Source organism: Corvus hawaiiensis, chromosome 29, assembly GCF_020740725.1.
Source record: "Corvus hawaiiensis isolate bCorHaw1 chromosome 29, bCorHaw1.pri.cur, whole genome shotgun sequence".
NCBI classification, from domain to species: domain Eukaryota; kingdom Metazoa; phylum Chordata; class Aves; order Passeriformes; family Corvidae; genus Corvus; species Corvus hawaiiensis.
In genome coordinates this window covers 2186473-2709967 of record NC_063241.1, presented here as the reverse complement: position 1 = coordinate 2709967, position 523495 = coordinate 2186473, and the positions used below count along the sequence as shown (strand labels likewise).

General features: G+C 54.7%; 99 protein-coding genes, 12 long non-coding RNA genes, 1 other non-coding gene and 1 pseudogene across 165 annotated transcripts in view; 68 read left to right on the top strand and 45 right to left on the bottom strand.

Annotated features, from left to right (window-relative positions):
• COPA (COPI coat complex subunit alpha) overlaps positions 1-23491 on the top strand; it is a 60128-nt gene extending 36637 nt beyond the window's left edge. For 2 of the 3 annotated variants that reach the window (XM_048288654.1, XM_048288656.1), the window contains 19 exons: positions 1315-1454; positions 2389-2474; positions 3543-3681; positions 4501-4663; positions 7394-7540; positions 9675-9864; positions 10946-11041; positions 11697-11785; positions 14143-14266; positions 14960-15049; positions 15134-15243; positions 15371-15448; positions 15630-15698; positions 15902-16038; positions 16764-16950; positions 17042-17152; positions 17905-18066; positions 21739-21933; positions 22991-23491. In XM_048288654.1, coding sequence (XP_048144611.1) covers positions 1315-1454; positions 2389-2474; positions 3543-3681; positions 4501-4663; positions 7394-7540; positions 9675-9864; positions 10946-11041; positions 11697-11785; positions 14143-14266; positions 14960-15049; positions 15134-15243; positions 15371-15448; positions 15630-15698; positions 15902-16038; positions 16764-16950; positions 17042-17152; positions 17905-18066; positions 21739-21933; positions 22991-23050 — 2373 coding nt within the window. In that variant the 3' untranslated portion in view covers positions 23051-23491. The other variant, XM_048288655.1, reaches the window with a different exon arrangement.
• On the top strand, positions 7550-8627 carry LOC125318185. Of its 10 annotated transcripts, none has more exons than XR_007200299.1 (4): positions 7550-7902; positions 8086-8397; positions 8458-8528; positions 8572-8627. It is a non-coding gene; the product is annotated as an uncharacterized LOC125318185 (long non-coding RNA). The 10 variants fall into 10 exon arrangements; XR_007200301.1 differs by having other exon boundaries at positions 8428-8528; positions 8572-8622; XR_007200302.1 differs by having other exon boundaries at positions 8086-8387; positions 8498-8528; positions 8572-8586.
• A 792-nt stretch (positions 23492-24283) lies between the features above and the next one.
• Positions 24284-27498, bottom strand: S100A11 (S100 calcium binding protein A11). Its single transcript, XM_048288674.1, has 3 exons — positions 27348-27498; positions 26208-26345; positions 24284-24564 (listed from the first exon to the last, which is right to left on the bottom strand). The coding sequence occupies exons 1-3, from the start codon at positions 27348-27350 to the stop codon at positions 24412-24414; spliced, it is 294 nt and encodes a 97-aa protein (XP_048144631.1). The 5' UTR covers positions 27351-27498; the 3' UTR covers positions 24284-24411.
• A 2346-nt stretch (positions 27499-29844) lies between these two features.
• Positions 29845-37913, bottom strand: TCHH (trichohyalin). Its single transcript, XM_048288426.1, has 6 exons — positions 37838-37913; positions 36704-36863; positions 34794-35900; positions 32659-34439; positions 32029-32313; positions 29845-31683 (listed from the first exon to the last, which is right to left on the bottom strand). Exons 2-6 carry the CDS (start codon positions 36839-36841, stop codon positions 30396-30398), a joined length of 4599 nt encoding a protein of 1532 aa, XP_048144383.1. The 5' UTR covers positions 36842-36863; positions 37838-37913; the 3' UTR covers positions 29845-30395.
• A 6652-nt stretch (positions 37914-44565) lies between these two features.
• On the bottom strand, positions 44566-46692 carry LOC125318380. The gene is made up of 2 exons (XM_048289035.1): positions 46025-46692; positions 44566-45522 (listed from the first exon to the last, which is right to left on the bottom strand). The coding sequence occupies exon 2, from the start codon at positions 45503-45505 to the stop codon at positions 44786-44788; it is 720 nt and encodes a 239-aa protein (XP_048144992.1). The 5' UTR covers positions 45506-45522; positions 46025-46692; the 3' UTR covers positions 44566-44785.
• A 1674-nt stretch (positions 46693-48366) lies between these two features.
• Positions 48367-53140, top strand: LOC125318378 (zonadhesin-like). Of its 14 annotated transcripts, XM_048289027.1 has the most exons (4): positions 48367-48521; positions 49325-51364; positions 51410-51454; positions 51590-53140. In XM_048289027.1, exons 2-4 carry the CDS (start codon positions 49346-49348, stop codon positions 52829-52831), a joined length of 3306 nt encoding a protein of 1101 aa, XP_048144984.1. In that variant the 5' UTR covers positions 48367-48521; positions 49325-49345; the 3' UTR covers positions 52832-53140. The 14 variants fall into 14 exon arrangements, with proteins under 14 accessions (XP_048144984.1, XP_048144983.1, XP_048144979.1 ...); XM_048289026.1 differs by having other exon boundaries at positions 48368-48521; positions 49325-50280; positions 50458-53140; XM_048289022.1 differs by having other exon boundaries at positions 48368-48521; positions 49325-50457; positions 50548-53140.
• A 4839-nt stretch (positions 53141-57979) lies between these two features.
• On the top strand, positions 57980-60303 carry LOC125318379 (keratin-associated protein 4-12-like). 2 transcript variants are annotated; one of them, XM_048289033.1, is made up of 3 exons: positions 57980-58086; positions 59444-59724; positions 59761-60303. In XM_048289033.1, exons 2-3 carry the CDS (start codon positions 59488-59490, stop codon positions 59953-59955), a joined length of 432 nt encoding a protein of 143 aa, XP_048144990.1. In that variant the 5' UTR covers positions 57980-58086; positions 59444-59487; the 3' UTR covers positions 59956-60303. The 2 variants fall into 2 exon arrangements, with proteins under 2 accessions (XP_048144990.1, XP_048144989.1); XM_048289032.1 differs by having other exon boundaries at positions 59444-60303.
• A 5322-nt stretch (positions 60304-65625) lies between these two features.
• Positions 65626-69974, bottom strand: LOC125318414 (keratinocyte proline-rich protein-like). 2 transcript variants are annotated; one of them, XM_048289100.1, is made up of 3 exons: positions 69877-69974; positions 67259-67757; positions 65626-67108 (listed from the first exon to the last, which is right to left on the bottom strand). In XM_048289100.1, exons 2-3 carry the CDS (start codon positions 67733-67735, stop codon positions 66527-66529), a joined length of 1059 nt encoding a protein of 352 aa, XP_048145057.1. In that variant the 5' UTR covers positions 67736-67757; positions 69877-69974; the 3' UTR covers positions 65626-66526. The 2 variants fall into 2 exon arrangements, with proteins under 2 accessions (XP_048145057.1, XP_048145056.1); XM_048289099.1 differs by having other exon boundaries at positions 65626-67757; positions 69877-69973.
• A 9577-nt stretch (positions 69975-79551) lies between these two features.
• Positions 79552-83898, top strand: LOC125318417 (keratinocyte proline-rich protein-like). Of its 4 annotated transcripts, none has more exons than XM_048289106.1 (3): positions 79552-79657; positions 81320-82459; positions 82703-83898. In XM_048289106.1, exons 2-3 carry the CDS (start codon positions 81340-81342, stop codon positions 82927-82929), a joined length of 1347 nt encoding a protein of 448 aa, XP_048145063.1. In that variant the 5' UTR covers positions 79552-79657; positions 81320-81339; the 3' UTR covers positions 82930-83898. The 4 variants fall into 4 exon arrangements, with proteins under 4 accessions (XP_048145063.1, XP_048145062.1, XP_048145061.1 ...); XM_048289105.1 differs by having other exon boundaries at positions 79568-79657; positions 81320-82470; positions 82633-83898; XM_048289104.1 differs by having other exon boundaries at positions 79571-79657; positions 81320-82254; positions 82309-83898.
• A 3884-nt stretch (positions 83899-87782) lies between these two features.
• LOC125318423 lies at positions 87783-90892 on the top strand. 2 transcript variants are annotated; one of them, XM_048289114.1, is made up of 2 exons: positions 87783-87884; positions 89617-90892. In XM_048289114.1, the coding sequence occupies exon 2, from the start codon at positions 89638-89640 to the stop codon at positions 90565-90567; it is 930 nt and encodes a 309-aa protein (XP_048145071.1). In that variant the 5' UTR covers positions 87783-87884; positions 89617-89637; the 3' UTR covers positions 90568-90892. The 2 variants fall into 2 exon arrangements, with proteins under 2 accessions (XP_048145071.1, XP_048145072.1); XM_048289115.1 differs by having other exon boundaries at positions 87853-87884; positions 89079-90892.
• Positions 90893-101209: 10317 nt separating this feature from the next.
• On the top strand, positions 101210-105723 carry LOC125318398 (beta-keratin-related protein-like). Its single transcript, XM_048289069.1, has 4 exons — positions 101210-101228; positions 103380-103447; positions 104634-104957; positions 105096-105723. The coding sequence occupies exons 3-4, from the start codon at positions 104649-104651 to the stop codon at positions 105279-105281; spliced, it is 495 nt and encodes a 164-aa protein (XP_048145026.1). The 5' UTR covers positions 101210-101228; positions 103380-103447; positions 104634-104648; the 3' UTR covers positions 105282-105723.
• A 2901-nt stretch (positions 105724-108624) lies between these two features.
• On the top strand, positions 108625-110400 carry LOC125318397 (scale keratin-like). The gene is made up of 2 exons (XM_048289067.1): positions 108625-108916; positions 109513-110400. The coding sequence occupies exon 2, from the start codon at positions 109536-109538 to the stop codon at positions 110007-110009; it is 474 nt and encodes a 157-aa protein (XP_048145024.1). The 5' UTR covers positions 108625-108916; positions 109513-109535; the 3' UTR covers positions 110010-110400.
• A 1769-nt stretch (positions 110401-112169) lies between these two features.
• Positions 112170-114378, bottom strand: LOC125318339 (scale keratin-like). Its single transcript, XM_048288932.1, has 2 exons — positions 114295-114378; positions 112170-113208 (listed from the first exon to the last, which is right to left on the bottom strand). The coding sequence occupies exon 2, from the start codon at positions 113187-113189 to the stop codon at positions 112575-112577; it is 615 nt and encodes a 204-aa protein (XP_048144889.1). The 5' UTR covers positions 113190-113208; positions 114295-114378; the 3' UTR covers positions 112170-112574.
• A 1887-nt stretch (positions 114379-116265) lies between these two features.
• Positions 116266-118006, top strand: LOC125318065 (keratin, type I cytoskeletal 9-like). Its single transcript, XM_048288425.1, has 2 exons — positions 116266-116403; positions 117082-118006. Exon 2 carries the CDS (start codon positions 117101-117103, stop codon positions 118004-118006), a length of 906 nt encoding a protein of 301 aa, XP_048144382.1. The 5' UTR covers positions 116266-116403; positions 117082-117100.
• Positions 118007-121734: 3728 nt separating this feature from the next.
• LOC125318251 (keratin-associated protein 10-3-like) lies at positions 121735-125353 on the top strand. Of its 2 annotated transcripts, none has more exons than XM_048288841.1 (3): positions 121735-121884; positions 121998-122083; positions 124232-125353. In XM_048288841.1, the coding sequence occupies exon 3, from the start codon at positions 124250-124252 to the stop codon at positions 124928-124930; it is 681 nt and encodes a 226-aa protein (XP_048144798.1). In that variant the 5' UTR covers positions 121735-121884; positions 121998-122083; positions 124232-124249; the 3' UTR covers positions 124931-125353. The 2 variants fall into 2 exon arrangements, with proteins under 2 accessions (XP_048144798.1, XP_048144799.1); XM_048288842.1 differs by having other exon boundaries at positions 121855-121873.
• A 3978-nt stretch (positions 125354-129331) lies between these two features.
• LOC125318330 lies at positions 129332-131165 on the top strand. The gene is made up of 2 exons (XR_007200322.1): positions 129332-130024; positions 130282-131165. It is a non-coding gene; the product is annotated as an uncharacterized LOC125318330 (long non-coding RNA).
• A 946-nt stretch (positions 131166-132111) lies between these two features.
• Positions 132112-134407, bottom strand: LOC125318329. The gene is made up of 2 exons (XR_007200321.1): positions 133782-134407; positions 132112-132652 (listed from the first exon to the last, which is right to left on the bottom strand). It is a non-coding gene; the product is annotated as an uncharacterized LOC125318329 (long non-coding RNA).
• A 1545-nt stretch (positions 134408-135952) lies between these two features.
• On the top strand, positions 135953-137090 carry LOC125318269 (feather keratin 4-like). The gene is made up of 2 exons (XM_048288862.1): positions 135953-136027; positions 136420-137090. The coding sequence occupies exon 2, from the start codon at positions 136440-136442 to the stop codon at positions 136869-136871; it is 432 nt and encodes a 143-aa protein (XP_048144819.1). The 5' UTR covers positions 135953-136027; positions 136420-136439; the 3' UTR covers positions 136872-137090.
• A 1735-nt stretch (positions 137091-138825) lies between these two features.
• On the bottom strand, positions 138826-139155 carry LOC125318064 (feather keratin 4-like). The gene has a single exon (XM_048288424.1). The coding sequence runs from the start codon at positions 139153-139155 to the stop codon at positions 138826-138828; it is 330 nt and encodes a 109-aa protein (XP_048144381.1).
• A 2463-nt stretch (positions 139156-141618) lies between these two features.
• On the top strand, positions 141619-143142 carry LOC125318312 (scale keratin-like). The gene is made up of 2 exons (XM_048288911.1): positions 141619-141710; positions 142361-143142. The coding sequence occupies exon 2, from the start codon at positions 142440-142442 to the stop codon at positions 142767-142769; it is 330 nt and encodes a 109-aa protein (XP_048144868.1). The 5' UTR covers positions 141619-141710; positions 142361-142439; the 3' UTR covers positions 142770-143142.
• A 2041-nt stretch (positions 143143-145183) lies between these two features.
• On the bottom strand, positions 145184-146566 carry LOC125318277 (scale keratin-like). Its single transcript, XM_048288875.1, has 2 exons — positions 146470-146566; positions 145184-145975 (listed from the first exon to the last, which is right to left on the bottom strand). Exon 2 carries the CDS (start codon positions 145949-145951, stop codon positions 145574-145576), a length of 378 nt encoding a protein of 125 aa, XP_048144832.1. The 5' UTR covers positions 145952-145975; positions 146470-146566; the 3' UTR covers positions 145184-145573.
• A 4103-nt stretch (positions 146567-150669) lies between these two features.
• On the bottom strand, positions 150670-152095 carry LOC125318259 (scale keratin-like). The gene is made up of 2 exons (XM_048288852.1): positions 151994-152095; positions 150670-151437 (listed from the first exon to the last, which is right to left on the bottom strand). Exon 2 carries the CDS (start codon positions 151408-151410, stop codon positions 150922-150924), a length of 489 nt encoding a protein of 162 aa, XP_048144809.1. The 5' UTR covers positions 151411-151437; positions 151994-152095; the 3' UTR covers positions 150670-150921.
• A 2342-nt stretch (positions 152096-154437) lies between these two features.
• Positions 154438-156747, top strand: LOC125318261 (scale keratin-like). Its single transcript, XM_048288853.1, has 2 exons — positions 154438-154461; positions 155875-156747. The coding sequence occupies exon 2, from the start codon at positions 155902-155904 to the stop codon at positions 156388-156390; it is 489 nt and encodes a 162-aa protein (XP_048144810.1). The 5' UTR covers positions 154438-154461; positions 155875-155901; the 3' UTR covers positions 156391-156747.
• Positions 156748-157917: 1170 nt separating this feature from the next.
• Positions 157918-159547, bottom strand: LOC125318256 (scale keratin-like). The gene is made up of 2 exons (XM_048288847.1): positions 159442-159547; positions 157918-158883 (listed from the first exon to the last, which is right to left on the bottom strand). Exon 2 carries the CDS (start codon positions 158859-158861, stop codon positions 158292-158294), a length of 570 nt encoding a protein of 189 aa, XP_048144804.1. The 5' UTR covers positions 158862-158883; positions 159442-159547; the 3' UTR covers positions 157918-158291.
• A 2184-nt stretch (positions 159548-161731) lies between these two features.
• LOC125318257 (scale keratin-like) lies at positions 161732-163812 on the top strand. Its single transcript, XM_048288849.1, has 2 exons — positions 161732-161772; positions 162865-163812. Exon 2 carries the CDS (start codon positions 162887-162889, stop codon positions 163454-163456), a length of 570 nt encoding a protein of 189 aa, XP_048144806.1. The 5' UTR covers positions 161732-161772; positions 162865-162886; the 3' UTR covers positions 163457-163812.
• Positions 163813-166446: 2634 nt separating this feature from the next.
• Positions 166447-167241, bottom strand: LOC125318286 (scale keratin-like). The gene is made up of 2 exons (XM_048288884.1): positions 167131-167241; positions 166447-167021 (listed from the first exon to the last, which is right to left on the bottom strand). Exon 2 carries the CDS (start codon positions 166995-166997, stop codon positions 166632-166634), a length of 366 nt encoding a protein of 121 aa, XP_048144841.1. The 5' UTR covers positions 166998-167021; positions 167131-167241; the 3' UTR covers positions 166447-166631.
• A 647-nt stretch (positions 167242-167888) lies between these two features.
• On the top strand, positions 167889-168681 carry LOC125318298 (scale keratin-like). The gene is made up of 2 exons (XM_048288896.1): positions 167889-167997; positions 168107-168681. The coding sequence occupies exon 2, from the start codon at positions 168131-168133 to the stop codon at positions 168494-168496; it is 366 nt and encodes a 121-aa protein (XP_048144853.1). The 5' UTR covers positions 167889-167997; positions 168107-168130; the 3' UTR covers positions 168497-168681.
• A 904-nt stretch (positions 168682-169585) lies between these two features.
• On the bottom strand, positions 169586-170379 carry LOC125318281 (scale keratin-like). Its single transcript, XM_048288879.1, has 2 exons — positions 170270-170379; positions 169586-170160 (listed from the first exon to the last, which is right to left on the bottom strand). The coding sequence occupies exon 2, from the start codon at positions 170134-170136 to the stop codon at positions 169771-169773; it is 366 nt and encodes a 121-aa protein (XP_048144836.1). The 5' UTR covers positions 170137-170160; positions 170270-170379; the 3' UTR covers positions 169586-169770.
• Positions 170380-171025: 646 nt separating this feature from the next.
• LOC125318292 (scale keratin-like) lies at positions 171026-171820 on the top strand. The gene is made up of 2 exons (XM_048288890.1): positions 171026-171136; positions 171246-171820. The coding sequence occupies exon 2, from the start codon at positions 171270-171272 to the stop codon at positions 171633-171635; it is 366 nt and encodes a 121-aa protein (XP_048144847.1). The 5' UTR covers positions 171026-171136; positions 171246-171269; the 3' UTR covers positions 171636-171820.
• Positions 171821-172742: 922 nt separating this feature from the next.
• Positions 172743-173538, bottom strand: LOC125318284 (scale keratin-like). Its single transcript, XM_048288881.1, is given in 3 exon segments — positions 172743-173173; positions 173175-173318; positions 173428-173538. Coding segments are annotated over 2 exon segments (366 nt in total). The 5' UTR covers positions 173295-173318; positions 173428-173538; the 3' UTR covers positions 172743-172927.
• Positions 173539-174187: 649 nt separating this feature from the next.
• On the top strand, positions 174188-174818 carry LOC125318301 (scale keratin-like). The gene is made up of 2 exons (XM_048288899.1): positions 174188-174298; positions 174408-174818. Exon 2 carries the CDS (start codon positions 174432-174434, stop codon positions 174795-174797), a length of 366 nt encoding a protein of 121 aa, XP_048144856.1. The 5' UTR covers positions 174188-174298; positions 174408-174431; the 3' UTR covers positions 174798-174818.
• Positions 174819-175903: 1085 nt separating this feature from the next.
• Positions 175904-176697, bottom strand: LOC125318283 (scale keratin-like). Its single transcript, XM_048288880.1, has 2 exons — positions 176588-176697; positions 175904-176478 (listed from the first exon to the last, which is right to left on the bottom strand). The coding sequence occupies exon 2, from the start codon at positions 176452-176454 to the stop codon at positions 176089-176091; it is 366 nt and encodes a 121-aa protein (XP_048144837.1). The 5' UTR covers positions 176455-176478; positions 176588-176697; the 3' UTR covers positions 175904-176088.
• A 643-nt stretch (positions 176698-177340) lies between these two features.
• LOC125318294 (scale keratin-like) lies at positions 177341-178135 on the top strand. Its single transcript, XM_048288891.1, has 2 exons — positions 177341-177451; positions 177561-178135. The coding sequence occupies exon 2, from the start codon at positions 177585-177587 to the stop codon at positions 177948-177950; it is 366 nt and encodes a 121-aa protein (XP_048144848.1). The 5' UTR covers positions 177341-177451; positions 177561-177584; the 3' UTR covers positions 177951-178135.
• Positions 178136-179082: 947 nt separating this feature from the next.
• LOC125318290 (scale keratin-like) lies at positions 179083-179876 on the bottom strand. Its single transcript, XM_048288888.1, has 2 exons — positions 179767-179876; positions 179083-179657 (listed from the first exon to the last, which is right to left on the bottom strand). The coding sequence occupies exon 2, from the start codon at positions 179631-179633 to the stop codon at positions 179268-179270; it is 366 nt and encodes a 121-aa protein (XP_048144845.1). The 5' UTR covers positions 179634-179657; positions 179767-179876; the 3' UTR covers positions 179083-179267.
• A 651-nt stretch (positions 179877-180527) lies between these two features.
• LOC125318297 (scale keratin-like) lies at positions 180528-181157 on the top strand. Its single transcript, XM_048288895.1, has 2 exons — positions 180528-180637; positions 180747-181157. The coding sequence occupies exon 2, from the start codon at positions 180771-180773 to the stop codon at positions 181134-181136; it is 366 nt and encodes a 121-aa protein (XP_048144852.1). The 5' UTR covers positions 180528-180637; positions 180747-180770; the 3' UTR covers positions 181137-181157.
• Positions 181158-182219: 1062 nt separating this feature from the next.
• LOC125318288 (scale keratin-like) lies at positions 182220-183013 on the bottom strand. The gene is made up of 2 exons (XM_048288886.1): positions 182904-183013; positions 182220-182794 (listed from the first exon to the last, which is right to left on the bottom strand). The coding sequence occupies exon 2, from the start codon at positions 182768-182770 to the stop codon at positions 182405-182407; it is 366 nt and encodes a 121-aa protein (XP_048144843.1). The 5' UTR covers positions 182771-182794; positions 182904-183013; the 3' UTR covers positions 182220-182404.
• A 640-nt stretch (positions 183014-183653) lies between these two features.
• Positions 183654-184449, top strand: LOC125318295 (scale keratin-like). Its single transcript, XM_048288892.1, has 2 exons — positions 183654-183764; positions 183874-184449. Exon 2 carries the CDS (start codon positions 183898-183900, stop codon positions 184261-184263), a length of 366 nt encoding a protein of 121 aa, XP_048144849.1. The 5' UTR covers positions 183654-183764; positions 183874-183897; the 3' UTR covers positions 184264-184449.
• Positions 184450-185383: 934 nt separating this feature from the next.
• On the bottom strand, positions 185384-186177 carry LOC125318285 (scale keratin-like). Its single transcript, XM_048288882.1, has 2 exons — positions 186068-186177; positions 185384-185958 (listed from the first exon to the last, which is right to left on the bottom strand). Exon 2 carries the CDS (start codon positions 185932-185934, stop codon positions 185569-185571), a length of 366 nt encoding a protein of 121 aa, XP_048144839.1. The 5' UTR covers positions 185935-185958; positions 186068-186177; the 3' UTR covers positions 185384-185568.
• A 644-nt stretch (positions 186178-186821) lies between these two features.
• On the top strand, positions 186822-187451 carry LOC125318296 (scale keratin-like). Its single transcript, XM_048288893.1, has 2 exons — positions 186822-186931; positions 187041-187451. The coding sequence occupies exon 2, from the start codon at positions 187065-187067 to the stop codon at positions 187428-187430; it is 366 nt and encodes a 121-aa protein (XP_048144850.1). The 5' UTR covers positions 186822-186931; positions 187041-187064; the 3' UTR covers positions 187431-187451.
• A 1062-nt stretch (positions 187452-188513) lies between these two features.
• On the bottom strand, positions 188514-189307 carry LOC125318280 (scale keratin-like). Its single transcript, XM_048288878.1, has 2 exons — positions 189198-189307; positions 188514-189088 (listed from the first exon to the last, which is right to left on the bottom strand). Exon 2 carries the CDS (start codon positions 189062-189064, stop codon positions 188699-188701), a length of 366 nt encoding a protein of 121 aa, XP_048144835.1. The 5' UTR covers positions 189065-189088; positions 189198-189307; the 3' UTR covers positions 188514-188698.
• Positions 189308-189956: 649 nt separating this feature from the next.
• On the top strand, positions 189957-190752 carry LOC125318291 (scale keratin-like). Its single transcript, XM_048288889.1, has 2 exons — positions 189957-190067; positions 190177-190752. The coding sequence occupies exon 2, from the start codon at positions 190201-190203 to the stop codon at positions 190564-190566; it is 366 nt and encodes a 121-aa protein (XP_048144846.1). The 5' UTR covers positions 189957-190067; positions 190177-190200; the 3' UTR covers positions 190567-190752.
• Positions 190753-191686: 934 nt separating this feature from the next.
• Positions 191687-192482, bottom strand: LOC125318302 (scale keratin-like). The gene is given in 3 exon segments (XM_048288900.1): positions 191687-191916; positions 191918-192262; positions 192372-192482. Coding segments are annotated over 2 exon segments (366 nt in total). The 5' UTR covers positions 192239-192262; positions 192372-192482; the 3' UTR covers positions 191687-191871.
• Positions 192483-193265: 783 nt separating this feature from the next.
• LOC125318325 (scale keratin-like) lies at positions 193266-193920 on the top strand. Its single transcript, XM_048288923.1, has one exon. It carries the CDS (start codon positions 193370-193372, stop codon positions 193733-193735), a length of 366 nt encoding a protein of 121 aa, XP_048144880.1. The 5' UTR covers positions 193266-193369; the 3' UTR covers positions 193736-193920.
• Positions 193921-194841: 921 nt separating this feature from the next.
• On the bottom strand, positions 194842-195635 carry LOC125318287 (scale keratin-like). Its single transcript, XM_048288885.1, has 2 exons — positions 195526-195635; positions 194842-195416 (listed from the first exon to the last, which is right to left on the bottom strand). Exon 2 carries the CDS (start codon positions 195390-195392, stop codon positions 195027-195029), a length of 366 nt encoding a protein of 121 aa, XP_048144842.1. The 5' UTR covers positions 195393-195416; positions 195526-195635; the 3' UTR covers positions 194842-195026.
• A 649-nt stretch (positions 195636-196284) lies between these two features.
• Positions 196285-197079, top strand: LOC125318289 (scale keratin-like). The gene is made up of 2 exons (XM_048288887.1): positions 196285-196395; positions 196505-197079. The coding sequence occupies exon 2, from the start codon at positions 196529-196531 to the stop codon at positions 196892-196894; it is 366 nt and encodes a 121-aa protein (XP_048144844.1). The 5' UTR covers positions 196285-196395; positions 196505-196528; the 3' UTR covers positions 196895-197079.
• A 1111-nt stretch (positions 197080-198190) lies between these two features.
• LOC125318300 (scale keratin-like) lies at positions 198191-198821 on the bottom strand. The gene is made up of 2 exons (XM_048288898.1): positions 198711-198821; positions 198191-198601 (listed from the first exon to the last, which is right to left on the bottom strand). Exon 2 carries the CDS (start codon positions 198575-198577, stop codon positions 198212-198214), a length of 366 nt encoding a protein of 121 aa, XP_048144855.1. The 5' UTR covers positions 198578-198601; positions 198711-198821; the 3' UTR covers positions 198191-198211.
• A 642-nt stretch (positions 198822-199463) lies between these two features.
• On the top strand, positions 199464-200482 carry LOC125318299 (scale keratin-like). The gene is made up of 2 exons (XM_048288897.1): positions 199464-199574; positions 199684-200482. Exon 2 carries the CDS (start codon positions 199708-199710, stop codon positions 200071-200073), a length of 366 nt encoding a protein of 121 aa, XP_048144854.1. The 5' UTR covers positions 199464-199574; positions 199684-199707; the 3' UTR covers positions 200074-200482.
• LOC125318326 lies at positions 199690-203981 on the bottom strand. Its single transcript, XR_007200318.1, has 2 exons — positions 203906-203981; positions 199690-199722 (listed from the first exon to the last, which is right to left on the bottom strand). It is a non-coding gene; the product is annotated as an uncharacterized LOC125318326 (long non-coding RNA).
• Positions 203115-204441, top strand: LOC125318303 (scale keratin-like). The gene is made up of 2 exons (XM_048288901.1): positions 203115-203198; positions 203846-204441. The coding sequence occupies exon 2, from the start codon at positions 203891-203893 to the stop codon at positions 204254-204256; it is 366 nt and encodes a 121-aa protein (XP_048144858.1). The 5' UTR covers positions 203115-203198; positions 203846-203890; the 3' UTR covers positions 204257-204441.
• A 340-nt stretch (positions 204442-204781) lies between these two features.
• LOC125318249 (scale keratin-like) lies at positions 204782-206476 on the bottom strand. The gene is made up of 2 exons (XM_048288839.1): positions 206370-206476; positions 204782-205738 (listed from the first exon to the last, which is right to left on the bottom strand). Exon 2 carries the CDS (start codon positions 205719-205721, stop codon positions 205008-205010), a length of 714 nt encoding a protein of 237 aa, XP_048144796.1. The 5' UTR covers positions 205722-205738; positions 206370-206476; the 3' UTR covers positions 204782-205007.
• Positions 206477-208351: 1875 nt separating this feature from the next.
• LOC125318244 (scale keratin-like) lies at positions 208352-210184 on the top strand. Its single transcript, XM_048288830.1, has 2 exons — positions 208352-208442; positions 208798-210184. Exon 2 carries the CDS (start codon positions 208815-208817, stop codon positions 209679-209681), a length of 867 nt encoding a protein of 288 aa, XP_048144787.1. The 5' UTR covers positions 208352-208442; positions 208798-208814; the 3' UTR covers positions 209682-210184.
• Positions 210185-211039: 855 nt separating this feature from the next.
• On the bottom strand, positions 211040-212706 carry LOC125318311 (feather beta keratin-like). The gene is made up of 2 exons (XM_048288910.1): positions 212610-212706; positions 211040-211721 (listed from the first exon to the last, which is right to left on the bottom strand). Exon 2 carries the CDS (start codon positions 211702-211704, stop codon positions 211372-211374), a length of 333 nt encoding a protein of 110 aa, XP_048144867.1. The 5' UTR covers positions 211705-211721; positions 212610-212706; the 3' UTR covers positions 211040-211371.
• Positions 212707-216681: 3975 nt separating this feature from the next.
• LOC125318310 (feather keratin 4) lies at positions 216682-218022 on the bottom strand. The gene is made up of 2 exons (XM_048288909.1): positions 217964-218022; positions 216682-217506 (listed from the first exon to the last, which is right to left on the bottom strand). Exon 2 carries the CDS (start codon positions 217484-217486, stop codon positions 217136-217138), a length of 351 nt encoding a protein of 116 aa, XP_048144866.1. The 5' UTR covers positions 217487-217506; positions 217964-218022; the 3' UTR covers positions 216682-217135.
• Positions 218023-221700: 3678 nt separating this feature from the next.
• On the bottom strand, positions 221701-223607 carry LOC125318315 (feather keratin 1-like). The gene is made up of 2 exons (XM_048288913.1): positions 223341-223607; positions 221701-222381 (listed from the first exon to the last, which is right to left on the bottom strand). Exon 2 carries the CDS (start codon positions 222359-222361, stop codon positions 222041-222043), a length of 321 nt encoding a protein of 106 aa, XP_048144870.1. The 5' UTR covers positions 222362-222381; positions 223341-223607; the 3' UTR covers positions 221701-222040.
• On the top strand, positions 222256-227767 carry LOC125318331. The gene is made up of 2 exons (XR_007200323.1): positions 222256-222332; positions 226383-227767. It is a non-coding gene; the product is annotated as an uncharacterized LOC125318331 (long non-coding RNA).
• On the bottom strand, positions 225661-227642 carry LOC125318276 (feather keratin 1-like). 3 transcript variants are annotated; one of them, XM_048288874.1, is made up of 2 exons: positions 227582-227642; positions 225661-226426 (listed from the first exon to the last, which is right to left on the bottom strand). In XM_048288874.1, the coding sequence occupies exon 2, from the start codon at positions 226409-226411 to the stop codon at positions 226061-226063; it is 351 nt and encodes a 116-aa protein (XP_048144831.1). In that variant the 5' UTR covers positions 226412-226426; positions 227582-227642; the 3' UTR covers positions 225661-226060. The 3 variants fall into 3 exon arrangements, with proteins under 3 accessions (XP_048144831.1, XP_048144829.1, XP_048144830.1); XM_048288872.1 differs by lacking the exon at positions 227582-227642 and adding an exon at positions 226770-226802; XM_048288873.1 differs by lacking the exon at positions 227582-227642 and adding an exon at positions 226655-226739.
• Positions 227768-230620: 2853 nt separating the features above from the next.
• On the bottom strand, positions 230621-231830 carry LOC125318264 (feather keratin 1-like). The gene is made up of 2 exons (XM_048288858.1): positions 231663-231830; positions 230621-231366 (listed from the first exon to the last, which is right to left on the bottom strand). Exons 1-2 carry the CDS (start codon positions 231808-231810, stop codon positions 231041-231043), a joined length of 474 nt encoding a protein of 157 aa, XP_048144815.1. The 5' UTR covers positions 231811-231830; the 3' UTR covers positions 230621-231040.
• Positions 231831-232627: 797 nt separating this feature from the next.
• Positions 232628-233825, top strand: LOC125318263 (feather keratin 1-like). Its single transcript, XM_048288857.1, has 2 exons — positions 232628-232781; positions 233087-233825. The coding sequence occupies exons 1-2, from the start codon at positions 232634-232636 to the stop codon at positions 233410-233412; spliced, it is 474 nt and encodes a 157-aa protein (XP_048144814.1). The 5' UTR covers positions 232628-232633; the 3' UTR covers positions 233413-233825.
• A 1856-nt stretch (positions 233826-235681) lies between these two features.
• On the top strand, positions 235682-236833 carry LOC125318268 (annotated as a pseudogene).
• Positions 236834-238898: 2065 nt separating this feature from the next.
• LOC125318267 (feather keratin 1) lies at positions 238899-240041 on the top strand. The gene is made up of 2 exons (XM_048288861.1): positions 238899-239004; positions 239303-240041. The coding sequence occupies exon 2, from the start codon at positions 239323-239325 to the stop codon at positions 239626-239628; it is 306 nt and encodes a 101-aa protein (XP_048144818.1). The 5' UTR covers positions 238899-239004; positions 239303-239322; the 3' UTR covers positions 239629-240041.
• A 1006-nt stretch (positions 240042-241047) lies between these two features.
• LOC125318317 (feather beta keratin-like) lies at positions 241048-242182 on the bottom strand. The gene is made up of 2 exons (XM_048288915.1): positions 242075-242182; positions 241048-241786 (listed from the first exon to the last, which is right to left on the bottom strand). Exon 2 carries the CDS (start codon positions 241764-241766, stop codon positions 241461-241463), a length of 306 nt encoding a protein of 101 aa, XP_048144872.1. The 5' UTR covers positions 241767-241786; positions 242075-242182; the 3' UTR covers positions 241048-241460.
• Positions 242183-250550: 8368 nt separating this feature from the next.
• On the top strand, positions 250551-253471 carry LOC125318319 (beta-keratin-related protein-like). The gene is made up of 3 exons (XM_048288918.1): positions 250551-250652; positions 252231-252501; positions 252614-253471. Exons 2-3 carry the CDS (start codon positions 252246-252248, stop codon positions 252646-252648), a joined length of 291 nt encoding a protein of 96 aa, XP_048144875.1. The 5' UTR covers positions 250551-250652; positions 252231-252245; the 3' UTR covers positions 252649-253471.
• Positions 253472-262113: 8642 nt separating this feature from the next.
• LOC125318270 (beta-keratin-related protein-like) lies at positions 262114-264813 on the top strand. Its single transcript, XM_048288864.1, has 2 exons — positions 262114-262220; positions 263910-264813. Exon 2 carries the CDS (start codon positions 263933-263935, stop codon positions 264338-264340), a length of 408 nt encoding a protein of 135 aa, XP_048144821.1. The 5' UTR covers positions 262114-262220; positions 263910-263932; the 3' UTR covers positions 264341-264813.
• Positions 264814-266308: 1495 nt separating this feature from the next.
• LOC125318278 (claw keratin-like) lies at positions 266309-267662 on the bottom strand. Its single transcript, XM_048288876.1, has 2 exons — positions 267570-267662; positions 266309-267169 (listed from the first exon to the last, which is right to left on the bottom strand). The coding sequence occupies exon 2, from the start codon at positions 267146-267148 to the stop codon at positions 266774-266776; it is 375 nt and encodes a 124-aa protein (XP_048144833.1). The 5' UTR covers positions 267149-267169; positions 267570-267662; the 3' UTR covers positions 266309-266773.
• Positions 267663-268990: 1328 nt separating this feature from the next.
• LOC125318271 (claw keratin-like) lies at positions 268991-269902 on the top strand. The gene is made up of 2 exons (XM_048288865.1): positions 268991-269027; positions 269127-269902. Exon 2 carries the CDS (start codon positions 269148-269150, stop codon positions 269541-269543), a length of 396 nt encoding a protein of 131 aa, XP_048144822.1. The 5' UTR covers positions 268991-269027; positions 269127-269147; the 3' UTR covers positions 269544-269902.
• A 1680-nt stretch (positions 269903-271582) lies between these two features.
• Positions 271583-277705, bottom strand: LOC125318262 (claw keratin-like). Of its 2 annotated transcripts, XM_048288855.1 has the most exons (3): positions 277664-277705; positions 277545-277564; positions 271583-272405 (listed from the first exon to the last, which is right to left on the bottom strand). In XM_048288855.1, exon 3 carries the CDS (start codon positions 272402-272404, stop codon positions 271925-271927), a length of 480 nt encoding a protein of 159 aa, XP_048144812.1. In that variant the 5' UTR covers position 272405; positions 277545-277564; positions 277664-277705; the 3' UTR covers positions 271583-271924. The 2 variants fall into 2 exon arrangements, with proteins under 2 accessions (XP_048144812.1, XP_048144811.1); XM_048288854.1 differs by lacking the exons at positions 277545-277564; positions 277664-277705 and adding an exon at positions 272829-272859 and having other exon boundaries at positions 271583-272425.
• LOC125318265 (claw keratin-like) lies at positions 274145-275117 on the top strand. Its single transcript, XM_048288859.1, has 2 exons — positions 274145-274181; positions 274281-275117. Exon 2 carries the CDS (start codon positions 274302-274304, stop codon positions 274773-274775), a length of 474 nt encoding a protein of 157 aa, XP_048144816.1. The 5' UTR covers positions 274145-274181; positions 274281-274301; the 3' UTR covers positions 274776-275117.
• Positions 276798-277543, bottom strand: LOC125318275 (claw keratin-like). The gene has a single exon (XM_048288870.1). It carries the CDS (start codon positions 277541-277543, stop codon positions 277157-277159), a length of 387 nt encoding a protein of 128 aa, XP_048144827.1. The 3' UTR covers positions 276798-277156.
• A 1324-nt stretch (positions 277706-279029) lies between the features above and the next one.
• On the top strand, positions 279030-280376 carry LOC125318279 (claw keratin-like). Its single transcript, XM_048288877.1, has 2 exons — positions 279030-279121; positions 279519-280376. The coding sequence occupies exon 2, from the start codon at positions 279540-279542 to the stop codon at positions 279912-279914; it is 375 nt and encodes a 124-aa protein (XP_048144834.1). The 5' UTR covers positions 279030-279121; positions 279519-279539; the 3' UTR covers positions 279915-280376.
• A 9484-nt stretch (positions 280377-289860) lies between these two features.
• LOC125318328 lies at positions 289861-292102 on the top strand. Its single transcript, XR_007200320.1, has 2 exons — positions 289861-290343; positions 291298-292102. It is a non-coding gene; the product is annotated as an uncharacterized LOC125318328 (long non-coding RNA).
• Positions 292103-292754: 652 nt separating this feature from the next.
• LOC125318305 (keratin-associated protein 6-1-like) lies at positions 292755-294480 on the bottom strand. Its single transcript, XM_048288902.1, has 2 exons — positions 294380-294480; positions 292755-293539 (listed from the first exon to the last, which is right to left on the bottom strand). Exon 2 carries the CDS (start codon positions 293515-293517, stop codon positions 293152-293154), a length of 366 nt encoding a protein of 121 aa, XP_048144859.1. The 5' UTR covers positions 293518-293539; positions 294380-294480; the 3' UTR covers positions 292755-293151.
• Positions 294481-296035: 1555 nt separating this feature from the next.
• LOC125318332 lies at positions 296036-297831 on the top strand. The gene is made up of 2 exons (XR_007200324.1): positions 296036-296123; positions 296924-297831. It is a non-coding gene; the product is annotated as an uncharacterized LOC125318332 (long non-coding RNA).
• Positions 297832-302477: 4646 nt separating this feature from the next.
• Positions 302478-303649, bottom strand: LOC125318308 (claw keratin-like). The gene is made up of 2 exons (XM_048288907.1): positions 303560-303649; positions 302478-303081 (listed from the first exon to the last, which is right to left on the bottom strand). The coding sequence occupies exon 2, from the start codon at positions 303062-303064 to the stop codon at positions 302702-302704; it is 363 nt and encodes a 120-aa protein (XP_048144864.1). The 5' UTR covers positions 303065-303081; positions 303560-303649; the 3' UTR covers positions 302478-302701.
• Positions 303650-307042: 3393 nt separating this feature from the next.
• On the top strand, positions 307043-309375 carry LOC125318266 (keratin-associated protein 10-1-like). Its single transcript, XM_048288860.1, has 2 exons — positions 307043-307265; positions 308026-309375. Exon 2 carries the CDS (start codon positions 308040-308042, stop codon positions 308499-308501), a length of 462 nt encoding a protein of 153 aa, XP_048144817.1. The 5' UTR covers positions 307043-307265; positions 308026-308039; the 3' UTR covers positions 308502-309375.
• A 9254-nt stretch (positions 309376-318629) lies between these two features.
• Positions 318630-321753, top strand: LOC125318063 (FK506-binding protein 5-like). The gene is made up of 3 exons (XM_048288423.1): positions 318630-318712; positions 319922-320952; positions 321085-321753. Exons 2-3 carry the CDS (start codon positions 320032-320034, stop codon positions 321637-321639), a joined length of 1476 nt encoding a protein of 491 aa, XP_048144380.1. The 5' UTR covers positions 318630-318712; positions 319922-320031; the 3' UTR covers positions 321640-321753.
• A 1790-nt stretch (positions 321754-323543) lies between these two features.
• On the top strand, positions 323544-325606 carry LOC125318242 (glycine-rich cell wall structural protein-like). The gene is made up of 2 exons (XM_048288827.1): positions 323544-323609; positions 323995-325606. Exon 2 carries the CDS (start codon positions 324010-324012, stop codon positions 325423-325425), a length of 1416 nt encoding a protein of 471 aa, XP_048144784.1. The 5' UTR covers positions 323544-323609; positions 323995-324009; the 3' UTR covers positions 325426-325606.
• A 2972-nt stretch (positions 325607-328578) lies between these two features.
• On the top strand, positions 328579-330796 carry LOC125318241 (glycine-rich cell wall structural protein-like). The gene is made up of 2 exons (XM_048288826.1): positions 328579-328615; positions 329112-330796. Exon 2 carries the CDS (start codon positions 329127-329129, stop codon positions 330558-330560), a length of 1434 nt encoding a protein of 477 aa, XP_048144783.1. The 5' UTR covers positions 328579-328615; positions 329112-329126; the 3' UTR covers positions 330561-330796.
• Positions 330797-332520: 1724 nt separating this feature from the next.
• Positions 332521-334670, top strand: LOC125318250. Its single transcript, XM_048288840.1, has 2 exons — positions 332521-332836; positions 333765-334670. Exons 1-2 carry the CDS (start codon positions 332813-332815, stop codon positions 334422-334424), a joined length of 684 nt encoding a protein of 227 aa, XP_048144797.1. The 5' UTR covers positions 332521-332812; the 3' UTR covers positions 334425-334670.
• Positions 334671-337923: 3253 nt separating this feature from the next.
• Positions 337924-339994, top strand: LOC125318327. The gene is made up of 2 exons (XR_007200319.1): positions 337924-338204; positions 339464-339994. It is a non-coding gene; the product is annotated as an uncharacterized LOC125318327 (long non-coding RNA).
• Positions 339995-344334: 4340 nt separating this feature from the next.
• On the top strand, positions 344335-345532 carry LOC125318272 (putative small proline-rich protein 5). Its single transcript, XM_048288866.1, has 2 exons — positions 344335-344420; positions 344969-345532. Exon 2 carries the CDS (start codon positions 344990-344992, stop codon positions 345257-345259), a length of 270 nt encoding a protein of 89 aa, XP_048144823.1. The 5' UTR covers positions 344335-344420; positions 344969-344989; the 3' UTR covers positions 345260-345532.
• Positions 345533-347437: 1905 nt separating this feature from the next.
• Positions 347438-348695, top strand: LOC125318313 (putative small proline-rich protein 5). Its single transcript, XM_048288912.1, has 2 exons — positions 347438-347546; positions 348063-348695. Exon 2 carries the CDS (start codon positions 348084-348086, stop codon positions 348408-348410), a length of 327 nt encoding a protein of 108 aa, XP_048144869.1. The 5' UTR covers positions 347438-347546; positions 348063-348083; the 3' UTR covers positions 348411-348695.
• A 1509-nt stretch (positions 348696-350204) lies between these two features.
• LOC125318320 (putative small proline-rich protein 5) lies at positions 350205-351330 on the top strand. The gene is made up of 2 exons (XM_048288919.1): positions 350205-350310; positions 350750-351330. The coding sequence occupies exon 2, from the start codon at positions 350771-350773 to the stop codon at positions 351056-351058; it is 288 nt and encodes a 95-aa protein (XP_048144876.1). The 5' UTR covers positions 350205-350310; positions 350750-350770; the 3' UTR covers positions 351059-351330.
• Positions 351331-355189: 3859 nt separating this feature from the next.
• LOC125318240 (keratin-associated protein 10-4-like) lies at positions 355190-357607 on the top strand. The gene is made up of 2 exons (XM_048288825.1): positions 355190-355294; positions 355882-357607. Exons 1-2 carry the CDS (start codon positions 355205-355207, stop codon positions 357247-357249), a joined length of 1458 nt encoding a protein of 485 aa, XP_048144782.1. The 5' UTR covers positions 355190-355204; the 3' UTR covers positions 357250-357607.
• A 3109-nt stretch (positions 357608-360716) lies between these two features.
• Positions 360717-361765, top strand: LOC125318321 (keratin-associated protein 5-3-like). The gene is made up of 2 exons (XM_048288920.1): positions 360717-360825; positions 361203-361765. Exon 2 carries the CDS (start codon positions 361228-361230, stop codon positions 361474-361476), a length of 249 nt encoding a protein of 82 aa, XP_048144877.1. The 5' UTR covers positions 360717-360825; positions 361203-361227; the 3' UTR covers positions 361477-361765.
• A 2674-nt stretch (positions 361766-364439) lies between these two features.
• On the top strand, positions 364440-365533 carry LOC125318324 (keratin-associated protein 5-9-like). Of its 2 annotated transcripts, none has more exons than XM_048288921.1 (2): positions 364440-364523; positions 364981-365533. In XM_048288921.1, the coding sequence occupies exon 2, from the start codon at positions 365010-365012 to the stop codon at positions 365241-365243; it is 234 nt and encodes a 77-aa protein (XP_048144878.1). In that variant the 5' UTR covers positions 364440-364523; positions 364981-365009; the 3' UTR covers positions 365244-365533. The 2 variants fall into 2 exon arrangements, with proteins under 2 accessions (XP_048144878.1, XP_048144879.1); XM_048288922.1 differs by having other exon boundaries at positions 364487-364523; positions 364961-365533.
• A 1647-nt stretch (positions 365534-367180) lies between these two features.
• LOC125318255 (keratinocyte proline-rich protein-like) lies at positions 367181-368969 on the top strand. Its single transcript, XM_048288846.1, has 2 exons — positions 367181-367331; positions 367895-368969. Exon 2 carries the CDS (start codon positions 367896-367898, stop codon positions 368517-368519), a length of 624 nt encoding a protein of 207 aa, XP_048144803.1. The 5' UTR covers positions 367181-367331; position 367895; the 3' UTR covers positions 368520-368969.
• Positions 368970-370726: 1757 nt separating this feature from the next.
• On the top strand, positions 370727-372116 carry LOC125318248 (keratin-associated protein 5-2-like). The gene is made up of 2 exons (XM_048288838.1): positions 370727-370815; positions 371170-372116. The coding sequence occupies exon 2, from the start codon at positions 371191-371193 to the stop codon at positions 371914-371916; it is 726 nt and encodes a 241-aa protein (XP_048144795.1). The 5' UTR covers positions 370727-370815; positions 371170-371190; the 3' UTR covers positions 371917-372116.
• Positions 372117-373953: 1837 nt separating this feature from the next.
• On the top strand, positions 373954-375129 carry LOC125318306 (sericin-1-like). Of its 2 annotated transcripts, none has more exons than XM_048288904.1 (2): positions 373954-374021; positions 374569-375129. In XM_048288904.1, the coding sequence occupies exon 2, from the start codon at positions 374582-374584 to the stop codon at positions 374945-374947; it is 366 nt and encodes a 121-aa protein (XP_048144861.1). In that variant the 5' UTR covers positions 373954-374021; positions 374569-374581; the 3' UTR covers positions 374948-375129. The 2 variants fall into 2 exon arrangements, with proteins under 2 accessions (XP_048144861.1, XP_048144860.1); XM_048288903.1 differs by having other exon boundaries at positions 373969-374021; positions 374572-375129.
• Positions 375130-377529: 2400 nt separating this feature from the next.
• On the top strand, positions 377530-378546 carry LOC125318316 (loricrin-like). The gene is made up of 2 exons (XM_048288914.1): positions 377530-377637; positions 378028-378546. The coding sequence occupies exon 2, from the start codon at positions 378046-378048 to the stop codon at positions 378358-378360; it is 315 nt and encodes a 104-aa protein (XP_048144871.1). The 5' UTR covers positions 377530-377637; positions 378028-378045; the 3' UTR covers positions 378361-378546.
• A 1435-nt stretch (positions 378547-379981) lies between these two features.
• Positions 379982-381053, top strand: LOC125318307 (loricrin-like). Its single transcript, XM_048288906.1, has 2 exons — positions 379982-380089; positions 380469-381053. Exon 2 carries the CDS (start codon positions 380487-380489, stop codon positions 380847-380849), a length of 363 nt encoding a protein of 120 aa, XP_048144863.1. The 5' UTR covers positions 379982-380089; positions 380469-380486; the 3' UTR covers positions 380850-381053.
• A 6463-nt stretch (positions 381054-387516) lies between these two features.
• On the bottom strand, positions 387517-389041 carry LOC125318309 (protein MRP-126-like). Its single transcript, XM_048288908.1, has 3 exons — positions 388944-389041; positions 388258-388416; positions 387517-387881 (listed from the first exon to the last, which is right to left on the bottom strand). The coding sequence occupies exons 1-3, from the start codon at positions 388950-388952 to the stop codon at positions 387696-387698; spliced, it is 354 nt and encodes a 117-aa protein (XP_048144865.1). The 5' UTR covers positions 388953-389041; the 3' UTR covers positions 387517-387695.
• A 1887-nt stretch (positions 389042-390928) lies between these two features.
• Positions 390929-392378, bottom strand: LOC125318253 (protein S100-A8-like). Of its 2 annotated transcripts, none has more exons than XM_048288844.1 (3): positions 392222-392378; positions 391550-391788; positions 390929-391220 (listed from the first exon to the last, which is right to left on the bottom strand). In XM_048288844.1, exons 1-3 carry the CDS (start codon positions 392361-392363, stop codon positions 391056-391058), a joined length of 546 nt encoding a protein of 181 aa, XP_048144801.1. In that variant the 5' UTR covers positions 392364-392378; the 3' UTR covers positions 390929-391055. The 2 variants fall into 2 exon arrangements, with proteins under 2 accessions (XP_048144801.1, XP_048144802.1); XM_048288845.1 differs by having other exon boundaries at positions 391550-391760; positions 392222-392323.
• A 1913-nt stretch (positions 392379-394291) lies between these two features.
• Positions 394292-395309, bottom strand: LOC125318273 (protein S100-A9-like). 2 transcript variants are annotated; one of them, XM_048288867.1, is made up of 3 exons: positions 395223-395309; positions 394977-395130; positions 394292-394666 (listed from the first exon to the last, which is right to left on the bottom strand). In XM_048288867.1, the coding sequence occupies exons 2-3, from the start codon at positions 395127-395129 to the stop codon at positions 394430-394432; spliced, it is 390 nt and encodes a 129-aa protein (XP_048144824.1). In that variant the 5' UTR covers position 395130; positions 395223-395309; the 3' UTR covers positions 394292-394429. The 2 variants fall into 2 exon arrangements, with proteins under 2 accessions (XP_048144824.1, XP_048144825.1); XM_048288868.1 differs by having other exon boundaries at positions 394977-395133; positions 395223-395305.
• Positions 395310-397677: 2368 nt separating this feature from the next.
• On the bottom strand, positions 397678-398673 carry LOC125318274 (protein S100-A4-like). Its single transcript, XM_048288869.1, has 3 exons — positions 398567-398673; positions 398015-398168; positions 397678-397920 (listed from the first exon to the last, which is right to left on the bottom strand). The coding sequence occupies exons 1-3, from the start codon at positions 398632-398634 to the stop codon at positions 397756-397758; spliced, it is 387 nt and encodes a 128-aa protein (XP_048144826.1). The 5' UTR covers positions 398635-398673; the 3' UTR covers positions 397678-397755.
• Positions 398674-403042: 4369 nt separating this feature from the next.
• LOC125318318 (protein S100-A4-like) lies at positions 403043-405039 on the bottom strand. Its single transcript, XM_048288917.1, has 3 exons — positions 404162-405039; positions 403905-404052; positions 403043-403369 (listed from the first exon to the last, which is right to left on the bottom strand). Exons 2-3 carry the CDS (start codon positions 404043-404045, stop codon positions 403205-403207), a joined length of 306 nt encoding a protein of 101 aa, XP_048144874.1. The 5' UTR covers positions 404046-404052; positions 404162-405039; the 3' UTR covers positions 403043-403204.
• Positions 405040-405847: 808 nt separating this feature from the next.
• S100A16 (S100 calcium binding protein A16) lies at positions 405848-408872 on the bottom strand. 2 transcript variants are annotated; one of them, XM_048288829.1, is made up of 3 exons: positions 408766-408872; positions 406603-406764; positions 405848-406500 (listed from the first exon to the last, which is right to left on the bottom strand). In XM_048288829.1, exons 1-3 carry the CDS (start codon positions 408769-408771, stop codon positions 406336-406338), a joined length of 333 nt encoding a protein of 110 aa, XP_048144786.1. In that variant the 5' UTR covers positions 408772-408872; the 3' UTR covers positions 405848-406335. The 2 variants fall into 2 exon arrangements, with proteins under 2 accessions (XP_048144786.1, XP_048144785.1); XM_048288828.1 differs by lacking the exon at positions 408766-408872 and adding an exon at positions 407288-407979.
• Positions 408873-411194: 2322 nt separating this feature from the next.
• On the bottom strand, positions 411195-414152 carry LOC125318252. Its single transcript, XM_048288843.1, has 4 exons — positions 413834-414152; positions 413494-413594; positions 412180-412326; positions 411195-412072 (listed from the first exon to the last, which is right to left on the bottom strand). Exons 1-4 carry the CDS (start codon positions 414135-414137, stop codon positions 411953-411955), a joined length of 672 nt encoding a protein of 223 aa, XP_048144800.1. The 5' UTR covers positions 414138-414152; the 3' UTR covers positions 411195-411952.
• A 385-nt stretch (positions 414153-414537) lies between these two features.
• Positions 414538-415942, bottom strand: S100A13 (S100 calcium binding protein A13). Of its 2 annotated transcripts, none has more exons than XM_048288831.1 (3): positions 415417-415942; positions 414896-415120; positions 414538-414727 (listed from the first exon to the last, which is right to left on the bottom strand). In XM_048288831.1, the coding sequence occupies exons 1-3, from the start codon at positions 415894-415896 to the stop codon at positions 414593-414595; spliced, it is 840 nt and encodes a 279-aa protein (XP_048144788.1). In that variant the 5' UTR covers positions 415897-415942; the 3' UTR covers positions 414538-414592. The 2 variants fall into 2 exon arrangements, with proteins under 2 accessions (XP_048144788.1, XP_048144789.1); XM_048288832.1 differs by having other exon boundaries at positions 415499-415584.
• A 1851-nt stretch (positions 415943-417793) lies between these two features.
• On the top strand, positions 417794-419936 carry S100A1 (S100 calcium binding protein A1). Of its 2 annotated transcripts, none has more exons than XM_048288851.1 (3): positions 417794-417897; positions 419382-419530; positions 419639-419936. In XM_048288851.1, the coding sequence occupies exons 2-3, from the start codon at positions 419390-419392 to the stop codon at positions 419780-419782; spliced, it is 285 nt and encodes a 94-aa protein (XP_048144808.1). In that variant the 5' UTR covers positions 417794-417897; positions 419382-419389; the 3' UTR covers positions 419783-419936. The 2 variants fall into 2 exon arrangements, with proteins under 2 accessions (XP_048144808.1, XP_048144807.1); XM_048288850.1 differs by lacking the exon at positions 417794-417897 and adding an exon at positions 418597-419204.
• A 1171-nt stretch (positions 419937-421107) lies between these two features.
• On the top strand, positions 421108-426440 carry LOC125318247 (chromatin target of PRMT1). 4 transcript variants are annotated; one of them, XM_048288837.1, is made up of 6 exons: positions 421112-421240; positions 422503-422578; positions 423881-424031; positions 425257-425437; positions 425530-425667; positions 426100-426440. In XM_048288837.1, the coding sequence occupies exons 2-6, from the start codon at positions 422514-422516 to the stop codon at positions 426300-426302; spliced, it is 738 nt and encodes a 245-aa protein (XP_048144794.1). In that variant the 5' UTR covers positions 421112-421240; positions 422503-422513; the 3' UTR covers positions 426303-426440. The 4 variants fall into 4 exon arrangements, with proteins under 4 accessions (XP_048144791.1, XP_048144790.1, XP_048144794.1 ...); XM_048288835.1 differs by having other exon boundaries at positions 421114-421240; positions 425254-425437; XM_048288834.1 differs by lacking the exon at positions 426100-426440 and having other exon boundaries at positions 421108-421240; positions 425530-426089.
• A 1322-nt stretch (positions 426441-427762) lies between these two features.
• On the top strand, positions 427763-433729 carry LOC125318227 (mothers against decapentaplegic homolog 4-like). 3 transcript variants are annotated; one of them, XM_048288807.1, is made up of 9 exons: positions 427763-427892; positions 429240-429476; positions 430219-430393; positions 430487-430510; positions 430623-430805; positions 431439-431622; positions 432629-432797; positions 433032-433170; positions 433304-433729. In XM_048288807.1, exons 2-9 carry the CDS (start codon positions 429252-429254, stop codon positions 433501-433503), a joined length of 1299 nt encoding a protein of 432 aa, XP_048144764.1. In that variant the 5' UTR covers positions 427763-427892; positions 429240-429251; the 3' UTR covers positions 433504-433729. The 3 variants fall into 3 exon arrangements, with proteins under 3 accessions (XP_048144764.1, XP_048144765.1, XP_048144766.1); XM_048288808.1 differs by lacking the exon at positions 430623-430805 and adding an exon at positions 431301-431351 and having other exon boundaries at positions 433304-433724; XM_048288809.1 differs by having other exon boundaries at positions 432720-432797; positions 433304-433467.
• A 181-nt stretch (positions 433730-433910) lies between these two features.
• Positions 433911-434988, top strand: SNAPIN (SNAP associated protein). The gene is made up of 4 exons (XM_048288811.1): positions 433911-434105; positions 434425-434471; positions 434554-434672; positions 434749-434988. Exons 1-4 carry the CDS (start codon positions 433999-434001, stop codon positions 434836-434838), a joined length of 363 nt encoding a protein of 120 aa, XP_048144768.1. The 5' UTR covers positions 433911-433998; the 3' UTR covers positions 434839-434988.
• A 237-nt stretch (positions 434989-435225) lies between these two features.
• On the bottom strand, positions 435226-439002 carry ILF2 (interleukin enhancer binding factor 2). Its single transcript, XM_048288810.1, has 14 exons — positions 438953-439002; positions 438428-438469; positions 438237-438279; positions 437512-437616; positions 437235-437312; positions 436998-437100; positions 436829-436894; positions 436603-436719; positions 436438-436516; positions 436242-436329; positions 436065-436126; positions 435786-435900; positions 435618-435708; positions 435226-435534 (listed from the first exon to the last, which is right to left on the bottom strand). The coding sequence occupies exons 1-14, from the start codon at positions 438955-438957 to the stop codon at positions 435374-435376; spliced, it is 1155 nt and encodes a 384-aa protein (XP_048144767.1). The 5' UTR covers positions 438958-439002; the 3' UTR covers positions 435226-435373.
• A 209-nt stretch (positions 439003-439211) lies between these two features.
• Positions 439212-439283, top strand: TRNAM-CAU. Its single transcript has one exon. It is a non-coding gene; the product is annotated as a tRNA-Met (tRNA).
• Positions 439284-440112: 829 nt separating this feature from the next.
• Positions 440113-451189, top strand: NPR1 (natriuretic peptide receptor 1). The gene is made up of 21 exons (XM_048288806.1): positions 440113-440864; positions 441828-442027; positions 442141-442254; positions 442403-442538; positions 442751-442842; positions 442948-443083; positions 443159-443243; positions 443324-443444; positions 443679-443753; positions 443834-443911; positions 444005-444109; positions 444426-444497; positions 444617-444776; positions 444856-445011; positions 446388-446556; positions 446858-447004; positions 447082-447274; positions 447795-447969; positions 450005-450103; positions 450189-450280; positions 451058-451189. Exons 1-21 carry the CDS (start codon positions 440174-440176, stop codon positions 451118-451120), a joined length of 3159 nt encoding a protein of 1052 aa, XP_048144763.1. The 5' UTR covers positions 440113-440173; the 3' UTR covers positions 451121-451189.
• A 1753-nt stretch (positions 451190-452942) lies between these two features.
• On the top strand, positions 452943-492790 carry INTS3 (integrator complex subunit 3). The gene is given in 31 exon segments (XM_048288931.1): positions 452943-453167; positions 454296-454379; positions 455522-455605; positions 457877-457990; positions 458318-458402; positions 460122-460188; positions 466110-466254; positions 468308-468437; positions 469111-469208; positions 470988-471179; positions 472623-472710; positions 473477-473556; positions 475738-475829; positions 476224-476330; positions 476546-476662; positions 477243-477372; positions 478705-478759; positions 479465-479568; positions 479841-479885; positions 480110-480229; positions 481041-481194; positions 482988-483056; positions 484585-484660; positions 486513-486626; positions 486730-486778; positions 488238-488405; positions 490385-490485; positions 490568-490640; positions 490744-490834; positions 490836-490904; positions 492369-492790. Coding segments are annotated over 31 exon segments (3063 nt in total). The 5' UTR covers positions 452943-453083; the 3' UTR covers positions 492447-492790.
• LOC125318338 lies at positions 464920-466103 on the top strand. The gene is made up of 3 exons (XR_007200325.1): positions 464920-465420; positions 465565-465938; positions 465976-466103. It is a non-coding gene; the product is annotated as an uncharacterized LOC125318338 (long non-coding RNA).
• Positions 492791-493938: 1148 nt separating the features above from the next.
• On the top strand, positions 493939-497999 carry SLC27A3 (solute carrier family 27 member 3). Its single transcript, XM_048288422.1, is given in 12 exon segments — positions 493939-494117; positions 494230-494474; positions 494853-495062; positions 495134-495292; positions 495372-495496; positions 495564-495758; positions 495841-495931; positions 496004-496202; positions 496386-496483; positions 496566-496696; positions 497741-497806; positions 497808-497999. Coding segments are annotated over 12 exon segments (1809 nt in total). The 3' UTR covers positions 497919-497999.
• Positions 498000-499774: 1775 nt separating this feature from the next.
• Positions 499775-500787, top strand: LOC125318404. 2 transcript variants are annotated; one of them, XR_007200333.1, is made up of 2 exons: positions 499775-499969; positions 500157-500787. It is a non-coding gene; the product is annotated as an uncharacterized LOC125318404 (long non-coding RNA). The 2 variants fall into 2 exon arrangements; XR_007200334.1 differs by lacking the exon at positions 499775-499969 and adding an exon at positions 500055-500114.
• Positions 500788-500940: 153 nt separating this feature from the next.
• Positions 500941-503287, bottom strand: LOC125318403 (DNA-directed RNA polymerase II subunit RPB1-like). Of its 4 annotated transcripts, none has more exons than XM_048289079.1 (3): positions 502713-503287; positions 502317-502651; positions 500941-502212 (listed from the first exon to the last, which is right to left on the bottom strand). In XM_048289079.1, the coding sequence occupies exons 1-3, from the start codon at positions 503271-503273 to the stop codon at positions 502089-502091; spliced, it is 1020 nt and encodes a 339-aa protein (XP_048145036.1). In that variant the 5' UTR covers positions 503274-503287; the 3' UTR covers positions 500941-502088. The 4 variants fall into 4 exon arrangements, with proteins under 4 accessions (XP_048145036.1, XP_048145037.1, XP_048145035.1 ...); XM_048289080.1 differs by having other exon boundaries at positions 500941-502171; XM_048289078.1 differs by having other exon boundaries at positions 500942-502539; positions 502706-503287.
• A 4169-nt stretch (positions 503288-507456) lies between these two features.
• The window catches only part of GATAD2B (GATA zinc finger domain containing 2B), a 34234-nt gene continuing 18195 nt past the window's right edge, over positions 507457-523495 (bottom strand). For all 3 annotated transcript variants that reach the window (XM_048289074.1, XM_048289075.1, XM_048289073.1), the window contains exons 2-11: positions 521430-521759; positions 519549-519678; positions 519219-519350; positions 518993-519124; positions 517157-517327; positions 513542-513857; positions 512032-512234; positions 510251-510361; positions 509410-509527; positions 507457-508021 (exon numbers count right to left, since the gene is read on the bottom strand). In XM_048289074.1, the coding sequence (XP_048145031.1) occupies positions 507888-508021; positions 509410-509527; positions 510251-510361; positions 512032-512234; positions 513542-513857; positions 517157-517327; positions 518993-519124; positions 519219-519350; positions 519549-519678; positions 521430-521758 (1776 nt within the window). In that variant the 5' untranslated portion in view covers position 521759 and the 3' untranslated portion in view covers positions 507457-507887. The remainder of the gene's footprint in view (positions 508022-509409; positions 509528-510250; positions 510362-512031; positions 512235-513541; positions 513858-517156; positions 517328-518992; positions 519125-519218; positions 519351-519548; positions 519679-521429; positions 521760-523495) is intronic.
• Positions 513879-514378, top strand: LOC125318405. The gene is made up of 3 exons (XR_007200335.1): positions 513879-513928; positions 513982-514104; positions 514302-514378. It is a non-coding gene; the product is annotated as an uncharacterized LOC125318405 (long non-coding RNA).
• On the top strand, positions 515132-516461 carry LOC125318406. 2 transcript variants are annotated; one of them, XR_007200336.1, is made up of 4 exons: positions 515132-515155; positions 515554-515656; positions 516252-516354; positions 516428-516461. It is a non-coding gene; the product is annotated as an uncharacterized LOC125318406 (long non-coding RNA). The 2 variants fall into 2 exon arrangements; XR_007200337.1 differs by lacking the exon at positions 515132-515155 and adding an exon at positions 515216-515250.

Sequence of the window (523495 nt, the reverse complement as noted above, 5' to 3'; positions counted from 1 at the left end):
ATGGGAATGGTGGGAGAGCGGGAATGGTGGGAAAATGGGAATGGCGGGAAAACGGGAAGGGTGGGAAAATGGGAATGGTGGGAGAGCGGGAATGGTGGGAAAATGGGAAGGGCGGGAGAGCGGGAATGGCGGGAAAATGGGAACAGTGGGAAAATGGAAGGGCGGGAGAGCGGGAGCGGCTCTGGGGGGCCTGATCCCAAAAAAAGGGTGGGGAAGAGCGGGAGATTGGGATAACGGGAGCAGCTCCAGAGGGGCCTGATCCCGAAAAGAAGGGTTGGGAAAAGCGGGCAAGCAGGAGCGGCTCTGGGGGGGCTGATCCCGATGGGAAAAGGGTTGGGAAGGGCGGGATAACGGGAGCGGCTCTGGGGGGGCCTGATCCCAAAAAAAAAAAGGTTGGGAAAAGCAGGAGATTGGGATCATGGGAGCAGCTCCGGAGGGGCCTGATCCCAAAAAGAAGGGTTGGGAAAAATGGGAGATCGGGATAATGGGAGTGGCTCCGGAGGGGCTGATCCCAGTGGGAAAAGAGTTGGGAAGAGCGGGAGATTGGGATAACAGGATTGGCTCCGGAGGGGCTGATCCCAAAACAAAAGGTTGGGAAAAGCAGGAGATTGGGAGAACGGGATTGGCTCTGGAGGGGCTGATCCCAATGGGAAAAGGGTCAGGAAGAGCGGGAGAGCGGGATCGGCTCCACAGGAAATCCGAGAGATTGGGATGATGGAGAGCAGCTCCAGGGGGAGCGTGATCCCATTGGGAAAAGGGTCGGGAAAAGCGGGAGATTGGGATAATGGGATTGGCTCTGGAGGGGCCTGATCCCAAAACCACGGGGTTTGGAAAAACAGGAGATTGGGATGATGGGGAGCATCCAGGGGGATGGTCCAGGAAGAGCCTGATCCCGAAAAAAAGGGGTTGGGAAAAGGGGGAGATTGGGAGAACGGGATTGGCTCTGGAGGGGCTGATCCCAATGGGAAAAGGGTGGGGAAAAGCGGGAGATTGGGATCGGCTCCACAGGAAATCCGGGAGCTTGGGATAATGGGAGCAGCTCCGGGGGGGTGTCTGATCCCAGAAAAAGGGGTCGGGAAAAGCAGGAGATTGGGATAATGGGATTGGCTCTGGAGGGGCTGATCCCAATGGGAAAAGGGTCGGGAAAAGCGGGAGATTGGGATTGGCTCCACAGGAAATCCGGGAGATTGGGATGATGGGGAGCACCTCTGGGGGGGTCTGACCCCAAAAAAAGGGGTCGGGAAAAGCGGGAGATTGGGACCAGCTCCGCAGGATTCCGATGCCGGAATTCCCGAGGTTTCTCTTCCCGGGCAGATCCTGATCAAGAACCTGAAGAACGAGATCACCAAGAAGGTTCAGGTGCCCAACTGCGACGAGATTTTCTACGCCGGCACCGGGAATCTGCTCCTGAGGGACTCGGATTCCATCACCCTCTTCGACGTCCAGCAGAAAAGGTGGGAAGCCGGGAATTTCCGGGGCATTCCGCACCCCAATCCCGCTTTTCTCACCCCAATCCCGCTTTTCTCACCCAAATCCTGCTTTCCCCACCCAAATCCCACTCTTGCCACTCAAATCCCACTTTTCCCACCCCAATCCCAATTTTCCCACCCCAAATCCCTCTTTTCCCACCCCAAATCCCGCTTTTCCCACCCCAATCCCACTTTTCCCACCCCAATCCCAATTTTCCCACCCCAAATCCCTCTTTTCCCACCCCAAATCCCTCTTTTCCCACCCCAAATCCCGCTTTTCCCACCCCAATCCCACTTTTCCCACCACAAATCCCTCTTTTCCACCCCAAATCCTTCTTTTCCCTCCCCATTCTCTCTTTTCCCACCCCAATGCCTTTTTCCCACCCCAATGCCTCTTTTCCCACCCCGAATCCCAATTTTCCCTCCCCAATCTCTCTTTTCCCTCCCCAATCCCTTTTTCCCACCCCAATCCCGCTTTTCCACCCCAAATCCCGCTTTTCCCACCCCAAATCCCTCTTTTCTCACCCCAATCCCACTTTTCTCACCCCAATCCCACTTTTCTCACCCCAATCCCGCTTTTCTCACCCCAAATCCCAATTTTCCCACCCCAATCCCTCTTTTCCCCCCCAAATCCCTCTTTTCCCACCCCAATCCCGCTTTTCCCACCCACAATCCACTGGGGATTTTTTTTTTGGATCCACTGGGGATTTTTTCCGGATCCACTGGCGGGTTTTTTGGGGATCCACTGGGGGATATTTTTTGGATCCACTGGGGGATATTTTTTGGATCCACGGGCGGGTTTTTTGGCATCCACTGGTGGTATTTTCTGGCATCCACTGGGGGATTTTTTTGGGGGGGATCGTGGCGATTCCGGGGCTGGATCTGGGCCGTTCCCTGACGCCGCTGCGGGATTTCCCAGGACCTTGGCGTCGGTGAAGATCTCCAAGGTGAAGTACGTGATCTGGTCGGCCGACATGTCCCACGTGGCGCTGCTGGCCAAGCACGGTGAGCCCTGGGGCTGGGGAGATCCCGGCCGGCCGGGTTTTTATGGAATCTCCGGCTCCTCCCGGCGCTGGGATCAAACCTCGGAGAATTCCAAGGTGGGAAACGCCCCCCGAGGTCCCAGCGGGGTGGGAGCGGCCGGGGATTCCTTCAGGGATGGGAATCCCAAACCTCCCTGGGCGGCTCCCGAGGGAAAACTTGGAGTGGGAGCTGATGGGGGTGGGATTTTAGGGATAAATCCTGGAGATTCCATGGATTCCCCATCCCTGGGAGCGCCTGGTTCCAGCCTGGATCCACCTGGGAACGTCGCTGCCCTGGGATCTTTGGGGATCTTTTCCATCCCAAACCATTCCGGGATTCCCTGCGCTGGCTCCAAGGGGATTTTAGGGATAAATCCCGGATTTCCCATCCCTGGGAATGCCCAATCCCAGTTTGGATCCACCTGGGATATTGGGAACGTCGCTGCCTTTGGATCTTTGGGGATCTTTTCCATCCCAAAGCATTCTGGGATTCTCTGCGCTGGCTCCGAGAGGATTTTAGGGATAAATCCCGGATTTCCCACCCCTGGCAGCGCCCGGCTCCAGCTTGGATCCACCTGGGATGTTGGGAACGTCGCTGCTCTTGGATCTTTGGGGATCTTTAAGGATCTTTAAGGTCTTTTCCATTCCAGCATTCCCTGGGCTGGCTCCGAGGGGATTTTAGGGATAAATCCTGGATTTCCCATCCCTGGGAGTTCCCAATCCCAGCCTGGATCCACCTGGGATATTGGGAATGGTGCTGCTCTCAGATCTTTGGGGATCTTTTCCATCCCAAAGCATTCTGGGATTCCCTGCGCTGGCTCCGAGGGGATTTTAGGGATAAATCCCGGATTTCCCATCCCTGGGAGTTCCCAATCCCAGCTTGGATCCAGCTGGGCCCGGGGAAGGTCCCTGGGCTGGGACTGGCCGCGATTCCGGGCCCTTCCCACCCGAAGCACCCCACGATCCCCCAGAACTGCTCCGTTTGACCGCGGCGTTGCCGCGATTCCTTTTCATTCCCGTCATTCCCGGCATTCCCACGGATCCTTCCCAGCCATCATGATCTGCAACCGGAAGCTGGAATCGCTGTGCAACATCCACGAGAACATCCGGGTGAAGAGCGGCGCCTGGGACGAGAGCGGCGTCTTCATCTACACCACCAGCAACCACATCAAATACGCCGTCACCAGCGGGTGAGCGGCGCGGCCGGGAATGCTGCGGCACGGCCGGGAATGCCACGGGGCTGGGAATACCACGGCACGGCCGGGAATGCTGCGGGGTTGGGAATGCCACGGCACGGCCGGGAATGCCGCGGGGCTGGGAGTGCCACAGCACGGCCGGGAATGCCGCGGGGCTGGGAGTGCCACAGCACGGCCGGGAATGCCGCGGGGCTGGGAGTGCCATGGCATGGCCGGGAATGCCGCGGGGCCAGGAATGCCACGGCACAGACAGAAATGCTGCAGGGTTGGGAATGCCATGGCATGGCCAGGAATGCCATGGCACGGCCGGGAATGCCACGGGGTTGGGAATGCCACGGCACTGCCAGGAATGCCACGGCACGGCCGGGAATGCTGCAAGGTTGGGAATGCCATGGCACTGCTGGGAATGCCACGGGGCCAGGAGTGCCACGGCACGGCTGGGAATGCCACGGCACGGCCGGGAGCGCCACGGCACAGCCGGGAGCGCCACGGGGTTGGGAATGCCACGGCATGGCCAGGAATGCCATGGCACAGACGGGAATGCCGCAGTGCCGGGAATGCCACGGCACTGCTGGGAATGCCGCGGGGCCAGGAATGCCACAGCGCTGCTGGGAATGCCACGGCACGGCCGAGAATGCCACAGCACGGCGGGGAATGCTGCGGGGTTGGGAATGCCACGGCACTGCCGGGAATGCCACAGCATGGCTGGGAATGCCACGGGGCCGGGAATGCCGCGGCACTGCTGGGAATGCCGCGGTGCCGGGAATGCCGCGGCACTGCCGGGAGCTCACCGGGAACGCCCCCCCGGAGCAGGGATCACGGGATCATCCGCACCCTGGACCTGCCCATCTACGTGACGCGCGTCAAGGGCAACAACGTCTACTGCCTGGACCGCGAGTGCCGGCCCCGCGTGCTCACCATCGACCCCACCGAGTTCCGCTTCAAACTGGCGCTCATCAACAGGAAGTACGATGAGGTGAGGAAACCTGGGAATGGGAGTGGGAATGGGATTGGGAATGGGATTGGGATTGGGAATGGGAACGGGAGCAATGTGGGTGAGCCCCGAGTCCTCACCGTCGACCCCACCGAGTTCCGCTTCAAACTGGCGCTGATCAACAGGAAATGCGGTGAGGTGAGGAAACCTGGGAATGGGATTGGGGTTGGGAATGGGATTGGGATTGGGAGTGGGATTGGGAATTGGATTGGGAATGGGATTGGGAATGAAGGAGCAATGCGGATGAGCCTTGAGTCCTCACCGTTGGCTCCACCGAGTTCCGCTTCAAACTGGCGCTGATCAACAGGAAATGGGATGAGGTGAGGAAACCTGGGATTGGGGTTGGGAATGGGGTTGGGAACGGGATTGGGAATGGGAATGGGATTGGGAATGAGAATGGGGTTGGGAATGGGATTGGGATTGGGAATGGGATTGGGAATGAGGGAGCAATGTGGGTGAGCCCCACGTGCTCACCATCGACCCCACCAAGGTCAGGTTCAAACTGGCGCTGATCACCAGGAAGTGCAATGAGGTGAGGAGGTCTGGGAATGGGAACGGGAATTGGGAATGGGAGTGGGATTGGGAATGGGGTTGGGATTGGGAATGGGATTGGGATTGGGAATGGGAATGGGAATGGGATTGGGGGAGCAATGTGGGTGAGCCCCGAGTCCTCACCATCGACCCCACCGAGTTCCGCTTCAAACTGGCGCTGATCAACCGGAAGTGCGATGAGGTGAGGAGGTCTGGGAATGGGATTGGGGTTGGGATTGGGATTGGGATTGGGAATGGGATTGGGATTGGGAATGGGATTGGGAGTGGGAGTGGGAATGGGATTGGGAGTGGGATTGGGAGTGGGAATGGGATTGGGATTGGGAATGGGGGAGCAATGTGGGTGAGCTCTGAGTCCTCAGCATCAACCCCACCGAGTTCCGCTTCAAACTGGCGCTGATCAACAGGAAATGGGATGAGGTGAGGAAACCTGGGAATGGGATTGGGATTGGGATTGGGAATGGGATTGGGAATGGGATTGGGGGAGCAATGTGGGTGAGCCCCGAGTCCTCACCATCGACCCCGCCAAGGTCAGGTTCAAACTGGCGCTGATCAACAGGAAATGGGATGAGGTGAGGAAACCTGGGAATGGGATTGGGAATGGGATTGGGAATGGGATTGGGAATGGGATTGGGATTGGGATTGGGATTGGGAGTGGGATTGGGGGAGCAATGTGGGTGAGCCCCGAGTCCTCACCATCGACCCCGCCAAGGTCAGGTTCAAACTGGCGCTGATCAACAGGAAGTGCAATGAGGTGAGGAAACCTGGGAATGGGAATGGGGTTGGGAATGGGGGAAAACGGGATTGGGAGCATTTTGGGAACATTTTCCAGGGATTCTGGGAAGGCTTTCCATGGATTCTGCCAGCATTTTCCAGGGATTTTTGCGAGCGTTTTCCCAGGATTTTTGGGAACGTTGTCCACAGATTCTGGGGATGCTTTCCATGGATTTTTGGGAACGTTTACCGTGGATTCCAGGGATGTTTTCCATGGATTTTTGGGCACGCTCTCCATGGATTTTTGGGCACGCTCTCCATGGATTCTGGGCACGCTCTCCATGGATTCCAGGAATGTTCTCCATGGGTTTTTGTGGACACTCTCCATGGATTCTGGGAATGCTCTCCATGGATTTTTGGGAATGTTGTCCACGGATTCCGGGGACGTTCTCCATGGATTTTTGGGAGTGCTCTCCACGGATTCCGGGGACACTTTCCATGGATTCTGGGAATGTTTTCCATGGATTTTTGGGAACGTTGTCTGCAGATTCTGGGGATGCTTTCCATGAATTTTTGGGAGCGCTCTCCATGGATTTTTGGGGACGTTCTCCATGGATTTTTGGGGACGCTCTCCATGGATTTTTGGGGATGCTCTCCATGGATTTTTGGGGACGCTCTCCAAGGATTCTGGGCACGCTCTCCATGGATTTTTGGGAACGTTGTCCACGGATTCCGGGGACGTTCTCCATGGATTTTTGGGGGTGCTCTCCACGGATTCCGGGGGCACTTTCCATGGATCCTGGGAATGGTCTCCATGGATTTTTGGGAACGTTGTCTGCAGATTCTGAGGATGCTTTCCATGGATTTTTGGGAGCACTCTCCAAGGATTTTTGGGAGCGCTCTCCAAGGATTCTGGGAATGCTCTCCATGGATTTTGGGGGACGCTCTCCATGGATTCTGGGGATGCTTTCCATGGGGTTTTTGGGAACGCTCTCCATGGATTCTGGGCACGCTCTCCATGGATTTTTGGGAACGTTCTCCATGGATTTTTGGGGACGCTGTCCATGGATTCTGGGGATGCTCTCCATGGATTTTTGGGAACGTTGTCCGCAGATTCTGGCGACGTTCTCCATGGGTTTTTGGGCACGGTCTCCATGGATTTTTGGGAATGTTGTCCGTGGATTCTGGGCACGCTCTCCATGGGTTTTTGGGAATGCTCTCCATGGATTCTGGGCATGCTCTCCATGGATTTTTGGGGACGCTGTCCATGGATTCTGGGGATGCTTTCCATGGATTTTTGGGAACGTTGTCCACGGATTCTGGCGACGTTCTCCATGGGTTTTTGGGAACACTCTCCATGGATTCTGGGCACGCTCTCCATGGGTTTTTGGGAACGCTCTCCATGGATTTTTGGGAATATTTTCCATGGGTTTCTGGGGTGCCGCGCAGGTGCTGCACATGGTGCGCAACGCCAAGCTGGTGGGGCAGTCGATCATCGCGTACCTGCAGCGCAAGGGCTACCCCGAGGTGGCGCTGCACTTCGTCAAGGACGAGAAGACGCGCTTCAGCCTGGCCCTGGAGTGCGGCAACATCGAGGTGCGGCACGGCCGCGGGGGCCGGAGGGTTCCGGGAGGTTTCGGGGAGGTTTCGGGGAGGTTTTTGGGATGTTCTGGGAGGTTTCGGGATGTTCCGGGAGGTTTTGGGATGTTCTGGGAGGTTTTTGGAGGTTTCAGGAGGTTTGGGGAGGTTTTTGGGATGTTTGGGGATGTTTCAGGACATTCTGGGAGGTTTTTGGAGGTTTTGGGATGTTTCAGGAAGTTTGGGGAGGTTTTGGGATGTTTGGGGAGGTTTTGGGATGTTCTGGGATGTTTGGGGAGGTTTTTGGGATGTTTGGGGATGTTTCAGGACATTCTGGGAGGTTTTTGGAGGTTTTGGGATGTTTCAGGAAGTTTGAGGAGGTTTTGGGATGTTTGGGGAGGTTTTGGGATGTTCTGGGATGTTTGGGGAGGTTTTTGGGATGTTCTGGGATGTTCTGGGATGTTCGGGGATGTTTGGGGAGGTTTTGGGATCTTCTGGGAGGTTTTGGGATGTTCTGGGATGGGTTTTGGGATGTTCTAGGAGGTTTTGGGATGTTCTGGGAGGTTTTGGGGTGTTCTGGGATGTTTGGGGAGGTTTTTGGGATGTTCTGGGATGTTCTGGGAGGTTTTTGCATGATTCAGGAGGTTTGGGGAGGTTTTTGGGATGTTCTTGGAGGTTTTGGGATGTTTGGGGATGTTTCAGGACATTCTGGGAGGTTTTTGGAGGTTTTGGGATGTTTCAGGAAGTTTGGGGAGGTTTCAGGAGGTTTTGGGATGTTCTGGGATGTTTTGGGATGTTCTGGGAGGTTTTTGGATGTTTCAGGAGGTTTGGGGAGGTGTTGGGATGTTCTGGGATGTTTGGGGAGGTTTTGGGATGTTTGGGGAGGTTTTGGGATGTTTCAGGAGGTTTTGGGATGTTCTGGGAGGTTTTTGGAGGTTTTGGGATGTTTGGGGAGGTTTTGGGATGTTTGGGGAGGTTTTTGGGATGTTCTGGGATGTTTTAGGAGGTGTTTCAGGATGTTTTGGGGAGGTTTGGGGAGGTTTTTGGAGGTTTTGGGATGTTTGGGGAGGTTTTTGGGATGTTCTGGGAGGTTTTTGGAGGTTTTTGGGATGTTTGGGGCGGTTTCGGGATGTTCTGGGAGGTTTTTGGAGGTTTTGGGATGTTCTGGGATGTTTTAGGAGGTTTTGGGATGTTTTGGGATGTTTCAGGATGTTCTGGGATGTTTTGGGCCATTTTGGGATGTTTTGGGATGTTTCAGGATGTTCTGGGATCTTTCGGGATGTTCTGGGAGGTTTTGTGAGGTTTGGGGATATTTCGGGATGTTTCAGGATGTTCTGGGATGTTTTGGGATGTTTTAGGAGGTTTTGGGATGTTCCGGGATGTTTTGGGCCGTCCGTTTTGGGAAGTTGGAATCTCCACTCCCAATCCCCCCTAATCCTAGAATTCCGCAATCCCCGCTCCCATTCCCCGCTCCTGATCCCCCTGATCCCGGAATTCCCTGGGAACAGCTCGCCCCGGAGGCCCCCAAAGCCCTGGAGGCCCCAAAGGGCTGCTGGGAGAAGTTGGGTCTGGAATTCCCGCTCCCAATGCTCCCTAACTGTGGAATTCTGGATTCTCCTCTCCCAATCCCCTCTCCCGATCCCTGGAATCCCGGAATCCCGGAATTCCGTGGGAGCAGATCGCCCTGGAGGCCCCAAAGGGCTGCTGGGAGAAGTTGGGTCTGGAATTCCCGCTCCCAATGCTCTCTAACTGTGGAATTGTGGATTCCCCTCTCCCAATCCCCTCTCCCGATCCCTGGAATCCCGGAATCCCGGAATTCCATGGGAGCAGATCGCCCTGGAGGCCGCCAAAGCCGTGGAGGCCCCAAAGGGCTGCTGGGAGAAGCTGGGTCTGGAATTCCCGCTCCCGATGCTCCCTAACTGTGGAATTCTGGATTCCCCTCTCCCAATCCCCTCTCCCGATCCCTGGAATCCCGGAATCCCGGAATTCCGTGGGAGCAGATCACCCTGGAGGCCCCAAAGGGCTGCTGGGAGAAGCTGGGTCTGGAATTCCCGCTCCCGATGCTCTCTAACTGTGGAATTGTGGATTCCCCTCTCCCAATCCCCGCTCCCGATCCCTGGAATCCCGGAATCCCGGAATTCCGTGGGAGCAGATCGCCCTGGAGGCCGCCAAGGCGCTGGACGACAAGGGCTGCTGGGAGAAGCTGGGCGAGGTGGCGCTGCTGCAGGGCAACCACCAGGTGGTGGAGATGTGCTACCAGCGCACCAAGAACTTCGACCGCCTCTCCTTCCTCTACCTCATCACCGGCAACCTGGAGAAGCTGCGCAAGATGATGAAGATCGGTGAGGCCGGCCGGGATGGGCCCGGCGCCTTCCGGCTGGGAATGGGAATGGGGGCTGGGAATGGGAATGGGAATGGGAGATGGGAATGGGGGCTGGGATGGGAGCCGGGAATGGGAGCCAGGAATGGGAATGGGGGCCGGGAATGGGAGCTGGGGATGGGAGCCGGGAATGGGAGCGGGGAATGGAAATGGGAGCTGGGAATGGGGGCTGGGAATGGGAACGGGAGCCGGGAATAGGAGCCAGGATGGCAGCCGGGAATGCGGCGGCTGGGAATGGGAGCCAGGAATGGGAATGGGAGCTGGGAATGGGAGCTGGGAATGGGAGCGGGGAATGGAAATGGGAGCTGGGAATGGGGGCTGGGAATGGGAATGGGGGCTGGGAATGGGAGCTGAGAATGGGAATGGGAGCCGGGAATAGGAACCGGGGATGGGAGCCAGGAATGGGAGCCGGGAATGGGAGCTGGGGATGGGAATGGGGGCTGGGAATGGGAACTGAGAATGGGAACGGGAGCCGGGAATGGGAGCCAGGATGGCAGCCGGGAATGCGGCGGCTGGGAATGGGAGCCAGGAATGGGAATGGGGGCTGGGAATGGGAGCTGGGGATGGGAGCCAGGATGGGAGCCGGGAATGGGAATGGGGGCTGGGAGCCGGGGATGGGAGCTGGGAATGGGAATGGGAATGGGAGCCGGGGATGAGGGCTGGGATTGGGAATGGGAGCTGGGAATGGGAATGGGGGCTGGGAATGGGAGCCAGGAATGGGAATGGGAGCCGGGATGGGAGCCGGGATGGGAGCTGGGAATGGGAGCCGGGATCGGAGCCGGGAATGGGAGCCGGGATCGGAGCCGGGAATGGGAGCTGGGAATGGGAGCCGGGAATGGGAGCCGGGAATGGGAGCCGGGGATGGGAGCCGGGATGGGAGCCGGGAATGGGAGCCGGGAATGGGAACGGGAATGCGGCGGCTGGGAATGGGGGCTGGGAACGGGAGCTGGGAATGGGAGCTGGGATGGGAGCCGGGGATGGGAGCCGGGATGGGGGCCGGGATGGGGGCCGGGGAAGGCGGCGGCTGATGGCCGTTGGTGCAGCCGAGATCCGGAAGGACATGAGCGGCCACTACCAGAACGCGCTGTACCTGGGGGACGTGGCCGAGAGGGTCCGGATCCTCAAGAGCTGCGGGCAGAGTGAGCATTCCCGAGGGAATTCCGGGGGGAGGGGAGCGTTCCTGAGGGAATTCCGGGGGGAAGGGAGCGTTCCCGGGGGAATTCCGGGGGAAGGGAGTCACTGCCAGCGGGAATTCTGCCCCAGGAGCTCGGGAAAGGCTCCTGGGGTGGGCAGGGAATTCTGGCGGCTCCTTGGGATGATCCCTGAGGAGCTGAGTGCGAGGTTATTCCGATTATTTCCCGTTATTCCAGTGGTCATTCCCGTTATTCCAACTGTTATTCCCATCATTCCCGTTATTCCAGCAGTGAATCCCATTATTCCAATGGCTGTTCCCTAAATCCAGGGGGAGCAGCGTTTCCGTTATCCCAGTGGTTGTCATTCCAATGCTTATCCCATTATTCCAGTGGCTATTCCCAGTATTTCCCATCGTTCCCATGGCCGTTCCCATTATTTATCCCTAAACCCAGGGAATTCCCATTATCCCAGTGGTCATTCCCTAAATCCAGGGCATTCCCATCCATTCCCGCTCCATCCCAAGGTGCGATTCCCCTTCCCGTGGGTGCCGGGGAACATTCCCACGTGGATCCCTGGTTGATCCAAGGACTCCAAGGTCGGGATTCCGGGATCCCGGGGGGCTCTTCCCGCCCTGAGGGCCATTCCCGGTGGGAATTGCAGAGTCGCTGGCGTTCCTGACGGCCGCCACGCACGGGCTGGACGAGGAGGCTGAGAGCCTGCGGGAATCCTTTGATCCCGAGAAGGAGACGGTGGGAACGCCGGGAAAACTCCGGGGAAACTCCGGGAGAACTGCGGGAAAACTCCGGGAATTTGGGAAGGAGGGCGGGGATGGGGGAAATGCTGGAAAAGTCTGGGAATTCGGGAAGGAGGGGATGGTGGGATCTGGGTGGGGATGGGGGAAATCCTGGAAGACTCTGGGAGTTTGGGAAGGAGGGCGGGGATGGGGGAAATCCTGGAAAAAGCTGGGAATTCAGGAAAGAGGGGACGGCGGGATCTGGGTGGGGATGGGGGAAATCCTGGCAAACTCTGGGAATTTTGGAAGGACGGCGGGGATGGGGGAAATCCTGGCCAACTCCCGGAATTTTGGAAGGACGGCAGGGATGGGGGAAATCGTGGAAGACTCTGGGAATTTGGGAAAGAGGGTGGGGATGGGGAAATCCTGGAAAACTCTGGGAATTTGGGAAGGAGGGGACGGGGGGATCTGGGTGGGGATGGGGGAAATCCTGGAAGACTCTGGGAATTTGGGAAAGAGGGCGGAGATGGGAAATCCTGGAAAAATCTGGGAATTTGGGAAGGAGGGTGGGGATGGGAAATCCTGGCAAATTCTGGGAATTTGGGAAGGAGGGTGGGGATGGGGAAAATCTTGGAAAAATCTGGGAATTCAGGAAAGAGGGGATGGTGGGATCTGGGTGGGGATGGGGGAAATCCTGGCGAACTCCAGGAATTTGGGAAGGACGGCGGGGATGGGGGAAATCCTGGAAAAATCTGGGAATTCGGGAAGGAGGGGATGGTGGGATCTGGGTGGGGATGGGAAATCCCGGCAAACTCCGGGAATTTGGGAAGGACGGCAGGGATGGGGGAAATCCTGGAAGACTCTGGGAATTTGGGAAAGAGGGTGGGGATGGGGAAATCCTGGAAAACTCCGGGAATTCGAGAAGGAGGGGATGGCGGGATCTGGGTGGGGATGGGGGAAATCCTGGAAGACTCTGGGAATTTGGGAAAGAGGGCGGGGATGGGAAATCCTGGAAAAATCTGGGAATTTGGGAAAGAGGGCAGGGATGGGGGAAATCCTGGAAAACTCTGGGAATTCAGGAAAGAGGGTGGGGATGGGGGAAATCCTGGAGAACTGGGAATTCGGGAAGGAGGGTGGGCATGGGGGAAATCCTGGCAAATTCTGGGAATTTGGGAAGGAGGGTGGGGATGGGGAAAATCTTGGAAAAATCTGGGAATTCAGGAAAGAGGGGATGGTGGGATCTGGGTGGGGATGGGGGAAATCCTGGCGAACTCCAGGAATTTGGGAAGGACGGCGGGGATGGGGGAAATCCTGGAAAAATCTGGGAATTCGGGAAGGAGGGGATGGTGGGATCTGGGTGGGGATGGGAAATCCCGGCAAACTCCGGGAATTTGGGAAGGACGGCAGGGATGGGGGAAATCCTGGAAGACTCTGGGAATTTGGGAAAGAGGGTGGGGATGAGGAAATCCTGGAAAACTCTGGGAATTTGGGAAGGAGGGCGGGGATGGGAAATCCTGGAAAAATCTGGGAATTTGGGAAGGAGGGTGGGGATGGGAAATCCTGGCAAATTCTGGGAATTTGGGAAGGAGGGTGGGGATGGGGAAAATCTTGGAAAAATCTGGGAATTCAGGAAAGAGGGGATGGTGGGATCTGGGTGGGGATGGGGGAAATCCTGGCGAACTCCGGGAATTTGGGAAGGACGGCGGGGATGGGGGAAATCCTGGAAAAATCTGGGAATTCGAGAAGGAGGGGATGGTGGGATCTGGGTGGGGATGGGAAATCCCGGCAAACTCCGGGAATTTGGGAAGGACGGCAGGGATGGGGGAAATCCTGGAAGACTCTGGGAATTTGGGAAAGAGGGTGGGGATGAGGAAATCCTGGAAAACTCCGGGAATTCGAGAAGGAGGGGATGGCGGGATCTGGGTGGGGATGGGGGAAATCCTGGAAGACTCTGGGAATTTGGGAAAGAGGGCGGGGATGGGAAATCCTGGAAAAATCTGGGAATTTGGGAAAGAGGGCAGGGATGGGGGAAATCCTGGAAAACTCTGGGAATTCAGGAAAGAGGGTGGGGATGGGGGAAATCCTGGAGAACTGGGAATTCGGGAAGGAGGGTGGGCATGGGGGAAATCCTGGCAAACTCTGGGAATTCGGGAAGGAGGGCAGGGATGGGGGAAATCCTGGAAAACTGGGAATTCAAGGAAGGAGGGTGGGGATGGGGGAAATCCCGGCAAACTCCGGGAATTCGGGAAGGAGGCGACAATGGGCTGACGAGCTGGGAAGCTCCTGTTGGGAAGGAGCAGCGTTCCCACGCCGGGCAGGGCCGGGATCCCAGGGAATTCCCCGCCCGATCCCGTCCTTCCCGGCCCTTCCCAGATCCCGGCCGTGGATCCCGAGGCGCGGCTGCTGCAGCCCCCGGCCCCGGTGCTGCCCCTGGACACCAACTGGCCCCTCCTGACCGTGTCCAAAGGCTTCTTCGAGGGAACCATCGCCGGGAAAGGTCGGGATTTTCTGGGATTTGGGGGGCATTTCTGGGATTTGGGATCAAGCTCTGGGGTCTGTGGGCGCAGGGAAGTCACGGAATGTTCCGGGAAGGGGGAAATGGGGATGGGGAAGTGGGAAAGGAGCAGCTGGATGTGAGCCCAGAGGGGTTGGAGGCACCAGGGTTGGGGTGGGAATGGGATCAGGACAGGGATTGACCCCAGGGAATGGCCAGGGCTGGGTCCAGGTGTGGGAAATCATGGAATGAGCAGCGGGAGAAGGGCCTGGAAAACCCTGAGGGAGCTGGGGGGGCTCATCCCGGAGAAAAGGGGGATCCAGGGGGAATTTGGGGCTCTTCCAGGGGGGGATTTGGGATCTGATCGCAGGGAACGGGGCCAGCACAAGAGGGAACGGCCTCGAGCTGTGCCAGGGTTGGATATTTGGGATAAATTTTCCATGGAAAAAGGGTTGGGAACCGCTGGAAGGGGCTCGGGGAGGGTTGGATCCCCACCCCTGGAGGTGTCCAAGGAATTCCTGGAATTCTGGCTGTCCAGCTGGGGATCAATCCCACAGTCCTGGAGCTCTCTCCCACCCTCCTAAATCCCGGAATTCCTTAAAATTCCAGCCCGGGATGTGACAGCACGATGTGAGGGTGGGGTTTTCCCCTCACGGAATTCTTTCCCGAGGCTCCTTCCCGGTTTTTTTTTTTTAGGGAAAGGAGGAGCCCTGGCCGCCGACATCGACATGGACGCCGTGGGCACCGAGGGCTGGGGCGAGGACGCGGAGCTGCAGCTGGACGAAGGTGGGAAAATCCCGGATTTTTTTCCTTGGAAAACCCCAATTCCCGTTGCTCTGGCAGCCCCCTGACCTCCCCCTCCCCCCGCAGACGGATTCGTGGATGCCGGAGAAGGATTCGGAGAGGAAGGAATGGGAAAAGGGCCGGAGGAAGGAGGAGGATGGGAAGTGGAGGAAGATTTGGATCTTCCCCCTGAGCTGGTAGGAGAATCCTGGGGTATCCCAGCGCTGATTCCTTGGGAATTCGGGAAGCGGGGGGATGTGCTGTGGGATCCTCCAGCTGGGATTGCAGCTGGAATTCCGGGGTTTTCCCGCTCTTTTCCCTCAGGATGTCCCCGCCGGCCCCGCGGGAGCAGCTGAGGACGGATTCTTCGTGCCCCCCACCAAGGGCACCAGCCCAGCCCAGGTAAATCCTTGGATTTACCTTGGAAAAACAGGAATTTCCTCCTTTTCCCTTTCTTTTTTTGGGGGTTTTTTGTTTCGGTTTTTATTTTGGGGATTTGTGAGCCCAGTTTGGGAATTTCCTTGTGGGAATTGCAGGCTCTGGATTCCAGGCCTGGATTCGCTTCCCTTCCCTCCTTTTCCAGGTGTGGTGCAACAATTCCCAGCTCCCTGTGGATCACATCCTGGCGGGATCCTTCGAGACAGCCATGAGAGTGAGTTTCCCATGGAATTTTTATGGAAAAACGCCGCCTTTCCCCCTTCTTTTCTCTCCTCCCACCCGAAGCTTTGCTTTGTGTCCCTTTGGGAATATTTTATCCCCCTTTTTTTTTTATGGATACGACCCAAAGCGAGGCCTCGCCGCTGCCTGATCCCGCTTTTCCCCAGCCAATCCATGATTTTTTGGTTTTCCCATCAGCTGCTCCATGACCAGGTGGGAGTGACCAACTTTGGCCCCTACAAGCAGCTCTTCCTGCAGACCTTTTCCCGAGGCCGGACGACATTCCAGGCCCTTCCCAGCCTCCCCGCCATGTACGGATTCCCACACCGCAACTGGTGAGCACTGGGAAGCGCCTTTCCCATATTCCAGGGATTTCCCAGGCTCCAGGACAGCTGGGAATGCTCTTCCTGGAGGGAAATCCCGGATTTAGGAGGCTGGGAATGAGGTCAGTGAGTCCGAGCTGCGGCCGATTCCCAGCTGGACGCCCGGAGCGACGTCCAGGAATTCCTTGGATGCCTCCAGGGATGAGGAGGAGCCGGAATTCCCAGTTTGTGGACAGGGCTGGGAATTGTGGGGGGCAGAGATGAGCTCAGGGCAAAATCCAGGGAATGTCCAGGGCTGGATCCTCATGGAATGAGGGGCTGGGAAGCGGGAAGTGTCCAGGGAATGGGGCTGGAGCAGCAGGAGAAGGGCCTGGAAAACCCTGAGGGAGCTGGGGGGGCTCATCCCGGAGAAAAGGGGGATCCAGCGGGAATTTGGGGCTCTTCCAGGGGGGATTTGGGATCTGATCGCAGGGAACGGGGCCAGCACAAGAGGGAACGGCCTCGAGCTGTGCCAGGGGAGGCTCAGGGTGGATATTTGGGGAAATTTTTCCATGGAAAAAGGGTTGGAAACCGCTGGAAGGGGCTCAGGGGAGGGTTGGATCCCCATCCTTGGAGGTGTCCGAGGAATTCCTGAACTGCTCTGGACTCGTGGAATTCCATCCCAACCTCACCGAGCCCACACAATCCCCTCTCCCCGCATCCCTCTGATCCCTAAATCCCGAATTTTGGGATCCCAGGAAAGAGGCCGGGCCCAAGACGGCTCTGCCGGCCGTGGGGCTGAAGCTGAACGACCTCATCCAGCGGCTGCAGCTCTGCTACCAACTGACCACGGCCGGGAAATTCGAGGAAGCCGTGGAGAAATTCCGGCTGATCCTGCTCAGCGTCCCCTTGCTGGTGGTGGACAACAAGCAGGAGATCGCCGAGGTCAGGGATGCATCCCAATCCCGATCCCCATCCCCATCCCGGCGTGTCCCCAGGGAAGGGATCGATCCCTGGTTTTGTGGCGTTCCCAAAGGCGCAGCAGCTGATCGCGATTTGCCGGGAATACATCGTGGGATTGTCCATGGAGATCGAGAGGAAGAAGCTGCCCAAGGAGACGCTGGAGCAGCAGAAGAGGATCTGTGAGGTGGGAAATGTGGGAATTCCTGAGGGGGGGAAATGTGGGAATTCCTGAGGGGGGGAAATGTGGGAATTTCTGAGGGGGGAAATGTGGGATTTCTGAGGGGGGGAACGTGGAATTCCTGAGGGGGAAAACATGGAATTCCTGATGGGGGAAATGTAGGATTCCTGAGGGGAAAAACATGGGAAATCTTGAGGGGGAATTGTGGGATTCCTGAGGCAGAAATGTGGGAATTCCTGAGGGGGGAAATGTGGAATTCCTGAGGAGAAAAACATGGGAAATCCTGAGGGGGAAATGTGGGATTCCTGAGGAAGAAATGTGGGAATTCCTGAGGGGGGAAATGTGGAATTCCTGAGGCAGAAATGTGGGAATTCCGGAGGGAGAAACATGGAATTCCTGAGGTGGGAAATGTGGGATTCCTGATGGGGGAAAAATTCCTGATGGGTAAATGTGGGATTCCTGAGGGGGAAATGTGGGATTCCTGAGGCGGAAAACATGGAATTCCTGATGGAGGAAAAATTCCTGATGGGGTAAATGTGGGATTCCTGAGGGGGGAAACATGGAATTCCAGAGGAAGAAATACGGGATTTCTGAGAGGGAAACGTGGAATTCCTGATGGGGGAAATGTGGGATTCCTGAGGGGAAAAAAGTGGGATTTTACCTTTAAAGGTGATACAAACGGGGACCACCTGTGAGGGACGGTTCCGAGCCATAATTCCCGTTATTCCCGAGGGTTTGATCCGTGTTTTCCCTGGCAGATGGCCGCCTACTTCACGCACTCCAACCTGCAGCCCGTGCACATGATCCTGGTGCTCCGCACTGCCCTCAACCTCTTCTTCAAACTCAAGAACTTCAAGAGCGCCGCCACCTTCGCCCGGCGCCTGCTCGAGCTCGGCCCCAAGCCCGAGGTGGCCCAGCAGGTGAGGCCCCAAATGGCCCCAAATGGCCCCGTCCCCAAACCCAGCAGGTGACGGCCCCAATGTCCCTGTCCCCAACCCCAAGGTGGCCCAGCAGCTGAGGCCCTCAGGTGTGGAACCTCTGCTGTGACCCCTTTTTGGGGTGTCCCTTGTCCCCAAACCCCAGCTAAAGCCCTCAGGTGTGGAACCCCTGCTGTGACCCCTTTTTTTGGGGTGTTCCTGTCCCCAAACCCAAGCTAAAGCCCTCAGGTGTGACACCCCTGCTGTGACCCCATTTTTGGGGTGTTCCTGTCCCCAAACCCAAGCTAAAGCCCTCAGGTGTGGAACACCCCCTGTGACCCCTTTTTGGGGTGTCCTTGTCCCCAAACCTGAGGTGGCCCAGCAGCTGAGGCCCTCAGGTGTGGAACCCCTGCTGTGACCCCTTTTTGGGGTGTCCCTTGTTCCCAAACCCAAGCTAAAGCCCTCAGGTATGGAACACCCCCTGTGACCCCTTTTTGGGGTGTCCCTTGTTCCCAAACCCAAGCTAAAGCCCTCAGGTGTGGAACACCCCCTGTGACCCCTTTTTGGGGTGTCCTTGTCCCCAAACCTGAGGTGGCCCAGCAGCTGAGGCCCTCAGGTGTGGAACCTCTGCTGTGACCCCTTTTTGGGGTGTCCCTTGTCCCCAAACCCCAGCTAAAGCCCTCAGGTGTGGAACACCTGCTGTGACACCGTTTTTGGGGTGTTCCTGTCCCCTACCCAAGCTAAAGCCCTCAGGTGTGGCACCCCTGCTGTGACACAGTTTTTGGGGTGTTCCTGTCCCCAGACCCAGCAGGTGAGACCCCAAATGGCCCCGTCCCCAAACCCAGCAGGTCAGACCCCAAATGGCCCCGTCCCCAAACCCAGCAGGTGACGGCCCCAATGTCCCTGTCCCCAACCCCAAGGTGGCCCAGCAGCTGAGGCCCTCAGGTGTGGAACCCCTGCTGTGACCCCTTTTTGGGGTGTCCCTTGTCCCCAAACCCCAGCTAAAGCCCTCAGGTGTGGAACCCCTGCTGTGACCCCTTTTTTTGGGGTGTTCCTGTCCCCAAACCCAAGCTAAAGCCCTCAGGTGTGACACCCCTGCTGTGACCCCATTTTTGGGGTGTTCCTGTCCCCAAACCCAAGCTAAAGCCCTCAGGTGTGACACCCCTGCTGTGACCCCATTTTTGGGGTGTCCCTTGTTCCCAAACCCAAGCTAAAGCCCTCAGGTGTGGAACCCCTGCTGTGACCCCTTTTTGGGGTGTCCCTTGTCCCCAAACCCCAGCTAAAGCCCTCAGGTGTGGAACACCCCCTGTGACCCCTTTTTGGGGTGTCCTTGTCCCCAAACCTGAGGTGGCCCAGCAGCTGAGGCCCTCAGGTGTGGAACCTCTGCTGTGACCCCTTTTTGGGGTGTCCCTTGTCCCCAAACCCCAGCTAAAGCCCTCAGGTGTGGAACACCTGCTGTGACACCGTTTTTGGGGTGTTCCTGTCCCCTACCCAAGCTAAAGCCCTCAGGTGTGGCACCCCTGCTGTGACACAGTTTTTGGGGTGTTCCTGTCCCCAGACCCAGCAGGTGAGACCCCAAATGGCCCCGTCCCCAAACCCAGCAGGTCAGACCCCAAATGGCCCCAAATGGCCCCGTCCCCAAACCCAGCAGGTGACGGCCCCAATGTCCCTGTCCCCAACCCCAAGGTGGCCCAGCAGCTGAGGCCCTCAGGTGTGGAACCTCTGCTGTGACCCCTTTTTGGGGTGTCCCTTGTCCCCAAACCCCAGCTAAAGCCCTCAGGTGTGGAACACCTGCTGTGACCCCTTTTTTTGGGGTGTTCCTGTCCCCTACCCCAGCTAAAGCCCTCAGGTGTGGAACACCTGCTGTGACACCGTTTTTGGGGTGTTCCTGTCCCCTACCCAAGCTAAAGCCCTCAGGTGTGGCACCCCTGCTGTGACCCCTTTTTTTGGGGTGTTCCTGTCCCCAAACCCCAGCTAAAGCCCTCAGGTGTGGAACACCCCCTGTGACCCCTTTTTGGGGTGTCCTTGTCCCCAACCCCAAGGTGGCCCAGCAGCTGAGGCCCTCAGGTGTGGAACCCCTGCTGTGACCCCTTTTTGGGATGTCCCTTGTCCCCAAACCCCAGCTAAAGCCCTCAGGTGTGGAACACCTGCTGTGACACCGTTTTTGGGGTGTTCCTGTCCCCAGACCCAGCAGGTGAGACCCCAAATGGCCCCGTCCCCAAACCCAGCAGGTCAGACCCCAAATGGCCCCAAATGGCCCCGTCCCCAAACCCAGCAGGTGACGGCCCCAATGTCCCTGTCCCCAACCCCAAGGTGGCCCAGCAGCTGAGGCCCTCAGGTGTGGAACCTCTGCTGTGACCCCTTTTTGGGGTGTCCCTTGTCCCCAAACCCCAGCTAAAGCCCTCAGGTGTGGAACCCCTGCTGTGACCCCTTTTTTTGGGGTGTCCCTTGTCCCCAAACCCCAGCTAAAGCCCTCAGGTGTGGAACACCCCCTGTGACCCCTTTTTGGGGTGTCCTTGTCCCCAAACCTGAGGTGGCCCAGCAGCTGAGGCCCTCAGGTGTGGAACCTCTGCTGTGACCCCTTTTTGGGGTGTCCCTTGTCCCCAAACCCCAGCTAAAGCCCTCAGGTGTGGAACCCCTGCTGTGACCCCTTTTTTTGGGGTGTTCCTGTCCCCAAACCCAAGCTAAAGCCCTCAGGTGTGGAACACCCCCTGTGACCCCTTTTTAGGGTGTTCCTGTCCCCTACCCAAGCTAAAGCCCTCAGGTGTGGAACCCCTGCTGTGACCCCTTTTTTTGGGGTGTCCCTTGTCCCCAAACCCCAGCTAAAGCCCTCAGGTGTGGAACCCCTGCTGTGACCCCTTTTTTTGGGATGTCCCTTGTCCCCTACCCAAGCTAAAGCCCTCAGGTGTGGAACCCCTGCTGTGACCCCTTTTTGGGGTGTCCCTTGTTCCCAAACCCAAGCTAAAGCCCTCAGGTGTGGAACACCCCCTGTGACCCCTTTTTGGGGTGTCCTTGTCCCCAACCCCAAGGTGGCCCAGCAGCTGAGGCCCTCAGGTGTGGAACCCCTGCTGTGACCCCTTTTTGGGGTGTCCCTTGTCCCCAAACCCCAGCTAAAGCCCTCAGGTGTGGAACCCCTGCTGTGACCCCTTTTTGGGGTGTCCCTTGTCCCCAAACCCCAGCTAAAGCCCTCAGGTGTGGAACACCTGCTGTGACACCGTTTTTGGGGTGTTCCTGTCCCCTACCCAAGCTAAAGCCCTCAGGTGTGGCACCCCTGCTGTGACACAGTTTTTGGGGTGTTCCTGTCCCCAGACCCAGCAGGTGAGACCCCAAATGGCCCCGTCCCCAAACCCAGCAGGTCAGACCCCAAATGGCCCCAAATGGCCCCGTCCCCAAACCCAGCAGGTGAGGGCCCCAATGTCCCTGTCCCCAACCCCAAGGTGGCCCAGCAGCTGAGGCCCTCAGGTGTGGAACCCCTGCTGTGACCCCTTTTTGGGGTGTCCCTTGTCCCCAAACCCCAGCTAAAGCCCTCAGGTGTGGAACCCCTGCTGTGACCCCTTTTTTTGGGGTGTTCCTGTCCCCAAACCCCAGCTAAAGCCCTCAGGTGTGACACCCCTGCTGTGACCCCATTTTTGGGGTGTCCCCATCCCCCGTGCTCACGGTGGTGATGTTTTCCAGACACGGAAGATCCTGTCAGCCTGCGAGAAGAACCCCAGCGACAGCCACCAGCTCAACTATGACCAGCACAACCCCTTCGACATCTGCGCCGCCTCCTACCGCCCCATTTACCGCGGGAAACCCCTGGAAAAGTGTCCCCTCAGCGGGGCCTGCTACAGCCCCGAGTTCCGCGGGCAGATCTGCCGCGTCACCACGGTGAGGGGGACACGGATCCCGTGGGATTGCCCTCGGGATTTCCACTGGGAATCACATCCCGCTGATTTGTGTGGGGTTGGAGGGTTTATAGGGTGGGAAAATCTGGGGTTTGGAGGGGCCAGTGTTGGATTCCAGAGGGGGTTTAGGGCCTTTCCCACAAGGAGGGGCTGTGGGAGTTCAGACTGCTTGGTGTGGAGAATCTGAGGGGGAAACTCGTCCATCCATGGAAATATCTCCAATATCCATACAAATCTCTCAATATCTGTAAAAAAATCTCAACTATCCATGGAAATAGCTCCAATATCCCCACGAATCTCTCCTCTGAAGGGGGACGGCAAAGTGTCCCCTCAGCGGGGCCTGCTACAGCCCCGAGTTCCGCGGGCAGATCTGCCACGTCCCCACGGTGAGGGGGACACGGATCCCGTGGGGTTGCCCTCGGGATTTCCACTGGGAATCACATCCCGCTGATTTGTGTGGGGTTGGAAAACCTGGGGTTTGGAGGTGTTTTGAGGGGCCAGTGTTGGATTCCGAGGGATTTAGGGCCTTTCCCACAAGGAGGGGAGTTCAGACTGCTTGCTCTGGAGAATCTGAGGGGGAAACTCGTCCATCCATGGAAATATCTCCAATATCCATGGAAATATCAGAGATCTGTAGAAATATCTCCAATGTCTATGAAAATTCCTCAAAGATGTATAGAAATATCCTCAATATCCCCACAAATCTCTCCTCTGAGGGGGGATCTCATCCTTCCATGGAAATATCTCAAATAGCACCACAAACCTCTCCAACATCCCCACAAATCCCTCAGATTCCCACCCAAATCCCTCAGATTCCCACCCAAATCCCTCAGATTCCCACCCAAATCTCCCCAGGGGATCTCAGGATGGTCCCAGCCCTTTCCCAGTGCTCCCAGCACAGGCCCAGGAGCGACGGCCCCAAACCCAACCCCTAAATCCCGAATTTTCCCGCCTAAATCCCGAATTTTCCCCCCTAAATCCCAAATTTTCCCCCCTAAATCCCAAGTTTTCCCCCCTAAATCCTCTCTTTGTCCCCGCAGGTGACGGAGATCGGGAAGGACGTCCTGGGGCTGCGCATCAGCCCCCTCCAGTTCCGCTAGGAATTCTCCTGGATAAGGAAATTCCCGCTCCCCCATCCCAGCTTTCACCCCAATCCCTCCCCATGACCATTGCCGTGCTCCCTTCCTGGTTTTTCCCCACCCTGGAATTCCGGATTGAGGGGGTTTTTTTCCTCATTTAGCAGGAATTTCTCCCGTGTTCCCAGACCGGTTTTCCCGCTCCTTTATCCCAGATCTTTTCCAGAGGGGGAAAGGGCTGCTCTTCCCAAATCCTTGGAAACTCCTCCAGAGGCTGCAGCTGCCTCTTCCCCCCTTTCAATCCCGAATAATTGCTTGGAAAACCCAGGATTGGCTCTGCCAGTCCCAAATCCGAGGAAATCCCGCTCCCTCTGGAAGTGGCTCCGTGTTTGTTGACTCCTTGTTTTGTCGTCCTGGCAACTTAATGAGCTCCCCTCCTTAATAAAGTTCGTTCATCACCTGGAATTTCCTGGTTGGGAGCTCAGGACACCCACAAAAAAAAAGTGGGATTTAATCCCTTTTTCCACCTCTGCTTGGAGAGTTGGGAATTTTCCCGGAGCTGGGATGGGCACTCCTGGAATGATTTGGAGCTGGAAGTGTTAATTAGCGGGGTGTAATTAGTGCCTCAACCCTGAGGGCTTGTCCGGAATTCCCTGCTGGAGTTTTGTCCTTTGGAGTCTCCAGGGCACGGAAAAGGCTCCGGGATTCCCAAATTTGGGTGGATTCTGATCCCTGCAGGGGGACAGGGATGGGAACAAAAACGGGACAGGCAAAGGGGGAGGATCCAGGGATGCAATTCCAGGGATTGTCCCGCTGGGAATGGCCAGGGCTGTGTCAGGTGGGGGATTCTCATGGAATGAGGGGCTGGAGCAGCGGGAAAAGGGCCTGGAAAAAATCCTGAGGGAGCTGGGGGAGCTCATCCCGGAGAAAAGGGGGATCCAGCGGGAATTTGGGGCTCTTCCAGGGGGGATTTGGGATCTGATTGCAGGGAACGGGGCCAGGACAAGAGGGAACGGCCTCGAGCTGTGCCAGGGGAGGCTCAGGGTGGATATTTGGGGAAATTTTTCCATGGAAAAAGGGTTGGAAACCGCTGGAAGGGGCTCAGGGGAGGGTTGGATCCCCATCCTTGGAGGTGTCCGAGGAATTCCTGGAATTCGGGGTGACCACGTGGGGATCGCCTTGGAATTCTTTCCCACCCCCTCCCCCCCTCGCTGATCCCGGAATCCCTCGGGATCGGCGCCGTTTTCCCACCAAACCTTGCGGCTTTAAACCTTTTATTTATCCATAAAAACGGGGGGGAAAAAAGGGAATGTGACCATTCCAAGGCTTCCAGTGTTCCCTGGGATCTTCCCTGGGGCTGCGGGATGCTTCCAGCGCCTCTGGATTCATGGATTGGGGGATTTCAGGAGCAGGGAGTTGTGGCAGGCCACGGCGATGCCGCCGATGAGGTTCAGGAATTCCTGGAAATCCAACTGCCCGTCGCTGTTCAGATCCAGCTTTTTCATCATCCTGTCCACCACGCCCGGATCCTTCTGGTTCTGCCAAAAAAAACCCGGGAATCGGGGCCTGGAATGAGCGGGAATTCCCTGCCCGGGGAGGGAACGGGAGCTCAGGGAGTCCCGGGATGGTTTGGGATGGAGGGAGCTGCAATGTCCCAATCCATGGGCAGGGATATTCCCGCTGTGGATCCAGGGATATCCACGGGATAACCTGGGCCAGGGAAGGATTCATCCCTCAAATCCCAAATAAACCAGCCTAGGGAATCCTGGAATGCTTTGGGCTGGGCAAATCCCTAAATATCCACATCCAGTGACGTTCCCAGAATCCCATCCCATCCCAAATCCCATCCTGGCACATCCCCAGGGCTGGGACCCCCTGGATCCTCCTATCCCATAAATCCCATAAAACCTATAAATGCCATCTGATCCCATGGATCCCATCCCATGGATCCCATCCCATGGATCCCATCTGATCCCATCCCATCTCGTGGATCCCATCCCATGGATCCCATCCCATGGATCCCATCCCATCCCATCCCATGGATCCTATCCCATGGATCCCACCCCATCCCATCCCATGGATCCTATCCCATGGATCCCATCCCATGGATCCCATCCCATCCAATCCCATGGATCCCATCCCATGGATCCCATCCCATGGATCTCATCCCATGGATCCCACCCCATCCCATCCCATGGATCCCACCCCATCCCATGGATCCCATCCCATGGATCCCATCCAATCCCATGGATCCCATCCCATGGATCTCATCCCATGGATCCCACCCCATCCCATCCCATGGATCCCATCCCATGGATCCCATCCCATGGATCCCATCCCATCCCATGGATCCCACCCCATCCCATCCCATGGATCCCATCCCATGGATCCCATCCAATCCCATGGATCCCATCCCATGGATCCCATCCCATGGATCCCATCCCATGGATCCCACCCCATCCCATCCCATGGATCCCAACCCATCCCATGGATCCCATCCCATGGATCCCATCCCATCCCATGGATCCTATCCCATCCAATCCCATGGGTCCCATCCCATGGATCCTATCCCATCCAATCCCATGGATCCCATCCCATGGATCCCATCCCATCCCATGGATCCCATCCCATGGATCCCATCCCATCCCATCCCATGGATCCCATCCCATGGATCCCACCCCATCCCATGGATCCCATCCCATGGATCCCATCCCACCCCATCCCATGGATCCCATCCCATGGATCCTATCCCATGGATCCCATCCCATCCCATCCCATGGATCCTATCCCATCCAATCCCATGGATCCCACTCCATCCCATCCCATGGATCCCATCCCACCCCACCCCATCCCATGGATCCCATCTGATCCCATCCAATCCCATGGATCCTATCCCATGGATCCCATCCCACCCCACCCTATCCCATGGATCCCATCTGATCCCATCCCATCCCATGGATCCCATCCCATCCCATGGATCCCATCTCATCCAATCCCATGGATCCCATCCCATCCCATCCAATCCCATGGATCCCATCCCATCCCACCCCATCCCATGGATCCCATCCCATCCAATCCCATGGATCCCATCCCATGGATCCCACCCCATCCCATCCCATGGATCCCACCCCATCCCATCCCATGGATCCTGTGGATCCCATCCCACTCAGCATTCCCAGACCTTGGTGAAGGCAGCCAGCTCGGTGTCCATGAAGGCCCGGAATTCCCGCTTGGAGAGGGAGCAGGAATCTCCCTCCTTGCCGGCGTAGCGCTGGAACACGGCCAGCAGCGACTCGATGCAGCGCTCCGTCTCCGTGGGCTGCGGGAATATCCCGGGATTTTGGGATGAGGGAAGGGCTGCAGGAGCCTCCTGTGCCCATTCCAGCTGTGCCAGGAGCAATCCCGGGTTTTTTCGGGAGCAGGGAAGGGCCCCCTCTTCCTATTCCAGGAGCAACCCCGGTGGATTTTTGGGGACGGAGGAGCCTCCTGTGCCCATTCCCGGTGTTCCCGGTTTTTTCAGGATGAGGGAAGGGCTCAGCCCGACCCGTTCCGCCGCATTTTTCCCTGGATTTCACTCCCTGGCACAGCGGGAAGGGCCCGGAGCGGGAGCGGCTCCTGGAAAATCCCTGGGGAGGTGCCGGATCCCGGCGGAGGAGTGGGAAGGGCCCGGGGCGGATCCAGGCTTTGGATGAGGCGGTTTTGGGGGAGATAATCCCGTTTTCCCCCCGTTTTTCTCCGTTTTCCCCCCATTTTCCCGTTTTCCCCTGTTTTCCCCGGTTTTCCCCCGTTTTTTCCCTGTTTCCCCCCATTTTCCCGTTTTCCCCCGTTTTCCCCTGTTTTTTCCCGTTTTTCCCCCGTTTTTCCCTCTTTCCCCCCCTCTTTTCCCTCCCCCCGCCCTGCCCGGCCCCAGGAGAGGAAAATTCCCAATTTCCTGCTGGTTCTCCCACTGGGACGTACAGGGAAGGTGCGGATTTGGGGAATAAAGTGAGGATTTTGGGGAATAAAGTGAGGATTTTGGGGCTCTTCCGCCTTCCCAGAGCTCCTTCCCTGGCTCCGTCCCGCTCCGCTTTTGGGGCCTTTCGTGGGAAAAGCCCCTTTTCCTGTCACCCTCCCGTCCCTATGGAATCACCCCCCTCCCCCCCATCCCACACATCCCGCGACCCTTTCCCTTCCCCTTTTCCCATTCCCAGACCCTTTCCCAACAAATCCTTCCCTTGGCACCATTCCCTGGCCCCGCCCCGCTCCCGTTTTGGGGCCTTTTGTAGGAAAATCTCCTCTGGAACCCTTCCCACCGCATTCCCGGGAATCCCGGCTCCCTCACCATGGCTGGGGCAGGCGGCGGCGGCTCCGCTCGGGTTGGAATTGTAGGATCGGGAGCCTCGGGAACAGCTCCGGGACAGCTCGGGGACAGCTCGGGAGCCCCACCCGGGGTGACTCAGCCCCGGCCGCGTTGGGCAATTCCCGTTTCCAGCGGCAACCGCGGCTCCTCCCGCGCCTCCGGAATGTGCCCGGCCCTGCCCTGCCCCGCTCCGGGGTTTGCGGTTATTCCCAGTCCGGAATGATCCCGGTTTTCTCCGCTGGAATAGCGCTGGGTTCATCTTCGGGGGAGGAGATGGGGGGAAAAATCCTCCCAAAAATCCTCAGGGGGAGGCTGGAGTAGGAAAAAAGGGGAAAATTTCCCCAAAATGTTCAGGGGAGGCTGGAGCAGGGAGGGGGGAAAATCCCAAAAATCTTTGAGGGGGAGGCTGGAGCAGGAAAAAGGGGAAAATTTCCCTAAAATCTTCCAGGGGAGGCTGGAGCAGGGAGGGGGGAAACACGGAGCTTGGGATGAGTTCTGGGATCGGGGAAAGCTTCCATGGACAGCTCTGGGAATTCTGCTAGAGCCTGGAGCAGGAAAAAAAGGGGAAAATCCCCCAAATCTCGAAGCAGGACAAAGGGAAGCAGCAAACGAGAAAACAGCCCCGGGAGATTTTTCCTTCTCCTCCCAATTTCCCGTCCTCAAACTCCTGTTTTTCCCATACATTTGGGGGGAAAAAAAGATTTTCCCTCAATCCAACAATCCCAAAGGGAATTTCCCAAACCTTGGATTGGAAAATTGGATTTTCCCTCTCCCTGAGGACCCCCCTGGATAAAAGGGGGGGGGGGATGTGGCATTTTCCCTGTGCCAGAGGTAATCCCGGGGGATTCGGGATGTTCCCGGCGGGACGCGGCTGGCCCGGGATGCGGACACCGCCATCTGTGCGGCCACGCCGTGGCACCGAGCCGTGGGCCTGGCACTGGTCCTGGCACTGCCACTGGCCCTGGCCCCGGCACCGAGCCGTGCTCCTGCTCCTGCTCCTGTTCCTGTCACTGGCCCTGGCCCTGGCCCTGTCACTGGCCCTGTTCCTGTCACTGGCCCTGGCCCTGTCACTGGCCCTGGCCCTGTCACTGGCCCTGTCACTGGCCCTGGCCCTGTCACTGGCCCTGGCCCTGTCCCCATCACCGAGCCCGGTTCCTGTTCCTGTTCCTGTTCCTGTTCCTGTTCCTGTTCCTGTTCCTGTTCCTGTTCCTGCTCCTGTCACCGAGCTGTGTCACTGTCCCCGTTCCTGTCCCTGTCACCGAGCCCTTGTCCCAGCCCTGGCCCTGGCCCCATTACTGAGCCCTGCTCCTGTTCCTGTCACCGAGCCATGGCCCTGGTCCTGTCACTGGCCCTGTCCCCATTACTGAGCCCTGTTCCTGTTCCTGTTCCTGTCACCGAGCCCTGTTCCTGTCACTGGCCCTGTCCCTGGCCCTGTCCCCATCACTGAGCTGTGCTCCTGTTCCTGCTCCTGTTCGTGTTCCTGTCACTGGCCCTGTCCCCATTACTGAGCCCTGTTCCTGTTCCTGTTCCTGTCACCGAGCCATGGCCCTGGCCCTGTCCCCGTCCCCATTACTGAGCCCTGTTCCTGTTCTTGTTCCTGTTCCTGCTCCTGTCACCGAGCCATGGCCGTGTCCCTGTCCCTGTTCCTGCCCCTGTTCCCATTCCCATCCCTGTTCCTGTTCCTGTCCCTGTTCCTGTCCCTGTTCCTGTCCCTGTCCCTATCCCTGTTCCTGTCCCTTTTCCTGTCCCTGTTCCTGTCCCCATCCCTGTCCCTGTCCCTATCCCTGTACCTGTTCCTGTCCCTGTCCCTATCCCTGTTCCTGTTCCTGTCCCTGTTCCTATCCCTGTTCCTGTCCCTGTCCCTATCCCTGTCCCTGTTCCTATCCCTGTTCCTATCCCTGTTCCTATCCCTGTACCTGTTCCTGTCCCTGTTCCTATCCCTGTTCCTGTCCCTGTTCCTATCCCTGTTCCTGTCCCTGTTCCCGTCCCTGTTCCCGTCCCTGTCCCTGTCCCCGTCCCTGTCCCTGTCCCCGTTCTTGTTCCCATCGCTATCCCTATCTCTGTCCCTGTTCCCATCCCTATCCCTGTCCCTGTCCCCGTTCTTGTTCCCATCGCTATCCCTATCCCTGTCCCTGTCCCCATCCCTGTCCCCATCCCTGTTCCCATCCCTATCCCCGTCCCTGTTCCCATCCCTGTTCCCATCCCTATCCCTGTTCCTGTTCTCGTTCCTGTCCCTGTCATGTGAGGACAGCACCGGGAGCAGCTTCGGCCAGGACGGAGCCTTGGGAGAGCCTGGGATGGGATGTGGGAATGGGGAACGGGGGATTTGGTGGGATTTGGGATTAGGAGGAGTTTGGGGGCTGAACTGGGAGTGTGTGAGCTGGACTGGGAATGCCTCATCCCAGCTGGGAAGGTGTGATCCGAACTGGGCCCCCCTCCCAGCCCTCCCGGCCCTCCGGAACGGGACTCATGGAGCCGGTGCAGGAATCAGCTCTTTATTCCCATTTTCCATGCGATAAAAAGGAAGGAAAAGGAAAAGGAGAAGGAGAATCCCCCACCCACCACCAGGACCCTGCGGCCGCTCCAAACCCCCGAGCCTGGCGCTGGAATTCTGCTGGAATCAAGGCTACAAAAGTGGCGTTTTTTCCCAACCTCGAGGATTTCCAGGCCCCAAAATCAGGAATTTTTTTTGAGTTTCGTGGCAGAAGCTGAGAGGAGCCCCAGCCCAGGGGCCGGGGGGACCTGAAGTGACAGCCCAGGGTACAAAAGAGGACAGAGGGACCCAAGGACTCCAATTAGAGCAGAAAAAGTGATTAAATATCGAGGGACGCACCCGGCAGGGAGGCGGAAATTCCAGATCCAGGGGGATCTCGCTTCCTGCTGAGGAATAATTCCAGGGAAAAGCCCCAAACCCCACTGGACACCCCGGAATCCTTTTGAGTCCATCACTCCTGGGCCCGAGCTGGGAACGGGGGCCAGGAGTGACCCTCAAAAAGACCTGGAGAGGCTCCAGGGAGAGGTGGATTCCCCTCAGGATGTCTTGGATTCATCCCTGGGGCGATTCGGGGCCTCCTGCGAGGAATCCTGGCCCTGCTTGGTGCCACCTTCCCAAGAAACCTGGGAATCACCGGATTCCTGGGGGCTCCTCTCCCTGGATTCCTCCTGGCAGCTCTTTCCCAGATCAGGATCCTCCAGATCCTCCTGGATTCCCTCTCTGTGGGCCCGGCTCTCTCCGGGATCTCTCCGCTCCGGATCCCGAGATTCCTGAGGCTCCGGAGCCGTGGGGCAGCTCTTGGCCTTGCCGTCCTCCCGCTCTCTCCCCTGGCAGCCGGATCCGGGCTCCCGCGGGGTTTTCTGGGATCCCTCTCCCTGGGGCTGATCCTGCTGCTCCTCAGGGATCTCGGGGCGCCTCCGGATCTCCTTGGATTTCACCCGCTCGCCTTTCGCAGCCTCCGGCTCAGCGGGATCCCGGAGAGCTCCGTCCTTCACCTCTTTTCCAGATCTTTCCCGGGGCTCATCCAGATCCTCGGAGATTTCCCGGGATTTGGAAGGTGGCGCCTCAGCCCTCCCCGTTTCTCTGGCTGGCGGCTCGGGGTGGCCCCTGCGGTCACTCGGTGGCCGCGGGGACACGGAGCAGGTCCTGACGCGCACGGGCCGGCCCCGCTGGCCGGGCTGCTGGCACACGATCTCGTAGGTGGTGGCCTTGGGGTCATCCAGGTTCTGGATCACGTGGACCAAGTAGGCGACGGTCTGGGGCTCAACGGGATCGGGCAGCACCCGGACCTCGGGCCGGACATCGGGGTCAGCGGGGATGTACCGGACCCTGAGGTCACTGACGGGCACCTCCTGTCCTGGCGGGCAGAGATCTCCGGTGTCCACGTCCAGGGTCTGGTACAGGCACCGGCCCTGCTCCGTCTCCTCTTCCTCTTCTTCCTCCTCCAGGACCTCCAGTCTGATCTCCTCCCGTGTCTCTCTCTGGTCAGTGGTGGTCACTTCTTCCTCTCTTTCCCGTGTCCGGCGGCTGCGGCGCTCAGAGCCCTCCAGCTCCAGCTCCCGATCCCGATGGATTCTCCTCTCTCTCACGGCCTCTTCCCTCTCTCTCCCACGGACAATTCTCCTCTCTGGTTCTGCTTCTTCGCACTCACGGGGTCGCTCTCTTCTTGGCTCCTCACCTCGTTCCCGGATCTCACGGCGCACTTTGACGTCGGCTTCTGCAGCTGCCACGGAGGTCTCTCTTCTCCTTTCGTACCTCACTGATTCTCGTTCTCTCCTTGCATCAGCTTCAGCCTCACGAATTTCACGCTCACGTCTCTCCCGTGTCTCTCTCTGGCTGATGGTGGCCACTTCTTCCTCCCTTTCCCGTGTCCGGCGCTCAGAGCCCTCCAGCTCCAGCTCCCGTTCCCGATGGATTCTCCTCTCTCTCTGGGGCTCTTCCCTCTCTCTTCTGGGGCAAATCCTCCTCTCTTCCTCCTCACACTCACGGGGTCGTTCCCTCCTTCCCAGCTCCTCTCGTGGTTCCCGTTCCCGGATCTCACGGCGCACTTTGACGTCGGCTTCTGCAGCTGCCACAGAGGTCTCTCTTCTCCTTTCGTACCTCACTGATTCTCGTTCTTTCCTTCCATCATCTTCGAGTTCACAATTTTCACGCTCACGTCCCTCCCATGTCTCTCTCTGGTCGATCACAGCCTCTCGTTCCTCCCTTTCCCGTGTCCGGCGCTCAGAGCCCTCCAGCTCCAGCTCCCGATCCCGATGGATTCTCCTCTCTCTCACGGCCTCTTCCCTCTCTCTCCCACGGACAATTCTCCTCTCTGGTTCCGCTTCTTCTTCACACTCACGGGGTCGTTCCCTCCTTCCCGGCTCCTCTCGTGGTTCCCGTTCCCGGATCTCACGGCGCACTTTGACGTCGGCTTCTGCAGCTGCCACGGAGGTCTCTCTTCTCCTTTCGTACCTCACTGATTCTCGTTCTCTCCTTCCATCATCTTCAGCCTCACGAATTTCACGCTCACGTCTCTCCCGTGTCTCTCTCTGGTCGATCACAGCCTCTCGTTCCTCCCTTTCCCGTGTCTGGCGCTCAGAGCCCTCCAGTTCCAGCTCCCGATCCCGATGGATTCTCCTCTCCCTCACAGCCTCTTCCCTCTCTCTTCTGGGGCAAATCCTCCTCCCTTCCTCCTCACACTCACGGGGTCGTTCCCTCCTTCCCAGCTCCTCTCGTGGTTCCCATTCCCGGATCTCACGGCGCACTTTGATGTCGGCTTCTGCAGCTGCCACGGAGGTCTCTCTCTCTCTTTCGTACCTCAGAGTTTCTCTTTGTCTCCTTCCATCATCTTCGAGTTCACGAATTTCACGCTCACGTCTCTCCCGTGTCTCTCTCTGGTCGATCACAGCCTCTCGTTCCTCCCTTTCCCGTGTCCGGCGCTCAGAGCCCTCCAGCTCCAGCTCCCGATCCCGATGGATTCTCCTCTCTCTCACGGCCTCTTCCCTCTCTCTCCCACGGACAATTCTCCTCTCTGGTTCTGCTTCTTCGCACTCACGGGGTCGCTCTCTTCTTGGCTCCACACCTCGTTCCCGGATCTCACGGCGCACTTTGACGTCGGCTTCTGCAGCTGCCACGGAGGTCTCTCTTCTCCTTTCGTACCTCACTGATTCTCGTTCTCTCCTTCCATCATCTTCAGCCTCACGAATTTCACGCTCCCGTCTCTCCCGTGTCTCTCTCTGGCTGATGGCGGCCACTTCTTCCTCCCTTTCCCGTGTCCGGCGCTCAGAGCCCTCCAGCTCCAGCTCCCGTTCCCGATGGATTCTCCTCTCCCTCACGGCCTCTTCCCTCTCTCTTCTGGGGCAAATCCTCCTCTCTTCCTCCTCACACTCACGGGGTCGTTCCCTCCTTCCCAGCTCCTCTCGCGGTTCCCGGATCTCACGGCGCACTTTGATGTCGGCTTCTGCAGCTGCCACAGAGGTCTCTCTCTCTCTTTCGTACCTCAGAGTTTCTCTTTGTCTCCTTCCATCATCTTCGAGTTCACGAATTTCACGCTCACGTCTCTCCTGTGTCTCTCTCTGGTCGATCACAGCCTCTCGTTCCTCCCTTTCCCGTGTCTGGAGCTCAGAGCCCTCCAGCTCCAGCTCCCGATCCCGATGGATTCTCCTCTCCCTCACGGCCTCTTCCCTCTCTCTTCTGGGGCAAATCCTCCTCTCTTCCTCCTCACACTCACGGGGTCGTTCCCTCCTTCCCAGCTCCTCTCGCGGTTCCCGGATCTCACGGCGCACTTTGACGTCGGCTTCTGCAGCTGCCATGGAGGTCTCCCTCTCCCTTTCGTACCTCAGAGTTTCTCTTTGTCTCCTTCCATCAGCTTCAGCCTCACGAATTTCACGCTCACGTCTCTCCCGTGTCTCTCTCTGGTCGATCACAGCCTCTCGTTCCTCCCTTTCCCGTGTCCGGCGCTCAGAGCCCTCCAGCTCCAGCTCCCGATCTCGATGGATTCTCCTCTCTCTCATGGCCTCTTCCCTCTCTCTTCTGGGGCAAGTCGGTCTTTCTTCTTCGCACTCACGGGGTCGTTCCCTCCTTCCCAGCTCCTCTTGTGGTTTCCGTTCCCGGATCTCACGGCGCACTTTGACGTCGGCTTCTGCAGCTGCCACTGAGGTCTCCCTCTCCCTTTCGTACCTCAGAGTTTCTCTTTGTCTCCTTCCATCAGCTTCAGCCTCACGAATTTCACGCTCACGTCTCTCCTGTGTCTCTCTCTGGCTGATGGCGGCCACTTCTTCCTCCCTTTCCCGTGTCCGGCGCTCAGAGCCCTCCAGCTCCAGCTCCCGATCCCGATGGATTCTCCTCTCCCTCACGGCCTCTTCCCTCTCTCTCCCACGGACAATTCTCCTCTCTGGTTCCGCTTCTTCTTCACACTCACGGGGTCGTTCCCTCCTTCCCGGCTCCTCTCGTGGTTCCCGTTCCCGGATCTCACGGCGCACTTTGACGTCGGCTTCTGCAGCTGCCACGGAGGTCTCTCTTCTCCTTTCGTACCTCACTGATTCTCGTTCTCTCCTTCCATCATCTTCAGCCTCACGAATTTCACGCTCACGTCTCTCCTGTGTCTCTCTCTGGTCGATCACAGCCTCTCGTTCCTCCCTTTCCCGTGTCTGGCGCTCAGAGCCCTCCAGCTCCAGCTCCCGTTCCCGATGGATTCTCCTCTCCCTCACGGCCTCTTCCCTCTCTCTCCCACGGACAATTCTCCTCTCTGGTTCTGCTTCTTCTTCGCACTCACGGGGTCGTTCCCTCCTTCCCAGCTCCTCTCGTGGTTCCCGTTCCCGGATCTCACGGCGCACTTTGATGTCGGCTTCTGCAGCTGCAGCTGCAGCTCTGCTCTCCCTCTCCCTTTCGTACCTCAGAGTTTCTCTTTGTCTCCTTCCATCAGCTTCAGCCTCACGAATTTCACGTCTCTCCCGTGTCTCTCTCTGGCTGATGGTGGCCTCCTCTTCCTCTATTTCCTGTGTCCGGTGGCCGCGGCGCTCAGATCCCTCCAGCTCCAGCTCCAGCTCCTGTTCCCGATCCACCCTCCTCTCTCTCATTCTCCCTTTTCTTCTGGGATCGTCTCTTTCTTCCCTCTCCAGCTCCTCCTGGATCTCCCTTTCCCTTTCCGCCGATTCCAGCTCCCGTTCCCGCTTTGTTCTCTGTCCGTAGCCGCGTTCCACTGGCTCCGCTCTCTCACACTCCCCGAGGTCGATCTCTAACGGTTCCTCCAGGAATGTCTGATGTGGCCGCCTGGACTCCGGACATTCCAGCTCAGCTGCCCGGCGGCTTCTCCCTTCCAGCTCTCTTTGTTCCAGCTCACGCCGGCGGTGGCGGCTCCTCTCTTCCCGCAGCGATTCGGGTTCCCGTGGCCGGTTGTCACCTCCTCCATCAGCTCCTCGTGGCTGCTGGGTTCTTTCATCACTCCCCAGATCCTGGCGGCTCCACCGGTCCGGCCGTGGTTGGGGTTCACGGCGTTGCCTGCCGATCCTCACGTCTGCCGGTTCTTCCTCCTGGAACCCCTCCCGATCTCTCCTCTCTCCTCGTCTGTCCGGCTCCGGGGGCTGCCGCCTTCTCCGGCTCTCCCGCTGCTCACACGGCTCTTGGCTCCGTTCCTGGTATTCCTGAGGGATCGGCTCCCCCGGCTCCCTGCTTGGTTCCGCGTCGCTCCTGCTCCGTGTGCGACGTTCCTGCTGATCCCTCCTTGTTCCCTTTGAGATTTCCATCTCCCCGACCCTGGGGTCTCGTTGCAGCTCAACTTGACGGGGCCGGTCACGATTCCTCTCCCGGGTTTCTTGTTCCTCCTCCTCCTGGAGCTGCCGGTGGTTCCCTCTGCTCCTGATTTCTGGCTCCCGGAGGGATTTTGCTCCAGTCGGGACCTTTGTCCTCTGCACCAGGAACGGTGCCCTCGGCAGGAACCAGAAGCAGCACTTGGCCACCCGGAACACCAAGAGGAGGAACTCGTTAAAATCGATGTCCCCGTCCCCGTCCCACTCCAGGAACTGCAGGATCTTCTCGATGGTCTGAGGGTCGTGTGGCTTCTGCAGGGAAAAAACACAGGGGGAAAAAAGGGGATTTTTGTCTTCCTGACCCTTGTGGGAGAAATGAAGAAATGGGAAGAATCGCAGGAATTCTCCTTCCTTCTCTCACAATTTCACTTTTAGAGCTCAGCACCAGCTGAGCTCTGGGAATTTGTTCTCCATTTTCCTGGTTGTTCCCTGGCTGCAGCTGAGCAGCTCTTTCCTTTTTGGGATTTCTCCTTCCACAGGATAAATTCCCTTCCTATCCAGGAAGGAAAACCCACACCTCCCCCAGTTCATTCCCTGGCTTTTGCTCATTTTTTCATGGCAAAATGGGTTGGAAGAGTTGTGGGAGCAGTTGTAGAATCCCAGGATCTCTGAGGTGGGAAAAGAACTCCAAGATCATAGAGTCCAATCTGGGACCAATCACCCGCTCCAACATCCAGGGATCCCTCGGACACCTCCAGGGATCCCTCGGACACCTCCAGGGATGGCCACTCCAAGCCTCCCTGGGCAGTCCCTCCCAAGGCCTGGCTGCCCTTTCCAGGAGGGATTTTCCCAAATATCCACCCTGAGCCTCCCCTGGCACAGCTCGAGGCCGTTCCCTCTTGTGCTGGCCCCGTTCCCTGGGATCAGATCCCACATTCCCCCCTGGATCCCCCTTTTCTCTGGGATGAGCCCCCCCAGCTCCCTCAGGACTCTCCATTCCCTTCTCCGGCACAAAGGAACCCGACTGTGGCTCCCCTTTGGTGGAACCCTCCCCATCCCGTTTCCAGAGGAGATTTTGCCGTTCCCACATCCCAACCCTTTCCCGCAGTGCTCACCACGAGGGCATCTGCGAACTCCCTCTGGATGAGCTCCCTCATCGTCCCGCGGCTGAGGCCGGAGCCGTCCCCATCTCCCCGGGCGTGTTGCTGGAAGACGCTGACGATGGTGGCGATGCTGTCCAAGAACGGGGACATCCTCCTGCAGATGCGAGCGAGCCTGGAAAGGACAGGAGCAGACCAAGGGACGGGGGATTTCCTTGGGAAGAGGGAGGAGAATTCCCGGGGTCGGGCTGGCTCCACATCCCCGGAGAGCTGGGAACACATTCCAGGGTTTTAGTGGGATGGGGAGTGGCCTCCGGCTTCCCCACTGACGTGTTTGGGTGACGTTGGAGCGGGAATGATGATGGGGATGCGGTGATGGATGGTGGGGAGGGAGCCGCCGGTGGTGACTCAAGAGGTGCCCCAAGATCCTGCCCTGTGGGGTTACCCCATGGAATATTGCCTTGGAATGGACCCTAAGGATCACCCAAACCAACCCCTCTGCTGTCCAGGAACCCCTGGGAGGTCTCTAAGGTCTCCCTGGAGCTTCTCCTCTCCGGGTGAACCCTTCCAGCTCTCCCAGCCTTTCCCCAGCCCTTGGAGCATCTCCATGGCTTCCCCTGGCCTCATTCCAGCACCTCCTGATGTTTCCAGGATCCGTCCCTGTGATCCCGGTGAGAGGAGCTTTAACCCAGCCCGAGACAAGATCTGGGGGCAGAGACCTCAAAAGCTCCTCCTGGAAACCTCCAAAGCCTCCTCCTTCCCTCCTTGCTTCCCTGTGGGATCCCCAAGCCTCTTATCGGGAACATCCGTGCCCCATCTGATCCCGGGAAGCTGCGCCGTGCCCGCCTTCCCGCCTCCAGAACGTGCCCGGGCACACGAGCTCTCCATGCCCCACGGAAACCCCGGGACTTCCATGGAAAAGGAGCCATTTCTCCAATGGCTTCAAACTCCAGCCAGGAGCTGACCCGGCACCCAAGGAAGTCCCCAAACTTCTCTACATGGAAAACCCAACCCAAGCCAACAATTCCAACAGGGAGAGACCCCTCCATATTCCCAAAGAGCACCGGGAACGACTCTCCCATCCACCAGGAATCCCAGAGGAACACCAACATTGCCAACAGAGGGAATATTCCCGAGGGAGCCACTCACCCAAGTCACCGGCGGGATGGAGCGGGATTCCTGGGAAGCTGTGCGGAGCGAGGGGAGGACCGGGCTGCTTTTATAGGGTCCCCGTTGGGGTTGGAGAGGAGCCACCCTCTGTGGACGTTGTCCTGATTCATCCTCGGCCAAGCCCAGTCCCAAACGGGTTATTTGGCTTTATCAACCCTTCCCTATCATTTTCACCCCGAAATAGCAGCGGCACTTCAGGCCGGTTCCGCCTAATCCTGGAAAATCCTGGCTGGAAAATCCTTTGATGGTCGAGTTTGGGACTTTTGGGGTAAATCTGGAAGGGCTCCAGAGCGTAAAGGGAGGGTGGAGTTGAATGTAAATATTTGTGTGGTGGGTGGGATTTTGTGTCGTTAATGCACGCGAAGCCACATAAAAATAGGGATTCATATTTACATTAAATTAATGAAATTAATGAAATGAAAACAATTAAATTAAATGAATCAAACAAATCAAATTAATGAATTCAATACATTAAAATGAAAATTTAAGTGCTGATGGTAACAGAGCTCAGGATGAGCAGATCGGGGTCAGCCGAGATCTTTATGATCCACAAAATTGGTCCCACAATTTTGGTCCACAGAGGATTTTTGTCTCTTTTTTTGTGCATTTCCTTTGGAATTTCGAGCCTGAGGTCGCTGGGGTTTGGATCAGGCAAAGGGAAAAAGATTTCGGCACTAAAATCTGGGTGAGATGCCCAAATCCTCCTGATTTTGTGTTCGTGGGACATCCTTGTAGAGTTTTATTCTTATTTTTGCTTCTTATTAATGAGACTTTTGGCCATATTATCCAAGTACGAATAAACAAACTAACCCCAACCATTTTCAAATGATGAAATGAATTTTTCAAGGGATTTTTGAACAAGGAAATTTTAATTAATTCATGCCTTTTTCATTGAGAAAAATCATGATGGAACTTCCAATATTAATTGGGCAATTTTAATTTCAACTTTCCTTGATTTTAATTAAAAATAAAAGCAGAAGCCTCTGCTGAGAGGTCGATTAATGTTGGATTTCCTTCGGCTGCCCTCGGGCTGTAATTACCTCCCAATCTTCCTCTTTTTTTTTTAATTGAATCTTCCAACAGCAAATTAATGAACGATTCCTTTCTTCCCCAGGAACTCTTGCAGCACTTGGAGGAAATCAGGAATATTCCAGAGCCTGGATTTTGGGGCTTGGAGGGGGGACGAGGTGACGGGGCCATCACGGAGCAGGAACTCGTCCCGCAGCCTTCGGAGAGTGGCTCATCCTGGGTGTAGGAGCCCAATTAATTACGGCTGGTGACACCCTGGGGACACTCAGCCCAGGGATGCTCCCCAACATTCATTTTCGGGCTTTTTTTTTTTTTTTTTGGGGGGATTAAATTACGCCGGGTGCAAATTAGGCCCCACCTGGGTGATAATGACACCCTTGGGACGCTGTAATTTTGGGGTGGATTTGGGGTGATTATGCAAATGAGGGGGGGTTTGGTGGCCTGTAACTGTCTGGAGTCCCCACCCCAAGGGCCGGGGCCGTGCGGGAGCCTCGGGAATCCTCCTTGGAAAAGGTCCCTCACCTCGGGAGAGCTTTCCTGGGATTTGCTGACACTCCCAGGACGAGGCTCCTGGCACGTCCTGGCAGAACTGAACCCCCTTTTCCAGCTGGGTTTTCCCCAAAAAAGCTTTTCCTGAGTCCCCATGAGCAGAATCCCCCCCGTCCTTTGGGATGGATCCAAAGGAACTTGGGCAGGAGGGTGAGGAAGGGGATTCTCCCCCTCTGCTCTGCTCTGGTGGGATCCCACCGGGAATTCTGTGCCCGGTTCTGGTGTCCCCAAAATAAAAGGGATGTGGCATTGTTGGAGCAAGGCCAGAGGAGGCCATAAAGTGCATCCAAGGGGCTGGAGAAGCTTCCCTATGGATCCAGGCTGGGAATGTTGGGAATGTTGAGACCCCACAGCACCTCCAGGATCTTCAGGGGCTCCGAGAAGCTGGAGAGGGACTTTTCCTGAGGAACTGCAGGGACAGGACACAGGGAATGGGGTCAGGGTGACAGAAGGGGAATTTGGGTGGGATTTTGGGAAGGAATTGCTCCCTGTGAGGGCCTGGCCCGGGTTATTCCATGGATTCCCCGTCCCTGGAAGTGTCCTCCAGGCCAGCGTGGAGCCACCTGGGATGGTGGGAGGTGTCCCTGCTCATGGAAGTGGAAGTTTTTGACGTCCCTTCCAACCCAAACCAGTCCAGAATTCCATGATTCCTCCCCAAATCCGTGCCCATTCCCATCTCTGTCTGGGATAACCAAACTGATGCTGGTACAAAGCAAAATCCCATTGGACCAACCTCAAACCGAGATGGTTTTTAATGGAATTTCCTGGAAAACTCTCGAATTTTCTGGAAAACATCCAGAAACGCTTTGAGGAATATTTTAGGTGAAACAAGGCAGGGGATGATGGAATTCCCGACCCTCCCCTCGCGCGTCCACAGCCGAGACCCCTCCGAACTCATCCCTGCTCCGAAATTCCACCCCTTTGGGCCCCATCCAGGGAATTTTGACAGCGGCACGCTTGGAACCCCAAATCCTTTTGGGATGACGGGAGCTCCGGGGCCGGTTTCTGGTTTGGGGTTTCTGATTCAGCGCTGAGGCAGTTGTGGGATTCGGGGCCGTCTCCGAGGGTGACGTCGGATGTGCCACCGAGGGCTCCGTGTCCTGCGTGTCACCGACCTCAGGCGAGGCGTGGGGACGTCGGTCAGGCCCCGACGGCGCTGATAGGGGACAAGAGAGGCATCGGGATGGGGACAAACAGGATGAGCAGCGCTCTCCGTGCGGGATGAGGAGTCCTGGTGGTCCCAACCCCGTCATGAGCCCCGCTGACCTCATCCCACTGCCCATCCCCTGGCATTGATCCACGTCCCGGCTGGAAAAGTGTCCCAGGACCTGGACAGGCCGAGCTGAACCGAGGGTGGGACAACTTCTCCTGTCCCAGGTGGCTCCAACCTGGCCTGGGACTGTCCCAGGGATGGGGAATCCATGGAATCACCTGGGCCGGGGAAGGATTTATCCCAAATATCCCATCCAAAGCAGCCCAGGGAATCCTGGAATGGTTTGGGTTGGAAGGACCTTGAAGATCCTTAAAAGTCCAAGGGACACCTGCCACCATCCCAGGGGGCTCCAGCCTGGCCTGGGACTGTCCCAGGGATGGGGAATCCATGGAATCACCTGGGCCAGGGAAGGATTTATCCCAAATATCCCATCCAAAGCAGCCCAGGGAATGGTGGCAAATTGAGGTGGGATATTGGGAAGGAATTGTTCCCCGTGAGGGTGTTTGCCTTTCTCGTTAATGAGGAATTTCTCTGGAATTAATTCCTGATCCTTCACAGCCGGCCCTGCCCATGGACGCCTCTGGCAGGAATGGGGCAGGAAAGGTTATTTTGGTTATTTTGGGGTATTTTTACCACCCTGGGATTGGGGTTCAGGCGATGCCGGAGCCACGCCCGGGGCTGGGAACGGGTTTGGTGAGAGGAGGGTGGGAAGGGAGAGGAAACAAAGGGAGAGGAATGAGGATGTTGGGATGGGAACCGTGCCTGGTCCGGGGGGCTGGAGCGGGGCCAGGGATGGGAGCGGGGCTGGAGCAGCAGGAGAAGGGAATGGAGAGTCCTGAGGGAGCTGGGGGGGCTCATCCCAGAGAAAAGGGAGATCCAGCGGGAATTTGGGGCTCTTCCAGGGGGGATTTGGGATCTGATCGCAGGGAACGGGGCCAGCACAAGAGGGAACGGCCTCGAGCTGTGCCAGGGGAGGCTCAGGGTGGATATTTGGGAAAATCCCTCCTGGAAAGGGCGGCCAGGCCTTGGGAGGGGCTGCCCAGGGAGGGTTGGAGCGGCCATCCCTGGAGGATCCTTGGAGGGATCCCTGAAGGTTCCTCTGGGTGACCAAGGGGGGATCGATCCCAGCTTGGACTCGCTGATCCTGGAGCTCTTTCCCAACCCGGAGGCTCCTGGAATTCTCCTGGATCCGGCATCGAGCAGCGAAATCTTCTCCCACAGTGCCACCAAGTGGCACCGGGAGCGGGACTGGCATCCCCGGGAATGTCCCGGAGCCCACGCGCGGATTTGGGATTTGGGATTTGGGATGGGGCCGGGGGAGCTGCCGCCACCCCTTCAGCACGCGGGGGAACTGAGGCAGGCGGGGGAAAAGGGCTGGAATTCCTCGAGCGGCTCCCACTGCCCTGGGTGGGGTCGCTGGACTGGGAGCCACTGGGAGAACTGGGAGCGCCCCCCCAGCCCTAAATGGCTCAGGAAGGTCGATTTTATATTTTTTTACTATTTAATATATCTAATCTATTTAATCTATTTAATATATTAAATAGATGTTATATGTTTTGTATATTTATATTTTAATATATTTTATATATTTATATATTTTATATATTTATATATTTTATATATTTTATATATTTATTTTTTATATATATTTATGTTTTATGTATTTTATGTATTTTATTTTTAATATATTTTTAATATTTAATATAGTTTATAAATTCTATAGATTTTATAGATTTTATAGATTTTTAAATATTTTATTCTTTTTTTAAAAAATTTTCTTTTGGGGGTTTTTATTTTTTATTATTACAGCTTTTAACCATGTTTTTTGACCGTTTTATCCATATTAGCGCCAGTTTTATCCCTATTTTTGCAGGTTTTATCCATGTTTTCCCTTTCCCAACATTCCTTTGCCATTTTTCCCCGTTTCCTCCCCTCTTCCCTGCTGAGAGCTGCGGGAATTCACCCCAAATTCCGCCTTTTCTTCCTCTTTTTGCCTCATCCCGACGCAGATTCCCAAACTTTCCCATTCCGCAGGGAGTTTCATGCCCCCATCTCCGGGATTATCAGGAATTAAATAATTGGAATAAAATCCTTCCTTTTTTCCCCGAGCTTTTCCCGCTGTCCCTAATTCCCGGTGATGTTAAGAAGTGTCAAAAATTCCCCTAATCCCGCTTTTTTTTCCATGTTAATGAGGCTATTTTGCATATTCCTGCCGGGATAATTGAATTCCGGGGCTCCCCTCGAATTCTCCGGATTTGAATAATCCCACAATTCACATCAGGGAATCCTATCCCGGCTCCCAGCGAGGCTTTTGAGGATCCTTTCCTTGCTTTGAGACGCTTTTAATAAATCCAAGGATCATGAATGATAATTAGGGAGGAATTAATTAAACCCTTTCCGTGTGTTCCGATCCCCAAACTCACAGATCCCTTGGATTATCCCGATCCTTCCCCGATCCTCCTGGCGAGGGCAGGATTTTTCCGTGCTCCCTTTTGATCATTTTCCCATTCCTCGGGAGGTTTGAATCCCGATTCCTCGGGAGGTTTGAATCCCGATTCCTCGGGATCTTTTCCCCCAATTCCTCGGGATCTTTTCCCCCAATTCCTCGGAATCTTTTCCCCCAATTCCTCGGGATCTTTCCCCCAATTCCTTGGGATCTTTTCCCTCAATTCCTTGGGATCTTTTCCCCCAATTCCTCGGGATCTTTCCCCCAATTCCTCGGGATCTTTTCCCCCAATTCCTTGGGATCTTTTCCCCCAATTCCTCGGGATCTTTCCCCCAGTTCCTCGGGATCTTTCCCCCAATTCCTTGGGATCTTTTCCCCCAATTCCTCGGGATCTTTTCCCTCAATTCCTCGGGATCTTTTCCCTCAATTCCTCGGGATCTTTTCCCTCAATTCCTTGGGATCTTTTCCCCCAATTCCTCGGGATCTTTTCCCCCAATTCCTTGGGATCTTTCCCCCAATTCCTCGGGATCTTTTCCCCCAATTCCTCGGGATCTTTTCCCTCAATTCCTCGGGATGTTTTAACCCCATTTTTCGGGAGTTTCCCATCCAAGTCCCCAGCTGGATTTCTTTTCATCTTTAGCCCAGATTTCCCAAAACTTAAGGACTCCCCGTTCCTGCTCTCAAATCCCGACCTTCCCTTCGGAAGCAGATTTATCACAGCGGTTCAGGAAAACGCGGAATCTCTCCTAATTCCATGGAAACCAGGACAGACCTGGATGAAGCCGCTGGGGCAGGAAGGAGGGAGCAGCTCTCCCCTGCTGGACACAGGGGACTGTGGAATCCAGGCCCTACCAGTTCTCCCAGTGGCCTGCCCAGTTTTCCAGCGGCATTTCTGGCTGGTGACACCGGGATGGGAGCTGGGATGGGCTCTGACACTTCCCAAACATTCCCAGAAGTTTCTTATCCATTCCTTCTGGATTTTGGAGCTCCCAACGGAGCCCCCGGACAAAATCCACCTCCCCTGGGGGTTCTGAGGGGTTCTGAGCCTTTGGAACAGTGGGAGCCACTGGTTTAACTGGAATTCTCCATGCCTGGAGGAGTGTCTGGAGCTGGGGACTCATCCCAGGAAAATGTGGATTCCAGGCTGGATTCTGGCTCCAGGATGAGCTTCCCAAAAAATCCCCAAAAGGAGCAGCGCCAGCCCTGAGGTGCTGCTGGTGCTCCCCAAACTCAGATCCAGCTCAGAATTCCCTAAAAAAATCCTCCTCTGTGGGGAAGGAGCTCCTTGAGTTCTATTTCCGAGGAAAATTTGCTTTCCTCAGTATTCCCATCATTTTAATGGGAAAAGCCATTGGGAAGGAGGATAAAGCACGGAACAACAAAGCCGTAGCTGGAGGAAGGCGGGCTCTGAACCTCCTCGTTCGTCCGTGGGAAGCCAAAAGGCAGCAGGTGACGAAACAGGGCCCTGGCTGCAATTCCCACCGGGAATCTTTTCCCATTATTTATTGCACTTCTCGTTAGGCAATGAAAATGAGAGAGTAATTAAGAGATGATTGATTGAAAAGCAGCTTTTTGGGGTTTTTTTTATTTCACATGAAGCAATTTCCTCTCTTTTGTAACTTTTGTGGGAAGCTGAGACTCACCCGAGCAGGGCCGGGACCCCCTTTCCTTTTTCCCACCGATCCCAATCCTATTTCTTGCCCCGGAACCAGCTCTGGCAGCGGGAAAGGCAGCGCTCCACGATGCTGGAAGTGCAGGAGTTGAGGCGGAACGGGGTCCGTGGGGACGTTTGGGATCTGCTGTCCTTGGGATCTCCGGCGTCCTCAAGTCCCTGGGACTGGCACGGCCCCGTGGATGCACATGGATCCCTGGAAATCCCGCTTTGGGATGCGCAGGGATCCCCCAGGATCGCTCCCTGAGCCTGGCAGGGCTCCTCCGCGCCCAACTCCAGCACCTCGAGGGTGCAGGGCTCCAGAGCTGCGACGGGGAGCTCCTGGGAGAGCTTTTCCAGGTTTTCCAGGCAGGTCCCGGCTGTTTCGGTGACACAACGCTCCTCCTGGCACAGCGGGAAGGTCTCCGGGGTGTCCATGGAGCACAGCTCCACGGTCAGGATGGATTTCTGGAGCGGGAACGTCATCACGCACATCCCGGGGGTCTCGATGGTGAAGGGTTCCTCTCCCGAGCTCAGGGTTTTCACGGGATCGGCTTCCGCGCAAGTCCCAGAGTCTGTGGGGAGGGACGGGGAGGTGACCCCGAGCGGGATCTGAGGAGGGTCACAGAGACAGGAGGGACAAACATCCTGGCATGGGCAGGGATCCGCCTGGGAATTCTGCTCCACGGCACAGGGAGAGCAGGGATTGCTCTGGGCGGCCTCTTCCAGGCAGGAACAGGGCGGGCACTGGGAATTCATCTCTCTGCCACAGAGACCTGGAAGAAAAAGAACAATTTCACACCTAATGCCCTAAAAAACCAGGAAAACATTCCTCAGTTCTTCTCTTTCCTCTTCAAAGTCCCAAACGCAGCTTTTCTTATTAAAATCTGCTCTCAGCCAAACAATTCCAACAATTTGCCAGCATTTTTTTTGGGATAGCAACAGCTTTGATTCACGTTTTCGGGTTCATCAATTCCAAGCAGCTCCCTCCCCTTCTCCAGTTGTTTTTCCCTTTTCCAGTTGTTTGGAATGGGTCCTGGATCTCCTGGCAGGATGGGGTTTTATCCCTCTAAACCCAGTGCTGGGACAACAGGAATTTTCCAGAGGGTCCATGGGAATTCTGGAATGACAGCCGAGCCAGCACGACGGAAGATTTTTACCCTTTGAAACCTTTATCCCCGAGGAAATTGAGAGCCGTAAATCCCCCTTTTCCAGCTTCCCCTGGAATCTATTCCAGAAAACAAACACCAGGATTTGTAGGATCCCAGGGAGACTCACCTGGGCCGGGATCAGCAGCGCAGACGTGGCCGAGTAATCCCGGGATGTGCCTGGTGTGTTCCCGGGCCTCCGGAGCCGGGGAGCCCCAGGCACCCCAGAGCTCCCCACGGCCTCGCTCCGCCTCTGCCCCGCCAGGGGTGATTTGCCTAATTATTTTTAATGGAAAACGCCTATTTCCGTGGCTGGAGCCGGACCTGGAGCTCGGGAATTCACGTGGCCCCGCAGACGCCAGGGAGGAATTTGGGAAATGAGTGGATTCCGGGCCGGCTCTTCAGTAATCACCCGGTCACGGGGCAGGTTTTTGGGATGCTCCAACATCCTCCAGCCCAACACCTCACGAGGTCCATTAGGGGCAGGATGGGATGTGGGATTTGGGGAATTCGTTTATTTTTAGCCACACCTGACCTTTTTCTGTCCTGTTTTTTTTTCACGGAGCTGCTGGAAACTCTTCCGTCACCGCTCGTCTCGTGATGTTTTCCGAAGTTCTGACTCAAATCCCGTCTCCGTTGTCGTGACGGTGGCGTTGTCCTCGTGAGGGATGAGTGAAGAGCAGGCAGGTGACCGGAGGAGTGACCACCACCCTTTTCCCCTCATTTTACCCAAAACCAGCTGAATTCTACCCAGCTTGAAATGCATAAACCTGAGAACGTGAATCAAATCTGTCGCCATTCCGCCCCCCCAAAAAACGTTGGGAAATCATTGGAATCATTTGGCTGAGATCAGATTTGAGCAAGAAAAGCTCTTTTTGGGCAGTTTAAACAGAAAAGCAAGAAAAGGAGGAAATCTTTCCTGTGATCAGCAGCAAACTCCCAACCCAAGAGGTCACGAATCCCAAATTTGTTGATTTCCAGGAAATAACCACAAATCCCCACACTGGATACTCAAATTTGGAGGAAGAAGAGCCCAAACCTGCCCTTGGTCTCTGGGTGGAAAACGGCCTCGCCTCCGGTGCGAGTCACTCCTGTCCCTGGTTGTGTCACCGGCTGACTCCGGGCGGGGTGGCAGCGAGCAGAGGAGGAATTCCAGACTCTTTGATGTCTCACGGGAACTGGTTGGGGCTCTCTTCCTTCTTTTCCAGGCAGGGACAACTTTTCCGCGGGGAGAAAACGGCGTCTCCGAGCTGCGACGGCCGCGTGAAGTTTGTCACTTTCTTGGTCAGGGTGTGACCTCCTGGCACCAGAAATGGGCACAAAAATCAGCCTGAAGGCCACTGTGATCAAAGAGTTCATCCTTCATCGCCCTTGGTGTCACCTGGTGGAGTTGGGACACACGGGAGAGGTCCCGGAAGATCCTGGAGAACCTCAAAATGGGGAGGTTTCCCGGAGCACAACGGCCAAAATGCCAACAAATCAAACAAATCCAATTTGTATTAATAAAAAAATCAAAGAATTGTGGCAAAACTGACCAGCGGGGACCAGGGCAGGGATTGTCCCCTGGGCACTGGGGAGGGGAATGTCCAGGGCTGGGCCCAGTTCTGGACAATCATGGAAAGAGGGAATCGTGCCTGGTCTGGGGGGCTGGAGCGGGGCCAGGGATGGGAACGGGGCCGGAGCAGCAGGAGAAGGGAATGGAGAGTCCTGAGGGAGCTGGGGGGGCTCATCCCAGAGAGAAGGGGGATCCAGAGGGAATTTGGGGCTCTTCCAGGGGGGATTTGGGATCTGATCGCAGGGAACGGGGCCAGCACAAGAGGGAACGGCCTCGAGCTGTGCCAGGGGAGGCTCAGGGTGGATATTTGGGAAAATCCCTCCTGGAAAGGGCGGCCAGGCCTTGGGAGGGGCTGCCCAGGGAGCGTTGGGGTGGCCATCCCTGGAGGTGTCCGAGGGATCCCTGCACCACATCTGGAGCTGCATCCGATTCGGGTCCCAGAGCTCAAGACCAACCGAAGCCACCCAGGTGTTCCAGGGACCTTGAGGAAAAGGTGGATTGGGAGATGTTGAAGGATTCGCCCACCCTGGAAAAGACTTGGGGATGATCCTGGGGCCGCTTTGAGCCGTCCAAAATATTCATGGAGAGGCTCCTCCCAGAGGTCCCCAGAGCAAGCTGGATCGAGGGAAAACCATGACCAGATTATGAGGAATAAAATTCCCTGCAGAAGGAATATTGTGAGCCCCTTCCAGAGTCCCATCCCGCCTCCACTCCTGAGCTCTGCAAGGAAATGCACCAAAGCAGCTTTTTTTTTTCCAGAGTTTAATCCCGAGGGGGATTATTTCCAGGCTGGCTCATCCGCTCCGCATTTCCCAGTCCGTAGGAAATACGTGGATGGGGAATTCCTCGTAGTCATAGAGTCTCATGTCCCACCTCGGCGACATTAAAAATTATAATGGCGAGCGAAGTAATTGGAGTGGAGCAGGTCTGGATTATTAAATATTTGATTTCCATACCCCTGAGGTGTCTCACTTCCGGAGCCACCGACTCCGAAATCCTATAAAAGGATTCCTATTGTCCTGCTCCTCAAGCCATTTCTGGTTTCATTTGGTGCTTGCTGGTGGAGAATTGGGTAAGTCCGGCTCGGTTTCCCGGGAAGTCACCTCGTGGTTGGGTTTATTTCATTTTGAAGCCTTGCAGAAGCAAATTCAGAGACTTTAAAGTGCTTCTGCATGGGGATATTCGGGGTTGGGATTCCCCAAGTTTTAGTTCCGTCTTCTCTGGGGTTTATTTGCTGTGGGTTTTGCTCTTTCTCCATCAAGGAGGACCAAATTCTCTCTCTCCTCACTGACTTTGCTCCCCTGTTTCACCCAGGGAATTGTTGGCGTTGGGAGAGATCAAAAGTCCCAGGTTGGGACTTCAAAGGGGAGAAGTGGGAGGGGAGATAAGGAGTGGAGACTTTCAGGCTGCCAGGGAAGGCCGTGCCTGGAAGGAAAAACCTGGGTGGGAAGAGCCGGGCGGATTTTGTGGGAAAAGCAACCGCGGCAGAGCCTTTCCTTGGGGAGGTTTTCCAGCACGGAGCCTCCACTGGTGTCCTCTGGATGAGGGCAGGGCAAGCTGAAGCCTTTTTGGGTGAAATTAGAGAAGGATTGGCAAAGATCCATCTCAAACTGAGGGGAGCTGTGGGCAGGTGGAGGCTTCAGACCCTCCAGGAAACCTAAAGGAGCCCAAATAATTTTTCCTTCCTGTTTTCAGAGGAAGTTGGTTGAAAATAGCCACAAATTTGCCTGAAATGCTTCCACGTGGAGTCACTTCCTCGCCACGGCTGTTTTCCTGGTTCGGGGTTCTGTGGAAAAAGACTAATTTAATTTCGTGTATAAAACAGCCCGGAATGTCTGGGTTTTCACACCTTTTCAATTTTATCCCTCTTTCCAGCCTCCCCCCTTCCCCCCAAAAATGCGCCGCCCGACCGGTTGCCCGCTGAGCCAGATCTGCATCCCCCCTCCCGCCGTCCTGGTGAGAAGCTTCCCCGTGAGGTCCAGCCTGGATCCCTGCGGCACCAGCGGCAGCTTCCAGTGCCTCCCTCCGCGCGTGAGCCCCGGCTGCTACCCCGGCACCACCACCTATGTCAGCCTGGGGGGCCTGGGCGCGGCCGCCGGCTGTGCCGATCCGTGCAGCCTCGTGGCCACCACGTGCGTCCCCCCACGCTGCCAGGGGGTGGCCAGGGGCACGTGTGGCAACCCCTGCTGCTGCTGCTGCCGGGTGACCGAGTGCAGCACCACGAGCCGGGGTTCCTGCAGCCAGGAGGTGGCCAAGTGCTCCACAACCTGCCAGGATGCGTGTGGTCAGGAGGTCAGCAAGCGCACAACCACGTGCCAAGATCCGTGCGGTCAGGAGGTCACCAAGTGCACCACGACGTGTGTGGATCCATGTTGCCAGGAGGTCACCAAATGTGTCACCACGTGCCAAGATCCGTGTTGTAAGGGAGTCACCACGTGCACCACCACGTGCACCACCACGTGCACCACCACGTGCCAGGATCCGTGTTGTCAAGAGGTCACCAAGTGCACCACCACGTGTGTGGATCCATGTTGTAAGGAGGTGACCAAGTGCACCACAACATGTGTTGATCCCTGCTGCCAGGAGGTCACCAAGTGTGTCACCACATGCCAAGATCCCTGCTGCAAGGAAGTGACCACGTGCACCAGGACATGTGTTGATCCCTGTTGTAAAGAGGTGACCAAGTGCACCACCACGTGTGTGGATCCATGTTGTAAGGAGGTCACCAAGTGCGTCACCACATGTGTGGATCCATGTTGTAAGGAGGTCACCAAGTGCGTCACCACATGTGTGGATCCGTGCTGCAAGGAGGTCACCAAGTGTGTCACCACATGTCAAGATCCCTGCTGCAAGGAAGTGACCACGTGCACCACCACGTGTGTGGACCCGTGCTGCAAGGAGGTCACCAAGTGCTCGACCACGTGTGTGGATCCATGTTGTAAGGAGGTCACCAAGTGCTCCACCACATGCCAAGATCCCTGCTGCAAGGAAGTGACCACGTGCACCACATGTGTGGATCCATGCTGTCAGGAGGTGACCAAGTGTGTCACCACGTGTGTGGATCCGTGCTGTCAGGAGGTCACCAAGTGTGTCACCACGTGTGTGGATCCGTGCTGTCAGGAGGTGACCAAGCGTGTAACCACGTGTGTGGATCCGTGCTGTCAGGAGGTGACCAAGCGTGTAACCACGTGTGTGGATCCGTGCTGTCAGGAGGTCACCAAGTGTGTCACCACGTGTGTGGATCCGTGCTGTCAGGAGGTCACCAAGTGTGTCACCACGTGTGTGGATCCGTGCTGTCAGGAGGTGACCAAGCGTGTAACCACGTGTGTGGATCCGTGCTGTCAGGAGGTCACCAAGTGTGTCACCACGTGTGTGGATCCGTGCTGTCAGGAGGTCACCAAGCGTGTAACCACGTGTGTGGATCCGTGCTGTCAGGAGGTCACCAAGTGTGTCACCACGTGTGTGGATCCGTGCTGTCAGGAGGTGACCAAGCGTGTAACCACGTGTGTGGATCCGTGCTGTCAGGAGGTGACCAAGTACACGACCGTCTGTGTGAATCCGTGTGGCAAGAAAGCCGCCAAGTGCCTCACGCCGTGTTACGACCCCTGCTGCAAGAAAGTGACCAAGTGGAGCAGCCCGTGGGTGATTCCGTGGTGCAGGAAAGGGGCCAAGTCCAGCACCAGATGTGGGGATCCCTGTTCCAAGAAGGGGACCAAGTGCAGCACCAGGTGTGTGGATCCGTGTTACAAGAAAGTGTCCAAGTGCTCTGCCACGTGCCAAGACCCGCGTTGTGTGACCAGGTGTGTGGATCCCTGTTGTCAAGAGGTCACCAAGTACATCACCACGTGTGTGGATCCATGTTGTCGGGAGGTCACCAAGTGTGTCACCACGTGCCAGGATCCCTGCTGCCGGGAGGTCACCAAATGTACCACCAGATGTGTGGATCCCTGCTGCAGGGAGGTCACCAAGTGCAGAACCAGATGTGTTGATCCCTGCTGTCGGGAGGTCACCAAGTGTGTCACCAAGTGTGTGGATCCATGTTGTCAGGAAGTGACCAAGTGTGTCACCACATGCCAAGACCCCTGCTGCCGGGAGGTCACCAAGTGCATCACCAAGTGTGTGGATCCGTGTTGTCAGGAGGTCACCAAGTGCAGAACCAGATGTGTTGATCCCTGCTGCCGGGAAGTCACCACGTGTGTGGATCCGTGTTGTCAGGAAGTCACCAAGTGTGTCACCACGTGCCAGGATCCCTGCTGCCAGGAGGTCACCAAATGTACCACCAGATGTGTGGATCCCTGCTGCCAGGAGGTCACCAAATGTACCACCAGATGTGTGGATCCCTGCTGCCAGGAGGTCACCAAATGTACCACCAGATGTGTGGATCCCTGCTGCCAGGAGGTCACCAAATGTACCACCAGATGTGTGGATCCCTGCTGCCAGGAGGTCACCACGTGTGTGGATCCGTGTTGTCAGGAAGTCACCAAGTGTGTCACCACGTGCCAGAATCCCTGCTGTGTCACCAGATGTGCCACCAGGTGTGTGGATCCGTGTTGCCAGGGAGTGACCAAGCGCATCAGCACGTGCCAAGATCCCTGCTGCCAGGAGGTGACCAAGTGCACCACCAGGTGTGTGGATCCCTGCTGTCAGGAGGTTACCAAGTGCATCACCACGTGCCAAGATCCGTGTTGTGCCACCAGATGTGCCACCAGATGTGTTGACCCATGCTGCCAGGAGGTCACCAAGTGCACCACCAGGTGTGTGGATCCCTGCTGCCAGGAGGTGACAAAGTGCATCACCACGTGCCAAGATCCATGTTGTGCCACCAGATGTGCCACCAGATGTGTGGATCCCTGCTGCCAGGGAGTGACCACCTGCACCACCACGTGCCAAGACCCCTGCTGCCAGGGAGTGACCACCTGCACCACCATGTGCCAAGACCCCTGCTGCCAGGGAGTGACCACCTGCCAAGACCCCTGTTGCCAGGGAGTGACCACCTGCACCACCACGTGCCAAGACCCCTGCTGCCAGGGAGTGACCACCTGCCAAGACCCCTGCTGCCAGGGAGTGACCACCTGCACCACCACGTGCCAAGCCCCCTGCTGCCAGGGAGTGACCACGTGCCAAGACCCCTGCTGCCAGGGAGTGACCACCCGTGCCACCACCTGCCAAGCCCCCTGCTGCGTCCCCAGCTGTGCCCCTCCGTGCGCGGATCCCTGCTGTGCCACCCCCTGTGCCCCGCAGTGCCGCGGGGGTGTCCAGGCTGTCACCAGGTGTGCGGACTCCTGTCCCACCACCTGTGTCACCCAGACCTGCCCGGTGTGTGGCCAGCGCTGCTCCGTTTCCTGCGCCGGTGTCCGCTGCCCGAAATTCCGGGCTCCCTGAGGGGCTCCGGGGTGGGATCCTAAGGAGGCCCTGCTCCCTGTGGGGGTTTCCCTGTGGAATCTCCAAAGGAAGAGTAAATCCTCTTTTTTCCTCGTGTTCTGCACCGTTCCTGCTGGTTTTACCTCAAGAAAGCGCCTTTCCTCGCGGGATGTAACCGAGCGATTTTGTGCCCCCGGGAATGTTCCCTGGGAGAAAGATTCCGCAGTTCCTCCTCGCACTGGAAATGTGGAGAGAGGAATTTCCCTCTTTGTTCTTCCTTGTGATCTTTTCCTTTCCATGTCTGAAGTAATAAAAGAAACGATCTTGGCATTGGCCTCGTGCATCTCCTTCACTTCTCGCCCTTTATCCTTTTAATTTCTTCCCTAAAATCCCGATTTTTGTAAAGTGGCAGCCCCGAGAATGCTTGGGAAGGTCTGATGGAATCATGGAATGCTCTGAGCTGGAAAGGACACACAGGGGTCATCAAACCCAACTCCTGGCCCCGCCCAAGACACCCCAAAATCCCACCCTGTCCCTGGGAGTGTTGTCCTGGAGCTCTGGCAGGTTTGGGATCATGACCGTTCCCTGGGGAGCTTGCTCAGCACTCCCACACTCCGGTGGGAAGAACCTTTTCCCAAAATCCACCCCAATTCCCAGCCCCTGGCGCAGCTCCAGCCATTGCTTCAATCCTGACACTGGCCTGATATCCCAGATCAATGTCTGATATCCCAGATCAATATCTGATATCCCAGATCAATGTCTGACATCCCAGCTCAATGTCTGATATCCCACATCAATATCTGACATCCCAGATCAATATCTGATATCCCATCTCAATGTCTGATATCCCAGCTCAATGTCCGATATCCCAGATCAATATCTGACATCCCAGATCAATGTCTGATATCCCAGATCAATATCTGACATCCCAGATCAATGTCTGACATCCCAGATCAATGTCTGATATCCCACATCAATATCTGACATCCCAGATCAATATCTGACATCCCAGCTCAATGTCCGATATCCCAGATCAATATCTGACATCCCAGATCAATATCTGACATCCCAGATCAATGTCTGACATCCCAGATCAATGTCTGATATTCCAGATCAATATCTGACATCCCAGATCAATGTCTGATATCCCAGATCCATGTCTGATATCCCAGATCAATGTCTGACATCCCAGATCAATATTTGATATCCCAGCTCAATATCTGACATCCCAGATCCATGAATGATATCCCAGCTCAATGTCTGATATCCCACATCAATATCTGATATCCCACATCAGTGTGTGATAGATCAATATCTGATATCCCAGCTCAATGTCTGATATCCCAGATCAATATCTGATATCCCAGATCCATGTCTGACATCCCAGATCCATGTCTGATATCCCACATCAATGTCTGACATCCCAGATCAATATCTGACATCCCAGATCAATATCTGATATCCCAGCTCAATGTCTGACATCCCAGCTCAGTATCTGATATCCCAGATCAATATCTGACATCCCAGCTCATTCCCACGGGCTGCAAAAAGACCTGGAAACCCCAAAACCGGGGACTTTTCCAAGCGCTCCCCCAGAGCTCCCATCGCTCCCTCCTCAGCCCCAAATCCCCAAATCCCCAAATCCTTCACGCGGGACTCCGGCCGGGCCCCGGGGACTCCCAGGGCTGCGCTCCGCGGGTTTCCAGCGGGGAGCCGGGCCCGGGGAGGGTTTGTTGGAGCAAATCCCGCTTGGAATGCGGGCGGGAGGAGCGGGGGCGGCGGCAGACGGGGCGGGACCGTCTGGGAGCAGCCACCGGCTCCTCTGGAGATGCCCCCGAGGTCGGTGACAACCTGCGAGCTCCGCCCTCGCAGCTCCTCCGGTTCCTCCTCTCCCAGCAGGCTGGGGCACAAAAGCTCTCTGTGGGGTTGAATTTGACTCCAAAATTCCTTTAGAATTCATTAAAATTCCCTGCAAGCAACGATTTCTTTCGCTCCTGCTCCCAAAGCCCCCAGTATTCTGGGAAATAAATTATAGGTGGAAAACAAAATGGCTTTTGGATCAGATTTTTCCATTCTGGTGTGGTGCTGGCAGGATATTTAATCCTTCACGTGTGCATAAAATTCAGATTTGAAATCGCCTCCGAGCAGCAGAGAGCAGAAACATCATTTCCAGGCGGTGCTGTAGGAAAAATAAAAAAAAACCCAGGAAATCTTCCTCCCTGAGCACCCGGGTGTTTATTCTACACCCGTGAGATTAGAAACAGGCAGAAAATTGCTGCTCACTGTAAGAAAATGGTGTAGAATCCCCCTGGTTCCTCTGTCAGATGAATTCTCCCAGCTCTAAAATTCCCTTGGGGATCAAAACAATTTTATCCACTAAAATTAAAAAAGAACATTTCCAGAGGAAATCCAGAGATTTTTCCTGGAAAACTTGAGGCAATCCAAGCGAACACCTGCAGCAGCACGAAGGCAAAGAGATAAAAGCGGTGAGGAATTTTTTTTTCCCTGTAACCGCAGCCAATTCCTCCTTCCCAGATTTAATTCCCAGATTTAATGACTTGGGTGCTCGTTGTCATTCTTCGCTGAGCGCTCACCTTCCGGAGTAAACAGGAAAAGAGGCCGGGACGGTGGGATTTGGGTTCCTCCGGGCCCCAGAAGCGATGATATCATGGCTGGATCCGAATTGTCCCTCGGGCACGGACTGAAGGAGCTGCTCGTGTCCATGTGAGGCGTAATTGTCCCCTCCACTCATCCTCCTGGCATCCCAGCAATTCCAGGATTCCTGGAGCCACCTGGAAGCTGCCCTGGGTTCGGGCTTGGAGCCTCCCACCTTCCCCGGGACCTTGCGGGAATGAGGAGAGAGGAAAGTTGGGTCTGATGAAGGCCCGGGAGGTTTAACTGTGACCAGGTGTGGAGGGTTTGGGCAGGGAAATGGGGAGAATCCCTGATTTCTGCGGGAATCATTCAGAAACACACAGGAAAAAAATTCCTCTTCTTGCTCAGGAAAATGGGAATCCTGCACGGGATTGGAGGGGTTGGACCTCGACCCCGTTCCAGACCTGGAAAGAGGGACCTGGAGGAGCTGGAGCGGGGCCAGGGATGGGAACGGAGCTGGAGCAGCAGGAGAAGGGAATGGAGAGTCCTGAGGGAGCTGGGGGGGCTCATCCCAGAGAAAAGGGGGATCCAGAGGGAATTTGGGGCTCTTCCAGGGGGGATTTGGGATCTGATCGCAGGGAACGGGGCCAGCACAAGAGGGAATGGCCTCGAGCTGTGCCAGGGGAGGCTCAGGGTGGATATTTGGGAAAATCCCTCCTGGAAAGGGTGGCCGGGCCTTGGGAGGGGCTGCCCAGGGAGGGTTGGAATGGCCATCCCTGGAGGTGTCCGAGGGATCCCTGGAGGTGTCCGAGGGATCCCGGGATGTTGGTCTGGGTGTCCAGGTGGAGACCAGACACAGCTTGGACTCGATGCTCTGGGAGATCTTTCCCAACCTCAGGAATTTTGGGATCCTGCAAAATCTTTGGCCTTTCAGCACAAGACGGGACCGGACACTTGGAATGGGGGGCACTGCCCTCATGGAATTCCCTCTGGAACACCCGACCCACTCTGGGACGAGTCACGGGAGCCACCAAAGGACGTGGCTGCCGGGTCCTGACTCACCGACACCAACGTGACGACTCCAATGACTCCAATTGCCCATAAACGTAATGGAGATTCCCAAATGAGAGTAATTAGGGATAACAATCCAACCCCGTGACGTTCCCACGTGTTGGAAGCGCGGATCCATTTACGTCTCCCGAAATGCCCACTTTTGGAAGGCCCCAATTTCTCTCTAATCAAAGGTAACAACCGGGTGTAAAATAACTCAGGGTAGAAAGGGAGGTGCAGGACCGGTTCTCAGAGATGGTTTTGAGGTGAGCCCGGAGCCTGAGGAGATAATAAGGAGCTCTTCCAACCAGAATGTGGGATACTCCTCGGGAAGATAAGGGTTGGAAGCTGCTCTGGGGATGAATTCCCACTCCCAGCATCTCCAGGAGGAGAAAATGAGGAGGGATTCATCTGCCAAAAAATTCAGCTCCCAAATCCGAGGTCTGCTGGGTGCAGTTTCTCCTCCCGTGGCAAAGGAGGTGTTTAAGACGAGCAAACCACACTCGGCAAGTCCCAATTTATCCTCGGAAAAGCCTCCAGGGCAGCGGAGCCTCCGGAGCAGGGGGAGAAGCTGCACGTGAGGAGCTGAGCCTGTGGAAAAGCTGAGCCACCCATGAGGTGGCAAAAACCGTGGAGATCCGTCAGCTCCGGCTGGAATTCCCGGCGTAAACACTGGGAAGGAGCCGGTGCTGATGCCCGGAATTCTCTGGGAGACTCCGGCTTTGGGGTGTAAACAGGACGTGCTGCTCATGCTGGCTTCCTTGGGTTTGGGGGTTTTTTCCCTATTTAGCATTTCTGTGATGGTCACGTTCCCACCTCTGGGATTGGAATATCTGGGAGAAACAAGGATTTTCCATAATAGGCAAAACTTCAATAAAAATTGTATCCTGGGCCTAAATCTCACTTAAAGTGGAGCTTTCTGCACTTGCCTGGGAGGGAAAATTGTCTTTAAAATGAGCCTGGAATGGCTTGAAAATGTCCTCAAAGGAACTGGAGTCGTGTCCCCATTGGAATTCCCAAGCGTGGACGGTGTTAATTCCCAGAGAGAAACGGGTTGGATGAATGAAGTAATTTAATTTATCAGGAAAACAGGGACCTCAAGCTTTTGTGGGAGCGCTGGAGGATTGGTTGTGTCTTTCCATGAGAATTAGGACGGGGTATTTCTCATAGCAAATCCAATTAATTATCCATCTTCCCTAATAACAGCCATCCCACGTTGGAAAAACCCCAGCTATCACCCCGACATTTATGGAAATAAGGCCATGGAAACATCCCAGCTCGTTAAATCCCTTTCTGAAAACCAATTAATTCAGCACCTGCTGGGTTTCTTTTTTTTTTTTTGTGATGACTCCGCCATTCCCATTGGGAACCGCATGACCGGGATGGGAGCGGGGCCGGCTCAGCATCACCTGCTTTCCTGGAAGAGGGCTTCCACCAAAAATTAGGATGCAAACAAACATGCCAAGCATGTGGAGGTGGAGCCTGCTGGGGCAGTTTGTGGTCAGTTGTCCATCCCCCTGGGCTCCCGCATTTCCGGAGCTGACGCCACTCCGGTGGTATAAAAGGTTTGGATTTGGAGGCTCTCGCCAGTTCCTTTGGCTTCTCCGTCGCTCGCCAGGACCGGTGACCCGGTAAGTCCTCCTTGGCTTGATCAGGGAATCTTTATCAGGATATCTTGTGGAAAAAAGAGTTCATTCCTCGTCACGGGAGAGCTTGGCTCCCGTGCTTCTCTTCTGGGATTTGTCCTGGAATTGGGGATTTTATTTAGAGTCGGCTCTGCCTGGAGCAGCTTGGAAAAGTCACCTCCTCCAGAACTGTGGCTGCCTCTTCTCCTCCCTCCTGTTCCATCCTGGTTAATTTGTTCCTGTCTCATTAAGGCTGGGAATGAAATAAATTAATGGATGCCACGGAGGAGCTCCTGGGACTTCAAACCGGATGGGTGGGAGGAAGGTTTATCCAGAAGGAGGGAGCTGCAGGATTCCTGCGGGCAAAGCCAGGGGAGACCTCTGGGAGAAGGCAAGGAGAGGAAATGAGCTGGAGATGGGAGCTGCAGCCTCTGGGCCAACCCTTCCCCCGTGGAAGGATGAGCCCCATTAATTCTGGGACAACTCCGGTGACGTCCCAGGATCCCGAGGATCTTCAGGATGGGAGAGCTGGGAATGTTCAGCCTGTGGAGACCTCAGATCCAGGATCTGCAGGGGCTCCAGGGAAGCTGGAGAGGGATTTTTCCTCAGGAACTGCAGGGACAGGACACGGGAGAAAGAATTGAGAGTAAAATATGGGAAATTTAGATTGGATATTGGGAAGAAACTGTGAGGGTGGTGAGGCCCTGGCCCAGGTTATTCCATGGATTCCCCATCCCTGAAAGTGTCCAAGGCCAGTTTGGACAGGTCTTGGAGCAGCTTGGTCTGGTGGCAGTGGGTTGGAACGAGATGATCTTGAAGATCCCTCCCAGCCCAAACCATTCCATGATTCCATGGTGGGATTTGTGGCCTCTGGGCTTTGCGGTTGGGAATTCCCAGCATGGGGGACGTGTCCTGGTGGGTGTGAGGATCTGATAAGGAAGAGATAAGCCCCGGGACAGCTGAGAAAATAAGGAAATAAAGAATTTTCGTGTTATGGCTTCCAAAAAGTTTAACTCTGGGCAATCCCATAAAATTCAGGATTTATGGCTTGAGGCTCCCAATGAAGGAAGGGATCCTCTGGCACCATTAATTCCATCAACACCCTGGGATCAGCCCAGCCCACGGTGCTCCCAACACCGAGCTCATGCCTTTGATCCCTGTAGGCGCCGCTCCCTGAAGAGCTGGACTCGAGGATCCTTGTGGGTCCCTTCCAACTCCAGAATCCAGAAATCCTTGACGCCGGCAGATTTTCCCAACATTCCTTCCCTCCGCCGAACACCAAACCCCCCGAGCCCTCACGGCGCGAACGGCGCCTCGATCACCACCCACCGACACCCGTGATTGTTTTTTTGTCTTTTCCCAGCTTCTTCTCCCAGCTCTTACCCGCTGCCCCAGCGCCTCCCCAGGATGTCGTACTACTACGAGCAGTGCAAGCAGCCCTGCCTGCCGCCGCCCATCTGCCTGCAGAAGTGCGCCAAGTGCGTGGAGCCCTGCGCCACGAAGTGCGTCGAGGTCTGCCAGGCCCCCTGCGCCACCAGCTGTGCCACCAGCTGTGCCACCCAGTGCGTGGAGCCCTGTGCCACCCAGTGCGCCACCAGCTGCGCCCCGCAATGCGTGGACGTCTGCGCCCCGCAGTGCGTGGACGTCTGCGCCAAGCCCTGTGCCACCCAGTGCGTCGAGGTCTGCGCCCCGCAGTGCGTGGACGTCTGCGCCCCGCAGTGCCCCGCCCAGTGCCCCGCCCAGTGCCCGGAGCCCTGTGCCCCCCAATGCGTCACCAAGTGCGTGGAGCAGTGCCAGACCGAGGAGTGCAGCACCAAGTGCGTGGAGTCGTGCGAGGCCGTGTGCCTGGAGCCCGTCTGCTCCCGCCCCTGCTGATCCTGATCTGGGCCTGACCCCGGTGACCCGTCGAATCCGCGGGGTCCGGGATGGAAAACACGGCGCGGACGCATCGGCAACGCAACGAGACCTCTTGTGATTATCCCACGTTTTCTTCGCCTTGGAAAATGTTTTCTCTCTGAGTGTTTCCTGTGTTTTCACTTCTTCTCCTGCTGCGCCGGCGTTTTTCCGTGGGCATTCCCGATATTTTAACGTTGGGAATCTCGGGAAGTGCTGTCAGCAGCTGGTGGTGGAAGACGTCGACGCTTTTCCTCTTCCCTTTTCCTCTTGCCTCTTCTCCGTCTTGTAAATTCTCTATGCAGCAATAAAAATTGACCGTTGATGGCACCAGGTGTCTTTTGTCTTTCTTCTCCCCTTTTCCACGTCTTCAGACCCCAAAATATCTTCCTTAAATTCCATTTGCAAAAGTGGTTGGGGAAGGTTTTGTGCCTGAAGTAAAAAGGATTTTGATACGGAGCAATTCTAGAAGGAAATCATCATTGGTCAATTCTATTCTGAGACACCTCTGAAAATATTGATAGAAATTTGATTTTCAGGCAGAATTTTGGTCTTCACAGCCTGGGATTTTGGAGGCAAATCCTAGAAACCGTTAAAAGGTGAATTTAAGTGGAAGAAAGCCTTAAATTAATGCAGAAGGAATTGAACATCTGAAAAGCCCAATAACATTTTAAATAAATACAAATACATCTTTATTTGGGATAAATTCAAAGCTGAAGGCAACCCCGTTGTCTGGAGGGAGTTAAACCCATAAAACCCCCCCAAATTTCTGTGATAAAGCTCCCGCTGTGTCCCAGCTTGCACTTGTGGCTTTCTTCATCTCTGGCTCCGTTCTGGCCGCCCCATTTCCATGTCTGGGAATGCTGAAATTGCTCCCCACCTACCCCCTCATTATGGGAAGGGTGGGGAGCATCTAATCTGGAGAAGAAAAGGGAGATCTTTACGCTCAGGTGTGTGCCAACGTTGTTTCCAAATCGCCTTTGTAATGTGCAGGTGGGGAGGCGAGGAGCAGGTTCCTCTTTGTGTCCCTTGCTGTCGACACCAGGAGGTGACACCGGGAGGTGACACCCTCAGACGGGGATCAGGGGAGGCAAAGAATGGGGAAGGCAAACACCTGAGCTCGCCTGCGGAGAGCAGGAGCGGAAATTCCCGGAAAAACGATGGGGAAATGAGGAATTTGCACCTCGGGTTCCTCCCGAGGAACCCAAACCTTTGGGGATCCAAGCTATGCCTCAGGAGTGCCTGGGAGATGCCACTTTTGTGTCCTCATGGGGGCGTGGAAAAGGTGACAGCAAGGAAATGGGGGAAAAAGGCTTTTAGTCAGGAATCGTGGGGAAAAAACCAACCCCTACACCTGAACACACCTGGACTGGATATTCCCAGGAAAACAATGGGGAATGGAGGAATTTGCATCTCGAATTCCTCCCGAGGAACCCAAACCTTTGGGGATCCAAGCTCTGCGGTGCCACTTCCGTGGCCTCGTGAAGGCCTGGCAAAGGTTTAAGTCAGGAACCACGTGGAGCTCCTGCGATCCATGAGTCACCTGATTTTGGAGCCCCTTCATCCCGATCCATCACCTGGAATTTCCCCTGCTCTCCCTGGGAACGGGGATCATGGGAGCACCTGGAAAATCCAGAGGAAGTGGCAGGAGGGACCTGCTGTGCTCCCGCCGCTTCCTGCGCCAGGAGGAAAAGTTGTTGACACACGGCTCTCCAATGCAGCTGTGGTCAGCGCCGGGAATTGCTGGAATTCCCAGGATATTTGCAAAGAATTAGGGATATTTAATCAGGGCCGAGGTGGAGGAGCCTGGAAAATCAGGGGGTGATGTGGATGATCCGACACCAACAGCTGGATAACGATGGAGACACACAAGGGCTGTTGGGAAGAGCAGCCAGGGATTGTTGGGAAAAACAGCCCGAGATTTTTGGGAAGAACAGCCAGGAATTGTTGGGGGAAAAAAGCCAGAGATTTTTGGGAAGAACAGCCAGAGATTTTTGGGAAAAAACCCCAGAGATTTTTGGGAAGAACAGCCAGGAATTGTTGGGAATTTTCCTGTGGAAAGAGCAGGATGTGGCTGGAGAAGGGGACACGATGCTCAGGTGGGGATTGGCCAAAGGTTGGACTCCATGACCTTGGAGATCTTTTCCAACCTCAGCAATTCCGGGATTCTGGATTTTTCCACCTCTCCCACATTCCTGAACGGGACAAGGCTGTAATTCCCAAAGCTGTGACCCCACAGGGCCTTTTCCTCTTTTCCTTCCTTGGAAAAATTCCCAGGGGATCAAAATTCTCCTGCAGCACGGATCCATCCCCAGGGAAAAAGAAAGGAATTCTGCCGCAGCTTCAGTGAACTAAACCCAGCGTTGGTAAAAAAGGGATGAAATCCATGAAAAATGAAGTTGTTCAATGAAAAGCTGCAGGAAAGTGGAAGGAAAAATCAGGGAAAATCTTGGGGGAAGTGCAAGGAAAAATCAGGGAAAATCTTCCTGATTTCTTGGGAAAATAAAATGTTTCATTCCCGTTTTCGGGATGGGAATTAGAGAAAGGAAACAGCAAAATCCAGAATCACCGAGCTCAAAACTGGGATCCCAGGAGCTGCGAGAGATTCCCAACCCCACTCAGACCAAAGCGATCCCTAAAATTCATTCCCCAGCGGATGGGAGCGGTCCCAACTCCCGGTTCTTTGTGGGATCTCTGCCCAGGATGGGGACGAGGCGAATTATTAATAAATTATCCCGTGATGAGCAGCCCTGGGTGTGCCTTCCGTGAAAAACACCCAACCCCCCGCAGCCGGGAGAGCAGGGATCTGTCCCAGGCTTTGACTGAGGTCCAGGGGGTGGGAGCGCAGCCGGTTCTGGTTGTGAAAGATTCTGGTCACCGAGTTTAGGCTGGAGTCATCAGCTCCCCCACAGGGATATAAAAGCCTCTCCTTCGGGAAGCTCCACACCTGCAGCGGCTTCTCCTTGCCTCCCTCCTCGAGCAGGACGCGCCAGGTGAGTCCTTCCCTGCCCCTTTCGCTGCCAGGGTGAGGGATTTTGGTGCCCTGGCGTCGGGAAAAAAAAAAAAAAAAAGGGATTTTTTGCCCTTTTCTTGCCCAATCTTGAGTTGTCTCCTCGAAAATTCTGCTTGCACGGGGGGGAAAAGCACATCAAGGAATTTTGGGAATTTCTGAGGCTCTGGATGGTGGTTTGGGACTCTTTGGAGAGGAACCCCGAGATAACTTTTCCTGAACTGGTGAGAATCCCGTGGATAACCAAAGGTTGGAATCCATGGGCACAGGGTTCTGCTGCCTCCTGGATTTCCGGGGATCCCGGTTCCGATTCCCCGGATAAAATCCTCAATCCACCCGAGTTTCATGGCCCTGGGTGTGGCTCCTGCTCTGGGGGTCTCAAGGAGCTGGGCAGGGACGTGGTGGTTCCAAAAATTGCTATCAAATATTGGGAATATTATCAAATATTGGGAATATTATCAAATACTGGGAATATTATCAAATATTGGGATTGGTATCAAATATTGGGAATATCAAATATTGGGAGTATTATCAAATATTGGGATTGGTATCAAATATTGGGAATATTATCAAATATTGGGATTGGTATCAAAGGATTTTTCCCTGTCAAAACTCCCAGTCCTGAGACTTTTCCAGTTTTCTGCTCCTCTTCTCCTGCTTTTCTTCGAGCTTCTCCTTGAGCTCCGTTTTCCTCCAAATCTGCTTTTTTTGTTTTTTTCCCGGGCTTTTTAAAGTCGAAATTCCAGGAAAACGTGAGCAGAGGGGAGGAAGGAAAACCCCTCATGCCATTTGTCTTCTCCTCAGCTCTGCAGCCTTTTCCTGGCTCTGTTAGGCTGGGTCTAACTGGCCTCTGGTCCTCGTTTTAGGCACAGTTGTTCCCTGATCCCTCACAGAGCGGCCGATCCCGTAGGGAATGGGATGGGATCCAAAATAACCCCAATAAGGCGCAGGAAACGGAACTCCCCAAAATCGGGGCTGAACTGCAGCGTCCTCAGAGGTTTAATCCCAGGAGCTGCCCGGTTTGGCTCCAGGATTAACTTTAAATTGTGTCGATCTCGAAGCTGAGGCACCGCCTGAAACCTCCACACCCCAAAACGGCGAATTTAGGCCGGGCTTAAAAATGGCTCCATTCTCTCCCTGCTTTTCAATTCCAGGGCTTTTCCAGGATGTCCCAGCAGCAGAAGCAGCAGCAGCAGATCCCTCCCCAGTGCCAGGAGAAGTGTGGGGCCGTTGCCAAAGGGGTGCAGCAAAGCCAGGCCCCCAAAGGCCAGGCCAAGGCCGGCGTGAAGAGCCTCCCCCAGCAGCAGCAGCAGTGCCCCAAGCAGAAGTAGAACCCTCCAAGATGCCGATCCCGAATCCCAAACGCTGCTTTTCCCACCTCTCCTGGCTCCCGGGAATGTGCAGCCGCCTCCTTTGCTTGCCAGCAGAAATTGCCTCATAACGAGACGCGGTCAATTAAGTTCAAATAACAGCAATAAGAATAAAAAAAGAAATCGTGGGGCTGCTTTAATTCCGAATTCGGTTTGGGATGTGGTGCAATAAAATGATGGAATGACCTCGTGGCTGCTTCCTGATGGTTTTGTTGTCGCTTTATTCCCGTCTTTGCTTCTCTTTCTCTTTTGTTTTCCCCCCCCAAAAAATCAACTTGAAACACACACAAACACCAGGCACGGCCCGTCCGTGGATTTAGAGAGGAAAAGAACGTCTGGAATTTTGTAACATTGAACAGAAGCTGTTTCTTGCTCAGGAGAAGCCATTAAAAATCCCCACAACTTGGTATAAAAATTCCCCAAACTTGGTACAAAAATCCTCAAAACTTGGCATAAAACTCCCCGCAATTTAGTATAAAAATCATCAAAACTTGGTACAAAACCCCCTTAAAATTGGTGTTAAAACCCCCACAATTTGGTATAAAAATTCCCACAACTTGGCATAAAAATCCCCAAAACTTGGCATAGAAATCCCCACAACTTTGAATAAATCCCCCCACAGTTTGATATAAAAATCCCCACAACTTGGCATAAAAATCCCCAAAACTTGGCATAGAAATCCCCACCAATTTGAATAAAATTCCCCACAATTTGTTATAAAAATCCCCAAACTTGGAACAAAAATCTCCAGAACTTGGCATAAAAATCCCCAAAACTTGGTATAAAAACCCCCACAACCTTGAATAAAAATCCCCACAATTCGGCACAAAAATTCCCAAAACTTGGTATAAAAATCCCCAAAACTTGGCATAGAAATCTCTGAATCTTGGCATATAAATGCCCCCAATTTGGCATAAAAATCCCCAAAACTTAGTATAAAAATCCCCAAAACTTGGCATAGAAATCTCTGAATCTTGGCATATAAATGCCCCCAATTTGGCATAAAAATCCCCAAAACTTAGTATAAAAATCCCCAAAACTTGGCATTAAAATCCCCCAAATTTTGAATAAAAATTGCCACAACTTGGAATAAAAATCCCCAAAACTTGATATAGAAATCCCCACGATTTGATATAAAAATCCCCCCAACTTGGCATAAAAATTCCCAAAACTTGGCATAAAATTCCCCCAAATTTGGCATCAAAATCCCCAAAACCTGGTATAAAACCGGTATAAAATTCCCCACCGACCCGGAACAAAACTTCCCAAAACTCGGTACTCAAAGTCGTTTTTATTGTGGAATTTTCACAGTGCAACAAATCCTGGATCCAAAATCAGCCGAAAACCGAGAGACAAAATCCCCAACACCAACGGGGGCGAAACATTCCCGGCTGGAATGGAGACAGCTCCGCGTGGGATTTGGGATTCCTCCTTTATCCCGTCCGAGCCACGCCCGGGGTTAATCCCTTTCCAAACATGTCTGGAGTGGAGTTAATTATCCATAAAATTGCCAGGAATATTCTCGGCCTGAGCTGTTCTTTGACGCCTCCGAGGAAATTCAAGGGGAGAGAGAGCTCGGGTTCCTACAGATCTATCCCAAAAATCTTCCTTTCCCCCCCCCTGGATCCCAAAGGATAATTTTTAATTCCACCAAATATTCAGCCCTAATCCCCGATTTGGAAAGTTTTGAGCATTTCGGCGGCGGATTCTGGTTGTTTAGAGGGGAAAACCGCCTCAATTCCAGGTGGGAGCTGCAATCCGGGGAGGAAGGCAGGAAAAAGGGGATGAGCCCTTCCCTGGATTTGGGGTTGTTTTTTTAACTTCATGATCCCTGCCTTGTTCCGTGATTTTTTTTTTTTTTTTTTTTTTTTTTTGGGGGGGGGGGGGGGGGGGAGGGGGGAGGAGTTCTCTGGGCATTCCAAAGCCGTGGGATTGGGAGAAAGGGCAGGAATTCAGGTGAAGGCACAACTACAATCCTGCTGGAAGCCATTCCCGACGGGAATTCCCTGCTGTTAGTAGAGGACAACGCGTTAGCGGGAGGGGCGGCTGGAAGGAATTCCTGACAAAAGCTCTGCAGGGGGTTCAAAACAACAACAACAACAAAAAAAAAGGCTTGGAAAAACCTCTGGATGCGAGGGGGAAAAAAAAATCTCCTGGATCGGGATTTTCACCTCTACTTCTGCCACAGGCCGGGCTGCTCCAGCTGCTGCTCCATGGGAGGGAATTTCTCGGGAAGGGAGCGCTGCTCCGGCTCGGGGCAGGGAGCCGGGATGGGCACCGGGATCTCCTGGCATTCCTGCTTTTCCTGGGAGCACGGGGTGGGCACCGGGATCTCCTGGCATTCCTGCTTTTCCTGGGGGCACGGGGTGGGCACCGGGATCTCCTGGCATTCCTGCTTTTCCTGGGAGCACGGGGTAGGGTCAGGGAGTGGCGCTGGGATCGGGACAGGGGTTTCCTTGCATTCCTGTTTTTCTGGGATGGACACCGGGATTTCCTTGCACTGCTGCTTCTCCTGGGAGCACGGGACGGGGTCAGGGAGTGGATCAGGGATGGACACCGGGATTTCCTTGCATTCCTGGTTTTCTGGGATAGACACCGGGATTTCCTTGCATTCCTGGCTTTCTGGGATGGACACCGGCATTTCCTTGCACTGCTGGTTCTCCTGGGCGCACGGGACGGGGTCAGGGAGTGGATCAGGGACGGACACCGGGATTTCCTTGCATTCCTGGCTTTCTGGGATGGACACCGGGATTTCCTTGCACTGCTGGTTCTCCTGGGCGCACGGGACGGGGTCAGGGAGTGGATCAGGGATGGACACCGGGATTTCCTTGCATTCCTGGCTTTCTGGGATGGACACCGGGATTTCCTTGCATTCCTGGCTTTCTGGGATGGACACCGGGATTTCCTTGCACTGCTGCTTCTCCTGGGCGCACGCCGCACCCTCGGAGCAGGGAACGGGAACGGGAACAGCCACCGGAACCGGGATCTCCTTGGCCTCCTGCTCCTCCAGCGCTCCCGGGGTGGGTTCCGGGCAGGATTTCCCTTCCAGGCTCGGAGCAGGCTCGGGGCACGGCGCGGCTGGGAATGTCGGGGGCAGCTCGGTTTGCTGCTGCTGCTGCTGCTGCTCCTGGGGCGGGCACTGGGGCACCGCAACCACCGGCGCTTCCCCTTTTCCCGGTTCCACGCCCGGAGCTGGCACTGGAATCACTTTTTCCGGGCATTTTGCCACGGCTGGGAGCGGCTCGGGGCAAGGGGCGGACACCTGGATTTCGGGATGCTGCGGCGGGCACGGGACGGGCTCCGGGCTCTGTTTTGGGAGGGTTTTGCCCAGGCCAGGGGGCAGCGTGAGCTCCTGCTTGATTTGCATCTGGTTCAGAGACATCTCTGCAGGAGAACGGGATCACCTGGAAGAGAAGTGGGAATTCCTTGTGTTAACGAAGGAGCTGCGGCGATATGAGGGTGGCACGAATATATATTTAAAAAAAAAAAGTATTAAAAGAAAAAAAAAAAGCCGAGTTTTCCTCCATTGCCCTGGGCTTCCCGAGGTTTTCCCAGAAGGAATTGTGATTTATTCCTCCTTTTCCATCCTCTCTTTCAGCTCTGATCTCGTCCCTCCACTTCACAGCTCTTCCTCCTGCTCTTCCCAAAGTCCCAAATCCCTTTTATTTCTGTCCTGGGGAGTTGCAGACAGGAGCTCGCAAAGCACCGAAAGCCCAAAATAACATCGCCAAAAAGCAGCCTAAAACCAAACATTTCAGGGCGTTTGCTGTGCCAGGAAGAAAAAGAAGAATATAAATGTGGGAGCAGCGGGATGTTTCAGATTGATAAACCCGAAAACATTCCCGCGGCTTTGCCCCCGGATTTCCAGCTTTTCCTGGGAATTTGGGACGCCGGGGGAGGTTTCTCGAGGCTCCGGCGAGCTGAGGGTTAAATTCACAGGAGACAACTCCTCCCCTGGCGCCGCTTTCACTCCGACTCCGGTGACAACGCCAAGGATTTCGGTCCTTGGGGGGAATTATCGGGGTGAAGCGTCCCCGAGTTTGGGGATTGTCACCTCCGTCACCCCCTGAGTCAGCGCCGATTCCTCCTCCCGGGGCCACCGCGCTCCCCGACACTTCGGGAACAGTTCCGCGGCTCACCGGGATTTCGGGAATTCCTGCGCCGCCGCTTTTATTTTGAAATCCAAGGGCGGGAATGAAAGGTGAGAATTCCAGGAGTGGGGCTGGAAGGGGCGTTTTGAACTCCTCCCCCGGCAGAGAGAGGGGGAAATTCCTTCTCCCTTCCCTGGGTGCTTCCTAGCTCCTCAAAGCCAATTCCCTCCTCCCTTCCTCACCCTCCGGATCGGGATCACTCCTCTCTGCCCGTTTTTCTCTTTTTCTTTTTTTTTTACATCTTATAAGACCGTAATTAATTAATTAATTAATATCTTGCTCCTGACATGGATGAGGCGGCACATTGGGGATATTTTAATCTCTTGGCTCCCTGCAGCCCCCTCCTGCTCCCAAATCTGCCTTTTCCCAAGGAATTCCTGGCTGGAACGGGAGTTTTAACAATATTTGTTGGTTATAAAACAGCAGAATCACAGGAAAAAACGATTTGGCGGCAGAGGATTTGGTGTCCTTCCCTGGAGGCAGGAAATTCGTCCCCAAACCAACGGAATTCCATCTGATCCGGAATCCCATCTGATCCGTGCCTCAGGAAGGGTCTAATTTAGGACTTAATTGCCCTCAGATTTAGACTCGGTCTTAATTTGCCTTCCAGAGCCATTTCCGGGCTGCCCCAACGCCCACAAATTCCCTCCTTTCCAAGAACCCTCTGGGTATCCCAAGGCACCAAATCCAACCCTCCCTGAAAGGCTGCGCCCACAGCGGAGCCGAGGAGCAGAACCCCAAACATCCCCCAAAAATCTCGGGATTCTCAGTCCCAACCCTCCCCAAGGAGCCTCAGGATTCCCAATCCCAAAGCTCCCCGAGGAATCTCTGGATTCTGAATCCCAAACCTCCCCAAAAATCTTGGGGTTCTTAATCCCAAAATACTCCCCAAGGAACCTCAGGATTCCCAAAGCCAAAGCTCCCCGAGGAATCCCAGGGTTCTCCATCCCAAAGCTCCCCGAGGAATCCCAGGGTTCCCAATCCCAAAGCTCCCTGAGGAATCCCAGGGTTATGAATCCTAAATCTCCCTGAGGAATCCCAGGGTTCTCCATCCCAAAGCTCCCTGAGGAATCCCAGGGTTCTGAATCCCAAAGCTCCCTGAGGAATCCCAGGGTTCTCCATCCCAAAGCTCCCCGAGGAACCCCAGGGTTCTCCATCCCAAAGCTCCCTGAGGAATCCCAGGGTTCTGAATCCTAAATCTCCCTGAGGAATCCCAGGGTTCCCAATCCCAAAGCTCCCTGAGGAATCCCAGGGTTATGAATCCTAAATCTCCCTGAGGAATCCCAGGGTTCTCCATCCCAAAGCTCCCTGAGGAATCCCAGGGTTCCCAATCCCAAAGCTCCCCGAGGAATCCCCGCATTCCCAGACTCACCCAGCCGGTGCCGAGGGAGCAGCGGGAGCCGAGTGGATGCTGGAGCCGGCAGATTTGGGAACTTTTATAGGGTTTCAAAGCCCTGCCTTCTGGGAATGAGTCCTCCTGGCTGATGAGCTCATTCTTTCACAACCGCTCCTGCCCGGCCGGGTTTTACACGTAGGCACTTTGCAGAGAGGATTCCGAGTTTATTCCCCTGCCTAATCCCATTGAACCATGGAATTTCTCTGGGAATAAAGGTCAGACCCTCAGCTTCATGGATTTGTTGAAGACCCCGTTGAGGTTTGGGGGCTTGGTGCGGTTTGGTCCCACCTCAACCCATCCAGGAGTCATTCCACAGCTAAAAACCCCCCCGGTGTCTGTAATTCCTGGGATTTATTGGGAATTTGGGAGAGCGATAATTTGTGCTTCTCTCCCCTGCTCTTCATCAATGAATCCTCTGAAGCGGCTTTATTGGGATTATAAAAACCAGGGATGGGTTTTCCTGGGAAGAACTTCATGGATTTCCTTCAACTTTCAGTTCAGTTTGGAATCACTGGGAGGAATTTCCTGGAAGTTCCAGGAATTTCCTCCTGGGAAGGGTGGTCAGGGGCTGCCCAGGGAGATCTGGAGTTGCCATCCCTGGAGGTGTCCGAGGAATTCCTGGACACTCCTCAGGGCTCTGGGCTGGCTGGACAGGTGTTGATCCATCAGAAGTTGGACTTGATGATCTTGGAGGGCTTTTCCGACCTCGAGAATCCTGGAATTCTCTGGAAAAGTCTCATTGTCCACAGGGATTCAGCTCCCACCCACCCAAATGTGATGGAGCAGGGAACTGAGTTTATCTCCAGGGATTTTTAACGCTATCCAAGATTTTTCCCACCCAAGTGGAATTTGGGAACCGGCCCCACGGAGTTCCAGAATGGAGTCTAAAAAGGTGTTCCGAGCTAGATGTGAAACAAAGGGAACTCCACGTGCGCAGTGCATTCCCTAAGGAATATTCCGGGGAAAAATCCCCACATTTATGGAGTGAAAACCCCTGAGAAAATCCAATCCCAATCCCTCAAATCTCCAGGAGCCATCAGGACACGGAGCTGTGAGGGGAAGACGATTTCCCTCCCTGGAGACGCCGTGTCCCACCCAGACAGGAATTTCGTCACCTTTGGTGGTGCCGGGCCTCTCCCGGGCCCCTCTCCGAGGCTTTTCCGGAGCTTTTATCAGACCGAGATCCCGATGCAATCACTTCCAACAAGCTGAGCTGGTCCCACGTCACCTCCCGCAATTCCTGGGCAGCAGCACATGGGAGCTGCTGCTCCCGGTGAGGAGCAGCTTCCTCCCTCCATGATCCTTTGGCAGCACAAGGCCGGGATGCCCGGAATTCCGGAATTTTCTCCCAGAGCGGCACCATCCGTGCAATTCCCGTTTTCCCCCTGGGTCCTGCCTTGCTGTTTCCTTCTGGGATAGGCTCGGTTTTAGTCTCCAGCTTTGGGAATACCCCAGCCCAAGCCCAAATCCTGACTCAGGCCTTCCTGGCTGCTCCGCTGGTGCCAATTCCAGCGGGAGCCACGCTGGAGGCTGGAATTAGGGCACTTCCCAGACCTGCCCGGCTGCTTTCGAGGCAGCCTCGTGGTTGTCGGGGCACGGGAACCGAGATAAGCTCCTGCAATTCTGCCCTTCCCACAGGGAGATGCAGGGAAGGAGATCAAAGGCCTTAAAAATTTGGGGTTCAGCATTGCCACATCCCTGGAGGTGTCCGAGGAAAGGCTGGATGGGGCTGGGAGCAACCTGGGATAGTGGGAATTGTCCCTGGCTGTGGCAAGGGGTTGGAATGGGATGGCCTTGAAGGTCCTTTCCAACCCAAACCTTTCCATGATTCTCTGATTTTCTCTGATTCTCTGATTCTCTTATTCCATGATTTTATGTTTCTATTACTCCACGATTCCCCGATCATCTGGCTCTATTATTCCATCATTTTGTGGTTCCGTGATCCTCTGATTCCATGATCTTATGACTCCATGACACCATGATTCTCTGATTTCATGATTCCACGATTCTCTGATTCTACTGTTCCATGATTTTATGATTCCGTGATCCTCTGATTCCCTGATTTTATGATTCCATCATTCCCTATGATTCCACAATTCTCTGATTCTATCGTTCCATGATTTTATCATTCTGTGATCCTCTAATTCCATGATTTTCCAATTCTCTGTGATTCCATGATTCTCCAAACCCACAATTTTACCCTTCCCTGATCCCGGTTTTTGGCCCGGCGAGGCTGGAGCAGCCGAGTTTGGGAGCGGACAGGGAGTTTCATCACCTCCAACCTTCCACCCGAATTTCTGTACAACGTTCCCAAGGGAATTCTCCTCCCCAGGTCGGAGCTTGGTGCTCTCCATCCCTCAGAGCCCCGGACAGGGACAGGACACCTCCACGGGCTTGGGACGTTTCTATTTCAGCAACTCCGGAGGATTTCTGGAATATTTCGGTGCCAGATTTAAACCCTGGACTTGCAACGTCCAGGGATTAAAGACAAACACTTCCCACAGCTGGGAGGGAGAGACGTAAACCTAATCCTAAACCTAATCCTAAACATAATTCTAAACATAATCCTAAACCTAAACCTAATCCTAAACCCTGTCTGGAGATCAGGAGGTGCAGCCTGACCTTCAACTGGTTTGGATCCAGTCTGGAAACGCTCTGGAGGTCACTGGGCAGCAACCTCAGCACAAAAATGATGGATATTCCTTAATTCCTGACCTTAAAGTGACGGATATTGCCCAAACAGGCTCCGGAGTCAGCCCCTGGAAAGGGAGGGAATGCTTTTCCCGGAGGAGAGGTGGAATTGCTTTTCCCATCCCCGGGAATTGCACAAAATCTATTTTTAGCGGCGCGGTGAAATCCGCCGGAGCGAGACCTTTGGGAGAACGACGGGAGAAACGTGAGGGAACGGAGGGAACGTGGAGCTCCCAGTCCATCCCAAATCCCACTAATTCCAGGGTTCGCGACACCACAGGGAAGAAAATTGCCGGCCCAAGCCCAGCATTCCTGGATGGGAATTGCTGCTCCAGGTCCCACAAATCCCGAGCTTATCAGGGACCTTCCGGATAAGGTGGCGTGGCAGATTCCCAGCAGTTATTCCAGCAGCTCCAGTCGGGAGCGGGCAGCTTGAGCTGGGATATCATGGAGGTGTCTCCGTGTCTCCGAGGATCCTGGAGCTTTTTGCTTCGTTTTCCAAAACCAAAAAAAGATCAGATTTTTGGGAAGCGAGGAGCCCTCACCTCAGGACTCCATGGATGCTCCTTGAGGTTTTTGCCACCCAGGGTTTGGGGATTTTTGTGCAGGGATCGGATTTTTTTGGGAGTGAGGACGCTTCCCTCAGGACCCCGTGGATTCTCCCTGATTTTTCCCCGCAGGATCCAGGACCTTTGTGCACACAGGGAAGGCTCCGCGGGAACTTTTACCCCGCTGGATTTCAGGCCCCGCCGTGACTCAGGAGTGCCCGAACCGGCCCAGCCTCGCCCGGGGCTCTCAGGAGGGTTTGGTCCCCGCCCATCTCGTTCCCCACGATTGTGTCCCTCACCGCTCTGGGCTGGACATCGGCGTGAACTCATCTCACGAGACAAAGGCTTAATTAGCACCTGCTGGATGGCTTAATTAGCACGTACAGGATCTCCCAGTATCGGTCTGGGGCAGATTTGGAGACTCTCAGGGCTTTTGTGGCTTCCCTGGAAGTGTCCAAGGCCAGGCTGGACCAGGCTTGGAGCGACCTGGGATGGGAGAACGTGTCCCTGCACATGGACTGGAACTGGATGAGCTTTAAGGTCCCTTCCAGCCCAAACCATTCCAGGGTTCCAAACCATTCCACGATTCCAAACCATTCCAGGATTCCGGGCACGGGCCAGGGAGGGGAGGGCAGGGACCAAAGGAAACGTGAGAGGACGAGCAAGGACCCGGCCAGGAGCGGCTCAGACGCTCCGATTTGTAATTAAAGAGCTGCAAACGAGCTGCAGACAAGAAAACTTCTCTCATTATGAGTCCAGCCAGGAGCAAATTCCCGATTTGGGCGATTTTACAGCGCTCAGGGCAAAATGAGAATGCAACTCCTCAGCCGGGTCCCTCTTGCTTCACCCTAAAAGGGTTTTATTGCTTAATTAACTCTTGGTTTCTCTAATTAGGAGCTCTTTGTTCTGGGCCAGGCTCGGGGGAGGTTAAGTCTGGCTTTAGGGTCAGAATAACCCCGGTGACTTCTCAAAGCTCAGCTTTTTGTGGCGTTTCAGCGCCATTTTCCCTCCCCCCCAACGCCCCATCCATCAGCTCCAGGAATGCCCTGGTGTTTTTCCCTGATTTTAGATGGGAAAACTCCCCATTTTTAAGGATTTTCTGTGTTGGCCACACCCGAAACATGGAATTTTGGTGTTACCCAGGTGTTTTCCAGATGTTCTGCTCAACCTCCATGGCTTCAATCCTGCCCGGAACAACCACAAAAATAAAGCAGGCAGCAAATCCTCGTAAAAAAATTCCAATTCAGGGCCTGAACCCACTTTTTCGGGAGCAAAAAACCCCACTTTGGTCCAAATCCAAGAGGCTCCCTGGCAACCTCCCTGCGGCACCAGGAGCACCAGGCAGCTGATACTCCAAAAAAAGGGATTTTATCCTTTTCCAAGAGGTCAGGGAAGGCTGAACCGTGGCTCTGTGTCCCAATTCCTCCCTGGGTGACCCCAAGGCTGCTCCACTTTTCCAACAGGTCCTGGAAAAACCTGGGAAAGGCTGAACTCCAATGAGGTCATTCCCGAGCTCCGGAGGGGGAATGAAGCAATTGGGGATTGGATTCTTTGATGGGACGGCCGCTGGAAAAGTTGTGGGGTTTGAGTGAGGCAATCAGAGCCCTGCAGGAGAAATTAGGGATAAATTTAGGCTGGGAATTAGCAGAGGTTTGTAAGGAGCAGAGAAGAAATTAGGACTAAATTTAGGCTGGGAATCAGCAGAGGTTTGTAAGGAGCAGAGAAGAAATTAGGACTAAATTTAGGCTGGGAATCAGCAGAGGATTTCAAGGAGCAGAGAAGAAATCGGGAATTAGTTTAGGCCAGGAATCAGGAGGAGATTTTCAAGGAGCAGCACAGGAGTTCTCAGGAACAATCTGGGAAATCCGAAAATGGGGCACAAACCATGGAGAAAGCTTTGGGATGAGTTTGGGGGATTTATGGGGGAGGTTTTATAGCAGAGTCCCAGACCTGACTCAGCCCCGAGCGTCTCCTGGGAGCCGGGAAGCTCAGCCAGGGACGGGAGTTTTATAGGAATCGGCTGGATCCTGGGAAGCTCAGGAACCATGGAATTATGGAATGGGTGGGGTTGGAAGGAATCTTAAAAATCATCTCATTCCAACCCCTGCCATGGGACACCTTCCGCTGTCCCAGGCTGCTCCAGCCCGGCCTTGGACATTCCCAGGGGTGGGGAATCCATGGAATAACCGGGGCCAGGCCCTCCCCACCCTCACAGGGAACAATCCCTTCCCAAAATCCCACCCCAATTCCCCCTCTGTCACTCTGACCCCATTCCCTGCGGTTCCTGAGGAAAAGTCCCTCTCCAGCTTCCCCGGAGCCCCTGCAGATCCCGGGAGAGCCTCTGGGATCTGAACATTCCCAGCTTTTCCAGCAGCGGGAGCAGGAGGCTGAGCAGGGGGGTGGCGGATCCCTCCCCGATCTCCTGGGAATGCTCTTCCTGATGGCCCCAGGACCCCCCCAGGCCTGGGACAGGTCTGGGACAGGTTTTGCCCCCCGGGATCCCCGGCTCCTTCTCCAGGGAGCTGATTCCCAGCAGGACACCCCAGTCCGCGCTGGTGCCTCGGGTTCCTCCCGGATCCAGCGGCGAAAAAGGGGCTGGGCTGAGGCAAATCCAAAATTTAAACTATTCCTGGAGAGAGAGAGAGGGAGAGGGGGAGGATCCAAAGGGATTTTCCAGAGGCAGGAGCGGCTTGTGCGGGCCAATGCTGCGCTCTGGTGGCTGGGGACGCTCGGGCTCCTTGGGGACACTCGGCTCGTGTTCCCTCGTGGAAAAGGGACATTGAGGGGCTGGAGCTGGAGCTGGGAGCGGGGCTGGAGCAGCAGGAGAAGGGAATGGAAAACCCTGAGGGCGCTGGGGGGGCTCATCCCAGAGAAAAGGGGGATCCAGCGGGAATTTGGGGCTCTTCCAGGGGGGATTTGGGATCTGATCGCAGGGAACGGGGCCAGCACAAGAGGGAACGGCCTCGAGCTGTGCCAGGGGAGGCTCAGGGTGGATATTTGGGAAAATCCCTCCTGGAAAGGGCGGCCAGGCCTTGGGAGGGGCTGTCCAGGGAGGGTTGGAGTGGCCATCCCTGGAGGTGTCCGAGGGATCCCTGGAGGTGTCCGAGGGATCCCGGGATGTTGGTTTGGGTGTCCAGGTGGGGACCAGGCACAGCTTGGACTCGCTGATCCTGGAGGGCTTTTCCAGCCTCAGGGATCCTGGAATTCCACCCTTTTTAACACACCTGACTCCACCTGGAAGCCGCCGCCAGGTGAAGGTGGAGGAAAGGAGCTTAAGCAGAGCCCTGGCACGGAGGAGATGAAGGAGGGAGGTCAAAAAAAAAAACCCCGGAGGAGGAGCCGGGTGGGACCTTGGGGCTCCTCCACGTTGCCTTTAATGAATCAGCATCGAGAAGGAGCCGAGGTTCTGGAGGATGAGCCAAGGCCCCAGGAATGCAGAGCTCCCTCCCTGCTCCAAAAAAAAATAGAAACTCGGCAGCAGAACAGAAGGAGAGAGAAGATAAAAAAGGTGAATTTTCAAGGTGGGATCCGGGGCGTTGGAGTGATGTAAAATCATCCCCACTCCGTGAATTCCTCCCTGGGGAGCTCCTTCGGAGGCCTGGCTGCCTTTTCCAGGTGGAAATTCCTGCTGGTGTCCAGACCTGGATAAAAGTAATAGAAATAATGTATGAATAGTAATATAAAATAATAATATAAAATAATAATACAAAATAATAATATAAAACAATAGTATAAAACAATAATATAAAATAATAAGATAAAATAATAGTATAAAACAATAATATAAAATAATATTATAAAATAATAATATAAAACAATAATATAAAAATATTATAAAATAATAATATAAAACAATAATATAAAATAATAATATAAAACAATAATATAAAATAACAATATAAAACAATAATATAAAATAATATTATAAAATAATAATATAAAACAATAATATAAAATAATAATATAAAGTAATAATATAAAACAATAATATAAAAACAATAATATAAAATAACAATATAAAATAATATAAAGTAATTATATAAAATAATATTATAAATCAATAAAATAAAACAATAATATAAATCAATAATATAAAATAATAATATAAAACAATAATATAAAATAACAATATAAAATAATAATATAAAACAATAATATAAAATAATAGACATCTATTTCTATAAAAATTCATAAAACCAATATTTATTTATAATTTCTGTTCCCATAAATATGAAACATGAGCTGCTTGTTTTGGTCAAAGGGAGGTTCACACCTCCAACATTTGGAGCTGAAAACCACGCAGGAATCGTGGCTTCGCATCAAAGGAATGATTCCCGTGGGAGAGGAGCCACAACAAAGCCCCGTTCTTGTGGTTCAGGTGGAGCTGAGCAGGAAAAGTCTGGATTCATTCCTGGATTTGTTCCTGATGGAGAATTCCATAATTAAAGGAGCATTTCGCCCTCTCTGCTTCTTCCCCCATGTGGGGCACAGTTACCCGGGGGCTCCCAAACTTCCTGATTCATTTTCGTGGCCGAATTCTTCGGGGCCCTTTCTCCCGGCCACAAAAACCACCCGGGCGGGGCCGTTTCTGCCGCTTCACAAGAAACCACATTTTTTAATTAAAAAAAATTCCAATACTCAGGCCCTGCCCCCCTCCCTGTGGGTTTGGGCTCCGTGTTGGTGTCACCACGGCTGGGCATTATTTTGTCCTGGTCCCTCTGAGCTCTGCTGGAGCCAGCAGGGACAAATTGTCCCTTTTTGGGGTCATTTTGTGTCAAAATGAACCCATCAAAGCTCTGAGCAGGTTTTGAGTGACTTAAAATAATTCCTGGTTTTAGAGGTTTTTTATGTGTGTGAGATAAGAACTGAATGACTGGGGAAGTCACACGGGGCTGGAGGAAGTTTATCAGCTCCGGAGCTTTTTGTCACCTCTGGCTCTGGGTGTCCCCACGAGGATCCCGAGGCTGTCACCTGCCCCCGGAGCAGCGGGAATGTGGCACCCGGTGACTCTCAGGTGACCGGGAGAGGTGAGGCACAGCCAGCTTGGGTGGCAGCCCTTGCACAACCAGCTCAGCTGCCACCCAAAAATAAACTTCCTCCGAAAACCACGTGGGACTTTCTCGGTGATTCAACTCCTTATCTCACACAGGTTCAAATAAATCCTCATAAAACCCAGAGATGAATTTTTTAAGTCACTCAAAACCTGCTCGGAGCTTTGATGGGTTCATTTTGACGCAAAATGACCCCAAAAAGGGACAATTTGTCCCTGCTGGCTCCAGCAGAGCTCAGAGGGACCAGGACAAAATAATGCCCAGCCGTGGTGACACCAACACGGAGCCCAAACCCACAGGGAGGGGGGCAGGGCCTGAGTATTGGAATTTTTTTTAATTAAAAAATGTGGTTTCTTGTGAAGCGGCAGAAATGGCCCCGCCCGGGTGGTTTTTGTGGCCGGGAGAAAGGGCCCCGAAGAATTCGGCCACGGAGATGAATCAGGAAGTTTGGGAGCCCCCGGGTAACTGTGCCCCACATGGGGGAAGAAGCAGAGAGGGCGAAATGCTCCTTTAATTATGGAATTCTCCATCAGGAATGAGTCCAGGAACGAATCCAGACCCTTCCTGCTCAGCGCTGTGGGATGATTTCTTCCTGCTGATCTCAAGGAGAGCTGAGAGGGACCAGGACAAAACAACGTCCGGCCCTGGTGACATCAACACCGAGCTGGAACCTCAGGGAGGGCAGAGAATTTGAGGTTTTTAATTAAAAAATGAAGATTTTGCTGGCTAACGACATATCCAAGGGGGGATTTGTTCTCCTGTTTTCCCTCAGTGGAACCAAATCCCTGCCCAAAACCTGCCCAAACACCCCCAAAATCCGGGCATTGTGGGGTGGGTGAGAGGCAACCATGGAGCTGGAGAAGCCCATGGAAAACCTGTCCCAAATCCAACAGAGCCATAAATTATTGGGACAACCCCATCCCGTTCCCAAGGAGAGATCCAGGGTGGCTTTGGCAAAAATGCCAGCTCATTTTGGGCTGGGATTGGTGGTTTCCAGGACGAACATTCCCTGCACAGGGATGGTGGGAGGGACTTTTCCATCAGGAACTGCAGCGGCGGGAAAAGGGGAGAACGAGTTAAAAATGAAAGAGGGGAAATTTAGGTTGGATTTGGGAAGGAATCGTTCCCCGTGAGACCTCCAGGGATGGGAAAACCCCTGGAAAGCCATTCCTACACATCCAGGGCTTCACTCCCCAAACACAGCCCGAGGCTGGGGCTGCCGCTCCGAATGCCATCGAGGCTTCCCGTGCCAGGCGGGATTATCCCGAGGTAATTACGCGCTCTGGGAAGCTGACATGGAACCACTCATTGTCGGGGATGAGTCGGCGGCTCCGACTCACTCCAGGAGGGCCGGGAGTTAATGGGGCCCTGGCAGCTCCCAGGCACCTCCGGCGGCCCTATAAAAGCTCTCCCGGAGCTGGGACGCGCTGGTCACCTCTGGAAGTTCTTCCCACCCCTAGGAGCTGGGTGAGTCCAGTTCCTGAGCCTCTGGAGATGCTGGGATGGGGAATTAGGAGGGAATTCTTTATTCTGAGAGTGGGGATGGGCTGGATTGGGTTGCTGAGGGAAGATTCCCTATACTGGGGAGTGTCCAAGGTCATCTTGGACAGGGTTTGGAAGTGGGACTTGGGTTTGGTGAGATCCGGGGTGGCTTTGGAAAAAATGCCAGCTCGTTTTGGGGTGGGATTGGTGGTTTCCAAGGAGAATATTCCCTGCAAGAAGGGAGCCTGGAAAGGGACTTTCCATCAGTGACTGGAGTGACAGGAGAAGGGGGAATGGGTTCAGAGTGAAAGTGGGGAAATTTGGCTGGGATTTGGGAAGGAATCGTTCCCTGTGAGCGTGGGGAGGCCCTGGCCCAGGTTATTCCATGGATTCCCCATCCCTGGGAATGTCCAAGGCCGGGCTGGAGCCACCTGGGACAGCAGAAGGTGTCCCATGGCAGGGGTTGAGTTGATCTTTAATGTCCCTTCCAACCCAAATCGCTCTGGGATTCCGTGATTACCAAATTCAGATTCATTCCCGATTTTTCCGTATAAAAACTGATTATTTGGGAGAGGTTTCTCAAACCGATGGGTTGGAACTGGGAGGGGACTCTCGGTGTTCGCTGCTGAGTATCTGAATCCCCGATTCGCTGCTGAAAAAGGGGAATTTGGGAGCGAGAGAAGTTTGTTTTAATTCATTCATTCATTAAATTCATTCATTAATTAGGGGGTTTTGCATTAATTTGGGGGCTGTTTGATTTGGGGAGTGCCCACACAGCTCTGCTGTGTGGGGCCACACAATCCCAGCAGAGCTGGGAGCAGCCTGGTGCCGTTGTGGTCTCAATCCCCTTTAATTAACTTTGCTTTGTTAACGAGCTTGAACTTGGGGGGCGGGAGCTGGGAACCCCTGCCCTGGGTGGCCTTGGCCTCTCCAGCTGTGGCAGAGGTGGCCAGAGGTTCAGAGCTCCTTGGGGCTGGGATTTCTCCTCAAAGCATCACGGGGAGGCCACAAGAAGAGAGAAGGGAGGGATGGGGGATTGGATTTAAGGATGGAAAGCAGCTCCAGGATCAGTTTGAGATCCCAAATCAGCTCCCTGTGGAGCTCCAGGGACGGGGAGGGGGTCACAGTCTGTGACAGGGGACCATGAGGGCTTCGAGAAGATATTGAGTGCCTTCAAGTCAGATCTTCAGCGATGTCCTCGTCACTCTGGTGGGACATTCAGTGCTGGGTGTCCCCAGGTGTCCCCAGTTTGGATTCGGGCCGTGGTTCAGAGTTAAAAACGAGCAGTTGGGTCCCTCAGGTGGTGCTGGGGCTGTGTTGGGACGGTGGCACAGCTGGGACGTGTCCCCGAGGTGTGGGCACTGCGAGGAACTCGCCTGTCCAGGCCTCCTCAGGTGTCACTGAATGGGTTGGGTTGGGAGGGTCCTTAAAATTCACCTCATTCCAACCCCGCTTGTGTCATTCCTGTCCTGCCCAAGTGTCCCCACGATGTCCCCAAGACCTCCCACCTGTGCTGGGACCATGGCACAGCTGGGACGTGTCCCTGAGGTTTGGGGGACCAGAGGCTTCCTCAGGTGTCACCGAATGGGTTGGGTTGGGAGGGACCTCAAAGTCCACCTCATTCCAACCCCGTCCGTGTCCTTCCAGTCCTGCCGAGTGTCCCCAAGATGTCCTGCTACCTCCAGCAGCACCTCCCTCCGCTCTACCAGCACCCCGCGGCGCTGTCCCCTGGCGTCCCCTTCCCGGCTCAGCAGTGGCACTCCACCACCTGCATCCCCCAGGCCGTGCTCGGCCACGTCCCCCTGCAGCGGGCGATGTCCTCCAGCGTGTGCCACCAGCAAAGCGTCACCCAGGCCGTGCCCCAGCAGCTCTGCGGACCCCTCTGTGTGCCCCAGCGCCTCCTGCAGCAGCAGATTGTCCCCAGGCGTGTGACAACGTGCGTGCCACCGCAGCAGCACGCGACCAGCGGCGCCGGTGTCACCCGGTGCGTGCCACACCAGGCGAGGGTGACCCAGTGCGTGCCACAGCAGCTGCAGGTGCCGCAGCAGTGCCCGCCCGTCCTCCAGCAGCAGAAGATTGTCCCCAGGTGCGTGACGACGTGCGTGCCACAGCAGCGCGTGACGGGCGGCGCGGGTGTCACCGGTGTCACCCAGTGCGTGCCACAGCAGCTGCGGGTGCCCCAGCCCGAGTGCGTCCCCCAGCAGAAGGTTGTCCCCAGGTGTGTCACCACCTGCGTGCCGCGGCCGCCGTATGCCACCAAAGGCATCCCGCAGCAGCAGAGCGCCACCAGGTGCGTCCCCCAGCAGCGTGTGAGCACCTTCTGTCCCCAGGAGGGTGTCCCCAGGTGTGTCACCACCTGTGTCCCCCAGCAGCGCGCAGCCCAGTGCGTCTCCTACCAGTGGGTGACAGCGCCTGTCCCCCAGCAGCAGCAGCAGAGCGTCACCCCCTGCGTGCCCCCGCAGTGGCACAGCAGGTGTGTCACCAAGTGTGTCCCGCAGCAGTGTGACACCGGCGGGGCCAGCATTTGTGTCCCGCAGCAGCAGAGCGGGGAGGTTTGTGCCACCCAGCAGAGCGCCACCAAGGTTGTCCCTCAGCAAAATGTCACCAAGTGCATCCCTCAGCAGAGTGCCAGCAAGTGTGTCCCTCAGCAAAATGTCACCAAGTGCATCCCTCAGCAGAGTGCCAGCAAGTGTGTCCCTCAGCAAAGTGCCACCAAGTGCATCCCTCAGCAGTGTGGGACAATCTGTGTCCCCCAGCAGTGTGCCACCAAGAGTGTCACTCAGCAGAGTGCCACCAAGGTTGTCCCTCAGCAAAGTGCCACCAAGTGTGTCCCTCAGCAGTATGGGACAGTTTGTGTCCCCCAGCAGTGTGTAACCAAGAGTGTCACCTATCAAAGTGCCACCAAGTGTGTCCCTCAGCAGTGTGGGACAACCTGTGTCCCCCAGCAGTGTGCCACCAAGTGTGTCTCCCAGCAGTATGGGACAGTTTGTGTCCCTCAGCAAAGTGCCACCAAGTGCGTCCCTCAGCAAAGTGCCACCAAGTGTGTCCCCCAGCAGTATGGGACAATCTGTGTCCCCCATCAAAGTGCCACCAAGTGCGTCCCTCAGCAAAGTGCCACCAAGTGCGTCCCCCAGCAGTGTGGGACCCAGAGTGTCACCCATCAAAGTGCCACCAAGTGTGTCCCCCAGCAGTGTGGTGGAGTGAAGATCTCCAGCCACTCCAAGAAATACTGCTCGGCTCCCAAGTGGCCCTGGTGACAGGGAGCAGGACGAGGACAATCCCTGGGAAATCGGGATTTGGGATCTTTATCTCCTCCCGTCGCTCCCATCGGCGTTATCCCGGTTTCCCAGCGTTTCTCTCCCTTTCCGTGGTGACATTCTGGGTGCCTCTGGTTCTTTCCTTGATCTGCCGCAAGGCGTTGGTGGGATGGGATGAAATTCCCACCGAATTCCAAGAAATCCTGATTTTAAGCAATAAAAATCATATTAAACGAAGGAATAGAAAGGTCTGAGGAGTCCAGATCTCCACAGCTTCGGGAGGACTGCTCCAGATCCCAGCTCCACGTTTCTTCCTGGAATTGGGAGGGAATGTTCCGGTTAAGTTGGATTCCACAAGGCTCGGAGCTTTCCAGAACATCCGGGGTTGGACTCGGAAGCCAAATGTGAATTTCTGAAGGAAATGGGATAAAATTCCCTCAGAATCCCAGGATGGGCGAGGTCAGGAGGGACCAGGGTGGGTCCAAATTCCCTGTTCCAGCAGGGTGATCCCGGAGCATGGGATGGTTCTGGAATATCCCCAGAGAGGGAGACTCCAGACCTTTTCCAGTGCACAGAGAGGGAATTCCTCAAATTCAGGTGGAAAAGGACCATCCCAGCCCAGGAGAGCCCTTTCCCTTTGGAATGTGGCCAGAATTCCCGTTTTTTGACTCCAGCAGAATCCCCAAGCAGGAATTTCCCAAGAATTCCCCAAGAATTCCCGGCGGGACAAAGCTGAAACATTCCACGCCAATGTTTTATCCCTTAATCAAGATAAAAACCACAACTTGAAAGGAAAACTCTTCGAAATAACACTGAAAGCTGTAGCAGGATTATTTTATAAATGTTTCCTTATAAAGGTAATTAATCAATTAAATTCTTTACGCTGAAGATGTGCATTGAAAGCAAACTTTATGTACAGAAATATATGAATACTTTAAATAGATATAAACTTAAATAAACATTCTTGTCTGACCTCTGATTAAAATCTTGGTTTTCTGCCTCTTGGTGGTTTTTTAATTGAATTTTTATTCAATATTAATTGAATATCGTTATAAATCGTGTTATTATTATTATCAGAAATGTTTAATACTATTATAAATATTTCTTTAATATGAAATATTAAACATGGACTATTTATTTAACATTAAATATTTCTTTAATAATAAAAATTCATTTAATAAGAAATATTTCTTTAATAATAAGTATTTATTTAGTAAGAAATATTTCTTTAACATGAAATGTTAAATACGGAATATTTCTTTAAGAATAAATATTTCTTTAAGAATAAATATATTTCTAATATTAAATATTTATTTAATGAGAAATATTTATTTAATATGGAATCCTTATTTAAGAATAAATATTTATTTAATAAGAAATATTTATTTAATATGGAATCCTTATTTAAGAATAAATATTTATTTAATAAGAAATATTTATTTCATGAGAAATATTTATTTAATATGGAATCTTTATTTAATAAGAAATATTTAATATTAAATATTTAATATTAAATATTTCTTCAATAGTAATATTTCTTTAATAATAAATATTTATTTAATAATAAATATTTATTTAATGTGAAACATTAAATATGGAATGTTTATTTAATAAGAAATATTTATTTAATATTAAATATTTATTTAATAAGAAATATTTATTTAATATTTAATATTAAACATTTCTTCAATAATAAATATTTCTTTAATAATAAATATTTCTTTAACGTGAAATACTAAATACGGAATATTTATTTAATAAGAAATATTTATTAAATATTAAATATTTCTTTATTAAATCCAGTGAAATCCGGGCTGGAAAAAGCAGCGGATGAGCCCCATCATTAGGAAAAGGAGCAGGAGCTCACCCCGAGGAGCTCGGGAGGTGACCACGGGTGGTGCCCGCGGGGACAGGAGGGTGTGCCCGGGCTGGGGACGCTGTCCCGCATCTTGTCCTGCCCCTCCCTGGCTCGGTGACCTCCAGGTGCCACCTGCAGTTGTCCAAGAGCTCCTGGAAGTGTTGGGAGATCCCGGGGGTTGCCTTCTCCTGGGAGTTTGGGGGTTTTTTCCAGCAGGGAATGTGCTGCTCCGGCCGCCCCCCGAGCCAGGGATGGTGCCATGACCCAACCCTCCGGATCCCCCCGAAACTGAGGGATGAAATCATGGAATGGTTTAGGTTGGAGGGATGTCAAAATCATCCCATTCCATGGGCAGGGACATTCCCACTGTCCCAGGCTGCTCCAGCCCGGCCTTGGACATTCCCAGGGGTGGGGAATCCATGGAATAACCCAGGCCAGGGCCTCCCCACCCACACAGGGAACAATTCCATCCCAAAATCCCACCCAAATTCCCCCTCTGTCACTCTGACCCCATTCCCTGTGTCCTGTCCTGAGGAAAAGTCCCTCTCCAGCTTCCCTGGAACCCCAGCAGATCCTGGGAAGGGCTCTGAGGTCTCCACAGGCTGAACATTCCCAACGTTCCCGGCCCCTCCATCACCTTTGGAGGAGTTGTCCCATCCCGGGGTGGCCTTGTGGCTTTTCCCATGGAATCATCTGGAAAAATCCTCCCGGGGGGCTGGATCCCAGGTTTTGGGGTCACCGGGATTTGGGGATGTTTTGGAGGGGGCTGTGCTGGAGCCTGGCCCTGGCTCTGACTCAGTTGTGCCTCAGTTTCCTCAGTGTTTAATTGGGAATAATGACCCCCCCCCCGCAATGTCCCAGGAGCCTCCGGGAGATGAAAGGGCCTCGCAAATGTTAATTAAGGGCATTTGGATGCTAATTAAGGACATTTTTAATGCTAGGTCATGGTGTTAATGCTCTGCTCGCCCAAACTGGGCACACACAACCGGGAATTAGCAGCTCTTGGAGGCTCCTTGATCCCGAGCTTCCCAAGGAATTGGGATCATGGAGCCCATAAAACCGGGATTAATCCATGCTCCGACGCCTGTTTATTCCTGGGATTTTAGGTCAGGGAATTCAGCATTAAAAAGTTTGTTGTTGTTCAGGGGAGGGAAACTCCATAAAAGTGAGAGGAATCCAGGTTGGAGTCGGGATTTGTCTTCAGGGTTCCTCCCTTCAGCCCTTGGAATGTTGGGATCAACCTGGAAAAGAGGCACCGTGTCCCTGTAATTTCCTATGGAGCTGGGAAATTAAATGGAAGTCACGGGGATGCCTCCAGGCTTCTGGGAAAGGAGAAAATAACACTGGAAATTCAGTTCGTGGGCCGTAATTTGGAGCTCGATATTCCAAATATCCCAGTATTCCAATACTCCAATATTCCAATATCCAAATATTCAAATATCCAAATGTTCCAGTATACAAATAATCCAATATTCCAATACTCAAATATCCCAATATTCCAATATTCCAATATTCAAATATTCCAATAATCCAATATCCAACTATCCAAATATTCCAATACTCAAATATCCCAATATTCCAATATCCAAATATTCCAATATTCCATATATTCCAATATTCCAATACTCAAATATTCCAATATCCCAATACTCCAATATCCAGATATTCCAATATTCCAATACTCAAATATCCTGATATTCCAATATTCAAATATCCAAATATTCCAATATTCCAATACTCCAATATCCCAATATTCCAATATTCCAAAATTCCAATATTCCAAAAATCCAATATTCCAATACTCAAATATCCAAATATTCCAATATTCCAATACTCCAATATCCAAATATTCCGATCATGGAATTCTTGACGTTAAAAAAATCCTTCAAAATGTGGAATCCAAGCGTAAATGTGGCACTGCCAAATCCACCAAAAATCACCTAAAAACCATCCCGGTGTCCATTGGGAGCTGCCGGGGAAAGGATCCCAGCGGATCCTTCCTATGGATATGGGATTTTCCGCTCACTCCATCAAAAATTCACTTATTTCACCTCAGGGGAGGTTTGGGATTTTAGGGAAATTCTTCCCGCAGAGGGTGACCAGGGTCCCTATGGAATGGCCGCATTCCCAAGGCTCCAGAAGCGTTTTCCCAGGAACGGGGTGGGATTCTGGGAATTCTGTGCAGGGCCCGCAGTTGGATTCGATCCCTGCGTGCCCCTTCTGACGAGGATATTCCATGACATTCCCCTCTTTTCCAGGCACCTCACCCGAATCCCTGGAATCCAAAAGCGTCGGATTCAGATTAAAGGGACCATAAAAACCCAAGAATTCCAGGGACTAAGAAAATTCCAGGCTCTTCCTTCGTGCAGAAGTGACTCTCCCAAAACGCGTTCCCAGCCGCCATTCCCAACCCTGCCCCTGCTCATTTTCCCTGGGGTTTGTTTTTGTGGGATAAACAGGGAACAAAGGGAGTGACGGAGCAGGAAATGGGAATTTTGGGGTTGGCATGAGCCTGGTCCCTTCTCCTCTTTGTGGTGCCAGAAAAGCGTCACCTCTCGGGGCACGACCGGCCCCTTTGTGACTGGGAATTTTTGGGAGCTGTCCCAAAAGGGTTCCTGGCTCCTAATGATCGCTCTCTTCCCTGGATTCCCGGGAAGGAATCCGCGTGTCCCAGTAATTACGGGCTGCCCGGAGTCCTTCCTGGACGGCGTTTTCAAAGGGATTTCTGCCTGCAGCTCCCATGGGAATGAGGAATTCCTTGCTCATTCCCTTGGCTGGGCTCCACTGGGATTTTTTTTGGGGTGGAAAGGGCTGTTTTGGCTGGAATTTCATGGGGCGGGCACGGCAGATTTGGGATCCCTGAGGATCCTTGGGGTTTTTCTCTGGTCCAACCTCTGGGATCTGGAGCTCCCGGTGATCCAGGACATCCCTGGGAGCGCCGAGCCGCACGTGGCTGGGATTGGGATGCAATTAAAGCATCACCCAACCCAAACCCAACCTCCCCGATTCCCTGGGGCATTCCCGGGCTCCATAAAAGCCCGGCCATCCCGGGCCTTTCCCGGACACTTCTCTCCGGTTCTTCTCCCTCATGACCTGGGTAAGTCCGGCTTCCACAGGAGCTCCTGAAATTCCGATTTTAATCCCTCCAGCCTTTTGGGATGCACGGCTCTTCCGGCTGGAGTTGCGCTGAAGAAAAACAGGGAAGAAATTCCACGCGGATCGTGGAGGCAGGAGTGGGATTTGTGGGGTCTTTTCCTGTGTTCTCCGGTAGGATTTGGCTCCATAAAGGGCTGGATCCCGGCGGGGATCGGGTGTGAAGTTGGAAGAGCCGAGGCAGCTCCTCCAAAAGAAGTGAGGGAAAAAGAATTTGCTGCTGCTTTTCTGGAATTTTAAACAAAGGGATTTTTGTTCCGACCAGAGCCCAGAGCTGACGGAATTTCAGACGGGAAAATCAGGCCTCTCCAGCCAAGCCTGCACCTGTCAAACCCCCAATTCCTAAAACCTCCCGGCTAAACCCCCCTAAAAATGAGTGGGAGGCGCAAATAATCCCCCTAATTAAGAGATTTTTGTCTTAATGAGCTTCAGCTGTTGCGGTAATTGCTGCCATTGTTTTCCCGGCATTGTTTTTATTGGACAATGATTGGTTTGATTGTGGCGATAACGAATTGTCCTGGTTTGGGACACCCCGCGCGATGGGATTTGGGAAGATGAAACCCTAAATCCTGGAACGATCGGCATTAGGGGTGCTCAGAAAATGTAGGTTTATTTTTCACAGCTGTTGAATTTAACGCTTTACTCTCCAAAAAATACTGGAACCAAGCGATTTTTGGTCAAAATAATCCTGTTTAAACCTGGGGAAACTCCCTAAAACTGGCGTGTTTCTGGAGTTGGGACGGTTTTTCCTACAATTTCCAAGGAAAGGAGAGATTTTCAGAGGAGAAAATGGGGACCTGCTTGTGCCACCTGGTTCTTTTCGGGTCTCAGCCGGACTCCCCTTGGCGGAGGGCGGGGGTTCACCCTCGCGGGGGTTTTAGGAGAGGATTTTGGGGTCCCATAATAAAACCAGGGCCCTGGTGCGGCCCCAGGGGCTGCTTTATTGGGTGTAATTCTCCCCAAATCAGTGAAGCTGGAGCCATTCCCAACCCACCCGTGTCACCTGCTCCGGGTGACACCGTCCTGGCAGGAGGGCTGGGCTGAGGTCCCTTCCAACCCCGAATCTTCTGGGATTCCGGGATATTTAATCCCTTCATCAAGCTGAGATTTGACCTTGATTTTGCCTTCCTTCCCCCAGGTGTTTTGACTCGATGCTGCTGCGTTTCCCTAAAAAACCTGGGATTTGCTGTGACAGGGAGCCAGAGCTGCCCCTGCCCCATTCCAGGCCCCAAATCCCTGGGGGATCGGAGCTCGGATAGGTCACACCTGAGCTCCAGAGAGCCCCAAACCTCTCCTCACCCTCGGCGTGGCTTTGGGGCCGCACCCGGCTATTATTGGGTGGCCACACCCGTAATTTTGGCTCCTCTTTCATCTCGCAGGAGCTCAACTTGAAAGGGTGACCCAGGGAGGGCCCGGAGGTGCTCGGGGAGTCACGGAACAGCTCAGGAGGGGGAAGTGCCGAGGTCTGAAAGGTGGCACGAACCTCCTCAGCTGCAATTCCGGATTTTTTCAGCCTCTTGAGAGCAGAACCTGGAGCTGAGGACAGAACTTTCGGTCCCCTCCTAAACACACCCCGCTTCGAACCACTGACCGTGAGGAGAGCGGGGCGTGGGCGAGTTTTGATGCTGAATCACAAAAAATCCCGCAAATCGCTGCTTTTCTGCTCTCCCCCGCAGGTCTGAGGGCCCCGCTCCGCCATGCACTACCCCGGGGAGCGCTGCACCCCGCTGCTCCTGCCGGGCCCCAAATTCATCACCGAGACCCTCCCGCAGTGCCCGGCGCACGCCGAGGCCTTCGCCAACACCTGCCACCCCCTGAGCATCACCAAGAGCCCGGTGCCGCGCTGGCACAGCTGTCCCCAAGCGCTGCCCGCCGCCACCCAGGTGTCGCTGGTGCCGTGCCAGCCGCTGGTGCAGAAGTGCGTGCTGCTCTACCCGGAGCCCTGCGAGACCACGCGGCTGCTGCCGCGCCTGGAGCCCGTCCCGAGGGGCGCCGGCCTCACCCAGACGCTGCCGGCCTTCGAGAGGCCCCGCGGCGACAAGAAACGCGTGGCCAGGAGCCTCCCGCCCTGCGCCCCGCGCTGCCCCGAGCCGGGCCGGCTGCGCTTCCCCCCGTGCGGCATCCGCTCCTCGGCGTCCTGCCGGGGCGAGTGCCGCTCGCACAAGGTGGCCAAGTGCCCCTCGCGCTGCGCCGAGCTGCGCCCGCCGCCGGGGCTGACCAGCGGCTACTCGCTGCCCCTCCGCGGGGTCACCGAGTGTCCCCCGCAGCAGAGCTTCGGCCACTCCTTCCTGCAGGAGTACCTGGGCGGTGTCGCCCCGCACCGCTGCTCCAAGGGGTACCCGACGCAGGAATGCGTCACCGGCTACTCCTCGGAGCAGCGCCTGAGCACCGCCCGGAGCGGTGTGGCCGTCAAGGAGACCAGGGAGTGTCCCCCGCACAAACCGGTGGCCAAGGGCTCGCTGCTGCACGAGGGGACCAAGGCCAGGAGCTCCTCCGCGCAGCACCTGAGCAAGTCCCGCTGTCCCCACCTCCGCGCGTCCCCGCGCCCCTCCCGCCTGTCCTCGGCGGGGGCCAAGCGCTCCGGGCACTCCAAGAAAAGTCGCTGCGCTTCCAAGTGTCTCTGGTGAGGGAGGAGCAGGAGCCTGGAATCCCTCAGCAGATGGAGCTGCGGGCTCGGGGGGGTCCCCCCTCCATTCCCAGTCCTACCCCCCAAGCCTGGTTTTACCCCTTATCGTGCCCGTGTTAAGCTCACAGAGTGAATCCCCTGTTTTATTTGACCCCAAATTCGGATTTTCCAGCACCAGGAAGGTGTTGGGGAGAGGCTGAGGAGCTCTGAGCCACTTGGAACCTCCACCCAGCGCCTTCGTGACAACGTTTGCACCCTGTTTTTACTGTTGTGGGATCAATTCTACTCTGGTTGTGCCACTCACATTAAACTCAGGTTGCAGCTGATTCCTGCTCTCTGCCTGATTTATTTTCCGTCTTTTAAACTCTTTTAAATTCCTGCTTCTGGGAAAAAAAAAAAAAAAGTCCCTGTTGTCACACCACTCCTTTGCATAAAATAAGGGAAATAATCCCAATTTTAGGGCTGCGTTCACTACCACGGGTTTACTGTGGGAAGGGAATGCTGTTCCTCACAGGAATTTCTTCCCAGAATCCAACCTGGACTTCCCCCCGTCAATCTGAACCCGTTCCCCCTTTTCCTGGAATTCCAGACCCTTGGAAAAAGTCTCTCCCCATGTTCCCTGCGGCCCCTTCAGGCCCTGCAAGGCCACAGTGGGGTCAACCCAAAGCTTCTCCAGGCTGAACATTCCCAATTCCCTCAGCCTTTCCTCCCAGCAGGAGGAAAAAAAAAATGGGGGAGAGGGGATGGACCAGCAGGAAAAGGTTGAATTGTAAAAATCTGAGCTTCTGATTCCGTGGATTGGCTTCCGATAAGGGAGTTGTGCTGAGAGGACGAAATAAAAACCCGTTGTCCCAAAAAAGCTGTGGAATTGTGCCATAATTCCGCTCTCTCCACGTGAGGACGATCCTCGGCCTCTCCCGCTGCCCTTTCCCTGCCTCATCCAGAGGTTTTTCCCGGTGGGATTTGCCCCTGGTAAGGTCACGAGAGATGGAAAAGGCCACGGGGAACCCCAAAAGTGCCGCGGGGCGCTGCTGCCGCCTGGTGGCGACAGAGGAGAAGCGCGGCAGGAATTCCATCCTCATCCCATTCCCAAATTCCCATTCCCGATTCCCAAAGGAGTTCCCCGCTTCCAGAAATCAAACGGAAATTTTGCTGGATTCTCCTTCCTACGAGGAAAACTGGGAGGTTTAAATGAGTTCCCTCTCGGGGGGGGGGGGGGGGTGGGGGGGGGGGGTTGGATGCTCTGCTGTTTAAGCGGCACAGGAATAAAATAAATAAATTCCAATTTTTCCAGAGGTTTTTGCTGGTTTTAAGGAGGAAGGCTCCAAGCAGGAGCCTCCAAGAGATCCATGAGCTGCGTGGAATTATTATCAAAGGGTATGAAATAGGAGTTTCACCATATTCCCAGAAATCTGCAGAGCTCGATGGGATCAGCCTCAACTGGGAAGGAGGAATTCAAACGCTGATTTTTTTGGAAAACTCCGTGAGAACCTGGAATTGTCTTTTGGGGCGGGATGAGGGAAATAATCCCGATAATGAGGTTCCCACGCACCGAGGGGATATCAAAACCTATCAGAAATATTCACGAGCAATTTATGCATGCAAAGTGTTTTATCCTCGTAATGTAAATAACAAATTATCCCAGAAAAAGCTCCTCAGGGCTCGGAGCAGCTCTGGAATATTCCCTCTTGGATGGAAGTGCTTCTTCCACAGATAAACAGGATGTTGTTCTGCAGCCCGACTCCAGGTGGTTTGCACATTCCTGAAGCAAAACAACCGATTCCTCCTCAAAAATCACCCCAACACTGGCTCTGAAGCGGCTCCAGCTCATCCTGGGGGAATTTCTAGGGGTGGGAATTGATTCCCAGGAATTTCCAGCTGGACACAGGGAAGAATTTCATCCCTGAGCACCGGAACAGATTGGCCAGGGAATGTTGGAATCCCTCTCAGTGGGGATATTCCAGAGCCATCCCAAAAGTCCCGTGCCAGCTTTGAGGAGGGTCCCTTCCAGCCTGACCCATTCCGGAATTCCGGGATTCTCTCAGCTCCGAGGATCCACCCAAATCCTCGGAAAAATCAGCAAAACCCCATGAAATTCATCCATTTTCCAGCATCCACAGGATTACAATTTTTCCTCTTATTTAAGTCTCCCTTGAGGCACTTTCAGCCCAAGGAAATTTGGGATTGGGCTTGGAGCGAGCTGGGATAGCGGGAAGTGTCCCTGCCCGTGGAAGAGGGTTGGAATGGGATCAGATTTAATCCCCTTCCCACCCAAACCACCCCGGGATTGGAAATCCAGGCAGAAATGGCGAAATCACCTCTGGAATGAACTTTTCCTGCAAAAACCCAAAGGGAACCCTGGGGGACATAACAGGAATTCCCATGGAAAATGGAATAACGCGGGTAAACAACCCCAAACCAATTAAAAGTAATTGAGATTATTACACATGAGGGGAGGGCAATTAAAACCTGGCGCCCAAAGGTTGCCTCAGCTTCCTGGAAGTTCGGGAGTTCTTATAAAACTCCAAGGATTCAGGGCTCCCCCGGCCATTCCCATCGATTCCTTCCTGGAATTTTGGTAAGTCCCTCGCACCTCTGTTCAATAATTTGGGGAAAACGAGCTGGGACTTCACGGGAATTCTGTGGCTCCAAAAATTCCAAGGGAGATTCTCTGCTGGGAATTGTTTCGTTGGATATTTGGGGTGAATGCAGCCTTAAAAATGTATCCATGGTGATTGGAATTCTTGTTAAAATCCCCCCCCAAAATCTGCTGGAATGTTGTTATTCATTAACAATAAATAACTGCAGCTTAAAAGTCGCTTTGATTTTAATTCCGGTGGGATTTGGATGAGTTTGTCACCAAATCATGGAATATTTTGGGATGGAAGGGATTTTAAAGGTTAGGTCATCCATAAATCAGGATGCTCAGTAACATTTTATCCATATTTTTCATCCAAAAATTGGAGAAAACCTGAGATTTTCCTTTTTTACTCCCCCCAAAATTTTATTATTCATACATCAAATCTATTTTCTATGGGATAAAAAGGGAGGAAAATCTTCTTTCCTTCTTTTCCTGCCAGAATGATCCAAACCAGAGCTCATTTTCCCTAAAAAGTTGTTTCTCCCCAGTTTCCAGCCGGCCAGGGAATTTCTTTGGTGCAAAAGTCAATTTTTTTGGGAAGAAGAAACTCCAATTCTGCTGCTTTCCCACCCAAAAACTTTGGGAATTCTCTGCAAAGAGCATTTGGTCTCCATGGAAAACCCCATGAGATAAATAATGGGATTTCCCTGGACTTTTCCAGCGGAATCTTTGGAGAGAAACAGGAATTTGGTGACTTCACCCAACGCCTACCTCCGAAGGAGCCTCTGGAAGAGCCTGGGTTCCTCCAGGGACAAAAATGAAGGGATTTTTATCGGGAATCATCCACATCCCACAGCTTTTAACCCTGACAGGTTAAATCCCAGGATATATTCTGGAATTAATTCCACAAAAAGGTGGATTCAGTGTCCAGGGAAAAAAAAAAATTTGGCACCAAAATTCCCTGTGGAGTTCTCGGCTCTCTGGAATTCATCTGGAGGTCCCTGGAGGAAGGATTTTCCCAGGAATTCCGGGAGGATGGCACGGAAATCACAGATTTTGGAGCTGTCAGGGGGAAGGAACCACTCCGGATGCGGATCCGGAGCCGGGAGCGATCCCAGGCTCTGGAATCTGCTCTGGGTAATTATCCCAGCGAGGGCTGGGCAGGCTGCGATAAACAAATCATCCCGGGAAGGGATGGAAAATCATGGAATTGTGGAGTGGATAGAGCCAGGGTGGGGTTTTTTGGGAAGGTTGAGGGGGGAAAAGAGGAAAAGCTGGAATTGAGCCGGGAGTTTGATTTAAAAGGAGCACTAAAAAAAAATTAAATAATTTAAAAGAAATAGAATTAAAAATTAAATAATTTTTAAAAACCCAATTAAAAGTTAAAATAAAAAATTAAAGAAAATTTAAGAAACGAAATTTTAAAATGAAATGAAAATGTAAGAGCAACATGAAAAATTAAATGATTTCTTTAAAAATAAAACGAAAGAAGTAAATGAAATTTTAAAAAATAAAATCCAAGTGAAATGAAATTAAAAAAAAAAACCAGTGAAAATTAGATAGAATTTTTAAAAACGAAAATTTAAAAAAATGAATGACGTTTAAAAAATACAATGAAAATTAAATAGAATTTAGAAAAAAACCCCTAAAAATACGCCTCAGAATTTAAAAGTAGCATTTAAAAAATTAAACCCAAAATACAATTCTAAAACGGAATCAACTTCAAAAAAGAAAAGAAATATTCACTGATGGGGGGTTTTCCCACCTGGGATTTACGAAGAAATAGGAATAAACTGTGTAATTCCAAGAGGTTTTTGCTGCTCTGGCTGCAGGTTCTCCGGCTTTCCTCCCAGATGTGCTCGGAATTCCAGGGGCGCTGCCCACGGCCGGCGGCCTCCAGCTCCAGCCATCACTGGGTGGTTTCCTGTGGCGCTTCCCGAGTCATCATCTTCCCCCCTCCCGTGCTTGTGACATTCCCGGGGCCCATCCTCAGCACCTGCCCGCAGGAGACGGTGCTGGGATCCTCGGGAATGCCGGAGGGAGGAGCAGGAACCTCCCTGAGATCCCACGGAGCGGAAACGCCGCGATCCGGGGAGTTCGTGCCGGAATTCAGCTCCAGGCCCATCCTCAGCGTGGACCCACGGGAGGCCTCGGGAATGCTGGAGAGAGGAGTGGGGACCTCCAGAACCTCCCTGAGATCCCTGGGAGCACAAATCCCGCGTTCCGGGGGGTTCGTGCCGAAATTCAGCCCCCGGCGGGCGTCGCGCTGCTCCTACATCTTTAATTCCCGTTGGATCCATCCCTGCAGGAGAAGCAGCTGCGGGAGCCAGCAGCCGCCTGGGAACGGGAGCCAGGAGGAAATTCCAGAGCTGGAAAAGCCAGGAATGGAAAACGCGGATGCAGCAAAGGAGGAAAAAGAGGTGTTGGAAGTGTGACACAGACCCAAGCCCAATCCAAAGGCTCTGGAGACTCCTCCAAAGCAGATTTGGGAATTTGAGTTCGGCTTAAGTTGGGGTTTTTAAGGTTGGGGGTTTTTAAGTTGGATTTTTTCCCCTCAGACATTCCCAAGCAGCGGAATAAAGCCATTAAATTCCCTTTTCTCCAAATTTTGGAATAACCTGACGCTCGAAATCAGGTTTGTGGGAGCAATTTGTTCCTTTTCCGTGGTTTTTCAGAGAAATTGAGGCAGGCACTGATTGGGGAACACCCCAAATGTGGTCAGACCTGACAAAGCCTTTCCCTGCCAGGCCTAATTAAGCCTGGCTTAGCTTTTATGGGAATCACTCATCAGGAAGTTCCCTTTTCCCTGGGATAACCACAAACACAATCCCGTCACTGCTTCCTGGCTTTCACTTTCACCGCAGGAAAGTCGGGAAAGGGAAAAAAATCGATCTCCTTATAATTAATTTTAATAAAAAGGGAAAAAAATTTCTGGAAATGAATTCATTTTATATAAAAATTAACACCTTGGAAATGTTTGCCCCAAAAAATGTGGATTTTTCCATCCCTGGAAGTGTCCCAGGCCAGGTTGGATGGGCTTGGAATAACCTGGGATAGTGGGAGGTGTCCTTTGCCCGTGGATCTGGATGATCCCACCCCAACCATTCCAGAATTCCAGGATGAAAGTGAAGAATCTTCACCTGGATCTGCGTCCTTTACTCCGTATTTTATTTTATTTTATTTTATTTTATTTTATTTTATTTATTTCATTTCGTTTTAGCCTCGTTCTTTCCCTTCCCATTAAAATTATTCTGCATTATCCCAGCGGTTTCCTTGTTTCCTTTTCCAGGGAAATTTTCCTAACTGGGAAATCTGGATAAATCCCAAATCCCTGGGTATTTTGGGGCTGGGGAGGTTTGAGAGCTGCCCTTGACCAACTGGAATTTTGGAATTCCTCCCCACCCTCAGGGTGGGCTCCTCCTTCAGGGACCAGCCCCAATCCAGGCGGTTTTCCCTTCAGAGGGAAAAGGGATTGTGGAAAACTCGTCAGGAACGTTAAACCAGCTCCTAAACAGCCGGGAGGCAGAATTCCAACGTCTGAGAACGCTTTTTCCATGTTTTTGCTGGATTTCCCTTCCTCTGCGCCCTTCTCTGGGCTCTTTCACCTCACCTGGCCATCCCTGTGTGAAACGGGAGGTTTCTCCACGCTCCCAATTCCCTGCAAACCCGTTCCTGCCAAAACAATCCCCTCAAATATTCCCTGCCTATCCATATTTAAATCTTTCCCTTCACGTTTTGGGAACTCCCCTAAATCCCCTTGTTTATCTGGCCCCCATTTGCGTGTGCCCCACTTTCCTGATCCCGTTCCTGATCCTGGCAATGATGCAACGATCCCAATATCTCGGAAGATCAGCCTGTGAGCCGTGGCTTGGCCTCCCCAAGCCGGCGGCAGCTCAGAGATCCCACATTTCTTGTTTGGCTTGCGGAGGAAAGGCTGGGAAAACTCCGGCAATGAGGTCACGGGTGGGGCGGACCCCAAAACATCGGGATTGACTCATCGGCTCCAGCGGCTCCACCCCATCCAGCTCGAGGAGTTGGACAATCTCCAGTTCCACACGGGGCTCAGGAAGAAGAGGAATGGAAATTGTTCCTTTTTTAGTTTTTCTTTTTTCTTCAAGGAAGATCCCAGAATTATTGAGGTTGGAAAACATCTCCAAGGTTGAGTCCAAGCTGTGCCCGATCCCAGAACAATGTCCAGGGATCCCTCGGACACCTCCAGGGATGGCCACTCCAACCCTCCCTGGGCAGCCCCTCCCAAGGCCTGGCCGCCCTTTCCAGGAGGGATTTTCCCAAATATCCACCCTGAGCCTCCCCTGGCACAGCTCGAGGCCGTTCCCTCTTGTGCTGGCCCCGTTCCCTGCGATCAGATCCCAAATCCCCCCTGGAAGAGCCCCAGATTCCCCCTTTTCTCCTAACTGAAGTTTTTGGAGAAGAACCATCAGCTTTTCCACCAAGAACTCAGACCTGGATTCCTTTTGGATCAATCTGATCCCCTTTGGATCAATCTGATCCCCGTTGGATCAATCCAATCCCTTTTGGATCCAGCTGATCCCATTTTTTTCCGCAGTCTAAACCCCAGAGACCTTGTTTGGGTCCATGCCATGTTTTTTGCCCCAACCAGCCCTCAACATTCTCCACTCATCTGCCTAAGCCTATTATTATTAATATTAATATCTTAATTAAAATTATTATTAATATATTTAAAAATAAAATTAATATCATTATTTTGATTTGCAGCCTGGAAAACCAAGCGTGCATCAGAAAATCCTGGATTTTCCTGCCAATTTGCCTTTTTTCCCTGCTTTTTCCTCCTTCTCCCGCTTCCCACAAACCCATCCCACCGTTTTCTCTCCCAGTGTTCCCATGGTTTTTATGGCCTTGCACAGGGGGGCTCGGCTGTTTCTTCTGATTTTCGTGGAATCCCAGGATGGTTCTGGATGGAAGGGACCTCCAGGATGATCCAGATCCCTCGTTCCCTTTCCGATATCCCACCCCACGACTGCTCCTCGCAGGCTTTTCCCTTTCCCCGCTCTTGGCCCAGTAAAATTCTCATTTATTAGGGGAAAACTGGTGCCCAGAAGTGACCCAACCTGCCCAAGGATGCTCCATCCAGAGGGCAGATCTGAGGTTGGGACACACCCAGTTATTAATAGGGTTATTCCTGATAACCTGTCATTATAGTCCCAATATTGCACAGCAGCAAAATTCGGGAAGAGGTCAGGGAGGCCAAGTCTTGGCCCAGACCCAGGGGAAGAGATGGGGCTGCTTTTCCTCCTTAAATCCCTTTTCAGTCCTAAGAATCATAAAATCCTGGAGTGGTTTTGGTTGGGAAGGTCCTTTAAGGTCATCTTATTCCAGCTCCTTTCCATTATCCCAGGATGATCCAACCCGGCCTTGGACACTTCCAGGGATGGAGCAGCCACAGCTTCTCTGGGAAATCCATTCCAGGGCCTCCCCACCCTCACAGGGAACAATTTCTTCCCTAAATCCAACCTAAATTTCCCCTTTTTCAGCTTGAACCCATCTCTCTTTTCCCATAACCACGATTCCTGGTGAATTCCAGCAGCAAGGAGAGCACTGGAATTTCTGACAGATTTTATTCAAGCCGAACCTTTGGCCTTGTTGATCTGGACTAATCAGTGCTGTACAAATCTTTGCATCTGGAAAAAATTCCAATATTTCCCCTGGATAACAAAACTCTGCGCTTTTTTTCTGGGAAAATTTCCTTGTCCCCCCTTAAATCCAACTAGAAATTAATTTTACAGGATTTTGTGCCACCAGCTCCAGGTTTAATCCTTGAAGAAACTCAAAGGAAGCTGCCAGATTTTCTTGCTGAGATGAGCAGCTTTAATGAGGCAATGGAGGCAAATGAAGATTTAATTAATATCTTTCTCATTAATGGATGATTAAATTGGGTCTTAGCACCACGCCTCGGTGAGCCATGGGGCGATACAGGAATGGGAATTCGCTCCGTGGCATTGGCTCATTCCACAGGTGCTAATGAATATTACAATTAATTCTTTTGCAAGGGTGGAATTTCTAAGATGCCCCAAATAACCCCAAATTCACCCATGAGCACCCACCTTCCTGAGGAGCAGATCCTGCAGCTCTTTAGAACCCCAGGATCCCAGAGGCTGGAAAAGAATTCCAAGATCATCGAGTCCAAGCTGTGCCTGGTCCCCACCTGGACACCCAGCCCAACGTCCAGGGATCCCTCGGACACCTCCAGGGATGGTCACTCCAACCCTCCCTGGGCAGCCCCTCCCAAGGCCTGACCGCCCTTTCCAGGAGGGATTTTCCCAAATATCCACCCTGAGCCTCCCCTGGCACAGCTCGAGGCCGTTCCCTCTTGTGCTGGCCCCGTTCCCTGCGATCAGATCCCAAATCCCCCCTGGAAGAGCCCCAAATTCCCGCTGGATCCCCCTTTTCTCTGGGATGAGCCCCCCCAGCTCCCTCAGGACTCTCCATTCCCTTCTCCTGCTGCTCCAGCTCCGTTCCCATCCCTGGACACGCTCCAACTCCTCAGTGAAGAAGAACAAAATCCCCTTCTCCAATCCTCAGTCTTCTGGGGGTTTGGGCTTGGGCTGAGCTGATAAGACCAGGCTGCCTTATCAAAGCTCCTTCTTCAACCTTGCCCACTCCTGGCGGCTCCAGCTGACCCAGGACCTCTATAAAATCCCGTGATGAGACTCTGAGGACTCTTGGGGATGGTTCTGTGCAGGGCCAGTGATGATCCTTGGGGTTCCCTTCCACCTCGGGATATTCCGTGATCCTGGGAAGCCTCTGGCTGCTCCAGGGAGGTGACCCTGACCTGAAGAAGGCGTTTGGGTGGTGGCCCCAGAGGGACACCTGGCCCAGCTTTTAGACAGACCCAAATTATGCCCAGGCACTCCAGGCTTCCTCCTGGGGCTGCAATTCCATGCTCCCCCAGGTTTTATCCAGGGAATTAAAGAGTATTAGCTGTGTTTTGTTTCCAAGATGAAAGATTCCCAGGAAATTGGGGTGCTGTCATCATTCCCGAGCTCCGAGCAAATCTCGTTGGGTGGCGAGGAAGAATTCCTCGGCTCTGGAGTTATTTGCGGGCTTAATTCTTTAATCACCACCTTTTGTGGAGCTGGAGGTAAAAACGTCCCCAAACTTCTCCATGAGAGGAAAAACTTAATTTTTGGTGGGATTGAACCAAGGGAATCAAGTCAGAAATGGGCAGAAATGGACAGAAATGGACAGAAATGGGCAGAAATGGATGGAAATGGGCGGAAATGAACAGAAATGGATGGAAATGGACGGAAATCAAGGGAAATGGACAGAAATGGATGGAAATGGATGGAAGTGGACAGAAATCAAGGAAAATAGACAGAAATCGGGGAAATGGACAGAAATGGACAGAAATGGATGGAAATTGACAGAAATGGACAGAAATGAACAGAACTGAGATCCTGCTCTGGTCTAAGCAATAAAACAGAACTGTAAATACAAATAATTAACAAGCAGTTGGTGGTGATTTAAGTTAATCCCTTATTTCCCCTTCAATCTCATAATTATCCAATGAAAAAAACCACCCCCAAATGTCATCCCTTTATCTGGAAATTGGATTCCAGGTGACAGCTCAGAAACTGCTCCAAAATAGGAATTCCAAGATCCAAACCAGCCTTAAATTCGTGCAGTAATTCCCAAATTTTAGCCTGTTTATTTTCCTGCCTGCTGTTGTTGGTTGTTCTCTTCCAAGCCTGGCATTGCCCCGATAAAATCTGGGGAAGAATGAGGGATGAAGATCGTGTTCTGCCCCGATCTGGGATAATGACACCGATGATTTCCTCTCTGCCAAGCGACTTCGGAGCCCAATTTGGAAAATTATAGGGAAGAGCAAAGCAGCTGCAGCAGCTTCCTCTGATTTCATCTCCATATGCAAAGCAGCCGGGAAGGATCAGAGCAGAGCCCTGGAATTCCTAAAGCCAGAAAATCAATGTACCGACGACAACAACAACAACATCATCATCAACAACAACAACAACAATCAGCATGCCAGGAAAAAACAGGATGAGGAATCTCCCAGATAAATCTCTGGAGTCGGTTTGTTTGAGGTGAGTCTGGAGCTCCTCAGCCCCAATTGATGCTCTTTAAAGTTTTTTTTTTTTAATGTAAAAAATCTGTACGTTTGGGGTAGTTTTTTCTGCAAATCCTTTGCAGCAAAAGCCAAAATTCCTGATTTTGTTTTTTTGTTGTTTGGTTGTTTGTTTGTTTGTTTTTTGTTTTAATTTATATTTCCATAAGGCTTTCTCTTCCAGCTGGGAAGGGAGTTTATCTCTTTCTCTTGTCTCTTAAAGAACTCTTTGATCTGAGGCAGGTTCAGTGCTTGTGAAAGGAGTTTTGGGCCCGTGCCAGGGGTTTGCATTTGGGATCTGATTTTTTGGAAGGCTCTCAGTGGAATATCAAGGCTGAAGTTCCACAAAGGAAAGGATCCCATTAAAACTTCCAGGGGAAAACCCAAATTACAGAAACCGAAACCTGGGGATTTTGGGGCAGTTTTTTGTTTTAAACCAATTTTCTCTCCATTGGAAAAAACTCCAAGGCAATGGGACGAGGTTCTTAGGAACTTTTCTCAAATATTGGGTTTGGTAACTCCTGGAATTGTCTCCACTGTCAATCACTGCAATTAATGGATGCTTTTAATTGCCACAAATTAAGTGAGTCAGACTGTTCTGTGCTGCTCATGTATCTCCTTCTCATTAGATTGATTCCAGGGCCATGAAATGTAAATAAAATCATTTATTTGGGGCTTTGTTTTTGTGTTTTCCTTTCATTTTAATAATTCACTACAACTGAGAACAAAGAGGCGTTTTTTTAATGTAAATGTGAGTGTGAAATCACAATATCAGCATTTTTCAGGCCGTGGGGATCTATTTGAGCTGAGTTTATGGGTCTGGACTTCAGTTAATGTTTGCTCTGAGTCCTCTAACCCTGAACTAAATTCCTCTCCTCATCTTGGCCTCTAAAAAACACGTTCCCCCAGGAAAATTCAATTTCTTCCCGGTTTTTAGTATTTTTAATGTGTTTATTCTGAAGGGAACCAGCCCTTGAGATGAGGAATTGTTGATAAATCATAAAATCCTGGGCAGGTGCCTTTTTGTAGCTGAATTTCAGATGGAATTCTTGTCCAGGAATTGCTTTGGGACCTCAAACTTCCTACTTGGAATGTGAAAAGGAAATGATCTGCTCAAAGGACAGCTCCAAGAACAGAAATTCCATAAAAACCCATGGGGAGAACACAAAGTGACCACGGACACACAAAGTGAATATTTTAGGGAAAATCCACCTATTCTAAGGAAAATCCCCCTCAGGGGATGGTGGGATTTCCAGCAGAGGCCCAGGATGGGTGAAGCACCTGTGTGGGCCTGAGAATTGATGTCCCAAGAACAGAAATTCCATAAAAAAACTCATGGGGTGAACACAAAGTGACCACAGACACACAAAGCAAGTATTTTAGGGAAAATCCACCTGTTTTAAGGAAAATCCCCCTCAGGGGATGGTGGGATTTCCAGCAGAGGCCTGGGATGGGTGAAGCACCTGCAGCACCTTGTGTGGGCCTGAGAATTGATGTCCCAAGAACAGAAATTCCATAAAAAAACTCATGGGGTGAACACAAAGTGACCACGGACACACAAAGCAAGTATTTTAGGGAAAATCCACCTGTTTTAAGGAAAATCCCCCTCAGGGGATGGTGGGATTTCCAGCAGAGGCCTGGGATGGGTGAAGCACCTGCAGCACCTTGTGTGGGCCTGGGAATTGATGTCCCAAGAACAGAAATTCCATAAAAAAACTCATGGGGTGAACACAAAGTGACCACGGACACACAAAGCAAGTATTTTAGGGAAAATCCCCCTCAGGGGATGGTGGGATTTCCAGCAGAAGCCTGGGATGGGTGAAGCACCTGCAGCACCTTGTGTGGGCCTGGGAATTGATGTCCCAAGAACAGAAATTCCATAAAAAAACTCATGGGGTGAACACAAAGTGAGTATTTTAGGGAAAAACCCCCTCAGTGGATGCAGAGATTTCCAGCAAAGGCCCGGGAAGGGTGAAGCACCCGCAGCGCCCTGTGTGGGACTGGGAATTATCTCCTAATCCTAAAGCGTTATCAAAACAGTTGCAACAAGGGGAGGCAGGATCAGGGAAAACATTCCATTTCACAAGGGGATTGCGTCAAGGTGGCTCCCAATTTCCCTTCTCCATGACAGGATATAAAAGTGCTCCTGCCTGGCGGCCCTGGAGCTGCCTCTGCTGACTCGTCCTCCTCGCTGACTGGGTAAGTCGGGTTTAACTGAATCAGCTCCTAATTAGACATAATTTGGTTTATGGGGAGCTTTGATCTGAGGTTTTATATCCTATACTAAATCAGGGTAGAGTTTATTCTCCAAACCCGTTTTACATGGGAAGTGGGACTTGGGATTAAGGTGGATAAAGGGGGAAAAGGAACAGGAGTTATAAAAATGTTGATGGGAGGAATTTTTAGGAAGTGAGCATTTATTTTTGGAGAGGGGTCATTCCAAACCCAAGATTAGGGTGGGATTGATTTCCAAAAGGAACGGGAAAGGGAATGATGTGGGTAAAGGACAGGGATGTTCTTCTCAGAATTCATTCTGGGAATAGATACAGGGCAAAAATACAGAGACGCTTTGGGGTGACCCAATTGTGGCCTTCCAGGACCTGAAGGAGCTACAAGGAACATGGGGAGAGACTTTTTCCAAGTGCCAGGAAAAGGGAGAGTGGGTTCACAGTGACGGACAGGAGGTTTAGATGGGATTTTAGGGATAAATCCTTCCCTGTGAGGGTAGAGAGGCCCTGGAGTGAGATTCCCAGAGAAGCTGTGGCTGCCCCATCCCTGGAATTATCCAAGGCCAGGTTGGATGGGGTTTGGGGTCTGGGGAAAAAATGTCCCTGCCCATGGCAGGGGTTGGAACTGGATCTTTAAGGTCCGTTCCATGATTCCATGGAGCCCTAGAGAGGAGTGGGAGGAGAATTAGAAGCATTTCCCCGCAGTTCATCTCCCTTGATTGGTGCAATTCATGGAGAAGTGGATTGTGCCCTAGAAAGGATGGGTTTTAAATTGTTATTTTAATTTTCTAACCACAAACTCATTTATTTAGATGATTTAACCCCACATATCTGCACCTGTCCATCCAAACAAATCCCCATTCCCATAACACAACTCCCTTTCCAGCAAATTCCAAGGGGAATCATCTCCCATACACCTCCCATTTCCTACTGGCTATCTCAGTCTCACCCCTAAGAATTTAAGGACAAAACCACCTCTTTTTACCTGCATTTCCTCCCTCACGGAGAAGTTTGGGGACATTTATACCTCTAAAAGGTGGTGATTCAAGGATTAAACACACAAATAACTCTGAAACCGAGGAATTCAGGAATTCTTCCCCATCCTTCCAATCCTCTGGCTCTGCCTCCACCGGGCTGGGACCTTCTCTTCCTTCCAGGTTGGATCGGGAACGATGTCTTCCTACGGCCAACTGCTCAGTGCCCGCTGTGCTTCGCCCTGCGAGGTGACGTGCGGCCAGCCCTACGTCGACGCCTGCAGCGAGCCCTGCGTCTCCTCCTGTGGAGATTCCCGAGCCATCGTCTATGCCCCACCCGTGGTCGTGACATTCCCGGGACCCATCATCAGCTCCTGCCCCACGGAGAGCATCGTTGGGACGTCCATCCCTGAAATCCATGGGGGAATGGGGTCTGGAGGGGGTGGGATGGGGTCTGGAGGAGGTGGGATGGGGTCTGGAGGTGGCGGGATGGGGTCCGGAGGAGGGATGGGATCTGGAGGGGGCGGAATGGGATCTGGAGGGGGAGGAATGGGATCTGGAGGGGGAGGAATGGGATCTGGAGGGGGAGGAATGGGATCTGGAGGGGGAGGAATGGGCTCCTCCTGCGGGGGAGGAGGCTCCTACGGGATGGGCTCCTGCGGGGGAATGGGAGGGGGCTCCTACGGCGGGGAGGGCTCCTGCGGGGGTGGGATGTCACGCCTGGGGAGCCTCTACCGCAGCTCCTATTTCTCAGGCTTCGGTAGGAATTATTATCCCTATTTTTCCCGAGGGTACTACAGGTATCGCTACGGGAACTATGGGCCTTTTTAACCCTTTAAAACCGAGGAATATCCACAGGAGAAATAGGATGCAAAGTAGTAGTTGACAGCTAGATATTCCAAGCAGTCTCTGCTCCAGCTGATCCAGAGGGGGCCGGGGTTGTTCGGATCTCGCTGTGCTTTGTCCAAGGCTTAGGATCCCAATGTTCCCTCCCTTTTCCCTTGCTCCTGTTGTGTTTTGTACTCCCTGAACCTGAAGAGTCAAACCAGTCACGGGACTTGGCTGTGAAAGTGTCCGGCTGGAAAAAGAATGTCGTGGAATGACTGCTGGATTGGAGTCCAGGCTGAAATGGGAATGCTGAAGTGGGGATGCTGAAATGGGAATTCTGAAATGGGAATGCTGAAATGGGAATTCTGACTTGGAGATTCTGTTCTTTGTCCCTGCACTGCCTCATCTCACTCTTTTGTTTGTATTAAAGCCCTGTTGCATCACAGCCCTGGGTTCTGGCTTTTATTTCATCACAGTTTCAGTTACAAACCGGTGTGGAAGTGAATTCTTAGGCAGTGATTAATTCTCATCAGAGGGGAATTAATTCCGCTTTAATGCAAATATAATTTGTCTGAAATTCCTCAATAAACTAATTTCCCTTTCTGATCTATGCCACATTATTCATTCTAACAAATAACACAGAATAATTTAGGTTGGAACAACCTCTGGGGGTGGACTGGTGGAGCTCCCACTCAAAACCAGTTTACCCTTGGAGCCAGGATAATGGGGGATTGGGATGCTTAGGGGTGACCTAATTTTGTGGGGATTAGAGGACTTTATGACCTTGGAGGTCTTTTCCAACCTAAAGGATCCTGGCATTCTGTGGAAAGGAAAACCAGGAAGCTGCCAATGCAATTCAGAAGGATTTTTATTCGGGCTTGTAGGAAATGAAATGGAATAAAACAGAGCAATTCATTGGTGGTCCAAGGGCAGCCAGATCACCCCCGTGGGTGGCAAAAGCCACACAAGGTGAAGCTGGAGCCTTTACAGAAAATCACAGCTGGAATTCTGGAGCATTCCCACCCCACCAGAAAGGAAAAGGGACAAGATTAATTAAAGAGTTCCAGGAGAGACATCATCCCACGGGACAGCTTTTGATTGAAGGTGAGGCACAGCAGGAGGAGATGTGAGCCTGGTTTTCAGGGAGCAGCCTCGGAATTCCAGGCCTGGCTGTGGATCTGGATCCGGGGTTTTCATCTCCCAGGTTGTTTGGCCTTACAGGATGAGCCTCAGTTCCCCAGGCGGGATCCGCGGCGGCTGCTGTGGGACCTCCGGCTGTACCAGGAGCCCCCCATTCCCAGGGAGCCTCCGTAGCCAAAGGCACCCCCAGATCCAAAGGAACCCCTCGCCCCCAGCACACCTCCGTACCCACAGGATCCAAGGGAATTCTGCATTCCCGCCACGCCCCCAGAACCAAAGGAACCCCCCCATCCAGAGGCACCCCCGATCCCCGAGGAGCCCCCGTACCCAAAGGAGCCCCCGGATCTGAAGGAGCCTCCCATCCCTGCCAGGCCCCCAGGCCCAAAGGAGCCGCCCACCCCACAGGACTCATCGGAGCCATTTGGGATCGGAGCGCCGAAAACGGTGGGAAGGGATGCTCCCACAACGCTCTCCTGGGAGCAGGTGCTGAGAGTGGGGCCCGGGAAGGTGAGGATGATGGGAGGAGGGAACACCACGGCCCTGGAATCTCCACAGGAGGCAACGCAGGGCTCCAGGCTCCTGCTGTAGGCACAGGGCTGGGAACAGGCCGCCTCACAGCCCTGCAGGCACTCGGAGCTGACATTGTTCTGCATCGTTGCTTGGGATTTGGGATCAAGCTGGGAAAGACAAAGTGCAGCCAAGGAAGCAGCACAGTCAGGCCACAGGTTCCCAGTATGAACCAGTTGTACTTTGTCCTTCTCCTCCAGCTGCTCCCAGTTCAACCCTCCCTCACAAATTCCCATTTTTTCTGCTCTTTCCTTCCTTCCTGGCCTGTTTGAGGTGTCTCAGTTCTTCCTTTCCTACCACCACATCCCTTTTTCTTCTGAATCTCTTAAAAAAATCTTTCCCTTTCTCTGGGACTGAACTACCTGGTCCTTAAACAATTCTTCACTCAGAAAAATCCCATTAATTCCCTTTTCAAAGTTGACCCACAGGAAGATTTACCTTCAGAAAGTCCCCTAGGAAAATCTTCCTTGCTCTGTTCTTCCCTTTCCCCCAACTTTTCTAAATCCACTTCTCTTTACCTCAGCTTTTCTAAAACTTCTGGAATTTTACAAGATAAAAAAGGAGCAATTTTTGAGTATTGAGGAGTACAATGAAGTCAGACTTACCCTGGTGTCTTGGAAGGATAAATCAGCGGAGCTGGAAGAATGGAAGATTTCCCAGGTCTCTCCCCTTTTATCCCATTTTCAGACAATAAGGAGGATGTGAGGTCACCCATCATTTACTAAATTCTTTTCACCTACAAAGAAAAAGATCCTCTTAAGCCTTGCCATTGTCTTCATTTCAGCTCATAATTAGTGATCGTTTCCAGCCCTGCTTTGAGTGACACAAACCCAACACCCAAAAGTCTCCTTTTGTCTCAAACTTCAGGGAAAAAAATCCTTTCGGCATCATTGTGGTTCCAAAGGAAACAGGAGCTGATCTCTGTGTTTATTTTCCTTCAGTGACTCGAAGAAAGGTGGCTCCCCATGTGTCACTCACACAATTGGGGTGTAAGCCTCAGATTTAGGTCCAATCCCTCCCAAAGAGAATCATCCGACCTTGGATGGGGGTCAGTGCTCTTTGCAACCATCCCTGCGCCCGTGGATTGTGGGGATAAGAGAGCAAAACGTATTTCAAAGGGATTGAAGTGACACGCGAGGTCCTCTAAGCTCTGAAGCCTCTGAGTAATTTTAATCAAAACTCATTTTGGGGATGCTGAGTTCAGCATTGTCACCAGGATGTCACCAGTACCACTGCAAGGGCACAGCCCAAGATCACCAGGCCTTTGTGCTCCAAGGTGGATCCCAAACTTAAAATCTTGGGATTGCTTAGGTTGGAAAAGCTCTCCAAGGTCATCAAGTCCAACGTTTGACCCATCGCCATCTGGTCACCCAGACCAATGTCCAGTTGTTCCTCGGACAACTCCAGGGACGGGGACTCCAAACCCCCCTGGGCAGCCCATTCCAAAGCCTCACCTCCCTTTCCGTGAGGAAATTCCTCCTGAAATTCTCCACAAGCGAGGTTGACCTTCAAAATTATCTCATCAACAACCCAAGCCGTTCTTTAGTGCAAACTTGCAGGGTTGATCTGTCCAGGCCTCACTTAAATCATTAACAAAAAATAACAAGCAGGGGTCAGATTCCACTGTAAACCCAGTCATCCCAGGGGTATTGCACAGAAATGGGGCTGTAAAATTCCCACACAATGAAAAAGCCGAATTTATGATACAAGAGTCAGATTGTATATGTCGAGGGTTGATTTGCTAATTGGAAACTATGAAAATAATTACAGGCATTAGAGGAGTCACACAGAGGAAAAAAAATCAGAATTTGTTAAGAATGAGAGATTTTACGGCTTGCTTCACATCCCAAGAGCTGCCTCAAAGAGGTATAAAAGCAGGAACATCTCCGGGGTCTCCTCAAACCTTCTCCTGACTTCTCCTGCTACTCCAGGTGAGTTGGATTTAAGCTGATCTTTGCTCTCTCTCATTCTCTGTAGCGATAGTTTTAAACAAGGACTCGTTCCTTGGCTTTGGGGGTTTTAGCCTGGAGATGTGGCGGTGAAATCCTGCTTTTCATCGAAGTCTCGCCGCAGTGACCTGGAGATGGTGGCAGAAATCGATTTGATACTTAAAGATAGAATTTTAAGAGTTATTTGAATTTTTCTTGTGGCTTTCAAAACTTCAATTTACTGAAAGACCAAGTCCTAAAGGTCCTCTACAGGGGGAAGAAGGGAACAGGACAAGGGGGAACGGCCTCAGGCTGTTCCAGGGGAGGCTCAGGGTGGATGGGAGGAGGAATTCCCTCCCGGAAGGGGCTGCCCAGGGAGGTTTGGAGTGGCCATCCCTGGAGGTGTCCGAGGAATTCCTGGACATTAGTCTGGGTGACCATATGGGGGTCAGGCACAGCTTGGACTCGATGCTCTTGGAATTCTTTCCCAACCTCAGTGGTGCTGGCATTCGGTGAACAGGAAGGACAAGGATCTCATTTGCTGTCCCGTGTGTGTGACGGGGCTCTGACATTCCCTGACTCCATCTTTTCTTTCCCAGCTCCTCCTCCAACCCTGAGAACCATGAACTGCATCAGCTCCCGCTGCCTGCCTGGCTGTGAGGTGACGTTTCCCGAGCCCTGCACCTACAGCAGAGGCCTCGGTCCCTGCATGGCCTCCTGTGGGGACTCCACGGCCCTCGTCTACGCCCCACCCGTGTACATCACCTTCCCGGGCGCCATACTGAGCTCCTGCACCCAGGAAAGCATCGTGGCATCATCCATGCCCCAACCCTCCGGCCCTCACACAGCCTCATACAGCTCAGGGATGGGAAGCTCCTATGGTGGCCTGTCAAGGGTGGGGGGCTCCTACGGATCTGGGGGCTCCTACGGTTCTGGGGGCTCCTATGGATCTGGGGGCTCCTATGGATGTGGGAGATCCTCTGGGGGCATGTCAGGGAAGGGGGGCTCCTCTGGGTGTGGGGGTTCCTCCTCGGGGGGTTGCCACCTCAGGAAGTTCTACACCAGCGGCAGCCGCGGATCCCGCCTGGGAAACTGAGGCAGCGGAAGATCCACAGAGCCAGGAGATGGAACCCCATGACCCAGATCCGCAGCTGGGACCAGCTTTTGGAGATGGCAAAAACATCAACAGGAGCCACCCTTGCTCAGGACCTCTGGAAGCTGGGCCCACGCCTTTTCCCTGCATTTCCCCTTTGTCTTTAATTAGTAACAGCCTCTGTTAATCACCCTTCTGTGCCAGCTCCTTCTTTTCATTGTGCCGAGAGAAGAAAGGAAGAACAACTTGAAAGGCCTGACAGGAGTTTGTCAGTGCAGCCCTGACAGGAGAAGAGCAATGGGTGGAAGGTGGATTCTCCTCGGACGGTGAAGCTGAAGGAAGGAGGGTTTGTGTCATTCTGTCGTTGTCCTATTAAAATCCTCCTGCATCGTCACGTTGTGTTGGGATTTCCTTTCGCTGCGGGACCGTTTCGGTCCCATCCTTTCCTCTGCTTCCTTAGGCTTCCTCGAGCTGGTTCCGTGAGCAGCAGTTATGAGGTTTTATGGTAATTGGGCTGTAATTGTTTAAGTAATCGGGGTTGTGAAACGGAGGCTTGGATGAAGCAGCCAAACTTTAAGCACAAAGGAGTTCAGCTGTTCCCTGGGGGACACGGGGGTCTCTGGAGGTGACGACTCTGAGCTGGAGGATGAACAAGTGAGGGGTGGGATGTGGTCAGCTAAAAACTGGGAAGCCATGGAGTTTTTTTATGTTAAAGTCTGGGGTTTAGCTCAGCTCTTCCCCCCTGAAGGATTCTGTTCGTTCATGGAATCACAGAACCCAATCCTTGAGGCTGGAAAAGATCTCCAAGGTCATAGAGTCCAACCTTTGGTCAATCTCCACCTCTCACCAGTGCCATGTCCAGTCCTTCCTCGGACACCTCCAGGGATGGCCACTCCAACCCTCCCTGGGCAGCCCCTCCCAAGGCCTGGCTGCCCTTTCCAGGAGGGATTTCCCCAAATATCCACCCTGAGCCTCCCCTGGCACAGCTCGAGGCCGTTCCCTCTTGTGCTGGACCCGTTCCCTGGGAGCAGAGCCCAACCCCATGCATTCTGTCGCCATACTTAGAACCAGTTTTTAGGAGTTCATGTGATTCCCTGCAGAATTCTGAGGTTCAGGAAAGCTGAACACATTTTCAGGAGTGATAGAGAACACAAATCAATACAAACATCTGAGGACTGGGGATGGGAACAAAAGAAAATCCACCAAAGAACCTCTCCTTGATTTCTGAGCCGTCACCCTGAGCTTGCAGTGCCAAATGCTTCAGGACGTGGAGAAATTTCTCCTGACTGTGGCATCATCAGAGGGCTGCTTTCATGTGACAGTAAAATGTCACCGGGCTGTGCAAGAGAGAATTTCCCAAGGGAGGAGTGACACAAGAGCACAAATCCCGCCCCGGTGTTGTTGTTTTATTGCCGGGATAGGAACAAAAAGAGGCCCATGGGTGAGTCCCAGGTCTAAAGATGCCCTAAAGGTGACTTAACCCTAAAATCCGGCTTTACTCCATTGGAAAACACAGGAGGGAGGTCAGGAACCCCCCCAGAAATTTTAAATTCTATTTTAATACATCATGTTGAACTACAGAACCGTTAATATTTGTTAAGTCAAGAAGGATGAACTGAAATATGGGAAATATCAGGAAAAAGAGGATGTCCCTATGAGAGATTCCTACTTGAAAAACCGAATGTTTCACTCTCTGTTTAAGCTGAAAATGGCTTTAAGATGTTTTAATTGACAGCCCTGTAGAGAAACAGAAAATTAGATGACACATGACTAAAGTTGCTCAAAGTTCCCGTGTGTCTAAAGAGGTTTAGAAATTTTAATCTGCCATTAATTTAATGATGGCACACAATAAATTCATCAGCTGCGAGCAAAACCTTAATGGGGCTGAAGGAACGGGCCCAATTGGAAAACAATTGGATAATTTGTTTGCAATCATGGGGAAGCTCTGGGGAGAGGAGGCAAAATCCCACAGAATTCCAGTTCAGCAAATCCTGGAATATGTCACAGGGCGCAGCGTTTTCCAGTGCTCCAAATCCCTGCTCAAGTGGCCTGAAAGTCGCTCCAAGATTTAAGACAGGAGGATTTCAGCTGGCTCAGGGCAAAGTGTTTCCCAACCAAAGGATTTGTAGGTGAAAAGGTGGAAAAGAAAACGTGAGGCAAAAATAGGGATATAAAAGAGCTTTAATGGGAAATATTGAAGGATGTGGTGGAAAATTTGTTGTCCCCCCACTCAAACCCAGTGCTGAGTGTGATAAAGGGGTCTGGTTCTCATCCAGGAGCCTCCCATCCTCCCAAATTCCCACATTAGGCAAAAAGATGAGTTGGAAAAAGGAGTCACAAGGAAAACAAAACCAACAATGGGAATTTGAATGCAACAGAACTTTAATGGCAGGGAAGTGTTTGGGGCAGAGTCCCACGGAGGGAGCACAAAGGACAATTCCCAGGACTTCGGGAAGCGATGCAGATCCACAAAGGCCGGAAAAGGCGATTCCTTGGATGCCCCTGGCTTGCAGCTTCCCCAGGAGCTGAGACTAGCCCGGGGCTGCTGCTGGGGCAGCTGGGGCCACCTCAGAAATAAAAGAAGCCGCAGTTTCCTCCTCCAAACCTCCCGGAGCTGGAGCTGCCCCCTCCATAGGAACCCCCTCCAAAGGAGCCCCCCCCAAAAGAGCTGCCCCCGCCACAGGAGCCCCCAAAGCCCCCACCAGAGGAGCCCCCAAAGCCGCCGCTGGAGGAGCCGAAGGATCTTCTGCTCCCAAAGGATCTGCCCCCACCATAGGAGCCTCCAGAGCCAAAGGATCTGCCCCCTCCATAGGACCCACCCCCAAAGGAGCTGCTGCCTCCATAGGAACCCCCAATTCCCCCTATGGAGCTGCTGCCGCCACCATAGGAACCCCCTGATCCCCCCATGGAGCCGCCGCCTCCATAGGATCCCCCAATGGCGCCCCCGGATCCAGAAGATCCCATGGCCCCCAACGGGAAGGAGGTGCCCACGATGCTCTCCTGGGGGCAGGAGCTGAGGATGGGCCCCGGGAAGGTGATGACCACAGGCGGAGGGTAGACCACGGCCCGCGAGTCCCCGCAGGAGGTGACGCAGGGCTGGCTCCAGGCGTCCGCGTAGGGCTGGGGACAGGACACCTCGCACGGGGACGAGCAGCCGCTGCTCACCATCTCTCCTGAAGACATTTTTGGGACGGACAGCAACCTGCAGCAGCACAGAAATCAGAACTACAACTCCCAAAAGGCCAGAGGGAAACAAATCCCGCTCTGGAGTCTTCTGTGAGCAGGAAAAAAGGGCCAAAGGAGAGTTTGGGAAGAGTCAGGTTTGTCCCTTTTCTGCATTTGGCTGCACCGAGCTCTGCTGCTTCCCAAAGGGTTTCCTGCTGCCCTGGCACTGGAAAGCAAAGGCGGCCTCCAGGGCCCTTTGGAAGCAGCTCATCCCCAGCAGTTTGCAGGATCAGGAGATAAAGTTGTGGTGGGAACCAACAACCTTGACTTGATCCCAGTGCCTGGGAAATTCCAGTCCCATCAGTGATCCCGCACCTGCAAACGCAGACAGGGATGGGACTTTGGATTTTAAAGCCTGGACAAGGCAAATGGAGTTACTGGGCACCACAGGTTCTGCAGGAGAACCAGCCCCCGGTGAAGGACTGTCCTGGAGACACCTTTTGGGATGGGGATGAGCTGGAAGCAGGGGATAAATCACAACTACAATGCCCAAAATTCCGGAGGGAAAAAATCCTGCTCTGGAGCCTTCCTTGAGCAGGAAAAAGGGGGGAAAGAAGAGTTTAGAGAGATTCCCAAAAACATCTTTTGTGATTGAGGGAAACCTGCAACGCAGCAAAGGAGCAAAATAAAAACGTACAGAGAGATCCCGGCCTTTACACAATCACCAGGGAGATAAAATCAATAATTTCATGATTGAAGGAATTATTGTCCCGTATATCCAAGATCTCCTCCCATTTCCCTGCATCCTGAATAAAAGCCAAGCTCAGAGTAGTTAAGTTGTAACCTCCCCATCAAATAATCAAAGTTTAATTGACACTTTCCCTTCGTGGTTTGGAACAACACAACCTCACATTTTGAGATCTGCATCTCCCAACAGTTCCAGCCGCAAGAAACGTCCCTACTCAATAGACAGGATTGATATTATGGAATAATTTGGCTTGGAAAAGAGCCCCAAGTCAATATTCCTGATCATTTCAGAGCCCTGACAAAGAATTCTTTCCCAATTCAGCACCCACAGCCGCCTCCCAGTCAATAAACACGGAATCAAAGGCAGAGAACTCACTGGGCTCGCAGGGAGAACAGGACTGAGGAGAAGATGCTGGAAAACCTGGAGGAAAATCCTGGTTTTTATACCCTTCCCGACGGCTCCCAGGATATGCAAACAACTTTGGGACATCACCAGCAACACTTTTTGCTGTATAAGCGCCCTCTAATTGTAATAATTGCTCTGATAAGTGCTAATGATTAGTAAATCAACTCATCATCAGCCAATATGGGCACACACCCTTTGTCTTCCTTTAATCCTTAAATAATTTTTAGATGATTTTGTGACTGCTGCCATTTCCTGACCTGGTTTGACTTGGGAATTGGCTTGGAAGGGTGAAGGATCAGGAATTCCCTCAGCAAGGTCAAAAATCAGTTTGGCTTTGTCAGGGCAAGTGCTTTCGGTTCTGCAGAAAAGAATTCCCTGGAAATTCAGAATTGGGAAAACCACAGATTTTGTCTTTATAAATCCTCGAATGGGAAGGGTCATTTTTTTGTATCTGTTTAATGCAAGGAACTGGTTTAAAAGGACTTAAATTAATTCCTTGCATGCTCATTGTCATCCAAGGAAGCTCCGTGTGAGAGCGTGGAGTCCTTTAATTATCGTAATTCTCCTTTTGTTACCTTAATTTTCATAATTGTCCTTTTGTCCCCTTAATTATCCTAATTCTCCTTTTTTCCCCATTTGTTTTGGGGAGACGCAGGTCCAGAGGAGGCACCATTGGAGAAAAAACCCCAAATATTTTTGAGTGCACGAAGATGATTCCATCTAAAACAAAGTAAAAGCATCCTAAGACTGGCCAGGATTATTTTTCCAGGGAAGCCACAGCAGAATTCCTGGATTTAAACCCCATCTGGTGAAAGGCAGAAATGCATCAATAGGAGGAGAAATCTCCCAGCAAAATTCCCTTTATCCGTCACCAGAAACATCAGGAGAACTTCGGACATGATGGATATTTTGGGGTGGCTGTCACAGACAAATGTGTCACACAAATATTGGTGTCATCAAACCCCAAACCAGGGCAGTTTTGGTTCTAAATCAAAGTCAACTGAAGAGGTTTGAGATTTGCGATTCAAGATTTGAGATCCAAGATTTGAGATCCAAGATTTGGCATTTGATTCTCAGTCAGAGCTGTGGGAAGGAAGCGACTCCAGCCTGGAGCTGGAATTTCATCCTGTTTTGCCTGGAAAGGGCAGCCAGGCCTTGGAAAGGGCTCAGGGAGGTTTGGAGTCGCCATCCCTGGAGGTGTCCAAGGAACACCTGGACGTTGGTCTGGGTGACCAGGTGGGGATGGGTCCCGGGTTGGACTCGATGACCTTGGAGCTCTTTTCCAACGTCGGGATCCTGGGATTCTGTGATCATCCCATATTTCACATTTCTATCGTGATAAAGTTTATACTCTGTGTTCCTATAGCTCCTACCCCGACATTTCTGGTGTTTCCAGACCCGATTGGAAAACAGAACACGAGGAGCCAATATCGGGGTTAAGATCTTGCAACAGAACCTGAACAAGCCCTGTCAGGCCCCGATGACATCCCTGGGTTTCACAGCTCTGCCAGTCAGCAATTCCTCCTTGACTCCTCAATTAACGTGAAACTCCAGTTGGGTTGGGAAATATCCATTTGCATGGAAAATCCTGGATCCTGCTGCTGGGTCTCCCATTCCGGCAGCTCTGGGAAGTGGCAGCGCTTCCATCAACCCCCCAAAAATACAGATTTTCGGGTGGAAAGTGAAATATTTTGTACAAAACCTGTTTATAAATCAATAAATCCCTCGAACGGATCTAAACTCATTCCAGCTTCAATTCCGGAGAGGCCCAGGGACAAACATCAGCTCCGAGGAGACCTCCTGGGGGTCGGAATGTGGAGTAAATGGAATCAAACCCAAGGGATGCAGCGCTTGGAACGTGACTTGAGATTAATAATAAATTTATCACTGCACTTAGGAGAACAATTAGGACAATTAATAAAACAATCCAGCCAGCAAAACACGGTTTGGTAAGGCGTGGGAAGCTCTTGCACAAAGCGCGGCTCCCATCCCACTGAGGGTCAGGAAAAGTATAAAAGAGCTCTTGGAATTCTGCGGCACCATCCACAGCTGCTCCTCGTGTCCACTTCTCCAGACCAGGTGAGTCGGATCTTCCTTGTTCTCTGCGTGAATACGGGAAAATGTTTTCTGTCTTTTCTCTCCTTCCCAAAAGATGTTTTTGGGAATCTCTCTAAACTCTTCTTTCCCCCCTTTTTCCTGCTCAAGGAAGGCTCCAGAGCAGGATTTTTTCCCTCCGGAATTTTGGGCATTGTAGTTGTGATTTATCCCCTGCTTCCAGCTCATCCCCATCCCAAAAGGTGTCTCCAGGACAGTCCTTCACCGGGGGCTGGTTCTCCTGCAGAACCTGTGGTGCCCAGTAACTCCATTTGCCTTGTCCAGGCTTTAAAATCCAAAGTCCCATCCCTGTCTGCGTTTGCAGGTGCGGGATCACTGATGGGACTGGAATTTCCCAGGCACTGGGATCAAGTCAAGGTTGTTGGTTCCCACCACAACTTTATCTCCTGATCCTGCAAACTGCTGGGGATGAGCTGCTTCCAAAGGGCCCTGGAGGCCGCCTTTGCTTTCCAGTGCCAGGGCAGCAGGAAACCCTTTGGGAAGCAGCAGAGCTCGGTGCAGCCAAATGCAGAAAAGGGACAAACCTGACTCTTCCCAAACTCTCCTTTGGCCCTTTTTTCCTGCTCACAGAAGACTCCAGAGCGGGATTTGTTTCCCTCTGGCCTTTTGGGAGTTGTAGTTCTGATTTCTGTGCTGCTGCAGGTTGCTGTCCGTCCCAAAAATGTCTTCAGGAGAGATGGTGAGCAGCGGCTGCTCGTCCCCGTGCGAGGTGTCCTGTCCCCAGCCCTACGCGGACGCCTGGAGCCAGCCCTGCGTCACCTCCTGCGGGGACTCGCGGGCCGTGGTCTACCCTCCGCCTGTGGTCATCACCTTCCCGGGGCCCATCCTCAGCTCCTGCCCCCAGGAGAGCATCGTGGGTACCTCCTTCCCGTTGGAGGCCATGGGATCTTCTGGATCCGGGGGCGCCATTGAGGGATCCTATGGAGGCGGCGGCTCCATGGGGGGATCAGGGGGTTCCTATGGTGGCGGCAGCAGCTCCATAGGGGGAATTGGGGGTTCCTGTGGAGTGGGCAGCTTCATAGGTGAATTTGGGGGTTCCTATGGAGGTGGCAGCTCCATAGGGGGAATTGGGGGTTCCTATGGAGGCGGCCGCTCCTTTGGGGGCGGCTCCTATGGAGGGGGCAGATCCTTTGGCTCTGGAGGCTCCTATGGAAGGAGCAGATCCTTTGGCTCTGGAGGCTCCTATGGGGGAGCCAGATCCTTCGGCTCTGGAGGCTCCTATGGAGGGGGCCAATCCTTTGGGAACAGAAGATCCTTCGGCTCCTCCAGTGGGGGCTTTGGGGGCCCCTCCAGCGGGGGCTTCGGGGGCTCCTCCAGTGGGGGCTTTGGGGGCTCCTCCAGCAGGAGCTTCGGGGGCTCCGCCAGCAGGGGCTTTGGGGGTTCGTCTGGCGGGGGTTTCGGGGGCTCCTCTGGTGGGGGCTTTGGGGGCCCCTCCAGCAGGAGCTTTGGGGCCCCCTCTGGCGGGGGCAGCTCTTTTGGGGGGGGCTCCTTTGGAGGGGGTTCCTATGGAGGGGGCAGCTCCAGCTCCGGGAGGTTTGGAGGAGGAAACTGCACCTTTTATTTCTGAGGTGGCCCCGGCTGCCCCAGCAGCAGCCCCGGGCTAGTCTCAGCTCCTGGGGAAGCTGCAAGCCAGGGGCATCCAAGGAATCGCCTTTTCCGGCCTTTGTGGATCTGCATCGCTTCCCGAAGTCCTGGGAATCGTCCTTTGTGCTCCCTCCGTGGGACTCTGCCCCAAACACTTCCCTGCCATTAAAGTTCTGTTGCATTCAAATTCCCATTGTTGGTTTTGTTTTCCTTGTGACTCCTTTTTCCAACTCATCTTTTTGCCTAATGTGGGAATTTGGGAGGATGGGAGGCTCCTGGATGAGAACCAGACCCCTTTATCACACTCAGCACTGGGTTTGAGTGGGGGGACAACAAATTTTCCACCACATCCTTCAATATTTCCTGTTGGAATCAGAAAAAAAAAAAAAAAAGAATAATTGAGCTGAGCATTCCTAGAAATAGGAGCTGGTTTTAGACAGACTCCTCTTGGAAACAGGAACAAGAAATCCCAGTTTGAGACGAAGCAGAAGAATTTTTCACCTGGAGGCCTCTGTTTTGAGTTTTTTTCCTAAAGAATCATGGAATATTTGGGATTGTGAGCACACAGGCCCTTCAGCTCTGTCTCGGCTCAGTGCTCCCCGAGCCTCTTGTGAGGAAGAGACTTTCCCAGGGAAACATGCCCCATCCTGCTGGATCTGGTTGGACGACTCTGCTGCCTCTGGATGTGTCTGCGTGAGACCTGAATGTGAATCAGAGAAAAAAAAAAACCAACAAAAATAGAGAGATAAAAATAATAGAGATGAATTCCCAAACAATGTTTGTTAAGGCTGTGGCATTGCTCAGTGATGGTTTTGAAGAATCCCAGGATTAATAAGGGTGGAAAAGAATTCCAAGGCCACCAAATCCAAGCTGTGCCTGATCCCCACCCACCCAGCCCAATGTCCAGGGATCCCTCGGACACGTCCAGGGATCCCTCAGACACCTCCAGGGATGGCCACTCCAACCCTCCCTGGACAGCCCCTCCCAGGGCCTGGCCGCCCTTTCCAGAAGGGATTTTCCCAAATATCCACCCTGAGCCTCCCCTGGCACAGCTCGAGGCCGTTCCCTCTTGTGCTGGCCCCGTTCCCTGCGATCAGATCCCAAATCCCCCCTGGAAGAGCCCAAAATTCCCCCTGGATCCCCCTTTTCTCTGGGATGAGCCCCCCCAGCTCCCTCAGGAGTTCTCCAGACCCTTCCCCTTCCCAAACTTCTCAAACAATTCAGACTGATCTATATTTCCTGGTCGCAACACGTTTTGTTACTTCACCAGTTTGGAGTCTGGAACCCTTTTCCAAGTGGGATTGTACAACCACTTCCTCATCCCTGATATTATCCATGTAAATAAATAAAAATATGCAGGAGAATGAATTCATTTCTGCGTGTGGAAGTTGGGCCGGTCCAAAAGCTCCCTCTGGAGCTGCTCTGGGGAAGGGAATTTGTGCCAGGAAAGGCAGAGCGGCTCTTCCTGGTGCCCTGCTCCTGCCAGGGGGCTTTGTGAGGAATTCCTGAGGCTGGAACCTCACAAGGGATGAGGAGCTGGAGCTGGAATTCCCCTGAGACAGCCAAAAATGGGATAAAAGCTGCAGGAGGCTGCTGCTCTTAAGGAGAGAGGAGGAGGAATCCTCCTGGCAGGGCCGGCACTGCTGAAAGGAGTGGGAAAGGAATTCCAGTGGCTCCACGCTTTTCCAGAGCTCCCAGAAGTTTCTGGGTTGGGCTGATCCAGTAAAAGCAGCCCCTGACAGGACCTACAGATCCTGAGCCTGGATCCCAGAACAGGGAGGACGTGGAGCTGCTGGAGAGAGTCCAGAGGAGGCTCCAGGATGGAATCCGAGGGATGGAGCAGCTCTGCTGGGAGGAAAGGCTGGGAGAGCTGGGATTGTTCAGTCTGGGGAAGAGACCAGGGGTGACCCAACTGTGGCCTTGCAGGACCTGAAGAGGCTACAAGGAACATGGGGAGAGACTTTCCCCAAAGGATGGAGTGCCAGGACAAGGGGGAACGGGTTCAAACTGACAGGGAGGAGGTTTAGATGGGATATTTGGAAGCAATTCCCTGTGAGGGTGGGGAGGCCCTGTCAGGGGTTATTCCATGGATTCCCCATCCCTGGAAGTGTCCAAGGCCAGGTAGGAAGGGGCTTGGAGCCACCTGGGATGGTGGGAGGCGTCCCTGCCGGTGTCAGGGGGGCAGATGAGGTGGTTTTTAAGGTCCCTTCCCACCCAAACCATCCCATTTCTCTGATTCCTTTAAAATCCCCTCTCAGGGGCCCATTCCACCTTCCCAGCTCCAGAACTTTGTGTCAAACTCTGGTGAGGAGCCCTGGATCAGGCTGGCACCACAATCTCAGGACCTGCCACCCCACACCAGGTGTTTTGAGCACCCCCAACATTTCCTGGGCTCATTTCCCTCCTTTCTGCTCATACACAACTTTTTTTTTTTGTTTATTTTTGTCTCGACCTCTGCGCTCTCCATTCCCTCCTGCAAGAAGCGATTCTGGAGGCTCTCCTGGGCCAAGGAACTTATTGGGAATGTTGTGAGGAAATGCTTGGGGATGGTTTTGCAAACACCCACTCATGTTTTATCCATGCAAAGCACCATGGCTCTCTGAAGTTAATGACAGGCCACAGATATTAAATCAGGATTGAATCATAGCGTCCCTTCCAAATAAATGTGTCAGGGCCACCCACGTGATTTCCCTGACTCAGACAGCGAGAAACACCTCGGGAATTTGGATCCCTCTGGTTCTTTGGGATTAAAAGCCTGCCCTGTGTTTGTTTTCCTAATGATACTATTTCAATCCACTTGGCCAAACACTCACCTTCCCAAATCAGGGCACATTTGGGGATTTAAATGGGATTGGGCTTCTCTCACCTCAGGGGCTGAGCTTCAAGCATGCCATGAATTTCTGCTTCACCCCAGCACAAACTGGGGCTGTAACTCTTTGTCCTCTGGATCCAAAGCTGTCCCCAGCAACCTTGAATAAAGCTTTTTCCTGGTTTTCCCTGTGTTAGACAGGGAATGATTGTCGTCGGTGGCTTCTCCCTCACCCCGAGTTTCCCACACTCCTCCACACTCCAACATTTTTCTGGTGACCAAAACCACCAGGAAAAGAACTGTGGACAGAGTGATTTATTCCATACCAGGATCCCTCTGACCATCCCACTTTTCCCAAAAGGGACTTTCCTCCTTTCCTATTTCTTCCCGGGCACAAATTGTGCGGCAGAGGAGGAGTTTTGTGCTGAACTGGGGCTCCACCGGCCACACCAACTCCTGGCGCTGTTTTATGTCCCCAAATCCCAGGATTGTTGGGGTTGGAAGTGACCTCTGGAGATCTCCCAGGGCAGGTGACACAGGGACACATCCATGTGGGCTTGGGATGACTCCAGAGAGGGAGAATCCGAATTCTCTCCTCCCTGGGCAGCAGTTCCACGGAAAGAAGTTCTCCCTCACGCTGAGGTGGAACTCCTCAAGGTTTCATCCATGGCCATAAACTTGGGATGAGTCGGATCCTGGACTCGGATGCCAAATGAGGAGCCAGGGCCCCACGGGCTCCGCCGGGAGTGGCTCTGGGAGCCGACTTGGCCACTCCAGTCCAGCAGTTCCCATAAACACGTCCCAACAAACTTGGAAACAGCCAGGAACACTCATGGCTAATTCTGGGTTAGGCTCTGCTGCATTCTTGGAGGCCAGGAAAACAAATCCTGGCATTAAGGAGCTGCAAGGACGAGCCTTGCAAAACTCACGAGCTCCCACAAAGCCAAGCTCAGTCCAGGTTTAGAGCTGCAGGAGTAAATTTGAGCCTCAAAACTCTGAAATGAGAAGAATCCAAGGCCAAACAACGGCGGTCACGTGCTGGTGAGAAAAGGGTAATCAACACAAACATGAGCAAGACAAAGCAATTACTGTAATTACCCCTCAAATTTGGTTTGGGGAGTAATGGGGCCTAATGCCCAAATATGACGTTATTTTCTTGCATCAGCCTGGTGGTCCAGCCGGGGATATAAAAACCATTCCTGACTCAGGGAGCTTCCAGCGGGTCCTGTTGGCTTCTCCTCGGTGAACTGAGTAAGTTGGATTCTGATATAACTTCTTCCTACAATAATAAAATAAAAAGAGTCTCATTTTAACAACGCTTGTGTTTAACTCAGGGCTGAATTTTGGATTCGTATTCCGCCATTCTGGAAAGCAATTCTGTTTATTTTCACCGAATAATCAAAATAATGTTGATTATTCATCCAGAAGTGCTGCGGGATCGAGGTTTAAAAATGTATTTGCAATCTAGATAATATTAAAACCAGTTAATTCTTTTGTTTTACGGAAATTTAATGGGTACAACCTTTAGGTAACCTCAAAATACCTCAGCCAGCAGCTTCCACCTGGGGGGGGGGGGGCTGGTTCTGACCTTGTGGCTTCCAATTTTTATCTGATTTTGGGTAGAGGTGGTGTGGAAATTTCAACACAGGTTTTATGAATATTGAGATGGGCAGAGCTACAGTCACCTGTGAATGAGGGCACAACATCCCTGTGGATGTGGCCCTGCAGAATTCCTGGTTTTCCAGTGCAGGAGATGTGGGAACAACCCAAAAAATGTCAGCATGGGAAGTTGCTTTGGGTGCTTTCATTCTGTTTATGCAAAGCTTTGGTTTTATGCAAAGCCAGAATATTCGAATCCACTTGGGATGTTGTGTGCTCTGTGTTTAGGTCTGGTTTTAAATGATTCCTTTCCTCTGGTTTGGTCTCTGATTAGGGTCAAGTCAAGGACAGGGAATTCAGAGTTGTAGCAGATTTAAAGGGTGGGAAGCTCAGGAGAGCATCTGGACTGGGGTTTAACGTTTGGGTGAATAATGGATATTTGGGCATGGTGTTTAGAATGAGGAAAGAAAACAAAAACGGCTTGAGTCAAACTCAGCCCCACCCAGGCTCCTCCAATATGCAGCTAAAAAAGAAATAATCACCTGGGCTGAACCCAGAATTCACATTCCATTTAATCTGCAACAACAGATTAAGCGGCTCCTTCAGCCGATGCTTTGAGGTGGAATTTGGATGAGTTTGAAATGACAACTTGAAATGGACTTTTGTGCAGTTTTCCAAATCCCCACCCTTCTATTTATTTCAAAACCAGAAAGAAGGTGGAGAATTCAGCCCAGGTTTGAGAACAGTTTAAATCCCTCTGGAATTTAAATTTGGGAGAGCTGCTCTCAAGTTTTGTTGTGCTTCAACTTTTTCCTCACGATCTTGCAAAAGGTTTTTATTGAATTTTCCAAGTGAGTTTTGTGCTAAATATCTGAGTTAAAGGCACCTGTTAGGAACTGACTGCTCTAAATCCATAATTATTGATATCCTTATGGATCAATTCCATCACAGGGATGATATTCCTTGGGGTTTTTGTCTCCTTAGCCCAGACTTTGTCCAGATTTGGTCCAGTAAAACCTCTCACGTTGTCCATTCCTACAACGATTTATGCGTTACCCTCATTTTACTGAGCTCCACTTCTGGAGCCCAAATTACAGGAGAAAACAGATGTTAATTAAACAACAGCCCCAAAGGTGTGGTTTGGTGTCCCCAAAGAGGTGGTTTGGTGTCCCCAAAGAGTTGTTTTGGTGTCCCCCACAGAGGTGGTTTGGTGTCCCCACAGAGGTGGTTTGTTGTCCCCAGAGAGGTGGTGTCCCCCACAGAGGTGGTTTGGTGTCCCTCAAAGAGGTGGTTTGGTGTCCCCCCAGAGAGGTGTTTTGGTGGCCCTAAAGAGGTGTTTTGGTGTCCCCAAAGAGGTGGTTTGGTGTTCCCCCAAAGAGGTGGTTTGGTGTCCCCAAAGAGGTGGTTTGATGTCCCCACAGAGGTGGTTTGGTGTTCCCCCAAAGAGGTGGTTTGGTGTCCCCAGAGAGGTGGTTATTGTCCCCACAGAGGTGGTTATTGTCCCCACAGAGGTGGTTTGGTGTTCCCCCACAGAGGTGGTTTGGTGTCCCCCCACAGAGGTGGTTCGGTGTCCCCACAAAGGTGGTTTGGTGTCCCCCAAGGTGTGGTTTGGTGTCCCCACAGAGGTGGTTTGGTGTCCCCACAGAAGTGGTTTGGTTCCCAGGGCTCTGGAAGGTCACCGAGAAGAGCCAAGCAAAGCAGAGCAGGGTGGTTATTGACCCATCCACCACCTTGTGCCTTTCCAGGGGTTGATCTCATCCCGCCGGCTCCTTGGGATTGACATTTGTCCCCTCCTTGCAGGTCCAGCCCAGCCGCAAGATGTCCTGTGAGAAAACCGTGTGCGCCGAGCCCTGCTCGCTGTCCGGCCCTGAGCCGCGCGCCGCCGCCTGCACCGAGCCCTGCGTGGTGGCCTGTCCCGACTCCCGGGTCATCATCTTCCCACCCCCCGTGGTCGTCACCTTCCCGGGGCCCATCCTCACCACGTACCCGCAGGAAACCGTGGTGGGCTCCACGGAGTCGGCCGAGCTGGCCGGGGCGCTGGAGGCGGGCGTGCCCATCGGGACGGGGCAGAAGGGCCTGGAGTGCCTGGAGTCCTGCTGTGTGCCGCAGTTCGTGGCCAAGTGTGACCCCCCATGTGTCACCCCGTGTGCCCCGCCCTGCGTCACTCCCTGTGCCGCTCCGTGCGCTGTCCCGTGCGCCACCAAATGTGCCCCGCCCTGTGCCCCGCCCTGTGCCCCGCCCTGTGCCCCGCCCTGTCCCCCACCCTGTGCCCCGCCCTGTGCCCCGCCCTGTCCCCCACCCTGTGCCACCAAGTGCGCCCCGCCGTGCCCCGTGCCCTGTGCCACCCCCTGCGCCACCAAGTGCGTGACCAAGTGCGTCCCCACCTGCGCCCCGCCCTGTGCCACCCCGTGTGCCACCAAGTGCGTCCCTGAGCGCTCCTACACCTTCTCCACCCGCTGGAAGCACCCGTGCCAGAGGGGCCTCTGCAAGAAGATCTGAGCGCTTTTGAGGAAATAACCCTGGAAAGGAACAAGGGAAGAAGCGAAGGAATATGGAATGTGATCCGAAGGCTGCCGGAGAGGGAAGCGCCGCTGGAAACCAGGACCTTGCATTTAAGTCTAGGATAGAGCTTTAGTTTAGTTCAGGCTTTTCTTTCTTCTTGGGGCTTTGCATCTTCTGTCTGTGCTTTGGACTTTCTCTGCCCAGTTCGACACCGAGCGTGGATCGAAACCGAGGGATTTTGGGAATGGTAGCGATTGGAAGGTCTCGGCAAGTGCAAGGGGAGGGATGTTGGGCTGGAAAGGGGCAGGCTGGAGCGGGTGATTGGTTCGGGCTTTTCTAGGAGTTGGCTCCTCTTTGCATTATTCTCTCTGCCAATGTTGACTCCACTTTGCATTCAAATTAAAATGCTTCTGCATCAAACCCTGTTGGCCTTCTGAATTCCCTTTTTCCTCTGCTCCTTGGGCTCTCTTGGGGAAACTCAGCCTTGGATAGAGGCACAGGCGACCTCGAGGCTCTTCCCAGACTGCTCGAAACGTTATGAAAGGTAAAATTTAGGGTTTGGTTCTGCTCCAGAGGTCCCTGTGCCGAAATGGGCTCTCAGTCACATGACCCAGGAACCTGTGAGCAAAACTCCTAAAGTTTCCTGGCTCTGCATTTTCTGGGATAAAAGATTTTATTCCTAAAAATTCCTGGCTCTGCATTTTCCGGGATAAAAGATTTTATTCCTAAAAAACCTGGCTCTGCAATTTCCAGGATAAAACCTTCAGATTGCAGCAAAATGGGAATTTTTACTGTCCTGCTCATAACCAGCCCTGTTTGGGGATTTTCTTCCCTCTAAACAAAGGGAATTGAGCCAAATCCAAGCTTTTCTCCACATTTCTGCATCCAAACTTTCCTGAGCTGCTTTTCCAAGGACTCTTCTCCACCTCTCTGTGGTGACAGGGAGGGACCCGGAGCTTCCTTGCTCCCGGTCAAAGGCCCAGATTCCAAGAGCCGGTGCCAGCAGTGGATCCCTCCAGGCGGTTTGGGATGTCAGGCGTGTCCTGCCCGTCCCATTCCAAGCAATTCCAGGCGCTGTTTTTATCCTAAAAATTATGTTCGGTTCATTCTTCCCTAATGGCCACGTTGGAGTGGCTTTGGAATTCCGGGTCATTACCTCAATTACCCGCACCCCAAAATATCCCAAGGCAGAACAAAGGGAGCCAGGACGCTTCCCAAACACGCCTGGACCTGGAATGTTAATTTAATATTAATTAGCTCTTATTTGGGTTATGTTCCCTAAGACTGGAATAAGTGATTTGCGGGGGGGAAAAAAAAGGTCATAATTTTCATCATTTCACACATTTTTATTTCTTTATCTTCTCCAAATATATATATATATATATTTTTTTTTTTTTTTTAAGTAAATTGATGGTTTTCACCCTAAAGTTGCTCTTCTTTTATTTTATGGTGCCAATAATCAATATTTGGGAATGTTTTCAGTAAGGTCAAGTTTTAAAGAGGGGCTCCCAAAATCCACTGGAATCGCCCAGCCCGGTCATTCCAGAAGTTCACTCCCTTCACATTTTGAAACAAATTTGGATTTTTTAACATTGAAAAAAATTAAAATAAATAAAAATAAATAACATTTTCTTGAGAACCAACCCCAAGTTACCAGGCTAGGAAAATTCCATTTCCAGCAATTCCCCACCAAATTCCTTGGAGAAAGGAAACCTCCAACTTCTTTGTGGACATCCTTGAAAAACTGTAACATTTAGTGGCCAAAAAAATGGGATATTTGAGGAGAGACGTAAAACAGGAAAACCTGAGGATAACCCAGCTGTGGATAAACCACCAAAACCACTGGAGAGACACTTGGAAAAAGTCAGGAATTCCTCTTCCCACTGCCGGGAATGTCCCTAAATCCCTGTTTACGACCCGAGGCCACTCCCAACACTTTCCCAGTGGTTTATTTTTTTGGCATCGCTGCTGAGATTTTAGGGAAAGCACGGGGGGGTTATTAAATCCCTTTTTATAGAAGAGATAATTGCTGCCCTCCGGGAATCGTGCTGATTCCATGGAGGAGCTTGGATGGGATCCAGCTCTTGGTATCTCCCTCCACGTCTGGCATAAATTATAGGATTTCCTCAACCCCAAAGGGAGGTTTTGATGTTTGGCTGCCCTGAGATCGATTAAATAACCCAAATAAATAACAAATAATTAAATTTGGTCTGGCAGCAGGAAAAAAAAAGGAGACAAGGAAGGAAGAAGAGATCATTGGGAGGGGAATTAATTTGGATTTTGAGGGAGGGACACTCAGAAGTAATGAAGTGTCAGGAGAGTTTATAAAAATTAAACGTTCGGAAAGTCTGGGATTTTTGGATCCATTTGGGGCTCCACAAAATTCCATGGATTTATAAATATTAAATGTTCGGGAAGTCCGGGATTTTTGGATCCATTTGGGCCTCCACAACCGGGTTTATACAATTTCCATAAATCCCTCTCCTCTTTTCGTAGGCTGCTGGTTTGTGCTGAGAAGGAAAAGCCCTCGGGGAAGGCAATTCCTGCTGGATTGTGCAGGATTTGTTCCTTTAGGGTGTCCCACGGAACGGGAGCATCCAACAATTATCGGGATTTATGGGCTCAGTAAGGAGATAATGAGCCCGTAAATGCTAATCCCAAATCTGCTGCTGGTTCCTCAGAGCGGCCCGGAATTCTTTCATTCCTGCCCAATATTTTCCCTGATTTATCCTCCCCGCACATTCCAAACTTCCAGAACTCGACTTCCCCTCCTCAAGCACGAGTTTTAGTGAAAAATGAGAGAAAACAAAGCTGAGATTTTCCTCAGACCCCGAACTCAGGGCAGCCGGTTGGGTTCCCTCTGTAATCCACAAAAAAAGGGGAGGATTTTGGGATCTCCATTCTCGGGCTGCTCGGAGGCATTTTTGGGGGGTGTCCCCCTTTCTCCGTGGGCGATTTTGAACCAGCTGGGCGGGTTTGGGGTCACTGAGTCACCCCCAAATCCTAACAAAGATCTTGGTGCGGTCGGGTCACTTCTCCTTGAATTCCTCAGGGATCAGGGACGAGCCCAGGAATTTGGGATATCAACACACCCCTGGCACCTCCATCATTATCTTATCTCTTATCTCCGAGGCTGGCTGAAGGCTGCGTCCCCTCGAGATAAGGATAAAGGTGATAAGAACCCCGCAGGTGCCTCGGACGGAGGCTCTGAGGGGTTTGGGTGTGAGAGGGACATGGGGATGGAGCGAGGAAAGGCTGGAGATTGAGATTGGAGATCGGGATTGCCCAGGCTGGGGAGGAGAAACTTTGGGGTGACCTAATTGTGGCTTCCAGGACCTGAAGGAGCCGACAAAAAAAAAACAAAAAACAAAAACAAAAACAGAAACAAAAAAACAAAAAAAACCCAAAAAAACCCCAAAACCAAACCAAACCAAACCAAAAACCAGCAAGGGAAGAGGCAATTTCCAAGGGATGGAGGGGCAGGATAATGGAATTTCACCTCAGCATCTTTTAGAAGTGAGCGGCCCTGAAATACATCGGGCATTTGCAGAGACAAAACATTTCTATCCCCAAAATTGTGTAAAATTCCTCGTTAGATTTGGGAAAACTTCGGCTTAAATGCCCCGGTGTTGAAGGAATCCAAATCCTGTGGTTTGAGGATAAATAAATCCGTGGGCTCTCAATTTCTTTGGTGAATTATAAATTTCTTTGCACCAGGGATAATAACAAAATTATCCCTGGAGAAGGAGGGTTTATATAATTTATGCTCTATGTTTTTAATTCGAAAAGATTAATTCAGCTGCCGGGCTGGGTTTTAAACTTTTTTAACGGCATAAACTCCGATTTTAAACTGGGTTAATCCCCTTATGCGTCTCTTCCATTGATAAAACAAATTTTCACCCTACAAAGACCAGAAGTTCGTAAGATTTGAGGAAAAAGAATGGGTTTTATGTCAAAGAAAATAACCTTGACCTGCAGAGCTCTGCGGGGTGTCCTTCAGAGGAAAAAGAGATCAGGTTTTAAAGTGAAACTATTACTCATTATCAAGTTCTGAACGTGCAGCAACCCGTCATTAATTTGATAACAGCAGAGTGCTTTAATAGCACCGAGGCTCTTTGAAGTCCTTAAATCCGGGGGGGGAGAAGAAATAAAATAAAATAAAATGAAATAAAATAAAATAAAATATTAAAAAATAAATTAAATAAAATATTTAAAAATATTTTAAAATAAAATAAAATTAGATAAAATATTTTAAAATAAATAAAATAAAATATAAAAAATAAATAAAATAAAATAAAGTAAAATATAAAAAATGAAATAAATAAAATAAAATAAAATAAAATTAAATTAAATTAAATTAAATTAAATTAAATAGGAATGACTCCGGGAAGTGTCGCCTTCCTCAGAACCATCCCACGGGATTGGATCCCTGCCAGAAAATCCGGGGTGGAAATCAGGCAGGGGAGAGGAAGGTGCCCAAATTCTGCTTCCTCCTGCCCCATCCCTGAGTTCGTGCCTGGGAAATGGGAGTTTTCCGTGGTTTTCATGGAATTATGGAACGGTTTGGGTTGGAAGGACCTTAAAGAGATGCAGTTCCCGGGTAGGGACATTTTCCCGCTGTCCCAGGTGGCTCCAACCTGGCCTTGGACGCTTCCAGGGATGGGGAATCCATGGAATAACCTGAGCCAGGGCCTCCCCTCCCTCCCACGGGAAGGATTTATCCCTAATTGCTGACCTAAACCTCTGGAACGTGTCGCTCCTGCTCTGTGACCACAGGGTGGACCCGATGATCTCCAGGTCTTTTCCAACCTAAATAATTCCCTGATCCCTGCCACAGCGATCCCGGAGCATCCCACATCCCTTGGCAGATGGATATCGCTCCGCAGGGCTCGCAATTAACACCCACCGCGGACAGGGGTAATTAGAGGGCTCCGGAACGAGCCGACAACCCCCGATTTGCAGCTAAATGAGATAAAAATCAGCGACAAATCGGGCCTGGAGCCTCGGGGCGCTGCAGGAACGGGATAAAAGCGCTCGCAGCTCAGGGCTGTTTATCCGCTTCTCCCAACTTTCCCTCTCCGCTGGAATCAGGTGAGCCCGGGCTCATTCTTTGAACACTTAGAGCTTTTATTTTAATGTAAAACTCTGTTTTTATCTCTTATTTTAGTGTAAAGCTTTGCTATTATCTTTTATTTCAGTGTAAAACTCTGTTTTTATCTCTTATTTAGTGTAAAGCTTTGCTGTTATCTTTTATTTCAGTGTAAAACTCTGGTTTTATCTCTTGTTTTAGTGTGAAGCTTTGCTGTTATCTTTCCAGTGTAAAACTCTGTTTTTCTCTCTTCTTTTAGTGTGAAGCTTTGCTGTCGAGCTCTTTGCTGCTACAAACGCTCCACTGAGAGCTTTGAAAATGCTGAATCTGGGGGGGTAAACTGAGATTTAGGGCCCTCCAAGGCTTTTAAACACTTTGCACTGAGCACAGGGCGGGTTTAAACTCTCTCCGGCGCTTAAACAGCCTCACTTTGAATTTTAGGATGGTTATTTTGCAACTCTTCGCTGTGAGCTGCGCCCCAATTTGAAGGTGATGGGCGTCCTGATTTCCCCGCTGTGTTTTAGGCTCGGACCTGACCTAAACCCTCTCGCGGGCTTTGCAGAGCCGTGTCTCACTGCGGGGACCTGTGCCAGCCCCTGACCAACGCCTGCAGCGAGCTCTGCGCGACTCCAAGGCCGTCATTTACCCCCCGCCCGTCGTCCTGACCTTCCCGGGGCCGGTCCTCAGCTCCTGCCCCCAGGAAAGCGTCGTGGGAAGCTGCAGCCCCCTCGCCCTCGGCCGCTCCGTGGGCTCCGGGGGTTCTTTGGGGTACCGGGGTTATGGGAATGCTGTCGGCTTGAGGGGCTCCATCCTCTTCGGAGGCTCCTCCAATGCCTACGGGGGTGCCTGGAATTCCAGCCGGTCCTCCAATTGCGGGTGTTCCTCGCTGGGAAGGGGGAATTGCGGCCCTTTCCTGCACCGCCAGTACAGCTCCTGCAGCCGAGGGAGTTGTGGCTCCTGGTGAAAACTTCCCGGGGATTCAGTTCCAGGGATGTGAGGCTTGAATTGTGGGGCTGCGCTAAGGAAAGCAGGAATTCTTGTAGGGATTTGGGGTATTAAAGGTCCTGAGGTGTCTGTGTTAATTCTCTGTTGTTGTGTCTTGGCTCTGCTTCTCGTGCAAATTAAAAACCATTTATTGCACCACCCTGGCCTGGGGTTTATTCCACCTCTCATCCTCCTGAGCTCCCTCATTTCCCTCCCAGATACTCAATTTAATTCCCTGAATCACTCATGGCGGTTTCCTTCCAGCCACAAGTTCTGGGTAACTTCGTAAAGGGGGAATTTTGGCCCTTCAGTATCAGAAACAATAAAATCCTCTCGATATCCGGAGAAAATCGAGCTGTGTACACACACCCTGCCCGTGCAGAGGCTGGAGCCAAGACTTTTCCGGGATAGACTGGAAATCCATTCCTTTGGAATGAGCAGGAGCCTCGAGGGAGAAAAGAACACTTTTAAAGTGTCGTTAAGACACTGAGGTCAACTCCTTCCTCTTCCTGAGATGCTGACGGGATGGAGAGAATCCCTGATCCCACCGTTCAGTGCAGTTATTTAATTCCAGAATCCTTTAGAATGGAAAAGAACCCCAAACTTTGATGGACCAACATCATTTCACCCAGCCCAGAGCCCCGAGTGTCACCTCCAGGGATCCCTCGGACACCTCCAGGGCTGGCCACTCCAACCTTCCCTGGGCAGCCCCTCCCAAGGCCTGGCTGCCCTTTCCAGGAGGGATTTTCCCTGGAAATATCCACCCTGAGCCTCCCCTGGCACAGCTCGAGGCCGTCCCCTCTTGTCCTGTTCCTGTTCCCTGCGATCAGATCCCAAATCCCCCCCTGGAAGAGCCCGAAATTCCCCCCTGAGCCTCCTTCTCCCACCCTTTTCACCTGGAATCCTTCCAGAAAATTTTAGGAACATCCCCATGCTGTGGATGAAGGGACAACGCCCCAGCAGCCCCCATAACTTTTTCTTTGCTGTGGTTTTACACCCCCACGAGCCTGGGGCTCAAATCAGGCCCCATCTGAGCATCCTTGGCCCGGAATTTCCAGAAATTTCAGGAGAAAAGGAAACCAGGAAAACAAACAAACAAAAAATCTTTGCAGTGCAACATCATCTTTAATTGAAACAGGACCAGAATTTCATGGGAGCAGCGCCTGCTCCAGGATCCACATTCCCAGGATCTGCTGCTGCCCACCGGGATCCTGCTCCTCTCACAGCCTCTGCTCCCTCGTGGATCTGGATTTTCCTGGGTCTGGGTTTCCCTGGGTCTGCATTCCCAGGGAATCCCCGCAGGGCTCAGCAGCTCCCACGGTAATACCGGGAGTACCGGGAATAGCAAGGGTAGGAATAGCGAGAATAGCAGGAGGAGGAATTCTGGCCACCAAAAGAGGCTCCAGGCTCGCAGGAGCCAAAGGAACTTCCCATTCCCGATGGGAATGCGGATCCCACGACGCTCTCCTGGGGGCAGGAGCTGAGGATGGGCCCCGGGAAGGTGATGACCACGGGCGGAGGGTAGACCACGGCCCGCGAGTCCCCGCAGGAGGTGACGCAGGGCTGGCTCCAGGCGCTGGCCAGGGGCTGGGGACAGGACACCTCGCAGAGCTGCTGGGAGGACATCGCAGGGGCTGGAGGTGACCCTGGGACACAGAGAGGGGACAACGTGGGGGACAGAGCAGGGGAGGGCAGAGGGGAGCCCTCATTTATTCAAAAATTCGCATTTTCAACATTCGTATTTCCAATATTCGTATTTCAAAAAGTCGTATTTCCAAAATTCATATTTCAAAAATTCGTATTTCAAAAATTCGTATTTCAAAAATTCGTATCTCCAATATCCATATTTTTTAAATCATATTTCCGTTATTCATATTTTCATATTTCAAAAATTCCTATTTCTAATACTTCTTTTCAATATTCATATTTCCAATATTAATATTTCCAAAATTCATATTTAAATTTTCATCTTGCCAATATTCCTATCTAAAAATTAGTATTTACAATATTGATCTATTCAATATTCATATTTTCAAATATCCATATTTCCAAAATTCATACTTAAATTTTCATATTTCCACTATTCCTATTAAAAATTATTTACACTCTTGATCTTTTCAATACCCATATTTCAAATATTCATATTTCCAAAATTCATATTTAAAATGTCATATTTCCAATAATCCTATTAAAATTTAATATTTACAATATTAATATTTTCATTATTCATATTTCCAAATTTCATATTTCCAACATTCATATTTCCAACATTCATACTTCCAACATTCATATCTCCAATATTCATATTCCAAAATTTACTCCTCTATAGCTAAACAGGAAAGTGTTTTTTGCAGTTCCTATGAAGAAATAATGAAGACTAAACTCTAAATCAACAACATCTTGTTAAGATCAGGTGAAAATTAACAATTAACCTGGCAATTAAATATTGATTCCAAACTCAGCCACCTGGGATAGGGGAGGACGTCCCTGCCCACTGGAATGGGATGAGCTTTAAGATCCCTTCCAACCCAAACCAATCCATGATTCCTTGAATCCATCGCTGCCAAATCCCAACCACCCCAAACCCTGCCAGGATGGAAGAAATTAGAGAATATGCGTTTTTAAATGAATATTCTTAAAATAAAAAGATCTGTTTAGTGCTCAAATGAACGCATTAAACAACCATTCTATAATCGCATAAAACCCAAACTTTCAGGTCCCTTCCAACCCACGGCGTTACCAATCTCATTAAAACGACTTCTAAGCCGGACTTACTCAGGTCAGCACCAAGAAGGAGTGCAGGAGAGTGAAGGGTTCCGTTTTCCAAGGACTTTTATACCCTTCTGCGGGGTCTGAGCCACACTTGGGGCACGCGGCCCTTCCCAAACTTCCCTGGATTTGTCACTCCAGGGGCGGAGGAATCCCGGCACGTTGGGCAATTCTTGTTTATTGGGATGGTATCACCGCCAGGGCAGTGATCTCAAAAGGGGATTCACCCTTCGCTTCTTCTTCCTCATCCCAGGAGTTCACTTCCTTCTTCCACTTTTCCCAGCTTCAGAGCAGAAAACCCCCACATGTAACATTTTTAACAACTCTTTTGTACTGAAACATCACAGGGGTTTGAATTCAATACATTTACAGCTGGAAAATCCCATTCAGCTCCTCTCGCGGCGTAAGGAGCACAGAGCGGAGAGCGGGGTCAGTTCTGGAGTCCGTTCTGGGGTCCTTCTGCGCCGGAACTTGATGACTTTGAACTAATTAAAAATCAAAATAATTGCTCGCACAGCTGCGGGTGACTGGGGTGCTGATTTAGATCGCCCATGGCCATTCCCTCCTGCAGCAGGAGCCGCGTCCCTGCCCCGCCAGGAGCTGGAATCGGCATTCCTGAGAGTTTTCCGAGTGGGATGGGAATGCTTTCTTTCCTTTATTATAAACACAGACGTTGCCCCGGCCTCGCTGCTGAATTCATCAGGGTGATTACACCACGGAGAACAGAAATAAAATCAAGTCTAGACCCGGGGGAAGATAAAGATTGAGGCACAGCGGGCTGGGATGAATTTCCAGCTGGGAAATCACCTTGGCCGGGAATTTGGGGAGAGGTTTTTTGATGCCCTCGTTGCCCTTGGGGTGGGGACATCCCACCCTGGGCACTCCTGGGGAGGAGAATCCTCCCTTTCACCCAACCCAAACGTGTCCGGTTTCGTTTCGTGCTCCCTGAGCTCTGTTTCTGCGGTATCCGAGCGCCAGCCCCATTTCCAGGAGATGATGGAGTTATAATTACAATTAATCGCGCTGACAAGTCCCAGCCGTGCCCGACATCTCCTCCCAGAGGCTCCCTGCATTGCCATGGGATGTTTTGTAAATCCTCTGGGCCTCTCTTTAATCATCTACGCCAGAACAAAAAAATCATCAGCGGAGCCTCCCGTGATTCCCCGTCTCGCGTGGGAGTCGAGGGCCTGGAAGAGCAGTTTTTACCTGCTGGGAAAACATGATTATGACAAATTAATGCTTAATAAAGCGGGATTTTCTGTGGGCTCAGCACCTTCCAGGGGGAAGTCTGGATGGGGCGCGGGGTCCTGAGTCAGGATGACGATGGGGGAAGCCAAGGGAAGCAACGATCTCTGTCAAAAACATCTCCAAATTCCTGAATCATTGTTTTTTTTTTTCCTTCATCCTCATCCCAAAACCTTCCTTCTCCTCCTCCTCAGACGCTGGGAATGATCCCTGGATTTCTGTTTAACTTCTTCCCTGGAAATCGCATTTCCTTTGTGCTCACACCTGCTCCAGCTGCTGACAAAACAATTTCATTTTAATTCCCCAATCCTCCCTTCTCCATCTCGGTGTTTTCTTATCTTGAGACAACATCAAACCCTTGTTTCTCCTCCACCTTGCACCTAACCCCTCATTTGTCTAACACCCCGCAGGAATTGGGTAATTTTTCGTGCCAGTTTCTTCACGGGGGGTTATTAAAATCTGAGGTGAAATCCCAGCCCCAGCTGTTGATTCAGTGGAAAAGGAGATCCAGGGAGGAGCCCTCGGCACACCAAGGCCTCACTCTTTCATCTCCTGCCCCGGCTCTGAGTCAGGGACCTTTGTTTGGGGCCCTGTGAGAAACATAAACAGGAGATGGAGAGGCCAATCCACGGGGAGATGTGAAATTGTAGGATTTTAATAAAATTTGGAAAAATTGCTATGAAAACTCATAGCAAAATAAATCTTCAGGTCCCTCTGTCCCAGGGATTGTGCCAAAGATGGGAATCGCCCTCCCTGTTTGACATCCCAAAATCTCCGGGATTTAAAACCACTCAAGGTGGAGTTTTGGGAGAAACAATGGCCACAATTACCTTGATTGAGTGACAGAAGCAAAAAAGAAAAAGGTATTTGAGGGACAATGGGGACAAAGGAGGACAGGAATCCTTCCCTTCCCTCGGGGTGAAGTGAGGACTTGTATAAAAGCTCCTTCAGCGAGACTTTAAATCATTTATCTGCCATTCTTATCTCATCTCCTGCTGTGCGACCACGTAAGTCAGGTTTTGGGGGAGCGGGGAGGGTTTGAGCTCGAATATTGTCTCATTTATCTCAAAAAAATCCCTAAGGAGTGGTGGGAGATGTTTCAAGTTTTGGAAACAGAACTACAGGAAATAAAAAAGGGTAAAACGCATTAATCCTGACATTAATTTAATTTAAAACAGCTTTACCCGGGGCACTTCAGCGTTAGATAAATGGGATCGATGAGGGCTCCCCTTTGCCCTTTTCCCAGGATGAACTTTTTTGCAAATTTTGGGAGAAATTCAGAGTTTGGGTCAGCCCAGGCGCAGCTTTTCCAGCGAATTTGGGGCTGCCCCATGCCTGGAAGTGTCCAAGGCTGGGTGCCCTGCTCTGTCCCCCACGTTGTCCCCTCTCTGTGTCCCAGGGTCACCTCCAGCCCCCGCGATGTCCTCCCAGCAGCTCTGCGAGGTGTCCTGTCCCCAGCCCCTGGCCAGCGCCTGGAGCCAGCCCTGCGTCACCTCCTGCGGGGACTCGCGGGCCGTGGTCTACCCTCCGCCCGTGGTCATCACCTTCCCGGGGCCCATCCTCAGCTCCTGCCCCCAGGAGAGCGTCGTGGGATCCGCATTCCCATCGGGAATGGGAAGTTCCTTTGGCTACGGTGGTGTCCAGAACTCCTGCGAGCCCGGAGTCGCTGTTGGTGGCTGGAATTCCTCCTCCTCGTCCTGCTATTCCAGCAATTCCTCCTCCTATTCCCGAAATTCCTACCCTTGCTATTCCCGAAATTCCTACCCCGGCTATTCCCACCCTGCCAAGCCCGGCAAAGATTCCCTGGATGAGCAAATCCAGCAGAAAAAGGAGCAAATTCGCAAGCTGTGAGTGGGGAGCGCTCCGAGAGGGGCTGGGGCTGCTCCTTCATCCCGAGGAACGATCCCAGGCCCGCGATTCCCTCTGGATCGGATCCCCCGGATCACAATTCCCATCGATTGGCTCTGCTTCGGTGTAAATTTACCCGAATTCCTCTGTAATTCCCATTGGCGCTATTGCTGTGGGATAAATCCCATTTGTCGGCCCCAATAAAATCCTTTCTGCATCACAGTTTGGAGTTCTCCTCTGTTATTTGGGTGGTTTCTAAATGTTTAACCCCGTTCTTCCAGGAATTGTCTCTTCCATTAATTCAGGTGTTAAAAGGACTTCCCAGGCCTTGCTATAAATCCTAAAAATTCCACAGCCCTGGAATTTATACAGACATTTACAGAATAAAACTTTATACACTTTAGACTTCAGTTTTCCCCACTTTATATAAATATATATTTACTTTTTATATCTTTTAATGCACGTCTTTACTTTTGACACACTTTATACTTTCACAGCATAAACTTTATGCAAGTTCAGGGAAGAAATTCAGAGTTTGGGGAGGCCCTGGCACAGCTTTTCCAGGGAATTCGGGGCTGCTCCATGCCTGGAAGTGTCCAAGGCTCTGATGCCAACAAGCAAAATCTTGCCCTGGAGAATCCCATTGGAGGGTGATAATATTAAAAAAAATTTTTTAAAAAGGGAATTTCTGCTCTCTGTGTGTCTCTTGTATTTTGTGGATTCCAGGGAAATTCGAGGGCTGAAGAATTTCTTGGTTTTTCCCCCATCTCTGAGCAAATTCTAAAGTATAAAATACAGAAACTGGAATGGTTCCAGCTTTCCTGGAGCGCCTCTCGTTCCCGCCGGGGATAAATGGTGGGATTGGCTCGGAGAGGCTGGAATTTGGTGAATCTGAACGCCATCCCAAAGTTTCCAGGGATAACCTGGCGAGGCGTGAGGGAAATCTGGGAATAGCCCAAGGACAGCAGAAGGGGCTGTGGTGCTGAGAGTCCCCGGGTGGAACCGCCCCTGTTTTATCCAAGGATTGGGCGGTTCCCTGGGAAGGTGAAATGGGGCATGCAGGGAATTTTGTGATGGATGAATCCATAAGAACATTCATTGGAAGACCCAAACCCTTACCCCCAGATCTCCACGGTAAGGGGATGGTTTGGTTCCATGGGTTAGCAGAGGTTTCATTATCCCAAAAAAAAGAGAAGAAATCCAAGAGATTTGGATGCAAACACAGGAGTTTATTGGGATGGAAGCGGAAAAGCACAAGGTGCACTCGATCCAAATTAATACTCTAAATATTTCATTAATTAAACCAATTAATTTCCATCACATTCTTCCGGCTTGAGTCATGTTTCAAAGGGCCCGGACAAATCCCAGGGGGAGGGCACAGCTCGTCCTGTCAGACACGGAGGTATCCAAGGAAAAACCCACAAAGGGATAAAATACACGATCCCAAACAATTAAACCCATCCACGGACAAATTCCCAGGAATTCTGTGCTCAGACAACGAGGAACGTGTGGGTTGTGACCAAACAATTCAGGGCTTGAGGAGGGAAAAGGCAAATTTGGAGAAAACTGACATTGGAAACAGCAAGGGTGAGAGGAAGGGCAGCTCCTGGGGGTGCTGAGGAGCTTCCTGGGATTCCGAGCATTTCCCAGGGATTCTGAGCAGCTCCCAGGGGTGCTGAGGAGCTTCCAGGGGTGCTGAGGGGCTTCCTGGGATTCTGAGCAGCTCCCATGGGGTGTTGAGGAGCTTCCAGGGATGCTGAAGGGTTTCCAAGGATGCTGAGCAGCTCCCATGGATGCTGAGAAGCTCCCATGGATTCTGAGCATTCCCCATGGATTCTGAGCAGCTCCCAGGCCTCTCCCCAGCCCCCCGGAGCCGTGTCCCCCTGCTCAGCTGCTGCTACATCTCCTGCTGCCGTTCCCCCCAGGTTCCTCCCGCCATCCATCCCTTCTTCCTGATTCAGCAGGGCCCGCAGCCCCCGGAGCGCTGGCTCCAGACATTCCTGGAGGAGGAGGAGGAGGACAAGAAGCCCCCGTAGACCAGGGAGCCCTGCAGGCCCATGGGGCGCTCCACTCCCGATGGGAATGCGGATCCCACGACGCTCTCCTGGGGGCAGGAGCTGAGGATGGGCCCCGGGAAGGTGATGACCACGGGCGGAGGGTAGACCACGGCCCGCGAGTCCCCGCAGGAGGTGACGCAGGGCTGGCTCCAGGCGCTGGCCAGGGGCTGGGGACAGGACACCTCGCAGGGCGCAGAGCAGCGGGAGCTGAGCTGGCTGGAGAAAGACATCCTGGGAGGAGAGGGTGGAACTGCTGCGGAACGGGGAGGGAGGGAAGGAAGGAAGGAGAGAGGGTTGGAAAACTGGGCAGGATGTGCCGGGAGGGGCTGCGCTGCGAAGCTCAGATGTTTTTTTCTTTCCTTTCTCCCTGTCCCCTCCTCCTCCCTCCTTTCCTTCTTCCTTCCTTCCCTCCCTCCCTCCAAAAACTCTTCAAAAACCCAGAAGATTTTTCTCTCTCTCTTCTCCTAGTCCCTCTCTCCTTTTCCTTCCATCCATCCCTCCCATGCAGCTGCTCTCCAAAATCTCAGATTTTTCTTTTTCCCTTCTCCCAGTCCCTCTCTCTCTCCCTCCCTCCCTCCTAAGTAGCCCCCTCTCCAAAAACTCAGGATTTTCTCTCTCTCTCTCGCTTCTCCCTCTCCCTTTCCCTCCCTCCATCCCTCCCAGGCAGCTCCTCCCGATCTCCCCCACGGAGCGATTCCCACCCCAGCCACCCCCGAAGTATCCCCCAGACTCACTCAGATCCTGAAGAGGAGAAGCCCGAGGAGCTGTGATCCGAGGAATTCGGAGCTGGAATGTGAGGAATTGGGAGCCAGGAGCCTTTTATCCCATCCCAGGATTGCCCGCGGGGGTTGAGACATCCCTGGTGTTTCCCAACCCTCCCCGGGCTCCGATTGTTTTATCCGCCTCGGGACAATTGTCAGTTTCCCCCAACACCCTCCAGTTTCTTCCTTGATTTTTTTGGAAGCAGTTTCACTTCCTGCAGCGTTTTTTTGCTGATTTTGCCAAGATGGTGAAAATGTTGGGGAATTAATTTCTTTGTGGAATTGCTTCACAGGCAGGGACAGCTTCCGTGGGCCAGGTGGCTCCAACCCGGCCTTGGACATTTCCAGGGATGCGGAATCCATGGAATATCCTGGGCCAGGCCCTCACAGGGAACAATTCCTTCCCAATATCCAACTGAAATTCCTCCTCCATCACCCATTCCCTGTGTCCTGTCCCTGTAGTTCTTCAGGAAAAGTCCCTCTCCAGCTTCCCCGGAGCCCCTGCAGATCCTGGGAGAGGCTCTGAGGTCTCCACAGGCTGAACATTCCCAACATTCCCAGCCTGGACCCATCGGGAAGGGGCTCCAATCCACTGAGCAGCTTCGTGGCTTGGGGACACCTGAACCGGGCACAGAATTCCCGGTGAGATCTCACCAGAGAGGAGCAGAGGGGAAAAATCAAACACCACGAGCTGAAACAAAGAATTTTGGGGTTTATTTGGATTGGTCCTGCTGGGCTTCTCCTTTTGCCCTTTCAGGAGGATGGGGAGGTTGGGACAGGGATGATTTCCAAGGGTTCTGTGATTCACCTGCTGGGATGTGGCGCCTCTGTCACCGTTTGGTGCCAGGTGAAGTGAAACCAGGTGTGGTTGGGGCAGGAGCAGCTCCTGGGGGTTGTGGCCCCACAAATTCTCCCTTCCCTGTTTTTTCTAATCCTGTTTTTGGTTTGGGTGGATGCTCTGAACTGTAAATTTCAAGGTTTGGGAAACAACACTTGGGGAAACCCCAAGAAAGGCTTCCTCAGGCTTCGTACCCTAACAGTTACCAACAGAAAAACCGGAATAAAATGGGCATTTTAGGACAGAAATCCCAGGTGCACTCAAAACCAGTTGCTCAAATTATAATTCCATAAAGGGGAGGGATTTTGGAGGGGAAAAGCTCATTTCTTGAGGCTGAAAAAGGCTTTGGGAATAATGCTGGGTATGGAAAATGTGGAGAAACAGCAGGAAATTTACCCAGTGAATGACTGGAGAGGGAGGAATCCGAGGAACAAATCTGCTGAAGTTGCAGCCAAACCTTTGCATCAGCTGGAGCTGCACCTGAACATTCCAAGGTTTTCCGGGGGTGATGCATGGGTCCCCTCCCTGACCTGGCTCACCCCAATCCATGAATCCTCCTCAGTCAGCACCCCCGAGCTCAGCGCTGATCCCATGGATTCCCTAAAAAGTGGACATGGATTTCTCCTGCAAAACTCCCCGGCTCCCAGGTTACTCCACCTGGACATTTCAAGCAGGAATTGGGTGTGTTCCTTGGCCAGGAGGATGGGAATGAGTTCTTCCCATTCCCAAATTTAGCAGGAAGGTGCCTATGGACGAACATGCCTCGTATCAGAGTCACGGGAGTTACTGTGGGTCAATCATGGGAGAAATTGCACAATTCCCCCTTTCCTTGGCAAAAGTGGGGTGGGAGCTGAGCTATGTCAGCACCTCGTGTTTATGGATCGAGCTCTGAGCAATCCCTGCTCTGTGAGGCAATCCCAGAAGTAGGGAAAAGCAATAATAAAAGTTCAAAAAAAAAATCGTTACTCTGCCTGAGTAATGCCGTGATGTAAAGACAACAACAATAATTGCTGAGCAAAATAATGACTTTATCTGGGGCAGTGACAGGCGGAGGGAATTTTTGTTGGATCATTCATCAGCCGTACATGTTTCAGCTCCAGCTGATTGCCCAAGGAAAGGTATAAAAACCCGCTCGGCTCTGGGCTGCTCCATCCGATCCTCCCAGCCCTCTCCGTGCTCCACAGGGGTAAGTCCAAACCTGGAATTGTTTCTGGAACTGTCAGCATCTGAAATGAGCTTTGTTCAGATCCAGAACCGTGGGGCCAGCAGGGCCAGGGTAGGGATTGTGCTGGGAATGGGGAGGGGAACGTCCAGGGCTGTGTTCAGTGCTGGACAAGCACGGAAAGAGGGACATGGAGAGGCTGGAGCGGGGCCAGAGGTGGGAACGGGGCTGGAGCAGCAGGAAAAGGGTCTGGAGAATCCTGAGGGAGCTGGGGGGGCTCATCCTGGAGAAAAGGGGGATTCAGGGGGAATTTCGGGCTCTTCCTGACTTCCCTCTTGGAGCTGTCCTGATTCCAGGAGGTGCAGAACCAGCACAGGGTGTCAGTAAATAAAACAGGGATTTCTGTTCTTCCCTCCAGTTAATTATAAAATAAACCCAGAGTCCTGTTAAGTCAGATTTCAAAAGGAACGGGGGGAAGGAGAAACGGGAACAACAGGGACAACGTGAGGCCAAATACAGAATTATTTTACTGTTAATTATGGGGGGGTTTTGTGTCAACTTGACTCCATAATTAGGAGTCAGGAGAAATGGGAGACAAGGACATGAGAAGATGGAAAACCCCGAATTTTGAGCCTCTTTGTGACCTTTTTGCTGTCCGTTCTTTCTCTTCCCAGCCCGATCTCCATCCAGCTGGTCTCTGACCTTCCTGCTGCCTCCGGCTCGAATATTCCAGAGCTATCCCCATTCCCGAAGATGTTTTCCTACAGACAGAGCTCCAGCTCCCGCTGCCTGGCTCCCTGCGGGATCTCCTGCCCCCAGCCCGTGGCCAGCACCTGGAACCAGCCCTGTGTCACCTCCTGCGGGGACTCCAGGGCTGTCATCTACCCCCCGCCCGTGGTCATGACCTTCCCAGGCCCCATCCTCAGCTCCTGCCCCCAGGAGAGCGTCGTGGGATCCTCAGCACCGTCCAGCTCCGGGGGCTTCCTGGGATCCAGGGGCTCCTACGGATCCTACAGCTATGGGAGGTCCTACTCTTCCTATGGATCCTCTGGATATGGGTTTGGGAGCTGCAGACCCTGTTAAACACCCGAGGAATGAGGAGGAAGGAGCCAAAGGCCACCACGGAGGAAGAGGAGCCTCCACAAATCCCGGCAATTTCCTGGAGCATCCTCAGTCCCACATTTTTATGTAAATTCCTTTCATTTTTCTGACTCTTTTTTCCAGTGGCTCCTGCTGATAACAACCTCAGAATCATCCTATCCATGATTCCTGGCCGGCAGAAAGTGGGATGAGGTTGTGTCACCTTCCCACACAGTGAAAACCCAGGAGTCACCCCTGTGGAATGCATGGCCCTGAAGCAATTCTTTCCTTGCCCCAGCAAGATTTCCCCCGGTGTTTTCCATCCCCACTGTGATATTTTGCTTCCTCCTTTCTCATTAAACCATTGTGCATCAAACCCCAGAGTTTTCCTGTGGTTTTTATCCCTAGTTTTGGGGGTTTTCCCCCATTCTGGATAAGCGTAGCAGTGTTTGCTGCCTTTCCACACCTGGAAGGTGCCCAGGTCCCTTGGGCAGGAGGAAGTGCGGTGACACAAAGTCATTCCATGAGGGATAAAGACATTTTGCAACCCTTCCAATTCCATTTGGATCTTCCCTCAGGACAGGCGTGGCTGTTCCCTGTTCCCAAAGAAAGTTAAACATGGGTGACTCGGATTATTGGTGTCTCAATCCCTGCCCCAGGCTGCAATTTAATTCCATCCCCACACGGCCATTTAATGGGGGTTTTTTCATTGTTTAAAAATAGCCTGGAATGATCTGTGGGGAAAAACTTCCCTTGGAAAACTTCCCTTGGAAATTCCCACAGGAATTTTTAACCGAAAGGCAAAACTTTTGCTGGAATTCTGTGAGTTCCTTGAACTTTCCCATTTATCTGCCTGAATGAAATGAAATTAAATTAGAGTTGTTAAGTGTTCCCTGCAGAGCAACCCCCTCTTCCCTGGGAGGGTGGGGAGGCCCTGGCACAGCTTTTCTAGGAAATCTCTGGCTGCCCCATCCCTGGAAGTGTCCAAGGCCAGGCTGGAGCGACCTGGGATTGTGGAAGGAGTCGCTGCCCATAAATGAAAGATCTTTAAGGTCCCTTCCAACCCAAATGATTTTCTGGTTCTATGGAACCCCAAAGGCCAATTCTTTACCCTTTAATTCCTTAATTCTCCCTGGGCTTGGACGAAAAAGAAAGAAAGACAGGAAAAAGATCAGGAAGTGGCTCAAAGTTTGGGGGTTTTTCTCCTCCTTTTTTCCATCTTCTGCTGCCCTTCTCTCCTCTAGAGCAGCCTCTGTTCCTTTGACTCCTGATTGTGGAGCCAATTTGATACAAAAATCACCATTTTCTGGCCACTTCAACAGAGGAATGTGTCTGACTGTGACATTTCCTGCAGTTCTTGGGCAGAATTTGAAGAAGAACGGGACAGAAAAATTCCATTGGGAGTTTGCACCTTCAGCTGAGACTCCTGATCCATCTGACAGCCGCACAGGGAATTCCCAGGAGCGGGAAGAAAACTCTCAGGAGGAGAAAAACTCTCCTCCTGAACCCCAGAGGTCACTGCACTCTTGTCTTACCCTGTGTTCAGGTCCCAGCACGAGGGCAGTGCTGTTAATTGAGATGCAATCAGCAGCTGACTCATTAAAGGCGTTGCAAAACCCAGCTCAGGGCAGATCCCGGTGCCAATTAATCCTCTGTGTTTGATTTCAATACTGTGTTTAATGGGTTTTGGGTGCTCCAGGCTGGCAAATTCCCTGCAGGCACAAAGGCCCAGGGGTGGATTCCACCTTTCTTCCAGGGCCAGGTTCTGGTGGGATTGGCAAAGGGAGGATTTGCTTTTTCTCGGTTTTGCGATTGGAGGAGCTGCACTTTGATTTTTCAGGTGTTTTGTATGAAATTCTCCATCAGACACACCAAAGAAAAGTTTCTTTTTTATCTCATTCCCTCTTTTTTTACTTAAAACCCAAATAATTTAATAGGAATGTCTGGAATCTTTTAATTTTTGCAGTGTTCAAGGGGCTTTGAGCGATCTGATCTAGTGAGAGAACAGCCCGTGGCAGAGGGGTGGGACTGGATGACCTTTGGAGGTCCTTCCCAATCCAAACCATTCCTCGATTCCGGAATTCCTTGTTAAATAAAATAACAGATTAATTCTACCTGTTAAATTCCCTATGTCCCATCAATTTTGCCCACGCAGGGGGTCAAAGTTTGGACTCGATGGCCTTTTCCAACCTTAATGACTCCGGAATTCTGTTATTTAATTTTTTTTTTTTTTAACCTTCAAAGAATGGAAAACTGCTACTGAGGGGTTTCGTTATGGAAACATTTGGGACACCTTGGAAAATCAGGCCATGGTCCTCCTCAGGGAGCAGCCTGGACCTGCCTGTGGGGAGATCACCCAGGCCAGGCTGTGGGTGAAGGGAAAAAAGGGGGGAAAAAGGGAAACCAGGAGGCTGCTGTGTGATGCAACAAAGTTTTAATGAGCGAGAAATGACCCTTTGTAAAGCCAGAGATCACAGAACGCGGAAAATCCATTCCCGGACAATTTCGGGCAAAGTCCAACCAAAGTCCTGCTCCGAGACGTCCTCAGCTGGCTCCTCCTGGCTGTTGTGCAGCTGGTGCAGAGGATATTGGTCATTGTGGGTGATATCCATAGGGAATGGGCTGTCCCACGCTGGTCCAATAAACCGGGAATGCCAGAACAGGCAGTGAGAGCAAACAACGAGGAGATGCCGAACAAGAAGTAGGAGAAAGATGGGGAATGCGAAGGGGCTGTGGGAACTCCGACCCCTCACCCTCGTGGCCGTGGATTTGGGCATTCCTGGGATTCCCTGGAGGCTCCCGTGCCCTCAGCAAGGCCCACAGGAGCCGCGGAAGAGGCGGCTGAAGCGGCGGGATGAGGAGGGGCCGCAGGGGCTGCAGGAGCCGCTGCCCAGCGCTGAGATCCCATATCCAGAGCGAGCGCCGTATCCCAGGGAAGCCCCGGTGCCGTAGAGACCCCCATAGCCCAGGGAGCCACCAAAGGCCGGTGCTCCAGCAGATCCCACCACGGCTTGCTGCGGGAAGGAGCTGAGGATGGGGCCGGGGAAGGTGACCACCACGGGGGGCGGCTGGATGAGGGCGGTGGAGTCCGGACACTGCCGGACACACGGCTCGTTGCAGCTGTTGGCCACGGGCTGGGGGCAGGCGATGCCGCCGGTGGTGGGGCACAGGTCGTAGCAGGACATTTTCTGGCAGGGGTGGAGGCGGTCCTGGAATACAGAGAAGGAGCTGCTGAAAACTGGGAAAGGGCAGGTGGAGCTTTGGGGGAGTTGGGGAATGGGGGAAAACATCCCCAGGTGAAAAATTGGGATGGGACAGAAGCACGCTTGGTGTTGGGAGAGGTGGGATGGCCAAATTTCCCTAATTCAGTCATGAAATGAAACACAGGAAAATTCAATGTTTTAAAGCTTGTGACTTCCTACATTTTCACTCTGCTGTCGATCCAAGAATGGCCAAATACAAATTACAGGGAAATAAATCCTTCCTAAATAAAAGATGTCTCAAATCCTGGGTTTGGGTCCTAAAGCCTTGCAGTAAAACACTTGCCAGGATACTACAAGAATGAAAATTTAAAGAATAAAAAGAAGAACAAAGGTAAAATAAAGTCCTGAAAATTAATGTAATAGTTGTGAACTGGAATAAAAAAATCAAAAAGCGAAGGCATTCTGGAGCTGGGGAAGGAATGAAGAGGCATCAGACTTACCTGATGGAGAAGAGGAAAGCAGGAGAAGGATGGGGAAGCTCCATTGAGCTGCTGCTTTTATACAAATCCTGGGATGCCCCGGGGCTGAACCACGCCGAGCTCAGGAGTCGCCACCTCCAACGAGCCCAAATCACTCCCCAAAGTGACGAAACTCTTCTCGCTTGCAGTTTGCAAAACCACCCTAAATCTCTGCCCAGCACAATCGGCACATTCCAGTTCTCGGCTCCCTTTCATCTCGGAGCCTGATGGAGCAGCTTCCCGCCAGGATCATCCCACCCAGCGGGAATTAAACTCCCATTTATTGGGCACTTCCTTCATTACCTTCCCCTAATGATTTTAATCGGAGTCAGAACCTGCTGCCGTGGACAGGTTTGGGTTTAAGGGCTCCAGGTCTCGACTCTCGTCACTTCTGCTCCCACATTTTGCAATGGAATGCTTGGAGTGGTGGAAGGAATGCTCCTGACGCTTTTCACACCTGCAGCCACAAACCTCAGGTCGTTGTGGGAATCGTGGATTTGCCCACCAGGATTGGGAAATTCCTGATTTTCCTCGATGCAGAAAACACAGTATTTCAGTACGTAAAATGGGGCTTAAATCAAAGCTTTTTTTCTGGAGGGATGTCAGTGTGTTTTTCACAGAACTCCAGAATCTTTGAGGTTGGAAAAGAGGAAAAAGGTTGGAAAAGAGTTGGAAACCTCACCACCTTCACAGAGAACAATTCCTTCCCAATATCCAACCTCAATTCCCCTTCTGTCAGCCTGAACCCATTCCCTGTGTCCTGTCCCTGCAGTTCCTGAGGAAAAGTCCCTCTCCAGCTTCCCCGGAGCCCCTGCAGATCCTGGAAGGGTCTCCACACAACCTTCTCCACAAAACACAAGAAAAAAGGTGGATTTGGGCAAATTCCTCAGTCCTTTTGGACTGAGATCAAACATTTCCCTTCACCACCTGGAATTACTCAGCCTTCCCCAATCCTCAGTGGGGAGGGACAGGAATTTCTGCAGGACACTTCACCCTATCTCCGGTGTTTACCCGGCCCGAGTTGGGATCACACCCAAAACACCCCAATTTTGCTTTCATTGGCTTGGGAGACACAGCTCAGCCGAAAGGCCCAGCTCGTAAACAGGGAATGTTTGATGAGGTGTCCCACCCTTATTCCCATATTCCCAAATTCTGGGTGATGAACAGAGCCAAACCCCTCATTTGCTGTGGATGCGTTGTTAAATAAACACATTTCTACCAAAGTTACACTGAAATTGGGAGGTTCTTTCCCCCAAACTTTGAGATGTCCCCAGGGGACTACAGGAATAACTCCCCCCCCAAAAGGTGTCCAAATATTTTTTGGGTGTGTTTTTAAGCACTTCCCAAACCCTCCTTAATGGTTTATCCACAAAATGGGGTGTGATTATTGCAATATAAATATGTGGTTGTGTTCTAACAGCCCAGCATTTTGAAATGCAATTAGAATTAGTTTTTAAATTAATATTAAAAATAAAATGTAAAAAAAATAAATGATTTGCCCAAGTGAACTCTTCCTGTTGCTTTCACCAGCTCATGGTTTCTCACCTCAGAATTTCAGTGTTATCTTCTCGTATCATTTAAGTTTTCATTTATTTGGGTTTCTCCTTCAGTGCTGATGTTTTACTTCACATTTCATTTCTCTTTATAGCCGGAACATCTGGGAGACAAAACATGGATCTGGATGGTTTAAAAATTATTCATATTTCCTTTGAAAGGTGCAGGATGACTTTGTCCAAATTTGAATTCCAACTTCACATAAAAGTTGCTGATTTCACACGGAAGGCACTGAGGTTTTAATCAATTTTTTTATCTACCACTGGTGAAGAAGAAAGAAAAAAATCTTGCACCTTCAAGCAGATGAAAATGATGATTAACACCTGAGCCAGCATCATTATGCCAGCTAATGAGAGGTGAATAAATGAAGCAGCAGAATCCGTGCTGTCATTCCAAATGTATTTCATGGAACGTTACCAGGCGTGAATCTTGGCCAATTAAGTGCTGAGATGAAAGAAATCTTTGGGTTGTAATTTGCATTTCGTGCAGCGTCAGAATTTGAATCAACTCATAAACAGAAATATTGAGCAAAACTCTTTCGTCACCGTGAGGTGACCCAGGTGTGACAAACGCGTTAATGGGAGCCTCGGGCTCCTCAGGCAGCTTAAAGGATGTATCAAAAGCCCCTCCTCGAAACTGCCTGGAGTTTCACAGAATCCCAGAATTATTTAAGTTGGAAAAGAGCTCCAAGGTCACCGAGTCCAAGCCGTGCCTGGTCCCCACCTGGTCAACCAGACCAGTGTCCAGGGATCCCTCGGACACCTCCAGGGATGGCCACTCCAACCTTCCCTGGGCAGCCCCTCCCAAGGCCTGGCCGCCCTTTCCAGGAGGGATTTTCCTAAATATCCACCCTGAGCCTCCCCTGGCACAGCTCGAGGCCATTCCCTCTTGTCCTGGCCCCATTCCCTGCGATCAGACCCCAAATCCCCCCTGGAAGAGCCCAAATTCCCCCTGAATCCCCCTTTTCTCCAGGCTGAATTCCCCCAGCTCCCTCAGGATGCTCCAGACCCTTCCTCTGCTGCTCCAGCTCCATTCTCATCCCTGGACATTCTCCAGCCCCTCAATGCCCCCCTTGCCATGAGGGGCCCAGAACTGGACACCGGATTTTCCCACTTCCGTGACATTTCTAGGCTTTTCCCCTTGTCCCACAGAAGGCTCTGCTGGGTGACAGCCACACTCAGTCACGTTTCCTGATGACCAACTCGAGGATTGCCCTGACCCGAGGGTGGTGGCTCAGCCACCATCCCGTGTCATCACCCAGATCCTTTGTCCCTTCCCTCCGGAAGCACATTGGGATCTCCGTTAAGAGCCTGGCTTAAACCCTGCTTAAGGGCTCCTTTTGTAATCTGATCTTTTCTTACTGATCTCTTTACCACCACAGATTTTCTAGCAGATTTTTCAGGTCCTGGCAGGAGGTAGACAGATTTTCTGACTGATTTTTCAGGTCCTGGCAGGAGGTAGAACATCCCCTCTGGCTGTTACTTGGATACCACTGGGGAAGCTCTGGGTTTTGCTGGGAGTCATTCCATTTTCCAGAGACAATGAAATAAAACCAAATAAAAACCTGATTTTTCACTGCTTTTTTAGGTAATCGAAACACTAAGGAATTTGCTGTTCCATTACAGAGAGAGGAGCTGGGCACTGCAGAAGCTTTTGCCTTTTTTAAGTCACATTTTTCCTTCAGTTTCTGGTCAGAAGTTCTCTAAAGATGGTGATGTTCAACAATTCCTTTTGCTGTCGGAAAATACGTACCCTGAGATCTTTTGGCTGCTGAACCAGATAAGGAAAACTCCTTGTGAGATAAGGATCAGCCTGAATCAGGAGGTGGTTTTGTGCTTTGCTGATAACATAAAAAGATAATGACGTATATGATGCAGTGCTTTTCTTGGGTTTTAGGCTACTTATAAAATATAGACCCAACTTCTATTTCTATTTAATATATAAATAACAAACAGAACCGAAGATGTCCCAGATGTAGGGGGTGCAAAGTGAAAGGCTGAGGGAATTGGGATTTTTCAGCCTGGAGAAGGTTCTGGGGTGGCCTAAATGTGGCCTTCCTGGACCTGAGGGGGCCACAAGGAACATGGGGAGAGACTTTTTCCAGGGGTCTGGAGCAACAAGAGAAGGAGGAAGGGATTAAAACTGAAAGAAGGGAGGTTTAGATGGAATATTGGGATGAAATTCCTCCGTTTGAGGGTGGAGACGCCCTGGCATGGGTGATTCCACGGCTGCCCCATCCCTGGAATTGCCCAAGGCCAGGTTGGAGCAACCTGGGATGGTGGAAGGTGTCCCTGCCCTGCCCATGGTCTTGATGATCTTCAAGGTTCTTCCAACCCAATTCTATGATTCCATGACCACTCATGAGGTCCTTGCTGAGGATGTAAAGAAGTTCCCTCTGCACACCGAGCTCAACATGTAGAGGAAACTCCTGCTCATCTTTTGCCACCACGATGTGACCACACTGTAATTCAGTGGGAAAACAGCCCCATGGAAGGCTCTCCATGGAGACTTTCCCCCTCTGGGCAGGGTTTGCTCAATGTTTTTGCAGCCTCATGCAGAGCAGGGAGCTTCACCCAGCGAGGCTGGCAAACGTGGGGTGGGTGAGAACACAAAAGCCCGACACGAGGATTTTCAGTGATGCAACAGAGTTTTAATGAGAATGAAAAGAACACAAACAACATTGTAACATCGAGATTGTAAATGCAAGACGGCAGAGCTTGAAAGGCACTTCAGTCTGTCACCGCATTCAGTCACAGGGGTGATAAAGCAGGAGATAAAAAGGAATTAAACCCATGGAGGTATCAGGGAAGAATTTAAAGGCAAGAAGAATCTGTGTTTTGCTTTGCCCTTCTACGTCACCTAGAGGGTTTTCCGCAGGGTTTAGCAGGACCCCCAGAAGCCGCGGCCGTAGCGGCCGTACCAGGAGGAGTAGGGGCTGCAATAGCCAGAGCCAAAGGCTCTGCCAGAGCCGTACAGGCCCCGGTAACCCCCACAGCCCCACAGACCCCCATAGCCCAGGGAGGAACCCCCATAGCCCCACAGACCCCCATAGCCCAGGGATCCATAGCCCCCATATCCATAGAGACCACCATAACCCCCAGAGCCATAGCCCCCATAGCCCCACAGGCCCCCGTAGCCCAGGGAGGACCCTGAGGCTCCAAGGACGGGCGCTCCAGCAGATCCCACCACGGAATCCTGCGGGAAGGAGCTGAGGATGGGGCCGGGGAAGGTGACCACCACGGCGGGAGGCTGGATGACGGTGGTGGAGTCGGGGCACTGGCGCACGCACGGCTCATTCCCGGTGTCAGCCAGGGGCTGGGGCCGAAGGACGCCGCAGGCAGAGGAGGGGTACAGGTCGTAGCAGGACATTTTGCAGGGATTGGAGGTCAACAGACACTGAGGAGTGAACAAAAAAGAAATTCAATGGTTAAAAGGTTTGACATTTGGACGTGTGGATGGAAATAATTGTGATCTCTCCGATCATTCCTTCTCGCCAGTGTTTTTGTAAATCACTTGCACTCTGAGCTGTCAGCTCTCCTGGGGTCTCATTCCTAATTTCTTGTACTTCGTTTCCATCAAAAAGCACTTCTTCATTCTACCCCACTGCCAGACCATGCAAAGATATCATCCAATTAAGCTTCTACCACTTCTCGATAGACAAATATCAAGAACTTTCATGATATAACCCATGAAAAAATTCCCATGGACTGAACAAACCTTCTGTAAGGTTTTGGAAGCTGCTTTGGTAATTTTTCTAATTTCTACTCACCAGAAACAATGGGTTTATCATTTCAAACTCATAAATGTCCAACACCAAGTAAAAATAAAACCATGGCAAAATAATCCAATTATTAAGAATGTTAGAATCCTTATGGCTGATTCCAACCTTAACTAAAACCAGCAGAGAAGAGACCGGAATTTTAGAGAAGAGATCCCATAGAATGGTGCTTACCTTTCTCACGGAGGTGGTTGAAGCAAGGAAGGCGAAGTGAAGAGCCCTGGGCTGGGAGAGCTTTTATACCATTCCCAAGATCCCGGGGATCATCTAAGGTGCAATTTGGGGATGTGCATAATTGGGGCAAACCCCAAATGAATGCGACACGTAGGTCCTCAAAGTTCTGCTGACTCTTTGTTTGTTTGCTGGTCTGAAGTCTCGTGAAATGTGATAAGTGCATTTCATCACAGAGTCCTCTTTCATCTCCACTGGGGACAAGTCATCTTCATTCCTCTTATCATTCCATTCACAGCCCTGGCGTTACAGCAGGAATTATCCCAACGCTCTTCCAGAGCTTCTCCATCATTAATGGCAAAACCCATCTGCTCACTTGGGGTCACCTGATGTGCAGAGCTTTTTTTTCCATTTAAAAAAATACCTGGAGATAAAATGATTTAGAGCAACTTTGGGGTCATAATTTTTATCTTTATCATCATCAGTCTCAGCTGCTTAATACGAGGACAATATGGAACCCGAAGGAAGGCATGGAAAGCATCCTGTGGTGCTTAAATGGTTTCTGCTACAGAATCTTGGAATTATTTGGGTTCGAAAAGCCCTCCAAGACCATCGAGTCCAAGCTGTGCCTGATCCTCACCTGGCCACCCAGACCAATGTCCAGGAATTCCTCAGACACCTCCAAGGGTAGCGGCTCCATAGATCCCTGGGCAGCCCCTTCCAAGGTCTGACCACCCTTTCCAGGAGGAAATTCCTTCTCATGTCCAACCTGACCCTCCCCTGGTACAGCTCAAAGCCATTCCCTGTTTTCCTGTCCCTTGTTCCCTGGGAGCAGACCCTGTGGTTGTCCCATCCCTGGAAGTGTTTAGAATAAAATACAGCTCATGAAATTCCAGGTTTTATACAGAATTTTTTATTTCTAATTCTTTTTCATTGTGAAAAAACCCAAAAGTGCAAACACCCCCAGTATTTGGCCTTGAACTGATGATACCAAGGACACAAATATCTTGACTGAGGTGTTTGAATAATTGTGAGGCACCTAAATCCAGCTCCATGCCTTTAATCTACTGGATCATCTACAGGATTTGCATGGACTTGTTCCCTGGAAGCTTGAAAAGATTATTGTTCAAAACCCCCCACTCCGCAAAGGCTGAGAACCCCACCTCAGCATTTAGGGATAATTTCTGGTGTGGAGTCTGCATATTAAAATGGTCCATCCATAAACAAAGTAAGAAGGAGCCTTTGTGTCCCACATTACAAATTCCTGATTGTTCCCTCATCCCAGAAACTTCCAGCTCAGCCCTATTTGGGATTTATGACTTGTGTATCACAGGAGCTCATGAATTCCTAAGAATCCGAGGCAATAATTCAAAGCAATTCCATCACATTTCGACTTCTGCACCAGAGGACCCATTTTTCCTAAAATATCCCACGTTTCCTCAGGCCTGTTCAGTGTTCTCAGGTACCATCTTTGGACAACATCGGACCATCAACACCTGGGAAAAGTCTCTTCAGGACCTCCAATCCCTTTGTGGCTTTAGTTAACTTTGTGAATTCATTCCTTGTTTATCTCCAAAACCAAGACAACCCTCAGGAAGACAAAGGTTCCCCTCTGTCTCCTCCGTGGAATTCTGTGGACTTGGACAAAATTAAGGATTTCACTGTTCTTCCTGCTCAAGACAAAATTCCAGCGCCCACATAAGACATTGAAGCGCATGTTGGAGGTCCCTTGAGTTGCTACTGCTCTTCTGGGCCTGCCAGAGGTCAAGAAGAGTTTGGACAATGCTCCCAGGCCCATGGTGGGATTCCTGGAGCTTTCCCATGCCCGGCCAGGAGTCGGACTTTGATGATTCTTGTGGATCCCTTTAAACTGAGGACATTCCATGATTCTCTGATTCTGAATGGAATTGTCCCCATTACAGCCCTTGTCAAATCCCACTGGAAACATCACCCCTTCCCAAGGGTGCTGTGACTTCCAGCTGCAGGTGAGGAAGCCAAACAAGAAGAAACCTCCCCCAGACTTCCTGTGTATGCCACTGGCAGTCTTTAACTTCCATCCTGTACAGGCACTTAGACAAATATCCCACTCATGACGTTGCACTTTGTAATTCCAATAAACCCATGAGCCCCCTCCAGGTGTTCAGTTAATACCGAGAGGAGCTGGCTTGGCAATTCCTGATGTGATTCCAAGGAAGTGACAGGAATAATGCTGGGTGTTAATTTCCTCCCAAGTCGTCACAAGATGAAAGAATTCTCTATGATCTCAAGTGATGTTTAGATCATTATTACAAACAAATTTGAAAGGCCTCGTAAACCCCAATAATAAACCCAACAATTTCATCATCCTGATGGTTGCATGAATTTGAAATTGGGGCGGGCAAGAGATGCTGATCTGGTACCTCCAGCTGATATAAAAGGTCCTCTGTCTCCTCTCTCCTCCAAACACTTCCCTTGACTTCTTGGAGACTTGGGTAAGTCTGAATCTTCTCGGTTGCTCTCTGTGTATTTTTCATTGTTGGTTTCAACTTGAGTTGATGTTCACCATCCTTTCTGTTGGCTGTGTCTGCATGGACTTGTGAAAGATCAAGGATCTTTCTGTCTCTGGGGTGGCGATACAACTTTTTGGTGTGTGGGACCCTGTGGAGTTCTTGGTGTCAGGAACACCAGACCTTGGAGCAACTGGACAATGCTCTGAGACAACTGAGGTGACTGAAGCACCTCCCCTCTGGAGACAGGCTGGGAGAGCTGGGAATGTTCAGCCTGGAGGAGAGAAGGTTGTGTGGAGACCTCACAGCACCTTCCAGGATCTGCAGGGGTTCCAGGGAAGCTGGAGAGGGACTTTTCCTCAGGAACTGCAGGGACGGGACACAGGGAATGGGGTCAGAGTGACAGAGGGGAAATTTCGGTTGGATATTGGGAAGGAATTGTTCTCTGTGAGGCTGGACAGGCCTTGGCACAGGTCACTCCATGGATTCCACATCCCTGGAAGTGTCCAGGTTGGACAGGGCTTGGAGCAATCTGGGGTAGTGGAAGGTGTCCCCACCCATGGCAGGGGGTGGGACTGGATGATCTTTAGGATCTCTTCCAACCCCGGGTAATTCCAAGGTTCTCTGGTTTAGTTCTAAGTAATCCTGCAAAAAAGCAGGGAGTTGGACTTGATTCTTATGAGTCACTTCCAACTTGAGGAAGTCTATGATTCTCTGATCCTCATTTTTGATACATTTAACCCATCCCAACATTTGCATAAAAGGTTCAAGGTTTGATGAGGTTGTCACCCCTGCAGCCGTTCACACGTGATAAAGTCACTTGTGTCCTGCTACCTCAAATCTTCAGGCTCTCCTTCACCTTCTTGCTTTCAAGTTCCTCCTCAAAACTCTGTTAAGGATTTATCAAACATGGTTAGAGATTTGTTCTTTATTGTTTTGTCAAATGCCTTTCTGGGAAACCCAGGCTCTCACAATCCTATAATCTGTTGTTCCCTTGACTCTCAGCAAAATTGGGATGAGTGGGAAGATCAAGCTACTGTAATTAAGTTCTATATAAGCTCCATCTCACGTAAACCAGCTAAACCCAAATCTGTGTTTTCCTAATGACTCATCCAATGACCTTGGACAAAGTCACTTTGGTCTTGCTGCTTTTGCTTCCCAGTTTTCAATTTAATGTGGAGAAATAAGTTGTAGTTCTTTTCAGGGTGTTATGAGGGACAAGATTTTCAGAACATTTCCCACTTGCTCTCGTGTGTGAACACCTTTTAGAGAATTTTGGAAAAGACACTTTTTGGAAAAGGAGAGCACTGAGATAGCAAAGTGAGGAATACTCGGAATACTCTACTTGTTATTTTAATGTAAATTGCTGAATTTTAAAGTCCTTATCTTCTTTTTTAGCCTGTATTGACCTCCAATCCCTGCAAAATGTCCTGCTACGACCTGTACCCCTCCTCTGCCTGCGGCGTCCTTCGGCCCCAGCCCCTGGCTGACAGCGGGAACGAGCCGTGCGTGCGCCAGTGCCCCGACTCCACCACCGTCATCCAGCCTCCCGCCGTGGTGGTCACCTTCCCCGGCCCCATCCTCAGCTCCTTCCCGCAGGATTCCGTGGTGGGATCTGCTGGAGCGCCCGTCCTTGGAGCCTCAGGGTCCTCCCTGGGCTACGGGGGCCTGTGGGGCTATGGGGGCTATGGCTCTGGGGGTTATGGTGGTCTCTATGGATATGGGGGCTATGGATCCCTGGGCTATGGGGGTCTGTGGGGCTATGGGGGTTCCTCCCTGGGCTATGGGGGTCTGTGGGGCTGTGGGGGTTACCGGGGCCTGTACGGCTCTGGCAGAGCCTTTGGCTCTGGCTATTGCAGCCCCTACTCCTCCTGGTACGGCCGCTACGGCCGCGGCTACTGGGGGTCCTGCTAAACCCTGCAGAAATATCCCAGAGTAAGGAAACCGACAACTGAGAGATACAGTCCTGGCCCCAAAGGAGATGTTGTGACCACGGCCACCCCACTCTGGTGGAGCTGGAAGGACACAACTCTTCCTTGATTCATTCACCTCTACTTGCCATCTTCTGGGCTTTTTTTTCCATCTCTGTGTGTGTGTAATGTGTGGGATAAAACAACAATTTATATTCTCCTAAAATGCAACTTCACTGTCCAACTGGAGAAGAACAACCATGGAAGGAGTTGCCTGTGATCTGATATTCTTCATATTCTGAAATGCTTTTCTGTGAACGCTTTTTTCTCATTAAAGTGATTCTGTTCTGCAAAAAACAAATGAAGTTTTAGTTTTAATTTCTCTGGCTGTGGGTTTGCAACACTTCTCTCTGCACAGGGGGAAAATTCATATCCTTACAACAGGATGAGGTTCAGACTTCGAAATCCCCAGGGATGGCCCAGCTGGGAGTGAAGTCAGTCACTGTTCCTTGATCCAGTATTTTGGAGCAGGGATCCTCCCTCCCTACCTTTCCTGCACTACAATAAAACCATTACAGAGCCATGGACTCACAGAATGGGTTGGGTTGAAAGGACCCTAAAGATCTTCTCATTCCACCCCTCACCATGGGCAGGAACACCTCCCACTAGACCAGGTTGCTCCAACCTACCCTTGGACACCTCCAGGGATGGGGCATCCAGAAATTCCCTGGAAAATCTGAGCTAGGACCTCACCACCCTCACAGGGAAAGACTTCTTCCCAGTATCCAACCTAAATTTGCCCTCTGTCAGTTTGAATCCATTCCCCCTTGTCCTGTCACTCCAGTTCTTGAGGAAAAGTCCCTCTCCAGCTTCCCTGTAGATCCTGGAAGGTGGAATCTCACCATAGCAGAGTAGAAGGGGGAGATTTGCTCACAGGTTAAGACATTTTCTACTTTTTAATTTTTCCAGGTTCTGTCTATTCCAGCTTTTCTTGCTGGTGTGGATGAACCCTTGAAGGAGCTGTTTTTCTGTCAAAAACCATCCAACACTTTACATTTCATGATTACACTGAAAGATTTCAGATTTCAAAGTTCCACTCTGTGGCCCAGAAAACTTTACTTAAAATTTTGACAGGAAATTGATTTAACTTCCTGCCAAGGTTATTCCTGAGGACAGAGCTTAAATATTTGGGTGAGAAAATATTTGAGTGAGAACCTGAAACTCAGAGAGATAAAAGTTTTACCTGGAAGAAATTCATACTGAAGTCTAATCTTCCCTGATTTTTTGGGCAGGACATTCATCTCCATAGTTTAGGGACAGGTTGGATGAAGCTCTGGGCAACCTGGGCCAGTGGGAGGTGTCCCCGCCCATAGCAGGGGGTGGAAGGAGATGAGCTTAAAAGTCCCTCCCAACCCACACCATTCCGTGATTCCAGGATATTTTAGGCTGTTACTGACACCTGCACAGGTGAAGCTTCTCCAAAGGCAAATAATGGTGAAAACAGGAGAAAAGAACACCAGAACATATCAACTTTGATGCAACAAACTTTTAATGATAGCAAGCAAAGCAATGCATTTTCAGAGTCTCCAAGAAGTACAAAACTCTTCTCCAGCCAGAGGCACATTCACATGTGTTTGATTTGGGTTCTCTTCCAAATCCCAGCTGTTGATGGGAACAAGCAGGACCCATTTTGAGCCCTTTTGTTCCATATTTCCCCCAGGCAACACGGAAATGGGGCAGGAGAAGCTTTACGGCAGAAGCTGAAAGAGGAGAAATTCAAAAGGGGCTGAACAGCTACAAATCCGTGGTCTTGGGATAGAGCAGCAGTGGTTCCGAGCTCGTTGGCTGTGAAACCATCACATTTCATCTGTTGGTGAGACCTCACTTGGGATTTTTCTGTCAGGTTTAGCAGGAGCCGCAGCTGCCGCGGCCGTAGCGGCCATAGCGGGAGGACCAAGGGCTCCAGGAGCCAAAGGATCCAAAGGACCTCCCAGAGCCATACAGGCCCCGGTAACCCCCACAGGACCCCAGACCCCCATAGCCCAGGGAGGAGCCCCCATAGCCCCACAGACCCCCATAGCCCTGGGATCCATAACCCCCGTATCCACAGAGACCACCATAACCCCCAGAGCCATAGCCCCCATAGCCCAAGGATCCATAGCCCCCATAGCCCAGGGATCCATAGCCCCCGTAGCCCAGGGATCCATAGCCCCCGTAACCCAGGGATCCATAACCCCCATAGCCCAGGGAGCCCCCAGAGGCTCCAAGGACGGGCGCTCCAGCAGATCCCACCACGGAATCCTGCGGGAAGGAGCTGAGGATGGGGCCGGGGAAGGTGACCACCACGGCGGGAGGCTGGATGACGGTGGTGGAGTCGGGGCACTGGCGCACACATGGCTCATTCCCACTGTCGGCGATGGGCTGGGGCCGGATGAGGCCGGAGCCAGAGGTGGAGCACAGGTCATAGCAGGACATTTTGCAGGGATTGGAGGTTAATCTGTAAAAGATGTTAATTTATGTTAACTTTAAAGGAATAGCAAACTTTAGGCTGTGCTGAAGCAGTGCAAGGGTGTCAGTAGTAAATCTGGGAAGTAAATACATTTCCTATTCCTATTTTTCCCATGACTGTGATCTCCAGGTTACTCCTGACTTCAGTCCAACACACTCTGTACACTTCAGTTGCATCTTTGAATTTCCAGATCAGATAATTTCTTCAGTATTACATTACTCTTAGTTGATGATCTCTACTTGGATTTGATCTTTCCTGTTACAAACTCAGCAAAGCCCTACCAAATACAGCCACACATACAGGTTATTCTTTATGTCCTAAAACATAGCCAAGGAATCCTTTGGAGTGCTAAAATAATACAAGTTTGGCGTTCAAAACCACTTGAGGAACCCCTCTCCTACAAGACCTTGGCATGAATGAGAAATTAAACACCAAATATCCTACAGAGCAGTGGCAGCCTGACTGCAACTGGAGGGCACTCGGTTAAAATCCGGATTTCTTGACAGGAAGTTCAATTTAGAGAAGTTTGAGAGAAAAGCGACTTACCTGGTTCACGAAGGCAGAACAGGTGAGAGAAGTGGATGGAAGGACCTGATGTAGACACCTTTTATAGAGCTCCCTGCTTGCCCAGAGGGCACCAGGCACCTGATGCATGAGTTCGTAATTAGGTCCCACCCCCAAATTGCAGGACACATAATTCCTCAAAGTGCTGAAATTGTCTTTGCTTATTGCTGGTGCACTTCAAACCCACACATAGCGTGAGTTGCACATTCCACCCCAGACCTCTATTGTCTCTGGGCTTATGTGGGGAATTATTTTTTATGATCCCAGTGCTCTCCTTAGCGTTAGGGGAGGAAATAAAGCTGACTTGATTTATTTATGAGTCCTTCTTAATTAGGATGATTGAAGGACACTCATTTTTTGTCCGGGTACAGGTCCTTGAGTGTGATCAACAGGAGACCTGAAGCCAATGGAATTTCTTTTAGGAACTTGAATGAGGACTGGGGAAAAATAACAAAGGGAAAAACATTGGTTCTGCAGGCTCAGCATTTCTCCCTCCACCTACACAAGGCAAGGCAAACACAATCATCAGGAGCATCTTTGAATGGATTTTATGTCATAAAATCCTATCTTGGAATGGTTTGGGTTGAAAAGGCCCTTAAGGATCATCCAGTGACATCCCCTGCCATGAGCAGGGACACCTTCTATATCCCAGGTTGCTCCAAGCCTCATCCATCCTGGCCTTGGACACTTCCATGGACTGGGAATTCAGGGAATAACCTGTGCCAGGGCCTCACCACCCTCAGAGGGAACAATTCCTTCCCAATATCCCATCTAAACCCCTTCTCTGACAGTTTTAATCCATTCCCTCTTTTCCTGCCACTTCAGCCCTTGGAAAAAGTCTCTCCCCATGTTCCTTGTTAAACTCATTTCTCTTCTCTTTCAGTCCCTGGAAACAGAGAAATATTTCACCTGGCAGCCACAATTCCATGGAAATTGAGATTTTGAGTTGTTTCATCGAGCTTTGCTTTCCTTTCTCATGTTTTCCTTCCTATTTTTACGTGTTAGAGACACAACATTCTGTGTTTTAAATAAAAAAGAAAAATAGATTTTATTCTTAAGGTCAAAGACAGAAAGGTTAGTGTTATAGACCATGAGCTGATTATGGGAAAAACTCAAGTGGCCTCAATTTAGATCTTGTAATGTGATAATCTCTTATAATTGTGAGTTGTTTACACCCAGGCACAGGTTTTATATAACTCTGACACAGTAGGAACAAGTCAGTAATGGATGTTCAGGAGGTATTTGAAAATCCCTCGGAATGTTCTTGTAAAACTTCGACATGGCTTTTTTTTTCCAGGATAATGGCTCAGGAAATCCTCATATGTATCTCCAGATTTGAAAAGCTCATAATTTATAAATAATTCATGGTGTGAAGATAACCACATGGGTGATTATGATAACGATGATAATGATAGAGTAGGACAATCATGGTGTAAACAGAGAAAGAAACCTCAGCAAATCCAACATTTGCTTTTCCCAGCAGATTCTCACCTTGTAATTGCTCTGTGCTGAAAGACGCCATCAAGGATGGGATTAGCTGCAAGATCCTCTCTAAAAACAAAGAATTTTTATTTCCTCTACAGCTAAATTTGGGATTTCTCCTATACAGAATCATGGAATGGTTTAAAGTTCAGAGGGACCTCAAAGACCATCTTGTTCCAACTCCTGCCATGGGCAGGGACACCTTCCACTATCCCAGGTTGATCCAAACTGGCCTTGAACACTTCCACAGATGGAGCCATCTCAATAAAACATAAATTCAATTATTAATTCAATGTACACTCTGATTATTTTGAACTTTCCATTCTAATCCTTAAAATCACAAATCTCTCCCCATTCAGAACTAAACTCAGGTTTGAGCTGTGGTTTGAGGGTCAGATAAAACCTAAGGCTTTTCTGGATATTTGTGTCCCCAAACCATTCCATGATTTTGTAATTTCTGTAAATGTCTGAGCATAATTTTCTTATAAGACAGGACAAGAATATTGATGTATAAACAGCTCAGTATGTGGTGCCACTCCAGAAAACCAATACTAATTCGTGAATCATGTTTTAGGATGAGAGATGCACTAATTTCACCCATCAACCTTTTAGATGAAAGGACCTCGTGTGACGTAACGCGATAATTGAAATCAAGAATAAACACAGAAAGAGCAATAATTTCATCACTTTGAGGTGCAATCAATACAAAAAATGTTCTGTGTCAACTAATGAGCTCCTCTGAGCCCTCAGGCAAGTCTGAACTGTATAAAAGGTGTCTCCACTTGGGGTTCTCCCAACATCTTCCCTTCACTCATTCTTCTCAACGGCTTGGTAAGTCCGGAGCTGTTCTTCGCTACTTCTGGAACTGCTCTTTGCTGCTTTTGGAATCTTTCTTTGGTATACAATTACTCTGGGGTGGTCTCTTCCATTGGGAACTCGTAGGCAAAATTTTAGGTGAAGAGATAAACCTTACAAAAACCTTAGGGACAGCTGCTCTTTGCTTTCGAGGTTGGTGTTTGATTCCAAATCAAACTGAAAGTTTCTTGTCAGAAAATTCGGTTGGATGTTGGGTTGCGTTCACCAGTTCTATCCATGATGTGACTGGTTCAGCGTTTATTCCTATTTTCTGTTTGGTTAAATGGGTGACTGGAAATTATTTGGAAAGTTTAAATCCTGGGAACAGGGGATGTTGAGCCTAGAGGCAAACCTGCCATTAGATCCAGTTTATTCTATTACAAATCACCCAAAATGCTTTTAGTTCAAGATAAATGGTCATGAACACCCCCAGAGATCAGGCACTGTCTTGGAGTAGGGCACAGAGAAGAACTGAGAACTGTTTAAAACACCCTGTAAGACATTTATTTAAGATTAAAAGGGATCCTGGACAGAATTTAGGGAGCTGAAATGTGAAGCTCTGGGTTCTTCTGAGTTAATGAGGGCAAGAGGTTTGGTGTGAGAATTTTTCAGAGTTCAGAGCTCAAAATCAAAATGCTGGGTGTTAAGCTCATTGTCTCAAAGCCCTGATTCAATGTTTGGAGATTTGAGACAATCATCTTTGTAATTCCCTTGTAATGGTCTCATCCAACAAGCTACAGAGTGAATCTGAAAAGACAATGAGTTATAATCCCTCTTTTGACAAGGATCAGCATAAAGGAGATCAGTGGGAATGAAGAGCCAGACTCATGAAATCCGAAATAACAACACACTCAACTTTCGGAGCAGAGTCTCGCTCCTTGTTGATCTGCTGACTCACCAAAGTACCCGAACAAATCATTTGGCTGTTCTTATTCAATTTTCATCTTTAATAGACGTGGGGAAATTCCGGTGCTTCAAAGCGCTCCTGAGTGGGGAAAGGCAGCCAACACCAGAGCCCATTTCTGTCGGTAAATAACATCTTGTACTTGCTCAAACCAACTCTTGTAGATCAACCTCCAATCCCTGCAAAATGTCCTGCTACGACCTGTGCTCCACCTCTGGCTCCGGCCTCATCCGGCCCCAGCCCATCGCCGACAGTGGGAATGAGCCGTGTGTGCGCCAGTGCCCCGACTCCACCACCGTCATCCAGCCTCCCGCCGTGGTGGTCACCTTCCCCGGCCCCATCCTCAGCTCCTTCCCGCAGGATTCCGTGGTGGGATCTGCTGGAGCGCCCGTCCTCGGAGCCTCTGGGGGCTCCCTGGGCTATGGGGGTTATGGATCCCTGGGCTATGGGGGTTATGGATCCCTGGGCTATGGGGGCTATGGATCCCTGGGCTATGGGGGCTATGGATCCCTGGGCTATGGGGGCTATGGCTCTGGGGGTTATGGTGGTCTCTGTGGATACGGGGGTTATGGATCCCAGGGCTATGGGGGTCTGTGGGGCTATGGGGGCTCCTCCCTGGGCTATGGGGGTCTGGGGTCCTGTGGGGGTTACCGGGGCCTGTATGGCTCTGGGAGGTCCTTTGGATCCTTTGGCTCCTGGAGCCCTTGGTCCTCCCGCTATGGCCGCTACGGCCGCGGCAGCTGCGGCTCCTGCTAAACCTGATGGAAAAATTCCTCAACTCAGTAAACGACACAACTGGATCCTCACCTGAGCTCCTGAGGAAGGGGCACAGCGTCAGACTTCACTTCACACTGTGGAGTCAGAACCCCTCCAGAAATCCCTCTTCTCCCTTCCTCCTTCCTTTGCTTGATCTCCTCTTCCCCACTCCTGCCAGTGGCCAAATGTGGGGCTCCACCATCCACTGGCTTCTCCCTTGAACTGCTGCCTCCTGAGACAAGGCTGAGGGAGCAGCTCTCGTGATGCAGGGAGGGACAACCTGCCTGTCTTTGCCTCACATGTTCTTGTCCAGCGGAGCCTTCCCTGCCTTTGCAATAAAAAAATCCAGCATCCAACACCTGCCTTTGTTTTTCCTGTTAAGCCCCAGAGCGGGGTTCAGGGCTCCCTCTCATCCCCATCAGAACCAGGCTGAGAGGCCTTTGGTCAGACCTGCACCTGAGAATCCTCTCTGCCTTAGACTATTTATTCCAGTTGTCAGACTTCCAGTAGTTATTCCAATTATTTCCATCCAGTTTGGAACTGGAATAGGGAATAGTCACAGCCCCAAGGTTGCCAGATCTCAAGGACAACGCTCTCAGGCACAGGGTGGGTTTTTTGGGGTGCCTGTGCAGGGCCAGGAGTTGGACTCAATCCCTGTGGGGCCCTTCCAACTTAGGATATTCCATGATTCTACCTTTAAGTGGTTAATTCAGTGCTGGAATTCCTTTTAATTTTACGTCTTCCAGGAGATGTCTTAGAAATCACCCAACTGCCTTCAAAGACAAAGCTAAAAAATACTGCCTGAAGTTCTGCCAAAGCGTCTTCTGAAAAGGAATGATAGGAGGAAGGTGAACAAAGGGAAACAATTTTTGAGATAGGTATCTGATGAGCAAAGATGAGGCATTACCTTCTCTTTTTTCGTTAATCATTGCCATGATAAAGTTGCCTCAGGGAAGGTTTGCTTGAACCTGTCAGCAGGTGAGGTAAAAAGAACATGAACTGATGCATTAGAGAGGATTTACCTCTTCCTTCACTGGGACTCTTTCAAAGAAAATATCTTGAGTGTCAAAGAACAGCAAATCTTATTTTTCACAGGTAATTTCAATATTCTTCCTCATATGGGACTGGATCTGTCAGAGGGCTGTAAGTAATAAATTGAAGTGGAAATTAGTCCATGGTACCCATGAATGCTGCTTTTATTTTAAGAAAAAAAGGTTTTGTTTTTATGGGTAAACAAACACTTATTGAGAATATTTTGTCCAAAAATCACAGAATTATTTAGGTTGGAAAAAACCTTTGAGATATTCAAGCTGTGCCTGATCCCCACCTAGTCACCCAGCCCAACATCCAGGAATTCCTTGGACATCTCCAGGGATGGGAACTCCAAACCTCCCTGAGCCCCTTCCAAGGCCTGACCACCCTTTCCAGGAGGAAATTCCTATGTCCAACCTGACGCTCCTCTGGTGCAGCTCAAAAAGCTCTTCCCTGATGGGTTCTCCTCTCTGTCCCTGCTTCATCCTCCCTGTCCCCTCCTTCCTCTCATCCAGGGCAGTTCCTGGGACAATTTTACAAAACGCGGATGCTTTTCTCTCTGTTTCTCTTCTGTTCTTTGCTTCCACACGCAGCCTCCAAGAGGTGCTTGGGTGTCAATCATGAGCCCAGCCGAACACCTGAGCTGCGACTGCCAAATTTCACCTGATCCTCTCAGCGAGGCTGTGCCAGGCAGGTACCAGCCTAATTAGGTGTTGTGTCAGACAAGTGCTCAGCCCAAGATAACACCCCTGGAGAGAGCCATTAACACCCAGGGAACAACGATTACACAGCTTTAATTTGGGCTCGATGCCTGCTCAGAGTGAGCTCATGTCTGATTGCAAAATCCTACACAGAGCTGACCTTTCTCTCAGTGTCTACACGGGAGTTATGGGGTGGAGGGAGTTTACTCCATTCATTACTCAAGGATCCATCCCAAAAAACCTCTAATTATTCATTTGCGTTCCTGGCATTGGCACATCTTTTGGGAGCCCTGATAACAGAAAGAAAGCTGAGTGGCACGGAACAGGAGGGAATCAGAGTTTCAGACTGGAAAAACGAGGTGGTTGAACTGCTGGGAGCAGCAGTAATGCGGTGATCGTCACGGGACGGGGCAGAGTTGGGGACCTGCTGAATATGGGGAAAGGAGGTGGTGCAATGGCAAGGAAACTCTCCTGTGCCACCTCCCAGGAGCCACCCTCAGAATCCCAGGAACCAGGAAAACACCTCCAAGATCATCGAGTCCAACCTGGCACCAATGCCCACCTCGTCAACCAGACCAGAGCACTGAAGGTCATGTCCAGTAGAATCATCTGAGCCAAGACCACTGGTTCCAGTGACCTCTGCTTGAATCCTCACATCCCTCACACTCACAGTTACCAAAGGATTCCGCACTGCCTCAATCCCAGATTTTCCAAGCAGAGTGTCAGACCTCTGGATCCTTAAAATAATTTAATCATGGTGCAAAAACAGAATAACGGCTCAGGATGATGCGTCTGAGGAGGGACAAACAAAGGGCATGTTGGGATTTTACAACCTCAAAGCCTGGGGACATCAGCTTCTGCTGTGACTGGGAGCGCCCAGTCACCTGACTGGGCCAGAGGCCCCTGTGACCTCTACATCCTCTGGAGTGAATACAATGAAAATATAAAATACCAGAGTCATGGTAATATAAGCACAACCTGTAAAACCAAGGGAAAGAGCACACCCAATTTCCCTATCACTGAAAACATGGCCTGACTTGTCAAACAGACATGGTGAATTCAGGAAAAATGAATGGAATTTATCCTAATTAAGACAAAATGCGGAACAGGAAGGAATACAATGAAAGCAGAAATTACCTGACCACTCAAAGGAGTAAAAAGAAGATGATATGGCATGGTGAGATACGCAGAAATCAGAATCTACCCTCCCACTGTGGTGGGAACAGAACTCCAGAAAAATATGCAGAGAGACAGGAGTTGGATGCAGGAAAACTTTATTGTGAACAGAGGGGCAGGAGAAGCTGGGAGAGAGACGGCGGGCAGGCCCCAGCCAGGCCGGGTGTCAGGGGCTGCAGGAGGCCAGGGCGGCTTGTGCAGAGCTCAACTTCTCCATGCTGGGCCGAGGCCGCCGTGGGTGTTTGGGGTGCGGGGCTGTGGTGGGTCTAGCAGGGCCCGCAGGTGTCCCAGAGCTTCTTGCTGTAGCGGGGCAGGACGCAAGGGCTGCAGGCGGGAGCAGCGTAGGCTCTGCCAAAGGTGCAGAGGCCCCCCGAGGCCTGGGTGGCGCCGGCGCCGTAGAGGCCGCCCAGCCCCAGGGAGCCGCCAAAGGCCGGTGCTCCGGAGGAGCCCACCACGGCTTGCTGCGGGAAGGAGCTGAGGATGGGGCCGGGGAAGGTGACCACCACGGGGGGCGGCTGGATCAAGGCTGAGGAGTCGGGACACTGGCGGGCGCACAGCTCGTTGCAGCTCTCAGCGATGGGCTGGGGCACAGCCACGCTGGTTTTGGGTGGGCACAGGTCGTAGCAGGACATCTTGGCGTGGGATGCGAGGGTGCTCTGCAAGAGAGGCCAGCGATGGTGGGAGAGCAGCAGAGGCCAGCGGCCGAGCCACAGAGGGGCCGGGGCTGGAGCAGGGAGCTGCGAGCAGAAGCGCTCGCACACTTACCCTTGTCCCCGAGGAGGAGAAGGTGGCCAGGGCAGTGCTTGGCCGAGTCTGGCCCCAGCAGGGCTTTTATAGCAGCCCCAGCATTGCTCAGCTCCAGCCGGGCCAATCTGCTCAGGGGACACTCCCTGCTGCTGCTGCTGCTGCTGCTGCTGCTGACAGCAGGGCTGTGCGGCCCCTGCCCCTCCCTGAGTCAGCATCCCCCACGTGCCACCCCAGCGCATCCCGCTGCCCAAGCCAACCTCTCCTTCCTGCCACGTGAGGGACTCAATAGCAGGGATGCCACCCTGAGTAGACTCCATGGACACCTGGAAGTGTTTGGGTGGTCTGGGGCAGGAGTGGAAGGACAAAGCACTTTGTGGAGATCTGTGCATCACTGGCCAGCATGGGGGAGCCAGAATGCATCTACCTCTAGACACTGCCCAGGGAGTTCTGCCAGGCTGGGCACAAAGACTGCTCGTGCCAGGCCTGAGATACATTGGGAAAGGAGCAGAGATGTCCATCTGGCCCAGGCTGATTCCAGCCCTGCTCCACCCCTTTGGAACATTAACGTTGTTCCTGGAGCCCATTCCTGGGTGACATCCCTGCTATCGAATATATGACGTGGCAGGAAGGAGAGGGTGGCTTGGGCAGCGGGATGTGCTGGGGTGGCACGTGGGGGATGCTGACTCAGGGAGGGGCAGGGGCCGCACAGCCCTGCTGTCAGCAGCAGCAGCAGCAGCAGCAGCAGCAGCAGCAGCAGCAGGGAGTGTCCCCTGAGCAGATTGGCCCGGCTGGAGCTGAGCAGTGCTGGGGCTGCTATAAAAGCCCTGCTGGGGCCAGACTCGGCCAAGCACTGCCCTGGCCACCTTCTCCTCCTCGGGGACAAGGGTAAGTGTGCGAGCGCTTCTGCTCGCAGCTCCCTGCTCCAGCCCCGGCCCCTCTGTGGCTCGGCCGCTGGCCTCTGCTGCTCTCCCACCATCGCTGGCCTCTCTTGCAGAGCACCCTCGCATCCCACGCCAAGATGTCCTGCTACGACCTGTGCCCACCCAAAACCAGCGTGGCTGTGCCCCAGCCCATCGCTGAGAGCTGCAACGAGCTGTGCGCCCGCCAGTGTCCCGACTCCTCAGCCTTCATCCAGCCGCCCCCCGTGGTGGTCACCTTCCCCGGCCCCATCCTCAGCTCCTTCCCGCAGCAAGCCGTGGTGGGCTCCTCCGGAGCACCGGCCTTTGGCGGCTCCCTGGGGCTGGGCGGCCTCTACGGCGCCGGCGCCACCCAGGCCTCGGGGGGCCTCTGCACCTTTGGCAGAGCCTACGCTGCTCCCACCTGCAGCCCTTGCGTCCTGCCCCACTACAGCAAGAAGCTCTGGGACACCTGCGGGCCCTGCTAGACCCACCACAGCCCCGCACCCCAAACACCCACGGCGGCCTCGGCCCAGCATGGAGAAGTTGAGCTCTGCACAAGCCGCCCTGGCCTCCTGCAGCCCCTGACACCCGGCCTGGCTGGGGCCTGCCCGCTGTCCCTCTCCCAGCCTCTCCTGCCCCTCTGTTCACAATAAAGTTTTCCTGCATCCAACTCCTGTATCTTTTTGCCTCCTTTTCCAAAATCATGAGCACCCAGGGCATGGGGGAGTTCCACGTGTGGGAGGGCGAATGCTGATCCTGGGATGGTCAGGGAGAATGAAAAAGACGGGGGAGTGGAAGGTAAAATAGAAAATGGACGGGTATAGTGGAGGTTAAACCTGAGAAGAAAATGTTATCAAAGGGCAAGTGGGAGAATACGAAAGAGAGCAGTGGGATGGGGTCAGGGTAGGAGAAAGAGAAGGAGCACCAAGGTCTTTTCCTGAAGAAAGTCAGATCCCCTGCTTGTAGGCCAGGAGTCCACAGGCTTTTGCAGACCTGCACCCGTGCTGTCAAAGAGATGAGTGGGCCCCAGAGCTGGGAGCAAAGGACCAGGGCTCCAACCCAGCCCCCAGCCCCTCTGTGCCCCCATGGCTCTGCTAAAGGACCTGGGACTGGAATAAGAGGGACGCTTCCCCCTCACCATGCCCTGTACATTAAATTTCCTTATCAGCAGCTCCTTCTCTTTCCATTTGTCTTTGTCTTAGTCTTTCGTCGTTATATTGCTCCCACTGCTTATTCCTCATCATCTGTTTCCTCCTCTCCTTCTCCTTCTCCTTCTCCTTCCTCTTCTTCTCCCAATCCTTTGTCCTGTTCTTCTTCTCTTTCTCCATCTCCTAACCAAACCCATTTGCATCATTCTCTCTCCTGCACTCCCATTTCCTCTTTGATTTCATTTTCTTCTCCACTTTAACCCCCACTGTCCACTTCCCTCTTCTATTTCACTTTCCCCTTCCCTGTCCCCTTCCATTTCCGATTCCCCCTGGCAATCCCAGCAACACCATTTCCCCTCCCACTCTTAGAACTCCCCCAGCCCTGGGGCCTTCCTAAATTGAGAAAAGAAGGCAAAGAGACAGGAGTTGGATGCAGGAAAACTTTATTGTGAACAGAGGGGCAGGAGAGGCTGGGAGAGAGACGGCGGGCAGGCCTCAGCCAGGCCGGGTGTCAGGGGCTGCAGGAGGCCAGGGCGGCTTGTGCAGAGCTCAACTTCTCCATGCTGGGCCGAGGCCGCCGTGGGTGTTTGGGGTGCGGGGCTGTGGTGGGTCTAGCAGGGCCCGCAGGTGTCCCAGAGCTTCTTGCTGTAGCGGGGCAGGACGCAAGGGCTGCAGGCGGGAGCAGCGTAGGCTCTGCCAAAGGTGCAGAGGCCCCCCGAGGCCTGGGTGGCGCCGGCGCCGTAGAGGCCGCCCAGCCCCAGGGAGCCGCCAAAGGCCGGTGCTCCGGAGGAGCCCACCACGGCTTGCTGCGGGAAGGAGCTGAGGATGGGGCCGGGGAAGGTGACCACCACGGGGGGCGGCTGGATGAAGGCTGAGGAGTCGGGACACTGGCGGGCGCACAGCTCGTTGCAGCTCTCAGCGATGGGCTGGGGCACAGCCACGCTGGTTTTGGGTGGGCACAGGTCGTAGCAGGACATCTTGGCGTGGGATGCGAGGGTGCTCTGCAAGAGAGGCCAGCGATGGTGGGAGAGCAGCAGAGGCCAGCGGCCGAGCCACAGAGGGGCCGGGGCTGGAGCAGGGAACTGCGAGCAGAAGCGCTCGCACACTTACCCTTGTCCCCGAGGAGGAGAAGGTGGCCAGGGCAGTGCTTGGCCGAGTCTGGCCCCAGCAGGGCTTTTATAGCAGCCCCAGCATTGCTCAGCTCCAGCCGGCCCAATCTGCTCAGGGGACACTCCCTGCTGCTGCTGCTGCTGCTGCTGCTGCTGCTGCTGACAGCAGGGCTGTGCGGCCCCTGCCCCTCCCTGAGTCAGCATCCCCCACGTGCCACCCCAGCGCATCCCGCTGCCCAAGCCATCCTGTCCTTCCTGCCACGTGAGGGACTCAATAGCAGGGATGTCACCCTGAGTAGACTCCATGGACACCTGGAAGTGTTTGGGTGGTCTGGGGCAGGAGTGGAAGGACAAAGCACTTTGTGGAGATCTGTGCATCACTGGCCAGCATGGGGGAGCCAGAATGCATCTACCTCTAGACACTGCCCAGGGAGTTCTGCCAGGCTGGGCACAAAGACTGCTCGTGCCAGGCCTGAGATACATTGGGAAAGGAGCAGAGATGTCCATCTGGCCCAGGCTGATTCCAGCCCTGCCCCACCCCTTTGGAACATTAACGTTGTTCCTGGAGCCCATTCCTGGGTGACATCCCTGCTATCGAATATATGACGTGGCAGGAAGGACAGGATGGCTTGGGCAGCGGGATGTGCTGGGGTGGCACCTGGGGGATGCTGACTCCGGGAGGGGCAGGGGCCGCACAGCCCTGCTGTCAGCAGCAGCAGCAGCAGCAGCAGCAGCAGCAGCAGGGAGTGTCCCCTGAGCAGATTGGCCCGGCTGGAGCTGAGCAATGCTGGGGCTGCTATAAAAGCCCTGCTGGGGCCAGACTCGGCCAAGCACTGCCCTGGCCACCTTCTCCTCCTCGGGGACAAGGGTAAGTGTGCGAGCGCTTCTGCTCGCAGCTCCCTGCTCCAGCCCCGGCCCCTCTGTGGCTCGGCCGCTGGCCTCTGCTGCTCTCCCACCATCGCTGGCCTCTCTTGCAGAGCACCCTCGCATCCCACGCCAAGATGTCCTGCTACGACCTGTGCCCACCCAAAACCAGCGTGGCTGTGCCCCAGCCCATCGCTGAGAGCTGCAACGAGCTGTGCGCCCGCCAGTGTCCCGACTCCTCAGCCTTCATCCAGCCGCCCCCCGTGGTGGTCACCTTCCCCGGCCCCATCCTCAGCTCCTTCCCGCAGCAAGCCGTGGTGGGCTCTTCTGGAGCACCGGCCTTTGGCGGCTCCCTGGGGCTGGGCGGCCTCTACGGCGCCGGCGCCACCCAGGCCTCGGGGGGCCTCTGCACCTTTGGCAGAGCCTACGCTGCTCCCGCCTGCAGCCCTTGCGTCCTGCCCCGCTACAGCAAGAAGCTCTGGGACACCTGCGGGCCCTGCTAGACCCACCACAGCCCCGCACCCCAAACACCCACGGCGGCCTCGGCCCAGCATGGAGAAGTTGAGCTCTGCACAAGCCGCCCTGGCCTCCTGCAGCCCCTGACACCCGGCCTGGCTGGGGCCTGCCCGCCGTCTCTCTCCCAGCCTCTCCTGCCCCTCTGTTCACAATAAAGTTTTCCTGCATCCAACTCCTGTCTCTTTGCCTTCTTTTCTCAATTTAGGAAGGCCCCAGGGCTGGGGGAGTTCTAAGAGTGGGAGGGGAAATGGTGTTGCTGGGATTGCCAGGGGGAATCGGAAATGGAAGGGGACAGGGAAGGGGAAAGTGAAATAGAAGAGGGAAGTGGACAGTGGGGGTTAAAGTGGAGAAGAAAATGAAATCAAAGAGGAAATGGGAGTGCAGGAAAGAGAATGATGCAAATGGGTTTGGTTAGGAGATGGAGAAAGATAAGAAGAAGAAGAGGACAAAGGATTGGGAGAAGAAGAGGAAGAAGAAGGAGTAGGAGAAGGAGAGGAGGAAACAGATGATGAGGAGTGAGGAGAAGGAGAAATATAAAGAAGACTAAGACAAATGGAAAGAGAAGGAATTGATGATAAGGAAATTTAATATACAGGGTATGGTGAGGGGGAAGTGTCCCTCTTATTCCAGTCCCAGGTCCTTTAGCAGAGCCACGGTGGCACAGAGGGGCTGGAGGCTGGGTTGGAGCCCTGGTCCTCTGCCCCTGAATGGCTGCCAGCTCTGGGCCCACTCCACTCTTTGACAGCACGGGTGCAGGTCTGCCAAAGCCTGTGGCCTCCTGGCCTACAAGTAGGGGATCTGTCTTTCTTCAGGAAGAGTCTTTGATGCTCCTTCTCCTTCTCCTTCTTCTCCTTCTCCTATCCTGACGCCTTCCCCCTGTTCTCTTTCGTACTCCTCCACTTCCCCTTTGATAACATTTTCTTCTCAGGTTTAACCTCCACTATACGCGTCCATTTTCTATTTTGCCTTCCACTCCCCCGTCTTTTTCATTCTACTGGACCATCCCAGGATCAGCATTTGCCCTCCCACTCATGGAACTCCCAGATGCCCAGGGTGCTCATGATTTCAGAAAAGGAGGCAAAAAGATACAGGAGTTGGATGCAGGAAATCTTTATTGTGAACAGAGGGGCAGGAGAAGCTGGGAGAGAGACGGCGGGCAGGCCCCAGCCAGGCCGGGTGTCAGGGGCTGCAGGAGGCCAGGGCGGCTTGTGCAGAGCTCAACTTCTCCATGCTGGGCCGAGGCCGCCGTGGGTGTTTGGGGTGCGGGGCTGTGGTGGGTCTAGCAGGGCCCGCAGGTGTCCCAGAGCTTCTTGCTGTAGCTGGGCAGGACGCAAGGGCTGCAGGCGGGAGCAGCGTAGGCTCTGCCAAAGGTGCAGAGGCCCCCCGAGGCCTGGGTGGCGCCGGCGCCGTAGAGGCCGCCCAGCCCCAGGGAGCCGCCAAAGGCCGGTGCTCCGGAGGAGCCCACCACGGCTTGCTGCGGGAAGGAGCTGAGGATGGGGCCGGGGAAGGTGACCACCACGGGGGGGCGGCTGGATGAAGGCTGAGGAGTCGGGACACTGGCGGGCGCACAGCTCGTTGCAGCTCTCAGCGATGGGCTGGGGCACAGCCACGCTGGTTTTGGGTGGGCACAGGTCGTAGCAGGACATCTTGGCGTGGGATGCGAGGGTGCTCTGCAAGAGAGGCCAGCGATGGTGGGAGAGCAGCAGAGGCCAGCGGCCGAGCCACAGAGGGGCCGGGGCTGGAGCAGGGAACTGCGAGCAGAAGCGCTCGCACACTTACCCTTGTCCCCGAGGAGGAGAAGGTGGCCAGGGCAGTGCTTGGCCGAGTCTGGCCCCAGCAGGGCTTTTATAGCAGCCCCAGCATTGCTCAGCTCCAGCCGGGCCAATCTGCTCAGGGGACACTCCCTGCTGCTGCTGCTGCTGCTGCTGCTGCTGCTGCTGCTGACAGCAGGGCTGTGCGGCCCCTGCCCCTCCCTGAGTCAGCATCCCCCACGTGCCACCCCAGCACATCCCGCTGCCCAAGCCATCCTGTCCTTCCTGCCACGTGAGGGACTCAATAGCAGGGATGTCACCCTGAGTAGACTCCATGGACACCGGGAAGTATTTGGGAGGTCTGGGTCAGGAGTGGAAGGACCAAGAACTTTGTGGAGATCTGTGCATCACTGGCCAGCATGGGGGAGCCAGAATGCATCTACCTCTAGACACTGCCCAGGGAGTTCTGCCAGGCTGGGCACAAAGACTGCTCGTGCCAGGCCTGAGATACATTGGGAAAGGAGCAGAGATGTCCATCTGGCCCAGGCTGATTCCAGCCCTGCCCCACCCCTTTTGGACCATTAACATTGTTCCTGGAGCCCATTCCTAGGTGACAACCCTGCTATCGAATATATGACGTGGCAGGAAGGACAGGATGGCTTGGGCAGCGGGATGTGCTGGGGTGGCACGTGGGGGATGCTGACTCAGGGAGGGGCAGGGGCCGCACAGCCCTGCTGTCAGCAGCAGCAGCAGCAGCAGCAGCAGCAGCAGCAGGGAGTGTCCCCTGAGCAGATTGGCCCGGCTGGAGCTGAGCAATGCTGGGGCTGCTATAAAAGCCCTGCTGGGGCCAGACTCGGCCAAGCACTGCCCTGGCCACCTTCTCCTCCTCGGGGACAAGGGTAAGTGTGCAAGCGCTTCTGCTCGCGGATCCCTGTTCCAGCCCCGGCCCCTCTGTGGCTCGGCCGCTGGCCTCTGCTGCTCTCCCACCATCGCTGGCCTCTCTTGCAGAGCACCCTCGCATCCCACGCCAAGATGTCCTGCTACGACCTGTGCCCACCCAAAACCAGCGTGGCTGTGCCCCAGCCCATCGCTGAGAGCTGCAACGAGCTGTGCACCCGCCAGTGTCCCGACTCCTCAGCCTTCATCCAGCCGCCCCCCGTGGTGGTCACCTTCCCCGGCCCCATCCTCAGCTCCTTCCCGCAGCAAGCCGTGGTGGGCTCCTCCGGAGCACCGGCCTTTGGCGGCTCCCTGGGGCTGGGCGGCCTCTACGGCGCCGGCGCCACCCAGGCCTCGGGGGGCCTCTGCACCTTTGGCAGAGCCTACGCTGCTCCCGCCTGCAGCCCTTGCGTCCTGCCCCGCTACAGCAAGAAGCTCTGGGACACCTGCGGGCCCTGCTAGACCCACCACAGCCCCGCACCCCAAACACCCACGGCGGCCTCGGCCCAGCATGGAGAAGTTGAGCTCTGCACAAGCCGCCCTGGCCTCCTGCAGCCCCTGACACCCGGCCTGGCTGGGGCCTGCCCGCCATCTCTCTCCCAGCTTCTCCTGCCCCTCTGTTCACAATAAAGATTTCCTGCATCCAACTCCTGTATCTTTTTGCCTCCTTTTCTGAAATCATGAGCACCCTGGGCATCTGGGAGTTCCATGAGTGGGAGGGCAAATGCTGATCCTGGGATGGTCCAGTAGAATGAAAAAGACGGGGGAGTGGAAGGCAAAATAGAAAATGGACGGGTATAGTGGAGGTTAAACCTGAGAAGAAAATGTTATCAAAGGGGAAGTGGAGGAGTACGAAAGAGAACAGGGGGAAGGCGTCAGGATAGGAGAAGGAGAAGAAGGAGAAGGAGAAGGAGCATCAAAGACTCTTCCTGAAGAAAGACAGATCCCCTACTTGTAGGCCAGGAGACCACAGGCTTTGGCAGACCTGCACCCGTGCTGTCAAAGAGTGGAGTGGGCCCAGAGCTGGCAGCCATTCAGGGGCAGAGGACCAGGGCTCCAACCCAGCCTCCAGCCCCTCTGTGCCACCGTGGCTCTGCTAAAGGACCTGGGACTGGAATAAGAGGGACACTTCCCCCTCACCATACCCTGTATATTAAATTTCCTTATCATCAATTCCTTCTCTTTCCATTTGTCTTAGTCTTCTTTATATTTCTCCTTCTCCTCACTCCTCATCATCTGTTTCCTCCTCTCCTTCTCCTACTCCTTCTTCTTCCTCTTCTTCTCCCAATCCTTTGTCCTCTTCTTCTTCTTATCTTTCTCCATCTCCTAACCAAACCCATTTGCATCATTCTCTTTCCTGCACTCCCATTTCCTCTTTGATTTCATTTTCTTCTCCACTTTAACCCCCACTGCCCACTTCCCTCTTCTATTTCACTTTCCCCTTCCCTGTCCCCTTCCATTTCCGATTCCCCCGGCAATCCCAGCAACACCATTTCCCCTCCCACTCTTAGAACTCCCCCAGCCCTGGGGCCTTCCTAAATTGAGAAAAGAAGGCAAAGAGACAGGAGTTGGATGCAGGAAAACTTTATTGTGAACAGAGGGGCAGGAGAGGCTGGGAGAGAGACGGCGGGCAGGCCCCAGCCAGGCCGGGTGTCAGGGGCTGCAGGAGGCCAGGGCGGCTTGTGCAGAGCTCAACTTCTCCATGCTGGGCCGAGGCCGCCGTGGGTGTTTGGGGTGCGGGGCTGTGGTGGGTCTAGCAGGGCCCGCAGGTGTCCCAGAGCTTCTTGCTGTAGCGGGGCAGGACGCAAGGGCTGCAGGCGGGAGCAGCGTAGGCTCTGCCAAAGGTGCAGAGGCCCCCCGAGGCCTGGGTGGCGCCGGCGCCGTAGAGGCCGCCCAGCCCCAGGGAGCCGCCAAAGGCCGGTGCTCCGGAGGAGCCCACCACGGCTTGCTGCGGGAAGGAGCTGAGGATGGGGCCGGGGAAGGTGACCACCACGGGGGGCGGCTGGATGAAGGCTGAGGAGTCGGGACACTGGCGGGCGCACAGCTCGTTGCAGCTCTCAGCGATGGGCTGGGGCACAGCCACGCTGGTTTTGGGTGGGCACAGGTCGTAGCAGGACATCTTGGCGTGGGATGCGAGGGTGCTCTGCAAGAGAGGCCAGCGATGGTGGGAGAGCAGCAGAGGCCAGCGGCCGAGCCACAGAGGGGCCGGGGCTGGAGCAGGGAACTGCGAGCAGAAGCGCTCGCACACTTACCCTTGTCCCCGAGGAGGAGAAGGTGGCCAGGGCAGTGCTTGGCCGAGTCTGGCCCCAGCAGGGCTTTTATAGCAGCCCCAGCATTGCTCAGCTCCAGCCGGGCCAATCTGCTCAGGGGACACTCCCTGCTGCTGCTGCTGCTGCTGCTGCTGCTGCTGCTGACAGCAGGGCTGTGCGGCCCCTGCCCCTCCCTGAGTCAGCATCCCCCAGGTGCCACCCCAGCACATCGCGCTGCCCAAGCCATCCTGTCCTTCCTGCCACGTCATATATTCGATAGCCGGGTTGTCACCCAGGAATGGGCTCCAGGGACATCTTTAATGTTCCAAAGGGGTGGGGCAGGGCTGGAATCAGCCTGGGCCAGATGGACATCTCTGCTCCTTGCCCAATGTATCTCAGGCCTGGCACGAGCAGTCTTTGTGCCCAGCCTGGCAGAACTCCCGGGGCAGTGCCAAGAAATAAATGAATTCTGCCTCCCCCACGCTGGCCAGTGATGCACAGATCTCCACAAAGTTCTTGGTCCTTCCACTCCTGACCCAGACCTCCCAAGTACTTCCGTGTGTCCATGGAGTCTACTCTGGGTGACATCCCTGCTATTGAGTCCCTCACGTGGCAGGAAGGACAGGATGGCTTGGGCAGCGGGATGTGCTGGGGTGGCACGTGGGGGATGCTGACTCAGGGAGGGGCAGGGGCCGCACAGCCCTCCTGTCAGCAGCAGCAGCAGCAGCAGCAGCAGCAGCAGGGAGTGTCCCCTGAGCAGATTGGCCCGGCTGGAGCTGAGCAATGCTGGGGCTGCTATAAAAGCCCTGCTGGGGCCAGACTCGGCCAAGCACTGCCCTGGCCACCTTCTCCTCCTCGGGGACAAGGGTAAGTGTGCGAGCGCTTCTGCTCGCGGATCCCTGCTCCAGCCCCGGCCCCTCTGTGGCTCGGCCGCTGGCCTCTGCTGCTCTCCCACCATCGCTGGCCTCTCTTGCAGAGCACCCTCGCATCCCACGCCAAGATGTCCTGCTACGACCTGTGCCCACCCAAAACCAGCGTGGCTGTGCCCCAGCCCATCGCTGAGAGCTGCAACGAGCTGTGCGCCCGCCAGTGTCCCGACTCCTCAGCCTTCATCCAGCCGCCCCCCGTGGTGGTCACCTTCCCCGGCCCCATCCTCAGCTCCTTCCCGCAGCAAGCCGTGGTGGGCTCCTCCGGAGCACCGGCCTTTGGCGGCTCCCTGGGGCTGGGCGGCCTCTACGGCGCCGGTGCCACCCAGGCCTCGGGGGGCCTCTGCACCTTTGGCAGAGCCTACGCTGCTCCCGCCTGCAGCCCTTGCGTCCTGCCCCGCTACAGCAAGAAGCTCTGGGACACCTGCGGGCCCTGCTAGGCCCACCACAGCCCCGCACCCCAAACAACCACGGTGGCCCTGGCCCAGCATGGAGAAGTTGAGCTCTGCACAAGCCGCCCTGGCCTCCTGCAGCCCCTGACACCCGGCCTGGCTGGGGCCTGCCCGCTGTCTCTCTCCCAGCCTCTCCTGCCCCTCTGTTCACAATAAAGTTTTCCTGCATCCAACTCCTGTCTCCCTCAGCTTTCATCCAAAACCAGAAAGACCCCAGGGCTGGAGGTGTCCCAACACTGCAAAGGGAAATGGTGTTGCTGTGATAGCCCAGTGGAATCGGAAATGGAAAGGGAAGGGGATAGTAAAATAGGAGAAGGAAGGAGACCATGGAGGTTCAAGTGTAGAAGAAAATTATATCAAAGTGGATTAATAGCAGAAGATAGAAAATGTCAGGAAGGGATTGGATTGGGAGAAGGACATGAAGACGGAGAAGGAATAGAGGAAACAGTGGAAGAAAAGGAGGAAGGAGAAGGAGGAGGACATGGAGATGAGGAAGGAGAAGAAGAAGGAGAAGAGGAAACAGAAGATGAGGAACAAGGAGAGGGAGAAATATAAAGAAGAAAGACAAAGAGTAAGACAAATACAAAGACAAAGACAAAGTCAAAGACAAAGAGCTGAAGATGAGGAAGGTAAATGTACAGGGCATGGTGAGGGGGAAGTGTCCCTCTGATTTCAGTCCCAGGTCCTTTAGCAGAGCCATGGGGGCACAGAGGGGATGGAGCCCTGGTCCTCTGCCCCGGGATTGCTCCCAGCTCTGGGCCCACTCCACTCTGTGACAGCACGGGTTCAGGTCTGCAAAAGCCTGTGGCCTCATGGCCTACAAGCAGGGGATCTGACTTTCTTAAGAAGAATCATTGCAACCCCTTCTTCTTCTCATCCTTATCCTATCTTTCTCATCCTACCCCTTCCCACTTCTCCTTTCATACTTGCTTTTTGATAACATTTTCTTGCCCACTTTAACCTCCACTATCCCCTTCCCTCTTCTATTTCACTTTCCCCTTCCACTTCCATTTTCCATTCCCCACGGGCATCCGTAGATCAGCATTTCCCCTCCCACTCCTGGAACTCCCCTATGTCTGGGTTCTTCTTAATTTCAGAAATGGAGGCAAAGAGACAGGAGTTGGATGCAGGAAAACTTTATTGTGAACAGAGGGGCAGGAGAAGCTGGGAGAGAGATGGCGGGCAGGCCCCAGCCAGGCCGGGTGTCAGGGGCTGCAGGAGGCCAGGGCGGCTTGTGCAGAGCTCAACTTCTCCATGCTGGGCCGAGGCCGCCGTGGGTGTTTGGGGTGCGGGGCTGTGGTGGGTCTAGCAGGGCCCGCAGGTGTCCCAGAGCTTCTTGCTGTAGCGGGGCAGGACGCAAGGGCTGCAGGCGGGAGCAGCGTAGGCTCTGCCAAAGGTGCAGAGGCCCCCCGAGGCCTGGGTGGCGCCGGCGCCGTAGAGGCCGCCCAGCCCCAGGGAGCCGCCAAAGGCCGGTGCTCCGGAGGAGCCCACCACGGCTTGCTGCGGGAAGGAGCTGAGGATGGGGCCGGGGAAGGTGACCACCACGGGGGGCGGCTGGATGAAGGCTGAGGAGTCGGGACACTGGCGGGCGCACAGCTCGTTGCAGCTCTCAGCGATGGGCTGGGGCACAGCCACGCTGGTTTTGGGTGGGCACAGGTCGTAGCAGGACATCTTGGCGTGGGATGCGAGGGTGCTCTGCAAGAGAGGCCAGCGATGGTGGGAGAGCAGCAGAGGCCAGCGGCCGAGCCACAGAGGGGCCAGGGCTGGAGCAGGGAGCTGCGAGCAGAAGCGCTCGCACACTTACCCTTGTCCCCGAGGAGGAGAAGGTGGCCAGGGCAGTGCTTGGCCGAGTCTGGCCCCAGCAGGGCTTTTATAGCAGCCCCAGCATTGCTCAGCTCCAGCCGGGCCAATCTGCTCAGGGGACACTCCCTGCTGCTGCTGCTGCTGCTGCTGCTGCTGCTGCTGACAGCAGGGCTGTGCGGCCCCTGCCCCTCCCTGAGTCAGCATCCCCCAGGAGCCACCCCAGCGCATCCCGCTGCCCAAGCCAACCTCTCCTTCCTGCCACGTGAGGGACTCAATAGCAGGGATGCCACCACGGAGTGGACTCCATGGACACGCGGAAGTATTTGGGAGGTCTGGGTCAGGAGTGGAAGGACCAAGTACTTTGTGGGAATCTGTGCATCACTGGCCAGCGTGGGGGAGGCAGAATTCATTTATCTCTTGGCACTGCCCCGGGAGTTCTGCCAGGCTGGGCACAAAGACTGCTCGTGCCAGGCCTGAGATACATTGGGAAAGGAGCAGAGATGTCCATCTGGCCCAGGCTGATTCCAGCCCTGCCCCACCCCTTTAGACCATTAACGTTGTTCCTGGAGCCCATTCCTGGGTGACATCCCGGCTATCAAATGTCTGATGTGGCAGGAAGGACAGGATGGCTTGGGCAGCGCGATGTGCTGGGGTGGCACGTGGGGGATGCTGACTCAGGGAGGGGCAGGGGCCGCACAGCCCTGCTGTCAGCAGCAGCAGCAGCAGCAGCAGCAGCAGCAGCAGCAGGGAGTGTCCCCTGAGCAGATTGGCCCGGCTGGAGCTGAGCAATGCTGGGGCTGCTATAAAAGCCCTGCTGGGGCCAGACTCGGCCAAGCACTGCCCTGGCCACCTTCTCCTCCTCGGGGACAAGGGTAAGTGTGCGAGCGCTTCTGCTCGCAGCTCCCTGCTCCAGCCCTGGCCCCTCTGTGGCTCGGCCGCTGGCCTCTGCTGCTCTCCCACCATCGCTGGCCTCTCTTGCAGAGCACCCTCGCATCCCACGCCAAGATGTCCTGCTACGACCTGTGCCCACCCAAAACCAGCGTGGCTGTGCCCCAGCCCATCGCTGAGAGCTGCAACGAGCTGTGCGCCCGCCAGTGTCCCGACTCCTCAGCCTTCATCCAGCCGCCCCCCGTGGTGGTCACCTTCCCCGGCCCCATCCTCAGCTCCTTCCCGCAGCAAGCCGTGGTGGGCTCCTCCGGAGCACCGGCCTTTGGCGGCTCCCTGGGGCTGGGCGGCCTCTACGGCGCCGGCGCCACCCAGGCCTCGGGGGGCCTCTGCACCTTTGGCAGAGCCTACGCTGCTCCCGCCTGCAGCCCTTGCGTCCTGCCCCGCTACAGCAAGAAGCTCTGGGACACCTGCGGGCCCTGCTAGACCCACCACAGCCCCGCACCCCAAACACCCACGGCGGCCTCGGCCCAGCATGGAGAAGTTGAGCTCTGCACAAGCCGCCCTGGCCTCCTGCAGCCCCTGACACCCGGCCTGGCTGGGGTCTGCCCACTGTCCCTCTCCCAGCTTCTCCTGCCCCTCTGTTCACAATAAAGATTTCCTGCATCCAACTCCTGTATCTTTTTGCCTCCTTTTCCAAAATCATGAGCACCCAGGGCATGGGGGAGTTCCACGTGTGGGAGGGCGAATGCTGATCCTGGGATGGTCAGGGAGAATGAAAAAGACGGGGGAGTGGAAGGAAAAATAGAAAATGGACGGGTATAGTGGAGGTTAAACCTGAGAAGAAAATGTTATCAAAGGGCAAGTGGGAGAATACGAAAGAGAGCAGTGGGATGGGGTCAGGGTAGGAGAAAGAGAAGGAGCACCAAGGTCTTTTCCTGAAGAAAGTCAGATCCCTTGCTTGTAGGCCAGGAGTCCACAGGCTTTTGCAGACCTGCACCCGTGCTGTCAAAGAGATGAGTGGGCCCCAGAGCTGGGAGCAAAGGACCAGGGCTCCAACCCAGCCCCCAGCCCCTCTGTGCCCCCATGGCTCTGCTAAAGGACCTGGGACTGGAATAAGAGGGACGCTTCCCCCTCACCATGCCCTGTACATTAAATTTCCTTATCAGCAGCTCCTTCTCTTTCCATTTGTCTTTGTCTTAGTCTTTCGTCGTTATATTGCTCCCACTGCTTATTCCTCATCATCTGTTTCCTCTTCTCCTTCTCCTTCTCCTTCCTCTTCTTCTCCCAATCCTTTGTCCTCTTCTTCTTCTCTTTCTCCATCTCCTAACCAAACCCATTTGCATCATTCTCCCTCCTTCACTCCCATTTCCTCTTTGATTTCATTTTCTTCTCCACTTTAACCCCCACTGCCCACTTCCCTCTTCTATTTCACTTTCCCCTTCCCTGTCCCCTTCCATTTCCGATTCCCCCTGGCAATCCCAGCAACACCATTTCCCCTCCCACTCTTGGAACTCCCCCAGCCCTGGGGCCTTCCTAAATTGAGAAAAGAAGGCAAAGAGACAGGAGTTGGATGCAGGAAAACTTTATTGTGAACAGAGGGGCAGGAGAAGCTGGGAGAGAGACGGCGGGCAGGCCTCAGCCAGGCCGGGTGTCAGGGGCTGCAGGAGGCCAGGGCGGCTTGTGCAGAGCTCAACTTCTCCATGCTGGGCCGAGGCCGCCGTGGGTGTTTGGGGTGCGGGGCTGTGGTGGGTCTAGCAGGGCCCGCAGGTGTCCCAGAGCTTCTTGCTGTAGCGGGGCAGGACGCAAGGGCTGCAGGCGGGAGCAGCGTAGGCTCTGCCAAAGGTGCAGAGGCCCCCCGAGGCCTGGGTGGCGCCGGCGCCGTAGAGGCCGCCCAGCCCCAGGGAGCCGCCAAAGGCCGGTGCTCCGGAGGAGCCCACCACGGCTTGCTGCGGGAAGGAGCTGAGGATGGGGCCGGGGAAGGTGACCACCACGGGGGGCGGCTGGATGAAGGCTGAGGAGTCGGGACACTGGCGGGCGCACAGCTCGTTGCAGCTCTCAGCGATGGGCTGGGGCACAGCCACGCTGGTTTTGGGTGGGCACAGGTCGTAGCAGGACATCTTGGCGTGGGATGCGAGGGTGCTCTGCAAGAGAGGCCAGTGATGGTGGGAGAGCAGCAGAGGCCAGCGGCCGAGCCACAGAGGGGCCGGGGCTGGAGCAGGGAGCTGCGAGCAGAAGCGCTCGCACACTTACCCTTGTCCCCGAGGAGGAGAAGGTGGCCAGGGCAGTGCTTGGCCGAGTCTGGCCCCAGCAGGGCTTTTATAGCAGCCCCAGCATTGCTCAGCTCCAGCCGGGCCAATCTGCTCAGGGGACACTCCCTGCTGCTGCTGCTGCGGCTGCTGCTGCTGCTGCTGACAGCAGGGCTGTGCGGCCCCTGCCCCTCCCTGAGTCAGCATCCCCCACGTGCCACCCCAGCACATCCCGCTGCCCAAGCCAACCTCTCCTTCCTGCCACGTGAGGGACTCAATAGCAGGGATGTCACCCAGAGTAGACTCCATGGACACCGGGAAGTATTTGGGAGGTCTGGGTCAGGAGTGGAAGGACCAAGAACTTTGTGGAGATCTGTGCATCACTGGCCAGCGTGGGGGAGGCAGAATTCATTTATTTCTTGGCACTGCCCCGGGAGTTCTGCCAGGCTGGGCACAAAGACTGCTCGTGCCAGGCCTGAGATACATTGGGCAAGGAGCAGAGATGTCCATCTGGCCCAGGCTGATTCCAGCCCTGCCCCACCCCTTTAGACCATTAACGTTGTTCCTGGAGCCCATTCCTGGGTGACATCCCGGCTATCAAATGTCTGATGTGGCAGGAAGGACAGGATGGCTTGGGCAGCGCGATGTGCTGGGGTGGCACCTGGGGGATGCTGACTCAGGGAGGGGCAGGGGCCGCACAGCCCTGCTGTCAGCAGCAGCAGCAGCAGCAGCAGCAGCAGGGAGTGTCCCCTGAGCAGATTGGCCCGGCTGGAGCTGAGCAATGCTGGGGCTGCTATAAAAGCCCTGCTGGGGCCAGACTCGGCCAAGCACTGCCCTGGCCACCTTCTCCTCCTCGGGGACAAGGGTAAGTGTGCGAGCGCTTCTGCTCGCAGCTCCCTGCTCCAGCCCCGGCCCCTCTGTGGCTCGGCCGCTGGCCTCTGCTGCTCTCCCACCATCGCTGGCCTCTCTTGCAGAGCACCCTCGCATCCCACGCCAAGATGTCCTGCTACGACCTGTGCCCACCCAAAACCAGCGTGGCTGTGCCCCAGCCCATCGCTGAGAGCTGCAACGAGCTGTGCGCCCGCCAGTGTCCCGACTCCTCAGCCTTCATCCAGCCGCCCCCCGTGGTGGTCACCTTCCCCGGCCCCATCCTCAGCTCCTTCCCGCAGCAAGCCGTGGTGGGCTCCTCCGGAGCACCGGCCTTTGGCGGCTCCCTGGGGCTGGGCGGCCTCTACGGCGCCGGCGCCACCCAGGCCTCGGGGGGCCTCTGCACCTTTGGCAGAGCCTACGCTGCTCCCGCCTGCAGCCCTTGCGTCCTGCCCCGCTACAGCAAGAAGCTCTGGGACACCTGCGGGCCCTGCTAGACCCACCACAGCCCCACACCCCAAACACCCACGGCGGCCTCGGCCCAGCATGGAGAAGTTGAGCTCTGCACAAGCCGCCCTGGCCTCCTGCAGCCCCTGACACCTGGCCTGGTTGGGGCCTGCCTGCTGTCCCTCTCCCAGCCTCTCCTGCCCCTCTGTTCACAATAAAGTTTTCCTGCATCCAAATCCTGTCTCTTTGCCTCCATTTCTGAAATTAAGAAGAACCCAGGCATAGGGGAGTTCCAGGAGTGGGAGGGGAAATGCTGATCTACGGATGCCCGTGGGGAATGGAAAATGGAAGTGGAAGGGGAAAGTGAAATAGAAGAGGGAAGGGGATAGTGGAGGTTAAAGTGGGCAAGAAAATGTTATCAAAAAGCAAGTATGAAAGGAGAAGTGGGAAGGGGTAGGATGAGAAAGATAGGATAAGGATGAGAAGAAGAAGGGGTTGCAATGATTCTTCTTAAGAAAGTCAGATCCCCTGCTTGTAGGCCATGAGGCCACAGGCTTTTGCAGACCTGAACCCGTGCTGTCACAGAGTGGAGTGGGCCCAGAGCTGGGAGCAATCCCGGGGCAGAGGACCAGGGCTCCATCCCCTCTGTGCCCCCATGGCTCTGCTAAAGGACCTGGGACTGAAATCAGAGGGACACTTCCCCCTCACCATGCCCTGTACATTTACCTTCCTCATCTTCAGCTCTTTGTCTTTGTCTTTGTATTTGTCTTACTCTTTGTCTTTCTTCTTTATATTTCTCCCTCTCCTTGTTCCTCATCTTCTGTTTCCTCTTCTCCTTCTTCTTCTCCTTCCTCTTCTCCATGTCCTCCTCCTTCTCCTTCCTCCTTTTCTTCCACTGTTTCCTCTATTCCTTCTCCTTCTTCATGTCCTTCTCCCAATCCAATCCCTTCCTGACATTTTCTATCTTCTGCTATTAATCCACTTTGATATAATTTTCTTCTACACTTGAACCTCCATGGTCTCCTTCCTTCTCCTATTGTACTATCCCCTTCCATTTCCATTTCCGATTCCACTGGGCTATCACAGCAACACCATTTCCCTTTGCAGTGTTGGGACACCGCCAGCCCTGGGGTCTTTCTGGTTTTGGATGAAAGCTGAGGGAGACAGGAGTTGGATGCAGGAAAACTTTATTGTGAACAGAGGGGCAGGAGAGGCTGGGAGAGAGACGGCGGGCAGACCCCAGCCAGGCCGGGTGTCAGGGGCTGCAGGAGGCCAGGGCGGCTTGTGCAGAGCTCAACTTCTCCATGCTGGGCCGAGGCCGCCGTGGGTGTTTGGGGTGCGGGGCTGTGGTGGGTCTAGCAGGGCCCGCAGGTGTCCCAGAGCTTCTTGCTGTAGCGGGGCAGGACGCAAGGGCTGCAGGCGGGAGCAGCGTAGGCTCTGCCAAAGGTGCAGAGGCCCCCCGAGGCCTGGGTGGCGCCGGCGCCGTAGAGGCCGCCCAGCCCCAGGGAGCCGCCAAAGGCCGGTGCTCCGGAGGAGCCCACCACGGCTTGCTGCGGGAAGGAGCTGAGGATGGGGCCGGGGAAGGTGACCACCACGGGGGGCGGCTGGATGAAGGCTGAGGAGTCGGGACACTGGCGGGCGCACAGCTCGTTGCAGCTCTCAGCGATGGGCTGGGGCACAGCCACGCTGGTTTTGGGTGGGCACAGGTCGTAGCAGGACATCTTGGCGTGGGATGCGAGGGTGCTCTGCAAGAGAGGCCAGCGATGGTGGGAGAGCAGCAGAGGCCAGCGGCCGAGCCACAGAGGGGCCGGGGCTGGAGCAGGGAGCTGCGAGCAGAAGCGCTCGCACACTTACCCTTGTCCCCGAGGAGGAGAAGGTGGCCAGGGCAGTGCTTGGCCGAGTCTGGCCCCAGCAGGGCTTTTATAGCAGCCCCAGCATTGCTCAGCTCCAGCCGGGCCAATCTGCTCAGGGGACACTCCCTGCTGCTGCTGCTGCTGCTGCTGCTGCTGCTGCTGACAGCAGGGCTGTGCGGCCCCTGCCCCTCCCTGAGTCAGCATCCCCCACGTGCCACCCCAGCGCATCCCGCTGCCCAAGCCATCCTGTCCTTCCTGCCACGTGAGGGACTCAATAGCAGGGATGTCACCCTGAGTAGACTCCATGGACACCTGGAAGTGTTTGGGTGGTCTGGGGCAGGAGTGGAAGGACAAAGCACTTTGTGGAGATCTGTGCATCACTGGCCAGCATGGGGGAGCCAGAATGCATCTACCTCTAGACACTGCCCAGGGAGTTCTGCCAGGCTGGGCGCAAAGACTGCTCGTGCCAGGCCTGAGATACATTGGGAAAGGAGCAGAGATGTCCATCTGGCCCAGGCTGATTCCAGCCCTGCCCCACCCCTTTGGAACATTAACGTTGTTCCTGGAGCCCATTCCTGGGTGACATCCCTGCTATCGAATATATGACGTGGCAGGAAGGACAGGATGGCTTGGGCAGCGGGATGTGCTGGGGTGGCACGTGGGGGATGCTGACTCAGGGAGGGGCAGGGGCCGCACAGCCCTGCTGTCAGCAGCAGCAGCAGCAGCAGCAGCAGCAGCAGGGAGTGTCCCCTGAGCAGATTGGCCCGGCTGGAGCTGAGCAATGCTGGGGCTGCTATAAAAGCCCTGCTGGGGCCAGACTCGGCCAAGCACTGCCCTGGCCACCTTCTCCTCCTCGGGGACAAGGGTAAGTGTGCGAGCGCTTCTGCTCGCAGCTCCCTGCTCCAGCCCTGGCCCCTCTGTGGCTCGGCCGCTGGCCTCTGCTGCTCTCCCACCATCGCTGGCCTCTCTTGCAGAGCACCCTCGCATCCCACGCCAAGATGTCCTGCTACGACCTGTGCCCACCCAAAACCAGCGTGGCTGTGCCCCAGCCCATCGCTGAGAGCTGCAACGAGCTGTGCGCCCGCCAGTGTCCCGACTCCTCAGCCTTCATCCAGCCGCCCCCCGTGGTGGTCACCTTCCCCGGCCCCATCCTCAGCTCCTTCCCGCAGCAAGCCGTGGTGGGCTCCTCCGGAGCACCGGCCTTTGGCGGCTCCCTGGGGCTGGGCGGCCTCTACGGCGCCGGCGCCACCCAGGCCTCGGGGGGCCTCTGCACCTTTGGCAGAGCCTACGCTGCTCCCGCCTGCAGCCCTTGCGTCCTGCCCCGCTACAGCAAGAAGCTCTGGGACACCTGCGGGCCCTGCTAGACCCACCACAGCCCCGCACCCCAAACACCCACGGCGGCCTCGGCCCAGCATGGAGAAGTTGAGCTCTGCACAAGCCGCCCTGGCCTCCTGCAGCCCCTGACACCCGGCCTGGCTGGGGTCTGCCCACTGTCCCTCTCCCAGCCTCTCCTGCCCCTCTGTTCACAATAAAGATTTCCTGCATCCAACTCCTGTATCTTTTTGCCTCCTTTTCCAAAATCATGAGCACCCAGGGCATGGGGGAGTTCCACGTGTGGGAGGGCGAATGCTGATCCTGGGATGGTCAGGGAGAATGAAAAAGACGGGGGAGTGGAAGGAAAAATAGAAAATGGACGGGTATAGTGGAGGTTAAACCTGAGAAGAAAATGTTATCAAAGGGCAAGTGGGAGAATACGAAAGAGAGCAGTGGGATGGGGTCAGGGTAGGAGAAAGAGAAGGTGCACCAAGGTCTTTTCCTGAAGAAAGTCAGATCCCTTGCTTGTAGGCCAGGAGTCCACAGGCTTTTGCAGACCTGCACCCGTGCTGTCAAAGAGATGAGTGGGCCCCAGAGCTGGGAGCAAAGGACCAGGGCTCCAACCCAGCCCCCAGCCCCTCTGTGCCCCCATGGCTCTGCTAAAGGACCTGGGACTGGAATAAGAGGGACGCTTCCCCCTCACCATGCCCTGTACATTAAATTTCCTTATCAGCAGCTCCTTCTCTTTCCATTTGTCTTTGTCTTAGTCTTTCGTCGTTATATTGCTCCCACTGCTTATTCCTCATCATCTGTTTCCTCTTCTCCTTCTCCTTCTCCTTCCTCTTCTTCTCCCAATCCTTTGTCCTCTTCTTCTTCTCTTTCTCCATCTCCTAACCAAACCCATTTGCATCATTCTCCCTCCTTCACTCCCATTTCCTCTTTGATTTCATTTTCTTCTCCACTTTAACCCCCACTGCCCACTTCCCTCTTCTATTTCACTTTCCCCTTCCCTGTCCCCTTCCATTTCCGATTCCCCCTGGCAATCCCAGCAACACCATTTCCCCTCCCACTCTTGGAACTCCCCCAGCCCTGGGGCCTTCCTAAATTGAGAAAAGAAGGCAAAGAGACAGGAGTTGGATGCAGGAAAACTTTATTGTGAACAGAGGGGCAGGAGAAGCTGGGAGAGAGACGGCGGGCAGGCCTCAGCCAGGCCAGGTGTCAGGGGCTGCAGGAGGCCAGGGCGGCTTGTGCAGAGCTCAACTTCTCCATGCTGGGCCGAGGCCGCCGTGGGTGTTTGGGGTGCGGGGCTGTGGTGGGTCTAGCAGGGCCCGCAGGTGTCCCAGAGCTTCTTGCTGTAGCGGGGCAGGACGCAAGGGCTGCAGGCGGGAGCAGCGTAGGCTCTGCCAAAGGTGCAGAGGCCCCCCGAGGCCTGGGTGGCGCCGGCGCCGTAGAGGCCGCCCAGCCCCAGGGAGCCGCCAAAGGCCGGTGCTCCGGAGGAGCCCACCACGGCTTGCTGCGGGAAGGAGCTGAGGATGGGGCCGGGGAAGGTGACCACCACGGGGGGCGGCTGGATGAAGGCTGAGGAGTCGGGACACTGGCGGGCGCACAGCTCGTTGCAGCTCTCAGCGATGGGCTGGGGCACAGCCACGCTGGTTTTGGGTGGGCACAGGTCGTAGCAGGACATCTTGGCGTGGGATGCGAGGGTGCTCTGCAAGAGAGGCCAGTGATGGTGGGAGAGCAGCAGAGGCCAGCGGCCGAGCCACAGAGGGGCTGGTGCTGGAGCAGGGAGCTGCGAGCAGAAGCGCTCGCACACTTACCCTTGTCCCCGAGGAGGAGAAGGTGGCCAGGGCAGTGCTTGGCCGAGTCTGGCCCCAGCAGGGCTTTTATAGCAGCCCCAGCATTGCTCAGCTCCAGCCGGGCCAATCTGCTCAGGGGACACTCCCTGCTGCTGCTGCTGCGGCTGCTGCTGCTGCTGCTGACAGCAGGGCTGTGCGGCCCCTGCCCCTCCCTGAGTCAGCATCCCCCACGTGCCACCCCAGCACATCCCGCTGCCCAAGCCAACCTCTCCTTCCTGCCACGTGAGGGACTCAATAGCAGGGATGTCACCCAGAGTAGACTCCATGGACACCGGGAAGTATTTGGGAGGTCTGGGTCAGGAGTGGAAGGACCAAGAACTTTGTGGAGATCTGTGCATCACTGGCCAGCGTGGGGGAGGCAGAATTCATTTATTTCTTGGCACTGCCCCGGGAGTTCTGCCAGGCTGGGCACAAAGACTGCTCGTGCCAGGCCTGAGATACATTGGGCAAGGAGCAGAGATGTCCATCTGGCCCAGGCTGATTCCAGCCCTGCCCCACCCCTTTAGACCATTAACGTTGTTCCTGGAGCCCATTCCTGGGTGACATCCCGGCTATCAAATGTCTGATGTGGCAGGAAGGACAGGATGGCTTGGGCAGCGCGATGTGCTGGGGTGGCACCTGGGGGATGCTGACTCAGGGAGGGGCAGGGGCCGCACAGCCCTGCTGTCAGCAGCAGCAGCAGCAGCAGCAGCAGCAGCAGCAGCAGGGAGTGTCCCCTGAGCAGATTGGCCCGGCTGGAGCTGAGCAATGCTGGGGCTGCTATAAAAGCCCTGCTGGGGCCAGACTCGGCCAAGCACTGCCCTGGCCACCTTCTCCTCCTCGGGGACAAGGGTAAGTGTGCGAGCGCTTCTGCTCGCAGCTCCCTGCTCCAGCCCCGGCCCCTCTGTGGCTCGGCCGCTGGCCTCTGCTGCTCTCCCACCATCGCTGGCCTCTCTTGCAGAGCACCCTCGCATCCCACGCCAAGATGTCCTGCTACGACCTGTGCCCACCCAAAACCAGCGTGGCTGTGCCCCAGCCCATCGCTGAGAGCTGCAACGAGCTGTGCGCCCGCCAGTGTCCCGACTCCTCAGCCTTGATCCAGCCGCCCCCCGTGGTGGTCACCTTCCCCGGCCCCATCCTCAGCTCCTTCCCGCAGCAAGCCGTGGTGGGCTCCTCCGGAGCACCGGCCTTTGGCGGCTCCCTGGGGCTGGGCGGCCTCTACGGCGCCGGCGCCACCCAGGCCTCGGGGGGCCTCTGCACCTTTGGCAGAGCCTACGCTGCTCCCGCCTGCAGCCCTTGCGTCCTGCCCCGCTACAGCAAGAAGCTCTGGGACACCTGCGGGCCCTGCTAGACCCACCACAGCCCCACACCCCAAACACCCACGGCGGCCTCGGCCCAGCATGGAGAAGTTGAGCTCTGCACAAGCCGCCCTGGCCTCCTGCAGCCCCTGACACCTGGCCTGGTTGGGGCCTGCCTGCTGTCCCTCTCCCAGCCTCTCCTGCCCCTCTGTTCACAATAAAGTTTTCCTGCATCCAAATCCTGTCTCTTTGCCTCCATTTCTGAAATTAAGAAGAACCCAGGCATAGGGGAGTTCCAGGAGTGGGAGGGGAAATGCTGATCTACGGATGCCCGTGGGGAATGGAAAATGGAAGTGGAAGGGGAAAGTGAAATAGAAGAGGGAAGGGGATAGTGGAGGTTAAAGTGGGCAAGAAAATGTTATCAAAAAGCAAGTATGAAAGGAGAAGTGGGAAGGGGTAGGATGAGAAAGATAGGATAAGGATGAGAAGAAGAAGGGGTTGCAATGATTCTTCTTAAGAAAGTCAGATCCCCTGCTTGTAGGCCATGAGGCCACAGGCTTTTGCAGACCTGAACCCGTGCTGTCACAGAGTGGAGTGGGCCCAGAGCTGGGAGCAATCCCGGGGCAGAGGACCAGGGCTCCATCCCCTCTGTGCCCCCATGGCTCTGCTAAAGGACCTGGGACTGAAATCAGAGGGACACTTCCCCCTCACCATGCCCAGTACATTTACCTTCCTCATCTTCAGCTCTTTGTCTTTGTCTTTGTATTTGTCTTACTCTTTGTCTTTCTTCTTTATATTTCTCCCTCTCCTTGTTCCTCATCTTCTGTTTCCTCTTCTCCTTCTTCTTCTCCTTCCTCTTCTCCATGTCCTCCTCCTTCTCCTTCCTCCTTTTCTTCCACTGTTTCCTCTATTCCTTCTCCTTCTTCATGTCCTTCTCCCAATCCAATCCCTTCCTGACATTTTCTATCTTCTGCTATTAATCCACTTTGATATAATTTTCTTCTACACTTGAACCTCCATGGTCTCCTTCCTTCTCCTATTGTACTATCCCCTTCCATTTCCATTTCCGATTCCACTGGGCTATCACAGCAACACCATTTCCCTTTGCAGTGTTGGGACACCGCCAGCCCTGGGGTCTTTCTGGTTTTGGATGAAAGCTGAGGGAGACAGGAGTTGGATGCAGGAAAACTTTATTGTGAACAGAGGGGCAGGAGAGGCTGGGAGAGAGACGGCGGGCAGACCCCAGCCAGGCCGGGTGTCAGGGGCTGCAGGAGGCCAGGGCGGCTTGTGCAGAGCTCAACTTCTCCATGCTGGGCCGAGGCCGCCGTGGGTGTTTGGGGTGCGGGGCTGTGGTGGGTCTAGCAGGGCCCGCAGGTGTCCCAGAGCTTCTTGCTGTAGCGGGGGCAGGACGCAAGGGCTGCAGGCGGGAGCAGCGTAGGCTCTGCCAAAGGTGCAGAGGCCCCCCGAGGCCTGGGTGGCGCCGGCGCCGTAGAGGCCGCCCAGCCCCAGGGAGCCGCCAAAGGCCGGTGCTCCGGAGGAGCCCACCACGGCTTGCTGCGGGAAGGAGCTGAGGATGGGGCCGGGGAAGGTGACCACCACTGGGGGCGGCTGGATGAAGGCTGAGGAGTCGGGACACTGGCGGGCGCACAGCTCGTTGCAGCTCTCAGCGATGGGCTGGGGCACAGCCACGCTGGTTTTGGGTGGGCACAGGTCGTAGCAGGACATCTTGGCGTGGGATGCGAGGGTGCTCTGCAAGAGAGGCCAGCGATGGTGGGAGAGCAGCAGAGGCCAGCGGCCGAGCCACAGAGGGGCCGGGGCTGGAGCAGGGAGCTGCGAGCAGAAGCGCTCGCACACTTACCCTTGTCCCCGAGGAGGAGAAGGTGGCCAGGGCAGTGCTTGGCCGAGTCTGGCCCCAGCAGGGCTTTTATAGCAGCCCCAGCATTGCTCAGCTCCAGCCGGCCCAATCTGCTCAGGGGACACTCCCTGCTGCTGCTGCTGCTGCTGCTGCTGCTGCTGACAGCAGGGCTGTGCGGCCCCTGCCCCTCCCTGAGTCAGCATCCCCCACGTGCCACCCCAGCACATCCCGCTGCCCAAGCCAACCTCTCCTTCCTGCCACGTCATATATTCGATAGCAGGGATGTCACGACGGAGTGGACTCCATGGACACGCGGAAGTATTTGGGAGGTCTGGGTCAGGAGTGGAAGGACCAAGTACTTTGTGGGAATCTGTGCATCACTGGCCAGCGTGGGGGAGGCAGAATTCATTTATTTCTTGGCACTGCCCCGGGAGTTCTGCCAGGCTGGGCACAAAGACTGCTCGTGCCAGGCCTGAGATACATTGGGAAAGGAGCAGAGATGTCCATCTGGCCCAGGCTGATTCCAGCCCTGCCCCACCCCTTTAGACCATTAACGTTGTTCCTGGAGCCCATTCCTGGGTGACATCCCGGCTATCAAATGTCTGATGTGGCAGGAAGGACAGGATGGCTTGGGCAGCGCGATGTGCTGGGGTGGCACGTGGGGGATGCTGACTCAGGGAGGGGCAGGGGCCGCACAGCCCTGCTGTCAGCAGCAGCAGCAGCAGCAGCAGCAGCAGCAGCAGGGAGTGTCCCCTGAGCAGATTGGCCCGGCTGGAGCTGAGCAATGCTGGGGCTGCTATAAAAGCCCTGCTGGGGCCAGACTCGGCCAAGCACTGCCCTGGCCACCTTCTCCTCCTCGGAGACAAGGGTAAGTGTGCGAGCGCTTCTGCTCGCAGCTCCCTGCTCCAGCCCCGGCCCCTCTGTGGCTCGGCCGCTGGCCTCTGCTGCTCTCCCACCATCGCTGGCCTCTCTTGCAGAGCACCCTCGCATCCCACGCCAAGATGTCCTGCTACGACCTGTGCCCACCCAAAACCAGCGTGGCTGTGCCCCAGCCCATCGCTGAGAGCTGCAACGAGCTGTGCGCCCGCCAGTGTCCCGACTCCTCAGCCTTGATCCAGCCGCCCCCCGTGGTGGTCACCTTCCCCGGCCCCATCCTCAGCTCCTTCCCGCAGCAAGCCGTGGTGGGCTCCTCCGGAGCACCGGCCTTTGGTGGCTCCCTGGGGCTGGGCGGCCTCTACGGCGCCGGCGCCACCCAGGCCTCGGGGGGCCTCTGCACCTTTGGCAGAGCCTACGCTGCTCCCGCCTGCAGCCCTTGCGTCCTGCCCCGCTACAGCAAGAAGCTCTGGGACACCTGCGGGCCCTGCTAGACCCACCACAGCCCCGCACCCCAAACACCCACGGCGGCCTCGGCCCAGCATGGAGAAGTTGAGCTCTGCACAAGCCGCCCTGGCCTCCTGCAGCCCCTGACACCCGGCCTGGCTGGGGCCTGCCCGCCGTCTCTCTCCCAGCTTCTCCTGCCCCTCTGTTCACAATAAAGTTTTCCTGCATCCAACTCCTGTATCTTTTTGCCTCCTTTTCTGAAATCATGAGCACCCTGGGCATCTGGGAGTTCCATGAGTGGGAGGGCAAATGCTGATCCTGGGATGGTCCAGTAGAATGAAAAAGACGGGGGAGTGGAAGGCAAAATAGAAAATGGACGCGTATAGTGGAGGTTAAACCTGAGAAGAAAATGTTATCAAAGGGGAAGTGGAGGAGTACGAAAGAGAACAGGGGGAAGGCGTCAGGATAGGAGAAGGAGAAGAAGGAGAAGGAGAAGGAGCATCAAAGACTCTTCCTGAAGAAAGACAGATCCCCTACTTGTAGGCCAGGAGGCCACAGGCTTTGGCAGACCTGCACCCGTGCTGTCAAAGAGTGGAGTGGGCCCAGAGCTGGCAGCCATTCAGGGGCAGAGGACCAGGGCTCCAACCCAGCCTCCAGCCCCTCTGTGCCACCGTGGCTCTGCTAAAGGACCTGGGACTGGAATAAGAGGGACACTTCCCCCTCACCATACCCTGTATATTAAATTTCCTTATCATCAATTCCTTCTCTTTCCATTTGTCTTAGTCTTCTTTATATTTCTCCTTCTCCTCACTCCTCATCATCTGTTTCCTCCTCTCCTTCTCCTACTCCTTCTTCTTCCTCTTCTTCTCCCAATCCTTTGTCCTCTTCTTCTTCTTATCTTTCTCCATCTCCTAACCAAACCCATTTGCATCATTCTCTTTCCTGCACTCCCATTTCCTCTTTGATTTCATTTTCTTCTCCACTTTAACCCCCACTGCCCACTTCCCTCTTCTATTTCACTTTCCCCTTCCCTGTCCCCTTCCATTTCAGATTCCCCCGGCAATCCCAGCAACACCATTTCCCCTCCCACTCTTAGAACTCCCCCAGCCCTGGGGCCTTCCTAAATTGAGAAAAAAAGGCAAAGAGACAGGAGTTGGATGCAGGAAAACTTTATTGTGAACAGAGGGGCAGGAGAGGCTGGGAGAGAGACGGCGGGCAGGCCCCAGCCAGGCCGGGTGTCAGGGGCTGCAGGAGGCCAGGGCGGCTTGTGCAGAGCTCAACTTCTCCATGCTGGGCCGAGGCCGCCGTGGGTGTTTGGGGTGCGGGGCTGTGGTGGGTCTAGCAGGGCCCGCAGGTGTCCCAGAGCTTCTTGCTGTAGCGGGGCAGGACGCAAGGGCTGCAGGCGGGAGCAGCGTAGGCTCTGCCAAAGGTGCAGAGGCCCCCCGAGGCCTGGGTGGCGCCGGCGCCGTAGAGGCCGCCCAGCCCCAGGGAGCCGCCAAAGGCCGGTGCTCCGGAGGAGCCCACCACGGCTTGCTGCGGGAAGGAGCTGAGGATGGGGCCGGGGAAGGTGACCACCACGGGGGGCGGCTGGATGAAGGCTGAGGAGTCGGGACACTGGCGGGCGCACAGCTCGTTGCAGCTCTCAGCGATGGGCTGGGGCACAGCCACGCTGGTTTTGGGTGGGCACAGGTCGTAGCAGGACATCTTGGCGTGGGATGCGAGGGTGCTCTGCAAGAGAGGCCAGCGATGGTGGGAGAGCAGCAGAGGCCAGCGGCCGAGCCACAGAGGGGCCGGGGCTGGAGCAGGGAGCTGCGAGCAGAAGCGCTCGCACACTTACCCTTGTCCCCGAGGAGGAGAAGGTGGCCAGGGCAGTGCTTGGCCGAGTCTGGCCCCAGCAGGGCTTTTATAGCAGCCCCAGCATTGCTCAGCTCCAGCCGGCCCAATCTGCTCAGGGGACACTCCCTGCTGCTGCTGCTGCTGCTGCTGCTGCTGCTGCTGCTGCTGACAGCAGGGCTGTGCGGCCCCTGCCCCTCCCTGAGTCAGCATCCCCCACGTGCCACCCCAGCACATCCCGCTGCCCAAGCCATCCTGTCCTTCCTGCCACGTCATATATTCGATAGCCGGGTTGTCACCCAGGAATGGGCTCCAGGGACATCTTTAATGTTCCAAAGGGGTGGGGCAGGGCTGGAATCAGCCTGGGCCAGATGGACATCTCTGCTCCTTGCCCAATGTATCTCAGGCCTGGCACGAGCAGTCTTTGTGCCCAGCCTGGCAGAACTCCCGGGGCAGTGCCAAGAAATAAATGAATTCTGCCTCCCCCACGCTGGCCAGTGATGCACAGATCTCCACAAAGTTCTTGGTCCTTCCACTCCTGACCCAGACCTCCCAAGTACTTCCGTGTGTCCATGGAGTCTACTCTGGGTGACATCCCTGCTATTGAGTCCCTCACGTGGCAGGAAGGACAGGATGGCTTGGGCAGCGGGATGTGCTGGGGTGGCACGTGGGGGATGCTGACTCAGGGAGGGGCAGGGGCCGCACAGCCCTGCTGTCAGCAGCAGCAGCAGCAGCAGCAGCAGCAGCAGGGAGTGTCCCCTGAGCAGATTGGCCCGGCTGGAGCTGAGCAATGCTGGGGCTGCTATAAAAGCCCTGCTGGGGCCAGACTCGGCCAAGCACTGCCCTGGCCACCTTCTCCTCCTCGGGGACAAGGGTAAGTGTGCGAGCGCTTCTGCTCGCGGATCCCTGCTCCAGCCCCGGCCCCTCTGTGGCTCGGCCGCTGGCCTCTGCTGCTCTCCCACCATCGCTGGCCTCTCTTGCAGAGCACCCTCGCATCCCACGCCAAGATGTCCTGCTACGACCTGTGCCCACCCAAAACCAGCGTGGCTGTGCCCCAGCCCATCGCTGAGAGCTGCAACGAGCTGTGCGCCCGCCAGTGTCCCGACTCCTCAGCCTTGATCCAGCCGCCCCCAGTGGTGGTCACCTTCCCCGGCCCCATCCTCAGCTCCTTCCCGCAGCAAGCCGTGGTGGGCTCCTCCGGAGCACCGGCCTTTGGCGGCTCCCTGGGGCTGGGCGGCCTCTACGGCGCCGGCGCCACCCAGGCCTCGGGGGGCCTCTGCACCTTTGGCAGAGCCTACGCTGCTCCCGCCTGCAGCCCTTGCGTCCTGCCCCGCTACAGCAAGAAGCTCTGGGACACCTGCGGGCCCTGCTAGGCCCACCACAGCCCCGCACCCCAAACAACCACGGCGGCCCTGGCCCAGCATGGAGAAGTTGAGCTCTGCACAAGCCGCCCTGGCCTCCTGCAGCCCCTGACACCCGGCCTGGCTGGGGCCTGCCCGCCGTCTCTCTCCCAGCCTCTCCTGCCCCTCTGTTCACAATAAAGTTTTCCTGCATCCAACTCCTGTCTCCCTCAGCTTTCATCCAAAACCAGAAAGACCCCAGGGCTGGAGGTGTCCCAACACTGCAAAGGGAAATGGTGTTGCTGTGATAGCCCAGTGGAATCGGAAATGGAAAGGGAAGGGGATAGTAAAATAGGAGAAGGAAGGAGACCATGGAGGTTCAAGTGTAGAAGAAAATTATATCAAAGTGGATTAATAGCAGAAGATAGAAAATGTCAGGAAGGGATTGGATTGGGAGAAGGACATGAAGACGGAGAAGGAATAGAGGAAACAGTGGAAGAAAAGGAGGAAGGAGAAGGAGGAGGACATGGAGATGAGGAAGGAGAAGAAGAAGGAGAAGAGGAAACAGAAGATGAGGAACAAGGAGAGGGAGAAATATAAAGAAGAAAGACAAAGAGTAAGACAAATACAAAGACAAAGACAAAGTCAAAGACAAAGAGCTGAAGATGAGGAAGGTAAATGTACAGGGCATGGTGAGGGGGAAGTGTCCCTCTGATTTCAGTCCCAGGTCCTTTAGCAGAGCCATGGGGGCACAGAGGGGATGGAGCCCTGGTCCTCTGCCCCGGGATTGCTCCCAGCTCTGGGCCCACTCCACTCTGTGACAGCACGGGTTCAGGTCTGCAAAAGCCTGTGGCCTCATGGCCTACAAGCAGGGGATCTGACTTTCTTAAGAAGAATCATTGCAACCCCTTCTTCTTCTCATCCTTATCCTATCTTTCTCATCCTACCCCTTCCCACTTCTCCTTTCATACTTGCTTTTTGATAACATTTTCTTGCCCACTTTAACCTCCACTATCCCCTTCCCTCTTCTATTTCACTTTCCCCTTCCACTTCCATTTTCCATTCCCCACGGGCATCCGTAGATCAGCATTTCCCCTCCCACTCCTGGAACTCCCCTATGTCTGGGTTCTTCTTAATTTCAGAAATGGAGGCAAAGAGACAGGAGTTGGATGCAGGAAAACTTTATTGTGAACAGAGGGGCAGGAGAAGCTGGGAGAGGGACAGCAGGCAGGCCTCAGCCAGGCCAGGTGTCAGGGGCTGCAGGAGGCCAGGGCGGCTTGTGCAGAGCTCAACTTCTCCATGCTGGGCCGAGGCCGCCGTGGGTGTTTGGGGTGCGGGGCTGTGGTGGGTCTAGCAGGGCCCGCAGGTGTCCCAGAGCTTCTTGCTGTAGCGGGGCAGGACGCAAGGGCTGCAGGCGGGAGCAGCGTAGGCTCTGCCAAAGGTGCAGAGGCCCCCCGAGGCCTGGGTGGCGCCGGCGCCGTAGAGGCCGCCCAGCCCCAGGGAGCCACCAAAGGCCGGTGCTCCGGAGGAGCCCACCACGGCTTGCTGCGGGAAGGAGCTGAGGATGGGGCCGGGGAAGGTGACCACCACGGGGGGCGGCTGGATCAAGGCTGAGGAGTCGGGACACTGGCGGGTGCACAGCTCATTGCAGCTCTCAGCGATGGGCTGGGGCACAGCCACGCTGGTTTTGGGTGGGCACAGGTCGTAGCAGGACATCTTGGCGTGGGATGCGAGGGTGCTCTGCAAGAGAGGCCAGCGATGGTGGGAGAGCAGCAGAGGCCAGCGGCCGAGCCACAGAGGGGCCGGGGCTGGAGCAGGGAGCTGCGAGCAGAAGCGCTCGCACACTTACCCTTGTCCCCGAGGAGGAGAAGGTGGCCAGGGCAGTGCTTGGCCGAGTCTGGCCCCAGCAGGGCTTTTATAGCAGCCCCAGCATTGCTCAGCTCCAGCCGGGCCAATCTGCTCAGGGGACACTCCCTGCTGCTGCTGCTGCTGCTGCTGCTGCTGCTGACAGCAGGGCTGTGCGGCCCCTGCCCCTTCCTGAGTCAGCATCCCCCACGTGCCACCCCAGCACATCCCGCTGCCCAAGCCATCCTGTCCTTCCTGCCACGTCATATATTCGATAGCAGGGTTGTCACCCAGGAATGGGCTCCAGGGACATCTTTAATGTTCCAAAGGGGTGGGGCAGGGCTGGAATCAGCCTGGGCCAGATGGACATCTCTGCTCCTTGCCCAATGTATCTCAGGCCTGGCACGAGCAGTCTTTGTGCCCAGCCTGGCAGAACTCCCGGGGCAGTGCCAAGAAATAAATGAATTCTGCCTCCCCCACGCTGGCCAGTGATGCACAGATCTCCACAAAGTTCTTGGTCCTTCCACTCCTGACCCAGACCTCCCAAATACTTCCCGGTGTCCATGGAGTCTACTCTGGGTGACATCCCTGCTATTGAGTCCCTCACGTGGCAGGAAGGAGAGGTTGGCTTGGGCAGCGCGATGTGCTGGGGTGGCACCTGGGGGATGCTGACTCAGGGAGGGGCAGGGGCCGCATAGCCCTGCTGTCAGCTGCAGCAGCAGCAGCAGCAGCAGCAGCAGCAGGGAGTGTCCCCTGAGCAGATTGGCCCGGCTGGAGCTGAGCAATGCTGGGGCTGCTATAAAAGCCCTGCTGGGGCCAGACTCGGCCAAGCACTGCCCTGGCCACCTTCTCCTCCTCGGGGACAAGGGTAAGTGTGCGAGCGCTTCTGCTCGCAGCTCCCTGCTCCAGCCCCGGCCCCTCTGTGGCTCGGCCGCTGGCCTCTGCTGCTCTCCCACCATCGCTGGCCTCTCTTGCAGAGCACCCTCGCATCCCACGCCAAGATGTCCTGCTACGACCTGTGCCCACCCAAAACCAGCGTGGCTGTGCCCCAGCCCATCGCTGAGAGCTGCAACGAGCTGTGCGCCCGCCAGTGTCCCGACTCCTCAGCCTTCATCCAGCCGCCCCCCGTGGTGGTCACCTTCCCCGGCCCCATCCTCAGCTCCTTCCCGCAGCAAGCCGTGGTGGGCTCCTCCGGAGCACCGGCCTTTGGCGGCTCCCTGGGGCTGGGCGGCCTCTACGGCGCCGGCGCCACCCAGGCCTCGGGGGGCCTCTGCACCTTTGGCAGAGCCTACGCTGCTCTCGCCTGCAGCCCTTGCGTCCTGCCCCGCTACAGCAAGAAGCTCTGGGACACCTGCGGGCCCTGCTAGACTCAACTCCCAAGCCTGTTTCATCTGTCAGAAACAGAGAAATCTAGAATTTATTTATCCCAATTTTTGCAGCCATTCATCTTTCCTTTAAACCTTTTCTTTTACCATTCTTATTATTTTTCTTTTTCTCCAGTTTGAAGATCTCACCTTCAGTGTTCTCTTTTGTAAATTCTCTATTACAGTTTCAGTTTTCTTTCCGTCTGTTTGATCTTTCTTGTTTATGTCTTTTATATCAACCTCATGTCATATTTGCGTTTATTTAGCTCTGCTTGTTGACAACTTCATGACTTAAAATTTTTGGCTTCATTTTTTCGATTCTCTTTGTACCTCTTCTTTTCCCATCCTGTTCTTTGTATTCTCTGTGTGATTTATTCAAGTTGTTCCTGCAATAAATCTTTTAGGCATCAAATTTTTCTGTTGTTTTCATCTCTTTTTATTTTATATGATGATGACTATTCACTTGAGGTTTTACCTGCTTATAACAGAACTGTTCAACTTCACCATTTCTGGTTGCTTAAAGCTCTGGAGGGCCACTGAAAAGGGCCTGGGAGCCACTCTGAGAGGAGCAGTCTGCCCTGGATGACACAAAAGGGAAAGTAAGAGCAGGGCAGGGCCAGGTCTGCCCAAACCCAGCGGCTATGAACAATCTGATCAGGGCTGAGGTTCCTGGCAGCTCCTCCCCGCTTTGACTGATGCTGTTACTCAGCCCTGGGATATGCAAGGCCCATTAAAACAACAAAACAGGGAGCAGAGATCATTACTCAGTGCTTCCAAAGTGCTCTCACAGTCCTTGTTCCTCAGAGGCTCAAGAAAATCTGCAAATAGTGAGGGGTTTCCCTCACAGGAACCCCCAAAATACCTTTTGTAGTTCAGAGTGCGCTTATTTTTAATACAAAGTTGAGAGAGGCAATCACGGACTCATGGAAGCATTTGTGTGGAAAGGGATCCTAAAATCATCTTGTTCCACGCCCTACCATGGGCAGGCAACCTTCCACTACCCCAGGTTGCTCCAAGCCCTGTGCAGCCTGGCCTTGACACTTCCAGGGATGGGGCATCCATGGAATCATCTGTGCCAGGGCTTCCCCACGCTCACAGAGAAGAATTTATTCCCAATATCCCATCTAAACCTCCTCCTTGTCAGTTTGAACCCGTTCCCCCTTGTCCTGGCACTCCATCCTTTGGGGAAAGTCTCTCCCCATGTTCCTTGTAGCCCCTTCAGGTCCTGCAAGGCCACAGTTGGGTCACCCCAAAGCTTCCCCTTCTCCAAACAACAATCCCAGCTCCCCCAGCCTTTCCTCCCAGCAGAGCTGCTCCATCCCTCGGATCCCATCCTGGAGCCTCCTCTGGACTCTCTCCAGCAGCTCCACGTCCTCCCTGTGCCACGCCCTAGGGCTGGGGCAGCTCTGCAGGTGGAGTCTCACCTGAGTGGGGCGGAGGGGCAGAATCCCCCCCTCCCCTGCTGCCCACGGGGCCTTTGATGCAGCCCAGGAATAATCAAGGAGTTGGATTTGAAGGGAGTTTGTGCCCTGAGCCAGGGATGAGGCACAGCTTGTTCTGACTTCGAGATTTATGTAAAATACATCTCAAGGCAAGGAAGACACCCCCAGGCTGGGAGATGTGGGAACCACTCAATCCCTTTCTGTGGTTGGAGAATCTTGTTTTCCTTCCCCTGCAGCAAATACAGGGAAATTTGTCGGGGCAACAAACAAAACACAAACCTAAACCTAAATCCTTTATCACTTGCAGAGAAAATGAAAATATTGGGGTGAACATGGACCACAACAACAAATCTTCAGTGTAGGAATTAAGAGCAGATACTTCATCTCTGAGGGGATTTCTCAGGAATGACAAGAAGGGTCTCTAAAATGCACTGGATTCAGGTAAAAACCTAAAAGTTAGAATAAAAGATACTGGCTGTTCTCTGAAAAATCACAGAAAAAGGGCAAATAATCACAAATGTTTCTTTTTTTATGGAAAGTATAGTTTGAAATAAGACAAATACAGCAAAGGTGGCATCTTAAACTCACAGAGGATTCAACCACAGATATTGAAAGGATTTTTTTGAAGAAAGAAAAGAAGAGCTGCATTAATTATTAACCCTTGACTTCCAATGGCACAAATCACGATTTAATTAAAGTAATGGCAGGCACCACCTTGTTTCCTGCATATTAAAGCAGGTGGGGTTGTGTAAGAGTGAAATGTCTAAATCGCTCATGTCATACAACAGCAAACATTAGCTGGGTTGAACAGCAGATAATGAATGTTTGTGAAATCATTACAAAGTATTTTTCTCAAGAAGGCCCAGAACATGCTTGGTAAGAGATTACACTCACGACATTAAAGAAAAACCTTGATCTGCCTCTTTGATATTTCCTCAAAATTGGACCTTTGTGAATCACAGGACTTGATACGGGAACATTCAGCACCACAGACCCTTTTAAAACTGAATTTCATTTCCCACTGAGACTTTTTTAGTTAAACAAAGTGATTTTTATGTGGGATTGATTCCAAACCTTCCTCTCAATGGGAAACTATTGGGGAATTGCTGAGTGTCCTGGACAATCTCAGCAGATATTCATGACCCCTTAAATCCATCTCAGACCAACAAGGTATCTTTAATTAGGGCTGGAAAAGACATTTATTCCTGGGTAGCTCTGGAATAAGATGTTTTCTGCTTCTAATTAATTTATCAGATAATTTTAAAGGGCTGTTAAGGAAAAATGTCCATGTCAGCCAAAGACGAGTCTTACAAAATCTCGGCGCAGACAAGCTCATGACAAGGTTGTAAAGGAAGAAGCAACATGTGGAGTCAGCTTAATGAACATGGTAATTCCAGTGAGGTCACTCTAATGATGCCAGGAGTTGCCAGCACCAATTAAGACCCAAGATTAAAGAAATCAGGATGGTGAAACTCCGACATCACACGATAGGAGAATGTGAATGAAATCAGAACTGCCACAAACTCCAAACTTTCATGACTCAAGCTGGTAAACAATTTCTTTTAGGCAGAACCCCCAGCCCAAGCGAGATTCCAGCCCCTCAGGAATGTTGGGATCCTCTATATAAGCTCCAGTGCCTGGGTTCATCCAGACACTTCTCGCAGCTCATTCACCTTCCGAAGCTTGGTGAGTATGAATTTTTAATTTCTTTCTATTTATTTAAACAGAGCCTGTACCAGAGCAGTTGTAGAATATTCCTTTAGGAATGCTGAGATTTAGAACAGCTTTACACCGTTTCTGTCTGGCATTACTCTTAATGAAACCAGTGGGAAATGTAGGATTTGGAAGTCTGAGTATGAGCACAGAAACTGTGAGAAATTTGAGTGTTCCAAGCCAATTAGCAGCTTTAAAAAGGCATAGATTAAAACATTTATTTCAGATGATTATCTTAGTATTTTATAAAATTCAAGACAAGAATTGAGACCCTTTTCAGGTGGGTTCAGTGGCATTCTGAGAGTCATAATAAACCCTCCTATTTCAAGCAAAGCTACATCTAGATCAGGGCTATTTCCCCACTTTGGGGAAGTTTGTGGGACATGGGACTGAGGTTTTTATATTCTTCAGGGAGTGCATTTCCAGGAGCTGAAAGACAATAATGTGGGGCCAGAACAAAGATCAGTCTGTGGGGTCTAGTCATTCTGGGGATGGTTTTACACAGGCAGGAATTTTTGATCAAGGTGCTTATTGGGTGCTCACCAGGTTGATCAAGGCTGAACATAAAACACAACACAGTGATTTTGAAAATTTCTCTCTAAACTTTCTGCTTTTTATAGTTTAAAGTTCCCCACTTGTGGCAAACCAACTCTCACCCCTGCAAGATGTCCTGCTACGACCTGTGCCCACCCAAAACCAGCGTGGCTGTGCCCCAGCCCATCGCTGAGAGCTGCAACGAGCTGTGCGCCCGCCAGTGTCCCGACTCCTCAGCCTTGATCCAGCCGCCCCCAGTGGTGGTCACCTTCCCCGGCCCCATCCTCAGCTCCTTCCCGCAGCAAGCCGTGGTGGGCTCCTCCGGAGCACCGGCCTTTGGCGGCTCCCTGGGGCTGGGCGGCCTCTACGGCGCCGGCGCCACCCAGGCCTCGGGGGGCCTCTGCACCTTTGGCAGAGCCTACGCTGCTCCCGCCTGCAGCCCTTGCGTCCTGCCCCGCTACAGCAAGAAGCTCTGGGACACCTGCGGGCCCTGCTAGACCCACCACAGCCCCGCACCCCAAACACCCACGGCGGCCTCGGCCCAGCATGGAGAAGTTGAGCTCTGCACAAGCCGCCCTGGCCTCCTGCAGCCCCTGACACCCGGCCTGGCTGGGGCCTGCCCACCGTCTCTCTCCCACCCTCTCTCGCCCCTCTGTTCACAATAAAGTTTTCCTGCATCCAAGTTGTGTCTCTTTGCCTCTTTTTCCCAAATCACGAAGACCAAAGGGCCTTGGCCAACTGAGGAACTCCAGGCACTTCCTCCCTGTGCAAGAGTGAATATTGCCCCCAGAGGAAAATAAAGAACAAATGAAAACCAGAGAGGCTTTTGTGCAACACAAACAGGGGTTTATTGTCAGAGAGAAGAGCAGCAGTGGAGCACAGGGAATCCAGGCAATCGCAGGGGCAGCAGGGGATGCAGGACTCGTGCTCTGGGAGCAGGGCCTCGCTCAGGACCAGGATACAGCAAGGGGATGGAGGGCTCAAGGTATCCCGAGAGGATGGGGAGCTCAGGGCATTCCCGAGGGAATGGAGGGCTCAGGGTATCCCGAGGGGATGGGGAGCTCAGGGCATTCCCGAGGGAATGGAGGGCTCAGGGTATCCCGAGGGGATGGGGAGCTCAGGGCATTCCCGAGGGAATGGAGGGCTCAGGGCACACCTGGCACAGGAGCTCCTGCCCGGTGTCCCCATGGCCCGGGCTGGGCTCCAGGGCTGCCACTGCCCCTGGGGGCTGGCACTGCCAGGGGCGCTTTAGAAAACCCCACAGCTCCCGCGGCGGGACCTGCCCCATCTCTGGAAGCCGGGCAGGGAATAGCCCAGGCCCCGGGAGGAGAAGCCGGAGCTGTAGGACCTCCCGCCATTGCCAAAGGAGCCCCCATAGCCCCCGAGGGAGCCCCCATAGCCAATGTCACCTCCATAACCCAGGGAACGGCCGTAGCCAAGGGAGCCCCCATATCCAAGGGAGTCCCCATAGCCCTGGGAGCCCCCATAGCCCCCACAGCTTCCCAGGCCAAAGGAGCCCCCATAGCCCCGGGAGCCCCCATATCCAAGGGAGCCCCCATAGCCCTGGGAGCCCTCATAGCCCTGGGAGCCCCCGTAGCCTGAGGAGCCCCCATAGCCCAGGGAACCTCCATAACCTCCAGAGCCAAAGGAGCCCCCATAGCCCCGGGAGCCCCCATAGCCCAGGGAGCCCCTGTAACCCCCATAACCTCCCAGCCCAAAGGAGCTCCCGTAGCCCTGGGAGCTCCGGGAACTGAAGGAACGCCCCAACCAGGCTGGGCCTGACGATGCCACAACGCTCTCCTGAGGGAAGGTGCTGAGGATGGGGCCTGGGATGGTCACCACCACCGGTGGGGGCTGGATCAGGGCTCTGGAGTCGGGGCACTGCTGCACACAGGGCTCGTTGACGCTCTCGGCGATGGGCTGAGGGCAGCTCACCCCACAGGACTCGCTGGAGCAGGACATTCTTCTGTGCTGGGAGGCTGCAACACACACCAGGAAACAGATTTCAGATCCTGAAATTTCCACCTGACTCTGCCTGTGCTTTCCAATGGAAATTTTGAGGGCTCAGAGTTCATTGCCTTCCAAATCTGACCTTTATCTGACCACAGAAATCACATTCTAGACTCTGCTGTCAGGATCCCTGAGACGTCACTCACAGATGAAGACATCTGGTGTAATCTCTGGTGATTCCTACACTAATTATACCGTGACAAGTCTCCTTTCATCTCTTTATAAATTTATTAAGAGCAGCTGAAATCTAGCAATGTATCTATAACAAGTTAAGAAGTTTCAGATACAAACCAGCAGTTTTTATTGTTTCATATTCCTTCCCAAGTAGCCCTCAGCTTCCAAACCAGAAAATTTACCCTTCTGGAAGAAATATTCCCACAAGGTGGGAATGATCACTCAAATACTTTTAAATTTTATAGTCACGCACTGGAACTAAAATGCCTGGGAAATGGTTATTCCAGGTGGCATGGTAAGAATTTACCTTTTATTCTCTAACAGCCTTCTGAGACCCACGGTTTTTTAATCTACCAATTCATAACATTAATGAATTGGATGGGAAAAAAGGATAGAGAAGGATAGAGGAGTTCAAATTGGACTTACCCTGTTCACCAAGGCGAATAACTCGGGAGATGTGGATGGAGAGGCTCCGAGTCGCGACAGCTTTTATACATTTCCCAAAGTGCTTACAGGGACAAAACACCCTCCGTGCCTCAGGTCCCACACAGCAGCAAAACAACCCTCACATGGAGGGATTTAATTCTGCTGGCTTTGCACTGCCACTCCCCACGCGCAAAAATGGGCGTGAGACGATGTCAGGACAGACTTGAGGGCATCGAGCTGGTGAATGATGAGATAGTAATCCCCATCATGAGCATTGGCTTTAGGTTCGATGAGTTCAAATTAATTAATTTATCTGTCTTTTTAAAACGGTGGTTTTTAAGTGAATCCTGTGAAAATCCACGGAAGCTGCACAAAAAGAGGGAAACAGGTATCAAAAAGAAAGAGAATATCAATTATCTCCAAATGCTTGAGAAACATGAGGGGGTTTAAGATCTGTTTGCAGCTCAAACACCACTAATTACTCGTGAATTCCAAGGTGGGTTCCATTGTGCCATTCCCTGCTGGCTTTGGAATGTCATGGAGGCAGGGACACTTTGAGGATGTTCCAGATCCTTCCAGGACGATGAGAGGCTTTATGAACACTCACTTGAAACTCGTATTTGGTGTGTTAGACACGAGCACAGAAATGTCAGCACCCAAAGCTTGGGCAGGAGCGCCGATTGAGAGATGTGTGAGCTGAGGGCTCTGTGTCATGAGGTGCAACTTCATGGACAAAACATTTCCAGGTGAGAGTCCAAGAGTAGAGATTTTAGAACACCAGTCTGACACCACTTTTTGCAGAACATCGATAGTTAAGCCTGAAAATTCAGGTAATTTGCAATCAGGTTCTTTTTTCTCTCCTAAAATTTAAGGCATTTCAGCAAAATGCTGCCTCATACATTAAGAAGGAGCTGCATTCAATAGTCCAGACCATGGACTTGTCATAATCACCCACAACACATTAATACTTAATAAAATAAAGAATTTCATATCAGGAGTGAAAATCAAATCATTGCCAGAATGGAAATTATTAATTAGAGGCTGATCAGGGAATCAAGAGGAGTGACATTGGTTGGCGTATTTTTAAATTATGCTGTTTCATAACAAGGGAGCTCCTAACTCAGAATAAATCCTCATAACTCCTGGCCCTCATTTAATAGGATAATAACAGAAATTGCAAGCACTGACTATTAATGAGTATTTGTGAGGCAGCTTAAAGTCATTATCCTCCAGGTACCTCTCATTATTATCAGCAAATCCTGATGACACTTCACAAGCAGAGCTATTTTACAATTTAGAAGTAATTTATTGCCTCTCTTTTGCAATATTGTAAAATTAGAAAACAATTGCAAGAGGAAAGAAAAGAAATAACTGCAGGATGTCCCAGACTCATCCTAATAAAATTTATTTTTATTTTAATACTACTTTATTAAATTCTCTCTTTTTCTATAGTGCTCGGTACTTTGGGGGTGGGGGAAAGACAATCATGATTTTTAATGTGTTTCTAACTGAACTTCTGGAAGTAGAGATTTCAAATTAAATAGTGACAAGTTTGGAATTACCTCCAGGCCAAGGCCTATTCTGGCTGTACCAATTTCTGCCTCTTTGGGGGCAACTTTTATAGATCCCTACTCAGCTACAAGGAGAATTTGTGTCCTCTCAGAGCCAAAATTTTAGGTCCGGTTGGGTGACCTTCACCTGGTGAAGGTGGGACCACAAAGGGCTTCACACCATGGAAGTACTTCCTTGACCATTAAAATGTCCCATTAAAATGGGACTAAAGCAGGACTGGCTTTAATCGATGTCTCCGTGGCCACCCTTCAGCTGCAAGTTCCTCAGAGCCCCTCAAGTTGCCCTCAGAGGGAGCTGATTGCCATCACCTGTTGCATCATACCCACACGAGTTTGGGAGGGACAGTGCTGAGGTGACAGAATCGAAGCACCCACTATCGCGTTGGTTTTGTAATAAATGAGGATGAGAGGCACAAAGGGTGGCTTTGAGGAGGATATAAAAGCTCAGATCACCCTCAGCCGTGCATCCACTGCTCTTGTTCCCATCCCTACAGCGAAGAAGGTAAGTGGTGTCACTCATCCTCATAAAATCTGAATTACTACATAAAGTCAATGAGTCTTTTTTTCTGTTCCTCTTGGCTTCTGTCTCGCTGGTCTCACACTTTTGAGTGAATCTTTGCCACAGGTTGCTACAGATTTATTTCATTTATCCATCACAGAATTTCTGCTCGTAAGGATGATCATGGTGAGAGGAAGGTTAAAAGTGGACTTGATACAAGAGTGAGATTTCTTTGACAGCATCTTTGAATTTATCTGTTTCCCTCTGATATTTCAAACACAGAGCCAATGCTTAATAATTTTAATTCATCTCTTCTCAGCCAATTTAGCTTAAAAGTCCTTTCTGGTGTGTGTTGCAGCCTCCCAGCACAGAAGAATGTCCTGCTCCAGTGAGTCCTGTGGGGTGAGCTGCCCTCAGCCCATCGCTGAGAGCGTCAACGAGCCCTGTGTGCAGCAGTGCCCCGACTCCAGAGCCCTGATCCAGCCCCCGCCAGTGGTGGTGACCATCCCGGGCCCCATCCTCAGCTCCTGCCCTCAGGAGAGCGTTGTGGCATCATCAGGCCCAGCCTGGTTGGGACATTCCTTCAGTTCCCGGAGCTCCCAGGGCTACGGGAGCTCCTTTGGGCTGGGAGGTTATGGGGGTTACGGGGGCTATTTGGGCTCCTCAGGCTATGGGGGCTCCTTTGTCTCTGGAGGTTATGGGGGCTCCCTGGGTAACTGGGGCTCCTTTGGGTGGGGACCTTATGGAGATTCCCAGGGTTATGGGGGCTCCTTTGGGTTGGGGGGGTCCCGTGGTTATAGAGGCTACTTTGGGTTAGGAGGTTATGGGGGCAATGGGGGTTATGGAAGCTCCCTTGGATATGGGGGCTCCCGGGGCTATGGGGGCTTCTCAGGCTACGGGGACTCCCAGGGCTATGAGGGCTCCCAGGGCTATGGGGGCTCCCTTGGATATGGGGGCTCCCGGGGCTATGGGGGCTCCTTTGGCCTGGGAAGCTGTGGGGGCTATGGGGGCTCCCAGGGCTATGGGGACTCCCTTGGATATGGGGGCTCCCTTGGCTACGGCCGTTCCCTGGGTTATGGAGGTGACATTGGCTATGGGGGCTCCCTCGGGGGCTATGGGGGCTCCTTTGGCAATGGCGGGAGGTCCTACAGCTCCGGCTTCTCCTCCCGGGGCCTGGGCTATTCCCTGCCCGGCTTCCAGAGATGGGGCAGGTCCCGCCGCGGGAGCTGTGGGGTTTTCTAAAGCGCCCCTGGCAGTGCCAGCCCCCAGGGGCAGTGGCAGCCCTGGAGCCCAGCCCGGGCCATGGGGACACCGGGCAGGAGCTCCTGTGCCAGGTGTGCCCTGAGCCCTCCATTCCCTCGGGAATGCCCTGAGCTCCCCATCCCCTCGGGATACCCTGAGCCCCCTATCCCCTCGGGAATGCCCTGAGCTCCCCATCCCCTCGGGAATGCCCTGAGCCCTCCATCCCCTCGGGAATGCCCTGAGCTCCCCATCCTCTCGGGATACCCTGAGCCCCCTATCCCCTCGGGAATGCCCTGAGCCCCCTATTCCCTCGGGAATGCCCTGAGCTCCCCATCCCCTCGGGATACCTTGAGCCCTCCATCCCCTTGCTGTATCCTGGTCCTGAGCGAGGCCCTGCTCCCAGAGCACGAGTCCTGCATCCCCTGCTGCCCCTGCGATTGCCTGGATTCCCTGTGCTCCACTGCTGCTCTTCTCTCTGACAATAAACCCCTGTTTGTGTTGCACAAAAGCCTCTCTGGTTTTCATTTGTTCTTTATTTTCCTCCGGGAGCAAAACTCCCCAGGGTGCTGAGGGAGCCTTATCAAAGGATCTGCCCTTGCTGCATGTCTTTAAAATGTGGAATGGGAGTTTAATTGTGGTACTCAACACGATGTTGAGGAATGTTTGTTTAGCAATTTAGCCGTCATTATCTTCCCCGAGGTTCTGAGTAATTGTTCTTGCTCTGAGGATTTCTGGTGGCACCCGAAAGGCCCCTCAATCACCACATCATTTAGCAAGCAATTAAAACATAATTGCAGCCTTTCTAAACTAGCAAGACAACAAAGGAAGAACCAGGCCTAAGTTTTTATTTTATTTGTTGGGTTTTAAATGTTCTGCCTGGGTTTGTTCAGCCTGAAGAGGAGAAGACTTGGGGTGACCTAATTTCACCTTCCAGTGTCTGAAGGAGCCGACCAGAAATGTGGGAAGAAACTGTTTCCAAAGCCCTGGAGTGACAGGACAAGGGGAAATGGGTTCAAATTAATGGAGAGGATGTTTAGATGGGATATTGGGAGCAAATTCCTCCCTGCTTTGTCTGTAAAGCAGCTTTAGCTTTCCCACCTCTTTCCCTCCCTTTTTTGTTAGCCAGGGGTGATTATTTCAAATTGTTCTTCCAGAAATGAGACAAAGGGAAAATATTCCCTACCAAAAAAAAAGGATATTATTCATTGCTTATATTTATCTGTGATTAAGTCCTCAGTAATTAGCGTGGTCTAACTTAAATGCAGATCTGCCTGGTACTCACAATTTATGCACAGGCAAATTTCTCCCAGAGAAGGCTCCAAAGAGGAAGAGCGAGAAGGAACATTGCAAACCACAAATTGTGATGCACCATCTATTTAATGAGCAAGAAGTGGAATTTAAAAAAAAATGTACAGCGTAAGAAAGCAGAAGGGTTGAATATGGATTAAAATTAATCACCCATTTCAAGGCAGTGCTTTACAGCTGGACACCCAGCAACAATCGAGTGACATTTTTCACCTCCCTGATACCACAGAAAGGCATCGAATCAGAAATGCCAAGCTCCTGCAGCCCCATGAGCTCAGGGCAAAGCTGCGGGGGGTCAGCAAGCGAGTGGGCACGGGCTCAGTCCTGCATCCGGATCGCGCTTTCCGTCTCCTGGTTGTTCCTTCCCGGCTGTCCCAAGGCTTCCTCAGGGCCCACAGCGGTTGGAGCGCCGGTAGGACCTCCCATAAAGGCCCCCCAGACCAGAATATCCCACGCTTCCGAGCCCTGAGGAGCTGCCCGAGTTGATGGGGACGCCCCCGGCACTCAGAGCATCCCCGACGGCCGCGGACGCCGAGGATCCCACGGCGGTGTTCTGAGGGAAGGAGCTGAGGATGGGCCCGGGCAGGGTGACCACCACAGGCGAGGGTTGGATCACGTAGGTGGAGTCCTGGCACTGCCGGACGCAGGGCTCGTTGCAGCTGTTGGCCAGCGGGGTGGGGCCGCAGGAGGTTGGGGCACAGAGGTCGTAGCAGGACATGGCTGTGGGGTGCGAGTCTGGAACACAGGGAAGAAGGGAATACAAGGAACAGCTTGTAATTAGTCACGTAATTAAGCTGCTACGGTGATGGAGAGCACAAAGGACTACGTGGAGAATGGAGTAAAGGGTTGGTGTTGGCTTGAAAGGAGATTTCAGTAAAGCCCAAACCTCTCCACACTACAAAGGGCAGCTCCACCTCCTCCTGAGCAGCTCTGAGAGCTCCTTTCCCACCACACTCCTCCCGCAGCTCTGAAATAAGTGGGGAAGTGAGGACCAGGCTGTCAGAAAAGCAGGGAAAAGCTCTGCCCCAAAAGAGAGAGAAAAAAAAACAATTCCTCAGCAAGTAAAAGTGAGGAGCAGAAATTTCACCGTGAGAGAGGTGAGGCCCCGGCACAGGTTGCTCTGAGCAAGGGAGTTCAGGGAATTTCCCTCTGGAGACACTCAGACCCTCCTGCCCTGGAGTCTCCCTCTCCGGAGTCGTTCCAAACCCACTTGGAGTCTTTCCTGGGTCACCTGCTCCGGCTGACCCCGGGGATGGACTGGGAGATCTCCAGAGGTCCCTTCCAACCCCAAATGTTTTGTGATTCCATTCTGAGAGCCGAAACCTCTGCAGGGATTCCCCACATCCAGCTGCTGAGCAATGCCCAGGCAGAGGTTGGAACCCCTTGGAACCAAAAGATTTGGGTGACGCAAATGCCAAACGAGGCTGAATCCGGGGTCAGAGCACGAACAACCTCCACCCCTTCACAGAATGTCCCTCCCTGGAGAAAAAGCTGCTTCGAGGCCTCCCCTACAATTTTAAAGGGCACAAACCTTGCACTGCTACAGACAAACAGTAGAAAAAGAAAATACAAGACCAACAACAATGCAGGACATGGAAAAGTAGGAAACAGATCAAGACTTACCCTTTTCTCCAAGGAGAATAAAGCAGGAGTGATTTTAGCTCCTCTGACCGGGCTGGTTTTATACCCTGGCCCGGAGAGCCCGAGGACCTGAGACACAAATTGTGCTTGTAGCCCATTACCAGGCAATTGCTAACGATTCCTCATATGCAAAATACACCCGGCAGGGGATTTACTTTTCCCCTCTGTTTGTGTTTCTTGCCTGGATTTCATTTCCTCCCTGTAATGTATGCATTCCTCTGGAGAGGTTTCTTTTATCCTCAAATCTTACAAGCCTGGTTAATTCCCGGTCAGAAGCTGAATCATCTGGGTTACTCAGGAAATTATTCTGCATCCTAAGGAACCATGACACAGATGAATAAAACCATCAGGAAAGATGCAGTGAACTTCCCTGTGAAATCCCTTTGCCTCTGCATGGAGGGCATAAGTTTTTGGCACATCTTGCTCTGAAAAGGGCAGAAAATTTCTGTTTCTGCCTCAGAATTTTGCCCAATTCCTCTCAAACAGAGGAAATAAAGGAAATAACTTTATTACTGAAAGCATTTAGAGCTGATCAAACTCCACCACTCTCAAAGGTATTGGGAAATGGATTATTTGAGGGAATAGATTTTATTTTCTTGACTCAGCAGAGAGGGTGAAAGAGGATCAGCAGCCTGATATATTCCTTTAATATCAAAGCACCCCACTTCCATGATGGAATCTGAGACACAATTTGGGAACTGAGTGTCCAAGTCCTTCATCTCAGGAGTCTCCAGGTTGGGTTTTCTCCCTCCATCAAACTCCAGGACAACAATTGAGGTCAAATGGAGGATGGCTGGGAATTTGAGGCTGCTCAGAGACACTCAAAGCCTTGCCCAAGCTCATCTTTGGGGTCATCAAAGACACCAAACCCTTTTACATCTGCCACTAAATTATTACTTTCCCCTGCTAGGCCTTGCACCATTATGCAAAATTGTTCCCCAAATTAATAGCAGTTACTTAGAGACGTTTGTAATGTTCTTGTTCCTTTTTTTCCTCTTTGAAAGCCAATCCTGGCTTTCACTTTGCACGTCTCAAAGAGCACCTCAGTGTGCAGCAATTCCAGTTCCTTTTCAAAGGCAATTTCCAGATTAAAAAGTAATTGCAGACAATGCAGGAGCAGACCGAAGGGCAGGGCTGAGCATTCCAGTCACTCCTCATGTTTAATCTCCCAGGCAGAGACAGGCAAATCAGCCCTGAACTGGGAGTATCTTCCCCAACATCTCCTGGGAAAGAAACCCTGCTTGGAGACTTTTGAAGAACAAAAGTGTTCCAAGTTCCCAAAACATTTCCCTCGACCACTCAGACATGCAAATGGGGAGTGAGCAGCAAATGGGCAGGGATGGACTCTTTGAACATGACCAGGGGTTCAAATGGGTGGCCAAGGTTCCTGATGGATGTCACGAACTTCCTCACCAGCTCCAGCTCTTCTAGCTTGCCCTTGAAATACAAATCAGAATTTGCACAATTCCAGCCATGAGTCACTTGATGTCCCCAGTTTGGGATGACCCCCACCAGTGACACGATGGATGGAAACTCTCCTGGCCTTTAAGCTTGACCAGACTTTCCCAATGTTCTCACTGCACACAGAAATGGTAAAGAATTGGTTGCCCAGAGCAGCTGTGGCTGCCCCATCTCTGGAAATGTCCAAGGCCAGGTTGGACGGGGCTTGGAGCACCCTGGGATAGTGGAAGGTGTCCCTGCCCGTGGTTTAGATGATTTTTAAGGCCCGTTCCCACCCAAACCATTCCCTGATTCTCTGACATTCCTTTACAACAATAACTAACTATTGACTCTAAGAGTGTAGTTTGAAAGCCAACTCATCAAAAACCACAGAGAAGATAAAAAGAGCCCCAATTCTACTTCCTAAGTCCCACTTGTCTGGCTGGCTCCATCTTCCCCTCCCTGGAGCCAAAAGCTTCAGGATGTTGCTCATTGGAATATTACAAGGAGCAGCGATCCAAAATCTCCTGGGCGCTTATCAAGGCTGAAGTTGCACACTCAGGACTCCAATTAAAACTCTCGCTGCCACGGCAGGGGCTGCTCCCAGGTGTGTGCCCAAAATGCCAGAGAGAAGAGCCAATTCCTAAACAAATCGGATTTTGACTCATCCCCACTTTGGAAGGTGGAGTTGGCATGATGGAGTCGGGAATATTTAATGGATGCAAACGGAGGAGATGAAAGCGGCCTCGTGGATCGTGGGTTTCATCCGTGGCCAGGATAAACCCCTAATAAACATAAACCAATTTCCCTGCTGGGAACCCGGCCAAATGCAAAGCAAACCAACAATTCCTGCAGGGACTGCTTAATAAAGGTGCAGGAATGGCTCAGATCCTCCAGGCAGCCCCAGAAAGCCATAAAAGCTCTCCAGAGCCTTCCTGCCTCTTCCCTACTCCCTGTAAACCCAGGAGATGCTGCAGCTCTGGCTTCAGCTTTTCAGAATTCGGTGTTGAAATGGATTTTCACTGACAGCAAATATTTCAGGGGACTGCGAAAACATCTCGTGGGTTTATTTTTATTTCTGTGGGACCAAGTTGTTCCAGCTCTTCAGAGAAAATTCTTCCCTGTGAAAAACATTCTGTCTAACACAAAAATCCCACTCATTTTCTGCAGCACTGAATATATCACTTTCTAATTGACTGCAAACCCAGCCACATTTCCCTTTTTTCCTTAGAATTGTGCTTTACTTGTTGCCACACCACATTTTAACCCAAAAAGAACATTTGTGACAGGAATGAAGGAGGGAAGTGACGCTTGGGGATTGTCTTTTATTTTGTTTTGTAAAGCTTGCTGCATATCAGATGCTCGTGATGTGATTTCCGAGTGCTTGGAGGAAACACCCCAAATTTGAGGGGAGTTTTTTTGCAATCTGGGAAGGAGTTTGGTTCAATTAATGAGAAGGGAATTGAAAGGGTAAAGGAAATTAATATTGTCATGAGGAATATCCACCTTAACATGTCCAAGGCACCTTCTCAGCAGTGCCTCAGTCACAACCCTTTGGAGCCATTGACTTTTTGGAATTCATCACCTTTGGTCAGGGAACAGCTTCGGCTGAGATGGCAAAAAATATTAAATTAAGCATTTAATCCAGACCAAGCTCCTCCTGTAATAGAACATCAAACTGCCAACTTTCCACTGTCTTTTGTTGTTTATTAAGGAAACCTCTTCCTTAAAATTAATAATTCTTTTGTTTACCTCCTTTAATTTCGTTCCACTAATGACTGCAGTCAGTACAACCTCATCAACATCTTTAATTACAGTTCAGCCTCAGTCTGGACAGGCAGACAAAGACTCCAAGCAAGACTTTTCAGAGATAACAGGAGTTTTATGGGCTGACAGGAGACTGAGTCATCCAGAGCCTTCAGGGGAAGCTTTCCAAACCTTCTTCCTTCAGGGAGCAAAGCTCTGGTGTCTAAACAGCACCTTGATCCCGGCACAGACAGTCCAGGAGGAGTAAAGCAGTGCCTGATAAAGCTCAGCTCTGCCAGACACAACCGCTTAAGAAAACACCCTAAGAAATGGTTAGAACTAAAAATTCTTTAAATTTCACTCCTTTCATCTCTTTATCCCAGACTTGTTTCCCATCTCCTGTCCCAGACTTGTTTCCCAGCCCAGCAAATTCCAAAGGCTCATTCCCCTGCAGGAGCACTTCCCATCCTTCTCTGCCTCCCCTCCCAGACTCACCAGGGGCTGAGCTCAGCTGCCTGGAGATGCTGCACCCAAACAGCTCCAGGCTGTGCCCAAAGGGCTGCCCCATTTGCTGCCTCTCCCTCCACTTTTTTCTTGAGGCATCTCAGCTGAGCTCCCAAGTATCACATCTTTAAATATTCCCTGTTTATGTCCCAGCAGGAGACACCCATTGCAGGTGAAGGTCGTCCCTTTCTACCTTTGGTAAGGGGTCTCAGGCTTGATTTTAAACATTTTCCACCACTGGACTCAGACTCATTCTCCTTTGAAGTTGGAATTAATTATTTGCGTCGTGTTTTCTGGAAGTGGGGACTTCCAAAGGCACTGGAAAAGGGGCTGGGAGAGCAAAGAAGGTCAGGCAGACTCGGGGTGTGATGCAGCACCAATTTAATGGGTTGAGGAAGGGAAGGAAGCAATGTGAAAGTCAGGAACACATTTCCATGGTCCAGTAAGGACAGAACCCACTCATCCCTCTCGCAGTGGCACACTCAGCAAGTGGAAATCTTCCTTCTTCATTGATGAATGACCTGTGCTAATCCAGCCATGCAGAACAATTGCTAACAATTAATATTTTGCCTATTATCAAATACAAAAACAAACAAAAAAGCAGGAAAAGACATTTGATCAGAAATATGAAGTAAAGCACAACGAAAGACAAGCAAAGGCCTGGTTTGGGGAGATGCCAAACTCCCACAGCTCCTTAAACTCCAGCCTGGGGGTGTCTCATGCGGCATCCAAAAACTGCAGCCGTGAGCTCAGTCCTGCTCCAGGGACGGGGTGGGATTCAGCATTCCTGGTCTTTTCCTCCCGCTTTCCCTCCCGCCTTAGCAGGGCCCGTAGAAGCCGCTGCGGGAGGGGTTGTAGCGCCGGTAGGGCCGGCTGTAGCCACTGCCCAGCCCGGGGTAGCCAAAGCCCCCAAGCCCCAAGGAGCTGCCCGAGGAGATGGGGACCCCCCCGGCACTCAGAGCGCTCCCGACGGCCGCGGACGCCGAGGATCCCACGGTGGTGTTCTGGGGGAAGGAGCTGAGGATGGGCCCAGGCAGGGTGACCACCACAGGCGAGGGCTGGATGACCACGGTGGAGTCCTGGCACTGCCGGACGCAGGGCTCGTTGCAGCTGTTGGCCAGCGGGGTGGGGCCGCAGGAGGTGGGGGCACAGAGGTCGTAGCAGGACATGGCTGTGGCCGGAGGGAATTCTGGAATACAGGAATATTCTGTACTGTGTTACACCCACATTTATCAGGAAAAGAGCAGCTTCCCAAGGATATGTTTAGGAGTTGATCAAGGAGCAAATTGAGAAGGAAACTGAATTTTCAATGCTCTTCATGTTCTGGCCTCAGGTGAATTCTCCACTTGGGCTGTGGTGGGATGCAGTCACAGGACTCTGAACAGGCCCAAGAATTCACTGCTGATATTTAAGTGCAGCTGCACAACCTTAAAACTTGCTTGGATCCCAAAACTGAACGAATAACCCTGAATGGCCAGCATGGCTAATTAATGATTTTTACAACTCGCTAACAACAGAAAACCCCCTCTTTGGAATAAAACCCCTTCTTCCCTCTGAGAAAAAACTGCCACAACAGGAGGGAGGGAAAACTACAAAATCAAGGCAAAAGCTGGTTATATAAAGAGAATAAATAGGTTCAAACTCACCTTATTCACAATGGCAAAGGAGGGAAGAGAAATGGCTGGGACAGCCTGGAGTTGGTCGGGTTTTTATACTGAGTTTTGAGTTGCCCAACAACTTGGGCCACTCTTTGTGCCAGACGTGATTTATGGGCCACGACTGATTACAGGTTTTTTTGCCTCAGTATTTGTGGTTTTTACTGCCTCACTTCCTTATCTTGTGGTTTGTCTATCTGACCACAAGGTGCTTTCATCTTAAAATATTCTGGGTCAGGTTCATTCCTGGGAACACTACAGTGATTAATTCAGCAGGATTTATTCAGCCTTCAAACCTCTTTGGGATCTGCTTGGTGTCATTACAGGAGATTAAGCCTCATTTGCATAATGCAGTCCCTTGTGCACTCCTCTGCAAGGTAAATCCTGGGGGAATTAATGGAGAATTGCAGATTTTGGAAGGCAAGCCATGAGTATTTGGAGGTCTGAGCTGCTTTTCACAGAATCCCGGGATCCCTGAGGTTGGAAAAGAGCTCCAGGATCATTGAGTCCAAGCTGTTCCCAATCCCAGCCTTGTCACCAGCCCAACATCAAGTCATTCCTTGGACACCTCCAGGCATGGAGAGGCTCTCTAGGGAAGGAAGAAGGAATTTTTCCACGGAAAGGGCAGACAGGCCTTGGAAGGGACTGCCCAGGGAGGTTTGGAGTCACCATCCCTGGAGGTGCCCCAGGAACGAGGAGACATCGAGGGTGACCAGGTGGGGATCAATCACAGGTTGGGATTGATGATCCTGGAGCTCTTTTCCAACCCCAAATCCATGAGCAATCCTGGATCCAGGCATTACCTCCGAGGTTCTTGCTCTCCTTGCACATCCACTCCTGAGACATGTAAATCACCCCTAAATTAGGGCTGGCTTTGTGGGGATCCCCTGGGAACAGAAACTTGTTTGGCTTGGGCAGAGCTTCCCGAGAACTTCAAAGTTTATCAGCAGCTTTATTCAAGTGCCACCATGCAAATGTCCCGTCCCTGGCACATTTCAGATGCCTGACCTAGATCTGAATTCTTGTATCTTATTTAATCATATGTTCTGAAGATTTGGGGGTGCAGGGCAGTGATTGGGCTGTGAAATTGATGGCATTGTTTCTATCTGCTGGAATTACAGCTGCTTTCTTTTAAATCAAGAAGAAAAGTTCAAGGTTTGGTTTGAGCCATCTCCTATTTCAAGGGGATTCTCAAAAATATTTCCTTGGCTGTTTTTGGCTGTGCATTCTTCAGTATTTCTCCATGTTGTAAGGAATTAGCAGCTGTTTTCAGAAATTATTTCCTCTCAAGGAAGTTAGCTGAGGAATTAATTTGCATAACACCATCCACAGTTTATTTTCATTATTTTATTTTCCTCAATTTTTTAAATTCTTCCTTCGTGCGAGATTTGCTTGATAACACAAAACACATTTAAAATCTGTCTGAGAATTTAAAAATATATCTGGCAACATTTTCAGAGCTGTTTGGAGCCTTTCTGGTAAATAATTGCAATAAATATTGTTCTAACTCCAGCCTTTATTTGATTGTACACTCAGAATGACTTAATGGCCTGATTTTGAGATGCATTAAAGTGAGTGAATTAAGAGTTCACAGATTTTTGCCATCAAGGCCGGACCTAAATATTCAGATTATAATTAAGACTTCTTGCATAATGTGAGAACATCCTCCTGAGAGACCTGTGAGTGACTGAACATCTGAAAAAAGAGATTTTTAATCAAAATGGAACTGGGAGGTTACTCACAGTCATCCCCGGGTAAAGTCTCCAGGCACAGAAGCGATCCCAAAATCCACAGAGAAGCAGAGAGAATTTCCCTGGCAAGAGTGGCATCTGCAATTCATTTTGAATTGTAATTAATTAGCTCATTATGAAGAATTAGTTCCTCAAAGGCTTGGAGCCTCTGTAAAATCCTTGCAACTCCCGAGTTCCCTTCTCTGCTGGGTTTTACTTTTGTCTCAACCCTAATTCTGGACTGAGCTCATGTGGACCTTCTGGAGCCATTTGAGGTTCCCACAATAATCTGGCCAGATTCTAGAACTGGACACAATTCCGGGTCGATGTCCCCAGAGCAGAGCCAAGGGGGAGAATCCCCTCTCTGGGTTCCTGGGATTGCCCTCACCTGGCTTTGGGACTTTGCCCTTGGGGTTGGCCCAGTCCGACCTCTCCAACCTGCCCAGATCACCCTGGATGGGGAATTGTTCAAACCTCAAGATGTTCCTGTGGTTTAAGGCGTTTCACTCAGCCCCTCTGGCCGTGTCTGTCTGGAATTTTGGGTTATCGAAGGCACCCCTTGTTCCTGGCTGGAATTTGCCACCCATCCCAGGCAGATGAAGCTGTGGACGTGTGATCTGAGATGGTTTTTGGGGTAGGCAGAGCCTGGGATTTCACCCCTCCTCAAACAGCCCCCCTGAAGGCACAGGGAGATCTGAAATCCTCCAGGTTCACACCTGACTGGAGCTCATTTAGTTGTTAATTTTATTCAAATTCTGTCACGAACTATGTCAAATCATTCAGGCTCGAGGTTTACTTTGGCATCTTCCTGTGGCAAATATACAATTTCTGTTACGACTTCTGGTTTTGTCCAGAAATAAATGTCACTCACTCCTGGATGGATTTACGACTTCTGGTTTTGTCCAGAAATAAATGTCACTCACTCCTGGATGGATCTGCAGAGGATTCCTGCAAGGAGCTGGGGTAGTGTGGAATTCCCGGCTGGAATTCTGCTGGGAACAGCAGAAAACAAGCCCAAAAATTAATTCACACTCGAGGGGAGAAATTATTTACTCACCAGAAGCTCTGCAAAACAACACACCCAGAACGGGAGGGTTTTGTTTCTTTTTCAGACCTGTTTGCGTGAGCTTTCAAATGCAGATTTTAATTATGTTTCAAATTGGATGAGTGCAATTAGCGCTGCCCTGGGTGTCAGCTCCACCTTCCTTGCAGACCAACGTTTGGTGCCACCAAGGCTGGTGGATGTGGGATTCTAATCCGTCCACTCGGAGCCAGGATTTGCCAGGAATATTCGGGATAAACCCTGTGCACAAGGCATTTTTCTTTTCCATGGTTTACCCCTCACCTGCCTTTTGCTGCAATCACATCCCAGGTCCCTGACTTTCTTTCCTTCACTCATTCCGGAAGGAAAAGATTGTGGCCGGCTTGTTCGGAGCTGCAAAGCCATGACTGACAGATTCCTGGAACACTTTTCCATCCCAGGAAAATGAGGAAGGATTTCAGGTGAAAATTCAGCCTGTCCTTGAACTCTGGAGATCATGGAATCATGGAAGGGTCATTAAAGATCATCTGGACCGTGGGCAGGTACACCTTCCACTATCCCAGTTTGCTCCAAGACCTCTCCAACCTGGCCTTGGGCACTGCCAGGGATGGGGAATCCATGGAATCACCTGTGCCAGGGCCTCACCGCCCTCACAGGGAAGAATTCCTCCCCAATATCCCATCTAAATGCCCTCCCTGTCATTCCAAACCCATCCCCCCTTGTCCTGTAACTCCCTGCCCTTGCCCTCCCTCTCCATGTTTTTTCCAGGACCCTCAGGTCCTGGAAGGTCACAATTAGGCCACCCCAAAGCTTCTCTTCTCTAGGCTGAATTCCTGCAACCTCTGCTGCCCCCTTTCACTGTATAAAACAGAGGAACAATAAGAAAATTTTGCGGAAAATGAGCTTTTTGCTAAAAGTTTTCCAAGTTTTTCCAATAAACAGCAGGAGACTTGGAGTGTGATGCAACTTTGGGACTTTAATGAGAGCAAAACAGCAGAATAAAAAAGTACAAAGTGTAAGTAAATATTTCTAGGATTCAACAAGAACTCTTACGGCTTTTCATCCTGGGATTCTTCTCTCGGAGCTGCCGTGGACTGAGACAACAAAGCGACAGGAAATAAAAATACTTCATCAGAAATATGAAATATCAAAGAATAAGACAAGCAAAGGCCTGGATTGAGGAGCTCCCACAGCTCAGGCGGAGCTGTGGCCGTCTCCCATCACATCTGGAGCAGAAGCTCAGTCCTGCATCGGGTCATGCTCCAGCATTCCGGGCTGCTTTATCCCGCTTTTCCCTTAGCACGGCTCCCCCAAGCGCGAGCTGTAGCGGCGGGAGGGCCGGCTGTACCCAAAGCCCCCAAATCCCGAGGAACTCCCCGAGTTGATGGGGACGCCCTCGGAGTTGAGGGTGCTCCCGATGGCCGCGGACGCCGAGGATCCCACGGCGGTGTTCTGGGGGAAGGAGCTGAGGATGGGCCCGGGCAGGGTGACCACCACGGGCGGGGGTTGGATCACGTAGGTGGAGTCCTGGCACTGCCGGACGCAGGGCTCGTTGCAGCTGTTGGCCAGCGGGGTGGGGCCGCAGGAGGTGGGACAACACAAATCGTAGGAGGACATTTCTTGGGATGGAAGGCGGTCTGGAACGCAGGGAAGAAATCAAACCCGATTTCAAAGCTGGAGCAATTTTCTAGAATTCATCCAGGAGGGTGAGAGAGAGCCAAGCACACACAGAAGGTGGGGGGAGAGGTCGTCACTCATCAGGTCAAACCCCCCACCATCCCCTGCTGGCCATGAAAAGCCTTGATTTGGGGCTGGATGTGGATTATTGCCGGCATTCTCCTTCCCTCTGCTCCCCCTGAGCATCCTTTCCCAGGATTTGGGCTTTGTTTCCCCCTGGACAAGGCATTAAACTCATTTTTGCCCTTTTTTACTGCCTCCAGGAGCAGTGATTAAACATTCCCTGCCTCCCTGCAGACTCTTGAGCGCTTGCAGGGTCCCAGGAAGCTTAAACCTGACCCAAATCCTCCTCTTTTGGGAAAGGATTGTTTATATCCCTCCAAACTAAGAGGCAGGCAGGATGCTGATCCAGGTTTTCCTGCTGCCAGCTTCCTCCAGGGTCAGTTTTAAGCCACCCCAGCTGGAAAAGGGGCTGGTGACACCCTGCCCTCCCAGGAACTGGAGTGTTTGGAGGCTGGAAAAGGATGCTTGGAGTATTTATTTAGGATTTCTATTCAGAGCAGCTGCTGATTGCCATAAAACTGGGCTTTTAAATCCATCACCAGCCTGGAAATCCAGGTGGGTTTGAGTTCCTGGAGCAGATGTTGCTGCAGGATAAAGCTGCTTGTTTGGAGAGACAACATTCCCAGCACCCTCCCTGTCCTGTCACCCTCTGCTTCACGGGTAAATAAAGCCTTTCTTTTTGGTAGAAAGAAACCTTTCTAATTTCCCTTCGAGGTAAAAAAAAAAAACCAACAAAAACCAACCTAGAAATATTTATAAAGGACTAAGAACACCCAACAGCAAAAAAATACAATAAAAGCAGCCATCAAAGTGGCACTTTAGCATTTAAAAAGGCACCAGGGAAGTTCAGACTCACCTGTTCCCGGGGTGAACGAGGCAGGAGAAGTGGATGGAAAAGGCTTCTGTCCTATAGGCTTTTATACCGTGATCCCGAGCCATCTCCTATGCATGGAATTCCTTAATGATCCATCCTTTTGCATGCAAAAATCCCCCCCAAACTGATCGGCTCCTGTTGTTGTTTGTTTCGAAATCTCCCCTTGGGATTGCTCCCTTTTCCTGCTCCCCTTATTACATTCCCATTCCGAAGCTTTCATCTTCATTCCTGTGCTCCCAATTAATTGCTTGGGAGGCTGTGGCGACTCGGGTAAAGGGCAGCATTAATTAAGTCGAGTCCTGAGGCCAGCGGACGTTTTAGGGTTGGTTTTAGTCATTAAGACACTGCTTCAGGGGCGTGTTGTGATGTTTAGCCCTCATTCAAGACTTCACTCCTTTAGGTGAATAATCCCTTTCTTTTTCTGAGGTGGAGCCTCAGTGTTTCGTTCCAAGCTTTACCACAAGATGCAGAGTGGATATTCCCAAATTTCCCACTTCCCACACAAACACACGGCTGAGAGGAGCAGCATTTTTCCCTGAGGACTGCAAAGCTGGAAGAAAATGAAACCCAGAATTGCTGAGCAACAAAACACGTTCTGAAATTGCTTGGGCCAAGCCACAGCTCTCCCACTTTTTATGGACTCAGCCATTCCAAGCACCCACAAACATGCATTTCTTTACCCAAACACGAATTTTAATATCATTTCCATGCCTGAGTCACCACCACTCCTGCCCGAAATCCCGGGAAGTCGCCAGGATGTGCAGGCAATTTTCACAACAAATTAAATGTGAAGGTGGATGTTTGAGATTAATTCAAATTTTGGGGTTTAGAGGCTGTATTGTGTCTGAACCAAACGACAGCGTCAGGAGAATCTGCACCCGGCTCTTCATCCCATTTATCATGGCTTGATTTGTCCCTGCTGGAAAATCCTGCACGGAAAGGATGCAAAAAGCTGGGATCGGGAGCACTCAGCAAAAGATAGGAATTAACTCCAAACGAAGAGGCTTTGTACAAAGACTGGGCTCGGCCTTCAGAGGAACAAAGGACTTCAAAGTTCCCAGCACTTCTCGCTAATGGCTCAAATATGCAAAGTTTTGGCTCCCCGAGGTTCAAGGGATGCGAGATCTCAGCGCCCACATCCCCTGGGTAAGGACTTCAATCAAAGTGTGTGAGTCAGGAGCACTCAAAGGACTTCACCTAAGTCAAGGTAAACGCCTTCAGAAACTTTAATTATTTTGTTAAACCTTTCTGTAATTTATCTTTAGAAAAAAATAAGCCCAAATCTTCATGTCTTCTAAAACCCTTTAACTCTCCACGAGGAAATTCTCTTCTTTTCTATTAGAGTCCTTTCTACAAAAGGTTTTTCTCTAAAAGGAGAGTCTGTCTCCTCCCTTTCCTCAAAATCTCTACGATCCAACATCCTGTAATCTTTTTAGATATTTTAAAAAATTCATTCCTTCTAGTAGGAATCACTCCCAAGAAAAATTCACGTGTCCCTTTCATCCGTAAAACTGAGATAAGCCAGGAATGCTTCCTCCTCCTCATCCTTCCCTCCAGGCACAGAAACTGCTGCTCTTGGAGGGGAGATCACATTTTGGAAAAAGCCTCATTAGTAGCCTGGCAATGATACTCTGCCAGTTCTGTAATTAACACCCGGAGTTCATCCAAGAACTTGGGAGCCTTTGGAGGGGGAACCAGGACACACCAACTCCCGTTCATGGATCGGCAATGGAGTTGCACCCTCTCCACCCTCAATTAAAATCTCTGTGTGACAACACGGAGCTCCCAGGACAGGAGAGGCACCAAAGAGTTGACAAATTACTGCATGAATTGAAATTTGTAGCCTTGTGTTGACTCCGGAGTCCTGGGTGTGATGGAACAAAGGATTGAAATGAACCCCAGGTCCTGGAGATGAAAGAAGCTTTGAGGGAGGTTTTTCATCTGATGCCAGGCTGGTACATAAACCATGAGCAATTTAACTCCTGGGAGCAATTTAACTCCTGGGGACAACATGCTGCAGACATTATTTATATAACTGGAGTTATTGGAATGACCCAAACCTTCCCAACATGAGAATTTCTACATTTTTTCCTCAAAATCGACTGGTTTAGTGCCTTCAGAGGCTGTGGCAAATCTAAATCATATCCTGCACGTGCTCTGAGCTCTCCACACTCCAGGCTGAACATTCCCAACATTCCCAACTCCCTCAGACTATTGATGATCTACTCAGTGATAAATTTCACCCTGAGAAAGTTTCAAAGGAAAACAGGAGGGGAAGGAAAAAACCAGCAGGAGACTGGAGTTACAATAAAAGCATCACTTTATTAATCCCAACGAGAGGATTAAAGCCCTGCAAAGCACCAGGGGTCAGTGTGGGGGGAAAGGCTCGGTTCAGGGGGACGTGTTCCACAGGCAGAGCTCTTCTTCCAATGCACCCTGAGAAGCAAGCCCCACCTACTTCCTAAATTTAAACTTTTATACCCGGTAGTACCAAATACACCGAGCAGCAGAGCTACAAAATGGATTAGAAACATAAAGGAGTAAACCAGGAGTAGTGGCCTCATTCCAGGGGCTGACTGACTCCGTTCAGGTGGAGCTGCAGGGATCTGACATCGCTTTTGCAAATCCTGAGCTCAGTCGTGCTCCAGGGACGGGGTGGGATTCAGCATTCCTGGTCTTTTTCTCCCGCTTTCCCTCCCGCCTTAGCAGGGCCCGTAGAAGCCGCTGCGGGAGGGGTTGTAGCGCCGGTAGGGCCGGCTGTAGCCACTGCCCAGCCCGGGGTAGCCAAAGCCCCCAAGCCCCAAGGAGCTGCCCGAGGAGATGGGGACCCCCCCGGCACTCAGAGCGCTCCCGACGGCCGCGGACGCTGAGGATCCCACAGTGGTGTTCTGGGGGAAGGAGCTGAGGATGGGCCCAGGCAGGGTGACCACCACGGGCGAGGGCTGGATGACCACGGTGGAGTCCTGGCACTGCCGGACGCAGGGCTCATTGCAGCTGTTGGCCAGCGGGGTGGGGCCGCAGGAGGTGGAGGGACATCGGTCGTAGCAGGACATGGCTCGGGATGAGGTCTGGAATACAGGACCACACCTGAGTGCGAGGTGGGAGTCGTGTTGCACCTACATTTACTCAGTTGAGTTATCAGGACAACAACTTTCTAAGGAGCCTTTAAGGAGCTGAACCAGGAGCTGAGAAGGAAACCAAACCCTTAAATATGTTACAAGGAGACAGAGGCTGAAGCATCCTCTGTGCTGTCGCGGATCCAGGGAAGAGCTGGCAGCAGAACAAAAGAAACAAACCTGTATCATTAATTTAATTGTAGGATTTCGATTGCATGTCTGGAGAGATCCAGCTCCGTGCACCCAGAGCGTTGTAGGAGCAGCAATTAGGAGTAAAACCCAACCACAAATGTACCTGTGGAGAGAGTTCCATGGGCAGCTGGAAAAATGAAAGGGAGACTTCATTTCAAGGCTCCAACTTTGCCTACAAAGAGGTACAAATTTCAATGTCATTAAGCAGCCTTGAAGAGGAGGTCTTTGAAATCTTTCCCAGACAACTCGTCCACGGATGTGAGAAAAGGCAGGAATCCCCTGCACGCTCCCTGGGTCTGGTCCCACCACGGCAATGAAAACAAAATTCTGATTCCTACACCCGTCACAGTCTGGTGGGTGCTCAGCTCTGCTCTGGTTTTCCCCTTCTTTCCCTTTATCCCCACAATCCCTCATCCCATTTCTCAACATTCCAGGAGATGTCATTGCATTCTGGAACAAAATTTCCGCACTTGGTGACCCAGCTGGCATTCCAGGATGGAAAAGACCCTCAAAGATATAAAATGCTGCTGAAAATATAACTGAGCTCCTGGATTTTCTGTTTTAATAAATAGTTGGAGTTGAAAGGGACCTTTAAAGACCCCAGAGTTCCAACCCCTTGCGCCATCGTTCCACTCATTCAATTTGTTAATCTTTATTATTTCCAATATTTTCTACACCACTTAACTTGTCTGAAATCCCACGTTTGAATAAATTTCTATCACCAATTCAAGGATCTCTATAACCAAGTCAGGACTCCTGAAATTCCACAATTCCAACAGCAAACCCCAACTTCTTAAACAGAAAAAATCTCCCCCCAACGAATCCAGCAACCAGCAGAACACTGTGGGGGAAAAGCCAGATTATTAAAAGGCAAGAACTCAGCAAACAGAGAAAGAGAAGTGGATTTGAACTAACCTTGCTCACAAAAGAGGAAAGAGGGAAGAGAAGTGGTGGGAAGGAGTTGGGTCGAGTTGGTTTTTATACTTCAGCCCTGATGGCCTGGGGACCACAGACAGCCTTTGTAGCTGGAATTAATTCCCAGCGAGTATGTCCTGAATGTCAAATGTTCCACCTGATTAAATGTCTTTTCCTGGGTGCTTATTTACCTTGTTTTTATTTCCTTATCTTCTGACAGACAGATTCCGTCCCGCAGGTTTCTCTCATCTCGGGAATTAGGGACCAAATTTATTTCAGGGCCACCTTTCAGTCACAACAAAACCTAGACTCTGGTGTATGTTTGACTTTAGTCATAAAGAAAAATACCAAGAATGTCTATAATACATAATTCATCATTCCAAGGTGTCCTTTTATTAAGGGTATGAGTGTAAATCCTTAATAAATTCCTGTCTCCACTGACCAGGCTCTGCCTCCAGCCGAGCGTCAGAGCAATCTCAGTTCTGGGGTTGGGGAAAGCCCTGCCAAAAGAGCACGTCCACTCCTGAAATCCCACAGAACTCAGGGAGGAAGCGCCAGAATTGTGGAATTCAGAGATGAATTCTCACTTTATCACATCAAATGGAGATGGTTTTATTGTGTTAAATTTGGGTAACAGAGTCTGAGGCACAGCTGCAAGAGCAAAGGGACATTTAATCCTGACTTATCAGTTCTTTTAGAAAGGGAACCTATAAAGCCCTTCTGTATCAGCTCACAAATATTGATCAGAATCATGGAATGGTTTGGGTGGGAAGGGATCTTTAAGCTCATCCTGTTCCAATCCACGGGCAGGGGCACCTTCCCCTATCCCAGGTTGCTCCAAGCCCCATCCAGCCTGGCCTTGGGCACTTCCAAGGATGGGAAATCCATGGAATCACCTCTGCCAGGGCCTCACCACCCCCATGGAAAAGAATTCCTCCCCTATACCCAACCTAAATTTCTCCTCTTTCAGTTTTACCCCTTTCTCCCCTGTCCTGTCACTCCAGCCCCTTGAAAATTCTCTCCTCACGTTTCTTGTTGGCTCCTTCAGGTCCTGGAAGGCCACAATTAGGTCACCCCAAAGCTTCTCTTCTCCAGGCTTGGAAAGGTCCTCAGAGTTTTTTTGGAGATGTGAACATTTTAACTGACAATTGTTTGTAACTGGGTCAGGCTGGGAATGGCACACAAAGAGTTTTGGCACCTCTTGGATTTGCTCTTGGATCCCAAGGCAGCCACAAGCGAACAAATTGCTGAGGAGCTGGAAAAAAATTTTCTTTATTAGACTGTGCTTGGAGTAATTTCACGTTGACATTATTAGAGCTGGTATAAAAGTACCAGAAATTAAAGGTACCCATAAATTGGGAAGATGAAAGAATTTTTAATGGGTGGATGATGCTTCTCATGCAATGCCAGCCTAAACCTAGACTGGAAAACAAAAGCAGGACAATTTCTTTATCAAGAAAAGGTTCCACCTGCAAAAATATGCGTGGGAACTAATTAATGCAAAACAAATATGCTTCAATAACCTGATAAATTCATAAATATCTCTGTGGAGTTATTGCACCCATTTCTCCACCTGAACATCCAAAGGGGGCGTGGCTCCCAAATCATCTCCACATTCTTTAGGAATTGTCTCTCCAGGAGATGGAGAAGACCCATAAAGGTATAAAATTCTACCCGAAATATTAATGAGCACCTCCATTTAATAAAAACATCAACATCCTGCACAACCCCCTGCAATGCTGGGCTGGGAAGGCTCCAGGACGTGGCTCCCTTTTTTCCCTTTAGATCAGCAAGGGGAAATTTCGGGGTTTATTTCCCCTTACCCAGACTCTTCATTCTCCCAAATTCCACTCCTCCACCCCTTGAGCTCCATGTCCATTTGCGTCACGGGACGGCGCCTTCCTGCCACGCAGAACGAAGCCACCCTTTGATGTCCCTGGGGGAGCACTCGACGATTCCTCCCGGATCCCGGAGAATAACTCATCCCGCCAGTCTCGCCAGCAGGGCTCGTGGAGGCTTTCCAGCCCCTCCAATTATTTGTTTGGAAAACTCACCCACCTCTTTTCAAGCCCAGACTCTTCTCAGTCTGGGACGTTTTCCTTGGCCATCTTTCATTGTTTGGTTCTGCTGCCTCAAGCCACAGACTAAAAGGGGACCCAGTGGAGGGGCAGCTCCAATCTCTGCCCTGGGTGACCAAGGAGAGGAGCCCGGGAATGGCTGGAGCTCTGCCAGGGAGTTTGGTGCTGGATATTTGTGGAAAATTCTTCCCCCAGAGGGTGGTGGGGCACTGCCCAGGCTCCCCGGGGAATGGGAATGGCCCCAGGGCTGCCAGAGCTCCAGGAGCGTTTGGACAGCGCTGCCAGGGGCATTTTGGGATTCTTATGGGTCTGTGCAGGACCTGGAGCTGGATTAGATGATCCTTGAGGGTCCCTTCCAATGAGGATGTTTAGGATTCTATGTGATCTTTTTGCTAAACTCTGCTCCCCCCAAATTTGTAAATTCGCAAGTAGATCATTCTCAATAAACTTTAAACGTAAGTGTGAAACATTTGAGAAGAAGAACCCCACCTATTTTCCCTGTTCTGTGGACATTTGGGCTGGCTCCATGCTGAACCCAAATGCCTTGCCCTGAGCTCCTCAAATATTTATATCTCAGCTCTAGGATAATTTAATTTTCAAATAGAATTTATTTTACAATTTTATTATTCTTAGATGTCTTTTGGTTGCCACAATGGCAAGTGTTGCTTCTGCCATATTAATATTCACATTCAGATTCGCAGGAGTTTCAAAGTTACCAAAAAAGGGACACACAGAGGTGGGGTTAAAGAATCAGGGAAAAAAATCCTAAAAAGAGAAATATATTTGTGAACCTGTTCAGTGCTTCTCAAGAGTATAAACAATGAGGAAATTATCTTTATCAGGTGGGTTGTGATGACTTTTGGATTCACATTTTCCTCTGCGAAATCCTTGCACAGATTTTCACATAATTCTGCCCCAAGGGGAGGTAAAAAGGAGGGAAAAACCACAATGCAACTCAAAATCAGATGCAACATCAGTTTAATGATAAAAAGTCAAGTAGCATTCAGCAAAAACAAAAGGAAAATATATATTTATGAAGGGAAAAGAAGCCACTGAAACCGTTCCAGCTGAGAGACAGCAAGCAAGACTCCACCTTTCCTTAATTCCTGAGTAAAACCCCTCCACTCAGTGTTGGCAATTACAGCATTAAACCACGTCAGGGTGAAATGCAAAATCACAGAGACAAGGAAACTCTTCAAAAGCAGGATTTTCAAGGCTGAGACAGGCTGGCCACGAGTCCAGACAGCACCTCCCTTCCCTCCCTCCTTGCCAGGAGGGCTCGAGGGGCCCCAAGGCCTCAGGAAACGCTGGCCAGCAGCTCCATGGGAAACTTGGCTTGGGGCTTCCTGGGGGAGGCACTCGCTGGACCTCCGGCCCGGCTCTAGCAGGGCAGGCACCTCCGGCCACAGTAGCGGCCACCAAGGCCAGAGAGCCCAGAGAGCCCAACGCCCCCTGAGTTGATGGGCACTCCCTCCTCGCTCAGGATGCTGCCCACAGCAGCGGAGGTGGAGGATCCCACGGCGGTGTTCTGGGGGAAGGAGCTGAGGATGGGCCCGGGCAGGGTGACCACCACGGGCGAGGGCTGGATGACCACACGGGAGTCCTGGCACTGCCGGACGCAGGGCTCGTTGCAGCTGTTGGCCAGCGGGGTGGGGCCGCAGGGCCGGCACAGGTCGTAGCAGGACATGGCTGTGGCTGGAGGAGAGCCTGGAGAGAGGGCAGGGAAAGAACCAGGAGCAGAATGTGAGGCACAGCTGGAGATGCTGCTGGGCAGGAGGAAACACAGGCTGGGGAGAAGGGACAGCCTGGATAGGAAGGAAGGGAGGAATTCAACAGCCCCAGCCCCAAAGTGTTCCCAGCAAAGGCCAAGACCTTCTCCCACCTCCCATGGAGGTTACCTGGAGCCAGGACTCAGGAACAATCAAAGAGCAAGAATCTCACTAAAAGCTGTAGCAAGGCCAGAAGAGAAAGAGAAGAGTGAGGCAAAGACCCTTCCTACTCACCTGTTTCACCAAGCAGGAGAAGGCAGGAGAAGTGGATGAGGGCTCCTGCACTTGCTCTGCCTTTTATACTGTCCCACACAGCCCCGGGCCCACCGGCACCCTCTGCACATGGAATGTGTTTACCAAGCTCATCTTGCATGCAAAACATCCCAATTAGAGAAATGGGGACACTGCAACGCTGCTTTTTTCATTTCCCTCTGCAGGACATGCCCAGTCAGCCTGCCAGGCTCCTTTCAAGTGCCAGGATTAGAGACCAAAATGTGTCTGGGGGCAATGCCACGTCAGCAGGGATGGGTGATGCAGCCAGTGCTGAGGAGCGTCCAACACCCCAAATAATTCCAACCCTGGCCCTCCAGGGCATGACTTTAAAGTGTTTCCTGCTAATGGGGCCAGACTCCTCAGGGCCCTGAGGCTCCAGCCTGGTCATCTCCCTTCGAGGGTCGGCTCCATCCCTCACCCTGAATGAGGCATCACCTCTCCAGGCTGGGCACTGCTGCTCTGGCCTTGGAAGGGGCTGCCCAGGGAGGTCTGGAGTCCCAGTTCCTGGAGGTGTCCGAGGAAAAGCTGGACGTGGCACTCAGTGTTCTGAGCTGGGTGACAAAGTGGGGATCAAGCACAGGTTGGACGCGATGGTCTGGGAGATCTTTTCCAATCTAATGCTTCAGGGATCCCTTCAGATGAGGGACCATCCTCAGTCCCGTCCCATGGTGCCAATATCCATGGGTCTGCCTCTGCACCTGAAAGTCATGCCCTGAAGGGCCAGGGACTGGCACCGGATGGTCAGTGGGACACTTCTCAGCCCTGGCTGCATCACCCATCCCTGCTGACAGATCATTTTCCCTGGAAATGTTTAGGCCTCTAATCCTGGCACTTGAAAGGAGGCTGGGAAGCTGACTGGGCACGTCCTGCACAGGGAAAGGAAAAGGCAGCGTTGCAGGGCAAAAATAAAACCACTAATTTTTGTAATTGGGATGTTTTGCATGCAAGATGAGCTTGGTAAACACATTCCCTGTGCAAAGGCTGTCCCTGGGCCCAGGGTGGAGCAGGACAGTATAAAAGGCAGAGCAAGCGCAGGATCCCTCATCCACTTCTCCTGCCTTCTCCTGCTCGGTGAAACAGGTGAGTGCCTTCCTCAGCTTCTATTTTCTTTCCTCTGTCTCTTCTGGCTTCCACTGAGGCTTTGCCTCAGTTATGTTTTGCTGGGACAGTTGGTGATCATCTCCATTCTCTTTGCCACCCTGGAGGGAGGTGGGAGAAGGCCTTGTCTGTGTTTGTAGGGCCCTATTGGGGATTTCAATTCCTTGTCCTTTCTATCTTCCTATCCAGGCTGTCCCTTCTCCCCAGCCTGTGTTTCCTTCTGCCCAGCAGCATCTCCAGCTGTGCCTCACATTCTGCTCCTGGTTCTTTCCCTGCCCTCTCTCCAGGCTCTCCTCCAGCCACAGCCATGTCCTGCTACGACCTGTGCCGGCCCTGCGGCCCCACCCCGCTGGCCAACAGCTGCAACGAGCCCTGCGTCCGGCAGTGCCAGGACTCCCGTGTGGTCATCCAGCCCTCGCCCGTGGTGGTCACTCTGCCCGGGCCCATCCTCAGCTCCTTCCCCCAGAACACCGCCGTGGGATCCTCCACCTCCGCTGCTGTGGGCAGCATCCTGAGCGAGTCCGGTGTCCCCATTAACTCAGGGGGCGTTGGGCTCTCTGGGCTCTCTGGCCTTGGTGGCCGCTACTGTGGCCGGAGGTGCCTGCCCTGCTAGAGCCGGGCCGGACGTCCAGCGAGTGCCTCCCCCAGGAAGCCCCAAGCCAGGTGCTGGACTGAGGCTGGAGCTGCTGGCCAGCGTTTCCTGAGGCCTTGGGGCTCCTCGAGCCCTCCTGCCAAGGAGGGAGGGAAACGTGGCCAGCTGAGGCTTCTGCTTGTCCTGCTTTCTTCTGCGCCTCCCGAGGCCCTGTTGTCCCCTGCTCTCCTGGCCCAGGGGCTCAGCCCCAAGCCAGCGCAGCAGGGTCCTGCTGCTCCCGCTGTCCCCGTGCCTGTGGGAGGCAGACGTGTGTCCCACTGCTGCCCAGGGCTGCCTGCCTGTCCCTGCTGCTGGGGCAGCCTGGCCCCGGGCCCTGCCCACCCCCCTGCTTTGTTTCTGTCTTTACACTCAATAAAGTTGACTCTGCATTGGAACTGGAGTCTCCTGGAGTTCCTTCCATTTTGGGATACCCAGCTAAAGCTGCTAAACGGGAAGTCACAAAATCACAGTTATTGGGGTTGGAATACACTTAGAGAGGTAATGTGGCCCAACCCTCAACTCAGGTCGGACAACCTTGAGCCAGGTGCCAATGGCTTCTCAATCTGTCCAAGGATGGACACTCCATAACCTCCCTGGTCGATGTGTTTCACTGCTCAGTAGAAAAATGTTTCCTGGAACACCTTCCATGGCTCATGTCCTGCATGTGACAGAATACCAAGGACTTGTCACCCTTCGCTCCTGCCACCACACCATCCCCCATGCCCTCCTGTCCCCTCTGCAGTGGTCAGCAGGGCTGGCAGAGATGCAGGCACAGCTTGGGAGTTCACAGTGGCTCATGACATCGGGCAGGGGAAAACATTGCTCAGGTGTTGGGTTGTCGAGTGGTTGGTGGTGCAGAAGAGGACAAGGTGCCTCCTGCTTCCTCCCACACCTTCCAGTCCGTGCCATTCAGGGAATAACAGAATCGTGGAATACCCAGATTGGAAGGGACCCACAAATCATCAAATCCAGCTCCTGGCCCTGCACAGACACCCCAAAATCCCACCCTGTGCCTGAGAGCGTTGTCCAAACACAAGAAGTGACCCTCGCTCTACCTGGAGCAGAACGGAGGGGCTCAAAGACCATTCCAGGGAAAGCAGGGAATGGAGGGGCTCAAAGACCATTCCAGGGAGGAAAGGCAGGGAATGGAGGGGCTCAAAGACCATTCCAGGGAGGAAAGGCAGGGAATGGAGGGGCTCAAAGACCATTCCAGGGAGGGAGGGCAGGGAATGGAGGGGCTCAAAGACCATTCCAGGGAGGAAAGGCAGGGAATGGAGGGGCTCAAAGGCCATTCTAGGAAGGAAAGGCAGGGAATGGAGGGGCTCAAAGACCATTCCAGGGAGGAAAGGCAGGGAATGGAGAGCTCAAAGGCCATTAAAGAGCAGCCCCTCGATGCTGACTGTGGGACAAGGCCAGGCCAGCTGGACCCTGCATGTCTGAGTGCTGAGCTGATGGGAAGAGGAACCGGTGATCTTGCTGTCTGCTTGCCTGCAGTGTTTTCCTGATGACATTCCCGGGCCATGAGTCCTTCTGATGTGTTTTGATGTCTCCTGGAGAGCTCTGCAGGCTTTTTCCACTGCCTGCTACTGAGTTTGGGTGCAGGCTCCAAGAAGGGTTTTGGAGATTTGGGGATGGAGAAGGAACAGTGGGAAAGGCCCAACACGGACAATTGGTGCTGGGTGGAGGTGGTGGGAGCAGAATTATGGTGTGTTGGAGAGGACTCTGTCTGCTTTTCAAGCATCCTTCCGTTGACTGGAGGATGCTGAGGGCTCTCCACCAAGGCATGGAAGGGCTAAGAGCACACGGATTTGTCTGGATGTGAAATTCCTGATTCTTCAAACTTAGAGTGCCCAGGGTGACAGGGAAGTTTACAGCCAGCTCTGATGGAGTCGAATATTTGATTATGCAGTGGATGAGGTGACTCCTGTCACAGAAAATGCAATTTAAAACCTGGCTTGTTATTTTAGGGCTGCCAGAAGAAATGCACCAATCATTCTGAGAACCCTAAAGTGAGGCCCTGGAGGACAAAGGGCCTGGTGTCACCTGGTGATATAGGACAGTCCCCAACAGCGGCTGCATCACCCATCCCTGCTGACGTGGCATTGCCCCCGGACACATTTTGGTCTCTAATCCTGGCACTTGAAAGGAGCCTGGCAGGCTGACTGGGCATGTCCTGCACAGGGAAATGAAAAAAGCAGCGTTGCAGTGTCCCCATTTCTCTAATTGGGATGTTTTGCATGCAAGATGAGCTTGGTAAACACATTCCATGTGCAGAGGGTGCCGGTGGGCCCGGGGCTGTGTGGGACAGTATAAAAGGCAGAGCAAGTGCAGGAGCCCTCATCCACTTCTCCTGCCTTCTCCTGCTCGGTGAAACAGGTGAGCTGCAACCACCTTTGCCTTCCTCTTCTCCTCCTCCTTCTTCTCTTTGCCTTCCACTCTGGCCTTGGTGCTGTGTAGCTTTTGCTGAGACCTTTGCTCCTTGATCCTGCTCCCAACCTCTGCTCACTGGCAAGAGGGGGGAGAAGCCGTTGGGCTCCTTGCAGGGAAACTGTGGGCATGGGTTCCAGATCCTTCCTTCCTCCCGATTCCCTGTCCCTCCTCCCCAGACTCTGCTCTTTCTCCTGCTGAGGCTGTGCCTCACATCCTGCCTGTGCCTTCTGCCAGGTGCTCCTCCAGCCACAGCCATGTCCTGCTACGACCTGTGCCGGCCCTGCGGCCCCACCCCGCTGGCCAACAGCTGCAACGAGCCCTGCGTCCGGCAGTGCCAGGACTCCCGGGTCATCATCGAGCCGTCCCCCGTGGTGGTCACCCTGCCCGGGCCCATCCTCAGCTCCTTCCCCCAGAACACCGCCGTGGGATCCTCCACCTCCGCTGCTGTGGGCAGCATCCTGAGCGAGTCTGGTGTCCCCATCAACTCAGGGGGCTTTGGGCTCTCTGGGCTCTCTGGCCTTGGTGGCCGCTACTGTGGCCGGAGGTGCCTGCCCTGCTAGAGCCGGGCCGGACGTCCAGCGAGTGCCTCCCCCAGGAAGCCCCAAGCCAGGTGCTGGACTGAGGCTGGAGCTGCTGGCCAGCGTTTCCTGAGGCCTTGGGGCTCCTCGAGCCCTCCTGCCAAGGAGGGAGGGAAACGTGGCCAGCTGAGGCTTCTGCTTGTCCTGCTTTCTTCTGCGCCTCCCGAGGCCCTGTTGTCCCCTGCTCTCCTGGCCCAGGGGCTCAGCCCCAAGCCAGCGCAGCGGGGTCCTGCTGCTCCCGCTGTCCCCGTGCCTGTGGGAGGCAGACGTGTGTCCCACTGCTGCCCAGGGCTGCCTGCCTGTCCCTGCTGCTGGGGCAGCCTGGCCCCGGGCCCTGCCCACCCCCCTGCTTTGTTTCTGTCTTTACACTCAATAAAGTTGACTCTGCATTGGAACTGGAGTCTCCTGGAATTCCTTTCATTTTGGGATGTGCAGCTAAAGCTGCTCCATGGGGGATAGGATGCCCTGGGTGGGTTTGGGTGGTTAAAGGCCAGTGATGGACCTTTCTCACACCTGGGTGAGTTGAGAAGCTCCAAGGGCCACAGTCACTGGCAGTGCCATGGGGCAGTGGAGGGAGTGTGGCTTTGTGTGAGTGTGCACAGGGTGACCAGGAGGTGCCCCAGGGGACAGGTGAGCCAGGACAGAGGTTGGACAACTTCCAGCTGATGAGTCAAAGCACTGACCTGATGGTTTCTGTGCAAGTTCCACCCACCTGCCCAAGGCCATGGTTGTGTTCTACCACCTGCAGTTGGACCTTTGCCTTCCTTCCTCCAAAGCCTGGATGCAGAGGGAGTCCAAATGAGTTGAAGGGACATGTGCCAGCCAGTGCATCTGTCAAAGTCATTAAATGTTCAATTTTCTTTTCCTGCTTTCTGTGGAGCGTTTCTCCCTGGGCAATGGGCTGTACCTGGCCCTGCAGTCATCTTGTGACACTCAAAGGCTGCTCTGCTGCCCTATTTTGGGACTCAACATCTGAAATAAAGTGATCCTTTCAAGTTTCCCTGTCTCTTCACGTGCTGGGAGACCCTGTGGAAATGCCCTCCCATCCCTGTCTGAGCCAGGAGGGGACACTGACAGCAATAAGGTCAAAATGAAACCAGGGAAGGGAGGCAACCCCCACCAGGACCTGCTCTGAGAGAATGAGGCTTTATGGAGACCCTCAGTGGGGAGGGCTGGGTCAGGGAGAAGGAGAGAGGGCTGGAAATGCCTTTGGTGCCTTTAATGTTTTGCCTGTGGAAGGCATTTAAGTGGAAATGCCGTGGCTGGAAACCTGGTGCGTGTTTTGAAGGAAATCTTGCTTTTAGATCTGCCCTGTTTCAGTCACACCTGGCGTTTTCTTCTGAATGTGTTTGTTTGGAGAAACATCTCCTGTCAACCTGGGAGCCCCCTTCATCCTCCTGAAGGAGGAATCTGCCTTGGAGCTCTGGGATTAAAGAGTTTCCAGTCTCTGATGGAGTTCCAGCCTCGCTGGAATAGGAGTTTTGCCCCCTTTGCCATGAGGGGTATCACAGTCATGCAGGTGGTGCCCGAGCAGGGCTGTCACTGCTCCTGGGGACATCAACTCCTGTCTTGCCCCAGGAAATGCAGCTGAGAGCCCAGAATCCTTCCCTTGCCAGGCATCTCTGGGGACATCCTGACCCCTGCTGCTCCCCAGGCTGGGTTTGCTGGCACTGCCAGCCCTCAGGTGCTCCCGGTGAAGGTTCTGTCCTGCTTGGAAATATTCCCGAGTGTTTGGGACCGTGTGTAGGGTTTGGTCAGAGGCAGGGGGGGAAAAGAAGTGGAGGGATGGCTGTGAGGAATGGAAGAGGAAACAGTTTTGAAGTCAGAGGTTCTCATTAGGAAGTGTTTTCTGCAAGATAACGACCTTGACTAATGTTTGTTGTTGGGAAAGCAGCGTCCTTCCTTCTGGAACATTCTTGTTCTGCTGATTGGAGAACCCCAGGCAACGCTGAAAGGGGTGAAAGGCAGAAGAAAAGAGATAATTTCTTCTAAAGGCAATATGAGATCCCAAAAAAAGTTCAAAACCAACCCATGCAGTCTCTCTGATGAATAAATGATGTCTAAGAAGGCTTAAAAGGCCTTGGAGTCACAGAGAGCAACGTCTACGGCCAGTCCCCACCAAAGCCAGCCCTTTAATCCTAGGTTTATAATGAAAAAAACTGCATTTATTACTCCAAAGGCTCAGAGGCTGCCTCGGGAGGGGAAGGTGCTGACATCACCTGGAAATACGGCACCACTCCACCCAGCTGGCTGAAACATCAGCCTGGTTCTGGCTGAAAAACACCCCGAAAACATTTTGGTCTCTAATGCTGTCACTTGAAAGGAGCCAGTTTGGCTGAATGGGCATGTCCTGCACAGGGAAATGAAAAGGCAGCGTTGCAGGGAACATAAACAACCTCCAGTTTACTTAATTGGGTTGCTTTGCATAAAATATGAGCTTGTTGGTAAACATGTTCCATGGGCAAAGGCGCGTCTGGGCCTGGGGCTGTGCGGGACAGTATAAAAGCCACTCCAACTGCAGGATCCCTCATCCACTTCTCCTGCCTTCTCCTCCTCGGTGAAACAGGTGAGTAGAGAGGGCCTTTGCTTCACTCTTCTCTTTCTCTTGTTCTCTTTTTCTTTGGGTATCAACCAAATCTTTCCCTCCGTGTAGAACTGAGAGCCCGGATCTTTCTGCCACCATCTCTGCTGTCCTTGTTCTTCACTGGGGAGAACTGGGAGGTGTTGGGATTTCTTTATAGGGAACACGTTGGGATCCAGGGTGTCCTGTCCCTCCTCCCCAGTCTCTGCTCCTTCTCCTGAGAGAAGCATCTCCAGCTGTGCCTCACATTCTGCTCCTGGTTCTTTCCCTGCCCTCTCTCCAGGCTCTCCTCCAGCCACAGCCATGTCCTGCTACGACCTGTGCCGGCCCTGCGGCCCCACCCCGCTGGCCAACAGCTGCAACGAGCCCTGCGTCCGGCAGTGCCAGGACTCCCGTGTGGTCATCCAGCCCTCGCCCGTGGTGGTCACTCTGCCCGGGCCCATCCTCAGCTCCTTCCCCCAGAACACTGCCGTGGGATCCTCCACCTCCGCTGCTGTGGGCAGCATCCTGAGCGAGGAGGGAGTGCCCATCAACTCAGGGGGCTTTGGGCTCTCTGGGCTCTCTGGCCTTGGTGGCCGCTACTGTGGCCGGAGGTGCCTGCCCTGCTAGAGCCGGGCCGGACGTCCAGCGAGTGCCTCCCCCAGGAAGCCCCAAGCCAGGTGCTGGACTGAGGCTGGAGCTGCTGGCCAGCGTTTCCTGAGGCCTTGGGGCTCCTCGAGCCCTCCTGCCAAGGAGGGAGGGAAACGTGGCCAGCTGAGGCTTCTGCTTGTCCTGCTTTCTTCTGCGCCTCCCGAGGCCCTGTTGTCCCCTGCTCTCCTGGCCCAGGGGCTCAGCCCCAAGCCAGCGCAGCGGGGTCCTGCTGCTCCCGTTGTCCCCGTGCCTGTGGGAGGCAGACGTGTGTCCCACTGCTGCCCAGGGCTGCCTGCCTGTCCCTGCTGCTGGGGCAGCCTGGCCCCGGGCCCTGCCCACCCCCCTGCTTTGTTTCTGTCTTTACACTCAATAAAGTTGACTCTGCATTGGAACTGGAGTCTCCTGGAGTTCCTTCCATTTTGGGATGTGCAGCTAAAGCTGCTCCATGGGGGATGGGATGCCCTGGAGGGGATTGGAGGGAGTGTGGCATTGTGTGAGTGTGCACAGGGTGCCCAGGAGATGCCCCAGGGGATTTTTGAGTCAAGAGGGAGGTTGGACACTGAGTTCCAGTTGATGATGCAAAACACTGTCCTTCCAGATGGTATTTCTGTGCAGATTAACAGGCACCTTCCCAAAGCCTTTATTGTGCATTTCCACCTACAAATGATTGTTTTCCTTGCCTGCATCCCAGCACAGCATCCAAACCCTGGAGCATAGGGACAACCCAAGGTCCTGAGGTGACACATGGCACCCAGGGCAGCTGTGCAAAGAGAGATGAGAGTCCTCTGCCTGCTATTGGCACTGTGGGAATGGACTGAGGATGGGTCCCTCATGGGGAGGAATCCCAGAATCCTGGATGTTGGAAAAAGCTCAAGAGGACAGTCTGCCCAGCAGATTTCTGCAGGACTGCTCCAGACTCCCGTTCCTTCAGGACATAGTGACACACACGGAATGACTCCACAGCAATTAACGCCTCTGACCACAGGGCAGTTCTGGTGGGGGATCAGATGCTTTTCCTGCTCTCTTCTAGGCCTGGGTACAGTCCCAGGCCATGTCACTGGCACTGCACCTCTCTTTCAGATGAGGGATCATGGTCCCTGTGCGTCCATCCCTCTCTCATTTCCACATTGTGCACCCATCCTCAGCACATCCCCAACCTCCCTCCTGGCTCACCTGTCCCCTGGGACACCTCCTGGTCACCCTGTGCACACTCACACAAAGCCACACTCCCTCCACTGCCCCATGGCACTGCCAGTGACTGTGGCCCTTGGAGCTTCTCAACTCACCCAGGCATGTAAAATGTCCACTGCCCACCCAATCCCCTCCAGGGCATCCCATCCCCCATGGAGCAGCTTTAGCTGGGTATCCCAAAATGGAAGGAACTCCAGGAGACTCCAGTTCCAATGCAGAGTCAACTTTATTGAGTGTAAAGACAGAAACAAAGCAGGGGGGTGGGCAGGGCCCGGGGCCAGGCTGCCCCAGCAGCAGGGACAGGCAGGCAGCCCTGGGCAGCAGTGGGACACACGTCTGCCTCCCACAGGCACGGGGACAGCGGGAGCAGCAGGACCCCGCTGCGCTGGCTTGGGGCTGAGCCCCTGGGCCAGGAGAGCAGGGGACAACAGGGCCTCGGGAGGCGCAGAAGAAAGCAGGACAAGCAGAAGCCTCAGCTGGCCACGTTTCCCTCCCTCCTTGGCAGGAGGGCTCGAGGAGCCCCAAGGCCTCAGGAAACGCTGGCCAGCAGCTCCAGCCTCAGTCCAGCACCTGGCTTGGGGCTTCCTGGGGGAGGCACTCGCTGGACGTCCGGCCCGGCTCTAGCAGGGCAGGCACCTCCGGCCACAGTAGCGGCCACCAAGGCCAGAGAGCCCAGAGAGCCCAAAGCCCCCTGAGTTAATGGGGACACCGGACTCTCTCAGGATGCTGCCCACAGCAGCGGAGGTGGAGGATCCCACGGCGGTGTTCTGGGGGAAGGAGCTGAGGATGGGCCCGGGCAGGGTGACCACCACGGGGGACGGCTCGATGATGACCCGGGAGTCCTGGCACTGCCGGACGCAGGGCTCGTTGCAGCTGTTGGCCAGCGGGGTGGGGCCGCAGGGCCGGCACAGGTCGTAGCAGGACATGGCTGTGGCTGGAGGAGCACCTGGCAGAAGGCACAGGCAGGATGTGAGGCACAGCCTCAGCAGGAGAAAGAGCAGAGTCTGGGGAGGAGGGACAGGGAATTGGGAGGAAGGAAGGATCTGGAACCCATGCCCACAGTTTCCCTGCAAGGAGCCCAACGGCTTCTCCCCCCTCTTGCCAGTGAGCAGAGGTTGGGAGCAGGATCAAGGAGCAAAGGTCTCAGCAAAAGCTACACAGCACCAAGGCCAGAGCGGAAGGCAAAGAGAAGAAGGAGAAGGAGAAGAGGAAGGCAAAGGTGGTTGCAGCTCACCTGTTTCACCGAGCAGGAGAAGGCAGGAGAAGTGGATGAGGGCTTCTGCAGTCGGAGTGGGTTTTATACTGTCCTGGACAGCCCCAGGGCCAGCCTTTGCTCATGGGACGTGTTTCCCAAGCTCATCCTGCATGGAAAAGACTCCCTTCTCCTGCACTGTCCTTTGATTTGGTGCTTCAATGCTCCTTCCCTGTTTCCTTGCTGGTGGCATCCCCATTCCACACTGGAACCTCATTTTATGTGACTTAATTATAGATCAAACGCTCCTCATGCCCAGCACTGTTGATTCAGGTAATTTAGACCTTTATGGTGATCTCCTTGGAAAGCAACGTGTTTTTCCTCCTCTGTCTGGCAGTTTAGTCACTGCCTTGTCTGTCTCACAGCCATTCCCCAATTAAAACGATGCCAGACTCATCCCAGATAGCTCTGGATTCACAAAGCATTTGCATATTTTGCATAAATGTAATTGCAGCTGTTTTTCTGTGTGTTTTCAGATTGTGCCACAGGTCTGGTTTGAATCTCTCGTTGAGAATGAAACCCTGCTTTAGGTGAGAGCCCAATGAGGTCACAAACCCTGTGTGGCACCAAGTTTTTCAGTTTTTCAGTCAACATTCGGCATTTTATTCCAGAAACACCTTCTGGTTTATAGTTTATTGTGTCACTACCTTCACCTTCTGTAGAATCTCCAAGTACATTTAACAACCAAAATCAGAATTTTTAAAAAATGTGGGGCTTTTTTCCAAGTCAGCTTCACATTTGAAGCCCTTTCTGGGAATAATTTCCCCCTTAACCCTCAGAGCAACTTCTGTCAAGTCTCAAGGAGCAGTTTCCCCTTCCCTTTTTCCAACAGGGAGCTGAACTCTGTTTCTCCGTGGAAATAAAACATTCAGCAGCTGGGGGTGGATACAGGCTACTGGGCAAGTTGCTTCCCTGGCCTAATTAGGGCTGGAATGTGCTCCAGTTTTATGTCCTGTCACCACAATTTGGAGGTCAGAATGACCACTGGTAATATCCAGACAACTCTTTCCTTCCTGGAAAGGAATGGGAGCAATTGGGAACTCGGGAGTTGGTGGCGTCCCTGCAATTGCTTGGACACCTAATTTCAGTTTATTTATGGCCATAGCCAAACCCAGAACTCCAAATGCTTCTTTCAGGTGGTGCAGCCAACAATCATTTCTGCTCAGCTGGGATAATTTGAGTGGGTAATTTTGGCTAACCAAGGGGAGGAAGTCTCCAGCTTCAATTTTTCCACCCCAAAACATTTCTGAGGAGAGAAATGTTTCATTTTATTCATTAAAGCAGAGCTTAGCACTTCGTGACTGCAGCAAAACAAGAATTAAACTGACCATGAAGGGATAAAATGATTCGAGCAGTAATTCAATCCCCAGACTGGGGATTTTATTTTGAGAATTATTTTAAGATTTCAATTTGGAGAAGAACAAAACTAATTGGGAATGCATCCTATGATAATTGAGGCAGAAGAAATGATCAGTTCCAGGATGTGATCCATTCCAGGCCAGGCTGGATGAGATATTGAGCAACCTGATCCAGTGGGAGGTGGCCCTGCCCATGAAAGGGGTTGGAACGAGATGATCTTTAAGGTCCCTTCCACCCCAAACCATTCCGTGATTCCACAACCGATGGGAATTCTTTTATAAAGTATTTTTTTAACCAAAAAAGAACATTTCACTTGAAGCTTCCTCCCAGCAGTATCAGAACCTCCATCTCTCATTTACCTTCATCCCATATTCCCAAGCCTCAGAGGTGTCTGTCTGCAGCTCCCCGGGGCTGGAGAACAATTGAAGCTTTGGCTTCTTGAAAGGGAAGAACTTCAAAGTCAATCCCAAATATTCATTAATGGTTGAGACACACAAAGTGCATCAGCCATGGAAATATTGCAGCCACAATGCAAAATTGGGATGGTTTTGTCATTCGGGCAGTAACGTCAGCTGAAATTTGGTTACTCCCTGGGCAGACAACATTTGACAGCATCAGAACCCAGGGTTATTAATTTTTTCATTAAAAAGTTGTTTTGTGTGTTGTAACAACCTCCCACAAAGCCCCTGGAACAGATCCAAGGCTACTTGGGATTCTTACGACGATTTCACGCAGCAGCACTGGGAACAAAGTGAGGTGGGAATGGGGGGGTTCCAACAGGGCCCCGCTCAGGTGAGACCCCACCTGCAGAGCTGCCCCAGCCCTGGGGCCCGGCACAGGGAGGACGTGGAGCTGCTGGAGAGAGTCCAGAGGAGGCTCCAGGATGGGATCTGAGGGATGGAGCAGCTCTGCTGGGAGGAAAGGCTGGAAGAGCTGGGATTGTTCAGCCTGGAGACAAGAAGCTTTGGGGTGACCCAACTGTGGCCTTGCAGGACCTGAAGGGGCCTACAAGGAACATGAGGAGAGACAATTCTCAAGGACCTGGAGTGCCAGGACAAGGGGGAATGGGTTCAGACTGACAGAAAGGAAATGTAGATGGGATATTGGGAAGGAATTGTTCCCTGCGAGGGTGGGGAGGCCCTGGCACAGGTTATTCCATGGATAAGCACCCCTGGAAGTGTCCAAGGCCATGTTGGAGCACCCTGGGATAGTGGAAGGTGTCCTTGCCCATGGCAGGGCTGGAATGAGTTGATCTTTAAGGCCCCTTCCATCCCAAACCATTCCATGGATTCCTGTAACCCCTCCTCACACACTGACGGGCAATCGCTGTGATAACACCAGCCCACGGAATGGATTTGCGAATCCCAGGGAATGGAGTTTATTTGCCCCTCCCTGCATCCAGGTTATTCCATCCATTTAACAGAATTTATTCCATTAAATTTATTCCATTCTTGGGATTTAACATGGATGCAGTGTTGCAAACAAAATTTTTAAAAAAAAAGCCTTACGAGGCCAAGAATCCTGACCTCATTAGGAGCTGATTACTGGAATGACAGCTGAGCTTTGATCTGTTTATCTTTAAGGGCTTTTGTTGCTCAACCCGCCACGGGTGTCTGAAGCCAATTCCATGCTCGGGATAATGACACATTAATGAGCACCTGGGACTGGGACGTTTGGTGCACGCAGGATGAGCAGCTCTGCTGTAAGAGTCGCCGCCTCGGGGCTCTCCCCGTCACACCTCGTCATTTAGAGGGATTTAAAGAGAAAAAAAAAAAATTACTGCTCTATTGAAGGAGCAAACCAGGAGCAGGTAAACAGCTCCAGGCAGGAAATCTGGCTGTAGGGAAGGGCAGAGCTCAGGGGGCACTGGGCACTTTCCCTGACTCGTCCCCTGGGCTGAAAGCTGCAGTTTTTTGCCAAAACAGCCCCAAAATAAGCTTGGGGATGAGGTTTTTTGTCGGCCTTGGTGCAGCTCTTCGCCCTGGCAGAGCTTTAATTGGGAGTGATGCCCAAAGAGGCATTTCAGGCAGCAACCGAAGCCCGAGGGCACAGTGAGGGTGGCCAGAAATGGCCTTTTTGAAAGAATGAGAAATAAAACCCCAATTTCTGTGGGGGCAGAACCATTCCCTCAGCCTTTCCTACGTCCCGCTGATCCTCTCGGAGCCTCCTCTGGACTGGCTCCACCAGCTCCAGGTCGTCCCTCAAGTCCTCCCCCAGGGCTCCAGGGTCACATCACCCCATAAATATGGAGAAGGAATTGGGGTTTTTCTGCTCCTTAATTTTAGCGCTCCTTCCCTCCAAAAAATCTGGGCAGGAGGTGCCATTTTGCAGCAGAGCCTCATCATTCCTGCTTGGAGAAGGTTTGGAGCAGGGAAAATTCCCTCCCTCGCCCCCACCTCCCCACTGCTGGGGCACCCCGAAATAAGCGGGAATATTGGGAGATTTCAGGAGGAAAAGGGCTCATGCTCCATCCCCTTTCCCTGAAAATCATTTAATTTCCCCTTTTTATTCCTATTTCCCCTCCTTTAGCAACTCATCCCATTTAAAAGAATGAGAAATAAAAAAAAGGCCCCTCCTTGGAATTATTCCTGCAAAAATGGGTGACTCTGCAAAGTTCCCAAGGCAACGCCAGTCCCCGGGAACGGCCCCAGGAAGTTTCAGATTAAAGGATTTCCAAGCTCTTTGCAAACTCTCATTAATGATTTATTCATGTAAAACACTCATTAGCAGCTTTTAGGGATCCAGGAGGATTGCAGAGCTCTGAAAGGGAGTCACAAAGTCACCCTGAAGGACGTGGCAAGGTTGTTAATGGGCATTCTCTGGTCATAAATAGATATTTTAAATATATCTATAATAAATATATAATATTGATACTTAGAAATAAGAATAAAATATTGTAAATAATATAAATGATAAATATTAATTATATGTATTAGAAATAATATTGTATTAGAAATACATTAAGTTTATAATAATATTCTAAATATAATATTAATAATTATAAATATTTTCTCTGGTTTGATTTTGATTTGAAAACTGGTATTTTACTTCTGCCAGATTTCCCAGAACAGGCAAATGCTGGAATTTGTTCCAGAGAAAACCTGGATGTCTTTGGACAGCACTGATTTCTCAGGAATTACACAAAAAGGGAATAATTGTTAAATCAAAATGCGGAGATCACTCACGGTTAATTTTGGATTTAAGGAAAGGTCTCACAGCTGAATTTTTCAGATTGATATAAAAATAACAAATAAAAACCCTTTATTAAGACTTAATAAAGATTTTGGGGCTTGGCAGGGGAATGATTTGAGCAGAGAATTTGGCTTTCCAGTTTGATTCTGAGCCTCACAGTCCAAAAAAGACAATTATTCTGGAATTCTAGGATAGAAAACATCCCTGATGAGGGAACCTGAGCAGAGTGGGAAGGTCAGAGAATGCAAACGAGGCTGCTGGTGTGACCCACACTGAGAGAACGCAGAACTCAGTCCTGAAAAATTAACCTGGAATTAATTAGGACCTCACGCACACACAAAAGGCTTCGTTAATATTTCAATTAATTGAAGAAAATTCCCGCAGCTTCACCCTCCTGTTTTTATTTATTATTATTATTATTATTATTAATTTGCTTTGTTCCCCCCCCCTCTTTAGCTGTTAAAAAGCAGATAAATCCACACTGATACGATTATTCCTTGGGAACCAAGTCTTTCCTAAGGGATGATTTTTGAGGAAGGAGTTTCATTAAAAAGGAATTATTTTCTGACTGGGGATCATTACCCCATCGTGAGCAATTTGCAGGGCCCCAGTAATTGCAGATTTCTTAAGCGGCAGCTTTAGGTTTCGAAAGACATAAACAAAGGCCTGGATTAATTAGGGATTGGGCCTTAAAGGCTTTAAGCACCTTTGGAAAACTCAGATCTTTTTTTTTCTTTTTGCGTGATGGAGAAGGGAAAATGGAAAGAAATCCAAGTTCGCTGTTCATTCTGAGGGGGATATTAGGGAAAAATTTGTTCTGTGTGAGGGTGGGGAGGCCCTGGTGCAGGTTTTCCAGGGAATTGTGGATTGTCCATCCCTGGAAATGTCCAAGGCTGGCTTGGGCAGGGCCTGAAGCCACCTGAGATAGTGGAAGGTGGGAATAAAATGATTTTCAAGGTACTTCCCACCCAAACCATTCCATAATTCCATAAAACAACACATTGGGAGAACGTGACTATAAAGGGCACTTCTAAAACAGAATAATTTGTTAAAACCCAGGGCCGTGTTCACTCCCCGCGCCAGAGATTTCCGGTGTCAAACTGGAAAAGCCATTTCAGGACTCGTCCAAAAGCGCTCCCAGCCCCTCCCTTAATCCCCGCCTGGTGTTTCCAGGAGGTTGGAACTCCCACTCCTTTCTTTCCCAGCTCCAATCCGCCGATTCCTGGCTGTGGGGACTTCTCCTGTGCCCCACGGATCCAATGGAACGGCAGCCAAGGCTTCCGAGAGCTGCTGGAATTGCGGTGGCTGGGAAGGTGATAAATGTCAGCCAGGAGGGCCCGCTTCACTCCAGGCTCTTCCAGCTGCTCCCAGGGTGACCTCCGACAATTCATTTGCCTCCCGTGCTTCCCTGCTAAACCCAGATAATAACTGGAATTAAAATCTGCCAAAGGCAACGGAAAATTCGGCTGCGAGGGAAGGGCGAAGGAGCTTTTTGTAGAGGGCCCAAAAACGCAGAGAGAGCAGAAATCCCCAGGAGTCCCGAAATGTTCTGCGGCGCAAGGGGCTGGAAAAGGGGAATGGAATGAACACGGAGCACTGAGCAGTGTCTGGGGGAGGGCTCACAGAATGCCAGCATCACCTGGCAGCACCTTGTGTGAATTTTATGTAGATACAGTTAATTGTTATCTTTACAAAGAGTGTTAAGGGGTTAAAGGGCAAGAACCAAATCTTCATATGTGGATTCTGAAAGGAAATAAGAGATAAAAATATAAAAAGACAGAAATATAAAAATATAAAATTATAAAAATATAAAATATATAAATTATAAAAATATAAAAATATAAAATATAGAAATATAAAAATATAAAAATAATATAAGAATATTAAAATATAGAAATATAAAAATATAAAAATATAAAAATAATATAAAAATATACAAATATAGAAATATCAATATATCAAAATATAAAAATAATATAAATTATAAAATTATAAAATTATAAAATTTTAAAATTATAAAATTAATATAATATATAAAATTATAAAATTATAAAAATATAAAATATAGAAATCTAAGAATATATGAATATATAAATATAAAAATATAAAAATTATATAAAAATTAAATTATTAAATTATACGATTATAAAATGATAAAATAATAAATATATTAAAATATTAAAATATTAAAATATTAAAATACAAAAATATTTAGAAATAAAAATATAAAAATACAAAAATATAGAAATGTGCATTAGTGTCCCTTTGTACCTTCATCTATGACATTTCAGCTTTCATAGAACCTTAGGCAGGTTAATTAGAGTTAAATCTTGGGACATCCCCACCTGCCTCGGACACTTCCAGGGATGGGACATCCACAATTCTTATTTCTCTTTCCCTGGATTCGTATTCTAAGTGAAGCCACTGCGAGGTGCCAGGAAGTTGAGCTGCCTTCCTTCCCTGCCTCCCTTTGTTCCTAATTATTATTTACTTTAAATTTTCCCTCCCCCTTCCCCCCCCCAGCATAAATTATCTGCAGCCCGAGAGGGGTCCTAAGGCAAAAGCGTTTATGGGAAGCTGGGAACAGAAGGGTTCGGGCTGATCCCAAGTGGTTTATGCAGATTTGGGCATGGAGGATGCAACACAGAGGCTGGAATTGTGCTTTTAAGGGTGTCCCCAAATATTTAAGTGAGCCCTATCCCGGTATTCCAATAGGATTTAAATTAAGGACACCTTTTATGTAGAAAATAAATAAATGGAACTGTCTGGGGGACTGTTATCCCAAAATATTCCTGGCTGCACAACCAGTGGCTCATTCAGAAATCTCTTTCTGTGGGAATCCTGATTTATCTCTTTATTATGATTTTTCTGACATTGATTTCCCCTTTAAAGTATTTTTTAAAATATTTTAAACCCATGTCTGCTCACTCAAAAATGTTGATAAACTGCGCACCCCGGTTTTCTCCAATATTTTCATGGTTTTATATTAAACTTAAATCTCCAATTTGTGTTAAATTAAGTTTTCATCAGGGCAGAACAATTTCTTGCCTACTTTTTTCCCCTTTAAGTCTGTCCGAGAAAACCTGGATGGAAACCAGCTCCAACCTTCCCTTTCCCACAGTTTTATCCTTTACAACCCAAAAACTGGGGGAAGAGGAGGGGGGGAAAAAAACCCCAACAAACAAAACCGTGTGACACTCGGTGACTTCACCTTGAGTCAGGAGCCAGAAGTCGTGGGTGGGATCTGGGTGCCTTTAATTGCACCGGGGTCAAACCCTGCGGAGCCCAGGAGCAAATCCAGCTGCTCCACTTAAACCCCATCCCAGGATTTGTAAGGAGCAGATGGAAGATAAGGCAGAGCTTTCTCGCTGGGGTCAGCCCTGTTCAGAGGAGTTCAGTCCAAGAGAGGCTGATGCCGCGAAATTAAAGATTTATTGAGAATTTATGGAATTTATCGAGAATTATGGAATTAGGGATTTATTGTTCTCCTTATCCATGGATATCCAGCTGTGTAGGGGTACAGTTAATGCCTTGGGAGGGTTTTTGGAATAAAAAAATCCCATCCACCCTGGGAAATCATAAAAACAACGCTGCTCCCTGATAGGAAATGATGCCGCTGCAGCTCCCTGGAATCCCTTCCACAGAAGCTGAGAGGGAAAACCCAATGCAAATAAAAGAACCCTTGATCAGGCCCTGAAATAACTGAAATGTGGTTAATTAGGAGCAGATCAAGCCCTTTTCTGGCCCTTGAAAGGGCAAAGTGAATCCTGCCCCGAGGGCGTAGCACGCTCTGGGAAGCTCCGAGAGGGAACAAACACAAACAGGGAGCAAAACAGTTTCATTACTTGCAGAAGTTATGCAGGCAGCAAAGTTTGTTTTGCAACTAATTAAGACTTCATGCAAAGAGGGTGTCACATCCTCCAGGCGGTTTGGGGACGGGTATAAAAGCATTTGCTACGTAGAAGCCTCCTAATCACTTTTCTTTTACTCTTCTCCTTGGGTGATCCGGGTAAGTCAATTTTGACTCAATTACTGAATTTTAAATCAATTATTACTATTATTATTATTATTGCTATCTGAATATCAAATGACAGGGTGAGCTCGTGAAAGGACGAGGGGGTGTTTTTTCCAGAAAGAGCCTTTCTATTATCCTTTAGTTCGGAGTTAATTGAAGTTTTACATTTCAGAGGGGAGAGTTCAGCTCATGGAAACCAGGGAGGGCATAGAAAACTCCCTCTGAATCCTAAAGGATCTCAATAATTCCATGGTGCTCTTTTCATATTCTAAAGACTCGGCGTCATTAAAGAAATGGTCATTAAAAATTTAATTTCTACCATGTTCCCACCCTCAGCTGTCTTCCAGGAGCCTCCGGTGTCTTTTAAGTTGGAGAAACTGTCCTAAATATTTTCCCAATCCTACAGAGAGCAGAACACGGATTTTCCGTACTCGAAAGCCACTTTACTGCTGGTTTGGGTGAAAATACATTTCTAGTGTTGAATTCCCAATGTAGAAGGAACATCCAAGTGCTCCTTTTTCACCTCCTTTCAGGAGTTCTGGGATGAGCTTTGCCAAGTTCTTTGTCTGCATTGAACCACTCGATAATCCCAACCCTCAGACCAATCTTCTTTTCCCAAAGCCAAAATCACCCCACTGGAAAAATCCTCCGTGGTTGCCTTTTCCTCACCTTCAAGTCTAGAGGAGATTGGACTTGAATGCATTGGAAAAAACCTCAGAATTCCCTGAGGACTGGGAAGGTTAAAACGGGATGTTCAGGTGGAGACGTCAGAAATCCCCCCTGGATTTTGTCTCCCCCGCAGATTCCTGGAGTGAAGTGGGAACTTATTTAGGAAATCACTTCAAGCCCCCACTTTGCCAGTCCTTAATTTCTTCCCCAGCAGCTTCAGGGAGATAAAGTGAGGAAAATTATCCCTTCTCCCTCTATGTTTTCCTTGCCCAATTCGTGTGGGCACAATCCAGGGCAAGCACGGCCTTGAATCTGTAATTAAACAATGCCCAGAAAAAATCTGGCCTCAATATCGGGCTCGGTTTAAAGAGCTCTGGGATTTCAAATATCCAGCTGGTCCCTAATGAGACCCATAAAAAATGGGTGGATCTCCAGCCTGGATCTCACTGTTCCACTTGGGACCGGGTGGGAGGAGGCAACAAGCTCCTGCCTCCACATTTGGGATTTAAATGAGGATTGAAATCCAAGTTTAAAATCTGGGATTGAGTTGGGAGTTGTGGTTTTCAGTAGGGTTTCCATTGGCTGTAGGAGTGGGAGGGACACACCAAAAATCCTGGGAAGAGAAGCAATAGGATAAAAGCTTTTTGGGATTAAAATAGTGGTGGTCTAAAAAATACCATTTTATTGACAACAAGGAAGTTCAGAAGGGTTTCTCAGGAAGGACAAGAATTCCCGGCTGGAATTCCTGGACGAACACTCAACTCCCACCTGAGCTCTGGAATTCCCAATTGGCCAAAAATCCCCATAACCACGTTACCAAAACCTTACTATTTAACACAGAAATTTCCTGCTCGACCGAGGATGGTTTTTCTCATTTTTCCCTCTTTTCCCGCTGTTTTCCAGCTCTGCCTCTGCCCCATGTCTCCCTTCCATGAGTGCTGCCTCCCCGCAGGCCTGGCATGCCCCGAGCCCTTCGCCGTGACCTGCAACGACACCTGCGTGATCAAATACCCCGACACCATCGTGGACATCGTGGAGCCCGACCTGCCCCCCTACTCCGTGATTTACCCCGGCCCCACCCTCACCACCTTCCCCCAGCAGACCATCGTGGGATCCACGGCTCTGCTGGACCTCAGGAAGTTCCTGGGCCCCAGGGGATCCCATGGGTTTAGGGGTAGGTGTGGTTTGGGGTCAGGTTTTAACCCCGGGTTCTCCTTTTGGGATCCAGGGAATTTTAATCCTTTTCCTCCTCACTTATCGCAACTGTTTTGTTGTGGAACTTGCAGGCCAACCTAAACCCTGCCTGGATATCTGTGGATAGACTGAAAAGTACAACTGAGCAGTCAGACAGAGCCCGACTAAGTTTATGGATACTGGATTGTAGAAGTGCCGAGCTCCCGAGGTTCCCATGGAGTCCATAAATCCATGGATTCCTGGCACTAGACCTGCCAAAGGACTAGAATTTCCAAACTACGAGAAAACTGAAATTTCTCTATTGACCTCATTCCAAATTGGGACGAACCAAAGCCCAGAATTTCCCAAGAAACAAGATTTTAAAAAATAGATCTCTATTTTTCTTTTTTTTTTTTTTTTTTTGGTTTGCTAAAAGCTGTGTGTCAATAAATTCGTTTTTATGCCAACCCGGACGTTTTATTATCAATTTCTCTCAAAATAAAAAATTATAAAATCCATCCAAAAAAATACGACTGAAAATCTTGGGTTCCAAAATTAAATTTTATCCAAATTCCTCCTCATTTGTAAATTTTGCTGAACCAGCATAAAAAGGAAATAAATAAATCCACTCTACTTGGCATTTCTGAAAATTAGGAATTTGTAGCTCCTTGCTGTGCTTTATTCCTGCTTAGCCCCGCCTTGTAATGCTCTCCCAGCTTCTTTTCCTGCCTTTATCTCATTTAATGCGAGCCAGGGGAAAAAAACCCAACCAAAATCAAAATATTTACAGCAATTGTAAGAGCAAATCTCTTTGCAAAATCCTTCTTCTCAAATCTATGAAAATCATGGGAGTGGGGATTTGTTGTGGACCCTCCTGAAGTCCTGGAATTCTTTGATTTTATCCTTTCCAGCGAGTTTTGCACTTGTAAATTGAGCTTCTCATTCCCATTAAATGCTGTCATGCAGATGCACTTTTGGGTTTTGCTTTTTTAGGATGGTTTGGGGTGGAAGGGACCCCAAGGATCATCCAATCCCACCCCAGTTCCATGGGCAGGGACATTCCCACTATCCCAGGTGTCTCCAGCCTGGCCTTGGACACTCCCAGGGACAGGGAATTCATGGAATAACCTGTGCCAGTGCCTCCCCACCCTCACAGGGAACAATTCCTTCCCAAAATCCAACCCAAATTTCCCCTTCTTCAGTCTGAACCCACCCCCCTTGTCCTGTCACTCCAGTTCTGACAGAAAACTTCTTCCTCTACATTTTATTTTGAACCCTTGTGTGTCCCAGCAGTGACTTTGGGGCCTTTTCCTGAGGCTCAACAGCCCCAAATCAGCATTAACCAAACCACCACTCAAAACTGATGAGATTTTGCCTTTTCGAAGAGTTCATCCAGCCTGGATTTCGGTGTGAAATGCTGCTGGGCCCAGCACAAAAATGCAGATTCTTTTTTTCTCAATTAATTGAAGCCCTGGAATGAATTTTCCAGCCGACTCACAAGGCTGTTCCCCAAAAATAGGACAAAAATCCTGGGTCAGGCGTGTGCGGGCAGGACCTGTCACCTTCCCTGGGACAAGCCAGGCAAGGACAATCTGCAACATGGGGATGTGCAGCTTAAGATGTGAAATAAATATAGATTATAAATATATATATATATATATATATTTGGTAATAGCGAGAAGTGATTAAGCCGAGAATTAATGAGCTCACGTTCCCCCACTGGAATTTCCAGGGAATCCCGTTTCCACCACCCTCCCTCACTCCCCCCCCCGGGCCTTTCTGTCCACATGAATCCATTTAAATTCTTGGAATCCACAACTGAAATCTGCAAATCTGCTTTGTCCATAAATCAGCCCCAGCTCCTGAACAATCCTTCCCCTAATGACAGAGAATGCTCCACAAACATTAATTATCTTTGTACACAAGAGCATTGCAACACAAACACGTTGGATGTGGACATCCAGATGTTGAGCAACAGCTGCACTTCAGAAACACACGGATGGGGATTTTGGGAGCGGCGGTTTTTCAAGATGGTTATTTTGCATTTTCTTCGTCAGGAGCTGGTTTGGATTTTCAGGGAATCAGCTTCTGCACGCCCCGGTGCTTGGGGAAGGAGTTGGCAGAAATTCCAAGGTGGTGGGAGCCAAACTTCACTTCCCCTCAGGGATGCAGTTGCATCATCCCAGGGTTTCATTGGGCAGGAATCTGGGATGTTTGGGTATTTTGAGTATCTTGGATGGCCCCATGGACTGACTGCAGCAATGGTTTGTTAATAAAGTTAATAAATTACAATCCACCCCCACAGGAGCATGGAATGGGTTGGGTGGGAAGGGACCTTAAAAATCCTCTCATTCCACCCCCTGCCATGAGTAGGGAACCTCCCACTGTCCCAGGGCTCTCCAGCCTGGCCCAGGATGCTTCCAGGGATGGGGAATCCATGGAATCACCTCTGCCAGGGCCTCCCCACCCTCACAGGGAATGATTTCTCCCCAATATCCCACCCAAATTCCCCCTCTGTCACTCTGACCCCATTCCCTGTGTCCTGTCCTGAGGAAAAGTCCCTCTCCAGCTTCCCTGGAACCCCTGCAGAACCTGGAGGTGCTCTGCGGTCTCCACACAACCTCCTCTTCTCCTCTGCAACCACAGATTCACCCCAGGGACTGTCCCAGAGTCTGTGACGGGAGATTTTTGCTCCCGGGACCAAAGAGGGGACGCTGCCTCTCCTCCGTCACCTCCGCTGGGGTCTGCGCCACGCCTGCGCTGCTCAGCGGCCCCCAGTGCCCTGGAATCCGTGTCCCACGTGGAATTTGGCTATGGATTTGATGCCTTTTCCTGGTCTTAAAATCAAGAGTCATACACGGTTAGAAGGGGAAAAGGGATTTTACCTTGGTATTTATTTTAAGGATCCTTAGGTGTACACGTCCAGGTAATATGCATCGAGATGCACCCCGCCGAGTCTATCTCTGTGTCTCCCTGTCCCCCCAACATTGGGTATAACATTATAGGTTTTACTAATTAGCATATCTATCAAAGATTCCCCAATGAGAGGCTCAAGTGAGCCCCCCTCCCCAAGGAACCTTCCCCTGATGGTTCTATCTTAGTTTACAGAATATGTTCTGGAGAGGACCTTGGGGTCTGGGGCACACTGATCCCTAGCTACAAAGCTTCTAAAATGTTTAATCTCTCAGCTTAACAAACAAGTCCAAGAATGTAGGCAAAAAGCACTAGGAATACAGAAGTTGTAAAAAGGTATAACAGGGGTATAAAAGAAAAGGCAAAAATCTTCATGGCATCAGATTCCCTCAGCAGCCCCAGGGCCCAGGGCTCTGAAGGAAGGTGGCGCATGCAGGACGTGGTGGCAGCGCCGGGAAGCTCCACAGGGCTGCAGGAATGGGAATCCCTCAGGCCCAGACTGTGGATTAAAGTCAGGTTTTACTCTGGTTTTCCTCCCTCTCACAGCTCCTGCAGTGCCTGAGGTTTGATTTAATCAGATTTGTAATCCCAACTACCTCCAGCATGGGAAGTGCCTCTCCGAGGGTCAGAAGGGGCAAAATTATTCCCTGGGAAATCTCCAAGTGTCCTCAAGGAAGGAGTTTCAGAATATTCATGACTGTTGTGGCTGGATTTCCATAGGCAAAGTGCCTGGTGTAGAGTTCCCTCATGTGACCCAGCCCAGGAGCCCTGGAATCAGACCTTTCCTATCCTGCAGAGATCCGATGCAGCTGATAAAACCCTGGAATGTGCAAAGGGAATGTTCATCACCTTCCCAGCAAGCAGAATCTCCATTCCCAATCCCCCCTGACATCCCTGCCTTTCCCCCTCCACTTCCAGAGGAGCTTCCCCCAAGTGCAGGACCAGCACAGACCGCGCCAATTCATCATATTCTCATTCTTCCCTCATTTCCTAAATTTGCATCTTCTTTTATTTTCTTCATAAAAAGTTTCTGTTTTGCCCTCTCAAGGAACGTTCTGGCAGAAACATTTACAGATATTTAGAAGAAATAAATCCCAAATCCTCATCTTTGAGCTATTTTTGCTTTTCCTACCCTAAACATCGAAACAGAAGATGGGACGAATCAAACCATGTCTTATCATACTCCAGCTGTTCAAATATCAGGTGATAACATCACTTAATTAGGCACAGACACTTCATTAATGGTGCTTTGTTAATACTCCAGCCCCTGAGCATTTGAATTTCCATTAAATTCAGCCCCCCAGGGCAAGCTGGTAGCAACAGAGGCCGGTGCTGGCCAGAATTTGTCACCCTGGAGCACCCCAGGAGGACCAGGGTGACTCCCAGCAGATGCAGCTGCCACACCCTCAGCTTGCTAAAAATACCCGGGTCCTCCTCCTGCACCCTTTGTTTACATTCCTGCGGTTTGCTCCTGATTAAATAACCCCGGCTTTCCCTGCCGTGAATCCTGAAAACCGGAGGAGCTCGTGTGGGATTTCCCCCGGAGGGAGGAACTCACTGGGTAAATCCACCCTGTTGGGAGCCGGGTGGGAAAATTCCAAAGCCGAGTGGGAATAAATTCCAAAACCGAGTGGGAATAAATTCTAAAGCTGGGTGGGGATAAATTCCAAAGACGAGTGGGAATAAACTCCAAATCCAAGTGGGAATAAATTACAAAAACAAGTGGGAATAAATTCCAAAGCTGTGTGGGAATAAACTCCAAATCCAAGTGGGAATAAACTCCAAATCCAAGTGGGAATAAATTACAAAAACAAGTGGGAATAAATTCCAAAGATGGGTGGGAATAAACTCCAAACCTGAGTGGGAATAAACTCCAAATCCAAGTGGAAATAAATTCCAAAGACAAGTAGGAATAAGCTCCAAATCCAAGTGGGAATAAATTACAAAATTGTGTGGGAATAAATTCCAAAATCGAGTGGGAATAAATTCCAAATCCAAGTGGGAATAAATTACAAAGACAAGTGGGAATAAATTCCAAATCCAAGTGGCAATAAATTACAAAGACATGTGGGAATAAATTCCAAAGCCAAGTGGCAATAAATTCCAAAGAACTTTGGGAAGGCAGCACGACATTTGCAGGCCCCACATTACAGATCAGGGATGTTTGGGCCTTTTATTTTCCCACATCCATTTCTGCCCTGCTGGTGCCAACAGCTCCTCCAGCACCTTTTCCCAGGTTGGGTTATCCCAGGAATGATCAGGGATCACCCCTGGGGTTGTTTTGTCACAGCCAACACGGGGCAGGCTTTGTTTTTAATGTGACACCTTGGACAGGACAAAGCGGAGGGACACGGAACCCACATTGGTCTGTGGGGTTTGGAGCAGCCTGGGACAGAGGGAGGTGTCCCTGCCCCATGGGAAGGGGTGGAATGGGATGGGATTTAAGGTCTTTCCACCCCAAACCAGCCTGGGATTCATCCTATGCCTAACTCCGGGAAAATGAGCGGCACCTTCAGCGTCCCTATTTATAAATACATTGAAGCAGATAGAAATTCGCGGCGTCATGGAATGGAATGTTGGAATGGTTTGGGTTGGAATGGAGCTCGAAATTCATCTATTTCCAAGGGCAGGGACACCTTCCACTATCCCAAGTGGCTCCAACCTGGCCTGGGACACTCCCAGGGATGGGGGAATCCATGGAATAACCCGGGCCAGGCCCTCCCAGGGAACAATTTCTCCCCGATATCCCACCCAAATCTCCCCTCTGTCACTCTGACCCCATTCCCTGTGTCCTGTCCCCACAGTTCCTGAGGAAAAATCCCTCTCCAGCTTCCCTGGAGCCCCCCCTGGTGCCTTTTCCTAACTCAAGGGTTATCATGGGACAGAAGAAAAACGGGCACCCTTTTTGTGCTCTGAAACGAAGAGTTTGGAGTGGCTGAGAGAAGAAAAACCTCGGGATTTGTGGGGAAGCTGAGGCAGGTTGTGCAATGCCACCTGGGGCAAGCAGAGGGAGACGGAAAGTCACCAGAGGGACTCGGATCTGGGGCTCTGCCTGGCTCTGGGCTCCACCCAAACACCAAAAACCAGGATGAATTTAAAAAACCAAGGAATTCAGGTGTGCTCCAAGCAGATTTTATATCATTTAAATAACTGAATTTGCTTTCCTGCCCGGACCAACCCGGCATTTCAATTTTCTCGTAATTTTATATTTATATATAAATGTATCATATCTATGTATCATATTTATGCACAACGTTTATACATAATGTGCATAATTTGAATATATTTTTATATTTTTATATAATACTTATGTTATATTTACATTGTATTTATATAATATTTGTGTATATTTATATATTTTAATATAAATATATACACGTATTTATATAAAATATATAAATATACAAATACATAAATATATGTTAATATAAATATATAAATATATAAATATATTTTATATAAATATATTAATAGATAATATATATTAATATATTAATATATTAATGCATAAATATTTAAATATATAAATATATAAAAATAAAACTATATATGTATAAATATATATAAATAGATATAAATAAAACATCTCAGTACAGCTCTGGTCAGCACATGTTGAGGGAGAGGTTTTTCTTCTGCCTCCTCCCTTCATTCCCTTTCCCTTTGTTCTCCTCCAACATTTATTTCCCTGAGTTTATCCTGCCATCAGGTCTCAGTCATTGCTCAGGATTTAAAATCGGGTTTAATCCCAGCTGGAAGTGAACAAAAAGTACAAATCCTGGGTTCTGCTGCTGAATTTAGGGGGCTTGGCTGCTCTGTGAAGCCCTGGAAAGACTAAAAAACCCCAGTGAACCTCAATGCCCCAAACACATCGGGGTCCTGGCAAGGCTGGACCGTCCTAAAAGAAAAATTCCCTTTTTTATCAACAAAAAAAACCCTCCAGAAAAGGCTCTGCTCTCCCGACCTGGCACATATTTTCGGAGAAGACCCTCCCTGCCTCGCACCCACCCCACGGATGGTTTATTCAGGAGCCGCACTTCTGTTCCACCCTCCTCCTGCTGCAGGAATTTGGGACTGGGGAGGTTTCTCTGCAGATGCCCTGCAGGATGCACCACCCTGGGCGTGCTCTGGGGCCTGGGCAGGTTCCACGGACCCAGGAATCCCTTGCCTGTGCAGATTTGGGATTTATCCCCAGCCCGGGTGACGCCTCCTCTTGGGCAATCACCTCCAAACAGGTCAACCGAGGTCATCTCTGCCCTTGTCCTGATTAGGCCGGGGGTCACCGCCTCAGATTTTGGGGATTATTCAACTTTCACTGGCGCTGTGCGAAATCAGAATTCCTGCTAGTGCAGAAACGCGTGGATCCGGACGCTGAGTGACGATTTAATTGCCATTAATTACCTGCTGCCACCACTCCGGAGCTGCACCTCGGCTCCTCCTGCCTCGTGGGCGGAATTGTTGCTGATGCGATGTTTGTCCCGGTGATGTCAGTGGGCAGAGCCTCTTTGAAGTGAGGACAGCGAGGGCTGCAAAGCTCCAGCAGCGGAGCACCCACGCCAAATCCTCGTCCTTTGATTATTCCTTCATTAGGCAGCGCTCCTGACTCAGCTGGACCAGCCAAGCCCTGGGGCTCTGCAGCCCCACGGAACCGGTTCGGTCACAAAAACCACCCTGGCTGTCATTAAAGCCGCCCCTGCCCTGCACAAGGATGTAATTTTCTAAAACAATTTAGGATTAATGGGCCCCGACGATATTAAGGCTCTGTGTTGTGGGGTTTCAAGTCTGCGCTCCTTCTTTATTCCCTTTGTTACTCACGGAATGGTTTGGGCTGGAAGGGAGCTTAAAACTCGCCCAGTTCCACCCCTGCCACAATCCCAGCTTGTTCCAAGCCCCGTCCGGCCTGGCCTCGGATGCTTTCTTCATTTTGGTGGATTTCTCCTTAAAATCGGGGCTAAACCCTGCCTAAATATTCTGGCTCTGAGGGATTTAGGAGATCTTTCCTGCAGGTGCTTTCCGTGCTGGGTAAAGGATGCAAAAATAAAAGCGGGGGCTTTTCCATGGCTTTTTAAATTATGGGAGAATGAGGAATTTCAGTCTTTTAATTCTGAAAAAATATTTGGAAAAGTTTTGAGAACGGATTTTCCCAGAAGTTCCCTGGAAAAGCTGTGCCAGGGCCTCCCCACCCTCACAGCCAGGAATTCCTTCCCAGTATCCCACCTAAATCTCCTCTCTTTCAGTTTGAATTCATCCCCCTCATCCTGGCCCCACAATTCCTGATCAATCAGCCGCAGTCACTGGAGCACAACACAAAAATTGGGTGGAAAGTAGAAAATTCTGGACAAGATTCTGAGGAATTTTGAGAAGGGTTGGTCCTGTTGTATTTTAGGGACTGATTTTGCCGGCCAGGATTCGGTTCCTGGATTGGGAACTCCCAAATCCTACAGGGATCAGCTGAGGCGACTTCACCAGAATCCTTTTGGAGGGGTGAATTCCACACTTGGGATGAATTTCACATTTGCTCCATGTCAGCAATAATTTAATTCTCCTGGTTTGGAACAGGAATTTTGAGAGGCATCCTTGGAAGGGGGAAGGTCTTGGAGCAAGAAATTCCAAAGGGTTGTAACAGAGACATGGAAAATTTCAGGAGAAGAAAATGGACGGGTTTTGGCAGGATTTTGAGCTCCTCCTCATAGACAACATCCATCCAACCTGGTCTGGATTAAATCCTGGAAAACTGAGGATTCCTTTACCATGGACATGGCCCCAAAAGGCTGAACAGAATCCCACACAGCCCCAGCTCTTCCCTGTTCGTGAAGAGGCCACTGGGAGGACCTTCCCAAAATCCCCGTGCTCTTTTCCTGGGGCTCAGTCCACTCTCTCATCCCTCCGGAGGGAACCTTTGTGCATGGAAATGCCCACATCGAAATGAGGCAAAACCATTCCGGGGCGTCTATGACATCACAGGAATTATTCCGATTTTATGAGGCACCTCCAGAGATCCCCCAGGGCTTTGGAGCTTATCAGGAATATTCCGGAGACATCAGAAAATGAGATTTCAAAGAGGATCTCAAAAACTCTGGGAGTTTGTCATCCAGGGAAATCATCTCATGGTAATCACAATAATGACATCCTAGAGGATCCGGGCTGCTGTGACCTCACAAAGAATAAATTATGGAAAGTGTTTCATCAACTCCTCATTTTAAACTTCACAATCGGCATAATTCATAAACGGCTTCGTTTTTATTCCAAAGATAACTCTGAGCTTTGCTCTTTAGATTTGCACCAGATTCCTGACTGAGGAGCACAGCTGTAAATCCCATCAATATTTTGGAAAGAATCCCTGATTTTCCAGCGTTTAGACGAGGCATGGGCACAAATTCCCAGTGTTTGGTTGTGCTTCCATTAGGAAAATCATCTTGGCACGCCCGGCATCTCCAAGATTCCCTGTGCACTCCAGTTTTTAGCCAAGATAAGCTAAAAAGCCTCATTAATTCTCGGTGTGTTTTTACCTCTTAATGAAATCAGGAGGGGAAAAGCAGGAAATTCCGAGATGAAAAGACCTGGCGGGTTCCCATCTGCATTTTGGGGTTATTGCCTAACGCGGCTTTAGATAATCATAAACAGTGAGCAAAACAATTCCTGCAACTCCAGGAGCAATCCCTGCACCGGGCTTTGCTCCCGGAGTAATTAAAGCGCTTTACACAAAGGGTGTCTCAGCCGCTCCCGGCGATCCGGGCGAGGATATAAAAACTCTCTCCAAGCCGGGAGTCTCTCACTGCCTCTCCTGACTTGTTCTCTCTGCCTCTCTGAGTAAGTTTTTATTCCCCGGCTCTAAAAACCTTGAGTTTCCCTCTGCTTTTGGTGGATTTCTCCTTAAAATCGGGGCTAAACCCTGCCTAAATATTCTGGCTCTGAGGGATTTAGGAGATCTTTCCTGCAGGTGCTTTCCGTGCTGGGTAAAGGATGCAAAAATAAAAGCGGGGGCTTTTCCAAGGCTTTTTAAATTATGGGAGAATGAGGAATTTCAGTCTTTTAATTCTGAAAAATATTCGGGGAAAGTTTTGAGAATGGATTTAAATTCGGGCTTGATTGTGTGGCACGATCAGGGAGAGGGGTTTAGGACTGCTTTGGTGTGGAGGGCGAGATCCAGGGATTCAGCGGCTGGGGAGGGGGGAATTCATGGAAAACCTGGTTGGAAGTGAGCTCGGTGCAGCTCCAGACGTGCAGCTCTGCTGTTGTTTGAATCAGCGCATCTTTAATTTAATTGGAGTCACATCGAGCTACACCAAGGGATGATTACAGCCTATTAACGTAACTGTGCTAATAACTTTCATTTCTAACGCTTAAAACTGATTTAAAGTTCTAAAGTGCTTTCACGGAGATTAAATTCAGCATTTCTCTAGGTCAAAGCTACGTTCTAACTTGAGGGAATTCGGAGGAAAATGCCCTGCATGGGTTTTTTGCATTTTTTTTTTTAAATTATCACAACGAAAGGTTTGACTTACAAGCTTAAAAAACTATTCTGATGCTACACCAGGCGAGTGGTGGGAGGATTTAACCTGAAGAAATAAAGACGATTGAATACATTCCCCCAAGGTGAAACTGTAATTTTCTTTTTTGAGTTGACTATATCACTGTAAAAAAAATTATATATATAATATTATATAAGTATTTTAATTATATGTTTCACTTATTAAACGAGCACTTTGCACTCCCACTTATTCGCAGCCTTTCGATTTTTTCCCTGTGTTTTAGCAGAATATTTTCCTGCTTGAAAACAACAGGAATCTGCAAGGGAAATAATACAAAAATTAAGCAGGGTGCTAAGCAGATTATTCCACACTCAAATACGTGGAAAATCCAGATTTTTGGGGTTTTTTTCCCCCGTGTGGGAGGAACAGAGGTGCTGTGGGAACAAGTTCGGACGCGTCCTCGGGAATTCCTCCCAAGGGCCGGGAGGGTTTGGGGCAAGGCTGGGGTTCGGAGGTGGCACGGAAGGAAAGAGGAGGAGTTCTGCTCCCGGAGGAGGAGGAGGAGGAGAAAGAGGGAAAGTTTAAAGCAGGAATTCAGAACAAATCGGTACGGGGAAGTAAAGGGTGAGAGATAAATTAGCTCTAAGCATCTGAGGATGCATTAGAGACAAATGATAATAATCACGAGATCAATTCTTGTCTTTATCTCAATCATCTCTAACAAGACCTTGAAACTGAAATGTCAACAGCCAAGAGCTCAACTCTTGTCTTTACCTCAATTACCTCTAACGAGATATTAGAAGGAAATGGCAATAAACAAGCGATCAACTCTTGTTTTTACCCGAATTATCTCTGACGATCTCTTAGAACCAAACGTCAATAAACAAATGCGCAACTCTTGTCTTTATCTAAATTATCTCTAACGATCCCTTAGAGCCAAATGTCAAGAGCCAGGAGCTGGGAGGGATTGTTGCTTTCGGTTTTGGTGGTTTTGTTCGGGTTTTTGAACTCTGCGAACGAATTGCAGGCGCTGCCCACCACCGCCGGGCGATGGCTTCCACCCAGCTGGCCTGTGCCACCCCCTGCGAGGCCAAGTGTCCCCAGCCCCTGGCCAGCAGCAGCAACGAGCCGTGCGTGGTGGCCTGTGGCGACTCGCGGGTCATCATTTACCCGCCGCCCGTCGTGGTCACCTTCCCGGGGCCCATCCTCACCACCTACCCCCAGCAAACCGTCGTGGGAGCCTCGGAGCCAGCGGAGGTGGCCGTGACTGAGCCCCCGGCCGTGGCCCCGCTGCCCGCGGAGGTCGCCGGCAGGTTGGAGGCAGCAGGGGACGAAGTGCCAGCCCCGGTGCTGGCCCGTCCCGAGCCGCGCTGCGCCCCCAAATATTCCTACACCTACTCTTCCCAATGGACTCATCCCTGCAATTCCTACCGCTCCGAGAAGCGCTGGACGTACTGAGCTCGGGGCCGTGCGAAGAAGCAGCAAAGGAAATTCTAGATAAATTCCAGTTGTTATTTGGGGTGGAGCTGCAGCAGCGGGCCCGGGGCTGCTCCGGCTCCTCCTGAGGAGCTGCAGGAGCTCAGCCCCCGGGAAAGGCAGGCTCGTGTGGCCATTCCTCGTTTTTCCTTTAGTTTAGAGCTGTTCTCCCGCAGCTTTCCAGCGTAGTCATCCGCTTTCCGTGGTGCTTTGGCTTATCCCGGATTTTTTACTGGCACTGAGCTTAGAGAGGTGACTTAAAATGCTCGGAATTGCACAGGGCGACGCTGCCAAAAGGGAAATTCCCAGTTTTGACAGGCGGCATCACTCGGATGCTGGTGATTTGCCAGAGCCTCACTGAAACCCTGGAACGATGCTCTTTGTATCCTGTACAGTTTTGTTCCACAATTGTAGGAAAGCTTCTCTTTCCAAATAAATTTTTCTGTACCAAAATACATTTTCTGGTTTCCTTTATCACATAAAAAAAGGGGAGGTTTGGGTGGATATCAGGGAAAGGTTCTTCCCCCAGTGGGTGGTGGGGCACTGAACAAGCTCCCCAGGGAATGGGCACAGCCCCGAGGCTGTCTGAGCTCCAGGAGCGTTTGGACAATGCTCCCAGGGACATTCTGGGATTTGGGGATGTCTCTGCAGGGCCAGGAACCGGACTTTGATGATTCTTGTGGGTCCCTTCCAGCTCAGGACATTTTTTAATTCTATGATAATAAATCCCCGCATTCTGTGATAATAATTTCCCTGTTCTTCTATTTTCAGTTGAACCTACACTGTTGTTTATCCTCATTTATAGACATTCCATGTTTCTTCTTGGAGTTCAAATGTCACGAAATCCCAGGAACACTTCTTATACATTAAATGTGTGCTGAGCATTTGACACTCCCCGGGCCCCTCCTGAACCCCTGGCAGTGGCTGCTTTTACAGCAGGTCCTGAAAGGGCTCAGGTGATGCTTAGCCCTTGATTTACCACCTCCATCTCAGGACAGGGCAAATTTCCATCCCTTTTTCCCAAGCCCAAAGCGAGACGTGGATTTGTGGGTGGAGGAATGTGCAGCCCACACACGGATCCCACCTACCTGAGGCCACAGCCCGAGCTCCTGCCTCGCGCAGCTCGAAAGACTTTTCTGGGAGAATTTCAGAGCTGCCACGAGGGGTTTTAGCAAAAGAATTCCCTTCTCAGGAGGTTTAACAAGGCCATGGAGCTGCACTGGGATTGGGGAGACCCCCAGGATGGATCCAGGCTGGGGAAAAGCAGCTGGAGCAGCCCTGGGAGAAGGATTTAGGGGTGTCCTGGGCTGAGCCCCAGCGTGGGCAGCAGGGGAGGGGGGAATTCTGCCCCACTCAGGTGAGACCCCACCTGCAGAGCTGCCCCAGCCCTGGGGCCCGGCACAGGGAGGACGTGGAGCTGCTGGAGAGAGCCCAGAGGAGGCTCCAGGATGGGATCTGAGGGATGGAGCAGCTCTGCTGGGAGGAAAGGCTGGAAGAGCTGGGATTGCTCAGCTTTGGGAAGAGACCAGAGGTGACCCAACTGTGGCCTTGCAGGACCTGAAGGGGCTACAAGGAACATGGGGAGAGACTTTCCCCAAAGGATGGAGTGCCAGGACAAGGGGGAACGGGTTCAAACTGACAGGGAGGAGGTTTAGATGGGATATTTGGAAGGAATTCCTCCCGGTGAGGGTGGGGAGACCCTGCGATGGATTTCCCATAGCATCTGGGGCTGCCCCATCCCTGGAAGTGTCCAAGGCCAGGTAGGAAGGGGCTTGGAGCAACCTGGGACAGTGGGAGGTGTCCCTGCCCATGGCAGGGGGTGCAACGAGATGAGTTTTAAGGTCCCTTCCCACCCAAACCATCCTATCGTTCCACGATTGGACATTTCACACCATGGCTCAGTCAGAGACTCATTGACTGCCAGGATCAAGAAATCCATAACAAAAGAAATCGTTCATGCAATGCAGGTTCTTTATTGTGGATGAAGAAGGCCGTAGGCAGTGTCAGCAAGAGACAAACCAGCACAGCTACAGTGCACTGGAAACACAAAAATCCTAAGGCAGCAGCAAGGCACAACCCAGGGCTCCACCCCAGAGGTTCCCCCTTCCCAGGGTGGGTGGGGAGTCTCGGAGCTGGGCAGAGCAGGGCAGACCCTCACCCGAGGGTCAGCACAGCTGGGTGGGATGGCAGAGAGGGGGGAGCTGGTGGAGGCAGTGCTGGAAACCCCAAAGGCACCGGCTGAGGGGCTGCAGGGTCACCCTGGCAGGTGATGGGGACCCTGCAGCTCCCGGGGCTGCTGGGCCACCCCTCAGCAGGGGCTGCAACTTCATCCTGGCTCAGGTGGCAGAAGACAGGAGGGGCTGGTGGTGGAGCCCATGGGCAGAGGCAGCACTGAACTCCAGGGAGATTTGGGGTTTAGCAGGGCCCACAGCCACCCCCGAGGGACCGGGAACCACGGCCCCAGCCACCACAGGCTCCATAACCCCCATAGCCTCCAAAGCCTCCAAAGCCTCCAAAGCCCCCGTAGCCCCCATAGCCCCCGTAGCCGCCACGGCCTCCAAAGGAGCCACCAGAGCCGCCTCCAACGAAGGGAGCTCCGGCCGAGCCCACAGAGCTGTGCTGCGGGAAGGAGCTGAGGATGGGCCCGGGGAAGGTGACCACTGAGGCCGGGGGCTGGATCACCACCGTGGAGTCAGGGCACTGCCGCACGCAGGGCTCGTTGCAGGTGTCAGCCAGAGGGGCCGGGGTGGCCACCCCGCAGGAAGGGACACACAGGCTGGAGCAGGACATCCTTTGGTTCAGCAGGGAAAGCTGCAAGACAAGGCAGAGCCACGGCTCAGGCCAAGGACTCATCCCAAATCCCTGCTGGCTCTCTCTCCCACCTGGAGCCTGTGTCCCAGGACACGCTCTCGAGCATCCCCGGCATTCTGAGCAGAACCCCTTCCACAGCAAAAAAAGGCTGCTGAAATCTCTTGCTCCCTCACCATCCCTGGGTCTTGCCTGCCCATGGGAATTAAGAAAAACTCCCACATCCAAATCACCAGGCTCCCAGAGGACTTGAGCCCACTGGTATAACCCCAACCATCCTCACTGTGCACTGCGAGAGCTGGTGGAGCACAGAGACAAAGATTCCCTGGGAAATCCACAGCCAAAGATTCCTTGAGAGAGGCACAGACGGTGAAGGAAGGATGGAGGGAAGACTTGGACTTACCACAACGATCAATGAGCAGAGACAAGTGGAAGAAGCTGGATGGAGACCTGTGGAGCCCTTGGATCTTTTATACACCCCAGAGTGCCTGGGGCATTGTCCAGGAGGTGGTGACAGGAGCCCCAGCTCACCACGGAATCAAGCGGCCAAACCTCATGACACAAATTGCAATGGCAATTACCTCCATCCTAATTGGGGCTAGGAACAAGTAAACGTGCCCTGGAGAGCCAGCAGGCCCTGGGAGGGACAGACAGTGACCAATCACTGCGTGAAAGATCAATTGTTGCTGCAGCTGAACTCAGAGCCCCAATAAAACCCGACGTGTCCCTAATCCCTCACTTTGCTTATGCACGAGAGTTTTGGGCATCATTCAGGAGTGCTTTGAAATCCTGGGCACAGCCAGCACATCTCTCATTAATCCCTTTTACAGGCTGCTAAATAGGGACGCCGGGAGGGAGAAGCCATCCCACCCACTGAAGGCGCATCCCACAAACGCCAAACGTGGCCCCATCCCGGGAAGGGCAGGGGTGGTCACAGGACCACAGAGTCCCAGAGTGGATCAGGATAGAAGAGGGTCATCAGCCCCAATCTTCTGCCCAAGCAGGGTCATCCCACATGGCACAGGGCTGGGCACAGAGGGTTCTTGGAAGGAGAATCCCTAAGGAATTTTTCTGCCACTGGAGGACTTGTGAAGCCCCTGATTCACTTGACGGTCATGCAAAAAGCAGCAGAAATGGGTCCCATGTCAGATGAAGCTTCAACGATCCATCTTGGCATGGATGTGGGTGGGACACGAGTGGGGTCAGGAGCTGGATACCTGAGTAAGGGGACACCAACACAGAGGAACAGGATCAAGAAACAGGATAAAGAAACGCTCAGCTCCTCCAGCCCCGTGCCTGTGAGCTGGGTCCTGCCCGAGCCCTCCTGGAGGGTCTGCATTGCCCAGCTGGCCCCGAGGGCTGGGCCAGGGGGTGTTGGCCGAGCCCCCCAGAGCCAGGCTGACCCTGCCTGTGGTCCCAGGACAGGCCCAGACGGGCACTGCTGGCTCACGGGAACAGCCAGGCTGAAGCTCAGGGTGGCGGGGCTGGGCACAGCCTTATCCCAAAGGCTGCCCAGGATTCTTTGTAAGCGAAGCGAGGGATTAGGGACAAACCAGGGTTTACTGGGGCTGTGAGTTCAGCTCCAGCAGAACCGTGCCTGTCATGTAATGATGGGCCATGGCTGTCCCTCCCATTGCCCCTCTCTTGTCCATTTGTTTCCACACCAATGTCCACAATGAGTGGATGACAGAATTGTCCCATGTCCCTTCACTTTATGAAGCTGGTCAGCGTGAATTCCGAATTATTGGGGGTTTGCCCCCCCTCCCTGGACAATGCCCCAGGCTCTCTGGGATGTATAAAAGGGCTGAGCTCCTTGCAGAGTCCATCCAGCTTCCTCCACTTGACTCTCCTCATCAACCGGGTAAGCCCAGCTCTCCAAAGCCTCTCGGGGATCTCCTTCTGTCTCCTTCCATGCAATTCCTTCCTCACACCTTGGCCTCTTCCTGGGGGTGTTTTCCAGAAGTCTTTGCCTGTCTGAAGGATGTCCTGCTCCAGCCTGTGTGTCCCGTCCTGCGGGGTGGCCACCCCGGCCCCTCTGGCTGACACCTGCAATGAGCCCTGCGTGCGGCAGTGCCCCGACTCCGTGGTGGTGATCCAGCCCCCGGCCTCAGTGGTCACCTTCCCCGGGCCCATCCTCAGCTCCTTCCCGCAGCACAGCTCTGTGGGCTCGGCCGGAGCTCCCTTCGTTGGAGGTGGCTCCGGTGGCTCCGCTGGACGCCGTGGTGGCTACGGGGGCTCTGGGGGCTATGGGGGCTATGGAGGCTTTGGAGGCTATGGGGGCTATGGCAGCTGTGGGGGTGGTTGGGGTTCTGGCGGTTATGGTGGCTGGGGCAGCTGTGGGGGCTCCAGAGGCTATGGCGGCTGTGGGCCCTGCTAAGCCCCAGCCCAAGTGCGGCCTCAGACCCAGGAGAGCTCCAGGAACGCCCCCAGCACATCCCGACACGCCAGCACCTGAAGGAAGGACATCCCTTGGGCCCTGCCGGCCGCCAGAGCTGCGACGCCTCGTGCCCGCTCAGGGCCCCGCTCTGCCGCCTTCCTGCCGCGCTTGAATCCCTGCAGCAATCGCTGCCTGCTCCCAGCACGGCCCCAGCTGGGCTCCCGCGGCTCCGCCGATGCTCCGCTGGGCTCTGCCCACGGCCAGGAGACACGGGGAGCCCTTGGGCAGGGCCCCGCTCTTCTGCCAACTCCCTCCTGCCCTCCCAGAGCAATAAAAGCTGCCTTGCATTGCAATGTTCACCCTGCTCTCGTTTGGTCTTTGCTCCACACCCAATGCTCCGAGTCCAGGGGGGTTTCCAGGTGGGTCCCACTCAGCCCCACTTGCACAAGGCACAGGAGAACACCGGGAGCTGCCAGGACTCCTCCTGCCTGTCCTTGGCCACCCCGCCCTGGGCAGCAGAGCTCCCCTGAGCCAGGCCCTGCTCAGCTCCCTGGACAAGGCCTCTCCCCCTCTCCCTGCCCGGCTCCTCCCCACTTTGGGCTCCTGCTCTGACGCCCCACAAGAGCCCCGGGCCACACCGCCAGGTCCCTTCCCACTCCGGACACTCCCAAAGGGCTGCCTGGAGCCCCATGGCCGTGGGCATTGGGGTGCAAATGGAGGCCCCCCAAGGGACACGGCCCAGCTCCGGGGCTCCTGGGAGGCCCTGGCTCCAGAGGGGAGAGGGAGAACAACCCCCAGCACCGCTCCCACTCCTTTGCCTCCATCCCCTCAAGCATTCCTGCACCCTGGCACCACCTCCTGCTCCCACTTCTCCTCTGGATCCCATTCTCCTTGGAGCACTTCTGGCCCCACCTCGTCCCCACTGCTGGTGCAGAAGCCCTTCCTGGGATCCCCAGTGTCACCCACCCCTTGCCTGGGACGCGGCTCTGCCCAGGAACAGCAGGAGAACTTCCCACAGCCCCGTGCTCTGGGCCACTCCGTGGTGGCCCTTTGTTGCCCTTCCTCACACTGAATTGCATCTCTGAAATTATATTTATCATATTGTTAATATTGGATATATTGGAACTATTGAGATAAATGAATAGAGCACGAAAGAATATTGTCTGAAATGGATCTATATGAACTTACAAAAGAATTTTACTTCCCACAGCCCCGTGCTCTGGGCCAGACCATGGCAGGCCTTTGTTGCCTTTCCTCACACTGAATTCCATCACTAATATTAAAATGTTATTTTATATATTCTGAATATTGGATATGCTGGAATGCTTGGGATAATATGAATAGAGTATGACGCAATATCAGCTAGGTCTGGCCTGTATTAACTTTCAAATAAATATAAATCCAAACCCAGGGAATTGCTGGTGTTAATTTGATATCCAAAATAAATTTTCAGACATATCAATAGACAAGAATAAATGATGTTTTTTGCAATCGTCCCATTGCTCCTCATGTTGAAAATCACTCTGGGAAATGCTCCACCACTCCTTCGGGGGATCCAGGAATGTTCCCAAACCAGGCCACAAATGACCCCACACTCTACACCCCACCCAAGCTGCTGGCCACAGCCACCAGGCCAGGGTCACCAAACCCCTGTCACCTCTGTGCCCTCAGCGGGGGCACAGGCACAGCCTAGGAGGACACAGCAGTGGCCAAGTGTCACCACAGGGGATCCGGGCAGGAGTTTGGAAGAGTTGGAAGCACCGGGAAGAGTTTCTGTGAGAAACTTGCAGCACATTTCCATCATCGCTGTGGGCTTGGGGGATGTCCTGCATGTCCTGCTGCTGGAAGAACACGGGAAGCTGGGAGGGATGGGTTCCCCACGCCCAGTGAGGTCCAACGTCCCCAGAAGGAACACACGGAGCCAACTGTCCCAAGGCTCCAAGAGCACTGCCCAGGGCGATTCCAACAGCCCTCACGGACACCCAGGAGATTGGGGGGAGTGGGAAAAAGGAAGGATGAAGGAAAACCAGGAGTCAACATTGCAATGCAGTAGAGCTTTTATTGCAGGGGGAGGGCAGGAGGGGCTTGGCAGAAGAGCAGGGCCATGGCCAAGGGCTTCCCGTGTCCTGGCGCTGGGCAGAGCCGGGTGAGCAGGAACAGGAGCCCAGGGCGAGTCTCTGGGATCAGGGCAAAAGGAGCCCTGTGGGGATGCTCAGGCAGGGCAGGGACAAGGCACAGGTGGTTTCCAAGCTGGCACGAGGCTTCCAAGGTGCAGAGCCCAGCGATGCCGAAGGGCTTTTCTTCCACATGGCATCGGGTCGGGATGTGCCGGGGTTTCTCCTGGAGCTCTCCTTGGTCTGAGGTCGCACTCGGGGTGGGGCTTAGCAGGGCCCACAGTTGCCGTTGAGGTACCGGTGGCCGCTGCTCCAGCCTCCGTATCCACAGCCCCCGAAGCCCCCATAGCCGCCGTAGCCCCCGTAGCCCCCATAGCCTCCACAGCCCCAACCCCCATAGCCTCCACGGCCTCCATAACCCCAACCCCCATAGCCTCCACGGCCTCCATAGCCCCAGCCCCCATAGGCTCCATAGCCCCCGTAGCCTCCATAACCCCCGTAGCCTCCACGGCCTCCAAAGGAGCCACCGGAGCCAGCTCCAACGTAGGGAGCTCCTGCTGATCCCACGGCGCTCTGCTGCGGGAAGGAGCTGAGGATGGGCCCAGGGAAGGTGACCACTGAGGCCGGGGGCTGGATCACCACCGTGGAGTCGGGGCACTGCCGCACGCAGGGCTCATTGCAGGTGTCAGCCAGAGGGGCCGGGGTGGCCACCCCGCAGGAAGGGACACACAGGCTGGAGCAGGACATCCTTTGGTTCAGCAGGGAAAGCTGCAAGACAAGGCAGAGCCACGGCTCAGGCCAAGGACTCATCCCAAATCCCTGCTGGCTCTCTCCCGCCTGGAGCCTGTGTCCCAGGACATGCTCTCGAGCATCTCCGGCATTTTGAACACAACTCTGTTCCATTGAAATGCCTGCTTAGATCCTTTGCTCCCATCACCCTCCCTGGGTCTTGCTTGCCCATGGAAATTAAGAAAACTTCGACATCCAAAGCAGACGGAAAATCCTCAAGCTCCCAAACACTTTGAGCCCATTGTTATTATCCCAACCATCCTAACTCTGCATGGGGAGAGCATGAGGAGGACACAGACTAAGGTTCCTCAAGAAAGCCCTGAAAGATTCCTTGAGAAAGCCAAGGATGAAGAAGGAAAGAAGAGAGAAGACTTGGACTTACCAAGCTGATAAGGCGAGTCAAGCAGTGGAAGATGGATAGAGCTCTGTGGAACCCTTGGACCTTTTATACATCTCCAAGAGGGCCTGGGGCATCAGGAAAGGGAGTGGTGGCAAAAAAACAGGTAATTAGGAATTCCAGCTGACAAGCTTCATCAGAGAGATAATGATGCAATACAATTATACACCTCAACATCAGGGAGATTGGTGTGGAACATGCCCTGGACCAGAAGGAGGCAATGGGAGGGACAGCCATGGCCCATCATTACATGACAGCCAAGGTGCTGCTGGAGCTCAGATCACAGCCCCAATAAACCCAGATCTGTCCCTAATCCCTCTCTTTCCTTACAGAGAAGCCTGGGCAGCCTTTGGGATAAGGCTGTGCCCAGCCCCGCCACCCTGAGCCTCAGCTCAGCCGTGCCCATGAGCCAGCAGTGCCCAGCTGGGCCTGTCCTGGGACCACAGGCAGGGTCAGCCTGGCTCTGGGGGGCTCGGCCAACACCCCCTGGCCCAGCCCTCGGGACCAGCTGGGCAATGCAGGCCCTCCAGGAGGGCTCGGGCAGGACCCAGCTCACAGACACGGGGCTGGAGGAGCCACAGGGACCTGGCCCCGCTGCTGCCCTTCTGCTCCTCCCGTTGTGCCCCCTCTGTCTGAGCTGTCCCGGGCTCTGTCCTACTGCTCTCCCCATTCCCCGGGGGTTTGGGGTCTGCCACGAGTGAGATCTGCCCCCTCTGCTCTTTGTATGGCTATCAAGGGTAACTGGGACATGGAAATCCCAATGTCCTCCAGAACCTTGGATTGCGGTAATTCGTAGAGATGTTGACCTTGACCTTGGGATGAGCATCTCTGTCTGGCACTGGGAGCTGGTGGGATTTGGAGACACCCCAAGAGTAGCTTCTCCTTTTGCCCAAGCTGCCGCTGCCTCTGTTTACCAGCCCGTAAAAGGGACATAATGACAGGGGTGATGGCATTTCAAAGAGCTGCTGCAAGATGCCGGGAATTGTTCTCTGTAAGCAAAGTGAGGGATTAGGGACAAACCAGGGTTTATTGGGGCTGTGAGTTCAGCTCCAGCAGAACCGTGCCTGTCATGTAATGATGGGCCATAGCTGTTACTCCCATCACTTCCGTCATGTCCAGGACACGTTTTCACACCTGTGTCCCCAGTGAGGGGATGCCATGGAATTATCTTGCGACATTATCCCACTGATGAAGCTTGTCAGCGTGAATTCCTAATTACTTGTGGTTTTTGCCACCGCCCCCTTTTCTGAAGCCTCAGGCTCTCTGGGATGTATAAAAGGGCTGAGCTCCTTGCAGAGTCCATCCAGCTTCCTCCACTTGACTCTCCTCATCAACCGGGTAAGCCCAGCTCTCCAAAGCCTCTCGGGGATCTCCTTCTGTCTCCTTCCATGCAATTCCTTCCTCACACCTTGGCCTCTTCCTGGGGGTGTTTTCCAGAAGTCTTTGCCTGTCTGAAGGATGTCCTGCTCCAGCCTGTGTGTCCCGTCCTGCGGGGTGGCCACCCCGGCCCCTCTGGCTGACACCTGCAATGAGCCCTGCGTGCGGCAGTGCCCCGACTCCACGGTGGTGATCCAGCCCCCGGCCTCAGTGGTCACCTTCCCTGGGCCCATCCTCAGCTCCTTCCCGCAGCAGAGCGCCGTGGGATCAGCAGGGGCTCCCTACGTTGGAGCCGGCTCCGGTGGCTCCTTTGGAGGCCGTGGAGGCTACGGGGGTTATGGAGGCTACGGGGGCTATGGTGGCTATGGCAGCTACGGGGGTTATGGAGGCTATGGGGGTTGGGGTTATGGAGGCCGTGGAGGCTATGGGGGTTGGGGCTGTGGAGGCTATGGGGGCTACGGGGGCTACGGCGGCTATGGGGGCTTCGGGGGCTGTGGATACGGAGGCTGGAGCAGCGGCCACCGGTACCTCAACGGCAACTGTGGGCCCTGCTAAGCCCCATCCCGAGTGCGACCTCAGACCAAGGAGAGCTCCAGGAGAAACCCCGGCACATCCCGACCCGATGCCATGTGGAAGAAAAGCCCTTCGGCATCGCTGGGCTCTGCACCTTGGAAGCCTCGTGCCAGCTTGGAAACCACCTGTGCCTTGTCCCTGCCCTGCCTGAGCATCCCCACAGGGCTCCTTTTGCCCTGATCCCAGAGACTCGCCCTGGGCTCCTGTTCCTGCTCACCCGGCTCTGCCCAGCGCCAGGACACGGGAAGCCCTTGGCCATGGCCCTGCTCTTCTGCCAAGCCCCTCCTGCCCTCCCCCTGCAATAAAAGCTCTACTGCATTGCAATGTTGACTCCTGGTTTTCCTTCATCCTTCCTTTTTCCCACTCCCCCCAATCTCCTGGGTGTCCGTGAGGGCTGTTGGAATCGCCCTGGGCAGTGCTCTTGGAGCCTTGGGACAGTTGGCTCCGTGTGTTCCTTCTGGGGACGTTGGACCTCACTGGGCGTGGGGAACCCATCCCTCCCAGCTTCCCGTGTTCTTCCAGCAGCAGGACATGCAGGACATCCCCCAAGCCCACAGCGATGATGGAAATGTGCTGCAAGTTTCTCACAGAAACTCTTCCCGGTGCTTCCAACTCTTCCAAACTCCTGCCCGGATCCCCTGTGGTGACACTTGGCCACTGCTGTGTCCTCCTAGGCTGTGCCTGTGCCCCCGCTGAGGGCACAGAGGTGACAGGGGTTTGGTGACCCTGGCCTGGTGGCTGTGGCCAGCAGCTTGGGTGGGGTGTAGAGTGTGGGGTCATTTGTGGCCTGGTTTGGGAACATTCCTGGATCCCCCGAAGGAGTGGTGGAGCATTTCCCAGAGTGATTTTCAACATGAGGAGCAATGGGACGATTGCAAAAAACATCATTTATTCTTGTCTATTGATATGTCTGAAAATTTATTTTGGATATCAAATTAACACCAGCAATTCCCTGGGTTTGGATTTATATTTATTTGAAAGTTAATACAGGCCAGACCTAGCTGATATTGCGTCATACTCTATTCATATTATCCCAAGCATTCCAGCATATCCAATATTCAGAATATATAAAATAACATTTTAATATTAGTGATGGAATTCAGTGTGAGGAAAGGCAACAAAGGCCTGCCATGGTCTGGCCCAGAGCACGGGGCTGTGGGAAGTAAAATTCTTTTGTAAGTTCATATAGATCCATTTCAGACAATATTCTTTCGTGCTCTATTCATTTATCTCAATAGTTCCAATATATCCAATATTAACAATATGATAAACATAATTTCAGAGATGCAATTCAGTGTGAGGAAGGGCAACAAAGGGCCACCACGGAGTGGCCCAGAGCACGGGGCTGTGGGAAGTTCTCCTGCTGTTCCTGGGCAGAGCCGCGTCCCAGGCAAGGGGTGGGTGACACTGGGGATCCCAGGAAGGGCTTCTGCACCAGCAGTGGGGACGAGGTGGGGCCAGAAGTGCTCCAAGGAGAATGGGATCCAGAGGAGAAGTGGGAGCAGGAGGTGGTGCCAGGGTGCAGGAATGCTTGAGGGGATGGAGGCAAAGGAGTGGGAGCGGTGCTGGGGGTTGTTCTCCCTCTCCCCTCTGGAGCCAGGGCCTCCCAGGAGCCCCGGAGCTGGGCCGTGTCCCTTGGGGGGCCTCCATTTGCACCCCAATGCCCACGGCCATGGGGCTCCAGGCAGCCCTTTGGGAGTGTCCGGAGTGGGAAGGGACCTGGCGGTGTGGCCCGGGGCTCTTGTGGGGCGTCAGAGCAGGAGCCCAAAGTGGGGAGGAGCCGGGCAGGGAGAGGGGGAGAGGCCTTGTCCAGGGAGCTGAGCAGGGCCTGGCTCAGGGGAGCTCTGCTGCCCAGGGCGGGGTGGCCAAGGACAGGCAGGAGGAGTCCTGGCAGCTCCCGGTGTTCTCCTGTGCCTTGTGCAAGTGGGGCTGAGTGGGACCCACCTGGAAACCCCCCTGGACTCGGAGCATTGGGTGTGGAGCAAAGACCAAACGAGAGCAGGGTGAACATTGCAATGCAAGGCAGCTTTTATTGCTCTGGGAGGGCAGGAGGGAGTTGGCAGAAGAGCGGGGCCCTGCCCAAGGGCTCCCCGTGTCTCCTGGCCGTGGGCAGAGCCCAGCGGAGCATCGGCGGAGCCGCGGGAGCCCAGCTGGGGCCGTGCTGGGAGCAGGCAGCGATTGCTGCAGGGATTCAAGCGCGGCAGGAAGGCGGCAGAGCGGGGCCCTGAGCGGGCACGAGGCGTCGCAGCTCTGGCGGCCGGCAGGGCCCAAGGGATGTCCTTCCTTCAGGTGCTGGCATGTCGGGATGTGCTGGGGGCGTTCCTGGAGCTCTCCTGGGTCTGAGGCCGCACTTGGGCTGGGGCTTAGCAGGGCCCACAGCCGCCATAGCCTCTGGAGCCCCCACAGCTGCCCCAGCCACCATAACCGCCAGAACCCCAACCACCCCCACAGCTGCCATAGCCCCCATAGCCTCCAAAGCCTCCATAGCCCCCATAGCCCCCAGAGCCCCCGTAGCCGCCACGGCGTCCAGCGGAGCCACCGGAGCCACCTCCAACGAAGGGAGCTCCGGCCGAGCCCACAGAGCTGTGCTGCGGGAAGGAGCTGAGGATGGGCCCGGGGAAGGTGACCACTGAGGCCGGGGGCTGGATCACCACCACGGAGTCGGGGCACTGCCGCACGCAGGGCTCATTGCAGGTGTCAGCCAGAGGGGCCGGGGTGGCCACCCCGCAGGTAGGGACACAGCAGGACATCCTTCAGACAGGCAAAGACTTCTGGAAAACACCCCCAGGAAGAGGCAAAGGTGTGAGGAAGGAATTGCATGGAAGGAGACAGAAGGAGATCCCCGAGAGGCTTTGGAGAGCTGGGCTTACCCGGTTGAAGAGGAGAGTGAAGTGGAGGAAGCTGGATGGACTCTGCAAGGAGCTCAGCCCTTTTATACATCCCAGAGAGCCTGGGGCATTGTCCAGGGAGGGGGGGCAAACCCCCAATAATTCGGAATTCACGCTGACCAGCTTCATAAAGTGAAGGGACGCGGGACAATTCTGTCATCCACTCATTGTGGACATTGGTGTGGAAACAAATGGACAAGAGAGGGGCAATGGGAGGGACAGCCATGGCCCATCATTACATGACAGGCACGGTTCTGCTGGAGCTGAACTCACAGCCCCAGTAAACCCTGGTTTTTCCCTAATCCCTCACTTTGCTTACAAAGAAGCCTGGGCTGCCTTTGGGATAAGGCTGTGCCCAGCCCCGCCACCCTGAGCCTCAGCCCGGTCATGCCCGTGAGCCAGCAGTGCCCGTCTGGGCCTGTCCTGGGACCACAGGCAGGGTCAGCCTGGCTCTGGGGGGCTCGGCCAACACCCCCTGGCCCAGCCCTCGGGGCCAGCTGGGCAATGCAGACCCTCCAGGAGGGCTCGGGCAGGACCCAGCTCACAGGCACGGGGCTGGAGGAGCTGAGCGTTTCTTTATCCTGTTTCTTGAACCTGTTCCTCTGTGTTGGTGTCCCCTTACTCAGGTATCCAGCTCCTGACCCCACTCGTGTCCCACCCACATCCATGCCAAGATGGATCGTTGAAGCTTCATCTGACATGGGACCCATTTCTGCTGCTTTTTGCATGACCGTCAAGTGAATCAGGGGCTTCACAAGTCCTCCAGTGGCAGAAAAATTCCTTAGGGATTCTCCTTCCAAGAACCCTCTGTGCCCAGCCCTGTGCCATGTGGGATGACCCTGCTTGGGCAGAAGATTGGGGCTGATGACCCTCTTCTATCCTGATCCACTCTGGGACTCTGTGGTCCTGTGACCACCCCTGCCCTTCCCGGGATGGGGCCACGTTTGGCGTTTGTGGGATGCGCCTTCAGTGGGTGGGATGGCTTCTCCCTCCCGGCGTCCCTATTTAGCAGCCTGTAAAAGGGATTAATGAGAGATGTGCTGGCTGTGCCCAGGATTTCAAAGCACTCCTGAATGATGCCCAAAACTCTCGTGCATAAGCAAAGTGAGGGATTAGGGACACGTCGGGTTTTATTGGGGCTCTGAGTTCAGCTGCAGCAACAATTGATCTTTCACGCAGTGATTGGTCACTGTCTGTCCCTCCCAGGGCCTGCTGGCTCTCCAGGGCACGTTTACTTGTTCCTAGCCCCAATTAGGATGGAGGTAATTGCCATTGCAATTTGTGTCATGAGGTTTGGCCGCTTGATTCCGTGGTGAGCTGGGGCTCCTGTCACCACCTCCTGGACAATGCCCCAGGCACTCTGGGGTGTATAAAAGATCCAAGGGCTCCACAGGTCTCCATCCAGCTTCTTCCACTTGTCTCTGCTCATTGATCGTTGTGGTAAGTCCAAGTCTTCCCTCCATCCTTCCTTCACCGTCTGTGCCTCTCTCAAGGAATCTTTGGCTGTGGATTTCCCAGGGAATCTTTGTCTCTGTGCTCCACCAGCTCTTGCAGTGCACAGTGAGGATGGTTGGGGTTATACCAGTGGACTCAAGTCCTCTGGGAGCCTGGTGATTTGGATGTGGGAGTTTTTCTTAATTCCCATGGGCAGGCAAGACCCAGGGATGGTGAGGGAGCGAGATTTCAGCAGCCGTTTCAGCTGTGGAAGGGGTTCTGCTCGGAATGCCAGAGATGCTCGAGAGCGTGTCCTGGGACACAGGCTCCAGGTGGGAGAGAGAGCCAGCAGGGATTTGGGATGAGTCCTTGGCCTGAGCCGTGGCTCTGCCTTGTCTTGCAGCTTTCCCTGCTGAACCAAAGGATGTCCTGCTCCAGCCTGTGTGTCCCTTCCTGCGGGGTGGCCACCCCGGCCCCTCTGGCTGACACCTGCAACGAGCCCTGCGTGCGGCAGTGCCCCGACTCCACGGTGGTGATCCAGCCCCCGGCCTCAGTGGTCACCTTCCCCGGGCCCATCCTCAGCTCCTTCCCGCAGCACAGCTCTGTGGGCTCGGCCGGAGCTCCCTTCGTTGGAGGCGGCTCTGGTGGCTCCTTTGGAGGCCGTGGCGGCTACGGGGGCTCTGGGGGCTACGGGGGCTATGGAGGCTTTGGAGGCTTTGGAGGCTATGGGGGTTATGGAGCCTGTGGTGGCTGGGGCCGTGGTTCCCGGTCCCTCGGGGGTGGCTGTGGGCCCTGCTAAACCCCAAATCTCCCTGGAGTTCAGTGCTGCCTCTGCCCATGGGCTCCACCACCAGCCCCTCCTGTCTTCTGCCACCTGAGCCAGGATGAAGCTGCAGCCCCTGCTGAGGGGTGGCCCAGCAGCCCCGGGAGCTGCAGGGTCCCCATCACCTGCCAGGGTGACCCTGCAGCCCCTCAGCCGGTGCCTTTGGGGTTTCCAGCACTGCCTCCACCAGCTCCCCCCTCTCTGCCATCCCACCCAGCTGTGCTGACCCTCGGGTGAGGGTCTGCCCTGCTCTGCCCAGCTCCGAGACTCCCGACCCGCCCTGGGAAGGGGGAACCTCTGGGGTGGAGCCCTGGGTTGTGCCTTGCTGCTGCCTTAGGATTTTTGTGTTTCCAGTGCACTGTAGCTGTGCTGGTTTGTCTCTTGCTGACACTGCCTACGGCCTTCTTCATCCACAATAAAGAACCTGCATTGCATGAACAATTTGGCTTCTGGTTGGTTTTTATGAGTTTGGTCCTCTGGTTTTCCATGTTGAGCTGGGATATGTTCACAGAACCCCAGGATCATTAAGGTTGGGAAGACCTCCAAGACCATCATCCAATCTTTGACTGGTTCCCACTCTGTCACCCTGCCCAGAGCTCTGGGTGCCATGTCCAGTTGTTCCTTGGACAGTTCCAGGGATGACAACTCCAAACCTCCCTGGGCAGCCCCTTCCAGTCCTGACCACCCTTTTCTGGAAGAAATTCTTCCCCAGATGAAGCTCAAACCACAACATTTATCATCAGGAGGCAGATGAATGGCCAGGGCTTGTGAGAGGTTCATCAGCTCAGACACCTTTGTCTTGTAGCACGCAAAGGATGGAGATGAATCATGATCCCTGTTCCAAGGGACAGGTTTAAACGGAAAAGTTTCAATTAATTTATTTATTCCTTTGTGGTCCTGCAACAAAAAATTAAAATGTCTTCAGTTTTTTCCACAGTCGATAATTTCAGAAGTTCAAAGCACCTCTCAGACGCCCGTAACTATTTTATGTATTTATAGGCTGTTATTAGTCTATTTAAAGCCTAATTCTCTTCTCAGATGCTCCATTATTTAAAAAACAGTCACTTCAGAGGTACAAGTTGAGGCAGTTCGATGTTTGCTTTCGTCAGAATTTATTTTATACCTTTCAAACTTTTATTCAAATGTGGCTCTGCACAAACAGCCACGGGAGACCCAACAATGAACTGCTTTGTCTCCTCATCCTCCAAATTCGGATTTATTTCTAGTCTTATCTTTAGATTTCTTGGAGTGAGCAAAACATATGTTAAAATTCCATTAATTTTAACTCTTTCTTTAACTGTTAAAAGTAGCTAAATCAGTCTGTAGAGCTGAGACAGTATAATTTATTTTAGTCTCAATTGGTTTTACTTGTGCATCCTGAGACACATGAAACTTTCCAGTTTTTACTTAGGAATTTGTCTGTAACTCCCCAGATTTTATTGATTAGCTTTAGTTAGAGAAAAGATTGAGATTATGACCAGTTGCCGCTAAATTTAGAGGCCTTAATGTCAGGATACAGCTTGAACAGCAACTTGAGCTGAGCTTCTGAATGGATAAATCAATCAAAATTCATCAAAAGCCTTGGGAAAGCTCCATCCTGAAATTTGCTGGAAATACAATCTCCAGTTTTACTGGGAAAGGTTTTCAATGAATTTTACTTTCATATTTTACGCTGAGCCCAAGCCAGGTCTGCTCCCTTGGCGGGACTGTGCCCTGGGAGATCTCCAGAGGTCCTTTCCAACCCACAGTTCTGGGATTCTGGGATGCTGGCATCGCCTCTGTGTGTTCGAAGGGCAGCAATTACACTCACAATGAGGGTTCGAGGGTTTAACTGAGCTTTCAGAGCTTGTTTGAGCCCAGACTCTGAGGCCAGCACCGGGCTATTACAAGGTTGTTGCTGCCGCCATTCAGGTACCTCGGTCATGAATAATTTGAGTCACTCCTCATCCCAAGGACCAGCCTGGGAACTCCACACTTCCATTGTCATTCCAATGGAGCCTGAGAGCAACGCTTGCACTCACCTGTCCTGACCAGCACTTCATGAAGTGAAGGTAAAGTGAAATTTTCTGCTCTGGAATAGATCAGGTCTCTCCATCCAGAAAGATGGAAAAATTCCACACACTACCAGCACAAAAGCATGGGAGAAAGAGGGGTTTTCTCCCAGCTTCTTGTCTTATCCCCCAAAATTTAATTAATGTGTAGCCAGTCTGTGCCTTAGTGATATACAGATTGTGTCATGTCCAATGTCTGCACTCGAGCTGGGATGTGAAAGCAAATTTAAAGGGGTATTTCCAAATATTTCCTAGGAAATTCTGGAATTGGAATTCATTTTCTGAGATTCTGCTGAGCTATTATTGGTTTGCAAAATGTGTGCTTGGGTTCAGCTGAGCTGACAAGGAGTTTCACAAAAGCCACAGGGTGCTGTGGCTCCATAAAACATCAAGCTGGGGACAAAAATCTGTGTCCATGCAAGCCAGAAAAAGCAAACCAGGGCCATTTTATGATGCTGTAACGTTTTTAATAAGAGTAAAGCTCACATTCACAACCTAAAGTAGCACAGAGAGCAGAAAGAATGGGCACCACATTAATTTATATGTGCAGAAAATCTCCCGGTTTCATTGGAACAATTTTGCTGTTGATTTTCCACTTCCAGACTTTTCCACTTGCTTCCAGTCCAATGAAACGAAGCCGATTGGATGATTTAGGGTTTCTCTGACACAGTTTCAAAGGCATTTAAGTCAGAAATGCATCCCTAGGACAGGCACAACCCAGGTTTCATTAGATTTAGCTGGGAAACAGCTATAAAAGAGTTATTTGTTAACAAATACTAAACCCTGTTTCCTTTACATCAGCAAACCCAGTGAGGGGTAAGAAATACAGCAGAGAAAAAGGAAAACAAAACATTTTGGAAGAACACTGAAGAAGCTTTACAGGAACCCCGAGCTCTCCCAAGTGCTGCATCTTCCCGTCGCAGTCCTGGACTCGGAGCTCCGGCAAAGCCTCCCCGGAGCAGCAGCCGTGAATTCCATCATTAATTCCCAGTCCCGGTTCCCTATGAAACCCCCGTGGATTTAGCAGGGGTAGCAGCTGCCGTAGGAGTATCTCTGGGTGTAGCAGGTGGAGTAGGGGGAGCAGTAGCGCGGGCTGTAGGAGGGGCAGCAGTCGCGGTAGCCGCAGAACCTCCCGTAGTAGCCCTGGTAGCCACAGGGGCTGCTGCAGTCGTAGCTGCGGGAGCTGAACACGGTCCCGTAGCTGCAGGGGGAGTAGCAGGAATCCTCACACTGCCTCTGGTAGTAGAAAGTCATCTTGGAGCTGGAGGGAGGCGAGTCTGGAAGGCAGGAAGGGAGAAAAAGCCTGTGAGGTGTGTTCCCGACAGCGAGTAAATCCCGAGTAAACGCTGCAGGGAAGGAAGAGACAGGAAACCACTGCCACTGTCCTCATCCTTTGTTCCATCCCGAATTTAGTGCCAGTTCTTCCCCCTAATCCTCCACTCTGAGCAGCCTTCCTGGGCTTTCCCACACAGCCCCACTGAAAAACGGGATTGTGAACCGTGACCCTGCGTCAAAGCAGGACTGGCAGGGAATGGGCTGGAAAATCCTTCAGAGCTGCACTGAGACGAAGACTTGGAGGGAAAAGGGCATCCGTGCAGGACTGAGACTCTTTCAAACACTTAAATATTAAAAATTCATGGAGAAAAGACTGTTTTGCATAGGAATAACTCCTAAGTCACAACCTTAATTCCCTTTAGCTGCAGCACTTGTAGATTAGCAGGGAAATAAAGGAGGAAGAGCAGCATCAAATTCATCCCTTCATCATCCACTCGAATTTCCCAGATCTTTCCCGACTTACCCTCGTCTACAAGGAGGAGAAGGCAGGAGAAGAGAATGATTTCTCCTCAGGGATGCGGGGGTTTTTATGGAGCTCCCAGTCCCGCCCCACACATGGAACACGTGCCTGCTCCCTGCGCCAGCTCCAATTTCCAGCCTGTGAGGTGGGAATTTTCCTTCCCTCATTGATATCCCGCTGCTTCCCGGGGTTTCTAATTATGGGTCCAGCACCGTGACAGGGCAGCTCCGCCCGCCAGGTCCCTTTCATCCCAAAACCACTCCGGCTAATTAAGCCTTGGTATCATCGTGCTGAATTTGCTCTTTGGGACAGCGACGACTCCTCGGAATCAGCAAAGACCTGCGGAATTCCGAACGCGGCAGGTTTGGAAGAGCAGGGAATGTGCTTTGTTGTGCTTTGTTGTGCTTTTTTTCCCCCCGCCTCTGGAACACTCATGGAAGGGAAGCACAACCCCTGCTTTTCATGGATTTCATAACTCTTACTAACACGCGGAGCATCAGCACGTTCCTGCCGATCCCTCCCAACATTTCCGGTGACTTCCAAAGGGGGAAGGAGCAGCTCTTTGATTTGGAGCCGCCATGCAAGGGGGGATATTGATTCAGCCAGAAAATTGGCCTGTAAGCATTGAAATGGTATGCCTGGGATGTATTTTTAGAGGGGGAAAAGCTCCCAGAGACCCAATTCCGAAGCTATCAATTACAACTTCAATAAAGCCAGGGAACAGGACACCCCAATCCACGTTTTTAGAGCGAGTGTTACATAACAGCCGGGCGTAACAACGTGGTGTTAATATTGAAATAATAAATCTCTTTGTGCCTGAAAATATTTAATAAGTCTTAATGAAGGCTTTGATATTCGAAATTCAGAGAAAGGCCCAGAACTCATGATGTGCTGCCTGTCATTATCCTCCCTTGGGATGGGAGTAAACAGCAAAACAGGGTTTTTGGAGGTGAAGGTCACCAGGGAACCCCAGGCTGGGGCTGCACCTCCACAGGGCTCAGCATTATTCATCTTCATTAGAGTGAATTAAACACCTCAACAATATTGAGAAGAAGTTACATTAAGTCATTTTTAGAATTTGGAGGATTTATTGGGAAAACTGCAGTTATTACAGAGATAAATCCCTGGGGTTTTTATCTTTGTCCTTGTCAGGAACCCCTGAGTGAATCGTTTTCTGATCTAAGTAAAAACAAACGCTGAGCAGATCTTTTTGGACCCAGCAAGATTTGCCTTGCTTGGGCTGGCTCTGCAGGAAATTGTGAGTGGATTTCATAAAACAAGCCTGGAGATTTCAAATATCATAAAATGAACCTGGAGATTTCAAATATCGTTATTTCTGCTTGAAATAATTTAGACTTGTTGGGGATTTCCAGCTGCTTTAAGGTTCTCATAAAGTCGTTGATGTCTGGTTTCATTCAAATGTATTTCCAGTCTTGGAAAAGGATCCCCACGTCTTTCTACGACTTAGGAGTTTGTTGAAGTTTGGTTGAATTAATTAAGAATAATTTTTTTTAAAATATAAATAAAAATAATATAAATATTCTGGCCTAAAAATGCGATTTTGAAATAAACCCAAACCATAAATTGTTTCTAGGGATTTTCGTTTTGAAAAATAATTTAAATTCTTTCTTCCTCAGATGAACCCAGAGTCATTACAGGTTTCATATATTGGCCTTTGTCCATTCATCCCAAATTGGGATTGCGAGCATCCATTAATTCTGCTCTCAATATCCTTCCTTCCTTTTCCAGCTATAACTCAGGATTTCACCACCCTAATTCCGCAAATGTAATTGACCCAGGAAGTCTGAACATGAAAGAAAAGAGCAACGCAAAGTCATCCTTTTGGCAGCCAAGAACTGAGTAACGATCCCAAAGCCAGGAAAACAATTCCATCAGCTGCAGGAATGACGTGCACAGGGTGAGTTTGGGATGTGATGAAAAGGAGTTTAAAGCACCAGAGGCTGGGGCAGATAAATGTATAAAAGGGAGAGAAATCTGAGGCTCTCCATTCGCACCTTCAGCCTCAGCTCTCGCTCAGCGTGGTAAGTCAGGCTTAAGGGGCTTTGCTGCTGGGTTTTGCTGTAGCGGGGTAGGGGTGGAACTTAAACTTTAAAATTGTATTTTAGAAGTGATTTCATGGCCATGCAGTTCAGGGCTTTTGGTAAAAACGGGGTGTTCAGGTGCCGTGTAGATGTCGAAATTTGGCTTATTTAGACATGCACTGTGAGAAGTGCTTCATTTGATGATATGATGAATTATTTCAGGATTTACTATTGATTAGCTGTGTCAGGGAGGTTTAGGTTGGATAGCAGGGAAAGGTTCTTCCCACAGAGGGTGGCCTTGAATGGAGAGGTTCAGTTGGTTCCTGCGTTGGCCCTTCTCTCCTCTCCCTGTTTTCCATGCTTGCACGGGGTTTCCTAGAAGCAGCAAATTCCTGCTGGATCTCTGGGACAAACCTGATCTTATCTTTCAAGCTGACAGAGGGCAGGTCCAGGTTAGAGTTACTGAAGGAATCATTCCCCGGGAGGGTGGGGAGGCCCTGGAACAGGATATTCCATGGATTCCCCATCCCTGGAAGTGTCCAAGGCCAGGCTGGAGCAACCTGTGGTAGTGGGAGCTGTCCCTGCCCATGGCAGGGCTGGAACAAAGGACGAGCTTTAATTCCCTTCCAACCCAAACCGTTCCGCGATTCTTTGATTCCTCTTTTCCGCCACCTTCCAGACTCGCCTCCCTCCAGCTCCAAGATGACTTTCTGCTACCAGAGGCAGTGTGAGGATTCCTGCTACTCCCCCTGCAGCTACGGGACCGTGTTCAGCTCCCGCAGCTACGACTGCGGCAGCCCCTGTGGCTACCAGGGCTACTACGGGCGGCTCTGTGGCTACCGCGACTACTGCCCCTCCTACAGCCCGCGCTACTGCTCCCCCTACTCCACCCGCTACTTCCAGAGATACTCCTACGGCAGCTGCTACCCCTGCTACCAGTGCTAAACCCAGCGCCGGGCAGGAAAAACCCCCAAAATCCGCGTACAAGGCCCCGCGATGAGTTTTGCTCTCGCTCAACTCCGCTGACGGCGGCTGCGGACGGGTCCTGAGGGTTTGGGATCTCCTCAACGCCTGCTGAGTTACTCTGAATAATTCACTTTTCTCGCTGTTCCTTCTCAATCTTTGGGGATGAAATTGTGTGTTCTGAGGTGTAACTTCACAGCAGGAGGTGCGAGAGCCTCGTGGGGCTGTGCTGACAGCACTGCTCCTCTCCAACACCAGCTTTACTCGCCAAACCTCTGCTGTGAGGTGCAGCAACTCCTCGGTGTACGATCATGTGAACCTCTGGCTACTCCTGTGCTACTCCAAGCTGTAACTTCTTCGTAGTCTCATTAAAAGATCTCTTGCATCACGCTGCTGCCTTCGGTTATATTTTAATGTTCTTTTTAATATTCTGTTGGGCTTCGCTAACTATTTACTCGACACATAGGAAAAAACGTTTAAAAGAGGCGCTGATTTCAGCCACAGCAGGGTTTCAGAAAAAAATAGGGAAAAGTGGATCATAGCTCAAGAAATTTAGTAATTAAGTGATTTTTATGTGCACGCACAAACACAAATATTCCCTATTTGTGAGCAGTTAGAATTGTTTGATTTCTGCATAATCTTATTATTGACAGGATAGAAGATGAAATGCCTCTGCACTGATAAAAGAAAAGTTAAAGACAAAATAGGGTTAAAGTTAAGGACAAAAAAGTTAAAGACAAAACAGAGTTAAAGTTAAGGACATAAAAAGTTAAAGCCAAAATAGTTAAAGACAAAATCTGGAGAGAAAAAACACATTTTGGTAAATTTTTTAGAAGTACTTTTTAACACAAAATTTTGAAATATTTGTGTTTGCTCTGGCCTAAATGCCAGCCCAGAACAGCTGGAAAAATGCATTAAATGAAGGAATAAAATAGAAAAAAAATCTTTAGCAAATGAAGATGGTGAAAAGCACTGAAGTTTCCTGGGGATGAACAGGTTTTAACCTGTTCCCATAAATCAGAGCACTTCATTAAACGCCTCAATTTATTATTCCCTGGGAATTTGACTCCATGTTTCTCTAATTAATAAGAGGTTCTATAAATTAGATTTCCACCTAATGACCGAACCCTGTCTTGAGTTCTTCCCTGTGTTTGTAGGCACAGAAGTGAGTTCCCATTTCTCCAACTCCATTTTGGATTTTCAGGATTTGGGACATCCAAATTTTGCATTAATTTGGAGCAGGGAAGGAACTTTGGAAAAAGTCCTGCACTTACTGAACTTCCCAGGACAATTCCTGGCCTTTCAGTGTCCCTCAGCTCTTTGGGAGGTGCTTTGGTCACTCAGAAATGATCTGACCAATGTAAACAGCAACAAAATTAAATTTATTTGGCCACGTCACAACTTCAATTAAAATAATTGGTTTCCTCGCCATCAGGGATCATTAATCTGTTCTCAACTCAACCCGACAATATAAAAAAAAACCACCTTTTTTTTTGTCTTAAAATCTTTTTGTCTCCTCCTCAGCTTTAGTGATGGAATCCAGAATGGAGAAGGGAATTAATAGGAGTTAAAATTATAAAACTGTACAACAAATCTCATTAATGCTGATTTTCAGCCTCACCTATGGCTTCTCAGCACAAATCAAGAGGCTTTTTTAAAATTCAGCAAATACCTCCCTGTATGACCTTCCCTGCAGTGAGCCAAGCCTCATTTGCATATTAAATGAGGATAATAACAGACATTGGGGAAGTGCTGAGCCTCAACAGAATTTATGGTATCAATGTCCTCCCCAAACAGTCATTAAAAGCTCCTTTGGCAACGTCTGGGTTATTTAAATCCTCCCGGTTTGTTGCTGAAAGGCGCCTCGTGTAACCCAACCAGAACGGCGAAGGGAGCCCCGGGGCTAAGGAAGGTTTTTTCTTTATTTAAATTAATTCCTGACATCCCCTGGAGCAGAGTGACGGAGATCCAGGTGCACCTCACTGGAAAATGCCTCGACAGCAGATCAGGGAGTGATTCCTGCTTCCCTGCCTCAGGAAAATCCCTCCCGAGGGGGAATGTCCAACCCTTTGTGTTCTCCAGCCCGTCAAAGGCAGAGGCTGCTCAGCAAAATCATTTTATCATTTTACCTCCTGTGAATTCCCCTGTCCATTCTGAGACCTGGATTTCATCACTAAAGCTGAGGAGGACCCCGAAAGTTTTTTAAGACAAAAAATCCTTGGCTCGTTATTATAGATGTGGAATCATGGAAGGACCTTAAAGATCTCCTGATTCCAACCCCTGCCATGGGCAGGGACACCTTCCACTGTCCCAGGCTGCTCCAAGCACCATCCAACCTGGCCTTGGATGCTTCCAGGGATGGGGAATCCATGGAATTACCTGTTCCAGGGCCTCCCCGCCCTCACAGGGAACAAGTCCTTCCCAAAATCCAACCGAAATTCCCCCTCTGTCACTCTGACCCCATTTCCTGCGTCCTGTCCCTGCAGTTCCTGAGGAAAAGTCCCTCTCCAGCTTTCCTGGAGCCCCTGTAGATCCTGGGAGAGGCTCTGAGGTCTCCACAGGCTGAACATTCCCAGCTCTCCCAGCCTGGATCCACAGGGAAGGGGCTCCAGTCCCTTTATCAACCTCGTGGCTCCTCTGGAGTTGCTCCAACAATTCCACGTCCCTGTAACATTGGGGACACCAGAACTGGACCCAATATTCCCGGTGGGATCTCACCAGAGAGAGCAGAGGGGGAGAATCCCCTTCCTCACCCTCCTGCCCATGTTCCTTTGGATGCAGCCCGGCACAGGGATGGATTCTGGGCTGAGCTCACACCGCCAGCTCATGCCCAGGTATCCCATATATAAATCCTATAAATATCGGACACGTGGATGCTATCACAAGACACTGACGCAAGTGAGTTTTTCCAATAATTTCCTCTGGAAAAAAAAAAAGAAAAAACCCCACACCATAAAAATTAACCACATTTCTCAGATGCTGCTTTAATTGATCCCGTGCCTTGGCCTGCACCTCTTCGAGGACAAATTATAGGCAGGAGAAGAACCTAAAAGAATCAATGGAATGCCTGTCATTAATTGTGACGGAAATCCTGGAGCACTCGGGGTAATTCTCTTCCGCTCCCCCGGTGTTTTACGTCACCCCAAAATGTGCAGTGTCCACCTCCCTTGTGGGCCCACAAGGTAAAGAACCAATCCATGGACTCCCAGCTCACCAGGAATTGTGGCCAGAGCTGTTCTGTGTAGCCTCCAGTCCCATTCCCAGCTGTCCTTGGGGTGCTTTCCCAGAAATCCTTTTGTCCTGGAAAGTCTCAAGATGAAAGAATCTCCCAGGCTGTAATCACAGTGCCCAGCCCCAGGAATTCCAAAATTGCCCTAAATGTGGAGGAAAACAATTATAGCAATTGGGCTGCTGATGTACTTCCCAAATTTGCCCCGTGACGAAGGGAAGCTCACGGAGAACTGCTCCGACTTCCACCATGGGAATATAAAAATGCTCCCAACCCCAGCGCTCCTCACACAGCTCCTCTGGGTTTGCTCTTCCCACTGATCTCGGTAAGTCCAGATCCTGTTCTCGCGGAGAATCCTTGAACCTGGGGGGAAATCCTTTGCTCACAGGTGTTTTCTCCCGGGTGCTTTTAATCCGGGGGGCACAGATGCGGGAACATTCCCGTTCCTCGGAGACATGGGAAGCCCAGTTTGAAGTTCTGGGTTTCTTTTTTTCCCATGGTGACACCTGGAATTTTCAGGCCTGGGCAGAATCATTGTGCAAGGAGGAAATGACTTTTTGTGGCAGGGTGTTGCAACGGGGAATATGGAAAAGTCCCAGGAATTGTTTTTGTCCCTCTGGAGTCCCCGGGGAAGCTCTGAGCTGCAGGATTTTAACCTTCACTGCCCAGCAGAGTGTCCTTGCTAGAACTGGCTCTAACAAAGCCGGAATTGCCCAGGAAACAGAATTGTTTATGTGCCAAGATTAAAAGCAGACAGAGAGGCTGGAGACTTAATGAACTCCTTGAGTTGTGCGTGAGCACTTCTAAGAACTCCAGAAAACGCTGTGAGGGATTCGACTCAGACACCGGGACTCTTTCACGCCCCTACCCTGAGCTGGGATTTACCTCAGCTGCCCGTGCTCGGAGGCTGGGCAGCAAACACCCACAGATTCCTTCTTCGGGAAGATTTTTTTTCTTGGAAAGGGTTTTCAGGGTTTGGAAGGGAGGTTTGGAGTCCCCATCCCTGGAGGTGTCCAAGGAATTCCTGGACGTGGCACTCAGTGCTCTGGGCTGGGTGATAAGGTGGGGACTGGGTGCAGGTTGGACTCAATCTTGGAGGTCTTTTCCAACCTCAGCGATCCTGGGATTCTGGGGTTCTGGGATTCTGGGAATCTGTCACATGAAAATCACCCCCAAACCCAAGGGATTCCCTCAACATTTCCACCCAAGCCCACCTCACTCACATCACAACTCTGCTCCTACAAACTGAGCTCACCCTTTTTCTCCCGCTCTACTCCAGGTTTGCCTCCACCCCTCCACCCCTCCATCCCAAGATGTCCTACTGCTGCTACTCCCCCTGCTACACCCTGTGCTGCTCCCCCTGCTACCGGACCTACAGCTGCTGCAGCCCCTGCTACTCCCTGAGCTGCTACCGCCGCTCCTACGGCACCTGCTGCAACTACAGGACCTGCACCACGCGCTACTACTACCCCTCGTGCTGCTCCTACTCCTGCTGCTACCCCTGCTGCTGCTAATCCCATGGAAAAATGCCCACAACCGGATCTGCACCAACTGAAGACCAATGGCTGAGCCCACGGCTGCTGTTTGCACAAGTGCTGAGCCCCCAGGATGAAGCTGCTACAAATGGGGGCTTTGCTGTGCTCTAAAACCTCTTGGAATTTCTGCTTTTGCTGTTCTCTCTGTCTGCTCCTTCCTGTCTTTCTCCACGCTCCTGATATTCCGCATTGAAAGCCTCCCACAGCCCCTTCGGCAGCAGGAGGGATGATCTGCAATTTATGTGGAACTTCTCAGGGTTGCTGCAATGGGGCTGAAGGACCTCTGTGAAATCAGATTTGGAGTCATCTGCATTTTCAATAAGCGCTTCCAGCAGGGTGCTGCAGCCCTGGGTAAGGAAGATTTACAACTGTCTCGCCTTTGATCTGGATTTACGAGGACCTGAAGGATGAACAACATGGCTTCAACGTGTTCTGGAGTGCAGTGACTCATCTCCCAGGGCTGCATCCAGGATCCCAAAACTATAATCTTTCTGTATCTCTGCCAGCTCTTTTTCTTATTCTATTAAATACTTCCTGCATTTAAAAAACTCTGGAGATCCAGTTGTTTTCTTGCCTCTGTCCTTGGTTTACATGGATATTCTGGGAGCTGTGGAGTTCTGAAGGGACTTTCCTCAAATCCATGTGCGGCTCTGGGCCCCTCATGGCAAGGGGGACATTGAGGGGATGGAGCATGTCCAGGATGGGAATGGAGCAGCAGGAGAAGGGTCTGGAGAATCCTGAAGGAGCTGGGGGGGCTCAGTCTGCAGGAAAGAAGCTCCAGGGGGGAATTTCTAGCTCTTCCTGGGGGCAGCCAGGGGGGATTTGGCATCTTATCCCAGGGAACAGGGACAGGATGAGAGGGAATGGCCTCGAGCTGTGCTGGGGAGGTTCAGGTTGGATGTTTGGGAAAATTTCTCCTGGAAAGAGCAGTCACAGGACTGAGGTCCAACCTCTCCAGCGTTACCCTTGACATCTCCAGTCCTTAATCTTGCAGAGTTCATAATTTTGTCACCCAGTCCTTTTGCTGTGAAGGATTTCAAGATATTTGTGTGACCTCCACCTAATTTCTGGCGTTAATTTGAATTTAAAACACGCATACTAAAGAGCAAACAGGATGCTGAGGCTTCCTGAGAATGTTGCACACCAAAGATTTCAAGCTGCTCGAGAAACACAGGTGACAAATAAACCCAGAAATGCTGAATTGATGCAGAAAAAGTCTTTAATAGGAGTGCAAGGCAGATATAATTCGAAAGGGATACAGAATGGAAAGACCACATTCCCAAAGTCACACGACACCCTGCCCACACCATCCAGTCAGAGGGAACGTTTTGTACAGCATTGCTGAAACCATGGAGATTGGTTTGCTTGGAGAACTGAGAAGATCTGGGTCAAGAGGAGAGTTGGGGCTGAGGCAGCATGAGTGGCATGAAGACAAATCATCGCCAGCCCTTCAGCAGCAGCGCAGAGCACTTGGAGCACCCCGGGGGTGGCTCTTGTCCCCAAGTGGGCTCTGCACACCAAGGGGCTCTGCTGCCAGACTCTCCAGCAATCCACGCCTGCCAAACCCCGTCTGCGTTTTGGGGTCGCTCCCCCCGGCTTTAGCAGGTGTAGCACCCCCCGTAGCCAAACCTTTGGCCGTAGCGGGAGCCAAAGGGGTACCCGTAGCGGCTGGAGTAAAACCCGGGGTATCCGTAGCAGTCCCCAGAGCCGTAGAAGCCCCTATAGCCGCCGTAGAGCCCGCCAGAGCCGTAGCAGTCCCCGGACCCGTAGAGGCTGCGGTAGCCATACAAGCCGCCGTAGCCATAGCGGTCCCCAAAGCCGTAGAGGCCACGGGAGCTGTAGAGGCCCCCGTAGCCCCGGTAGCTGCAGGGGCTCCCGCAGTCGTAGCCCCGGTAGCCATAGAGGCTCCCGTAGTTGCAGGAGGAGTAGCAGTCATCCTCACACTGGCCTTGGAGGAAAGTCATCTTTAGGAGATGGAGGTAAAACCTGCAACGGGGAGGAAAGGAAGAGTGGTAAATACTCCAAAGGAGTAGCGACAATGTCAGAGCCCAGAACTTCTTCGCTGGTCCTGTGACACCAAGAGCAGAGGCGAAATTATGACCTCAGCTCCTCATTACACCCCGTTTGTATAATCTGCTCATTTACCCACTGTCTTTAAATTATTTTCTATTCTATGTTCATATAGATTTAATATAATCATATTAAAGTATTTCTGTACTCCTGGGATTGGAGGAGCCCCTGACTACGGAATCAGCGGCCACAGATCAAAACCTTGATGCTGCCTTAGGGTTTTTTCTGAGAGAACCTGGTTAGGAACCCTAATTTTCTTTTAGGATATCAGCTTTTCACAGAGCTCTGCATTCCCAACTCCATCAGGAAAGTATTTCCAAAGTTCTACTGTGATAACACCCTTCAGTTTTTGGGTCCATCGCTGCAAGCCCCATTTCAGTGCTTTCCACCCATTTTAATTTGCACCTGGAAATGCTGAGAGCCCACAGAAGAAATCATGGAGCGTGAACACACATGAGAACATCTGTGCTGCCAAACAGACCTGAAATCCCCCTTAAAACAGAAGATTTAAGGAAAAATCCACCAAGAGTCATGGTGGGGAAACCCTTTCCTACCTCTGCTGTCCTAAAAATCCCTTATGAGGGAATCCAGGTACCAACAGGACCAGGAAAGTTCCACTTGCAGCTTCAAAACTCGAACCCAGCAAGCCCAGATAAAAGGAACAGAGAAACCTGACAGTTCAGAGGAGCCACAGTCCTACAAAAAATTCTGGAAGGAAAATTCCCAGTCCAGAGGAGGAAAGGAGGAAAAGCTTACCGAGTTCACCGGGAGGAAGAGGCAGGAGAGCTGATGAGGAGCTTTGAGCTCCGAGCCCTTTTTATACTCCAGCTTTCCCTCCTGGCTTATCTCAGACGCCCTGTGGATTCAAAAGGTTTGGAGCCGTATTAGCTGGGAAACAAATTTGCCTGTACACGTCATATCTTCAATTAATATAATCTTCCTCATTGTTTGGGTTTATTAGTGTGTTCCCAGCCTCCCGTATGTCCCACATATTACAGGCTTCTTTCATCTTCACATTTTCTGGGCCAACAACATTCCTGATACCATTTTATTGTCTCTGTTGTCAAATCCGAAGTTTATTTTGGCGTAATATAAAAGCCATTTCTAATTTCTCCAAGTCATTGGAGAGAGAGGAGTTTTCAGTAAAAAAGGAAAAATTTTCCACATGCTTGAAAATACTTGTGTTCAGTAGAAAGATGCACCATGGGATTTTATTTAAAGGAAATGTAAACATAGGGATTTTATGTTAAACTTCATCAACTTCAGAAAAAGGACCAGAACTATAAATAAATCTTAATTCCATTCCTCCAAAGTACTCCTGAATCAAAGCCATGCTGCTGCAGGAGCAGGAAGAATGTTTTTAACAAAACTACAACTGCATTTTTTGCAGTGCTGTTCACTGGAGGGTTTGACCCAAGTTCAGCAGAGCAAAGTGGAGAATTCAAGGCTGAACTTGATCTGGCAATAACGAAATGATCAGGATTAGCACTAAAAGAGCATTACATGAACACCAAAAGAACCCTGTTGGTACGTTTTCCACAAAGTATCACCATGTGTAGACATGACGATAGTGAGGAACGCTGGAGGTTAGGGCAGAACTCCTTGGGTGACCTTCACCTAATTTCTGGCATTAATTTGAATATAAAATAAGTATAATAACGAGCAAACAGGATGCAGAGGCTTCATCTGAATTTTGCATACCAAAGCACTTCGTAAACACTCATTAATGATTTCAGTTTGCAAAGTATTGCAGGATTTAAATATTAATAGTTTGACACCAAAAGAGGCCTCCAGATTCAATAATATGGTCACTCCTCAAGGTCTCTGGTTCCTGACCCCTATTAAGGTGATGCTGAAACTTTGATGAAAGTCAAAAAGTATCCCAAAAAATCACTTAAAAGAGGAAGGAATACTCGGCAACGCCCACAAGGCGGTTGGAAAACGTCTTTGGGTTGTTGTTGGAGAACCTGGGATACAAATCCGGCGGGAAAGCCCCACCAGGATCACCGGGAAGCTTGGGCAGGTCGTGGCAATGCTCAGTAGAGGCTCCTCAACCTTTGGCACAGCAAAGCAAAACCTCTTCCCTCAGTCCTCCACAAGCGGCACCACAGGCGCCAAAACCAAGCCAACGGAGCACCCACGAGGCAACCGCGAAACTCCTGATGGTCTGAACATCTCCCCAAATAAACATCTCCCCAAATAAACACCTCCCCAAATAAACATCTCCCCATCCGGCCGCAAGGAATTCCGGGCAATTTCCCCAGAAACGTGTCCTTCTTTTAAGATTAAAGAAATTATAAGGGGTTGACGTTGGTGCCACGATGCCAAATGTGGAAAATATGAAAATGGTTGGCTCCAGTGACGCCAGCTGGAAGAATGAAGAGTCGGATGACGTTTGGATAATTCCCGAGTTTGAGAAGGTGTAAAAACAGACCTCCACTCCAAAAAATCATTCGCTCCTCTCGGCTTTTCCTCCCGACTTCGCCTCTTGGCAGAGCAGGTAAGGCAATACTGACTCTACTCTCATGTGTGTATGTTTGCCCAAATATTTCTGTATAAATACATACAACGAATATGAATATGAATATGAATATATATAAGATACATGCTGTTTCTTTGTTTATTTGATAGGTACTGCTGTGTCTGTAAATATTTATATGAATATATATTATATTTATATATAAATATATATATAATATATGTATTGTATTTATGTCTATAAATATAATATATATAAATATATATTATCATTTATATTATTCATATATATATTTTTTAATATATATGAGTATATTTATATGTAACCTGTGTCTGTGTACAGGTACAGACATTCTGTAAGAAATTTCTTGTCATTTTAGAGTCAATCCCAAATGCAAAATTCCCTGCCATCTCAAGGAATCCCTCCGCTCAAAGCTTTTTGCTCCTCTTTCCTGTGCTTGTTTAATATTAGGCTTTAAAGTGCTGAAAACTGGAAATGTGCTACCGCAATTTTGTAGTCAAAAGTCATTTTCAGTGCTGGGTTATATTTTTTATATTTTTCTCTCATTTATTACATTTCTCTGATTTCTGGGGCAGGAAAGCTCAGCTCGCAGCTGGCAAAACCCTAATGCACCACATTTAGTCAGCAGTTTCCAAAAGTTGATGGGCGAAAAAAACAACAACTCTTTTTTGAGATGCAGGAGATTAGCAAAATAAATGAGTTAATTAAGAGGCTGAAACCGATGCGCAGGAGGCACCAAGTCGGAGCCTTTGCTCTGCCCTCAGCAGCCCATAAAATTTGTTTCTGGGTGTGTGTTCCAGGCTCTCCAAATCAACAAAGGATGACTTCCTTCAAGGACCGCTGGCAAGTCTTGGGTGCTGCACCCAAGTCAGCAATGACGGCTTCTGCAGCTTCTGGTCTGGGCACCCTTTCAGCTTCTACTGGGACCAGTGCCAAGACGTCCCCCCCGCCGGCTTCAGGAACATCGGGAGCTTCGTGAAGTCCTCTGGGAGCCTCTGTGGGAGCGTCTGTGCAAACCTCAATGGGGACATTGTTGGGAGGCTCTCTGGGGAGCTTGAGGGGCTCTCTGGGCTCCTGGGTCACTTTGGAAACTGCGGATTAAGTCTCCCCTTCTCCGTTCAGTTTGTGAACAGAACCATCTGAGCTATTCCCAGCAGAATTAGCGCCCAAGGCATGAAATGCAGGACTTGGATTCATGGTTTAGGTTACGGTGCTGAGAAATGACGAGCGCTCACGCCTCTGACTCTGGGGGATGTGTGGGTGCCAGGTGGTGTAGGATACTCCAAATGTAACCCTCTGTGGGATCTCCTGTCTCTCCAGCTGTCACTCTGAAAGGGCTGAGGCACCTTTAGAGCACTTTGGTGGAGTAGAGAGAGACTTTTGGGTGTGAGGAAAGAGCTTTTTAAGTTCATTCGCAGCCACTTTGTGTTGCCACAGTAGTGGGAATTTCTGCAACAAAGTCCACTTTGCTCCACTCTGACCAAAGGTGACTTTTAGCAGAGCAGCTCCTGTTCTGTGTCCCTGCTGCACCTCACCTGACACTGAACACGGTGAAGAAACACGTTTGGTCTGGTACACTCCACCATTTCCACCAGGAAAAACATCGCTCACCATAGGGAACTTGCCAAAGCCCCTTTTGTATCTCTGCCAATTTCTTCTTTCTGTTCCTCCCTGCTTCTCATTTTCATTAAAATTACTCTGTTTAGTAGCATCAAATGTCGGCTCTGATTTTGTCTTGGCTCATCCAGCACTTTAAAAGGACCCCCAGCCACCCTAAGGAGCCCTGCAATAAGAGGGCAGTCTAGACTCCAGATGTTAGGGACTGTCACCACATCTCCACCTCAAAGACTCCTGCCCTGATTCACTTCTCCCACTAGAAGGAAAAACCTTGAGTAACCCTTGACCTTGGGTTTATCCAAATATTTCACCAGAAACAGCCATTGCTTGATTGATTTTTCCCCCACAGACACTCCTGGAGCAAAGCTGGGCTTTGTGCTTGGGCAATAAATCACAAGAATGAGAGATTGAGGGGGAGTCTCGTGGTCATCCAAGGCAGGAGATCGGTGGCATTCGAGGTGAAAGACACCTAAAAGACCAAAGGCAGCCAAGCTGTGACCATCTTCTGGAGGGTTCAGCTCCTCTGCAAATGCAGCAGCCGGTTCTTCAGGGAGTTCCTGTCAGCCCCTGCCCTGTCACCTCAGGAGACTGAGGAGACCTGATTTAGATTTAGAACACTATTTAGCTTTAGAATATAAGAGATGACGGGAGGTGAAGGCAGGTGACAGGGCTGGGACTGGCAGGAAATCACCATCTGCAGCTCCTGTCCCCCGGGGGAAGCGGTGTTGCCTCGGGAATGATCAGAGGGGGAAGTCATAAGGGAAGGCCCTCACAAATGATGCCGTCCTGGCAAACTTGGGTAGGGATGGAGGTTAAATTTGGGCCAAAGGACCCTGGGGAGGGCTGCAAATTTTACGCAAATTTTCGGCTTCCTGGGTTTTATTCCATCTGCCCTGCTGTGCATGGCTGTCCAAGCCCTTCCACACTCTCCGTGCAGATAGGAAAAGCCTTGGGGTGCCAGAGGCATCCAAGGGAGACAAGCTGAGTTTATAGTGTTGGGAGACTCCAGCATTTCCTAATGTTTTCCCGGGGGAACCCAGCCCATTTTGCTGCTGACAGCAGAAGGGTTGCGAAACCTTTCTTAAAAGCTTTGCCATTTTCTAAGGGCTGCTCTGCTTGGGTGGCTGTTCCTCCCTGACGCCTCTTCCTGGGGCATCCCGATCTGGGGCTGTCCTTCTCAAACTGGGCCACTGGGAAATCAGACCAGACCTAACTCTTGCCTGGGGCTGCCCCTTCCCAGAGAAGGAAATGGAGCTGTGGAGCACATCTCTGCTACCTGGAGCTGGTTCCTGGTCAAAGAGTTTCGGGGAAATCAATGACATGATAGACAGAAATGGATGTTGGGCTGGAGGAGCAGCATTTCTGCTGACTGGTCCTGGTTTTCTGCCCATTGAATGGCTTCTCCAACCTCCTCCCTTAATTATTTTCTTGAGCCTTTCCTCTACTTTTCTTTGAGAGCTGGGAAACATTAGGAAATGCTTCTGCAGGAGGCCACCACGGCAAGAGGAGGGGTGGCCATGGCTATGCCTGGGAAATCAGCCCAGAGGTGCCCCCTCACAGCCACTTCTGCAGTGACATTTGTGACTCTGGCTGATGTCTTTGACGTGGAACTGGGCTCACAGGGGATCCGGGCAGTTCTGTCTGGGCTCTGCTTGTTGAACCACCTCGTTCTGTGCCACGTGATCATCTTTAGTGTTCTGAATCTGAATCATCTTTAGTGTTCTAAATCTAAATCTAAATCATGTCATATTCTAAAGCTAAATCATCTTTAGTGTTCTAAATCTGAATCATCTTTAGTGTTCTAAATCTAAATCATCTCTTATATTCTAAAGCTAAATCATCTGTAGTGTTCTAAATCTAAATCAGGTCTCCTCAGTCTCCTGAGGCGACAGGGCAGGGGCTGACAGGAACTCCCTGAAGAACCGGCTGCTGCGTTTGCAGAGGAGCTGAACCCTCCAGAAGATGGTCACAGCTTGGCTGCCTTTGGTCTTTTAGGTGTCTTTCACCTCAAATGCCACCGATCTCCTGCCTTGGATGACCACGAGACTCCCCCTCAATCTCTCATTCTTGTGATTTATTGCCCAAGCACAAAGCCCAGCTTTGCTCCAGGAGTGTCTGTGGGGGAAAAATCAATCAAGCAATGGCTGTTTCTGGTGAAATATTTGGATAAACCCAAGGTCAAGGGTTACTCAAGGTTCTTCCTTCTAGTGGGAGAAGTGAGTCAGGGCAGGAGTCTTTGAGGTGGAGATGTGGTGACAGTCCCTAACATCTGGAGTCTAGCCTTGCAGGGAATCTTCGTGCTGGCAGCTCCTGTGTCCCGCCACTCCAGTTCCTGACCATCAACTCCTCCCCAGCTTCCTTGTAGACCCCTTTCAGATCCTAAACCTGGAATTCATTCATGCCCCGAGGCTCAGGAAAAGTTGGATGATGGGAGGAATTTGCGGCCTGAGTGCGATATTATCATAACAGCCAACAGCCGGGTAATTTAACTAACAGAAAACCAACTCCTGGGATTCCATTCCAACTCCAGACTGCCAGCCTCCAGTAGGATGTATTTACTGGGGAATTATCTATTTAAATGTTCCCTTGGGAACCAACCACAGGGGTGATGCCACAGGAGCTGCCAGCACGATGATTCCCTGCAAGGCTGAGGATCCTCCCTGAAGACTAAAGCTGTCCCAAATGAGAAGTTGGGCCCCTGGTTATTGCCCAAACTGGACTAATTTTTCCAATTATTTGTTAAAGAGTGCGGCCTTTTAGGAGAAGGGGAAGTGGGACATGAAACAGGAAAAAAAATGGCCTTGTTGGAAACGACAGGAGAAAAGAATTTCAAAATTCGCCTTATTTAGATGGATATTGTTAACTCACAATTATCGCTCACCCCAATAATTAGGCTCAATAATGAACCTAAGAGTTATTAGCAAATGCTTCTATCTTAAAAAGGCATTAAATCTTCTTAGTGAGATACTCGATATCTTTAGTCCCCAAAAGGACATTTCACATGAGCAGCTTTTATATCCAAATGAATAAAAATGTGTCCAAAATAGTTCTATCAAATCCCACCGGCAGAATTTCATAATTTCACTGATATTTCTGATTTGTGGTAAATGCAGATCTCAACTTAGGCCATAAAAGAGCATCTTGGGAAGCCCCAATAAACTGCAGCTCCTTCCCAAACACTCCATCCTCCCAACAACAAAGATCCCTGGCTTTTGAAGTTTGGGGGATTTCTCTTTCGTAGGGTTTATGTGGTTGGGGAGAATCTGGTTTCATCACCTGCTCCAGGGCTCACCAACATTATTACACATTATTATGGTGCCTGGGAAACTCTGATTTCCTTCCATGTAAGGATAATAATTCCCCAAAGAGTGACTACCTGGAATAACCCCACATCCCCAGGTCCCCTTGCAATCCTCAGTGCCACTGGTGCTGTTGCTCACATGCTACATAACGTTTCAAACACGGCCAGGAGAGCTTGGGAAAGGTTTATTACCAATATATTCCTGAAGAAATCCCCACTTCCATGAGGGAGCATCACCATCATGTCCAGGTTATGCTGAGAGATATTCAGGGGCTGGAGCAGCAGGAGAAGGGAATGGAGAGTCCTGAGGGAGCTGGGGGGGCTCATCCCAGAGAAAAGGGGGATCCAGAGGGAATTTGGGGCTCTTCCTGGGGGGATTTGGGATCTTATCCCAGCGAATGGGGCCAGGACAAGAGGGAACAGCCTCGAGCTGTGCCAGGGGAGGCTCAGGGTGGATATTTGGGGAAATCCCTCCTGGAAAGGGCGGCCAGGCCTTGGGAGGGGCTGCCCAGGGAGGGTTGGAGTGGCCATCCCTGGAGGTGTCCAGTCAATTCCTGGACGTTGGTCTGGGTGACCACAGGGGGATCGGGCATAGCTCGGGCTCAATGATCCTGGAGGGCTTCTCCAATCCTGTGTCACTGCCAAGATGGGGAGGCTGAGCCCGAGGACACCAGGAGCAGGTGCCAGAAAAGCCAGTATTGAGCAAAAATCTCCACAGAGACTGGAAATGTGGGGAAGGAAGGGACAGCTGTGGCTGTGCAAAGGAGATGCACCCACAGACCTTGGCCAGAGTCCTCAGGAATTTCATTATCCTGATGATGAGATCAGGTTGGTGCAGCAGGACAAGGACAGGGAACGCACAGAGACACCCACACACCAACAAACCTGCTGCAATGTCTGGTTTAATGAGGAAGAAGAGGTGAGACACAGCACTGGTTACAAACTGCCCACAAGCCGTGGTTAGGTCCAGGGTGACTCAGGTAATGTGTGGGGTTGCTTCTCCTGTGGTGATACCCAGCCCTGATCACACGGCACAGCAGCAGAGCAGGGGCTGGGGCACTCCAGAACCCTTTTTATCCATCAGTAACCATGGAAAGTGCTAGAAAATGGATCTAAAGTGGATCTCGTACCAGATCCTTGACATTGCCACAGTCACAGAAGCACAGAATGGTTTGGGTGGGAAGGGATTTTAAAGATGATCCAGTTCCACCCCTGCCATGAGCAGGGAACCTTCCGCTATCCCAGGTTGCTCTAAGTCCTGTCCAGCCTGGCCTCAGACACTTCCAGGGATGGGCAGCCACAGCTTCTCTGGGCAACCTGTGCCAGGGCCTCACAGGAAAGAATTTCCTCCTAATTTCTGCCTAAACTCTAATCTAAACCTACTGTCAGTGGGAAGCCACAAAGATCCCTACAAGCCCCCAAGGAATCAGGAACAGTCCATAGCTTTGAGAACAGAGTGCTTGGAAAGAGAGGAAAGCTTTAGAGAAAAAAAATCAGGAAGGGTAGGAGAAGGATGGAAATGGATTTTTGAGGCGTTCAAACATCCACCGATGCTTTCGATGCTGCCCCAAATGCTCCTTTCCCTAAACGCTGTGCCCCGGAGCTCAGCCGTGGATCCGCGTCCTGCCGCTCACCATCTTCCAGCCGCCGCTCCTTGGCTTTAGCAGCAGGGTCTGCAGCTCCCAACTGGGTACCCCCGGCTCCACCTGGCCCCACCGTAAACTTGGGAAGCTCCAGGGGTTCGGGCAGCACCAAAACCACCTCCGACACCGGCTCCGACAGCGGCTCCAACACCGGCTCCAACTTCGGGGACTCCCACGGATCCCACAGCGCTCTGTTGCGGGAAGGTGCTGAGGATGGGCCCAGGGAAGGTGACGACCACAGGGGGAGGGTAAATCACCACCGTGGAGTCGGGGCACTGCCGGACACAGGGCTCATTGCAGGTGTCGGCCACGGGCTGGGGCACAGCCACGCCGCAGGGGGAGGCGCTGCCGTCGGTGCAGGGGCTCAGGGAGTGAACCATGGCTCAGGGATGGGGATCTGCAGGGCAAGGGAAGGGCAGGAAAATAAAACACAAATTCGTATCAGTTTCATAATCAAACATGAGCAGAAAAGGCTATGAAGAGGCTCAAGGGACAGGGAGAATTCTCATAGCTCAGCACCTAAAATACGTCCCTAACTCATGTATTGAACACAAGGGGAAAGAGTTTTCATGGAATAGTAATTAGATCTCACCCAGATCTGCATCTCCCAGTGGCTGAACAGCCACAAATGGATTCATTTTCACAATCCCAGAGTCACTGAGGTTGAAAAAGCCCTCCAAGATCATCGAGTCCAACCTGTGACCAGTCCCCACCTTCGCAACCAGACCAGAGCACCAAGTGCCACATCCAGTGGTTTCCACCAGGAGAATGTCAGACTGATCCCAAAACCACACTCAAAGGCTCGGTTAGAGAAGGAATTCAGGAGTTCAGGAGTTCAGGAATTCAGGAATTCAGGAATTCAGTAATTCACTTACCTACAGCACAAGAGAAGTGAGAGAAGAGAAATGATCGTGGCAAGGTGTGCGGTTGAATGCTTTTATACCCGTCCCCAGAGTGCCCAGCACGTGAATCACCCACGTGCAGAACTTCCTAATCAATTAGTAACCACGATTCTTTCAAGATCCAACTTTGTTAATGGATGTCAGTTGTTTTAGATAACTCACTCTTGCTAATTACTGGTTTGTCCTTCTGTCCCGCATGACCTGTCCTTTACTGCCTTCCCCACTCTGCAATTTCAACTTTATAGAGAGGGGATTCTTCATCTCTGCATCTCAAAGGCAAAAGGTTTATGGGGTTTAGGCTCGATCTTCTCCGTAGATGGACTCATTCCTAGGCAGGGGGGAACCAGGCACTTCTCTGGATAAAAATATCCTTGAGTCAGCCCAGGAAGAGCTGAAAAAGTGAGGGATAAAGGGGAGTTCTGGGTTCTTGGATGAAATATTTGATGGAAGAGGGATAATCTGTGTTCTGGGTTCTTCAGACTAATACAAAGTCTGATCAAAGCTCTGGCACACTGCAAAAATCCTGAATTTTATAGTTATTGACCCAAATAAGTCGGGACACCTCTTTCAACCTGATTTCAACCGAGCACACAATTCCTTTACACGTTTTAACAATAAAACAGAAAGAAAGGCAAGACCACATTTTACATCACGTTAAATACCCCGTACTTTCAAAACCATCAATCATGGCTGGATTTAGGGAATGGCAAAAAGGCCATAAATGGGGTGTGACCGAGGCAAGACCTTGGCAGGCATTTTTTCCAGGGAGTCACTTCTCCAATCAAAGGGCACCCAAAGCCCTTGGAACAACAACTCACGCGGCACGTTGGGAACAATGAGTGGGAGACGCCTCTGGAATCCCAGTTGCTGATGAATCCCAGCTGCTGATTGGGGTTATCATCCTGCTAAACCTGAGGAGGAGGCTCTGGGACAGCCAGGAGTGGAGTCAGGGATGCCAAGGATGGCACCGGTGTGAGCTGGATGGACACTCCCACCCGCAGCAGCTGCTCCATTGTGGTTCCATTTGGTTTAAAAACAAAAGTCTTTTCCTACTTCTGCTCTCTTTTATTAAACCTCACCTCAAAGCCTTCTCCCTTGGGTTGGAAGGGATTTCCAAGACCATCCCATTCCACCTTCCTCTATCCCAGGTTGCTCCAAGCCCCATCCATCCTGGCCTTGGACACTTCCAGGGGTGGGACAGCCACAACTGATAATGGAAGATAACCATGGGAATTGCAACATCCACCTTCACCTCAGCTTAGATTGGCCAGCAACTTATCCCCAAAGTCAAAAACATTGGAATTAATACCCGGGTACTGGGTTTAGCCAGCTGAAGATAAGATTAAATGTTAAATCTTATTTCAGGGATTTATTAATAATTAAAAATTAAGATCTTTACTCCAGCGTGGGAGGAATCAGCAGTGCTGGGGTTTGTTCCCTCTGCTCGGGGTTCCTGTCACTGCAGGGTGGATTTCTGTGAACATGAACAGTAACCCCGACAGGAGCCATGTCAAGGCTTTCTGGAAGTGCTTCCAAACACATCATAAAAGCTCATTAGTGCCCTGACGTTGTCATTGTATCGTTGTTAACAGGAGTTTTAACAGCTCAGACACAACCAGGAAATAAAAGTGATGAATCAACAGGTGTAACATGGCCAAAACTCAGCACCTGAGTGAGGAACACAACAGAGCAGTGTCAGCTCAATTTACCAGCTCAAACAGGCTGAAGGAGCAAATTCCAGCTCCTCTGAAGGTAAAGATGAAAAGCACAAAAATCACTGGCTTCGGAAAGATAAAACAGAAAGGATCAAGCAAGAGTTGAGCCCAGGAGGAGGGAGATCCCTGAGGACACTAGTGGGGGTGAAGTGCTCAAAAAAGCGGGGACCAGGGATGGATCCATCACGGACACCAATGAAACACCAAACACAGAACCCCAGGATCCCTGAGGTTGGAAAAGAGCTCCAAGGTCATCGAGTCCAAGCTGTGCCCGATCCCCACCTGGTCACCCAGACCAACGTCCAGTCCTTCCTCCAGGGATCCCTCCAGGGATGGCCTCCCTGGGCAGCCCCTCCCAAGGCCTGGCCACCCTTTCCAGGAGGGATTTTCCCAAATATCCACCCTGAGCCTCCCCTGGCACAGCTCGAGGCCGTTCCCTCTTGGTCAGTGGGAGCTCCTGTCAGGAGTTTGGAGAGGGAATTCCGCCTCCCACATGCCCATGGAATGAGATGTTCTTTAAGGTCCTTCCCACCCATTCCCTGATTCCCTGATAACTCTACTCCCCTTTCCAATACATAAATACGTAATATATTTAATAGATGCATAAAATCAGAGCTAAACCACCACATCCACAGGGGCTTTTTTTAAAGGGATGCTCAGAGCTGGAAGGAAGGAAAAAAACCTTTATCAGGGCCTGTTCTCACCCCAAAACTCAGCTTTGTTCTACTGGTAAATGAAGACATTTTAGTGATAAATGAAGACATTTTAGTGATAAATAAGGACATTATTGATTAATGAAGACACTCCTGGGGTGCTGAGCTGGCTCACCCTGGTGTTTACCCGCTCATAAAGCAGGAGCAGCACTGACAGGACGTTAAACAACACCTTCATAACAGGACCTTGTAAACCCCTCACAAATGCTCATTAATGTCTGACACGAGCCAAGCTGTCCTGTCTCAGCCCCATTACGAACAACGCCAGCACAGAGTCAATTTCAGGGCCGCGTCTCAGCACATCAAAGGCTGCTAATTACCCTAATGACATCACACTGCGGCAGCAGGATCCCTTCGGAGGACCCAGCACAAGGCACAGGGACAGAGCCGAGCTCTGGGTGCAAAGCAGAGCTGTTGGGCTGATCCCAGAGCTGTTGGGATCATCGCAGGGTGGGACAATGGGGTCATGAGGAAAGAATTCCCTGTTCTGTTATTGCTGGGGTGAAACGTTTTGCAAGGGCAGGTGGTGACAGGATGATGAGGAACGGGTTCGGATTGACAGAGAGGAGGCTCAGATGGGATATTGGGAAGGAATTCCTCGCTGTGAGGGTGGGGAGGCCCTGGCACAGGTTATTCCATGGATTCTGCATCCTTGCAAGTGTCCAAGGCCAGGCTGGATGGGGCTTGGAGCAAAGTCAGGGAATGACTCTTAGGAAGTTTGAGGGGCACAGGATCAGCCACATGAGGAGCAGCTCAGTGCCAGCCTTGGGTGCATCTCTCCCAGTCCTGCTTTCCAAAGCTTCATTCCTCAGTGTCCCAGCTGCCTTTATGCAGGAAAAATGGAGTGAGAACCATCAATTCCCGCTCCCCCACTGCTGCTTCCCGATCGTCACTCCAACAAAAGGAGCTTTAGGAGGACAGAGATGGATTTCTTTAGGTACCTAACGAGGTCAATGGGATAAAAGGCGGCTTTTCCTTCTCCCCATAAAGCTTTAAAATGGAAAGAACCCGCAGGGTGTGAGGTGTTTTTCATGGGATTTGGGGACAGCAACGCATTAACAAGCCCAAGTGAGTAAAATAATTACAGCCAGTGAAAAAGTTGCACGTGAACAAATTCCCTGCTGTGGTTTATTAGGATTTGATACTCAGTGGCTCAAGTTTTCCATGAAGTCTGAAGGACTATAAAAACTCCATATAAAAACCCCCATTTCCAAGCTTTCCATCCAGTCCTTACTCTCCACCGTGAGCTCGGTAAGTTGTTTCCCTGTTTCTATTCCTAAGAAAATACCATTTTGTTGGGACTTGGAACTGGAATCTGGATCCTGCAGGAATAGCCTGACACTGGGAATTAAGAGGGTTGTTCTTCTAAAGGTTCTTTCTTGGGTTTGTTGCTGTTTTTCTTAAAGGCAGAGACAGATAAAGGAGTTTAAAGTTGAGCCTGAGATTTACAGAGCCTCGCCCAAGTTGGGATGTGATGTTTCTCCATCTTCTTCTTTGGTCCATATCTTTTATTTGCTTTGTTAAAATTGAGTTCTACACCTCTCCTTTACTGCAGGCCACTTATTTTGCTGGTTCAGGTGATAATTATCCAGGTTTGGATCAGTCTTTGCCAGGCTGGGAATGTTGGGAACGTTCAGTCTGTGGAGACCTCAGATCCCCTCCCAGGATCTGCAGGAGCTGTGGGGAAGCTGGAGAGGGACTTTTCCTCAGGAACTGCAGGAACAGGACCCAGGGAATGGGGTCAGAGTGACAGAGGGGAAATTATAGTTGGACATTGGGCAGGAATTGTTCCCTGTGAGGGCGGGGAGGCTCTGGCCCAGGTTATTCCATGGATTCCCCATCCCTGGAAGCATCCAAGGCCAGGTTGGATGGTGCTTGGAGCAGCCTGGGACAGTGGGAGGTGTCCCTGCCGTGGCAGTTGGATGGAGAGCTGAGGGCTGAGAGCCAGAGCTCAAATTCCTGTGCCAGAGCCCAGCAGGGAATTCCTTCACCTCCCTCCCATGTTTTCCAGGATCCTCCAGAGCCATGTCCTACTACGGGTACCAGTACAAGCAGCAGTGCTACATTCCCGGCGGGATGAAGTGCTCCGCGCCCACCTTCACCCAGCAGTGCCACAGCCCCGGCGTGGTGACCTGCGGGTCCTGCTCTCCCTGTGCCCCCACGGGGACCAAGGTCTGCACCATGAGGAAAACCCTGGCAAGCCCGCGGTGCCCCGGGCCCTGCCGGACGGGCTGCGTGGAGACCCACGTGGTGGAAGGCCACCACTCGTCCTCCTCGTCCTGCAGCAGCTCCAGGTGTCTGGACCCCTGCTCCGTGCCCTTCCTGCAGCCCCTGGTGCAGGGCAGGGAGCTGTGTGTGCCCCGCTGCGGGCAGGCCGTGGTCAGGAGGTGTCCCCAGGTGTGTGCCCCGGCCCCCGTGTGCCAGGACAGCTCCTGCCCCTACTCCTACCAGTGGTCCAACAGTTACCAGTACAACTGTGGGCAGTAAAACCTCACCGGGGTGCCCGGGGGACAACCAGGGTGTGAAGAGCCCGAGAACATCCAGCACTGAGGCGCAGCTCCCACAAACATGACGCTTTTCCTGCTGAAATCACTCCTGGGCACCTTTGGGAACCTTCTGGCACCTTTAGGAACCTTCTGGCACCTTTGGGAACCTTCTGGCACCTTTAGGAGCCAGCCCTTATTCAATCCTCTCCGTGTATTCTCTGTATTAGATTTCGGGGTCTCATAGCTTCTTATCTCCTTCTCTTATCTCCCCGTGGCACGAGGAGATTTCCATGGCTGTGTGAAGGAGATGTGAGTCCGGCCACTCACATGGATGACACCACATCCAGGTGGCCTCAGTGCCACCAAAGGGCTCCCCACGCCAATGCCGCTAAAAAATAAACATTTATTTTCTGCTTCCAACTTTGTTCCAGAGGGAAATTTGTAAAGAAATCTGGGGGTTCTTGACCAGGGAGGTGGTGGAGTCACATTCCTGGAGGTGTCCAAGGACTCAGTGCCAGGTGGGGATAAGGCACAGGTCGGAGCTGATGGTCTGGGAGGGCTTTTCCAACCTCAGGGATTCAGGGATTTTAATTGTATACGAAACTAACAGAAATAAGACCAAAAAAAATGGAAAATGATGAAAAACAGAACTTGGCTTTCAAGTCAAAGGGGGTCTCTTGTGTCAAGCAATTCACTCTCAAAGCATTTAGTCCTTAAATAGAATAATAAAAACTCCTTAAATATAATGAATATATTAAATATCCACCTGTGGCGTAGCAGCTGGAAGTCGGAGAGTTTGCTCCGTAGTTTGCATTATTTTATTCTCTCTGGCACATCCCCAACACGCACAATAAAACCTCTACTCCATCAAACTACTTCCTTTCTAATTTGGTTTTTTTCCTCCATCCCTTTTCACTCGACTCAGAGCTGAAAATCCCCGTTCTACATCAATCATGGAAAGACAAACTCCACGCCCACCGGGGCTGATAAAAATCATCCCGATCCCCAGAGTGGGTCTTAAATCAACTCAGGAAAAACCCGGGGCAGCTCCGGGATGACAAAAACAGGGAATCAGTAAGTGCCGGGTGCTGGAATTGCCAGGGCAGAGCAGGACATCAAACTGGAAAAAAAAAAAAAGGATGAGAACGACCCTGTCCACCACAGAATCCCAACCAAATCTCCCCTAAATCGTTCCGTGTGCATTCAGAAACCACAGCCCGGGAATTCCTTGTGCTCCATCGTGTGGCCAAAGGATTCAGGGAGCACCAGGGAGCCCCAGGATGGAGGTGTGACCCCACCTGTGCCAAACCCACACCAACAGAGCCCCAGGATGGAGGTGTGACCCCACCTGTGCGGATCCCACACCAGCAGAGGGACAGGATGGAGGTGTGACCCCACCTGTGCCAAACCCACACCAGCAGAGGGACAGGATGGAGGTGTGACCCCACTTGTGCTGAACCCACACCAGCAGAGGGACAGGATGGAGGTGTGACCTCCCCTGTGCCGAACCCACACCAGCAGAGGGACAGGATGGAGGTGTGACCCCACCTGTGCTGAACCCACACCAGCAGAGCCCCAGGATGGAGGTGTGACCCCACCTGTGCCAAACCCACACCAGCAGAGCCCCAGGATGGAGGTGTGACCCCACCTGTGCCAAACCCACACCAGCAGAGGGACAGGATGGAGGTGTGACCCCACCTGTGCTGAACCCACACCAGCAGAGCCCCAGGATGGAGGTGTGACCCCACTTGTGCTGAACCCACACCAGCAGAGGGACAGGATGGAGGTGTGGCCTCCCCTGTGCCGAACCCACACCAGCAGAGGGACAGGATGGAGGTGTGACCCCACCTGTGCCAAACCCACACCAACAGAGCCCCAGGATGGAGGTGTGACCTCACCTGTGCCAAACCCACACCAACAGAGCCCCAGGATGGAGGTGTGACCCCACCTGTGCCAAACCCACACCAGCAGAGGGACAGGATGGAGGTGTGACCCCACCTGTGCCAGAGCCCCAGGATGGAGGTGTGACCCCACCTGTGCGGATCCCACACCAGCAGAGGGACAGGATGGAGGTGTGACCCCACCTGTGCCAAACCCACACCAGCAGAGGGACAGGATGGAGGTGTGACCCCACCTGTGCCAAACCCACACCAACAGAGCCCCAGGATGGAGGTGTGACCCCACCTGTGCCAAACCCACACCAACAGAGCCCCAGGATGGAGGTGTGACCCCACCTGTGCCGAACCCACACCAACAGAGCCCCAGGATGGAGGTGTGACCCCACCTGTGCCAATCCCACACCGGCAGAGCCCCAGGATGGAGGTGTGACCCCACCTGTGCTGAACCCACTCCAGCAGAGGGACAGGATGAAGGTGTGACCCCACTTGTGCTGAACCCACACCAGCAGAGGGCCAGGATGGAGGTGTGACCTCCCCTGTGCCGAACCCACACCAGCAGAGGGACAGGATGGAGGTGTGACCCCACCTGTGCCAAACCCACACCAGCAGAGGGACAGGATGGAGGTGTGACCCCACCTGTGCCAAACCCACACCAGCAGAGGGACAGGATGGATGTGTGACCCCACCTGTGCTGAACCCACACCGGCAGAGCCCCAGGATGGAGGTGTGACTCCACCTGTGCCAAACCCACACCAGCAGAGGGACAGGATGGAGGTGTGACCCCACCTGTGCCAAACCCACACCAGCAGAGGGACAGGATGGAGGTGTGACCCCACCTGTGCCAATCCCACACCGGCAGAGCCCCAGGATGGAGGTGTGACTCCACCTGTGCCAAACCCACACCAGCAGAGGGACAGGATGGAGGTGTGACCCCACCTGTGCCAATCCCACACCGGCAGAGCCCCAGGATGGAGGTGTGACCTCCCCTGTGCCAAACCCACACCAGCGGAGGGTCCTGGCAGCACCAACACGAACAAAGGACCTTTCCTGCCTCTCCCCATGGTTTTTCACCCTCACCTTCCTCTCCCCCATTCGGAGGGGAGGTTTAGGAGGTCCCAGGTGTGCGTGTTCAGCTGCAGAACTCCTCATGCCCTCAGTTCATCCTTTTCTCCACATCACCCTCCCCATCCACCCAGCCCTGCCGAGCTCCACCGCGTCTGGACAAAAGCACCGCAACAAAACTCCCCGGGATTTGCATTTCGATGCGTCTGAGCCCCTCAGCAGCCTGCTCCTCCAATGAACCGGGCGGCCGCGCTCTTCATTATTCCTAATTAAAAACACGGAGGATGAGGAATTAGAGAGGGCATTCAGAGAATTTCTGTCATCCACAAACCTCCATCGAGAACCATCTGGAGAGGCAGACAGATGCACCGAGAGGGTTAAACCCAAAATGCTGGGTGGTGAAGTTATCCCAGCCCAGGGAGACGGAGGGGATTTGGGGTCAGAGCTGTGCTGGAAGTGCCACAGGACCGGCAGCAAAGCCAGCGTGCCCCGGGGAGCTCAGCCTGGGCTGCCCCGGCCTCACCCGGGGATGTTCAGAGCTGAAAACAAACAGCAATTCTGTCACTTGACGCTAAATTTGCCCCTGACGATATTACGGAAGGTCTCTCAGAGAAGCTGCGGCCGCCCCATCCCTGGGAGTGTCCAAGCGCAGGGCTTGGAGCAGCCTGGGACTGTGGAAGGTGTCCCTGCCCATGGCAGCGGTGGGATGAGATCATCTTCAAAGTCCCGTCCCACCCGAACCATTCCACGGTCTCAGAGCCCCATCCTGTGGCTGTGCGGGTGCCGAGCCGCTGGAATGTTCCCTCCTGACTCATTCCTGGAGCGGCTGGAGGCGTATGGGATGAGCCGCTGGGAAGGAGGTGCTGGTAATGAACTGCTGGATAACGAGCTCTGCTCATTGCCAGCCCGGATCCCGCCGTGGGAGCTGCCCAGGGAGGAGCCGGACAGACGCAGGGACAGACAGAGAGACAGACAGGCTGTGGAAGGTTCTCCAGGGCCCTCAACCTGTCACTTGTACCCCCAGAAGACACAAATTTCACCCACATTTCTGCCAGGTTTTGTCCTTCCCGTGGAAGGGAGACTCTGAGGTGCTGCCCACGGGGATTTGGGGAGTTCGGACTGGCTGTGGGTGGGGAAGGTGGAGCAGGACCGGCGTTCCCGGCTGTTGAAATCCCAAATTGCAGCACTGCTGACGCTGCTGTGATAAAGGGATGGAGCAGGGCCTGTGGGGAGAGGTGGAAAAGCAGGTCCGGGATCCCCGGGGCTCCTCCGGGGTGGTTCTTGCCCGTGACCAAGCGAAGTGATGGAGAAATGAGGTAGCGCTCCAAGGAAAGGAGGGACAAACCTGATAAATATTAATCCCAGACCGGGGGAGGCTGGAAGGGACCACGGTGGGTCACAGCTGAGCTTCTGGGAGTTTATCCAAGGCTCTCCATCAGTTTATTCCTGCACCTGCCTGTGTTTACCCTGCTCACATCCTGTGGGAACGTTCCCAGCAGCCGGAGGCTTGGAAAGGAGAAAACCCTGTTGGTTGTCCAGATCAAATCTTCACGCTGCAGGAAGAATTAAGATTTGCTCTTTTCTCAGGAGACGTTTCTCCCTCTCCATCCCAACTTCCCTGAGCTCTCTCTGGGTGGTGCTGATGGGATGAGGCTGAGGAGTGGCGAGGGCTGACCTCATCCAACTGTGCTGGAGGTGCAGTTCCAGGAGGAGAATCTGGAGGGACCCTGTCCCTGAAATGTGAGTCCTTAAGGATCATGGAACCATGGAATGGTTTGGGTGGAAAGGGGCTTAAAGTTCATCTCATCCCACCCCCGCCATGGGCAGGACACCTTCCACCATCCCAGGTTGCTCCAAGCCCCATCCAAGCTGGCCTTGGACACTTCCAGGGATCCAGGGGCAGCCAAAACTTCTCTGGACCACCTGCGCCAGGGCCTCCCCACCCTCACAGCTGAGGATTCCTTCCCAATATCCCATCTAAACCTTCTCTCTGTCCATTCAAAGCCATTCCCCCTCGTCCTGTCACTCCAGGCCCTTGGAAACAGAATAAGGAGACTTTCAGTGCCTGTACCCCACACAAAACATCACATTTCAGATGTGTCCTACAAACCAGGTCCTGGTTTTCCTGTCCTCTATGGAAATCCTCATGGGAATAACCAAACATCAGCTGTCAGCGAGGGGGAAATGCTCCAACATCCTAAAAAATCACAGTGCCCTGGAGCCACAAGGCTTCTCCCCGCTCCAGAGTTGGCAGCTGAAAATTGGGGTTGGTTTTGGTGGCCCCAGTGGTGCCCAGAGCTGGGGGCACTGGAGAGGGTCCCCTGTGTTGGTGACATTCCTTCCTCCAACTGTCCTCAGAGCAGCTAATTCTGATTTAGGCCAAAAACCTCACAAAGCCTTTGGGGAGTTCCAAGGCAAATAAATTAACAGTCGGATATGACTCCCGAGGATCATGAATGGAGCAATTAAGACTTTCCATTTGATGACTGTAATTTTCTGAATAACAAGGGGAGGAAGCTGCCTCAGTGTCACAGGGAAAAACTGGGCAGATGACCCAGTAAAGAGCTGGGTGGATCCTCAAAAATAGGAAGCAATGCAGTTAAACTGGCCAGGGCATGAGCAGCTCCCTCTTCCCGAGGAGTTTGTCCTGCCACGTCCCCACGGATCCCTGGTGGACGCTGGAATGGGGTTGGCAGTGACGCAGTCGGGGCCTTGCTGGTGTCTGGGTGACAATGACAGGTTTGGCCAACGAGCCCTCATGGCATCCCAGAAATGCTTCCGTTCCATGGTGGGGAGGAGAGAGAATGGAAAAATGCCCAGGAGGTGCTCTGGAAACTCCTGCGTGTGAAGATAAAAAGTTTGGAGCAAAGTGGGATCAAATAAAGGCTCTCTCCAATATTTAGAGCTGCAGGGAGTGACCCAAGAAAAACCACAGGGATTTATTTCCATCCCTTTATGGTGGATGCTATTCCCTCTGGGGACGCCTTGAAATGTTAAGATTGCAGGACCTCCGAATGGTTTGGGTTAGAAAGAACCTCAAAAATCGCCTTGTCCCACCCCCTGCCATGGGCAGGGGCCCCTTCCCCAGCAGAATTCCCTCCTGGGAGGGGATCCTCCCGTGCAAATAACCTGGGAAAAAATTCCAGGCAGGCCTGGCTCTCCTCACGCTGCCCCAGCCCAGGAACAGCTCCATTAAAACTGAAAAGATTCCTTCCACCCCGTGCCAGTGGGTTGGGCAGTGGCAGCTGCTTCCTGGGAACATCCCGTCACATGTGCCATCCCCAAACCCATGGAGGTGCCTGAGCCACAGCCCTGAGCTGGATGGATTGGTCATCTCCAGCTGAGTGTCCATAATTGCCTGGCAAACCACGGCTTCCCTTATCAGCACAGGAAGTTTGGCTCTGAGGTGACGCTTCGGTCACCCCACAGGGCTCTGGGGTGGGTGTGGGCTTGGGGACCCTCTCGTGGCTCATTCCCCATCTGGAAGCAGAAGGAAATGGTCTTTTCCCACCTGAGGAGGTGGTGGACGATGGTCTCGGGGCTCTCTCTGGTCGCCACCATGGTGGGAAGTCCAGCACCAGGGATAATTGGACTAGAACTGGAATGACGCAAGGAAAATGGGCCAAAGATTGCTGTGTGGAGGAAGGAAGTGGCCCCAATCTTTGCTGCCATTACCAAACCCTCCCGTGATGAGGCTGTGGGTGTGATAAGGGATCTGCACCTCTGGTGGAGAGGGGCTCTTGCTCAATTTTGACTTCTCCTCCTTTTTGTTTCATCTGCTGCCGGTGTCTGCCTCACTCAGACTCAGCTCCAGCTCCTGGTTTGCCAGAAAGGCTCAGATTTAATTTCTTTTCAAAGCGTTCTTCCCCTTTTTCAGAAATTTCGGTTGTCTAAAAGTGATCGTTTCTGTTTGCCCACATTGGGACACCTTCCACAGACCAGGTGGTTCCAAGCCCCCTCCAGCCTGGCCTTGGACACTTGCAGGGACTGGGAATTCTTGGAATAACCTGGGCCAGGGCCTCCCCAACCTCACAGGGAACAATTCCTTCCCAATATCCAACTGAAATGTCCCCTCTGCCACTCTGACCCCATTCCCTGGGTCCTGTCCCTGCATTTCCCAAGGAAAAGTCCCTCTCCAGTTTCCCCGCAGATCCTGGAAGGGGCTCTGAGGTCTCCACACAACCTTCTCTCCTCCAGGCTGAACATTCCCAGCTCTCCCAGCCTGTCTCCATAGGGAACAGGCTCCAATCCCCTTTATCAGCCTCCTGATCCTTCACCCCAACACCACCAAGCTTTGCCAGCAACTAAATGGAGCAGTTGGGAACATTTTGATTTCCGTTCCTCTGGGATTTAAAGCCAGGCCAGGCTGTGTTAAGCTGAGCTTTGCTTTGGGCTATCCCAGAGCTGCAGTGCTCCCAGCTCCCAAATTCCCAGTGAAGCACCGATGATTTCCCAATGAGCCTCGAAAGAATGAGGAACCAGGATGGGGGAAAGAAGAAAATGGAAACCAGGGTGTGGCCGTGGCTTAAATGTCTGTGGCCAAGTGCAGGGACCAAATAAAAGTGAAATTAGGGAAGGATGGCACAGCTGGACAATCGACTGTTCCACTGCCAAAACCACCGACCATTAATTATGGGGGAAAGTTGCCCTTGTTGGGGTACACAGACTTCACTGGCTGTGTCGAAATTCTTGGCAGGGAGACACCAATCACAGCAGGTGTTGAAAGCAGCAGAAATGCTCCCAGGATTCAGGAGAAATGCACCCAGAACTCAAGAGAAACACTGCCAATAATAATTAGAAATAACTCCCAGAAGGAGCCCTGGCCATGATCCCAGAGGGTTTAATATCAAAATAAAGACAAAAGGACAGGTTCTCATGGACAGACCTGAGGAGGGAGAGCTGACAGCGACGCGAGCAAAGGATTGAAACTCTGATCCCCAAAGTAGGAGCAGAACCCAAGGGGTGGAGGCACAAACATTTCCAGATTAAAAATAATCCTTCATTTCCAGTTCCTGCTCCCGTGTGACACCGGGGATTGAGCAGGAGCTGTGCCTGGTGTGAAGAAATGGGCACTGAGGACTGAGACTGGCAGTAAAGTCCAGCCCAGTTAATGCGAGCCTTTCACTTTGTGGGGAATTTCAGGAATATGATCCCAGGACTGACTCTGCAGCCCCTTCCCGGCTCCATTCCCTCCTCCAGCCCCTCAACATGTCCTTGCAGTGAGATCTGTGCCCACATCTGGCCACGGGATCCAGGTGCCCCTCACCAGTCCCGCGCTCACTGAGAGCCACCAAACCAAGCTCTGTCCTTCCCCACACGGACATGAAATCCCAGGATTCATCTTTTCTGTGCCAGAACGTGCTGAAGCTCTGACAGCTGTGTCCTGAGCACCCTTGGTCCCAAGAGCAGAGATAAACAAGCTGTTCTAGATATGCAAAGCATGTGCTGCAACCACAGCCGCGGAATCCCTTCACGGCTCCCTTCCCTGCCCTACTTTCCTCCCAGCCCAGACACCCCATGGAGGGGCTTGGACATTCCCGTTGGGAGCTGGGTGGTCTCAGCTGGGTGTTCCTGAATTTAAACTTCATCTTGGTTTTGTGGGAAATACAGCACCAAACTTCGGGAAAGGCCGGGCGGGAAGGGGAGGTGATTTTTATTTTATTTCACTTTTTTGCTCTGTTTTTGAAATTTATTTTATTGAACCTTTTTGTGGGTATTTGGCTCTACCCTCTTGGCTGCTCATCCTCCAACAGCCAGGAGTGAGCACTCAGGAGTGACGCAGATAAGAAACTTCCAAAAGTTTTCGTAATAAGAAATGTTAATACAATTTTGTGGCTTCTTATAACAAAACCCCACAGGTATCCCACGAAATCCCGTTCAGACGAGAGCCTTCAGCACAGCCCTGAGTGCTGGGGAGGGGGTCCCTTCTCCTGTGCCACCGCTGGTGGTGTCACCTCCACCCAGGTCCTGTGGTGGGGTTTGGGGAGGATGAGATAAAGATGAGATAAGGCTGAGCAGCCTCATGCTCCAGGGCAGGAACTGGGCAGGAAGGTGGCACTTGGGTGGCGCAGCCTCTGGCTCTGTCACCAAGAACAGCTCTGAAATAATAAATGAAGTTCCTGTTGCCTCAATCAGCTCCATCTGAGCGAAAGATCCTCCCAATTCTGGCACTTTGGAGCTTGCCTGGAGCTGGAGAGTTTTGCTGGAGGAACTTCAATTGCTTGGAACAATTCCAGGTTGGCAGAAGAAAGACAGGAGAAGTGGGAGCAAACCCTATCCAGAGTGGATTCCCCTACAGTTAAGGGATGAGGGCCTCACCACCCTCACAAGGAACAATTTCTTCCCTATATCCAAGGAAAATTTCCCCTCTTTCAGTTTTAACCCATTCCCCCTTCTCTTCTCACTCCAAACCCTTATAAAAATGTCCTCCCCCTGTTCCTTGTAGCCCCTTCAGGTCCTGGAAGGCCACAATAAGGTCACCCCAAAACTTTTCTTCCCCAGGCTGAACAATCCCAACTGCCTCAGCCTTTCTCCAAATCTACCCAAAGACTATTTCACTCCTTCTTTGGGTTTCTTCCCTCCACTTCTCTGTAGGTCAAACTCTCCAAAGGCCGTAAATCACCTGGAGCCTCCCAGATTTGCATCACTCCAACCTCTGCCTCTGGAGGCATTTGTTGTGTTTTGAGGAGCTCCAGGTCCTCGGACTCATTGGAGCCCAACGTGTCCCTCCAGCCCCTGGCAATAATGTGGGTGTCATTAGGAACATATAATCCACAATCTGGGTTGCATCACATCTTAATGACACGCCAGGGCCGCGTCTGGCAGCTCAGAAATATTTTCTAGGATGAGAAATAAATTCCCTGTGTCCATAAAGACAAAAACCCCTCGTGTTTCCTCTCTGGAATGCTGGACTTTATCTAGAGAGGGACATAAAATTCAATCACTTGTTTAGGCTGAAAATGTGTCTGGTTTTCCCTATTTCCTCACTTTACCTGGAGGAGGTGGAGCCATCCAATAATTTTAACGCCGCCAACAACAAAAGAGGTGGTGGAAGGAAGGGCGATACCGATCTCTGCAATGACGAGCCCGAGATTATGCGAAGTAAGTGGGCAGCTGGGGCTGGGTTTGGCTGTAAATAAATCAATCATTGTTTCTTTCCAAGAGGAGGACCAGATCCTATATAAAAGTTCTCTCATACCACGTTCCCTCACTCCCGTTGACTCCTTTCCACTGGTTCGTGCCGTGGGACACGGTAAGAGATTTCAGGCGATTGATGAAAATTCATTTGGCTGATTAGGCTTGGAATGCTAAAATGGAAATGTGGGATTAAATACGGCTTTTGGGTCTCAAAGTCTGAAAATTCCTCTTTATTTGCAGCTATTTTTTGTTTTTCTACCAATTCAGGGATTATGTAATCACACAGGAAAAGGAGAGCACTGGGACATGGAAAATGGGGGGTTTGGAGCCCCTTGGATTTCTCTGGGCCCAGCACTACATGGTGCCACCACACACACACACACATATTCCTGGAAAATAAACCTTGCAGGAAGGGGCAGGAAAAAGAGAGTTTGCAGGTACTCAGCAGAGAGTCGGAAACAAAGGAACAGAAATACAAAGTGGGGCTCTATCCTCATTTTCCAGCCTTTCATCTAAATGGGAAAGGGGTTTCTTTTGAGTATTTTGCTTCTTGTTTTCTCCTTAGGCATTTGGACACCTGATCCTGCTGATCGTTTCCTTTCAGAGCTGTCCCTTCCCTTTCACAGGAACATCAATTCCTGCTGCCGGCAGACAAGGACGTGGCTGGGGGGGGATTAAGTGCTCAAACTTCAGAGCATCTCTCGGAGACAGACACATCAAACCCTGCAAGTGCTGCCCTGGAACTGCTGAAGTTTGGGGCTTTTTTTTTCCCCTTCTTTTGCATCGCTGACAACTTTTCCACAGGCTGTTCCTCTTCCTTCTCCTCTCTGAAGGAGAAATTAAACACTGAGCTCCTTTGAAAGCGGGATTGAAGAATTTCAAAGCACAGTGAAGTTATTGTTATGCAAATGACAAACCGGGTTCTTTCCTGCAGCCAGGGAATATTAATCCCTGTCCCTGAGCATTGCAGCCCTTTCAAAATACCCAAACCACACTTGGATGAGGGTAATTCTGGGGTACCATGGCCTCGTGTGCCTCTTGCAGCGACACACCCGCTGCAAGAGGGAATTATTAAGGAATGGTAAAAAAAAGAACAGTTACATCTGGATAAGGAGGTTCTGTAGATGGAATAAGCTGAAAACTTCACAGGTTTTCAGTTTAATTCATTAATTCCTTAGGCTGAAAAATTTTGCATCAGTCAGAGGTGGAGGAAGGAGCAAAATTGGAAGAGAAGACAATTCCGTGTTGGAAGGGGATGGGGTGGCCCAGTAACACAACTTCTCCCTCCAGAAGAGCTCAGGCCTGGTTTCTCTCTCTCTTGCAGGACTCCCATCACATAGACCATGGGTTCCCACCAGCAGAAAGGAGACGGCCAAGGGATGTCTGAGCAGTCCCAAGGGTGCCACGGCGGCGGCGGCGGCGGCGGCGGCTGCCATGGAGGGGGTGGAGGAGGATGCTGCCACAGCAGCGGTGGAGGAGGATCTATGGGATACCAGAGCCAGGGGTCGTCCTGCCATGGAGGAGGAGGCGGCTGCGGCGGCTGCGGCGGCGGCAGTGGTGGAGGTGGCGGGATCATTTATCAGACTCACATGCCATCATCCTCCTGCGGAGGAGGAGGAGGAGGTGGTGGCCAGCAGAGCCAAGGATCCATCTGCATTATTGGAGGAGGAGGAGGAGGAGGAGGAGGAGGAGGTGGAGGAGGAGGGGGCTCAGGGCAACAAAGCCAAGGCCCCATCATTATTGGAGGGGGTGGAGGTGGCGGAGGAGGAAGTTCTGACCACCAGAGCCATGTACCCATCTGCATCGGAGGGGGAGGAGGAGGTGGTGGTGGTCAGCAAAGCCAAGGTCCCATCTGCATTGATGGAGGAAGTGGTGGAGGTGGTGGTGGTGGTGGTGGTGGAGGTTCAGGCCACGAGGGCAAAGGAATCATCATTATTGGTGGAGGCAGCGGTGGTGGTGGTGGTGGAGGTGGTGGTGGAGGTGGCTCAGGCCACCAGGGCCAAGGTCCCATCTGCATTGGAGGAGGTAGTGGTGGAGGAGGAGGAGGTGGTGGTCAACAAAGCCAAGGTCCCATCTGTGTTGGTGGGGGTGGCAAGGGAGGAGGAGGAGGAGGTGGAGGTGGTCAAGGTCCCATCATTATTGGTGGAGGAGGTGGTGGTGGTGGAGGAGGAGGTTCAGGGCACCAGGGTCAAGGTCCCATCTGCATTGGAGGTGGCAGTGGAGGAGGAGGAGGAGGTGGAGGTGGTCAAGGTCCCATCATTATTGGTGGAGGAGGAGGTGGTGGTGGAGGAGGAGGTTCAGGGCACCAGGGTCAAGGTCCCATCTGCATTGGAGGTGGCAGTGGAGGAGGAGGAGGTGGTGGTGGTCAACAAAGCCAAGGTCCCATCATTATTAGTGGTGGTGGTGGTGGTGGAGGTGGAGGTGGTGGTTCAGGCCACCAAGGCCAAGGTCCCATCTGCATTGGTGGGAGTGGCATGGGAGGAGGAGGAGGAGGTGGCTCAGGGCACCAGGGCCAAGGTCCCATCATTATTAGCGGTGGTGGTGGTGGTGGAGGAGGAGGAGGAGGTTCAGGGCACCAGGGCCAAGGTCCCATCTGTATTGGAGGTGGCAGTGGAGGAGGAGGAGGAGGAGGAGGTGGCTCAGGGCACCAGGGCCAAGGTCCCATCATTATTAGCGGTGGTGGTGGTGGTGGAGGAGGAGGTGGCTCAGGGCACCAGGGCCAAGGCCCTGTGTGCATTGGGGGAGGAGGTGGAGGAGGAGGTGGAGGTGGCTCAGGCCACCAGGGCCAAGGTCCCATCATCATCATCGGAAGCGGAGGCGGAGGTGGAGGTGGAGGTGGTTCCTCCAGCTCTGGAGGAATGTCCATGCAGCAGCAGACCCAGCCCATCTGCTGGCCACCGCAGACCAAGCACAAGTAGTGGCTGCCAGAAGGACTCTGACACCAAGGAAGCCCAAGATACGAAGATGCCTCACATTTCCTCCTCTGTTAAATTTAAGATTATTTGCATTGTTCTCTTCTCCTTTCCCCCGGGAATGTTCTGACCGGAACCTCTGGTGCTGTGTCTCCATAATTCCAGCCAGGGTTGTTCCGTGTGCCTGTTCCTGCCTCAATTTTCTAGTGCTTGCACCAGACAATAAAACTTGCAGTTCTAGAGAGTTCCGTGTGTGCGTGGTTGGATTTTCTGGTCCCAGTTGCTTTATTTCCATCCCTGGTTTTATTCCGAGCTGGTGCTGTTGCAATAAAGCTCCAGAGCAAAACTGCACCGAAACCCCACTGGTAGAAGAGATTTTGGATTCACTAAATATTCTCAGGTCACTATTTAATGTCTCTTGATGATGACGATCCTGACTTTTGCCTGTCAGAGGAGGTACCACAAAGCTGATCACTGGGGTCTCTTTACCTCACCAAGATTCTGGTGATGCCCAAGAAAGTTCTGAGTGGGTTCAGAGATAGAAGATGTCAAAATTCTGCTACAAAGGACTTCAAGGTGTAATTACAGGGGTGAGAGAAGCTCAGGCCCTTCATGAGATGGTGCAGGAGCTCCTGGTGCTCTCACAGGCAGCTGTGGAAGAGAAATGAGGGAGTTCTCCAGCACTTTTCCAGCTCTGAACCCCCAGTGGAACCAGAGGCAGGCCCAGGGCTTCAGCAAGGCCCTTCCAAGGGCTGGGATGCTCAGCCTGGAACACCTGGGCATTTCCTCATTCCCACAGGGCTAAAACACAGCTCCGGGTGTGAGTCTTCAGAGGGAGTTTCCCTGCGGGAAGTGATCTCTTTGATGTGGTCTACTCTGGCAATTAGCAGGGAAAGGGAATTAAACCTTGGAATTGTTCTACGGGAGGCAGGTGACGGACACCTGGAGTTGTCCCAGGAGTGACCCACGGCTATAACGGCTTCTCCTGTCCCTCCACCTTCTGCCCTCTCCCCCTTGGGGACCTCAGCGATGCAAACAACCTCAAAGTATGTCCAGATGAGCCCCTCCAGCCAGTGTTTTGCCACTGGAAGAGCTGAATTCCCTGGGATTTTATTATGGGAAGCCAGAGGGTGCTAAAATACCTGAGAACTGCACAAACATTGACACAGAGCAAAGCCAGGGTTTGGGGTCCCACACTGGGGAGGTGGGAACGGTGCTGTCAGACATCCCCACTCCCAGAAACAGCCCAGGACCAAGAAAACCAGGATCCAAATTCCAGAGATTCTCAGGGTGACTGCAGGAGCACAGCACGGCCTCAAATCTTGTTGCTTCTTCGGAAATGCTGGAGTTATCCCCAAAATGGGCAGGAACTCATCCTTTTGGTCCATATCCATGGAGATGCTGCTGCACAGGGGGGATGTTCATCTCCATCATTGACGTGGCGGGGCCTGCCTGACCTCTGCTCTCTCCAGAGTGGTGGAATTAAACAAAAATCCCGATCAATTTTTCACTGGTGTGGTGGGAAATCTCCTACAGCCATGGGGGATTCCTTTGGTGCCCCAGAAACACCAGTCCCGCCCCTGTTCCCCTGGGAATCTCTCACAGAATATCCTGAGGTGGAAGGGACCCCCCAAGGATCATCAAAGTCCAGCTCCCTGCACAGACACCCCACCAATCCGCCCCTGTGCCTCCAGTCTGTAACACTCAACAAAAGGAGGCTCCGCAGCCCCTTCTGGTGTCGGTCACCAGCGGCATCTCCCGGCTGGAGTGGAGGGTGGCAACCTCCAGAATCCTACTGGAAGCCCAGAATCCTACCTTGGAACTCAACCACAGGAGCCGAGCTCATGTGTGGGACGTGCAGTGGATGCAGGGCAGCCGAGGAAGTGATGCACGGGAGAGGCATTGTCCGCATCCAGTGAGTCAGGACAAGTGGGATGAAGGAGGAGAGGTTGTTTGGTAAATAAACCTACACCATTCCTGTGGATTCCTAAACCATTCCTCACTTCCCACTCGGGAAAAATGGTATAAAAGTTGGTGGATCTCGGGGTGCTTCATTCGCTCAGCTTTGCCCTGAGGTGTCCGTGGTCAGAGCCAAGAAGGGTAAGTCCAGGTCTGCTCAAGGGAGGGATTCTTCTCTTCCTTTTCTGCTTCCAAAACACAGAAGTTTTGGTTAAAAACATCAGGGGGTGGTGGTGGAAGGGCAGGAAAGTTGCTGGGATGAATTTAAATCTCCTGGGGATGCCTTGGTCCCACCAGACCAAACAGAAGCAGGATCAGCCCGTGCTACTGAAGGCTGTCTTTCATCAGTATTGAGATGGAGATGGAATGGCTTTGGGACAAGGAGATAGGATAACTTTGGGATAAAAGTCTTTAAAAGATGATCCTGGACACGACAAAGTGGTGTTGGGCCAGACAGGGGTCACAGGCCCTGGGAAATTCTCATGAGGGTGGTGGCTGCCCTGGAGTAAAAAGCTGCTCCTTGCAGGGTCACTGCTGCAAGATGTGCTCCAGACAAAGCGGGTGCCACGGCTGCGGCTGCTGCTGCTGCTGCCAGGGGAGCAGCTACCAGTCCCAGGGCTCCTCCGGCGGGGGAGGAGGCGGATCCTGCTGCGGTGGAGGATCCTCCGGCAGATCAGCCCAGAAGATCATTATCAGCTCTGGCGGTGGAGGAGGCGGAGGAGGAGGCTCCTCTGGATGCTGCGGTGGAGGATCCGGTGGTGGCTCTTCAGGAGGGAAGATCATCATGGGAGGGGGAGGTGGTGGAGGTTCCTCCGGATGCTGCGGTGGCGGATCCGGTGGTGGATCTTCAAAGAGCATGATGGGAGGTGGAGGTAGTGGTGGATCCTCTGGATGCTGTGGTGGGGGTGGCATGGGAGGAGGATCTGGTGGTGGATCTTCAGGAACCAAGATCATCATTGGAGGTGGAGGCAGTGGAGGTTCCTCCGGATGCTGCGGTGGAGGATCCAGTGGAGGCTCTTCAAAGAGTATGATGGGAGGTGGAGGTGGTGGAGGTTCGTCTGGATGCTGCGGTGGAGGATCCGGCGGTGGATCTTCAGGATCAAAGAGCATAATGGGAGGTGGGGGATCCTCTGGATGTTGTGGTGGAGGATGCTGTGGTGGCATGGGAGGAGGATCTGGTGGTGGATCTTCAGGAACCAAGATCATCATTGGAGGTGGAGGCAGTGGTGGATCCTCTGGATGCTGCGGTGGAGGATCTGGTGGTGGATCTTCAAAGAGCATGACGGGAGGTGGAGGCGGTGGAGGTTCCTCCGGATGCTGCGGTGGAGGATCCGGTGGTGGCTCTTCAAAGAGCATGATGGGAGGTGGAGGCGGTGGAGGTTCCTCCGGATGCTGTGGTGGAGGATCCGGTGGTGGCTCTTCAAAGAGCATGATGGGAGGTGGAGGCGGTGGAGGTTCCTCCGGATGCTGTGGTGGAGGATCCGGTGGTGGCTCTTCTGGGACAAAGATCATAATGGGAGGTGGAGGCGGTGGAGGTTCCTCCGGATGCTGTGGTGGAGGATCCGGCGGTGGCTCTTCAGGATCAAAGAGCATAATGGGAGGTGGAGGATCTTCTGGGTGCTGTGGTGGAGGATCCGGTGGTGGCAGTGGGGGATCAGCCCAGAAGATCATTATCAGCTCTGGTGGTGGAGGAGGAGGAGGCTCCTCTGGATGCTGCAGAGGGGGATCTGGTGGTGGCTCTTATGGAGGGAAAATCATCATGGGAGGGGGAGGCGGTGGTGGATCCTCCGGATGCTGCGGTGGCGGAGCCGGCGGCGGCTCCTCGGGACAGACCATCATCATCAGCTCTGGAGGTGGCGGCGGAGGCTCCTCCCAGCACAAATGTCCCATTGTCATCCCCAGTGTTGTGTCCCACCAGACCAAGCAGAGCTCCCACTGGCCATGCAGCCAGAAGTAACAGCCATGGGCATCTCCGGTTCCCACTGGGAACAGCCGAGTCTCTGCATTCCAAGTTTGCTCCCGGCACATCCCCTTGCCTTGTGTTCCCTCGGTGCTGCATCCCTGTGCTGTGAATGCCCAGGTGGCTCCTCTGTGCCATAAATGTGACGGAAAATAAAGATTTCTGTGCACGGACAGAACTGGTTTGTGAGGTTGCTTTTCTCCTTTGTCCTTCCCAAAAAGGAATAAAACATCCAAAACATTCCCTTGGGAAAATTTCTCCAGCCTCCAGCTCTGGAGCAGGTGCTCATTAACAGATCTTTCCTATATCCAACCAAAATCTCCCTTCTTTCAGCCTGAACCCATTCCCTGTGTCCTTCCACTGCAGTTCCTGATGAAAAGTCCCTCTCCAGCTTCCCTGGAACCCCTGCAGATCCTGGAAGGGGCTCTGAGGTCTCCACACAACCTTCTCTCCTCCAGGCTGAACATTCCCAGCTCTCTCAGCCTGTCTCCATAGGGAACAGGCTCCAGGCCCTTTATCAACTTCATGGCCTCCTCTGAATTTGCTCCAACAATTCCATGTCCTTCTTATGTTGGGGACACCAGAACTGGACACATCATTCCAGGTGGGATCTCACCAGAGCAGAGTAGAGGAAAAAAATGCCCTCCCTCACCAACCTGCCTGCTGTCCTTTGGACGCAGCCCAGAGACAGCTGGCTTTCCTCTCAAAGTGGGAAAATCCTCTCAAAAAGGACTCCCAAAGTCCTCTTTGGGACAGGAGGGATTAGTCTTGAGTTTAGCAAACTTTAAGCCCAGAGGGTTTTTGTCCATCTCACAAACACAGCTGGTAGGGAGGAAACAAAATTAGGAATTAGAGGGATCATCAACCATGAAACTCTTGAGGGATCACAACTGACAGGCCCCTGCCTTTTGGAGAAAAACTGGAGAGTTCTTCTCCAGGACCACACCCCACACTGTCAGCATCACTGTGCGCAAGGGAATCTGCTGGGAAAAGGGACCCAGGCTGCTGGAGGATCTGGCCAGGGATTTGTCCTCTCTCGTATCAACCACCCTCCCAGGTGTTTGCAGTGAGGAGATGAAGAGGTACCATGATCTGCCAGCCTCTCTGTAGATGCTGAGGAGGCGAGCAGAGAAAAATTCTCCACTTTGTACTGTCTCATGAGAAGGTCTCTGTTCTCACGCAAGCCAGCTGTCTGATGGTTGGATAGTCCGTAAACGTTTGCAGGTGCAAGGCTGTTGTGAGAACGTAGTGGAATTGTTTTAGTTTATTGGGAAGAATATTTTGAAATGGGTGGTTAGAGCCTATCACCTTGGTAGGTCGTTGACCGATGGGCCAATCATGTAATTTCTCTTTTGCAATCCATGCTATAAAAAGATGGGTTTTGGTCAGCTTCGACCATCTTCTCTGACCTGAGTGCACGTCGTTCTTCGCCGTCCCTGCACACAACAGCGACACCAGCCCATCCAAAGGGTTCCAGGACTGCAGGGAAAAGGGCCCAGCGGAGCATCACAAAACTCAGAACGTGGCCCTGGAGCCTTTTACATCCCCATTCCCCTTTCCCCAACACAGGTATCCAAGTTTCTCCCTAACCTGGGAGAGAGGCTGTGGTAGTGCCGACCCTTCCGCAGCTGTGCTTCCAGCCACACTTTTCCTACACCTCTGGCAAACAAATCCATGTGCTACAGGCCCAGTGCTTCAAGGGGGTCCAACCTTGGGCTCGCCACACTCCGTGGTTTGCAGGATCTCCTCTCACCACCCCTCCAAAAGCCTCCATGACCTTTCCTCATCCCTGGGTCCAGATGAGCTGTTCATCCTGGGTGTCCCTCTGTGCCAACGAGCTGCTAATCCTGGGTGTCCCTCTGGGCAAGTCCCTACAGGTCGAAGGCACGGAAGGGATCAAGGTGGTGAGATCCTCAGGAGTACAACACCCACACGGCAGAGCTGGGAGCCAGAACGGCGGTGACACCTCAGATCTGGAGATGAGAACAAAGATAAGGCCACGGGAGGGACTCCAAAGCCGAACAAAGGAAGCCCCTGCACGTGTGTCCCCGGTGCTGGTGGCCCTGTCCCTATCCTAAGTGTGTCACGTGTGCGTGTTCAAAGTCACATTCGTGGTGACAGCTGGGACCTGCTGCTGCTGTCACACGTCCCCACTGCCAAAACCCCCTATTAGTCCTTCGTCTACTCAGTGTCCCAGGAGGGCGGATGCTGCTGTCAGGCTCCAAACACGCGTGACACAGAGCCAGTGCTGGGACAGCTGTGCTGACAAACTGTCATCCTCCAGCAGGGAAAATATCCAGGTGACTCCCCAGCTCAAGTATGGGTGGGGTGGACAGTGGAGACCCTCAGAAATGGGTGCTGTTGAGGCAGAGGGGGTGTTTAACGTCCTGGAGTTCAAGGGTAAGGTCTTGATGGCCTTCAAGTGCAACCTCGAAAATAGCAGGATTTCATGGCTTTCCCCACTCCAACCTGGAGAATGGAGACTCCTGGAAGCTGGAGCAGCTTGGACCTCCGGGCTCAAACCCACAGCAGCTAGGACCTTGGGCTCCCAAAAGGTTGAGGGGAAATATTCTCCTTGTCACTCTCACACCATCCTCTGACACAGATCTGGGCAGCTCCAATGGAGGGCACTCCATCGGGGTGGTACCTCTGGCCTTTGTCAGCAGGATGGACATACTCCTGCTCCCCATCTCGCCAGTCCTTGAGGAAATTCCCCAAAATTCTCTGGGATTCTGCTCCAGCACATCCTTTATCCTTGTCCTTCCATCACTCTCTGGCTCCAACTCACTCCAGTCCCCATCCCTCAGCATCTGCTCAGTCCCCACACTCTCCTGAGCTCCCGAGAAGCTCCAGCCCAGCAGAAACACATTGGGGACCCCCTAAAACAGACCTTGAGATGTTGTTTGCCCCAAAAATTCAGAGTGAGGCTCCCGGAAGGGAACCATTAACCAGAATTAGCGACTGCGATACAGAACGGGGCTGATGCGCCTCCTTCGCATCGCCTCTGCTGCAAGTGAGTCAAGGAAGGAGGCAGCTGAAGCCAAGCTCCGTAAATAAATCTCTCAGCATTCCTTAGGGTGTCTCACTTCCCTTGGGAGCACGATGAACCCGGTATAAAAGCTCAGCTATCCCAAGGCTCCTCATTCAACCAACACCGAGCATCACAACGTTCCCACCAGCACTGAAGGTAAGCCCGTGGATACGGAAGCTGCCGGAACCTCTATGCAGGGAGATCTCTCCACCAGTTGTTCTTTGGGCGTTCTTTGAACCGTGGTGGCTCCACCAAAAACCAACTGGAGGTGCCAACAGAACTCCCTCCCTTAGAGAGGGGAGTTGCAGCTGGATCTCTGAAAGCTGAACTTTCAGCTGCTGAGTCAGTGTGAGACATCCAGAATGATCCACACAATTTTTTAGGCGTGCCAGAGCATGTGTGCAAACCTCGGGAAGTATTCCCAACCTTTCCACACGCAGAGGTTTCCTGGAGCTGTTGTGGCCTGCAGAGAGCTCCCTGGGATATCACGGCAGCTCTCACAGGGGTGAGGGAGGTTAAAGCTGCCATCCTTGTAGGGCTGCAGAAGATGGGACAAAAGGGGTCATTCCTGGGAACTCTTCCTTCTCTGTCTGCTGGGAAGGCTCAGCTGCATCTCCAAGGTTCTCCTCTCTGACAGCTCCGTTCCTTGCAGGGTCACTGCTCCAAGATGTGCTCCAGACAAAGCTCTGGAGGCTGCCATGGAATGTCCTCCCAGTCCAGTGGATGCCACAGCGAGGGCTCTGGTTGCCACGGGAGCGGCTCCTCCAGTTACCAGTCCCAGGGCTCCTCCTGCTGCGGGGGACAAGGGGGTTCTGGCAAAGTCATCATCAGCTCTGGTGGTGGAGGAGGTGGATCCTGTTGTAGTGGGGGCTCCTCCAGCTATGGGATGGGAGGGGGATACGGTGGTGGGTCTTCAGGATCAAAGGGCATCATTGGAGGTGGAGGCAGTGGAGGATCCTCTGGGTGCTGCAGTGGAGGATCCTCAGGTTATGGCATGGGTGGAGGATACGGTGGTGGCTCTTCAGGATCAAAGACCATTATTGTAGGCGGAGGTAGTGGAGGATCCTCTGGGTGCTGCAGTGGGGGCTCCAGCTACGGGATGGGAGGGGGATATGGTGGTGGCTCTTCAGGATCAAAGACCATCATTGTAGGGGGAGGCAGTGGAGGTTCCTCTGGATACTGCAGTGGAGGATCCTCAGGTTATGGCATGGGTGGAGGATACGGTGGTGGCTCTTCAGGATCAAAGGGCATCATTGCAGGGGGAGGCAGTGGAGGATCCTCTGGGTGCTGCAGTGGAGGATCCAGCTATGGGATGGGAGGAGGATACGGTGGTGGCTCTTCAGGATCAAAGGGCATCATTGTAGGGGGAGGCAGTGGAGGATCCTCTGGATACTGTGGTGGAGGATCCAGCTACGGGATGGGAGGAGGATACGGTGGTGGCTCTTCAGGATCAAAGACCATTATTGTAGGCGGAGGCAGTGGAGGTTCCTCTGGATACTGCAGCGGAGGATCCAGCTACGGGATGGGAGGGGGATACGGTGGTGGCTCTTCAGGATCAAAGAGCATCATTGTAGGGGGAGGTAGTGGTGGTTCCTGTGGTGGAGGATCTTCAGCTTATGGCATGGGTGGAGAATATGGTGGTGTATCTTCAGGAACCAAGATCATAATGGGAGATGGAAGTAGTGGTGGTTCCTCTGGATACTGTGGTGGAGGATCCAGCTATGGGATGGGAGGAGGATATGGTGGTGGATCTTCAGGATCAAAGAGCATCATTGTAGGGGGAGGCAGTGGAGGATCCTCTGGATACTGTGGTGGAGGATCCAGCTATGGGATGGGAGGAGGATATGGTGGTGGATCTTCAGGATCAAAGAGCATCATTGTAGGGGGAGGCAGTGGAGGATCCTCTGGATACTGTGGTGGAGGATCCAGCTACGGGATGGGAGGAGGATACGGCGGCAGCTCCTCAGGACAGACCATCATCATCAGCTCTGGAGGTGGCAGCGGAGGCTCCTCCCAGCAGAAATGTCCCATTGTCATCCCCAGCATCGTGTCCCACCAGAGCAAGCAGAGCTCCTACTGGCCCTACAGCCAGCAGAAGTAACAGCCGTGGGCAACTCCGGCTCTGAGTCTCTGCCACGGCACCTCTTTGCCTCCAGCCCTGCCTCTGGCTGCCTGGTCCTTCCCAGCATGTCTTCCCCTCGCCCCTGGACACTGCATCCTCATGTGAGAACTCCAGGATTCCCCTGCTGTGCCCTGGTGTTGGGGTGCCTTTGATAATGTCCTGTTGCTTTTCCAAAGGCACTTTTTATATCCAATAAATGTAAGTGCTCAAAGCTGCCCCTTTTTTGAGAGTTCATTTCTTTCTTGCATTATCAACCTGCATTTCATGGTCTTGCGATGTAGAAATGTCTCTGATGAGATGTTTCGCTCCAAAGCCACCCAGTTTATTGTCCCAGAGACTTTGCACTTTCATTTTGCACCTGGGCTCCGTGAGGGAGGAACAGAAGATCCCAAAATTCGAAGGAACCACAGCACCAACATATTAAAATGCCCTAAGGTATATCACCGTGTCCCGCAGCCGTAGGGAGGAGGAGAGAAGATCCAGCAGGCAGGAATTGTGCAGCAAGATTGATCTATTTAATTATTTTACAAACTCTTTAATAGACTTTTTCTTCATAGTCTAATTGGACAAAGATCAGCCACACCTTGGGGTGATTGGTCAAAATCCTAAAACATGCATTGTCAAAATACTTTTCTACTGTACCATAAACAAGACTTTTCAAGGTTGCAGGTGTTTGGTTGTTTACATAACTCTGCTGCCTCTTCTGTGAGAGAGAAAAGTCTCTCACGGACTTAGAAAATAGCAAGAAAATCCTTGCTAGCAGCATTTTTGTATCCACACCAACACCCCTTTGGTGCCTGGGCATGGTGCAGGCCCTCCTGTGTCCTCCAAGGTCCCAATGACCTCTGTGGAGCTCATGGGAGACCTGACCAGGTCCAGCAGGTTCAGTTGGGAAGAGCAGGGATTGGGGATGACCCAAGAGCAGCTGGTGATGCCCCAGGCGGGCAATAAAACCATGACAACACCCACGGCCTTGCCATCCTCTCCCTTCCTGCAGCAAACCTGAGGGAACGGCCTCAAGGTGTGGCAGGGGAGGGTCGAGTTGGACATCAGGATGAATTTCCTCCTGGAAAAGGTGCTCAGGCCTTGGGAGGGGCTGCCCAGGGAGGTTTGGGGTCTCCATCCCTGGAGGTGTCCAAGGAATGCCTGGAGGTGGCACTCAGCACTCTGGGCTGGCTGACAAAGGGGGGACGGGCTGGACTCCATGGTCTGGGAGGGTTTTTCCAACCTCAGTGATTCTGGGATTCCATGATCTGTACCCAGAGGGAAGCCTCACATGCGAGCCACCTAAATCAACCCTGAGCCAGGCAAGAGGGAATAAAACCAGCAGCAAATCCCTCAGGCAGCTCCAAATCTTCCTCCAGCCCTCAAATCCCTCCCTTCCCAGGCTTTGCGCCCTGCCCTGGCAGCACCACCACCCCATACACGGATTTCTGCCGAGGGGATGGGGCTTTGGCCAAAGCTGGGACTCTCTGTCCCCACAGCAAAATTTCCCGGAGCTGAACAGAGCCGGTCCAGCCTCCAGGAGCTGCTCTGCAGGGCCGGGCTGGAGCAGCCTGGATCTGCAACCCCCACCAGACTCCCCCACTCCCTGCGGCCTGGTGCTCTTTCCAAACCAGAGGAAGGATATGAAAAAGAAGGAAGAGAGGGATTTGGAGGCATTAAAGCGTAATCCAGCCAGGCTGGGTTTAAGCATCAGGACGTTCACACCTCCCGCTGTTCTATCTTTAAGCTCTCTTTACAGCACCCTTGCAAAATTCCATATCCGGGCATCAATCACTTTTGGCGACCTTCTGGTTCATATGCAAATGTTTTCCTCGGGAAAAAAACTCCCCCTGGGGCCACCAGGGATTTGCGGCAGGGAACAACTTGTCACCAGAGCACTATGAGCGTTTCTTGCCCTGTGCCCCACACTCCCTAATGTCGCTCCGCATTCTCCTACACCCACATCCCCACCCACCTCTCCCGGGGCTGAGGACCGGAGGATTCCTGCGTAGCCCAGGGCAGGGGCACAGGAATAGGCTCATTAGGCAGAAGTAACAATTAGGGCAGCGAAATGAGCGGTGTGAAGGGAGATACGGATCGGGAGGCAAAGCAAACACTGAAACGCCGGTTTGGTAAATAAATCCTTCTCATTCCCGAGGGTGTCTCACTTCCCATATATGTTAAACGCCATATAAATGTTCCAGAGGCTGTTAAAGCTCCTCATTCCGTCGACTTTTACCTTCTAAATGTGTTTCCGATGGCTGAAGAGGGTAAGTCTGCTTTTTTTTTCCTGGGATTTTGTAGTTTCCTAATCGTGGGATGTGGCTGATTTGAGACCTTGGCTCACGCTAGCAGCAGGACCCCTCTGCCTGAGCCAAGTCCTCGGTTCTTGCTCCGTTATGGATCCAATCCCTGGGGAGAGAGGTGAAATCAAGGCACCAGGCTGGGGTGCAGAGGGATGAGCAGGGTAAAAACCCGGATGGGTCTGTGGCAGGGCCAGCACGTGGGGACTGCACAACCTCTGTGGGTTTGCATGTGCAGGACACATTTTTGATGGTAATTATTAACAACCCTGTGCTGGACCTCAGAATGGCCACAAACCTCTGTGTCTGGGCCAATCACCTTCTATGAAAGAATTTTGGGGCTGCAATAACAGAGCCAGGGTGGAAACTTTGATCCATCGCTCTTGCAACGGTTTGGAAACAGAAACAAGGATGATCCTCGGTATTTTTGCAGCTCCATGGCTGTGGACATGAAAATGAGTGGGGAAAACCCTGACAGTTATTAGATGGGAAAAGAATATAGTTCAGATTTTATATTTCGGGTTTTGGATTCAGAATATATTTCAGCTTTTGGATTCTCTGGAAATAGAGGTAGAAAGAGGAAGGCTGTCCCAGGAAGAGTCCAGATATCCTTGGATTTGAAAAAGAGGGGCTTGGAGCAACCTGGTCTAGCAGAAGGCGTCGCTGCCCGTGGCAGGGGGTGGCGTTGGATGAGCTTTAAGATCTTTTCCAACCCCAACCAGTCCATGATTCCATGATTCTCTAACAGCTCAGCAGCACTCGGTTCCAAAGCCTGGAATTGCCCCAAGCCCTGGCCAAGCTTTCCTGGCCACACCACCTGGCGGCTCCCCACCTGCCCCGGTACAAACATGAAGCAAAGTGGTGCAAGTTTGGGTGTTTTGCTTTCCTCTTCCAGCTTTACCACTGCCTCCGGCGGAGATGGCAGAACCGGGGCTACAGCCGGGACATCTCCCTGAGCCACCGCAGGTTCTGCACCGGGGCCCTCTCCAACTCCCACGGCAACGCCTCCTTCTCCTGCGAGGGTGAAGGCTCCATCACCTACAGCCGGAGACCTTTGTCCTGCCCGGCCCGGCCAGCGCCAGCCCCCTACAGCATCTCAGGGGGGTACTCGTGTGACTCTGACAGGTCCATCAGTGGGGATTGTGGGGTCACGTCTGGCTGGGACGTCACAGTGGGGACAGTCCCAGTGTATGGCTCTGGAGTGGGAATGGGATACAGCAGCGAGGACTTGGGTCCGGTCATCAGCAGTGCGGGGGGAGGGGGAAGATCCGTCTGCCACCGAGGGGATTTGGGAATCGCTGAGGGAGCAGGGGCTGGGTATGGATACCCTGCACCCCTGAGTGATACCCTAACCACGGGGAGGGTCACTGAGGGGTCAGGGTACTATGGTGGAGGGCTGGGATATGAAACTGGGACATTCCCAGGTCCAGAGCTCAGCCCTGAAGGCGGGGGATGCGCCCAGGTGGTGCAGCAGAAATGCCCAGTGGTTGTCCCCACCATCAAGACCCAGCAGTGCAAGCAGAGCACCCGCTGGCCCCCCATCCAGAAGAAGTGACTGGCCCAGCAGCAGCTCCCACATCCCAGAAGTGTCCCTGGATGTGCCACAATGGAATTTTTCCCTGACCATGTCATTACGGCCTCAGAGCTCCACGTTCCTCACATGGGGCTGTGCTGACAACACTCCCCCAAGAACTGCTGGAAAAAGGGGTTTGTGCTGTGGTGACAGGAAAAGATTCTTTTCTCCTTCTCCTTTGGATCATGGGTCAGAAAATAAAACCTCTCAGTCTGTGGATATTTTCAATATTGGGATGATTTCTTTCATCTCTGGCTCCATCACTCAAAATGCAAATGGGTCCTCAAGGAGTCTCCACAACACAAAGAGTTTCTTCCAACCTTTTTCACATGTACTTGACACCCACACTTAAACGTAACATTTGTATTAATAGAACCAAAACACAGCATTTTCAACAGCAAGAGAAGTTCAGGTGGCAAGGGAACCATGCCAGACTCTTCCCAGGGGTGCCCAGTGACAGGACAAGGAGGATGAGCATAAACCAAACCCCAAGTTCCACCTCAGCATGAGGAAGAACTTCTTTCCGTGCAGGTGGCAGAGCCCTGGAACAGCTGCCCAGGGAAGGAGCGGAGTGTCCCCCTCCAGAGACATCCATCCCCAAACCCACCTGGATATGTCCCTGTGCCACCTGCTCCAGGTGGAGACTGGGAGATCTCCAGAGATCCTTCCAACACCAACTACTCCAGAATTCTGGGATTCTGTTCTTAACCTGGCTCCTGCTGGAGATGCTCCTCCCACCGCAGGGAGCCCAGGCCTTACAAGCCTTATTAATGAGATCTGCAAATCTCCCGGGGGATTTCCGACTGATTATTATTTACAGTCTGACCTCGGGAGTGAAAGGTTGTTTACTTGGCAACAATTCCAGGCTCCTGTCCCAGAGATTGCTGGGGATGGCGTAACCCCAAGCACGTAGAACCTCGTGCATGAGGCAACTCCAAGGAGCTCCTTGGCTTCCTCCCCATAACCTGCTTATGGCATTTTTTGATAGGATCAGGCCCTAAATTAGGCACAGGGAGAGGACGGTTCCAGTGCTGGTTGGGATGTGGGGTTTGCCCAACATTTAATCTTCCAGGACTCTTCTCTGGGGTTGTTTGACTCATCCAGATACTTGTTAGGAGGGAAAAAGCCACCCATAGATCTGGGCCCATTTAAAAGTGAGACATAAAATCACATTGTTTGGTTTTTACCATTCTGCTTTCACCCACGTGGGGGGATTTTGACCCTTTTAAATCAATAAAAATCCAGAAAACTTTGCCCTGAAACACCGAAGACCCAAATCTTCTGAGCTCTAAGCCCATGTTTGATGCCACAGTGAGGATCTTTCACACTGTAAAATGTCATAAGATCATCACGTGGGGAAAATGACGCAAGATTTTGTCACCAGCCCCATTAAATTCCATTCTAAAATTAGGCGGTGTTATCATTTATTTCCATCTATTTCTAGAATCGACCACTTCACTGCTGATATTTCTGTGGGTTTCCTTCCTTCATCAAGGGAGCAAAAGAACTCTGAAAGCTCAAATTCCCAGAGACTCCCAGAAAACCAAGTCCAGAGCCTTCAAATCTTTGCATTTATCCAACTGACCAAAAACCACTCCAAAATTTCAGTCCCTCCCAAAGCAAAGAAAACAGAAAAGACTTGAAAATTCCATTTCTTACTCCCTGGTTCTTGAGGCTGCTGTCAAAAGGCACTCCCCAAGTTTGGATGGTTCAATATTTAATAGACCCAGGGAGAACAGGATGGTTTTACATCCAGAGGTTGGACACGAGGAGCCGGAGATGATCCGCCCTCTCCAGAGCTCAGCTCCTGAGGCTGGGAGGAGTCCGAGGCTGGGTTTTATCCTTGGCACAGGGAGGTTTCCTCCCCTCTCCTTGTGCAACAAGGCAGGGACGAGTCATCCTCGTCGGCTGAGGAGCTCTGATAACACAGGACTCATCCTGAACTCTGATAACGCAGGACTCAACCCAAAGTCCGATAAGACAGGACTCATCCCCAACTCTGATAAAAACATATCCATCCCCAGGTCTGATAAGACAGGAGTCAGCCCCGAGCCTGTCAGTGCTTGTTAAACCAAGGCCCCTCTGCTGCAGCTGTTGGTAAACAGGCTGAGCAGTAAACACGGATCTGGCTTCTGGATGAAAGCCTCCAACTGGCGCCTCTGGATAGAAACTCCAGAAATTGTTTCAGTGATAGCAAGCGGGAGCCACCCCTTGGCTTCAGGAGATCTCTGCCCAACAAAACCTCGTGGCTCCATGAGGGAGTTCAAGTGGGAAAATGAGTGAAAACGTATCAGGAGTCCTGCTGGAATTCCACGGTCAGGCTGGGAATGGGAGGGAAAATGAGAAATCGGGGCTGTTGCGAAGCCATGGTTGCATCCGTGATTGCACCATCCTGGTGCTCTGCACCCAGGTGCTCCCATCCCGCCCCAGGGAAGAGCCGGCGGAGATCGGGATGCGTGGGGAGCTCGGATGTGTGGTCTCTGACCCAGCATTTTACTCACAGCTTACTCATGGGTGCAAGGTTTGCACAAGCGGCTTCCGCGAGCACCGATTTCCCATCATTGCTCCAGAAGCCAGCAAACAAAAAAGAGTAAAATATGAGCAAAACTGCAATTTTCAAAGAGAAATTCTGTGTGGGGCACCTTGGGGTTGGCCAGAAAAAATGTCAGCAATGAAAATTGGTGGTGAGTCTGTCAGTGATGGTGGAATGGCCGTAAAATTAGGTGGGAAATGGATGGACACAGGTAGGGAATCACAGAACCGTGGAATCATGGAACCACAGAACCTCAGAATCCCTGAACCTTAAAATCACAGAATCCCGGAATAGCTGGGGAGCAGGGTCACCCGGAGCAGGTGACACAGGGACATGTCCAGGTGGGTTTGGAATGACTCCAGAGGGGGACACTCCAGGCCCTCCCTGGGCAGCTGTTCCAGGGCTCTGCCCCCCTCCATGGGAAGAAGTTCTCCCTCGTGTTGAGGAAACCTTCTTACATTTTGGGGGAATTCACAGGTAGAAGCCAACACTTCCAAAAGTGGCCTGTGCCACCACCTGGGTTTGACAGGTCACTTCCCAGCCAGAGCCTCCCACAGTGGCCACAGATTTCATTATGCTGGTTTTGTTCCTTCGGGAAACGAGCCCGTCAGAGAGAGGGGACCCTCAGCTCAGTTCTGGTACCTGCAGGTGTCTCACAGGGTGAAAGTTACTTTAAAGATGTTTTCCAAGGATGTCCAACCAGAACTTTCTAAGAATTTGCCTTTTTTCAGAGCGAGAACCTGAGAATGGTGGGTTTTCTCCACAAGAGCCTGGTCCTGCCAAGACCATTCGGGGAGGACTGGGCACTGGGAGCTCTCCTTCCTGCCAGACTCCAGGTGAGAGGTTTCAGGAGGATAGGAACCCCAAAACTCACCACCTTTGCCATCCATTTTGCAACCCTAAAACTCATCGTGCCATGAGGGTGAGACAGCCGAGCCACCCACACGGTTTTCACTCGCGGCCCTCGACGGGCAGGGTGCAATTAAAGCTGTGTAACACGAGGAAGACAATCCAGAGCCTGACAAGTCAATCAAAGAAATCGGGCTGAAGGAGCTTTTGAAGGTGGTGGGTAATTAGGGGTGTGGCTGTTTTGTAAATACCTTGGTCATTTTTCCCCAGGGGGTTATTGCATTTTCAGGAAGAGACTTGGGAACTGTATAAAAGTCCTTGGAGGGGAGAGCAGCTCATTCACTCAGCTCCACTCCTCCTCCAGAGCCTTCACAGCCAAGGTAAGTCCCTGCTTGACCGCTAACCTTTAATTCCAATGAAAATTCCCTGCACTGAGCTGAGCTTTGCTCTGGGGGCATTTCCTGGGGTTATTGAGAGCCAAATCCTTGGCTCTGTGGCTGGGGCCGTTTCATGCTCCCAAAAATTAGGACTGCCTGTACTGAGAAGCAAAATTTATCACCTGTAGTTATATTTGGATTACCCCGATGCTTTCCAGTATCCAAAGGACAAACTGGAAATGAATAAAAGCAAATCATGGGATTTAGGGATGAATGGGAGACAGCAGGCTGATCTTTCATAAGAAACCTTGGGGTTAAGCTGGGAATTTTAATTGCATTTATAAGCCTGACTCCTTTACTAAGCTCCTTTGAGAAAACACTTTCAGGAGTTGAAAGTATTAAAACATCCTTGAAGAAATTTAGGGAAGAACAGAGAAAGTGGATTTAAACTGTGAGAGGAAGGAGCAGCAGGATCCTCTTCCAGCTCAGCATCCCGGATGCCTTTTGCCTCCCTGAAATCCCAGCAATCCTCGGAAGGGACAGAGGATTTTCCTGGTGCTCAGGAAATTGGGCCTGGAGGGAGCAGAGGACACGAGGAGGGAGGAAGGCACAGGAGTGTCTTTATTTTGGGCACCTGCCTTTGGAAGTGGATTTTGCCGGGGCTCTGCCACCAGTGCCAGCTGTGCCAGGGCCCCTCCAGGCTACGAGTTTTTGGGATTCTTGCCAAGATGCCTCTTGGTGGTGTGGGATATCCCAACACCCCACAGAGAATCTGCTCCTCCGGGATCATCCCAAGATGCAGCCAAGGAATAGCAGGGAAATGGCTCAAGGAGAGCAGGGAAATGGCTCAAGGGAAAGCAGGGAAATAGCTCAAGGAGAGAGCAGGGAAATGGCTCAAGGAGAGAGCAGGAAAATGGCTCAAGGAGAGAGCAGGGAAATGGCTCAAGGAGAGAGCAGGGAAATGGCTCAAGGGAAAGCAGGGAAATGGCTCAAGGGAAAGAAGGAAAATGGCTCAGGAGCCCAGTAGAAACAGAGGCCAGGGCTGCTGTGGGGACTTGTGAGGGTGCTCAGATTGTCCAGGCTAATCCAGCAGTGCGGGAATGAAGCCCCAAACTGGGGAAACTGGATGGGCAGAAAAGCAAATCCTGCTGGGCCCTGTGGGCTCGTGAGCACAGCGAGGGAATCTGATCCCACAGCAGAGGAGGGAAAGAGATGGGAAAGGTGCCCTCCCTGCTCTAATGCCAAACTTCTCTCCTCCCCAGGTTTTCAGCCTTCTCTCCAACCAGCCCAAAAATGTGCTCCCGTGAGAACAGAGGCTGCCACAGCTCTGAGAGCTCCTCCTGCCACAGCGGAGGCTCCTCCTGCCACGACAGCGACCGGTCCTGCCACGGCTCCGAGGGGGTCGTGTGCCATGAGGTGACCCCCGTGCCGGACGTGACCCCCGTGGTGGTGCTGACCCCGCAGTGCCCGGTGGCCACCGGGACGGGGCAGGTGCCCCTGGCCCAGGTTCCATGCCAGCAGCAGCAGCAGCAGATCAAGCAGCCGGTGCAGTGGCCGCCGCAGCAGCAGCAGAAGTGAAGGGCCCGGAGCTGCTCCTGTCCCCTGTCCCTGAGCTTGGACAGGCCCTGCCTCATCCCTCCAGCCCCTTCCCTCCTCCTGAGAACCCCAAGTGGCATTAGTGCGGTGGAATTGGGATTTTTCCCCCCACGCACACGCGGGAATTCCGATCTCTTCATTCCCTGCTCCTGTCTCCAGTAGCAAAGGTGTGATATTAAAACCTAAAGCTCATCAAATGTGCTGGCGTCCTGGTGTTTTTCCACTGCTTTTTCTTATCGTTGGCATCGTTCCCAAGCCCGTCTGGGTTAAGGGGAGCTGCTTTTCACAGCTTCCTCCCCTTCCCGTGGCATTCCAGTGGCTGGGATGGCTCAGCTCTGCAGTCCCCACACCTTGGGCACCTGCCAGGCTGATTTCAAAAGCTGTCTGGGACTGAAGGTGCAGATCAGCATCTCTTTAATCCCAGCCCTTGGCTCGGTGCCTCAGACCCTCACAGGCACGTTGGGAAGGCTTTGCAATTTGTTCGCAGCTGGTAAGCACAGAGCAGGTTCCGTGTAGGAAGTCTGGAAATCCCTCATCTCCATAAACAGGAGGACACGAGCAGAGGAAGGACCACGTCATGCTCAGTGTCCCTTCTGACCCCTGTAAATGGAGAATTTGGGGTTAGATCTGTCTTTTGTGCGAGGGAACTCTCCCTGCTTTGAAAATCCCATCAAGAGTCCGTGTTCCCTGGAGGAAATCCCAGAATCCCAGAGTAACTGAGGTTGGAAAACCCTTCTAAGATCATTGAGTCCAGCCTGGGCTTGATTCCCACCTGGTCAGCAGCCCAGAGCACTGAGGGCCACGTCCAGGTGTTCCTTGGACACCTCCAGGGATGGCGACTCCAAACCTCCCTGGGCAGCCCCTTCCGACTCCTGACCACCCCTTCCAGGAAGAAATTCCTCCTGATTCCAACCTGAGCCTCCTGTCAGAGAGTGGGAGAGAGAGAGAGAAGGTCCCCCTGAGCCTCCTTTTCTCCAGGCTGAGCCCCCCCAGCTCCCTCAGGAGTTCTCCAGACCCTTTCCCTGCTGCTCCAGCCCCTTCCCCAGCTCCGTTCCCTTCTCTGGACATGCTCCAGATCCTCAATGTCTCTCTTGAATGAGAAAAAACACTCCCAGTTCCTCCCGAGGTTTAAACTGACTTAAACCATAAAAGTTCTGAGCCCCTCTTTGTAGATGCGAAAGGAAAAATAGGAAGTTCAGATGAACAGATGTCCGTGAAAATCAGCAGCTGGATTTCCCATTGCACTAGACATGTCCCTGGGCTCTCTCCCAGAGCCCACCAGGCCGATTGCTGCGGCACTCGGTGGCTCTGCGGGACGAGAGCAGCGCTGTGTGTAATGCACGAGATATTTAATTAGCCCTGGGTTCGTGCTGAACCTTTGAAAGGAACAAGGAACGTGTTATTAGCACTTGTTTTATTATTACTCTTAATTAAAATAACGAGGAGCCTCAATCCCAGGTGCGAGGTCCATGATTGCAGAAGCAAGGAATGAACGTCGGGGTCGGGAACGTGCGGCTCCAGCCTGGCACAGGGACATCGAGTGGTGCCAGTGCCAGTCCCCATGCCCCAACACCCCTCTGGCAGTGCCAAACCCACCCTGTGCCAACAAGGGTTGAAACCCAGCCAGGCAAGAGGCTCCAGCTCGGGTTTGAGTCTGACTGAAAACCTTTGTGGGAAGAGGAGATAAAATCTCCAATGCGAATCCTTTCTAAGCAATCCAAGGTTTCACCTACGCTCCCGGCTGAGCTGGAGCCATCCAGCTTGTGTCACTCGTGGAAGGGGAAGCTTGGGAAGGGCCTGAGGAATGGAGGCCGGGAATCTCCCCTGAGCTGGAGTTCTGCTATCTCCTCACACATCTGCAGAGTGAAGCAGGAAAGCAGGAGAGGCTGCAGGAAAGGTTGCAGAACTCCAGCAGGAAATGGTCCCCACCTTCCCCTGCCACAAAGGCCTCAGCAGCGAAGGCACTGAATCCCTGCAGAGAAACATTCCAGGGAAAATCTCTCCCTCTCGCACTGTTTACAACCACCACAGATGGGTTCAGGCAGAGCCAAGTGCGTAAACACAGAGTCTGTGGATAATAAATGTTCCAGACCGTTGGTGAAACCCCCTCAGCCAACAACAGGGGAGTGGCAGCTCTGCTGCTCAGCTCCAGCTGCTCATCCCACATTTTATGGAGCTGGAAGCTTCCCCAGTGAGCCACTCCTGGCAAATGGGGGCTTTGCCCTCTCCTGACACTGAACCGTGCTGTAAATCAAGTCCCTCCAGATGGGAGATAATTTTATAAAAGTCCTTGCAAGGAGTTTCAAAGATAAACTGAGACTTTTCCTTGAGTTTCAATGCTTCCAGATAGTTGTTTATTAAGTCTTATCAGAGGAACAGAGCCACTAGTGTGACCCAGGTACAGCATAGAGCACAGAAAGGCAGGAGTGAGGCCTCTCTATCAAGATTTACACAGCCTTTTAAAGATATTTTAACCAATAGTTACTAAAAACGTACATTATTTTCACTTTCCTACCAATTATTCAGTAACACGGCCAGGAACTGCGGAATTTTCTATCCAATCATCCCAAACTACTTTTACTGCAGAACATGGAGCAGTAGAAGAAGGAGAAGAAGGTTTAGAGAACAACAACAATCCTCCATTTTGATCTTTTTTACTCTTATCTATGTACTACAACGAGAAGCCCAAAACCTCTAAATTTTTCACCCTGTGACAATCTTACATAGTAGTCTATCACCTAATTCACACCACTGTATTTTCTATATCTTGTCTGACCATTGGTAATTTTTTCCAAGATTTGAAGCTAAAACAGTGTTGTTCAGGGAGGTAAGAACCCTTCAAAACAGACAGAGAAATATTCTCAGCACTCTGGGTTCCTCCACTCTCCTGCCCTCAGACATTTCTCTTTCCTGCCCTCAGTTCCTGAAATTTACACCTGAAACCCATTTTTTTTCATTTTTCCCTCCTCACCTCTCTCACGTGACAGCAAATCTCCTCCCACACATGCCCAAAAATCCCTAAAAGTGCTGTCTAACTACAGCCTAAACCAAACCTTGCAGGGAAGTGTTTCTGGGTCCATTCTGTACGCTGGGATACTGAAGCTCAGCTGTGAATGCACCAGTTTGAGGGATCCCAGTGAGTCAGCAGAGCATCACCCCAAATCCCTTGTGCCTAATCCCCAGTGCCATCCTGATGTTGACACATTCCTGCCTTTTATGGGACAAGAAGATGTAATTGATGGGTCAGATGGGCATGACTTGTACCCAGGCATGGAAGACCAAAGTTCACCCGTGATTCACGGGAAAATCCAGGTTCCCGAAGTGTCTCCTACCTCACATTGTTGTGTTTATGTTTCTCTTGAGCTTCATCCCTGTCCTCCCTGTCATCCCTGAGATCATTCCAGAAGTGCTGGAAGCAGGACAGCAACAGCAACACTTTGTCCTAAATTAAAGAATTCTGAGTAAAATCAGAAGAGAAAATAACCAAAAACACCTCTGGGAGTGTGAGCAGGAGGAACACCTGGACGTGGCACTCGGTGCTCTGGTCTGGTTGACAAGGTTGGGATTGGTCAAAGGTTGGGCTCAGGGGTCTTGGAGTTTTTTTCCAACCTCAATGGTTCTGGAAATCTGGGATTCTGTTCACCTCAAACCCTCCTGTCCCAGGACTTGATACAACTGCCCACACCATGTTGCAGAACCAGACTAAAACAGCACCTAAAGCCCCAGGGTGGGTTTGCTTGGCCAGGTTTTGGTGGATGGGGATCCACAGAGGTGGCAGGACCTGCGGGCCCATGGACAGGAGCCCTCTCTGGAGCAGGTTTGGTGGCAGGACCTGTGGGCCCATGGACAGGAGCCCTCTCTGGAGCAGGTTTGGTGGCAGGACCTGCGGGCCCATGGACAGGAGCCCTCTCTGGAGCAGGTTTGGTGGCAGGACCTGTGGGCCCATGGACAGGAGCCCTCTCTGGAGCAGGTTTGGTGGCAGGACCTGTGAACTCATGGACAGGAGCCCACTCTGGAGCAGGTTTGGTGGCAGGACCTGTGACCTTGTGGCTTTGGTGGGCACCTGGAGGAGAAATCCTTGATGGGCAGGCAGGTTGGAATCATCAGTGAAGGACAGATTCGGGTTAATGCAAATCTCTGATTGAGATATCCGGCCCCATTGGGCAATTCCTCTGGAGTATTCCTGCCCCAAACCTAATCCGCAGGGATTAACACCAATAACCACCTGTCGTTGACGTGGAAGTCGATCCCGTTGAGCTCCTGGTCCATGTGACCCTGAGGAATTGGCATTTCCAGATTACAAACCCCTCTCCCACCTGATCCACGTTGTCCACGAGCAGATCCATTGGTGTCAGTGCTGGCGTCACTTCACGTGAAATTCCTTCCAATCTCGTTCATAGGGACGTGAAGGAATTAACGAGCTATTAATAATTACAATGCTGAAAGCACAGAGCATCAAAGGGAAAATACGGGAAGCTGAACACAGCGGATAGAAATGGGAGCTGTAATTAGGGATGCCTCATGTCCCAGGTAACCCTTTGTAAAAGTATAAAAGGTTTCCCATCCCAGTTTCCTTCGCTCGCTGCTCTGCTCCAAAACAGCTCCATCCCCACTGCTAGAAGGGTGAGTCCAATTTTTTTCTTCTCCTGGAAATTCTTTAAGAAACTGGATGATTTCCTGTGAGTTTGGGTAGAATTGAAGTGTTGGATACTTCCTCCTCACCTCTGGATCTTGGTCGTGATGAAGACCAAGTTCTTGTTATCCACAAGAGCAAATTATTAAAACAAATGCCAAAATAAAACAAATAAAGGCCTTGAGCAGAGGCTCAAGTCAAACCAAAGCAACAGAAAGGGTGGAAAATACAGAGAGAGGAAAGCCAGAGGGTTTTGTGGAAAAGGGACTTGGAGATTTCCACGCACGAGGAACCAGAGGGTCTGGAGCTGCTCTTGGGAAATGGATGTTTGGACCATTTTTCTCTGGAATTTTTCTCAGGAAATCAAGTCCCATCCATAAAGGATCCTGGGCTTAGTGAGGGATTAAAGTACCTCCAAACCAACACTGACACTGCTTTCTCACCCCTGAAAAACTGGAAATTAGGAAGAAAATGGGGAATCCCAGAACAAATGTCTATAAGCTCGTGCCCGCTGTGACCGTTCCTCTCTTCCCTCCAGCTCTGCCACCACTCCAGGACAATGTGCTCCCGCAGGTCCTGCCACAGCCACGAGACCTCGTGCCATGAATCCAGCTCCTCCTGCCACGACTCGGGGCCCTCATTCCACTACACCATCCAGAGGCAGCCTGTGCAGAAGTTCAGCTACGTGACCCCCTGCTATCCCCCGGTGCAGCCCTGCTACCCCCCGGTGCAGCCCTGCTACCCCCCGATGCAGCGTTCCTGCCCCCCGCTCTGCCCCCAGGTCACCAAGAACATCTGCAAGCTGCCACCGTCATACCCCAAGTACTGAGAGTAGGATCCAGCCCCGGCACTGGATCGCTGCTGCCTGGGATGCTCTCCATGCCTAAAGCTTGAATCGATGGTTCTTTATTCCCAGTTTTAATTTGCTCCTCGAATTCCTCGTCCGTGGTTAGAATTTGGTTGCTGGTTTTGCTCCTATTTGGTTTAATTTGCTCAGCACGCAAGACCCATCTCAGACTCATCCTGGGAAGGATTCTTGCTGCTTTTCACCCATGTGACAACCGCCAAAAGAATAAAGTTTGATTTCCAAAAGTAAAATAAATATATGGTCTGTTTATTCTTTGACCTTTTTACTTCAGAATAATTGTTACTTCTGACTTCTTAGTCGCCACTTCTCACTCTTTGCTCTTCAAGCTGAGCACAAAATGTCCCTAAAATTTCAAAATCATGAAAGCCAGTGATTCCAGAGGCATTTCTGGAGCAGGTGAATGCTCAGGGACCTCATTTGCACCCTGCTTATTTTCATATTGATATACAGAATACTTATTTATACATTTATATCCAGAAGGAATTCCTCCCTGGGAGGGTGGGGAGGCCCTGGCCCAGGGTATTCCGTGGATGCCCCATCCCTGGCAGTGTCCAAGTCCAAGCACCCTGGGACAGTGGGAGGTGTCGCTGCCCATGGCAGGGGTGGCACTGGATGATGTTAAAGGTCCCTTCCCATCCAACCCATTCCAGGATTCCACTTAGTGCAGAACTGTCTCGTTCAGTCCCCTCCTCAGCAGCTCCTCACACTTCATTTGTCCCTCTGAGTCAGAGTCACAAACATTTTGAGGTGTCTAATAAATGCAAATAAGCACCTCGTGGGTTTTCCTAACCTTACTTCTTTCACCAAGCTCCAAATTACTGTTTTCCATGACAATTGCAGACACTTAAAATAAGTTTGAGATCTCTCTGTACTTTTTACAACCTCAGACTTTCCTTATCTCCCAGTCCAGCGGAGACACCAGTTCCAGAACAGGCTCTGTGGCTGCATCAGCTTCCCCGAGAGCTCAACAACCAGACTCAGCTTAAATTAATAACTCTGAGAGTTGAATGAGCTGATCTTTAATGTCCCGTCCAACCCAAATCATTCTGTGATTCCCTGATTCCATGAATTCCTCCTGCCTGACGGAGAACTGACACAGGGACCTCCCCCAAAAAGGAGTTTTCTCCACACAGATGAAGCATTTCCACATCACTCACAGCTCACAACAGTTTCCAGAAGACTTCAGATTTTCCTAAGCAAGGACTGGCTCTAAAAGATTCTCTTGAATCCTTTGGGTTTCTAAACCGCGGCCTAGAAAAATAAATAAAAAGGATCATAGAATCATAAAATAGTTTGGGTTGGGAAGGACCTTAAAGATCATCTCATGCCCTGAGCCATGAGTTGTTCCTGAGGCACTCACCTGGATAAAAAAATCACAGGAAAGGGACAATCACCCATTTTATTGTCCTAAAATCTTGGGCTGATCTGAGGGAAACTTGAAAGTGAAGAGCGAAATGCTGGAATGAATAAAAGTTACAAAACTGCTTCAATAAGATGGGACCCCACAGAAATTTGGGGTTGAAAACAGGTTGCCAAGAGGTGAAATCCTCACGCAAACCCTTCCTGCAGGGGATTTGAAACCCCCTTGTCTTGGGGTGACCATCCAGGAGGAACGTGAACAGGAAAATATTGTGGCACAAACAAAAAAACAGCTGATGGTTTGCAAACAGAATGGAAAAAATTGGGATTGAGGATGTCCTTTTGACGTCACCTCCGGAGCTGAGGCGTTGGGTCCGAGGTAGTCACCAGGACCTCCCTCTAATGAAGTCCCTGGGAGTTGTGGCTCTTAATTACAGTCCCTTGTGTCAGGAAAAAAAACCTATCAATCAAAATGTGAGTCTGCCACGGAGAACCAGGGGCAGCACGCCGGGAAGGAGTCAACCCTCCGGAGTTGATGCAATCCCAGTTGCCCAACGACAAATCACTTAATAACTCCAGGGATAGGTTCATTTTTGCCATGGAAATATGCAACTGCCTCCAAAATTCCCTTCTAAGCAGGTTGGGAAATTCGTTGCTTATTAAAGTGCTGAGGAAAAAGTCATCAGTGGTTTTTTCCTGACTGCGTCAAGTCGGAAATGCTAAAAATGAGACACAGGAGATAAATATGAATATGAGGGTTTGTGTCAGCATTGCCAAGAGGTGCCTAATTCCTGGGACAACCCTTTGGGAGATATAAAAGTCCAGCATTCCCTGTCCATCCTTCACTCAGCATCAGCTCCCCGTGCTCTTCCTCTTGCTCCAGCCAAGGGTGAGTTGGATTATGTTGACTTATCTACTCTTGAGCAGCAGGAGTTCACAGAGTTCTGTGTTTAGACCTTGCTTTTGTCTTAGAAATTCCTTATTTTTGATGATTGGGTGCCTGAATACGCACAAGGAGTGTTTGGTTTGCTCACGGGTGGGATGACAGAAAAATAGGAGTAATCGAAGGAGCAGATCTGCAAAGACATGGAGTCTTTGGGAGCCAGCAAGGAATTCATTCCCAGACTGGCAGGTGATGCAGACAGTGAGAGATCAGACAAGTCAGAGCAGTTTTAGAAGGAAATTTTACCTTAAAAAGCCAACAGGAGCATCTTGGGAGGGAAATTCCCATCAGAGCTGGACCATCATGCAGTGTCCTCCAAAAGGAAGGGTCACAATGTCCCATACATCACAAAACAGAGGGAAACAACATTTCCCATTCCAGTCCTGAACAAGAGCCAAGGAAAACGCAGAAGGTCCCAGTGGGGCAGCTGTCCCAGCCTGACAATCTCTCTCTTCCCTCCAGCTCTGCCAGAACTCCAGGAAGATGTGCTCCCGCGGGTCCCGCCACGACTACGAGTCCTCCTGCCACGGCTCCCGCTCCTCCTGCCACAGATCCTGGTTCTCCTGCCTCAGATCCCGCTCCTCCTGCCACGAGCCGGAGCCCTCCTGCCACTACATCCAGAGGCAGCCAGTGCAGAAATGCACCTACGTGACGCCCTGCTGTCCCCCCGTGCAGCGCTATTGTCCCCCTGTCCCCTGCTGTCCCCCTGTCCCCTACTGTTCCCAGGTCCCCTGCTGTCCCCAGGTCCCCTACTGCCCCCAGTACACCAAGAACATCTGGACCCTGCCACCGGCATGTCCCAAGTATTGAACAGGATCCAGTCCCGGCAGCTGGAGCCACCGGCTCCTCCCTTGGACGCTCCGACCTCGGCTCGTCTCATCCACGCTGAAATCCCTGGGTCTCTGCCATGTGGGATCCTGGTGGGGATGAAATGCTCCCCTAATTAATATTCATGGTGTCATTCTTGCTAATTATTTGGGAAATGTCCTTTCTAATTATTTCTGGCATCGTTACTTTGTTGGGAATCTTTCTCTGTCTTGCACTTCTGTTTCAGACTCGTCTGGGTGTGGGAAACAATAAATCTGATTCATGAGACCCTCGTTGCCTTTGAATTCCTTTACTCTCTTTTTCCTTGATTTTTTTTTTTTTTTTTTGAGGGGTTTTCAATTCAAATTTCTCCGTATTTCCAAAGTATCCCAATATTTGGTGGGCAATAATTCCCGGGTTTATTTGGGAATGAATAGAAAGCACATCAGTAAAGGAAAGGGGGAGATGGTCAAAGGTTGGACTTGATGATCTCGGAGGGCTTTTCCAACCTCATTCAAAATGCTCTTTCTCAATATGTAATAATTGACTCCGAGCTCTATTTCAGACCTTGCATATAAATTTTCAAACATCTGAAACCCTTTGAGCCTCTGAAAACAGAAGGCCCAAATTCCTCTGAAAGAACTGCGAGCAAAGGACAATGAGAATTTCGAGATCCCGTTTTCCTGAGCAGGCCCTGAATTTGAAAGACTCAGAGATGTTTTTTGGGTGTTTTTGGAAGTCTGTTGAGGAGGTAGAAAGATTTTGGAGAACATCAATGTGATGCTCCAGGCCAAAGCCTGGACAAAAGGAGAACTGTCACACATGCTCCCACTTTGTCACCTGCAAGGCTGCTGAGGGACGCACACCTGAGTCACCAAACATCCCTGAGGAATTCCTGCAATCCTCCCCTGCTCCACAAAACTCACCACAAGGAACTGGCTGCCTTTAGCCTGGAGAAAAGCTGTGGGACACCCCCAATTTGGGAGGTCTTCCCTTCCCAGTCAGTGAATTGCTCTAATGGGCAACATTTTCCCAGGTTGAGGAGTTTCCTTTTCTTACACTTCAAATTCTGAGTCAAACAAGGTCATAAATCCAGCTTTAGGGCCCAAACTTCCACCAGTAGTGACAAAACCCAATATTTGCTCAAACTCCAGCTCCTCTTCTCTGAATCCTTTGGTGAGGTCAGGTGGAAAAAAATGTGAGGAATCACTGAAAGAAAGAGAAACCAAGGAGTGGGAAAATTGAATATCCTCAAACCTCATGCAGAGCTCAGAGTCAGATGTTATCCTCTAATCTTACACATTAATAACCTTTGATTCACGTGGAACAACCTGATGGGATCATCCCAGTCATCTGCCAAGTCCAGGGACACGTGAAGAATCAGAAACATTTTATTTCTCGCCATTCCAGGGAGCCAAGGAGATCCCGCCGGATTTTCCAGCATTGTGCCATCCCCAGGAATTGCAGCTGGTAATCCCATTTCCTCTTGGCATTCGACAACAGGGGAATTAAAATCCTGAGCTGCCACCCAACAGGAGACCAACCCCAGGAGTCAGCATTTCTGAATCCTTTCTGCCCCTGATGCAATCCCAGTTGTCCCTTGTCCCTAATTAACAACCATCACATTAGTGTCAGTCTCCAGGAAATGGGAGAGAGCTGCCTTCCAAAATCCCTGCCTCAGGAATCACCGATGGGACGGGACCCGGTGCGTCAAAGAGGGAACACCTAAAAACAGGGGAAGTGCAAACATCTGCGGGATTGAATGTGGAATTAATTAAAGTGTCATCGCAAGGAGGTGCCTCATGGCCCAGATAACCTCGGGAGAGTATAAAAGGTCCCTCAGCACCGTCCTCGGCAGTCACTCGCCTTCGCTTCCAGAAACTTCTCGCTGCAGCTGAAGAGGGTAAGACCAATTTCACTGCTTCTGTTCTTGCTGACAGAGAGGAAACCTCCACCAGGGGTTTTTATGGATCTCGTGGGAGCTGGGATTTAGGGAAATGCCTCTAAGGGGTGGGGAATGGCAGATGGAGGGACAAGGATTCCCAGGAAAGGTGCAGCCCACGGAGGGATCCTCAGGTGACACAAACTCTGCAGGAACTGAGGTTTGGGAGATGGGCTCCTGGGGCTCCAATTGATTCTCAGGGACCTGATTTCACACCCCAATCCCCAGAGCATGCCCAGCAGATCCAGGGTGCGTTGGGACTGGATTGGGCAGGTGAAACAAAGAGAGAAACATTTCACTGGAGATCTCAAGAAAAATACCATTAAAAAGAAAAAGGAGGGGGAACGTAAGAAGTGAATCAGCACCTCCTCTCACCACATTGATCCCTTGCTCCAAACAGCTCTGCCAGAACTCCAGGAAGATGTGCTCCCGCGGGTCCTGCCACGACTACGAGTCCTCCTGCCACCGATCCAGCTCCTCCTGCCACTCGGGGCCTTCGTGCCACTACACCATCCAGAGGCAGCCTGTGCAGAAGTTCAGCTACGTGACCCCCTGCTGTCCCCCGGTGCAGCCCTGCTACCCACCAGTGCAGCGCTGCTACCCCCCGGTGCAGCCCTGCTACCCCCCGATGCAGCGTTCCTGCCCCCCGCTCTGCCCCCAGGTCACCAAGAACATCTGCAAGCTGCCACCGTCATACCCCAAGTACTGAGAGCGGAACCTGCCCCTGGCACTGGGATGCGCCGGATCACTCCTCACCCGAAGCTTCCAGCTCGCCCCAGTGCTCGTGGCTGTTCAGCTTTGTCACTTCTCTCCAAGCAAAGCCTTCTAAAACTGTAGGAGGTGATGCAGTTTTAGGATGAAACCTCTCGTTTAAGGAGCTCTGAGCTCTTTATCTTTCCTCTGCCAGCGTTGGGAATGGTTCCCTTCTTGCTTTGCTGCTTCGTTCTCCAGCAAGACAATAAAAATGGTGTTTCAAGCCGACCTAACAGTGGTGGATGTTTTCAGTCAGTGCTCCGTTAAATAGGCTGGATCGATGGGCCAAGGCCAACGTGGTGAGGGTCAACAAGGTCAACGGGGTTGGTCCTGCCCTTGGGTCACAATAACCCCGTGGAACACTCCAGGCTGGGGGAAGAGTGGCTGGAAAGCTGGGAAAGGAGCTGGGGGTGCTGGTGGGAGCAGCTGGACGTGAGCCCAGGGGTGCCCAGGTGGGTGAGAGGCCGATGGCACCTGGACTATAGCAGGAATAGTGTGGGACCTTCTTGTTCTCCACAACTCCCTGACAGGAGGGGGCAGCCAGGGGGGATTTGGGGCTCTGCTCCCAGGGAACAGGGACAGGACAAGAGGGAACGGCCTCGAGCTGTGCCAGGGAAGGATGAGGGTGGACATCAGGAGGAATTTCCTCCTGGAAAGGGCAGTCAGGCCTTGGCAGAGGCTGCCCAGGGAGGTTTGGAGGTGGCCTCCATCCCTGGAGGTGTCCAAGGAAAGCCTGGACGTGGCACTCAGTGCTCTGGGCTGGGTGAGAAGGTGGGGATCGGGCACAGGTTGGATTCGGTGGTCTGGGAGCTCTTTTCTCTGCGATTACTCTGGGATTCTGTGCTGGTCTGGTGGCATCTCTGTTTTCTTGTGGGTTTGGAACTGTGCTTTAATCCCTGGAGCCCTGGAGCCCGAGGAATGCCAAGGAAACATGAAATCCATGGAAAATGCCTGCAGGCCCAGCAGTGCTGCCAGGAGCACGTGGGGTGAATTCCTGAGGGAAACAAATCCTTGCCCTGGGCTCAGCAGATGTTGGGGGTTCAGGTTTCCAGCCTGACCTGTGTGTTCATGTTTTCCCTGCATGTTTCTGCTTTCAGAGGTGCTGCTATTTTTGGAACCAAAACAAAAGCAAACCCTGCAGGGTCTGGAACTTGGAATAGCCTCAATTAACCAGTTTCTACAGCGTAAAGTAAGCGAAGGTTTCCCCGGTGTGATTCATCCCTCATCACCCATCCCCTGGCGTGGGAAACAGCCTGGAATGAGCTGAGTGCTGCAATAGCCAGTAAATGACCAGTTGGTCAATAAGTATTTGGAATTAGTTATTTATAGGTTATGGAGAAAATGCTCATTAGAGAGGAATGGGTTAAAAAGGAAAAGTTGCAGCCGGGCCAGAGAGCAATGAATGATTCACCTGCCTGGGGGCTCTGGCCCTTGCTAAGAGGTGGCTCAGCCTCACACCAGCCTTAAAAAATAATTTTCTTACTCATTCCTGCCCTCCCTGCAGGTGGGAATTGAGCTTCTGAGGCTTCCTGGCCACAGCAGTGGTTTGGTCTTCAAGTAGAGAGTTTCACTTCCCTGCGCTGCCCCAGCTTCCAACTTTCTCCTCTGTCACTGACCACAGCACATTTTATTTCCTTTTCCAAATCCAGAGAAGGCCATAAAGGTGATAAAGGGACTGGAGCCTCTCCCCTACAGAGATTGGGAATGTTCAGCCTGGAGGAGAGAAGGTTGTGTGGAGACCTCAGGGCCCCTTCCAGGATCTTCAGGGGCTCCAGGGAAGCTGGAGAGGGACTTTTCCTCAGGAAATGCAGGGACAGGACACAGGGAAGTTATTTCAGAGTGATGGAGAGGAGTTTTAGGTGGGATGTAGGGAAAAAATTGTTGCCTGTGAGGGTGGGGAGGCCTTGAAGAACCACAAACATTTGGTGAGAGAAATCCTCTCTCCCTCCGCTCCAGGTCACCTAAAGGGACATTTCTGCTCTGCTGAGGATGCATCAAATAACGACCCAGTGGATTCCACAACCAGGATAAACTGTGAGGAAAGCCCCAGGGATTAACGAGGAGGAATTTGCCTCGGCTGTCTCCCAGCAAGGATTGCTTTCCTGCATCCGTAACTCTCTGATCCAAACAGAGCTCTGCTCCTCTGGGCATCTTTCAGAGCCTGCTGAGTCCTTTCACTCAGTGTAAAATTTAATTGGGAAATTTGCGTGGCCCTAATTTGAATATTTTCCTGTATAAAATCGGTGATGGATCTGTGGGTCCACCTTGCAGAGCTTTAAACACCTCTGTTCACATCCAGCTCTAACAGTGGGGGGGTTTTTGGCCCACTGGATGAATCCATGCACCAAATCCGTACAAAGTCAACAAAAAACAGCCTCATTTTGGCCAACTTCTCTTCTTTCACCTCCCTGCTCAGGATTTCTAACGCTGGCGTTTCCTGACGCTTCTCTGCAGGCTCAGAAATCCCCTGCAGGTCACCCCAAGCCTCCTCGCTTGTTGACCTCGTGCACAGCAGGTTCAATTTCAATCGCTAATTATGTGATAATGGGCGGCACCTGGCTCAAGGTCATTAACACGACTGAACACGATTGGAAATTGAGCTCGGAGTGAACAGGAATGTTGACCTTGGGGTGACCTTGCCTGGAGAAGTGGTGACTTCATGGTCCTGTGAATTCTTGGAAGCAGGACCAGCTCCTCCAATTGTGCCGTAGCCAAATATCAAGAGCAGAACTGAGGGGAAACAGAGGGGTCACATGGAAGGTTCTGGTGACCTAAAGTGTCCTCAGCATCCAGGATCTGGAGGAGCAAACAAAGCCCAAATCTCCCCTCCTTCACGGCAGGAGAAGTCGGGGGTCTCCGGGGATGTAGGGGATCCTTTGGTGCTCAGCCCCCAGCAGGAGCAGCCGTTGCCCTGGGGGTGACCTCAGCCACCAAACATTTCACCTGGTCACTCCCAGCCTGGGGTCACTCAAAGCCGTGGGTCCCGTGAGCTTCCCCTGACCAAAGAGAGATCATTTTTTATAAAGTCATGGTTTAATTTGAGATCCTTGAGATGCCCAGAACATCACGTGGGGCCTTGGAGCTTTTATGCAAAATAAATATTAACATCCATCATTAATGACTGATCACGACACGATCATTAACATCAGCACTAATGGCTGCCAGGGGGTGACTGGGAGCTGAGCACGGAGTTATTCCAGAATGAACATCCGTAGGTGGCTCTTCCATTACTCCGGGGCATCTTTGAATCTGAAAAGAATTGAATAGGAATTTCGCAGATCAAGTTATGCCGAGCATAAACAGGATGCAAAACTTCCAGAGCAGTTTTGCATTTTGCTTTTATTTAAATACATCAAAGAGGAATTGGAAAAATCCAGGCTCCGATTTGACCCAAACCCAGTTCCAAATTCCCACCATGAATTTGCAGTGAAAATGGCTGATATTGGCAAGGCCTTGAGCCTGACAGAGCTCAAGGAGAGTTTGGACAACGACCTCAGGCACACGGTGGGATTGTTGGGGCTGTGCAGGTCCAGAGGTTGGACTGGATGATCCCTGTAGGTCCCTTCCTGCCTGGGATATTCCATGATTCCATTATTCTCTTCCAAGGCCAAGGGCGTGTGGTTTTCCACGCACGGGTGGGATGAGATGTCAAGAACTTTCTGGGTTTGTCCTTCTGGTCACCTCAGAGAAGGACTTTGGGCTCCACCATTTCCGCAGTCAAACACAAAGCATGGGACCATGGAATTGCACTTCCTGGAATTTTATTTTAAAAATCATATCAAGGAGAGACTGACGTCCAGAAGCTTCTGCACGGCTCTGGAATCCACTGCACCTCGATCTTAATTAGGATTTTTATGTTAATTAATCATCTCCATGCAGCAGCCTTACCATATGCAAAGCGAGCAGAAACAACCCCTTCCAGCGTCCCACAAGAATTAACTTGACATTAAAAAATTGTAAAAAATTCACACAACAAATTGATAATAACCCAAAATTGAGGGGTTGGTCAAAAGCCACGAGGCAAAGATTAAACACATGGAGGCCCATTCGGTGAATAAGTACAGGCTTAGTGCGTAAATCACGGATTGCTGGGGGGTACCTCATGTCCGGCAGGACAATTCCGACCTCAATAAAAGGTCTCCAGGTGCCTCTGCTCCTCACACACCTTCAGCTCTCAGCAAGAACAAGAACGGTGAGTGTTTCCTACCAGGGATCCTCTGTTCTCATTCGGCTTTGGGCAAGCAGTGAGTTGAGGTTGTGTCTTGGTGTCTGATCTCTGCAGGGCGTTGGGCTGGATGGACCTTTAAAGGTCTCTTCCAACCCAAACCATTCTTTGATTCTATGGTTTTGTGATTCTATGGTTTTGTGATTCTATGGGTTTATGATTCTATGGGTTTATGATTCCATGGTTTTAGTGCTCGATGGTTTCAGGAGTCCATGCTCTACAGCTCTCTCTGAAATCCAGGTTCTCATTGTGATGGAGCCAATTGGGAGCGATGCTTCTTCTTCTTCTGTTGATGCATTGTCTCTTGCTAAAGGTGGAGAGAGCAGTGGAAAATGAACTTCTCGGGGTGGAAATTCAGGGAGGGAAGGTTCTGGATGAGCACAGAGCAGGCAGCTCCCAGGACAGTTCAAATATTTCTGGGACAGCAACAGGTGGCTCGATTCCCGTGAGGATCTTGGGTTTCCAACTCAAGACAAAGAAATAGGAAGCGGGGTAGAAGTGGGCCTGGCCAGTGTGGAAAGATGGGTTGAATCTCAAAGTCCTTTGTGTTCCAGGTCCTCACTCCGGCCACCCTTCGCTCCTCTCCCAACATCATGTGCTCCACTGGATGCTGTTCCACGGGATGCTGCTCCGTCGTGAAGAGCAAGACCGTGTGCTGCAGCCCGTGCCCGAGGGTCGTGTGCTGCGAGCCCTGCCAGAAAACCGTGTGCTGCTCCCCGTGCCAGAAGAGCGTGTGCTGCTCCCCGTGCCAGCAGTCCTGCTGCTGCGACCCGTGCCAGAAGACCGTGTGCTGTGAGCCGTGCAAGAAAACCGTCTGCTGTGACCCGTGCCAGCAGTCCTGCTGCTGTGACCCGTGCCAGAAGCCCTGCTGTGACCCGTGCCAGACCGTGTGTTGTGACCCATGCCAGAAGCCTTGCTGTGACTCGTGCCAGACCGTGTGTTGTGACCCATGCCAGAAGCCTTGCTGTGACCCGTGCCAGACCGTGTGTTGTGACCCATGCCAGAAGCCTTGCTGTGACCCGTGCCAGACCGTGTGCTGTGACCCGTGCCAGAAGCCCTGCTGTGACCCATGCCAGACCGTGTGCTGTGACCCATGCCAGAAGCCCTGCTGTGACCCATGCCAGAAGCCCTGCTGTGACCCGTGCCAGACCGTGTGTTGTGACTCGTGCCAGAAGCCTTGCTGTGACCCGTGCCAGAAGCCCTGCTGTGACCCGTGCCAGACCGTGTGCTGTGACCCATGCCAGAAGCCCTGCTGTGACCCATGCCAGACTGTGTGCTGTGACCCGTGCCAGAAGCCCTGCTGTGACCCATGCCAGACTGTGTGTTGTGACCCATGCCAGAAGCCCTGCTGTGACCCATGCCAGAAGCCCTGCTGTGACCCGTGCCAGACCGTGTGTTGTGACCCATGCCAGAAGCCTTGCTGTGACCCGTGCCAGAAGCCCTGCTGTGACCCATGCCAGACCGTGTGCTGTGACCCATGCCAGAAGCCCTGCTGTGACCCGTGCCAGTCTGTGTGCTGTGACCCATGCCAGAAGCCCTGCTGTGATCCCTGCCAGCAGTCCTGCTGCTGTGACCCGTGCCAGAAGCCCTGCTGTGACCCATGCCAGACCGTTTGCTGTGACCCGTGCCAGAAGCCCTGCTGTGACCCATGCCAGTCTGTGTGCTGTGACCCGTGCCAGAAGCCCTGCTGTGACCCGTGCCAGTCTGTGTGCTGTGACCCGTGTCAGAAGTCCGTGTGCTGCACCAAGGTGTGCCAGAAGTCCGTGTGCTGTGTCCCACGGCCCTGCTGCTGCCCCTGCGGGTCCCTGTCCTGCTGCTCCTGCGTGGTGAAGAAGCCGGTGGTGGTTTGCTGCACCCCCGTGAGGAAGTGCTGCGTCCCCTGCATCCCCATCCAGCAGTGCTGTGTCAAGAAGAGCTGCTGAGCTGTCCCCGGGTGGCTCTGACGGCTCCAGCCTGGTGTGAAAGGAGAACGGGCACAAGGAGGTGAAAAGCTGCTCGTTTGCTTCTGGTTCTCATCGTGATGGAGCCAATTTGGAGCGATTTTCTTCTTCTTTTCAAGCTTAAGCTGCTGCTTCTTTCTGTCTCTTAGTTATTGACTGCCTTTAATTGTTGACTGTCTTGAGTACACTTGAATTTATCACCCATTGCATAAGGCATTAGATATTAGTGGGGTGTTCATTCTTCTCTTGGTGTTTGGGAAATCTTTACTGTTACTGTGATCACGCTTCATTTCCTCTCTTGACTTGTAGACAATAAAATTTAGCATTAAGCAAAACACAACATTTGGTCTTTTGGTTGTTCTTACATGGCTTTGCCCCTAATTTGTCACCTTGCCCGGGATTTGTCACTTTGCCCAGAGTTTGTCCTCATTTCCAGCACCATCTGTGCCTTTGGCCAAGGTCCTGGAGGTGTTCCAGTGGCACAGCAGAACATTTGGGACACAAAGAGCTGCCCAGGCTGTTGGCACAAATTAGGTCGTGTCTGAAGCAAGCAGAGCATTCCTGATCCTCTGGAATGGGTTCCCAGAGCTGTGGCTGCCCCTGGATCCCTGGAAGTGTCCAAGGCCAGGTTGGATGAGGCTTGGAGTACCCTGGGATAGTGGAAGGTGTCTCATGGCAAGGGGTGGAACAGGATGAGCTTTAAAGTCCTTTCCAGCCCAAACCATTCCCGGACCCCTTCTTGCCCCTCCTGATCATTTGCCTCAGCTCAGATTTTACTGCAGAACTAAAAGCTGAAGTAATTAATACTCAAAGGGCAAGGACTGAACGAGGCATAACTGCACCATCTGAAAACACAGCACTCCATAAACCGGAGAATCCTGGAACATCCTGACTTGGAAAGGATCCACCAGGATCATGGAGTCCAGCTCGTGGCCCTACACAGACACCCCAACAATCCCACTCTGTCCCTGATAGCGCTGTCCAAGTGCCCCTGGAGCTCTGGCAGCCTCAGGGCAGTGACCATTCCCTGGGGAGCCTGGGCAGTGCCCAACACCAGCTGGGGAAGAACTTTCCAGAAATACCCAGCCTAGACCTCCCCTGGCACAGCCCCAGCCATTCCCTTGGGTCCTCTCCCTGGTCCCAGAGCAGAGATCGGAGCTGCGCCTCGGGAGGAAGCTGTGGACAGCTCTGAGGTGCGCAGGAGCTCATCCCTGATCTCAGAAGGGGAATTCCAGTAGGTACCAAGAGGAATTCACTACTCACTGGACAGCAGGCAGCATCTTCTTCCCACCACCATCTTCCAAAAATAAAAGTTTAGGAACCTCCTGAAATTGTTGAATGATTTTTACGGTAGCAGAGCGTTTCCCCCGCATGTTCCTGGACTACCAACCCTGGAATGAAAGCCGGGGTTGGCATCCAGTTTAAAAGCCTCATTCCTAAAATAGCAAACCCGTGAGTCAACGATACCTCCCTTCCCTGGCTGGGACTTTCTTTGCTATTCAAATGCAGGACTCAGCTCGAGAATTGCAGGTCTGGGGAAAATGCCTGGAGCTCTGGCTTGATTTGCTTCCTCCAATCTTCACACGAGAGACATCTGCATTAAAATCATCTTCTCGATGTCTTTGACTCTTCTGAAAACATTGCTCAGGTCTTCAGGGTGGTTTTTATTTCCAGTACAGCAGGCAGAACGCAAGGGCAGAAGGATATCCCATGTCAGAACATTTAATAAAAGTGCATTCTCTTAAGGGGATCTTGTGAATATTCATTCCACCTTTGAATCACAGAATTGTAGAATGGTTTGTGTTGGATGGGACGTTAAAAATCATCTCGTTCCAACACCCCTGTCATGGACAGGGACACCTCCAGCTAGACCAGAGCTCCACCCAATGTGGCCTTATCCTACATTGGAAAAGATGCAGGAACAGATTCAAATAGGTCCTGCAACTCAAACTCCCGGAAGTTTCCAAGGACATCGCAGGATGGAATGTGGCCATCTCGGTGTAGATGTTATTTCTGACCCAAGTGCAGGATAAATGGCATTGAAGAGCAGGAAAAATGCCATAAATGCTGAGAGTGGTGGGGTGGTTCAGCCTGGAGAAGAGCCAGGTTTAGATGGGACATTGGGAAGAAATCCTTCCCTGGGAGGGTGGTGATGCCCTGGCACAGGATATTCCATGGGTGCCCCATCCCTGGCAGTGTCCAAGGCTGGGCTGGATGGGGTTGAAGCAACCTGGGATAGTGGAAGGAGTCCCTGCCCATCCAGGAGGGTTGGACTGGATGATCTTTGGGGTTCCATCCAACCCAAACCATTCTATATTTCTATGACTACAACACTGGGATCGTCCTGGCCAACAAGGCAACAATAAACCCTGATAAAAATGCGATGAATGATTGATTCAGGGGAGATGTTTGAGAGTTTACACAAGGAGGACATTTCTTCCTGCAGGCAACTCTTGATTATTGAGTGACCAAAACAATGCTCCCCTGGCGACAATTCCAGAAGGGACACCCGACGTCACAGCAGGTCATGGTCACATCCTGGAAAGGCAGATCCCGTCCCAGTCACCCGGGATCACCTGCCATCCTGTCAGCCTCACAGTCAGAGTCTCCTGAACGTGATGGCCGCCTCTTTTTGCCATGAATTGGTGCTGCCTCAGCATCCTGGAATTCCCATCTTTTACTGGAGGCCCCTCTCATCACATGGAAACACCATCAACACCTCCTAACGTGGAGTTGTCCCTGCTCTGCATGTGGCCATGGTTGCTCATGTGAACACTCAAATGTGATCACCACGAGTCTCCTCAGTGTCAGAAATCTTTGGAGTAATCTCGGAAAATGGGATGTATGGAACCAACACAGGGAAAAACCTTCAGTGTGTACTGCTGCTTTGAAAGCCGCTCCATTTAGACTCAATCCATCCATTCCACGGATGAAAATGAAAAAAAATCTTAATAATACAACAAGAATAAAAAATGGGGTGTGAGGGCCCAGAACCCTGAAGGGAGGCCCAAGAGCAAGACTGAGAAAGGGGAAATTTCAGCCTAAACATTGACCACGGAGGCAGGGAAAAAAGGATTCCCACTGACCAATAGTTTCCACTGGACCCCAAAAGTCCCAGCCAAGGGCAGAGGGGACACATGAGCAATGACAGTTCCAAGTTCCGGGCGTGGTTGTCCCACTGCTTCAGCACCTGGCTCCCCCCAGGCACGTTGTTAAGCATCCCCGTGTCCCTGTGTCATTCCTTTTGGATGGGAATAGCTCAGAGCTCCCTCCCTCTCGGTCCCATTAACGCAAATCCTTTAGAAAATTTGCATCTGTCGTTCCTCTGGACGAGTAATTATGGGGCACAAATGAGGTGGTGAGCAAACAGAAAGAGGTAAAGATTAAACACCGGAAGACATGTGAGGGGATACCCCGGGTGATCCACGGAGTCAGAATTGCCAAGGGATGCCTCATTTCCAGGGGAGGAGGCTTTGGAGCATATAAAAGGCTCCCCAACCCAGGGGTCTTCATTCGATCATCTCGACTTCTCCTCTCCTCCCTTCACTGCTCAGCAGGGTAAGTTGGACTTTGCTACTTGCCTTTACTTTGGGACTCTGTTTCCGTGGGCTTCTCCAGGATTTTCTGGGCTGCCTGCTTTGGGACTGGACACTGCAGAAGATTTGGGATCACAGATTGGGTTTGGGACCAGAGATTGGTTTTGGGCAGCACCCGAGCGGTTTCTCTCTGGCAGAACCAGTGCTGGACAAAATGCCAAAAAGCACAGGAGTCCAACACTGGAATGTGATTCCTGGGACAGGCTGTCCTGGGATTCTGGACACCAGGCACTTCCCCGGCCAGTTTGGGATGGATTTGGGGATATGAATGCTTTAAGCTGCCTCAGCCCCTGGGAGATCCAAGCAGAGAAAAAGACAAACTCTCTCCTTCCCTTCCAGCTCCGCCTCCACTCCCATCACCAAGATGCCCAACGGATGCTGCGGCGGCGGTGGAAGTTACTCCGTGTGCTGCTATAGCAGCCCCAAGGGCTGCAAGAGGCCGATGTGCTGCAGCCCCATGCAGTGCTGCACCCCCTGCTGCACCCCCTGCTGCAGCCCCTGCTGCATGCCCATGCAGTCCTGCTGCATGCCCATGTCCTGCTGCTACACCATCAGCAGCAACAACAGCGGCTGCTGCGGCGGCAGCGGCGGCGGCTGCTGCGGTGGCAACTGAACCCACCCGGCTCATTCCGTCTTGGATATGGATGGGGATATGGATAACACCCCGAACGCTCTTCCCTCTGTGCTTAGACACCGTAGAACTTCTCCTCTTCTTCTCCTGCCTTCTCTCACCGCGTGCTCGTGATGTGCCCTGAAGCCGCTGCCCAGCGAGTTTCCCACGGGAGCGCTGATCCTGCTCTTCATTTTCCTCCTGGTGTGTGGGATTTTCACTCTTTTCGTCACTGTTTTGCTTCAATCTGTCTGAAAAAAACCAATAAAATCTGTAGTTTGTGACCCTGCAACCTGCTGGTGTTGATCTGTTTGTTCGCTGATGGATCCAGAGGGTTTTGCAGCACTTTTCGCCTTTTCCTGGTGTTTTTTCCTGTCTCCAAGGTGTTCACTAGAGGAACACAAAGAAAATCAGGGCATCCCTGATACATTAATTCAAACAGGAGTTTCTGGCACCTCTGGGAGCGATATTTGCCCTCTCAGTATAAAATAATAGAGAAATAGGAAGAAAATAGGAGAGGAGAAGGTCGTTTGGAGACCTCACAGCACCTCACAGGACCTGGAGGGGTTACAGGGAAGCTGGAGAGGGACTTTTCCCCAGGAACTGCAGGGACAGGACACAGGGAATGGGGTCAGAGTGACAGAGGGGAAATTTAGGTTGGATATTGGGAAGAAATCATTCCCTGTGAGGGTGGTGAGGCCATGGCAAAGCTTTTCCAGGGAATTTCTGGTTGCGCCATCCCTGGAGGTGTCCAAGGCCAGGTTGGATGGGGCTTGGAGCAACCTGGGATAGTGGAAGGTGTCGCTGCCCATGGCAGGGGGTGGGACTGGTTGATGTTTAAGGTCCCTTCCAACCCAAACCAGTTTCTGATTCTATGAAAATAATTCGTAAACTCACCGAGGACGGGAATGTTTTCTGAAGGAGTCTGGCACAGACACATCCCGACTGGGAAAGCTCCGTGGATTTCTGCCAGCCAAAGATCTGCCTCAGGACCTACAGCCAGTCCCTGCAGACAGCCTGGCAGGACATGGAGGCTCTGCCTCTGCCAAACTCAGTCACCAGGTATTGAGCTGAAGCTGTAAAACAACTGCTGAGAAACCTCTGCTGCCTTCGAGGGTCAGTTGGGGTTGTATCAAAACATGAGGGCTCTGCACCGCTGTCTTTCTGATGTATTTAATGCCCTTTTCTGACTCTGTTTCCACCCTGCTTCAGTCCCTCGTTGGAATTATGATCCACATCCCACTCCCCAAAAAGGATTCGGATACTTTGGTTCCAGCAAGAGCTGGGCACGAGCACCCAGGGTGAGAAATGCCCACCTCGATTCCCTTCTCACAGCTGCAGGATTTGCCAGTGGGAAATTTCCCTCAGGAGGCACAAGTGGAGTGCATCCCTCTGCTTCTGCCCCATTAACTCCTTGTGAATTAACGAACGCATCTGTCCAAGCGCATTTCTGTCTCCTACCAGGAAGGAAATGCCGCGCGTGTTCTCCTGCCCTTCACGGAGAAGTCACAATTACCTGCGTTGCTTCTCCAGTATTTCACTCCAGGAATTGCTCTCATGCCAGGGAAGCCTGGGAAGGAGCTGTTGGCATTTCCTGCAGGAATGAAACAGCTCTGAAATCCCAATCTGCTCCCCCTTGCACTGCACAGAGAGCAAACCAAGGTCCCCGTCACCGTCCTCGTGGCCGGTCTCAGCTCACCTGGGCTGACCCCTCTCCTGAGCAGCTCTGGGATCCCTGAGGATGTCAGGCAGCAGCAGGGAACTGGCCAGGCAGGATCCACCATCCTCTCATTAGGCAGCTCACAGGATAATGTGGCAAGGTCCTCAACTGAGAGCTACAATTTCGGAGCGTGAAAAAATTCCTCCCAAAATTCCTCCCTGGTGTTCCTGCCAGGGTTCAGCTGCCCAAGGCTCTGCCTTGCCTTGACCTGTCTCCCTCCCAGAAAATGGCTTCACCTCAACAAATTGTCCTCCTGAGTCCCTGCCTCCCACTCAGCTCCACCAGCCCAGTTGGGACCAGTTTCCATGCTGGGCACTTCTCTTCCACTTCAATCTTCTCACCTTTGGGTCATTCTGGGCTTCTTCCCCTTCCAATACCCTCAGAGGGCCCTGCACCAAATCCAAACCCCTCCCTCCCCACTGGGGATCTGGCCAGGGGGGTTCTGCTCAGGGCCAGGGTCCCAGGACCCAGCTGGATTTCAGCTGGATGCCAGGGGAGGCTGCAGGAGGGAAATGTTGACTTGGGGGTGCATCACACCCAGTCCCGGAGCCACCGTCCCTTGTGCCGCCTCTTGCACAGGCAGAGCAGCCCCTTAACTGTTTAATTAAAACATTCATAAAAATACTACTAACCATCCAAATGAATAAATAAAACGAGAACTTCCCAAACCTGGAAGTGTCCAAGGACAGGCTGGATGGAGCTCTGAGCAACTGGGTTTGGTCGGACGTGTCCTTCCCAACCCGAACCATTCCGCGATGGTTTTGCACAGAGTCACATGCGGGTGACTGAGCCTCAGACATCCCAAACACTCCTTGATCCCTGCTCATGTCCGCATCTGGTGACCGGGAACAAACACCCCCTTTTCCTGCCACTTTCCCAATTTGCTCCAAACACCATTCCGATGAAACAACCGGCACGATGCCGGGGTTCGGTTTCGGCTCCCGCACTGATTCAGCACCAGCTGCTCCTGAGTCAGTCCCGGAACATCTCTGTCCAGCAGATACGAGGCCGCATTTTTTGGCTCCCTCGCAAGGTTGTGGGGAGGACAAATTCATCCAATTTCATGGGAGCCCTTTGATTATCTCTGGGCTAAACCGTGACGAGGCAGAACAAGGGTGGTGATCAGCAGTAATGAGGCGAAATGCAAATTCCAGGCGACACATATGGCTAAAAAATATGGGTTTGGATGGATAAACAGGGAAGTTGGAATGGTCAATGCCTGTCTCACTTCCAGGAGGAAGGCTGGCTGGGAGTATAAAAGGGCTCTGGGCCCAGCTCTCTTCATTCGCTCGTCTTCTCCTGCCTTCACCTCTCCTCACTCTTCAGCAGGGTAAGTGAGAACTCCTAACACTTCCCAAAGGGGAATTTTGGATATCTTGCAGCAGTATCCAAGCGTTGCTGGGGATCTGGGATGGGCTTGGAAGTCGGGGTTTTACGAACTCTGCAGGAGGAGTTACAGGCACGAGCTGGAAATGTCCGGGGAGGCTCTGGGAGTATCACCAGGGCCATGCAGGGCAAGGGGACGGAGAATGTTCCAGAAGGGCCCAGAGTGAGAACTTGATGCTGAGCTGCCCTTCCTCAGACACCAGGGATGCCTCGGAATGAGTCGCTGGGCACCTGCACCGCAGGAAAAACCCAGAGGAGTTCCAGCCACGATTTACAAACGAGACACCCCTGGCTTTCCCCTCCTTGAACCCCCAAATACGAATTCATGAACAGAGCTCTGATTTAACCCCATATTCTCAAACCTCCTTCTCCCACTCACAGCCTCTCTCTGCTCCTTCCAGCCTCTCCTTCTCTCCCACCACCCCCCAAGATGCCCAACGGTTGCTGCGGAGGATGCTGCGGTGGAAATAATTACTCCGTGACCTGCTACAGCAGCCCGCGGTGCTGCAAGACGCCGATGTGCTGCAGCCCCATGCAGTGCTGCAGCCCCTGCTGCATGCCCATGCAGTCCTGCTGCATGCCCATGTCCTGCTGCTACACCATCAGCAGCAACAACAGCAGCTGCTGCGGCGGCGGCAACGGCGGCTGCTGCGGCGGCAACTGAACCCACCCGGCTCATTCTGTCTTGGATATGGATGGGAATGTGGATAACACCCCGAACGCTCTTCCCTCTGTGCTTAGACACCGTAGAACTTCTCCTCTTTGCTGCCCTTCGCCCCTGAGTGCTTTCCTGTGCCCTGAAGCCGCTGCCCAGCGAGTTTCTGGTCCTGCTCTTCCTTTCCCTCCTGGTGTGTGGGATGTTTAATGCTGCCCAAGTCTCCTTCTCCCTTCTCTTTCTTTAATCTCCAATTAGTCATGAAAGACAATAAAATTTGTAACTTCTGATCCTGCAAACTCCTGGGTTATGTTTATTCATTTATCTTTATCCTTTAAACAGCGGCTCTGGTGTAGGATGTGTTTAGCGTTTGCCTAATTGATTAACGTAATTAATTTTGCATGTTTGTCACTCTACGATGACAACACCCCGTGTACCTGGTGAACTGGGACTTGGCAAGTGAAAAATGTCACCTCAGCAAGAGGAGCATGAGTTTAATTCCATCTTCCTCCTGCTGATTTGAAGATCATCTCTGTGGTCCTAAGAAGCGCCTCTGTGGTCCTAAAGCCAGAGCTGAAGGTCTTTTTTTCCTGATGGGAATCTTTCCAGAGAATTTGCAGAGCTTTAAGGGAGGCTTCTTAAAAGGTTTGATATCTTGTCCATGAGATTAAATAGACCAGCAAGGGAGGTCTGCACGGAGGGAGGGAATCACTGGAAGATGTGGAGGTCATGGAGTCACAGGATCATTCAGGTTGGAAGGGACTGTAAAGCTCATCCAGTCCCACCCCCTGACACCTCCCACTAGCCCAGGTTGCTCAGACTTAAGTCCAGCCTGAAGGATTCAGAAATCCTGAGTCGTTATCTCTGGGTTCTGTTAAAATGTGGGAAACTTTAAGAGATGAGATTCAGAAATTCATCATTCACACTTGGGGATCTGTGAAATCCTCAGGAAGTGACTCGGAAACTCCTCGAATGTGAAAGAAATCCAAACCCAGCATAAACCTCTGGGACTCTGGCAATGAGTTCTAAACCTAAAATCCTCCTTGGCCATAGCAGATCCCAAGGTTTTTTCCATCTTTCCACACAAATCCCATGGCTTCCTGCCAGGCACTTCCACTTCTCCAGTAGCTACAGAATAAATCACAGCAGAGCCGTGTCAGGTGCCAGCACAGCCCTGGAGCCACACCCCTGAATTCTGCACATGCTTTTCCCTGTGATTCAAACCCAAATTCCACTGGACAGAGCTCTGAGCATCCCTGGCAGAGCCTCCACATGGAAGTGCCTTTGGAGCCCCAGGGGCTCCCGGGAGAGGAATTTTCCATTTAAAAAATGTCTCAGCCACAGAAATGCAAAATGGAGCAGCTCCACAGACCGTGAATCAAAGCAAAAATGCCAGAAAGGTGGACACGGTGCTTGGCAGGGCCTGGAATTGTTTGTGTGTGAGGTCATCGCTCCTCTGGTGTCCCCATTCCAGACTTTCCACACATAAAAGGCTTTTCCTTGCCCTAACCACTCACTTGGCCGAGGTGCTCTGCACTTGGGAGGGAATTAATCCATTTAAATCAGGGAACAAACATCCCATCCCCAGCCTGCCGTGGTCCTGGATTCCCATCCCCCAGTCACCCACAAGAACAACACCCGCTGCTCCTCACGCTGCTGGGGCCACCCTGGAATCCCTCGTCTTCCTCTGGAAGGACTCCCGCACCTTCCCGTGGTTTTCCCACTGCCACCAGAGTCTCCTTTTGGGCACATCACTCAGCATCCCGGCATTCCAGGTATCCTCATCGCAGGCTCCCGCCTGACTAACACGAGCTAGGAGCCCATTTGAGCATGACCAGTGGGAGAAGTAATGAGATAATGGCCACTGCCTCTGCGGAGCTGCGCTGACACCGGGGCAGGCGCTAATTGCGGCTGATTAATCTGACAGCGAGTGCCAGAAACAAAACACACACACGGCAGCGGCCTCAGTGCTCAGCTATTCATTCCCAGGACGTGCCTCATTCCCAGCAGAGCTCGGCCACTTATAAAAGCTTTCAGCCCCAGCTCTGTCCTCAGGACTCCGACTCCCTGCTCAGCCCGTCCGTCTCCGCTCGCAGGGTGAGTTGGAGTCTCTCAGCCCTCTCAGATTCCTCAGTTTTTTCTTGGAAATAGCAAAAAAAAAAAAAAAAAAAAGGCATCGGTGGTTTGTTTTCTTTTTCCCAGGCTGCTTATGCCCAAGGGCTTGGTCACTCTCAAAGGATTTGTGAGTCATGGGGGAAGCAGCTCCCGAGGGAATTGGGGGGGCTCAGCCTGGAGAAAAGGGGGCTCAGGGGGGACCTTGTGGCTCTGCACAAGTCCCTGACAGGAGGGGGCAGCCGGGGGGGTCAGGCTCTGCTACCAGGGAACAGGGACAGGAGAGAGGGAACAGCCTCAGGCTGGGCCAGGGGAGGCTCAGGGTGGGCACCAGGAGGAATTTCTTCCTGGAAAAGGCGGTCAGGCCTTGGAACTGCCCAGGGAGGTTTGGAGTGCCCATCCCTGGAGGTGTCCAAGGAATTCCTGGATATGGCACTCAGTGCTCTGGGCTGGGCGAAACGATGTTGATCCATCACAGGTTGGGCTGGATGAGCCTGGAATTCTTTTCCAACCCCAATAACTCCCGGATTCTGTGATCTCTGTCCCAGGATGCTCTACCAGAAAGGCGGCACCGACCACGACCTGTGCCAGCCCTCCCCGGGCTGCGGCCAGAAGGGCTGGACATGGCCCAGCTCCACCGGGCACTGCCACGACTCCCCCAAGATCTGCCACAACCCCGGCAGCCTCAGCCACGACAGTGAGGGGTCCTGCCAGAGCCCACCCCAGGGCTGCCACTCTGGCCAGCTGTGCCCACCGCAGCCCAACTGCTGCCCGGCCCCGCAGAGCTGCAAGCCCCGGCGGCGGGTGGAGGTGAGCCCGGTGCCCCCCGTGTGCCCCCCGCCCGTGAAGATCCATCGCCGGCCGCTGGAGCAACACCGCCCGTGCCAGCCCTGGCCGGAGCCCGAATCCTGCGGGAAGCCCCGGAGGCGAGTGGAGCAGTGTCCCGAGCAGGATGAGGAGCCCCCGGTGGTCCTGCAGCCGCGGCCGCTGCAGCATCGCTGTCCCTGCATCCAGCGCTGCCCCCGGCCCGTCCCCTGCTGCCCTCGGCCCATCCCCTGCTGCCCCCGGCCCGTCCAGCGCTGCTGCCCGGCCGCTGTCCCTGTGCCACCACACCCTGGCCACCACCAGCAGCACAAGCAGGTCACTCTGGTGCCAGTCTGTGTGAAGAGCTGAGCCCAGCGAGGCGCCGGGACCCCTCCCCAGCTCCTACCCCCTCATGGCAGGGCTGGGGGGGATTCACCCCCTGCCCAAAGGATGCTCCCAGCCCCGCTCTGGGCCCGTTCCTGCTCTTTGCAGATCAGATTTGGGGTCCGCAATCCCCCGCTTGGCCCCAGCAGCCACACTTTAAATTCCCAGCATCCTCCCCTGCCTGGTTTGGTTTTCCCTGGGGAACAGCAGCTGGGTGTTCCCCCTTCTGAGGAGCACTGGGAGATGGAGGAGCCGCCACGGATTCACCTTCTCCCGGCGGTTCACCGGACTGTGCTTTCAAGGCTGTTTGAAAGCAGCACCAGGACTTTCCTGGGAAGAAAAAGGAATCACTGTGACGGCAGGAGCACCAAGGACTCCTGCGATTTTATCTCCTCCCCGTGTATTCAAGAATAAAGTTGAAAAATATTTAGCAAACCCTTGGTTCCTCTCTTTCTTACCCCCACAAGCATCACCGACATTACGATGAGAAGACGTTAAAAGCCATTAAAGCTCTCACAAGGAAATTTGTGCATTTAAATCAGAATCAGGGTTCACGGGTGAGGGGTTCAGCTCTGGCTGCAGCCGTTCCACCAGGCGGGGTGGTGGAAAATCCTCCACACCGTGGTTTACCCACTCCAGGACCCCGGGATGGACAGATACAGGCACAAACATTTGCTCTGCAGCTTCTTCCCCTGTGCACGGGGAGGACATCCTCATTTAAATGTTAATTACGATAATGAGCGCATGGCCCGGCACGGGAGGTGCGGTTGTGCATGCCGGGGATGCCTTTTCACTCCCGCAGGAAGGTGCAGGCCAGGCTCTTGCAGGCACACGGGTAACGTGCTCCTTCTCCTGACTTTGCCAGAAAATCCTCCCACAAAGTGCATTGAAATATCTGATTTAATTTCTTTGTGTTGCCTCAGCATCGCCCCGGCGTGTCCTCACACAACCACCGCGGAGAACTGGGAAGGACAAAAGGAAATTCATCCTCGTTTCCTTCACCACAACCACTTATTTTTCTCGTGTCTCATTTTAGCCAAATAAAAAAACCACTTACCTATAAAATTTAACTTGGGAGAGCCCTTTTTTTTTATTAGGGATTTTCTTCCCAGCCTTTTCCCGTTTCCCGCGTGGTGACTCAGAGCCCACAGACCAAAGGCCAGCTCAGCCCTCACTTCCAGGTCCTATTTGGTCCAGTTCATCTTCCAAGCTGCTTTGCATCAGCCCTCGCATCCCAGTTACCCCATCCCAGTTACCCCATCCCAGCCACCCCATCCCAGCCACGGGACCTTTCCTTCAGCAATTCCAGCCGCTCACCCCAATCCAGTGAGGATTTTCCAAGTCCATCCCATTATCCAGGGCTTTAATTGAGATGTTAAACAGCACCAGCACCAGAATCACCCCCACGTGGTTCATCCAGCCAGACCAAGCCTTCACCAGCTTGACCCCAAGGCTACGGTGGGAGACTGCGCCAAAAAACCCCGCAGGAGTTGGGGCAGCACCAGCATCGCACTCAGAACCATGGAATCGTGGATGGTTTGGGTTGGGAGGGACCTTAAAGGATCATCTTGGCCATGGGGAGGGGGCCAAGCCTGGAATGCAGAAACAGAGAGGAAACAGAATCACAGAATGGCTTGGCCTCGAAGGGACCTTAAGGATCATCTCACTCCAACTCCCACAGGCAGGGACACCTTCCACTACCCCAGCCCTGTCCAACCTGGCCTTGGACACTTCCAGGGATGAGGCAGCCAGAAATTCCCTGGAAAACCCGTGTCAGGCCCTCCCCAACCTCTTCATCACCGAGCACAATTTGGTTTCGGTGGCTCTGAGCTGGCTCTTCCCATCACCTGCTCGTGCTTCACCTGGAAATGCCCCTCACGGGCAGCGGGAAGGGAGGGCTGGGCCAGAGCTGCCATCACAGCTCCTGACTCACAGGTCACCCGTCAGTGTCCTGGTCCCCTGCAGAGGGTGAATAAGTCCTTTATTACCTGTCTCATACAGACGAAGTGTGGCTTAAGCCATGTCAGTCTTTTATGTGCCCCGCTGGGGCCCGATGTTATAATTAAAGATGCTTATCAGAAATCGTGAGTCAAGCAGAACATGCCAAGCACTGGGAACAGCATCCAAATGGAGGAGATGTTTTGCCAATAAATAATTTAATCCTCGTTCCTGCTGCGTGTTTCATGTGCAGGGGAACACTCAGAGCTCTATAAAAGCCCTCGGCCCCTTGGCCTCTCACATTCTGCTCCCCTGGGCAGCGCCTGACTTCGCTTGAGAGCTGGTGAGACTCAGCTGGGTCCCTTCTTGGGTGGGGGTCTGGGTGTGGGAGGTCATGCCTGACCCTTCAGACCACGCTCTGCTCTCAGGGGTGATGGGCTGAGCCACAGGAGATGCTCTTGCGGGACCTGGGGATGGGATTTACAGCGGTGCCATCACGCGCTGTGGTGCCTTGTGGTTGGTTTTGTTCCTGGAGGGGAAAAAATTGAAAGGGAAGCTCAGAAAGAGGGTTTGGGTGTAATCTGGCCAGTTGTTGGGCAACTGCAGGAATTTCCTCAGGATCCAGGCTCTCAGGATAAGCCCATGGAAATTAAATGGAATCAGAGGAGATGCTGACACCAACCCATCTCTTTTCCAGGTTTTTCCCTACAGCCCCAACATGATTTACTCCTCTGGAAGAGAATCCTACTTCAACCTGAACTCCACCTGGTACGATCCCTCGGGATCCTGGCTGGACACCCGGCGCACGCCCTTCCGCTACGGCTACGCCAACTGCTGCTCCTCGGGCTGTGACGGCGAAGGCGTGGAGGGCATGAGGGGCCACGACTACCGGCACTACGGCTACCGGCAGCCCCGCTGCTCCGAGCGCTGCCACGGCTACTCCGGCTCCTCCTCCTCGTGCCACGGAGGGGGCTCCAGCTGCGTCAGGAGACCCACGTACAGCTACAGGGCATCAGGGGGATGCCAGGGCTACGGGAGGTCCGTGTGCTCCGAGAGGTGCCATGGATCCTCGGGCTCATGCCATGGGGGCAGCTCCAGCTGCGTCAGGAGGCCCACGTACACCTACGGGGGCTCGGGGGGATGCCAGGGCTACGGGAGATCCGTCTGCTCCGAGAGGTGCCACGGGTCAGGGGCCCAGGGTGGGAAGCCGTGCTGTGGGAAGCCCGTGCAGAGCATCCCAGTGCAGACCTGTCCCCCTCCAGTGCAGGCCTGTCCCCCTCCAGTGCAGATCTGTCCCTGTCCCCCTCCAGTGCAGACCTGTCCCCCTCCAGTGCAGATCTGTGCCCCGCCGGTGCAGCAGGGCTGTGTGCCCGTGGCCAAGGGTATCATCCCCCACCAGCAGCAGAAGCAGATCTGCAAAGTGCCAGCCCGGAAAATCAAGTAAAGGATGTGAGGAGTGAGGGGAAACAAAGGAAACTTGTCCCTCTTGCCCCGTGTCCCTGTCCTGCTTTGTCACCGATCTCGGCTCTGTCCCCTCGCTTGTAACGCGCTCTGAAGGTGTGACCCACCGTCTCTGTGAAATTTAAAACGCTCTTCACCTTATTTCACAGAGGACGTGGAGGCAATAAAAAACGCTGGCTCAAACCCCCCTTGCATCCGTGTTTTTTCCTCTTCCTCCCTCGGAGTGGCTTCTGTTCCTTCTGGTGGCCAAGGCTGGGTTTGCAGCGGCCTCGTCTGCCCTCACAAGGAGGCTCCGGGTTGGTTCCACCTGGTGGCTCCTCATTCCCACTCCAGGCAGTTTCCTGGTTGGGAAGTAACAGTTTTCATCGCAGAGTGTTTGTGCGAGGAGGTAATTAAATATTAATAAAGTTGTATAAAAAACCCCACATTTCATCAGAGAGGGGAAAAAGCAGAGGGTCTGTTTGGGACCGTGAGGGTACAGCTGGACTCGCACCATAAACCTCCAAAAAAAGCCCTGGGAAAGATATCAGCATTTGGGAATGGCTCTAACAGGGTGAAAGGCCTCGAATTCCTGGTAGGGTCTGGTGGGGTTGGGAGAGGAATCCCCTGGGAGGATTTCTGGAGCAAAGCAGGGATCCGGAGGCCACTGTGAGTCACGGCACCGCGTCCTCGGAGGCTCCTGGCACCTCACCTAACCCAGGTGCCAGCATCCGTCACCTCCTGGAGCCAGGATGTGACACAGGGCAGAATCAGCCACTTCCCAGCGTTAACGGGTGGGATTTCACCTGCAGGATAAGGAAAAGAAGCAAAAGCAGGTGCAGGGTGAGGGTTTTAGGGGTGGACACCTGGGGGCTGCTGACACGGCCTGACGCTCCCTTGCCAACTTCTGCAAAGGCAATTCCTTCATAAAACCAACAAATTACCCGCCCAAAAAAGTCATTTCCTACTCAGAACGGTGTCATTGGACCCAGGGATGCCTGTCCTAAAGAGCAGGAGCTTTGTAGGGGATACAGAGACCAACTGTAGGGTCACCACAGTCCTGTCCCACACACGGACCCAGGTGCCCCCAGGCCCTGCTCAGGTGTTTGTCTCCATCGCCGAGACAAACGATGGAACAGGTTTATCCCCATCCATGGAATCAGGGCTGTAATTAATCGTGAATAATGAGTTTCACAAGGATTTTCATTCTCCCGACGTTTGTGAAACACCCCGAGTCGCGTTCAGATTTCCTCATCTATCAGTTCAGTGATTCAGTTCCACTGGGGACCAAGGAGTCTCTGGACTCTGGATTTTATTTTAATTCGATCCAGGCTATTTTTGATATCACGGTGGCCTCTAAGTTCCTGCAGAGGATCAGGCCTGGAGCTCTCTGTGGGCAGAAAGACTTCTTTGTCGCCGAAGCAGAGCGCTAAAGACGTGGATCCCGATGTCCTCCCACTCCTACGAGGATGTTCTCTGCGTCCTACGGGGCTTTAAATTCCTTCTGTTTGGGTTGAAACCTTTGAGTAAAGAAAGGACTGGCTTGAAAAATTACAACACCGCTTTTAGTGCTTCTTTGCTGGTTTTGCTCTGAATTTTTGGTGTTTCTTTGATTTGGACCCTGTCCAAATATGTTTATTTTTACTACGCACCACCTTTTTTGTTCCCTTTCCCTTTTCTTTCTGGGCTCCCTTTACAACCCCACAATCCCACCCCACGATCCCACCTTCCCACCCTCTAACATCTGTCCCTTCCTGGTTCGGGCTTTAGGCACAAGGAAGAGGTAAATGCTGCAGTCAAAGGCGACAAAAACCATCCCGAACCCTCCCCACCCCCGTGCCCAGGCCAGGCGTAGGGGGGGACAATTAACATTTTTATGGAGTAACAAGAGGGATGTTGGGATATCGATCTGCTCCGTGAGTCAAAAGAGCAGTGCAAAAACTCCCAATTAGCCAAGTGCTCGGGGTGCTGAGCAATCAGGTCCCTCCAGTGGGGCCCCATCTCGTTTCCGGAGGAGAAGCCCGGGCTGGGCTATAAAAGCCCTCACTCGTCGTTTCTCCTCAGCGTCTCAGCTCCTCCACATCTCCTCTCGATCTCCTTCTGATCCAGGTGAGTCCAGATCCATCAGACTTTTGCTCTTTTAATGCTCTCCAGCTGCTCCCTAATCTGGAGCTCTTGGGCACTTCTCTTCCACGTCCTATCTCCATCTCGTTTCTTCTGCCAAGTAGGAAAATGTAAAAATTCCTGGCTCAGGTGGCTAAGGACTCTGCAGGTCTTGCTCTGGAGTCTGTCCAGCTCTATTCTCTTCTCTTTTCTCTTCTCTTCTCTTCTCTTCTCTTCTCTTCTCTTCTCTTCTCTTCTCAACTTCTCTCTGATGTTTAAGAGAAAGCCTTGCCCAAAGAGGCCACCACAGGCAGATGAGCAGTGATAACGCTTCTCCTCTTCAAGAACTTGGCTCAGAATCACAGAATCACGGAATCATGAAATCATGGAATGGGTTGGGTTGGAAGGGACCTTAAAATCAGCTCATTGCACCCCCTGCCATGGGCAGGAACACCTCCCACTATCCCAGGTTGATCCGAGTCCCATCCAACCCGGCTTTGGACACTTCCAGTGTCCCTGGTCATTGCCTTCACTCATGGATGAGTTTTCCCAGCAGGTCTCCAACCATGTGCTCCCGCCAGGACAAGGACCAGTGCCACCAGCAGGAATGGTCCTCCTGCCACAGCAGCGGGTCCGGATGCCACGGGAGCAGTGGCGGATCTGGGTGCCACAGGAGCAGCGGATCCGGTTGCCATGGTAGCAGTGGTGGATCCGGATGCCACAGGAGCAGCGGATCCGGTTGCCATGGTAGCAGTGGTGGATCCGGATGCCACAGGAGCAGTGGTGGATCCGGTTGCCATGGTAGCAGCGGTGGATCTGGTTGCCATGGGAGCAGTGGTGGATCCTGCCATGGTAGCAGTGGTGGATCCTGCCATGGAAAGCCACAGGAGTGCCAGCAGCAAATCTACCAAGTATCCTCGAAAATGAAGTGATCACCCCACCGCCTGCAGGTGATCCATAGGAAATGTCCTGGATCTTGTGCCGAGCTCAGAAAGCTTTGCGTGTCCCCAGCAATTTCCAAGGAAAATGTGTCCTTCCCCTCCCCCGGTGAGTGCTGTAACCTCTCCCAAGCTTCTCTGTGGGTGCTGAAATAAACTCTTTGTTCACGCTGGCACTGTTGTCTCTGGATCAGTCTGTGACTACATTTGGGCCACCACAATCCAGAATTTGGGAGAAGCTTTGAGCCAAAGAATCCTAGAGACAAAGAACCCCTTTTTTTCTGCCATTTGGCCCCAAAACGCCGCCCTTGGGGGAGGTACCACCACGTGCTGGTGGCAAACCCCCAGCCAGCCTTTCTAGAAACGCTGTGCCCAGCCCTGCCAGAGCTCTGCCCTACCAGGGGCGTAGCGCGATTGTTACACAATGATCGTTACTGCTAAATTTCTTCTCAACTTGTAATTAAAACGAATTGGGTAATTTATTGCTCTGGTATTGCCATCCATGAAGTGGATGTTACCTTGATAAGATTGTTCTCGAATGCGTCAGGAGGATCAGAAATTTCTGGCATTGCTGAAAAGGGTGCAGGCAGCAGCTCACTCCCTGTTTTCAGAGCAGGGATCGCTCAGGAAGGCTCCTTGTCCGCGTCTGGAATTTGCCTTGAGTCCCCCATTTTCAAACCCATTTTCAAGGCACATTAAAGTGGCCAGCCACAAAATGTAGAGGTGCCCATTGTTAACAAACTCAGAGCAATTAAAACACGAGGCACTGAACGCAGGGCGATGCCGAGAGCCAAAAATTCCTTTGAGTCTTTTTTCCCCAGAGGTCATTGACCACATTTCTGCTGAGGCCAGAACAAAACCCAATTAAAGAGTAGTGACCAAACCCAGGCACAGCTTGCCCTGACACTGTTCTAGATCATGACAGGAGTTTAGCGATACAGGAGAAGCTTCAGGTTGCTCACCTGATTCCTTCACCCGCCCTGTCCTCCTACCTTTCCCAAAATCCTCCATGTTTGGGTAACAGCAAATGTGGATGGGTTTTGGATGGCAGGAACCACTCGGCCTCCATCTCCTTGTGGTCACCATAAAACCTTAACCAACGTGGTGAAAGACAAATCAAATCCGGATTTCAGCCTTTATTTGCTGTCTGTTTAATGATTGAAACATCTTCCAGAAGCACTGAGAGAAAAGGGCACGAGCCACGAGCTCCGTGGTCCTAAAGAATTCCCAGCCCACACAGCAGAAAGGTACAGGGAGTATCCCAAATTATTGCCCGTCACGAGCTCTCCGTGTGGGGCTGTGCATCCGTCAGAATAGCACTGGCTAATTAGGAGCTAATTGGGCATCAGGAAAAACCTAAAAAGGATGTTCCTACAGCTCTGGAGAAAGTCCCTGGGGTCTGCCAGTTCCCCATAACATGGCACCATCGTGTGTGGCCGAGGGCTCCCATGGGATGCCTCCTCCTCCTCCAGAAGCACCGGAGCCACTCACCTGGAATAAAACCATGGCAAAGCTGCTCTGGAACGATTCCCAGGCTGAGAGGCAACCACATAATTAAGCACCTTGCTAATCCTGGATCGCTACCCAGGGCAGGGCTTATCCCTTCCAAAAATAAGAATTCCAGCTGCTTGTGGTCCTCCTGGCAACAGCAGAAACCTTGGAGTTTCTCCATGGCCCCACTGTGTTTTGACTGGTTCTAACAGGAATGCGCCAACAGTGATTCCAGGCAAATCCCAAAATCCCTGAGGTTGGAAAAGCCCTCCAAGGCCTTCAAGTCCAAGCTGTGCCCGATGCCCACCTTGCCACCAGCCCGCAGCACTGAAGGCCACGTCCAGGCCTTCCTTGGACACCTCCAGGGATGGTGACTCCAAACCTCCCTGGGCAGCTCCTTCCAAGGCCTGAGCGCCCTTTCCAGGAGGAAATTCCTCTTGATTCCAACCTGAACCTGCTGTCAGGGAGTTGTGGAGAGCCAGAAATTCCCCCTGAGCCTCCTTTTCTCCAGGCTGAATCCCCCCCCAGCTCCCTCAGGAATTCTCCAGCCCCCTCTCCAGCTCCGTTCCCTTCTCCGCACTCACTCCAGCCCCTCTTGCCGCACAGGCCCAGACCTGGACACAGCACTGGACGTTCCCTTCAGCAGTGCCCAGCATGGAGGGAATTCCCACTAAGGAAGAGTTTTCTCCCTTCCCAAAGATGCCATCGGCACTTCCAGGCCCATCTCAGGGGAGTCGCAGGCCTAGAGAACCTCAGGCCATTCTGGAAGGATGTTGTGATTTAGGGGTGAGACATCATTTCCCAAACCCTGAACCCAAAGGTTCAGGATCCCTCCCCGGGTGTGATCAACACCAAACCCGACCTGGGGAAACCGGGGCCGCCCACACGACTCCCCCAGCCCAGCTCTGCGCAGGCACAGCCGGCAATTAAATTTCTGTGGACAGGAAAGGCGACCTATAAGGAGAGGCAATCCCAGCGTGGATCAGGTGAGTCACCCCAGGAGGCCGAGGAATGGGGAGGCAAAGAAATAAAAAAAAGCCATCGGCGAATTAAATGAACGGGCAGAGCTGTGGGACAGGGAGGGGCTTCTTCTCCAGGTGGGGTGTGCAGAGAGGGTATAAAAGTGCTCCTGTCCCGGAAAGCCTCATTCCCTCTCATTCCTTCCTCGTCTCTTCCCTGCACGAGCAGCTCAGGTAAGAGCTGGGGGGCTCCGGAGCCCTCTGGGGGGTGGATGGGTTTGGACCTCCACACCTGGAACTGGGCTGGGATTTGTTCTGCGGGGAGTTGGGAGCAGGGGGTGGGTGAGGAGGGAGCCCAGGAGCTCAGAGGGAGAAGAGGTTGGGACATGGAGGGAGGGTCTGGGGTGTGGGCTCGGCATGGCTCCGCTTTGGAAAGCCAGGCACAGCCTGGGTGTCCCCAGCGCCTTCGGTGGGACAATCCCATGGGGGAAAAGGATCCAGTGCAAGCTTTAAAGACAATTGTGGGATCTGGCTGAGACTGGAAAAAGGAACACCCAGATTCCTCTTGCCTGGAAGGGCAGGAGCAGGAAGGAAAAGCTCCTGACAGCTCCTGTGTCCCCACAGGTCAGCCAGCACAGGACCATGTGCTCCCGCCAGGAGAAGGACCAGTGCCACCGGCAGCAGCGCCAGAGCAGCGGCGGCTGTCACAGCTCCGGGGGTGGCTGTCACAGCTCTGGGGGTGGTGGTGGCTGCCACAGCTCTGGTGGTGGTGGCGGCTGCCACAGCTCTGGGGGTGGTGGCGGCTGTCACAGCTCCGGTGGCTCCGGCTGTCACAGCTCCGGTGGCTCCGGCTGCCACAGCTCCGGCGGCTCCGGCTGCCACGGGAAGCCGCAGGTGCAGGTGCAGCAGCAGCAGCAGCAGCAGGTGCTGCAGGTGCCCCAGCAGAAGATGAAGTGACAGCGCAGCCCACGCGTTGTGCCAGCGCCAGCAGCCAAGGCCACGCGGGGACCGGCTCCCTCCCACCTCCCCAGAGCTTCCAAACCCTCCTCGGTACCCTCCGGAGCCGTCATTCCTTGGGAAGGGCCTGGCTGGTGCTTCCCTGGTGCCCCCGGCTGTGTTCAATAAAGAGTTCCATTCCCTAAATCCCTCTTGTGTTGGTGTTTCCTTGAACTCCTCATCTTGTTTTCCAGAGCCAGGGAGGCAGCCTGGGAGGGGGTTTTAGGGTTGAGATGTTCTCCAGCCTCGCTCAAATGCTGAGTGAGGGCTCCTGGGTGGCACAGCTGTCGACCCCGCTCATCCCCAGGAAACTCTGGAAGTGGTGACTCACCCTAAATGTTGAGGTCCCTTTCCTTTGCCTCTGAGGGTTCTGCCTGTTAAAAGTTATTTCTTTTCCCTGCAACCACAAAAGAAAAGGACAGAGACAGGGTGGTGAGGAAGGGGATTCTCCCCCTCTGCTCTCTCTGGTGAGATTTCCCCAGGAATGCTGAGTCCAGTTCTCGTGTCCCCAATGTTAAAGGCACGTGGAATTGTTGGAACAAGTCCAGAGGAGGCCACGAATTTGATAAAGGGTCTGGAGCCCCTTCCCTGTGGATCCAGGCTGGGAGAGCTGGGAATGTTCAGCCTGTGGAGACCTCAGAGCCTCTCCCAGGATCTGCAGGGGCTCCGGGGAAGCTGGAGAGGGACTTTTCCTCAGGAACTTCAGGGACAGGACACAGGGAATGGATTCAGACTGACAGAGGGGTAGGAAAGACACCCACAGCTGGGAACTCCTGATGGACAGTTCAGGCACCCAAAATTTGGGATGTGAGGGCATCCCGCCCTGGGGACACTGCAGCCACCGGGGGAAGTTGTTTCCAGTGTCACCACATCCCCCTCTGCCCAAGCTGGCACTTGTTTAAGGTCGGCCTCGATGATCTCAGAGGTCTTTTCCAGCCTCAGTGGACAAGGCAGGACACGGCGAGCCCGGGGCCGGCTCCGCACCGTCCCGAGGGGGTTTGTCTAAAGTCCCCAGCAGCTCCCAGGAAAAGCAGGAAGGAGCTGATTCTCGGTGCTGAAATCCTTGATGTGACTTGGAAACGATGCTGGGTTTCAGCTCAGACAGTCCAAGCCCTGCTCCTGTCCCCTCCTCCCTCCAGCATCTCCCCGGGCATTTCCCTCTAGCAACAGTTCCTTCTCCAGAGGAATCCCTGGAGGATTTTGCCCTCATCCCCTTGTCCCCATGGCTGTGGCAGCTCTTCCATCTCACGGAGAAGAAAAAGCCACTTTCCCCTCTTTTTACCTGGATCATTCCTGGCTTTATCTGGTGCCAGCTCCAGAGCAGAGATGAGGCTCTTGGGAGCAGGAGAAGGGACTATAATTAAATCTGGGCTTAACTTCACCGAGCAAAGCCCGAGCACACAAACCTCTGGAAAACCAGGCGCCCACGGGTTTTCCCGCTGGAGGCAGGCGAGGCTGGCAATTAGCAGCTGATGTGGCACAGGAAACAGATAAAAACGGAGCGATATCCATCAGCAGTGAGTCAAGGAGGTGTAAACAGAGAGGGCGGTCGGTGGGGAATTGGGTGTTGGATTGACAGATCCAGTGACACGGAGCTGTCTCATTTCCGGGAAAACCGAGGGACACCTCTATAAAGCTGCTCCCATCCCGAGATCCTCAATTCCTGCTCTCGCTTTCCCCTCTTGCTCAGGTAACTCTGGCAGCACAGGTGGATGTTCCTCCTTTGGGGAATCATTGCCCAGCGGAGGGTGCGGGGCTGGGGCTGGGGCCGGGGTTGGGATGCTCACGGGGTTTGGGGTGCAGGGAGGAAGGTCAGCACCTGTCTCGTGGATGATGATGGACCCGCCAATGGAATCCTCCATTGTGGACTCAGGGAACTGCTTCAAATCCCGGGAAGGAGCTGCTGGGATCCTGCACAGCAGCGCTGAGGGGGGGGTTGAGATTGGGACAGGCACAGGGACCCCAGGATTGGGCCATTGGGACAATGGTGGCACTGGGACCATGGTGGCACTGGGACCGTGGAGGTGGTGGCACTCCAGCAGCCCCTGACAGGTCCTGTGTCCCCACAGGTCAGCCAGCACAGGACCATGTGCTCCCGCCAGGAGAAGGACCAGTGCCACCGGCAGCAGCGCCAGAGCAGCGGCGGCTGTCACAGCTCCGGGGGTGGCTGTCACAGCTCCGGGGGTGGTGGTGGCTGTCACAGCTCGGGAGGTGGTGGCGGCTGTCACAGGTCTGGGGGTGGCGGGGGCTGTCACAGCTCCGGTGGCTCTGGCTGTCACAGCTCCGGCGGCTCCGGCTGTCACAGCTCCGGTGGCTCCGGCTGCCACAGCTCCGGTGGCTCCGGCTGTCACAGCTCCGGCGGCTCCGGCTGCCACGGGAAGCCGCAGGTGCAGGTGCAGCAGCAGCAGCAGCAGCAGGTGCTGCAGGTGCCCCAGCAGAAGATGAAGTGACAGCGCTGCCCACGCATTGTGCCAGCGCCAGCAGCCAAGGCCACGCGGGGACCGGCTCCCTCCCACCTCCCCAGAGCTTCCAAACCCTCCCCGGTGCCCTCCGGAGCCGTCATTCCTTGGGAAGGGCCTGGCTGGTGCTTCCCTGGTGTCCCCGGCTGTGCCTTGGCCCTGTGTGGTGCTCAATAAAGAGTTCCATTCCCTAAATCCCTCTTGTGTCGGTGTTTCCTTGAACTCGGAATCAGGATTGATGAGGTTGCAAAAGACCTCTGAGATCGCTGATTCCAAGCTTCTCATCCTTGTTTTCCATGCCACTGGAAGGCTGTAGATGGATTAATGTAGGTGGATTAATGTAGATGGATCATTCCTGGTGGGTCGTCCCTGAGGGATCATCCCTGGGGAATCACCAGCTCCGCTCTGCCCCCTCAACTGAAGACAGATCCCAAATGTTGGAGAAAGCCCAAAAACCTCTCCCCATCCCACAGCCCAGAGCCCCCACAGTTTCCCAACCCTGCCCCGACCCCTCGGAGCTTCCCCACCACAGCTTTGAGCACCCTCCTGCCTCGGGAGGCTCCTGAAACCCGGACGGGCACCAGGCTGTACAGTTTTTATTGGGTTTTTTGTGGTCTTACAAACATTTGTGTGAGAAGGAGAAAAATAAGCCAGAAGAAAAATACCTTTGGGATATTTACAGTGCGGAAACATCTCCGTGAAAACCACAGATGAACCCCCTCAGCCAGGTGGGAGCTGAAGCCCTGGCTGCAGCTGAGGTGTATTTTTGGTGTGTCCACCCCCCCGAAAACCTGTGAGAATTTTGCTGCTGGCTCCAAAAGAGCTGGAGATGAGCTCCCAACAATAAACCTTTAATTTTCCCTGAGGAATTGCCACTCTTGGATTTATTATTGCTGCACGGGCTGAGTCAAGTAATTACCCTGCTCATCCCAGCCCTATTAACCAGGGATTTTTTCACTTTCTCCCCATTAATAACCGGGGTGAAGGGGTTGGGATTTCAACCGTTGCTTTTTGTGAGAAGAAAAGAGAAAATCTGCCCCCACCCACCCACCCCGAGCCTTCAAAGCTGCGTTTTCAGAGCACCCCAAGGAGACACCGCTGGAGCATCGGGACCAAAGGAAACCTGGGGATATTTTTGCCTCATGGAGGTAAATTGGTGGAGCTGGACATTGGTCTTCACTTCTCCCAGGACGCGGCCTGGCCTGGAGGAGCAGCGAGAGCCTGGAAGGAGATCCCACCATTGCTGGTGCCCACGGAGCAACCCAGGGATCCTATGGAAAGGGAGGAAAACCCACGGGGGGTTTGCCCACAGCCACCCCAAAACCCGGCAGGAGCCGAGTCCCTCCCTCCAGCCCCCTCTGCTTTGCACTGATTTCTGCCCAATTACTGTTCAATTTTAATTAGAGCTGATTAAATCCCCTCCAGAGCTCAGCTCCTGCTCCATCCCACCCTCCGCAGTGGATGGGGCTCACTGGGATGACCACAAAGGTGAAGCCTTGGGGTGACACCGGGCCGGAGATGGCTCTGCCCCCACCTCAGGAGGTGTCCAGGAGCTCTGGGTGGTCCTGGACTGTCCCTTACCTGCTCTCTCCACGTCCCAGGAGCAGCAGAGACCTCTCAGTACACGCAGGACTTGGCAAGACCCCTCTCCTTGTTCATGGGCTCCATGTCGGGGTCCGAGGCCCGGGGGATGGATCTGTACTTGCTGCTCGGGGACTTCTGAGGGGACAGGAGCTCATCAGTCCCTCCCAAAGCGGGGACGGGCTGGGATCCCCTCGGCCCAAGGAGCAGCCAGGGGTGGAGGATGCCCAAATCCCGGTGCCAGGGGTGCAGAGCCAGGATCACACCTGGATCTGCCCCTTCCACACCCTCCCATTCCCTGCAGGAAAAGGGGGACAGCAGGACTAGGACAGGGCACAGGAGCTTTGCAGGACAAACCCAAGGAAAATCCAAGAGTGGAAAGATCCCAGCCCAGCCCTGGATGAATGAGGGGTGGCTGTTGCAGACCCCCTCACCCTCCCTGACCACCCCTAAATATCCCCCCAGCACCTTTCCCACCATCTTTCCCCGCTCCAGCCCGTGCTGGTACCTTGGCAGGAGCGAATTCCTGCTGGATCAGCTTCTTGAACTCACTCCTGCTGAAGGGCTCCGGCTTCTTGCCCTTCCTGGCATTGCCCTGGGAGCTCTGCATCATGTCCGTGATGGCTTTAATGAGCTTGGACATGGCTCCAGTCCTGGAGAGGAGCAGAAATTGAAGCCACAGCCTCTGTCGGGGGCAGCAGGAAAATCCCCGTGTTCCCTCCCAAAAATTCCAAATATCCCGCTCAGCTTCAGCCTTCCTATATTTTATTTTAAGAGAGGTTAAAAGAAGCTTTCCTTTCCCGGCTTCTCTGAGGACTTTCACCTTAATTCCCTTCATTTCTCCACTTTCCCTGGTTAAATTAAAGGGAAGCTGTTCCCTGTAACCATCCAGGCACTTGTGGGGTGAATGAATCAGCTCCTGCAGGTGAGGAAAATGCATCCGAATTCCTGCCTGGGAGCTGAGCCCATCCTGGTGCCTCCAGACCTGAGCCCTGCTGGGTAAAACCAGTTCCAAACCAACGCCGCAAACACAAAAGCTCATTTCAAACCCAAAACGAAACGGCGGAGACTCACCTGCACCAACCGGGGCCGGGGTGGGACTGGTGGGAGCAGCTCGGAGCAGCTCCTGGCAGGCTCCGGGAGTGGGAGGAGGGAGAGGATTCCTTCCGGTCAGTCCTGTTCTCTGGCTGCCTCTTCCCAGGGAGCCTCCCTCATTATCCTGCTGCTCGGAGGATGTTTACCAGCACACCTGGAGAGGTGTATGTAGGTCAGGGACAAAGGGCTCTGCACCTCCTTGGATCCCCAAAAAAAGCCAGCCAGAGGTTCCCTTCCTATGTAAAACTCTGCATTTAACATCCCTTAAATGGTTTTTTTTCCCCTCCACAACCAAAGTGGTTTGGGAGTTCCTGAGCGAAGTTTAGAAAACGTTACAGACCAGAAAAATTCCTGCAGGAAAAGGGGCTTTAATCTTATTTTTGGAGCTGTCCCAAATGTCACCGAGCTGCCTCTGGGCCCATCTCAGGCAATGCCAGCAGAGCTGGAGCTTCTCCGGTGGGACAGGAGCAGGAGCCCTGAGCTGGCAGGGCAGTGGTGGCACGGTGGGGACACCCAGGGACACCCAGGTGGCCGTGAGGGTGATGATCTCCCTCCCACGGGAGAGTCACTCTTTGCACATCCCGATGGGACAGGGACAGGGTTCAACCTCGGGGTTCAGCCCTGGTGGAGAATGGCACGTCTTGGGGCCAGCCTGGGATCTGACCCCGATGGAGCCATGGCCGGGGTCAGGATGTGATCCAGGCCCTACAGAGCCATGTCCAGGGCCAGATTGGGATCCAGCCCCTATGGATCCCATCAGGGCACAGCGCCAGGCTGGGATCCAGCCCCAGGACTCTGGGAAAGGCCCCGGCTCCAGGGACGGAGCTGCTCCCAGGACAGGACATTTGGCTCGGGGCCCATTCCCTGTGTGGTCCCGGAGGAGTCACCGAGCGCCCGGCTGGCAGGGGGTGTGAGGAGCCCTCTCCCTCCCCAGGGTGTGCCAGCTTTCATCAGCGCTCAGGCACCGGCCCAAGATCTCCAGATACGGCAGAGGCCGGGGCAGATCTCGCTCGGCATCTTCCCAGCGGCGCTGGCAGGGCCGTGGCAGTGCGGTTGGGACAGGAGCGGCTGCAGAGCCACCCACGTCCCCCCGCTGCCACCGCCAGTGCAGCACACGGCGTCTCGGCCATGGAGTGGGCTGGAAATGAGATGCAGGCCACGGGCTGGAGCTAAATTTTCCTTCCCCCAGCAGGGTGAGGCAAGAGGCAGCAAGTCCTGGCAGGCCCCGCAGCCAGGGCTGCTTTGGAGGAAGCTGCATCAGCCCAGGGGCTGCTCTCCCTCTTTAGGGACCCCCGGAGCCTTCGGGAGAGTCCCAGTCCAGGGGATTCCTTTCGGGGCTGGATTTGGGATGGTCAGGCACAGGCAGCAGCACCTGTTACCCCACAGACTTTTGGGGTACAGCCTTTGCTCTCTCTTCCATGACACCAAACTCCTGCTGCTCCAGGCCTTGATGGAGATGAAGGAAAAGCGGCGTTGTCCCTAGGGCTGGAGTCATCCCATGGCCAAGTGCTGGGGGTTTAAGGTGTTGTGTTTGTGGGTGTCTCTGTGTGATCTAGGGGTCAGTGGGAAGGACCCCACGGTGGCCGTGGAGTGACCAGAGCCACAGGAAGCCCTGGTGGGGGTGGATGGAGGGCAGCGCACGGGAATGGCACCTGCAGCCTCTTCCCTCCTCCCTCCGCCCCAATTAGCACCTGTCTGCCCGGGAATGAGGGGAATTAGGAACAAAATTGCTCTGAATCACCCCGAGCCAGTTCCTTCCGCCAGCTGCTCCCTCCCAGCCCGCTGCCACCACGTCCCCTGCCACGTTCCCAGCTTTTGGGAGGGTGGCTCCTGTCCCCAGACCTCACCAGGACCAGTCAGTTCCACCCCGCTGCGGCTCGTCCCCAGCGCAGCGTCCGGGCCGATAACGAGAGCCTGCACCCAAGTCCCCAAACGCCACAGTTTTGGGGACCCTCCCTGTGTCAGCCGCGGGGCTGAGGGGTCCGGGGGGTGCAGGGGGGTGGGCTGGGTCCCATCTGGGGGGCACAGCTGGATCGCACCCCCTCACTGCTGAGTTATCCATAAATCCCAGCCCTGCGGCCACAACCTCCAGCCTGGCAGAGCTGTGGGAGGGGGTCAGGGGTGTGAGGAGCTGCCAGGGCCACCCCAAGGATATTCTGGGAGGGGACGGGACAAGGAGAGAGGAGTTCGGGATGTTTGGAAATGGATGGGTGGCCTCACGCCAACAGCTCCGCCGAAAAATCAGGGTTTGATTCCGACACATAAATCCAAATAATCCTGGGGGCCAGGACGGGGCTGAGCCCGGGGTCGGGGTGGTCGCAGCATCCCTGGGGAGCTCCGGCAGGACCTGGCGGCCTCTGCGAGTGTCGCATCTCCGCGGTGTCCCATCCCACCAGGTGGCAGCAGGAGCCCGGTCCGCGGCTCCCAATCCCGGAATCTTTTAGGCTGGGAAAACTCCTCCAGGATCACCCAGTCCAGCCTGGGACACACCCCCAGCTGTCACTCTCAGAGCACCGAGTGACATTTCCAGGCCTTCCTTGGACACCTCCAGGGACGGGGAATCCACGTGGGATTGGAGAGATGTGGGGCAGGGGTTTCCCCCTGGGCAGCAAAGTCGGTGTCACCTCTGTCCCCAAACAGGCAGCTCAGAGCACCCCTGGAGTGCTGTTGGGGAGTATCCGACCCCACTTTTTGGGAGCTGTGGTGGGGATGGAAGGCTCCCTGTGGATTTGGGGACCACTCGGGGTGTGGGGTGTGGTCACTCTCTGTCCCCTCCTGTCCAACAGCCCCAGGGTGGCACAAGAGGAGCCCCCCCAGCCCAGGCTGCAGGTCCTGAGTTGACAAATATCCGGTTACAGCAACAGCCGGAGCCTCGGGCTGGTTCCTGCCTCCCTCCCGGGGGTGCACGAGGGTCTGGACCTCCCCTCCCACCAAGAGCACCCCCCAAAATCCCAATCTGCTGCAAATCCTTGTCCCCAAATCCGGTGCATCCTCAGAGCCAGCCCCGGTTCCTGGAGGTGCTGAGATTTATCCCGGCAGGGTGGTGGCACCGAGCCCCCTCCACTCCCCACGGGATGTGGGGGCTCTTCCTGCTCCAGAGACCCCAAAATGCTGCAGGATTGGGCTCCGGGCCCTTTTTGGGGTGCAGAGCTGAGGGCACCCTGGGCCTGCAGCAGATTTGACCTCGTTAGGAGGAGTTTGACATTTTGGGTGTCAAAACCGGCTCCAGAGGAAGCTGAAGCAACCTGGGGGTGAAGCAAACTTGTGGTGGTCTTGTGTTAACTAGGGCTGGGGGAGGGGGGTCTTGCTTCAGCTCTGCTGCTTTGGGGAAGCTTCTGGAAGGTTCCTTCCCGGAGTTGGGCGATTGCAGGGCTCTGAGTCAGCCTTGGGAAATCACCACTGGTCCTTTTCCTGCCCCAAAAGGGGTTTGGAAATCAGGGGCTTGGGGGGCTCCTCAGCAGTTCCATTGATGTTTCCAGCTGCCCTTTCCCTCTGGAAAGCAGCTGATTAATAACAAATGAACCTTTTTGGTGCAAATTTGGGGTGTTCTGAGTGAAGAATGGGGGTTGTTTCCTGTTCATGTCCACACAGAACGCAGCTGCCCAAAACTTAACGTGTCCACCCCCATCTATGGAGCAAAAATGCCCTAAAAAAGGTTTTCCTCCAGAAAATAGTGCTCATCCCTCCCCATCCTTCCTCCCAGCTCCTGCCCACTGCTACAGCTCGGGCTTAGGAGACCGTGGAGCATTTTCAGACCAAAATATGGGGGTTTTTTTCCAGTCGGAAATGCAAAAATCCGTCAAATCCTGGTGCAATCCCAACCTCTGGAGCACATCATGAGTCACGAGGGGCTGCTGCGGCCAATCCCAAACTCCCAGGCATCCACCCCACCCCTGGGAATCTGCAGCCTGTCCCAAAGGTGGATTTGCCAGGTTGAAGGAGAGAGAAAAGCCCAGGAAAACCCACAGAGACACAGGAGAGCTTCGGCAGCCTCGGGGCAAATCTTTATTTGGCAGCAAAACCGTCGCGTTTGGAGGAAGGGGAGGAGGGAGGAGGGCGGGGAGGGGCGGTTTAAGGCTGGGTTCGACTTTGGAGCCTTCTCCAAGCTCAAAGATTCCTTGGAGGGGAGGAAACCGGGAGCTGCAGCGCTGCCTGGGTGCCTCAGTGGTGGTGGTGGTGGTGATGCTGCTGCTGCTGCTGCTGGTCCTCCACCTCGTGCAGGTGCTCGTGGGTGGCACAGGTGACACGGGTGACCAGCAGCATCATCTCCCCAAAGCTGATCTGGGCGTCCTTGTTGACGTCCAGGTCCTTCATGATCTGGTCGATGGTGGCCTTGCTCTTCACGTGCTGCGAAGGAGGAGGGGACAAGGTGAGGGCAAAGTCCCCTCGTTCGCAGCTCAAAATTCCCACCTGGGCGGAAAAAACTTTTCCTGGGATTTAGGAAAGTGGGTTCCAAAAACAAAATGGGCTTTGGGGGTGAGTTTCTGGTGTGGTTTCCAGGGGGAAAAGGGGATTTTGGACAACGTGATCCTGATTCTTGCAGAGAAGGGGATGAGGGGCTGCAGGTTCACCCAGGGCTGTGAGGGTTTCCTTCACGGAGAATGTTTGGAGTGGGGTGGTTGGGCAGGAGAGCAGAGTGGGAAGGGGGTGAATCCAAACCGTGGGGACATCCAGGCACTGGGATCCAGCCCTGTGTGGAGAACCCAGCCCTGGCTCCCCTCACCTTCAGGTAATTCGCCAGCTGCTTCTCAATCATCAGCTTGAGCTCCTTCTTGGTCAGGGTGTCCCTGTCCCCCTCCCGCCTGGAGTACTGGTGGAAGACGTCGATGATGACGTCCATGGCCTTCTCCAGCTCCGAGAGCGGCTCCTGGGTCTGCGAGGCCTGGAAGAGAAATGGTCACACCAAAAAACATCAGGAAAATCTGGGATAACCGGCCCCGGCCTCGCGTGGGACTGGGACAGAGCCGGGGCGGGTTCAGCCGTTCCTTTTTGGGGATGAATTGGAGCTGTTGGAGTTTCCTCCAAGGAGACTGAAGGACGTTGCAGCCTCTGCCCTGTGCACCTACAAATGAGAGCTGAGAGCTGATTTGCCCCCAAAATGGGCCTTGTCTAAGCCTGGCACTGCTGATAAACCAACCGGAGCAGCTGATAACACCCCAAAAACCCTCTGTAGGGACACAGAGCAGGGGACAACACCCCAAAACCCTCTGGAGAGATTCAGAGCATGAGATCTGACTTCCAGGAGCCTCTTTGGTGGTCAGGAACCTCTCTCAGGAGAAAACCTCTCCCCTCACGGGCTGAGATGGTTTTGCTCTGCAAGCAACAGCGAGGAGATGCTCCCGGTGGATCCTCACACCTCCAATGACCTGGAAAAGAGCACAGAGACCTTCAGCGCCCACCAGAACTTGCCTTGCTCATCTTGTCACAGTAGCGAGGTCCCCTGGGGCGGGCGGGGGGCCGGTGCCACGCCGGTGTCTCTTATAGCTGGGCCGTGGCGCGTTGTGAAACGTCCCCGTTTCATCCCGCTCCAGCCTGTCCCCATGACACCGCTGCCGTTGCTCAAGGCTCCGGGGTAGTTCCCTAAAAAGGGGCTCTGTGGCTTTTCCCGCAAGCTCGGGGTGCCACGGGCTCAGGTGGGGGTGGCCCTGTCCCCTCACCTGCTGCCGGGGCTGTGATTCTCCGCCAGCTCTTGGCAAAAGCGCCTTCCCTCGGGATTCTTCCTTGCCACCCGATTTTCATCCTTGCCGGGGCTGTTTTCCAATGCCAGGGGGTGAAGGGCACCCACAGCACCATTCCTGCCCTGCTCCATCGCTGCTTGTCCCCAAAATGTCCCCACCCCTGGTGCATCCCAGTGTCCCACAGCTTCCCAGGATCCCTGAGGCTGGAGAAGACCTCCAAAATCACCGAGTCCAACCTTTGACCCCTCACCAGACCAGAACACCGAGTGCCACCCGGTCCTGGCGGCGCGGGCAGGGCTGTCTGTGTGACACTGGGACAGAGGTGGCACGGAGGGACCATCCCCTGCCTGCAGCAACCAGCTCTCCATGAAAGATGATCCGGGCGTGTTCCCAGCCTGGCTGAGCTCCAGGAGCTCCATTTCATCTGCACCAAGGGTGGCTTCTCCCCGCCCCAGGTGTGCCCGGAGCTGCAGAGCCCAGGTGTGGCTGAAAGGTGCAGTGTTTTTTTATCCCCCCCCCCACTTTTCAGGGCTCTGTCCTCGCTTTGTGGCTTTTCCTGTTGTTGTTTCTTGGCGTGGCAGAGGCCTGGCAGCTCAGAGCTGCCAAGTTTGTGAGCAAAACGAGATTTTCCAGTGTTTCCTCATTAAAATGAGCTGGCTGCTGACTCAGCACACCCGTTCAGGGGGGGTTTGTTTAACCTGCCCGGCCTCGGGTGGGTCTCGGACACGAAGTGGAGGCCGAAACAAGGTCCCAGACAGGCCTGGGGTGAGTTCAGGAGCTCCAGAGGAGCTGATGTGGGCCACCACCATGCCAGGAGCTGCAGCCCTGGTCTTTTAGCTGGAATTTCCTCATGGAAAAGGCAGTCAGGCCAGGGAGGTTTGGAGTTCCCATCCCTGGAGGTGTCCAAGAAATGACTGGACGCTGGTCTGGGTGACCAGATGGGGACTGGGCACAGGTCGGACTCGATCCTGGAGGTCTTTCCCAGCTGAAATGATCCTGGGATTCTGTGATTCCATTCCCAGCAGCCCCCCAGCCCCCAGCCCTTGCTGGTGGGGGTGCTCTGGTTTCACAACAGGAGGGTTCTGGTGCACAGAACATCTGGAGATGTCGGGGACGTTTCACAACGTGGTGTCCGGGACGGGCTGCGGCGTTGCAGGGTTTTGGTGCAATTTCAGGAAACCTCTTTGGGTCACTTTTATCAGCCTGGAGGTGGCAGGGGGGCAAGGATGGGGTACAGGGGGTGGCCAGGGGTTTCCAAGGTGGGACAGTGGCTGGAGCCAGGGATGAGTGCCCAGGCTGGGAGTGGTCAGTGCAGGCATCGAAGTGCCCGGGGATGAGGGGCAGTGCTGAGGGTCACAGGGACAGGTGCTGGCACCGCTTTGGTGGCTCTGCAGGTGTCCTTGAAAGGGAACCTCCCTGTCCAGCTGTGCCACAGCCCTGTCCCCAAGGCCCAGGCTCAGGCAGGGATCCATGAGCTGGAGCAGGAGCAGCCCAGGAGCTGCTGGGAGGTACCCAGGGTTGGCTGTGCCTGAGGACCTGCAGGGACACCCCGAGGCTGGAGTTGCAAAACTCCTTCAAAACACACTTTTAAGGGCAGGAGAGTGGCTGTTGTGGGGAGAGGGAGCAGCAGCTCTGTCACCCCAGGGTGATCCCGCAGGCGGTGAGATCCCACCCTCCCATGCGTGGGATGGATGAGGAGACGAGAAAGACTCGGAAAATTTCAAGCGATGCTTTATTGTCTCATGAGTGGGGCTGTCCCAAGCAGGCAGAGAGCAGACAGAGCCCGATTCCTACAGCAGCCCAATTCCTAAAGCTTCCTTTTCCCAGTTTTCCGTGTCCGGGCTCAGTCCTGGTCCGGCCCGCAGCGGTCGGAGTCGTGGCTGATGCGATGGGCGTCGTCGGCCACCTTGCTCAGCACGATGGTGAACTCCTCAAAGCTCAGCTCACTGTCCTTGTTCAGGTCGGTCTCTTGGAAGAGCTCGTTCATGTAGCCGTGTTTGTTCCTGTCCTGAAATTGGGGACAGGAGGAGGGGTCACATCCCCTCCTTGGCTCCACCCCTGTGCATCCTTCCCTGCCCTGGGAAAGGTTTGGAAGCTGCAGGATGTCCTGACCCTCCCCTCCCTTGCCTTTAGCCCCACGTTAAACCCCAGAGGGGACAGGATTTTGTCCCAAACCCCACGGCAGGAAGAAGAGCGCGGGTGACCCCAAGCTGGGTGTGATCAGAAACCCCCGTCCTGGCCCCACAACCACGGAGGGGCTGCTCCCCATCCCCCAGAGGCCTCCTGAGCCCCATCCCTCCGGGATCACCGCTCCGGGATCGTCCCTCTGGCACTCACACAGGCCGTCAGGAAGGACGGCGCCTGCTCCGTCAGCAGCGTCTTGAAGTCGTTGAAGTTGAGGAGGTCGAGCTCGCCCTGGCGGATGCTGTATCGGTGGAAAACATCCACCACGGTCTGCAGGGCCTTCTCCAGGGTGCAGTTCCCGGGGAAATGCCGGCTCCCGGCGTGGCTGTGGGTGCTGGAGGACATGGCTGAGCTCCGGAGGTACCTGCAGCAACCAGGGACAAACCTCAAAGCTGCGACAGGAAAATCAGCAGGAGCCACAGCCGGAGCTTCGTCCTGCTGGGGCCGAGCCCAGGGGCACCCTCAGCTCCTTGGTGTGGAGCGGGAAATGAGGGGATTTCGGGATATTGCTGGGTCACAGCTCCATTTTCAGCTTTGCCAAGGAAGCAGCTTGTCCTGACACACCTGGAGACGTTTCTCAGGTGAGGGAGGCAGGGTCAGGCCACCGTGGCACCGCCAGCGAGGGGATTTAGGGCCGGGGGCACAGAACTCATGGTGCCTCCACCCAAGACAGCACCAAAATGCCGTTAATTCGCGCTCATTTTCCAACCCAAACCAACCTCCTGCTCTACCCCGAGTAGAATCCATCGCTCTGGGCCCAGGCCACATCCCAAACTGCTCCTCCCCCATCGCTTTCCCTGCAAGGACCATCGCTGTCCTACTCACCCTGGTCTCCGAGGAGGGTTTGCAGGGAATGGATCCGTCGGTGTGACCCAGGAGCCTGGATCAGCCCTTTTATACCTGTCTGAGGTCCTCTTTCATCAGAGCTGGTGACACACCTGCCACAAGCATCAGCTTGAGTTCGCATTTCCCGCACCTGGAAATTGCCAGGTGGGAACTGCTGAGCCCCTCCCAGCTTCGTTCCTACGCTCAGTTCCTGGTTGCACCCACCAGGCTTTGGAAATGTTGTCCTTGTCCCCTCCATCATCACTGACAGGGCTCAGGGAAGGGAAAAACCCTGGGTTTGTCACACCTCGACGTCAAGGGCAAGGCCGTTGGGGCAGAAATTGCCAAAACATGGGGAGTTCTGCAACGCAACAAAAAATTTGCACAGTTTCCTTCTAGCGTGGGAGCAAATGGGGCTGTTTCACAGAAAAACAGGGAAAACTTTGTCCCCTGGATGTGTTCTCAATGGGATCTGTCCTCTACAACGCCAACTGGTTGGACACCACCCAAGACAGCGCAGCATCCGCATTTTATAACTTGTTTTCCAGAATATTTTCCATTGTTTTCTATTTGTACCAGACCTCTGCTCTCACTGCAGAGATTTTTCTGGAGGAAACTGGCCACAAAACCAGGAGAAAACCCAAGGTCAGGGTCTTTTCTGGCTGGTGCAGGAACCACCTCGCGTTTTGTGATTGTCACCTCCGTGTCAGGAGGAGACAATGAGATTTTAAATCAGACAATGAGATTTAAAATCAGACAATGGGTACGAGGAAGAGGCAAGGAGCAGCCAAACCAGGGGTGCCCATTCCTGTTCGAGGATGCTCCTGTATGCCCCCAGGGCACAGCACGGGTTGGATTCCCGTATCCCTGACTCATTCCTTGCTCCTTTTGTTTCCCGGCCTTGCTCTTTATGGATTGTCACCCATCCCAAATTGCATCCTCGTTCCTCAGCTGGCAGGGAAAGCTCTGGTGCGCTTGTGCAGCCCTCGCACGCAGCCTCTTGCCCAACTTTCCCAGTTTTCCCCTAAAATCTGTGGAGGAGGCAGCTCGTGATGCCCAATCCTGCAAGGGGAGCGATGCCCAAGTGGCACCGGGGTGACAGTGAGTGGCATCTCGGGGGACAAGGGCTGCTCCCCGAAGTCAGAGATGTCCCGTGTCACTGAGTAACCACACGAAACCTCGCTGTGTCACCGAGTGAACCACCCAAAACCCCCCTGGCTTCACCCAGGACAGGCTCCTGGTTTCAGCTGATGTTGGAAATGCCGGAGCCTCCTGAGCCTGGGGGTTTCCCACTCTGTGTCCCCTCGCCGACGGATCCAGGAGTTCTTTTCCACTCCTGTTTCTGTCCCCAGGAGCCCACGGTGGCTTTTAGATGTGTTGTGACCTGGGGGATGTGTTGTGACCTGGGGGATGTGTCGTGAGCTGGGGGATGTGTCCCCACACCGTGAAATGTTGGACTCATTCTGCAGAGCAGCCACTCCTCTGAGCAGCTCCCAGGATGGAGCCCCCGGAGCCCCCGGAGCCCCTCGGCCTCGTTCTTTGCTCTGCTGGGGCTGTCGGGTTGTTTTGGGAGTTACAAAAACATCTGAAGCACGCCTGGGAAGTGGCACCCTTGGGATGTGGCACCCCTGGCATGTGACACCCCCGGAATGCAACACCTCCAGTCCCAGTCCCTTGGCAGAGACCTGGGGAAGGACCCCCCAGCTCTGCTCTGCCCCCGGCACATCCCGGACCTGGTCCAAAGAAGGGCTGGGACAAGCAGGGCTGGGAATGCTCCTGTGCAGCCCCGAGCTGCCCCTATCCAGGACCCCCCCAGACTCCCGGGGTGCTCCCCCCCTTCCTGTCGAGGTCTGGGAAGGCATTGGGGTGACCCTGGGATGTGACACGCTCCAGGAGCCCGCACAGCCAGTGCTGCTCAGTGGGGACCCCCCAGTCGCTAATCCTGACCCCCCCATTCTGCCCAGTCCCCCCGTGCCACCCTCCCGTGCCACCGTTTAGTCTGTGTTTAACCACAGAGTGGGTGGGCGTCACCCCCTCCCCAGAGACCCCAGGACATGGAACACGGATGGATTTGGTGCTCAAAGGAAGAGATTTTATTTCAGTGCCACGAAATAGAAGCAGGTGACAAAAGTTTGGTTACGGGCACGGGCTGAGCCTCCTGGGGACACGGAGTCCCATGGCTCAGCCACCCCAGGAGACGCTTCAGTTTCAGTGACGGTGGCCGTGGCCATGCTCGGGCCCGTGCCCGTGGTCATGACCATGGTCGTGGCCGTGGTCATGCCCATGGCCGTGGTCATGCCCAGGGCCCTCATGGGACCTGTTGTGGGCATCGATGGCCACGAGGCTCAGCGTGGTCATGAACTCGGTGAACTTAAGGCGGCCGTCGTGGTTGGCGTCGGCTTTGGTGAAGAGTTGGTTGATGTAGTTGTCGGTGGTCGTGTTGGGCTGCGGGGAGACAAACGAGGAGCAGAGTCACTCAGGGTCACCCTGCCTGTCCCCAGCTGTGGCACGAGGATCACCCAGCAGGGGCTGAACCCCAAAAAACCCTCCCTCCCTTTGGGAAGCTCCCGGCCACCCCCATCCCCAAGGATCCCACAGCGCTCGGCTCTTCCATCCCTGGAAGTGTCCAAGGCCGGATTGGATGAGCTCTGAGCATCCCAATACAGTGGGAGATGTCCCTGCCCAACATCCCTGGAATGAGAGGATCTTCCATGTCCCTTCCCACCCATCCCATTCCACGGCTCCGGGATCTCACCGGCAGCGTGTTCTGGAGGAAAGGCTGGGCCGTCTCCTTGAGCAGCTTGGAGAACTCGTTCTTGCTGAGGTAGTCATCGATGGGCCGCCGCATCGCGTACTGGTGGTAGATGTTGATGGCGCATTCCAGGGCCAGCTCCAGGTCGGTTTTCATCCTGCTGGGAAGGGACAAACGGCACAACATTTAATGGAACCCGAGGAGAGGGACCGGCTGCTCATCCAGCACCGTCTGGAAGGAGCTGCTCACCTTGGAGGAGTTCTGGGCTCTTCAGAGGACGCACGGCAGGAGCGGAGCAGGAGGATCGAGTGATGCCGAGGTGGGGACGGCACCTTTTATACCCTCCCTGAGCTCTGTCTGTGACAGCCTCAATTCCCTCCGGGGCAATAACCCCGGGAATTGTGCAAGGCCGTGCAGCACGCCCAGGTGCGGATTCCTCACCCGGCTCCAGGAACTGTTACCGAGGGAGGGGAAGGCCCAAACCCGTCAGGCAAAACAAGGAAACACCAAAAATGGCATTTATGAGGGGGCGGCCTCGGGGGTCAGTGATGGCACAGGGGCTTTTCTGGAATGTTCCCGCAGTGGTTGATGGAGATAATGGAAAGGAGCTTCTCTGGGTGAGGGTCTCCACTGGGATGACGCTGGTTTTACCCAGTGGGGGACGTGGTTTGTCACTGATGTTTTGGTGGATTTGGCCGCTGGGCGGGTGCCAGGGATGGCCAGCACATCCCACCCCTCCATGAGGACATTCCCCCTGAATCGCTGCTCCAGCGAGTCAATCCTGGGTACAAATCCGGGCACGCCGGTGTGTCGGAACTCTGCCAGCTGGTCCTGGGAGGTGGCACTTCCCGGCAGCTGGAATTGCTGCCCGACGATAACCCAGGGCATTGGCAAACGCTGCCCACTCCCAGCTGTCCCCGCAGTGTTGGGGCCCACGTCCCAGTGTTCCCAGTTCCCAGAAGGAGCTACAAAACCCTGAGTGTCTGGAGGGGGCTGGTGAGGAGCCTCCACCCCAAGTCCGGCCCGACGATGGTCATTAAGACTTTTGGGAAGTGGGAAGGACAGCGATGGTGAAACATCTCCCGCCAGCCTCGTCATCCCCAAGCACGAGGAACTGGTGCCAGTAGAACAGAAAATTGCAAAAGAGGGAGACAAAGGGACAGGTTTTGGGTTGGAGACGGGCACGTCCTCGCCAGGCAGGGGACACGCGTGGGCTGGGCAGAGGGACACGGGTGACCTGTCAGGTTGGGACAGGCCTGGGGATGGGTGAGGGCACGGCTGGGCCATGTGGGGAGAGGGACAGGGACACGTGTGTGCCATGGGACGGGTGAGGGCGTGGCCGGGCCATGTGGGGAGGGAAGGAGGGCCAGGCGCTCACTGTGGGGCCTCCTGCTGCCATATGCTGCCCAAAATTCCCCGGAACGCGCTTGTCCAAACACTGGGAGAGCTCTGCTTTGGGACCTGGGGGCAGGAGCCACCGGGGGATTGGCACCTGCCCCATGCGTGGGTGCAGCCAAGGGGCTGGGAGTGCTCCGGGTGCAGCCCCAGGGCTTGGGGCGGGGTGGGGAGGGATTCAGGGTGGACCCCTGTGAGTGGGGAGGGATTCAGGGTGGATCCCTGTCAGTGGGGAGGGATTCAGGGTGGACCCCTGTGAGTGGGGAGGGATGAAGGGTGGATTCCTGTGAGCGGGGAGGGATTCAGGGTGGATCCCTGTCAGTGGGGAGGGACTCCCATCAGTGGGGATGGATTCAGGGTGGATCCCTGTCAGTGGGGAGGGATGCAGATTCCAGGATCATTGAGGCTGGAAAAGCCCTCCAAGAGCATGGAGTCCAACCTTTGACCAATCCCCACCTGGTCACCCAGACCAGCATCCAGGAATTCCTCGGACGTCTCCAGGGATGGCAACTCCAAACCTCCCTGGGCAGCCCCTGCCAAGGCCTGACCGCCCTTTCCAGGAGGAAATCCCTCCTGGTGTCCAGCCCGAGCCTCCCCTGGCACAGCCTGCGGCTGTTCCCTCTTGTCCTGTCCCTTCGTGGCATCGCCGGTGCCCCTGGGAGCATCCCAGAGCTGAGGATGACGCTGGTGGAGGGCGCACAGCCACATCTGGAAGGGGCGTGTCGCACATCTGGAGCCCGCAGGATGGCGAAGCTTTTCACTGAGGGTGGAAAAGGGCACCGGGGGAGGAACGGAGCCGCGGAGCCGCGGGCGGGATGGGCTCGGCGATCACGGCAGGGCTGGCCCGGAGCACCGGCTGCTCCGCACAACCCCACCCCGGGCAGGAGCGCAGCGAAACCCCGCGGGAGCGGGGCTGGGGAAGGGACAAGCGTCCCGCGGTGACATCGCGACAGGTCCTGCCCCGCGGGGCGGCCGGTGAGGGACAGACCCCGACCCTGCGTGAGGGTCACAATTCCAGCTCGGAGCCGTTAATCCCTGCGGGAGCTCCGCCTCGCCCTGCGTGGATGTGAACAGCTCCTGGGAACGCAGGGCAGGAGCGGCCGGGCAGGGCTGACTCAGCCCCACGCGGCTGCCAGGGAGCGGCCCCGGGGCGGTTTACGAGGCCTCGGGGAACGCAGCATCCACCCCGGGACAGAGGCGGATCCAGCCTGGAATCGCTCCCGGTCCGGCGCCCGCGGAGGGGGAACGGGGGCTTCACCCGAGCGACAACACCCCCGGCCCGGGGAGAGAGACCCCCGGGGCAAAACGCTTCGTTTAAATCAAAATTTATTGAAATGGCATCGGGAGGACAACGGGAGGGTCCCGGGGCGGTGGCAGCGCCCTGCCCTCACTTCCTGCGCGGCATCTTGTCCGGGAGGTCCTGGAAGAAGTCATTGCACATCATGGCCATGCAGGCCAGGAAGGTCACGTACTCCTGGAAGTCCACCTCGCTGTCGCTGTTGCAGTCCAGGTTGCTCATGAGCTTCTGTAAACTCGCCTCGCTGGTTTCTTTCTGCCCGGGGGAAAAGGGGGGGGGGGGGGGCGGATTAAAATCGGGATTTGCACGTCCCCGGATCCCGGAGTTGCCCGCGGGATGCGGCACTCACGCTGAAGCTCGGCAGTTCCTTCATCAGCAGCTCCTTAAGCTCGGTCTTGCTGAGCTTGTACTTGTCGCCCTCCTTGCCCGAGTACTTGTGGAAGGTGGCGACCATCACGGCCAGCGCCTGCTCCAGGGGACACGCCATGGGGACAGCGGCAAGCCTGGGGACACAAGGAGGGGACAGAGGAGTTTGGCATCCCCAGACACCTCCGTGCCAGGGGGGAACAGCCCCTCCCAGCCCCCAGCACATCCCGGGATTCACCGTTCCCTCCCTAATTCCACCCTCCCGCTCCCGGCCGGGCTGGGCAACCTCCAAAACAGAGGGAAAAATGGGGGGGGACCACAGCCCCCTCCTGCCCAGGCCGGGCAGGGAAGGGGCTCAGGTGCTTTTCCAGGTGAAATCCAGATTCCCAGCTCGGCACCTGCAGCAGGAACCGCCCGCTCCGCCCCGGGGAAAAGCCCCTGCCAGGGGACACCGCTGTGGGATGGGGCAGCTGCGCCTGGGCAACATCTGGAGAGCATCTGGAGAGGGAACAGAAGGGGGAAAAAAGCAACTCACCGAGAGCTCAGACGGGACAGAGGAGGACGGGGCAGGGCGGAAGGGGAGCCGGAGTCAGGCCCTGGCATTTATAGCCCCGCCTGGGACACACCCGGCCGGGGAGGCACCGACCATCCCGAGCCTGCCCGGACACGGCCGGAAAAGGAGAAAAGGAGGAGAAAAGGAGGAGAAAAGGAGGAGAAAAGGAGGAGAAAAGGAGGAGAAAAGGAGGAGAAAGGAAATCCCGGGAGCTGCCCCGGCCCTCCCACCCACCCAGGGGGCTGGTTTGGGTCAGAAGGAACAAAATGCGCCCCTGGAGCTGGACAGGGACCACCAGGCCCGGGAGAATCCCTCGGGATTCAGGATGTCCCGGTGGGCACCGCATCCCACCGGGCAGGTGGTGCCAGGTGCCACCCGCGGTGTGTTTGGCAGCATCCCGAGGGGTGTCTGGGGCCGAGCGGGGTTTGGCCACGGGGGTGGTGTCGTGCCGGGGTTGTGCTGGGTTTTTTTTTTCTGTTTTCCAGTCTCCTGGCAGCGATTTCTGTTTCCTAACGGCGAGGGCGGCGCGTCCCAACGCGCCGTTGTGTAACGGAGCTATTTTGGTGGCTGCGTGGCCCGGGCACGTGTCCTGGAGCTGTGGAGAACACCAGGAACGGTTTCCAACCCCCAGCCCTGGGGCGAGGCCTGACAAAGCCCCCGAGTGTCCCCCAGCCCCCTCAACCCTCGGCTGCTGCAGGGACCAGAGTGACAAACACAGGGGACAAAGCTCCGGTTGTTCTGACACTCAGGGGGATGTGAAACCTCCCCAAACCCCTCTCGGCATCTCCCCAGGTCGGGGAGCTCTTTACATTTTGGCAGAAGTAACCCCCAAGCCTGAAGCTCGTCTCCCCAGTAGCGAGAAGAAAGGTGGTGGGAATTACTGGGAGGGGCAGAAGCGCCGGGGGCTCTTTTTAAAGGGTCTGAGAAGGGGCAGGGAAAAGTTTGGAGATGCTGGAAGGACCTGAGGGGGCTCAGGGAGGAGCTGGGGGCGTGGGGACCGGCTCTGTCGGGGTCCGCCAGCTCTGCCCTACTTTGTGGGGTCTTTTCTCCCGGGATTCTTTCTCTGGAAAGCCGGAGAGCAGCTGAGGGGCCTTTCCCAAACCAGCCCCGACCTGCCTGGGATGGGGGAGCCCCGTGATTCCCAAATCCCAGCCCCATCCCAGGGTGGCGTGTCCAGGGAATCGCTGCCTGTCCGCGGCCCCGGGGCTCCGTGGGGATCCTGGGGGGGCTCGGGTTGAGCTCTGCAGTGCAGCCCCCCCCCCAGCACGGGCTCACCCACATCCCGGGGGGCTGAGGGTCTCCGGGTGGACACTGGGGACACGCTCTGGCTTTTATGTCCCCCCCCCCCCAAACCTGGTGTCACCCAAGGCACCTCGTGCCCATGCATGCCCCACGCTGGGCTCAGAAAATCACCCCTGTTCTGACCTAAAGCACCCTGAAACCTCCCCAGGCCAGGCAGGATGACCGGGAGGGACATCCAGGAGCTGTTTTGTTCAGACTTCTCCCAAAAAGACACCTCCCGGGGCTGAGCCACGCCGTGGAAAATCCCACGGAGCTGGAGGAAGGAGTGAGTCACCCTGAGCCCGCTGCCTGCGGCCACGGAACCGCTGGGACACAGCCAGGATTGGGGGAAAGCCTGAACAGAACCCAGGAACTCATCCAGGATTGGGGAAAAGCCTGAACAGAACCCCTGGGACTCAGCCAGGATTGGGGGAAAGCCTGAACAGAACCCCCAGAACTCAGCCAGGATTGGGGTAAAGCCTGAACAGAACCCAGGAACTCATCCAGGATTTGGGGGAAAGCCTGAACAGAACCCAGGAACTCATCCAGGATTTGGGGGAAAGCCTGAACAGAACCCAGGAACTCAGCCAGGATTTGGGGAAAAGCCTGAACAGAACCCCCAGAACTCAGCCAGGATTTGGGGGAAAGCCTGAACAGAACCCAGGAACTCATCCAGGATTGGGGGAAAGCCTGAACAGAACCCAGGAACTCATCCAGGATTGAGGAAAAGCCTGAACAGAACCCAGAACTCATCCAGGATTGGGGGAAAGCCTGAACAGAACCCAGGAACTCAGCCAGGATTGGGGAAAAGCCTGAACAGAACCCAGGAACTCATCCAGGATTGGGGAAAAGCCTGAACAGAACCCAGGAACTCATCCAGGATTGAGGAAAAGCCTGAACAGAACCCAGAACTCATCCAGGATTGGGGGAAAGCCTGAACAGAACCCAGGAACTCAGCCAGGATTGGGGAAAAGCCTGAACAGAACCCAGGAACTCATCCAGGATTTGGGGAAAAGCCTGAACAGAACCCCCAGAACTGAGCCAGGATTGGGGTAAAGCCTGAACAGAACCCCTGGGACTCAGCCAGGATTGGGGAAAAGCCTGAACAGAACCCAGGAACTCATCCAGGATTGGGGGAAAGCCTGAACAGAACCTCCAGAACTCAGCCAGGATTTGGGGGAAAGCCTGAACAGAACCCAGGAACTCATCCAGGATTGGGGGAAAGCCTGAACAGAACCCAGGAACTCATCCAGGATTGAGGAAAAGCCTGAACAGAACCCAGGAACTCAGCCAGGATTGGGGAAAAGCCTGAACAGAACCCAGGAACTGAGCCAGGATTGGGGAAAAGCCTGAACAGAACCCAGGAACTCATCCAGGATTTGGGGGAAAGCCTGAACAGAACCCAGGAACTCAGCCAGGATTTGGGGAAAAGCCTGAACAGAACCCCCAGAACTCAGCCAGGATTTGGGGGAAAGCCTGAACAGAACCCAGGAACTCATCCAGGATTGGGGGAAAGCCTGAACAGAACCCAGGAACTCATCCAGGATTGAGGAAAAGCCTGAACAGAACCCAGAACTCATCCAGGATTGGGGGAAAGCCTGAACAGAACCCAGGAACTCAGCCAGGATTGGGGAAAAGCCTGAACAGAACCCAGGAACTCATCCAGGATTGGGGAAAAGCCTGAACAGAACCCAGGAACTCATCCAGGATTGAGGAAAAGCCTGAACAGAACCCAGAACTCATCCAGGATTGGGGGAAAGCCTGAACAGAACCCAGGAACTCAGCCAGGATTGGGGAAAAGCCTGAACAGAACCCAGGAACTCATCCAGGATTTGGGGAAAAGCCTGAACAGAACCCCCAGAACTGAGCCAGGATTGGGGTAAAGCCTGAACAGAACCCCTGGGACTCAGCCAGGATTGGGGAAAAGCCTGAACAGAACCCAGGAACTCATCCAGGATTGGGGGAAAGCCTGAACAGAACCTCCAGAACTCAGCCAGGATTTGGGGGAAAGCCTGAACAGAACCCAGGAACTCATCCAGGATTGGGGGAAAGCCTGAACAGAACCCAGGAACTCAGCCAGGATTGAGGAAAAGCCTGAACAGAACCCAGGAACTCATCCAGGATTTGGGGAAAAGCCTGAACAGAACCCAGGAACTGAGCCAGGATTGGGGAAAAGCCTGAACAGAACCCAGGAACTCATCCAGGATTTGGGGAAAAGCCTGAACAGAACCCCCAGAACTCAGCCAGGATTGGGGAAAAGCCTGAACAGAACCCCCAGAACTCAGCCAGGATTGGGGAAAAGCCTGAACAGAACCCCCAGAACTCATCCAGGATTGGGGGAAAGCCTGAACAGAACCCAGGAACTCAGCCAGGATTGGGGGAAAGCCTGAACAGAACCCAGGAACTCAGCCAGGATTGAGGAAAAGCCTGAACAGAACCCAGGAACTCAGCCAGGATTGGGGAAAAGCCTGAACAGAACCCAGGAACTGAGCCAGGATTGGGGAAAAGCCTGAACAGAACCCAGAACTCATCCAGGATTGGGAGAAAGCCTGAACAGAACCCCCAGAACTGAGCCAGGATTGGGGTAAAGCCTGAACAGAACCCCTGGGACTCAGCCAGGATTGGGGTAAAGCCTGAACAGAACCCCTGGGACTCATCCAGGATTGGGGAAAAGCCTGAACAGAACCCAGGAACTCAGCCAGGATTGGGGGAAAGCCTGAACAGAACCCAGGAACTCAGCCAGGATTGAGGAAAAGCCTGAACAGAACCCAGGAACTCATCCAGGATTGGGGGAAAGCCTGAACAGAACCCAGGAACTCAGCCAGGATTGGGGGAAAGCCTGAACAGAACCCAGGAACTCAGCCAGGATTGGGGGAAAGCCTGAACAGAACCCCCAGAACTCAGCCAGGATTGGGGGAAAGCCTGAACAGAACCCAGGAACTGAGCCAGGATTGGGGAAAAGCCTGAACAGAACCCAGGAACTCATCCAGGATTGGGGAAAAGCCTGAACAGAACCCGCAGAACTCAGCCAGGATTTGGGGAAAAGCCTGAACAGAACCCCCAGAACTCAGCCAGGATTGGGGAAAAGCCTGAACAGAACCCAGGAACTCAGCCAGGATTGGGGAAAAGCCTGAACAGAACCCAGGAACTCAGCCAGGATTGGGGAAAAGCCTGAACAGAACCCCCAGAACTCAGCCAGGATTGGGGAAAAGCCTGAACAGAACCCAGGAACTCAGCCAGGATTGGGGGAAAGCCTGAACAGAACCCAGGAACTCAGCCAGGATTGGGGAAAAGCTTTTATTGCAGCCCCTCAGGGCCGGGGTGGGCAGCAGCCGGGGGTCACTTCCTGCGGTGCTGCTTGCTGGGGTCGTCCTTGAAGAACTCGTTGAAGCCCATGGTGACACAGGCCAGGAAACAAACGTACTCCTTAAAATCGACCTCGCTGTCCTTGTTGTGGTCCAGGTCGTTCATGAGCCGCTTGAACTCGGCCTCGTCCATTTGTTTCTGTCAGGGAGAGAGGGTTTGGGGTGAGGGGCTGCCCCATCCCACCCCATTTCCCTCCCCTGCCTCAAGGAGGGTTTTCCCTTCGCCTCTGGGAGCTGCAGGTGGGGAGTGCCCAAAAGTACCAAAAGCGCCTCCCAGATGCGGAAAAATTTGGCAAAAATAATTTCGTCTCTCGGTTGAAGCCACAAGCCAAGAAAGGGAAGTGGGGGTTTAAAAAACAAAGGTGAAAAAAAAAGGGGAAATCGGAGCGTGATTTCCTTTGCCAAACAAAATATTCCTGTGGGTATATGAAAAAAAAAGCCAAATTTCCTTTCGGGCTGCGCCTGCTCCAGCTCAGCCCCTCGAGGCCTCGTCCCTCCTCTTCCCCAGGGCTTTCCCGGGAGCACGAGGTCCCTGTGGGATGAATCCATCAGCTTCCATTGGGGGAATTTCAGAGACCCCCCCCTGGCCCGGGAGAAAGTCCCGGGGCTGGTTTGCTGCTGCCCCTCCAACCCCCTCCCCGAGGGGTACCCAGGGGTGCCCCGCGGGCACTCACGCTCCCGAAGATGGGCAGCTCCTTGTTCAGCAGCTCCTTGAGCTCCGCCTTGCTGAGCTTGTACTTGTCGCCCTCCTTGCCCGAGTACTTGTGGAAGGTGGTGACCATCACGGCCATCGCCTGCTCCAGGGGACACGCCATCGCCAGCCTGGGGACAGAGCAGGGGGTGGCATCGGGATCTGTGCATCTCCCGGAGAGGTTTTTGGGGTGCAGCAGCTGCTGGAGGAGCTGCGGGAGGAAGGGGAGCAGGGACTCACCGGGTCAGCGCAGATCAGCACCCCAAAAGGACTCGGGATGCGGCAGCCGGGGCGCGGTGGGCATTTATAGCCCGGCGGGGGTGGCACTGCCCCCCCGGCAGCCCCTCGCCCCCGGCCTTTCCCAGCAGCTCCTCGCAGGCGGTTTCGCCCGCGCCTCATTTTTGCCTAACGAGCTGTGTGATCCCATTAGAGGGAGGTGGGGGATGCCGAGCACTTCTCGGGGTGCTGGGATGGTCCCCTGGATCACCAGGCCACCCTAAACCATCTGGAGGGCCCCAATACCCCCAGGAGAGGTGGTCCTGAGCTCTCCCATCCCGGTGACCCCAATGCCAGGTGAATATTTGGGGCTGGGGCGGTGACACCAGGTTTATTTGAGCTGCGGGGCTCGATGTCCGTGAGCTTTAGAGCAGCCCAGCAGGGCCGTGTCTTCCTGCCAGTCCAGCACGTTGTCCTTGTCCTCCAGGTCCCGCAGCAGCACCCGGGAGCTGAGCTGAGCCCGTTTGCCGCGGCACAGAGCGACAGCGGGGTCAGGGGTGGCACTCGCTGGCCATGCCACGGGTGGGCATCAGCCAGGACAGGGGGGTTGGGGCGGTGTCCCCCCATCACGGGGAAGGGAACGCCCCAGATTCTCTGGGATCCTGCAGCTGAAGACACGGGGGGGACTTGTTCGAGGGACAAGGGGGACCTTCCCTGCCCCCCACATCTCCCCCAGGGTGGGGAAGGGACACGAGCAAGGGGAGCGCCCGGAATTGTTCCCCTTTGGTGCATCTAAAAACGGGGCGTTGGGGGTTGGCTGTCCCCGCCCTGAGGGTCCCTCCTGGAGAGACCACGAGGATCGAGCCCGGATCTCCGGGATCCCGCGGAAGCCGCCGGGAGCAGCGCCCGGCCCAGCCCCGCTCGCCCCGCACCCCGCGGGCTGAGCCGCGCCCGGGCCGCGCCCCGCGGGGATTCCTCGGTCGTGACTCAGCCCAGCCCCGCCCGCTCCCACGGGGACACCCCGGTTCCCCCGGGACCGCGGGGCTGGTCTGGGGGGGCTGCGTGAGCAGGGGGACGGGCAGGACCCCGCTGTGCTCCCGCATGGGGTCAGAGCCGGGGGGGCTGCAGGGGGTTGGGGGTCCCGGTTCCACGGTGCCGCCACCTCCGTGCCTCGGATCGGGGGTCGCTGGAGGTCCCAGCCGTGCTCGCAGCTCCTCGGCCAAGTCCCTTCTCGGTGGAAATTCCCCAGGAAGAGCCAGAGCTGGCGGCCCGGGCGTCCTGCCAGCACCGTGGGCGCCGCAGAGCGCCGGGAGCCCGGCCGTGCCCAGCTCGGGGGTCCCCGGGGGTACCGCGGAGCTTTGTCCCCATCCCGGGCGGGGGCTCTGCGATGTGCCGGGATGCAAGACAGGAATTGGGGACCCCCGAGACGCCGCGGGGTCGGGGCAGCCGTGGATGTGGGGCTGCTGTCCCCCCTCTGCCCGGGACCCCCATGGGGACACGGAGGGACCCCTCGTGCCCCAGGATGGGTGTGGGGGGCGCGGGGAAGCCGCGGTGTCTGCTGACACCCCGTGGTGGCTCCGGGATGGCCGGGACTGGCCTTGTCACCAGCCCGGGCAAGGCGTGACCGTGCGGTGAGGGCGGGGACAGGGCGGACCCCCTCCCACAGCCTCCCCCCGCCCCTCGGCGCACCGGGACGGCAAAGCCGGAGCGTCACCCGCTGCTCCTCCAAATTTTATTGCTGCAATAAATAACCACGGTGGTGTCACCCGGCCGGGACTGCGCCGTTCCTCGAGCCCCGGCTCCGGGCAGGGCAGAGCCTTCACCAGCTTGGGCAGGGGGAAAAGCGCCCTTGGCTCAAGGAGATCCCCCGCACTTGGGGGGGGAGCCCCGTGGGGAGAGGGGGTGCTGCTCGTGATGGGATTTCTGCCAGCGGAGGGCTGAGGACAGACAGAATTCCCGTCCCGGAGGAGGGGGAACCTCTCCCTTTGCTCCGTGTGGAAGAGGAGGAGGGCAGGGCAAGGAGGAGCCCCCGAGGCTACGGCGGCCTCACACCCCAAATCCCACCCACAGGACCTGCCCGCCCCAACCCCATCCTGCTCGGCAAAGCCGTGCGAACCGGGGGGATCCCGGAGGCTCGGGGAGGGCACAAAGCGGGGGACGTGGAGGAGCCGGGCGGGTCCGGGAGGGTCCAGCAGCGGCTACTTGGTGAGTTTGACACTCTGCTCCTGCTGGCGGATGATCTGCGCGATCGGGCTGGCGATGCCGCCTATCAAGGTCCAGTACTCCTCGAAGCTGATGCGCCCGTCCTTGTTCTCATCCAGGTCGCAGATGAGCTTGTCGGCCGCGCGGCGATTCCCGGTGTCCTGCGGAGACAGCGGAGCCGCTCAGGATCAGCCGGGGTCGGGGCGGGGACACCCCTGGGCAGGTGAGGAGCGGGGCCCCGGCCCCGCGGCCCCCGCGCTCACCGTCAGCATGTGGTTGAGCTCGCGGCTCAGCATCTTCCGAAAATCCTTCTTGCTGATGCGCCGCGGGTTCTTGCAGCAGCAGCAGCGGCTCGAGTACTTGTCGAAGTTGTTCACCAGCACCTGCACGGCCCATTCCAGCTCCGTGCACTCGCCCATGGCTGCCTGCGGGGACGGGAGTCAGGGGGGACCCTCCCCGGAGCCACCGCTCGGGGTGGGCGAGGGGGTCTCCACCACAAACCCCCGGCAGGCAGGAGCCGGCGCCGTGGAACGGCAAACACCCCACGGGCGCGGTGGGGCCTTCTCATCTCCCCACATCGCCTCTCCTACAGAATCACCCTCAAAATCCTCGCTGCCACCTGCGCCAGCCCCGGGACTCCTCGGTGCCACCTGTGCCCGCCCCGCCCGTCCCCCGGGGCCGCCGCCCCCGCGCGTGGGCCGGGGCGATAATTACGGCACCGGGGCCGCGGGGCTGAGCAGCGCCAGGGCCGCGGCCGCCCGTTCCCAGGGCTCATTAGGGAGGAATGGGGCTGGGAGCCGCGCGGCGGCACAAGGGCAGGAATTACCAGCCAGCCCTCCTGTTGCTTCACGGCTCCGGGAACTCCCTGGCGGGGCAGGTCCCGGCCTGCCGAGCCCCCCCCCCGAGCCCGGCCGAGCCCGTCCCCACAGCCCAGGGTCCCCTCCGTGCCTGCTCCATGCCCCTCCTGTCCCCGCAGCTGCCCCCAGCCAGGAAGCTCCTTCCTATGGATGGGCCCAACAGGATGGTGCCCGTCACATCCCAGCGACGAGGGGACGGAAACTGCGTCACCTTGGCCGGACTTTGCTCTTTCCTGCCCCGTCGGTGGCCGGGAGTGGGGGGAGCTGGGGTCAGTTGATCCCTTTTGTTCCAGACTGGTTTAGCCCAGGCCAGAGGACAACACCGAGCACCACAGCGGCGGCCACATGGATCTTGGAGGAAGCCAAGGGGGTGGGATGCATGGAGCACAGAGGGGTGGCCCAGCACTGTTCCCCGCTCTGGGGACATCACCAGAGGGTGTCCCCAGCCCGGCTGCTCTCGGGAAGCAGGCAGGACCTGCCCCACGCCCGGACTTGGCTCCCGTCCCCTGTCCTCATCCTGATCCTCCCCGGTCCAGCCCCAGGCCGAGGACGTCGCACGCTGGGGTGGTGACACCACACTCAGCCCCGGGCTCTCGTCCTTGTCCCCACGTGCCTCAGCGTGGCCCTGTGTCCTCCCAAGCCATCCCTGTCCCTGTGGTGCCATGGCCCAGGGTCACTCCGTCATCCCCAGCTGGGGACTGTCCCCAGCCCACAGGATTCTGGCACCAGGGTGGCTTTGGAGCTGTCCCAGCGCTGGCAGGGCCGTGGGAGCCGCTCTCCGGTGATTCCAGCTCCGGCCTTTCCCATCCCAGCGCATGAACCGAAGGATTTTGGCAGCACCAGGGCGGAAGGACACACTGCACCCCCCTGCACCCCCCCGGGTCCCCACATCGGTGTCACCAGTCCCCTGCCACCCGTGCCCAGCCCTTCCTCGGGGCACCGCGGCTGCTGCTCCGCCGCTGACTCACGGCACAGCCCCGGGGCCAGCCGGGGGCACGGGGACACTCGCCGGGGTGGCACACGGGGACACCGGTGCCACGCTGGGACATGGGGACACTGGCACTGGGGTGAGACACAGACCCGGCTGGATGGGACGGGCAGGATGGGGCTCTCCGGTGGCTCCATTCCCACCACCACGGTCCCACACCTTCTCTCGCGTCTCTCTCTCCTTCCTCGCCCGGTCACCAGCGCCCAGAGGGGGGGACACAGAGCCAGACACGGCCCCAGCACTCCCTGCCCACCGCCCCGGCATCCCCGCTGGCAAATCCCCCTTTTCCGGGAGCCAGACCCCACTGGCAGCCCCGAGCCGAGCTCTCCAGAGGCAGGGAAGGTCCATGGATGCCGCTGATCCCGTTCTGGACATCCCGCCCCATCCCGGATCCCCCCGGTGACCCCGGCAGGTCCCTCCACCCCGGCCCCGCTCCCGGAGCTGCCGAAGGATTCCAGGAATTTCCACCGCCCAACCTGCAGCGGCGCATCCCAGGGCTCTTCCCGGTTAAACATTCAGCCCGAGGGTCCCGAGGCCGGGTTCCCCAGCCCAGGGGAACGGGAATTCCCTGGGAGCCTCACCTGCATCCCTCCGAGGGTCCCGCTGTGTCCGTCTGTCGCCGCTGTGGGCAGTGGGAGCCGATGCCGCCGCTCTCTCCTTACCTCGCACCCATCCCGCCGGCCCAGCCGGGTTTTTAAGGAGGCTCCCACCCCTCCCTGACGTTCCCAGGGCGTTCCCAGACTGGGGCTTACCTGGGAAATGGCTCCCCGGGATTGCAACACCGGGACGGGTCGGAGCGAGCAGGGACCCGCCGCCGGCCCCGGCTCCTTCCCGGGGGCTGCTGGGGCTCTTCGCGCTTTGGGGTGACGGGACGTGTTTGGGGAACACCCCAAAAACACCCCACGGGGTGCACGGGGCCGAGGGCGCCCAGCAGTGGGGAGCAGGCACAGAATTCCCACCTGATCCCAGGGTTTGCAAATCCACCCATCCACGCACCAGCAGGAGCCCAGCTCCTCCATCCCACAGCACATCCCAGCTCCAACCCACGCCAGCACCGGGGGGATCTGCCTGGAAAGGCAGGGAACATCCTTTATTTGAGCCAAAACCTCTTGTTCTGGTGGGTGGAAGGGGCTGACACAGGTTTGGGGTCCTGGAAGCTCCGAGCGGGGCCGTGTTCAGTACTTGGGATGGGTAAGGCTCTTCCCAGCTGGGAGCTGGGCTTGTAAAGTCCCATCCGTAATTAATTATCCCAGCAAATTGTAGGCCTGGTGTCTCCCAGCGCGATCCGATGCCGAGATCAGATCCCGGCCTTATCGGGAAGGGCACATCTCGGGATGCAAAGCAGGAGGTGATTTATTACAGGCGGGAGCCACCTGCTCCCAGCACCTCTGGAACTCCCATCCCGGAAAAAACGTGTCATCCTGGCTCTCCCCCGGCCTCTTCCTAATCTCGGTCGGGAGGAAGCAAACCTGTTCTGGGCCGAGATGCTCCGGTGTCGTGGCGTTGATGCAACATCCCGGGAGGGTGGGAATCCCTCCCGGACCCTGCAGGCAAACAGCTCACGCCTGAATCACGGCCTTTCATCGCTCTGCTCTGCTGGCAGATGTCACAACCACATCCAGGCCCTTATTTTTACAAGGCATCCAGGGCGTGTGCGGTGCGCTCGGAGCAGCCAAGAACCATCTCAGCCCATCCCAGGACTATTCCCAGCCCTTTGGACCCCCGGGGAGGTCGGGGTCCCCCTGCTCCAGCTCCCCCATCTGAAGGGGCGGGAGGTGTTTGATGTCTCGTGGACGAGCTCTGCACCATGGGAGCCTTTCCAGAGGGGCCAAGCCCTGGATTTGGGGTCTCTGGTGACCTCCAGGATGGGTAATCCCGGTGCCGCGTCCTCACTGAGGGGCACCGGCTGTCCCAGTGCGGACTGTGCTGTTCCTGTCACCTCCAGAACATTCCAGATACACCAGACACTCATCCAGGGGTGGCTCACGCCGCAGGAATCACCCTCCCGATGCCTCACTGTCACACCAGGGACAGGAACGGGGCCCAGGACTCCCCACTGGTGCAGGGAAGAGGACTCGGGAGCTCCGGCTCCCCTTTCCCCCCCATCACCCCGACCTGACACATTTCCTGTCTCTAATTAAGCGCACGCCACACCTTTCTGCTTAATTTCCATCTATTTATTTCCAAGGAAGGAACAATAAATAGTCATTCCCGTTGTGAAATCCAGCCCAGGCTGAGAGCAGACAGAAGGTGGCTGTGGCCGAGCCGCGGTGCCGGAGCTGCAGGACCTGTCCCCTGCCCACCCCCGGCTCTTATCACCTTTCCCGAGCTTTGGATCACTTTGGGGTTGGTTTTCTCCCTCACGAGGTGACCAAGGTGCTGCTGAGGTGCCCACGCCCTGTCCCTTTTTGGGAGACTCCTTTTTAGGGTCCCTGCTGCATTTCCAGGGTGCCCACAGGCTCCTCCAGGATGTGGAGCTCGGTGGGAATGGCCCGGATGGCAGAGGAAAAGTGGGAAAACCGGGTTCTCCAGCCCATTTCTTCACTCTCCATGCGCTCAGCGCCGGAGCCAATTGTGAGGCTCAGCTTTGTGTCATTTACTCTTTCCCAATTTGCTGTAATTACACCCAAATCCCACGTTCTCCCGGCACAGATGGGATCTCACTCCCAGCCTCGCAGCCCTCGGGTCTTTCCAAGCCCAAGATTTCAGGATCTCCCCTGAGCTCCCCTCAGCCCAGGAGCCACATTCCCAAAGCCCTGCCCAGAGCACGGCCCTGGCTCTGCTTGTGGGGTCCCCACAGCGGGGACCAGCAGGCACCTGGGAATTGGGAATGTGGAGAGCCCTGGGATGGCCACAGGGGTCACACACACCCAGAGCATCCCCTGCACCGTCATCCTCTGCACCCCCCAAAGCGATGCCCCCAGCCCCCAATCTCTGCAGCCCCAGCCCCCCCGACCCCCCCACTTCCCCTCTCCTCCCCCCAAGGACAAACGAGGTCACCCCATCCTGGTTGGTCTGTTTGGTTTTTTTTTTTTTTCCAGTGTTTTCCTTTATTAATTTATACAAAAATGGTTACAAGTGGCCCAAGCTGATCCCAACCCGCCCCTGCCCCAGCCCCAAGCCCGGCTGCCAGCCGAGGGCCGGAATCCCTGGACATGGGGAGCACCGGGAGGGCAGCACATCCCAGAAGAGCCCCCCCAAAAACCGGGCAGCACGGTCCCTGCACCGGGGGGGACGTCAGGGAAGGCTCCCAGGCCACATCCACCCACCCACAGCCACAGCGGAGCCCGGGATGCCCCTGGAGGTGCCATGGGGTGACAGGGCACAGGGCTGGGGGGACGAGCCCGCACATCCAAGGGGGTTGGGGGAAAGGAGCCGAGTCCCTCTCGCTGCGATGCTCCGGGGCTGGGGGACCCGCGCCCGGAGGGTTTCCAGGGCCGCAGGTGGGACACGCCCGGGGATGGAGGCGCTGGAGCAAAGGACGGAGAGAGGTGGCTCCGGAGCAGGGCCAGGACCCCCCCGTGCCACCTCCCCCCACGCCGGGCACGGAGCGGAGCTGGGGATGGGCAGGGAGCGTTCCTGACGGGAAGGAGCCGAGGAGGGCAGGGATGGAGCCGGGGAGGGGGATCCTCCTCGCGGGAGGAGACGAGGCCCGGCAGGAGGGACGACGTCGCTTTTTCCCAGGCGCATCCCCCGGGACCAGCAGCCTCCTGCGCTTCCCAGAGCGGAGCCTGAGGCCTCGGGCGCCTTCCCGTCCCCCACCACCTTCTACTTCCTCCGGCAGCCCTTGGCCGCATCCCCCATCATGTCCCAGTACTCTCCGAACTCCAGCTTGGCCTCGTTAGGGTCTCCCATGCATTCGATCTTCTCTTCCAGGGGTCCCACGCACTGTGGAGAGAACATCGGGGTGATGGGGCTGGGGGCTCCCAACAACAGCACGGCCCCCCTCCCCCCCCCCTACAGCTCCCCCTGCCCACCCCGGGCTCTGCCCTCACCTTGCCCAGGTGGGGCAGCTTCTGCACCACCAGCTCCTGCATCTCGTTGGGGGTCAGGTACTCCTTCTGCCCCTTCACTGCGTAGCAGTGGAACTGGCTGATGACGGTCTCGATGGCCCGTTCCACGTCCGTGAGCTCCTGGCAATCCTGCGGGGGGGGACAGGGGGTGAGCGCCGGCGGGACACCTCCATGGAGGGGTGGGACAACTCCCTGGAGGGGTGGGACAGCTCTCCAGAGGGCTGGGACATCCCCCGGGTGGACAGGACAAGCCCCGAGCGGGTGAGACACTCCCTGGGCAAACGATCGTGGGATAAATCTCCTTATCAGGACGAGGCCTCTCTGCGCAGATGTGAGACCCCCTCCCATCCAGCTGTGCCACCCCCCACCCAGATGTGAGCCCCCACTGTCCACAATTCCCGCACGGATTCCAGACCGCTCCACACAGATCTGACGCCATCCAGATGTTGCGCCCACCCCCATCCAGCTGTTGCGCCCCTCCACAGCGGCTCTGCCCGGCTGTGACAGCCCCTCCCGCTGCCACCCCGCGTCCCCCAGAGCTGTCACCCCCCAGAAGTGCTGGCCCAGAGCTGTCCCCGCCCGGGGCCCGCCAGGCTCAGCCACCCCGGCGTCTCTCGCCACCCCCGGCCGTCCCGACTGGTTCTTCCTCTCCTCCGCACGAGTGGCGATGGCAGCGTGAGTCAGTGCCCGGGATGACGCCGGGATGGGGCTCGGCAGCGGCCGGAACCCCTCTCCCACCCCGCAGACCCCGTCCCCGGCGGGGTGGAGGGCACGGAACATCCCGACCCCCGTTCCCGACTCGTGCGGGTCCGTTTAAGGGAAACGAGGGTGATTCACTCAAATCTGCGGTTTCTCCTCGAAACGCCGTGAAACCACAGCCGGTGATGCCCAGCGGGAAGAGCCTGGCAACCTCCGGAGCCTCAGCCCGGCGCCCCAAATCTTCCACAGGTGCAAAGGGGTGCGGAGTGGGCACTCCCGTTTGAAAGCCGAGGAAAACAGGAGCTTTTCTGCCGTTGGGCATCCTCGGAGAGGCTGCAAGGAGCGCGGGCAGCTCCCGGAGGTCAATCCACGGGAGCAGGACAAAGCTGCCTGCTTCCCCGAGCTTTCAAGCGGCTCCGCAGCACCAGCTCCCCGTGCCCAGCGTTGCCAAACCCCAAAACAGCCCCCGGCTCCTGCAGCGGCTGCCGGCCGGGGCTGCCTCTGAGTCGCGCCGTGCCCAGGGCTCCGAGGCCGGGGCCTTGCGGGGTCCCCCCCCGCCCCGCCGGGGGTCCCGGTGCCGCAGTGTCCCCGCCGGACCTTGCGCTTCTTGCGGCAGTTGCACTGGCCCATCCTGCTCCTCGCGGCTCCTCGGGGGCAGCGCCGGGGGTCTCTCCTCTGCGACGCGGGGTCCGGGGGAGCTGGCGAGGGAAGGAAGCCAAGCTCAGCTCTCGGCTCCGGGGGGAGCCTCCTCTCCTCCTCCAGCGCCAGGACTCCTCCTCATCCCCGAGCGCAGGGCGAGGAAGGAGCCCCGGGATGCGGCGGCGGAGCTGCCGGGACACGTCCCCGGCGTCCTCGCAAGTTGTGGCAGAGACGAGCGTGGGAGCAGAGGGGCCCGGGGGCGCAGACCCCCGTCCCGAGGGGCGGCCGGGCCACTTACCTGCAGCACGGGCTGTCCCGGGTGTGCGCGGGCTGCGGCGGGCCGGGGTTTTATACCGGGGAGGTGTGAGTGGGAGCTCCGTGGTGCAAGGCGTCTCATTTGGGAGCCTGGCCCCGGGCCAGCGTGGGGCCGGGAAACGCCTCCTTCCCGGCCACACTGATGGTTCCCCATCCAACCGGGCCTGGCGCGGCCGCGGCGCCGCGTGGGAACGGCCACCGGGCCCCGGATGGTCACCCCACAGCGGGATTTCACCGCGGCCCAGCAGCGCCGGGATTTGGGAGCGGAACGCTGGGAATGGGGACATTCCCTAACCGGGATGTGCTGGTGGATGTGTCCCCCTGTGCCACCCAAGACCCTGCAGAGGACGGGCATTGATGCCACGGAGCTGGCGGCCACCGCGGCCAGTGCGGCATCGCTTCCAGGGATCTCCCGAGCCCCACCCCAGCCACAGCCATAGCTCTGCCCCCCACCCAGCCCCCACCGCGGCAGGAAGGTGTTTGTGGGGGGCAGGGTGACACCCCAAAAGCCAGACCAGCACAAGGGCAATGTGGGAACAGCCCCATCCATCACGGAGTGCCCAGAGCCACCAGTGATCCCCATCCCACCCTCCCGGGGCTGGGCCCGTCCCCAGCATGGCCACCACAGGGGAGGAGATGGGGCCCCAAATCAGGAGCCCCCACCAAGAACAGCAGCGATGCTCAGGCTCAGGGAGACCTCTTTTATTTGCCGCACGTCGGCCGAGTCTCCGCAGCGGCCCCGTCACTTCTTCCCCGCTTTCTCCCTGCGCATGGCCTTGGCCAGCTCCCCGATCAGCCGCCAGTACTCGCCGAACCTCAGCTCCTCGTCGTTGTTCACGTCCAGCTCGCTCATCTTCTCCTCCAGAGAGGGCACGTCCTGCGGGGAGGACGCGGGAGGCTCGGCCACTTCCCTGTCCCCAGAGGGCCGGGATGGACATGGGGGGAGCAGAGGCTGCTCCTGCCTGCAAATCCCAGGGGATCGGGAGCAGCCCCCCAGCTCAGGGGGGGACTCACGGGGACCCCGCGGTGCTGGCGCTCCCCTCACCTTCATCAGGTTGGGCAGCTGGAGCCGCACCAGCTCCTTGAACTCCCCGGCGGTCAGCGTCCCCTTCTTGCCCTCCTTGGCCGCGAAGGTGAAGAACACGGTGACGATGCGCTCGATGGCCGTCTCCAGCTCGGTCAGCTTGGTCACCTCGGTCACGTCAGTCACCTCGGTCACATCGGTCACCTCGGCCGTGGCCATGGCACCGGACACGCTGGTGGCCCGGGGCTGCAGGGACAGGAGCCCAGAGGGGGTCGGAGACAGAGGGGTGTCCCGGGGGGGACCCTCGCCACCTCCCCAGCCCAGCGAGTCTGAGAGGGCTCAGCTCAGCCCCGCAGGGCTCAGGAGGGTGCCGGGGCTTGTGCAGGACCACGGCGAGGGGCAGCAGGTCCCGGTGATGACGCCGCTGCCACCCGGCCCAGGAGCGGGGACACGGGGAAGGGACAGAGGCACATCAGGGGTCCCCAGCGGCGCTGCCGTGCCCGGGGTGGGGCCGGAGCTGCGGGCGGCGATGCCGCACTTACCCCCTCGCTGCGGGCAGGTTGTGGCCCCCGGGAGGTTTCGGGGGGTTCAGGAGGTTTGGGGAGGTTTCGGGAGGTTTTATACCTGCGCCGCAGGAGGGGACAGCGCAGCCTTTGTGTCCCCCCCTCCCCGCGCCGGTGTTGGGTTTCCTGGTGCGGACGGACGGACGCGCAGACACCGCCCGGGCGCCGCCGTCCGTCCGTCCGTCCGTCCCTCCCTCCGTCCGTCCCTCCGTCCTCTGCTCCCTCCCCAAGCGGGCACCGGACCAAACTCGGGCTGAACTCGCCGCGGCCTCGGCGGCGCCGCCCGGGGACCTCCGGTGGGGACAGGACGGGACCGCGGGCAGAGAAGCCCCCGGGGCTGGAGCACCGCCCGGGACCTTTCACGGAACCGTTCGCAGAAACATTCACGGGATCATTCTCAGGATCATTTAGGCTGGAAAAGACCTCCGAGATGATTGAATCCAAACTTTTGAGCCCCATTCCGGGGGTGCAGGGAAAACGTCACCCCCAACTCCCTCCCTACAGGGCTGGGGGTGCGCTGGGGACAAGGATGTGACCCCAGCGCCCCGGTGACGTCGCTGTCACATCCCGGCCTGGCCCCGGCAGTGTCACCGACCCAGGGCCCGGCTCGACCCGCACCGAGTGAGAGTTGTGACTCAGCCGCCCGCTGACATCATCCCTATTAATAGTGGGCTCTGTAAAAATTAATTAATCCAAATTAATTAGGGGGTTGGAACGGCCCGAGCACTCCCCTTTAATCAGTAGGTATTTATAACATGGCAGCCCTGGCACGTTTCCACCCGGCAGGTCCCGCTGGCACCGACATTCCCACGGGGACCCCAACACCCTGAGAGGACCCCGGACACAGCCCCGGGACTGTCCCCAATGTCCCCAACCTCACCTAGCGGGGTGACAAGGAGCGAGGCTGCAGCGAGCAGCCCCCCAGGGCAACACATGGGAATTTGGGGTCCCAAAGTCCCGGGGGTGTTTTGGGGACCGAGGGCAGGGAGGTCCCCACACAATGTGCCCGTCACCAGCGCGGTTTGCGCTGAGCCCTGACACACTCACTGCACCTCTCCACGGGTGCAGGGAGGCTCTGTCCCCACCCCACAAACGCCACACCAGCTCACGGGGCAGGAATTGGCTTCCTGCAGCCCCATCCGGCCCTGGGATGACAGGGGGACAGGGCTGGGACGTCCGTCGAGCCCCACGTCAGGGGACCGAGATGGTCTCTTGGGAAACCGCCGGGTGAGTCAGGCCCGGCAGGGACCGGGACAGGTTTGGGGTGAATCACCGGCCCCGGGAGCCAGGCGGGCCCATGACTCCCTGGCCCTGGAATTCGGGGAGTCGGGATGGGGTGAGCAAGGGGGAGATGCTGCAGTGGCCCCACAACAGGAGGGGGACACAGGAAAGGCGCCTCCAGGTCTTTTGTCACCCTGGGGTCCCCATCTGGACTGTCCCGACAGGCAGGGAGTGGTCACCCGGCCTTGGGGACCCCGGCAGGGGCAGGAGGGGACCATAAAGGGATGGAGACTGGGACCATAGAGGGACTGAGGCCATCTAGGGACAGGGATGGGGCCATATAGGGACAGGGACCGTATAGGGACTTGGGCCATACAGGACCACGGGACCCCGTGTGACAGGGTGACCACGTGCAACCCAGGGGGTCAGTGTCCACTTCCATGTTGTGGTCTTGGGGCTGTCCACACAACCTGTCTGGGCTGGGGACCCCAACCAGGGATGGTCACAGTGGCCGCCACGGTGACCAGCCCGGCAGTGGCCCCTGCTGGCCCCGTCGGGGCTCGTTGGAGCGGACCGTGGGGCCAAAGCAGGTGCCCAGAGCCACCGCGGTGTCCCCAGCGGCTCCTCCCACTCCAAACCCCCGCCGATGGATGGAAAAGCCTCTTCCAGAGCCCCGGCGATGGGACGGGGAGACAAGATCGGCCCAGCCCCGGCACCGGGAACTGGAGCGACTGGTTTGGCTAGGTCAGAGCGGAGCAGGGGAGTCGCAGTGGCTGAAACCTGTTCCAAGTGTGTGTAAAGCTCCTGGCATGTCCCTCGCTGCTCCCGCTGTGGAAAGGGCTTGTCCTGGGAATGTGCCAGCCGGGCGTGCTCTGCCCCCGGCCGCGGGGTCCGGGACCCCCGGGACCCCCCCAGTGTTGGGGGTTCCCCCTGGGCCACTTCGGTCCCGCCGCTGGGGCCGGATCCTGCTCTCCCAAAAGGGTTCGGGGGTCTGGGGATGCCCAGTTCAGGCTCTCGGGAGCGGCCGGAGCCCTCAGGAGCGCTCGGACGCTCCGGCCGTGCCGGTGTCCGGCAGTCCTGGCTCTGTCCCCTCTGACCCTGCCTGGCAGAGAGTGGGGTCGGGGTTATTTTTGGGTGATGCCTGTCCCCGTCCCGAGCAGCTGCTGCCCCGGTGACGTTCCCGGGCGTTCCCGGAATCCCGCCCGCTGCCGAGCCGCTCCGGGGACAGGGACACACCGAGTGAGTGCCACCGGGGTCCTTCCCAGTCCCCCCCATCCCCAGGCTCAGGATCTGGCCCCTCCTGGAGCCCCCCCTCCCTGCCCCACGCCACAGATGGGAGCTGTGTCCTGCTGGGAAGCTGAGCTGCCGTTTGGGATCCCCACTTCCAGCTGGGACCCCCAATTCCAGCTGGGACCCTCATCCCTGTCTGGGCCCCCCCATGTCCATCCAGGACCCCCAGCGCCCTCATTCCCGGGGCAGTGGGGAGGGGGTTTGGCCTCACAGGACCAGCAATTTTGGGGTCCCCAGGCAGGGCCCACCCTCAGCCTTTCCCAGCCACGGGCACAGGAAGATGGAAACGGAGGGAGTGGGATGTAATTAACCCTAAATTAGGGCTGGGATCCGGGATGAAGAGCCCGGCACCACGCGGCTCTTGTGAAAATGCAGCTCCTGTTTGGGGGAGGGGTCCCAATTCCTAGGGGGGGGGGGGGGGGCTCCCAGAAAGGGTGGGATGAGGAATTTGGGAGCTGAGGAATTTGGGAGCTAAGCTCCCCAGGGATGCCAGAGCCGGGGAGGCCACGGGGGTCCAGCCCGCGCGGATCCGGGGCCGTAACGGGATCCGCGGGATTATCAGCATCGCCCAGGCCAGCTCGGAATCCGGTTTCTTGGCCGAGGCGTTGCTGCAGCAACGTCCGGCTTGGAATTGTGGGGCCTTTTCAGCTGGACAAGAGGCCTTTCAGCTCACGGGGGGCCCCGCAGAGTCACCCGATAGCCCCCGCGGCTCCCCCCGGGCCCCGCTGGCTCCCGTGGCGAGGCCGAGGACACCGGATACCTTTATCAGCCCCGGGAGCGGGGCTGGGCACGGATCCGGCCCCGTGGATGCGGCCCCGCGGCGCTGACAGATGGGGGATGCCGGCGGTGACACCGCGGGGTCACGGCGTGGCCACCGCGGTCACCTGGGGGTCCCTGGGGACTCCGGCAGGGATTGACCCCAGCGAGGGACTCCGGTGCCCATCCCAACCCTCCCAATTTCCCCGATTTTTCTGCGTCCCGGAGCATCCAGGGGTGGTGGGGAGCACCCGAGGCTGGGCACAAGGAGCCCCCTGAAGTGATGTTGTCACCCCGGCCCTGCCCGCGGGGTCCGCAGGTGCTGCCCGCTGCCACCCCGGGGGCTCTGCCCCCCACGCCCGGCCCCCGCGGGGGTGGCCGGCGGTGCCAGCCGGGCTGTCCAGCCCCGGTATCGGATCCTCCCGGAGGGAGGGGGCTTGGAGCTTATTTAACGTGCCCGGCCGGGCCGGGAGGGCACACTCGGAGCGCGGGGAGCTCAGGTGAGCACAGGCACCTCTGTTCCCTCCCAAAACCCCCCCAAAACTCCTTACCCAGCCCCTAGGAACCCCCCCAGTTCCCCAACCCTGCCCAGCAGGGCCATGGCCGGGGGGTGGGTGACATTTGGGGGGTGGCACTGAGACGGGGGGCTGGCGGGTGACGTGCCGGGGGTCCCGCAGCCAGAGCCATGGGATCGCAGCTGGAAGGGGCCATGGAGACCCTCATCAACGTCTTCCACCACTACTCGGGCAAGGAGGGTGACAAGTACAAGCTGAGCAAGAAGGAGCTCAAGGAGCTGCTGCAGAGCGAGCTGGGATGTTTCCTGGAGGTAACTGGGACCAGTCCGGGGCCTGGGGGGGCTCCCTTTCCCCCATTCCCTGGGGGAACAGCAGCTGCCCAGCCCCAGGGCTCACCCTGTGCCCCCCCCCCCCCCAAGACCCAGAAGGACGCAGGGGCCGTGGAGAAGATCATGCAGGACCTGGATGAGAACGGTGATGGAGAGGTGGATTTCCAGGAATTCGTGGTCCTGGTGGCAGCCCTGACCGTGGCCTGCAACACCTTCTTCTGGGAGAACGCCTGACCCCCCCCCCTCACCGCAGCAGGACCTGGATTCCCAAAATCCAGAGCTCCCCTCCCCTCCCCACCACCCCTCAGCTCACTCCCTCTGCTCCCCAGCATTCCCAGGGGATCCCGCTGGGATCCAGCTCCACAATAAAGGCACCAATCCAGCCCGAGGTGTGTTGTCAGCTCCTTCATTGCTGGCGTCGGGATTCCTGTCCTGTCCCCCTGCGAGTGCCCCTGGGGATTCCAGGGAATATTCCCACTCTGGGGTCACGGGGAAAAGCCGCCCCGGGTCACCCCAAATGCCCGGAGACACCCCTGGCTCCACCCTGGGATCCACCCTGGAATCCACCAGGATTGCCCAGGGCAGGGTGACCCCGGGGCGGGTGATCCCGGCCGGTGTTGGGGTGTGGGACACGGGAGCACCGGGATTTGGGAAGTGGGGGTGACAGGCTGAGACTCGCTGCAGGTGGCTCCAGAGGCGCCGGCACCGCGCCTGTGGGGCTGGAGGAACCGGTTGGGATCTCCCGGCCCAGCGGGATGGGACGGTGGCCAAGGGCCCCACCAGGGCCACCAGCGCCATCATCCGCCTGCGATCCCGGCTCGGGATTGGCCCTGCCAGGGCTGGGATGGACATCGGGAAAGGGGCATGGGAAAGGGGTCAAGGAACAGCTGGACAGTGCTCCCACGGACATGGTGGGACACTGGGGGTGTCCTGGGCAGGGCCAGGGGTTGGACTCGGTGGTCCCTTCCAGCTCCACAGTTCCCTAACCCCTGGATCCTATATGATTCCAGGACCCAGTAATTTTGTGACTCTATGACTCCCTGATCCTGTGAGCCCATCGCAATTCCGTGATTCCGTAATTCCAGGATTCTGTGGCGTCTCCGTGAGAATGGAATCGACAACGGAGCTGACAAAACCGACGCACGGAGTTCGCAACTCCGCAAATCCGCGGAATCCGAGGGTTCCACCACCGTGTGGCTCCGCGACTCCACGCTCCCATGACGCCCTATTTCCTCGATCCCGTAACTCCCTGGTCCCACGCTTCCATGACGAATCCATGACGATTCCATGACGATTCCATGACGATTCCATGACGATTCCACCACTCTCTATGACGTCACCAGAACGCCACCCCCCCATTCCCGCCAGAACGTTCCCGCCCCCTCCCTTGGCCCCGCCCATTTCCCCCGCCCCCTCCGGGGGCTGCACCAACCACCGCCCACCCGGGGGGGGGGCTCGCGCGGCGGTGGGCGTGGCCGAGCGCGCGGCCGCCATTTCGGCGGGGGCGGGAGCGGCGCCGGCGCCATTTTGTCTCGGGCGGCTGAGGGAGAAGCGGCGGCGGCGGCGGCGGGAGCGGGAGCGGGAGCGGGCGGAGCTCAGCGCCAGCCCCGGCCCCGCGCCGGCCCCACTCCGGCCCCGCACTCACCCGCCTGCCCGCCGGAGCCACCGGAGACCTGGCGACCGTGTGCTTCGGTGAGCGACCGGCACGGCTGTGCGGGGGCGGGGCGCCGCTGAGGGCCCGGGGAGTCCCCTCACGGTCCGGGGGGTCCCCTCAGGGTCGGGGCTTTTCCCCCTGATCGGGCTCTGGGGTCGGGGCTGAGGGGGGCGGAGCGGGTTGGGTTTTTTTTCCCCTCAGGAAGAAAAATGCTTTAAAAACCACTTCAAATTGAAAAAGCCGCTTTATCTTAAAATAAAAATTTTAAATATAATGGGAGACAGGAAGAAGGCTTTCTGTTGTCTCAATTTCTGACTGTTAATCCTCTCAATAAAGCGGTTTTTTGAAGGTATTATAGGGTGAGCGCATCCCGGCCGTCATCCACCCGTTAAATTTGCTGCTAATTATAAATGAAATTAATAAATCGATCTGCGGAGCTCAGGGGTTGGAGCTCAGCATGTTTCTGTAGCATCCAGCACGGGGTGGGATTTAAATCCCTGCCCTGAGGGAGGTGGAACCTCGATGTTTTTAAAGGATACGATGCTTTCATAGTATAATCTTAAGATTTTTATTCCTAATTTTGTGCGCTCTGCCCCTAAAATTGGGGTTTGCACCTTGGTAATGCTAGAAACATGGGAAATGTGGAGGTGTCACTGTGCTAAAGGCATTTGGTCGCTATTTACAGCTGGATTTTTGTGTTATTACTCCAAAAAAAGATATTCACTGTAAAGAGAAATTTTTACTAAGAGTGAATTAAAGTAACTCCCGTATTTATTAAACCTGGTGAGGGGCTAGAAAACACTAAAAATAAATAAATACGGTACCTATAACCTGCCTCACTCTTAATTCTCTCCACACAGAACAGAGGTTTTTTAATGTTTAATTATATAAATACGTGACAATCATATAAATTTGATGTCCTTGGTTCTGTTTTGCATCTTTACTCTGAAGATGGCATTTGGTTGCCATCTTGCTGCTGGGTTTTTGTATTATTCCTCCTAATATTGCTGAAATAGTCACTATGAAAAGATAAACTTTTGGTCAGGGTGAAATAAAGGAACTCTCTGATTAATTAAAACTGGGAGAGAGCTAGAAAACATTAAAAAAATCCCAGAATCAGAGCCAAAAAATTCTGGCAGAGGGCTAAAAAACACTGAAAATAAATGAATATGTTACACATAACCTGCCCCAATCTTGATGTCCTCCACCCAAGGAGGCAGAATGGGGGGATTTTTAGCATTTAATGGTTATAAATGTATAACAAAGGTCTAAATTTTCTCTTTTGGGCCCTGTTTTGCAGATTCTCTGAAGATGGCTGCACAGTCAGCACCGAAGGTCGTGCTAAAGAGCACCACCAAGATGTCTCTGAACGAGCGGTGAGGAAGCCAACGGCACCTTCAGCTCCTAAGAAATCATTTTTTTTTACTTAATTCTCACTATCCAAATCCAAAACCCACCGTGGTTTCCGCCCTCTTTTAACCTCGTCGAGCGAGCGGGTGCCTCCACACCTGCCTTACCCTCCGACCCCTGCGGCACGCAAGGTTAAAAGGGCCAAATTCCGGAGGGATTTCTCCGTGTTTTAGTGTTGATTCGCCAAGTAAATCCGGTGGGATGTGTTGTAAGAGCAGAGACCAACCTCACACCCTCCCTGTCTCTCCCACATGTTTTGACATTGGTATTTTGGCTCTGCTGCCGCGCCCGAGGGTCCCACCTGCCCGGGTGGGCTCTGTAAGAGGCCGGCAGCGGCCCCGGAACCGGCCCGAAGGCCCTTCTGGGCCTTGTAAGAGGCAAAAGCTTCGCTTCACCTCCATCTCTCTCTGTCCTTGAGCTCTTCCCGTGGGTCATTCCGCTGGGTTTTTCCACGTGTGGCTCCTCTGTGACGACTAACGGGTGTCCTGTTCTCCCGCCGAGCACTTTGGGGTTAAATGCGTTGGGATGGGGCAGCTTTTGCTCCAGGCAGTGCTGCAGGGAGGTGTGGCCTGAGCTCAGGGACACCTTGCTGGCACATTCCCTCCCTGTCAGCCCATATTCCTCGTTTTTGGGGGGGTGGATTTCACTCTCCAGCTCCCAGGAAGCTGCTGGGTTGCTGCTCAGGAGCTTTATTCGCCGTCTCGCTGCGTGTTTGCTCTTCAGTTGAGAAATAAAAGCGCCACATAAATTCCCAAGTGGCCTCATTTCAGGAGAACAGCTGGGTGGAATTCAGGAGATGCTCTGGGTGGTGGAATTTTGTAGAATCATGGAATTGTTAAGGTTGGAAAAGGCTTTAAGACGATCCCTTCCAACCTGGTGCCGGAGGACGCCGCGTGTGGTGTCTTTCCAACCTACCTCCTGCCCTGGAATTTTGATGCTTTTCCCAGATTTTTTGGGGGTTGATTTGGCTTTTGCTGTCCTGTTTCTCCCCCCCAACCCCCCCCGTCACGGCCATCCCCGCTTCCTGCTGGTTGTCACCCCTTCTGCCATCTCTAAACCCACTAACCTCCAGCTTTCTCATTCCCACTGGAAACTTCCACCTCATTCCTGCCTTTCCAGTCCTCGCGGCCAGCGAGGAATCCGTAATCCCATAAGTACCACTCTTTGCATAAGGTTCATGGGAGCTGGAGCCCCACTCGAGCACCGTGAAATGCCGATAATTGTGTGTTTTAAGCTTTAATTAAACCCCGTTTTATTCGACCTTGAAGCTTCACTAACATGCTGAAGAACAAACAGCCGATGCCGGTGAATATCCGGGCCACCATGCAGCAGCAGCAGCTGGCCAGCGCCCGAAACAGACGCCTGGCCCAGCAGATGGAGAACAGACCGTCTGTGCAGGCCGCTCTGAAGCTCAAACAGGTGAGGGAAAAGGGGATTTGGGCCTTGCAGGAAGTGGAAAAAACGGCTCCAGAAGGAGACAAGAGGCCGGAGAAGGGAAGGGGATGGAGGGTGAGTGTGGGGGGCTGTTGGAGAAGAGGAGGCTCAGTGTGGGGGACAGTCTGGCTCTCCACAGCTCCTGACGGGAGGGTCAGGTTGGAATCAGGAGGAATTTTTTCCTGGAAAGGATTGTCAGGTGTTGGAAAGGGCTGCCCAGTGAGGTTTGGAGTCGCCATCCCTGGAGGTGTCCAGAGATTTGGCACTAGGTGCTCTGGGCTGGTGACAAGGTGGGGATTGGACTTGATTGTCTGGGACAATCTTTCCCAGCCTGGATACTTCTGGGATTCTGTAAAAAAAGGTGTTGGAGAGTGTCCAAAGGAGGGACATGAGGATGGAGAAGGGTCTGGAGGGGCCATACGAGGAGTGGCTGAGGGCACTTGGTGTGTCCATCTGGAGCAGAGGGGAGACTCAGGGATCTGCAGCTCCGATCTCTGCTCCCTGTGAGCGGGGACAGGACCCAGGGAACGGCTGGAGCCGTGTCAGGGGGTTCAGGTTGGAGATCAGGGAAAGGTTCTTCCCCCAGAGGATGCTGGGGCACTGAACAGGGAATGGGTATGACCCTGAGGCTGCCAGGGCTCCAGGAATGCTTGAACAATGCTCTCAGGGATGCACAGAGTGAGATTTTGGGGCCTCTGTGGAGAGGCAGGAGTTGGCCTGGATGATCGTGATGGATCCCTCCCAACTCAGGGCATTTCATGATCCTAAAAATGATACCTGGGAGGGACTTGCAGTCAGTTCCATTTTTTACCTCGGATAAGTAACACGTCGTCGTTCCGTGGTTGTTGGTGTTGGCGTGGGGGTGTCGGATGCTGGGTGTTGATGTCTCCTCTCTATTTTTCCAGAGAAATGGCTCATCCCGGGGTCCGGGAGCTGCCGAGTGCTTCACCTCACAGTCCCACGGCAGCGACAGTCGCTGCCGGTCGGTGCCAGCCCTTAAAATCCCACCCCAGCTCCACCCTCCCTCGGTAGCCGCTGCGAGGAGCAGCGGGACAAACTCCCGTGCTGATTATTTGGGAATGCAGGCCTGGGTTTCAGGCACAACCCTCCGTCTCAAGCACATTATTCCAACCCCACGCTGCGTGTGCTGTGTCCCCAATCCCAGATTGCTGCATGACTCCTGTCCCACCCACATCTTCTCTTCCAGAAGAGCTTGAAGCAACGCCTCGGCAAGAGCAACATCCAGGCGCGGCTGGGCCGGCCGGCGGGGACGCTGGCCCGCGGAGCCCTGGGGGGCCGGGGCCTGGCCCTGGGACAGCGGGGGATGCCCCGGGGGGCCCTGCGGGGCCGCGGCGCCCGGGCCATGATCCGAGGAGGGGTCGCGCTCCGAGGTCAGTACGGCCGCTGTCGCTGCCATCCCCAGCATCTCCCCCTTACGCTCTTGCCCGGGCTGAAATCCCGCTTTTCTGGTTCTCCACTGAAGGTCAAGCCCTGCTCCGCGGCGGGAGAGGGATTGCCCCCCGGATGGGCCTGCGGAGAGGCGGGATCAGGGGCCGCGGGGGCCCGGGAAGAGGCGGCCTGGGCCGGGGTGCCATGGGCCGGGGAGGGATCGGCGGCAGAGGTGAGTGCCCGGGGCTTCGGGAACAACAGGAATTCAGCTGGAATCCTTTCCTGGTTAAGGCTGGGGCGTGGAACCTGCAGTACCAAAAATTCCCAGCCTGGAATAAAAACCAATTATCCAAAACTTGGTTATTTTTAAAACAGACATGGAGTAGGGGTGTGAGGGGGGAAACGCAGGAGCCAGATGTTGGGGGGGGGGGGGTGTTGATCTTACAGCCAGATGTTGGTGTTGCGCTGGGATTGAGGAATTCTCGGGAAGCTCCTGATCAGTTTGAGTGGCAGTTCTTGGTCTGAGAAAGAGCTGGGAGCGAACATCTGTTTGAGCATCTGCACCGACTCGGGAGCACCTCATGGAGCCGAGCAGGGTGGGAAATGCTGGGATGGAGGGAGTGACGTGTTTTCCATCCATCCATCCATCCATCCATCCCGGCAGGTCGCGGCATGGCCGGGCGGGGCCGGGGCGGCTTCGGTGGGCGCGGCAGAGGCCGGGGCCGCGGCAGAGGCTCCGCACGCCCAGCCCTCACCAAGGAGCAGCTGGACAACCAGCTGGACGCCTACATGTCCAAGACCAAGGGACACCTGGATGCCGAGCTGGACGCGTACATGGCACAGACGGATCCCGAGGCCACCGACTGAGGGGCCGGGACTGCCGGGGGAAGGGGGGAAATTGTTCCATCGGGAGCTGCAGTGGGAATCCCCGATGGAAAATTCAGACTTAGTGTGTTCTTCGATGTTTTGATACTCTCTGTTGTATTAAACTTTTTTTGGATTGTTCTTTCGGGGCATCTTTTTGGTGGTTTTTCCCCGAGGAAATGTACGGGGGATGGATCTGCCGCGGAGAATCTGCTGCTGGTGGTGCCAGGGATGCATCCGTGGCTTGGGGACCAGGTGTTTGTGTGCCTCTGGAGATCCACGGCTGAGTTTTGAGATGGTTTTGTTGGGTTTTGGGATTGGCTGTTGGATATTTGGGATCACCAAGTTCCCAGCTGGAGTTCAGTTTAACCCACCTGAAGCCAAATCCAGGAAGAGCCTGAGTTTGGCTGTTGTTTTCCTTCCAGACACTCAGATCCTCTTGTTCTGCACCAAAAATTCCTGTAGGGTTGGAGCAGGTGGAAAAATTCCTTGTTTCAGTGGGTTTTTGGGGGTTGAAGCTTGAGTTCTTTTGGCGCCGTGTTTCTGTGTGGTTCAAGTGTTTGTTTAAAGGAATGAGAGGCAGGGACAGAAAATTCAGCCAGGACTGTGAACTGGAGTTCTGGAAATGCCTGTTTTTTCCAGAACAGATTCCAAAATTAATCATTTTTCAAAAACATAATTGAACCCGGTGTGATTTGGGGAAGGGTTTGTGCTTTTATCACTCACCCCTTCCACGCTTTAAGTTTACCTGTGCCATTGGAATCTTGCATTTCTGGTTAGTTAAATGAGAGAGAATTCCCAAAAGCGCTGTGTGGGGTTTTTCTCTGGAAATGGGATTTTTCTGTTCCTACTCTCCCTGAATTTACTCTGCAGGGGCAGAAGGAAGAGGAGAGGGTGCGGGCAGAGGGCTGGGGCAGCTCTGGCTCGCACCGGGAATCCACCGGCTCCCGGCTCATTCCCGGGGGATGACCGGGACCGGGGCCCGCGACATTCCCAGGGGATAACCGGGAGCGGGACCCGCGGCATTCCCGGGGGATAACCGGGACCGGGGCCCGCGACATTCCCAGGGGATAACCGGGAGCGGGACCCGCGGCATTCCCGGGGGCTAACCGGGACCGAGACCGGCGGCATTCCCGGGGGGTAACCGGGACCGAAACCGGCGGCATTCCCGGGGGATAACCGGGACCCGCGGCATTCCCCGTGGGAGCGGGGCAGGGCGGGCTCTGGGACCCGGCGGCGCCGGGGGCGGGGCCCGTCTGGAGGCTCGGGCCGTGAAAGCGCGGCCGCGATTGGCTGTCGGGGCGAGGCCCGGCTGTCTCGGGCGCTGCCATTGGCTGCGGCGCGGCGGCGCCTCACGCGCTCCGGCCGCTCCTTTTGTTATTGTAGGGAAGGAGTTGGGAAAGGGCTGAGGGAGCGGGAAAGGGCTGAGGGAAGGAGGAGAGGGAAGGTGGGGGAGCCTGAGGGCAGCAGGAAGGGGCTGAGGGAAGGGCAGAGGACTGAGGGAGGGGGCTGCAGGCAGGGCAGCAGCACCGTGAGCCGGAGGAGATGCGGCGGGAGCCGGGCCGCGAGTGAGGGCAGCCGGGGGCGGCGGAGGTGAGTAGGGCCCGACCCCTCATCGGTCCCCTGGGGGTCCCCACTGGTGTCCCTTCCTTGAAACCTGTCACCCCTCAAAGCCCCTGCGCCATCCCTGTCACCTCGCCGTGCCCCATGGTGTGCCAGGAGCATCCCTGTTCGGAGAGCTTTGGGACTCGGGACATGGGATCAGACAGGGGTTCTCCTGGCAGGAGCAATGTGGGGTGAGGATGGAGCCAGGGAGAAACCACGTCTGGCCCCCACTCACACCAGTTTCCCCCAAAGCGGACTGGGCTGAGTTTTGGAAGGGGACAGAGGTGGTTCTGACCCTTCCAGTCTTGCCTGGAGCAGCCTTGGGATGCAGCCACCAGAGCCGGGGGGACCAGGACCCTGCCAGGGTGACCCTGCACAGCCCCAGCTCGCAGAGTGTCCCCTCTTCCACTGCTTTTAGCCCCAAAACTTGAGGCAGAGCATGGGCAGGGGTCATGGCAGGGAGCAAGGAATGCTGGCATTGAGGCAGCACCAGGATCCCCGGGATGAGATCCCCAGGATGAGATCCTGGGATGAGATCCCGGGATGAGATCCCCGGGATGAACCCCAGAGCCTGGCGAGGGACTCAGGGTTGTATGCCCACCACGGGGGGCTCCATGGGGTCCCTCCAGCATCCCTGGAAGTGTCCCCATGCCCTGATGGCATCTTGGAGGAGCCCGGCACAGGGGGACGCGCAGGGGGTGCTGGCAGGACACCCAGGCTCCCTCCCGATCCCAGATAAGGAGCAGGAACCAGCGGTTTGTTGTGTCTGCCGCCATCCCAAGGATTTTCCAAGGCTCTGGAACGCTGCATCCAGGCTCTGGCGTGAGCAGGGTCTGGCAGGGAGACAGGAAAGGGAGAAGTCGGGGAGAGAGAGGGGTTAAGGAGCGGCGCCAGGCCGGGCGCTGTTTAGTCTGGCCTCGGCGGCGGCAGCGAGAGCGGGTCCGTCCCCGTGGCACTGGGCACGGACACAGCTCTGCGCCCTGCCAGGCGCTGGGGACACCGCTGTCCCCGAGCCTGGTGCCAGGGTGCCACCACCCAGCTCTGGCTCTGCTGCTGTGGGGAGCTGGGGACAGCCTGAGTGTCCCTGTAAACCCTATGTCCTGTCACCTCACCCCCTGGGACTCAGGGACCGTGGAACCCAGGCGTTGGGTGACAGATGGCTTTGTCCCAGGTCCTCCTCACCTGGAGGAGGGTGCCACCTTCCCGGTGCCACACGGGCCACATGTCCCTTGTGCCAGCAGCACCCGGCTCGGTGTCCCCGCGCAGGCGAGGGCAGTGGGGACAGCGTGTCCCCTGCAGCAGGGTGACAGGCAGGGTCACGCCTGTGCCTTGCAGGGCCGCAGCGCCATGTCCCTGGGCAGTGACAGCGGCCCCGGCATCGTGCACAGCCTGCTGTGCCACCGGCAGGGAGGGGACAGCGAGGCCTTCGCCCGCCGCGCCATCCAGAGCCTCCTCAGGAAGCTGAAGGAGAAGAGGGACGAGCTGGACGCGCTCGTGGCCGCTGTCACCTCCGGCGGGGCCCAGCCCGGCCAGTGTGTCACCGTCCAGCGCACCCTGGACGGGCGGCTCCAGGTACCCCCGGGACACGGGGACGGGGGGCTCGGCGGGACTGGCCCAGCCTGGAACCCCCCGGGAACCCCCCGGACTTCCCCGGGCTGAGTGGGACACAGGTGACCCGTGACACCCCCTGTAAACCCTCCCCAAGTTTGGGGGTCCTGAATGTTGGGGTATCCCAAAACCCCTGACCCCCCCATCCCCCCGATTCCTCCCCAAGTTTGGGGGTCCTGAGTGTTGGGGTGTCCCAAAACCCCTGACCCCCCCACCCCCCCGATTCCTCCCCAAGTTTGGGGGTCCTGAATGTTGGGGTATCCCAAAACCCCTGACCCCCCCCATCCCCCCGATTCCTCCCCAAGTTTGGGGGTCCTGAGTGTTGGGGTGTCCCAAAACCCCTGACCCCCCCACCCCCCCGATTCCTCCCCAAGTTTGGGGGTCCTGGGGTGCCCCCATAACTCCACGCCCCCTCCCCACGCTGTCGGAGCGGATGGATCCCCCTGCCCGCATCCCCCTCCCCTCTGCGGCATCCCCCTCGCCCGCCCTGCCCGGGATGAGTCAGTGTCTGGCAGCCCTCGGCCCGGGGGGGGAGATCGGGGTGAGTTTGTTATGTCTGGAGCCGGGAGGCACGAGGGGACCCCCGGCCTGGCGCCAGCCCCGCGCTGGGGGGGCTCTGGAGGGATCCCGGTGTCACCCGGGGCTGGATGTTGTCACGCTGGGGAGGGACACCACCCCTCAGCCCCCTCCCTTTGTGCCCCCGCAGGTGGCCGGCAGGAAGGGGTTCCCCCACGTCATCTACGCCCGGCTCTGGCGCTGGCCCGACCTGCACAAAAACGAGCTGAAACCCGTCAAATTCTGCCAATTCGCCTTCGACCTCAAGTGCGACAGCGTTTGTGTCAACCCCTACCACTACGAGCGTGTGGGGACCCCCACCAGCGGTGAGCCGGGACCCCCGGGTGGGGGGATTCCCCAAAGCGGGGGGGGGGGGGGGGTCACCAGCACCCCTAAACCCCCCTCACCTCTCCCGACAGGTCTGAGCATCCAGAAGAGCACAGGTGAGACCCGAGCCCGGGGCCGGCGGGGAGCCCCCCCGGAGCCAGCCCAGCCCCCCGCAGCGGGTCCCCGTGCCCCCCATGGTCTCCGGTGTGTGTCCCCCGCCCTCCCCAGTGCCCCCTGCGCGTCCGGTGAAGGAGGAGTTTGTCCATGACTGTGTGCAGATGGAGCTGCCGGCCCGTCGGGAGTTGGGGGCCGAGCCCCCTGCCCAGCCCTGCCAAGCGCTGCGCCCCCGGCAGCCCCCTGAGCCCCCCTGTGTGCCCCAGACCTACCCTGCGCTCCCCATGGCACCCCAAGGTGAGACCCCCCCCCCCCCCCTTAACCCCCACCCTGCAAGGGTTTGGGGGCATCACCCCGAGCCCCCCACCCCATGTACCCTACAATGACCCCCTGTGACCCCACATTGTTCCCGTATTCCCCCACAGTGGCCCCCCAGGACCCGCTGCTCCCCCTGCCCCACGCCGAGGGCTCCCCAGCACAGCTCCCCCTGCAGAACGGGTACCCCAAACCACCCTACCACAGTGAGTATGGGGACACCCCCCTGCCCCCAGCCATCCTTGGGGACCCCCCTGTGTCACGCTCTCTTCTCCTTCAGGTTCACCACTGAGCTGGACCAGTGGGGTCCTCTACAGCCCAAATTTGGAGGGGTCACAGCCCCCCACACCACAACAGAACCAGAGCCACCCGCAGGCCCCCCAGCACCACCCCAACCCCTGCTGTAGGTTTGGGGGGCACCGGGTGAGGGCTGGAGGGGTCTGCAGGGCGCTGACCCCCCCTCTCTGCCCCTCCCAGGGCCCCCCCACCACAACCCCGTGCTCCAGCCCCCCGTGTCCACCCACCCCGGTGAGTGCCCTCACCCTCCTGAGCACCCATGGGTGCCATGACCCCCCCCCCCCGTCCCCACCCAAAAATCCACATCCCCCCTTCCAGGGCCGGAATTCTGGTGCTCCATCGCCTACTTCGAGCAGGACGTGCAGGTGGGGGAGATCTTCAAGGTGCCCTCGAGCTGCCCCACCGTGGTGGTGGATGGGTACGTGGACCCCTCGGGGGGAGCCCGGTTCTGCCTGGGGCAGCTCTCCAACGTCCAGCGCTGTGCGGCCAGCGAGAGGGCACGGTGGGTGCACGGGGGGCACTGGGAGGGACGGGGGAGCAATGGGGGGAGCAGGCGGGGGAATGGGGTCAGAGGGGCACAGGGGGTGTGGGGTGGGCAATGTGGGGGGGAAGGATGGGGAGCAAAAAGGGTAATGGGGGTAGAGGGGGGATTTGGGGGATGAATGGGAGAAGGGGGGATGAATGGGAGAAGGGAGGATTTGGGGGATAAATGGGAGAAGGGGGGATTTTGATGAATGGGAGAAGGAGGGATTTGGGGGATAAATGGGAGAAAGGGGAAATGAGGGATGAATGGGAGATGGGGGGATTTGGATGAATGGGAGAAGGAGGGATATGGGGGATGAATGAGAGAAGGGAGGATATGGGGGATAAATGGGAGAAGGGAGGATTTGGGGGATAAATGGGAGAAGGGAGGATATGGAGGATAAATGGGAGAAGGGGGGATTTGGGGGATAAATGGGAGAAGGGAGGATTTGGGGGATAAATGGGAGAAGGAAGGATTTGGGGATAAATGGGAGAAGGGGGGATTTGGGGGATAAATGGGAGAAGGGGGGATTTGGGGGATGAATGGGAGAAGGAGGGATATGGGGGATAAATGGGAGAAGGGGGGATATGGGAGATAAATGGAAGAAGGGGGGATTTGGGGGATAAATGGGAGGAGGGAGGATATGGGGGATAAATGGAAGAAGGAGGGATTTGGGGGATAAATGGGAGAAGGAGGGATATGGGGGATAAATGGGAGGAGGGAGGATATGGGGGATAAATGGGGGATAATTAGGCCAGAAGGAGGAAAAGGGGAAGAATCAGAGGAAGAAGGGGAGATGTGAGGGGAAAATGGGGATATGGGGGAAAGGGGGATCCAGGAGGGATAATTAGGGCAGGAGGGAGGGGGGGATATGAGTGAAAACCATGGAATAATCAGGGCAAAATGGGGACAAACCTGGGGCCTGTCCCGGATGGGTGGAAGCCGGGGTGGGGCCGTGGGGGTCCGTGCTGAGGGTCTCGGCCAGGCTGCACATCGGGAAGGGGGTGCAGCTGGAGCGGCGCGGAGAGGGGGACGTGTGGATGCGCTGCCGGAGCGACCACGCCGTGTTCGTGCAGAGCTTCTACCTGGACAGGGAGGCCGGCAGAGCCCCCGGGGACGCCGTGCACAAGGTCTACCCCGGAGCACACATCAAGGTCGGGGGTCTCCGGGGGTCTCCGGGGGTCTCTGGGTGTCCTCAGGCCCCCAGGAAGGGCACCAGGGGTGGGGGGAGCTCCGTGCTCAGATTTTAGGGGGTTTTGGGCAATGGGGGAGGGCAGTGGAAGGACGCAAGGGATGGAGAGAGCCCCGTATGGCCACGCTGAAGGGGACACCGGGGTACCCCCCACCCCAAAGCCTCCCCGCTCAGGGGTCCCCCCGTGTCCCCGCAGGTGTTTGACCTGCGCCAGTGCCACCGGCAGATGCAGCAGCAGGCGGCCACTGCCCAGGCTGCGGCCACTGCTCAGGCCGCTGCTGTGGCCGGCAGCATCCCCGGGCCTGGCTCAGTGGGCGGCATCGCTCCGGCCATCGGTGAGTGACCACAGGGGTGACACAACCCCCATGATGACCATGTCTCCCGCGGGGCTGTCAGTGGCCACCCATCGTTAGTGAGTGACCCCAGGGTGGGTTGGGAGCCCCGTGGTGACCGTGTAACCCCCCCCAGGGCTGTCGGTGGCCGCGGGGCTCGGCGTGGATGACCTGCGGCGCCTGTGCCTCGTTAGGCTGAGCTTCGTCAAAGGCTGGGGGCCCGACTACCCCCGGGCCAGCATCACCTGCACGCCCTGCTGGATCGAGGTGCACCTGCACCGCGCCCTGCAGCTGCTCGACCACGTCCTGCACGCCCTGCCCGACGCCCACGCCTGACTCCTGGAAGGAAGAGCCAAAAAAAAAAGAGGAAATAAAGGCAAAAAAATGAGGCGAAATGACCAAAAATGTGTTGGTTTAACGGTTATTTAATGGATGGGGTCGGAATTTGCGGCCTGGCTGTAGTGCAGCCGATCCAGGCCCTCAGTGCTGATTTCCACCTCCTGACTTAACTTTTGTATGAAAAGAAACAAAAAAAAAGAAGATTAAAAAAAAGCCAAAAAAGCAAGGTGAAAGGACCAAAACTGTGTTGTTTTAACCATTATTTGATGGATGGGGCTGGAGCCTGTGGCCTGGGTTTGTCAGCGCCTTTGACGGACGCTCAGCAGCGCAGCTGTGCCCCCAGATGCCCCTCCAGATGCGTTTCCAGATGTGCCTCCAGCTGTGCCCTCGGAACTACATTTCCCAGCAGCTCCCGCGGCGCGCACCGGAAGCGGCTTCTCCCGGCCCGCGGACTCGGTTTCCCGGCAGCTCCCGCGGCGCCTGTGGGCCAAGATGGCGGCGGGGAGCGGCCCCGGGGCGCGGGAGCTCTTTGCTGAGGGGCTCCTGCAGTTCCTGCGGCCCGCGGTGCGACAGCTCGACCGGCACGTCCACAGCGTCAGGTGCGGGCAGACCGAGCGGCCGGGAGCGGGGCAGGACGGGCCGGGAGCGGGCCGGGGCGCGGCGGGCCGGGGCTGAAAGGCTGAGGGGCAGGTAGGGCCGGGAAGGGCAGTTTCGTGGGGCTGAAGGGCCTTGGGTGCATGTGGGGGCCAGATTTGGGGATGAAGGGCTTTGGGGATACGGGAAGTGGGCAGTGCTGGGGAGGTTGGTGGCTGAGGGGGGGGGGGGTAGAGGTGGTTGGGGGCTGCAGGTCCCATATTGGGGGGGATAGAGGTGGATTTGGGGTGCGGATCCAGGGTTTTACCTGCCCCGCTTCCACAGGGAGAGCCAGGTGGAGCTGCGGGAGCACATCGACAGCCTGGCCACAGGTGAGCCAAAGCCGGGGGTCACCCCTGCCCCCCTCACCCCTCAGCGTGGGGGCACGGGGGGCTCACCCAAACCCCTCCCCAGAGCTTTGCCGCATCAATGAGGACCAGAAAGTGGCGCTGGACCTCGACCCCTACGTGAAGAAGCTGCTGAACGCCCGGCGCCGCGTGGTGCTGGTTAACAACATCCTGCAGAACGCCCAGGTGAGGGGGGACAGGGGGTTCTGGGGGTCCCAGAGCCCCCCCCCAGGTGCTGACAGGTGACTTTTGCCATGTCCAGGAGCGGCTGCGGAGGCTGAACCACAGCGTGGCCAAGGAGACGGTGCGGAGGAGGGCGATGCTGGAGGCTGGGGGCTACCAGGGCAAGTGACCGAGTGACCAGGCAGGGGAGCAGGTATCCCTGTTTATCCCAGCTCAGGAATTGAGGGGATGTCCCCCATCACCTGCAGCCGAGGGAACCGGGACACTCCGAGCCATGTTCCCGGATTTGTGGGCGCTGGAATAAAACTGACTGAGAGTCCGTGATGCTCCCACGTCCCTGAGGGGCCTTGGGGACAACAAAGCCAGGCAGGTACTGCCAAGGGGATCTGGGCACCTCCAGGTTGGATTTGGACACCCCCAGGTGGGATTCGGGCTGCCCCAAGTGGGTTCTGGGCAGCCCCAGGTGGGTCCTTCAAGTCCTGGATCCTTCTCCAGCTGCTCCACCTGTCTCATTCCCATCTAATCCCACATGGATCTGAACAAGCAGGACACGCTGGAAAGGGGGGATGCTTTAATGTGCAACTTACAAAACAGGGACACGGGACAGGGACACGTCAGGTGACCGAGGAGGGGCCCAGACCCCCTGGTGTCCCTCGGCCGGTGTCCCCTCACCTGCTCCAGGCGGCACAGGTGTCACTGGGCCCTCACTCTTGCGTCTCCATGCTCTCCTCCTCCTCGCCTGCCGCCGGCTCTTCCTGGTTTTCCTCTTCCTCTTCCCCTTCCTTCTTCTCCGGAGGTTTCTCGTACGCCTTCTCCGACGGCGTCACGATCACCCCGTCCCACGTGGACATCTCGGACGCCAGGTCTGCGCCAAGAGGTGACCCTGGGGACCCACTCGGGGATCCCAGCCCCATTCCCACCCGGACACACCCCCCCAGCACCACTCACAGCTGGCGTCACCCTCCTGTCCCAGGATTTTCCGGTATCCTCCGTGGGAGAGGATGCGGACGAGGGTCTGGGCAGTGTAGCACACCATGTCCTGGGGACAGGGACGGGTCAGTGTGGGCACAGAGACCACCCCTGTGTCCCCTCCCCTTCGAGGACCCTCCCCCTCACCTGCTGCTCCAGCGTCATCACCGTGTGCACGCGGAAGTTCCCGCTCTCGCATGGATCCGTGATGCCGACGGAGCCGGGCAGGAAGAGCCCGGCCGCCAGGATCTGGAGGCAGCGCCTGCACACGGGACATTGTGGGTTAAAACTGGATCCTTCCAGCAAAAACACCACTAGCTGCATGAGTTGGATGCATCTCCCAGCTAAGCCCCTGAGATTCCAACGGTTTTATCGGGAAAACGGAGCCGCAATGGGAATTCCTGTGAGGGAAGCGATGCCACGGACCTGTAGGCGATGTTGAGGGCCAGGGGCTGCCGGGTGGGGTTGTTCATCACGGCGTAGTGTCCCTGGAGGAGGAAAGGAACAGGAATTAGGGCAGGAAGAACGGAAGAATCCCAGCCTGGAATGAGAATCCCAACTCCTGCCGGGATCAGGATCAGCACCACATCAGAGTCCCCTCACCAGCAGGTCCAGGATCCAGGGCGTGAGCGGCTCGAAGCCGGGGAAGCGAATCCTCAGATCCTTGAGCAGCCGGATCAGGACCTTCACCCTGGAGCAGAGGCAGGAGGAGGGTCAGTCCCACACCGGCACCGCTCTCCGTGTTCTCAGGAATGAGGATTTGGATTGGGATCCACGGATCCCTGGGCGCCGGACTCACGTGGACTGCGAGGCGTTCTCCTCGAACCACCGCGCGTGCCGGATGGCGGCCAGGGCGCTCTGCAGCACCTTGATGTCCACTGCAAGAAGCAGAAATTCCCAGGTTTTTCCAGCCGGCTCCGGGCGCCGCTGCAGCTCCGGGCGGGAAGCACGACCGGGCGCTCACGGTGCAGCTCCGGGTCCAGCTTGCGCAGGTTGGGCGGCACCGTGGTGATCAGGATCTTCACCGTGGCGTCGGCCGAGCTGATCTCGAAGCCGGTCTCGTTGGTCAGCATGGTCAGGACTGAGGGGGGAAAAGACCGGGAATTCCGCGTGGAGGTGCTGGGAAGCTCCGTGGGAATGCGGGAATGGTCGCGGATCTCAGCCCACGCTGCTCCGGAGCGCGGCCCCACCTTCGCTGGGGTCCTGTGCCCGCAGGCTCTCCACCACCTTGTTCCCCAAGGCTGCCACGGCTTCCACTGGGAAAAAGGAGAAGGAAAAGGAGGAGGAGAAGGGTTGGAGCTGGGCCAGGTGCCAAGGGCCGCTCGGATCCCGCCCGGATCCCGCCCAGAGGGCACTCACAGGTGGGCAGGATCTTCAGGATCACCACCAGATCTGCCACGTTGTGCCCCGTCGTCATCGTCCCCTTCTTGTAGGAGCCCACCTGGCGAACCTCCTCGATTTGCTGTTGGAAGAACACCCCAAAATCCCGGGAATTCAACCCACGTGCCGTGTTTGGGGGGCTCAGCATCGATCCTTAACCCGGCCCAGGCCGGGAGCACCTTCCCGTGGAGCTCTTTTCCCAACTTTGGCACTCACCACTTCAAACGTTCCCGGAGCCACAATTAAATTGTCGATGACATTGTTGATCTTGGTCACCAGGGACAGAATGGAAGCCTGGGAAGGAACGGGACAGGGATTATCCAGGAACACCTGGAATAATCCCATTTCCAGAGCACAAAATCCACCTTATGATCCAAAAAACTCTTCCAAGGTGCTTATTCTGGAGAACTAACTATTTTTTAGGCCGCTCCTGAAGGACTTTGGATTCTCCAAGCCCCATCCCAAGGGTTTGGGGGAATTTTGGGCACGGCACCTGCTCAGCAGCAGTGGGAGCCAGGTCCTGGTTCCTCTTGAGCAGGGCCTCGCTGAAGGCCGTCTCATCCGCCGCGGGCTTGACGCGGGGAAACGCCATCTCGCACTGGAACGGGACGGAATTCCCGCCAGGATTTTATCCTCTGGCACGATTCCGCCTTCGCGTTACCCTACAAGAGCTCCACAGGTGTCCAGGAGCTCCCACCTGTGCGGCTCCGGGGCAGATCCAGAGGGTTTTAGTAACTCTATCCAAGAATTTATTAAATAAATGTGTTAACCCCCTTTGTCTGCAGCTGCAGGGCCTTGGAATCGCCTGTCCAAAGGGAAAAACTCAGGGAATTTGCGGGGAGGGAATGATTTCCTCCTGGGAAAGGTGGGAAACAGGCAAGAGGACACCTGAGGGGGAGCAACAGGTATTGACATCACCCTGAGGAGGGGGGACAAACCTCAGTCCAGGGATTTTTTCTGTTATAATCCCAAAAACCCCAATCCTGGAATGATTTGTGTCGTCATTCCTCGACTGTGTCCCATTACCCCATCTCTAACAGCAGTAAAATCCTTTTGTTTGGGCTTTTAACTGATCCAACAGCGTTTTTAGGGAATTCATGCAGTTCACCCACACTGTGAGAACCCAAACCCCCCCCCAAATCCGGGATGGGGGGTCGTTAACCCTGGAAAAATCCTGGAAAATTCCCGGGAATTGCCCTCGGGGCACGGGTTACTCACGACATAGAAGTCGAACGGGATGTGGGGCACAAAGGGCCGGAACCTAAAGGGGAGAGAAAACCCCACTTCACTCCCTGAGCTCGGCAGCCCCTCCCGCCCCCCGTCACGACACGGCCCTGTCGCGACATGCAGGGACCCGGCCCGGCCCCCCCGGGCCCCCTCAGCAGCTCCGGACTCGCCCCGGGACTCGCCTGGACCCGAAGCGGCCGCCGCGGCCGCGGCCTCGATCGCCCCTGCGGAGAGAGAACGGGAGCGGCGCTAACGGGGGGCTCAGAGCCCCGGGCCCGCTTCCCCCACCCCGGTCCCGTCGCCCCCCGGTGCTCCCCGCCCGCTGCCCCCGGTCCCGCCCCGGTCCCACTCAGGGTCCCCCCCAGCCCCGCTTTCTGTCCCGGTCCCGCCATCCCCCGGTTCCCCTCGGTCCTGATCCCCCCCGTTTCCCTCCTCGGCCCCGCCGGTCTCTTCCCGTTGCCCCACCGCGCTCCCGGTGTCTCCCCGCTCCCGCGGCCCCCCAGTCCCGGTCCCCCCCCCCACGGTCCCCGTGGTCTCCCCGCGGTGCCGGTTCTCCCTCCGTTTCCCCCTCCCTCCCTCGGTCCCGGTATCTCCCCGATCCCGCCGCCCCCCGGTCCCGCTCCCGCGAAGGTCTCGGTCCCCCCCGGTCCCGGTTCCCCCGGTGTCCCCCCGGTGTCCCCCCGCCCCCGGTGCCGCTGTCCCCCCACCTCATGTCGCCGCCGCTGCCGACAATGAAGCGCCGCTCACAGACCCCGCAGCAACCCGCCCGCCCATTGGCCGCCGCTCTCCCCTAGCCCGCCCCCCGCGGGGGCTCTGCCGGTAACCATTGGTGAAGCGGCCCGTCAATCAGATCCGGAAGCGGCCAATGGCGGCGCGCGCCGGGCGGCCGCTGGAGGGGGCGCGGGATCCATGAATGGAGCGCGTGGGCCAAGGTTATGGCATGCCCGGTAGAGTTCTTTATTCGTCAGCAGAGTGGCGCAGCGGGAGCGTGCTGGGCCCATAACCCAGAGGTCGATGGATCGAAACCATCCTCTGCTATCGCTTTTCATTCCTCGTTCTCACCTCCCTCCGGTTTGTTTTTGCTCATTAGCGTTTTTTATTTGCTGCACTGACTTCTCAACGCTCCGTAAATGCTTTCCCGGCTTCGTCCCGCGCGGCGAGTCGCCAGCATCGCGGCGTTACCGCGGGTGTCACCCTACCCGCTCCCACGCGCGTCCCCGAGCGCCGCGCGCGCCCCCGGGGGCTGCGGGTGTACCGTGACCGGCCCACTGCGCGCGTCCCCGCGTCCAAGCGCGTCCCCCTATGTGTGTCCCCACCCGCGCGTGTCCCCAGCCTCTGCCCGTGTCCCCACCCGAGCGCTGCCAGTGTCCCCAGCAGCCGCGCAACCCCCGAGCGGCATCTCCGGGGTCACCCCCCCGCTCCCGTGGGGCTGTCGTGACCCCTCCGCAGAGCAGAACCTCCCACGGAGGTGTGGGGGGCCGGAGGTGCCCAAGCCCCCCCCGGGCCCCCCGAGGCCGCGCGAAGGCTGCGGGGCTGCGTGGGGACAGCGCGGGGTCCGTGGGCCGGGGTGTCCCCTGCACATTGATGAGTTTCTCAGGTCTCAGCGCCCACGCGTGCCCGGGGTGGCAGCGGTGGCACCGGGGTGGTCGCGGCCGCCGGGACCCGACGCACGGAGCGGACACATCCCGGCACATCGCCCCCCCACCCCAAACGCCGTCCCACCGCCCCACGGGTGGGAATATCCCCACCCGCCAGCGGGCGGCCCCATCCGCCGCCCATCCCGGCTGGAATGCCGTGGGGGGAGCGGGCAGGAAGGAGTTAAGCTCGGTGTGGATGATAACGGCCCTTTGTGTCACCAGTGGGGGCGGCGAGCAAGGGCTCAGCCCCGCCGCGGGGGGGGGGGGGAAGCCACTCTCCGTCCGTGGGCGATGCTGGCGGTGCTGGCCCCGCTCCTGGCCTCGCTCCTGGCCCTGCTCCCGGGCGCGGTGACGGCCCCGGCCCCGCTGACCCTCGCCGTGGTGCTGCCCCAGCACAACCTCACCTACCCGTGGGCTTGGCCGCGCGTGGGACCCGCCGTGCGCTTGGCCGCGGCCGCCGTGAATTCCCGGCGGGATCTGCTGCCCGGCTTCACCCTCGGGTGGGTGTTCGGCAACAGCGAGGATCGCCACGGGGTCTGCTCGGAAATGGCCGCGCCGCTGGTGGCCGTGGACCTGCGGCTCTCCCATCACCCCGCGGCGTTTTTGGGGCCGGGGTGCGTCTACTCGGCGGCGCCGGTGGCCCGGTTCACCAGCCACTGGCAGCTGCCGCTGGTCACGGCGGGGGCCGAAGCCCACGGCTTTGACGACAAGAGCGAGGAGTTCGGCTTGACCACCCGCGCCGGCCCCAGCCACCGCAAACTGGGCGAACTGGGCGTGCAGCTGCACCGGCGCTTCAACTGGACGCGGCGGGCGCTGCTGGTGTACTGGGACGAGCGAGTGGACGACCGGCCCTACTACTTCGCCGCCGAGGGCTTGTACGTGCAGCTGCCCACCCTGCGCAACCTCACGGTCATGGACGTGGTGTTCCGCGACGGCGGCAACTTCTCCTTCATCATCCAGGAGATCAAGGCGAAGGGGCGCAGTGAGTGCCGCCGACGGGGACGGCGGGGCGGGCAGGGCGACGGGGAGGGGGCCGTGTCGGCACGGGTGCCCATGGGTGTGCCAGGCTTGGCACGCCTGTGCGGGGTGTTCGTGGCCATACATGGCTGCGCACAACTTTTACAGGGGTGTTCACAGCTGCACACGGGCGTGTCCAGCTGTGCCCAGCTGTGCACGGCTTCACACGGGGGTGTTCACGGGTGTCCGCAGGTGTTCATGGCCAGACACGGCTGGGCACGAATTTAAGGGGGTGTTTGCAGCTGTGCCCAGCTGTGCACGACTTCACACCGGGCTTTCGTGCTTATTCACGGCTGCGCAGGGGTGTTCATGGCCGGACACGGCTGTGCCCAGCTTTGCACGGGGGTTGCGCGGCTGTTCATGGCTGTTCATGGCTGTTACACGGATGTTCACAGCCGCACACGCGTGTCCCGCACACCCCCGCGCTGCCCCTGCCCCACCCTGACCCCCTGGACCCCTCCCCACTCCCTGTCCCACCGGGAACTCCGGGCGTTGTCACCTGTCCCGGAGTCCCGGGCTGGTTCTGTCCCATTCCATGGAACGGCTCCAACCCCGGATGGCACTGGGAGCCCCGGGGTGGGCGGTGGGTGCTCAGCCGCGGGGGTGCATTTTGGGGCCCCGGGGGTTGGCACGGCTGGAGGGGCCGTGGCGGGGGCCAGGCGGCACTCCCGGGGTCACGGTGTCGCCGAGAATCCATCAGGGCCGCGGGGAGGAGGAAACGGAGTCGGGAAAACAGGAAACCTCGGCCTGGCGCCGAGGGCAGCGCCGGGCAGGGCACGGTGGGGGGGCCGGCAGCGGGGTCGGGACCCCCCGGCCCGGGGGCACCGCAACCCCCGGCCGTGTCACGCAACGGCCGGCGACCCCCGGGATGCGGGGCTGGGGTCTCTGCGCTGTCGGGGCCGCATCCCAAGGGCCGTGTCCCCCCCAGTCGTGTACGTGTGCTGCGCCCCGGACACGCTGCGGGAGCTGATGCTGCAGGCGGAGCGTGAGGGGCTCACGGGGGGCGACTTCGCCTTCTTCTACATCGACACGTTCGGGGCCAGCCTGCAGGGCCAGCGCTTCCCCGAGCCCCGGCGGCCCTGGCACCGCGGGGACGCGCACGACGCCCGCGCCCGCCGCGCCTTCCAGGTGAGCGGGGTAGGCACAGCAGCACAGCCAGGTGGGCACGGATGGTCGCAGGTGGGCGTGGACACCCCCCGGGTGGGTCTGTCCAGCCCCTCCAGCCCCTGTCCCCACTCCAGGCCGTCACCATCATCACCTACAAGGAGCCCGAGAACCCCGAGTACCGGCCCTTCCTGGAGCGGCTCAAGGAGGAGGCGCGGGACCACTTCAACTTCTCCATGAAGGACGGATTGGTGGGACACGGAACGATGGGAATGACGGGGGGCACGGGGCTGGGGGGACAGCGGGGGCTGGGGACAAGGGGGGCGCGGGATGGAGCTGGGGACAGGGGACAGAGACCCCCGGCTGTGTCCTGTCCCCGAGCTGTCCCCGTGTCCCCAGATGAATTTCATCGCCGCCGCTTTCCACGACGGGGTCCTGCTCTACGCCCAAGCCCTCAACGAGACCCTGGAGCGCGGCGGCTCCGTCAGCGACGCCTCGGCCGTCACCCGCCAGATGTGGAACCGCACCTTCTACGGTGAGACCTGGCCTGGCCTGGCCCCTCCCTATCCTGTCCCCATCCCATCCCATCCCATCCCATCCCATCCCATCCCCATCCTATCCTTGTCCCCATCCCCATCCCATCCCGGTGCCACCTGCCAGTCCCTCCCCCCCGCCCCACTCCCAGGGTGATATTTTGGCATCAGAGCCCCCCCAGGTCCCCCCCAGCCCCTCACCCTCTGTCCCCAGGTGTCACCGGCTTCCTGAAGATCGACGAGCAGGGGGACCGGGAGAGCGACTATTCCCTGTGGGACATGGACCCCGAGCAGGGAAACTTCCAGGTGAGTCCCAGCACGGGGACAGCGGGGCCGGGGGCGGGGGGGGGGGGGGGGGGGGGGGGTCCGGGGGCTTCCCCCCACCCATTCCTTGCCTCCCCCATCCCAAAGATCGTGGCCAACTACAACGGCACCACCAAGAAGATCCAGATGGTGCCGGGGCGAGAGATCCACTGGCCGGGGAACGCGGTCCCGTCCGATGTCCCTCCCTGTGGCTTCGAGGGCACCGACCCCCAGTGCCTCAAAGGTGAGGGGGGGGGAGCCGCGAGACCCCCGCCCGGCCCCCCCCCGGGCCCTGACCGCTCCCTCCTCTCGCCGGCAGCCTCGCTGTCCACGCTGGAAGTCCTGTCCCTCGTGGTCAGCGTGATCCTCCTGGCCATCACCGCCACCTCCTTCTTCATCTACAGGTGCGGGGGCCGCGGGGTGGGGCGGGGACCCCGGGGCGGGGGGCGCGGGCGGGGGTCTCACGAGCCCCCCCCGGGCGCAGGAAGCTGCAGCTGGAGAACGAGCTGGCGGCCGAGCTGTGGCGGGTGCGCTGGGAGGACGTGCAGATGAGCAGCCTGGAGAAACACCTGCGGAGCGCCGGCAGCAAACTCACCCTGTCCCTGGTGGGCACCGGGGGCACCGGGGGGACCGGGGGCACCGGGGGGGACCGGGGTCACCCCACAGCCCCTCTTGGGGACCCGCGACCGGAGTCACGCCCCGGCCCCACTCGGGGACTGGGGGAACCGGGGTTGCGCCATATCCCTGCTCAGGGATCGCGGGGACCGGGCTCACCCCACAGCCCCGCTCGGGGTCGGGGGCATTGGGGTGCCCGGGCTGACCCCACACCCCTGGCACAGCGGGGCTCCAACTACGGCTCGCTGATGACCACGGAGGGGCAGTTCCAGGTGTACGCCAAAACCGCCTATTACAAGGTACGGGGGCGGGGGAGCAGGGCGGACACCCACGACCCCGTCCCCACCCCCGGTGTCCCCACCCCCGGTGTCCCCCCCAGGGTAACCTGGTGGCCGTGAAGCACGTGAACCGCAAACGCATCGAGCTGACGCGCAAGGTCCTGTTCGAGCTCAAACATGTACGTGGCTGACCCCAGGGGTGTCCCCGGGCCGGGGGGGGGGGGGGGTGGGGGCACGGCGGGACCCCGGCCCACCCCCGCTGCCCCCGGCAGATGCGGGACGTGCAGAACGAGCACCTGACGCGGTTCATCGGCGCCTGCACCGACCCGCCCAACATCTGCATCCTGACCGAGTACTGCCCGCGAGGGAGCCTCCAGGTACGGCCGGGCCGGGGCTGCGGGGGTGGGAGGGCACCGGGAGCCCCATCCCGGGGCTGTGGGGCTGCGAGGGCACCGGGACCCCCATCCCGGGGTTGTGGGGCCGGGAGGGCACCGGGAGCCCCATCCCGGGGCTGTGGGGCTGCGAGGGCACCGGGACCCCCATCCCGGGGTTGTGGGGCCGGGAGGGCACCGGGAGCCCCATCCCGGGGCTGTGGGGCTGCGAGGGCACCGGGACCCCCATCCCGGGGCTGTGGGGCTGGGAGGGCACCGGGAGCCCCATCCCAGGGCCATCCCTGACCCCCCACGTCCCCAGGACATCCTGGAGAACGAGAGCATCACCCTGGACTGGATGTTCCGCTATTCCCTCACCCACGACATCGTCAAGGTACCCCCGGCATTCTCAGGGGGGTTCCCCATCCTGTGGGGGTCCCGCATCCCACAGGGATCCCCCACCCCACGGGTCAGTGGGGTCTGGCCGTGTCCGAGCTCTCTCCGCCTCTCCAGGGGATGCAATTCCTGCACAATGGGGTCATCGTGTCCCACGGGAACCTCAAGTCCTCCAACTGCGTGGTGGACTCGCGCTTCGTGCTGAAGATCACGGACTACGGGCTGGAGAGCTTCCGCGTGGCCCCCGACGCCGACGACACCCACGCGCTCTTTGCCAGTGAGACCCCCCCTTGTCCTCCCCCCCCGTGTCCCTCCCATGTTCCCCACCCGGCCTGACCCCGTCCCCGCTGCCGCAGAGAAGCTGTGGACGGCGCCGGAGCTGCTGCGCATGGAGGAGCCGCCGGCGCGGGGGACACAGAAGGGCGACGTCTACAGCTTCGGCATCATCCTGCAGGAGATTGCCCTGCGCAGCGGCGTCTTCTACGTGGAGGGGATGGACCTCAGCCCCAAAGGTCAGCGGGGACACGGGGGGACCTGCTGGGGGGTGGCCGGACCGGCCAGCGGGGTCTGGATGCATGGATGGGTGGTTGGAACCATGGATGGGTTCTTGGACGTGTTGGTGGGTGGTTGGAACCATGGATGGGTGACTGGAACCATGGATGGGTGGTTGGAACCATGGATGGGTGGTTGGAACCATGGATGGGTGGTCGGAACCATGGATGGGTGACTGGAACCATGGATGGGTGGTCGGAACCATGGATGGGTGGTTGGAACCATGGATGGGTGGTCGGAACCATGGATGGGTGGTTGGAACCATGGATGGGTGGTTGGAACCATGGATGGGTGGCTGGAACCATGGATGGGTGGTCGGAACCATGGATGGGTGACTGGAACCATGGATGGGTGGTCGGAACCATGGATGGGTGGTCGGAACCATGGATGGGTGGTTGGAACCATGGATGGGTGGCTGGAACCATGGATGGGTGGTTGGAACCATGGATGGGTGAATGGACGTGTTGGTGGGTGGTTGGAACCATGGATGGGTGGTTGGAACCGTGGATGGGTGGTTGGAACCATGGATGGGTGGCTGGAACCATGGATGGGTGGTTGGAACCATGGATGGGTGAATGGACGTGTTGGTGGGTGGTTGGAACCATGGATGGGTGGTTGGAACCGTGGATGGGTGGTTGGAACCATGGATGGGTGACTGGAACCATGGATGGGTGGTCGGAACCATGGATGGGTGGTTGGAACCATGGATGGGTGAATGGACGTGTTGGTGGGTGGTTGGAACCATGGATGGGTGGTTGGAACCATGGATGGATGGTTGGAACCATGGATGGGTGACTGGAACCATGGATGGGTGGTTGGAACCATGGATGGGTTCTTGGACGCGTTGGTGGGTGGTTGGAACCATGGATGGATGGTTGGAACCATGGATGGATGGTTGGAACCATGGATGGGTGACTGGAACCATGGATGGGTGGTTGGAACCATGGATGGGTTCTTGGACGCGTTGGTGGGTGGCTGGAACCATGGATGGGTGGTTGGAACCATGGATGGGTTCTTGGACGCGTTGGTGGGTGGCTGGAACCATGGATGGGTGGCTGGAACCACAGATGGGTGGTTGGAACCACAGATGGGTGGTTGGATGCGTTGGTGGGTGGTCGGAGCTGGTGATGGGTGGTTGGAGCTTCTGATGAGTTCCTGGAGCCTCTCATGGGTTGTTGGACTCATCAAAGGGTGGTTGGACGTGTTGATGAGTTCTCGGACCTGCCGATGAGTTGCTGGACTGGCCAATGGGTTTTTGGACGCACTGGGGGGTTCCTGGACCTGCTGATGAGTCCTCGTGGGTGCTGCCCTGCCTGACGGGCTCCCGTCCCCACAGAGATCATCGAGCGCGTCAAGAGCGGGGAGCGGCCCAGCTTCCGGCCCTCGGCCAACGTCGGCTGTCACCTGGAGGAGCTGGGGCAGCTGATGCAGCACTGCTGGGCCGAGGACGTCCTGGAGCGCCCCGACTTCAACCAGATCAAGGTCCAGCTCCGCAAGTTCAACAGGTGCCACCACGGCCCCTGACCTGCAGGCCAGGGGTGACCCCCAGAGAGGGTCCTTGGGTGAGGGGTGGCCCCCAAAAAGGGTCTTTGAGTGAGAGGTGACCCCAAGGAAAGGTCCCTGGATGAGGGGGTGACATCCAGAGAGGATCTTTGGGTTGGGAGGTGACTCCCAGAAAGGATCCCCGGGTGGGAGGTGACCCCCAAAAAGGGTCTGCAGGTGGGAGGTGACCCCCAAAAAGGGTCCCCAGGTGGGAGGTGACCCCCGAAAAGTGTCCCCGGGCGGGAGGTGACGCCGTTCCCGCAGGGAGAGCAGCACCAACATCCTGGACAACCTCCTGTCGCGCATGGAGCAATACGCCAACAACCTGGAGGAGCTGGTGGAGGAGCGCACCCAGGCCTACCTGGAGGAGAAGCGCAAGGCCGAGGCTCTGCTCTACCAGATCCTGCCCCAGTGAGCTCCGCGGGGGAGGAGGGCCCTGGGGGGCATCCTGGGGGCCGTGCCCGCCCTGACCCCGCCGTTGTCCCCAGCTCGGTGGCGGAGCAGCTCAAGCGGGGGGAGACGGTGCAGGCGGAGGCGTTCGACAGCGTCACCATCTACTTCAGCGACATCGTGGGGTTCACGGCGCTGTCGGCGCAGAGCACCCCCATGCAGGTGGTGACGCTGCTCAACGACCTCTACACCTGCTTCGATGCCATCATCGACAACTTCGACGTCTACAAGGTGAGGGTGGCACGCCCAGGGACACATAGGGACGTGTAGGGACACTCACGGACACACATGGATGTGTAGGGACGTGTAGGGATGTGTGTGGATGTTTAGGGACACGCTGGACATGTCCCCGCCGCTGTCACAGAGTTTCAGAATCAGAAAATCCCAGAAAGGCGGGAACGGGGAATCACAGGATCAGAGAATCCTGGAATCTCCGAGTCCCAGAATCGCAGAGTCCCAGAACCCCAGAATGCTGATAGTCCAGAATCTAAACACCTCGGAATCCCAGAATCCCAACATCCCAAAACCCTGGAATCCCAGAATCCCAACATCCCAAAACCCCGGAATCCCAGAATCTGAGCACAACAGAATCACAGAATGCCATAATTACAGAATCCCAACATCCCAGAATCCCAGGATCAGTGAGGTCAGGAAAACCCTCCCAGTCCTTCTTCGGACACCTCCAGGGATGAGGACCCCAAACCTCTGCCTGGCCGCCCTTTTCCATGAGGGAATTCCCGGTTTCCCGCAGGTGGAGACCATCGGGGACGCCTACATGGTGGTGTCGGGGCTGCCGGTGCGCAACGGGAAGCTGCACGCGCGGGAGGTGGCGCGGATGGCGCTGGCCCTGCTCGACGCCGTGCGCTCCTTCCGCATCCGCCACCGGCCCCAGCAGCAGCTGGAGCTGCGCATCGGCATCCACACGGGTCAGCATTCCATGGGAACGGGAATGGGAACGGGAATGGGAATGGGAATGGGAATGGGAATGGGAACGGGCATCCACACGGGTCAGCATTCCATGGGAACGGGAATGGGAGCGGGAATGGGAATGGGAATGGGAATGGGAACGGGCATCCACACGGGTCAGCATTCCATGGGAACGGGAATGGGAGCGGGAATGGGAATGGGAATGGGGATGGGAATGGGAACGGGCATCCACATGGGTCAGCATTCCATGGGAACGGGAATGGGAATGGGAGCGGGAATGGGAATGGGAATGGGGATGGGAATGGGAACGGGCATCCACATGGGTCAGCATTCCATGGGAACGGGAATGGGAACGGGAATGGGAATGAGAATGGGAACGGGCATCCACACGGGTCAGCATTCCATGGGAACGGGAATGGGAACGGGAATGGGAATGAGAATGGGAACGGGCATCCACACGGGTCAGCATTCCATGGGAACGGGAATGGGAACGGGAATGGGAATGGGAATGGGAACGGGCATCCACACGGGTCAGCATTCCATGGGAACGGGAATGGGAACGGGAATGGGAATGGGAATGGGAATGGGAACGGGCATCCACACGGGTCAGCATTCCATGGGAACGGGAATGGGAACGGGAATGGGAATGGGAATGGGAATGGGAACGGGCATCCACACGGGTCAGCATTCCATGGGAACGGGAATGGGAACGGGAATGGGAATGGGAATGGGAACGGGCATCCACACGGGTCAGTATTCCACGGGAATGGGAATGGGAATGGGAGTGGGAATGGGAACGGGAACAGGAACGGGAACGGGAATGGGAACGGGCATCAGCATCCACACGGGTCAGCATTCCATGGGAACGGGAATGGGAATGGGCATCCACAGATTCCATGGGAATGGGAACGGGAATGGGAATGGGCATCCACACAGGTCGGTGGGAATGGGGTCAGTGACGGGGACAGAGATGGATACAGGGCCAGGGCCAGGGCCAGTCCAAGGGGATGGGGACTGGGCAGCCCCCGGCTTCCCGGGGTGGCACCGGTGGCACAGGAGGGTCCAGGGTGGCACCAGTGGCACGGGGGGGACTGGGGTGGCACCGGTGACACAGGAGGGGTCAGGGTGGCACCGGTGGCACAGGGGTGGCTGGGGTGGCACAGGAGGGTCCAGGGTGACACCGGTGGCACAGGCAGGGTCCGGGGTGGCACAGGCAGGGTCCAGGGTGGCACCGGTGGCACAGGAGGGGTCAGGGTGGCATCGGTGGCACAGGCAGGGCCGGGGTGGCACAGGAGGGTCCAGGGTGGCACCAGTGGCACAGGGGTGGCTGGGGTGACACAGGAGGGGTCAGGGTGGCACCGGTGGCACAGGCGGGTCCGGGGTGGCACAGGCAGGGCCGGGGTGACACAGGAGGGGCCAGGGTGACACTGGTGGCACAGGGGTGGCTGGGGTGTCACAGGCAGGGCCGGGGTGACACCGGTGGCACAGGCAGGGCCGGGGTGGCACAGGAGGGTCCAGGGTGACACCGGTGGCACAGGCGGGGTCTGGGGTGACACAGGAGGGGTCAGGGTGGCACCGGTGGCACAGGCAGGGTCTGGGGTGACACAGGAGGGGTCAGGGTGACACCGGTGGCACAGGCGGGTCCGGGGTGGCACAGGAGGGTCCAGGGTGACACCGGTGGCACAGGCAGGGCCGGGGTGGCACAGGAGGGTCCAGGGTGACACCGGTGGCACAGGCAGGGTCCGGGATGACACAGGAGGGGTCAGGGTGACACCGGTGGCACAGGCGGGTCCGGGGTGGCACAGGAGGGTCCAGGGTGACACCGGTGGCACAGGCGGGTCCGGGGTGGCACAGGCAGGGCCGGGGTGACACCGGTGGCACAGGCAGGGTCCGGGATGACACAGGAGGGGTCAGGGTGACACCGGTGGCACAGGCAGGGTCCGGAGTGGCACAGGAGGGGTCAGGGTGGCACCGGTGGCACAGGCAGGGCCGGGGTGGCACCGGCGGCACCGGCGGCTCTCGGTGTCCCCGCAGGTCCGGTCTGCGCGGGGGTGGTGGGGCTGAAGATGCCGCGGTACTGCCTGTTCGGGGACACCGTCAACACGGCCTCGCGCATGGAGTCCAACGGCGAAGGTGACGATCGGGGGGGCTCAGGGGACACCCCGGGGACACCCTGGGGACACCCCGGGGTGCTGAGGGTCCCACACCCACCCCCCAGCCTTGAAGATCCACATCTCGGGGGTCACCAAGGCCGTGCTGGAGGAGTTTGGGTGCTTCGAGCTGGAGCTGCGGGGGGATGTGGAGATGAAGGTGAGCCCCGAGCCTCCCAAACTGCCCCGGTACCCCCCAAAACTGCTCCAACCCCCCCCCCCCAAACCCCTAAAACTGCCCCAATACCCCCCCCCCCCAAACTGCCCCATTACCCCCAAACTGCCCCAATACCCCCCTCAAACTGCCCCGATACCCCCCCCCAACTGCCCCGATACCCCCCCAAACTGCCCCAAACCCCTAAAACTGCCCCAAACCCCCCCAAACTGCCCCGATACCCCCAAACTGCCCCGATACCACCGAAACTGCCCCGATACCCCCCAAACTGCCCCGATACCCCCAAACTGCCCTGATACCCCCCCAAACTGCCCCAAACCCCCCCAAACTGCCTCGATACCCCCCCAAACTGCCTCAAACCCCTAAAACTGCCTCGATACCCTCCCAAACTGCCCCGACACCCCCAAACTGCCCCAACCCCCCCCAAACTGCCTCGATACCCCCCCAAACTGCCCCAAACCCCTAAAACTGCCCCAACCCCTCAAACAGCCCCAACCTTCCCCCAAGCAACTTCAACCCCCCCAAAAGAGCTCCCAAACCCCCCCAACTCAGTTCCGACTCCCCCAAACTGCCCTGACCCCCCCCCCCCACAAAACAACCCCAAACCCCCCCACAGTCTCACCCCAATGGGGACCCTCACCCCAATCCCTGGGGAAAAGCGCCTCCCCCCCCCCACCCCCGCACCCCAAATCCCGGGGTACCCCCAGCGCCCCCCCTTGCACCCCAAATCTCGGGGTACCCCCAGCGCCCCCTCCCCCGCAGGGCAAGGGCAAGCTCAGGACCTATTGGCTCCTGGGGGAGCGCGGGAGCGGCACCCGGGGGTGACCCCCCCCCACCCTGAACCCCAAAATCAGCCCAGGCACCACAACCACGGACCCCTCCCCCCCTCCCAGGGGCTGGGGACCCCCCCCCCCCCCCAAAATCGCTGCGCCCCCCGAACCAGCTCCGGAGGGGATCACCGGGGGGATGGGGGGGACACGGGAGGGGTCCGGGGGGGCCATGGGGGCTCCCCTCGACCCCGGGGGGGTCCCAAGAGCTCGGATTTTTGTAATAAAGCTGCTGCGGACGCACGCGGGGCTCTCATGGGGGGGAAGGGGCACGGGGGGGTCCCCGAGGGGAGGGCTGGGGGCGTCCCGGGGGTCCCCGGGGTTTGTGGGGGGCTGGGTGGTCTCAGTTCGGGGGTTCTTGGTGGGTCTAGGAGGTTCCTGGTGGGTTCGGGGGTGCTCCCGGTGGGTCCGAGAAGGTTCAGGGGGTTCCTGGGGGTCCCGGTGGGTTCGGGAGGGTTCGGGGGGTTCCCTTGGGGGTACTCGGGGTTCCCGGTGGGCCCGGGAGGGTTCGGGGGGTTCGGAGTTCCCGGGGGGTTCGGGGGGTTCCCGGGGTTCCCGGGAGGGTTCGGGGTTCCCGGGGGGGTTCGGGGTTCCTGGGGGGTTCGGGGGGTTCCCGGGGTTCCCGGGGGGGTTCGGGGGGTTCCCGTGGGGGTACTCGGGGTTCCCGGTGGGCCCGGGAGGGTTCGGGGGGTTCGGGGTTCCCGTGGGGGTTCGGGGTTCCCGGGGGGGTTCGGGGTTCCCGGGGGGGTTCGGGGTTCCCGGGGGGTTCCCGGGCGGTTCGGGGTTCCCGGGGTTCCCGGGGGGGTTCGGGGGAGTCCCGGGGGGGTTCGGGGTTCCCGGGGGTTCCCTGGGGGTTCGGGGTTCCCGGGGGGGTTCGGGGTTCCCGGGGGGGTTCGGAGTTCCCGGGGGTTCCCGGGGGGTTCGGGGTTCCCGGGGGGGTTCGGGGTTCCCGGGGGTTCCCGGGGGGTTCCCGGGCGGTTCGGGGTTCCCGGGGTTCCCGGGGGGGTTCCCGGGGGGTTCCCGGGAGGTTCGGGGTTCCCGGGGGGTTCGGGGGGTTCGGGGGGTTCGGGGGGTTCCCGGGGGGGGTTCCCGGGGGGTTCCCGGGAGGTTCGGGGTTCCCGGAGGGTTCGGGGGGTTCGGGGTTCCCGGGGGTTCCCGGGGGTTCCCGGGGGGTTCCCGGGGGGGTTCGGGGTTCCCGGGGGGTTCCCGGGGGTACCCCCGCACGCGCCGCCCCCGCGCGCGGCTGGGCGGAGCCTCCGCCCGCCCAAGCCCCGCCCCCTCTTCCCCATTGGCGGAGCCTCTTCCCTCGGCCCCGCCCCCCAGCCCCTTCCCGCGAGCTGTCACTCAAGGCCGTCCCGCCGCTTCCATTGGCCGGCGGGGGTGTGAGGGGCGGGACTTTCCTCCCGCGCTGCGCTTCCGCTTCCGGCCGAGCGCCGCCGTCGCTCTCCGGTAACTTCCGGCCGCCGCCGCTTCCCCCCGGCCCGACCCCGCCGGGCCCTGCCCGGCCCGCGACCCCTCGCAGCGGCACCGAGCCCCCCCAGAGGCACCGGGACACCCTTCCCGAGCCGGCACACCCTTCCCGGACCGACCCTTCCTCAGCGACTCAGAACCCCCCCGGTCCCCCCGGGGCCGCTTTGCCTCAGCTCCCCCCACCCGGGACCCTTCAGCGAAGGCTCCCCGGGCCCGTCCCCGCTCCTCCACCCCCGTCCCTTCCTCCCGGGGGGTGCCTCTGTATTGAACCCCTCAAATCCCCCCTCATAACCGAGCCCCCCCCCCCTCCCCCCCCAGGCGGCCACCGGAGGTTGTGGGGTGGGGGAGGGGGGGGGGGGCGGGGGAAGCTCGGCAAGGGCGGAATTCCCAAAAAAACCCCCCCGATCCCGCCAGGCCGAGCTGGGAGGGGGCGCCCGGCCCCCGGCCAGGGGGGGGGCACCGGCCAGAGCCCCCGGGGCCCCTCCCGAGCCATGGAGATTCCCAAGGGAAAAGCGGGAGCGGCCGGGAAGCTCCTGGTGTCCTCCCTGCTGGATTCCAAGGATGAGCTGGAGGAGGTGAGAGGGGCTGGGGGGGGGCTCCGGGTGCCCCCCGTATTCCTGGGATGGGGGTGGGATTGGGATGGGGATGGCCGGGATTTGGGGGGATGCTCGGGATTGTTGGGATTTCTCCGGATTCCCGGTGAGGTTTTGCGGCTGTGCGGGGGTTTGGGATCTCCAGGATACCTGGGATCTGTTCCAGGTGTGGGATGGATTTCCTGGCATCTGGGGATTGTCCCGATGTGTGTTCTGCAGGCCCGGAATTCCCGGAATTCCCACAGGGCTTTTCCAGCTGCAGGGATCTGGGATTTCCCTGGGAGTGTCCCGGCTGACAGGGACCTTTTTTGGGGGAAAAAATTCCCTTTTTGGCCACTTTGGGAGCTGCCGGTGGTTGGACATTTGGATTTTGGGATGAAATCCCAGTTCCCAGTTCCCAATTTCCCATTCTCGATTTCCCATTCCCAATTTCCAGTTTCCCATTCCCAGTTCCCAATTCCCAATTTTTCATTCCCAATCCCCCGTTCCCAATTCCCAGTTCCCAATCCCCCATTCCCAATGCCCAGTTTCCCATTCCCAATTTCCAGTTTCCCATTCCCAGTTCCAAATCTCCCATTCTCAATTTCCTATTTCCCGTTCCCAGTTCCCAATCCCCCGTTCCCAATCCCCCATTCCCAGTTCCCCATTCCCAATCCCCAGTTCCCCATTCCCAGTTCCCAATTCCCGATTTCCCAATTCCCAGTTCCCAATCCCCCATTCCCAGTCCCCTATTCCCAATTTCCAGTTTCCCATTCCCAGTTCCCAATCCCCCATTCCCAATTTCCCAGTGGATGGATTTGGGCGATTCCAAGGGGCTTCCCCAGAACATCCTGAGTGCCTTTTCCGTAAAATTCCAGCTGCCTTTTCCATAAGATTCCAGCTCCCTTTTCCATAAGATCCCAGCTCCCTTTTCCATAAGATTCCAGCTCCCTTTTCCATAAGATTCCGGGTGTTTTGGGGTTTCCCACCTCGGAAGGTTCCAGGTGTTATTCCCGGAATATTCCAGGGCTCTGGGCAGGTCGGAGCAGCCGCTGCCTTGCCGGGGAGATCCGGGGTCACCCGTTTTTCCCAGTTTTTCCCAGTTTTCCCATTTTTTTCCCCACGTTCCAGAGGCTGGAGCGCTGTGTCGGGATCGTGACCTCGCTGACCAACGGCCTCTCGGAGCGCGAGGCCAACGACGCCCTCAACGCCCACGTGAGTGCCGGGAATTCCCTCCCGGATCCCCGGAATCCCGGGATGCGGGTGCTGGAGGGGCTCTGGGGGGTGGGGAACTGGGAATTGGGAATTGGGAATGGGGAACTGGGAATGGGGAACTGGGAATTGGGGTGGGAGCCGGGAATGGGGAATGGGGAGCTGGGAATGGGGAACTGGGAATGGGGAATTGGGAATGGGAACTGGGAATGGGGAATGGGGAACTGGGAACGGGGAACTGGAAATTGGGAATGGGGAATTGGGAACGGGGAATTGGGAATGGGAACTGGGAATGGGGAATGGGGAACTGGGAATGGGGAATGGGGAACTGGGAACGGGGAATTGGGAACTGGGAACGGGGAATTGGGAAGTTGGGAATGGGGAATTGGGAATGGGAAACTGAGAACTGGAAGTTGGGAACAGGGAACTGGGAACCGGGAATTGGAAAATTTGGAACAAGGAATTGGGAACTGGGAACAGGAAACTGAGAACTGGAAATTGGGAACGGGGAAGTGGGAAAGGGGAATTGGGAACGGGAAGCTGGGAGTGGGGAATTGGGAATGGGGAGCGGAGCCAGGGCTCTCACCCTCATCCCGAGGATTCCCAGAGCCAAATTCCAGTTCATGGTTTCATACAAAATTCCAGTTGGTCCATTCCCAGTTGGTCCATTCCCAGTTGGTCCATTCCCAGTTCAAAGGGAACAAGGCCTGGAGCGTTCATTCCCACCCCATTCCCGGATAAGGGAATCCCGTGGGACACATCCAGGGGCTCCGGGTGGGTTTTTCCCTGTGGGAGGCTGAGCTCTTCCCTGAGTGGGAAAGGCTGAATTCCCGGGATTCCCTGAAGCTCAGGGAATGTTTTCCCCTTGGAATGGCGGGAAGAGGACCCAGCACAGGGATCTGCTCCCGGTTTTTTTTTTTTTGGGAGTTCCCCTTCAGGGATGAGCCCCTGGAAAAGGAGCAGCAAAATCCCTGGAAGGCTCCTGGGACTTTTTTTCCACCTGGAATAATCGGGAACCCCTGGATGTCTCAGATTCCAGGATGATTCTGGGGGGGGTGGGGGGTGTTTCCTTCCCTTCCCTCAGCTCCAATCCCAGCTGGAATTCAGGATTTTGGAGCTTGGATTTTCCATTCCTCCCTTCCCAGATCTGCAAAGGGACCCCCCAGCACGAGGAGATCTGCCTGGGGCTCTTCACCCTCGTCCTGACGGAGCCGGCCCAGGCGCAGAAGGTGAGGAAAACCTGGGAAAAGGGAAGGAATTCTCCTGGCTGGAATTCCCTCGTTGGCCTGGAACGTTCCCAGCTCCGGCCGCGTCCGTGTGGAGCGGGGAGAAGGGAGCTCGGCCTTCCTCTCGTCCCAGGAATTCATTGGGTTGGGCTGTGGGAGGTGAATCCTGGTTTTTCAAGGATCTGTCAGGATTTTCCTGCTTTTTTCCTTTGCCTTGGGAGGCTTGGAATGGATTTTCCTCACGGAATTTCCTCACTGCGCCTGGATGCCTCCGGAATTCACCATTCGGAGAAGGGACGTGCTGAATTCCCAGGGAAAACTGATTCCCAGCAGTCCAGCTCCGTTAATTCCACATCCCGGGGCAGATCCGGGAGTGGGAATCCCAAATCCAGGCGCCAGGAATCACCTCATGGAATCAAAACCCGCTTTTCCTGGGAATCTTCCAGCCTGGCTGCTCCCGGTGCTGCTGGGAATGGGATTTTTCCGTGGATCGAGGGCTTTGCTTGGCTCACCTGAGCATTCCCAAACTCTTCCCACAGAGGCTGAATCCCAATCCCCATTCCCAAGGCAAGAAAAGCCCTTCCTGCTTTTCCAGAGCTGCTTTTCCAAAGGGTCAGCCCCGCTCTCCATGGAATGAACTCCCTCTGATCCCTCTGGGAATGTCTGGGAAGCTCCCAGGGGCTTCCACACCTGGAAGCAAAGGTTGGGAGAATCCCATCCTGCTCTGGAGAGCTGCCAGGCACGTTCCTTTCCATGGGTTCCTCTGGAATTTTCCTCTGGAATTTTCCTCTGGAAAAGGGAGCAGCGACAGCACAGGGGACCTGGTGGTGGCTGCTCCCGGAACGCGGCGCTTTTCCAAGGAATAATTGGATTTGTTGGAGCCGGGCAGCCAGGCAGGGATTCCTGCCAGGGTTTGGGATGGGCTCTCCCTGCCCAGGGTTAACCCTTCCCTGCCTGAGGAGTTCCCAAATCCCCCCGGGAGAGGAAAACTGACGGATTCTTGGATCTGCTTGGCATGGAAAAACACGGATGGGGGGCTCTGAGGGGGCAGGGACCCTCAAAATTGGCCCAGGGACCCCAAACGTGGCACGGGGACCCCCAGAATTGGCACGGGGACCCCCAAAATCGGCACAGGGACCCCCAAAATTGGCACAGGGACCCCAAAATCTGCACAGGGACCCCCAAACGTGGCACAGGGACCCCAAAATCTGCACAGGGACTCCCAGACGTAGCACAGGGACCCCCAAAATCTGTGCAAGGACCCCCAAACATGGCACAGGGATCCCCAAAATCGGCACGGGGACCCCCAAACTTGGCACAGGGACCCCCAAACATGGCACAGGGACCCCCAAACGTGGCACAGGGACCCCAAAATCTGCACAGGGACCCCCAAAATGTGGCACGGGGACCCCAAAATCGGCACGGGGACCCCAAAATCGGCATGGGGACCCCAAAATCGGCACAAGGACCCCAAAATCTGCACAGGGACCCCAAACGTGGCAGAGGGTCCCCCCCCAGACCTTCCCAGGGATTCCCAAAAGCTTCCCAGAGATCCCAAACCTGCCCAGGGACAACTCCAGGACCCCCAAATCTGCTCCAGGAGCCCCAAAATGTGGCCCAGGGACCCCCCAGGTGTCCCCAGCTGGGCACAGCCGGCTCCAGCTGCCCTCGGTTCCTCCTCCTCTTCCTCCTCTTCCTCCTCCGGCTTTAATTACTCGGGATGGAGCCCACGGATGATCCCAAGTTTCCCTCGGAGTCCATCCCTGTTCTCTCTCCCTGGCCTCTCATTTAAGGGCTCCATTAATCACTCCAGGGTTAATTAAGCAGCCCGGGGGGAGCCCCTGGATTGTGTCAGCCTGGCAAACTCCGAGGAATTCAGGTTCTCCCTGCCCCCCTTCCTCCCCTCCCAGGGAATTTTCCAGGTGCTATCCCGGTTTTCGTGGCGTGGGATGAGTTCTCCTCTCTGGCCAGGGACAGCTGGGGTTTATCCCCAAATTTCCGGCGTTTCCCTATGGATTTGAGAATGTGCAAGGGGAAAAGCTGCCCGATCCCAAAGGGAATGGGATTCTGGAATCCTTCTGGTGGGATTTCAGTGCTCAGCCAGGGGCGGATCCCACGGAGCGTCCCTGATCCAGCCCCAAACCCCAGGATCAGTCGGGAATGACCCCACACACGGGGGCTCTCTGCCTTCCAGGATGTTTCTTTCCCCGACATCCATGGATTTGCCCTTCCCCTGGGCACGCTTTTCCATGGCTTTTCCCGTTTTCCCTGCAGTGCTACCGGGACCTGGCGCTGGTGAGCCGGGACGGGATGAACATCGTCCTCAACAAGATCAACCACATCCTCATGGAGAAGTACCTGAAGCTGCAGGACACCTGCCGGACCCAGGTCAGGGAATTCCCTGGAATCTCCTGTCCCCATCCAGAATCTCCTGTCCCCACCCGGAATCTCCTCTCCCCACCCGGAATCTCCTCTCCCCACGTGGATTCTCCTTTCCCACCCGGATTCTCCTTTCCCACCCGGATTCTCCTCTCCCCACCCGGATTCTCCTCTCCCCACCCGGATTCTCCTGTCCCACCCAGTGGGGGATGAGCAGAGGGAAGCGGGGTGGGTTTGGGGCCACCGAGGGCTGGAGTCACCTCGGGAATGGGAATGGGAACGTGTGGGGAGCAGAGGGGTCCTGGAGGGCCCTGATCCCGGAATCTCCGTGTCCAGCTGGTGTGGCTGCTCCGGGAGCTGGTGAAGAGCGGGGTGCTGGGAGCCGACGGAGTCTGCATGACCTTCATGAAGCAGATCGCGGGTGAGCCGGGCTGGGGGCCAGGAATCCTCTGGATCCGAGCTGGGAATCCTCCGGATCCGAGCTGGGAATCCCCCAGATCTGAGCTGGGAATCCTCCGGATCCGAGCTGGGAATCCCCCAGATCTGAGCTGGGAATCCTCCGGATCCAAGCCGGGAATCCCCCGGATCCGAGCCGGGAATCCCCCAGATCCGAGCCAGGAATCCCCCAGACCGGAGCTGGGAATCCTCCAGATCCGAGCCGGGAATCCTCCAGATCTGAGCTGGGAATCCCCCGGATCTGAGCTGGGAATCCTCCAGATCCGAGCCAGGAATCCTCCAGATCCGAGCCGGGAATCCCCCTGATCCAAGCCGGGAGTCCCCCAGATCTGAGCTGGGAATCCTCGGGATCTGAGCTGGGAATCCTCTGGATCTGAGCCTGGATCCCTCCGGATCCAAGCCAGGATCCCTCCGGAGCATGCCCAGATCCCAGCCTGAGCCAGGCAGGACCCACCAGGGTCCATCCCCAGGATCCCTCAGGATCTGTCCCCAGCTCCGAGCCCATGGATCTGCATCCAGACAGGATCCCCTGGGATCCCCCAGGATCTGTCCCCAGTTTGGAACCCTCCGAGCCAGATCCAGACAGGAATTCCCCAGCGTCTGCCCTTAACTTGGATCCCATGGAGCTGGATCCAGACAGGATCCCTCAGGATCCATCCAGGCAGGGAATCTCTCCCGGGGGGACGATCCCGTTGTTCCCTCTGGCTCAGCCAGATCCGGGAGAGGATCCTGGCAAAGGCTGGGACAGGCAGGAAGCGCTTTGCTTCCCGCTGCTGCCGGCTTTTCCCGGGATCACCGGGATCACCGGGAATGGCGGAGCCGGGCTGGCAGCTCCCGGGGCACGCGGGGAGCCGCTCATCCCACGGGAAGCCGCTCATCCCACGGGAAGCCCCTCGGAGCGAGCCGCACTCACACCTTTCCGGAGCAGCAGGAACGGGGCCTCTTCCGTGTTCCCGGAGCCGGGACTGACGCCCGCGGAGCAGGAATTCTGTCCCCCGGTGGGAATTCTGTCCCCCGGCAGGGTCGGGACGCGGAGTGGGAAGTGCTAGCAGGGAGGGGAGGGGAGGGCCGGAGCGCTCCGGGTGCACTGCCAGCACGGAGCAGCTGGAAAAGCTCTGGAAAAGGCGTCCCTGGAAAAGGCATCCCTGGAAAAGGCATCCCTGGAAAAGGTGTCTCGTGTCCCCTGGGCCGCTCCTCCCCTGCGGGGCCCCTCTGACTCCCACTGCCATCCCATTGTTTGGACCTGCCAGTTTTCCATGGTTTTCCATGGTTTTCCATGGTTTTCCGTGTTCTCCACACTCCAGCCCCACTTCCAGGGACCCACCCAGCCCTCATTCCCGAGCCCAGAATTCTCCCAGGTGTTGTTTCCCCTCCGGAGCCGCAGCCGCCGCCGCCGATGTTTCCCGTTCCCGCTGCTGATTCCCAGCCCTTCCCGGAGGGATCGCTGCTGCCTGCGCAGCTCCGCCGGGCTTCTCCCGGTGCTCTTCCAGCACATTCCCAGGGAATCCCTCGGGAAGCTCCGGAGCCGCAGGAGCAGGGTCTCTGCCATGCTCCCAGGGAATGTGCTGGATCCCGGGGGCAGGAAGGGGGGCTCGGATCCCGGCGGGAGCAGGGATGGGAGCGGATCCCAGCAGATTTCCCGCTGCTCCATCCAGCTGCTTTTCCTTCCCCGTGCCTTTTCCAGGTGGGGATGTGACTGCCAAGAACATCTGGCTGGCGGAGAACGTCCTGGAGATCCTGACGGAGCAAAGGTACGGCTGGGAATCGCCGGGATCCAGCCGAGTGTGGACATTCCCAAAGCAGCAATTCCCAGCTCTTGGCAGGAAGAACCCTCCCGAATCCTCCCCAAGAATCCCAAAGAAAGAATCCCAAAGAAAGAATCCCGAATCCTCCCCAAAGAATCCCAAAGAATCCCGGAGAAAGAATCCCGAATCCCAAAGAAGGAATCCCGAATCCTCCCCAAAGAATCCCAAAGAAAGAATCCCAGAGAAAGAATCCCGAATCCCAAAGAAAGAATCCCGAATCCCAAAGAAAGAATCCCAAAGAAAGAATCCCAAATCCTCCCCAAAGAATCCCAGAGAAAGAATCCCGAATCCCAAAGAAAGAATCCCAAATCCTCCCCAAAGAATCCCAGAGAAAGAATCCCAAAGAAAGAATCCCAGAGAAAGAATCCCGAATCCCAAAGAAAGAATCCCGAATCCTCCCCAAGAATCCCAAAGAAAGAATCCCAAAGAAAGAATCCCAGAGAAAGAATCCCGAATCCCAAAGAAAGAATCCCGAATCCTCCCCAAGAATCCCAAAGAAAGAATCCCAAAGAAAGAATCCCAGAGAAAGAATCCCGAATCCCAAAGAAAGAATCCCGAATCCTCCCCAAGAATCCCAAAGAAAGAATCCCAGAGAAAGAATCCCGAATCCCAAAGAAAGAATCCCGAATCCTCCCCAAGAATCCCAAAGAAAGAATCCCAGAGAAAGAATCCCGAATCCCAAAGAAAGAATCCCGAATCCTCCCCAAGAATCCCAAAGAAAGAATCCCAAATCCTCCCCAAAGAATCCCAGAGAAAGAATCCCGAATCCCAAAGAAAGAATCCCAAAGAAAGAATCCCAAATCCTCCCCAAAGAATCCCAGAGAAAGAATCCCGAATCCCAAAGAAAGAATCCCAAATCCTCCCCAAAGAATCCCAGAGAAAGAATCCCAAAGAAAGAATCCCAGAGAAAGAATCCCGAATCCCAAAGAAAGAATCCCGAATCCTCCCCAAGAATCCCAAAGAAAGAATCCCAAAGAAAGAATCCCAGAGAAAGAATCCCGAATCCTCCCCAAGAATCCCAAAGAAAGAATCCCAAAGAAAGAATCCCGAATCCCAAAGAAAGAATCCCGAATCCTCCCCAAAGAATCCCAAAGAATCCCAGAGAAAGAATCCCGAATCCCAAAGAAAGAATCCCGAATCCTCCCCAAAGAATCCCAAAGAAAGAATCCCAGAGAAAGAATCCTGAATCCTCCCCTAAGAATCCCAGAGAAAGAATCCCAAATCCCAAAGAAAGAATCCCAAATCCCTGTGCGGGGCTCCAGGGAGCTCACGCAGCTCCAGGATCAGCATCCCGGGAATGTTTCCTTCCCGAACTTCCCGAGCCGCGGGGGGAGGTTTTCCTTTGGGAGCAGCACACGGAGCCGATGGCTCCAGGAATTTCCTGCTCCCGCTGGAATCCTGCCGGGCTCGGCCATCTGGGAAGCTCATCCCGGGCTCGGCAGAGCCGCAGGATTCCCACGGAAGGGCTTGGGAACGGCTCTGGAGTAGCAGAGAATTCCCGAAAATCCAGCCCTGCCCGGGTGATGGTTGGGTGCTTCCAAGGGAAAGCAGCCTGGAATTCCGGGATATTTGGGGTTACTTCCTGGGATTCATGGTTTAGGAAGCTGGAGGTTGGGATATCGATATCTTTATCAGTGATGGCCTTATCAATATTTTAATCAATTTTCTCTTTATTAAATGTATCAATAATAGCTCCAGGAAATTCAAATCATTGAGATCTCTATCAATATTTTAAATCAGTTTTATCTTTATTAAATTTATCAATAATACATCCAGGAAATTTAAATTGTTGATATATCTATCAATAATTTTTAATCAATATTCTAATCAATTTTATCGTTAATAATCAATAATAGCTCTAGGAAATTTAAATCAATTCTACCTCTATCAACATTTTTAATCAATATTTTAATCAATTTTATCTTTATTACATTTATCAATAATAGCTCTAGGAAATTTAAGTCATTGATATCTCTATCAGTATTTTTAATCAATATTTTAATCAATTTTATCTTTATTACATTTATCAATAATAGCTCTAGGAAATTTAAATCGTTGCTATATCTATCAATTATTTTTAATCAATACTTGAATCAATTTTATCGTTATTAATAATAGCTCTAGGAAATTTAAATCAATTATATCTCTATCAATATTTTTAATATTTTAATCATTTTTATCTTTATTACATTTATCAATAATAGCTCTAGGAAATTTAAATCATTGATATCTCTATCAATAATTTTTAATCAATATTTTAATCAATTTTATCTTTATTAAATTTATCAATAATACATCCAGGAAATTTAAATCGTTGCTATATCTATCAATAGTTTTTAATCAATACTTGAATCAATTTTATCGTTATTAATAATAGCTCTAGGAAATTTAAATCAATTATATCTCTATCAATATTTTTAATCAATATTTTAATCAATTTTATCTTTATTACATTTATCAATAATAGCTCTAGGAAATTTAAATTATTGATACCTCTATCAATTATTTTTAATCAATATTTTATTTATCTCTTTATTAAATGTATCAATAATACCTCCAGGAAATTTAAATCATTGATATCTCTATCAATTCTTTTTAATCAATATTCTAATCAATTATCTCATTAAATTTATCAATAATAGCTCTAGGAAATTGAAATCATTGATATCTCTATCAATTCTTTTTAATCAATATTTTAATCAATTACATATTGATTAAGGGTATATTTAGCAATATTTTTATAAATATTTAAATTAATGGTATCTATTGATTTTTTAAATCAGTATTTTAATCTATTACTTCTTGATTAATGATATCTTTATTAGTATGATTATCAATATTTTAATCAATTACACCTTTATCGATAATACCTTTATAAGTATTTAAATCAATGATATCTTCATCAGTGATATTTTTATCAATATTTTAATCAATTATATATTCATTATTAATATTTTAATGATATCTTTATCAATAATATCTTTATAAATATTTAAATCAATGATACCTTTATCAATCATATCTTTATCAATATTTTAATCAGTTATATCTTTATTAGTGATATCTTTATCAATAATATCTCTATAAAATTAAAATCAATGACATCTTTATTGATTATATTTTTATCAATATTTCAATCAATTGCATGTTTATTAGTGATATCTTTATTAGTGATATCTTTATTAGTGATACCTTTATTAGTGATATCCTTATCAATAATATTTATCGTTATCTTTATAGATCTTTAAATCAATGATACCTTTATCAATCATATCTTTATCAATATTTTAATCAATTACATCTTTATCAGTGATACCTTTATCAATAATATTTTTACAAATGTTTCAATCAATGATGTCTTTATCAGTGATATCTTTATCAATCTTTTAATCAATTCTATCTTTATTAATAATATCTTTATTAATGTACATTTACCAATAATATCTATAAAATTGAAATTAATGACATCTTTATCGATATTGTAATCAATTACGTATTTATCAATAATATCTTTATCAATAATATCTTTATCAATAAGATGTTTATCAATATCTTTATCAATAATATCTTTATAAATATTTAAATCCATGATCTCTTTATCAATGATATCTTTATCAGTATTTTAATCAATGACATCCTTATCAATGATATATTTATTAATGATATCTTAATATCTCCATAAATATTTTAATCAATTCTATTTTTATCGATTTTTTATCAATATCTTCCTCAGCAATGTCCTTATTAATGAGAATTTAATTAATATCTTCATTAATAATACATTTCTCAATGCCTATCGGTTCTATATTTACCGCTAATATCGTTATCACGATATTATTATCATTATTGTTTTATTAATTATCGTTATCATTATATTAATTAGTTATCATTATCACAGTGCTAATTAGTTATCATTATCACTATATTAATTAATTATCATTATCACGATACTTTAGTTATCATTATCACGATATTAATTCTCGTTATCACTATATTAATTTTTATCATTATCGTGATACTAATTAATTATCATCGCGATAGTAATTAATTAGTTATCGTTAACTAATCGTTAATTAGTTATCGCGGTACTAATTAATTAATTCGTATCGCGATAGTAATTAATTAATATCGTTATCACTGAATTAATTATCATTATCGCGATACGAATTAATTAATTACTATCGCGATAGCAATTAATTAGTTATCGTTATCACTGTATTAATTATCATTATCGCGATACTAATTAATTACTATCGCGATATTACTTAATGAATTACCGTTATCACGATATCAGTTTATCAATTAACATCGGTATCACTTGATACCTTTAGGATTCATTACCTTTATGAATTTCAAGCCATCCCCCGTTCGTTATCACAGTAATTGATTTTCCAATTAGCGGTTCTGTTAATTACCCCCTCCCTCCGCGGGTGCCCGGTTCCAGCTGCCCCCCCTCGTTCCCGGCGTTCCCTTCCCATCCCTCGATCCCAAAATCCCTCGCGCCTCCCTTCCCTCGTCCCGGGGGGCTCCCGCTCCCGAGGCGGATTTGGGGCGGATTTGGGGCGGATTTGGGGCGGATTCAGGATGGATTTGGGGCGGATTTGAGGCTGATTTGGGGTGGATTTGGGGCGGATTTGGGGTGGATTTGGGGCGGATTCAGGATGGATTCAGGATGGATTTGGGGCGGATTTGGGGCTGATTTGGGGTGGATTTGGGGCAGATTCAGGATGGATTTGGGGCTGATTTGGGGTGGATTTGGGGCTGATTTGGGGCGGATTCAGGATGGATTCAGGATGGATTCGGGGCGGATTTGGGGCTGATTTGGGGTGGATTTGGGGCAGATTCAGGATGGATTCGGGGCTGATTTGGGGTGGATTTGGGGCGGATTCGGGGCAGATTCAGGATGGATTCGGGGCGGATTCAGGATGGATTCGGGGCTGATTTGGGATGGATTTGAGGCTGATTTGGGGCTGATTTGGGGCAGATTCAGGATGGATTCAGGATGGATTCGGGGCTGATTTGGGATGGATTTGGGGTGGATTCGGGGTGGATTTGGGGCTGATTTGGGGCGGATTTGGGGCTGATTTGGGGCTGATTCAGGATGGATTCGGGGCTGATTTGGGGCTGATTTGGGGCTGATTCAGGATGGATTCGGGGCTGATTTGGGGCGGATTCGGGGTGGATTTGGGGTGGATTCGGGGCTGATTCAGGATGGATTCGGGATGGATTTGGGGCGCATTTGGGGCGGGTTTGGGGCTGATTTCAGGATGGAGTCAGGATGGAGTCAGGATGGATTTGGGGCTGATTTGGGGTGCATTCGAGGCTGATTCAGGATGGATTTGGGGCTGATTTGGGGTGGATTTGGGGCAGATTCAGGATGGATTCGGGGCTAATTTGGGGTGGATTCAGGGTGGATTTGGGGCGGACTCGGGGCTGATTTGGGGCTGACTCAGGGCTGATTTGGGGTGGATTCGGGGCTAATTTGGGGTTGATTTGAGGTGGATTCGGGGCTGATTTGGGATGGATTTGGGGTGGATTCGGGGCTAATTTGGGGTTGATTTGAGGTGGATTCGGGGCTGACTCGGGGCAGATTTGGGATGGCTTTGGGGCTGACTCGGGGTGCATTCGGGGTTGATTTGAGGTGGATTCGGGGCTGACTCGGGGCTGATTTGGGATGGATTTGGGGCAGATTTGGGGTTGATTCAAGGTGGATTCGGGACTGACTCGGGGCAGATTCGGGGCAGATTTGGGGTTGATTTGGGGTGGATTCGGGGCTGACTCGGGGCTGATTTGGGATGGATTCGGGGCAGATTTGGGGTTGATTTTGGGCGGATTCGGGGCTGACTCGGGGCGCATTCGGGTTGCAGGGAGTGGGTGCTCAAGAGCAGCCTGCTGGTGGCCATGGCCGTTTACACCTTCCTGCGCCTCATCGTGGATCACCACGGCTCGGCCGCGCTGCAGGCGCTGCGCCAGAAGGAGGTGGAGTTCTGCGTGTCCCTGCTCCGGGAGCGGGTGAGTGGATCGGGATCGGGAATGGGATCGGGAATGGGATTGGGATTGGGAATGGGATTGGGAATGGGAATGGAGTTCTGCGTGTCCCTGCTCCGGGAGCGGGTGAGTGGATCGGGATCGGGAATGGGATCGGGAATGGGATTGGGATTGGGAATGGGATTGGGAATGGGAATGGAGTTCTGCGTGTCCCTGCTCCGGGAGCGGGTGAGTGGATCGGGAATGGGAATGGGATCGGGAATGGGAATGGGATTGGGATTGGGATTGGGAATGGAGTTCTGCGTGTCCCTGCTCCGGGAGCGGGTGAGTGGATCGGGAATGGGATCGGGAATGGAGATAGGGATGGGGATGAGAATGGGAATGGGGATGGGAAAGGGAATGGGGATGGGGATGGGAATGGTATTAGGAATGGGAATGGGATTGGAGTTCTGCGTGTCCCTGCTCCGGGAGCGGGTGAGTGGTTCGGGATTGGGAATGGGATTGGGATTGGGAATGGGAATGGGATTGGGAATGGAATTCTGGGTGTCCCTGCTCCGGAAGCGGGTGAGTGGATCGGGATTGGGAATGGGATTGGGATTTGGTTTGGGAATGGAGTTCTGCGTGTCCCTGCTCTGGGAGCGGGTGAGTGGATCGGGATTGGGATCGGGAGTGGGATTGGGAATGGGATTGGGAATGGGAATGGAGTTCTGCGTGTCCCTGCTCCGGAAGCGGGTGAGTGGATCGGGAATGGGAATGGAATTGGGATCGGAAATGGAGATAGGGATGGGGATGAGAATGGGAATGGGGATGGGGATGGTATTAGGAATGGGAATGGGAATGGGAATGGAGTTCTGCGTGTCCCTTCTCCGGGAGTGCGTGAGTGGATCGGGAATGGGAATGGGATTGGGATTGGGGATGGGAATGGGGATGGGAATGGGAATGGGAATGGGATTGGGATTGGGAATGGGAATGGGAATGGGATTGGGATTGGGAATAGAGATAGGGAACGGGAATGGGGATGGGATTGGGAATGAGAATGGGAATGGGGATGGGGATGGGGATGGGAATGGGAATGGAATTGGGAATGGAGATGGGAATGGGATTGGGAATGGAGATAGTGATGGGGATGGGGATGGGAATAGGAATGGGAATGGGAATGGAGTGTCCCTGAGTGGCTTGGGAATGGAATTGGGAATGGGATTGTGGTTGGGAATGAGTATGGGATTGGGAATGGGATTGTGGTTGGGAATGAGAATGGGATTGGGAATGGGAATGGGATCCTGCATCTCCCTGCTCTGGGGTGGGTGAGTGGATTGGGAATGGGGATGGGAATGGGAATGGGATTGGGGATGGGAATGGGAATGGGAATGGAGTTCTGCGTGTCCCTGCTCTGGGAATGGGGAGTGCCCAGGAATGGGATCAGGAATGGGATCCTGCATCTCCCTGCACCGGGAACGGGGGAGTGGATTGGGAATGGGATTGGAATTCTGCATCTCCCTCCTGTAGGAACGGGGGAGTGGATTGGGAATGGGATCAGGAATGGGATCCTGCATCTCCCTGCTCCGGGAACGGGGGAGTGGATTGGGAATGGGAATGGGATCCTGCATCTCCCTGCTCTGGGAATGGGGGAGTGCCCGGGATGGGATCCTGTTTCCCTGGGGATCCCTCCCTGGGCAAGGCAGTTTGGGATGAGGGCACGGCAGCAGCTCCAGGCCACATTCGGATGGAGCAGGAGAACCCCCCCAGAGCCGGGATTTGTCCCAAACCCTCACATTCCCAATCCTCCCCCACCCCCCGCCCTGCCAGGAGCCAGCTCCAGGCCCGGCTGCAGTCCTGGGTGGGAAGTGGCAGATTTATGGGATTGTTTGCTTTGAGAGGGAGAACATTCCGGAACAGCTCCCGGCCTTCCCTGCCTGTCCCCTGATCCCAACCTGCTCCTTCCAGCGGGGCGGGATGCCAGGGCCCGGAGCGAGCCGTGCCCGGAGCCGCCGGCGTGGTGGAGAACTCCCTGTTCCTCCCATCCCCCGGCCCAGCAGCTGACTGGGAATTCCCCTCCCCCCTTTTTTTCTTTTCCCAGTTCATGGATTGTTTCATGATCGGCCGGGACCTGGTGCGGCTGCTCCAGAACGTGGCGCGGATCCCGGAGTTCGAGCAGCTCTGGAAGGACATCCTGCACAACCCGCAGGTGCTCAGCTCCCAGTTCACAGGTACCGGGCTTGGACATTCCCTGAGCTCACCCAGCACAGTTTTCCAAGGATTTTTCAGTGCTGCAGAGGCTTCGGAGCCATCCGGGATTGAAACCATCCCGGAAAAGCTCGTGGGATGCTGAAATGGTGCTGCTTGTTCTGGGCTCCACACTTGAATAGTTTCTCCTCCCTGGAATTGTTCCCAAGCCGGGTTGGAACAACCTGATCCCGTGGGAATTGTCCCTGTGCACGGACTGGGTGATTCCAAGCCAAACTAGTCCGGAATTTCAGGATAATGAGAGTTGCTTCCTTTAATTAGCTGATTTAGGAGGTGACGGAGAAGCTCCGTAAAAAGCAGGAATTCCAAGAGCTGCAGCAAGTGGCACTTCCACGGGATTTAATTCCTCCCAGTAACCTCGTGCCGTGGGAAGAGCGATGGATTTTCCAGTTTTATTCACATTAATAATATTCCCATAAATTATTCCCTCCTCCAGAGGCTTCACAGCGGCTTCTGGATGCAGCAATTCCAGGGAAATGGGGCTTTGAGATGTTGCCACCCCTTTTGGGGCCCTGTTAAATCCCCCCCTTAAACACCTCGGGTGGTGCTTAGGGAAATTCCTCGTTAGTGATCCCTAAAAACCTCATCCGGATGTGTTTGAGCCCTTTTCCAACCAAAATCCCGGTCCCTGCCCAGGTGTCCTGCAGCTCCTGCAGTCCCGGACTTCCCGCAAATTCCTGGCGTGCCGGCTCACCCCCGACATGGAGACCAAGCTGCTCTTCATGACCTCGCGGGTAATTCCCGAGGGGTTCCCCCCCACATTCCCAATTGATTCCCTCCCGAATTCCCTCCCGAATTCCCTCCCGAATTTCCTCCTGAATTTCCTCCCGAAATCCCCTCCTGAATCCCCTCCCGAAATCCCCTCCCGAAATCCCCTCCCGAAATCCCCTCCCGAAATCCCCTCCCGAATCCCCTCCCGAATCCCCTCCCGAATCCCCTCCCGAATTCCCTCCTGAATTTCCTCCCAAAATCCCCTCCTGAATTCCCTCCCAAATTCCCTCCAGCTCAGCTGATCCAGGATCTCGTGTGGGGCTCATGTCCAGCCCTTCCTCCCGAATTCCCTCCCGAATTCCCTCCTGAGTTTCCTCCCGAATTCCCTCTGAAATCCTCTTCTGAATTCCCTCCAGCTCAGCTGATCCAGGCTCTCATGTCCAGCCCTTCCTGCTGAATTCCCTCCCAAATTCCCTCCCAAATTCCCTCCAGCTCAGCTGATCCAGGATCTCGTGTGGGGGCTCATGTCCAGCCCTTCCTCCCGAATTCCCTCCCAAATTCCCTCCCAAATTCCCTCCAGCTCAGCTGATCCAGGATCTCGTGTGGGGCTCATGTCCAGCCCTTCCTCCCGAATTCCCTCCCAAATTCCCTCCAGCTCAGCTGATCCAGGATCTCATGCCCAATCCTTCCTGCTGAATTCCCTCCCAAATTCCCCCCCGAATTCCCACTGGCTCAGGGTCCTGCATGGGGCTCATGCCCAACCCTTCCTCCCGAATTCCCTCCCGAATTCCCTCCTGAATTCCATCCCAAATTCTCACTGGCTCAGGGTCCTGCATGGGGTTCATGCCCAACCCTTCCTCCCAAATTCCATCCCAGTTTCCCTCCCGAATCCCCTCCAGCTCAGCTGATCCAGGATCTCCTGTCCAACCTTTCCTGCTGAATTCCCTCCCAAATTCCCGCTGGCTCAGGGTCCTGCATGGGGCTCGTGCCCAACCCTTCCTCCCGAATTCCCTCCCAAATTCCCTCCCAAATTCCCTCCAGCTCAGCTGATCCAGGATCTCGTGTGGGGCTCATGCCCAACCCTTCCTCCCAAATTCCCTCCCAAATTCCCTCCCAAATTCCCGCTGCCTCAGGGTCCTGCATGGGGCTCGTGCCCAACCCTTCCTCCCGAATTCCCTCCCAAATTCCCTCCCGAATTCCCTCCCGAATTTCCTCCCAAATTCCCTCCAGCTCAGCTGATCCAGGATCTCGTGTGGGGCTCATGCCCAACCCTTCCTCCCAAATTCCCTCCCAAATTCCCGCTGCCTCAGGGTCCTGCATGGGGCTCGTGCCCAACCCTTCCTCCCGAATTCCCTCCCGAATTCCCTCCCGAATTCCCTCCCGAATTCCCTCCCGAATTTCCTCCCGAATTTCCTCCCGAATTCCCTCCCAAATTCCCTCCCGAATTCCCTCTCGAATTTCCTCCCAAATTCCCTCCAGCTCAGCTGATCCAGGATCTCGTGTGGGGCTCATGCCCAACCCTTCCTCCCAAATTCCCTCCCAAATTCCCACTGCCTCAGGGTCCTGCATGGGGCTCGTGCCCAACCCTTCCTCCCAAATTCCCTCCCAAATTCCCTCCCAAATTCCCTCCCAAATTCCCGCTGCCTCAGGGTCCTGCATGGGGCTCGTGCCCAACCCTTCCTCCCAAATTCCCGAATTCCCTCCCGAATCCCCTCCTCCCTCCGCCAGCTCCGGGCCCCGCGTGGGTGGCCCCGTTCCCACTCCCTCTCCCGTCCCTTCCCGACGGCGTTCCGCCGCTCCAGGTGCGCTTCGGGCAGCAGAAGCGCTACCAGGACTGGTTCCAGCGGCAGTACCTGGCCACGCCCGACAGCCAATCCCTGCGCTGCGACCTGATCCGCTACATCTGCGGCGTGGTGCACCCCTCCAACGAGGTGCTCAGCTCCGACATCCTCCCGCGCTGGGCCATCATCGGCTGGCTGCTCACCACCTGCACGGTCAGTGGGAGCGGGATAGCCCGGGAATGGGGTGGGAGCGGGATACCCCGGGAATGGGGTGGGGTGGGGTGGGAGCGGGGATATCCTGGGAATGGGGTGGGGTGGGAGCGGGGATACCCTGGGAATGGGGCACGGGGTGGGAGCGGGGATACCCCGGGAATGGGATGGGGTGGGAGCGGGGATACCCTGGGAATGGGGCACGGGGTGGGAGCGGGGATACCCCGGGAATGGGATGGGGTGGGAGTGGGAATACCCCGGGAATGGGGCACGGGGTGGGAGCAGGGATACCCCGGGAATGGGGCACGGGGTGGGAGCAGGGATACCCCGGGAATGGGGCACGGGGTGGTTTGGGAGAGGGAATATCCTAAAAATGGGGTATGGGGCGGGGTGGGAGCGGGGATATCCTGGGAATGGGGTGGGCTGGAAGGGGGGATACGCCGGGAATGGGATAGAGTGGGAGCGGGGATACCCCAGGAATGGGGTGGGGTGGGAACAGGGATACCCCGGAAATGGGGTGGGGTGGGAGTGGGGATACCCCAGGAATGGGGTGGGGTGGGAACGGGGATACCCTGGGAATGGGGTGGGATGGGAGCAGGGATACCCTGGGAATGGGGTGGGGTGGGAGCGGGGATACCCCGGGAATGGGATGGGGTGGGAGCGGGGATACCCCGGGAATGGGGCACGGGGTGGGAGCGGGGATACCCCAGGAATGGGATAGAGTGGGAGCGGGGATACCCTGGGAATGGGGCACGGGGTGGTTTGGGAGAGGGAATATCCTAAAAATGGGGTATGGGGCAGGGTGGGAGCAGGGATATCCTGGGAATGGGGTGGGGTGGGAGCGGGATACCCTGGGAATGGGATGGGGTGGGAGCGGGGATACCCCAGGAATGGGGCACGGGGTGGGAGCGGGGATACCCTGGGAATGGGGTGGGGCGGGAAAGAGGATATCCTAAAAATGGGGTGTGGGGTGGGCTGGGAGCGGGAATATCCCGGGAATGGGATGTTGGAGCAGGGATATCCCGGGAATGGGGCACGGGGTGGGCTGGGAGCGGGGATATCCTGGGAATGAGGCCCAGGGTGGGCTGGGAGCAGGGATATTCCAAAAACAGGATATGGGATCATCTGGGAGCAGGGATATCCCGGGAATGGGATGTTGGAGCAGGGATATCCTGGGAATGAGGCACGGGGTGGGCTGAGAGCAGGGGTATCCCGGGAATGGGATGGGCTGGGAGTGGGACAGTCCCAGCAGTGGGAAGAGCAGCGCGTCTTGGAGGGGTCTGGAAGGAATCTCAGATCTCAGCGGGATCTTGGAAGGATCCAAAAGGGATCTTGGAAGGGTCTCGGAGGGATTTTGGAGAAATCCCGGTGGGATCTCAGGTGGTTCTTGGAGGGATCTCGGCATCGTCTTCACGGGATAATTTGGGAATTTTCTGTCTCTCGCAGTCCAACGTCGCCGCTTCCAACGCCAAACTGGCGCTGTTCTACGACTGGCTCTTCTTCAACCCCGAGAAGGACAGCATCATGAACATCGGTGCGCGGGGATCTGCCGGGGGGCGGGATCCAGCGGGGGGATCTTCCTGGGGGCAGGATCCATCGAGGGGATCTTCCTGGGGATGGGATCCATCAGGGGCTCCTGGGGGCAGGATTCATTGGGGGGATCTTCCTGGGGTCCATTGGGGGGATCTTCTTGGGGATGGGATCCATCAGGGGGATCTTCCTGGGGGTGGGATCCATCAGGGATCTTCCTGGGGATGGGATCCATTGGGGGCTCCTGGGGGTGGGATCCATCGGGGGGATCTTCCTGGGGATGGGATCCGTGGGGATCTCCTGGGGATGGGATCTGTGGGGATATTCCTATGGATGGGATCTGTGGGGGTCTCCTGGGGGCAGGATCCATCAGGGATCTTCCTATGGATGGGATCCATCGGGGTCTCCTGGGGGTGGGACCCATCAGGGATCTTCTTATGGATGGGATCCATTGGGGTTTCCTGGGGACGGGATCTGTGGGGATATTCCTATGGATTGGATCCATTGGGATCTCCCTATGGATGGGATCCATCAGGGGCTCCTGGGGGTGGGATCCATCAGGGATATTCCTATGGATGGGATCTGTGGGGATCTCCTGGGGATGGGATCTGTGGGGATATTCCTATGGATGGGATCCATGGAGGTCTCCTGGGGATGGGATCCGTTGGGATCTCCCTCTGGATGGGATCCGTGGGTGTCCCAATCCCTCGGCAGCCCCCCGGGAACGGGGATTTGGGGTCTCTGGGGTCTCATCCCGTTCCCTGTCCCAGAACCGGCCATCCTGGTCATGCACCACTCCATGAAGCCCCACCCGGCCATCACGGCCACGCTGCTGGACTTCATGTGCCGGGTGAGTGCCCCTCCCGCTCCAGGGAATTCCGGGAATGGGGAAAGCTGGGAGAGCGACCGCTGGGCTCCACAAATCCCGATCCAAAAGTTCCACAAATCCCAATCCAAGGGGTTCACAAATCCCGACCCAAAGGCTCCACAAATCCCGACCCAAAGGGATCCACAAATCCCGACCCAAAAGTTCCACAAATCCCACCCCAAGGGATCCACAAATCCCGACCCAAGGGATCCACAAATCCCACCCCAAGGGATCCACAAATCCCACCCCAAAGGGATCCACAAATCCCAATCCAAAAGTTCCACAAATCCCGACCCAAGGGATCCACAAATCCCGATCCAAAAGTTCCACAAATCCCAATCCAAGGGGTTCACAAATCCCACCCCAAAGGCTCCACAAATCCCAATCCAAAAGTTCCACAAATCCCGACCCGAGGGACCCACAAATCCCGCCCCAAAAGTTCCACAAATCCCACCCCAAGGGCTCCACAAATCCCACCCCAAGGGATCCACAAATCCCACCCCAAGGGATCCACAAATCCTGACCCCAAAGGGATCCACAAATCCCACCCCAAAGGGATCCACAAATCCCACCCCAAAGTCTCCACAAATCCCACCCCAAGGGATCCACAAATCCTGACCCCAAAGGGATCCACAAATCCCACCCCAAAGGGATCCACAAATCCTGACCCCAAGGGATCCACAAATCCCACCCCAAAGGCTCCACAAATCCCAATCCAAAGGGATGCACAAATCCCAATCCAAAGGGATCCACAAATCTCAATCCAAAGGCTCCACAAATCCCACCCCAAGGGGTCCACAAATCCCAATACAAAGGGATCCAAAAATCCCAAATCCCACCCCAAAGGCCCCAAAATCCCAATCCAAAAGTTCCACAAATCCCACCCCAAAGTCTCCACAAATCCCAATACAAAGGGATCCACAAATCCTGACCCCAAGGGATCCGCAAATCCCACCCCAAAGGGATCCACAAATCCCAATCCAAAGGCTCCACAAATCCCACCCCAAGGGGTCCACAAATCCCAATACAAAGGGATCCAAAAATCCCAATCCAAAGGCTCCACAAATCCTGACCCCAAGGGATCCACAAATCCCACCCCAAAGGCCCCAAAATCCCAATGCAAAAGTTCCACAAATCCCACCCCAAAGGCTCCAAAATCCCAATCCAAAAGTTCCACAAATCCCACCCCAAAGGCTCCAAAATCCCAATCCAAAAGTTCCACAAATCCCACCCCAAAGGCTCCAAAATCCCAATCCAAAAGTTCCACAAATCCCACCCCAGAGGCCCCAAAATCCCACCCCAAAGGGATCCACAGATCCCACCCCAAAGACTCCACAAATCCCGACCCAAGGGATCCACAAATCCCACCCCAGAGGCCCCAAAATCCCACCCCAAAGGGATCCACAGATCCCACCCCAAAGACTCCACAAATCCCGACCCAAGGGATCCACAAATCCCACCCCAAAGGCCCCACAATCCCACCCAGCTCCGCTGGCATTTCCCCCCAGCGCATCCCTCTGGATCCTAGAGTCGGCTGCACCTCCCAAATCCCCATCCCAAATCCAGCAGGGATTTTCCCCTGGCTGCCGAACCATCCCCAGCCCTCAGTGGGACCTCGGGGATGAATCCAGAGCGTTCCCGGATCCTCGGATCCGTGTGGCCCTCGTTAATCGTGGGAAGGCAGCGCCGCCAGCAAACCCTGCTGGGCTGATGCAGGAAAAGGCTTCTGGATTGTTCCCACATGGAATTCCTGGCCCAGCCCTCGTCCCCTGGGGGGATCAGAGTGTCAGGGAATGATCCAGAGGCTCCGTGGCCCATCCCAGGGCAGGGAAGCGGTGCCAGGAGCTGCTGGTTCCAGGAATTGGGTCCCGGGGAGGGCTGGGGGAGTTTCTGGGAATCGGGATCCGGCCAGGAGCTGCATCCCTCCCATCCCTCCCAGTCCAAACCGGCTGCTCCTGGCTGCAGAACTGGGGGAACATTCCCGGGATGTCCCAGGATCCAGGCAGGAATCCCGGCAGGAGCGAAGGCCCGGACAGATCCGAGCATTCAGGGCCCTTCTCCCGCATTCCCGGAACTGGGAATTCCCTGCCCCTGACGGGGGGGGGGGGATTTTCCCCCATTTCCAGACCTTTAACCCCACTCTGCATCCCTGATCTCTTCCAGATCATTCCCAATTTCTACCCCCCTCTGGAAGCCCACGTCCGGCAGGGAGTGTTCAACTCCCTCACGCACATCGTGGAGAAGCGAGTCCTGGCGTAAGGGCCCCGGATTTTCCCACGTTTTCCCGAATTTTCCAACACGGACACGGCCGCCTGCGCTCCCCCGGGTCTCTCCCGGCGCTCCGAGGGCGGTGGTGGTGTTATCCATAAAACCTTGGGAGAATCCATGAAACCTCAGGAGCAGCCGGAGTCGTGTCCTGGTGGCTGTCCTGGAGCCCTTCCCTGAAGGAAAAAGGGATGGAGGGGGGTGGGGGTGAGGGAATCGGGATTTCCCCGGGATGCTCCTGCTCCTCTCCCGGGAATTCCAGCCCCTTTCTCCCATTCCCACATTCCGGTGGTGGCACAGGTGAGGGGATCCCGAGGGAGCCCCGCTATTCCCATTGGGATCAGGCTCATCCCGGCTCCGGCTGATCCCTGTCCCGTCCCGCAGGCACCTGGCCCCGCTCTTTGACAACCCCAAGCTGGACAAGGAGCTCCGGGCCATGCTGAGGGAGAAATTCCCGGAATTCTGCAGCTCCCCCTCGCCCCCCATCGAAGGTAGGGAATGGGGGCTCGTGGCCGATCCTCTGGTGGGAGTTTTCCCTGGAATTCCTCCGGCAGCGGTGGCTGGATGGGTCGGACAAGGCTCCAGGGATGGGAACGGTGGGATTTAGGGAATTGTGGCTGCTCCGCCAAGCTCCGGAGCTTTCCCGGGATCCTTTCCCGGGGCTGTTTTTTGGGAGAGGCCTCAGGCGGCTGCTCCGTGCTCCCAGTGAAAATCGAGGAGCCGGTTCCCATGGAGATGGAGAACCACCTGGAGAAGGATGACGGTTGCTATGACAACGCCGAGGCCGCCTTCAGCGACGACGAGGAGGAGCTGAACAGCAAAGGTGAGGAAGCTCCCGGAATTCCCGGAATTCCCCACGGACAGCAGAATTCCCGGCTGTAAACACGATTCCCTCCAAAGCCCAGAGTTGATCCCGTTGGGAGATCCTGATTTTCCTCCTGCAGGGAGGGTGTGGAGGAGCTGATTCCCACATCCAGCGTGGATCCGGGTTGGGATCCGTGCCCAAAGGGTTCCTTCCCTTTCCTGGCCGTTCCTGGGAACTCAGAGGGCTTTTTCCAGCCTCACATCCCAACTGGGCTCACCCAAATTCCCGCTCTGGAGCTGTTCCCGGCCTCGCCGCTCGGATCCCTGTGGGATTCCCGCCGTGCCAGGGCGTTTTCCCAGCACTGGGAAGTGACCTCAGGCCCGGGATGGGGCAAAGGATTTCACAGCAGCCCCAGAATCCCAATCCCAAATTAGAGACACCTTGGGAATGTTGAAGGGTCAGGTTTGGGAGGGGGACTGAGCAGGGACCTCGATCCTGGACATTCCCAACGTTTGGGACACATTGCCCTGGACACGGCTCCAAGGGAGGAGGAGGAGGAGGAAAATCCCTCATCCCGGCGGGGTTTTCCTGGTTTCAGGGAAGAAGAGGGAGTTCAGGTTCCATCCCATCAAGGAATCCATCGTGGAGGAGCCTGTGGACATCACCCCGTTCCTGGAGCAGCTGGACGAGTCCCTGAGGGACAAAGTGCTGCAGCTGCAGAAGGGCAGGTGGGGCCCGTTATTCCCGTTATTCCCGTCATTCCCATTGCCGTGGATCCTTCCCAGAGCTCCCACAGCCCCGTGGGTTGTCCCCCACTGAGAGGGAATTCCTGCAGGAAAAGGGCTTGGGAAGAAGGAGCTGGTGGAATTCCTGGGAGCTGCAGGAGTGGGGACAGAGAGGGGAACAGGCTCCGAGTTCCCTGCTCTGGTGTGGGATTGAGGAGGGAATGGGAATTCTGTGGGCTTGAGGAAGGAATGGGAATTCTGTGGGATTGAGGAAGGAGCAGGGATATCTGGGATGGAGGAGGGAGCAGGAATTCTGTGGGATTGAGGAGGAAGCAGGGATATCTGCAATGAAGGAAGGAACACGGATATCTGGGATGGAGGAGGGAATGGGAATTCTTCGGGGTTGAGGAAGGAACAGGAATTCTGTGGGATTGAGGAAGGAACAGGAATTCTGTGGGATTGAGGAGGGAACAGGGATATCTGGGATGGAGGAAGGAGCAGGAATTCTGTGGGATGGAGGAAGGAACAGGGATATCTGGGATGGAGGAAGGAACAGGAATATCTGGGATGGAGGAGGGAATGGGAATTCTTTGGGATTGAGGAAGGAACGGGAATTCTGTGGGATTGAGGAGGGAATGGGAATTCTTCGAGATGGAGGAAGGAGCAGGAATTCTGTGGGATTGAGGAAGGAGCAGGGATATCTGGGATTGAGGAAGGAGCAGGGATATCTGGGATTGAGGAGGGAGCAGGAATTCTTTGGGATTGAGGAAGGAACAGGAATTCTGTGGGATTGAGGAGGGAGCAGGAATTCTGTGGGATTGAGGAAGGAGCAGGGATATCTGGGATTGAGGAGGGAACGGGAATTCTGTGGGATTGAGGAGGGAGCAGGGATATCTGGGATGGAGGAAGGAACGGGGATATCTGCAATGGAGGAGGGAATGGGAATTCTTCGGGATTGAGGAAGGAGCAGGAATTCTGTGGGATTGAGGAAGGAGCAGGGATATCTGGGATTGAGGAAGGAACAGGGATATCTGGGATTGAGGACGGAAGCAGGAATTCTTTGGGATTGAGGAAGGAACAGGAATTCTGTGGGATTGAGAAGGGAGCAGGGATATCTCCGAGTGTTCTCCAGCCTCGCCTCCACCCTCGATTCCCAGCTCCCTTGGAATTCCCTCCATCCGAGGGAGCTCCTGCCCCTCAGTGATTCCATGGAATTCCTGGCTCTTAAGCGCCCTCAATATCCCGATTTAACCATGGAACGTGTCCCGAGCCCCCCGAATTCCCGATCCCTGCTCTCCCGGATAACCGGGGTTTCCCGTCCCCGTTGTGCCGCAGCGACACGGAGGCGCAGTGCGAGGTCATGCAGGAGATCGTGGATCAGGTCCTGGAGGTAACGGAGCCGGGAGCGGCCGGGATCCAGCCCGGGCTGGGGATCTGGGATCGCCTCTGCCCCACCGGGAGTGGGGACATGGGAGCCTGGGGACGCTCGGATCCCTTTGGGATCCATTGGGAGCCTGGGCTGCTCCATCCATGGATCCGTCCCTGCTCCCGGTGCCTGAATGTCCCCAGCAGAGATCTGGGATCGGTGGGAATGATCTGGGATCACTGGGAGTGATCTGAGATCGCTGGGAGTGATCTGGGATTGCTGGGAATGATCTGGGATTGCTGGGAGTGATCTGGAATTGGTGGGAATGATCTGGGATCAGTGGGAATGATCTGGGAGTGGTGGGAGCGATCTGGGATTGCTGGGAATGATCTGGGAATGATCTGGCATCACCGGGAGTGATCTGGGATCACTGGGAATGATCTGGGATCACTGGCAGAGATCTGGGATCAGTGGGAATGATCTGGGATAGCTGGGACTGATCTGGGATCACTGGGAATGATCTGGAATTGGTGGCAGAGATCTGGGAATGATCTGGGCTCCCTGGCAGAGATCTGGGATTGTTCTCAAGATCCTGGGATCCCTGGCAGTGATTTGGGATCCCCGGTGCTGGAAAAGGCCCCGGAGCAGCCTGGGATCCGTTCTCGTGTCCCTTCCCTGTGCCGGGCAGGCTCCGAGCTCCTCCCATCCCTTCTCCCGTCCCTTTTCCAGGAGGATTTCGACTCAGAGCAGCTCTCGGTGCTCGCGTCCTGCCTGCAGGAGCTGTTCAAGGCTCACTTCCGTGGGGAGGTTCTGCCGGAGGAGATCACGGAGGAGTAAGGGCTCGGAATCTCCTCCTCTCCCGCCGGGATCTGGGCTTTTCCCAGGGAAATATTCCCAGTTTTGGATGTGGCTTCCCTGGGAAGCTCCTCTGCTGGGCTCAGCCTTTCTCCAGGTTTTCCTTGGAGCCAGAGCTGCTGCAGGATATTCCTGCCTCCCCAGCAGCTGGTGGGATCCAGGGTGGGATCCAGGGCTTATCCCAAGCCTTTCCTGGGAAAACCCGGAGCGTGGGTGCCCCAGGAGCTCAGAGTGTCCGTCTGTCCCGCAGGTCCCTGGAGGAGTCCGTGGGGAAGCCCCTTTACTTGATATTCCGGTACGTCCCTTCCCAAATCCTTGGGAATTCCAGCCTCGTTTGCTCAATCCCGCACATCCCAGCGCTGATCCCAAAATCCCAAGCAGTTTCTTGCTTCCCTCTGCCCTACTTCTAGTGGGAAACGAGGGGTTTCTGTGGGATTTTGGGGAGCGGGAGGGTGTCCGTCCCTGTCATCCCGCTGACCTTCCCGCCGTTATCCCGGCGGCATTCCCGCTCTTCCCAAGGAACCTGTGCCAGATGCAGGAGGACAACAGCGGCTTCTCGCTGCTGCTGGACCTGCTCTCCGAGCTCTACCAGAAGCAGCCCAAGATCGGCTACCACCTGCTCTACTACCTGCGGGCCAGGTGAGCCCCAGGGCCACGCCCTCGCCCCCGGTACCGCCCTCAGCTGGGCCACGCCCTCCTGTGACTCCTCCTTCTCACCTGGGCACCTCCTTCTCACCTGGATCCCACCCTCACCTGAGCCACACCCTCCTGTGACTCCTCACCTGGGCCATGCCCTCAGCTGGGTATCTCCATCTCACCTGGATCCCACCCTCACCTGGGCTCCTCCCTCCTGCAATTCCTCCCTCTTGCCTGGGTCTTGCCCTCACCTGGCATCTCCATCTCACCTGGGCACTTCCTTCTCACCTGGGCACTTCCTTCTCACCTGGGCACTTCCTTCTCACCTGGGCATTTCCTTCTCACCTGGGCATCTCCATCTCGCCTGAATCCCATCCTCACCTGGGCCCCTCCCTCCTGTGACTCCTCCCTCTCACCTGGGCCATGCCCTCACCTGGGCACCTCCTTCTCACCTGGGCATTTCCTTCTCACCTGGGCACCTCCTTCTCACCTGGGCATCTCCTTCTCACCTGGGCATTTCCTTCTCACCTGGATCCCACCCTCACCTGGGCCCCTCCCTCCTGTGACTCCTCCTTCTCACCTGGGCACCTCCATCTCACCTGGGCACTTCTCCTTCCACCTCCTCTCACCTGCACATGTCCCTCCCCTCCACTCCCCTCCCCTGCCTGTCCCTGTGGGTGCCCTGGCTCGGGTGTGCCATGCGCCAGCTGTGCCGGCTGTGTGCCAGCTGTGCCAGCTGTGCCAGGCGTGCGCTGGGTGCCAGCTGTGCCAGCTGTGCCAGCTGTGCCCGGTGCCAGCTGCGCTGTGTCCCCAGCAAGGCGGCGCTGGGCAGGATGGGGCTGTACGAGTCGTTCGCCCAGGCCACGCAGCTCGGGGAGCTGCACACGTGCCTGATGATGGACATGAAGGCGTGCCAGGAGGACGACGTGCGGCTGCTCTGCTTCCTCACGCCCTCCATCTACACCGAGGTGAGAGCCCCACGTGTGCCCAGGTGTGCCCAGGTGTGCCTGGGGGCTGTCCGCACCGAGGTGAGAGCCCCAGGTGTGCCCAGGTGTGCCCGGGGTCCTGCACCGGGGATCCCTGAGTCCCTGGCATGGGTGTGTCCCGAGCTCCATTCCCGGGTGTGTCCCGAGCTCCATCCCGGGTGTGTCCCGAGCTCCATTCCCGGGTGTGTCCCAAGCTTCGTCCCGGGTGTGTCCCGAGCTCCATCCCCGTGTGTGTCCCGAGTTCCATCCCGGGTGTGTCCCGAGCTCCATCCTGGTGTGTCCTGAGCCCCATTCCCGGGTGTGTCCCGAGCTCCATTCCCGGGTGTGTCCCGAGCCCCATTCCCGGGTGTGTCCCGAGCTCCATTCCCGGGTGTGTCCCAAGCTTCGTCCCGGGTGTGTCCTGAGCTCCATTCCCAGTGTGTCCCGAGCTCCATCCCCGTGTGTGTCCCGAGTTCCATCCCGGGTGTGTCCCGAGCTCCATCCTGGTGTGTCCCGAGCCTCATTCCCGGGTGTGTCCCGAGCTCCATTCCCGGGTGTGTCCCGAGCTCCATCCTGGTGTGTCCCGAGCTCCATCCCCGTGTGTGTCCCGAGTTCCATCCCGGGTGTGTCCCGAGCTCCATCCTGGTGTGTCCCGAGCTCCATTCCCGGGTGTGTCCCGAGCTCCATTCCCGGGTGTGTCCCGAGCTCCATCCTGGTGTGTCCCGAGCTCCATTCCCGGGTGTGTCCCGAGCCCCATTCCCGGTGTGTCCCGAGCTCCATTCCCGGGTGTGTCCCGAGCCCCATTCCCGGGTGTGTCCCGAGCTCCATCCCGGGTGTGTCCCGAGCTCCATTCCCGGTGTGTCCCGAGCTCCATCCCGGTGTGTCCCGAGCTCCATCCCCGTGTGTGTCCCGAACCCCATTCCCGGTGTGTCCTGAGCTTCATCCCGGGTGTGTCCCGAGCTCCATCCCCGTGTGTGTCCCGAGCCCCATTCCCGGTGTGTCCTGAGCTTCATCCCGGGTGTGTCCCGAGCTCCATCCCCGGGTGTGTCCCGAGCTCCATTCCCGGTGTGTCCCGAGCTCCATTCCCGGGTGTGTCCTGAGCTCCATCCCGGGTGTGTCCCGAGCCCCATTCCCGGGTGTGTCCCGAGCTCCATCCCGGTGTGTCCCGAGCTCCATCCCGGGTGCACCACAGCGGAGAAGCCGTGAATCCCAAAACCTCTCTCTGTGCGTGCTCGCTTCCCATTCCCGGGAGGAAGGAGCTGGCCCTGCTCCTCCTTCATGCCTGGATCAGCTGGAACAGCTCTGCCCCGTTCCTAAGGAGGGAATTCTGTGGGAATGGGGCACAGCCTGGCAAGGGAGGAAACCTCGCATCCATGGAATGTGCAGCAGGATCCTGGCTCAGAGCAGCAGCTGGATCCCTCCCCGTCCTTGGGATCCATCCCAGGGTGGGGTCAGCCCGTTCCCCACGGTGACCCCGAATCCCGGGATCGGCACATCCCGCTCCCTCGGAGCTGCCGTTCCCGCCTGCCGCCGCCGTTCCCGGCCCTTGGCTCCCGCGGGTGATGGATTTCTTGTTTCCGTGCGAGGCCCTGGAACGGGGAGCAGAGCCAGAGGGAAAACAGGGAGTTCCAGGGGCCCCGGGCTGGCTGACGGCTGCCCCCCACTGTCGGAGCTGCCGTGCTGGGCCCTCAGGAGCTTTTCCGTGGGGATCGGAGCTTTTCCATGGGGGTCAGAGTTTTGGGAGACCTCTCCCCTGTGTCCTTCCCTCAATCCCCCTGGATTTTGTTCCTCCCCAGTTCCCGGACGAGACCCTGCGGAGCGGGGAGCTGCTGAACATGATCGTGGCCGTCATCGACTCCTTCCAGGTGCGGGGGGATCCGGCTGGGAGCGGTTCCTTCCCGACCCTTCTGCGCCATTCCCGGCAGATTTAACCCCAAAACGAGCCATCCGTGGGCTCCAATTCCTTAATCCCGGCTGGAGCGAGCCCCAAAAGCTCCGGGGCTCTCCTGCAGTGTCCAAAGGTTGATCCCAAGCTGCTGCCGCTTCCAAGGGATCTCCTGGAGAGCGATTTCCCGGGCAATCAATGCTAATTATCCCTAATGAGCCCCTTGCCCTGGAACCCCGCTGGTTCTGCCCGGCCTGCGGACGCTCCTGGCAGGAATTTTTCCCGCTCCGGAGTTGCCATGAGAACCCAAAAATAGCCACGGGGGGGGGGGGGTGCGGGGGCACCTCTGGAATGCCGGGGGCACCTCTGGAATGCCGCCGGCTCCGGGGTTGTGCGTCTGGAGCGGGGTCTGCAGTGGGATGTGCCGATAACCCCTGGCCCCGCAGCATTCCCGGGAATCCTGCCCTTCCCGGGCCGGGAATGCTGCGCCAGCGGGTTTTCCTTGGGGTGGGAGGCGGGGGTGGGGGAGGTCTGAGCCCGGATGTGCCGAAATCCAAAGGGTCGGTGCTTCCCGGAGCGTTTTCCTTCCCCTCCCTCCTGCCGTTCCTTGGGGCCTTCCTGGGCTTCTCCAAGAGCTTCCCTGTGGGGCTCTGGGGGGGCTGGATCCAGAGGATCCCGTGAGATCCAGAGGAGCAGGGATCCAGAGGATCCAGGGCACGAGGAGCAGGGATCCAGGGATTGAAGAGCTGGAAAGAAGGAGGATGACGAGCTGGGATCCAGGCGATGAAGAGGAGCAGGGAGGAAGGAGAACCAGGAGCAGGGATCCAGAGGATGAGGAGTAGGGATCCAGAGGAGCAGGGAGGAAGGAGGACCACGAGCAGGGATCCAGAGGATGAGGAGTAGGGATCCAGAGGAGCAGGGAGGAAGGAGAACCAGGAGCAGAGATCCAGAGGATCCAGAGGATGAGGAGTAGGGATCCAGAGGAGCAGGGAGGAAGGAGAACCACGAGCAGGGATCCAGAGGATCCAGAGGATGAGGAGTAGGGATCCAGAGGAGCAGGGAGGAAGGAGAACCAGGAGCAGAGATCCAGAGGATCCAGAGGAGTAGGGATCCAGAGGAGCAGGGAGGAAGGAGAACCAGGAGCAGAGATCCAGAGGATCCAGAGGATGAGTAGGGATCCAGAGGAGCAGGGAGGAAGGAGAACCAGGAGCAGAGATCCAGAGGATGAGGAGTAGGGATCCAGAGGAGCAGGGAGGAAGGAGGACCACGAGCAGGGATCCAGAGGATCCAGAGGATGAGGAGTAGGGATCCAGAGGAGCAGGGAGGAAGGAGAACCAGAAGCATGGATCCAGAGGATCCAGGGGAGCAGGGAAAAGGAGGATGAGAGCCGGAGTGGGCTCTGTGTGTGGGGAGCCCCCCCAGCTCCCATGCCAGGGATCCCAGGGATGCTCCTGGTGCCTTTCCCGCCGGATCCCACCCCCCTGACCCCCTTCCCTGTTCTCCCCCAGCTCCAGGAGCTCGTGTGCCACGTGATGATGGGAAACCTCGTCATGTTCCGCAAGGATTCCGTGCTCAACATCCTCAGTGAGCGCCGTTCCCGGGAATTGGGCACCGCAATTCCCGGGCTGCCCCCTTCTCCCTTGCCCCAAACCCCGGCCTGGCCCTTCCCAGCCGTGTCCAGAGGGGGATCCCTGGATCTGCCCATCCCGTGGTATCCCGAGGGCTGGATTTCCTGCGGGCATTAAAGGCTCACGGCCCCAAGCCGGATTGTGGGGTTTATCCCCGTGCCCGCTGCGCTCCCGTGCTTCCACCGACTGGGATTCCCGGGAGCTCCCGCGGTGCCAGGCAGGGAATGAGCCCGGAAAATCCCAAAATCGGCCCCAGCTCCGCGGCCTCTCCGTGGGGTCCCTCGGTGTTCCCAGAACAAATCCCGCTCTCCCTGATCCAGCTTTGGGATAAGCCCGTTAATTAAGGAGCCTCGTTAACTCTGTCCCCGCAGCCCTTTCCCGGGACAGGGCTCCGTCCCCATTCCCAGTGCCCAGAGGGATGGGGGGACCCCAGGCAGGTTTGGGAGTGCCCAGAGCTCAGCAAGGGGCTGAGACAGATCCCTGTTATCCCCATTGGCCCTGTCCTCCATCCCTGTTATCCTTGTTGTTCCCATTATTCCGGTTATCCTTGTTGTCCCCCTTGGCCCTCTTGTCATCTCTCTTGTCCTTGTTCCCCATCCCTGTTCCCCATCCCCGTTCTCCATCCCTGTTACCCTCCTGGTCCCCATTGTCCCCGTTATCCACCCCCTTTATCCTGTTTGTCCCCACTGTCCCTGTTATCCCGGTTATGCCCGTTCCCCATCCCCGTTAATCCACCCCCATTAACCCATTTGTCCCCCCTGTCCCCGCTGTCCCCACTGTCCCTGTTATCCCTGTTATCCCTGTTATCCCTGTTATCCCCGTTCCCTATCCCCGTTCCCCATCCCCGTTATCCCCCTGGTCCCCGCTGTCCCCGTTGTCCCCGTTATCCACCCCCCTTTATCCTGTTTGTCCCCACTGTCCCTGTTATCCCCGTTGTCTCTGTTCTCCATCCCCATTCCCCATCCCTGTTCCCCATCCCTGTTATCCCCCTGTCCCTGTTATCCACCTGTTATCCCATTTGCCCCTGCTGTCCCTTTTATCCCTTTCCCCATCCCCATTCCCCATCCCCGTTATCCATCCCCGTTCCTCACCCCCATTATCCCGTGTGTCCCCACTGTCCCTGTTATCCCTGTTATCCCTGTTCCCCATCCCCATTATCCACCCCCGTTATCCTGTTTGTCCCCACTGTCCTTGTTATCCCCGTTCTCCCCGTTCCCCGTCCCCGTTCCCCGTCCCCGTTCCCCGTCCCCGTTCCCCATCCCCGTTCCCCATCCCCGTTCCCCATCCCCGTTATCCCCCTGGTCCCCGCTGTCCCTGTTATCCCTGTTGCCCCATTATCCACTCCTGTTATCCTGTTTGTCCCCACTGTCCCTGTTATCCCCGTTCCCCATCCCCGTTCCCTGTCCCCGTTCCCCGTTCCCCGTTCCCTGTCCCCGTTCCCCGTCCCCGTTATCCCCCTGGTCCCCACTGTCCCTGTTGCCCCATTATCCACCCCCGTTATCCCATTTGCCCCCACTGTCCCTGTTATCCCCGTTATCCCCGTTCCCCACCCCCATTATCCCGGTTGTCCCCGCTGTCCCTGTTATCCCTGTTATCCCCGTTATCCCTGTTATCCCCGTTATCCCCATTCCCCACCCCTGTTATCCCGTGTGTCCCCACTGTCCCCGTTATCCCCGTTCCCCACCCCCGTTATCCCGGTTGTCCCCGTTATCCCTGTTATCCCTGTTATCCCCGTTATCCCCGTTCCCCACCCCCGTTATCCCGGTTGTCTCCGCTATTCCCATCCCCACTCCGCGCTCCCATCCCAGTTCAGAGCCTGGACTGGGAGACCTTTGAGCAGTACTGCACCTGGCAGCTCTTCCTGGCGCACAACATCCCGCTGGAGACCATCATCCCCATCCTGCAGCACCTCAAGTACAAGGGTGAGCGGCATTCCCGACGGGGACATTCCCGACGGGGACATTCCCGAGGGGGGGAATATTCCCGGCCCCCAGCCCCGCTCAGCCTCTCCTTCCCCCCTTCCAGAGCATCCCGAGGCCCTGTCCTGCCTCCTGCTGCAGCTCCGCAGGGAAAAGTGAGTGCTGGGGGGGGGGACCCTGGGAATGTCCCCGTGGGAATGGGGATGTGCTGGGATTCTGGGAATCCCTGCTGGTGCCTTGGAATCCTGGATTTGGGGGGGCATTGAGGGGGTCTAGAGGGGTTCTGGAATGGTCTGGGGGGCACCGATGAGGTTTGTTGGGCCCACCGGGACTGTCCCTGTGTCTCCATGGGAGCTGGGATGCGCTAGGATGTACTGGGATGCACTGGGATGCGCTGGGATGTACTGGGATGCGCTGGGATGCGCTGGGATGCTGGGGCAGTGCCTGGAATCCCAGATGGGGGCAACTCCGGAGGGCACCGAGGGGGATTCTCACGCCGTTCCCAAATTCCAGGGGGGATTCTCCTGCTGTTCCCAAATTCCAGGGGGGTTCTCATTCCCCATTCCCCGGGGGGGTTCTCCTGCCCTTCCCCATTCCCCGGGGGGTTCTCATTCCCCATTCCAGGGGGATTCTCCCTCCATTCCCCATTCCCAGGGGATTCTCCCGCCATTCCCAAATTCCAGGGGGGGATTCTCGTTCCCCATTCCCGGGGGGTTCTCCCGCCCTTCCCTATTCCCAGGGGATTCTCATTCCCCATTCCAGGGGGGGATTCTCCCACCATTCCCAAATTCCAGGGGGATTCTCATTCCCCATTCCCTGGGGGGTTCTCCCACCATTCCCAAATTCCCAGTGGGATTCTCATTCCCCATTCCCAGTGGGATTCTCATTCCCCATTCCCAGGGGGGTTCTCCCGCCATTCCCAAATTCCCAGTGGGACTCTCCCGCCATTCCCCATTCCCAGGGGGGTTCTCCCGCCCTTCCCTATTCCCAGGGGATTCTCATTCCCCATTCCAGGGGGGGATTCTCCCACCATTCCCAAATTCCAGGGGGATTCTCATTCCCCATTCCCTGGGGGGTTCTCCCACCATTCCCAAATTCCCAGTGGGATTCTCATTCCCCATTCCCAGTGGGATTCTCATTCCCCATTCCCAGGGGGGTTCTCCCGCCATTCCCAAATTCCCAGTGGGACTCTCCCGCCATTCCCCATTCCCAGGGGGATTCTCATTCCCCATTCCCAGTGGGATTCTCATTCCCCATTCCCAGGGGGGTTCTCCCACCATTCCCAAATTCCCGGGGGGGTTCTCCCACCTTCCCCATTCCCAGTGGGATTCTCATTCCCCATTCCCAGTGGGATTCTCTTTCCCCATTCCCAGTGGGACTCTCCCGCCATTCCCCATTCCCAGGGGGATTCTCATTCCCCATTCCCAGTGGAATTCTCATTCCCCATTCCCAGGGGGGTTCTCCCACCATTCCCAAATTCCCGGGGGGGTTCTCCCACCATTCCCCATTCCCAGGGGGATTCTCATTCCCCATTCCCACGGGGGGGGTTCTCCCACCATCCCCCAAATTCCCAGTGGGACTCTCCCGCCCTTCCCCATTCCCGCTTTCCCGCAGGCCCAGCGAGGAGATGGTGAAGATGGTGCTGAGCCGGCCGTGCCACCCCGAGGACCAGTTCACCACCAGCATCCTGCGGCACTGGGGGCTGCGCCACGACGACCTCCTGGGCGAGCACATCAAGGCCCTGCTCATCAAGAACAACAGCCTGCCCCGCAAGCGCCAGAGGTCGGCAATTCCCTCCCTGCTTCCCGGCAATTCCCACCCTGGCTCCTCCCCGTTTCTGGGGGGCTCATCCCCAGGTTTTGGAGGTCTCATCCCCATTTTTGGGGGGGGTTTATCCCCATTTGTTGGAGGTTTTATCCCCATTGTGTGTGGTCTCGTCCCCGTTTTTGGGGGTTTTATCCCCATTATTTGGGTCTCATCCTCATTTTTGGGGTCTCGTCCCCATTTGTTGGAGGTTTTATCCCCATTGTGTGTGGTCTCGTCCCCATTTTTGGAGGTTTTATCCCCATTTAGAGGGTCTCATCCTATTTTTTGGGGGTTTTATCCCCATTTTCTTGGGTGTCTTATCCCCATTATTTGGGTCTCATCCTCATTTTTGGGGTCTCATCCCCATTTTTTGGAGGTTTTATCCCCATTGTGTGTGGTCTCGTCCCCGTTTTTGGGGGTTTTATCCCCATTATTTGGGTCTCATCCTCATTTTTGGGGTCTCATTCCCATTTTTGGGGGGTTTATCCCCATTATTTGGGTCTCATCCTATTTTTTGGGGGTTTTATCCCCATTTTTTTGGGGTCTCATCCCCATTTTGGGGGGGTTTATCCCCATTTGTTGGAGGTTTTATCCCCATTGTGTGGGGTCTCGTCCCCGTTTTTGGGGGGTTTATCCCCATTATTTGGGTCTCATCCTCATTTTTGGGGTCTCGTCCCCGTTTTTGGGAGTTTTATCCCCATTATTTGGGTCTCATCCTCATTTTTGGGGGCTCATCCCCATTTTTTGGAGGTTTTATTCCCATTTTTGGGGTCTCGTCCCCATTTTTGGGGGTTTTATCCCCATTATTTGGGTCTCATCCTCATTTTTGGGGTCTCGTCCCCATTTGTTGGAGGTTTTATCCCCATTGTGTGTGGTCTCGTCCCCATTTTTGGAGGTTTTATCCCCATTTAGAGGGTCTCATCCCCATTTTTGGAGGTTTTATCCCCATTTAGAGGGTCTCATCCTATTTTTTGGGGGTTTTATCCCCATTTTTTTTGGGGTCTCATTCCTATTTTTTGGGGGTTTTATCCCCATTTTTTTGGGGTCTCATTCCTATTTTTGGGGGGTTTATCCCCATTATTTGGGTCTCATCCTATTTTTTGGGGGTTTATCCCCATTTTTTTGGGTGTCTTATCCCCATTAGTTGGGTCTCATCCTCATTTTTGGGGTCTCATTCCCATTTTTGGGGGTTTTATCCCCATTTAGAGGGTCTCATCCCCATTTTTGGGGGTTTTATCCCCATTGTTTTGGGGTCTCATTCCCATTTTTGGGGGGGTTATCCCCATTTTTTGGAGGTTTTATCCCCATTGTGTGTGGTCTCGTCCCCATTTTTGGGGGTTTTATCCCCATTATTTGGGTCTCATCCTCATTTTTGGGGTCTTGTCCCCATTTTTTGGAGGTTTTATCCTCATTGCGTGTGGTCTCATCCCCATTTTTGGGTGTCTCATCCCCATTTTTTGGGCGTTTTATCCCCATTTTTTGTGGGTTTTATCCCCATTTTTGGGGCGTCTCATCCCCATTTTTGGGGGTTTTATCCCCATTATTTGGGTCTCATCCCCATTTTTGGGTGTCTCATCCCCATTTTTGGGTGTCTCATCCCCATTTTTTGGGTGTCTCATCCCCATTTTTTGGGGGTTTTATCCCCATTATTTGGGGGTTTTAGCCCAATTTTTGGGTGTCTCATCCCCATTTTTTGGGGTTTTATCCCCATTATTTGGGTCTCATCCCCATTTTTTGGGGGTCTCATCCCCATTTTTTGGGGGTCTCATCCCCATTTTTGGCATCCCATCCCCATTTTTCAGTCTCTCATCCCCATTTTTGGCATCCCATCCCCATTTTTGGGTCTCTCACTCCCATTTTCGGCACTTCCACCCCCATTTCTGAGGCTCTCATCCCCATTTTTTGGCATCCCAAGCCCGTTTCTCGCCGTCCCTGACGCCGCCTCTGCCCCGCAGCCTGCGCAGCTCCAGCAGCAAACTGGCCCAGCTGACCCTGGAGCAGATCCTGGAGCACCTGGACAACCTCCGCCTCAACCTGACCAACACCAAACAGAACTGTGGGTGCCCGGGGGGCCGCTCGGCATCTGGGATCGGGGCTGTTTTCCCCATTCCCGCCTCATTCCCGCCTCATTCCCGCAGTTTTCAGCCAGACCCCGATCCTGCAGGCGCTGCAGCACGTCCAGGCCAGCTGTGACGAGGCCCACAAGATGAAGTGAGAGTCCCCCCCCCCTTCCTCTCCGCCTCTCTTCCCCTCCTGGGGACCCCAAAACCTCACTGACCCCCCCCCCTTTTCCCCTTCCCCCGATCCTCTCCAGGTTCTCCGACCTCTTCTCGCTGGCCGAGGAATACGAGGATTCCTCCAGCAAACCCCCCAAGAGCCGCCGGAAAGCCACGGCCCTGTCGAGCCCCCCGCAGCCGCAAGAACGCGGCGCAGCCCCCCAACAACGAGGAGGAGTCGGGGTCCAGCAGCGCCTCGGTGAGAGCCCCCTGAGAGCCCCCCGAGCCCTGAGAGCCCACCCCGAGCCCTGAGAGCCCCCTGAGAGCCCCCCCTGAGCCCTGAGAGCCCCCCCCGAGCCCTGAGAGTCCCCTGAGAGCCCCCTGAGAGCCCACCCCGAGCCCTGAGAGCCCCCCCTGAACCCTGAGAGCCCTGAGAGCCCCCCCTGAGCTCTGAGAGTCCCCCCGAGCCCTGAGAGCCCTGAGAGCCCCCCCTGAGCTCTGAGAGCCCCCCCTGAGCTCTGAGAGCCCACCCCGAGCCCTGAGAGCCCCCCCGAGCCCTGAGAGTCCCCCCTGAGAGCCCCCCCTGAGCCCTGAGAGCCCCCCCCGAGCCCTGAGAGCCCTGAGAGCCCCCCCGAGCCCTGAGAGCCCCCCCCGAGCCCTGAGAGCCCTGAGAGCCCCCCCGAGCCCTGAGAGTCCCCCCTGAGAGCCCCCCCTGAGCCCTGAGAGCCCCCCCCGAGCCCTGAGAGCCCTGAGAGCCCCCCCTGAGCTCTGAGAGCCCCCCCTGAGCTCTGAGAGCCCACCCCGAGCCCTGAGAGCCCCCCGAGCCCTGAGAGTCCCCCCTGAGAGCCCCCCCTGAGCCCTGAGAGCCCCCCCTGAGCTCTGAGAGCCCACCCCGAGCCCTGAGAGCCCCCCCGAGCCCTGAGAGTCCCCCCTGAGAGCCCCCCCTGAGCCCTGAGAGCCCCCCCCCGAGCCCTGAGAGCACCCCCTGAGCCCTGAGAGCCCCCTGAGTGCCCCCCCCCGAGCCCTGAGAGCCCCCCCTGAGCCCTGAGAGCCCCCTGAGTGCCCCCCCCGAGCCCTGAGAGCCCCCCCGAGCCCTGAGAGTCCCCCCTGAGAGCCCCCCCCGAGCCCTGAGAGCCCACCCCGAGCCCTGAGAGCCCCCCGAGCCCTGAGAGTCCCCCCTGAGAGCCCCCCCTGAGCCCTGAGAGCCCCCCCCGAGCCCTGAGAGCACCCCCTGAGCCCTGAGAGCCCCCTGAGTGCCCCCCCCCGAGCCCTGAGAGCCCTGAGAGCCCCCTGAGTGCCCCCCCCCGAGCCCTGAGAGCCCCCCCTGAGCCCTGAGAGCCCCCTGAGTGCCCCCCCCGAGCCCTGAGAGCCCCCCCGAGCCCTGAGAGTCCCCCCTGAGAGCCCCCCCTGAGCCCTGAGAGCCCCCCCCGAGCCCTGAGAGCACCCCTGAGCCCTGAGAGCCCCCTGAGTGCCCCCCCCCAAGCCCTGAGAGCCCTGAGAGCCCCCTGAGTGCCCCCCCCCGAGCCCTGAGAGCCCCCCCTGAGCCCTGAGAGCACCCCCTGAGCCCTGAGAGCCCCCTGAGTGCCCCCCCCCCGAGCCCTGAGAGCCCCCCCTGAGCCCTGAGAGCCCCCTGAGTGCCCCCCCCCCCGAGCCCTGAGAGCCCCCCCGAGACCCCTCCCGGGCTCCCCAAAACCCCGCTGACCCCCTGTCCCTGTCCCTGCAGGAGGAAGAGGACACCAAACCCAAACCGGCCAAGAGGAAAAGGAAAGGCTCCTCGGCCGTGGGCTCGGACAGTGACTGAGGGCCAGGACCCCCCCCCCCCCAATACCCTCTCCCCCACCCCCCAAAATGGGGACCCCACCCCCACGGGAGCTCCCCCAAACCGGTGCCGGCAAATCCCCGGCATCGGTGACCCCTCCCCTTCTCAGCCATGTGGGGAGGGGTCGCGGTGTCCCCCCCTCCGCCCCCCTCCCAGGACCCCCCCCCCGGTGTGGGTGGGGTCCCCCCGAGGGGACGGGGAGGGGGGGGACACCCCCAGCCCCCATTTTCCCATAGAAATGTAAATAAAGGGTGGAACCCGATGGCTGCTCCAGGATGATTTGGGGAGGGGAGGGGGGGGTCCTGCCCCCCGGGAAAGCGGCCCCGGCCCCCCCCCACCCCCCCCGCAGCCCCCTGGGGGTCCTTGGAGGGGGTGGGGGGGATTTGGGGGGTCCTGGCCCCACCCCCGCGGCTCCCTCAGCGTTTTTAAGCGTTTTTAAGGAAAGCAGCAATAAAAACCTTCCTGTTTTTTACCAAACGGCCCCGATTTGTGCCGGGGGTGGGGGGGCGGGGGGGCCGAAGCCGTGTCCCCCCCCCCCGTCCCCCGTTCCCGGTGTGGCCCGGCCGGGGCACGTGGCTCCCCCGGGACGGTGGCACTGCCAGACCCCCCCGGGGCACGGGAATCTGGGACAGGGAGGGAGCGGGAGGGGAGGCCACGGACGGGGACGGGGAGGGGGGGACAGGGAGAGGGGACGGGGAGGGGGGGGACACGGAAAGGGGATGGGGAGGGGGGGACAGGGAGAGGGGACAGGGCAGGGGCGGGGGGCGCATCGCGGGGCGGGGGGTAGAGGAGGGGCTGGGGACAGGGGGGGGTGGGGACGGGGGCGACGTGGGGGGGGGCAGGGGGGACGTGGGGGGACACAGGGGCGATGGGGAGGGGACTGGGGGGACGTGGGGGGACATGGGGGGACGGGGGCGACGTGGGGGGGAGAGGGGCGGCGTGGGGGGGGCAGGGGGGACGTGGGGGGACACAGGGGCGATGGGGAGGGGACTGGGGGGACGGGGGTGGCGTGGGGGGACAGGGGTGACTGGGGGGGACAGGGGCGGCGTGGGGCGGGGCAGGGGGGGACTGGGGGGGGACAGGGGCGATGGGGAGGGGACTGGGGGGACGGGGGTGGCGTGGAGGACACAAGGGGGACGTGGGGGGACAGGAGCGGCGTGGGAGGGACAGGGGGGGACGTGGGGGGGGCAGGGGGGGACGTGGGGGAGGGGGCAGGGGCGATGAGGAGGGGACTGGGGGGACGGAGGCGGCGTGGGGGGACAGGGGTGACTGGGGGGGGACAGGGGGGGACAGGGGCGGCGTGGGAGGGACAGGGGGGACGTCGGGGGGACAGGGGCGGCGTGGGGGGGCCGTGGCGGGGCTTGGCAGAGGGTGTTGGGGGGGGCCAGGGGGCGTGGCCAAAGTGGGCGCGGTCGGAGGGGGGCGTGGCCAAGGTGGGCGTGTCCGCCCCGCCCCGTCGAGGCGGGCGCGGGCCATGGCGCTGGCGGCGGCGCTGGGGGCGCTGGGTCTGGGGGCTCTGGGGCTCCTGGGGGGGCTCCTGGGGGGGCCGCTGGCTCTGGGGGCTCTGGGGGCTCTGGGGGCGCTGCTGGCGCTGCAGCGGCGGCTGCGGCCGCACCTCTGGGCCGACCTGGCGTTCGCGCTGCGGGCGCTGCGGTGCCGGCGGCGGGCGCGGCGCGGCCCCGGGGGGAGCGTGGCCTCCCGGTTCCTGCGCGCGGCCCGGGCGGCCCCGGCGCGGCCGTTCCTGCGGGGCCGGGCGGGCGCGGAGCCGCTCGGGCGGGCGGCGCGGAGCGTGGCGCGGGTGGCGAACGCGCTGCGGGCGCTGCGGGCCCCGCCGCGGGCCCGGGGACACCGTGGGGCTGCTGGTGGGCAACGAGCCCCGCTTCGTGTGGGGCTGGTTCGGGCTGGCGGCGCTCGGGGCCCGCCCGGCCTTCCTGGGCACGGCGCTGCGCCCCGCGGGGCTCCGGCACTGCCTGCGCGGCTGCGGGGCGCGGGCGCTGCTGGTGGCGGACGGTGAGAGCGGGGGGGGACACCGGGGGGACACCGGGAGGGGAGCGGGGAATGCGGGGGGAAAGGGCCGAGGGGGACCGGGGAGCTTTCGGGGGCTGGGGGGTAACGGGGGGGACACCGGGGAGAACGGGAGGGGACCGGGGAAACGGGGGCGACCGGGGGGGTTAATGGGGAGCGCGGAGTGGGAACATCCCGGGCTGTAACGGGGACAGAGGTGGGACCGGGGCCGGGGGATGAGAGGACCGGGAGCTGGAGTGGGATCAGGGGGATAATGAGGAACGCGGTGGGAGCGAGGGGGACAAGGGGTGGGTGGCACGCGGGGCACCGGGGGTGGATGGAGGGGACCAGCGGGGTGGTCCCCACACGGTGCTGTGCCCCCAGACCTGTTCGGGTCGGTGGAGCCGCTCCTGCCCAGCCTGCGGGAGGACGGGGTGGCCGTGTGGGTGCTGGGAGCGGGGCCGTACCCGCCCGGCGTCGTGGCGCTGCAGGAGCTGCTGGACGCGGCCTCCGAGGAGCTGGAGCCCGAGGACGTGTGGGAGCCTGAGGACATGAACGACACCTGCCTCTACATCTTCACCTCGGGCACCACCGGTGGGGCCGGGGCCAGGGCCGGGGGGGTTCTGGGTGAGCGTGGGGGACTCAGCTCTGTTCTCCCCTTCCAGGGCTCCCCAAAGCCGCCCGCGTGTCCCACCTCAAATCCATCATGTGCCTGAGCTTCTACGAGCTGGTGGGAGCCTCCAGCCGGGACGTCGTGTACCTGGCACTGCCGCTCTACCACATGGCCGGGTCCCTCCTGGGCATCATCGGCTGCATCGGCATCGGTGAGCGGGGCCGGGGCCCTTGGGGGGGGGGGGGGTCCGGGGATGTTTCGGGGGCTGATCCCCCCTCTCTGTCCCGCAGGGGCCACGTGCGTGCTGAAGGAGAAGTTCTCCGCCAGCCAGTTCTGGGACGACTGCCGCGCCGAGGGCGTCACCGTCTTCCAGTACATCGGGGAGCTGTGCCGGTACCTGGTGAACCAGCCCCAGGTCAGGGCAGGGCGCTGGGGAAAGGGGGTCCCGGGGGGCACCCCCGGAGCTGACAGTGGCCCCGCAGCGCCCCGGGGAGCGGCAGCACGGGCTGAGGCTGGCGGTGGGCAGCGGCCTCCGCCCCGACGTCTGGCGGAGCTTCCAGCAGCGCTTCGGGCCCGTGCGCATCGTGGAGACCTACGGGATGAGCGAGGGCAACGTCACCCTCTTCAACTACACCGGGACCCCGGGGGCCGTGGGGCGCTGCAGCTTCATCTACAAGGTTTGGGGACCGGGAGGGGGGGGGGGTCTGTACCCCAAACGCCCGCCCTGGGCGCTGACCCCTGCCCGGCCTCTCTCCCCAGCTCTTCTCGCCCTTTGAGGTCATTCGTTACGACGTCGTGGCCGGAGCACCGGAGCGGGACGAGGCCGGACGCTGCATCCGCGCCCGGACGGGTGAGGAGCGGGCACGGGGTGGCTCCCGGGGGGGTGCCCGGGGTGCCCCCGTCACCGTCCCCACCCCCGCAGGTGAGACGGGGTTGCTGATCGCCCCCGTGACCCCCCGGAGCCCCTTCCTGGGCTATGCCGGCAGCCGGGAGCTGTCGGAGCAGAAGCTGCTCCGCGGGGTCTTCGCCGAGGGGGACGAGTTCTTCAACACCGGGGACCTGGTGGAGCAGGACGAGGAACAGTTCGTGCGGTTCCGGGACCGCACCGGGGACACCTTCAGGTGCCAGAGCCCCCCCCCCCAGCATGGGGGGCACCCCTCAGCCCCAGCCTGGCTTGCGGGAACAGCGCGGGACCCCCAGCCCCCCTCCCTGCATCGCCGGGGGGGCTCGGCCCCATTAAATGTTCAGGAGAGACTCGTCCCCGTTAAACATTTGGGGAGGGTCTCACCCCCGTCCCCTCCCAGGTGGAAAGGCGAGAACGTGGCCACCACGGAAGTGGCCGAGGCGCTGCTGGCCCAGGAGTCCCTGCAGGAAGCCACCGTTTACGGTGTCACCGTCCCAGGTACCGCCGCCCCCGGCACCGCCTCCCGGGGCCCCCCCCCTCACGCCCCCGCGGTGCCCCCCAAGTGTCCCCTCGCCCGCAGGCCACGAGGGCCGTGCCGGGATGGCCGCGCTCGTTCTGCGGCCCGGCCGCTCCCTGGACGGTCCCGGCCTCTACCGGCACCTGGAGCAGCTCCTGCCGCCCTACGCGCGGCCCCGCTTCCTCCGCCTGCAGGTACCGGGGGGTCCGGGGGTCCCGGGGGGTGCGAGAGGGTGTCCGGGGAGGGTCCGGGAGGGATCCGGGTGGGGTCCGGGGGGGATCCGGGGGTGCTCGGAGTGTCCGGGGAGGGTCCAGGGGTCCTGGGTGGTGCTCGGGGATGTCCGGGGGGTGTCCGGGGGGGATCCGAGGGTGCTCAGGGGTGTCCGGGGGGTGTCCGGGGGAGGTCCGGGGGTCCCGGGTGGTGCTCGGGGGTGTTCGGGGGTGTCCGGGGGCGGGGGTCCGGGAGGGATTCGGGGGTGCTCGGGGGTGTCCGGAGGGTGCTCGGGGGTGTCCAGGGGGGGCCCCGGGGGGGATCCGGGGGTGCTCAGGGGTGTCCGGGGAGGGTTCAGGGGTCCTGGGTGGTGCTCGGGGGTGTCCAGGGGGGGCCCGGGGGGGATCTGGGGATGCTCAGGGGTGTCCGGGGAGGGTTCAGGGGTCCTGGGTGGTGCTCGGGGATGTCCGGGGGGTGTTCGGGGGGGATCCGGGGGTGCTCAGGGGTGTCCGGGGGAGGTCCGGGGGTCCCGGGTGGTGCCCGGGGGTGTCCGGGGGGGATCCGGGAGGGATTCGGGGATGCTCGGAGGTGTCTGGAGGGTGCTCGGGGGTGTCTGAGGGGTGCTCGGGCGTGTCCGGAGGGTGCTCGGGGGTGTCCAGGGGGGGTCCGGGTGGGGTACGGGGGGGTACGGGGGGTGTTCGGGGATGTCCAGGGGGGGTGCGGGGTGGCCGGGGGTGTCTGGTGCGGGTCCGGGAGGGATCCGGGTGGGGTCCGGGGAGGATCCGGGGATGCTCGGGGGTGTCCGGGGAGGGTCCGGGGGTGTCTGGGGGGGTGCTCGGAGGTGTCCGGTGGGTGTCCGGTGGGTGTCCGGGGGTGCTCGGGGGTGTCCGGGGAGGGTCCGGGGGTGTCCGGTGCGGGTCCGGGAGGGATCTGGGTGGGGTCTGGGGAGGATCCGGGGATGCTCGGGGGTGTCCGGGGAGGGTCCGGGGGTGTCCGTGGTGGGTCCCCAACGGCGCCGCTGCCCCCAGGAGCGGCTGGAGATGACGGAGACGTTCAAGCAGCAGAAGGTGCGGCTGGCGCGGGACGGCTGCGACCCCCGCGCGCGTGGCGGGGCCGCTCTTCGTGCTGGACGAGGCCGCCCGAGCGTTCGTCCCGCTGGACCCCGAGCGCTGGGAGCGGCTCCGGGACGGGCGGATCCGCATCTGACCCGCCCGGGGGTCCCCAGGAGCCCGGGGAGTCCCGGAGCCCGGGGGGTCCCGGAGCGCCCCGTGTCCGTCCCAGCCCCAGCAGTGGCAGCCGCGGGCTCCCCGTGTCCAGTTTGGGGGTCCCCGTGTCCATTTTAGGGCTCCCCGTGTCCATTTCGGGGATCCCGTGTCCATTTTGGGGCTCCCCGTGTCCATTCTGGGGCTCCCCGTGTCCATTTGGGGGCTCCCCGTGTCCATTTTAGGGCTCCCCGTGTCCATTTTGGGGGTCCCCGTGTCCATTTTAGGGCTCCCCGTGTGCATTTGGGGGGTCTCGTGTCCATTTCGGGGCTCCCCGTGTCCATTTCGGGGCTCCCCGTGTCCATTTTAGGGCTCCCCGTGTCCATTTCGGGGGTCCCGTGTCCATTTTAGGGCTCCCCGTGTCCATTTTGGGGCTCCCCGTGTCCATTTCAGGGCTCCCCGTGTCCATTTTGGGTGTCCCGTGTCCATTTTGGGGCTCCCCGTGTCCATTTCGGGGCTCCTCGTGTCCATTTTGGGGCTCCCCGTGTCCATTTTGGGGGTCCCGTGTCCATTTTAGGGCTCCCCGTGTCCATTTTGGGGGTCCCCTTGCCCACCCTGTGCCCCCCCTGACCCCCACGGGTGTCCTGCGAGTCCCCAGGTTTGTCCTGGGGAGTTCCCTCGTGTCCATCTGGGGGGGCTTGGGGGGTCCCCAAATCCATCCCGGGGGTCCCCAAATCCATCCCAGAGGGTCCTCAAATCCATCCCGGGGGTCCCCACGTCCTCAGGGGTCCCCGTGTCCATTTTGGGGCTCCCCGTGTCCATTTCGGGGCTCCCCGTGTCCATTTTAGGGCTCCCCGTGTCCATTTCGGGGATCCCGTGTCCATTCTGGGGCTCCCCGTGTCCATTTGGGGGCTCCCCGTGTCCATTTTAGGGCTCCCCGTGTCCATTTCGGGGGTCTCGTGTCCATTTCAGGGCTCCCCGTGTCCATTTTAGGGCTCCCCGTGTCCATTTTGGGGCTCCCTGTGTCCATTTTGGGGGCTCCCCGTGTCCATTTTGGGGGTCCCGTGTCCATTTTGGGCTCCCCGTGTCAATTTTAGGGCTCCCCGTGTTCATTTTGGGGCTCCCCGTGACCATTTTGGGGCTTCCCGTGTCCATTTTAGGGCTCCCCGTGTCCATTTCGGGGGTCCCATGTCCATTTCAGGGCTCCCCGTGTCCATTTTGGGGGTCCCTGTGTCCATTTTGGGGCTCCCCGTGTCCATTTCAGGGGTCCCCGTGTCCATTTTGGGGCTCCCCGTGTCCATTTCAGGGCTCCCCGTGTCCATTTGGGGGGTCTCGTGTCCATTTCGGGGCTCCCCGTGTCCATTTCAGGGCTCCCCGTGTCCATTTCGGGGCTCCCCGTGTCCATTTTAGGGCTCCCGTGTCCATTTCGGGGCTCCCCGTGTCCATTTCGGGGGTCTCGTGTCCATTTTAGGGCTCCCCGTGTCCATTTCGGGGCTCCCCGTGTCCATTTTAGGGCTCCCCGTGTCCATTTTGGGGCTCCCCGTGTCCATTTTGGGGGTCCCGTGTCCATTTTAGGGCTCCCCGTGTCCATTTCGGGGCTCCCCGTGTCCATTTTGGGGCTTCCCGTGTCCATTTCGGGGCTCCCAGTGTCCATTTCGGGGGTCCCGTGTCCATTTTGGGGGTCCCCTTGCCCACCCTGTGCCCCCCCTGACCCCCACGGGTGTCCTGCGAGTCCCCAGGTTTGTCCTGGGGAGTTCCCTCGTGTCCATCTGGGGGGGCTTGGGGGGTCCCCAAATCCATCCCGGGGGTCCCCAAATCCATCCCAGAGGGTCCTCAAATCCATCCCGGGGGTCCCCACGTCCTCAGGGGTCCCCGTGTCCATTTTGGGGCTCCCCGTGTCCATTTCGGGGCTCCCCGTGTCCATTTCGGGGGTCTCGTGTCCATTTCGGGGCTCCCCGTGTCCATTTTAGGGCTCCCCGTGTCCATTTCGGGGGTCCCGTGTCCATTTTAGGGCTCCCCGTGTCCATTTTGGGGCTCCCCGTGTCCATTTTGGGGGTCCCGTGTCCATTTTGGGCTCCCCGTGTCAATTTTAGGGCTCCCCGTGTTCATTTTGGGGCTCCCCGTGACCATTTTGGGGCTTCCCGTGTCCATTTTAGGGCTCCCCGTGTCCATTTCAGGGCTCCCCGTGTCCATTTTGGGGGTCCCTGTGTCCATTTTGGGGCTCCCCGTGTCCATTTCAGAGGTCCCTGTGTCCATTTTGGGGGTCCCCGTGTCCATTTTGGGGCTCCCCGTGACCATTTCAGGGCTCCCCGTGTCCATTTGGGGGGTCTCGTGTCCATTTCGGGGCTCCCCGTGTCCATTTCAGGGCTCCCCGTGTCCATTTCGGGGTTCCCCGTGTCCATTTTAGGGCTCCCCGTGTCCATTTTGGGGCTCCCCGTGTCCATTTTGGGGCTCCCCGTGTCTATTTAGGGAGTCCCGTGTCCATTTTGGGCTCCCCGTGTCCATTTTGGGGCTCCCGTGTCCATTTTGGGGGTCCCCTTGCCCACCCTGTGCCCCCCCTGACCCCCACGGGTGTCCTGCGAGTCCCCAGGTTTGTCCTGGGGGGTTCCCTCGTGTCCATCTGGGGGGGCTTGGGGGGTCCCCAAATCCATCCCGGGGGTCCCCAAATCCATCCCAGAGGGTCCCCAAATCCATCCCGGGGGTCCCCACGTCCTCAGGGGTCCCCGTGTCCATCCTGTCCCCCCCGATGTCCCCCGGTGCCCCCCACGTCCATCCCTGTCCCCCCCCCCTCCCCCTCCGGGGGCTCTTTTTACCCAAAAGATCCCCATTTTGGGGTGTTTTTTTTAGGCAAATAAAACTCTTTTTGTAGCAAATCTCGTCCTTGGCACCCCCAAATCCGGGACGGGGACCCCAAAGCCGCCGTCCCGGAGGGGGAAAAGGGGATCCCCACCTGGATTTGGGGGCCCCTCCCCCAATTTCCCAGCCCACCGACGAGCGATTCCATCCCAAGGAAATCACGATTGCAAAGTTTTAATTAATTTTATTTTTGAAGCCTTTCTCCAAAAAATTTGGGGTGGTGGTGGGGGAGGGGTCCTCAGCTCCCCTTCCCCCCTTTTCCATCGGGCCCGAGCTCAAAGCCGATGGAAAAGGGGGAAAATCCGGGGGAAACGCCTGGAATTTGTGCAAGAAGCCCCAATTCCACCCCCGCCCCCAGCCCGAGGCAGAAATTGGGTGGAAAACGCGGCAAATCGGGGCTGAAATCGTCCAAAGAGGGAGCGAAATGGCCGAAATTTGGCCGGAAAGATGGAAAAGGGAATTGAAATCCTGGAGATGGGGCTGAAATCCTGGGAATGGGGATGGAATCCACGGATTTGGGGCTGGATCCAGGAGCTGCGGGGGAAGATCCGGCAAATCGGGGCTGAAATCCCCGAAATCGGCGGCGGAATCCTCGAAGTTTGGCCCGAATCCAGAAGAAATTCCGTAAATTGGGATGGGAATTCCGGAGCGGGGCTTGGAGGGGGAGATTGGGCCGGAAAACCCTGGAAAGCGGGACCGAAAACCCCACAAATCGGCCTCAAATTGGGCCTAAAGCTTCGGATTTTTTTTCCTGAAACCCAAATTTGGGCTGAAATCGTGGAATTTCGGGCTGAAATTGTGGAATTTTGGGCTGAAATTGTGGAATTTCGGGCTGAAACCCTGGAATTTCGTGCTAAAATAGTTAATTATGGGCTGAAATAGTGGAATTTTGGCTGAAATGCTGGAATTTTGGGCTGAAATAGTGGAATTTTGGCTGAAATGCTGGAATTTTGGGCTGAAATAGTGGAATTTTGGGCTGAAACCCCGGAATTTTGGCTGAAACAGTGGAATTTCAGACAAATCGTGGTATTTTAGGCTGAAATGCTGGGATTTTGGGCTGAAATGCTGGAATTTTGGGCTGAAACCCTGGAATTTTGGCTGAAATGCTGGAATTTTGGGCTGAAATCGTGGAATTCCAGACAAATACTGGAATTTCGAGCTGAAATCCTGGAATTTTGAGCTGAAACCCTGGAATTTTGGCTGAAACCCTGGAATTTCGTGCTGAAATCGTGGAATTTTGGGCTGAAACACTGGAATTTTTGCTGAAATGCTGGAATTTCATGCTGAAATAGTGGAATTTTGGGCTGAAATCCTTTAATTATGGGTCAAAGTGCTGGAATTTTGGCTGAAACCCTGGAATTTCGGGCTGAACCCCTGGAATTTCGGGCTGAAATCGTGGAATTTCGAGCTGAAACCCTGGAATTTTGGCTGAAATGCTGGAATTTCAGACAAATGGTGGAATTTCGTGCTGAACCCCTGGCATTTCGTGCTGAACCCCTGGAATTTCGTGCTGCAATAGTGGAATTTTGGGCTGAATCCCTGGAATTTTGGGCTGAAATCGTGGAATTTTGGGCTGAAATGCTGGAATTTCAGACAAATGGTGGAATTTCGTGCTGAACCCCTGGAATTTCGAGCTGAAATGGTGGAATTTCGAGCTGAAATGGTGGAATTTTGGGCTGAACCCCTGGCATTTCGTGCTGAAAATCGTGGAACTTTGGGCTGAAACCCTGGCATTTCGTGCTGAAATCGTGGAATTTTGGGCTGAAACCCTGGAATTTCGTGCTGAAATCGTGGAATTTGGGGCTGAAACCCTGGAATTTTGGGCTGAAATCGTAGAATTTTGGGCTGAAACCCAGGAATTTCGTGCTGAAATCGTGGAATTTCAGACAAATGGCAGAATTTCGAGCTGAAGCCCTGGCATTTCGAGCTGAACGCCTGGAATTTTGGGCTGAACCTCTGGAATCTCGTGCTGAAATCGTGGAATTTTGGGCTGAACCCCTGGAATTTCGTGCTGAAATGGTGGAATTTCGGGCTGAAATGGTGGAATTTCGAGCCGAACCCCTGGAATTTCGTGCCGAACCCCTGGAATTTCGAGCTGAAATCGTGGAATTTCGTGCTGAAACCGTGGAATTTCAGACAAACGGTGGAATTTCGAGCCGAACCCCTGGAATTTCGAGCCGAACCCCTGCAATTCCAGGCCACCCTCCCTCTCCCCGTCCCCCTCCCCAGTCCCGCCCCATCCCGGCGCGAGGAAGAGGCGCAGCCGCGCTTGTTGGAGCCGTGTATTGTCGGGAAGCCAATCCAGAATAAAAACAGTGCAAATACAGGACCGGGGCTCCCGCGGCCCCCCCGGGGCTCCCGCTGCCCCCCCGGGGCTCCCGCTGCCGCCCCGCTGCGTGAAAGGCACAGAAATCCGGGAAGCGGGGCCGGCGGGGGCGGCCGGGGACGGGGGAGGGGAGGCGCGGAATTCCCCAAGCCTGGAATTCCGCCGGGATCCGTCCATCCCAACCCCCACCCCCCCCGACCCTCCCCCCCCCCCCCAATCCGTGCCCGCCCCCCCCCGCTCCTTGCACGGTTCATGTCACACACACGAGGTCACACGACACGGACGTGACACTTCCACAACACCCACGCGGGTCCTTCCCGGAGCATTCCCGGGAATTCTTTTTTTTTTTTTTTTTTTTTTTTTTGCCGGTTTTCCATTGGTTTTCTTGGTTTTTTTGTTTTTTTCGGGATTTTTTCCTTTTTTTCTACACAATGTACAGGAATTTTTTTTTTTTTTTTTAGATTTTTTTCCTTTTTTTTGGATTTTTTTGGGGGGGGGATTTTTCTTTTTAAAATTTTTCTTTTAAAATTTTTCTTTTTTAAAATTTTTCTTTTTTCAATTTTTCTTTTTTAAATTTTTCTTATTTAAATTTTTCAAATTTTTATCTTTTAATTTTTATCTTTTTTATTTTTTAAATTTTTATCTTCTAATTTTTCTTCTTCTAATTTTTCTTTTAATTTTTCTTTTAATTTCTCTTCTTTTAATTTCTCTTCTTTTAATTTTTCTTCTTTTAATTTTTTTTAATTTCTATTTTTTAAATTTCCCTATTTTAATTTCGCTTTTCTCAATTTTTCTTTTTAATTTTTCTTTTCAGAAATTGGTTTTTTGTAATCTTTCCTCTTATTATTATTTTTCTGGATTCTTTCTCGATTTTTTCCTGGGATTTTTTTGGAGGGGGCTTTTTGAACTTTTTTTTTTTTTTTTTTGGTGATTTTTCCGGGTGTTTTTTTGTTGTTGTTTCGTTTTGTTTTTTTTTTTAACCTTTTTTTTTTTGTCTTTTTTTTCTTTTTTTTCGCCTTTTTAATGTTGTCAAGAAACAGCTCAGTTTTATATACACGGATGAGTCCTGGTTATATCGGCAGCGAGAGCGGAAGCGAACGGGAATTCGGGAATTCTTCAGGAATTGGGGGATGGGAATGGGGATACGCCTTTGGAGGAAACCAAAAAAATAAAACCAAAAAAAAAAACCCCCTCCCTCCCCCAAAAAAATAAAAGAAACCCCCCAAAAAAGCGTTTTCACAAGCGGAGCTACCCCTAGCCGGAAAAAAGCGGGAAAAATCCGGAAGTTTGGAGGCGGCAGGAATAAAAAAAGGGAATTTTCTGGGACATCACAGCCCTGGAAAGGGAAGGGGAGGAGGGGGACGGGGGGGGGGGGGGGGGCAAGCCAAAAATAATAATAATTATAATAATAATAATAATAAAAATAGGGATAAACCTGTGCTGGAGCGGGGGAGGGGGGGACGGGATCCAAATCCCAAATCATCCCAAATCATCCCAAACCATCCCAAATCCCCCACCCTGGGATCCCGGGAAGGGCTTTGGGGTTATTTTTTATAGGATTGGGGGTTGGGGGAGTCAACTTTTTTTTGGGGGGGGGGAGGTCGGGAACTGCTCGGGGCTCCCCGAAAGGTTTGGGGTCATTTTTTTTTTGGGGGGGCGGGGGGAACTGTCCAGGATCATTTTGGGGGCTGGGAATGTCCCCTCCCCCCATCCTGGGAATGGGTTTGGAGTCGTTTTTGGGGTGGGGGGGGGGGTCTGGGGTCATTTTTTGGGGGGGAACTGCCCGCAGCCCCCGGGGCTGAGACCCCCCCCCTCCCCCCTCCCAGGGGTGTCCCCCCACCCCCCAAATTTCATTTATAGCACCAAAAATTCGGCCCCTCCCCCCCCCCCCAGCCCCCTTATTGCACTTGGATTTGGGATTTTTTTTTTTCCCCCCCACCATTTTTGGGGTGAAAATCCCATTTTTTAGGGTTTTTTTTCTGAATTGGTTTTCTCGGTGAAACTCGGCCCTGGGGGAGGGGGTGGGGGGGGGAGGGACGGCGGCATTTTGGGGGGTGGGGATGACCCCCCCCCACCTCAAAGGAAAAGAAACCCCCAAAATAACCCAAAAATGCAGGTTTTAGCCCCAAAAAATCCCCATTTGTCAAAGTGCTCCCGGGGGGGTGGGGGGGGGTTGAGAAAATGGGATTTGGGGGGGGATTTTGGGGAGGGAAAGAGGGAATTGAAAGGAGGGGGGGAAGGGAGTGGAACAGCTGGAAAAGATCAAAGCCAATGAAAACACCCCAAAATTGCCCATTTCTGGCTAAAAAAACCCCATTAAATCCTCCCCCCCACCCCCCCCCACCCCCAAAATCCGAATAAATCCCAAAAATCCCACAAAAACCCCATAAACCCCACGGGATTTTTGCCTCTGGGGGGGGGGATTTTTGGGGGGTCCCTCCCCTCCCCTCCCCCCCCTCGGGGTAAGTGCTCATTGAATTTGGGGAGGGGGAGGGGAGGGGGGGATCCCTCTCCCCTAAAATTGATGGGTGGGGGTCCCATCCCCCCCCCCCTTTGAATTCCGGGGTTGGGGGCTCCCCCCTCCATTTTAGGGGGGATTTGGGAATTCCAAGCCCCTCCCCCCCCCCCCTTTTGGGAATTGCACGAGAGGAGCGGGAATTGGGGAAAGGCTCAAAAAAAAGGGGGGGAAAGGGGAATGACCAAAAAATTCACTGAAACCATTAAAAAAAAAATGGGGGGAAAAGGGGAAATTTCGGGAATTCCGGGAATTTCGGGAAGGCTGAAGTGCAAATCGAGCGTTTTCTCGCGGCTCATTTTCTTGCTTTGGGTTGTCCTCGACACCCCCGGGGGACACCGGGACCCCCCCCCCCCCCCCGGTGCCACCCCTGGGGGCAGAGGGGACACCGGGACCCCCCCCAGGGAACAGAGGGGACACCGGGACCCCCCTGGGGGACAAAGGGGACACCAGGACCCCCCTGGTGCCACCCCTGGGGGCAGAAGGGACACCGGGACCCCCCCCGGGGACAAAGGGGACACCGGGACTCCCCTGGTGCCATCCCTGGGGGCAGAGGGGACACCAAGACCCCCCAGGGGACAGAGGGGACACCGGGACCCCCCTGGGAACAGAGGGGACACCAAGACCCCCCAGGGAACACAGGGGACACTGAGACCCCCCCGGTGCCACCCCCTGAGGGACACAGGGGACACCGGGACCCCCCTGGGAACAGAGGGGACACCAAGACCCCCCAGGGAACACAGGGGACACCGGGACCCCCCCGGTGCCACCCCCCGGGGACATTCGGGGGCAGCTCTGGGGTCACTCACCCGCCCTGGCCGCGCCTTCGCTCCTCTGACCGCTCCGGAGCCGCCGCGTTCCCCTCCCCCCTCTCACGGGGACACCCCTGGGTGGGGGAGGGGGTCTGGCCACCTCGAGGGACCCCTGGGGACATTGAGGGGACCCCCCCCGCCCCCCCCAGGCCACCCCTCTGAGAGGCTCCTGGGCCGGGTCTGTCACCCGCAGGGACATCGGGATTGGGATCGGGGGATCGGGATCGGCTCCGGGATCCTCCTGCGGGGCTGAGGTGACACGCCGGGATGGGATCCCAGCGGGATTTACCAACCCCAGGATCGGATCCCAGTGGGATTTACCAACGCCAGGATCGGATCCCAGCGGGATTTACCAACCCCAGGATCGGATCCCAATGGGATTTACCAACGCCAGGATCGGATCCCAGCGGGATTTACCAACCCCAGGATCGGATCCCAATGGGATTTACCAACGCCAGGATCGGATCCCAGTGGGATTTACCCCCCAGGATCAGATCCCAGCAGGATTTATCCCCCGGGATCGGATCCCAGCCGGATTTACCCCCCAGGATCAGATCCCAGTGGGATTTACCCCTAAGGATCAGATCCCAGCAGGATTTATCCCCCGGGATTGGATCCCAGCAGGATTTACCCCCCAGGATCAGATCCCAATGGGATTTATCCCTCAGGATCAGATCCCAGCAGGATTTACCCCCCAGGATCGGATCCCAGCGGGATTTACCCCCCCGGGATGGGATCCCAGCGGGATTGACCCCCCAGGAATCAGATCCCAGCGGGATTGACCCCCCAGGATCAGATCCCAATGGGATTTACCAAGCCCGGGAACGGATCCCAATGGGATTTTCCCCCCAGGATCAGATCCCAATGGGATTGACCCCCTGGGATCGGAGCTCCCCCCCTCATCCCCTCTCAGGCACCCCCCAATTCCCCCCAGAATCAGCACAGGCCGCCCCCAAAATCTCTCCCCACCCCCTCACCCGCCCCTCCCCAGGGGAATTCTTCGGGAATTCGGGAAGGTGCCCTTGCCAAAGTCTCTGGAAAAGGGATACAAAAGCTTTAACCATCCATGGAGCGAAGGGAGAGAGAGAAGAGGGGGGCTGGAAAAGAAGGAAAAAAGGGGCAAAAAAACCAACCCACAACACAAGGAGGAAGCGGCGGCGTTACAAAACCAGCGGGGCCGGGGCTGCTCCGGCCGCGGGGAGCGATCCCGGCCTGGAAAACCCAAGGAATTTCGGGCTGGGAAGGGGACAGGCGGCCGTTTGAAATGTTTCTTTTGTCTGTTTGGTGGTTTTGTCGTTGTTGTCGTCGTTGTTTTTTTCTCCATGTTTGCCGTTTGTTTCTCTTGGTTTCTCGCGGTCTGTTTCTCCCCGGGAGCGGAGGCACCAGTAGGGCCCAGTAGGGCCCAGTACGGCCCAGTATGGCCCGGTGGGAAGGGGTGAAGGGGCGGGGGGGGGGCAGCCGGGGCTATTTCTGTCCGCTGATGGACTGGGATATGGAGCGGGGCGGGATCATATCCAGCAGGTATTCCCGCTGCCGGTCCGCCAGGCTGGACGCTTTGTGGCCCCCGATGCCGGCGTTCAGGTACGCGATGTTCACTCCTGGAAAGCACGGAGCCTCGGCACCCCGCGGATCCCACATGGATCCCCCGCGGATCCCTCAGAGCCCACAGGATCCCACAGAGCCCACACGGATCCCTCAGAGCCCACACGGATCCCACAGAGCCCATACAGATCCCACAGAGCCCACACGGATCCCACAGAGCCCACACGGATCCCTCAGAGGCCCCACGGATCCCTCAGAGCCCACAGGATCCCACGGAGCCTACACGGATCCCACAGAGCCCACATGGATCCCCCACGGATCCCACAGATCCCACACTGATCCCTCAGAGCCCACACGGATCCCACAAAGCCCACACGGATCCCTCAGATCCCACACAGATCCCACAGACCCCACACGGATCCCACAGATCTCACACGGATCCCACAGATCCCACACGGATCCCTCAGATCCCACACAGATCCCACAGACCCCACACGGATCCCACAGATCTCACACGGATCCCACAGATCCCACAGACCCCACACGGATCCCACAGAACCCACACAGATCCCCCACGGATCCCACAGAGCCCACACAGATCCCACAGATCCCCCACGGATCCCAGAGAGCCCACACGGATCCCCCACGGATCCCACAGATCCCACACGGATCCCACAGATCCTCCATGGACCCTAAGCACTCCGTGGATCCATGGATCCCACACAGATCCCTCAGATCCCACATGGATCCCACAGGGTGGGAATTCCCAAATTCGGCCTGGAAATCCAGTGGGCGTGGCCTGATCTGTCCCATGCTGCTCATCCCATCCCATCCCATCCCATCCCATCCCATCCCATCCCATGGACCCCATCCCATGGATCCCATCCCATCCCATGGATCCCACCCCATGGATCCCATCCCATCCCATCCCATCCCATGGACCCCACCCCATGGATCCCATCCCATCCCATCCCATCCCATGGATCCCACCCCATGGATCCCATCCCATCCCATCCCATCCCATGGACCCCATCCCATGGATCCCATCCCATCCCATGGATCCCACCCCATGGATCCCATCCCATCCCATCCCATCCCATGGACCCCACCCCATGGATCCCATCCCATCCCATCCCATCCCATGGATCCCACCCCATGGATCCCATCCCATCCCATCCCATCCCATGGACCCCACCCCATGGATCCCATCCCATCCCATGGATCCCATCCCATCCCATCCCATCCCATGGATCCCACCCCATGGATCCCATCCCATCCCATCCCATCCCATGGACCCCATCCCATGGATCCCATCCCATCCCATGGATCCCACCCCATGGATCCCATCCCATCCCATCCCATGGACCCCACCCCATGGATCCCATCCCATCCCATGGATCCCACCCCATGGATCCCATCCCATCCCATGGATCCCAGCCCGTACCTGGCATTCCCAGGAGCCCTCCTGCCACGGAGAGCTGCGGGGCCTGGGCAAAGTTGGACAGCATGGAGCGGGCGGAGGTGGGAATTCCGCGCTGGAGGCTGCTCTGGGGCTGCGGGGCCTGCGGGGCCGGACACGGACACGGACACGGACACGAGAGGCGTTGGGATTGGCAGGAAGGGGGAGAAAGGGCGGCCATCCTGCTCCACCCCCATGATCCCATCCCATGGATCCCATCCCATCCCAACAGTCACATCCTATGGATCCCATCCCATGGATCCCATCCCAACAGTCACATCCCATGGATGCCATCCCATGGGTCCCATCCCATCCCATGGATCCCATCCCATGGGTCCCATCCCATAGATCCCATCCCATGGATCTCATCCCATCCCAACAGTCCCATCCCATCCCATCCCATGGATTCGATCCCATCCCAACAGTCACATCCCATAGATCCCATCCCATGGATCCCATCCCATCCCAACAGTCCCATCCCATCCTCCTCATCCCATGGATCCCATCCCATCCCAACAGTCCCATCCCATCCCATCCCATGGGTCCCATCCCATCCCAACAGTCACATCCCATGGATCCCATCCCATCCCATGGATCCCATCCCATAGATCCCATCCCATGGATCTCATCCCATCCCAACAGTCCCATCCCATCCCATCCCATCCCATCCCATCCCATCCCATCCCATCCCATCCCAACAGTCCCATCCCAACAGTCCCATCCCATCCCATCCCAACAGTCCCATCCCATCCCATCCCATCCCAACAGTCCCATCCAATCCCATGGATCCCATCCCATGGATCCCATCCCATCCCATGGATCCCACCTGCCGGAGCGTGTGGTGCCGCAGGATCCCGTCCTGTTTGCCGACGCTGGGCACGGCGGGCGCGGCCGTGGGGGACAGGGCCGCCTGCTGCTGCAGCCGCTGCTCGATCTCCTGCGCCGGGAACGCCGAGCCGCTCAATCCCATGGAATGCTGAGCCGCTCAATCCCATGGAATGCCAACCCACTCAATCCCATGGGAACGGCGAGCCGCTCAATCCCATGGAATGCTGAGCCGCTCAATCCCATGCGATTGCCAAAACGCTCAATCCCATGGAATGCCAACCCGCTCAATCCCATGGGAACGTCGAGCCACTCAATCCCATGGGAATGTCGAGCCACTCAATCCCATGGGATTGCCAAAACGCTCAATCCCATGGAATGCTGAGCCACTCAATCCCATAGGATTGCCAACCCACTGAATCCCATGGGAACGCTGAGCCGCTCAATCCCATGGGATTGCCGAGTTCCTCAATCCCATGGGAACACCAAGCCACTCAATCCCATGGAATGCCAACCCGCTCAATCCCATGGGAACGCCGAGCCGCTCAATCCCATGGAATGCAGAGGTGCTCAATCCCATGGGAACACCAAGCCACTCAATCCCATGGAATGCCAACCTGCTCAATCCCATGGGATTGCCGAGCCGCTCAATCCCACGGGAACGCTGAGCCGCTCAATCCCATAGGAACGCGCTCCCCTCGGAGCCAGGACAGCCCCGCAGGCTCCTCTCCCTTCCCAGCACACATCCCATTCCCACTGCCCCGATTCCAGCTCGGATTCAGGGGTTTTATGCCCCAAACCCGGTGATTCTGGGTTGTTTTCCCCTCCAGCCCTCATTTATTCCGGGAATGCAGCAAATCCTCCTCCCACAAACAGCCCAGCACATGGAAAAGCAGCTTCCTGAGGGAAAAACAGGGATGAGCGGCTTCCAGAGGGAAGGGAAAAGCGGGGGAAAGGGGGAAAAGCTGCGCCCGGACTGCCCTGGGGGAAATCCAGGGGGAACTGCATGAAGGGAATGGGATGCTCCAGAATCTCCGGACATTGGAAAAGCCACGTGGCAAGCTGGGCATCCCCACGGAGCAGCCAAATTCCAGGATCATGGAAAATGTGGGTGGAGATGTGGGATGGGGTGGGATGGGGTGGGATGGGATGGGATGAGCAGGATGGGATGGGATGGGATGGGATGAATGGGATGGGATGGGATGAATGGGATGGGATGGGATGGGATGGATTGGGATGAGCAGGATGGGATGAGATTGGATGGGATGGGATGAGCAGGATGGGATGGGATGAATAGTTTAGGATGGGATGGGATGGGATGAGCAGGATGGGATGGGATGAATAGTTTAGGATGGTTTGGGATGGGATGGGATGAGCAGGATGGGATGGGATGGGGTGGATTGGGATGAGCAGGATGGGATGAGCAGGATGGGATGGGATGAGCAGGATGGGATGGGATGAATAGTTTAGGATGGTTTGGGATGGGATGGGATGAGCAGGATGGGATGGGATGGGGTGGATTGGGATGAGCAGGATGGGATGAGCAGGATGGGATGGGATGAGCGGGATGGGATGGGATGGGATGGGATGGGATGGGATGGGATGGGATGAGTAGTTTGGGATGGGATGAGTAGTTTAGGATGGTTCAAGATGGGATGAACCAACTGGAAGGGGCCGTGCCGGGTGCTTTGGGATGAGCCGTGCCGGGCGTTTGGAACGACCGGGACGCGCTGCAGCTCCCGGCCGTGCCGTGCCATTCCGGCCGTTCCCGGCGATCCCGACCTGCTCCTGCTGCAGGGCCTTGACGAAAGCGTTCTTGAGGCGATTCGTGTGCTCGGCCTTGAGCGCCTTCTTCTGGTTGGAGGTCTGGCACTGCTCGCACAGGATCCGCCCGCCCTTCTCCTGCTTCCAGTGCGGCGTGAAATCCGTGCGGCATTGCGCGCACACGAACGGCTCCACGCGCGGCACCGCCGGAGCGATCTTCCCTGGAAAACACGGAGAACACAGCCAAGGGTCAGGATCTGGCACGGATCTGGCACTGCCAGGGAGCTCTTCCCTGGAAAACACAGCCAGGGGTCAGGATCTGACATGGATCTGGCACTGCCAGGGAGCTCTTCCCTGGAAAACACAGCCAAGGAGCTCTTCCCTGGAAAACACAGCCAGGGGTCAGGATCTGACATGGATCTGGCACTGCCAGGGAGCTCTTCCCTGGAAAACACAGCCAGGGAGCTCTTCCCTGGAAAACACAACCAGGGTCAGGATCTGACACGGATCCGGCACTGCCAGGGAGCTCTTCCCTGGAAAACACAGCCAGGGTCAGGATCTGACACGGATCCGGCACTGCCAGGGAGCTCTTCCCTGGAAAACACAGCCAGGGGTCAGATCCTGCACTGCCAGGGAGCTCTTCCCTGGAAAACATGGAAAACACAGCCAGGGAGCTCTTCCCTGGAAAACACAGCCAGGGGTCAGGATCTGACATGGATCTGGCACTGCCAGGGAGCTCTTCCCTGGAAAACACAGCCAGGGAGCTCTTCCCTGGAAAACACAACCAGGGTCAGGATCTGACACGGATCCGGCACTGCCAGGGAGCTCTTCCCTGGAAAACACAGCCAGGGTCAGGATCTGACACGGATCCGGCACTGCCAGGGAGCTCTTCCCTGGAAAACACAGCCAGGGAGCTCTTCCCTGGAAAACACAGCCAGGGTCAGGATCTGACCCACAGGAACAGGAATTCCCAAAGGAAGAGGTCGGTGGGTTGGGAGAAAAGCACTGGGAATGGATGAAGTGCTGGGAGCAGCGGGATGGGGCGGAGATCGGGGCTGGGAGACCAGGAATTGGGGATGAAAGGCTGGAATTTGGGGCTGAAGTCCTGCGGATATGTGGAAATCCTGAGAATTGGGTTGAAATCATGAAAATCAGGAGTTAAACGCCAAGAATGGGGCTGAAATCATGGAAATCTGCCGAAATCCAAGATTTTTGGCCTGAAATCCTGAAAATTTGCACTGAAACCCTGGAATTTTCAGCCAAAATCCCGAAAATGCCACGTGAAATCCCACAAACCCCATCTGAAATCCTTCAAACCCCTCCAAACCACCCCCAAAATTCCACCATCCCCCCTCCGTACTCCACCAACTCCTTCTAAAACCCTCCCAATCTCCCCATCAAAACCCCCCCAGAGCTTCACCCTAAACCCCACGATTTCAACCCGAAACGCCCCGAATCGGTGCTGAAGCCTCCCGGAATTCCCACGCGGCTGCGTTTTCCCATCGGGAATAACCCCGGGAATGCCGACCTTGGCTGTCGATGACGCTCTGCACCACCTCCTCCAGCCCCACCATGTAGATGAACTCGCTGTTGGCAGCGCTGGGCAGGAAGTGCAGGAGAGGAGCCGGAGGCTTCGGGGGTGGGATTTCCAGGAGAGTCTTTTCCAGCTGCTTCCGGAGCGCCAGCTTGGCGGCCGCTTGGGAATTGGCGGCGTCGGAAAGAGCGCTGGGGCTGGGAAGCGGGGAGGACACGCGGGCCACCGAGCCCGGCTGCATGTGAGAGGCGAGGTTCATGTAGATGGCGGAGGACGACGAGCGCTGGCACGGCACCGAGGAGCCGGATTGCTGCGGGGAGACGGGAGTGAGGCGGGAATTCGGGATAAAGGGGGGTGAGGAGAGGGATTGATGGGAATGAGGTGGGAATTCGGGATAAAGGGGAGCCGGATTGCTGCGGGGAGATGGGAATGAGTTGGGAATTCGGGATAAAGGGGGGTGAGGAGAGGGATTGATGGGAATGAGGTGGGAATGAGGTGGGAATGAGGTGGGAATTCAGGATAACAGGGGGCTGAGGACAGGGATTGATGGGAATGAGGTGGGAATGAGGCGGGAATTCAGGATAATGGGGGTCTGAGGAGAGGGATTGATGGGAATGAGGTGGGAATGAGGTGGGAATTCAGGATAATGGGGGTCTGAGGAGAGGGATTGATGGGAATGAGGTGGGAATGAGGCGGGAATTCAGGATAATGGGGGTCTGAGGAGAGGGATTGATGGGAATGAGGTGGGAATGAGGTGGGAATTCGGGATAAAGGGGAGCTGGATTGCTGCGGGGAGATGGGAATGAGTTGGGAATTCGGGATAAAGGGGGGTGAGGAGAGGGATTGATGGGAATGAGGCGGGAATGAGGCGGGAATGAGGCGGGAATTTGGGATAAAGGGGAGCTGGATTGCTGCGGGGAGATGGGAATGAGGCGGGAATTCAGGATAAAGGGGGGCTGAGGGATTGATGGGAATGAGGTGGGAATTCGGGATAATGGGGAGCCGGATTGCTGCGGGGAGATGGGAATGAGGTGGGAATTTGGGGGTTCGAGGAGCTGGACTGCTGGGAGGAGATGGGAATGAGGTGGGAATTCGGGATTCGGGGGGCTGAGGAGAGGGATTGATGGGAATGAGGTGGGAATGAGGCGGGAATTTGGGATAAAGGGGAGCTGGATTGCTGCGGGGAGATGGGAATGAGGCGGGAATTCGGGATGAAGGGGAGCTGGGTTGCTGCGGGGAGATGGGAATGAGGCGGGAATTCGGGATAAAGGGGGGCTGAGGGATTGATGGGAATGAGGTGGGAATTCGGGATAATGGGGAGCCGGATTGCTGCGGGGAGACGGGAATGAGGCGGGAATTCGGGATAAAGGGGGGTGAGGAGAGGGATTGATGGGAATGAGGTGGGAATGAGGCGGGAATGAGTTGGGATCTCAGGATAATGGGGGGCTGAGGAGAGGGATTGATGGAAATGAGGTGGGAATTCGGGATAACAGGGGGCTGAGGGGAGGGATTGATGGGAATGAGGTGGGAATGAGGCGGGAATGAGGTGGGGATTTGGGATAATGGGGGGCTGAGGGGAGGGATTGATGGGAATGAGGTGGGAATGAGGTGGGAATGAGCTGGGAATGAGTTGAGAATTCAGGATAATGGGGGGCTGAGGGGAAGGACTGATGGGAATGAGGTGGGAATGAGGTGGGAATGAGGTGGGAATGAGGTGGGAATTTGGGATAATGGAGGGCTGAGGGGAGGGATTGATGGGAATGAGGTGGGAATTTGGGAAAAAGGGGAGCTGGATTGCTGCGGTGAGACGGGAATGAGGCGGGAATTCGGGATAATGGGGGGCTGAGGGGAGGGATTGATGGGAATGAGGTGGGAATGAGGCGGGAATGAGGCGGGAATGAGGCGGGAATTCGGGATAAAGGGGAGCTGGGTTGCTGCGGGGAGACGGGAATGAGGTGGGAATTTGGGATAATGGAGGGCTGAGGGGAGGGATTGATGGGAATGAGGTGGGAATTCGGGATAATGGGGAGCCGGATTGCTGCGGGGAGACGGGAATGAGGCGGGAATTCGGGATAAAGGGGGGTGAGGAGAGGGATTGATGGGAATGAGGTGGGAATGAGGCGGGAATGAGTTGGGATCTCAGGATAATGGGGGGCTGAGGGGAGGGATTGATGGAAATGAGGTGGGAATTCGGGATAACAGGGGGCTGAGGGGAGGGATTGATGGGAATGAGGTGGGAATGAGGCGGGAATGAGGTGGGGATTTGGGATAATGGGGGGCTGAGGGGAGGGATTGATGGGAATGAGGTGGGAATGAGGTGGGAATGAGCTGGGAATGAGTTGAGAATTCAGGATAATGGGGGGCTGAGGGGAAGGACTGATGGGAATGAGGTGGGAATGAGGTGGGAACGAGGTGGGAATTTGGGATAATGGAGGGCTGAGGGGAGGGATTGATGGGAATGAGGTGGGAATTTGGGAAAAAGGGGAGCTGGATTGCTGCGGTGAGACGGGAATGAGGCGGGAATTCGGGATAATGGGGGCCTGAGGGGAGGGATTGATGGGAATGAGGTGGGAATGAGGCGGGAATGAGGCGGGAATGAGGCGGGAATTCAGGATAAAGGGGAGCTGGGTTGCTGCGGGGAGACGGGAATGAGGTGGGAATTTGGGATAATGGAGGGCTGAGGGGAGGGATTGATGGGAATGAGGTGGGAATTCGGGATAATGGGGAGCCGGATTGCTGCGGGGAGACGGGAATGAGGCGGGAATTCGGGATAAAGGGGGGTGAGGAGAGGGATTGATGGGAATGAGGTGGGAATGAGGTGGGAATGAGGTGGGAATTCGGGATAATGGGGAGCTGAGGAGAGGGATTGATGGGAATGAGGTGGGAATTCGGGATAACAGGGGGCTGAGGGGAGGGATTGATGGGAATGAGGTGGGAATGAGGTGGGAATTTGGGATAATGGAGGGCTGAGGGGAGGGATTGATGGGAATGAGGTGGGAATGAGGTGGGAATGAGGCGGGAATTCGGGATAATGGGGGGCTGAGGGGAGGGATTGATGGGAATGAGGTGGGAATGAGGTGGGGATTTGGGATAATGGGGGCTGAGGAGCCCCGGGAATGCTGGGATCCATCCGAGGGGCCACAGGGGTTGGGGAATCCCGGGAATTGCAGAGGGAGAGGAGCTGTGAGAGGGTTCGGCCTTGGGGTGGCGGTTCAGTACAAACCGGTACAAACCGGTACAAACAGTGCCCAACCAGCCCAAACCAGTTCAAGCAGGTACAAACTGGTACGAACCAGTGGCCAGCCAATCCAAACCAGCGTCCAAACCAGTGCCCAAACCAGCCCAAACCAGCCCCAACCAATGCCCAAACCAGCCCAAACCAGTCCAAACTAACCCAAACCAGTGCCCAAACCAGTCCAAACCAGTCCAAACCAATGCCCAAACCAGCCCAAACCAGTCCAAACTAACCCAAACCAGTGCCCAAACCAGCCCAAACCAGTCCAAACCAGTGCCCAAACCAGCCCAAACCATCCAAACCAACCCAAACCAGTGCCCAAACCAGCCCAAACCAGCCCAAACCAGTCCAAACCAGTCCAAAGCAGTGCGCACCGGTTGGTAGTTGATGGCGGGGCTCATCCCGGGCGTGGAGCTGCGGACCAGGCCGGGCTTCTGGGGCCCGCGCTGGCCCTGGAGCTGGGCGGGGCTGGGGGCGATGACGCGCTGGGACATCAACATGTGCGGCAGCGCCGAGCTGGCGGCCGAGCGGATGACGCTGTGTCCCTGCCGGGAATCCACACGGAACCACGGGATAATCGCGGAATCACGGCATCAGGGAATAATCACGGGATCGTGGGATCAGGGAATAATCACGGGATCATGGGATCATGGGATCAAGGAATCATGGAATCATGGGATCATGGAATCAGGGAATTATGGAATCACGGAATCATGGAACCATGGAATCACGGAATCATGGAATCATGGGATTAAGGAATCATGGAATCATGGGATCATGGAATCAGGGAATCACAGAATCATGGAACCATGGAATCACGGAATCAGGGAATCATGGAATCATGGGATTAAGGAATCATGGAATCATGGGATCATGGAATCAGGGAATCACAGAATCATGGAACCATGGAATCACGGAATCAGGGAATCATGGAATCATGGGATCACGGAATCACAGAATCACAGAATCATGGAATCATGGGATCATGGGATCATGGAACCATGGAATCACGGAATCAGGGAATCACGGAATCATGGAATCATGGGATCATGGAATCACAGAATCACGGGATCATGGAATCAGGGAATCACGGAATCACGGAATCATGGGATCAAGGAATCATGGAATCATGGGATCATGGAATCATGGAATCATGGAACCATGGAATCATGGGATCATGGAATTATGGAATCACGGAATCAGGGAATCATGGAATTATGGAATCACGGAATCATGGAATTATGGGATCATGGAATCACGGAACCATGGAATCATGGAACCATGGAATCACGGAATCATGGAATCAGGGAATCATGCAATTATGGAATCACAGAATCATGGAACCATGGAAGCAGGGAATCACAGAATCATGGAAATATGGAATCACGGAATCATGGAACCATGGAATCATGGAATCACGGAACCATAGAATCATGGAACCATGGAATCACGGAATCAGGGAATCACGGAATCATGGGATCAAGGAATCATGGGATCAAGGAATCAGGGAATCATGGAATCACAGAACCATGGGATCATGGATCACAGAATCACGGGATCACAGGATCATGGAACCATGGAATCACGGAATCAGGGAATCACGGAATCACAGAATCATGGAACCAGGGAATCAGGGAATCACATCCCAGGAACCACCGGAGCGGCTCCGGAAGCGGCACGGAACAGCCCCGCAGCGCTGCGTGAGCTCCGGAACAAAATAACAGCAAAAGGAGGGAATCGAGGCAAACTGGGAGCTCTGATTCCACTGATCCCTGGAATTCCTGCTTATCTGGAATCCCGGTTAATTTCTAAGCCCCAAATCCCTCGCTTTTTCCCCAAACTGGGTTGGATTTTGAAGGATTGTGGTCCTTTGCCCAGCTCAAGCTGACGCACCCCTATTTCCCACGGGATTGCTCCATGGTCAAGGAAAAGGGCAGGAATCCACGGAGCAAACGCTTCCAGAGGCTTTTCCCGTGGGAAAAGCAGGAAGGCTGCAGGCGTTGGAGAATTCCCACTCCAGCTGGGCCACCGGACATCCACAGAATCACGGAATACCCAGATCCACAAGGATCACCGAGCCTAATTCCTGACAAACCCAAAATCCAACCCCAAGCACCAGGAATTGGCGGGAATTCCTCAACCTCTTGGAAAAAGCCCCTCGGTTGAGTGGCTCATCCAACAGTTTTTCCAGGAAAAACGGGAAGGCTCACCTGTAATGTCCTTAAATTCTGCGGCTCCACCCCCTGAGCTCCAGGCCGGGAGGGAATCTTGGACAGGCCCTGCTGTCCCACATGGGCGGGAGAGGGCTGGACAATGGACGCGGCGTTCTGGACAACGGGAGTCTGGGAAGGAGAGGCGGGATGAGCGACCGGAGCGGGAATCCACGGACAGAGCCGTGCAGCCCTTCCCGTTATCCCGCCCGTCGCCGCCCTTCACCTTCTGCACCACGTTCTCCTTCTGGAGTTGGCTCTGGCGCAGCTTTTTCAGGAGCACCAGCCGGGCTTCCTCCAGCCGCAGCTCATCCCGGAGCTGCTTGATCAGCTGCTGCCGCTCCTCCAGGCTTTTTCCCTGGAAAACACCGGATTACCGGGAAGAACGTGAGGAAGGGAGCGGGAGGAAGCTGAATCCGAGAGGGAATTTCAACCACGGCTGCAAGAACCGGGCTGGCCGCAGCTGGGATTTGCTCAGAAACGCCTCAAATCCTTCACTGCCTCCCCCTTCCCCGCTCTCCGTGGCTTTCCCGGGATGGAATTCCCGTTCCCTCACCTTGAACATCTCCAGGTTGGCTGCCTTGAGCCGCTCCTCCATGCGGGAGCTGGAGCGGGGGCTGGAGGCCTCGTTGTCCGACAGGACGATGATGTCCGGGGACGGGGTCAGGCGGCCCCGGTCCTGGTCACTGCAGGGAGGAAAACGAATCCCACTGAGCCGGGAATGTGGAATTTCGGGAGCCCCGCTGAGCCGGGAATGTGGGATTTGGGGATTTTGGGAGCAGGATCCCACTCGTTCCAGCACGGATCCGGAGCAGAGCGCGGCTCCCACGGACACCGGGAGGGAAGGACTCCCCTAATCCCCCATCCAGGTCTCTCTCCAGGGGTGCAAATTCCACCTGGGAATCAAGTGGGAATCAGGAGCGCATCCCGATGCTGGGATGGGAGGGAACGGCAGGGATATCCCAGCCTGGAATTCTCATCCTCACTGCAATGGAGAAGGGGCTGAGCCCCACCCCCGTTAATGCCACTGCTCCAAGCCTATCCCAACCCCAATCCATTGGAAAAGCTCATTCCATAAAGGAAAACTTGGCACGAATATCCAACTGATCCGTGACCAGGATCGGGAAACAAAAGGAGCAGCAGGGAAAAGAAAGAAACCAAGAATCAGTGGTGGAATCCAGCGGGATCCAGGCGGGATCATCCCAGGGAAGGAGAAGCCAAGAAAAGCCCTTTGTTATCCTGGATTTCATTCCTGCTGCTGGAGAGCCTTGGAAAACTGTGGGATAATCCAGCGTGGAGCAGCGGGAATGCTGGGCTGGGAGGTAATTCCAGCTCCCTGGAAGGTCCTTGGAGTGAGGGGAGACCATGGAATATCTCATCCCAAACTTTGAGCTCGGAACGCCCGGGAGGGAGCACGGAGCCGATGCCAGCTCCCGGATTTGGCTGCTCCAACGGCGGGAAGATGCTCGGAGCTGGGATTGCCTCATCTCCCGAACATTCCAGCGCTTTTTGTGGATATTCCAAAGTACCACAGCACGGAGCTGCCCCTGCCCCAGCGGAAGAATTCCAGAGCATCCCAAGGAGATGGAGCCAGCGGGAGCCCATCCAAGCAATCCCAACCTGCATCCCAGGAGCTCCAAACTGGGCTGGCACATCCGGAGCCATCCAGCACTGGGATCCTGGGTTTTCCTGGATCAGGGCTGTCCTACGGCTCCTGGGGATAGTTCTGCAGGAGCATCCGGATGCATCCCGGCTGGATTATTGACATTCCATCAGGGGAATAAGGCAGGGCCAGAGTCCAAATCCAAGAGGGAAAACGGACCCGTCCACGCGGAATCACCGAGTGTGGCTGGATCCTCGGATTCCCTTCGTCCAGGGAAGAGCAGCATTCCAACAGAATCCCTGGAAGAGGAGCCACAGCGAGGGAGGCGGGCAGAGCTGAGGAGACGTGGAGCACATTCCCAAGGAAAATCCAGGAAAATGAGACATTCTCAGGCTCACTTCTCAACGATTTCAGAGCTCAGAGCGGAACATTCCCACCTCTTCCCAGGGCAGATTTCCCGATCCAAGTGTCCGTGTCCAATGCTGGATAACCTCACATTGTACAATATCCGAGGAATTCCGCTGAGGATGGACGCAGCCCACGGCTCCAAGGACACTTCCCACCATCCCAGGCTGCTCCAGGCCTCATCCAGCCTGGCCTTGGACACTTCCAGGGATGAGAAATCCACAAATCCCTGGATAACCTCTGCCACCCCTCACAGGGAACAATTCCTTCCTCATTCCTTCCCAATTATCTCCCTCATCCTGCCATTCCGAAGTCCCTCCCAACTCTCAGCACCACCGCAAGGGACTCTCCGGGACCCATCCCAAATCCCATTTAATTCCCAACCCGGCTCCTCCCACCCCGCCAGCTCCCGGAATTCCCGGCACCCACCTCCTCCTGGCGCTCATATCCACGGGCTCATCGTTGATGTTCTCCTTGCCCGGCCGGGCCGCGCTCCGCCCGTCCCCGTGGGGCCGCAGGCTCCCGTTGAGCTTCTCCTCGTATCCCTTGATCCCATCCGGCTTCACCGGGAGCTCGTGGGGCACCTCGAGCCCCGCCAGGTCCTTGCGCTTGAGCAGCGCCAGCATCTTCAGCCTCTCCATGGCCTCGTGTCCCTCCATCTTCAGCCGCTTGGCCAGGACGTCCTCGCGCTCCTCCGCCGGCTCCAGGCTGCGCTTGAGCAGGTTCAGGCGCAGCGCGTCCTCCGTCATCCGGTCCATCCTGAGGGGAAGGGCAGGGACAGCGTCAGTGCCAGGGATCCCAGGGAACCTCCCCCAGACCCCATCCGAGCTCAGCTCGGCTTCCTCAGGGAGCTCTGGAATCTGCAAGGAGCTCCAACCCCTCGGAGAGCTCCAATCTCACAGCGCTCCGACCCCTCGGAGAGCTCCGATCCCCTCATGGAGCTCCGACCCCTTGGAGAGCTCTGATCCCCTTGGAAAGCCTCCATCTCCTCATGGAGCTCCGACCCCTTGGAGCGCTCCAATCTCACAGCGCTCCGACCCCTCGGAGAGTTCCGATCCCCTCATGGAGCTCTGACCCCTCGGAGAGCTCCAACCTCCTCGGAGAGCTCCGATCTCACAGCGCTCTGACCCCTCGGAGAGCTCTGATCCCCTCACGGAGCTCTGACCCCTCAGAGAGTTCCGATCCCCTCATGGAGCTCTGACCCCTTGGAAAGCTCCAATCTCACAGAGCTCCAATCCCTCGGAGAGCTCCAATCCCCTCATGGAGCTCTGACCCCTTGGAGCGCTCCGATCTCACAGCGCTCCAACCCCTTGGAGAGCTCCGATCCCCTCATGGAGCTCTGACCCCTCAGAGAGCTCCAACCTCCTCGGAGAGCTCCAATCTCACAGCGCTCCGACCCCTTGGAGAGCTCCGATCCCCTCACGGAGCTCTGACCCCTCGGAGAGCTCCAACCTCCTCGGAGAGCTCCGATCCCTGCACGGAGCTCTGACCCCTCGGAGAGCTCCGATCTCACAGCGCTCCGACCCCTTGGAGAGCTCCGATCCCCTCATGGAGCTCTGACCCCTCGGAGAGCTCCAACCTCCTCGGAGAGCTCCGATCCCTGCACGGAGCTCTGACCCCTCGGAGAGCTCCGATCTCACAGCGCTCCGACCCCTTGGAGAGCTCCGATCCCCTCATGGAGCTCTGACCCCTTGGAAAGCTCCAATCTCACAGAGCTCCAATCCCCTGGAGAGCTCCAATCCCCTCACGGAGCTCCGACCCCTTGGAGAGCTCCGATCCCCTCATGGAGCTCTGACTCCTTGGAAAGCTCCAATCTCATGGAGCTCCGACCCCTTGGAAAGCTCCGATCTCACAGAGCTTCCAACCCCTCAGAGAGCTCCAACCTCCTCAGAGAGCTCCGATCTCACAGCGCTCCGACCCCTTGGAGAGCTTCGATCTCCTCATGGAGCTCTGACCCCTCGGAGAGCTCCAACCTCCTCAGAGAGCTCCGATCTCACAGCGCTCCGACCCCTTGGAGAGCTTCGATCTCCTCATGGAGCTCCGACCCCTTGGAGAGCTCCGATCTCACAGCGCTCCGACCCCTTGGAGAGCTTCAATCCCCTCATGGAGCTCCGACCCCTTGGAGAGCTCCAACCTCCTCAGAGAGCTCCGATCTCTTCATGGAGCTCTGACCCCTTGGAGAGCTCTGATCCCCTTGGAAAGCTTTGATCTCCTCATGGAGCTCCGGCCCCTTGGAAAGCTCTGATCCCCTCACAGAGCTCCAACCTCCCCAGTTCCTACCCAGGTCTGGAGCTTTCCCCTCCGAAAGGCCCTGAAATTCCCGAGAATGGTGGCACAATCCCTCCTTCGGGATTAAACCCCATGGATGCGGCTCAGCAAGGACGGCGAGCTGGGATGAACCCCCTCGGGAGCCTTAGAACGCCAGGAAATCCCCCACCGCGCGGTTTTCCAGGCAGGAATGCTCGGCAGCTCCGAGGATGGAGGCGCAGGCAGGT

Excerpts from the sequence above, each read along its gene's own strand:
- LOC125318264 (XM_048288858.1), bottom strand. The coding sequence starts at position 231,810 with ATGTTTTGCATGCAAGATGAGCTTGGTAAACACATTCCATGTGCAGAG. Across the intron at positions 231,367-231,662 it reads TCTCCTGCTTGGTGAAACAG|GCTCTCCTCCAGCCACAGCC; the intron begins GTGAGTAGGAAG and ends CCCTCTCTCCAG.
- LOC125318315 (XM_048288913.1), bottom strand. The coding sequence starts at position 222,361 with ATGTCCTCCTACGATTTGTGTTGTCCCACCTCCTGCGGCCCCACCCCG.
- LOC125318244 (XM_048288830.1), top strand. The coding sequence starts at position 208,815 with ATGTCCTGCTCCAGTGAGTCCTGTGGGGTGAGCTGCCCTCAGCCCATC.
- LOC125318319 (XM_048288918.1), top strand. The coding sequence starts at position 252,246 with ATGTCTCCCTTCCATGAGTGCTGCCTCCCCGCAGGCCTGGCATGCCCC. Across the intron at positions 252,502-252,613 it reads GGGATCCCATGGGTTTAGGG|GCCAACCTAAACCCTGCCTG; the intron begins GTAGGTGTGGTT and ends TGGAACTTGCAG.
- LOC125318301 (XM_048288899.1), top strand. The coding sequence starts at position 174,432 with ATGTCCTGCTACGACCTGTGCCCACCCAAAACCAGCGTGGCTGTGCCC.
- LOC125318281 (XM_048288879.1), bottom strand. The coding sequence starts at position 170,136 with ATGTCCTGCTACGACCTGTGCCCACCCAAAACCAGCGTGGCTGTGCCC.
- LOC125318309 (XM_048288908.1), bottom strand. Across the intron at positions 387,882-388,257 it reads AGCTGGCGAATTACCTGAAG|CACGTGAAGAGCAAGGCCAC; the intron begins GTGAGGGGAGCC and ends CCTCCTTCGCAG.
- LOC125318289 (XM_048288887.1), top strand. The coding sequence starts at position 196,529 with ATGTCCTGCTACGACCTGTGCCCACCCAAAACCAGCGTGGCTGTGCCC.
- LOC125318317 (XM_048288915.1), bottom strand. The coding sequence starts at position 241,766 with ATGTCCTGCTACGACCTGTGCCGGCCCTGCGGCCCCACCCCGCTGGCC.
- LOC125318318 (XM_048288917.1), bottom strand. The coding sequence starts at position 404,045 with ATGGCGTGTCCCCTGGAGCAGGCGATGGCCGTGATGGTCACCACCTTC. Across the intron at positions 403,370-403,904 it reads AGCTGCCCATCTTCGGGAGC|AAACAAATGGACGAGGCCGA; the intron begins GTGAGTGCCCGC and ends TCTCCCTGACAG.
- LOC125318339 (XM_048288932.1), bottom strand. The coding sequence starts at position 113,189 with ATGTCTTCAGGAGAGATGGTGAGCAGCGGCTGCTCGTCCCCGTGCGAG.
- LOC125318296 (XM_048288893.1), top strand. The coding sequence starts at position 187,065 with ATGTCCTGCTACGACCTGTGCCCACCCAAAACCAGCGTGGCTGTGCCC.
- LOC125318423 (XM_048289114.1), top strand. The coding sequence starts at position 89,638 with ATGCACTACCCCGGGGAGCGCTGCACCCCGCTGCTCCTGCCGGGCCCC.
- LOC125318286 (XM_048288884.1), bottom strand. The coding sequence starts at position 166,997 with ATGTCCTGCTACGACCTGTGCCCACCCAAAACCAGCGTGGCTGTGCCC.
- LOC125318278 (XM_048288876.1), bottom strand. The coding sequence starts at position 267,148 with ATGTCCTGCTCCAGCCTGTGTGTCCCTTCCTGCGGGGTGGCCACCCCG.
- S100A1 (XM_048288850.1), top strand. The coding sequence starts at position 418,988 with ATGTTGTCACCCCGGCCCTGCCCGCGGGGTCCGCAGGTGCTGCCCGCT. Across the intron at positions 419,205-419,381 it reads TCGGAGCGCGGGGAGCTCAG|CCAGAGCCATGGGATCGCAG; the intron begins GTGAGCACAGGC and ends GGGGTCCCGCAG. Across the intron at positions 419,531-419,638 it reads AGCTGGGATGTTTCCTGGAG|ACCCAGAAGGACGCAGGGGC; the intron begins GTAACTGGGACC and ends CCCCCCCCCAAG.
- LOC125318295 (XM_048288892.1), top strand. The coding sequence starts at position 183,898 with ATGTCCTGCTACGACCTGTGCCCACCCAAAACCAGCGTGGCTGTGCCC.
- S100A11 (XM_048288674.1), bottom strand. Across the intron at positions 24,565-26,207 it reads AGCTGGCTGCCTTCACCAAG|AACCAGAAGGATCCGGGCGT; the intron begins GTCTGGGAATGC and ends TTTTTTTGGCAG.
- LOC125318292 (XM_048288890.1), top strand. The coding sequence starts at position 171,270 with ATGTCCTGCTACGACCTGTGCCCACCCAAAACCAGCGTGGCTGTGCCC.
- LOC125318397 (XM_048289067.1), top strand. The coding sequence starts at position 109,536 with ATGAACTGCATCAGCTCCCGCTGCCTGCCTGGCTGTGAGGTGACGTTT.
- LOC125318298 (XM_048288896.1), top strand. The coding sequence starts at position 168,131 with ATGTCCTGCTACGACCTGTGCCCACCCAAAACCAGCGTGGCTGTGCCC.
- LOC125318259 (XM_048288852.1), bottom strand. The coding sequence starts at position 151,410 with ATGTCCTGCTACGACCTGTACCCCTCCTCTGCCTGCGGCGTCCTTCGG.
- LOC125318063 (XM_048288423.1), top strand. The coding sequence starts at position 320,032 with ATGGAGGGGGTGGAGGAGGATGCTGCCACAGCAGCGGTGGAGGAGGAT. Across the intron at positions 320,953-321,084 it reads TGGCAGTGGAGGAGGAGGAG|GAGGAGGTGGCTCAGGGCAC; the intron begins GTGGTGGTGGTC and ends TGGGAGGAGGAG.
- LOC125318316 (XM_048288914.1), top strand. The coding sequence starts at position 378,046 with ATGTGCTCCCGCCAGGAGAAGGACCAGTGCCACCGGCAGCAGCGCCAG.
- LOC125318241 (XM_048288826.1), top strand. The coding sequence starts at position 329,127 with ATGTGCTCCAGACAAAGCTCTGGAGGCTGCCATGGAATGTCCTCCCAG.
- TCHH (XM_048288426.1), bottom strand. The coding sequence starts at position 36,841 with ATGTCCCCGTTCTTGGACAGCATCGCCACCATCGTCAGCGTCTTCCAG. Across the intron at positions 35,901-36,703 it reads AGTTCGCAGATGCCCTCGTG|AAGCCACACGACCCTCAGAC; the intron begins GTGAGCACTGCG and ends TTTTCCCTGCAG. Across the intron at positions 34,440-34,793 it reads TCAGCCAGAGAGAGACACGG|GAGAGACGTGAGCGTGAAAT; the intron begins GAGAGACGTGAA and ends AGAGAGACACAG.
- LOC125318291 (XM_048288889.1), top strand. The coding sequence starts at position 190,201 with ATGTCCTGCTACGACCTGTGCCCACCCAAAACCAGCGTGGCTGTGCCC.
- LOC125318320 (XM_048288919.1), top strand. The coding sequence starts at position 350,771 with ATGTGCTCCCGCGGGTCCTGCCACGACTACGAGTCCTCCTGCCACCGA.
- LOC125318299 (XM_048288897.1), top strand. The coding sequence starts at position 199,708 with ATGTCCTGCTACGACCTGTGCCCACCCAAAACCAGCGTGGCTGTGCCC.
- LOC125318324 (XM_048288921.1), top strand. The coding sequence starts at position 365,010 with ATGCCCAACGGTTGCTGCGGAGGATGCTGCGGTGGAAATAATTACTCC.
- LOC125318274 (XM_048288869.1), bottom strand. The coding sequence starts at position 398,634 with ATGCCAGGGCCTGACTCCGGCTCCCCTTCCGCCCTGCCCCGTCCTCCT. Across the intron at positions 398,169-398,566 it reads CTGTCCCGTCTGAGCTCTCG|GCTTGCCGCTGTCCCCATGG; the intron begins GTGAGTTGCTTT and ends TTGTGTCCCCAG. Across the intron at positions 397,921-398,014 it reads AGGAACTGCCGAGCTTCAGC|AAAGAAACCAGCGAGGCGAG; the intron begins GTGAGTGCCGCA and ends TCCCCCGGGCAG.
- LOC125318250 (XM_048288840.1), top strand. The coding sequence starts at position 332,813 with ATGTGTTTCCGATGGCTGAAGAGG. Across the intron at positions 332,837-333,764 it reads GTTTCCGATGGCTGAAGAGG|CTTTACCACTGCCTCCGGCG; the intron begins GTAAGTCTGCTT and ends TTCCTCTTCCAG.
- SNAPIN (XM_048288811.1), top strand. The coding sequence starts at position 433,999 with ATGGCGGCGGGGAGCGGCCCCGGGGCGCGGGAGCTCTTTGCTGAGGGG. Across the intron at positions 434,106-434,424 it reads CGGCACGTCCACAGCGTCAG|GGAGAGCCAGGTGGAGCTGC; the intron begins GTGCGGGCAGAC and ends CCGCTTCCACAG. Across the intron at positions 434,472-434,553 it reads CATCGACAGCCTGGCCACAG|AGCTTTGCCGCATCAATGAG; the intron begins GTGAGCCAAAGC and ends ACCCCTCCCCAG.
- LOC125318273 (XM_048288867.1), bottom strand. The coding sequence starts at position 395,129 with ATGAAAACCGACCTGGAGCTGGCCCTGGAATGCGCCATCAACATCTAC. Across the intron at positions 394,667-394,976 it reads TCCTCCAGAACACGCTGCCG|CCCAACACGACCACCGACAA; the intron begins GTGAGATCCCGG and ends GTCTCCCCGCAG.
- LOC125318272 (XM_048288866.1), top strand. The coding sequence starts at position 344,990 with ATGTGCTCCCGCAGGTCCTGCCACAGCCACGAGACCTCGTGCCATGAA.
- LOC125318285 (XM_048288882.1), bottom strand. The coding sequence starts at position 185,934 with ATGTCCTGCTACGACCTGTGCCCACCCAAAACCAGCGTGGCTGTGCCC.
- LOC125318249 (XM_048288839.1), bottom strand. The coding sequence starts at position 205,721 with ATGTCCTGCTCCAGCGAGTCCTGTGGGGTGAGCTGCCCTCAGCCCATC.
- LOC125318414 (XM_048289099.1), bottom strand. The coding sequence starts at position 67,735 with ATGTCTCTGAACCAGATGCAAATCAAGCAGGAGCTCACGCTGCCCCCT.
- LOC125318252 (XM_048288843.1), bottom strand. The coding sequence starts at position 414,137 with ATGTCCCCATTCCCAGCGTTCCGCTCCCAAATCCCGGCGCTGCTGGGC. Across the intron at positions 412,327-413,493 it reads ACTGCCGCAAGAAGCGCAAG|GATTGCCAGGAGCTCACGGA; the intron begins GTCCGGCGGGGA and ends CCCCCCCCGCAG. Across the intron at positions 412,073-412,179 it reads AGCTGCCCCACCTGGGCAAG|TGCGTGGGACCCCTGGAAGA; the intron begins GTGAGGGCAGAG and ends TTCTCTCCACAG.
- LOC125318403 (XM_048289076.1), bottom strand. The coding sequence starts at position 503,273 with ATGGACGGATCCCGGCGGAATTCCAGGCTTGGGGAATTCCGCGCCTCC. Across the intron at positions 502,652-502,712 it reads TTCCAGAGGTTCAGCCCAAA|ATTCCACGATTTCAGCACGA; the intron begins ATTCCAGGCGTT and ends CATTTGTCTGAA.
- LOC125318380 (XM_048289035.1), bottom strand. The coding sequence starts at position 45,505 with ATGAATTCCCAGTGCCCGCCCTGTTCCTGCCTGGAAGAGGCCGCCCAG.
- LOC125318271 (XM_048288865.1), top strand. The coding sequence starts at position 269,148 with ATGTCCTGCTCCAGCCTGTGTGTCCCGTCCTGCGGGGTGGCCACCCCG.
- LOC125318277 (XM_048288875.1), bottom strand. The coding sequence starts at position 145,951 with ATGTCCTGCTACGACCTGTGCCCCACCACCGGCGGCATCGCCTGCCCC.
- NPR1 (XM_048288806.1), top strand. The coding sequence starts at position 440,174 with ATGCTGGCGGTGCTGGCCCCGCTCCTGGCCTCGCTCCTGGCCCTGCTC. Across the intron at positions 444,498-444,616 it reads TCACCCACGACATCGTCAAG|GGGATGCAATTCCTGCACAA; the intron begins GTACCCCCGGCA and ends CCGCCTCTCCAG. Across the intron at positions 446,557-446,857 it reads CAGCTCCGCAAGTTCAACAG|GGAGAGCAGCACCAACATCC; the intron begins GTGCCACCACGG and ends CCGTTCCCGCAG.
- LOC125318310 (XM_048288909.1), bottom strand. The coding sequence starts at position 217,486 with ATGTCCTGCTACGACCTCTGTGCCCCCACCTCCTGCGGCCCCACCCCG.
- LOC125318262 (XM_048288855.1), bottom strand. The coding sequence starts at position 272,404 with ATGTCCTGCTCCAGCCTGTGTGTCCCTTCCTGCGGGGTGGCCACCCCG.
- S100A13 (XM_048288831.1), bottom strand. The coding sequence starts at position 415,896 with ATGGGGCTCAAAAGTTTGGATTCAATCATCTCGGAGGTCTTTTCCAGC. Across the intron at positions 415,121-415,416 it reads AACCTGCCCGCAGCGAGGGG|CCCCGGGCCACCAGCGTGTC; the intron begins GTAAGTGCGGCA and ends CTGTCCCTGCAG. Across the intron at positions 414,728-414,895 it reads AGCTGCCCAACCTGATGAAG|GACGTGCCCTCTCTGGAGGA; the intron begins GTGAGGGGAGCG and ends TCCTCCCCGCAG.
- LOC125318251 (XM_048288841.1), top strand. The coding sequence starts at position 124,250 with ATGTCCTGTGAGAAAACCGTGTGCGCCGAGCCCTGCTCGCTGTCCGGC.
- LOC125318247 (XM_048288833.1), top strand. The coding sequence starts at position 422,514 with ATGGCTGCACAGTCAGCACCGAAGGTCGTGCTAAAGAGCACCACCAAG. Across the intron at positions 424,032-425,253 it reads CCGCTCTGAAGCTCAAACAG|AAGAGCTTGAAGCAACGCCT; the intron begins GTGAGGGAAAAG and ends CTTCTCTTCCAG. Across the intron at positions 425,438-425,529 it reads AGGAGGGGTCGCGCTCCGAG|GTCAAGCCCTGCTCCGCGGC; the intron begins GTCAGTACGGCC and ends TCTCCACTGAAG.
- LOC125318313 (XM_048288912.1), top strand. The coding sequence starts at position 348,084 with ATGTGCTCCCGCGGGTCCCGCCACGACTACGAGTCCTCCTGCCACGGC.
- LOC125318378 (XM_048289017.1), top strand. The coding sequence starts at position 49,346 with ATGCGCCGCCCGACCGGTTGCCCGCTGAGCCAGATCTGCATCCCCCCT.
- LOC125318311 (XM_048288910.1), bottom strand. The coding sequence starts at position 211,704 with ATGTCCTGCTACGACCTCTGTGCCCCAACCTCCTGCGGCCCCACCCCG.
- LOC125318266 (XM_048288860.1), top strand. The coding sequence starts at position 308,040 with ATGTCCTACTACGGGTACCAGTACAAGCAGCAGTGCTACATTCCCGGC.
- LOC125318398 (XM_048289069.1), top strand. The coding sequence starts at position 104,649 with ATGTCTTCCTACGGCCAACTGCTCAGTGCCCGCTGTGCTTCGCCCTGC. Across the intron at positions 104,958-105,095 it reads GGATGGGGTCCGGAGGAGGG|GGGATGGGCTCCTGCGGGGG; the intron begins ATGGGATCTGGA and ends GGAGGCTCCTAC.
- LOC125318417 (XM_048289103.1), top strand. The coding sequence starts at position 81,340 with ATGTCCTGCTACCTCCAGCAGCACCTCCCTCCGCTCTACCAGCACCCC.
- LOC125318269 (XM_048288862.1), top strand. The coding sequence starts at position 136,440 with ATGTCCTCCCAGCAGCTCTGCGAGGTGTCCTGTCCCCAGCCCCTGGCC.
- LOC125318265 (XM_048288859.1), top strand. The coding sequence starts at position 274,302 with ATGTCCTGCTCCAGCCTGTGTGTCCCGTCCTGCGGGGTGGCCACCCCG.
- LOC125318064 (XM_048288424.1), bottom strand. The coding sequence starts at position 139,155 with ATGTCTTTCTCCAGCCAGCTCAGCTCCCGCTGCTCTGCGCCCTGCGAG.
- LOC125318280 (XM_048288878.1), bottom strand. The coding sequence starts at position 189,064 with ATGTCCTGCTACGACCTGTGCCCACCCAAAACCAGCGTGGCTGTGCCC.
- ILF2 (XM_048288810.1), bottom strand. Across the intron at positions 438,280-438,427 it reads GGCGGCCGCTTCGGGTCCAG|GTTCCGGCCCTTTGTGCCCC; the intron begins GCGAGTCCCGGG and ends TCTCCCCTTTAG. Across the intron at positions 436,895-436,997 it reads CCTGAAGATCCTGCCCACCT|TGGAAGCCGTGGCAGCCTTG; the intron begins GTGAGTGCCCTC and ends CCTTTTTCCCAG.
- LOC125318321 (XM_048288920.1), top strand. The coding sequence starts at position 361,228 with ATGCCCAACGGATGCTGCGGCGGCGGTGGAAGTTACTCCGTGTGCTGC.
- S100A16 (XM_048288828.1), bottom strand. The coding sequence starts at position 407,860 with ATGGCACCACAGGGACAGGGATGGCTTGGGAGGACACAGGGCCACGCT. Across the intron at positions 406,765-407,287 it reads ACAGGAGGGGCATGGAGCAG|GCAGCCATGGGCGAGTGCAC; the intron begins GCACGGAGGGGA and ends CCGTCCCCGCAG. Across the intron at positions 406,501-406,602 it reads AGCTCAACCACATGCTGACG|GACACCGGGAATCGCCGCGC; the intron begins GTGAGCGCGGGG and ends CTGTCTCCGCAG.
- LOC125318227 (XM_048288807.1), top strand. The coding sequence starts at position 429,252 with ATGTCCCTGGGCAGTGACAGCGGCCCCGGCATCGTGCACAGCCTGCTG. Across the intron at positions 429,477-430,218 it reads CCCTGGACGGGCGGCTCCAG|GTGGCCGGCAGGAAGGGGTT; the intron begins GTACCCCCGGGA and ends GTGCCCCCGCAG. Across the intron at positions 430,394-430,486 it reads TGTGGGGACCCCCACCAGCG|GTCTGAGCATCCAGAAGAGC; the intron begins GTGAGCCGGGAC and ends CTCTCCCGACAG.
- LOC125318283 (XM_048288880.1), bottom strand. The coding sequence starts at position 176,454 with ATGTCCTGCTACGACCTGTGCCCACCCAAAACCAGCGTGGCTGTGCCC.
- LOC125318303 (XM_048288901.1), top strand. The coding sequence starts at position 203,891 with ATGTCCTGCTACGACCTGTGCCCACCCAAAACCAGCGTGGCTGTGCCC.
- LOC125318312 (XM_048288911.1), top strand. The coding sequence starts at position 142,440 with ATGTTTTCCTACAGACAGAGCTCCAGCTCCCGCTGCCTGGCTCCCTGC.
- LOC125318267 (XM_048288861.1), top strand. The coding sequence starts at position 239,323 with ATGTCCTGCTACGACCTGTGCCGGCCCTGCGGCCCCACCCCGCTGGCC.
- LOC125318307 (XM_048288906.1), top strand. The coding sequence starts at position 380,487 with ATGTGCTCCCGCCAGGAGAAGGACCAGTGCCACCGGCAGCAGCGCCAG.
- LOC125318305 (XM_048288902.1), bottom strand. The coding sequence starts at position 293,517 with ATGACTTTCCTCCAAGGCCAGTGTGAGGATGACTGCTACTCCTCCTGC.
- LOC125318379 (XM_048289032.1), top strand. The coding sequence starts at position 59,488 with ATGTCGTACTACTACGAGCAGTGCAAGCAGCCCTGCCTGCCGCCGCCC.
- LOC125318279 (XM_048288877.1), top strand. The coding sequence starts at position 279,540 with ATGTCCTGCTCCAGCCTGTGTGTCCCTTCCTGCGGGGTGGCCACCCCG.
- LOC125318308 (XM_048288907.1), bottom strand. The coding sequence starts at position 303,064 with ATGGTTCACTCCCTGAGCCCCTGCACCGACGGCAGCGCCTCCCCCTGC.
- LOC125318248 (XM_048288838.1), top strand. The coding sequence starts at position 371,191 with ATGATTTACTCCTCTGGAAGAGAATCCTACTTCAACCTGAACTCCACC.
- LOC125318263 (XM_048288857.1), top strand. The coding sequence starts at position 232,634 with ATGTTTTGCATGCAAGATGAGCTTGGTAAACACATTCCCTGTGCAAAG. Across the intron at positions 232,782-233,086 it reads TCTCCTGCTCGGTGAAACAG|GCTCTCCTCCAGCCACAGCC; the intron begins GTGAGTGCCTTC and ends CCCTCTCTCCAG.
- LOC125318294 (XM_048288891.1), top strand. The coding sequence starts at position 177,585 with ATGTCCTGCTACGACCTGTGCCCACCCAAAACCAGCGTGGCTGTGCCC.
- LOC125318256 (XM_048288847.1), bottom strand. The coding sequence starts at position 158,861 with ATGTCCTGCTATGACCTGTGCTCCACCTCTGGCTCCGGCCTCATCCGG.
- LOC125318065 (XM_048288425.1), top strand. The coding sequence starts at position 117,101 with ATGTCTTCAGGAGAGATGGTGAGCAGCGGCTGCTCGTCCCCGTGCGAG.
- LOC125318297 (XM_048288895.1), top strand. The coding sequence starts at position 180,771 with ATGTCCTGCTACGACCTGTGCCCACCCAAAACCAGCGTGGCTGTGCCC.
- LOC125318275 (XM_048288870.1), bottom strand. The coding sequence starts at position 277,543 with ATGTCCTGCTGTGTCCCTACCTGCGGGGTGGCCACCCCGGCCCCTCTG.
- LOC125318287 (XM_048288885.1), bottom strand. The coding sequence starts at position 195,392 with ATGTCCTGCTACGACCTGTGCCCACCCAAAACCAGCGTGGCTGTGCCC.
- LOC125318306 (XM_048288904.1), top strand. The coding sequence starts at position 374,582 with ATGTGCTCCCGCCAGGACAAGGACCAGTGCCACCAGCAGGAATGGTCC.
- LOC125318255 (XM_048288846.1), top strand. The coding sequence starts at position 367,896 with ATGCTCTACCAGAAAGGCGGCACCGACCACGACCTGTGCCAGCCCTCC.
- LOC125318240 (XM_048288825.1), top strand. The coding sequence starts at position 355,205 with ATGTCCGGCAGGACAATTCCGACCTCAATAAAAGGTCTCCAGGTGCCT. Across the intron at positions 355,295-355,881 it reads TCTCAGCAAGAACAAGAACG|GTCCTCACTCCGGCCACCCT; the intron begins GTGAGTGTTTCC and ends TTTGTGTTCCAG.
- LOC125318242 (XM_048288827.1), top strand. The coding sequence starts at position 324,010 with ATGTGCTCCAGACAAAGCGGGTGCCACGGCTGCGGCTGCTGCTGCTGC.
- LOC125318300 (XM_048288898.1), bottom strand. The coding sequence starts at position 198,577 with ATGTCCTGCTACGACCTGTGCCCACCCAAAACCAGCGTGGCTGTGCCC.
- LOC125318288 (XM_048288886.1), bottom strand. The coding sequence starts at position 182,770 with ATGTCCTGCTACGACCTGTGCCCACCCAAAACCAGCGTGGCTGTGCCC.
- LOC125318253 (XM_048288844.1), bottom strand. The coding sequence starts at position 392,363 with ATGCGAACTCAAGCTGATGCTTGTGGCAGGTGTGTCACCAGCTCTGAT. Across the intron at positions 391,789-392,221 it reads AACCCTCCTCGGAGACCAGG|CTTTGAGGTTTGTCCCTGGT; the intron begins GTGAGTAGGACA and ends TTCCTGTCGCAG. Across the intron at positions 391,221-391,549 it reads CGTCCTTCCTGACGGCCTGT|GACAGGAACAAACACGGCTA; the intron begins GTGAGTGCCAGA and ends CCCCAATTTCAG.
- LOC125318290 (XM_048288888.1), bottom strand. The coding sequence starts at position 179,633 with ATGTCCTGCTACGACCTGTGCCCACCCAAAACCAGCGTGGCTGTGCCC.
- LOC125318261 (XM_048288853.1), top strand. The coding sequence starts at position 155,902 with ATGTCCTGCTACGACCTGTACCCCTCCTCTGCCTGCGGCGTCCTTCGG.
- LOC125318270 (XM_048288864.1), top strand. The coding sequence starts at position 263,933 with ATGGCTTCCACCCAGCTGGCCTGTGCCACCCCCTGCGAGGCCAAGTGT.
- LOC125318257 (XM_048288849.1), top strand. The coding sequence starts at position 162,887 with ATGTCCTGCTACGACCTGTGCTCCACCTCTGGCTCCGGCCTCATCCGG.
- LOC125318325 (XM_048288923.1), top strand. The coding sequence starts at position 193,370 with ATGTCCTGCTACGACCTGTGCCCACCCAAAACCAGCGTGGCTGTGCCC.